Consider the following 576,716-nt stretch of genomic DNA (forward strand, 5'->3'; position numbering starts at 1 on the left):
CACACTTCTGACAGACCTAGTAAACATAACTTAGCTAGCATGGGGTTTCGAAATGCTGTGCACGTCACGTCAAAATGATCATCATCTCTTTCGGCATGGTAAGTCATGTTCTCATTTTTAAGGAGAAAGTTATAAAATATTAATGAACATATTTAAATTCTTAGAACAATTTCTTTTCCAAAAAGTAATTTTACTAATTTTAATTAAATATGATAAAAAAATTTAGACAGATTCGCTGTTTGTATTTGTCGCTTATTGATCGCCATATTTATTTCTTATTATATGCCCATTTTTTGTCAATTAGCGTTTATCTGAACTGGGTTTATTCTAATCCTGTCCTGATTATAAACTTTTGTCTACATAAACAAACATAATATCAAATATAAAATCAAATAAAACCTCCTTTTTACCAACAAGGGTTCATCTGGACAGGAGCTATTGTTTAACGTAGGTTACGAACCACGGTCCTCGGTATCAAACTTATCGACTCACTAGTGATCAATTTAGAGACCATCCCAAAAAATATCCGAACTTACCCAGTCTGGTTACTGGCGTAACTAGGGTGGTAATTCCGAGTCAGACTTTCCACTGTTGCTTATAAAGATATTTACAAGTAGGTTACAATCACGAATATAAAGTATATCCATACCTTAGCAAGATTCAAACTCGCGACTATCGCAACAGTAGGAGGACCGTCCTGTCGCATTAACCATCAACCAAGCCGGCCAATAACGATTGTAAATTAAACAAAATGCTTCCGTACATGTATCTCCATTATTTGCGTAGTTTTGGAAGCAATTGGAAATATGTAACTTTATATATATTTTTTATAAATCGTAGAGAAAATGTATGAATACATTGAAGAAGATTTTATTGCAGCTTGTCCCATTTGGCTTAGTATTATATACATACTGAGAGCAAGTTATGAGTGTTTATACCTTTTCTGCATTCTGTCTTTATTTCATATTTCAATATTTTGATAGAACTTGGGTTTTTAGAGTGTAGGGCTACAATAAAATATGTACACCTGTATCCTATATTCATTTCTGACTTTAGTACAATCTATTTTCAATACGCTATTTCTGTTGTGAAAATTATTTTATGTTCCAACGTTGGGATTTAATGAAAACGTCAGCGAAAAATAAACTTTTGTCATTTCCCGTTTTCTGTCCGTCTGGGCTGAATCAAAATTGATTTTTGCGCTATTATGCGTTAGTTTAAAATTTCGCTTTTAAAATAGTAGATTTATGGAGGCACTGTTTGTTTGGTGTGAACGAGGAAGTATTGTAATTTAGCATGTTTTATTTTGGTACAATAATATTTAATATTATAGATATTTTTGCTGATATTTTTGTACATTCTATCTACAAGAATGTAATTTAGTTGTAGCGGCTATGAAAGATAGGAGGACTGCAACTTACTTTTCATAAAAGGCATTCCTTAATACATTTAATTAAGGCAATCAACTTTTTAAATATGGACTTATTACTGTTGCTCTTTCTATTTGTTATCTTTGATTGTCATTTGGTTGATGTAGTGATAAGTGTTTGGTTTTATTCTATATTTTTTTCGATAGTTTGCTACATTGAAGCATGTTTCGTTTAAAAAGTTGCTACAGCTATATCGCATAACTTACTAAAATATTTACTTCTATGCTGCAAGATATAACTTTGCTACAGGTCGAAGATCATAGGGAAACGCAAAAACTCTTGAACTTAACTATTTGATGATATTAAGAAGTCATAATTTCATCGTATGTCAAAGTAAATTTCGAAACCATATTAGGGCTATAAGTTAATTTCAAAGATTTTCCACAGATGGTGTTACTTTTTTTTATAACATCTTTATTAGATACGCTTAGTACTATCTTAATTATTATTATTACAATTAATTTATTACTACTTTTCCTATGTGCTTGGATTAATTAACAAGCAAGACGAGTACGAGAAAATACATCAGTATGTATTCCTCAATTATAAAATTATAATTATTTATTAATTATTAACTTATAGCTATAGTTTACACTAATAATACACACTAAATGTTCACACAAGTTCGTATGGTTTTGTTCGTTTCAATCTCCTGACATCCTGTGCGCTGTCCAGCAGTTGTATTGCTTCCATGTTAGAATGATTTTGTAATCTTCTTTCGTGTTTCAAGGCGAAATACTGCACAACTTCGCAAATCCATTTGATTTCCAGGTCATCGTGTAGTTCTTCATTGGTTACATAGCGATAGACATTGGTAATCAATCGAAGAATCTTGTTTTGACAGCGCTGTATGATTAACTGATTTGCATTTTTAGTGCAACCCTATATTTGCAGCCCATAGGTCCAAATTGGCTTTATAATTGTATTATAGATCAACCTCTTTGATTTTAGATCAAGTTGAGAGTATCTTCCGACTAACCAGTATAGTTGTTTTATTTTGGTTCTAATGTGTTTTGCTTTTTGTCTAACGTGATGTTTCCAATTTAATCTACCGTCAAGATGGATTCCAAGGTATTTTGCTGATTCTGCTTGAGGAATCGGGCATCCATTGAGTGATATAATTAAGATTTTATTATTTCTCCTTAATGCAAAATTACCGTGGACAGATTTGGAGCTATTAAGTTGAATTTTCCAATCATTTGTCCATTTGTAGATTTTGTTGACTGCCACTTGCAGTTTTTCTATTGCCCTAGGCAGAGATATACCTTTTGCCTTAGTAACTGTGTCATCCAAAGGTTCCAAAAAGTGTTTCTTTTGTTGTTGGAATGTCAGCAGTGTAGAGCAGATATAGGAGAGGTCCTAAGACGCTACCTTGTGGAACTCCAGCCGAGATATTTTTAAATGTCGAGAACGCCATTTCGTGCGATACTCTAAATTTTCTTCCGAATAAATATGACTCCAGCAATTGACAATAGTTACGCGGTAACAATTTGCTCATCTTACAGATTAATCCCAAATGCCAAACCCGATCAAAAGCTTGTGAGACATCCAGGAATATTTCAGGGCAGTATTTCTTTTCTTCAAACGCTCTTTCAATAGCCGCAGTTACTCTGTGCACTTGATCGATAGTTGAATGGTGATTTCGAAAACCAAACTGGAAATCTGGTATTGTTACCAAATGTTTAACACGTTTATATAACAGCTTCTCAAATAGCTTTGATATTGCAGTTAGTAGCGAAATAGGCCTGTAAGATTCGACTTGTTCTGCAGGTTTGTCAGGTTTTTTGAGCATAATTATTTGTGCAACTTTAAAGCATTCCAGGACATGCTTCAGCCTTAAACAGGTATTAAATATATATGTCAACATGATGATTGCTTTTCGTGGCAGTTCTTTCAAAAATGAAGTGTCATCTATACCAGGTGCCTTTTTAGGATTGAGGTTATCAATTTCAATGGCAACTTCCAGTGGAGAAATTAAATTTAGATCTACATAGGGTTGATAGATAGATGTATCTATGGTAGATTCTATATCATTAGGCCGAAAAATGTTATCTAAGTATTGTGCGAACAATTCAGCTTTTTCATTGTCGCGTCGAACCCATTTATTTCGATCATTTTTAATTGGCGGTACTCGAATAATTGGTCTTTTAAATCTTCGAGTTGCTTTCCATAGCGAATAATCTTTGTCTGCTTGTGGGCTTCAGTCAGTATATTTGTGGGTAAGATTAGGCTTTTATGCTTTTCTTAGGATTGTCACGCCCAGTGTTAACAATACTGGAGTGTGATCAGATGTTAGATCGCACAAGCTTTCCGTACTAATTTGATTTAATGAAATGCCTTTTGTAATGTAGAAATCCAGTAGGTTCGGGACTTTATTACTGTCTGGTGAGATGGTGTAACTGTGTATATTATTTATTCGCATCGGGTACTTCATATTACGGACGCTTTACTTTTCAATATATGTCATACCGTCGAATATGAATTAAAACTGTTTTCAATTCTTAAAAAATGTTTTACTTTTTACAGAGCAAATGGCATTTGCGCAAGAAATTACTTTTTTACTTCTTCTAAAAGTCAGCGTGAAGCTTATGGCGAGCATTCTCCATCGATTTCAATATGTGAGTACTAGTTTTGACGTTTTGAAAATGGTGATTCGTTCTGGTCAGACAATAAAACTGAAGATGAGGATTTAAAGACATTACTTGTTGAAATCGTCAATGGGGATCAACTGCTATCGACTAAACTTCATGCATTTGAACCAAGCACTGCGCGAAAGGAGGCCGGAATACAAGCAGAGACGCAACAGAACACAATATGATAACGCTCTACTATGTTGCTAACCATGTTGCAAAACTTGCGAAGTGCTATTCCATCCGCCGTTTTCTCCAGACATTCCTCCTGATTTTTACTTGTTCTTTCGTATGAGTAGTGACCTGCCGAGAGAGCACTTCAGTTCTTATGAAGCTACCGAAAAAGGGGACTATTAGTATATACACCCAGAAAAAAATAGTTTGTTGTGCCCAAAGAATTTAAAAAAAAATATATAATTTTGTGTCATATACACAAAATTAAATTACGACCATGAAAAATCCGTTAATGTTTTTTAGATATTTTATTAATGTAACAGATAAATACACCATATGGTAAATCACATGAACTATCACTTCTCTAAAATAATGTGTGATGATTAATGTGGAAGAACAGCGATGAAACTGTTAATATTTTATTCCTATTTTGATAAAGTAAGTCCCAAATATTCTAAGAAATGTATTAAAAATGACTTTATTATCTTGAGATGTAACAATGAGACTACGGCCAGAGAAAAGATTCGAAAACGCGAATTATAATTTCTTGAACCTGTTGGTTTAATGAAAAATGAACGACTTTCTATAAAAATGCAGATTAAGATTACAGGAAGCCCTTCGAATACAAACAACTCACACAACACACAACTCACTGGCCTTCCATCCAGAGAAATACACGTTCACATTTCTTCTTTATACTTTTCGAATGAACTTATATCTGCAAATATTTATGAAAATGTCTACCTTAATATCGGTTCTATTCATACTGTTTACAATCCATTAGTACATGGGTACAAAATTAGAGCTTTATTTAATAACTCAAACTAATTTGGCATTGTTCCATATTTCCCTGTTTCTATTCATTTACCACTACATAAAATTTATTTTTACATCTCATAAAATATCTGAGTCACTTTATTTTCCACCATTTAAAGCGTATATTTGTAGGCTTTTATTTATAATTTCGTTTTGTTAATTTTACGAGAAGCACGATAGGTTGTGTTTTTATTTTAAAGTAAAATATACCGTATATGTCTGGAGTTTTTAATTACTGAAGTTTTAATAAATAATGTAGAGTGTCCCTTTGTAGACGTAATGTATACCTGTTAGAGAATAAAGTAATATTTAATAATACAAACTTTGTACAAACAATTTCGAACTTGTTTTGTGAAAATTGACTCTAAAGTAAACCAATCCTCTAACAATTTTTTTCTCTTTTAATTTATCAGTTGTAAAAACGGATCACTTACTGAAGTGATCTTATACATGTTACGATAGTTATATTTTACGACGGAAATCATACAATAATACTTGTTGCCCACGGGCAGATTGTTGATGTTCTAAGAGTTTAATAAAAAAAAGTTATAAAGAAAATATTATATTGTTAGATAAATAGATTGGAAATAAAATACTCCAGCGGTTTTAACACTTATTTTATAACAATTCTTTAAATAATAAAAATATAAACAAATATATATATATAGAATAAATATATATATAATAGAATAAATATATATATAGAATAAATAAAATAAATATATAGATAGATAGATATAAAGCAACGAATGACACAACAAACGTATACATATGAAGAAGACTGTTATTATTATAAGAGAGATGTGAACTGTAAGAGATGGTACCGAGGAATGTATCCTCGGCGTTCCCAAACGTTCTTTTGTAACCTATGCCAAGGGCCATTCAGAGAGGGTAAGCGGTACCGGTAAAATGGCAGTGGTCTAATCAATCATGGATCATTATATATTAGTCTCCTTTTTTACCAAGACTCAAGATATCTGTTCTTAATGAAATGTGTTATTGAACTGATTGATTTATATGATTAGTGGCTTTTAACCATTTTAAATAACAAATATTCACAAACACACATTATAAATACCCATGCAGGGTCCGAACATGTGATGTTTGGAAGACCGCCCCATCTCCCACAACCATAAACTATTGAAATTAGGAAATATCCATGTAAACTACTCCTAGTCTGTGATTTCGATGGTGTAAGGTCACCAAAGGCAGTTTTCTGGTATTTGGACAGAATTATGTAGAGTGTATATATAGACTTCATCATGGAAATTTGTATAAAAGCAGTGCAATTAGAAGATAATCAATGGAAACTTGGCGGAATAAAAATTAATTGAAAAACAGCTAGTAAAAACTGTCCAAAGGGGAATACGAAGACCTATATAGGTGTTATATCGCGTGACGGTATGGCTGTTTATTATTTCACTGGCCATTTATGTCAAAGTCTAAGATTTTTTTAATGAGTTATTTAGACATTGGGGTTTCGCTCGTAATAAAATTGGATTAAACTGTCAGTGTTTTTTGTTGTCGATTAAACAAATCCGAACTTTTCGTTAAAATAAAATAGTTCTATTCTGATTTTGTTGTTAAGTCGGGACCTTGTATGCAAATGACGTGAACAAACTTACATGTGTAATTTAAATAAAATTTATATAGTAAATTAAGTTAAACTATATGACCAACGAAGATTTATGTGTAGTTAAAAAAAGTATCAAGAAAGAAATGTTAACGATCAGGATGAAAATTTATATAATAAATTAAGTTAAACTATGTGACAAACAAAGTTTTATGTATAGATAAAAGAAGTATCAAGAAAGAAATGTTAACGATCAGGATGATAGAAAGGACTAAAACAGTTGCACGATACAAAGAAAAACTTTTTTTATTAGCCAAGGAGGCTGCCTGAGTTTTGGTGAAAAAAAATTATGCATTGTATTGAATGTTATATATCCTTGGAGTGGAGAAAGAAAAAATAGTAATAATAATCTTTGATCAAAATAAAGCTTATATATTTTGCGTGTAATAGTGATTATTAGTGATTTTTATTTTCAAATATTTAATGGTCGCTCGACAACAATATATCATGGAATATTTTAATAACAATAATTTATTTATTCAATGTTAATTGTGTTCTTTAAAAAAAATAGAATAGAGGCAATCCTTTTAATGCATGTTTATTATATGTGCTTTCATAAAATGGAGCATATTCTGAATAAAACGAATTATTTTAAAGCGGCTTATACCCAGAATATGTGAAACTGAACATGTGTAATGCTATATATGAAATATTCGTTAATTAAAAAATATAATTAACAGAATTCATTTTAATTATACTTTATTTTAGATTGCTCCCATTTTTGTTCCATTTCCGTACGAAGTAATCAAAAATTATTATATGAAATTATTAATTACATAAAATGCGGGGTATGTTTCAAATAATTTAATATTTTAATAGAGAATTCGGTCTTTTTAAACTTTATTTTATGTATATGGCGTTTGATATATTTAGTTGCTGCCAATTATAAAGGATATTAAAAGTACGTATTTTTAAAAATATAGAGTCTATTATATTACTTTTGAAATACGTATCATTTTATCATTTTGAACACAAGAAGAGAAATCTTCTAAGGCTTAGTGTATTAAGAGCATCAAAGAACATATAAAATTGTCACTACAGATGTCTACCGATGTGAAGCGAACAAAGGAATGAAATATTGAATAATAATGAAATATTGACGAAGAGTCATCCTCTTACATAACAATACCTATCTACATGTTAAAAGAATTGTGAATGATACATTGTTGTACCCCAAATAACAAGTTCTCTCATACCCAGCGTGCCCACCAGATATTCTACTGATTATATGTATCGATAGATTATGTCTGCTGGCACCGAAAGAAAAAGTTACCCAGATTTCTTAGAACATCTAGATTATAAAAGTTTTAACGAAATAATTTTAAAACACTAATAAAAATGAGACGCAGTCTTTTTGCCTGGTCACGTAAACACGTTATCACTACATATTAGGTCCGAGATAATGCGGTGAGAGATAATAGCCAATTTATAATAATAAATAAAAATAGAATAAAAATTTCTTCAAAAATTACCGTCAAAGATAAACTCCCTTCTCTGTGCAATAATAGAATAAACTGGCCCTCATTTAGAGAAAACCTAGATCGAAAAGTCTCTTTAAACTTACCGTTACAAACTGAAATAGATATAGAAATAGCAGCAAAAAATCTTACAAAAAATATACAGGAGGCAGCATATTCCGCGACTCCTAACAGTAAAACATTTCCAAGAAAAAATACACATATATCATGTACAATACAGAAAAAGGTAGCAGGAAAAAGAAATTTACGAGGGAATTGGCAACAGCAAAGGACTGGAGAGAATAAAATAAAATTTAATAGGGCAATAAAAGAGCTGCAAGAATAAATTAAGGATGAACAAAACCAAGGCATTCAAGAATACCTAGAGAATTTGACACCAACTGAGGCTACAGACTATTCGTTGTGAAAAGCAACAAGAAAGCTTAAGAGGCTCCAGCAGCATAACCCACCTATTAAAACAAGCGAAAATAATTGGGCTAGAAGCAATAAAGAGAAGGCCGACATTTTCTCAAAACACTTAAAAATGTTTTTAAACCTATCCAGTCTCAGCTACATAAAGATGGCGAAAATAAAGTAGTAATTTTAGGTAATTTAAATCTTTCTGGATTCGCCATTTCAAATGGATTTACCGCGCGAGAAATTAACGGTCAAAAAGTTAAACAAACAACAATGAGAGAAATTAATATTAAAAAAAGCTCCTGGTTATGACTTAATTACTGGTAAAATTTTAAAAGAACTATCAGAAAAGGGTATGAAACTATTAATATTTATATTTAATGCTATGCTACGAATTAATTACATCTCTAGTATCTGGAAAGTAGCTAAAATACTAATGACTCTTAAACCAGGAAAAATACCAGAAGATGTGACCTCCTACCGGCCTAGAAGTTTATTACCGATAATCTCGAAAGTTTTCGAGAAACTGTACATCAAGAAGCTAAACTATATAATAGAAAAAAGAAAAAAATTATTCCAGAACATCAGTTTGGGTTTCGCAATAAGCATGGGACTATAGAACAAGTGCACAGACTTGTAAACAAAATAAACACTGACCTAAATGCCAAAAGATATTGTTCAGCTGCTTTTTTAGACATATCTCAGGCTTTTGACAAAGTATGGCATAAGGGCTTGCAGGTTATACTAAAGAAACTTCTCCCTCATCCGGACTATCAGTTACTAAAATCGTATCTCACTGATAGACATTTTATAGTAAATCAAGGCAATGAACATACTGAATTAAATCCTATATATTCAGGAGTTCGGCAAGGTAGTGCATTGGGTCCAGTACTGTATCTTCTGTATACGGCCGATCTGCCCACAGCAAAAATAACTACTGTGGCAACATACGCAGACACAGCAATCTTGGCTTCCCATGAAGGCCCTGTCACAGCATCAATAAACCTACAAAGCCACCTGGATCAAATACAATTATGGTTGAAGACATGGCGCATTAAAGTCAATGAAACAAAATCCACCCATGTAACATTTACACTTTGTAGAACAACATGTCCACCAGTGAATATCAATCATCGTCAACTCCACCAAGCAGAGCGAGTTAAATATTTTGGTATGCATTTAGATCGACGCCTAACCTGGAAGAAGCACATACTCGCTAAACGAAAACAACTTCGACTGAAATTATATCAAATGTTCATCGGGCGCAAATCCAAGTTATTATTAGATAACAAGGTATTGCTGTATGAGTCTATACTCCAGCCTATTTGATCATATGGAATCCAACTATGGGGTACCGCTAGCAAATCTAATATATCCATCATTCAACAGTTCCAAAATAAAGTGTTGCGTGCCATTGTTGATGTTCCGTACTATATTTCAAATAAAATGATACAACTTGATCTCCTCTAGAACCTATAACGAGTGTAATTCAACCTGTTTGTATGAAGTACTTCGAAAGAGTGTCAGTGCATCCCAATGTACTCGCTAATCAGCTAAATATGCGACGTGATAGTGAAGTGCGTAGACTAAAATGTTTAACACTACCTGATCTGATTCCTGGACATATGTAGACTTTAGAATAAGACTAATTAATTAGGATAATATTTTATACAGAAGATCGCTTAATGAAGTGATTTTCTGCATGCCATGTAAATATAATATAGACATAAGAAATACTTATTGCCTATAGGGCAGATTGTGGAATCACAAAGAGTTAAAAAAAATTTCAATATATAATTTCTATTCAATACATGTACATATAAATGGTTCGAAAAATACTTTTGAAAATGCGTTTTCATCACTGGGATATTATAAATCAAAGAGAAAATTATTTTAAAGCTCGGTATCGTATACATAAAATAAATGAAATGGTAAAAGTTTTCGACTACAAACGCTCGCTCTAACAATTTTACTACAATTTTCCATTCGTGTCAAATTTTAGCGGTATTAAAATAATTTTCGCACTTGCAAACTATAAAACTAAACTGGAAACTAAATATTATACACGTTTATTTTTATTAGATAAGTTTATATACCCTCCATACATAAATTATTTTATATGTTTCTGGTCCATGAGTTAGTTAAACTAGATATAAATGTCCGAATATTTTTTCATATTTTAATGATTTACTAAATTTTTTTATTTGATTTCAATATAATTTCGTTATTATTCGTTACTTCTTTAACTAAGTTATAATATGGGAGAGAGCTTAAAACATAAAAATTATTAATTTATTTTAAAAACTGTCTCATTAAAAGGAAGAAGTTGTTGAACAGCACAAAGAACGATACAAAGCGACACTGCGTATTTTTATATTAGAAAACAGACCAACCAGTCTCACTCGTACACCATTCAGGAATTCAGGTAACAGATATTCCTTGCGCATGGCCAAGACAGTCATGGTCATCATTATATAACATTATATTCATCACCAACATTATATAACAGCTCTTTCCTAAAGAAATTACTACAGAGATGTAAATTGACGTTATTTCGTTCGGACAGCTTATAATTGTTATAATTTTTTTTATTGCGTATCGATTGTACCTTCTTCCGTCATTTTGCTTTTGAAGATCTTCGAAATACCACAATCTACCCAAATTTACGTAATACAATCCAGCACGTTTCACCCTCAACGACAAGCTTCTATCCAAATTCCAGTAGAATAGGTTAATATGCAGCAACTTTAGTCTGCCTTTGATGGCCTCACATTTTGAATTGTGGTGCGTGTGCCGATAATCCATGGACTAGTGAAGTTTTTATTGCTTAATGTTTCTTAATTGGATTAGCTTATGGTTAAAGGTCTTTGAGCACCATTAATGCACCTTTTGTGACCTTACAGCTTCAGTTTCGAAATATTTGCCCTAACTTCACCTTACACCAAGCTCTTATTATATAGCCCTTGTATACAACATGAAAGTGCGAGGATACAACAGTGAAACATTCTAGATATATAGCTCTATTAGTTTATTCTATCAACGGTTATTTCGCTTTTGTATACTATTTGTTCTAATGCCTGTAAAACTTTCTAAATTTTGTGAACATGACTTCAACGAACAACAACGGTGAACATTATTTTGTTCGCTATAATAATGAAGATTTTTATTAGTAGGTAGATATTTAGCATTATTTTCGTTCAGTATTGTAGGTTTTGTTTCCCTATAAGTAAATTTTTCCTGTGGCAGATCCATTGAGTGCTAAGAAAATCAATTATATTGTTTACCCACCTACGAATATTTCGAACAGGTATAGATTAAATGTTTTTGTTAGATATCTAGAGAAAATGTGTACTTTTTTTTTTTGTTTTCGGATTATTTGTTTTATTTAATTTCTCTTTTTATTTTCAATGACAATATTCCGCTGCAGTAGTTGGCATTAGATTTTTTAAATATTCCCTGTATTTCTTGAATTGTTAATTATTAAGCAGCTCTTTCAGTTCTCTTTTTGCATTGTTGAATATTGTTGCCAGTTTTGATATATAGTGATATATAACTATTAACTTTTTGAGACGCTGTACTATTAGTAGTTGTCAGCTGCATCTTGTTTTGACTTTTGTTATAGACATTTGCTGCTTTTGAATTTCAACTTATGTATACAATATATATATATATATATATATATATATATATATATATATATATATATATATATATATATATATATATATATATATATATATATATATATCTGTATATAGACAGAAAGGTCTAGTTGGTATCAATATTTTTTATAGCAGAGAAATATATGACTTAGGCTCCCTAAATCATATGAAATTAAGCCATTGAACAAAGGATTGTGATGACGAAAAGTAGATTTCAGTAATGTATGAAAATAATTAAGATCTATGTTTGGAGAAGCTTCACAAACACTTGTAAAGCCCACATTGATGACGATGGAGACCCTGAAGTGTTGTGTATTATGAGCTACTGAAATCTGATCAAAGCCTGTACTATTAAAAACTAATCCGACTGACGCAGTGTATCAAAGAACAAAACGACCAAAATGTATCAACAGGAAAGATATTGTCTCTTACCATGAAAACACTGTAACACATAGATTTTTAATTTCTTGCCAAAAATTCTTATAGAATAATTAGGAAGTTTTGGGAAGACCTCAGATTTGGCCCAGTCTGGTTACTATTTGTTGCAATGTATGTAAAACTTTCTAAATTTTGTGCACATGACTTCAACAGACAACAACGGTGATTATTATTTTGTTCACTTTTTCTTTTACCCAGAAATATGGTGAGAAAGAACTAATGTGACAAAAATAATTGATTAGAACGGCACAAATACTTATCAAATATTATAAAAAAAAGTATTTTTTCACTCAATCCGTTCTTTCGCAACGCCGGTTACCAAGGCAACGGAATTACGATAACATAAAAAGCAATCTAAAGTGCTTCGAATATTCTGATTGCGGTAGAAATTAATGTAACTCGAAAGTCGTACAAAAAGACATTCAAGTCAATTAATCGACTGCATTCCGAGTTTTGCGAACACAAACATATGGAAGCTGCATTTTTATATATGAAGATAGTTTATTTTACTTTCAACGTGTATGTTCTAGCGAACTTATAGTTTCCTTGAAATAAACATCGTATTACATCGTAATTCGATAAAATGTAGTAACAGTTTGTACTTTAAATAGCTGATTTTTATGGGTTTTCAGCTATACGAGAGAGAGGGAGAGAAAGAGGTGTTCTAATAAAGTTTTTTTTATTTAGTAAACTAGCAATAACGGTGTTCTTTATATATTTTTATATGATGCCAATCCAAAAGATTGCGACAATATTTATTATTTTAGAAATTTGGTATAAAATATATAAGTTTAGTACAAAAAAATAGTTTTTTTAATTTGGCCAGAAATTTATTGACTGAAGTTGTTAGTTGCATATAACATTAAGTTAACGTAAAATATTTTAAGATTGAAAATCTATTTTTCTCATGATAGTTGGTATTTGATAATCTTTTGCGTTTATGGAATTTATGAAAATAGTTTCCTTTTCACTGAATTCTGCTTTATTTTATTTAATTATTAAATTAGTTTCGTTTATTTTTATCAATTTCAATGGTTTAATAGGATTACTATATATTTTGATGTATAATATAAAAAAATATCTAAAACTTTTTAAAGCACTAAGTTGAAGTTTATCGTTGTAGCATAAAAACTAAATAACTGATTTTAGATTTAAATGGAATTTGTAATAATATAAAATTAAAGAACAATGCGCTCTAACAAGCATAGGTGTATTAATTTGATATTGTCCGATGTGTGAATATAATTTTGATATCAGCGCGAATGGAACCGAATTACGAAAGCTTTGTAAATTTAAACTTTAGCCATTTCATTTGTTTTTGGCTTTGGAGTAATAGAATTAACACGCATAATACGATATTATGGTTTGATGTTACGTTTTATTATTTAATATAATATTTCTTGACTAGTAGTACAGTTGTTCCTGAGTTCTTTTAATAGTCCAACTGTTTAGAGATAAGTCCATTGAATATAATTATAACAAATTATATTAGTGCGTGCATAATATGTGCGCTAAAGTAAATCTTCCTTTATTAATTTTATTATTATTAAGGTAATATTTACGAAGTTAAATTATATTACTAATTTATTAGCGGAAAATATTATTTATAAATAAGGGTAATAGTTAGCCTAGTACTAATTGGGAATATATTAATTTCGTTTTATCCTAATAGACATATTCTATAACTGAATGAATATTGCACATGCAAAGCCGGCGTCTTTGATATATTCATTATTAAAATTAAAACAACTATGTTAATAAGGTTTTTGTCTTTGGAATTCATTCAATTATCAGGAATCAAATTAATTATCAAGAAAATAAGACAGGTCGACATTGGATTGGCAAGCGTTCTGCAGTTATTCGAAATATTCTTGGTGCTGTTAGTGGAATACGGGGAAAAGTATCGTAGCTGAAGCTTTACAGCCGCAAAAACTGAATTGAAGATGCTCACGGATCTCTAGCCATAAACTATTGAAAGTAAGATATATCTGTGGCCTTAGCCCGTAGATTTCTGGGATAAGCATCAGAGATGTAATGTCACGAAAGTCGCACTGAAATTGCTGTGAACTAACATAAAAAAGAGTTCAAGGTGAACGGCTATCAAGGGCGGATTGAAATATTTCAATTTCTCATCTGTAGTTTATTTGAATTTGAAGTAACACAAATTTGGGAAGCCACTTTGTACAGGGATATCAGGAAAATTAGGGAAGAAACAGTGTCATTTCGAAGAAAACTAAAGGCAAACCAACGGACGAAGGCACAGGTAATACTAAGAATTGTATACCAACTATAAGCTTCAAAAGAGAGGTAAAGACCACTTACAGTATCATTTTGTATCGCCGTTCAACAAGTCGCTTCTTTCCTTAAAATAAAATAGTATTTTTAATTTTTTTTCCTTTGTTTATATATTTCCTTCACATTTCAAAACTTGTATATATATTAACTTTGAAGTTATAATATGAAAACTAAATTAGTATTTCCCATACCTAATATTCCCAAATAATATCATTTCATATTCAAAATATTATATTTACCCATACTCATTTTTAAAACAAATATCAGTGAATACAACTCTGACACAGATTATTTGGCTTGGTTAATATTTATAAACCTTGTTTATATAAAATATTTATAACTTGTGAAATATAGTTAAGGAACTTCTCAAAAATGAGCTCTAGCCATATTAATTTGATATGGTTTATTCCCCAATGAGTGTTTTCTTAATAATATTCAGTAAATATATTATTAGTATTGTAGTTATTTGTATACAGGCTTGTTGTATAATGGTTTTATTTTAATAACTAATCTTTTAACTTAATCAAAACTTATTTTTTGAGGTAGTCTTGAATGAGGAGAAGGAGTGTAGTCTTGGTCATTTATGCCTTTTCTGACTTGAACCGCTCTAAATGTCTTATTACATTTTAATATAATAACATAATTATTCATAATATCAATTAATCATTCAAAATCATTAAAACGTTCATTTTTAGCTGGGTCATGATTGTAAAGCTGATATATAAAAAAAAATGTATAGCCTCCCGCAAATGTTGTCTTGTTAGAATGTAATTGCACATTTTAACGGAATAATTCAATGAAATATTAACCAACACTTTTATGACAAAAAAGAGACTAATTACAATAAAATGCGTATTAAAACTTCTCTGGGAATATAAACAGCTGCTCTTTTCGTTACATTCTTTATCAGCGATAATTTATTGATAATCGTAATGCGATCAATGGATCGATGAGTAGACTTATAAAATTTGTTAATAACATTTTTGGTATTAATTTCCTTGATAGGTAATGTAATTTTATAGCTGCTACTATAGACCAAGAATGCTCGATGGTTAGCTACGGTTTGAATGCAATCATATAAGCTATATTGTATAATCTATGATCTTTTATTATTTATATCTCAATTCACTAGTATATTTACATTTCTCATACATAAAAATTTATAGTGGAAAAAATTCTATAGCCTGCAGTAATAAAGTTCATATAATTTTCGAAGATTTTTTTGTTACACTTTGTAGTTCCATAATCTGCCCAGAGACCAAGGAGTATTTGTTATGTTTATTTTATATATAACTTATAGACGTTTTAGTCTACACACTCCACTGTCACTTCGCATATTTAGATTGATTAGCTAGTACATTGCACTGAAACTCTTTTGACGAACTTCACACAAACACGTTGAATTACACTCATTATTGGTTCTAGAGGAATATCGTACTTTATCATTTCATCTACAAGGGCGATACTTTATTTTGGAATCGTTGTATGATATATCCAATATTAGACTTGCTAGCGGTTCCCCATAATTGGATTAAATATGACCAAATTGGCTTGGGTATAATTTTATACAATCATATCTTCTTAACTAGTGGTAACTTGGATTTGCGTCCGATAAGCCAATACATTTGGTAGAGTTGCTTCCGTTTGGTGAGGGTAGGCGTCGATCAAGGTGCATACCAAGATATTTACCAACCTCTGCTTGTGGATATTGACAATTATCGATATAGACTGGTGGACACTCTCTTCTACGGAGCGTAAACTTTATATGACTGGATTTTGTTTCGTTGACTCTTGTGCGACATCTTTTCAACCATATTTGTATTTGATTGAGGTAGGTTAATATTTTTATGAAGAAGTGCATGAAAGCTATTTGCGCTCAGTTAGATTAACAAAGAGATGAGTTGCTCAGTTTAAATGATGGTTTAAATTTAGATCTGATAGTATTATTTTGTTGACTATTTAAACATTATATGTTTGAGAAATGGCATTACGGCAAAACAAGTCATACAGCATGAATATTTCGCTTCAGTGTCGATGTCCGACCAGCCCAGAGTTTTTTTGCCTTTGGATCTACTTTTTTTATCTCCAATGACAATATGTCAGAGATTATTTTATACTTTTTTGCCTGATAGACAATAGAATTTCGGTGTTGAAGTAGTTCCAACTAGTATTTTATGTCAATCCTTAAAGTAGATATTTTCCTTCCTTTTAGATCTTTTCTATGAGATATTTGTTTCTAGAGACAGCTAATTCATGAACTGTTAAGTTACCTGATATCCCTGAAATATTGCTTGGGCTTTTGGTTTGGCAGCGATCTAATTTTAAATTAATATTCATTCTTCTTTCAGCATTTTGAAAATGTGTTTAAGCGAAGCCATGCTAAATCGATCTGAACAACTGGTAATCAGAAGGCGTTATACATGGTGAGTACATTGGGCATAGGAGTTCTTAGAGCGTGAACTATTGATATTTTTTTTTGCAACAATAGGTTGTCAAATGTATTAAATTGGTGCCGGATTATATCAATTGCTAAGCTGTTTGAAAGCTCTTTGACAGTTTGAAATTATTTTTCATCCAATAAGCTTTGCTTATGTTTTCGTGTTGAACTTTTATAATTATTCAGACGGTTATTTGTCAGTGGCATACAAATATGCGCTTTTAAATCATTGAAATCAAATCCATAACTGGGATATTGCGATAATATCATATATATGACAATGATGATTTTATTATTTGTTATAAAAGTGTTTCATAGGTTCCGGCAGCAGATTTATTCCTTTCCAAAAAACCGAAATTAGTTTGTATACATTGAATAATTCAATGATGCTAAATGGAAAACTAAAAAATATTTTATGTAGACTTATCTCAAAATTATAGATTTTTATAGTTCAGTTAAGATTTTTATTTAACACTTACTTATATTAATGCTTGCCGGTTTGATTGGTACATCAACATGGCAACGGGATGAACCTCCTACTGTTGCGATAGTCGCGGGTTAGAATCCTGCTAGGATATAGATGTACTTTATGTTTGTCGTTGTAACTCTAAATGACTTTAAAATAAATAGTGGAAAATCTTACAAGCGTTCCCAAGCATGCCAGTAACCAAGCTGGGTAAGACTGGATGTCCTCTGGGACGGTCTCTAGCCAGTCGGTAGGCCGTAGAGCGTAGTTCGGAGCCGACATTAAACTGTAGGACCAGCCCAGATATAACCTTGTTGGTAAAAAGACTTAAAGAGACTTATATAAAAAACTTATATATAAGAAAATTATTACTCAGTATTTTCACTAATATATATCGCTGATGCAACAGTAGTAGCAATCGTTAATCTGCAGACCTTGTGTGTTAATCGGGTATAATCATATTTGCACTTCGGGTATAATCGTGTACTCATGGGCGATCTATTTTTTGCCATATAATCAGCATTTATGATGCAGCATCCAAGTTGTCCAATCGTTGATATTAGACGTCTGATAATAAAAATCTGCTGTTTCATAATATTTTTTTGTGTTCATTATTGGATTTTGCACGTTTACTAGTTTACTAGTGGTACATGTTTGAAGAAAGAAAGGATATTTTTAAATTAACTACTTATTACTTATTTAGTTGATTTTTAATTAAGAAATATGAAAATTTTTTTGAAGAATGTTAATAAACAATTTTATTAGAATATTTGAGGTCAACCTTGTCTTTAACATATATCAGTGATGAACTAGTTCAGTTGTTCAAATAACTTATTGATACTGACTAAGTTAGTAGAATTAAATATAAATTAATATGTATTAATATATAAAATCAAAACAGTGAGTTTGAAAGTAATGCCAAAAATAACAACTTAATCTAATGCCTTGATTGTTATTTTAACTAAAAAATTATATATACACTTTTTACAGTTTACAAGGGTAGAATTACAAAAGTAAAGGAATAACAAGGATAAAAATACATATTGAACTGTAAAATTTTATTGGGATTTAACAAATATTCATGGAAAGTCTTATAGTAACCCGCAAAAAAATGGAAATGGAAAAATATTTTTCAATTTGCTTGTTTAAAATGACCCTACGAATCTTTTTAGTTGTATCTAATCTATAAAAGTAATTAAATTGTTAGTCAAGACATATTGTACAAAACATGAACTAATTACCTATTTTATTTTAAATAGAAAGGCTCTTTACTTCACTTTTCTACCTTCAGAGTAGTAGCCGTTAGATCATTAGGGTGTCGTTAACAATTAGTATTATGTGCTTTTATGAAACGATTTGTCAACTCTTGTCAACACATTTATCCTTAGAGTATTATTATCTATCACTCTAGAATTCTGTAAAATCCTATCAACATTTACACCTGCAGTTAATTGATCTTCGAGATTATTCTCTTAGACTTTTGTTAATTTTTTGTAACAAATTTCGTATTTATGCCTCACATGTGTCTCAGTATATTCAAGGGCTACTTCACCTAAAATAGATGTTATTACTAAAACATATAACGACTAAAATATAGTTCTAATTATTGTTACCAGTCAATGCAATTTTTGTTATTATTCTTGACGGACAATGTCCATTAATGAATTGACTACCTCTAGCTGGTGGCTGGCGTACTGTAGATGTACTTTCATAACGTTAGTTGATATAATCGGTTATACCCAGGAATGTTTTCTTGCAGAATTGACACACTAAATTCTCTCTATAAATGTAATATTTATTTTAATAAATTTATTTACGCTACAGTTTAAGGAATACTAAGAGTATTTATGCAACATCAACACAAGTCGCCCGCCCTTTAGAGCTTACTATCGCAAATTCAGAAAAAAAATGATTTTACATTGCAAAAGTTAAGTTTATGCTGTGCTACTCTGTGGATAGTTATAAATATTTAGACAGGATATATCAATTCATAATTAATTTACAGCCTACTGTTCAAAATTAATTGCATTCAAATATAATTTTAGTTGGAACATTAATAAACAATAAATACTTCCAAACGCAGAATATTTTCAATAAGTTAACAGCCATTGCTTAACTTTTATTGAACTAAGTTAATTAATAAAAAAATTGTGGCGTACCCCTTCTAATGCAGTGACTTTGTTCGACAACAAAACGAAACTTCCAATCAAAAGCAAACAGGATTATTTCATTAAATTTAATTAAAACAAACTGCCCGAATGAGAGTTGCGGTCTGATAAAGTTTGCAGACAAAACACGATATCTCAGGATTGGAACGTTCTGGTTTGTTCAAGCCTGTTTTACACAAATGCCCGATATCGATAGGGGTATTCTTAATAATCCCGGATAAGTAATTTCATCAATATTTTAGTTTCGGGGATATATGTGGAATTTTAGGTTGTTGACTTTATTAAAATATTTACAACATTTAAATTTAATATATAGGGAATATCATCTATATGTCTATTCAACAGTAGACTTAGAAGTCAATATTTATATTCTTCATTTTTCATGGATATAGGGGGATGAATAGAGTAATATCAACACCTGACTATACAAAATATTTACTTATTAATAAGGTGTTGAGTCTATTAAATTAATTATTTTCTAGTAGATTTGTAAAGTCTCTGAATATATTCCAATAGAAAATTGTCCTATTCTTAGACCAAAACATTCGTTAATTTTAATGATGTTGGGTAAGGAAATTTACTCTTCACTCCGCAAAACTTTCCATAATGGTTTGATTTTATCCAGTCAGTCAACTAATTCCTATTAATTATGAAAATATCAATCAACGATAATGTTAGACAGGGAAGATATTTTATGAGATTCTGATGCCACGTAACCTTTTCATACTGACGTAACTTTTTTGGTGGTCTTTATGAGCACATTACTGTTTTGGAATATGGCAGTGTTTCGCAGCAATATGTAATTCGTCCAGCGATATAAATGAGAAAACAAGCTGAATAACAGGTCAATTGAAAAGTACCCGGCCTACCATAATAAAACAAATTTTTTTGGAAATTTTTTTTTTTTATATTCAACATAATTCCCTTCAAGGGTGACACACTGATTATAACGAACCTTCAACTTTTCGATACCGTTTTTGTAGTACGATTTGTCCTTTGCTTCAAAATACGCCTCAGTTTCGTCGATCAGCTCATCATTCGACGAAAATTTCTTCCCAGCGAACATTATTTTGAGGTTTGAGAACAGGAAATAGTCGCTGGGGACCAGATTTGGAGAATACGGTGGATGACGAAGCAATTCGAAGCCCAATTCATGGATTTTTGCCATCGTTTTCATTGACTTGTGACGCGGTGCATTGTCTTGGTGAAGCAGCACTTTCTTTTCCTTCAAGTGCGGTCGTTTTCGGTAATTTCGTCCTTCAAACGGTCCAATAACGCTATGTAATACGCTGTTGATGGTCCTTACTTTATCAAGGTAGTCAATGAAAATTATTCCATGCGCATCCTAAAATACAGACGCCATAATCTTACCAGCCGATTGTTGCTTCAGCCCACGCTTTGGAGCGGGTTCATCGTGTGCACTCCACTCGGATGACTGTCGATCGGACTTCGGAGTGAAATGATGGAGCCATGCTTTATCCATTGTCACATATCGATGCAAACTCTCGGGTTTATTAAGCTTGATCATCTTCAAATACTGCTCCGAATCATCAACTCGTCATTGTTTTGGTCAAAAGTGAGCTCGTGAGGCACCCACTTTGCATAGACCTTTCTCATACCCAAATATTCGTGAATGATATGGTATACAATTTCAGTTAATATGTTTAGAGTATCGGCTATTTCATTCAATTTCAATTTACGGTCATTCAAAATCATTTTGTGTATTTTTTAAATGTTTTCTTCCGTAACAACCTCTTTTGAGCATCCACTGCGTTCACCGTCTTCGGTGCTAGTCACGTCACGTTTCACCACGTCTAAACTTAGCATACCAATCCTTGATGGTTAATTTTCCTGGGGCAGTGTTCGGAAACTTGGCATCAAGCCAAGTTCTTGCTTCAACTGTATTTTTCTCTTCAAAAAGCGACATTTTATCAATACGCGAAATTTTTTTATATCCTTTTTTTTCACAAAAGTTGCTTCACTCAAAATGCTATAGTTCACAAACTAATGATCTGACAGCTGTAAAATTTATATTATATATATATATATATAGTCAATTACATATACATTTATATCTTTTGAGGGTTCGGGCTAACTAAAAAATACAGGGATTTATTTCTAATAGCGCCATCTATGTGTTAGGCCGGGCACTTTTCAATTGACTTGTTATATTATCTCTAAATTAGTATGCTCAGTATGATATTCAACTCGCAAAATTACTATAGCACTTCGTTCATATATAATTTATTAATTATTTTGCTAGTAAACTGCTTTATTTCTGTGGTGCTCTGAACATCAGTAAATTTTGCACTGCCTGTAATTAATTTTATTCATATGCGGAAAATATATATATATACGGATCATGGATTTCTTTTCTACATATAAACACATATACACAATTTGTTCTTTATCTTCCACTTATATCATAGGCGTTCTTTCTCTATGGGCATATAATGACTTATGTATGTCGTATAGAATGTGTATTTTATAAAAATTGGTTTCTTTTAAGCTAGTTAATAATATTTACATCTGAGAGCATCATCTTATGAAACTCAAATGCCGCTGTTACGAAATACATAGGACTTAAAAATAATACTTGGACACCTCACTCATTAGATATTTTAGTATAACGTGAATGTTATACATAACATGACATGTCTTGTTCTTCAGACCTTTATTACTTTTTATGTAATTTAACATGACCATTACAATCAATGTTATTGTTCACTGACTATATGTCGATGTTAATTATCAAGTCGACTATTAAGCGATGGATTAATTTAATTAAAAAAAGCTGAAAATTCAGAAATTTTCAAGATGAAAGATGGATCACTATCAATAGCTTGAGTGGAGTAATATTTTAGGTTATCAAAACGTCGATTTATTGCGTCATTAGCTACATTATTCTCTCAAAGTGTGTAATTTTAAATGTTTTTAATTTTATATGTCAGCAATAAGAAATTCATTTTGAGGAATTCTCCCTGAGGAAAAGTATATCAAATATATGAAAATATATAATAAAGGGTGAAGAGATATAATAAAACAAAAGAAACAACTATTTTAATAATAAATATAGCATGCAGAAGTCATCACGAATACTGCTTTGGTAGTATCGGTCTATAATAAAAGTCAATGAGGCGATGAATAACTATAATTTTAATAATAGTAACATTAATAACAAAAGTTTGGCTGGTAGTTACGCAACGTCACCAATCCACTGTCCTGCTAACAATTTCTTATCTTTCTCACACATCTCCTAATATATGTCCTCAGCTATCCCAGAACCCTTCTTGTGTGGGTCGCTTTACTCGGCTTTATTTGCCTCCCCAAATACAAAATGTTACATCATCAACCATCAAAATTTAACTGAAATGATCAGGTCTCGCTGTTTGGTGGATCATCAAGGATCGTTTGGAGCCGACGGCGGACGTGACAAAGAGCCCAGACGAAGATAAAATGTTACATCTTTTGATGACGTTACAGAGGAAATACAGGGATAACCTACGAAAACCGATACTAACTGATAATACTTGATAAAAAACCGTAACAATGGACAGTATTCGAAGGCTCTATTTAATCTTACCTAATATGGAAACCTTATTAAACCTTAATACATATGAGTAATCTATTCTGAGGTATTCTTTTGGCATTGCAAAGTGACCAAAAACTGATATTTAAACACTACTATTTTTGTTACAACTTTATTAATCAGCATACAAACACCATCCTAAAAGTGTAATAACATGAATAACGTTGCCAAGAAATCTAGGAGGAGGAAGATTAATATATACCGGTAAGTAACTTTTTCAATTGAAGACATTATTTTTTGAACACCAGGCAATATGCAAGGTGGATAGTCTCATCACTTTGCGTCTAAAATATAGTAACGTCGAAAAATATTACGAGAAAATTGAAGAAGATATGGAGGCTTGAAAAAGAAAACTGTTTTATGGAAGACATCTGTCAACGACCAGCCAGATGTGGATAGTGCAGCATCGGTTGATATTGGGATGTATATTAGTTATAGGTCGGCTAGCTGACGATAACAAATATTGATTTGGCAGATATAAATATGGTGAAGAGGTAATGGATATAAAAGCTCATCAGAGCTTAATTCTTTTGATCTAGCATTCAGTCAAATCAATACAAACAATTAATAATATTGCATAATGCCGGCTTCATAGGCGCAGTGCCGTAAAGGCGACAGGAACCTCCAACAGTTGCTATAGTCGCGGTTTCGAATCCTGCTGGGGCATGGTTGTAAATTTATGTTAGCGATTGTATACTATTTATGAGTGTCCTAGGCAAGAGTGCAAAATCCGACAATGATAATGGTTCCAGTCACGTTAGTAACCATACTGGGTAATACCTAAGTTGGTCACTCGCCAGTCGGTAGGCTTAATGCCGAGGACCGTGGTTCGGAGCCCACGTTTAATTGTAGGCCCAGTCTAAATAAACCCTTGTTGGTAAAATCTAAACTTTAATATACATACATACATACATACATACATATATATATATATATATATATATATATATATATATATATATAATATACTGCACAATAGTGATCAAGAACACCACTATAGTCTAAACGATAGTCACTCTTCTATACGATCCCTAACACTTCTTTGATACATTGATATTCTTGAAATCATTTCCTAAACTGAGACATCAAATCAGATATTTGTTCTCATAGTTTCTTGCCTCTCAAAATTGGCACGTATCCCAGGTAGATAACTGATTTAAAAATCGGAATATATGAATATATATAATATATGAAATATATATGAATAATATATGAAACTGGGCGATACTAAATCAAGGGTTAATTATAACAAGGGATAATAAAATAGCAATATAATTGTAGTCATAATTTTTATTAGCTTATTTTACAATTTACATAATAATTACAATTCAAACATACGTTAGGAACTAACCAGAGCTTATCTTTATTATATCTACTATGTACATAGTTTTTAAAAAAGGTCCTACCCACTTGTACAAATGATATGCCGACATGTTTTGAATTAATATAATATGTACTAAGAATCAAGCTTCAATGACACAAGCCTACTGTTTAAACAGGAGATCTAATTTTTATTTATTCACTTATTTTAAAATTAGCTTCACGAAATATTAAATATATAATTAAAAAAGTATTTATTGTTCGTTGTTTATCTTTATTTAAGTTATAAATTAGCTATAATTGACTGATAACTGTACAATAATACAAAATATTATTTCCTTTAAAACAAAAAATGTTTTAAATAATTAGAAAACAGTTAAATTTCCTTCTATTTCATTAGTATTAGTAAAATTCGTAGACCACATTAATGACTATATGTTAAAAAGATGTATACAATGCTACAAATACAACAACCTACTTAACTATTTCCTAAAACTGAATATAAACCTTAAACATTCGGAATAATAAATGGATAATTAATGGATATGTCCGTTACTTTTTACTCTTTATCTGTTTATCCTCACAAAGCTATGTCATCTTCAGAGAAAGATTGTTCTTTTTGATATTATATTATATGATTTGAAAATAATTAAAATGCCTTTTAACAATGTTACATGTTTTCTGCTGTATTATTAGTTGCATAAAAACACAATAATTTAATTTCTTATTTTATTCATTATTAATTTCGTGATTTATTTTATGAGAATGATAAATGAAACAAAAACGTACATTTGAATATACAGTTTTATCAATAAAAGTGTTTAGCTTAAGATCCAGAAATGCTGACCAGTTGGAAATAAGATGATTTTCCTTGAGCAAAGATTACGAGACATGTTGTTCTTGCTCTTAACTAAGTATGTAATGTGGTATATGTGTATAATAAAAAGTAAGAAAATTTACAACTAACTTAAACAAATGTGTTTATAAGCACAGAAGCATGGAAACAGTGTTTTCATTGGGTGTAAGTAATTTTAAATTGTGTTAGTTCGATAAAATTGGGGAATAATAACACTAAACAGAGAAAGAAATAACAATATTTAGAGTCAACATTAAATTGCATTGAAAATATATTTCAAACATACATTATATAAATGTATAAGGGGCTGAAGCAATATATATGGAGCTGTATTATTATAGGTGTGGAATATTTACGAATTCATACCAGGTTAGGATATATAAGTCGGTAATAATAATGTATTAACTCCAATAATATTAATAGTTAATAGATCTATCTACTTTCCACATTTAGTTTTAAGAAATAACAATTTTTAATCCATAAGTTAAAGAAATTGTTAAGAGAAAATTGAATATACAAATTCTCGTTAACATAGAACACCTTATTTGTAGTTAGAATTATATAGTTTATTTTTTACCGAGCATGGAAAATATATAAATTATGAGGATGTAATTATTAAGGTAAAAAATCATATCAAAACTATGAAAACTATAAGTTAAATGGTAATTAGTTTAATATTTCTTGTACATTAATGCTTTCTTTGTCCTTTAGTATAGTTTCCATATGTTTAAGATAATCGCAATTCTTTTGATATAACTGAATATTCATTAGTAAGTAAGCCAGATGTGTCAAATTTAACATAAAACAAAAAGAATATCTATCTATGGAATATTCAAGTGATAATGGGAGTGGTGTTTAAAGAATCCTTGAAAGTTAATTTACAGTTCTTATATATGAACATATACTAAAATATTTCTATTTAGTATGTAGGCATCTTGAAAATTTGAGATTATAACTTGCGATTTAAACAAAATGCTTATTGTTGGTAAATTTTGGACTATTTGGTATTAATCTGGTTGATATTAAAATTTGTTATGAATTTAAATAATTCAATCAGAAATATTTAACTACTATTCAGTATTACAATTATATTTTTAGGAAAAGCTAATATTACTAATTTAAATTCAACAAAAGTTTTGTCTATAAACATATATCAGTGGAAACAAGTATTTAAATAAATAATTAAGCGAATCGGATAAAATAAATCGAATAATATCGAACTAATGGAAGGCTCAATATATTATGGAGCCGAAGGTGTAAAATTAAGGCAATGCAAATTGTTGTTTTAACCACCTTGATATTCATTATAGTCCTATTGTACACTATGATGAAGATATTGGTTTGAAAATTTTAGCAAAATAATAATCCTAAATATGCAAAGTAATGATTATCAATATTTTAAAGATACAAAACGTAATAAAAAGTAAAGGCTTGACAACCAAATATTAGGGTATTAAATTATTTCTAATTGAAAACTGAACATACATTTTTATAATTTTCGATTTTTTTTCCATTTTTGACCATATACCATGCATAACAGGAACTGCACGGAATAGAAAATATGTTCCTTCTGTTCTGCAGTTTCAACTTCATTATGAACTTTTAAAAAGTACGCAGTTCTCCAAATGGAAAGTTCTCGCGTTCTTGCGTCTGAAGTGGCGCTTAAAGTTTCTAAGTAAGCTTGTAACTTTTGCCAGTTCTACTCCGTAAAATTTGGCTAATAATACCCGTTCAGCAGGATTTACTGGAATAATTATATGCCAGTTTTACTTGTTCTTTCGTGTGCCTTTGCAATTTCAAGAATGCGGTGTAAATATATTCGCTTGCGCTACCGGTTATATTACTGCACTGGTGGAATATATCGCACTAGTAAATTATAATTTTAATTAAGTGCTGTTTTGTTTAAGTGATACAGCATCATATAATTAAAATAAAATATTTTTAAGAAAAATTTTAACGGATTTCAATAAACTATGATTTTTAACACAAAAAAATGTTATAAAATAAAATATGTACACGATAGTCGTTGTAATAACTAAACAAAAATAAACATAAAGCTTATTTAACCTATCTACTACACGTAGTTGATATTCTGCCATATACACCCAAATCAGCTTAATGCCTTCATAATCTTATTTATCTATAAACAATACTACCAACTGATCAGTTTGAAGTCAAAAAAAAAGCAAAATATTAGATTTGTCCTGCTCCTAATTTAATTTTGTGTATATCACAAAATTATATTATTATTTTTGTTTGGTTTGGGCTCGGTATCGACTTCAGGTGGCAGTTAGATAAATAGGTTTAAGTAGGTATTAAGCTAAATTGTGTATATATAGTAGAATATACAATGCGTGTAGTAGATAGGTTATAAAAGGTTTTTGTTTATTTTTATTTGGGTATTACAACGACTGCTATATACATATTTTATTTTAAAGGTTTTTTTTGTGTTAAAAAACAAAGTTTCATTATTTTTTAATTTTTAGTGAGTTACTTTTTGGATTTTTTTTGTGAAAAATATTTTATTACAATATTACAATGGGTAAGCCAAGTAAAGGTGCAGCCTATATGAGGAAAAATGGGAATTAAGAAACAATAATTGGAAATAAGAAACGTTTCAGGCCCTGGGGTCCGCTACCTAGCCTTGGTAATTTAACGAACGTGATTTTTCTAACCCAACTAGAACAATAAGAAAAAGTCGATGCCCCCGCTGGGTATCGAACCCGCGACTTCCATGTGTGAGCTAAACACTTTAACTACTACATGATAGAGGCAGCTGCCTGCAATATTTCTACAGCTTCCCATATGATAGATATGACAGGAAGCAATCTGTATGGCTTTTGCACTGAACGACTTTGGTAAGCAAACCCTTACTAAAAACTCCTCAAATGCCCCTGAAGGGTATAGGGTTTGGTATGAATCTCCGCTTGGATCATTAGCCAGCTTACCTAAATAACTTCAAAGTATACAATTAGTTGTTTCTACATCCTCATAATGGTATATACATTCCAGCATAGCTCTACTCCTTTTTTGAATTCGTTTACTTAGTGATTATTTCTGGTGAAAATGAATGAGTTCTTTTCTGTTAATTATTTAAGCGATAATGACATTACCTATTTCTTTATTGACATCAAATTAAACTATTCACTTTAAAATTGGAGCTGATTTTACTGATTAAAACTAGTCGATGTTTCGTATCATTGTATATTGCATCTTAGGAATGAGAGCTCTAATTACAATGTTGTCCTAATAAAGTTATCCCATTTGAGGAAGATAAACTATTGGATTTAAATTAGTGTGAAATTACCGGTACTGAATCCTTCTTAAAGTGGCCAACCGACAAGGAAATAGTTTTTTCATGGTTCGTCGAATAATTAAGAGGCCGAAAGGATGGGATTCCAGATAGGATTGGTAATGCACCCTTTGTGTTTATTATCGAGCTGTGTAGTGTTGTGAAGTGAATAAAACTTGGACTTTATTGAATAGAATATAACATATATCTTACAAAACTGATTGTGCGATCAGGTCTCACGCCCGATGTAGCAAAATTATCGTTACTTCCTGGTTTTTTACATTTCTGCTTCTATAGGTATGAATCTGGATGAAATGCTCATCAAATGCTATTGGGTATGTATTGTAAGTAGGTTCAGCACAATAAAACTATTGTTTATATTCATTAGGCTGCGTGTGTATGAAAATATAGAATTAGAATCTTATATTGGGTAAAGCCACCATGAGTTAAATTACAATTAAAATATTTTAATAAAGTATTAATATTTCCAAACATCCTACCCATTTTCCATACGGATATCACCTTGTAAGTGATCGAAACTTATCCAACTTATTTTTTTTTAAATTTTTGCGCTGTTACATAAAACTTGCTTATTATTAATGTATTGCTTAATTTTCGTGCTTCTACAAACCACGTTTTGGCCAAAAAAGTGATATAAATCATGTATTTGTGACGGAGGTAATGTTGCAAAAGCTTATTTCTATAGTCATTCTTTATAAAAATATCATTATTCTTCAAGATATGCAGTAACAAAATCTATTTTCAATGCTTGATAATTATGCTAAACACACGTGTTGGTAAAGAGACGTCTTTGTAAAGTTTAATTTGTGACATAATTTTATTTTTAGTATAAAACTCTTAACCGTAATTATAAAATAAATAAATATATTAATAAATAGTGATATATATTTACTACAAATGCTTCATAAAACTAAAAAACAACCAAGTAAGATTTACAAAAATATTATTAAAAGGTAACGGACAGCAAAATAATGTATTTAATGAAGTTACTACTTCTCTAGTCAATTTATAACACATAATGAAACATTATTAGAGGTATTGTACACTTTACAACTAATATACATCATCAGCTACATATTGTGTTGGTATGTTCTTGTTAAACAAGACCAGAAAGCTTTAGAATACAACCGTTACTATCTTAGAATAATTTAAAACTATATATTACTAGTAATTAAGCTTAGCCTCTGTATACAGTTTGTACTTCTTAAAAATTATTTTTACTATTAGTAGGTAACCTTACGTCTAAAATCTTGAGATTTTTTACACGAAATCAGTCTCAGTTTTATCAATAAAACGTGTGGGGATTAGCCACTGAAAAACGGTCGATATGTCGATGAAAAGATGACGATGATGTGGTTTGCACATTTATTTTTTATGTATATTTTGTTAAATATCACCAGTAGTTGTAAAGATATGTTATTAGATTTTAGTACTTAACTATTATTGCACTTTAAAATAATATCATATTAGAGGCAATCGTTGAATAAAAAATAATAAGTATATATCTATATATAAGTAAAAATCAAAATCCAAATATATGTAAGAACATGATTTCAAGGTGGCTGCAACTATTTGCCTAATAACTTGTTAATAATTGTTTTTTTGTCTGACAATTACAACAATAGTTATAACTGACAAGACCAGTGATGGTAAAGACGACAGGATGGTCGTTGTTGCGATAGTCGCGAGTTAGAATCCTGCTATGACATGACCGTAAATTTATGTCTATAATTATTTAGAATTTGTTATTGTCCTTAGACAAGAGTGTTAAATTAGGTAAGGAAAGTAATAGCTTTTACGCCAGTAACTAGGCTGATTAAGGCCAGATGTCTTCTGGAATGATCTCCAAAAGTGGTCTCTCGCCAGTCGGTAGGATTAATACCGACGATCGTGGTTCGTAGACCATGGTGAGCACTAGGTCTAGTCTAGAAGAACCTTAGTTGGTATAATAGAGAGTCAATATATATATATATATATATATATATATATATATATATTCTACTTGCTTTTAGGCTATATTACAGGACAAGATCACTATTGCAAACTTGACGAGCAATATAATTGAAATAACTAGAATCATAGACAGTGATTAGCTAAATTCAAGAATACTATTAACATCAACCGATTATCCTTTTGAATATACGCATGTGCAGCTTCAATTCTACATAGAATTCGCCACAACGTTAAACAAATCACGAAGTCCATGTTTACATTTTCCATCACAAGCAATTAAACAACTGAACATATCACAATACTTCCTTCCTGTTAATTTATAAAGGCGATATGGGATAATACTTCGACATCAAGAAGCGAAGCAATAATGATATAGTAAAGCTATAAAAAGTCAGCTAAGGTAGTAATTAAAATAATAAAAAGTTTTTCTAGAAATTTAACATTTTCGTAATATCAAAAAATTATGTTACGAGACGGGTTAGTTTCTTAGAAGGTGGCTAAGAAATTTCTTAGCTTAGCTAAGAGCTTTCTTAGAAATTTCTAAGTACGTAATTACGTAGTAAAAGAAAATGTAATAAATAAATCAAAAAGCCGACCATTGCATATTTTACAACAAAAAATATAAAGAACCGTCCAATACATACAGACAACAAATCAGCAGAATTTTCCCAGCTAATTTACAAACGAGGCACGGTAAAAGAGCCCGATGTCAAAAAACAGCAAAAAGCATAAACTATGTAAATAAATAAAAAATATACAGAATACAATAACAGTCGAAAATCAAGTAAGTTATTGGACAAAAAAATGAAATACAATTCAATGAACCTAGGAAGACTAAAAATGTTCATATTTGAAGAAAATAAAAACCACCATACATATTGTTGCGTTTATCATCAATAAGAAAAATGAACATTTATTTTGCTAAATCTATTAAATTGTTACAAAGTTATTATATTTAATGCATAACCTAAGGGGTCAGTTATTTTCTTAAAAGGTCGTTATCACTGTCATATATACAGCTGCACTATAGCTGTTCTTAGAATTACTTTAAATCGTTATGTTTCTAGAAGTATGGCAACCCTTAGGTCATTAGCAACCATTAGGTGCCTTATGGCAATCCCATAAATAGCTCGAACACAAATACAGCAAATAAGTTAATGATTAATGAATTAATCAATTCAAACAAATGATACTTTAATTAGTACGTCATAGTACTAAATAGTAAAAAGAATAATATAGATATTTTAACAATATAAAATAAAGGATGAAAAAAATATTGGAAGTAATATACCTGCGAGATCTAATAGCGCTAGGGAAATGGACTGATCTGTGTGGAAGTCCACCAAAGATATAAATCTAACCAAGTGCTGGATAAATAAACATATCCTTCTACTGATCAACCAAGACTTGGTTAACAGATGTGAACAAGTTAGTTAGTCAGATTACTGATTATTGTGATATTATTATAATTAACTGTTAAAGGTTTCACAGTAAATAATTGGAGATATAATAAATATAGTTTCTGATCAATTTGCAAAAGCAAAGCGAAGAGAAAACCATCGACGTAGGAGACAAATAATAGAGAAACTGCAGATAAGTTATGTAAAATTAACTAAATTAACCACTAAAATAAAAAATCTGCTTTCCTAGACATTCAGTAATTTAAGGAACTCTCGGGAATTTAGCAAATTACCAACTTACTTATTTATTTCTTAGCAGGCGGTAAACGTAGTAACATAAAAGTGCAATAGACAAGAATAGATAATGAGAAGGCGGGATTATTTGACGAGCAATTCATATCGCCAAGCAAAATGTGTATATTGAAAGTAGTTTTAAATAATGGTTCAATTCCTTGTATTTACCAGGATTTACAGATCAAATTTAGTTCATGTTATATAATTGGAATCAACCGAAACTATATAATGGAACAAGACTCGATGTTAAAAAGTTCATGAACAATATCCTTGAAGCAAATAAAATTATAGGCGAAATTGTGCAGATTTCAAGAATACCACGGAACTCAATTGGTTTTCATTTTAAATTTACCCATGCAAAGATTCCAATCCGCCTTAAATTGTAAATGTATCACAAAGCCAAATTAAATTTTCCCTGCCATTTTACGGTTAATTTACAGAAACGGCATGAAATAATACTACGATATCAAAAAGCCAAGCAAGGTGGATAAACTATATACATAAAACCGCAAAAATTATATAGCACCACCAGATAAAGCTATGCAAAATGAACTAAATTAGTAAAATAGTAAAAAGTGCTTCCGAAAATTTAATAATTCCGAAATCCCAAAGGAATCCCAAAAGAACCTCTACGGAACCAGCTAGTTTCTCAGAAGTTGGCTAAGAAGTTACAGAGTAGAAGGAAAGCGAGTAAATATATCTCAAAGTCAACTATTGCATTTTCTACGGCAAAAAAATTAGACAAATCAGAAGTTTTCTTAGCTTACAAATGCGGTGTATTACATCACCCCGATGGAAAAAATGAGCAAAGAAGATAAACTATATAAATAGAAAAAGAACACCAGCAGAATACAATAGTAGTACAAAATTATATAAATGATTGATTAAAAAAATAAAATACGTTTCTAACGTTCAATACCTCTATCGAATTAAACATATAATCTAAGAGACCGGTTACTTTCTTTGAAGGTTATGAAATAAAGTAATAACGAAAACTTTAAATGGAAAATGAAAGATAAAGAGAAGGCTGGATTGCTTGACAAACACTTATATAACAATTTAAACTATACAATTCTCATCATCATAAAATCTTACCAAGAAAATAATTACAAAAAATATGGCCAACCAGTTAATTAATATTTCAAAAAAAATCATTTTCATTCAAAAATAATGGTTTTTAATTGGGTAAACCTTTGATTAGGAAGAACGTTATTCGCCTATATCACTGACATCAACATCTTATTTGAGCAGCTACCTTTAGAAGGAAATTAAATCGTTATATTTCTAGAAGTATAAGATGTCTTCAGTAAAACATAACTCAAGGACCTCGAATAAAAATATAGTAAATGAATCCATTTCTAAGGAGTACGTCATAATACTTCATAGTAAAAATATTAAAATAGTTATTTTAACAACGTAACAAAACTATGGATAGAAAAATATTATAAATTACTACCAAACCCATTAATAAATACCTGCGAGACCTAACAGATGCCAAGGAAATAGGCCGTTTTCTGTGTAAATCCACCAAAAATATAATATGCCATCAAGTATTGGATAAGTAAACGTGCCCCTCTATTGATTAACCAATATTTGGCATCTATAGCCGTTAAAGATCAAATGGAAACCAAACTGTAGGTTTCTCTGCAAACAGCTGTATTTATAATAACTATTGTCTTTGATTAATATACAAAAGCAAAGCCAAGAGAAAACCATCAAAGTGAGAGAAAAATTATAGAGGAACTTCAGATAAGCTGTACAAAATTAACTGAATTATCCATTAAAATAACAAATAGTATTCTCTAAAAATTCAACATTTTCAGAGTTGCTAAGGAATTTAGCATATTACCATGAGACTGATTTACCAAGATTCGATCTGATGTTGTAAACATAGCAACAAAAAATGTAGAGGAGAATAGATAATGGGAAAGGCGTGTTTATTCGCCTATCAATTCATAACGCCAAATGAATAATGTATATCGAAAGTAGTTTTAAATATTGGTTCAAATTACGAAAACCATATTTCTTTGCAATTTCCAGGATATACAGATCAAATTTAGCTCGATAATGGCCATGCTACATGCTTCAAATTTAATGAACCACATCTTTGAAGCAAATCAAATTTTAGACGAGACTGTGATGATTTTAAGAATACTACAGATATCAACTGATTCTCTTCTTAAATTTAACCATGGACAGATTCCAATCTGCTTTGCTTGTCACATTTTCCCTGTCATTTTCAAGATTAATTTACAGAAACCGCATGAGATAATACTGCGATATCAAAAAGACAAGCAAGGAGGATAAACTATATAAAAATGCAAAAAAATATAAAACTCCACTAGATGAAGCTATATAAGATCAACTAAGTAAGTAATAAAATAAGAGAAAGTTCTTCTAAATATCTAATAATGGCGAAATTTCAAAGGATTTAACAGAGAACATCTACGGGACAGGCTACTTCCTCAGAAGGTGGTTAGGAACTTACAGAGTAGAAGGAAAGTATGTGAATAAATTTCAAAATCCACTATCGCAAGTTCAACTTCAAAGAAACAACGGAACATATCAGTAGAGTTTTTACGGTTTATAAACGCGGCATATTATATCATTCCGGTCGCAGAAATTAGCAAAGAAGATAAACTATATAAATAGAAAAAGCAGAAAATACTGAACATCACCAGAATACAATAGTAGTACAAAATTAAGTAAATTATTGATTAAAAATATAAAATACGTTTCTAACATTCAATATTTCAATAGAATTAAACATATAATCTAAGAGACCGTTTACTTTCTTTGAAGATGGTTATGAAATGAAGTAATAACTTAAAATGGAAAACGAAAAATAAAGAGAAGGCTGGACTGCTCATCATCATAAAATCTTACAAAGAAAATAATTACAAAAACATGGTCGACTAGTTAATTAGTATTTCACAAAAAAACATTTTCATTCAAAAATAATGGTTCTTAATTGGGTAAACCTTTGATTAGGAAGAACGTTATTTACCTATATCACAGACATCAACATCTTATTTGAGCAGCTGCATTTAGAAGGAAATTAAATCGTTATATTTCTAGAAGTATAAGATGTCTTCAGTAAAACATAACTCAAGGACCTCGAATAAAAATATAGCAAATGGATCCATTTCTAAGGAGTACGTCATAATACTTCATAGTAAAAATATTTAAATAGTTAACAACGTAATAAAAGTACGGATAGAAAAATATTATAAATTACTACCAAACCTATCAATAAATGTGCAATAAATCAGATAAATAAATGTGCCCCTCTCCTAATTAACCAACATTTGGCATCTATAGCCATTAAAGATCAAATGGAAACAAAACAGTAGGTTTCGCTGCAAACAGCTCTATTTATAATAACTATTGTCTTTGAATAATATACAAAAGCAAAGCCAAGAGAAAACTATCAAAGTGAGAGAAAAATTATAGAGGAACATTAGATAAGCTGTACAAAATTAACTGAATTAACCATTAAGATAACAAATAGTATTCTCTAAAAATTCAATATTTTCAGAGTTGCTAAGGAATTTAGCATATTACCAAGATTCGATCTGATGTTGTAAACATAGCAACAAAAAATGTAGAGGAGAATAGATAATGGGAAAGGCGTGTTTATTTGCCGATCAATTTACTACGTTAAACGAATAATGTATATGGAAAAAAAGGTAGAATATTGATTCCAATTACGAAAACCATAATCGTAGACAAGGATATGCTTATTCAAAGAATACCACTCATCTGAATTGATTTTCCTTTTAAATATGACCATTTCTAGTGCCTAGTCTGGCTCTGCATGTTACTCACCTCGAATAATATTCATTCTCATATACTCTATCTATTTTAATCAGAACTAATATCCGTTAGTATATAATAGCGTAAGAACTAAATAAAAACTCTAAGTAAGGTTAAACTACACCACCAAATTATAGATGTTATATGGCATTGGTTCCTTTAAAGCTCCCTTTAAGTATCCCAGAAAATAAAAATGCATTTCTATGTTAAGCTAACCAACTCCGCTCTAAAAGTGTTAAAGAACCATTTCATAAGCTCGCATTATAATGAATCGAGGGTGCTAATGTAGAGGTCAAGGGATATAACTATATACGAATAAGAAACTTCTTGGCAACGGTAACACAAAGTTATTGGTTGACCAAAGCAATTAATATACTAGCCGGTTTAATTTCTAATAACATCTAGTAAAAAAGAATTAGAATATATATATATATATATATATATATATATATATATATATATATATATATATATATATATATATATATATATATATATCAAGGCCATCAAGAACTTGATAAATGTATGTGTCATTCTACTGATTAAACGTTATATTGGTTAAAATATGTCAACGTTCAATAAGTCAATATTCCTAATTCATCAGTTATTGAAAGCAAATAAGTCTCTCATTGCTTGACATATCGTCCACTAAACAACAAATATATTAAAATGGATTTACAATAGATATAGAAGAAAATACCACCCTGAATTTTCTGCTATAAACAACTGAACAACTAAATATATAAACAGAAGTTTTTCCGGCTAATTAACAAAAGCCAAATGGGATAATATTCCAATATGAAAGAAGAAAAATGCGCTAAAAAGTTCTTAAGCAACTGCCAAGAGAAGGTGTACCAAAGCATGCATATTTATTCAATGATAAACTATGACATATATAAACAGTGAAATATTTTAGAAACAATTATAATTCTTAACTGGGTAAATCGTCGAATAAAAAACATATTATCGAACTATATAATCGCTATTCATTAAAACGACATATTCCTCGATGTAGTCGGAGTCTTTGGTAAAGCATGACATAAAAACCTCTAACGCAAGTACAGTAATTAAGATTTCTGGCTAATAAAAAAGTCTAATTTTCAAATCCTATATCTATGAATTTGACAATTAACTTAGTTACATTCCAAAAATACAACGAATTAATTGGCTGACTAAACCAAGTAGTATACCAGACATATTTAATTTTATTATGACTGGTCGTCATCGGGTATACAGCACGATTATACGAATATCCTAAACAATGTAAAATAAAAAGTGAGGAAGAATATTGACAGTTAAAAACATACCTATAAATTCATAACATATCTGCGAGGTCTAACAAATGACTGGGAAAAATTAAACTTTCTGTCTGAAAAGCCAATAAAAATCTGTAACATCCATCAACGCAACGTGACCTGTTAGAGCCCAAGAACTACCAAGAAGTTGAAGTATTTGCTGACCATTTTGAAACAATCCTTCACAGTTTGATTTTGCCATGTCAGTGAAGATAGCAACAGAAGTTACAAAATGATCATCAACCTAAACAAAGTACCAATCTATGAGTTAATGATCGGACTATTACTGCAAAATCTACCAGGGATGAGAACTTTAAGAAGTATCAAAGGTATTTTATCTACTTTATACTTAGGGTACAAAAGTAAAGAAGCAAGGAGTATATTGAACTACAAGAAGCGATATAAGTAACGTGGCCCAGAATAAAAGTTGTCAAATCAATGTTTATCGAGTTTAAACATAATCAAATTATACATATAACAATCATTGGAATATGTAGCATCAAAACTAAGTATCATGTGGTGAATTGTACAATCGATGTAAAATCTTGCTGGTAAGACTATATGAAATAGGAGAGGAAAGAAAATTAGAAATATAAGACACGTACTAGGAACAACTGGTACTTCGTCTAAAGTTCTAAGATATCAGTTGCTACCCAAGGAATCAACATAATCAAGATATGAAGAGAAAATCCACTCTCATATTAATTCCGAATTATTGCAATTATTGGATAACATTCAGGTATGTCACAGACTTAAGAGCGTAAAATCATCTGATCTATAGTGTAGCGAGTGTGCATAACAGAGCAACATTTTTAATTAGTAGAGGTAAATGATTCGGTCATTTATAAAAATAAGGGTACAATTCCGAATAACAATTTCACCTAATACTAACAATAACTAAAATAAACTTGATATTAACAATAATATAAATCGATTATAGCCAAAATTGTGAAACTAGCAAATTTGTATGTGTTAATTAAATATTAGTATTTCAATATACCCTTGAATTGTTCAATTAACTATCACCCAACAAGTCCTGCACATATTAATAAACTCTCAATGTCATTAAATCAGCAATTTATATTGTATTGATAATTTTCATATATATAAATGTTAATTGGAATATATTGAATGCTAACTTTACATGAAAATAACAAAAATAATATAAAAACTCTCTTAATGTTACAAAGAAAACTGACGTACTAACATAATACAAATCTCTGAATAGATTAGAACTAAAGCAACGCATTTCATGTCTCGTTGCTTTATCATATAACTCTCTTCTGTTACATCTTCATATAATGCTTATTTTCAAGATTTAGTATATGAAATTTTATATAGAGAAACTTTTATAGCGATAAAAAGTTTGATATACCAGCCTGGAGTTATAGAAAAGTTTTCCCAAAGATAGATCTAAAAGTTTGTAACTTTATTGTTAACAGTTCGGAATATTTGCTGTAAAATAGCGGTAATTTTATTTTTATTTATTAGTATATTGTGGGTATTTCTTTGAGTTCCTATTTTCTGATAATATTTGTAGCTGTTTTTAATCTGATTTTGACTAAGTGTCTTTGTCTAAAGTATTTTTTATTTTAGTTTTGAGAAAATTGTTTTGGAGTCTGTACCAAATTGATTTTTAATATGATAATTTGTTATCAAGTGATTCGAGCCTGAGACTATCGCAACAGGAGGACAGCTGCAGTGAGCTGTCAAGCTTCGCCCGTTTAATTTCTTAGTTTGTCACTTGTTAGATGTTTGTTGAAGATGATCCCATCAGCTGATGTTTCTTACCACAACCTTAAATGTAGATTGTACCAGTTTCAATTTTGTCGTCTTTATTATTATTTTGTTATAATTAGATTATCTATTATCTTCATTATATCATTGTTAATTAATGTGAGAGAGTAGTGTTATGTTTTCTGAGATTCGTAGGTTAGTTTCACTAGTCTTTAAATACGATTTTTACATTCCATCATATCATAACGGACGTTACAACCAAATTCGTGGGAGAGCTTTGTATGCACCAAAGCAGTGATCCAAAGGGTGGCCTAAAAACAAGGCGTAGGTACACCGATTTCTAGGTAGGAATTTTTAGTAAGTACAGTAGATCGAGCAAACGTAATAATTAAGAGTATTAAAATTTGTTGAGTTAATTTTTCGCTCATAATCAGAAACTCTAGTCTGTTAAGAATGCTAATTATGAGATAATGCGCCATTTTGAATTATATCTTTAATCAATATATCTCAGAAAACTATTAATAACAAATAATGGCATGAGCTCAGAGAGAATATGATTAGGGTTTGTTGATATATACTTTATTAATGGTGATGGGTCTGAATGATAAATTTAGCTATGAGAGAGAGAGAGTCGAGATTCGTTACGGGAATTCTCAGAAGAGAAGAAATGGGAAGACGATGAAAAATATCTTAAGAGTTTCTGAACTCTTTTATCGCAAACTTAGGAGAATGGTCATTACACCTGAAGAAAAGAGGCGTTTTTCAAATAATTAAGAAATATTATCTAAGAAGAGCTATAATCAAATATGATTCTTCTGGTATTTTTGAAACATTGGAAATAAATAAACTATGTTACCTTTCAGTTCACCTTAGAGGTAGAAATATGGAAACTGGAAAATTTTGGGAACATGATTTTCAAGTGTTTTTGAACAGCAGTTTTGTTACTTGAACTAACTTTATTGTGGAGTTAGTTACAAAGAATAAAAATAGTACTTGTGGAGATCTTATAAATATTACATATTTGGTTATGAGGATTGGCATATTGTTAAATCTATATGGATATGATGAAGAGAGGGATTTGGTATATATGAGCCAATTAAATATATCTTGAATGTATCTTTCAAATACCTTGAAAATGCTATATCTTAGAGATTGTTTTTATTTGAGAGGAGGATGGGATTAAGATATATATTTTTAAGTTGGCGTTTAAGGACAGAAATAAATACTTTTCTATAAACTAATGGTGAGCTAATAGCCACCAGTCCTGTAAAGAGTTAATGAACGAATGAATATGTTCCGGAAGGCTTTGAGATACACTGATTTATATATTGGTCGCCATTCGAAAATTTAAATGATAACCAGCATTGCATCATCACTGACAATAAAAATATATCTTGAAACTTCAAAAGCAAATATTATTGATATATATTTTAGAGAGTCAGAAATGTTTGCTCTAGTATCAGTTTCTTAATCCATCTGAAATGAGTACTAGTAATTTACTAAACAAAGCGATGAATAAGCTGAGTGAAATGGCAAGGTTATTTCTATCTGACAAAGATATATTTTTTACTACCAACCTTAAGAATCTTAGAGAGGTTGTATCTTTAGATTATGAATCCATGAAAGATGGATGCAGAGCCTAATTTCCCAATGTTAAATTTTAACAAACAAACATATTTTATTTATCATTGGAAAAAGAACAGAAACATATTTATATACTTATCAGTTTAATATGTTAATATTATTTCAATAAGTACTAAAATCGGATCAATTTATATTAACGAATTTTAGCTTAACTTGCAAATCCTGTTATGTTTTCTTATTTTTATTATACCATGTAGGCTTTGTCACAAGCTTATTTTGTAGATTAAATAATACATGGTCGAAATAGCCATTCATTTAATTGTTTTTACTATTTCATTACTCGTCATTTATTTCATCGACATATTTATCAAATATCGACCCATCTGTACACAACGTATCTACACAAAACGTCCCATAGAAAAATCAATTCTAATATAAACTGTAAAAAAATCACCTTAGAGGATGATGTATGAGATTTATGCAACACAATATACAGATGATGAGGGTTGCACCTCGAACAGATGGGGAGGAGGAGCCGCTTTGCATTGTCGGTGGCTGATCTATGGGCGGTGGACCATTAGATGGCAGAGTATATTCACCGTCGTAGTCGTATTCTGCTGTAAAAGAAAAAAATGTTATAAGATATTATAACTGCTATATAGCCTATTTGATATAACAGTAAACTTGTATCGACAAGATGGTTAATGTCTTAATGTTCACTTTAGAATCGGACAATATTTTCCTCCTGTTTCTATTACAGTTGAGACAGGTACAATTCTGTCTGGTACGTTCGAACATGTAACAGAAAAATATATTAATAAATATAGTACGTTTTGTCCGACGCACTGCCAGCTCCTAATCTTTTACAGTAGTTTATTAGTCATTTCTATTATACGTAAATCAATCAAGAACGCGTAATTTTTAAAATCACAATCTCGCAGCGCTCAACCGCAAAATAACGGCAGGTAACTTGGAATTGCAATCCTTAAATTTAACATTTCAAACCATACTAATTTGGAATATGGTGTATTAAGATATTATTGAGACGTTCGATGTTAATTCGATAGTTCGCTAACGCATAAGGTGTAGCTTTGATTGGACGCCAATTACGTTCCAGCGCGTTATTTGTGCAGTGGTTTTTCTAAGCCCTGTATTTAGTTCGACATTAGCACTGTGTCCCCATTCTGTATTCATCGCAGCTATACCCAAAAAAGGATCTAAGTCATCACCTTCTGACTACAGACCTATCAGCCTCCTATGTTCCATGTACAAGCTTGCTGAAAGAGCAATCCTTTATGATTTTACGAAAACAAATTGCAGATGAGCAATTCGGGTTTCGCGCCAAACACTGACCCGTTCGTCAGCCCTATCGGTTCGCCGCAAAAATCAACTGTGCTTTTAACCGACGTGAAACGTGAAACGGCGGCTTCTTGGACCTAACCAAAGCCTTTGACAAGGTTTGGCACGAAGGCTTAGTGGCGAAATGCATCCGATTAGGCCTACCGGATGACCTAACAGCTCTTATCAAACCATTTCTGTCAGGACGATCGTTCCAGGTGAAAATTAAAAATTTTCTCTCTAGCCGCAAAACCTTCGACGCAGGAGTTCCACAAGGCGCCCTCCTGGCACCCGCTCTATTTAATATTTTTCTTTCAGATATCCCTAGGAGACCACAAGTTGAGGCACCTTTGTACGCACACGACACTGCTTACTTTGCTTCTTCAAGAGTAGCACCGCCTATCCGAAGCAGACTCCAAAGACAACTCTATGAGACGATCCAGTGGTTACATTTCTGGAGGTTGCAGGTCAACTCATAGTAAACCCAGGCCATCTTCTTACACAAGAAGCGTTTTGCTCCGGGCATTTCGCGTCTTAAAATCGAGAAAGCCGAAATCCCATGGTCAAAAGAAACCACCTACCTCGGTCTTGGCTTCGATCGAAATTTTTGGTGGAATTCCCAGATTCAAAGGTCCTTCCATAAAGGTCAAGGTAATGTTAATTTTCTGTTCCCGCTTATCAACCGAGCCAGCAGGCTTCCTCTCTCAATAAAATCTTTCCTGTACAAGATGCTGATTCGATCAGTCGTTCTATACGGCTCCAGTGTATACCTAAACAGGAGCAACGCCTTCAAGTTTTGCAAAACAAAATTCTCAGGCGAATAATCAATACCCCCTGGTTCATCAGGAATAATCAAATTCATAGGTAAACAGACCTCCCCAAGTTCACGATTTTATATCCCAGGTTTACTCAAGATATTTCTCCACTTTTCGTCTCTCGGACAATAGATGTATCACCGAGCTGGTCGATATGCTAGGCAAATAACTCATTCGGCTCTTCGTGGCCTTTTTCTATCACAGCCGACACTACCCCGTCGTGCTCTAACTCCAAATTCTCTCGACCTTCTCCGGCGACCAATTAATTCATGTATCGCAAGCTGGTGTGATAACGACGGCATGCCCTTGCCTGGTCCTTATGCCTCTTAACTGTGTTACCGGTTAGGGGCACCCTCCTTACTAACGGTAAAAAGTATCAGTTAGGGTCATTGAATCTGCTGATAGGGTGGGGTTTAGTGGGTAGCCCAGAGTGGGTTTTAGGTGGTCCACTGCGGGTCTACCCAACCAGGTATCCGTAATAGGATTCCCCTACGCGGTTTCAGGCCAAAAAAAAATTAGCAGTGTATCGGAATTATTTGAGAACTATAGGTCAGTCATTTACGTGCTTGGTTTCGATTTTTCCTTTTTGATTCATATGTATTACCAAATTGCACATGACGCGCAATAATATCAATATGTCAGGGCCCTCTCGTCCTAAAAGTGTAAAAATATATATGAAATGTGCACAAACTTTACAATAAATATTCAGGCAATCGTATTCCAATTTAGGACTTTCGTTCTTCTATTATGAAAAGGATCCTAAAGGCTCCGTTCACCCGGTTATCAGCGCGTTATCAGCGAACATGTTTTGAAAATATGAGAGGAAAAGAAATCAGGAAACGTAATGAGAAATTAATGTAAAAATTATTATTTACAAAAAAAAAAGAAAACACACTTTTTATATATGCACAGCATGTCCTTTATTACACATTTACTTAGTTATTTTTTTCTTGTTTTCTACTAAATATTTTTTTATCTTATTTTCGTAGTTGAATCATTCTCATATATATATATATATATATATATATATATATATATATATATATATATATATATCTTTATCGGAAGGTATATATACCTATGAAAGAAAAACACATTTGCGAAAATTCCATCCCAATATAGATTAACAAAATTCTAGAATATCAATAATCATGGACACTCTTTCTTTGCAACATTTTTAGATTTTGTAAATCAGATTTTGATTTAATTTGATTTCTGGTAATGAGAACAGCTAATAAGTTAAGTAATTGATAATTTTCTAGAGACATAGTATCTCATTGTACTAGAGGTAATTTTAGATGTTATTATGATTTTTCTGTAAATTTTAGGGTTATTAATTTGTGATTAACTTCAGGTTTCATAAGTAAATAGGTTTCTGAACTAAATATAAGAACTAACTCTATATTTTTCGTAATAAATACGTTAATTTGAACATCTAGAGACAGTAGAAAATAGCTTCATATAATTTTAATTCAAATACAAATTTAAATAAATTAAGTTCAAAAAGTGGAATAAATGGCTGAAAAATAGGGACTATATTAATACATAAATGAAATAATGAACATATTCAACGGAAAATATGAAACTGTATAATCTACATAGATGAAACACATAGGAAAAATGGCGAAAAATGAGCTAGTATATTGGTTCACTGTCTTTAACAATTAATTTACCGACTGGCGAGTGACCAACTTAGAAATCATACCAGAAGACATCCGGTTTTACCCAGCCTGGTTCCTGGCGTAACTGAGATCATTTTTCTTGTTGGATTTTACACTCTTGCCTAGAATAATCACAAATATTAAACAACCACAAACATAAATTTACGACCATGCCCCAGCAAGATTCGGAGCCGCGGCTATCGCAACTATAGGACCGTCCTGTTGCCTTTACCACTGCGCCACCAAGCCGGCTGTGTTCATTATTATTTTAATATATATAATAAAGTCATATATCATTAAAAATTGTTTTATTCAAATACTTTCTGTTTTAACACAAAAAACATGTATTATTTCATTTATTATTCCATAGATATATTTAGGACATAAAAGTAAAGAAAGATTATGTAAACTTATATTTGATGTTTTGAAGTTATTACAGTTCTGAAATTAATCTTATTTAAAACATGTTATCGAGTGTTGGTTCTTGAGACAATTAGCACATATTTTAGTGTTTTAATATCCGGACCTATTTATTATTTTAATGAATCTTACATATCAAATGTGTTCTTGATTGAACATATTGTAAAAGTTTTAGGGAAATATATTTTTAAAGTTAATCCCTTTAGCTAGCTGAAGTAATAAGTAACTTAATGAATAAAGAGAAAGCTTAACTTAATAAATTTTAGTTGAGTTAATAATTATCTAACGCAATTATGAGAGAAACATCAAGATCAAGGACCAGAAGGCGATCATTAGTTATCAAAGTTAAAAACTAAACCTTGAAAATCAGGTAATTGGTGCAGAGAAGTTTTCGAGGCTGTATGAAGAATTTTTGCATATTATATTTTTATATATTTGCAATTATATATTTTTATATTATATTATATATTATATTTTTATATATTTTTATATATTTGCAATTATATTATATTTTAAATATTTTTATTTCTGTAATAAACAGTTAAATTTAGATGCAGATATGTTAATTGCATTTGGACTAGTACAGGTGCACAATGTAAGTTCGTTCCATTTTAAAATATATGGGGAAATAGTGAGTATACGACAGGAAAATAACCGGCTTTATGCTGCCCTAATGGAAGGAAATGGAAATTTTAAAATAAGTCGCAAATATACAGTTATGGGTTTAGCGTGCTGTAATAACGTCAGATTTTTGTCGGAATCTTCGCGACAGGATAAAAAGTGGTTTTGTAATGCGGCGACACTTTCTATGAATAAATATTACATTCGTAATAGTTTGGATATATTTTTGCCGCGAACTTATAATTGAAATACATTTTTAATGGCAAGCTAGGAACGAAATTAAAGTTATACATAGAAGAAAATAATTGTATGTTAATGATTGCTACCCGGATATTATTGTTGTATAGTTCAATAATATGATATTATAACAATAAAAATATTTTTTTAATACCTCGGTCGAAAGTATGCATTTTTGTCCCTAATAGCAGAGAAAAACGTTAAACACTTACTCCCTGGGAGAAGTACACCCGCGCCCTTTATAACGGCGGGAGGAAAGAATTTCTTATGCGTATTTATACTCGTAACTATGGACTATTTATTCTGTCGTTACAACAAATTGTTTACCGCTATCATTAACGTTGCTACCTCTAATCTTATAAATAATCATCAATGTTGTCATAGAATAAATAAATTTAGAAGTGAAAGTTATATGGAAAAATTGGGTCCTACGTTTGAGCTTTTCGGAATCCCCGTTATGAGGCCAAATGTAAATGAAAAATGCAACAGCTATATGTGTGTTTCCCTCTCGTTCGGCCGTTTTTAGGTAATGTAATTTGTATTGTTTATTTACGTCAAATGTTTCAGTATGTGTTTTTATATAAATTTAACAATTACTTTAAATTATTCTGTGTATTTTAATTTATTAGTGTAATAAAAAGAAAACCTTTAAGATCTATTATGATCTCCTATGTAGGTACAGGAAAGTTTGTAATCATTTTAAAGATGAAGACTACAGACCAAAATGTGGAAAGCCATGACGGAAACAAGATGCAATTCCTACTAGTAATTTAAATAGTAAGTATTTTGTTAAATAATAATGATTTATTGCATTGAAATAATTAAGCAATACTTATTTAGATTCTTTACCTTTACTGCAAGACAAGGAACATATGCCCACAATGGCAATATTAAATCACATAAGTTTTTTGAGGCTGATAGATATATAGGAGATTCTTCTACCCCAACAAGATCCAGAAGTAAGTATATAATAAGAAACTTATGTTTATTATTAGAGAATGGAGGTTCTAACTTGAAATGCATATGTTCATTTACACATAAGTCGGCCTGTTCCATCACTTTAGTTTCAGCTTGGATGAAAAACTACCGGCTTTATCCTTACTGAAATGCAGTGGCAGAGGATATAAATTGTTATCGAAGATATTCTGCTTGCCTTCTAGAAGAACATTGATGCAGATACTGAATAAGGTTCCTTTTTGCTGCTGGAGTAGTAACCTCTAATTTTGGTTGTTAGTTCAGAAACTTGACTGTATAGACCGAACTGCAGTTGTCATATATAAGAAAAGGTACCTCAATTTAGGTAAGTTGTTAATTTAGTTGATTCTAAAAAATAATACAATAGAACCACTAATAGTTATATTATCTTATTTTGATGTTTGTTTTACGTTTGTTTGAAATATTAGAGGGAACATAATATCAGTAGATTACGTGTTTTGGGTAGTGGAGATATCTCGGTGATTATATCAATGTCATTATGGTCAAGGGAAATTAATGCAATTGTAGTATATCAATAAAATATATTTAAACATATTTATTTATTTATTTTCCAAGTAAAATTTATTTATATACGTTTTTAAATTTCCCGCCGTAACTAACTGTCATGCGGTGCATGCGTAAGCGTCCTCACACGAGGATTCCGAGCGTAACTTAAAGCCAAATTTAACATAGATGCGTTTCTAAGTTTGTTTATTCTGTGAATGTTGTTTTGAAAGTTGTTAATAACGTACTTTATACCGGCTATGAAAAAAATCGTATACACCACACGGGCTTCGCCTCGGGAATCATGACGAGCAGGGCCGAAAGGTGAATTTTCGTGGTGTATTATACTATTTAACAAAAGAATTAAACCGACTTCGGAAAATAAATAAAACTCACTAAAAAGTAAAAAATACTCGAACTTTTTAAATCTTCATTTGAGTTTTTATTGTACCTACCAAAGTTTTTTCACGGATTGTTTGATTTAATTCGTCTTTACGTTTTAAAGGAATATAATATTTCGATAAATTATTGTAATATAAAATTAGAAATTGGGGTTCCAAACGTTCGGCCTCTGGGGCTGTGTGAATATAGGTTTTACAAGCATTTTTGTCGGTAGAAGAATGTTAAGAGGGGGCTCGTTAGTAAGTAATTACACATGCATCAATATGGATACAAAACTTATCTAAACTATAAACTTAGTTCATTTTTAAGTTAAATTGTTAGTTAAGGCGTTAGTATGGTAATATGGTAATAACGTATCGTTGTGTAATACATGTATTCAAGTCCTGCTAACAGCCTGTTTAACGTAGAAATATCTTATTATTATAGACAATGGGGCATTATTAACTATTATTAAAAACAAATACATTGCTGACCTGATATTCGGGAATCGTCGAATTTTTTCTCCGAATTCGCATCGTAATCCCTTCGGTCGTCCCCTGCCATACCTGTAAATAGATTTGACCAGTTTAAATTACTTCATCTAAGATACCTTTATTATATAATATATAAGTGTTGGTTGCCTAAATAAAAGAAATCAAATTCAGCAATTTCATTAACCAAGGACAGAATAATTAAAACCTTTAAAATAACTGTTACATATGTAATTTTGTATCAATCTTCCATATTTTTTTTTTGATTATATTCACTTCAAAGACTGTTGTATTATTTAGTGACTTAAACGTATATTTATATTATTAGGACTGTGATATATATTATTTAGTATGCCTAGTTGACAAAACCAAAGCGGAATAAATATGCATAAAATACATATACGATACAAACAGAAATAGTATAAATAGAACAATAATCAATAGATAATTGTACAGTGTAATAAAATGAAATAAAATATAAATAAATATTATACATTTAAAATGTATCAATATAACAAGTAGAATATCTAACACAGCGGATAAATATATAAAAAGAGATAAAATACAAAAATAAATAAATAAATAAAATAAACTTAAATGCACATATAAAGTAATAATAATATCAAAAATTATAATTAATAATACGTAATATATTAATATATTGAGACCAAAACAGTAGATAAAATATAACGTAAAGGTTCTAAATATAAAATAGTTTGGTTTCTCCAAAATAAAATGAAATGTGAGATTATTTTCTTATCTAATATTAGAATATTGTAAATGAATTTCATGTAAATAATCAAATATTTTATTGATGTTGTTTGAAATACATAGAATTTCCAGATTTATAAGAAGGTTATGTCTATCTAGAATAGACCGTTATAAGATACCAATACGAGAACCAATACGAGTTGAACAAGACTATCCATTTTAGTCATAATAATGGGATATCGATCCTTATAATATGCAAAGCTAGGAATATATATATATATATATATGTATATATATATATATATATATATATATATATATATATATATATATATATATATATATATATAGCTGTTTTGTCTGCTTTCTCATTACCCTTTATGTCCACATCACTGGGAACACAAGCAATTGATATTGTTCTTTTATTTTCCGTCCAACAAGATGTTATGGATACCAACTTTAATAAGATGTCTAAAAGTTGCATTTTCAATTGCTAGGATATAGCTTAGGGAGTCAGTACAAATTAATCAAACGCCGGAGCCAACCTCCAGTATAATCTGTAGAGTTTTCCAGAGCTATTAACTCTGCCGATAGTATGGATGAATAATCATCATTAAATAATTAAGCTTGTAAGTGTCTATTCTAGAGGACATAAAGACCCATAAACAGCTGCGCCTACATCTTCGGATGACTTAGAACCGTGCACATCCGTGTACAAAACTTTATAGCTTGGATACAGCGATAGAAGATAACCAAATAGACCCTTCAAGATTCTAGGACCAAAATTATCCTTGCTGTGAATCGTTAAAGATCTTGTGGTAACGATGGAAATATCAATTCTGGGAGATATGTGAAGCTGTAGACGTTAAGTTTATCTATATTAAGGTTGATCATGTCTATAACCTTAAAGAACTGGTCTTCGAAAGACTGTGCCTTACATAACGGTTTAATGGGTCCCAATAGACAGATTTATTATTTTGTTGCTTGTTGGTATGGAGCCAATTTTGTAGGCTGCTCTAAGAATTAGCTTGAATCGTCTATATTTAAGCGGTTCAATACCAGCAAGCCATTGTGAACTAACAACCGGGCTAGATTTATATGCTCCAAGAGTAAGTCTCAAGGCATGATTTTGAACTGTTTCAAGCATTAATATATAGGACGCGCAAAAGGTGTAGTATAGAAACTCCTATTGTTTGAGTCCGTTTTTGCAATTAGCAATAAATTTAAGTATTTTTGAGTCCCTACCGGTTCTCTGTCTCAAAGTGTTTGGCCCAAGCAAATACCAAGAAACTTTGCACTTGGTTTAACAGGAATTCCTTGATCATTGAGAGTCAAGCAAAGAAGTCTAGTACAATGTCGTTTTCTGCAAAAAATTACTATTGAAGACTTTGTAGGGGATATTGTGAATCTAGTTGCCCGAGTCCACTGAGCAAGCCCATTCAAATAATTTTGTATTATATCTGAAGCTTCACTGGGACCCGAAGAAGAGCAGAATGCCATGATGTCATCTGCAAAGAGTCTCAAAGTGTATTGACATAGGGAATATCATATATAGTTACGATTTCGACTCGATGCTTTTATTGACATATTTCTAACAAAGTTCATGTTTTTAACTAATTTATAACGTTAAGGAAAAACGTTGCAAGTGTTCCGGTAATTACATCTGTGATATTAAAATTCTATTTTTCCCATTCTCCGTGAAAAGTATCGTTAGAAATCTAACTCAATTTTAAAGCGCATTTTCTAGTTTTCTCCGGTGTCATTTGGAGCGAAACTGCCATTCTCCGGAGGACGTTTCGATCGGTTTGTTGTCAAGTTTACAAACTCCAAGTTCGAACCGGTCTAGGAAACAACTAACGACCGAAATCTTTCCTGAAGTTATTGTATCCGGTGGGAGAACGACGTGTCGTATTCTCATTGATTTCTTGTTACCGGGACTATTACAGAAAATGGACGCCATCTACTGGGAAACCGTTCCTGGTTCAGATTACGCCGACAAATACATATTTTATGAATTTCGTAATCCCTCAGCTTCTTGTCGAATTACCGTTCTCGCTTTGCTGGCCGTGTCTCGGTCCTTTGTTGCGAACGCTAAACATGATACAGAAAGAAAAATCGATGTTCTAAAGGAGGTGGAGCGTAAGAAAAAAGCCGCACTTAAAAAAAACGAGATTATTTCTTGGATATACTCAACACTGTGTGGTATACTTTTTTTCCTAACAAATTTTAGCGAACTTGAGAATGTCTTTGTCGTGTAGAGTACCAGAAACATATTCATAATTATATTCATATCAAATCTCTATCATTGTTTATGTTATATTACATTACATTATATATGGTGGATGATGAAGCAATTTGAAGTCCAATTCATGGATTTTTGCCATCGTTTTCACTGACTTGTGACACGGTGCATTGCTTTGGTGAAGTCCAATAACGCTATGTAATAGTCGCTGTTGATGGTCTTGCCTTCTTCCAGGTAGTCAATGAAAATTATTCCATGCGCATCCCAAAATACGGACGCCTTAACCTTGCCAGCCGACTATTGCGTTTTCCTACGCTTTGGAGCGGGTTCATTGTGTGCACTCCACTCGGATGACTGTCGATTGAACTTCGGAGTGAAATGATGGAGCCGTATTTCATCCATTGTCACATATCGACGCAAAAACTCGGGTTTATTATGCTTGATAATCCTCAAACACTGCTCCGACTCATCAACTCGTCGTTGTTTTTGGTCAAAAGTGAGCTCGCGCGGCACCCACTTTGCATAGAGCTTTCTCATACCCAAATATTCGGGAATGGTATGATGTACACGTTCGATTGATATCTTTAGAGTGTCTGCTATTTCATTCAATTTCAATTTACAGTCATTCAAAATAATTTTGTGGATTTTTTAAATATTTTTTCTTCAGTAACAACCCTTTTTGGTGTTCGGTGCTCATTTAACCACCTCTAAACATATCATACCAATCTTTGATGGTCGATTTTCCTGCGGCTGTGTCCGGAAACTCGGCATCAAGCCAAGTTTTTGTTTCAACTGTATTTTTTCCCTTCAAAAAGCAATATTTTATCAACACGCGAAATTCCTTTTAATCAATTTTTTTCACAATAACAAAAGTTGCTTCACTCAAAACGCTATAATTCACAAACTAATGATCCGATAGCTGTGAAATTTATACACGCATCTTTTGAGAGTTAGGGCTAACTAAAAAACATACAGAATTAATTCTAGTATCACCATCTATGCCAGCCTGGCACGCCTGGAACCTTTCAATTAACCTGTTATATATATTTTAGTGTACGTTCTTGGACTTCTCTGTCAATTGTAGGCCGATTTTCAAAATTCTTCTTTTATTCGAAAGAGTGCACTTCTGAGGTTGTTCAGGATCTGTTGGGGGTAGAAGAATCGAAAGAAATCGAAGGAAACTCTTAAATTTCAAAGGCACCTACAAAGTTTTCACATATTTTTATTGTATCAATTCAATGAAATATGCTAGTGAAAATTATTAGATGCTCGTGGCGTTTTCGTGCTTTTTAAAATTTAGTTGCTTTGATGTATTAATTTTTTCATCTAATCACGAAAATTAATATTCCGCTTCGGTGTCGATTTTTTCTTAACTAAGCCATACCTTGTATTAAGCTTATACGCTTGGCATTGTCCCAATAAACTCACTTTTTATCAATATAAATCAACATTCCGTGATTATCGTCTGTATACGCTGAGTAATACTAAATGAGCAGCCGGTATTTTATGTAGATACACTACCGAATTTAACACTTATGTTAGGTTTAATTTAGCAATTAATAAATAACGCTCTCAAAGCCCAAATTGAGAAAGCAAAATATTAGAGTGATGTTACGTAAAAGTGACTTTATTTTCTTGATAAAATTGATTGTATTAAAAAATTTACTACGAAAACAATCAGAGGTTTGGGGTTACCATTTTCGAGTAACCTTTAACTATAACCTTTGCTAAAATTATTACTTTTCCAGTTCAATTCAATGAATTTAATGAATCGCTTCTTTGATACTATGAACAACTAACAAATTCGAACATGAAAATTTCGATATTCATACAGAGAGAATTTGAGAACCAGAATTACTGAAATAATTAGCTATTTGTGATGACAACGAGGATAATGAGGTGATATGTATATGAATATGAAGTGCAGGGCCAGGCAAGAAAAAAACCACACAATGTTAATACCAATCGTCAGGGATTTTATGGAATACGTCGGGGATGTGGTCAATACGGGCATAGACAAAATGAGTGTACATAATATCGAAACAAAATAAAATTTCACAAACTAAAGCCCATTTCCAGGGCAAGTTTCTCAACTTTGGAGCATATAAAATCAACAGGCAATAAACAGCATCGTTTCTGCAATAGAAAAGGCCTCTGAAATACCCCGTGTAGCCTTACATTAGAAATAATCGCTGGTTATCAGCAACAACGCAATCGTTAGGTAATACTCCTTGGAAAGAGTAGGTCACTAACACTAACTCTACACAAGAACTAAACAAGCGAGTAAACAAGATGAAACAACCAAGCTTGAATGCCGCAATATGGGGTTGGAGCTATACCGTATTCAAGTGGTACTCAGATGGGTGTATAGAACAGTCAATTAAATTGTGGAGGAATATTGAAAGAAATATCAGAAGGCTGGTTAGAAATTACGCATTATTTGTCAAATAAGTCATGTGCATCATGAATTTACAAACAAGGGAGGATTACATTGGCAGCATAAAAACAGTTGCGCACCTGACCTAGCAGCGAAAAATACTGAGTGATAGTAACTGTACGAAGAACGTCGGAATCGACCAAGTGGGAAAAGGGTGTTGTTAATGTTAAAAAAGCTGGAGTGTAATATATAGTAAGAATAAAGAAATATAGTCTATTCAAAATAACAGTAAACTCATGTCATCAATATACTTAATGTATTGCCTGTCGCAGTTGTAAATTCGTTTGAGAAGCAGGAAATATTATCATTCTCATTTTATTATGTGACCAATATACCGAATGGTCACTCATGGCAAGATGACTACAGATAATTTCAAAGAATTTTAACAATTGAGGACAATTCATTGCAGATACTTTGTTCTTTATGCTGGAAAGAGGAATGGTTAATAACACATTCATTTTGGATGAAGTCGATCAGACACATTGAGGAAAATATTGAAAAATGATCGAATCGTAAACAAATATTATATAGTTTAGATAGTAGGTGGAAATTAACAGCTTAGTTATTCACTGGAATGAAACTTTCTAAAGGTAATGAAGACGAAGGGGTGGTGAAAGTGAAAACAACTAAAGATGAGTATATAATTAATATACAATAACGGTAGGAAATTGTATTGCAGAGTGAGTAATTTTCAGAATATACATAAGAATTTGGTTAAAATATGATAGAAGATAGAAGAAGATATATATATATATATATTAAACATTTTGCAGATAGTACAAATATGTCGGAGAGAATGCCTTTATTAAGAATAACCTAAAGAGGAATACCATAATATCGCAATGATTTTATAATGAACCGAAGAAAACAAGAACAGAACGTAAAAGGTTAAAAGTTAATTAACTTTATATATACCATCTAATGAAAGTTAAAGGGTTGGATAAACAATTGTAATTATTAATTAGGTGAATTAGGCCTACTGGGGATGCCAGTACATAAAAGACGCGCCTAGAACTCTACCTCCTAGGTGATGTGAAAAAGACTACAATGCAAATTTGATAAAACCCAATCGTAACTTACAAACTATTATGATTGTCTAACTAATTGTACTTTAGATCCGTCGATAATATATAAAATGGACTAGCTAAAACACAGAGTTAATGCGACAATATTGCGATGTTTTCGCGTCATCAATTTAGATGATATAGAGCCACTGAGGTATTTTACTGAACGGTCATTATCTAATATATATATATATATATATATATATATATATATATATATATATCTGGTCTGGTTTGAATGTGACCTGAATGTCTATTGCAGTACCCCATATCAACTCATTTGGATTAAATATACAGTGATAGAGAGGAAAACATAATATTCTGAGGCCATAACGTTCAGTAATCTGATCTACTATGTATCTTTTCCCAGGTTTATTTCTAAAAAAATTAACTACATAAAATTCAATTAAATACTTCATATATATTTACCGAGTTACAATTTGAAATAGTTCATTCTTTAATATGGTTTCTTCAATACTTATTTTATGTACTTTTACGTTCCTTAATTGAAGCCTTTTTTGATGCACTTGTTGCGATTGTTCCCACCAGTGTTACTATATATATATGGTAGATATGGTGCATTGTACATAACAATAACTGATGGTTCCTTCAAGTTCTTTAAAAGCTGATTTTCAAACTACTGCAAAAACAAGTTATGGCTCATTTCTCCATGGTAGTCACCCTTGTTCTTAGAGAAAAACACTAATTTTGTACCAGGAATAAAAGCATTCCTGTTTCCAGCATAAAGAACTATATGACTGCAATGAATAAATGTTATGACTAACAAAACTCAAACGATAATTATTCCAACGTTTGCCTTTTTCCATCAACTTTTATTGCCTTTACACTATATTTATTATTATATGGCCATGAGCGACCCAATGTACCATTCTGAAATCTGTATGTCTCATTTCAATATATAATATATTGATATAATAATTCTTCCTTGATATTGTTATACGTTTTTAAAAATTGCATTCTTTTAAAAGCAATTTCTGGAAGTTCTATTAAACGCCTTCGTGGGTTATATTTACACCACTTAAATAGTATATTACCCAACAGTGTAGGAAGGGGTGTTCTACATCCCTCAAATAGCTGTATATACTTTCGCTTTTTATAGATACTTTTAAGACTAACAATATTCTCTGAAATAATTGTATTAAATTATGATTCAATTGTAAAAACTACATACTGCTTTTTACACTTAGTATATTTGATCTATGATACAGCTAACAAAAAGCTGATCTTGATTCGTCACCTATTTCGCATAAACACGGTTTCTTTTTGGTGAATTTAAGGTTATTTTGTTTTTAATTTTTTGAGATTGTTCAGTGCCCTGTCCGCAGTAATATTCAGTCCAGTTGCAATGCACAAAAAATATTTTCAATAAAATCCCCGGCGATTTGCAATTTATTAAAACAAAACGTTGAAACAACGTTTGCCGGTTTCTAAACCGTAATTATAATATTTTGAAGAATTATGTTGACGTTCGACAAACGGACAACTTTTGCAGGCTCTTTCGGTTACATATTCGAACTTCTCTAATATCATTCTATCTCTTTTTAAATAGAATAAAATGAGAAGGAAATTATTGTCTGACAGTAAAACGAATTTACAAATTCTGACAGACACATATTGGTCATATATATATATATATATATATATATATATATATATATATATATATATATATATATATATATATATATATATATATATATATATATATATATATATATATATATATATATATATATATACAACATACGTTTCCCTTGTTACGATGTCAAGAAAGGATTTATCCGACACCAGACGTACGATTCTAATTAATGAGACTAATTTCTGTAGCGCTATTAAAGCACCCACGACGGCTTAGTAATTTACATGTTTACGAACTAGACCTACAAGTGTTTGCGGATTTTCCAGCGAATCCCCCCGGAGCGCCGCGGCGGTTTCTTTTTTCCCCAAAACCCAGCTGCCGCCAGACTAAGACGTGACAAATATATTGTCTATTTGCCTTGACAATTGTTTAATGAATGGCATAATCAAACAAACGACTATTTAAAGTTGCGAGGATGGTACGGCTCAGCGACGTACAAAGGTGGGAGTAGATCTGGAATTAATTTGCGGTCGCCTAGCTGAGAAAGCACTAAGATTCCAGATTCCGAGATTACATTAGAATTAGTTAATTGAGAATAAACTGTTATAATACCGCATTGATTAAAGTAGGTTATAAGATGTAAGAGTACAGTGTCGTGTCTGGTATTACTATTAACGTAAGCGTGTACATTCTATTTCATTTTTACTTCTGTAAAAATGACAAATTAATTATATGTTATTAATCTTAATCAGAGTATTCCAACCAAACAATATAACTGGTATAACCTGACGCATAAATAGTGTTACTACAATTAAATCCATACGTTTTTTAGTTAGCCCTAAGCCTCAAAAGATGCGTGTATAAATTTGACAGCTGTCGGATCATTAGTTTGTGAATTATCGAATTTTGAGTGAAGCAACTGTTGTTATTGTGAAAAAAATGGATAAAAGGATTTTGCGTGTTGATAAAATATTGCTTTTTGAAGGGAAATATAGAGTTGAAGCAAAAATTTGGCTTGATGCCGAGTTTCCGGACAATGCCCCAGGAAAATTAACCATCAAGGAACGGTATGCTAAGTTTAGACATGTTGAAATGAACACTGAAGACGGTGAACGCAGTGGACGCCCAAAAGTTACCGACAAAAACATTAAAAAAATCCAAAAATTATTTTGAATGGCCATAAAATGAAACTGAATAAAATAGCAGACACCCTAAAGAAATCAACTGAATGTGTATATCAAATCATTCACGAATATTTGGGTATGAGAAAGTTCTGTGCAAAGTGGGTGCCACGAGAGTTCACTTTTGACCAAAAACAATGATGAGTTGATGATTCGGAGCAGTGTTTGAAGATGATCAAGCGTAATAAATCCAAGTTTTTGCGTCGATATGTGATAATGGCGTCTGTATTTTTAGATGCGCATGGAATAATTTTCATCGACTACCTTGAAAAAGGAAGAACCAACAACAGCGTCTATTACTTAGTGTTATTGGTCCGCTTAAAGGACGAAATCGCCGAAAAACGGCCTCATTTGAAGAAAAAGAAAGTTCTGCTTCACCAAGACAATGTATCGTGTCAAAAATCCATGAATTGGGCTTCGAAATGTTTCCTTATCCACCGTATTCTCCAGATCTGGCCACCAGCGACTATTTCCTGTTCCCAGATCTCAAAAGAATGCTCGCTGGGAAGAAATTTTCATCGAATGAAGAGGTGATCGCAGACACTGAGGTCTAGTTTAAAGTAAAGGACAAATCGTACTACAAAATGGTATCGAAAATTTGGAGGGTCGCTATAATCAGTGTATCATCCTTTAAGGGAATTATGTTGAATAAAAAAAGCTAATTTGGCCAAAAAATGTGTTTTACTATGGTAGGCCGGTTACTTTTCAATTGACCTGTTGAATATACTAATAGGTATAAAACCTGTTTATCAGCTCGATGTAGTGGTAAATACGATATCTCGAATGGAAGTTGCCACATAAATGGACAACAAACTCAATCCAAAAAGGCTTCTGTTATTGATGATATTTTACCTGGGATATTAAGCAATTATCATGTGGACATATATATTCAATGCATGTTTGAGACTGAAGCATGTTCGGGAATATCGTAAGATTGCTCGAATAATTAAGCTTAGAAAATCTGATAAACTGGCACAAAATATTGGATCTCATAAGCCTATTTCTCTGCTACTGCGATATCAAAATTATTTCATAAACTGCTGTTAAAACGTATTAAACCCTTTAAAAAACAGCAGATTTCTAGGTTCGATTTCGAAATCACCACTCGAAGGACGACTGAGTGCACAGAGTTACTGCGGTTGTTGGCATTCAAAGAAAAGAAATACTACCCTGCAATATTCCTGGAAGCCTGGCAAACTTTTGACTGGGTATGGCCTTTGGGATTTATCTACAAAATGAGCAAATTGTTGCCGCGTAGTTACTGTCGGCATCTGGAATCATATCTTTTCGGAAGAGAATTATTTCGGCTGGAGTTCCTCACGGTAGTGCTTTAGGACTACTTCTATATCTGCTCTATACTGCTGATATCCCAACAACAAAAGAAAAAGTACTTCGAAATTTTGCCGCCGACACCTATCAAAGGCTGTAGAAAAAGTGGAAGTAGCGCTCAAAAAAACTAATTACAAAAATCTAATAATATTACTTGGCGGATGCATGATTTCTCAAGCAGAATCAGCTCCGAATATATTTCGATTGTAGGTTAAATTGAAAACATCATGTTAGACAAAAGTCAGAGTTGATTAGACTCAAAGTCAAGTAACCGTACTGGTTGGTCGAGAGAACCTGAATTTGGCCTAAAATCAAAGAGGCTGGTTTATCAGCCAATCATAAAGGCAATTTGGACCTATGGAATTTGAATTATGTACTTGTATGAAAACATCAGATCAACTAGAAATCCAACGCACCCAAAACAAAGTTCTACGATTAATTACCAATCCTTATTGCTACATAATATAAAAAATATATACATAAAATAAATATACGAAGTGATCCAAGGATTCGCCTTAAAATATAAAATAAGTTAGCTAAATCACACCAACTTAGAAGCATTGCATCTACAGGACAGTATGCAGGGAACAGAAGATTAAAGTGAACCAAACCAAACGAACTTTTTTAGTGTATGAGTCTATTCTTAAGTTTAACTTAAGTAGAGATTAGTTTAATTTTAAATTGGGAAATACATACGGTATGTATTGTATTAAATATATATAATACAAGATGGAATTGATTTAAAAAATCTTAACTAGAAGACGATATAGTCTTATAATGTGAAGTATGGCTGATATAATATAACTGTTGATTTATTAATCAAATCGGTACTCCTTTGCAATGTTTCATCGTGAAATGACTGATAATGAAAGTCCATCATTAAAAAGACGATTTTAACTTAAACTATATTATATACTAGAAGACCCGGTAAACTTCATATCACTTATATTTAACTTACAAATTTTCGCCCAGAATAACAAAAGCTATTTCGTCTATGGTCGGTGAATTAAGCCTCCTCGCGTGATCACACGCAGGTGTCTGTCAGATCTGGTTTTGTCAGACTATTATGATTGTCAAATGGCATCCCATCCAATGGCATTTTGAACATTTTGAGAACAATTCTTGCCATGATAAAGAAATGCTTCAAGTTTTTAGAAAATAGGTCCATATCCGGATTCTGGATTGCCCGTAGAAATATTTATAATAATGCATCTAATGTTAACAGCGCTCCTAGTAGGTGAAATATTTGTGCTATTATCTACAATTGCTTTATATTGTTATTATATATTGTTAACCTCTTTCTGATAAAAATATATATATATATATATAAATATATATAATAAAAATAATTAAAATATATATATATATGTATATATATATATATATATACACAAATATATGTATATAAATCCTAACTGGGAGTCTTGTGGTATTTTTGTAAATGGTTTAATACGTTTTAACAATATTTTCTCAAATAATTTTGATATTTATATATTTTTTAAGCATCATTATTTGAGCCACCTTAAATAATCCGGTATATACTTCGTTTAGTAGTTAACTATTATTCTACAAACAAAGCTAATATGTTAAAGTTAAACACATTTTAGAACAATTTTGTGGGCACATAGGAAACCAAAGTCACATACAAAAGAAAGTAAAACATGTAACGTTATAATGCATAATGCAGCCTATGTTATCTATTAAATTACGTTCTGTTTATGTTTCTGATAATGTTCGAACTGAACGTAGTGTAACGAGATGGTGTTTATCTTTGACCTACATTTCTCTTCCCAATTAGACAGCTGAATGGTCAGAGTCAATAAGCGATGCTTCGCCGGGTCATTGCATAAGATAACGATAAAGTATTTCCGATAATGTGATCGGGAAACCATCGTGCAGACGGTATCGGAAATGTTTCTAATTCAGTGTTTGTGTCGGTGTTCATTTCAGCAATTAAGGAAACTGTAAAGTTTGTCTTTTGATCGTTAATTGCAATATTGCATAAACAAATATTTATGGTAAATATAATTATGTTCTAACTAAGTATGAAATATTAGTGGATGTTATTCGATGAGCTAAACATAAAGTTGATTCATTCGAATACTCTTGATACTATGATTATTAGTGGCATAAAAAGTGATAGTATAAATCAAATATCTCACATATTCTTAACGGCCAAGATACGCAAATATGTTTTATAATGTATAAAATAAGATAAAGATAGCTGTATAAGATAGTTAGGTAGTAACTCTTGCTGTTATCCTAAATTTGAAACCAATTGTCTATTGTTGGTGTGATACGCTGGGTCATCCTGTTGGAAGTTGATTTGCATCTAAATCAGTTAATAACAGCACATATTACTAGTGGATCTTTCAGCTACGTGCTCGGTTTACCTTGACGGTTTATATATATTTACAGAATGCACATCCAATTTTTACTTGTTCTTTTAAGAAGAGATAGGTTCTCGAACATTACATTTGGTGAATGACATCTGTTTTAAAACTACCTGAATGGTGAACGAGAAAACCGGCTGGTCTGTTTTCTAATAAATAAGAACCCCCAGTACCGTATCGCCGTTCAAACAGTCGGCTTTTTTTATCCATTAAATAAAATAGTTTTTTTTAGTATAAAATCGTTTTTCATTTTATAACTGATGCAGTCGGTAGAACTCCGTGGAAATCACAAGGCTGTTCTGTTTTGAATTCATTCGGTTAATCGGAATGAAAATTAATTATTAAGAAAAGAAGAAAAAGGACGTTAAGAAAGAAGACGTTGGTTTTGCAGTCACTACGGAGTTACTCAAAGTATTTCTGGTACAGCTGAAGTGGAATTCGGGTAAAAGAATCGCAGCTGAAGTTGTAAGGTAACAAAAGGCGTTCATAAACCTATGGCCATGAATAGTTCCAAGTAAGAAATACTTCAGTTCAGTTCATGGTGTAAGTCTGCTAAAGGCGGAGATAAATTGCTGCGAATTTACATAGTCTACTGGAGTTTTAATAGAATATTGTAGTTCAAGGTAAACGGTTACTGAGTGTTTTCACGTATTGCAATCAAATCATCTGTTTCTGTGTGGTATTATGTAGTGAGGTGCATATATTAAAAAATCAGTAGTGACATGTATAAACATTATTTCACCAGGGACTGAGATAGGGCCGATGGGTCCTCCTAGTTATATACCTAGATTTAAGTTATCATAAAGACAAACTGTAGTTTAGATCGAAATGACTAGTACCAATATATTAATTAAATAATAATAAAAACGTATTGCAATAGCTTAATTTCTTCATCGTAGACTATTGAAATTTGGAGTTACAAAAATTTGGAAAAAGTTTCCATAGAGACATCATGTCAACAAGTGAAATTTAACAAGTGAGTGAGGTAATTGTGAGCAAGTGAGGCGGGTTACTTTGTTTTTTAAGAGATAAGAACTCTCAGTGTCGCCTTATATCGCCGTTCAACCAGTCACCGCTTATTTTCGTGAAATAAAATACAAATTAAAGATTCCCTTTCCCACCCCTGAAAAAAAAATATACTTAGAATTTTATTTACCTTTCTTGAATTGTGAGGATGACGTCTGTAATATAATCGATTTCATTGTGGTAGGTGCAGGTATTTCTGGAACAAAATAAAATAAAAATAAATATTTTACTAAAATACAGCAAGAACATTTTCTTTTTTTAAATAAAATTATTACGGGTGTTCGCGCAAGGAAATTTATCTCTTTTAATTTCAATTTATTAGGTATTTCGCACAATATCTCTATTTAGCTTAATCAACTGTCTCCTAATAGTTTCCCAGCAGTCACGTTCAATAAAGTAAATCCGTTAATTATTTAGCTACAAGATATTTTGGTCCTTTTTTGAGTGTTTATTGTTTTCATTAGACAGATAGAAATAGATAAAAATTTGTGGATTAAAATTTCATCACTGCTTAAAACTTACAAGATATTTATTTTAAAATTATTTTTATATAAATCATCATCCAGATGACGATCTAGTAAAACATATAATTTTAAAAGTATTATAATATCCTTATATTATGTTATCCTGTTCTGCTATATGAAAGAAGCCTGTGAGTTATATCGGCCTCCGGTTCAGCGTGGTATACAAGGTTAGTTTTTCCTTATCTTAAATATCAAAAGTTTCATAGAGCTGCAAACTATTCATGCTAGTGGTATTGTGACTCATAGGCTTGGTCAAATACATTTGAAAATATCATGGGTAAAAGGGGACTAGCGTTGCCGAATCTTTAAACACGGCCAATCATCCAGAGGTTGATGAAAATCTGATGAAACTTCGATTTATCGTATCAAAAAGTTTGTTTTACGGTCGACATGATCTTCCATTTCATGGTAGAGTCAGAAGGGTATCTGATTATACCTGCTATATTTTTGAGTTGTAATAAGATATATAATTATATAAAATTTTATTCTTTGAACCTTTTATCAATTATTTAGATTATTTACTTTATAGAAGAACTAAGGTATAGTATTTAATTATTGTAAATAAATTCTCTTAGTATTGTAAATTGTAAAAAGTAAATTACCTAATTGTGTTCGCCAATGTTTTAATTTACAGGTTAAATTCAAATATCATTTTCTTAAATGTCTTTTTCATATATTTCCTACTTTAATAAACTAACATATATTAAGTTATTTATTATCTCATTTTATGTTTATAAAACAAAAATAAATAGAAACCACATATACATAAATATGATGCTCCGAAATTGTTACAGTTCTGAAAATAATCTTTATACGATTTTTTGTTATAATGATCAGCGGTAATTTAAATTTATCGATACTTTATTAATTATTAAAACTTAGTTCTTGAGATAGTTGACATATATTTTAATTTGTTTTATATACAAACATATATTAGTTTAATTAATATAGTATGTTAAATATGATTCTCATCTTATGTTGAAAATATTGTCAAACTAAATTTTAGTGGTACAACATATTTTTAAATTATACTCTTGGCTCTACTATCAGAAAAACATGATTAATTTAATAAATTGTGGTCAAATTTCGACTATTGTTCGATAACTAGTAAAATATTAAATCGAACCTCAATTAATTAAACCAAAATCAGGTAATTATTATTGATATGATTTTGATTGATGTTTGGTATAATATTATTTGAAATATGTAGGGCTGGGTGTATAAATTACCGTCATACCTCTTTCAAGACCTGTAATTTTTTATCTTATATTCCCATAAGGGACGAGAAAATTTTATCAGACATTTTACAATAATCTTATATATAATATATACGAGGTTATAAACGTTTTAGACAATAAATATTTCACTCACCTTCCAGTTTGATTACGCCATCTGTTTCCCCAAGAGAATTTTTTGCCACGCATCTGTACGATCCGAAATCATTTTTGTGGACCTTCCGGATTTTTAGCATCATGTATTTTTTATAGCCGCTGTCCATCGATACCGCTTCGTATTTGTCACCTGAAATAAAAAGGACATTTTTTATTGTACGGTTTTACTGTATCGCAAGAAGGGGGCCTGCGATATGGTCGTTTCCGTTATGGATGGGGTTTCCAGCTCTTCTTGTCATTTCTGGAAATCGCTCTTCGGATTTTTCGGGTGTCATTTATTAGAACAAGTTGGATTTGATTTTATTGAAATAATGTCAGCGATTCTACATATAACTGTGACCTATTAGGAGAAAAAGTTTAATTTGATAAAAGGAAAAAAGGAACCATTTTTATTATTTGAGGTAATATTATTTTATGTAATATATTCAATTTAATATGTAGCATAGCAATACCTTAACAACAACAATATATGCAACTTGCTGTTGCACATTGTTCTGCTGTACGTGCCTCAATACATAAGCAACACGAGTAAAGGATAAACATATCAGTATGTATTTTCCAAAATAAAAAAAATATACTACTAAACTAAAATTAAGAGTAATATTGAATACTTCCACAGTTTCCCGTAAAGATTGCAAAAATTATAAAAAAACAAGTGAGTGTTTCGCTAATTAACATATCTATGTTGTATTAATCATCTATATTTTATCACTTTGCTGTTTAAAAGATTAAATAATATAAATAGAGTAGCTTCGAAAAATATATAAATGAATTAGGCCCGGAAGCAGACAAAGATTACTCGCTATGGAAAGCAATTCGGAGATTTAAAAGACCAATTATTAGTTTACCTCCTATTAAAAATGACCAAAATAAATAGGTTCCACTAAACGATGAGAAAGCTGAATTATTAGCAGAACATTTAGCTAATATATTCCAACCAAATGATATAGAATATACAATAATCTGTAAATATGATCTGATGTCTCCAACGGAAGTTGCCACAGAAATTGACAATAACCTCAATCCTAAAAAGGCTCCTGAAATTTATGATAATTCACCTGAGTTTTTAAAGGAATTGCCACGAAAACAAATAATCATGTTGACATATATATTTAATGCGTGTTTGAGACTGAACCATGTTCCGCATGTCATAAGTTTACTCAAATAATTATGCTTACAAAAAATCTTATAAACCGACAGAACAAATTGGATCTTACAAGACTATTTCGCTATTACCTGCGATATGAAAACTAATTGGGAAATAGCGGTTGTTGAAAATGAATTCGTGGAAAATAAATACTGCCCTGCAAATTTCTTGGACGTTTCACAAGCTTTTGACCGGGTATGGCGTTTAGGATTAATATAAAAAATGAGCAAATTGCTACAGCGGAATTACTGTCTATTGCTGGAATCATATCTTTTCTCATAGCATTCTCAACACTTAAACTAACTATTCCTAAACCTAAACTTAAGCTATTTCAGCTGGAGGTCTAGAGCGTAGTGTCTTGAGACCACTCCTATATCTGCTATATACTGCTGATATCAGAACAACAAATGAAACAGTACTTGGAACATTGGCTGACGGTACAGTTATCATGTAAAAAGATGTATCTCTGTCCAAGGCTGTACAAAAAGTACAAGTGGCAGTCAATAAGATTTACTAATGGACTAGAGACTGGAAAAATAGAGCTCCAAATCCGTCCATGTTAATTTCGCGCGGCGACGAAATGATAAACGTCTAATTATATCACTTGACGGATGGCCAAGTCCTCGAACAGAATCAGCCAAATATCTCGGAACATACCTCGGTGTTAGGTTAATCTGGAATCGTCATGTTAGACAACAAGCAGAACAGATTAGCCTTAAAGTCAAACGCCAGTACTGGTTAGTCGGAAATTACTCTCCAACAACTCTACAACGTACCCAAGACAAAGTTCTACGATTAATTACTAATGCTCATCGCTACGTAACCAACGAATAGCTGCACGATGACATCGAAATTAAATGGATAGACGAAGTGATTCAAGATCTCGCCTTAAAACATGAAATAAGGTTGCTAAATCATAGCAACGTGGAAACAATACAGCTACTGTACAACACACAGGAGATCAGAGGGAGAGATTCTTAGTAACTATATTATTTCTTGTTCTTTTTTGGGCCTGACTTTCCAGCAGCTCCCTTGGTGATGTTAACTCAATTTATAAGAGAGGATTGCCCAAAAAGGCGCTTTATTTGGTGTATGAGAACCTTTGGCGGCCTGAAGAACCGCTTTTTGGTGTGATAGTCTTCGGGGTTACCTGATGGGGAACGCCTCCGATAGGGACCTGATGATGGAATTGTTGGAGAGAGCTGAAGTTGCACGATGACCTCGAAATTAAATAAATAGACGAAGATATCTAAGATCTCGCCTTAAAACGTGAAATAAGGTTGCTAAATCATAGCAACGTGGAAGCCATACAGCTACTGTACAACACGCAGGAGATCAGAGGATTGAACGGAACCAAACCACACGAACCTGTTTAGTGTATTGTATATTCTTAAGTTTAATTTAAGTATATAAGTTCTATTTTTAACTTGAAAAGTATGTATTGATGTATTAATCCCGTACTCCCCTTGCTTGTGTATTAATGCAAGTACAACACAACAGTAGTAACAAATTAAATTGTAAATTAAAATTGAACTATGTTAAGCATACCTAATGTAAGATGTAATTAATTAAAAAACTTTACTGCATTCTAGTACCTTTATTTCATGCTTTAAAATAAAACCTTAGAAAACTTCGTAGATTCACTTAATTATAAGGTCACCATGCACCGATGCAGAGAGGTTGCATGGCAATAACTATTGGTATATAATCGAAGAACTTTGTTTTACCAGTATTACAACGGTACTAGTCAGACTCATGTGTTAGTACAATGTATTTGCATTTTGCCAGTCCAAAGTAGATTTATAGTTAACCGAGAAACTAATCTCTTTAATCCTATGCTAAGCTGAATGTATCTCCGCCCTGTATATAACATGATGTTTATACTAGGAACCAAATAGATGCCGTGGTATATTAGTGATTTTGGTGTGCAGAAGCGGTTGTTAAAATATTCATCATTAGTTTTCAATAGAATCAGAGGTATTGTAAGTGCAATACTATAGGACTGATCCAAAAACTATAGGACCTACATCGAGACCTTCAGATACCCACAGTCAGTCAAGAAATCAAGAGAATTGCAAGGGGGTATGAGGAAAGACTCCATTCTCATACGAATATTGAAATATTGCAACTATTGGATATCGCCAAAACAGGACACAGACTCAAAAGAATCAAACCATCTGATCGTGTGTAGTGTTGTGTAGTGAGTTGCATATATTAAAAAATTCAGCAGTGATGTATAAACATTATTTCACCAGAGACTGAGATAGGGCCGATGGGCCTTCCTAGTTATATACCTAGATTTAATTTATAATAAAGACAAATTGTAGGTTAGACGGAAAAGACTCGTTTTTGCGATATTTATACGAAATAAGCCCCTATCTTGAAAGGCAAAGTATCTTTAATTGAATTAATGATAGATAGATAGAGACATTTAAAATAAAGGTGCAAGTGAAGTAGGATATATATCATATATAGATATATCAGTCTTATTTCATTATTCTTTGAACGGGTTTGAAATTTGGGGACAATAAATCTTTGCTCAACAATTGATGTATGGTGATGTCGTTTCTCTCGCTCTATTACGGTCATTTATCTATTAATTCCTTATTCAAACAAATTAACTATAATAGTTGGTGATCCTCTGTTATGATTTGAGGGATCGATAGTATTAACTCGTACTTCTTTACCGGTACGTTTGAATAATATTAGTGGCTTGGACGTATTTTGATTAGTGATATCTATCTATCAACTGGAAGGACCAAAAAACCTATCTTAAACTGTCAACAGTTTTCACATGTTTTCCAACCATTTCAACATTGCTATGTCATTGCTTTCCATGAAAAAAAGGCCTGTGGCTTATTGCGACTGGCGAAGAGAAGTGGGCTACTATGACACCGAAGCCTAATATCCCTGATCATAACATTTTGCTGAGTATATGTAGCGATTAATCTGCTGTAGTGTATTACGAGATGTTAACAACGAATGAAACTGTTACAGCAGACATATACTTGCAGCTCAAATAAGCTTTTATGCACCGAGCGTACAGACCAGACATATCTCCTTCTCATCACAATCTTTTTGGGATTGGTACAACATGGCTTTGTACACGGTGTCCGCAATGACTAGATCACTGCCTAACTAATATTGTATTTTCAACAGGATATCAAGAAGATTCCCAAAAAATAGGAAAAATTGTGATATATAATATTAATTTTTGTCCATAAATGCATTTTTAAAAGGAAAAAAAAAGAGTATATGCAAACACCAAATATTTCTCAACGTAGTCTCTATTAAGATTAATTTTTTCCATCATTGTATGAAGTAGAATAGAATGATATAATGCTTATATTGATAACTCCAGATTTTAAACGTGTAATCATTCTTTAATTTCAGCCCCTATCATTGTTACTGAATTACTTTGAGTTCAGGTGAATAGGATGCGTGAATAAACTGATTTAGGAGGTGATTAACTGACGAATTATTTTATAATTATAGTCGTTCTCCTTAATTGAATTAATTGATGACATGACTTTGTTGGCAAATAAAACCGTCCATGCTTAACTTGAAGTCTTTTAACTGCTTACAGCATTATTTGTAAGAACAACTTTTATTTCTTGGTAAATTAAATACAAATGTTCAAGAAAATATTATATTGGTCATTATCTTGATAATATACAAGGTATTACAACAGTGATTATAGTAACAATTACATCAACAACATACTCTTCGAGAGACTCTTAGTAACTATATTATTTCTAGTTCTTTTTTGGGCCTGATTTCCCAGCAGTTTCCTTGCTGATGTTAATCCATTTTATCAGAGAGGATTACCCGTGAAGGCGCTTTATTTGGGATATTCGTGCCTTTGGTGGCTTGAAGAACCGTTTTTGTGGGGGATAGTCTTCAGGGGTACCTAATGGGGAACGCATCTGACAGGGATCTGATGATGGAATTGTTGGAGGGAGCTGAAGTTGCATGGAGTTTCTTGTATAAAGAGAAAAAGAACCGTCTTATTTCGGATGTGTCAGCTTCCCGATAAATTTAGGTATTTCTGACAAACCATGGCGCGTTCAGAGTTTACTTGAGTAGTTTATTTTGCATTACCTGAAGCTGCTCCACTAGTTCCGGCCTGATAAACCGATACCAAGTGTTAGATCCATATAACATGACTGATAAGCAGCTTGTAAAGCAAAACTTTAATCATCGGAGACAATTTACTTTTTCTGCAGATGAGAGGGTTAAGCACTGTGGCAACACCGTAGCCTTTGGAGATTGCTTTATTTATGTATGTTGACCATAGGAATCTACGGTCGTAGATGAGGCTGAGATATGTGGCTTTTTGTCACCACGTGATTAAGACTATTTCCACTCTCAGCTGGTAGGCGCGGATGTCTCTCTGACTGTGAAAGATTATGGCCTGGGTTATTAGGGAATTGGTTTGCAACCTTCATAAATTTAACCATTGGACTGTGGCATTAATTGAATTTGAAGTTTTCTCTGAACGACATCTACAGAACGAGAACTGGTGGACAAAGCTGTGTCATTGTGTATTTGGCGGTTTCAAAATATTTCTTCATTGGGATATCTGACATGAAGAGGTTGAACAATGCTGGGGATTATTAAGCAAGGTTTAATACGTTTTAACGATAGTTTCTCAAACAATTTTCATATATAACAGGTAACCAGGGTAAGGACCGATTTACTTCGCTGGTTATTTCGCTGATCAACTAAAAACTATTCTATGGTACAAACAATTTGCCCATTCTCGCAAATCTACTGAGACCATTCAATTCAATCCATTCATTTTTGAAGATGCCAAACAAATAATAAAGAACCTGGCGTTTTCAAGTTCCTATAAGGTCTGCGCCTTCGTCATAATATAACAACGTCTAATAAATCATTAAACAATTTTAGGTAATAGGACGTTTAGTAATATTATTTTCATTAAAAACAGTTTAAATAACATTATCATTCTTTCGATTAAATGCTTATAGATTTTATAAAACGTTAATTAGTTAATTCATTTGATATTAAGAATTATTATATAATCCTATTCTAGATTTACTAAATGTGGGTTACATCCGAGTTTCGACGCTTTGATGACATTGTTGGTATTTCTTTGACTAATTAATTGGAATATTCCAGATTGCAGAGGTTCGTAATAATCAGACTAGGTAAGGTTGGATGCACTCTGAAATGATTTCCACTTTGGTTAATTGCTAGTCACTAAGCTGCACGAGTTGCTAATGGCTAATAGTTTATGTCTAGCAACTACCCGATGTGCTGCGTTTCATTTAGCGATCAAAGGAGTAATATTTCGATAAGTTTGATTAATACACCGACATTTTTTTATTACGGCACATTATAGTCATTATTTGAGTCATATATATATACTAATTTATATAAATAAAAGTGGTATATTATTCACTTGTCCTTTATACCTAAAAAATTATCCGGATAAGATATGATTACAAGAGAAATTCTTAAACATTTTAAACATAAAAGTAATATTAAAGCTGATTCACATATTTAATGCAAACTATAGATTAAAATATTTGCCTACCTGCTGGAAAATCATGATTCCTAAACCCGGAAAACCCATAATGGAAGCCTCGTCATATAAACCAATAACTTTGTTATTGGTCATATCAAAATGTTTGAAAAAACATTTCTGAACAGACTTAAAACTATTATTGAAGAAAAATACACAATTCCCCTGCATCAGTTTAGTTTTAGAGAAGAACACGCAACAGTGAACCAGGTGCATAGACTTACTGATCAACTGGGAAAAGCACTAAAAGAAAAGATAAGGTGCAAATGAGCTTGAACGACTTCTGCCCGAGCAATACCACTTGCTGTTAAAACCTTATATTAATGAAAAAAATGTTTCGCATTGGAAGCGAAGGCCAATATTCAGAATTAAGATCAATGGCCCATTGCTGTATATCCTATACACCTATATGGTATATCAGTAACAGAACAAACTACAATAGTCATGTTTTAGCCAATGTCAAGCTAATGAAAAATTTCAAGAGGCAATAAGTCAAGTCATTGCCTAGTCGAAAAACTGGTGCACTAGATTTAATTAAAGTAAATTAGTGCTTAGTGCATAAGTAAAGTAAGTAAATAGCGCATAATCATGTAATGTTAATCATGTATCAATAAACGCATTATGCAAATGCTAATAATTATTAACAATCTTATTATTCCATATGCAAATACTGCAAGTACCTAGGCATAAACACAGATGCGAAATTATGGTGGAAAGAGCAAATTAAAAAGAAAAGAGAAGAGCTGAATCTCAAATACTGAAAATTATAAGGGACTATCAGGTAGACATTCTGAACAATCAATTAGAAATAAGTTGATGATATAAAAACAGGTACTAAAGCCTGATACCTGGGAGTGGAGATGGTGGCAGACGAGATAAGAAATGTCACAAAGAATGAATCAATAAATGAAGAACAACTTAATACCCAAAATAACGTCGAAGCAATCCAGCTGCTAGACCAAATTAGAATAGTGAGAAGACTTAAAAGGACCAAAGCTTCTGAGCTAGTGTAGTACAGTGGGTTAAAAGTAGAGTAGAGTGAGTGTTGTGTGGTATAACCAAAGTGAAAAAAACTGAGGAAACGCCGGTGGGTCAAACTCGGTAAAACACGTTAGCTTTAAGATTTTAAATCGATTTAAGATCGAATTAAAAGAAATCGATGCTGAGAAAAGTTCTACAAAAATCCTTTCTGTGAAAGTTGCAATAATAAAATAATGTTCTGATGCCACTCGAGTATCGTCAAATATCAACAATTGTTTTATTAAAAGCTATTCAATAGCTATTATGTTATCCGATTTTAACCACTCTTAATTTTCTAGAAATGGTAGAAAGTCATTATTTAGTTCGTAAAAATAGAATTAAAAGAGTTAATATTAAATTAAAAGTAACTGTTTACTCTTCAGATTAGTCTTGAAATGTGATCAAGTTTTAAGTCGTTATAATGCTAACCGATATATGCAGAAATTAGCTTTGCAAGCCAGTAAACTTGTACAAGCATAAATGGTACATCTATTGAATTGCTCTCAAAACAACTGTTGATCCTGGAAATGAGAAAGTAGTAATAAATGGCAGCAATTCAAATAAACACAATGAGTCGAATTGCCAATAAATATTGGTAAAAACATTGCAACTGTAGTTGGACTGAGTTACAATCTTATTCAAAATATTTCAAAAGTCAGCAGACCCTTATTAGCAAATATAAACAGTGCTATCAACACTATTAATTATAATATTCAAAACATATTAATAGGTAAAATAATATCTATACGGTATGTTTCCATATTGTAATAAATCATATATGGGAGTTCAGTTTTATAGAATTCTTGAATTCATTTGATTCCGTACTCACCTTGTTATTGAAAATTAACGTACCTATCATTCTTTTCTAAAATATTAATCTTCTAATGGTACCAGACTTTAGAAACTATATCATCCAAGGTAAAATGTAATGGAAAGGATGTATTGTTAAAGTTCATCCTAAACTTTCCAACAGAAATATAATTCGGGCAAACTAGAAGAAATTGAAATGTCAGGCGACTACCACTTATATTGACGCGTAGAAGAATTTCTTATGGAAGGAGTTCAATTTTCATAGAGGATTTTGGTGAATTCTCTTTTGGTTCAATAGGTAAGCTTGTAAAGGACATTCTTCTTTCCAGTCACGCCAGTAATCAGGCCGGGTAAGACGGGATGTTTTCTGGTATGTTATTTAAAATGGCTACTGTATTTAATAACGAGGACTGTCATTTGGAGCCCACATTATCCAGCAGCATCCCTGCTTGGTAAAAAGGAAAATTAAGAATATAATTAATACATTAATTTAAATACGTAGGCTCTTATAAAGGTTAGTTTCGTTAAAAGCTGTTAGACATAATTGTACAAAATTGTCATTATATGGACTATGTGGATAAAAAGGGAAAAAATTTCCAAAACAGGACACAGACTCAAAAGAATCAAACCATCTGATCGTGTGTAGTGTTGTGTAGTGAGTTGCATATATTAAAAAATTCAGCAGTGATGTATAAACATTATTTCGCCAGAGACTGAGATAGGGCCGATGGGCCTTCCTAGTTATATACCTAGATTTAATTTATAATAAAGACAAATTGTAGGTTAGACGGAAAAGACTCGTTTTTGCGATATTTATACGAAATAAGCCCCTATCTTGAAAGGCAAAGTATCTTTAATTGAATTAATGATAGATAGATAGAGACATTTAAAATAAAGGTGCAAGTGAAGTAGGATATATATCATATATAGATATATCAGTCTTATTTCATTATTCTTTGAACGGGTTTGAAATTTGGGGACAATAAATCTTTGCTCAACAATTGATGTATGGTGATGTCGTTTCTCTCGATCTATTACGGTCATTTATCTATTAATTCCTTATTCAAACAAATTAACTATAATAGTTGGTGATCCTCTGTTATGATTTGAGGGATCGATAGTATTAACTCGTACTTCTTTACCGGTACGTTTGAATAATATTAGTGGCTTGGACGTATTTTGATTAGTGATATCAATCTATCAACTGGAAGGACCAAAAAACCTATCTTAAACTCTCAACAGTTTTCACATGTTTTCCAACTATTTCAACATTGCTATATCATTGCTTTCCATGACAAAAGGCCTGTGGCTTATTGCGACTGGCGAAGAGAAGTGGGCTACTATGACACCGAAGCGTAATATCCTTGATCATAAAATTTTGCTGAGTATATGTAGCGATTAATTTGCTGCAGTGTATTACGAGATGTTAACAACGAATGAAACTGTTACAGCACACATAAACTTGCAGCTCAAATAAGTTTTTATGCACCGAGCGTACAGATCAGACATATCTCCTTCTCATCACAATCTTTTTGGGATTGGTACAACATGGCTTTGTACACGGTGTCCGCAATGACTAGATCACTGCCTAACTAATATTGTATTTTCAACAGGATATCAAGAATATTCCCAAAAAATAGGAAAAATTGTGATATATGTAATATTAATTTTTGTCCATAAATGCATTTTTAAAAGGAAAAAAAAAGAATATATGTAAACATCAAATATTTCTCAACGTAGTCTCTATTAAGATAAATTTTTTCCATCATTATATGAAGTAGAATAGAATGATATAATGCTTATATTGAGAACTCCAGATTTTAAACGTGTAATCATTCTTTAATTTCAGCCCCTATCATTGTTACTGAATTACTTTGAGTTCAGGTGAATAGGATGCGTGAATAAACTAATTTAGGAGGTGATTAACTGACGAATTATTTTATAATTATAGTCGTTCTCCCTAATTGAATTAATTGATGACGTGACTTTGTTGGAAAATAAAACCGCCCATGCTTAACTTGAAGTCTTTTAACTGCTTACAGCATTATTTGTAAGAACTACTTTTATTTCTTGGTAAATTAAATACAAATGTTCAAGAAAATATTATATTGGTCATTATCTTGATAATATACAAGGTATTACAACAGTGATTATAGTAACAATTACATCAACAACATACTCTTCGAGAGACTCTTAGTAACTATATTATTTGTAGTTCTTTTTTGGGCCTGACTTCCCAGCAGTTTCCTTGCTGATGTTAACTCAATTTATCAGAGATGATTGCCCGTGAAGGCGCTTTATTTGGGATATGAGTGCCTTTGACGGCTTGAAGAACCGCTTTTGTGGGGGATAGTCTTTAGGGTTACCTAATGGGGAACGCCTCTGACAGGGATCTGATGATGGAATTGTTGGAGAGAGCTGAAGTTGCATGGAATTTCTTGTATAAAGAGAAAAAGTCTTATTTCGGATGTGTCAGCTTCCCGATAAATTTAGGTATTTCTGACAAACCATGGCGCGTTCAGAGTTTACTTGAGTAGTTTATTTTGCATTACCTGAAGCTGCTCCACTAGTTCCGGCCTGATAAACCGATACCAAGTGTTAGATCCATATAACATGACTGATAAGCAGCTTGTAAAGCAAAATTTTAATCATCGGAGATAATTTACTTTTTCTGCATATGAGAGGATTAAGCACTGTGGACACCGTAGCCTTTGGAGATTGCTTTATTGATGTATGTTGACCATAGGAATCTACGGTCATAGATGAGGCTGAGATATGTGGCTTTTTGTCACTACGTGATTAAGACTTTTTCCACTCTCAGCTGGTAGGCGCGGATGTCTCTCTGACTGTGAAAGATTATGGCCTGGGTTTTTTTGGGAATTGGTTTGCAACTTCCATAAATTTAACCATTGGACTGTGGCATTTTATTGAATTTGAAGTTTCCTCTGAGCGGCATCTACAGAACGAGAACTGGTGAATAAAGCTGTGTCATTGTGTATTTGGCGGTTTCAAAATATTTCTTCATTGGGATATCTGAATTGGAATACATGAAGAGATTGAACAATGCTGGATTATTAAGCAAGGTTTTATACGTTTTAACGATAGTTTCTCAAACAATTTTCATATATAACAGGTAACAATGGTAACGACCGATTTACTTCGCCGGTTATTTCGCTGATCAACTAAAAACTATTCTATGGTATAAACAATTTGCCGATTCTCGCAAGTCTACTGAGACCATTCATTTTTGAACATGCCAAATAAATAATAAAGAACCTGGCGTTTTCAAGTTCTTATAAGGTCTGCGCCTTCGTCATAATATAACAACGTCTAATAGTAAATCAATAAACAATTTTAGGTAATAGGACAGTTTAGTAATATTATTTTCATTAAAAACAGTTTAAATAACATTATCATTCTTTCGATTAAATGCTTATAGATTTTATAAAACTTTAATTAGTTAATTTATTTGATATTAAGAATTATTATATAATCCTATTCTAGATTTACTAAATGTGGGTTACATCCGAGTTTCGACGCTTTGATGACATTATTGGTATTTCTTTGACTAATTAATTGGAATATTCCAGATTGCAGAGGTTCGTAATAATCAGACTAGGTAAGGTTGGATGCACTCTGAAATGATTTCCACTTTTGTTAATTGCTAGTCACTAAGCTGTACGAGTTGCTAATGGCTAATAGTTTATGTCTAGCAACTACCCGATGTGCTGCGTTTCATATAGCGATCAAAGGAGTAATATTTCGATAAGTTTGATTAATACACCGACATTTTTTTATTACGGCACATTATAGTCATTATTTGAGTCATATATATATACTAATTTATATAAATAAAAGTGGTATATTATTCACTTGTCCTTTATACCTAAAAAATTATCCGGATAAGATATGATTACAAGAGAAATTCTTAAACATTTTAAACATAAAAGTAATATTAAAGCTGATTCACATATTTAATGCAAACTATAGATTAAAATATTTGCCTACCTGCTGGAAAATCATGATTCCTAAACCCCGAAAACCCATAAAGGAAGCCTCGTCATATAAACCAATAACTTTGTTATTGGTCATATCAAAATGATTGAAAAAACATTTCTGAACAGACTTAAAACTATTATTGAAGAAAAATACACAATTCCCCTGCATCAGTTTAGTTTTAGAGAAGAACACGCAACAATGGACCAGGTGCATAGACTTACTGATCAACTGGGAAAAGCACTAAAAGAAAAGATAAGGTGCAAATGAGCTTGAACGACTTCTGCCCGAGCAATACCACTTGCTGTTAAAATCTTATATTAATGAAAAAAATGTTTCGCATTGGAAACGAAGGCCAATATTCAGAATTAAGATCAATGGCCCATTGCTGTATATCCTATACACCTATATGGTATACCAGTAACAGAACAAACTACAATAGTCATGTTTTAGCTAATGTCAAGCTAATGAAAAATTTCAAGAGGCAATAAGTCAAGTCATTGCCTAGTCGAAAAACTGGTGCACTAGATTTAATTAAAGTAAATTAGTGCTTAGTGCATAAGTAAAGTAAGTAAATAGCGCATAATCATGTAATGTTAATCATGTATCAATAAACGCATTATGCAAATGCTAATAATTATTAACAATCTTATTATTCCATATGCAAATACTGCAAGTACCTAGGCATAAACACAGATGCGAAATTATGGTGGAAAGAGCAAATTAAAAAGAAAAGAGAAGAGCTGAATCTCAAATACTGAAAACTATAAGGGACTATCAGGTAGACATTCTGAACAATCAATTAGAATTAAGTTGATGATATAAAAACAGGTACTAAAGCCTGATACCTGGGAGTGGAGATGGTGGCAGACGAGATAAGAAATGTCACAAAGAATGAATCAATAAATGAAGAACAACTTAATACCCAAAATAACCTCGAAGCAATCCAGCTGCTAGACCAAATTAGAATAGTGAGAAGACTTAAAAGGACCAAAGCTTCTGAGCTAGTGTAGTACAGTGGGTTAAAAGTAGAGTAGAGTGAGTGTTGTGTGGTGTAACCAAAGTGAAAAAAACTGGGGAAACGCCGGTGGGTCAAACTCGGTAAAACACGTTAGCTTTAAGATTTTAATCGGCAAATTTTAATCTCTAATCTTATTTTAGTTTGGTTGTAATTAACAATGAATAATAAAGAAAAACTTGTTCTTTATGTATTTCGAAACAGTTAATCAGTTCGTCATAGAACTAATTTTATCGACTTATAAATATTACATATATAAAAAAGTTTATACTGTACGCTCTATAAATATTTCTCACATTTACTTCTATAAAAATGCTAAATGCTAAATGCTAAGAATCCATTGTTTTTATTTGATAGATGCTTAGAAATAACGAAGCAGTGCTGGTATCCAATAGATGTAATTATTTAAAAGAGGAACGGAATGAAATGCATCAAATCGATGCTGAGAAAAGCTCTAAAAAAATCCTTTCTGTGAACGTTGCAATAATAAAATAATGTTCTGATGCCACTCGAGTATCATCAAATATCAACAATCGTTTTATTAAATGCGATTCAATAGCTATCATCTTATCCGATTTTAACCACTCTTACATTTCTAGAAATGGTAGAAAGTCATTATTTAGTTCGTAAAAATAGAATTAAAAGAGTTAATATTAAATTGAAAGTAACTGTTTACTCTTCAGATAATTTTGTTAGTCGAAAAAAAAATTGAAAATTATTTATAACAAGAAGTTGGACTAGTCTTGAAATATGATCAAGTTTTAAGTCATTATAATGCTAACCAATATATGCAGAAATTAGCTTTGCAAGCCAGTAAACTTGTACAAGCATAAATGGTACATCTATTGAATTGCACTCAAAACAATTGTTGATAGTGGAAATAAGAAAGCAGCAATAAATGGCAGCAATTCAGATATACACAATGAGTCGAATTGCCAAGAAATATTGGTAAAAACATTGCAACTGTAGTTGTACTGAGTTACAATCTTATTCAAAATATTTCAAAAATCAGCAGACCTTTATTAGCAAATATAAACAGTGGTGTCAACACTATTAATTATAATATTCAAAACATATTAATAGGTAAGATAATATCTATATGGTATGTTTACCCATATTGTAATAAATCATATATGGGAGTTCAGTTTTATAGAATTCTTGAATTCATTTGATTCCGTACTCATCTTGTTATTGAAAATTAACGTACCTATCATTCATATCATATCTTGTCCAAAATATAAATGTTCTAATGGTACCATACTTTCATTGGAATTATTAGAAACCATATCATCCAAGGTAAAATGTAATGTAAAGGATGTATTGTTAAAGTTCATCCCAAAGTTTCTAACAGAAATACCATTCGGGCAAACTAGAAGAAATTCAAATGTCAATATATTAATTATATCTTCCAAATACTGTTCTATTCGACTACCACTTATATTGATGCATAGAAGAATTTCTTATGGAAGGAGTTCAATTTTCATAGCGGATTTTGGTGAATTCTCTTTTTGTTCAATAGGAAAGCTCGTAAAGGACATTCTTCATTACAGTCACGCCAGTAATCAGGCCGGGTAAGACGGGATGTTTTCTGGTATGTTATTTAAAACGGCTACTGTACTTAATAACGAGGACTGTGATTTGGAGCCCACATTATCCAGCAGCAACCCTGGTTGGTAAAAAGGAAAATTAAGAATATAAATAATACATTAATTTAAATACGTAGGCTCTTACAAAGGTTAGTTTCGTTTTAAGTTATTAGACATAATTGTACAAAATTGTCATTATGTGGACTATGTGGATAAAAAGGGAAAAAATTTCGCTTTTTATTAAATTAAAATTAAAATGTTCTTCTAATTAAATCAAAAGAGCCTCTTTTAAATCGCCGAATTTAAGTGGCCAACTTTTTCAATTACCGCGTACACACACGGCGGATAAAAAACAAACACAATATAAAGTTGCCACCCTTTGTAATTAATCTGGCGTCGATGACTAGCACTTGGCGCCCTTTTGATAACACTGAATTGACTGGGGTTTTGTGTCCAGGCATGCCGCTGTCAATTCACGCCGTTGAACTTTTTTCTGGATTGCAATAATTAACTGTCGGATAATAGACTGGCTGAATGATTAATGGTGACCGTCGCTAGATTCGCAGCGCGTTTTCTTGTTGGTCAATTACAATTCAATATGAAAGAATGAATTGTGCTTAAACCCGGTTACGCGTGTTTTTACTATACTAAGGATGTCTGGCCACTTAACAGATATAGACAATACATTTATAAATATATATAGAACATACATTGACGTGTTATAGTAAATTAGTCTTAAATATTTAATAGTATTGTAGCGACCTTGAGCATGTCGAATTTTACATCGTGGAATAACGGTCTACAAAATACCCAGAAATATAATCCCAGATGTTGAACACGGGCGGGGTGCCAGCAGCGCCAACTGGAACCCGACAACGAATAGCTGGCGGCAACCCCGAGACGTTTATCTGGGATATTATTGAAGGGTATTTCGGTCATTCAGTGCTCAACCCTCGTTCGGTTAAGACGTGCCACCATCGACTGCCCAAGCCTCGTCTTCAGGTAACTCCGCTGCCATCCTTTTTATCTTTGTATTTTTCTCATTTTTTATATTGTCAATAAATAACGGTCACATCATGTAAACACCACTGTTTCATTTCGATTTACCTCCATTCACCGAGCCACATCATTTTACCCTAAAGTATCATATAATGTATAGGAAACAAAAACGATTTACGTAACTAATCCATGTGAATTGATTGAATGAGTAAGATTGTTAATTAACGATTATTTCGAGGTATTTCTGTTAAATATATGACTTGTCTCGATACAAGAGCCAGTATAGAAAGGAGGAAGAAAAGTTAGTAGAGGGCGCTGTGACTTGTATCGAGTGGATATAAATTACCAGGGATCAAAATAAAGTTTCTCTTTTGTTCCAAGGCCATAAGTGGTGTATTAATTCCGTCTCGTCCCGAATCATAAGTGATTCGTAATAGGTTATAGGCCCAGAGTTCTCGGTGTAAATGAGAAGTAGTAGGGTGACGACGGAGAGTGCAGGGCATTATAGATTAGGTAAAGTTTTAGTTCGGTATAGTATATATATAATTATATATACACGAAGGAAAGTGGAAGTAACAAGATGGCTGTATGCAACCGACGGAAATTAATTTCGGAGCACTAGAGCACTCAAAGATCAATCACCATCAGAAGGAACACCAGAAAACTAGAAAAATGTGATCTTGAGTAATCAGTAAGAAGGAAGAAAACATTGTAATCAATGTAGTAAATAGTGGTGCAGTGGTTAAGAGTTTGGAAGGTCAATCACGTGTATAATATACAAGGATCAGTGAAGCACTAGTAAACTAGTAACGTGGGATCCAACAGAATTATCAGTAGGATTGAAGGAAACATTGTAATCAATGTAGTAATTAGTAATGAAGTAATCCATGTTTAGAAAATCAACCACGTGTATAATTTACAACGGTCAGGGAAACACTAGTAAACGAGTAACATGGGGTCCAACTTAATTATCGGTAGGATAAAGAAACATTGTAATCAATGTAGCAATTAGTAATGTAGACGAGTTTAGAAAATCAACCATGTGTTAGTTGCAAGGACCAGAGAAGTATTGAAAACTAGAAATAAGGGGTCGAACAGAATTACAGGTAGAATGAAAAGCTATGGAACCCAATGAAGAAGAATTTTTAATTTTTAAGAATGGAGAACAAAGTTACTTTGAGTTTAGTTACAAAATATTAGAATTTTGATATAAATATAAATATCAATTATATTGGTAAAGAAGATAGATAAACCCTGTTCTATGAGCGTAGAAGCTAGAGACAAGAACAAGTGCAATCGAAGAATTAATTTATTCAGATATTTATAGGCTAATAAACCCAATATCTGAAGATGGAGGAAGATTTATAAAGGATAGAAAATACTAGATGATTTGTCCCATTTTATCAGAGTAAAAATCCTTAAGACAGAAAATGAAGCTGAAAAGAATTTCAAATACATTAATGAATTACAAAGACAGCATGGAGTAAAGCTATTTTGTAGGAAAAACGGAATTCATTTAGAATATAGCAATAGCCCATTCACCGCAAAGTAATGGACAAGCGGAAAGATTAAATAGAACATTATTAATTAATTAAATTTAGTTCTGTTTACAAACTAAACAAGATACTTACAATTAAATCGAGCATTGTATGGATTGAGAAATTCACGTAAAGGTTGGAATACAAGATGACATGAAGAGTGTATATTGGATTTAATGGACAGTCTTTATGAAGTTAAACAGTTTATTGGAATGGAAAAAGCGGTTATTATCACACAAATTGAAATTAATATTAACACCAGCAAGAGTGGAAAATAATTTAAATATAATTTAAAGGGTAATATATAGAAGATTAAAAGGCATATAAGTTTTGTTAGTTACAAGATCGCATCTAAGCAGATCAATTTGGTACGCCAATGGCAGTCAACTTCAATATGGATAATAGTGAAGGAATAATTAAAGATATACCGTTTAGAAAATATATGGAGAGACCAATATAAGGTGAACAGATAAAATTCCAAAGAACAATCTGTGAGTAAACCGATGCAGATAATTTTGCAAGAGAAAAAAAAAAAAAGAATGTGAGTTATGATGCAGAAAGCATTAAAGAGCAGACAACAGACAGTGACGGCGAACCTGATGAGAATCAACCTATGCGGTCTAAATTTGAGGAAAAGAAATTAGACGACCATGCGATATATGTCGCCTACTGTCTGCTTATTTCAACAGAAAAGACACCCACAGTTGAAGATGATATGTTTTCATTACAACAAGTCAATGATAAGAGAACGTTAAGCTTTATTCGAAGACGAAGAAGAAAGCCTTAAGCAAAAATATTTAAGATATGATAAAGACAAACAGCACTTATACAGTTCTGGGTTATATTAAAAAGATTCTGATTTAGAGTTGGAAATGGAGTGATAATGAATCTGATATTAATGGAAATAACAAATATATTAGGATTTGATTCTGATGAATCTGGTCTAGATGAAAATAACAACAAAACAAAAGGAACTGTGAAGAATGTTAAAAGAAAAAACAAAAGTGACCACCCATTAATAATTGATTTGGAATATAGAGGTAAAGAATAGAACAAAGCTCATAAAGCAGAATAATGTTAGTGAATGATTTGAGTTGAAAGTAATAAATGGAGGTGATAAAGTTAGAAAATTGGAGAAAACAAAATTGAGAACAATATTAGAAGCAGAATATGGAGATAGTGGTGACCAATTAGTTATGATACCTCAGTGATACCAGAACACCATGGGCTAATATAAGGCAGAAGTGGACTTTAAGGAACAAGTTAAGAAGACTGCAGTGGTGACCATTTAGTTATGATACCTCAGCGATACCAGAAGGCCATGGACTGATGTAAGGCGGAAGTGGACTTGAAGGAGCAAGTTATGAAGACTGGTATGGTAATCAACTAGGAAGTTTTAATGGATTCATACTATTTGATAAAAGCAACCCAGAGGCATGGAAGAAATTCATTAGAAGAGAAATACATGTGTATATTTGGCATCTCAAGAACAAACTATAAAATCGATATTAAATTGGATAGTGTTGTGGCGACTATTTATATGATTGTTCAAAGAGAGAATTGTTTTTAAGTAGAAAACTGACTGTTACGTTAGTTTATCACATAATTGTGTAGATTCATTTGATTAATTTATTAATTAAAGTTAAAATTCGCGATGTAGAAACAAAATAGTTCTAAGTTTGAACAAATTTGTATGTACAATGTAATAGTTTTGTTCTGGCAATTTAAATGTACTTTTGTAATCTTTGTTTAAAATCTTAGTTAGGTTAAGTTATATAGTACATTTAAATTGAAGGGGAGTGTTAAATATATGACTTGTCTCGATACAAGAGCCAGTATAGAAAGGTGGAAGAAAAGTTAATAGAGGGCGGTGTGACTTGTATCGAGTGGGTATAAATTACCAGGGATCAAAATAAAGTTTCTCTTTTGTTCCAAGGCCATAAGTGGTGTATTAATTCCGTCCCGTCCCGAATTATAAGTGATTCGTAATAATTTCCGAGAATCATTTTTATTTTCAAAATAATTTTCCTTCTCTTTGTGGAAGGGGAATATATGTTCTTTTCGTTATTTGAACATAAATTATATAAACAATAAGAAGCGACGTAAATAATCTTAAAATGTACGAAATATTATGGCCACTTAATATTTCTTTTGTATATATATTGTGTTAGATTCTAACAATCAATAGTGCCATTCGACGTAATAGATTACGTGCAAGTTTAGTAGGGCAGAATCATTTGATCAGAATTTTGTTCGAATCGGTGTATAGTCGACTCGACGAAAAAAATAAAAAATAGTTATTCTTACATCAATTGTTTATTTATTTAAATCATCGTTGTTTACTACACTAAATTTATGTTATAATGTAAAAAGACATACTAGAGACATGATTAGGCCACACCAACTATAGGATGTATTGAATTACATAAAGAGAAGAAACACAAAATTTATTTAACTCAAACAACTGAGAACCTAAATAAGTTTCTGATTAAAAAAATTGTATTAAAATAGTTACATAGATAAAATAGTTTTGATAATTATTTACTTTAAAATTAGCTGCTATATCCGGTTTATAACAAGTATTTATCACATACTTGGATTATTTATGCATAGACAGTCTAATTCATACGTTAAGCTGAGTAATAGTACAAAAGTACCACCTTTTGTATATATATATATATAAATATAAATAAATTTAAAAAAATAAAATAATAAATAGATATATAAATTTAAATATGATAGTACACAATTTTAATAAAAGTCATCCCAGTCAACATCCCAAACTCAAAACCTTATAGGAGTGCATGGTACTACAAAAATTAAATTCTTAGTGCTATGAGGTAAATGGTCAGCTGAGATTTTTTTTCCGATCTTCTATGTACTTTGAACAATCAAGTACAAAATGTGGTAGTAAAATCTAATAACAAATGCATGTACATTGATGCGGCATATTTAGTGTTCTTTTAAATTTATTCTTGACAACTCTATCTATATCTTCAACTCTATATATATCATATTTAAAAGGCATATTTCGCTAATATATTTAGAGGACTTAATCTCATGCAGTGAAATAGAGATTCATTCTTCTGATAATGAATATCGGTTTACACGATATCTCACGTTCTGCTTATGTGATTTACTAGGAATTTGGCGTGAGCCTTTCTAATAATTTAAAATACTTCCAAATTTTCCGATGATTACAAAAATATTTTTTCAATTTTCTAGATTGCAATAGCCCCTTGAGAATACATTCAATCACTGTAATATTTAAAATTTACTGCGATGATTTATCATTATATTGTTATTATTTAATTATTATTATCATTATCATTTTATATTCACATGTCATGAATATATTTTTCAATTCATCACATGAATAATATATTCACTGACATAATAGTTTAATCATTTGAAACCTCAAATAAATAAAACCGGTAAAATCATTATTTTAATTTACATATCATAAATATATTATTCATGTATTTACATGAATAACATATTCAATAACAGTTTGGTCATTTGAGTCTATAAATATACGTTAATGAAAACCGGAAATATCATCATTATAAATTCACATGTGATGAATATATTATTATGTTATAACCTGAATAATACACTGACTGACGTAAGAGTTCAGTTATTTGAAACCTTGAATATGTTTTATGATGACCGGGAAAATAGTAATTCTAAGTTTACATATGCAATATATTTAGCGATATAACAATTCAATTCATTGAAATTAACCCTTTATGAATATTTTGCTAAGATAATTTTTCTACTGTGTTCGAGACAGTTGACATGATATATCAATTTCTACTGATACGATATACTCGAAATTAGAGGTGAACCTTCTTACATTCCCCTATCGAATGAAAGTAACAAAAAAATGTATCGCCTTATACGGCCTTTCCAGCAAAAACGACAAATTTTTTAGTAACCTTATTCATATTTCCGATTTTTCCGATGATTAAAAAATCGACTTTTTTTTCAAATTTCAAGATTGGAATGACCCCTTGAGAGGACATTTAATCACTGTAATATATAAATTTACTATGATGTTAAATCATCATTTCAAATTCACATGTCATCAACATATTATCCATGTAATCACACGAATAATATATTTGCTAACATAACAGTTCAGTCCTTTAAAACTTTAAATGTACTCCCATAAAAACTGGGAAAATAATAATTTCAAATTCACATGTCCCATATGGACTATAGAACAAGTGCATAGACTTGTAAACAAAATAAACGCTGACCTAAATGCCAAAAGATATTGTTCGGATGCTTTTCTAAACATATCTCAGACTTTTGACAAAGTATGGCATATGGGCTTGCAGGTTAAACTAAAGAAACTTCTCCCTCATCCGGACTATCAGTTACTAAAATGGTATCATACTGATAGACATTTTATTGTAAATCAAGGCGATGAACATACCGAATTAAATCCCATATATTCAAGAGTTCCGCAAGGTAGTGTACTGGGTCCAGTACTGTATATTATGTATACGGCTGATCTACCCACCACAAAAATAACTACAGTGGCAACATATGCAGACGATACAGCAATTTTAGCATCCCATGAAAATCCAGTCACAGCATCAATAAACCTACAAACCCACCTGGAGCAAATACAATTATGGTTGAGGACATGGTGCATTAAAGCCAATGAAACAAAATCCGCGCATTTAACGTTTATCCTGCGTAGAAGAACATGTCCACCAGTGAATGTCAATCATCGTCAACTCCCCCAAGCAGAGCAAGTTAAATATCATGGTATGCACTTGGATCGACGCCTAACCTGGAAGAAGCACGTACTCTCTAAACGGAAACAACTGGGACTAAAATTATATCAAATGCATTGGCTCATCGGGCGCAAATCCAAGTTATCATTAGATAACAAGGTATTACTGTATGAGTCTATACTCAAGCCCATTTGGATATATAGAATCCAACTATAGGGTACCGCTAGCACATATAATATATCCATCATTCAATGGTTCAAAAATAAGGTGTTGCGTGCCATTGTTGATGCTCCGTACTATATTTCAAATAAAGTGATACAACACGATATTCCTCTAGAACCTATAGCGAGTGTAATTCAACGTGTTTGTGTGAAGTACTTCGAAAGAGTGTCAGTGCATCCCAATATACTCGCTAATCAGCTAAATATGCGACGTGATAGTGAAGTGCGTAGACTAAAACGTTTAACACCGCCTGATCTGATTACTGGACATATGTAGACTTTAGAATAAGCCTTAGAATAAGGCTAATTAATTAAGATAATATTTTATACAGAAGATTGCTTAATGAAGTGATTTTCTACATGCCATGTATATATAATATAGACATAAGAAATACTTATTGCCAATAGGGCAGATTGTGGACTCACGAAGAGTAATAAAAAAAAACATGTCCCATATATTCACTGACATAACAGTTTAGTTTACTTGAAACCCCCATAAAACCACCAAAACACCGACCAGATCATAAAACAAACACAATACAAAGTTGTCAGTGCCGATCTAATTAATTTGCCGTCGATGACTAGCTCCTGGTGCAACTTCAACAATGCGAAATTGACTCAGGGGCGGGAGGGTCTGGTTTTGTGTCCAGGCGTGCTCGCGTCAATCCGCTGGCGTCGGGACTTTTTTCCGCATTTAATTAATTAACTGCAGGATAATAAACTCGCCCCATGATTAATGGTGCGGCTGATTAATCGCACTTTGGTTATGTTCTCCGGAAGACGACTTTCGTTCGGGACCGTTTCGGTTTCTTGTTAGAGTGCCGTCAAGGAGTTCTTAATTAAAATCAATGTAGAGGCCGTAATGTGAGACGACAAAAGTATTTTTTTAATTTGACGTTTTACTTGAGTGGGCTTAGTTCCAACCAAGTAATAAGCGAAATGATTGATTCCTTCATACAAGATATTGTAAGACTAGCCATAGTAGAAGTGAACTCGTGTCATCAATATGTTTATTGTATTACCTATTACAATTTATAAGTTGTTTTTAATACCGGATTATATTTTATTCCAGCTAACTGGACAATGCTGTCCGATAAGTTCGTATGTACAAGAATCAACCTGTAAAAGTCGTTCGGTTGTCAAATGTCTGCAGAATTCTACAATACATTTCATATTTAAATACCCTGGTTGTAAATGCCAAATAAATAGTCAGTCAGCAACTTGAAAACCCGTTCTTACCAGTAAAAAGCATTAGACAGGTAATAGTGATACTATTGAATATTAAGCTGATGGAGTTTCTATTGGAAATATTTTTATTATGTTGCAGCTGCACTGAATATGGTCACTCTAACTAAAATCTCGCAGATTAAAGAGAAACAATATAATTTTAGATTCACCGAAAAGAAACTATCTACATGTCTACTTGTCGTTAGATCTATTCAATATTAAATTTATGAAATGTATAAAAACGGTGAGTAGTTTTTTAACATAATAATAATATAAAACAATTATTTCAGAGATAACTGTTAGTATGGAAAGTATCCAAAAAATACTTAGGGATATGCAGCTCTTTGAGTATATAAGTATTTCAAAATGGAAAATTAGGCCATCCTTGGCAAGACGCAAAAAGAGTATAAATAAGGCAAAATTTATGAAAAAACCGCATATTCAATCAAATTCACTTATAATGTGATGTTGCCAAAAATTGGTACACTAGATTAGCAGGCCGAGAAATATATACTTGTCAAGAACTGTTTGGATGTGTGAAAAGCGATAAACTCTCTATAATAACACCCTTCGGTTTCAATCAACTCCATCAGCCACACAGAAGAAGAAACTGGCAAATGATGGAAATGTGAACTAGCCTTAGATTAGAAATTAACAGCTTAGTTATTGACTTGAATAGTGGTCCAGGATATGACTCGAACGAGACTATCTCTATGTGGGATTACGATTCAATGCTGACAACTTCTAAGACAGGGTGATGAGAGTGGAAACAACACTAAAGATGGCTGTATAATTAATATAAGATAACTGTAGAAAATCGTTTTGTAGAGTGTGAAAGGTTTATTTGCCTTATATATGTGCAAATATGTACGAGGATGGAATGAATACGAATTATTTCGAGCGATTATATAAATATAATTTTAACAAGAAAAATGTACATAGGCAGAAACAGAACAAACTAAGGAGAAATGCAGTGATATCAGAATGATTTGATAAGAAATCACAACATCGAAAGAAGCAAGACTAAAGCATAAAAAGGTAAGTATATTCTCCAATGAAACTAAAATACATTACTTAGAAATACAATTATTAAATAATTGGATTAAGCCTCCAAGAGGTACAATAGATGCTTTAGAAGAGTTAAGTGTAAATATAATATGATAACTATAACCTAAAAAGTATTTTGACTGTATAATTAACAACAGTTCTTCAATAGTCCTTCGATTATTAATGGATCATATTTTATAACATTTTCGTTTTATTATTTTATTTATATTAGAATATATTTATATATCAATGCTAAGTAAACCAAATGAGAGTTGTTTACTGCAACTTCATTTAGACTATATATATGATATCGATAGGAATTATTGTTGAATGATTTTTCTACTTCAAATAACAGTCTTTTCTTTTGGTGAATCAATCAATGCACAAAATTACATTTACAATATTCACTACGTTGCCTGTTTGATTTGAAGAAATCTGCTGCCGAAGCTCATCAAACATTCATAGTGAAGCTTACGATAGTAGCTAGCCTACCGTATTCTTATTGTTGGTCTTATTTTCAATACTCAAAATACTAAATAAATTCAATACTAAAAATATGTATTTGGATTCAAATCACAACTGAGGTCGGTTGAGGAAGATGATTTTGAAAATATTGTAACAATTTAATTGGTTCGTTGATATCAGTGTATTATTCTAATACATATGCCATGACAGTAATTTAAATAAATAATTAGTTTAGTAATAGTATATTGACAGAATATACATTTGGAATATGACGAAGAGGTTTCTAAATGTGTTTCATAGGCTTCGTAGATATCTTCAACCCAAAACAGAAATGTAATGGATATTGAAAATATGATTTCAAGTGTTCCATTATTAGCTTTTATACAATCTGAATAATAGTAAAAAGAGTTTAACGTTAGGTTAGGTTGCTTAATAGTTGTTTACTTTGGTAATTATCATCTTCACCTATATATATATATATATATATATATATATATATATATATATATATATATATATATATATATATATATATATATATAACATATATGGGGTCCAATTATGGTAATGAAAGAACGCTTTCTTTGGTTCAATTCATTTTATTATGGTACAAAAAACTTGGAATTTTACTTATAATATTGATTGCTTTGCATAGTGAAATAATTTGACTTCTTACTCAACCAGTTTAGTCAACTGATATTATTTATAATAAGCAATTAGCCACCGATTACGAGCAATGGGGAAAATCCAAAAGATGTGAAGACAGGTGCCATCTTAATTGAATGACAGACAAATAGAAAATCGAAAAATTGCCTGTGATATGCTGATCGAAGTCATCGATTTTTTTCAAAACCTTAGTGCAAAAAAATCATGATTATCACTTGACAAAGCCGATCGACTCCAAGGCTAAATCGTTTTGATCGCAAGCCAATGATCTGTATTTGGAGGCAGCAGAATGGCGTGATGTATTACGAACTGTTGAAAAATTATTTGATGATAATAATTTGCACCATATATTAATCGAAAAAGTGCAGAATGGGTCCAAAATGTCGGCAAAGTGATTTTACAACACGATAGTGCGCTTTCTTATAAATTAAAATCACTCAAGGAAGCATTGAAGCCACTTGAATGATATGATAGAAACATTTTTTTCTTGGGATGGCATCCATAAATTGCTTGATAGATGGGCAAGATATATATAAATTAATGAAATGGCCACTACTATGAATAAACATGTTTTAGTATTTTCCTGAATATCAGGTAGTTTTGTTTAAAAAAAAATTAATGATTTTCCGGTATACCTGGTACTAAAATGGCGTAACCGTTAGATTGATTGATTGCGATGTTTGACTTGACTGTATTTAAGGAAGATTCTGCTTTGTTATTTATTGGTTATTCTATTTTATTATTCTTATCAATAGATATTGCTGATCTAAATACACGCAATCATCCAATATATAGTAACTGGCTTCAGATAGTGACGCTTTAAATTGTTCTATGTTTTTATCCAGAATAACATGTTGCTCTGTTGATAAATTCATGTTAATCAAAATTGCATAACTTCCCTTTACTGTTCCGGGTAGCTTATTTCTTAATCTAATTTATAGTCCTTATAATACTCCAACGGAGGGGAGCTCTCATTTTAGCCTAGCTGGAAAGAAAATAATAAAAACATAATGATGTTTGACTGATCGGAACATGTAATCAAATCAGTCTATAAAATTCGACTTGTATTGATACTAGTCGACTCTGTTGTTAAATTCATCGAAACATTACCGAAAGTAATTAGAGGTTTGAACCTACAAACACTGTAAACTTTCTGCTTTGTTACAAGTGTACGCTGCACGCTTCTTCGTGATGTGGAGTACACAGTTCGTTGTAAACGTTCATGGTTAGATTATTCTTACGCGTTTGCTAGCTATTTGCTTTGTTTCGACAAAGAAAGCTTTGTGTTTATACTATTGTTGCTTGTATATTCCCGGTTAAAACGAAGATTGGTTTGAACGAAGTGGTGCTACAAAAGGTTAAATCAAGCAACCCCTTCCGTAGCCTGATTTGTTAACATTTTTAAATAGAGATGCCTTCAATAATGACTTTCTTGTCTTCTTTATTGACAGAAATTTGCGATTCCAGGTTTTTGAAGGTACATTTCTTGATATTTCTTTGTTTATTATTACAATCGGAAATATCCCATCTCGAGTCTCATTATCTTGAGTGTTTAAATGGCTTACAATTTGGTCGCCTGGTATAACATATATTGAGAAAGGATTAAACACTATAGAAAAATACATAAAATTGAAAATACAACTAACAGTTTTAGGATCGAAGAATACATTTCAAGTTATTCCGTCAATCAAACTGTATAAGAAACAATACCTCATTTCTGTCCTGTGTCAGCATGTCCTTGTCAGAAGGTGTATTGTATAAGGTGTTATTATTCAATCTGATGTAATCCTCACTCTAACCCAATAAAATGGCCAATCAAGAAGAAACTGTGCGTAAAGAAAGTTAATTAAATTTGTTATTGAGAAGCGGTAGCATCTTGAAGCTTCTTGTCGCGACTTTCAACATTACTCAGACGGAACGGAAGTCATAAGTGACAGAAAAAGATTTCTCGCCGACGACGATGAGATTCCGTGGCCATTTTTCTTCTTAAATGTCGTTTAAGGGGGCGGATTTCTTTTGTTTTGATTGGGAAAGCGGACTCGGGAGAAAATATGACTGAAACTGATTGCAGGCGTCGGTTTGGTTCATTTGCTTTCGCCTTCGTTTCTGGGATATAAATTGTTCACGGATTTATTTATTAAGTTCGTTATATTTATTGGGTTTGATTTTATTTCCTTATCAGAGGAACTTTATTAATATATGTTTAAAATATTTTATATGAAAGGTGTATACATGAATATATACCAAGCCTTAAAAAGTTTTCTTCAGAAAATATTCATCAGCTTCATCAAGCCTCCGTCAGTTCAAATGTATAATATTTATTGCTTTTTTTATTTTTCATTGCTCTATAGCTACCGGCTACACAATATACTTTTTGATTCATTTGTATAGTAGCACAACTGTTTTAATTTATTAATCAAATTATTAAGTTCGTTATACGAATTGGGTTTGATTTTATTTCGTTTTCTGAAGAAGTTTATTAACATATTCATTTGTCTTATATATTTTAATATAGAAATTATTATATATGAGTATACATCAAGGCTAACAAATAAATTCTTTAGAAAATATTCATCAGGTTTTAATTTTTATTATATTTTTCATAGTACTATTTTATTATATCTTATCAGGGCTCATTAGTATATTTACCATTAAAAAAAAATTACAGACATCACACAAAGATCATTTCTCTTGTGAAAATAAGAAAATTTATCCCAATAAGCCCCTTTTAACATGTAACTTAATAACTGGAAAAGCATGAAATTAACCTTTGTCAATTAAAGTCTAGTACGACTGAGAAATCAGACCTATCAGTTAATACTGGTGTAATTTTCTATCTTAGACTAGTAACATACTGTGTTAGTAGCTACAATTATTAAATATTGTTTCCATCTAAATTATTGAGTGAGTTAATTGACAATTTCTTATTATATATTATTTTATATTTATTGGGGTTGATTATATTTCTTTTTCTGAGAACGTTCATTTATATATTGATATGTCTAACATATTTTAATATAGATTGTGTTATATTTGATTATATATTAAGCTTAATTTTTTTTTCATAATAATTTCAAATATTCGTGAATGATGTACACATTCAGATGATATCTTTAGAGTGTCTGCTGTTTTATTCAGTTTCAATTTACGGACATTCAGAATAATTTTGTGGATATTTTTACTGTTTTCATCGGTAACAATCTCTTTTGAGCGTCCATTGCGTTCACCGTCTTCGGTGTTCATTTCACCACGTCTAAACTTTGCACACCAATCCTTGATGGTTGATTTTCCTGGGGCAGTGTCTGGAAACTCGGCATCAAGCCAAGTTTTTGCTTCAACTGCATTTTTCCATCAAAAAGCAATATTTTATCAACACGCGAAATTCCTTTTTATCCATTTACAATAACAAAAGTTGCTTCACTCAAAATGTTATAATTTACAAACTAATGACCCGACAGCTGTCAAATTTATACACACATCTTTTGAAGGTTAGGGCTAACTAAAAAACGTATGGATTTAATTATAGTAGAGCCATCTATGTATCAGGCCGGTGACTTTTCAGTTGAACTGTTAGATTAATAGCATGTAGATCTGTTGAAAATTAAATTAATTGTTAACATACAGTTCTACTGAGTTTCTCACATAAGGTTTAAAATGTTAAGCAGTACGTTTAGGTTATTTGGTAAATTAACAATTTTATGATTAGTACATAGCACATTATATTGAAATAACTGAGATAACATATGTTATATTAACTAAGTAAATAATTAAGAACGGACAAAAGAAAACAATGAAATCCAAAAAGAAGGTGCCGATATATAAAATGAATATTATACTATTAAATTAAAATATTATATTAGATTATGGGACTAGCAGCCCAAACTTTTCAACCTGAAAATGTTGTTCACCACCTGATTCAAATATTCCATTTAAAACAGTATGTAGAACTGTAAGAAACACTATATTAATTCAACAGGTTCCCGGAAACTAGATATGTGAAAATTGACTCGTATAATGAATATCAAGTTATATAGGTTATAATATGAAAATATAGGCGTAGAATATATATTAGTACACCACAGAAGACATCCGCACGTAGAAGTTTTGGTGAAAATGCTAAAGTCTAAAGTCTGCTAATCTAACCTAATTGCAAATGTTAACATTTCCATATAAAATAATTTTTTTTTCAGACAGTGTTATTAAGAAGATTTTATTTTCGCCATTCCTTACATTTGTTTTTTGATTTGAAGACATCTTCTGCTGAAGCCCATAGAAACAAAACTGGTGATACTGTTAGTCATATTGTTGATTCTGATGACCATGTTTTAGAAATGTCGAATTTGATATCAATGGTCAAAAACAACCTCTAATGTCAATTAAATTCTAAGACAATAACCTGCAAGAGTTAGATTAATAACAAATAGTTTCAGGGAGTTTACATGCGATGGGAAAGATACAAAAGATGATTTTTTTTTAAATTTCAATAAATCCTTTTCGTCAGTTTATTTTGTTTTTAGTTAAAATTGTTCATTATGAGTGTCTTACTATTTTGTTGCTACATTTAATATATTTAATTCAAAATTCATTAAAAATAATACATAGAGGTCCAATTAGCTATATGTTATAATTATAGCGTTTTATGTAAATTAATTTTGACGTACTGCTGATTTGATAGATTTGTACATTTGTACTAAACCTTTGGTTACTATTGATATCTCGGAAGCGAAAATAATCCACAAGAACAAGGATTAACAAATTGGAGGCTCAGGGTAAGGTAAGTCATTACAAAAAATAAAATAAAAATCAAACATTCATCCACACACAAGCATAACTAATTAGGTGAATGTTGGAGAGTATGGAAAGATATGCTGTCTTTCAAACAAAAGGGATGGGTGATATTTCGAAAAATAACACTTTTGTGGTCTTATTAAGTTCGTGATTCTATTTTTTACATGTTACTCTAGATATCTAGTTAGGTAGTGTGCGTAATGGCTGCCCCAATACCTTCTCTATATTGTAGATAATCGGTCAATAAGGAATGTTACCGATCGTGGAAGCATTTTGTATTTTTGTATACAGATTAAAAGTAAATATAAAAATAATGTAAAATAAAATATTAATATCATTATCGTGTTGTTTTGAACGAGCTGGTTATAAAAATTCTAGAGGAAAATGTAATTGCAATACACATCTTTTGTAATAAAATAATTTATAATATTATTTATATGCATTGGTATATTCTAAATTTAGGTGAAGTTTTAGAACGCTAGAAAAGTTTTCAGTAACATATTTATTTCTATACATCGGAAATTTGTAACATTCTCAGACGTTGTTTGCAGCTTAGATCGACTTTCTCGCTTTCGCGCTGTATTAAATAAAAATCCCAGACTGAGAAATGGTTTCAGAATTTTAAAAGATGGCTGCAATCTTGCAGCAAGTTCGATTTATTTTATCCGTTTCAGTTTTAGATTTTCTTTATTATATTTCAAGTTGTGTGTTGGATAAAAAAAACATTGTAGATAGACATACTGAAACTACTGGACGAAGTTTATTTAATTTTTCATTATAGATCACTTTGGCGGTAATAGTAATAGTAATTATCCTCTGCTAGAAACAACTTCGCGACTATTGAAGCACCGTTTTATATTCACATATATATAACGTTCTATATAATTTTGGGAGAACGAAAACTGATATAATGTTAGTAACATTATTTCTTTAAAAATATTACTTAGTTTTCTTGTTACTATGTTGATACTATATATATTATATGTAACACCGGATTCCAAGATGTTGTTAGGCGGGGATTCCAAGATATCCTTTCTAATGTTTTGACTTATTCGTCACAATAGCTTCTACTCTTGATTTGTTAAAATTAATGATAGGTGAAATAATTTTTGCATATTTTGTGACAGACGGTTTTCCATTTTTATTAACGGAAATGCGATATATCACTCTTCAGGTTGTTTGTCTACGTGCTTCGGGCGTGGTCTTTGTGCTCTTTTTAATTCGCTATATAGCTATTCTGGAGCAAAGTTTTCTCTATGATTTCTTTTTATTTTTGTTTAACTTTCCAATCCGTTAGCCTTTCTAAGAAAGCGTTAGCTTTCTAGGAAATAGTGAAGAATATACGGTCGGTCTTCACTACTTCCTGCAGTCGCGCCTGGTGGTGGCATAACTGGACGTTCAAATAACAATCAGTATTGGTTCGTTTTCGGTACACTGAGTATCAAAACATTCTGTCATTCTTTTTTATGTACCAATACATTTAAGAGTGGGAGACTTCCAATACGAATTTGAACTTCTCATGCATTTTATTTTGAGGCTCGCATTCATTACTCCCTTTTCTAGATAACATAAGCAGATTTGTTTTTTGATTGATAGGGCAATATGTATTTATAGGAGACAATGGGACAATATTTCGTTAGGTTTGCTATCTCTTTTGTCTGTTGTTTTTTATATATCGTTATATACGTTGGTGAATAATGATACCATTTAGAAGCTCATTAGCAGCGTTCGATCAAGTGGCTTGAGTTTTTTAACAAAATATTCCATTTGTTTGGCGTATGTTTACATTTGTTTTGTTAAGAATTTAGCTAGATGTCGTTTCGATGGAACTTACGATTGGTTTTTATCGAATGCCCTGCTTATGTAACTCCCGGACTCCGTAGGGTTTTTGGCACTTGGACAAATTCTCTCTAGGAATAAGTTGGATTTACTGTTCCTAATTGATGAAATCAAATCATATGGAGGCCCAAAATACCGCTGTAAATTTTAAACATCCGCGGAAGCATCAAAAGTATGGCTGCTGCATCTAGTTTGACAATAGACGACGATATAGAAATGAGAGATTAAACAAGAAGATCTCAAGGTCATGTCTGTCTTATAAATAAGTAAAATGAAGTAATAACAATCATAGGAATTTAGTTAAAATATTTTATGTGGCATATTAGAATATCAAGTAAGCACTGTAATGGTTTCCCTATATAATTTGTCTTTCTTATTGTATATTTTGGTTTAATATCATTTGCGTTTCAGTTGTTTAGATTCATTAAAATGAAATGAAAAATGAGGAAAGTCACTAAAATACATACGTTCTAGGCAATGCTCAAAAAATCTATGTAACACCTTTACAGTATCCACAAGAAACTACTTAGGGCCGAACAACAAAAGAAATACAATTTGTGAGACGCAATGCAGCTGCACCAAGATATAACGAATTTTCCACGAAAACTTTTTGGGGAGTCTGTGAGAGTCCCGCTTGCATATTTATTTGTATATATTGGAAATTTGCGGAATTTTCAGGCGTTGTTTCCAGTTTTCCTCGACTTTTTCGTATTCGCAATATAAAATAAAGCTTTGAAACGAGGAAGTACTTTGGAAATTTATACATACGATCGTGATCAATTTAAAAAGTATATATATATATATATATATATATATATATATATATATATATATATAAGATTTTGAGCCACCATCTGCTCTTAAAATAGCTCTAATTCTTCCAGGCATAGTGTCTAAATAGTTTCCACTATTATTATTCTTGTATAAAAACAATTTTGCCGCGGCAGTTTTATGTTTTCTACAATAATATTAATATTATATTGATACAGCAATAATATTAAGTTTACCGAAAGGCCACACATTTTGACGAAAACTAAAGCATCGGTAGGTGTGATATTTGGCACGGTTAAAGCTTCTATGAAGGAAGAAAATTTAGACCTAACATTTTAGTGTAATACGCCTTACAAATAAGTAAATTCCAGTAAAATGAAATACGCCCAAATCGTCGTCCAACCAGGAACAGCCGTCAGATCCTTGACACAAAACATATAAATTTTAGGCAGTACTGGGACTATACATTGGATCTTACCTTACCTCTTATACTTAATCGACTACGAGCGTGCAATTTTACATTGTAACGTAAATCTGGCAGCACCGTGCCACAAACGTCGGCATGATTTGTATTTGAACACGGAAAGTTGATTTAATAATTAAGACATTATTAAATGATTTTATTCAATTTTAAGCAATGCTGTTTACAATAGTGCTATTTGTAGTTATTTCCATATTGCTGGTACAATTAAATACTTATGGTAGTTATGATTTGATAATTAAGAAAAATATTATCATATAACTTAAAATTTTATATTATATATTATTTGTAGGGACAACTAATTAATATTTATATTTTATCGAAAAGTACTTTTGATTGCCTATGGCTTTACTCAAAGAAAAGATAGGTAAGTTTGGTTTTCATAAAAAAATTATTTCGTCTTTTGTTTTTCTTTTCGTTATGATTGAACTTTCGGCCCTTTTTAAGGCATTTTTCGTGATATCCTTAAACATCTGAGGCCGAATTTCTTCAATTTCGTGACGAGTATTGTCTTTAAGATGTTGAATCTTTTGGGGCTTATCCATATAAATGTTTGATTTTAAAAAACCCTATAAGAAAAAATCTGGTGCTGTTAAATCAGGATATGTGGCTGGCTATGGTAAATCGCCACTTCGTGAAATTAGACTTCGTGGAAAAACGTCATTCAATAATAGAATTGTTGAACGAGCTGAAGCGTCATTATGCTGAAACCACATGTCCTTTAGTACTTGCTCTTTTATTTCAGGGACAAGAAAATTTCGAATCATGTCTAGCTACCGTTCAGCAGTAACAATAACTACAACACATTGGTCATTTTCAAAAAAATAGGGACCAATGATGTTTCCAGTATGAATACCACACCATACAGTTATTTTTAGTGGATGCAATGATGTTTCATAAATTAATTGACGATTCTGTGCTCCCTAAAACCGACTGTTCTGTCTATTGGCGTGGCTACTGAGAAGAAAACGGGCATCATAGCTCAATATCAATTTAGAGGAAAAATCTTAAATTTCAGCAGGCAGCCTTAGGATTATATTACTGTACTCAACTCATTGGTCAGGATCTCTCGGTAGTAATTTTTGGACTAACTGAATTTTGTACGGAAATATTTTCAAATCAGTTTCCAAAATCGCGTCAAATTGCAGAAATGTTTAACTGGGAACCACGTCTCCGATTTGATGTTTCTAGAGACTTTGCAACACTATCGCTCACCAGAGCCATATTTTCAGTGTTACGAGACGTCCATTGTCCTCTAGAACGAGGCCTGTCTGCTGTTGTATCATACTGTAGAGAATACGCATGTAAACGATAAATTGTAGCTTTGTGAGGTACTGGACGATTAGGATATTTTTGACGAAATTTCCGCTGAGTGGAAATAATGGAACGAGTATTTTCAATAAATATTGTCTCTATTTCTGCTCGTTCTTGTGGCCTATATTTATAATTAATACAATTTGGACGTCTACACAATACGATGGTTAAAGTGAAACTGAGCTAAACATCACATAAACAAGATGGCGGGCAATAAAAATAGTAGCGGGACTTTTGACCCTCCTGTTATATTCAGATGTAAAAGAAAATTTTAATATTCCATGTTATACTATTATTACAATATTATTATGAGAAAATCATGATTAACTTAATATATGGTTGTCGAATTACAACCACAGAAAATTCACTATTTTAAAGAGAAACCGTCTTTATGCGAAATGGGTGACTAATCAAAATCAGCTTGATGTTAGCAGTATCAGAGATCAAATATTCGAAATGTATAAAAAAAGCAAGTGGTTTTTTTAATCGAAACATAACTTAATATAATTATTTCAGAGAGAATTTTTACTCTGGAAAGTATACAAAAAAAGCTGAAAGATATGCAGCTATTTGGGGAATGTGGAACATTCCTTCAGGTTGGGTATATTTCGTATAGGTCATGTGGAAATCCTATATCCCAGTGTTGGGTGATATAGGATTTAAGTAGGTAAAGATGACTCACGAAGAGGTTTAATGAAACTTTCGGAGATTGCTTTTAAAAGGATACAATTTTTAAAAACATAGCCAAAATCCAGGAAGAATTATTATATCAAATTGTATATTTAGATGAGACATGGATATTTCAGAATGGTTCATCGGGTAACTCATAGCAAGGTGATAATAAGTATCCTCTAAAGACAGCAAAAATTGATGGAAAAAGATAAATGTTGGAGTAAATATCGGTTAGGATTTTTTAGTCATAATATTAATCATATAATAAATCATTGCAGGCATATAGTTCTTCATTTTGGAAACAGGAATGGTTTTATTCCTGGTGCAGAATTAGGATTTTCCTCATTTAAGTCCAAGGGTGACTACGATGGAGAAATGAACCATAACTTGTTTTGCAGTGATTTGAAAATTAGCTTTTAAAGAATTTGGAGAAAGCATCAGTTATTGTTATGAACAATGTACCATATCATAGTACACTGGTGGAGAAGATCCCATTAGGAGCATCAACAAAGGCTGCAATTAAGGAATGGCTTAAAGTACGTAAAATAAGTATTGAAGAAACTATGTTAAAAAATGAACTATTTCAAATTGTTACTCCTTAAATATAAATGAAATATTTAATTGTATTTTATGTAATTTATTTTTTTATAAATAAGCTTGAGAAAAGATATATGGCTCGATCGGACAAATTGAAGAAGAAATTGATAAATAGCGAAATTGTGAGTAAGTTTTTGATAGATTGGAAACAGCTTAATTAGTCACTTAAGTAGTGATTCTTAAAGAGACAGTGATACAGTGAATAAAACTTTATGAATGTTGGTTTATAATTCAATGCTGACAAATACCAAGACAGGGTAAAAACAAATAAAGTCAGTATATAATTAATACACTTTAATTGTAGTAAATTGTATTATAGAATGTGAAAACTTTATGTGCAACTGTGTTATTATTCAGAATATACATGAACGTTTGTTTAAAATGTATGAGGAGAGAAATACTACTACTAACTGTGTTGCAGATATGGCAAATGCATTAACGAAAATGCAGTGATTAAATCTAGTTTTATCAAGAAAGATGGATACTGGTAGTAACAGAATAAACTAAGGAGAAATATGGTAATATCAAAATGACTTTACAAGGAACCATTGCAACGAAGGAAACAAGAACTAAGCGTAAAATATAAACATGCTCTCCAATGAAAATAAAATACATTACCCAGATATACAATTGATAATTGGGTGGATTGGGCCTTTGGGTGATAGCACTAAATAAAAAAAGGCCTAGAACTCTACCTATACTAATATGGAAAAAAGCTCAATGTAAATATAATAAAACAACTCTAACCTATAATTTTTTGTTGCTGTATAATTAATTGCAGCTTTAATTTCTTACATAATGTTGAAATAAATTATATTAGATAACATTTCTGTTTCATTATTTTACTTAGATTAGAAATTTGTTTTCAAGTTAAAACTAAGAGTTGATGTGGCAACATTGCGACGTTAATTGCGACGGATCACGTGGATTCACGGCTGCCTTCACTAAACTTTATATAACCTTCAAGGTACGTAAACTGAACAACACATACTCGTCACATTATTTACGCAGGGATTACACAGAAACAGTGTTAGTAACATACAACAATATGTAATATGTTGCATGGCGTTCATATTATTTTGTGTATCCCTTTTTTTCTCAACAATTTCTGAAGTGAATTCAAGTGAAGAAAATATCAGAACTTATGTTATCGAGTAACTAAATAGTTAACGCAGTAAATATTTACAAATATACAAATATAAGACTGTGAAATAAAAGCTAACCAAAGTTAATATATGTTTTTAAAATGAGAACATCGTCATTTCGGGATTGGGAGTCTCAACTGGTGCCGCTCGACAAAGACGGACTTAATTAAATCGAGCGAGGAAACTCGAAGAAATTCGAAGGTCTAAACTTGATTTCTTGGCGTTAATTCAATTTAATCGGGACGCGGTTTACGGTTCAGCACATGTTTGATTCATATGCTGCAAAGTTCGTCTTAATTGAAATCTTCGCGTCTGTTTGGCGAGACTAATATTGCATCAACATGCGGTACAGCACACCCTTCATGCAACAGATGATTTATATCATTAACGATGATATTAAGTCAGATGCCTATGCTAGATATGTATTGGATTATAAGGATACTATAAAGCGTATTACTACTAACATAATTACCAATAATTGTTTATATGATATAAATCTAAATTTAATTTCCTATATTTTTAATATGATGCTTGTTTATATGCAATTTGCTGTTTCGCCTCTTTGAGAAAAACGAGGAAACCGACCTGCAGGAGTGAAATTTGACATGATTAGAGCTTATATCGAGAAAGAATTTTTAAGCATAAACTTTTTGTGTAATATGCACTACAACTAAATATATTCCAATAAAACGAAATACGACCAAATTAAGAAATCAATAACTGTCAGAGTACTGTTTGAAGTGGTTAAAGTATACACTAAAAATTATCGTGGTCCGGATATTCGGCTACTTTCGGAACTATTGGTATATTCGTTGGCGCATTCTACTCGCCGCAAGCCAAAATTTACAGCTACGCTATTTGCTTTATGGATATATTTTATTTTGGAAAAATAATATATTTAACAAGACTTTCTGACATTAACTTTTATATTTTGTTAAAAAAAATAATAGAGTAGATACTTTTTTAAATATTTAATACAATATATAGTCTTGCCCTTAGATTCGGCAACAATGTATGGTATTGCAAATCAAGCGTTTCTCAAGAGAAATGGCGATGTACCGTATTGCTTTGATTAAATGTTAGGAATTTATTTGTTTAACAGCTAAAGCGTTTGATAAGGCATTTTTAAGGCTATATTGGGATGTCCCTTTTTACTTAAATAGAAGGCCTTTTAGTTAAACATTTTAGCGTTTTAACAGGATTACAAATATGGAGAGTAAAAGGTAAGTTTAGTTTCAGTTGTTCCAAATTGGATAAATTAATTAAATGACTTAAATTTTGCAGTGAAAGTAAATTAATATGTCAAGTTTGTAATATGACATACTTAGTAGCAGGATAAAGAAATATTTCGCCATAAGCTTGCTGCACAACTAAAGCCGATAACAAGAAAGATCATCTGCCTTCTCTTTGTCTCCAATTTAATGATTTTAGTACCCTTTAGTATACATGCTGAATTTCGGCAGCATCTTTGTCGCATTCATAATATAGTTGTTAAACAATCTCTTCTATATTTTAAGAATTTGTAAGGCTTTGAATTGAACACTATGCTGATATCAGAAGTTTGGTTATAAATAAGACACAACCCTACTCATGACAATCTCATCTCAATACTTAGCGTGCCAGTATATTCAGTCTACTGGACCACGATGATTTTTAATGTATCCTGTTTGAAGTTGCCAAATAATACAACTGTGTTGGAGCGACTGAAATATAAATGAATTAAAAAAACTATACATTATATTATATTATATTTATATTTTATAGATATACTAGCGACCCGCCCCGGCTTCGCACGGATGCAATGCTGATACTAAATTAAATACACTACAGAAAAAATATGAACGTTGTATATAAAAACATAGCGGCCCGCTCCGACTTTGCACGGGCATAAAATATATATGCCTATGTCACTCAATGAAAACATATCATATATTAAAATCGATCCAGTATTTTTGGTTCATTCATTACTGCCCTTGGCCTGCACGCATTAAATTTGGAGTAAAACAATTCCTCTTCCCCTATACTTACTATGAAGATTTCCTGCTATCTTTGGAATATCTAAATTCATACAATTTTTATTACATTACACATTTTTAAACGCAAATTTTAAATTTGTAATATCTCCGAAAATATTTGTTTAATTTACATGCTGTAAGGAACCATATTGATCTATATTAATTGCTCACTGTATTTAAGGTACTTAATTCGATAAGGATTAATGCCGTATTGCTTAAAATAGCTTCGTAAATAAGCCATTTTCTCACGTAAAAAGTAAACAATAAAAATGGTTAATGTGGGTTATCCCTAAAAGATAAACATATACCATCGCGGACTTTTTTGAAAACCTTTTTATGGTGTACAATACTGTAGTACATTAATTTGATCCAACTCGTAGTGTTAGGCAGGGTTTTTGCTAATTGCTAAATAAGCCTAAAAAAATAGGTTAATTTACGACATCACGTTAGAAACTTCTAAAATTAGCAATGTTGCCTTAGTATATTATGCATGTATTATATAAACCTTCCTCTTGAATCACTCTATCTATTGAAAAAAACCGCATCAAAATCCGTTGCGTAGTTTTAAAGATTTAAGCGCACATAGGGATATAGGGACAGAAAAGGCGACTTTGTTTTATACTATGTAGTGATTTATTTTTATATTGTTATCGAACTTTATTAAATAATTTTATTTCATCAATTACATTGTTTTTATTTAAATATCATTGATTAATGAAACGTCACATCAGGGATGGCACGTGCCGCATATATATGTCAAACTTTATCAAGGAACCAATCAAATTACTTGAATAGACGATTATAACCACATATAGATATTGAACGTAGCGAACTTCTCTTCAGAAACCCCCTTTGAATTTTCTCTCTATTACTCTATGGCAAATCGGCCGATGCAGTGCTCCTACAGCATTAAACTGTGATACGCAAGTAGGTTATAGAGCCAAAAAATCTGTAGCAATTGGAGAAATGATCTTCGTTTGTCGATATTAGAAGGCATTAATATACAGCGGCGAATCTACTAGGTTATGTTACCACCATCAAATCCACTAGGCTCATTAGATTCCCGTCAGCATAAAAATATATAATACTGAGAATATATTGTATCCATGTAACGTAGTGTGGCGCAGATATTACACCATAAAAGTTTTTGCACAAACATTCGAATTTGTATCAGAAACAAGGTAAAAACATCTTAAACAATTGCGGGCACAAGGATAAATGTATCACTTACTAAGAGCGCTCTTATTACGAATAGATGCAGATCATCATACCGTACCAAAATTATTTTATGGACAGTCTAAATGCGGAAGTTAATAGACGTTGTGAGAAAATGTTTAAAACAGCAGTGAATCGGATGACATCTGACGATCTGATAAGGTCATCATCAAGCCTGACAAATTACATGCCGGTGAGCACGGAAAGGGGTTTATTTCACTAACAATCGACAAAATAACTGTTGTTATTGTCGGAGAAAATTTGCAATATTATGGTGGTATGAAGTTCACCGGGTGATTTACTAACTTAAATAAAAAATATTATTCATCATATTAAGGAGGAAAATTAATGTTGGAACTTCAAAAAATTAAAATGTTTTTTGTTTCATAAATTGTATTAGTACTATTTCAGAACATGCTCTGATAATTTCAAAGTAAACTTCCATACCAATTAATAGTTATAAGCATTTTGGTGAACGTCCCCCGGTCTAATGGGTGGAGCGCTTGACGTATTACTGTATTGGAGCGATTCTTTGTTTCTTTTAAGAATACAGACTTTGGTTATAAAGGTATAGAAGCATTAAGAACCCAGCAAGGATATTTATATTTTAAAATAAATTCTAACTTAACTTTTATGGCGTGATTCATTTATACAAAAAATGTCTTTGTGTCCGAAAAACGAGCATGGCGGTTTAAGCCGTACTACTACTCATAAGAATCGGCATTCAAATAATTATAGTGAAAAGGAAGAAGAAAAAGTGAAAGAAGAAGAAGAAAAGAAAGAAGGGAAAGAAAATAAAAATAGAAAGAGGAACAAAATGAAGATTTAAGTGAAAGATGATTTACTCGAGAGATGTTTAGACGGTCATACCCAAAATGCATATGAAAGATTCAACAGTTTGGCTATTCGCTCCAAAACATTTGCATTCTAGTTTAAAAATCGTTGAAAGTCTCGGCGTTATATCTGCGTGTTTATTTAATGAAGGAATTTGCAGTATTTTAGTAAGTCTGAACGAAATTAGTATTAGCGTTGGTGGTAAAAGTTTCAGTTATGCCCAAGAAGTTGACAATTGACGCTACTCTCTTAACAGTAACGAAGCTTGAAAAGCTCGAAAAGAACAGCAGTAAGATGAAAATAACACATATGAAGCTGATAAAAGACTGCAATATGGTGCTGGAATGGCTTACTAATTAGTAAGTTGTTTAAATTAATTAATTATTGTCGTTCCTCTACTGCTACTCTTACTTTAAAACGTGTTTTCTCTCAATGTTTGATTTAATAACATTTGAGTTGGCGCAGTGGTACAGATGACAGGAGGGTGGTCCTACTCTTGCGATAGCCGGGGTTTCGAATCATATTGTGGTATAGATGTACTTTATGTGTGATTTTGTAGTTGTAAATGTCTTTATAGGCAACAGTGGAAAATCCAACAAGGAATAATAGCGAATAACGAATAGTCACGCCAGTATCTAGGCTGGATAAGACCGGATGTCTTCTGGGATGGTCTCTAGTGGGTCACTGGCCAGTCTGTAGGCTTAATGCCGAGAACCGTGGTTCGGAGCCTGATAAACTCTCGTTGGTAAAAAGAAGACTTTAAAATATTACATAAACAAACCTTTTGAAAATTTGTTTATAAACTCTTAAATACATATAGTATAAGTTCTCAAAATAAAGATAAGTAAGTTTGGTTTCCACAAAAAGTATTGTCTTTACATTTTTTTTTAGATTATGATTGAAAAATTATATCGGCTAAACTTTCGGTTTTTTTTAAGGCACCCTGCCATATCTGAGGTTGAGTCGTTTGGCGCTTACTCACAGAAACTTTTGATTTTAAAATACCCCATCACTTCGGCGAAATTAATCTTCGTGGAAAAACGTCATTCAATAATTGAATTGTTGAACGAGCTACGTGTGCTGTGGCCCCATCTGGATACAACAACATGTCCCCTAGTTCCTGCTCTTCCATTTCAGGCGAACGAATATTTCGAATCATGTCTTGGTACCGTCCAGCAGTAACATTAACTACAACACCTTATCCATTTTCAAAAAGAGAAAGGGACCAATGATGTTTCCAGCATGAATACCACCCATACAGTGGATGCAATGACTTTTCGTGAATTTATTGAGGATTGTGTGTTCCCCAAAAGCGACTGTTCTGTTAATTGACGAGGACACTGAGAAGAAAATGGACTTGAAATATCTTCAATTTCACCAGACAGAATTATGATCGCATTATTGTACACAACCCCTCTTGGTAGCAATTCTTGGCCTAATTGAATTTTGTATGGGAACAATTTCAAATCCGTTTTCCAAATTCGCCTTAAACTGCGTGCAGAAATGTGTAACCGGGAACACGTCTCCGAATTGATGTTTATGGAGACTACGTAACACTATGGCGCACTAGAGCCACATTTTCAGCTTTACGAGATGTCAGTTGTCTTTCGGAACGACGCCTGTCTGCTGTTGTACGGTCCTGTCGAAAATTCGCATATAAACGTTAAATTATGATTTTGATGCAATTCCTGCTGAGTGGCAATAATGGAACGATTATTTTGAAAAAATATTGTCACTATTTCTGATCATGCTTGTGGCGTATTTTTATCCATAACAAAATTTGGACGTCTACACAACACAATGGTTAAAGCGAAAGTGAGCTAAACGTTACGTAACCAAGATGGCGCGCATTCAAAATAGTAGCGGAAATTTTGGCTCACCTTATATAAACAAAAGAAATTAATTCTCAATTGGCTAAAATTATTCATAAATAGGAACCGAAAAACGCCGACCCACACCTATTTCCACCCTTAAGTAGGAACTTATTTTCACTCTAGCTATGATTTTCACACCGTTGTTACCCCAATACGCTATATGAAACTGACCTCTGATCCAATTCCCCGTCGTAATAAGTCGTAACTTTACCACCGTCGACTTTAAAACACAACACCTCTTTACATCGTCCGTTTCGGCACGGCGAAACCACTTAACGAATTATCGTCGGAAAAACATTTAATTTTCCACTTTCCACCCGAACCGAGGACGTTCGCCGTCGACTTTCCCAATTCGTTATGGCTGATTTTTCGCGAAAAGGTGGCATGTAAACTTATTATGCCGACAACTTTCCGAAAATTAGAAAAGTTCCGAAACGACGACGGTAGCCGGGGTTCTCCGCCCCTCTCTGCCTTCTCGCAGAGAGCGCGGGAAAGAAGAAGAGGAAGAAAAAAAACCCATTTGGGGTCGTATTTATTTGCGGGCCATCTGAAATATTAATAAGGGATGAAGATTTTTGAGGGCGTTCGATAACGAGCGCGAGAACGAAAAGAACAGCTTTCGATAAAACGGTCTTAATAAATTGGGAGCGAATTGGGAGGGTGTAATTTTTTTCGGGTCCCGTGTCTCGTTTTTTCCGAACAAATAATGGGAAAAGTCCTTGAAAATGAATATTGTGTCTTAATACAATATTTATATATATATACATGTATATTATATAAAAATTTTGAAAAAACCCATATTTTTAATATTAATAATAAAAAAATGTGTATACTGTTATTATTATGTGTTTGCATTAATTTTGATCAGCAATATCTTTTGTTGAAAATGCGAACTGTCGATGTAAATAACTGTTATAACTAATAAAATAATAACTATCTATTCGATTTCATAGTTAGAGAAAATTGTTAGTCTGGAAAGTATCCATAAAAAGTCAAAACATTTGACTCAAAACAGCTATTTGAGGGATATAGAACGAAGGGTTTAATGGAACTTCCAGAGATTGCTTTTAGAGAAAACAATTTTTAAAAACATAAAAAAAACAAGGAATTACTATATAAATTTAATATATATATATATATATATATATATATATATATATATATATATATATATATATATATATATATAAATGAGTTATGAATATTTTAGAACGGTACATTGGGTCGCTCATGGCAAGATGATAATAAATATAGTGCAAAGATATCAAAAGTTGAAGGAAAAAGGTAAAGTTGAATTAGCTATCGATTAGGTTTTATTAGTCACAACATTTAGTAATAATTCATCGCAGACATATAGTTCTTCATGCTGGAAACAGGAATGGTTTTATTCCTTTTGCAGAATTAGTGTTTTCCTCTAAACCCAAAGGGTGACTACCGAGGAATGAACCAGAACATGTCTTTGCAGTAGTTTGAAAATCAGCTATTAAAGAACTTGGAGGAAGCATCACTTATTATTATGTACAATGCACCATATATCTACTATATCTACCACATATCTAACAATATATAGTACAGTGGTGGGGAAAATCCCAACGAGTGAATCAACAAAGGCTGCAATTAAGGAAGGGCTTGAAGTACATAACAAGTTTCCAGGAAACCATGCTAAAGAATGAACTATTTCAAATTGTTACTCGGTAAATAGATATGAAATATTTACTTGTATTTTATGTAATTTTCTTGAGAGAATTTAAGAATAAGCCTGAAAAAATAAACATGATAGATCAGATAACAGAACGTTATGGCGACATTGTATTATGTCTTCCTCCCTATCACTACACATTCAATCCAATTGAGTTGATATGGGGTATTGTAATAGACATTCAGGCCGAAAAGGATATTCAAACCAGAACTGTCTGGATTTATGGAAAGAGGTATTGACGAACATAACACCATCGGTTTGTGTGAGCTCGATCAGACACTATTCTACTCTTAATATATATGCTATGATCAAATATCAGTCTCAAAATTGTTTTATTCATATATGCTGTGATTTGATATACAAACAAGTTCTACTACTTTAAATTTTTCAATTTACACTGTTATGAGAAAAACATGATAGCTAAAGAAACAATGGTCACAGCTGACCCTTTCGACCACTGAGCGATCACTAGTACATTTAAATGTACCAACATTGCTGTTTTTCAAACCAGTGTGGACAAATTAGATATAACTACAAATTAGATAACTCAGCTTTCTAGCCATTTTTACCTCAATGCCAATGGAAGTTAACAATTTTAAGCTAGTGTAACTAAGTTGGTACTTACCAATCGGTAAGCTCAATATTGAGAACCGTCGTTTGAAGCCTACGTTAAGCAATAGGTCCAGTACAGATACATTCTTAGTCAATATAAAGGTCAGTATTAATTTCAAATATTATTATCAAAGTTAACATTTTAACATTTTTAGATGATTTTGTTTTTGGGAAAAGGGGCTGCTCTCTATCATCGATCCAACAATCGATACGTTTATTGGTTTCCCTTCACTAGCATCTTACCTCCTTTAATGCACTTAAGTAATTAACTCTACAGTAATTTCAAATAAAAACAATACTCACTGCCGGAGATAATCATGTCTCCCCGATCGGTGGTCCAGTAATTGATAGAAGTGGGAAAAGCTTCGGTGTGACATTCCAAAGCGACATCTTGACCGATGTAAGCGCCCTCTAGTTGATTGGGTATAGATAGCATCGGAGGAACTGTAAAAGCAAAGCACAAAAACACAAAGCTTTAATTTTCAGTGAGTGAGTCTCCTACATACATAGTATAAAAGGGTTTTAGTAAAGTAACTATTAATTAAATTAAGGGTAATAAAATATTGGTTTAGGTGTACTAGAGGGTGAGAAAATATAAATAATATTACAAATTAAAAATGGTTTTAAATAACTGGTCTTACAGTATGTTGGCTTGTTATTGGTATTTAATCTGTTCGGTCGTTACCTTAGACAAAATTCAGGGCCAGTATTATGCTTAACGAGACGTATATTTACTAGGATATGGCATAGAGATTGTCTTTTGTTTACTAATCGATAGATGCCTGTGAATGATATGTTTGCTTGATCCAATCGATTTCTGGTGGCAGCTTACTAAACAGTTTCAATACATGCTTTTCTCAGGTCAAAGGTCAATGCCATTATAATACATTTCCTTAATTTAGGTATAGTTATATCAAAACTGTTTAATTTTAGCATTAAAATATAGTTCATCCTTAATGAAAACGACAATAATCAAACTATTTAGCTGTTTTGACATTAAAACGATGTTATATATGATTTCGCAGCAGTCATTGTCACTATCTATTACAAACCTAAAACAGTTTTGACAAAGAAAACTCTCCGTACATTTAAGTTACTATGGATCCAACGATAACATAGCTGATAACAGGTCAATTGAAAAGTCCCCAGACCACCATAGTAAAACAATTTTTTTTAGCAAAATTAGTTTTTTAAATTCAACATAACTCCCTTCAAGGGTGATACACTGATTATAGCGACTCTCCAGCTTTTCGATACCATTTTTGTAGTACGTCCTTTGCTTCAAAATAGGCCTCAGTTTCGTCGATCACCTCTTTATTCGACGTAAATTTCTTCCCAGGGAGCATTCTTTTGAGATCTGAGAACAGGAAATAACAGGAAGAGAATTAAAAATTACAATTGATGAATTTTTGACACGGTGCTTTGTCTTGGTAAAGCAGCACTTTCTTCTTCTTCAAATGCGGCCGATTTTCGGCGATTTCGTCCTTCAAACGGTCCAATAACGCTATGTAATAGTCGCTGTCGATGGTCCTTCCTTTTTCAAGGCAGTAAATGAAAATCATTCTAGGCGCATCCCAAAATACAGACACCATAACCTTACCGGCCGACTGTTTTTCCACGCTTTGGAACGGGTTCATCGTCCTCTCCGATGACGGACAACTGGACGTCGGAGTGAAATGATGGAACCATGTTTCATCCATTGTCACATATCGACACAAAAACTCGGGTTAATTACGCTTGATCATCTTCAAGCACTGCTGCGAATCATCAACTCGTCGTTGTTTTTGGTTAAAAGTGAGCTCGCGCGGCACTCACTTTACATAGAGCTTTGTCATACCCAAATATTCGTGAATTATATGATTTACACTTTCAGTTGATATCTTTAGAGTGTCGGCTATTTCATTCAGTTTCAATTTACGGCCACCTAAAATCATTTTGCGCATTTTTTAAATGTTTTCATCGGTAACAACCTTTTTTGAGAATCCATTGCGTTCACCGTCGTCTGTGCTCATTTCACCACGTCTAAACTTAGCATAGCAATTCTTCATGGTTGATTTTCCTAGAGCAGTGCCCGGAAACTCGATATCAAGCCAAGTGTTTGCTTCAATTGTATTTTTCCCTTCAAAAAGCAATATTTAATCAACACGCGAAATTCCTTTTTATCAATTTTTTTTCGCAATAACAAAAGTTGCTTTACTCAAAATGTTATAATTCACAAACTAATGTGCCGACAGCTGTAAAATTTATATACCCATCTTTTGAGATTTAGGGCTAATTAAAAAAACATATGGATATAATTCTAGTAGCGCCATCTATGTGTTCGGTCGTGCACTTTAAAATTGACCTGTTATGTTCACAAATTAATAAGGCTTCAAATAAAATGGAAACATGACATGGCTTGGTCATTATGAGCAGAGCAGAAATTCAGAGCAGATTAGATTCAAAATCAAGCAACTGTACTGGTTAGTCGCAAGATAGTTTTAACTTGATCTAAAAGGAAAGATAATTTGAACCTATAGTATGCAAATATGGGATTGCACTAAAACATAAAACCAACAGTATTCCAACGCAGCCAATAAAATGTTCTACGAATTATTACCAATGCTTATCGCTAAGTAACCAACGGAGAGCGACACCTCGAAATCAAACGGATACACGATGTGACCTAAGATTTTGCGTTAAACGTGGAACACGAACTTGTGTGTTTAGCGTTTAAGTGTATTTTTAAGTTTAGCGTAAGTAGTTTTAGTAGATTAGTTTTATTTTAATTTAGGAAATACATACTGATGTATTAAACTCGTACTCGCCTTTCGTGTGTGTTAATGTAAGTACAACAGAAGAGTGGTAATAAATTAATTCTAAATTAAGGTTTTACTAAGCATATCTAATGTAAGATGTAATTAATAAAAACATTGGTTAATTTTAATGTTTGGAATGACCTTTACTTTTCATCACTATAAAGTTAAAATTATATTACACAATTGGCATTCTGAGTTTATAAAGTAGTCAGAAGTTATATAATAAATAAGTTGAACTTCTGTGTACGGTTTTACATAAATAAGTCATAATGCCCAAATAACGATTATATTAAAGTATTACTTTACTAAATATCATAACAGGTCATTTTATGTATCTGCCGATTTGGGATGAGTTCCCAAAAACAAAACTTTCAATTGATCACAATCATCAATATCAAAATAGAATAACTGATGACCCTGCACAAATACAGATATAAACGAACTTATGTTCCAAGTTGATTACATGATTAACTATTTGTTGAAAAAGTGATTAAAATATATTAAAAATTCTTTAAAGGAGAGGTTATGTTATAATATGTATTAATAGTTTTAATATAATATCTCTTCGCTAGATATTGCTACCTTTCAAGCAGTATTTGGTGTGACTATAAGAGAAGAAACAACGAGTTAAATTTTTTTAAGAATAATTACGGAGCCTTCTTGGTTGGCTCAGTGGTAAAGGCGACAGGAAGGCTCACCTACTGTTGCGATAATCGAGGATTCGAACCCTAATGGGCCATGCTTTAATATTAGTTATTGTCATAGGCAAGAGTGCAAAATACGACATGGAAAATGATGCCAGTCACGCCAGTAAGCACGCTGGATAAGACCGGATGTCTTTTGGAATGATTCCCAAGTTGGTAACTCGTCATTCAGTAGGTTTAATGCCGAGCACCATGGTTCGGAGCCCACGTTAGACAGTAGGTTCAATCCAGAATAACTCCCGTTGGTAAAAAGGTCACTTTGAAATATAAAAAGATTACAGAATTTATAAAACAAAGTTTTTATTAAACAAAAGCATTTATCGGTGCTATTAACAAATACTAAATAAAAGCTCGATATTCCGGTAGTTATGCAAGTTGGCAAACGCTGTACTTAGAAACAGAATCACAAAGGCGAGAACACGAACGAAATTATAGAACGGACTAAATTGGAATTTATATTAGGGGGTTTCCACTCTTTATCTGAAATTGCTTTAGCAGTTCTAGTTTAAAAGTAAGAAATCCTTAAATATATTGCTTAAAACAGAACAAAGACTATTTCCTATGCATTTGGAAATTAGAATTCTTCTTTATAAAATACTGCAGGTATATTTTTTCGCATTTTTGTCTCGTAGAAGTATTATGATATTAGAATAAATGATAACGTAATCTTCAAACAAACTAAACTAATACAGCTATAGCATACAAATCGTAACTGTTTCAGTCGACTGTTTTCAGTCGCCATTTTTGATCCTGATTGATTTGATTGATTTGAACTGATTTTGTTACTTTTTACTATCGACTGTTTCAGTCGTGTATCCAAAACACATAAAATGTACCCAATTTATGCTTACATAGATATATATGTAATATAAATATGTAATAATATTTAATAATATTTATATATTGTATATTAATATAGCAGCATTTTGGAACTATATTTTTCAATATTCTTAATGTAATAGGATAGAAAGATTAATATTGTGATAGATAAATGATAAAATACTTTTGACGGTTTTAATGGAAATAATAGGTAATATTTTGATTACTCATGAATTAGTTATTACTTGAAAATAGCAATTAACATATCAACATACGATAAAAAATTTGTGGGGTGTTATTTCATTCCATAGAAAAATTACGTTCCTTTTTGCAGGCCCACAGAACATTCAAATATAAAAATAATTCTACTTCATTTAAAATGAAATTATTAATTGCATGTTGATAGTGTTCAGTAATTATTTTTTCATTTTCTTTTTAAAAGTTAGTACATGAAGGATATGTACCTCTCCGTCTCCCTTATATTATTGTTGGAAAATATAAGCACATATACAATTAACTGCTCCAAGCAATTATCTCCGTCGTTTCCTCTCTCACTATTTATACAGGAAAGGGTTCATACATCTTCGTCTGATATCACGAACTGAACAAGTTTGTTTCAATATATTTCATTTTTCAGCATGTTTGACGTATTGGTCAAGTACGATACTACCTTAGACACAGCATAATTTTATTTTCACGATTATTTCTCTTCAGTGTTGACCTGTATACTTTTTCTCTACTAACCCACTACTTTTTGCACTTACGTTGTAGTACATCCCCTCTTTATAGTCTGTCACAATTCGCCATAGAAAACTCAATGAAGCCGCGAAGTAATATATGCCGAGATGCAATTTTTAGCTTCCCATATTTAGTATTGAACCAAGTGAACACCTAAAAAATACTAAATGGAAACTGTTAACTTATATAGAGAAAAGTCAAAACCTTCGAATTTAATAGTTGTTTATATTTATACAAAAGTCCCGCTACTATTTTGTTTGCCTATAACTTTGCTCAAAGAAAAGATAAGTAAGTTTGATTTTTATAAAAAATTTACTTGGTCTTTACATTTTTTTTTCATTATGATTGAAAAATTATATTGGAAAATTTCGGCCCTTTTTAAGTCCTTTTTCATGACAACCTGCAACATCTGAGGCTGAGTTTCTTCAATTTCATGACGAATATTATCTTTAATATGTTGAATCGTTTGGGGCTTATTCACATAAACTTTTGATTTTAAAAAACCCCATAAGAAAAAGTCTGGTGCTGTTAAATCCGGAGATCTGGCTGACCATGCTAAATCGCCACTCCGCGAAATAGGTCTTCGTGGAAAAACGGCATTCAATAATTGAACTGTCTTGCTTCTTTTTCTGTCTTGCTGAAACCACATGTCCTCTAGTCCTTGCTCTTCCATTTCAGGCACAAGAAAATTTCGAATCATGTCTGGTACTGGCACAATCAGGTACTGGCAAGCAATAAGTGTAGCAGTAAGCAGTAAGCAGTAAGCCTTGATTGGGAGTTGAAAAAAATAGTGACCAATTATGAGTCCAGCATGAATACCGCACCATAGAGTTGTATTTAGAGGATACAATGATGTTTCATGAATTAATTGAGGATTCTGTGTTCCTCAAAACCGACTGTCCTGTATATTGACGTGGCCATTGAGAAAAAAATGTTCGTTGATCAGGATCGATGACAATTTTTAGACTAATTGTATTTTGTATGGAAACATTTTCAAATCAGTTTTCAAAATTAGCCCTCAACTGCGCGCATAAATGCGTAACTGGGAACCACGTCTCCGAATTGATGTTTCAGGTGATTTTGCAACATTATCGCCCACCAGAGCTACATTTTCAGAGTTACGAGATGACGGATATCTTCCAGCACGAGGCCTGTCCGCTGTTGTACCGTACTGGCGAAAATTCGCATGTAAACGATAAATTGTGATTTTGTGAGGCATTTGACGGTTAGGACGTTTTTGTCGCAATTTCCGCTCAGTGGTTTCAACAAATATTGTTACTATTTCTGCTCGATCTTGTGGCATATTCTATTCATAATAAAATTAGGACGTCTATACAACACAGTGGTTAAAGCGAAACTGTACTCTACCTGTAATCTATTTTAGCCAACAGATATCAACTTACCAAAATACTAACAATAATTAACGATCTGAATATGTGGACACACTGATGGATGATGCATAATCGTCATAATAAAAGATCCAGTCAGAAAGAAAGTACCAGTCACATACCAATGGATATTAGCAAGCACTTCTTATGAAGATTCAAGATATTAGTCGGTTCAAAGACTGAATCTAAAGACTAACAGTTGTGCCTAAACAAGATCTCATTTTCTTGAGGAGAAAGGTCATAGCTAATGGTGCACACTATTTTTAACAAAGATTTTTTTTTCAATTTCCTCTTAAGTAAATTTACTAAGAAAAAAATAAAAAAATATTTTAGGTTTACAAGATCGTTTTTCTATTTAGTTTTTTCATTAATAAACCTATTTTAAACTAGTTTAAAGGTTGGTTTTAAATAATTATCTATAGTACTTTTAGTTTAGTATCAACGTTTAAAATAAAACTGATTTGGGGGTTTAATATTCTTTCCCCTCTTTTTTACCAAAGCTGATTTTGCAGTACGAAACCGAATTTAAGTTCTACGTATCTAGTCAAATATGAAGCGTATAAAGGTAACAAAACGGCCTTGCTCTTTGATCTAAGCAACGAAGCTATTGATGCTATATAGCAAACCGCAGCCGCAGGTCGATAGAACTAAGCAAGCATATCATCCAAATACGCAATATCTAGGTGGATATATACATACCCTGGTAAACAATATATATATATATATATATATATATATATATATATATATATATATATATTTATATATATATATATATATATATATATATATATATATATATATATATATCTTAGCCCTAAATCCTACATGTGAAAAATAAATGAATGAATTAGAGAAGAAAACAAAAACGTTTAGCGGTTTGGATTTCGTCTCACTTTCATCTGTCATTAACTTGAACAACTCTTAATCTAACATTTAGACAGCATAGTTAAACAATAACAATTTAAATAAATAATATAAAACAGTATAAATCCAACTTTTAATTCTTAGCTAACCACTTGGCGTATTTAAGAAAGATTAAAAACATATCAACAACAGATCCTGTTCATATCGTCATATCTAAAAGGTAAATAACAGAACAATGAACTCCCTTTAAGATCGAAAGAAGTCACTAAAAAAATATGTCGCAGAAATCTCTAACATTTGGTACATGTAACCGATTTGGTCATATGATCTTTACATACGAAAAGTAAGCATTTGCGGAACTTTCTTCTACATTTTAAGGCATTTTTGCAAATAGTACAAATAGGACCTTTGTCCCTTAAGGCTCATCAAAACGTAAGTTCTGTTTTGTATTAAAAATTTGTATATTATGTATAATAATCATAAATAAAGCATTTTAGGTATTTAATTAGATTTTTCTTATTCTCAAATTGATTGTTTCATTTTAAAAATAAATTACCGCAACATTATTCTTCTCTTGTTCCCACATTTATATCAGTACTTGAACCCTTTGCCATGAGTCGTCACAATTTTTTTAAAAAACCTGATCATTATATATTAATTAGAAAAAATGATCACTAAAAGGCTCATGTATGGTGTAAATACAGTAAATGTGAGTAGGCGTTATTGCCAAACTTATAGATTAGATGGCTTTGACATATTTCTACATAACAAAACTCTGCATAAGATGGCAGTTTTCGATTTAGAATTATTGGGTGTATTCAGGGTATATAGACATTAATTATGGAGGGCTCCAGATTCCATTGTGCGAAATCAATTACGGTTGGTGTTTGATTTCATGAAATTTGCTGTGGTTCAATTTTTGTCAATTTAAATCAATTTCCCTTATATCCGACTATATGGTTTCAACTTAAAGTATAAAATACTAATAAAAAATACATCACTGTAAAAGAAATGCTTGGAAGGTCAAAAAAGTTTAGAGGCAATTTATCGCAAGCCTTATTACCTAAAAACTCATCTCCCAAAAACCAGACATATCATTTGTTTTTCAAGAACAACTGAAAACAAGAACTGTTTTCAGTTGTTTAAAGACGAAAAATTAAAATCATATGAATTGAGTGAAAATTTCCTTTGAACATTGATTCCAAATTAATTTCATTCATTTCATTTATTTGAACATCCCCATTGCTTGACAGGATAAAAAGAGATATTTTCTGTATTGTAACTGACGATAGAAAATAGATATATTGCGAAAATTCCAAACGTAAAATGTCATGGTTCCGTCTAACACACTGAAAGAGGTATTGTTGCAAACAGACCAGTAATAGCGAGTAGCAAACTCAAGTTCATCCTCTTGGATGACAAAGCTCAATAACGCTTTGCAAAAATTGTGTGCACACGTATATTCAACAAACATAGTTCCTGATTACTACTTGTTTAGGTCGATGTAGCATGGTTTGACTGGCACGGAATCATTGACGTGATGCAAACCTACATAAAAGTTTAAGAAAAATTAATGTTTTTTCGTAGTCCAAGGATCTAATTTATTAAGCTTTAGGAATTGTTTATTATATTTATGACATGAGAAAATAATTGGCACTTGAGACAATATGAAATATTGTATTATATCATATCTGGTGAGGCCAGATCATAGTAGGAAAGGCATCGCGGGACATAGAAAACGCGTAGCTAGAAAAGTATGTCGCATCGGTTCGTTGTCGTTGCTTCGCATAATGCGGTTGCAGGTACCTAGGGTAAACGAAGTGTGTAAGAATAAACTACGATAGTACGCCAAAATACGATGCATCCACAGTGGGGAAAAAGAATCAGTTAAAGAACATAAATAGAATTAAGAACAGAAAGAACCAGAGCAGTCAAGAGCAGAAGGATCAGTTTCGACAATTAAGAATAAAGAATTAGTCAAAATAGGTTTGTGGATGAGTAGGGATTTGATCATATTATTTTCGTGTTCTAAAGCGCCTAGGAAGAACCTCACACTGAGCATGTTCTTGACGCTTTTCACGAACGGGATGCCTGATTCGTATTTGTTCACGTTCCTTATCAACCATGGGTCATTGAGTAATGCGCGGACCTTCTTGGACTAGGACAGTTAGAGTAGTGCAGGTTGTCTCTCAGAGACGTACCTATACCATAATTGTGCCCCATAGAGGCAGGCTGGACGGACTAGCATCTTATACAGAGCCGCTTACTGGGAGATTCGGAGTTTACTTTTTCTGCAGAGGAGTGGAAATAATAGGCTGTACATGCCATTGCCATTGCAAATAGCGTACTGTATTCGAGCTGACCATCACAACCTACGGGCGAACGGGAGACCGAGGCATGATACCTTCTAGAACCAAGAGATCTGGACTTTTTGGATATGGAGGCGATATGCAGGGAACTCTCTTGTTACGGTAGAACAAAATAGCCTGAGTTTTTCTCAGGTTAATCTGCAGCCGCTAGAATTTGTACCACGCAATCACATGGTTGGGTTGGACTTACACCGGTGGTGAAGAAAAACTGTATCATCTGCATAAAATGCTGTGTGGTAATGTTTGTGAAGTGGAAGAACTATAGAGTTCTTATCGGCTGCTTCGTATAATTAGCAGTTGGGTCCGAAAACGAAATCGGCTTTAACAAATCCAGACATACGATTTAGTAAGTCACTTTCAACTCATTTTATTACTCTCTTAGCTATTTTTATACATTTCCAATTTACCTTTTTTTCCTTTATACATTTGTTATATTTTTCGTTTAAATAAATAAACTCGGCTCTGCAAAATTTACGCAAAGGAGAGAGAAAATAACTTGAATTTTTTACAACATAGTTTTCTATCCTTAACATTCAACACCCATGTTAACCCAAAAACTTAATATAATTTTATCATAATAGTATATAGTCAATTCAAAACAGTAATGACTCACGTGACCTAAATTTTTGACGCAATGTTGTCGCATCAACTCTGAGTTTTATTACATTTTTTCTTTGACATATAACAAAATTCTAATCTAAATAAAATAATAAAACCAAAATATTATCATATATAATTTATTTTAATATTATAGTACATTTAGTACATATATTATCGAAGAATTTAAAACTACAATTAAGAACACAGGTATAATTGTTTATAGGTTAGATTTGTTTTGTTTACATTGAACTCTTTTCCACACCACCCATGAGGTAGAGTTTTAGGCGCGGTCTTTTATGTAGTGGTATCCCCCTGGAGGCCTAATCCATCTATTTTACAATTGTATATTTGAGTAATGTATTGTACTTTCATTAGAATTTTACGTTGAATTCTTGTTTCCTTCGATGCAATATTTCCTTGTAAAGTCAGTATTTCTCCTTAGTTTATTCTGTTACTACTGTTTGTTCTATACATCTTTCTTGATAAAACTAGTTTTAATTACTACATTCTTCTTAATACATTTGCCACAACTGCAAAAAAGTTAGTATTATTTCTGTCCTCATACATTTTAACCAAACGTTAATGTATATTCTGAACAATAACACACAATTTCATATAGCTTTCACACTATATAACAAAATTTCCTACAGTGAAAATATATTAATTATATGCTGACTTTTAGTGGTTTTCTCTTTCATCACCCTGTCTTGGCAATTGTCAGCATTGAATCATAAACCAACATTCATGAAGTTTCATTCAATCACTGTCACTTTCGGAATCACTACTACAATCACTACTCGGCTTATTTCCAATCTATCAAAACCTTGCTCACGATTTCACCATTTGTTAATTTATTCCTCAAAGTGTTTTATCGAGCTCAGACAAACCGAAGGTGTTATTGTCGACAATGTTTCTTTCCATAAATCCAGACAGTTCTGGTTTGAATATCCTTCTCGACCTGAATGTATATTATAATGATTCTTTGCAATGCTCCATATCAACTCAATTGGGTTAAATATGCAGTGATAAGGAGGAAGACGTAATACTCTGTGGTCATAAAGTTAAGCAATCTGATCTACCATATACCTTTTCACAGGCTTATTTCTAAAATAGTTAATTACATAAAATACAATTAAATATTTCATATATATTTACCGATTAACAATTTGAAATAGTTCATTCTTTAACATGATTTCTTCAAAACTTAAATTATGCACTTAGATTACAATTGCAATTACAATTACAATGCAATTACATAAAATAGTATTAAATATTTCATTTATATTTACCGATTAACAATTTGAAATAGTTCATTCTTTAACGTGGTTTCTTCAAAACTTATATTATGCACTTTTAGTCATTCCTTAATTGCAGCCTTTGTTTATGCACTTGTTGGGACTTTCTAGTTTAGTTTACTATGATATGGTGTATTGTCCCTAACAATAACTGATGGTTCCTCCAAGTTCTTAAAAAGCTGATTTTCAAACAAACAAGTTTTGGTTCAACTTTTGTTATCTTTACACTATATTTATTATCATTTTGCCATGAGCGACCCAATATACCATTCTGAAAAATCCACGTTTCAACTATATACAAAAAGTCATATAATAATTCTTCGTTGATTTTGACATAACTTTTTAAAAATTGTATTATTTTAAAAGCAATCTCTGGAAGTTCCATTAAACCCCTTCGTGGGTTGCCTTTACACCACTTAGATCTTACATTTTGCAACAGTGTGTGAAGGGATGTTCTACATCCCTCAAATAGCTGCATATCCTTCAGCTTCTTATGGATACTTTCCAGACCAATTTCCTCTGAAATAATTATATTAAATTATGTTTCGATTGAAAGTACTACTTACTGTTTTTATACATTTCGTATATTTTATCTCTGATTCGGCTAGCATCAAGCTGATCTTGATATATAACCCGTTTCGCATAAAGAAGATTCCTTTTTGTCGAATTAAGGGTTATGTTGTTTTTTATTTTTCACGATAGATTAAAGACCGTGTCATTAGTAATATTCAATGCAACTGCAACACGCTAAAAAATATTGTAAATAAAAACCGCAGCAATTAATATTTAAATGCTAACCTCTCTAACACATTGTATTGGCAAGAGGGGGCCCCATTATCTCATTCCTGCTGGGAGTAACGTAATAGAGACGCAATCAAAATGATAAGGAAAGTATTGTCTGTGTGTAAAATGAATTTACAATTTTTGACAGGCACATATTGGTCACGTGTGTCATTGTTATTTTGAATTAACTTTATACATTGTTTTATAACATAGATGTTAAAAAAAGCTGTTTTCCATTTGAACATTTGAATATCAAGACTATTTTCGGTGGTATAAGTTAATTGGGTTTAAATTAATCCGATAAGTCGCAAGAAGGAAAACCAGACCGGAGGAGAAAAAAAACTATCAACAACCGTTCCAACGGTTTCCGCCGTAATAATTTAGGAGGTTGGATATCTAAAGCCGACAATCGGCAAAGTAATTTCAGATAAAAGCCCAACCGCTTCGCTAACACAAAATCGGATTCCGTCCGGGCGTCCCTGTTCGTCCTTGTCGTTCTGTTTCCGAGTCATACGTTTAACGGGACACATATCTATCAAGATATCAAACTGAGATTTGATCCGTTTTTGTCGTATTGATGGATTGGGCCGGTACGCCACGCTTGCGAGCTGGATGCGGCATCAATTTCGCTAAATTGAACTCATTCCTTCCCGTCATATATCTTTTCGCTCGGTTTAAATTCTTTCCCGGAATGAAATGTATGTTTTACGTGTGCGGTCATGGTATGTTTGATGGTGACTTTCGATAAGGTAACCGACACCTTAAATGTAATCACAAAGAAATGCATATTTTTCTTCAAGTGGTTTCAATCTTAATTAAATTGCTATTTTATCAACATGAAAAAATTATATCATTAATAAGCTATTAGTTAATTGAGTCAATAAGGACTACATTGTTAGCTTGTTTAACATGCTGTTTATTATTCACTCATTGATTCCAAATCAGTATGATTATATATATACAACGGAGCAGCACATCTAAATATAAAATATGAAATACTTATACAATCAGCAATTGACAATTAATATGAATACCATAATGACGAGTTAACTGACAAATTTGCCAGCCACCATTTACTTTTAAAACAGCTGAAATTCGGAATATTTTCTTAATAGTTAGTAAAGGAATGTTGTTCTATTCTTATACTAAAATATCCGCAAAATTCTTCACTGATATTGGAGATGGAATTATCCTCATTCTCTATTATAAAACTCCCATAACTCTTGAACTATATCGAGGTCTGGCGATTGTGCTGGTCAGAAGGAAGTTATTCAATGATATTCTGATGTTCCTCAAATTAAATTTTTTTAACTTTAACTCATCCTGCAATATCAAAGTATTTGGCAGCAATATGCTAGTCATAGTACGAATTTCACCATTAAGAACGAATGTCGTGATATTAATTCGTTAATGAGAGGTCCATAATGGAACCTTCCCCTTGCTTGACTGTAAGAAGCAGGCGCACCGGATGTAGGCTTTTTTCAGGTTCTTTATAAATAAATCCAGCTGTTTGTAGGAAAAAATGTAAATGATGAAGACACAGTTTTACAACCACTGGCTGCAGACTACACTTCGTAGTCAAGTACATGTGTTAAGATTGAATGGTCCAACGGTGGTGATATGTCTAAAAATAAACATCATTGAGATAAGGATTTTACCTGTTTCGTAATAGATAAATCAGTGTGTTTTTGTATCGCCATTCAATAAGTCGCCTCTTCTCACAATAAAATAGTTTGTCACGTAAAATAACAGCTTTTGAGTTTTAAGCCATTTCACATTTTCAAATATGTCACCGATTTCAACGTCTGAATACTGATTTGGACGTTTTAAAACCGGTGATATTGACATTGAACCTTTGTCTTCAGAATCTTAATGTTCAGCGTTCTGGACAGGCAAAAAAATTGAGGACGAGGATTTGAAGACATTACTCGGTGAATCGATCAATGAGGGTAGCGACCGATTACAATTTGGAATACTAGCAACAATGTTAATGTTAATTTTCAGCATGACAATGCTCGATCTTAAGCCGCCAAACCGGTGAAAACATACTTGGAAAAATTAAAATGGGAAGTGCTACCCACCGTATTCTCCAGACATTACTCTTTCTGAGTACTAATTGTTCCGTCATATACTTCTGATATAAAGCACGTGTTATATTGTATATTTTTATTATAGAACAAAACATTTTTTTTTGATAATAATACCTAATTGTATGAGACTTATCGTTATTTGCGAAAAAGAAGTAATATATTAGTGGTATTCATTAGTAAAAACTGAAAAACTACAAAAGGCAAAATATACTTATTCATATGAGTGATGCCACACATGGAGAATAAAAAGGAGAGTGGATCAGTGCATATTGAATTCAACTGTCACAACCAAACTGTTGATATATTAATAAATTAGAATGACATTATTATATAATAATAATGCTAAATATCTTGAGATTCATCTTGATTAAAACTTGGTTGGAGCATATAAAAAAAAGAAATAAATTCGAATTAAAATACAAAAAAAATTGATTATTTGATACTTTACAAGCAAATACTAAAACCTACATGGACCTATGAAATTCAGTTATGCAGATGATCTATTAGAATAGAATTTTAAGATGATTTGTGGATGCACCCTAGTGGCATAGGAACAATTACTTACGCCAATTAGCATCAAAACATGAGGAAAAACACCACATCCGTGTTAACAGCTAAATACTACAACTATTGGACAACACTGAACTAAGACGCAGACTTAAAGAGCCAAACAGTGTGATCTTGTGTAGTTGTGTAGTGAAGTGCACTAAATAGTAAATATATTAGAAATACTACTAATTTTTATTTTATTAGTGATTAACTAAGGGCCAATGGATCGCAGAAGAGGCGCAGACTTAAAGAGCCAAACTTTGTGTTCTTGTATAGTTGTGTAGTGAAGTGCACTAAATGGTAAATACATTAAAAATTCTGCTAACTTTTATTTAATTAGTGATTAACTAAGGGCCAATGGATCTTTTTAGATTAGGTTCTATTTTTAAGTTACAGTAGAGACCAGTTGTAAGTTAACGAAGAGAATCAAGTAAAAGCAACCAAAAGCAAGTAATAATATTTTAATTAGTATAAACAAAATATATGTTAATCGAAATATTTAACATAATTTCTACAGATGCATCTCTCAGGCAATAAAGTCAAGAAAAAACTATGTTGATAAAACAAAAATTGAGTACATTTTCTAATAATATTTACGACAAATTTGGAAGATTTAATAAACAAATTATACGGCTTTAAGAAACATAATAAAATTTTATTTAGAATCATGAACAATTTAGCTTGCTCTCAAATTAAATTACTTTTTAAAAATTTCAATATAATAATTTATGACCATCATAAAGAAACATCATAATGGATTAAAATCTGCTGGATATTTTCCCACGTATTCCGAAAACTTGAATAATCTGCGGTAATATTATTTCATAAAATATGAAAATGCATTAAGCTGTTAACTCAAATATCACCAAAAGATAAACGAACCGACATAGTATTAATATTCTCAGATATAACATTTCTATATTCTCGGTTAGATACAACTGTTGATAGGATTAGATGCCTGAAATTCATTTTAATCATTTTCTCACTTTATTATTGTAAAGTATTTTCTTAGTCTACAACTTTTTTCCACAGTGCAGATTAACCATAACATGGCGATACCGCGTCAAAAGAAAGAGGTTAGTTTGGCAGCGATATAATCATCCGTCACTATCTTGTCCTTATAGCAGCAATAGGCAATCCAACTCTATTCACAGCGAGACTTTTTGACCATCAGCGTCGATATGGATTGATCTATAAGTTTTTTCATATGGGATGTAGCGTAGATCATAGCCAGTCATACTAAGATACTGATAATTATTATTTTTTGTCGGTCAAGCAATGAAACGGAGATGTTGAAACGGTTCCAAATTACACTTTCAATCAACTGGTATTTTCTTTCAAGTGGTAACCATTTTCTCTGCTTTTGAACGTTTCCCAATCGCATATAATCTGATGAAAATAGTCCATCTATTAACTGCAAACTTGTTGAAATTTCTTTGATATTTTGAGCAGATTTCTAAAAGTATTTTATGGGCTTCGGTGACAAATGTCTTTAACTCAGAAACAAATTCCATGATTAGTATCTGAATAAACTATATAATTTAAAATATTAGAAGAAAAACTGTTATCTTTTATAGAGAAATATAAAAACCATCTAATTTAAAATTTAGGTTAAGTTTAAGATACTGAAAATTATTATTTTTTGTCGGTCAAGCAATGAAACGGAGATGTTGAAACGATTCCAAATTACACTTTCAATCAACTGGTATTTTCTTTCAAGTGGTAACCATTTTCTCTGCTTTTGAACGTTTCCCAATCGCATATAATCTGATGAAAATAGTCCATCTATTAACTGCAAACTTGTTGAAATTTCTTTGATATTTTGAGCAGATTTCTAAAAGTATTTTATGGGCTTCGGTGACAAATGTCTTTAACTCAGAAACAAATTCCATGATTAGTATCTGAATAAACTATATAATTTAAAATATTAGAAGAAAAACTGTTATCTTTTATAGAGAAATATAAAAACCATCTAATTTAAAATTTAGGTTAAGTTTAAGATACTGAAAATTATTATTTTTTGTCGGTCAAGCAATGAAACGGAGATGTTGAAACGGTTCCAAATTACACTTTCAATCAACTGGTATTTTCTTTCAAGTGGTAACCATTTTCTCTGCTTTTGAACGTTTCCCAATCGCATATAATCTGATGAAAATAGTCCATCTATTAACTGCAAACTTGTTGAAATTTCTTTGATATTTTGAGCAGATTTCTAAAAGTATTTTATGGGCTTCGGTGACAAATGTCTTTAACTCAGAAACAAATTCCATGATTAGTATCTGAATAAACTATATAATTTAAAATATTAGAAGAAAAACTGTTATCTTTTATAGAGAAATATAAAAACCATCTAATTTAAAATTTAGGTTAAGTTTAAGATACTGAAAATTATTATTTTTTGTCGGTCAAGCAATGAAACGGAGATGTTGAAACGGTTCCAAATTACACTTTCAATCAACTGGTATTTTATTTCAAGTGGTAACCATTTTCTCTGCTTTTGAACGTTTCCCAATCGCATATAATCTGATGAAAATAGTCCATCTATTAACTGCAAACTAGTTGAAATTTCTTTGATATTTTGAGCAGATTTCTAAAAGTATTTTATGGGTTTCGGTGACAAATGTCTTTAACTCAGAAACAAATTCCATGATTAGTATCTGAATAAACTATATAATTTAAAATATTAGAAGAAAAACTGTTATCTTTTATAGAGAAATATAAAAACCATCTAATTTAAAATTTAGGTTAAGTTTAAGATACTGAAAATTATTATTTTTTGTCGGTCAAGCAATGAAACGGAGATGTTGAAACGGTTCCAAATTACACTTTCAATCAACTGGTATTTTATTTCAAGTGGTAACCATTTTCTCTGCTTTTGAACGTTTCCCAATCGCATATAATCTGATGAAAATAGTCCATCTATTAACTGCAAACTAGTTGAAATTTCTTTGATATTTTGAGCAGATTTCTAAAAGTATTTTATGGGTTTCGGTGACAAATGTCTTTAACTCAGAAACAAATTCCATGATTAGTATCTGAATAAACTATATAATTTAAAATATTAGAAGAAAAACTGTTATCTTTTATAGAGAAATATAAAAACCATCTAATTTAAAATTTAGGTTAAGTTTAAGATAGTGAAAATTATTATTTTTTGTCGGTCAAGCAATGAAACGGAGATGTTGAAACGGTTCCAAATTACACTTTCAATCAACTGGTATTTTATTTCAAGTGGTAACCATTTTCTCTGCTTTTGAACGTTTCCCAATCGCATATAATCTGATGAAAATAGTCCATCTATTAACTGCAAACTAGTTGAAATTTCTCTGATATTTTGAGCAGATTTCTAAAAGTATTTTATGGGTTTCGGTGACAAATGTCTTTAACTCAGAAACAAATTCCATGATTAGTATCTGAATAAACTATATAATTTAAAATATTAGAAGAAAAACTGTTATCTTTTATAGAGAAATATAAAAACCATCTAATTTAAAATTTAGGTTAAGTTTAAGATACTGAAAATTATTATTTTTTGTCGGTCAAGCAATGAAACGGAGATGTTGAAACGGTTCCAAATTACACTTTCAATCAACTGGTATTTTATTTCAAGTGGTAACCATTTTCTCTGCTTTTGAACGTTTCCCAATCGCATATAATCTGATGAAAATAGTCCATCTATTAACTGCAAACTAGTTGAAATTTCTTTGATATTTTGAGCAGATTTCTAAAAGTATTTTATGGGTTTCGGTGACAAATGTCTTTAACTCAGAAACAAATTCCATGATTAGTATCTGAATAAACTATATAATTTAAAATATTAGAAGAAAAACTGTTATCTTTTATAGAGAAATATAAAAACCATCTAATTTAAAATTTAGGTTAAGTTTAAGATACTGAAAATTATTATTTTTTGTCGGTCAAGCAATGAAACGGAGATGTTGAAACGGTTCCAAATTACACTTTCAATCAACTGGTATTTTATTTCAAGTGGTAACCATTTTCTCTGCTTTTGAACGTTTCCCAATCGCATATAATCTGATGAAAATAGTCCATCTATTAACTGCAAACTAGTTGAAATTTCTTTGATATTTTGAGCAGATTTCTAAAAGTATTTTATGGGTTTCGGTGACAAATGTCTTTAACTCAGAAACAAATTCCATGATTAGTATCTGAATAAACTATATAATTTAAAATATTAGAAGAAAAACTGTTATCTTTTATAGAGAAATATAAAAACCATCTAATTTAAAATTTAGGTTAAGTTTAAGATACTGAAAATTATTATTTTTTGTCGGTCAAGCAATGAAACGGAGATGTTGAAACGGTTCCAAATTACACTTTCAATCAACTGGTATTTTATTTCAAGTGGTAACCATTTTCTCTGCTTTTGAACGTTTCCCAATCGCATATAATCTGATGAAAATAGTCCATCTATTAACTGCAAACTAGTTGAAATTTCTTTGATATTTTGAGCAGATTTCTAAAAGTATTTTATGGGTTTCGGTGACAAATGTCTTTAACTCAGAAACAAATTCCATGATTAGTATCTGAATAAACTATATAATTTAAAATATTAGAAGAAAAACTGTTATCTTTTATAGAGAATTATAAAAACCATCTAATTTAAAATTTAGGTTAAGTTTAAGATACTGAAAATTATTATTTTTTGTCGGTCAAGCAATGAAACGGAGATGTTGAAACGGTTCCAAATTACACTTTCAATCAACTGGTATTTTATTTCAAGTGGTAACCATTTTCTCTGCTTTTGAACGTTTCCCAATCGCATATAATCTGATGAAAATAGTCCATATATTAACTGCAAACTAGTTGAAATTTCTTTGATATTTTGAGCAGATTTCTAAAAGTATTTTATGGGTTTCGGTGACAAATGTCTTTAACTCAGAAACAAATTCCATGATTAGTATCTGAATAAACTATATAATTTAAAATATTAGAAGAAAAACTGTTATCTTTTATAGAGAAATATAAAAACCATCTAATTTAAAATTTAGGTTAAGTTTAAGATACTGAAAATTATTATTTTTTGTCGGTCAAGCAATGAAACGGAGATGTTGAAACGATTCCAAATTACACTTTCAATCAACTGGTATTTTCTTTCAAGTGGTAACCATTTTCTCTGCTTTTGAACGTTTCCCAATCGCATATAATCTGATGAAAATAGTCCATCTATTAACTGCAAACTAGTTGAAATTTCTTTGATATTTTGAGCAGATTTCTAAAAGTATTTTATGGGCTTCGGTGACAAATGTCTTTAACTCAGAAACAAATTCCATAATTAGTATCTGAATAAACTATATAATTTAAAATATTAGAAGAAAAACTGTTATCTTTTATAGAGAAATATAAAAACCATCTAATTTAAAATTTAGGTTAAGTTTAAGATAGTGAAAATTATTATTTTTTGTCGGTCAAGCAATGAAACGGAGATGTTGAAACGGTTCCAAATTACACTTTCAATCAACTGGTATTTTATTTCAAGTGGTAACCATTTTCTCTGCTTTTGAACGTTTCCCAATCGCATATAATCTGATGAAAATAGTCCATCTATTAACTGCAAACTAGTTGAAATTTCTTTGATATTTTGAGCAGATTTCTAAAAGTATTTTATGGGTTTCGGTGACAAATGTCTTTAACTCAGAAACAAATTCCATGATTAGTATCTGAATAAACTATATAATTTAAAATATTAGAAGAAAAACTGTTATCTTTTATAGAGAAATATAAAAACCATCTAATTTAAAATTTAGGTTAAGTTTAAGATACTGAAAATTATTATTTTTTGTCGGTCTAGCAATGAAACGGAGATGTTGAAACGGTTCCAAATTACACTTTCAATCAACTGGTATTTTATTTCAAGTGGTAACCATTTTCTCTGCTTTTGAACGTTTCCCAATCGCATATAATCTGATGAAAATAGTCCATCTATTAACTGCAAACTAGTTGAAATTTCTTTGATATTTTGAGCAGATTTCTAAAAGTATTTTATGGGTTTCGGTGACAAATGTCTTTAACTCAGAAACAAATTCCATGATTAGTATCTGAATAAACTATATAATTTAAAATATTAGAAGAAAAACTGTTATCTTTTATAGAGAAATATAAAAACCATCTAATTTAAAATTTAGGTTAAGTTTAAGATACTGAAAATTATTATTTTTTGTCGGTCAAGCAATGAAACGGAGATGTTGAAACGGTTCCAAATTACACTTTCAATCAACTGGTATTTTATTTCAAGTGGTAACCATTTTCTCTGCTTTTGAACGTTTCCCAATCGCATATAATCTGATGAAAATAGTCCATCTATTAACTGCAAACTAGTTGAAATTTCTTTGATATTTTGAGCAGATTTCTAAAAGTATTTTATGGGTTTCGGTGACAAATGTCTTTAACTCAGAAACAAATTCCATGATTAGTATCTGAATAAACTATATAATTTAAAATATTAGAAGAAAAACTGTTATCTTTTATAGAGAAATATAAAAACCATCTAATTTAAAATTTAGGTTAAGTTTAAGATACTGAAAATTATTATTTTTTGTCGGTCAAGCAATGAAACGGAGATGTTGAAACGGTTCCAAATTACACTTTCAATCAACTGGTATTTTATTTCAAGTGGTAACCATTTTCTCTGCTTTTGAACGTTTCCCAATCGCATATAATCTGATGAAAATAGTCCATCTATTAACTGCAAACTAGTTGAAATTTCTTTGATATTTTGAGCAGATTTCTAAAAGTATTTTATGGGTTTCGGTGACAAATGTCTTTAACTCAGAAACAAATTCCATGATTAGTATCTGAATAAACTATATAATTTAAAATATTAGAAGAAAATCTGTTATCTTTTATAGAGAATTATAAAAACCATCTAATTTAAAATTTAGGTTAAGTTTAAGATACTGAAAATTATTATTTTTTGTCGGTCAAGCAATGAAACGGAGATGTTGAAACGGTTCCAAATTACACTTTCAATCAACTGGTATTTTATTTCAAGTGGTAACCATTTTCTCTGCTTTTGAACGTTTCCCAATCGCATATAATCTGATGAAAATAGTCCATCTATTAACTGCAAACTAGTTGAAATTTCTTTGATATTTTGAGCAGATTTCTAAAAGTATTTTATGGGTTTCGGTGACAAATGTCTTTAACTCAGAAACAAATTCCATGATTAGTATCTGAATAAACTATATAATTTAAAATATTAGAAGAAAAACTGTTACCTTTTATAGAGAAATATAAAAACCATCTAATTTAAAATTTAGGTTAAGTTTAAGATACTGAAAATTATTATTTTTTGTCGGTCAAGCAATGAAACGGAGATGTTGAAACGATTCCAAATTACACTTTCAATCAACTGGTATTTTCTTTCAAGTGGTAACCATTTTCTCTGCTTTTGAACGTTTCCCAATCGCATATAATCTGATGAAAATAGTCCATCTATTAACTGCAAACTAGTTGAAATTTCTTTGATATTTTGAGCAGATTTCTAAAAGTATTTTATGGGCTTCGGTGACAAATGTCTTTAACTCAGAAACAAATTCCATAATTAGTATCTGAATAAACTATATAATTTAAAATATTAGAAGAAAAACTGTTATCTTTTATAGAGAAATATAAAAACCATCTAATTTAAAATTTAGGTTAAGTTTAAGATACTGAAAATTATTATTTTTTGTCGGTCAAGCAATGAAACGGAGATGTTGAAACGATTCCAAATTACACTTTCAATCAACTGGTATTTTCTTTCAAGTGGTAACCATTTTCTCTGCTTTTGAACGTTTCCCAATCGCATATAATCTGATGAAAATAGTCCATCTATTAACTGCAAACTAGTTGAAATTTCTTTGATATTTTGAGCAGATTTCTAAAAGTATTTTATGGGTTTCGGTGACAAATGTCTTTAACTCAGAAACAAATTCCATGATTAGTATCTGAATAAACTATATAATTTAAAATATTAGAAGAAAAACTGTTATCTTTTATAGAGAAATATAAAAACCATCTAATTTAAAATTTAGGTTAAGTTTAAGATACTGAAAATTATTATTTTTTGTCGGTCAAGCAATGAAACGGAGATGTTGAAACGGTTCCAAATTACACTTTCAATCAACTGGTATTTTATTTCAAGTGGTAACCATTTTCTCTGCTTTTGAACGTTTCCCAATCGCATATAATCTGATGAAAATAGTCCATCTATTAACTGCAAACTAGTTGAAATTTCTTTGATATTTTGAGCAGATTTCTAAAAGTATTTTATGGGTTTCGGTGACAAATGTCTTTAACTCAGAAACAAATTCCATGATTAGTATCTGAATAAACTATATAATTTAAAATATTAGAAGAAAAACTGTTATCTTTTATAGAGAAATATAAAAACCATCTAATTTAAAATTTAGGTTAAGTTTAAGATACTGAAAATTATTATTTTTTGTCGGTCAAGCAATGAAACGGAGATGTTGAAACGATTCCAAATTACACTTTCAATCAACTGGTATTTTCTTTCAAGTGGTAACCATTTTCTCTGCTTTTGAACGTTTCCCAATCGCATATAATCTGATGAAAATAGTCCATCTATTAACTGCAAACTAGTTGAAATTTCTTTGATATTATGAGCAGATTTCTAAAAGTATTTTATGGGCTTCGGTGACAAATGTCTTTAACTCAGAAACAAATTCCATAATTAGTATCTGAATAAACTATATAATTTAAAATATTAGAAGAAAAACTGTTATCTTTTATAGAGAAATATAAAAACCATCTAATTTAAAATTTAGGTTAAGTTTAAGATACTGAAAATTATTATTTTTTGTCGGTCAAGCAATGAAACGGAGATGTTGAAACGATTCCAAATTACACTTTCAATCAACTGGTATTTTCTTTCAAGTGGTAACCATTTTCTCTGCTTTTGAACGTTTCCCAATCGCATATAATCTGATGAAAATAGTCCATCTATTAACTGCAAACTAGTTGAAATTTCTTTGATATTTTGAGCAGATTTCTAAAAGTATTTTATGGGCTTCGGTGACAAATGTCTTTAACTCAGAAACAAATTCCATAATTAGTATCTGAATAAACTATATAATTTAAAATATTAGAAGAAAAACTGTTATCTTTTATAGAGAAATATAAAAACCATCTAATTTAAAATTTAGGTTAAGTTTAAGATACTGAAAATTATTATTTTTTGTCGGTCAAGCAATGAAACGGAGATGTTGAAACGGTTCCAAATTACACTTTCAATCAACTGGTATTTTATTTCAAGTGGTAACCATTTTCTCTGCTTTTGAACGTTTCCCAATCGCATATAATCTGATGAAAATAGTCCATCTATTAACTGCAAACTAGTTGAAATTTCTTTGATATTTTGAGCAGATTTCTAAAAGTATTTTATGGGTTTCGGTGACAAATGTCTTTAACTCAGAAACAAATTCCATGATTAGTATCTGAATAAACTATATAATTTAAAATATTAGAAGAAAAACTGTTATCTTTTATAGAGAAATATAAAAACCATCTAATTTAAAATTTAGGTTAAGTTTAAGATAGTGAAAATTATTATTTTTGGTCGGTCAAGCAATGAAACGGAGATGTTGAAACGGTTCCAAATTACACTTTCAATCAACTGGTATTTTCTTTCAAGTGGTAACCATTTTCTCTGCTTTTGAACGTTTCCCAATCGCATATAATCTGATGAAAATAGTCCATCTATTAACTGCAAACTAGTTGAAATTTCTTTGATATTTTGAGCAGATTTCTAAAAGTATTTTATGGGTTTCGGTGACAAATGTCTTTAACTCAGAAACAAATTCCATGATTAGTATCTGAATAAACTATATAATTTAAAATATTAGAAGAAAAACTGTTATCTTTTATAGAGAAATATAAAAACCATCTAATTTAAAATTTAGGTTAAGTTTAAGATACTGAAAATTATTATTTTTTGTCGGTCAAGCAATGAAACGGAGATGTTGAAACGGTTCCAAATTACACTTTCAATCAACTGGTATTTTATTTCAAGTGGTAACCATTTTCTCTGCTTTTGAACGTTTCCCAATCGCATATAATCTGATGAAAATAGTCCATCTATTAACTGCAAACTAGTTGAAATTTCTTTGATATTTTGAGCAGATTTCTAAAAGTATTTTATGGGTTTCGGTGACAAATGTCTTTAACTCAGAAACAAATTCCATGATTAGTATCTGAATAAACTATATAATTTAAAATATTAGAAGAAAAACTGTTATCTTTTATAGAGAAATATAAAAACCATCTAATTTAAAATTTAGGTTAAGTTTAAGATACTGAAAATTATTATTTTTTGTCGGTCAAGCAATGAAACGGAGATGTTGAAACGGTTCCAAATTACACTTTCAATCAACTGGTATTTTATTTCAAGTGGTAACCATTTTCTCTGCTTTTGAACGTTTCCCAATCGCATATAATCTGATGAAAATAGTCCATCTATTAACTGCAAACTAGTTGAAATTTCTTTGATATTTTGAGCAGATTTCTAAAAGTATTTTATGGGTTTCGGTGACAAATGTCTTTAACTCAGAAACAAATTCCATGATTAGTATCTGAATAAACTATATAATTTAAAATATTAGAAGAAAAACTGTTATCTTTTATAGAGAAATATAAAAACCATCTAATTTAAAATTTAGGTTAAGTTTAAGATACTGAAAATTATTATTTTTTGTCGGTCAAGCAATGAAACGGAGATGTTGAAACGGTTCCAAATTACACTTTCAATCAACTGGTATTTTATTTCAAGTGGTAACCATTTTCTCTGCTTTTGAACGTTTCCCAATCGCATATAATCTGATGAAAATAGTCCATCTATTAACTGCAAACTAGTTGAAATTTCTTTGATATTTTGAGCAGATTTCTAAAAGTATTTTATGGGTTTCGGTGACAAATGTCTTTAACTCAGAAACAAATTCCATGATTAGTATCTGAATAAACTATATAATTTAAAATATTAGAAGAAAATCTGTTATCTTTTATAGAGAATTATAAAAACCATCTAATTTAAAATTTAAGTTAAGTTTAAGATACTGAAAATTATTATTTTTTGTCGGTCAAGCAATGAAACGGAGATGTTGAAACGGTTCCAAATTACACTTTCAATCAACTGGTATTTTATTTCAAGTGGTAACCATTTTCTCTGCTTTTGAACGTTTCCCAATCGCATATAATCTGATGAAAATAGTCCATCTATTAACTGCAAACTAGTTGAAATTTCTTTGATATTTTGAGCAGATTTCTAAAAGTATTTTATGGGTTTCGGTGACAAATGTCTTTAACTCAGAAACAAATTCCATGATTAGTATCTGAATAAACTATATAATTTAAAATATTAGAAGAAAAACTGTTACCTTTTATAGAGAAATATAAAAACCATCTAATTTAAAATTTAGGTTAAGTTTAAGATACTGAAAATTATTATTTTTTGTCGGTCAAGCAATGAAACGGAGATGTTGAAACGATTCCAAATTACACTTTCAATCAACTGGTATTTTCTTTCAAGTGGTAACCATTTTCTCTGCTTTTGAACGTTTCTTGAAATTTCTTTGATATTTTGAGCAGATTTCTAAAAGTATTTTATGGGCTTCGGTGACAAATGTCTTTAACTCAGAAACAAATTCCATAATTAGTATCTGAATAAACTATATAATTTAAAATATTAGAAGAAAAACTGTTATCTTTTATAGAGAAATATAAAAACCATCTAATTTAAAATTTAGGTTAAGTTTAAGATACTGAAAATTATTATTTTTTGTCGGTCAAGCAATGAAACGGAGATGTTGAAACGATTCCAAATTACACTTTCAATCAACTGGTATTTTCTTTCAAGTGGTAACCATTTTCTCTGCTTTTGAACGTTTCCCAATCGCATATAATCTGATGAAAATAGTCCATCTATTAACTGCAAACTAGTTGAAATTTCTTTGATATTTTGAGCAGATTTCTAAAAGTATTTTATGGGCTTCGGTGACAAATGTCTTTAACTCAGAAACAAATTCCATGATTAGTATCTGAATAAACTATATAATTTAAAATATTAGAAGAAAAACTGTTATCTTTTATAGAGAAATATAAAAACCATCTAATTTAAAATTTAGGTTAAGTTTAAGATACTGAAAATTATTATTTTTTGTCGGTCAAGCAATGAAACGGAGATGTTGAAACGGTTCCAAATTACACTTTCAATCAACTGGTATTTTATTTCAAGTGGTAACCATTTTCTCTGCTTTTGAACGTTTCCCAATCGCATATAATCTGATGAAAATAGTCCATCTATTAACTGCAAACTAGTTGAAATTTCTTTGATATTTTGAGCAGATTTCTAAAAGTATTTTATGGGTTTCGGTGACAAATGTCTTTAACTCAGAAACAAATTCCATGATTAGTATCTGAATAAACTATATAATTTAAAATATTAGAAGAAAAACTGTTATCTTTTATAGAGAAATATAAAAACCATCTAATTTAAAATTTAGGTTAAGTTTAAGATACTGAAAATTATTATTTTTTGTCGGTCAAGCAATGAAACGGAGATGTTGAAACGATTCCAAATTACACTTTCAATCAACTGGTATTTTCTTTCAAGTGGTAACCATTTTCTCTGCTTTTGAACGTTTCCCAATCGCATATAATCTGATGAAAATAGTCCATCTATTAACTGCAAACTAGTTGAAATTTCTTTGATATTTTGAGCAGATTTCTAAAAGTATTTTATGGGCTTCGGTGACAAATGTCTTTAACTCAGAAACAAATTCCATAATTAGTATCTGAATAAACTATATAATTTAAAATATTAGAAGAAAAACTGTTATCTTTTATAGAGAAATATAAAAACCATCTAATTTAAAATTTAGGTTAAGTTTAAGATACTGAAAATTATTATTTTTTGTCGGTCAAGCAATGAAACGGAGATGTTGAAACGATTCCAAATTACACTTTCAATCAACTGGTATTTTCTTTCAAGTGGTAACCATTTTCTCTGCTTTTGAACGTTTCCCAATCGCATATAATCTGATGAAAATAGTCCATCTATTAACTGCAAACTAGTTGAAATTTCTTTGATATTTTGAGCAGATTTCTAAAAGTATTTTATGGGCTTCGGTGACAAATGTCTTTAACTCAGAAACAAATTCCATAATTAGTATCTGAATAAACTATATAATTTAAAATATTAGAAGAAAAACTGTTATCTTTTATAGAGAAATATAAAAACCATCTAATTTAAAATTTAGGTTAAGTTTAAGATACTGAAAATTATTATTTTTTGTCGGTCAAGCAATGAAACGGAGATGTTGAAACGGTTCCAAATTACACTTTCAATCAACTGGTATTTTATTTCAAGTGGTAACCATTTTCTCTGCTTTTGAACGTTTCCCAATCGCATATAATCTGATGAAAATAGTCCATCTATTAACTGCAAACTAGTTGAAATTTCTTTGATATTTTGAGCAGATTTCTAAAAGTATTTTATGGGTTTCGGTGACAAATGTCTTTAACTCAGAAACAAATTCCATGATTAGTATCTGAATAAACTATATAATTTAAAATATTAGAAGAAAAACTGTTATCTTTTATAGAGAAATATAAAAACCATCTAATTTAAAATTTAGGTTAAGTTTAAGATAGTGAAAATTATTATTTTTGGTCGGTCAAGCAATGAAACGGAGATGTTGAAACGGTTCCAAATTACACTTTCAATCAACTGGTATTTTATTTCAAGTGGTAACCATTTTCTCTGCTTTTGAACGTTTCCCAATCGCATATAATCTGATGAAAATAGTCCATCTATTAACTGCAAACTAGTTGAAATTTCTTTGATATTTTGAGCAGATTTCTAAAAGTATTTTATGGGTTTCGGTAACAAATGTCTTTAACTCAGAAACAAATTCCATGATTAGTATCTGAATAAACTATATAATTTAAAATATTAGAAGAAAAACTGTTATCTTTTATAGAGAAATATAAAAACCATCTAATTTAAAATTTAGGTTAAGTTTAAGATACTGAAAATTATTATTTTTTGTCGGTCAAGCAATGAAACGGAGATGTTGAAACGATTCCAAATTACACTTTCAATCAACTGGTATTTTATTTCAAGTGGTAACCATTTTCTCTGCTTTTGAACGTTTCCCAATCGCATATAATCTGATGAAAATAGTCCATCTATTAACTCCAATCTAGTTGAAATTTCTTTGATATTTTGAGCAGATTTCTAAAAGTATTTTATGGGCTTCGGTGACAAATGTCTTTAACTCAGAAACAAATTCCATAATTAGTATCTGAATAAACTATATAATTTAAAATATTAGAAGAAAAACTGTTATCTTTTATAGAGAAATATAAAAACCATCTAATTTAAAATTTAGGTTAAGTTTAAGATACTGAAAATTATTATTTTTTGTCGGTCAAGCAATGAAACGGAGATGTTGAAACGATTCCAAATTACACTTTCAATCAACTGGTATTTTCTTTCAAGTGGTAACCATTTTCTCTGCTTTTGAACGTTTCCCAATCGCATATAATCTGATGAAAATAGTCCATCTATTAACTGCAAACTAGTTGAAATTTCTTTGATATTTTGAGCAGATTTCTAAAAGTATTTTATGGGCTTCGGTGACAAATGTCTAACTCAGAAACAAATTCCATGATTAGTATCTGAATAAACTATATAATTTAAAATATTAGAAGAAAAACTGTTATCTTTTATATAGAAATATAAAAACCATCTAATTTAAAATTTAGGTTAAGTTTAAGATACTGAAAATTATTATTTTTTGTCGGTCAAGCAATGAAATGGAGATGTTGAAACGGTTCCAAATTACACTTTCAATCAACTGGTATTTTATTTCAAGTGGTAACCATTTTCTCTGCTTTTGAACGTTTCCAAATCGCATATAACCTGATGAAAATAGTCCATCTATTAACTGCAAACTAGTTGAAATTTCTTTGATATTTTGAGCAGATTTCTAAAAGTATTTTATGGGTTTCGGTGACAAATGTCTTTAACTCAGAAACAAATTCCATGATTAGTATCTGAATAAACTATATAATTTAAAATATTAGAAGAAAAACTGTTATCTTTTATAGAGAAATATAAAAACCATCTAATTTAAAATTTAGGTTAAGTTTAAGATACTGAAAATTATTATATTTTGTCGGTCAAGCAATGAAACGGAGATGTTGAAACGATTCCAAATTACACTTTCAATCAACTGGTATTTTCTTTCAAGTGGTAACCATTTTCTCTGCTTTTGAACGTTTCCCAATCGCATATAATCTGATGAAAATAGTCCATCTATTAACTGCAAACTAGTTGAAATTTCTTTGATATTTTGAGCAGATTTCTAAAAGTATTTTATGGGCTTCGGTGACAAATGTCTTTAACTCAGAAACAAATTCCATAATTAGTATCTGAATAAACTATATAATTTAAAATATTAGAAGAAAAACTGTTATCTTTTATAGAGAAATATAAAAACCATCTAATTTAAAATTTAGGTTAAATTTAAGATACTGAAAATTATTATTTTTTGTCGGTCAAGCAATGAAACGGAGATATTGAAACGGTTCCAAATTACACTTTCAGTCAACTGGTATTTTATTTCAAGTGGTAACCATTTTCTCCCTTTTGAACTTTTCCCAATCGCATATAATCTGATGAAAATAGTAGATCTATTAACTGCAAACTAGTTGAAATTTCTTTGATATTTTGAGCAGATTTCTAAAAGTATTTTATGGGCTTCGGTAACAAATGTCTTTAACTCAAAAACAAATTACATGATTAGTATCTGAATAAACTATATAATTTAAAATATTAGAAGTAAAACTGTTATCTTTTATAGAGAAATATTAAAACCATCGAATTTAAAATTTAGGTTAAGTTTAAGATACTGAAAATTATTATTTTTTGTCGGTCAAGCAATGAAACGGAGATGTTGAAACGGTTCCAAATTACACTTTCAATCAACTGGTATTTTCTTTCAAGTCGTAACCATTTTCTCTCCTTTTGAACTTTTCCCAATCGCATATAATCTGATGAAAATAGTCGATCTATTAACTGCAAGCTAATTGAAATTTCTTTGACATTTTGAGCAGATTTCTAAATGTATTTTATGGGCTTCGGTAACAAATGTCTTTAACTCAAAAACAAATTCCATGATTAGTATCTGAATAAACTATATAATTTAAAATATTAGAAGAAAAACTGATGTATATTCATTATTATACGGGATAAAAATTATAATGAAAACAATAGAATAATTTTAATATCCCATTTTACTTTTGAATACACATAAATAAATAGATTATACTTACATTGCACTTTTAGTTGTACTCTTTTGCTGATGGAAGGTGGTACTCCATTAGAAGCGATGCAAAGGTACACGCCCATATGAAGTCGGCTAACCTTAGTGATGAACAGGATTTCTCCATCAACAACATTTACTGAAACAAACAAATATTAATTTATATATTTTCTTTTCGTACGTGAGCAAGTTTATTTATTATTAGAGAAAATTCAGCTACAAATAATGTAACTTATATATAGGAGCACTACTTAGTTTCGGCATTAACGTAATATGGCGAAAGTTTGTACTCGACTTTTGAATAATTAAAATCAGCTTAATTGCTCTCTCTTAATGATATTTCCTTAACGCTAACGTAGCAATATCATCAAAGATGGGGACACAGTTAGATTTTAATTTAGTATGGGTATATTACTAGGTAAATTTGTTGTTCAGTATGGAAAACATGATTTTATTTTTGAATCGCTCATAGTGGTTGTTGGAGCTTAGTGGATACCTGTTATGTAATATGGCAGTGTCTATCCGGCTGACCTGTTTTCTAGCAGACAAGATCCCTCAGTGTGGCACTGTATTGCAGTTCAACAAGTTCACCTATTCTCGCAGTGAAATAAAACAATTTTTAATGCAAATTAATAGTTTCAGTTTTTTAAAAACTTTCGCATACCATAACTTATGTTATCTTGTCGACAACTTTTTTCTATAATTTTTTTTTCTATTAAATTTCTACAACTGTCAAATGTACTATAATTTTCTAATAAAACTCTTAATTTATTTTGTTTTAAATATATTTTAAAGTCTCCTTTTACCTACTAGGGGTATATCTGGACTGGATCTACAGTTTAACGTGGGATCCGAACCACGGTCCTAAGCATTAGGCCTACCGACTGGCGAGTGACCAACTTTAGAAATCATCCCAGAATACATTCGGTCTTACCCAGCCTGGTTAGTAGCATTATTGGGATCATTTTCGTTGTAATATTTTACACTCTTGCCTAGGACAATCACAAACATAAATCTACGACCATGTCCCAGCAGGATTCGAACCCGCGGCTATCGCAACAGTCGGAGGACCGTCCTATCGCCTTTACCACTGCGCCATTAATCCGGTTAATTTATTATTTTAATAGACAATGTTCCTTTCGCTAACATCTCTTTGGAGAGAAAGCAAATTCTCTCAATTACTATTTCAATTTTATTTAACCTTATGTAACAAATATATGTAAATAAATTACATTAAATATTTATCAAAAGGGATTTACTGTTTTTCCAAATAATTTTACACCGACTATATGTTTTTACCTTTATTTTGATACATCTTGATTTTTTAAATATGTATTTTGACAATAACGGCGCCACATTTTCCCTCGTTGTCTTGTTGATGTATAGGAATTTAAAAAAAATCACCGAGTGCCCAATCAGAACTGCATTGATCTAATTAAATGGTGTTTTAAAATAAGTTTGGTGTAATTTTTAAAATGATGTAGAATTAGTTAGAAAGTTTCAGCTTTCATTGCCAAATGTTTGTGTAATATTAAATTACTGATTCTTCTGCTGCCTTAATCAACACTTGAAGTGAACGCAATTCTAGTTAATGTCGCATATTATATACTCATGCTAATTATCATAATTTACATATAAACATCTAACGTTGTAACAATTCTTTTTTTGTTGAAGAAATAGTTAAGTGCTGGATATTTTGAATGTACTGATTTTAGTACAACATGGAAATATAAGAAGCTATGGTTCAATAGTAAATATAATAATAAATAACAACAATAATAAGTACTAGGAGTAATGATCTTAACCAACTGCAAACGGTACATTAAAGCCAGCGAGTTAAACTTTTAAAAAAATTGGTATAATATTTCTTGGGATTTAGATGTTATCTAGCTCGTGTGGTCAAGATGAATACAAGCTTTAGCCTACGAAGTTTACCAACGCACTTTGCTCCCTAATTCGTACCGAAGCAATCGCTAATATTTTTTGTATATTCGTTGATACTTAACCAAAGTATTTAGCTACATATAGTCTATTCAAAGTTTTTTTAGTAATGCATCATGGATATTTGCGACGTCGAAATATTGCAATGTTGCCAGATCACCTTTGAGTTTTAACTCAGTTTATCTTTGACATACAAAAAAATTCTAACCTAAATAAAATAATTGAACAAAAATTTTATCAAATATAATTTATTTTAACATTTTAGCATATCTAAAAACTACAGTTAATTATACAGCCACAATAATTTATAGGTAAGAGTTAATATCTCTTATCACTATTGCTTTCAAGAATTTTTCATACATCTGACAGCCGGTCACCGTCTTGTTGTCAGATGTAGGCTAAATTATTTAAAATATTAGTTATAATTACTACAGGTTATAAACCGGCAAACATTATTTTAGCCTTTTAAGTCGCTGCGTAATATATCATATTACTACGTTTGAAAATGCCGAAAACAATAGATATTCAGGGTTACAAATTGATTACGGTGCCGCGCGAGCTCACTTTTGACCAAAAACAACGACGAGTTGATGATTCCGAGCAGTGTAATAAACAAGTAATGATCAAGCGTAATAAACCTGAGTTTTTGTGTCAATATGTGACAATGGATGAAGTATGGCTCCATCATTTCAATCCAAAGTCCAATTGACAACCATCCGAGTGGACTGCATACGATGAACCCGCTCCAAAGCGTGGGAAAACGCAGCAGTCAGTTGGCAAGGTTATGGCGTTAGTATTTTGGGATGCGCATGGAATAATTTTCATTGACTATCTTGAAAAAAGAAGGACCATCAACATCGACTATTACGTAGCGTTATTGACCGTTTGAATGACGAAATCGCCGAAAAACGGAGCATTTGAGGAAAAAGAAAGTGCTGCTTCTCCAAGACATGAAGACATAATGGAAAACATCCATGCACTGGGCTTCGAATTGAACCGTTTTCTCCAGATCTGACCCTCAGCGATTATGTTCTGTTCTCAGATTTCAAAAGAAAGCTCGCTGGGAAGAACTTTTTATCGAATGACGAGTTGATCGCCGAAACTGAGGCCTATTTTGAACCAAAGGACAAATAGTACTACAAAAATGGTATTGAAAAGTTGGAGGATCGCTATAATCACTGTGTCACCCTTGAAGGGAATTAGGTTGAATAAAAATAAATAAATTTTGCCAAAATATATGTTGTACTATGGTAGGCCGAGGAATTTTCAATTGACCTGTTGAGTGTATTCTTAACTTTAGCTTAAGCGCATTAGTTTTAATATAATTTGGAAAATACATTCTCTATGTATTAATCTCGTACTCTAAGCACACCTCAGGTAAGATGTAGTTCATATAAAAATATTATATTCTTGCTTTTAGGCAATTTATAAAACATTTAAATATTTGATTAGTTTTTTAGACTTTAGACAGACCCAATTAAACCCAAAAATAAAAAAATAGCAGATGAGTACAAGTGTGGGAAAATCTATATGGGAGATAGAACATCAGCCAACCTTGACTGAATATTGGCAGCAACATCAAATTAAATTCAAAATCCAGGTTTTAGTGATTGCATTGCACAAAACATCGTTAGCGTTTTAAGTTTTACAAATGCCAAAATAATCATAACAAAAAGACAATTGCTCTCTAGCATACTATTCTCCCAGTATTTGAATTATTCAATATACCATAAAAAGAAGGACTCTTATCGACTGATCACTCACTGACAGGGTTATCCCTAAACCAGATAAGCCGAGAGAACTTCAATATTATATGTTACGCTCTGAAGGTGCAACTTTTAATGATTATGAAACAATTTTTTTAAACTTTTCCTAAAGATTCAGTACAAGAAAGCAAAATATTTTAGTGCACTAGTTGTAATAAATATGTTGCAGGTATATATAACATACAACTATTGTGGCATGAATCTCCAGAACTTCCTTTTGCACAACATGTAATATATATTCATTTTTCTTGCCCTCTAAATGTTCAAACCAAAATATCCATATTTTGTCAGGAAAACTGACATGTTTTATGCGTAGTCAAATATTTACCGAATATAAAGGATTTAGGATATTGTGATGGGCTTGGCTTATGTTAGGGTCCTTTTTGTCATGCGAAACTTTTAAATTGGATAAATTTGACCCAGTTTAAAATGTGGACTCGGATCATTAATAAGTCCAGAGATAAATGTGTATGACGCCGATATCATGCATCCAACTGTGTCGGGATTTTCATACCGTTATGAGTCATTCTCGGCATTGGAGGACGCCAAAGACATTAAGAAGTTAAATTGGGTAATTTAGCGCTTTTGCGTATATAGGACATTGTTAGATTTATATAACCTATTATAAAATCTCATTGTGTTAACAGTATCTACCGAGTTAACACTAATGTTATATTGATTTTATGTTGGTAATTTTGAAATTTTAGTTCCAATATTGACTATTTGTTATCTAATTAGAGATCAAATTATTAATTTAAGAGATCTAATTAATTACAAAATTCTGGTAATTGTTTAAAATTTCTGACACTAAGATTTAAGTTCAAATAGTTAAAATATTTTGTATCATCTTCAAAATGCAATATAGCACAAATCAAAACTGCTTTTGCATTGACAGTTGGTTTTAAAATTAGACCTTATCACTCAACAGCCATTGAATAAAATCAGAAGAAACCACAAGTTGTTTGAATATAATTTATATTAAGAGAGTTTAAATATTAATAATATAAAATATAGTCTAGTAAAAGAAAGATTAATCGAAAATTATAGGTTCTGTTGATGGTCGAACAGAACAAGATGTTACACAAATCAAATAATGTAATATAAGTATTAGTAGTAAGTGGATATTTATTAATTAATAAATATTACTATATATTTTCTTTTCTTAAAAGTGTTAAAATTAGAACATTCTTAAATAATTTTCCTAATTTTACTGATCATAGAGATGGAGTTCCAGAATGGAACCAAGCCGTAAGTAAATGTATACGACTTGTGGATTATTTCTGGGAAATTTCTACGTTGTGTTAAATTAATTCTGTGACAAGAAATATACTAAAATGCAATATAATATAAATCAAAACTGCTTTTGCATCGACAGTTGGTTTTAAATTAGAGCTTATCACTCAACAGCCATTGAATAAAATCAGAAGGAACCACTAGTTGTTTGAATATAATTTATATTAAGAGAGTGTGAATATTTATAATATAAAATCTAGTCTAGTAAAAGAAATAGTAATCGAAAATTATAGGTTCTGTTGATGGTCGAACAGAACAAGATGTTACACAAATCAAATAATGTAATATAAGTATTAGTAGTAAGTGGATATTTATTAATTAGTAAATATTACCATATATTTTCTTTTCTTAAAAGTGTTAAAATTAGAACATTCTTAAATAAATTTCCTAATTTTACTGATCATAGAGATGGAGTTCCAGAATGGAACCAAGCCGTAAGTAAATGTATATGACTTGTGGATTATTTCTGGGAAATTTCTACGTTGTGTTAAATTAATTCTGTGACAAGAAATCTACTAAAATGCAATATAATATAAATCAAAACTGCTTTTGCATCGACAGTTGGTTTTAAATTAGAGCTTATCACTCAACAGCCATTGAATAAAATCAGAAGGAACCACTAGTTGTTTGAATATAATTTATATTAAGAGAGTGTGAATATTTATAATATAAAATCTAGTCTAGTAAAAGAAATAGTAATCGAAAATTATAGGTTCTGTTGATGGTCGAACAGAACAAGATGTTACACAAATCAAATAATGTAATATAAGTATTAGTAGTAAGTGGATATTTATTAATTAGTAAATATTACTATATATTTTCTTTTCTTAAAAGTGTTAAAATTAGAACATTCTTAAATAATTTTCCTAATTTTACTGATCATAGAGATGGAGTTCCAGAATGGAACCAAGCCGTAAGTAAATGTATACGACTTGTGGATTATTTCTGGGAAATTTCTACGTTGTGTTAAATTAATTCTGTGACAAGAAATCTACTAAAATGCAATATAATATAAATCAAAACTGCTTTTGCATCGACAGTTGGTTTTAAATTAGAGCTTATCACTCAACAGCCATTGAATAAAATCAGAAGGAACCACTAGTTGTTTGAATATAATTTATATTAAGAGAGTGTGAATATTTATAATATAAAATCTAGTCTAGTAAAAGAAATAGTAATCGAAAATTATAGGTTCTGTTGATGGTCGAACAGAACAAGATGTTACACAAATCAAATAATGTAATATAAGTATTAGTAATAAGTGGATATTTATTAATTAGTAAATATTACTATATATTTTCTTTTCTTAAAAGTGTTAAAATTAGAACATTCTTAAATAATTTTCCTAATTTTACTGATCATAGAGATGGAGTTCCAGAATGGAACCAAGCCGTAAGTAAATGTATACGACTTGTGGATTATTTCTGGGAAATTTCAACGTTGTGTTAAATTAATTCTATGACAAGAAATTTACTAAAATGCAATATAACACAAATCAAAACTGCTTTTGCATCGACAGTTGGTTTTAAATTAGAGCTTATCACTCAACAGCCATTGAATAAAATCAGAAGGAACCACTAGTTGTTTGAATATAATTTATATTAAGAGAGTGTGAATATTTATAATATAAAATCTAGTCTAGTAAAAGAAATAGTAATCGAAAATTATAGGTTCTGTTGATGGTCGAACAGAACAAGATGTTACACAAATCAAATAATGTAATATAAGTATTAGTAATAAGTGGATATTTATTAATTAGTAAATATTACTATATATTTTCTTTTCTTAAAAGTGTTAAAATTAGAACATTCTTAAATAATTTTCCTAATTTTACTGATCATAGAGATGGAGTTCCAGAATGGAACCAAGCCGTAAGTAAATGTATACGACTTGTGGATTATTTCTGGGAAATTTCTACGTTGTGTTAAATTAATTCTGTGACAAGAAATATACTAAAATGCAATATAATATAAATCAAAACTGCTTTTGCATCGACAGTTGGTTTTAAATTAGAGCTTATCACTCAACAGCCATTGAATAAAATCAGAAGGAACCACTAGTTGTTTGAATATAATTTATATTAAGAGAGTGTGAATATTTATAATATAAAATCTAGTCTAGTAAAAGAAATAGTAATCGAAAATTATAGGTTCTGTTGATGGTCGAACAGAACAAGATGTTACACAAATCAAATAATGTAATATAAGTATTAGTAGTAAGTGGATATTTATTAATTAGTAAATATTACCATATATTTTCTTTTCTTAAAAGTGTTAAAATTAGAACATTCTTAAATAAATTTCCTAATTTTACTGATCATAGAGATGGAGTTCCAGAATGGAACCAAGCCGTAAGTAAATGTATATGACTTGTGGATTATTTCTGGGAAATTTCTACGTTGTGTTAAATTAATTCTGTGACAAGAAATCTACTAAAATGCAATATAATATAAATCAAAACTGCTTTTGCATCGACAGTTGGTTTTAAATTAGAGCTTATCACTCAACAGCCATTGAATAAAATCAGAAGGAACCACTAGTTGTTTGAATATAATTTATATTAAGAGAGTGTGAATATTTATAATATAAAATCTAGTCTAGTAAAAGAAATAGTAATCGAAAATTATAGGTTCTGTTGATGGTCGAACAGAACAAGATGTTACACAAATCAAATAATGTAATATAAGTATTAGTAGTAAGTGGATATTTATTAATTAGTAAATATTACTATATATTTTCTTTTCTTAAAAGTGTTAAAATTAGAACATTCTTAAATAATTTTCCTAATTTTACTGATCATAGAGATGGAGTTCCAGAATGGAACCAAGCCGTAAGTAAATGTATACGACTTGTGGATTATTTCTGGGAAATTTCTACGTTGTGTTAAATTAATTCTGTGACAAGAAATCTACTAAAATGCAATATAATATAAATCAAAACTGCTTTTGCATCGACAGTTGGTTTTAAATTAGAGCTTATCACTCAACAGCCATTGAATAAAATCAGAAGGAACCACTAGTTGTTTGAATATAATTTATATTAAGAGAGTGTGAATATTTATAATATAAAATCTAGTCTAGTAAAAGAAATAGTAATCGAAAATTATAGGTTCTGTTGATGGTCGAACAGAACAAGATGTTACACAAATCAAATAATGTAATATAAGTATTAGTAATAAGTGGATATTTATTAATTAGTAAATATTACTATATATTTTCTTTTCTTAAAAGTGTTAAAATTAGAACATTCTTAAATAATTTTCCTAATTTTACTGATCATAGAGATGGAGTTCCAGAATGGAACCAAGCCGTAAGTAAATGTATACGACTTGTGGATTATTTCTGGGAAATTTCAACGTTGTGTTAAATTAATTCTATGACAAGAAATTTACTAAAATGCAATATAACACAAATCAAAACTGCTTTTGCATCGACAGTTGGTTTTAAATTAGAGCTTATCACTCAACAGCCATTGAATAAAATCAGAAGGAACCACTAGTTGTTTGAATATAATTTATATTAAGAGAGTGTGAATATTTATAATATAAAATCTAGTCTAGTAAAAGAAATAGTAATCGAAAATTATAGGTTCTGTTGATGGTCGAACAGAACAAGATGTTACACAAATCAAATAATGTAATATAAGTATTAGTAATAAGTGGATATTTATTAATTAGTAAATATTACTATATATTTTCTTTTCTTAAAAGTGTTAAAATTAGAACATTCTTAAATAATTTTCCTAATTTTACTGATCATAGAGATGGAGTTCCAGAATGGAACCAAGCCGTAAGTAAATGTATACGACTTGTGGATTATTTCTGGGAAATTTCAACGTTGTGTTAAATTAATTCTATGACAAGAAATTTACTAAAATGCAATATAACACAAATCAAAACTGCTTTTGCATCGACAGTTGGTTTTAAATTAGAGCTCATCACTCAACAGCCATTGAATAAAATCAGAAGGAACCACTAGTTGTTTGAATATAATTTATATTAAGAGAGTGTGAATATTTATAATATAAAATCTAGACTAGTAAAAGAAATAGTAATCGAAAATTATAGGTTCTGTTGATGGTCGAACAGAACAAGATGTTACACAAATCAAATAATGTAATATAAGTATTAGTAATAAGTGGATATTTATTAATTAGTAAATATTACTATATATTTTCTTTTCTTAAAAGTGTTAAAATTAGAACATTCTTAAATAATTTTCCTAATTTTACTGATCATAGAGATGGAGTTCCAGAATGGAACCAAGCCGTAAGTAAATGTATACGACTTGTGGATTATTTCTGGGAAATTTCAACGTTGTGTTAAATTAATTCTATGACAAGAAATTTACTAAAATGCAATATAACACAAATCAAAACTGCTTTTGCAGCGACAGTTGGTTTTAAATTAGAGCTTATCACTCAACAGCCATTGAATAAAATCAGAAGGAACCACTAGTTGTTTGAATATAATTTATATTAAGAGAGTGTGAATATTTATAATATAAAATCTAGTCTAGTAAAAGAAATAGTAATCGAAAATTATAGGTTCTGTTGATGGTCGAACAGAACAAGATGTTACACAAATCAAATAATGTAATATAAGTATTAGTAGTAAGTGGATATTCATTAATTAGTAAATATTACTATACCTTTTCTTTTCTTAAAAGTGTTAAAATTAGAACATTCTTAAATAATTTTCCTAATTTTACTGATCATAGAGATGGAGTTCCAGAATGGAACCAAGCCGTAAATAAATGTATACGACTTGTGGATCATTTCTTGGATATTTGAACGTTGTGTTAAATTAATTCTATGACAAGAAATTTACTAAAATGCAATATAACACAAATCAAAACTGCTTTTGCATTGACAGTTGGTTTTAAAATTAGAGCTTATCACTCAACAGCCATTGAATAAAATCAGAAAAAACCACTAGTTGTTTGAATGTAATTTATATTAAGAGAGTTTCAATATTAATAATATAAAATCTAGTCTAGTAAAAGAAAGAGTAATCGAAAATTATAGGTTCTGTTGATGGTCGAACAGAACAAGATGTTACACAAATCAAATAATGTAATATAAGTGTTAGTAGTAAGTGGATATTTATTAAGTAGTAAATATTACTATATATTGTCTTTTCTTAAAAGTGTTAAAATTAGAACATTTTAAAACAATTTTCCTAATTTTACTGATCATAGAGATGGAGTTCCATATTGGAACTAAGCTGTAAAGAAATGTATACGACTTTTGGATTATTTCTTGGAAATTTCAACGTTGTGTTAAATTAATTCTATGACAATAAATTTACTAAAATGCAATATAATATAAATCAAAACTGCTTTTGCATCGACAGTTGGTTTTAAATTAGAGCTTATCACTCAACAGCCATTGAATAAAATCAGAAGGAACCACTAGTTGTTTGAATATAATTTATATTAAGAGAGTGTGAATATTTATAATATAAAATCTAGTCTAGTAAAAGAAATAGTAATCGAAAATTATAGGTTCTGTTGATGGTCGAACAGAACAAGATGTTACACAAATCAAATAATGTAATATAAGTATTAGTAGTAAGTGGATATTTATTAATTAGTAAATATTACTATATATTTTCTTTTCTTAAAAGTGTTAAAATTAGAACATTCTTAAATAATTTTCCTAATTTTACTGATCATAGAGATGGAGTTCCAGAATGGAACCAAGCCGTAAGTAAATGTATACGACTTGTGGATTATTTCTGGGAAATTTCTACGTTGTGTTAAATTAATTCTGTGACAAGAAATCTACTAAAATGCAATATAATATAAATCAAAACTGCTTTTGCATCGACAGTTGGTTTTAAATTAGAGCTTATCACTCAACAGCCATTGAATAAAATCAGAAGGAACCACTAGTTGTTTGAATATAATTTATATTAAGAGAGTGTGAATATTTATAATATAAAATCTAGTCTAGTAAAAGAAAGAGTAATCGAAAATTATAGGTTCTGTTGATGGTCGAACAGAACAAGATGTTACACAAATCAAATAATGTAATATAAGTGTTAGTAGTAAGTGGATATTTATTAAGTAGTAAATATTACTATATATTGTCTTTTCTTAAAAGTGTTAAAATTAGAACATTTTAAAACAATTTTCCTAATTTTACTGATCATAGAGATGGAGTTCCATATTGGAACTAAGCTGTAAAGAAATGTATACGACTTTTGGATTATTTCTTGGAAATTTCAACGTTGTGTTAAATTAATTCTATGACAATAAATTTACTAAAATGCAATATAACACAAATCAAAACTGCTTTTGCATTGACAGTTGGTTTTAAAATTAGAACTTATCACTCAACAGCCATTGAATAAAATCAGAAAAAACCACTAGTTGTTTGAATGTAATTTATATTAAGAGAGTTTCAATATTAATAATATAAAATCTAGTCTAGTAAAAGAAATAGTAATCGAAAATTATAGGTTCTGTTGATGGTCGAACAGAACAAGATGTTACACAAATTAAATAATGTAATATAAGTATTAGTAGTAAGGGGATATTCATTAATTAGTAGATATTACTATACCTTTTCTTTTCTTAAAAGTGTTAAAATTAAAAATTTTTTAAATAATTTTCCTAATTTTGCTGATCATGGAGATGGAGTTCCAGAATGGAACTAAGCTGTAAGTAAATGTATACAACTTTTGGATTATTTCTTGGAAATTTCAACGTTGTGTTAAATTCATTCCATGACAAGAAATCTATTAACATTTCTACATATTAGATACTGCGGAAGCATAGGATATATTACAATTTAGTATGTGGATTACTTATTTAAACAAAAGGAACGCAAGAGATCAGTTTTCCATAATCGGTCTAATTTGATCAGATAATTACCACCATAACGTATAAATAATTTTGTTCTTCCTATATTTACTTACTCAATCTTCCTGTTGCTAAACTTTTCTTTTTGATATTTTTAACCGACTTCGATAGAGGAGGAGATTCTATGTTCGGCTGTATATATTTTTTAATGTATCTTCGCCGATTTCTCCGTCAATTGTCGGCGGGTTTTCAAAATTCCTTCTTTATTCGAAAGAGTGTACTTCCGAGGTGTTCTCATTGGAACCAAATCAGGATATGTAGGGGGAAGTGGGGGAAACCCATGGAAATGCTCAAATTTCAAAGGCGCATACAAAGTTTTCACATATTTTTTATCTAAAATAATCAGATATTTGTGTATAATGTTGTCGCTGAGCTGAAGTGACGGAAAATCAGATATCGTTCAGTACAAAAGCCATTCAGTTTGCTTTTCAAACACAAACTATAGCATATAAGACCTCGTAGAAATATTGCACACTTATACGTATACGTATTACGTATTGTAGAATTGTACGTATATACCAGAATATAAGATACATGTAGTATATAGGTTAAATAAGGTTTTTTTATTTTTATTTAGTTATTACATCGACTATTAGGTACATATTTTAGTTTTTAGGTTTTAATGAGTTCTTTATATATTTTTTGAAGTTGGTTCAATGATTTTGTTAAAAATATTTTATAGATTCTACTTTTTACCAACCAGGGTTATCAGGAAAGATTCTATTTCTTAACGTGGGCTCGGAACCACGGTCCATGGCCTTAAACCTACCAACTGGCTAGTAACTAACTTAAAAACGATTCATGAAGATATTCCAGCCAGCCGGTCGTTACTGAACTGAAAATGTTTAACTAGCAATATTGACAATACAGACTGATTGAGAATCTTACTTTGTATTAGTTATCTTAAGGGACATCTATTACTCTCCTAAATTTAACAATAACTCGTCATTCGCGTAATTTATAGCCCTATTTTTAAGACATATAAAAATACTAAGAACGTTTCTTTTAAAAGTCTAATCAAAATTTTCTAATAATAATTCTTCTAATAAAAAATTATTTTGTTTTTATATTATCATTTATGATAGCGTATATATATAGAAAATACAGAGACAAACAAATCATTTCTTGTTTGCTCCGAGTGGTAAATATTTGGTACCCAAAATAAACATTTAGATTTCCCAAGGAACACAAGTTAGCTGAATCATTTTAATACGTTATAACTTTGGGTTTATTTACGTTGTCCCTTATGAAAGCTTAAGGCCCATATAAAAATATTATAAATATTTATGATTGAGATTTTTTGTATAGTCATTTCGGATATAAACGAGAACAAACAACTTATTACGTTAAAATTGTGCAATTACATCTCAATAATAAATTCGCTCTGGCAAATATTCATTAAATATGTGGTCCAATATTTAAAGTTACTTTATTTTTATAATATTGAAATAATTACTCATGAAATAGGTCTGAAAATCAATTACTGGCTTTTAAGTAATATTTTAACTGATAAATTATTTGTAGATGTAATATAGTTTGATTCAAAATATATAAGAATGGGTTAACAAGTTATGTAAAATAATTTGATCCTGAGAATGATATCATATTTTCCATATAGCGAAAGAAGTCCAAATCATAATTTCCAAAATTGGTTGGGACTTTTGTCATCTCTAACTACCAAGCAAGATCTCCTGAAATATTTGGTTTTTCGTTAAGAATCTCTAAAATTGATATCGATATACATCTACAGTAAATGATTTGATCAGATTTTGCAGCTCTTGACACATTACACCATATAGGCAGACTGCAATGCCATAAATCTTTACGTTTGGAATTGTAGCAGTAAATTAACTTTTTGTCACATAAACCTTTGGAACTAAATTAATGGAACTGCTATGTCAAAACGGTCCAAAACAGTATTCTTGTTCTTTCATTGAGCTGTTTGAAAGTTTTTTTGAGAGTTTGAGTTGGCTTTTCCTCCAATAAGTCTTACTTGTTTTGAAACTGCTTTAGCCCTTTAGGCTCTTCTTTGCTATTGGCATACAAATCATCACTCTTAATTCATTCAAACCAAATCAGTAATTACGAAATGCCAGAGCAGCATCATCGTAGGTTTCTTAAAGAGCTTAATAAGATTCGGCTACAGGTTTCTATAAATCATATCATAAAGGTATCAAATGTCGATGATACTACTTTGGAGGATCTGTTATTAGCGCCTAAATGGTAACCTAATATATATATATATATATATATTAAAAGCATTGAATATAACAGTTTAATAGTTGTCCATAGGGATACATCGCTTTCTCACAAATACATATCGCTGATAAACATACGTGCAAGCACTTAGTATGTCATAATGGGTATATTTCTCGCATCTGTACGAATTGGGGGACTGAATCTCAGCTATTTTAAAATATAATATAATAAAAACATATCCAGTTTCATATCTCCAAACTCAGTTTCAATCAAACTGGATGAATGAATTTCTTGTAAATTTATTTCATTCTGTGTATTCGCGTGGTACTTGGCTCTAAGAGACCAACTTAACTATTTTTAAATAATTAAAACAATTTTGAACCCAATAATCGAATATTGATATGATAATTCTTTAATAAGGCTTGAAAATGCAAAAAAATAAAAATTACATGAAAACCAAGTTTATCAGATATCCATCAGTAGGAATAGGCAATATTTAAAGTCATCTTTGCTTGGATATAGTCAGATTTGAATTAGTAAAGTAAGGTGAATGAGACAAAAGTTACTCACATCACGTTGATCCAGGTCTACTTTTGTTAGCATATTTAATTATTTCATAGTCTCTGTACACTGTTCTTACATCTTAGCAAAATGCTGTCTAATTTCTTCTTCTATGATTCTCTGAATTTCACATTATTCGAATTTCACTCTCAACAAATTCTAGCTAGGTCTTACTTATAAAACAAAATTTAATTCATTACTAAAATATATTGTGTTTAAAATAAATGTGTGATTATTACCAGTCTTTACAATTTTTGCTACTATTCTTGATGGACAAACTTCATTAATAAATTGACTACTTCGAACACAACCACAAATCATTTTCATCTCTCTTCTTGTTATCAATAAATTTTGGCATATATTGATACCTATCCCAGGTCGTTGAAAATGATGTTTTCACTTTCATTCTGCACTTACCCTTGATATTTCATATTGTAAAGCCATTTTTTGTGTTAAACCTCCAAGAATAACACAACAGTGTATTTATTATTACCATAGAATTATTATAGTATCACAAAATTTAAATTTTCTAGATATTTTTGTGGTTTTGACTTTATCGACTGTACCGATCAACTCGAAAAGAATGTATTGCCATTATAAAAGGAAAACAGCAGAGTTTATTCTTTTCTTTGGTTTTCTATGCAGGATAGTGCGCATGTGCCAAATCCGGATATTTAACAGGTGTATCGTATATAATATAATTCATATACTTATTGCCCATTGAGAAAACTTCCGAGGTTAATTATAACTTTCAAAGGTCCTGTAGAAGTATCCACAAAAATGGGTTATGTCGAACCTTCCTCGTACAAAAGATATCTTTGTTGTTTTGTTTCGATGTGCGTCTCTCGGTATTCCACAGCCACCCGCGCATTACGATGGCTTTACACATTATTATAGTCGCGCGAAATGCACGGGGACCATGTGGAAATAATTCAGCGAAATTTTAGTGGAATTAGTTTGGAAGCGTATAACTGCAACCCAGTTCTGAGCGTAAGCCAGTCACTCGGAAAATATAAAGTTAATTTGTAACCGGTCTGAAGCTTGTAATAAAGATGCCGCCTTGTTTGGGAAGAATAAACGTTCGGAAAATTGTTCTGCATTAAATATCCTTTATATTCCGACAAAAGGAAAAATGGTGTTTTAATTTTTAGCGTCCACGGCAGTATTCTTTTTCAATTTTCAATGGGGCGGCCAATCAAATTCAGTTTAAATTGTATTTTTATCAACCGACATCAAAAAAGTTGGAGGTTCTATGTTCGGCTCTATATATTTTTTTAATGTATGTTCGCCGATTTCTCCCTTAATTATGGACCGATTTTCAAAATTCTTCTTTTATTCCAAAGAGTACATTTTCGAGTCTGGTCCCATTGGAACCAAATTAGGATTTGATCTCAAATTTCAAAGGCATATACAATGTTCTCACACATTTTTTATCCAATATAATCAGATATTTGTGTATAATATTAATGCTGAACTGATGTGACGGAAAACTGGAAGTAGTTCAGTATAAAAGCCATTCAGTTTACTTTTTATGCACTAACCATATCATATGAGAAGTCGTAGAAACCCTGTACGGAACTGTGTGTATGGTATAATGGAAGGTTAAGCCCACACAAGGAGAGTTTTCTTTTTTCTAGTTTGGTGGGAACATTTGTCAAATCACCTAGACTAGTTAGCGGGCACCAGAGCCTGAAATATTTCTTATATTCAATCATTGTTTCCTTATTCCTATATTTCCTCATACGGGCGGTATTTTTATTTGAGCTATCCATTGTAATATTAATAAAATAACTGCGTAATTTATTGAGTAAATATCTAGCACTAAAAAGAGAAAAATAACATTAAACAATATAAAAATAATAATATAATTTTAAGTCATAAACACAAAATTAAATTAGGAACAAAACAAATCTAATTTAATATAACTGTTTGGGCACGGTAATGATTTAAAACTGATATTTATTTAGTTATTACCACGTTATTATTACGTACATATTTCATTCTAAAAAATTCTAAATTTAATTATCTTACTTTTTAGTGAATTTCTTATTTATTTTTTGAAGTCGGTTCAATTTTTCTACTAAAAGTATTTTTTTTTTAAAACAAATATTTATTTTTGTAGTTTTGACATAAAAGTAGAGTAGTACTGACAATAGGGCTATATTCATACGATATGATTAGTCGCAGATTCGAATTCCGATTGGTATATTGGCGTTTTTATGTTTCTGTTTATTATTATTTAATTATTAGTAAAAAAGTCCTAAGGAATACAACTATAGTCATTCTGTACTGTTGGCGAGAGTATCTACTTCTGAACAACTTCTTCTGCTGTTCGGTACTCGGTACGAGGTAATTTAGAATATTTTCACCAAATTAAATTTTATTTATTTTAACAGCATGATTACGGAGGATTATTATAAAATGAGCACTTCATGTTATTATACTGGAGTATTGTCCAGTATTGCTTAATGTGGGGAAAACAGAATTATGTAAATTTTATTATGATTAAAACCGATTCATGAGAGCTATTACATATTGCCGATATATTAAAGAATAGGGATATGCTCGACACGCTAAACTTCTTACCTACAATAAAAGAGTTAATGCCCACAAAAAAAGTCTATTGCATGCTTGAAGTCAAAAGATCTAAAAATCTTAATAGGGCTATAATAATAATATTAAGAATAGAAAATAAGTGTCGGTAATAGCGTAGAAATCTCTATAATATTTACTATTTGCTTAGTCTTTTTTAAAATATTTTTCTTTCTTTTATTTTTTTAATATCATTTTTACTAACTAGGTTTTATCTATAGCATGGCCTCGGACTATAGTATAAGATTAAGCCTACCAAATGACTAGAGACTAACTTGGATACCATCCTAAAAGACGTCCGGTTTTGCCCTGGGTAATGGTGTTATTTGTGGTGATATTTTAATAATAATTAACCCATTATATCATTTAGTATCAATTAATCTTTATAATCTCGATCTTTGCCTTTTTTGGAGCTACGTTGCTGTGAAGAGAAATTAACTCAAATCACTACAATCTGCTTTTCTAGATTTGTTCGCCAACTGTGCACTGATGATAATATTTTATCACCTGGCTAGCAATGAAATTACTAGGTTCAAAAGGTTCGAAAGGGCATTCTCAGCCAATTCGTGTGGCAGCCATTTTCCCCCTATGGATATTTCCCCGTAGCAACGTCCATAAACTGTTAATTCATCAACTAGTTAGCTCACTCAGTTCTTTGAAATCTTGACCTGCGTTTTCGTTCAATAAGTCGGGAAATTTCATTGTCCTCTACTCTATTTTTGGTTCACTAAGCTGTCATCTGACACGAAAATTACCACTTCTGCACCGTTGGAACCCATAAAAGCTTTAAGATTTCTTATCAACTAATTAATATTATGAATGGCGAAAATGTGGTTTTGAGTATTTCATGATTCGCGTCTCATATTTGATATCTGAATACTACATAGAAAACCGATATTTTACGTAGATATTTGACTAAAGTGTCCAATTTAACAGATGATCGGATATATATTCGAATCGTAGTTCTGTTGGTATGGTGTATTTATTTATTGAGTGATTACATTTCAAAAAATGTAATTATGTACATTTATAATATCGTATTTATCGCACCTGAAGCAAATAATTCAAGCTATACGATACTTTTTAGCACCATTTCAATTATTTTAAATTATGTTATCACACCAACAGCAATCGAGTTTTGGGATCTTTGTTTTGAACCATTTTCTTGTCTTATTGAATTTCCCTTCTGTTTCTAATAAAGTACTAAGTTATTTAGAAATTTATTAGATAAAAATTGACTATTTTTTTCAAGTTCATAAGAATTTATTTCATTTTCTAGAAAGTAAACTATATTTATATTTACTCACTATGTTCTAATTTGTACCAGAAGAGATAAACCAATTTGTTCACATATTCTTCAAGTTCCATTTTATTTTTAAAGATTGCATTAACAGATGTCATATTAGGATTCAAAGTAATAAAAAAATTTTTTGGTATTAGCTTCCAATATTGGATTTTAGGATTATTTAAATATTCGACATATTACGACTGAGTCCCTAAGTGTTAAGTATATTTTCGCCGTATTTTATTTATTTTTATATTTACACGGACATTAAATGAAGGTCTGCAGCTTCAATCATCGTCCATTTCGCATCACTACTACATCAACCATATACCCAAATGCATTTGGAATCTTTTGTATAATTAACAATCAAAACTTCATTTTACACCTTTCTTAAACTGCTTTAGTGACAATTGCAAGTTTGGAGGTTATTATTACCGGCGAACGTAATCACCTTGTCAGGCGATTTAAAAATTTATTTTATTTTTTTAAACTGATTTTATTTTAATATGCTGAATTGAGTGGAAAAAGTGATATCGGATTCATAGATAATTCTCCAGTACTTCAGTCAGTTTCCACAATTGCGGTGTGTAGTATTTGGTAATCACCGCCTAGCTAACTACAATCCATAATAGAGCACCCCTTCATCTCCCATAAGGCAGACATAATATTTCTTAAGCGAATTTCGTGTTTTGCTACTTTAGACGAGTCCTCTTGAGATATACGGTTTATTTAGATGTTCTAGTTTGTACCAGAAGAGATAAGCCAATTTGTTCACATATTCTTCAAGTTCCATTTTATTTTTAAACCTTGCATTAACAGATGTCATATCAGGATTCATAGTTATAAAAAATTTCTTTTGGTATTAGCTTCCAATATTGGGTTTTAGGATTATTTAAATATTCAATATATTACGACTGAGTCCCTAAGTGTTAAGTATATTTTCCCCGTATTTTATTTATATTAAATGGAGGGATGTAGCATCAATCATCGTCCATTTTGCATCACTACTACATCAACCATATACCCAAATGCATTTGGAATCTTTTGTATAATTAACAATCAAAACTTCATTTTGCACCTTTTTTTAATTACTTTAATGAAAATTGCACGTTTGGAGGTTATTATTACTGGCGAACGTAATCACCTTATCAGGATATTTAAAATTTAATTTAATTTTTTTAAAATTGATTTTATTTTAATCTGCTGCATTGGGTGGAAAAAGTGATATCATATTCATAGATAATTCTCCAGTACTTCGGTCAGTTTCCACAATTGCGGTGTGCAGTATTTGGTAATCACCGCCTGGCTAACGACAATCCATAATAGAGCACTCCTTCATCTCCCATTAGGTAGACATAATATTTCTTAAGCGAATTTCGTGCTTTGCTACTTTAGATGTATCTTCTTGAGATATACGGTTTATTTAGATTACGGTTTGCACACTTACCATTATTGTAAAAGCACAAATTCTTTTCATCATCGTCCAAATTTTCCATATATCTGATCCCTTTATTGTTAGATTTTAAGATTTTAAATATTTTTCATTTGATAAAAAATATTTGTGACGATTTGTTACTACAGATGAGATATGTGTCCACTACTACACGTTAAAATTGAAATAGCAGTAGAAAAGTTGTATGGAAATGGTGGAAGGGAGAAATCGGTGGTTTAGTGCCGAAGAAAGCGATGTCAGTAGCATCTGTAGGAAAGGATTTGACCAAAGTACGTGTTTTAGTATCGCTTACGGAAAATAATAAGAAGAGATCAGAAAAGAAACGTTAGACCCAGTGTGTCGAAGTTAAGAGAGATTATATAGGAAAATAAAATCATCTTAAACTGGAAATCACAGTTTGTCAATTTCAGGTCAATCATCTACCACAATAAATTAAATTTTCAAATAGTTTAGCAAATTGAAATAAGTAGAAACTTAAAAACAAACATACGAACAATATGGTCAAAGTAATAGCCTTAAAAATACATCACATATACACAATATTTAATCATTGATAAGCTGTTGAGTCACCATCAATATTGTTCAAGAGGAGAAAGAAAATTATAATGAAAATATCTTTTTGAGCAGTCTAATATATTAGACCATTTAACAAGTTTTGGTAATATTTATGACATGGAGAAAATTATGACTTGAGACAATATAAAATATCGCATTCCATCGAATATCTGATGAAGCTAGGCCAAGATAAGAAAGGCACTAAGCAATCAGAAATCAAATGGCTAGCAAAAAATATATCTGTCCAGGTACTGGGGCTAGTCGAACCGCGTCAGAACTTGGACCTGGTAGAGATGAACTTCAAGAAAGCCCGAAATCGCGGACTATTTGGGTATATCTTAGGAGTCCGTAACACTCACGATTCATCGGCGTCCGAAGTTAATAGCTGGAAGAGCCTTTCTGTCGCCGAAATTCTGAATGCATCGAAATGCCTCCAAAGGGTTTTTTTGAACTACCCATCTCAGCCGAGACCACGAACCAGAGAGAGGAGCTTTAGCGATAAAACATGCTGCATCCAGAATTTGCCATCAATATTACATAGAATTAGAATAATAGTAGTTGCAAAATAATTAAAGAATTTAAGATCTAAGAACAGAGCATAAGAATTAGTAAAGAAGTTGAGTCCGCTAACGGAAACAGTATTATCCGAAACTAGACATATGCTTAGTAAGTCATTTCCATCCAATTCATAATTCTTTTCACCATTGCGTATAGATTTAACATTATATTATTCAGAAAATAAATTGTTTTTACATTTACAGCCTTATTATCTCTCCTTAACATCTCAATAGAGGCAATGTTGCCAATATGCAACAATATCTACTATATTACATAATGATATTGCATTCTGTAATTCCCTGTAGTTAGAGAGAAATCTGTTATGAAGTAGCAGAATGCAATTTCTTTATTCCAAATCCCTCTCATATATATCAGGTCATGATTGTTTGTATTTTCAACCTTCATCCCTAAACTTATTATTTTTTATACTATCACCCGACGAGGACACATATTAAGTCGACATTTACTTTCCAAACAACATCGCGACATTCATTTTTTATTTATACCCCAGGTCGTAGCCGTGGAATTTTTCCCACGCCGTGGAAGTGACGAAACGTCGACGCCGTAAACTTTATAATCAGCGGAGCAGATGCCGTAAATGAAATAATTTCGCCTTTTTTCCATCCTCCCCCCTTCTACAACCACCTACGCCTCCACGGAATTTAATAAGAAAAAAACGAAAATATTCTCCCTCAGTTTCGAGATCGGGAATTGGGTTGGTTGAGAAGACAGACCAAGAATTGTATAGCAAAGATCGTGTTTTCGTTATTTATTCAGGAGTTGTTGGATTTATTTTTTTTTTCAGGAAATATCCTTGCCGAACAGTGTTGTACGAAGGTGTGTTAACTCACCCGAATATTTTTTATACTGATGTCGTGTAAAATCTATACAATATTTGGAAAACAGAAAAAAGTTTGTATCAACAGGTGGCATAAATATTTTCTAAAACGTGCAGAGGAAATGTGAAAGTGGCGATATTTTTAATATTAATACACAATTTTACGTATATAGTTAGGAATTATGTTCCATAAGAGTAAAAATTAAAAAAAATTAATTTAATTTATTTTGTTAACAATTTGATTATTTATTAAACAAATTAACAATTAACAATTAAAGAAAATTGTAAAAGATGATCAAAAAAATTAAAAGATTTTGGGCATCATTTCATCATATTTATAAAACTATAATTTTATTTATATGATTCCTCTGTCCGTGATGATATTAGTCGAGAAAGCGATGATGTAGAACGCCATCCCAATGGTGGTGGTAATACCAGAAAACATAAACGAATTCACAAAATCGATTTGATGATCGAAAAGTGAAGTTGTGTGAATTGGCTAACATCGTAATGATATCAAAAGAACGTGTTAGTTTTATATTGCATGAGCATTTGAATATGGGAAATCTCTGTTCAAAGTGGGCGCCGCGTTTGCTCACTGTTAACTGAAAACAAACATGTGTTGATGATACTAAGCTGTTGTTGTGTTCGGCCATATTTAAATGTAACAAACCGGAAATTTTGTGTAGTCATGTGACAATGGATGAAACATGGATCCATCACATCACTCCTGAATCAAAACGATCATTATCTGAGTGGACAGCAACTGACAACAAGCCCATTTTGATGCAAAAGATAAATCGCTCTATAAAAGACGTATTGAAATGTTAGAACGGCGCTGGAATAATTGCGTAGTTCTTGATAGAAATTACGTTGAAGAATAAAGCCAATTTTGAACAAAAATGAGTTTTCTTAGCTAAGCTCGCGACCTTCCAATCCATGTCTTATTTGATTCTATAGTCCCGTGCTATTTAAATTATTTTATTAACACTACACCTTTTTATGTACAGTTATACTGGTAAATGCTACAGAACGATTTTTCTGCTGTTGCGTTGGTCCGAGTTCGAACCTTGCTGGGGCAAGGTCGTAAATATATGTTTGTGATTGTTTAACATTTGTGATTGTCTTTAGGCAAGAGTGTAAAATGCGACAAGGAAAATGATTACAGTCACGCCAATAATCAGGCTGGGTAAGACCGGATGTCTTGAGGGATGGTTCCGAAATTGGTCACTATCCAATCGGTAAACTTAATGCCGAGGACCGTCGTTTGGGGCCCACATTAAGCAGGTCCAATCCAGATAAACTCCAGTTAGTATAAAGGAAAATTGTTTGACATTAGTGGAATATTTACGATTTGTGATTAACCATTGAAATAAAGGTGTAATAGTTGTTATTAATTCGTTTCTTGTAAATATACTTTTGACTTCCTTCAGCAAATACGTTATCTTGAAAGGAAATTATTTGTTCTTCTGGTACTTCTCAACGAATTTTTACATCGCATTACCTGATAACATTTCAGCAACAATTTGTTTTTATGGTTTCTTACTTTAAAGGTACTATAAGGATAAAATTGCCGTTAAATTCCCGGAAAACTTAGGCCAATAACTTCTTGGCTGATTTCCGTGTCTCAACTTAAGACTTTAGCCTCCTGGTTTAACCCAACATTATAGTGTTAAGCTACTAAATATTGGGGTTAATTGTAGTTAAACACTAGGCGCTGATTATATATGTAACATAATAGAACTTACGTTTAACACTATAGGCATCAGAGACTTATGTAGATATCAGTTTATACGTTTAATGTATTTATGTGTTACTTATGTCAAGTTTTTTTTATGTAAAATTTACTTATGTCAACAGAAATACTGGAAACACATCTGCACTAATTCGGAATATTTAGATAAGCTAATTTCTGAGATCATCGATCCTGTGTGTAAAAACATAGAGTCACGCGGAATACATTTCAATCCATTAAAAGACTTTAGAAGGTCTAAATAAGCAGATATATATCAAGAAGCATATTGACCTTGGAAGCCCATTGGAAATGTGAATCTCAGGTTATTTATGAAATCACCATTAGATAAATCTTTCCTTCCATAGAAATAATTATCTAACCTATTGCGACTAATCAGATATGCGAGAATAAAAGTTAAGACAGCCTACTGTCTCAGTACAAGATATCCTAAGGATGAGCAATAAAATGTCATGTATCCGTCTAATTGCATACAAGACTTCACACAATCGTCAACACAAGTATTCACAGTCTCCACGTAGCCATCAACACAAGTATTCACAATCTTCACACAGTCTTTATCCAAGTCGTCACGAATCTTCAAGAACCTTTATAGGTCAATTGAAATGTCCTCGACCTGACACATAGATGGCGCTACTGGAATTAAATCCATATATTTTTTAGTTAGTCCGAACTCTTGAAAGATGTGTGTATACATTTACAACAAGACAGCTGTCGGATCATTAGTTTATGAATTATAGTATTTTGAGTGAATCAACTTTTGTTATTGTTTAAAAAATGGATAAAAAGGAAGGTACAGTTGAAGCAAAAATTTGGCTTGATGCCGAGTTTCCGGACACTGCCCCAGGAAAATTAACCACCAAGAATTGGTATGCTAAGTTTAGACGTGGTAAAAACATTGGCATAAATTTAGATGTAATGAGCAAAATTTAGATGTAATGATGAAATGAGGTGAAATGGGCATCGAAGACGGTGAACGCAGTGGACGCCCAAAAGAAGTTGTTACCGACGAAAACATTTAAGAAATCCACAAAATTATTTTGAATGGCTATAAATTGAAATTGAATAAAATAGCAGACACTCTAAAGATACAAACTGAACGTGTATATCATATCATTCACGAATATTTGTGTTTGAAAAAGCGCTGTGTAAAGTAGGGGCCGCGCAGCTCACTTCTGACCAAAAACAACGATGGGCTAATGATTCGGAGCAGTGTTTGAAGATGATCAAGCGTAATAAACCAGAGTTTTTACGTCGATATGTGACAACGACAAACATGTCTGCATCATTTCACTCCGAAGTCCAATAGACAATCATCCGAGTGGACTGCAGACGATAAACTCGCTCCAAAGCGCGGAAAAAAGGCAACAGTCGGCTGGCAAGTTTATGGCGTCTGTATTTTGGGATGCGCCTGGAATAATTTTCATTGGCTACCTTAAAAAATGAAGGACCATCAACAGCGACTAATACGACGAAATCGCCGAAAAACGGCCGCATTTGAAGAAAAAGGACGTGCTGCTTCACCAAGACAACGCACCGTGTCATAAGTGAGTGAAAACGACGGCAAAATTCCATCCATCCACCGTATTCTTCAGATATGGGTCCCAGCCACTATTTCCTGTTCTCAGATCTCAAAAGAATGCTCGCTGGGAAGAATGTTCTTCGAATGAAGAGTTGATCGTCGAAACTGAGGCCTATTTTGAAGCAAACGATAAATCGTACTACAAAAATGGTATCGAAAAGTTGGAGGGTCGCTATAATCAGTGTATCACCTTTGAATGGAATTTTGATGAATAAAAAAAAACTAATTTTGCCAAAAAATTGTGTTTTACTATGGTAGGCTGGGGAACTTTCAATTGACCTGTTAGATATCTAGTCAAGGGAGGGCACAGTTGACGCCAGTTAATAATCCTAGTTGAGGATTAGCGCCACTGACTATTTATATCCGTATCATATTTATAATTAAAGCTTTATTGTAAATAAAGTCGTTTTAACGTATGGACAAGTTGGTAGCGGCAACTGAATTTAACAATGTAAGCATTTGTTCCGAAGAAGAACTAAGGCCTAATCTTACCCCCAATCCATAATAATTAACCAGCAGTGATAGGTTGTGGATATATTTATTTTGTGAAAATAAGATCATCGCTTGAGATTACTTTATTTTGAAGCTTCCAGCTCTCAAACTCTTTTTGATTTGTGATGACAAACTCATTAATTGCACAAATGACATCTCCCGTCAGTCGGAATTTTGGGACACCCTTTGCCCTCTAGACATATTATTTTAATGACAAATCATATATTAGCCAACTAATCTAGTAGTCCTTGTACTAAGTCGAATATGTGCCGTTTATTTATTCCGATTAAATATGAGTGCTCCGTATGAAACCTGCACCGGAATTGAATTAGCATATTTTGGCAGTGAAACTTCCCCGAAACACGCGTTGTTTACGTCCAATAAATATTCCAGTGTATGTGGAATTATTTATGATGTGCTCCGAGATATAAGCGCCTCCTTTAAAAGCCCGTTAAAAAACCGTTACTCGAGATTTCGGTTTTTTCTTTTCAGTTTAACCGCCGAACGTCGCTGGAGGCGATGAAGAATGAAGATCTCGCGACCCTCTTATTTGTAAGTAAAAATATACCGAGGAATATTGAATGTAGAGTTATTGCTATTGGAATGTATCAGGCTTTTTGATACGTACGTAGTAAAACTCTATGTATTAATTAACACGTTTGAGAAGATTTTTGGTGTCCTTTCAACGAGATTTTGATCTACAATCATTACCAACAAGAAGCCAAGGAGTGTTGTGAAAGTTGGGTGCGAAACAAGTTTCTCTTCGAACCTCGGGCAAGCAACAATTATCGCCATTTTTTTTTTGCTGAAGGAGAATTTTTTTCATGGAAATTATCCACCAAAAGTTTATAAAAATATATTATTCATCAATATAATGCACATAGGCTAAAATATTATCGCTAAAACCAGTGAATTAAAGTATAAATGATTAAATTATTCACCTTATTCATAAGATATGTTATAATTTAAAAATTATTCGTAGTAAAACTACAATTTATATGGAGTTCTATTTTTGTTAAATGAAGACAATAAACAAAGAGTTATATTGTAGAATTTCCCCAAAATTACTACAGGGATCGACACTATAAAAGCTGTTTCTGTTTCCCGAAATGTTCGTTTTATTTATCGGAACTTAATAAACAAAGTAATATAAAATAGTTGCTGCTTCAGAAGGTATTTTAAATGGATTTTTAGTACCATTTTGTGTATGAGGGGAAATTTATTTTTTTAATTATTGGCTATTGGATTGGAACTAAAGCTGTGATCAGAAGGGACATAACATACGAAGGCCGGTAATGAAGATGTGCGTATCTAAAACTGGGCGGACAGCTAAATCAGAATATGTTATGATTAGGTTGTATAAGTAACGCAACAGAGTTGAAACTGTAGAAGCTATCACAGCGCGACACGCTATAGCATCACCTTAATTTCATCGGTTCACAGTTTTGAGACTTGCGAAACTGCTCAAGTAGGCTAAAATATTTAAACCACTTAAAAATCGAGTGAAATTGTAGAAATAGATGTAAGTTCAAGTTTAACAGTGAACTATGCGAATTAAAAGTATGTTGTATCTAATTTTAGTAACAATACCATTAATAATTAGAGAGGGTGCGATTTACCTTCGTTTCTTTTTTCTTATAATTCAGTTAAAAGCAGTGTCCATATTAAAATCTAAATAAACTAGTTGAATAGCAAAACGGTGTTGAAATTCCAAAATGCTCGGGATGACTCAGAAGCAAAGATATTATGTATCATACAAATTCAAATTGATATATTTTGAGCAATGATCACAGCATTCTTCACACTTCTTCAGCATTTCGAAACCGTGTTACTGAGAAGCCGTCGTGCATTGATCTAAATAAGTGGTAATCAGAAGGCACTACGTATGATGAGTATACTGAGAGTGACAGAACCTCCCATTGGAGCTGTAACAGCGTCCTCCACACTTCTTGCAAAGTATATTTAAACGTTGTCATATAAATTGATTACTTTTTGCCAATTGATCACTCACTCTTCTTGGTCTTTTTGCAATAATGCGTTGTTCCCATTTTTAAATTGGTATCAGTAGATATCTACAGTTTAATTCGATCTTAGCAACTCGTAGTACACCACGTTTTGTTGATACCACCAAGACTTTATGGCCTTACTTTTTTGCACATGATATTATTGCAGTGGATCCACTTTTCATCTCCAGTTACAATACATGACAGAAAACTCCTGAAAATAAATGCGTGAAAATAATGGACTCATCAACCGCTAAGCTGTCTATAAGTTCTTTGATTGTTTGAGAGACTTTCATCTAACAAGGCAATTCCTTGTTTTCTAACCTTTTTAGAGCAGCATTAACGTAGATTTCCAAATGTTGGATGGACTCTAGTAGCAATCTTCCTTTAAATCAAACAATAAAAGTAGTGAATATTGAAAATTTAATTTTTAGAGTTCCATAATTAGCTTTTGTATGTAGAGATCTAATATTTCATGTAGAGATGTTACAATCATCGAACATAACATTAGGTTAGGTTAGGTTGTTTGGTAGTTGTTTACATATTTACATTTATACATTATTACGCCTTTTCACAGATATTCATCGCTGAAAAAAAATGCTATCAATGTACGCTACCTTAACTAAATGAAAGAACAACCGATTTCAATTTATGACTTTGAGCCCTGATATATACGGTTTTAATTGAAATAAATTTATGTCAACTTAGGTTTTCATTATTACAAAAGTGATAACATATGATATTTGACCACACTTGTCATATTCATAATATTGCTCTATTATATTACATATAGGATGGATTATTGTTAAAAAGATAATACAAATTATATCGATTGGTAGTTGTTCCCATTAATAGGATCAAAAAGAGTGGTAATAGTCTTTAATGAAAAAAAAACCAACCGTACAATAATTTATCGACCGCTACAACCCTTTAGACCACCACTATTACAGCTACATTAAATTCAGAGGTTGGCAACACTGGTGGATTGGTACCATTCGGTTCTCGGCTATAAAGTACCATCACAATGACGTCTCTCTGTCTCCCTCTTTTCTTGTTACACCTTGTAACAGTACCACTTCAATAGCGCCTTAACTTAATTTAATATCCTGTCTATCCCCCTATCGAACACATATAGTATTTAAGACATGAAATAAATAAGTTTTTATTCAGCCGGTGTTTTCTCTTTCCGTACGAATTCCTCCCACAAAAATAGTAGGCTGTTCCGATAAACGATAGACAATGGCATCGATTAGCCACACATTCCGACCGACAAGACGAACATGTACCACCCACAATGTATTTGCATCTTTCGTACTGAAGCTCAGGTTATTACATTTAAGCAAGTACCTCGCATAGGTAGATCTATGTGTAACTTCTACTGATGTAGTGTGCAATAATTTGCAAAGGTTGATTAGTTTTAATTTATAAACTCGGGTCCAATCCCAAAACTACTAAATCAGATTTGAACAATCGTATAAGACTTAAACTTGAGTAATAAATACCTAAAAATGTTTTCCAAAAACTACGAATGAATATTTAACACACACCAAAAGCGTTATAAAATTGATTTCGCTTAACAAAATAATCGACATACTATTCCTAACAGTAACGACTTACATAAAATATTTCTGATGTTTTCTCACAATAACACCAGTTCCAATAAAATAAGTTATGGATCTATTTTGCAAGAAACAGCTGGAAAATGTCATCCATTCAAATGGCGGCCATTTCGAATATTGCTTATTGGAAGCAAACTGGGGTGGAATCCCATTTTTGCCTTTTACGCTTTTCGATTGAACTGAAAAATATGCAACGTCGTTTTAGAACTGCTTTTTATGAGTTGTTATAACGCCCCGAACATTTATTGGAGTTAAGGGTGAAGTGATAAAATTAATGCTGATACTTTTTTTGTTTTATTAAACCTTGATGGCACAGTGACACGGAATTATATTGATAATAATCGAGAAAAAGTCACTATGTGTTTATTACCAACATATTTATCATTGCTTACAAAAAATATCATCCGGTTTTCAAAATAATCCCCTATAATGTTTATTAATTTTCAATTATATGCATATATAATCTGTTGTTCCTTCTTTATTGTACATTAATAATCTACATTAAAAAGTAAATTGAGCCAATGTCAAAATAAACCAATATTTTTACTTCAATTTAAATACTAACCCTATAAGTTTAATTCAATCGAATAGAGTGGCTGTTAAATGATATAAGTTGACATTTTGATGAACACGTTGTAAACAATGAATTAGAGGACATAACAGGTCAATTAAAAACTTCCCGACCTGACACATAGATGGCGCTACTAGAATTAAATTCATATATTTTCAATCAGCCCTAACCATCGAAAGAAGCGTGTATAAATTTGACAGCTGTCAGATCATTAGTTTGTGAATTATAGTATTTTAAGTGAAGAAACTTTTGTTATTGTGTAAAAAATGGATAAAAAGGAATTTCACGTGTTGATAAAATATTGCTTTTTGAATATAATATATAGACTTATATAGAATTTCCAACACTAAGAAAGCAAACATCCAACTCTCGTCCTCAATCTAGGACCCAAGAATGGAAATGGACCTATAAAAACCCCTACACAGATAGTCGACGGTCTCTTCTTTCTCCGGACTCGCTGGAGTAGCTGTGTTGTCAATTGTAAATTGTCAGTCACTAGACTAAATCATAAATAATTCCGTTAGTTTCTATCAAATTCACCACGTGCCCGCCCTGAATAACTCATTTGTTTTGTTCATTTGTCAATTATTTTATTTAAATTAGAATTTTCTTGTATGTCAAAGCCAAACTGAATTAAAACTCAGAGCTGATGATGCAACATTGTAATGTTTCGACGTCACAAATATCCACGACGCATTACTAAAAACACCTTGAATAGACTATATACAATCGCATCGATATGATCGATGCCAAACCAACATCTTCCTTGCAACAGGGTATTGCTATATTGCCAGAAAATGGAAAATAGTAAAAAAATATGAAAACTAATTTGATGAATATGTAGTTCACCTTTTCCCAATAAATTCGTTTTTATATTGAAAAGAAGATCAGAATACATGTAAATATCTAATAATCCTTGCTGAAATATGTAACAATAATGCGACAAATTTTAGATCTTAACATTTTTTGATCGTAGTAGTATACTAACTATTAGCAAACACGGGTTATTTATTAAAAGTAGCAAATTATATCAGGAGAATGAAAAATAAAAATCGAAACCTACTTCGTTTGAAATCTGATACCAAACTAGTTACGTACAGACGTGCTTTGAGGTAGATTGAAATTAAATTCTTTGATGTGGTATATAAGCGGTCGTAAATAAATAGTTTCCGATGCAATTAGTAATATACTAGATCGAAAACTGCAGAAAAGGCGCTTACTATTGACGAGTCGTTCTGAATACATGAATTCCATCGAATTTCAACCTAATGAAAATATATTGATAAACCTGATTGGGAATTAGTTTAATAATGTTTCACTTATGGTAGATATAGTTTAGCATCATCATTAGTGCCTAATAAATTTAGTAGTCATCAGACGAATTTAATCGTCCCTTTGACTTATGGAATAATTAAATAGTTCTTAAAGGAATAACGGTAGAAAGATCAAAATTATTGGCTTTTTAGCTGCCGTTTGGATATTATACTATTGAAATTCATAATCTCTGTCTTTTAAGCATTTATTGTTTATTTTTTTCTATTCCGTTAGTGGCAAAATCTTGTAATATTTATTCACCGATTTTCTTAAACAATATATTAAAACATAATTTAAATATCAGGTAGAAAAAATGTAGTGGACCCGACTACAAAGGCTTGGTAACTACAGTAAGTAGTTTTTTCAATAGAGGCATAATTTAATACAATTGTTTGAGCGAAAATTATTAGTCTGAAAAGGATCCATAGAAAGCCAAAAGAAATGCAGCTATTTGAGGGATGTAGAAAATCCCTTCATTTACTGTTGAATATTATAGGATTTATAGTTGGCCGAGATTTCAAATTCTGAATAAGATCGTACCGTACCTGAGTCAAGATCTGAAATTTAAGACGACAGAAGTTGGAAACTGCTCCCCCAGGGCGGGCTAAACCTTTTGGTAAGAGAATTAAGTCTTCCCAGAGTTGCTTGGGTTAAGGCCTGAAATTTACTTCTGCCAGGAGTATCTTCCTACTGATTTAGATATCGTGAAAAAGCGCCGAGTTAATCACTGGACCAAAACATTGCAGCCACTGAGAGAGCTTAATGTTGGGAAAAAGAACGTCCTTCAAGAAATATTAGCTAGTTACATTAAAAATACATTAAAAATCATCGTGGTCCGGAGATTCGCCTACTTTCGGAACTATTCGTATTTTCGTCGGCGCAATCTACTCGCCGCAAGCCAAAATGCTAAAAGTCGATGTTGCCAATTTTCAGGTAGGCTGTTTGCTTTATGGATGTATTTTATTTTAGAAAATTAATATATTTAACAAGACTTTCTAACATTAACTTTTGTATTTTCTTTTAAAAAAATAATTATAATAGAATAGATAAATTTTTTTAGTATTTAGTACAACATATAGTCTTGTCCTTAGATTTGGCAACATCGCATGGCATTACAAGCCAAGCGTTTCTCAAAAGAAATGGGGATGTACCGTATGACTTTGATTAAACGTTGGGCATTTATTTGTTTAACAATTAAAGCGTTTGATATGGCATTTTTAAAGTTATATTGTGATGTTCCTTTTACTTGAGTTAAAAAGAAGGCCTTTTAGTTTAATATTTCAACGTTTTAACAGGATTACAAATATGGAGAGTCAAAGGTAGGTTTAGTTTCAGTTGTTACAAATAGGATAAATTAATTAAATGACTTACATTATTGCAGCAAAAGTAAATTAATATGTCAAATTTGTAATATGACATACTTAGTAGCAAGAGAAAGCAAAATATTTCACTATGAGCTTGCTGCACAACAAAAGCCGATAACAAGAAGGATCATCTGCCTTCTCTGTGTTTCCAATTTAATGATTTTAGTATCCATACATACTGAATTTCGGCAGCATCTTTGTCGGATCCATAATATAGATTTTAAACAATCTAATCTATACATTAAGAATTTGTAAGACTTTGAAAGTTAGAAGCCACAGGATGATAAGGAAAAAATTATTGCTTAAAGAATTTCTTAGAAAACAAGAAGTCAAGAAGCTTATATACCACTATATAAGGAGTTATCAACAAGGTTGTATTTTCCATAAAACTATTGATATCATTTTTACCTTACGAATGAATTTCAGATAGGGTACGATAAGTAAAGAAGGGTTAAAGCCAAAAAATTAATTTGAGTCTGTCTATATAAGTTTTTTTTGTGTTAAGAATGTTATAGGACTCAATATTGAAGCAAATGCAAGTAGCCGATATGAATCCCAGAATAATATTCGACAATTGAATATTGACAAGGTAATAGGAAATTATTTATTTAAGTAATTTCAATTAATCGTCCAGTTTATAGGCTTTGTAGAAGTGCAGGAAAATATTGCATACCATTAATCCTGAAAGGCTAGCTATTTAGATAAGGAAAAGTAATCTGCCAAAATATCAAAGAAGAGAAAAGCAGACCTAAGCAGAAATAAAAGAAAATAGTTGAAAGGTATATATATATATATATATATATATATATATATATATATATATATATATATATATATATAATTTCTATTGCAACTTTTATTATATTATAATTAAATAGTAAATAGTGCGAGAAGTATAAATGAATGTATCTATAAGGAAGTTGTGAAATTTCATTTTTATATATAATACATTTATTACATTTATAGTATTGCATATTCAAATATGTGGTAATTTAATAAATAGTTTATGGCTTAGTTAAGGTTCATTGTTTTATATCATCTAAATTATCTAAAAATTAATATTAAATTTTAAAATATATAAATGAATATAATATAAATATTTAGTATTATGCTGTATTTTCCTTTTTACCTCCTCTAGAATGTTTCGTAAATTAATGTCATGTTCTTACTGTTTTTTGTCATTTTTACTATATATACATAAGTATGGTATATATAGCTTAATATATGAAAATTACCCTTTATTTTAATAACTAATAGAGGGTATATTTTACGCTTCAAAGACTAACATTATGACGCCCCAAGCAATACTGATAAAAGATTTTATACTGATGATGATTAAATATATGATGATTAAAATATTTCTAATATTGGCGACGCGCGCGCCAACGCAGTATAGTCAATCAATCGGACCACGATGATTTTTAAAGTATCCTATATTAGCAACTCTGCATAAAGTTCTTTAATGATTGATAAAGTAATGCATAAAATCAATTCAAAAAGATGCAGGTTCAGATACATAGTTCTATAATTTTCAGACTTCTTAGAAGCAAAGATGAAGGCAGTAGTAGTGATAAAGAAGCAGTAAAAAACGCCATAGAAAATATTACAGATATCATAAAGAAGTTAACTACAAACAAATATATAAAAGGATGTTGAAACTATTTGAAGGTGTAGGTTGCTTAATGTGTCTAAAGGTACTTTTTTTCAATTCCAATGATTCTGGGAGACGATTTCGCCAGAATTCTAATGCGATAATGCCAAAGAAAATGAATTCCAATTGAATCAGACTATTGTTGGAACGATTCAAAGAAACGTTCCAGATTATTCCAACAAGGGAAAATGTGTAAATGAGTGCTTCACTGGGAAGAGATAAAGTTTTATGTTTTCTAGAAAACTTATTGTAGTAAAAAATGGATGTAATAAAATAATATTTTTCAAATCTAACCTTTTATTTCGATATAATAACTCGCTTAATATATTTACCCACATAATAGGTTTTATTATTTTTTATTTATTTTAACATTACTACCAACAACGTTTTTTTCTGTAGTTTTCTAATCTTGGACGTTAATCCGCTTTTGGTGAACATAAATTATAAATATATTATATTACAAAGATGTTTCCCCATTTATAGATTGTAATATAGATAGATGAGTGCAGCTTGAGTGGGACATGCTGGAGGAGGAAAACAAGCTTGTTCCATTGACTTCTTTTGCTTTGCTATCTCTTTAGGAAGGACATATTTACAAATTAAATTAAACCAGAATTGTTCACTGCCAATTTACCCTTTACTTTCTAACAGATCAAACTGTGAGACCTCTTTACCCCCAATGTAAGGAACTAGTGCTCCCCATGTTTCAATGAAATACAGAAACTTTTTAATTCTCAGAAGAAGTGATGACTTGTCTCATGTGGGGTGTTTTCGTTGTGTAGTGTAGTGTAGCGATGCGTTTTTGCCATAAAACCTCGTCAAATGATTGATGAAGGCAATCCATCCTTATTTAAAAATCTAATTTTACCCTATACATAGCTTAATTTTAAGATATTTTTTATTTATTAGCAATTTTATTATTTAGTTGTTTATTCACATATTTATTTTGTTTCGATATGTATTGTGTAGATTTAGATAATATTTTTATTCAAAAATTAATATTATAAGCATATATCATTGTTGAAATTCCTCGCTCTGTACTGACAGCCTCCAAAAATTACTATAAGGTTGGGAAGACTCTAAATTAATAATAATGAATATAGCCATCAAAGAACTTTTAAAAAAGTCGAAGAAGAAGTCATTTGATATGATACCAGTACTCAAACAGTGAACCAGTAAAAGTACCTAATTAAGCTCATTCCATGTACAGTCCTAATTTGGCACTCAATGATTTTATTATTGCAAAACATTAAAAACTATTTATTGGGTTCTGTACACTATGAAGCGACTGATGCGTTCAAAAAACACATTGGGGAGTTACCACAGTAGGAGTGAAAAAGTGTGGCAAAAATTGGTTCCAACGCTGGAACTCATTCAATCTCGATCCTCAATATTTTTTAAAATTATTATTATAGCAGAAATATAAATAGCAATCCTCGAAGTTTTACAACAAAAACAGTAGTTCCATGAATGAAATATTCTTAGTTACACCATACCTTCATTACACTTTATATACCAATTATTCTTCTTACTTTGTGGAAGATTATTAGGTAATATCTAATAAGTATTCATGTCAATTAGTTCTCTGGAGCTGTAACAAGAAATGATTAATGAAATATCAATTAATGAACGTTTGATAATTTAATGTATTAATCGTCTAAGTGCTAGCAGGAGATTAATTTAAATTAAATTAAATGACTTGTTCGGATTTCATGGAGATGTATATTAGTAGAGTTAGTTAGAATCTCCAGTTACATGAACCCAGCATCGTAATTAAACAAATGTATGTAATTACGTGAATTAGAGCAAATTAGCTGCGATTAAAGTCGAGACGAACTTAAATACGGATTTTAATTTTTCAGTGTGTGAAATTGTACTCTTAAATTCGTATTGTTGTTTGGTCGTTGTTTCACGCATTGTTAATAATAAAAAAACAACTTTATAACCATGAAATATCAGAAAATTAATCGAAATAAAATCAAATCACGCCAAAGTTTTCAGATGTAAAAATGGTGAGATGCAGAAATGAGTAATTCTGTTCCAATAAAGTTAACTCCAACGTTATTCAAGCAATTAGCGGATGTCGATTTAATAAATGCCCTGAGGATTTTAGTATACGAGACTATATGCGAACCCTGTGCTGTAATAGGTATATAACACTGTAAGACAATAATTAATTTCTAAAATCATAATAAAATTTTATGGGTATATTTTATTTCCTTAATGAATTTCACCATTCTCTCTGTATTGTCTCTACTAAGGGCGTTTCTAGAAGGATACATTAAAAATCATCGTGATCCGACTGACTATATCGTCGCCAGCGCGCGCGTCTCAATTGCAGGGAAACCATTAAAGCCTGGCGATCCGAGAAATGGAACTCATTTCCAGCGGACCAAAGGCTGGATGGCCCCGCAACTTTCTGGCGACTCTTTAAAAGCTTCGTGGGGAAGGCGCAAAACGTCATACCCCCCCCCATAAAGTCAGCGGAGACAGGAACTTCCGCAGTCACCGACCACGAAAAGGCCGAGCTCCTCGCTAAAACCTATGAGTCCCAAATGGAACGCCTCCCTCCTGCTACAAATGTAAACGGTGCTAACAACGATGAAATCATTAGGAATGCCAACTCCGTTCGTGCTCAAGTGCCCCTGAGTTATCTTTTAAACCATCTAGTCACTATTAAAATACTCACGCAAATGATCAGCAAGATTCGGAACAAGAAGGGCCCGGGTTTCGACAATATTTCGATAGCCCAACTCAAAAATCTTCCCTACAAGCAGCTCGCCGAACTAAGTAATAACATCAACGCCATTCTGAGGCTGCAACACTTTACATCCACATGGAAACATGCATTCATCGCAGTTATCCCCAAAAAAGAAGCTAAGTCATCACTACAGACCTATCAGCCTACTAAGTTCCATTTCCGAGCTTGCTGAAAGAGCAATTCTTTATGCTCTTAATGGTTTTACGAACACAAACAATATCATTCAAGATGAGCAATTCGGGTTCCGCGTCAAACACTCAGCCGTTCATCAGGCCCATCGGCTGGCCGTAAAAATCAACTGTGCTTTGAGATTTGACGTGAAAGACTTGAAACGGTCTTTTTGGACCTAACCAAAGTTTATGACAAGGTTTGGCACGAAAGCTTAGTGGCGAAATGCATCCGATTGGGTCTACCTGATGACCTAACAGCTCTTATCAAATCATTTCTGTCAGGACGATCGTTCCAGGTGAAGATTAAATATATTCTCTCTAGCCGGAATACCACCGGCGCAGGAGTTCCACAAGGATCCCCCTGGCAGCCGCTCTATTTAATATTTTTCTTTCAGTTAACCCTAGGAGATAACCAGTTGAGGCAGCTTTTTACGCAGACGACACTGCTTACTTTACGTCTTCCAGAGTAGCACCGCATATCTGAAGCAGACTCCAATAACAACTCGATGAGACGATCAATCCACAAAAAACCCAAGCCATCTTCTTCCGAAATCCGAAAAAACGCCGAAATCCCGTGGTCAGAAGAAGCCTATCTCGGTCTTGTCTTCGATCGCAAATTTAGGTGGAATTCCCACATTCAAAGGTCCCTCCATAAAGGTCAAGGTATTGTTAATTTGTTGTTCCCGCTTATCAACTGGTCCAGCAGGCTTTCTCTCACTATAATATCTCTCGTGTACAAGATACTGGTTCGATCAGTCGTTCTATGCACCAGGCACCACACTGGTTCACGGCACCAGTGTCTATCTAAAATACGTCTCACCTAGCCAGGTGGAACGTGTTCAAGTCTTTCAAAACAAAAGAAGAATAATCAAATTCATAGAGAAACAGACGTCCCCCAAGTTCACGATTTTATATCCGAGGTCTACTCGAGATACTTCTCCACTCTTCGTCTCTCGAACAATAGATGTATTATCGAGACGACCAATATTTTAGACCAACAACTCATTCGGCTTTTCGTGGCCTAATTCTATCACAGCCGACACTTCCCCGTCGTGCTCTAACTCCAAATTGTCTCGATCTTCTCCGGCGAGCGATTAACTCATGTATCGCAAGCTGCGTGGTGTGATAACGACGCCATGTCCTGGCCCTTGTACCTCTTAACGGTGTTACCGGTTACGGGCACCCTCCTTACTAACAGTAAAAAGTATCAGTTAGGGTCATGCGATCAGCTGATAGGGTGAGGTTTTGTGGGTAGCCCAGAAGCAGTTTCCACATAACCAGTCCAACTATCTTATTCCTGCGGGTCTTCCCGACCACGTATCCGTAATAAGATTCCCCTTCCCGGTTCAAGGCCAAAAAAAAAGCGTCCCCAGTGTTAGAAATATTTGAAAATTCTCAGTGTTGCTTGGGTGACTCTGTGTCTTAATTCTATTCAAACTTCTGATATCGTCATAGTATTAGTCTTGAAGATGTAAAATATCCTCTGTATTATTTTTTAAATGAATCAGTAATGTTAATAAGTTTTATATTAACCTATATATACTAATACATATGTTGTAAAAATGACCTTTAAAAAACTGTTAAGATGACATTAATTTACAAAACATTTTATAGGAGGTAAAAAGAAAAATACAGAACAATATTAAATTTTTATTATAAATTAAAGGATATAAAACAACGAACCTTAACTATGCCATAAACATTTACTAAACTACCACGTATTTGGATAATAGAAATGTAATTATATATAAATAAAATTTTATAACAACTTCCTTGTAGATACATTCCTTTATACTTCTTGAATTATTAACTAATTAATTACAATACAATAAAAGTTGTTATAGAACATTTTTCCAAATAAAGGCAAGGTCAATATATTTAATAGAAAAAGAGCTTACCCACTAAGGAACCACCACCATATTTAATGATATCAAAACTCCAGTACCTAAAAACTCAATGATGTTAGTATTTTGTGTTTTTAGTATATTCTCTCTAGCCGGAATACCACCGACGCAGGAGTTCTTTCAAGTATTTTCTTTTATATCTTGTTAGATTTGCTTTTCTCTTCTTTGATATTTTGCCAGATTACTGCTCGTTATCAACCAATCATGCAGATGTTTTGCATGGTTTTGTTATTGGCTATGAAAAGGTGATTAATTACGATGACACAAAGCGAAAAAATCATGTAGTCACACATGTATTAACATTAACGGCAAAGCCGAATATCCATGGCTCCAAACTAATGTTTTGTATACTATGAGTTGCTAATGTGAATGGAACCTAATGAAGCCGACTACAATTGATGGGTCTGAGCCAAGCACTGCTCTGAAAATGGCAGGAATACAAGCAAAGATAAAAGAATGTCATTTTTCGGCATAAGAACGACCGATTACATGTTTCAAATACGGTGAAAACATACTTGAAAACATTAAAATAGCTGTAAAGTGCTATCCAAAGCACCGTATTGTCCAGACCTTGCTTCTTTTTATTACTACTTGTTGCGACATAAGAAGCGTGAGAGATGTAAACCGTACATTTATTGAAAGATGTAAAAAAGCAAAGGTGATATTTTTGCCTATATTATACTCTACACTTAATAATATAAGAGGTCAATTGAAAATTCCTCGGCACGACACATAGATGGCGCTACTAGAATTAAATACATATATATTTTTAGTTAATCCTAACCCTCAAAAGATGCGTGTATAAATTTGACAGCTGTCGTATCATTAGTTTGCTAATTATAGCATTTTGAGTGAAGCAACTTTCGTTATTGTGAAAAAAATTTATAAAAAGGAATTTAGCGTGTTGATAAAATATTGCTTTTTGAAGGGAAAAATAGAGTTGAAGCAAAAACTTGGCTTGATGCCGGGTTTCCAGACGCTGCCTCAGGAAAATCAAACATCAAGGATAGGTATGCTAAGTTTAGACTTGGCGAAATTAGCACCGAAGACAAAATGATTTTGAATTGAAATTGAAAATTGAAATTGAATGAAATAGCAGAGACTCTAAAGATATAAATTGAACGTGTACATCATATCATTCATGAATATTTGGGTATGAGAAAGCTCTGGGCAAATTGAGTGCCGCGCGAGCTCACATTTGAGCAAAAACAACGACGAGTTGATGATTCAGAGTAGTGTTTGAAGATGATCAAGCGTAGTAAACCCGAGTTTTTGCATCGATGTGTGACAACGGATGAAACATCTCTCCATCATTTCACTCCGAAGTCCAATTGACAGTCATCCGAGTGGACTGCACACGATGAACCCGCTCCAAAGCGTGGGAAAACGCAACAGTCGACTGGCAAGGTTTTGGTATCTGTATTTTTGGATGCGCATGGAATAATTTTCATTGACTACCTTGGAAATTGAAGGACTATCTCAGCTACTATTACACAACGTTATTGGACGTTTTGTAATGAAGGACGAAATCTCCGTAAAACGGCTGCATTTGAAGAAAAAGGAAGTGCTGCTTCACCAAGATAATCCACAGTGTCACAAGTCATGAATTGGTCCTCGAATTGCCTCCTCATCTGGCATATTCTCCAGATCTGGTCCCCAGCGACTATTTCCTGTTCCCAGATCTCAAAAGAATGCTTGCTGGGAGGAAATTTTCGTCGAATGCATTTCTTCACTCATCGTAGAATCTGAGGCCTCTTTTGAAGCAAAGGACAAATCGTACTACAAAAAGGGTATCGAAAAGTTGGAGGGTCGCTATAATCAGTGTATCACCCTTGAAGGGAATTGTGTTGAGTAAAAAAAAATACTTTTGGCCAAAAAATGTTTTACTATTGTAGGTCGTGAACTCTTCAATTGACTTGTTATATTGTACCGATTTTTCATTACAATGCTTGAAATTAAAAACTTACTATAACGGTAGCTCCGAATCAAGTGTTACAAATTTATATTTAATACGATAAATACATTTTCGTAAAATTTATTCGTTATATCTTGGTGGTACAATATTACGTGCACGGTATTCCGGGAGGAATAATGTTTCCTTTAAAAGTCTTTTTGCACACGTTCAGCGTTTGAGATTTGCCAGTTCGCGTCGTAAAACCGTAAAAAGCAAAAAGCGAGGCAATCGATTTCGTCCTTATTTCAAATAAGCAATATCGGAACCGGTTGCCATTTGAATGGCTGACACTTCCCAGCTGTTCCCTGCAAAGTAGCGCGATAACTTATTTTCTTCCAAAAGTGTATTATTGTTAGCAGAACTTGGAATGTTTTATATAAATTCGCTTTCGTCGCGGAGCCGAATCGATGACTGAGCTTTTTTTCGTTGTATGAATAGCGTGAGAATTCATGAAAAGAATATTGAAAAGTACTCTATCTATATCAAAACGGTGAAGAAATTGTGTTTATCGCCCTACTTATCGAACATTCGTAATTTTTATTGATATTTTGTCTTTTTATGACAGACTTTAAAACGAAAAAAAGAATAAAAGTTCTTTAGCAAAGGAGAATGAGAATTTAAAAAAAATTAAACGGTGAAAAGTTTCCAATACAGTTTAAGCTTCTTTTTAAAAATATTGATGTGAATCTCGGGATAAATATTTTTTCATTTTTTGTTTTGTATTCATCGATAATGGGAGAGAACCGTTTTAGAATTAATTTCTTGTGCTTATTTTTTATATGACTCGCAAGAAAATGGTTAGAAGTTACAATAGATCTAAAGATAAGAATCCAAAAGAAAATAGATTCTTAGTCTATTTAAATATAATCAATAAAAAATTAAGAATATTATTAAAATTTAATAAAAGGTCAATTGAAAAGTCCCCGGCATATCATAGTAAAATAAATTTTTTTGGCAAAATTAGTTTTTCTTTATTCAATATAATTCCCTTCAAGGACGATACACTGATTATAGCGACCCTCCAACTTTTCTATACCATTTTTGTAATACGATTTGTCCTTTGGTTCAAAAGAGGCCTCTGTTTCTTCGATCCCCTCTTCATTTGACGAAAATTTCCTCCTAGCGAGCATTCTTTTGAGACCTGAGAAAAGGAAATATTCGCTGGTGGCCGGACCTGGAGAATACGGTGGATGAGAAAGCAACTCGAAGCCCAATTCATGGATTTTTGCCATCGTTTTCACTGACTTGTGACACGGTGCATTGTCTCGGTGAAGCAACACTTTCATTTTGTTCAAATGCGGCCGTTTTTTGGCGAATCTGTGCTTCAAACGGCCCAGTAACGCTAATAGTCGCTGTTGATGGCCTTCCTTTGTTAAGGTAGTCAATGAAAATAATTCATTGATCAATCTATGTGTCAGTCCGGGAACTTTTTAATTGTCCTGGTAGCATACTTTTTCTTAATTAAATACTATCTAGTCTACTACTTCGGCAGTCTATATAGACGAAATAGCTGAATATTTCAACATTTAGCTAATCTATAATCAATAACCTATAATTACCTCGAAATATGTATAAAGCTAGTTTGTGAATTGGAAATTTACACAATAACTGACAACACATTATGCTTCCTGGAACTTTCTAGTTTGGATCTCGAAATCACCAGTCAAAACCAATATCACAAAAGTGACAGGAGCTCTCACAAGCTTTTGACTGGATGTGGTTATGGAACCTCATGGGAATTAAATTTGCACAACGGATGGTTTGGGTTGGCAAGTTAAGTACAAGTCCAACCACAAAAGAATACAGATTTATGATCCAGAGAAGAGTCCAAGTAATCCAGACTAATTTAGTTAAAATCAGTATACACTTTTCTCCGTTTTATAAATCACATTTATAACTAATTTAAAACTTTTTAATTCTCTGAATGTTCTGAATCTATTCAGTAAAAGAGGTCTAGATAAAACTGGGTTAAGTAATTATTTTTCAAGTTATTTTCTTAGTTTTTATTACATAGACTATGTAAATTACAATTGACAGTTACTCACTTATACAGTTTTATATTAAGCTTCTTGGCGTCTTGTTCCCTGAAAAATTCTTTAAGCAATATTTTTTCTATATCATCCTATGCTTTCCAACTTTCAAAGGTCCGACAAAGATGCTGCCGAAATTCAGTATGTGGATACTAAAATCATTAAGTTGAGGACACAGACACAGAAAAGTAAAAGTCCTTTTTTTAAGTAAAAAGGAACGCCAAATATAACTTTGAAATACATATAGAAATTAGATTCTTTAAATATCATCAATAAAAAAATAAGAATATTATTAAAAAATTAATAACATATTTTTTCTTATTTAAATACCATCTAGTCTACTATCTTCAACAGTCCATATAATGAATGAAGCAATACGAATATGAAGAATGAAGCACATTTCGAAATGTCTAACATGGTACCAATAATTATATTTAAAAAACCTGATAAACCCTCAGAATACATCGGGTCTTACAAGCCCATCTCGTTGTTACCTAAAATATTCAAATTATTTGAGAAACTGGTATTAAAACATATTAAACCTCCTAGAAAATGGCTAGATTTATAGCTTGGATCTCGAAATCACCAGTCTAAAACCAACCAAGATCATATAGTGACAGTGGCTCTTTACTAGCGCGGCGTTTGAAGTAAATAAATTGTGCCCTGAAATATTGCAGGAGGTCTCACAAGCTTTTGACTGGAATGGGTATGGAACTAATTCACAGGTTGATCAGATATTTATCGTGTAAGTATTGTCATATTATGGTGTAGTAACTTCTCGAGAAAAGATCTAGAGTTTCGCATGAAGGTGCATTTTTATATTTAATCTTATTTCGGATGCAGTTTCGACTATACTTATATCTGCTCTACTATACGGATACTAGAAAGTAGTAAAACAACATTAGGCTAGTAGAAAGTACAGATCACTTGGAAATATAAATAAATAAAATAATTATCATTAAATTTTCACGTAAATATTTTTAGTAAGACCCGTATTTATAGAGTTTTTTTAAACAGTATTCAGTCATACTTTATATTTAAATTGACTTAGGGAGATACAAAAGTTATTGTCAATAGTACTTTGCCAAATACTCAACTAAATTCCTCCATTAATGCTAATTGTAACTTAAATATCCTCTTAGTAAAAAAATAAATATATTCTATAACATATGGAAATAATGTTACAATAAATATTCCATAGAATAAACATTTCGCTTTTGTTAGATAAACGAAAACATTTCTTTAACTTCCAATTATATTTAAGTATCTTGCTGGGACCTTCAGTTAGCAAGAAAGCACAAACACCGAAATGGGAATAGGAGAAAGAAGCCAGTCATTGTTTTCCTTCTTTTATGCTTGTTTAGGTCATACGTTTTGACAAATATTTTTCTAAACATATTGGCGGTAAGAAGTTGTTTGTTTCCGGTTAGTTTTTTCTATTAAATCTATTTTTCTCTTTTTTGGACTTGGCTTCTGGTATATTTAGTTATATTTTGAACTCAAATGCTGATATGTAACGTTGCTTATTGAATATTAAACAATTGTTTCTTTATTATAGTAAGTTTGCAGACAATTTAACCTTAAATATAAATATATATAATTTAAGGATTTAATTTTTGAGAAAAGAATTATTAAAAAAATTATTTTATTGAACTTCGAATATAATATCTTAACAATAATAAATTATTTGTGAATACAAAATACTATCTATATTAGATAACTTACCATTCTCTCCGTTATATCTTATATCGTCTCCATCTTCTCTACGCCACATTACGTACGGATCTGGGTATCCAGTAGCCTTACAGGTAAGGCTTACATTCGTTGACTCCAAAACAACCATGTCGGAACTGGTTTCTCTATCGATAATACTGGGTGGTACTAGAATATAAGAGAAAATGTGGTAATTTATCATATTAATGAAAATATTTCGAATCTTGAGGAAACACTGTTGTTTCCTCAATATACATTTATTTATAATAATAAACAATTTATTACGAATAGTTTGACGTGACATTTCCGATATTCCTATCAAATGAAAAAAGAAATGTAAAAAGGAAGTATGTTAAATTTATTTTATCTGTGTGAGGAAATATATTTTGTTGGATTTTTCTCCTCTGCGCCATGGAAATCCACCCTTGAACAGTAAGCAAGTATGTTGTACAACCCCTTATCTGTTGAGTTTTATTTATTAAGATTGTGAAAAAGCCTCCATTGGCCACCGCAGCATCTACATATCTGTATCTGTATCGTTGAGTAAGTATTTTCTGATATCTTATTTATGTTAACCTATTTCATGCTTTTATTGGTATGTTGATAGAAGTCGAGGTATATATATTTCTTGCTTAATTTTAGCGAATATTGAATATAAACATTAGTGCTTTGCTCTGAATATTTGGTAAAATTTCGTTGTTGCTGTTGCTTGTGCCGCACAGATGAATGCGGTATATCTAAATTGGCTTAAGGATGGTTTAAGAAGGAGTGGAGCTAACCAATGCACACTATAGAGTTTGCACTTTCAAGTTGTTTTGCGATTAGACCAGATCTAAGCAAAGGCCCAATAATTTATCATATTCTTCTTGTGGCTTGTTTTCATTGTATAGTTGCAATAAATTGATGTAACAGCTGGTATAAGATCTTTAGGTTAAAATCTCTGACAATTAGTAGTTGTAGTGTTTCTGTCAATTTTAAAGTGGACATATTGTATACAATTTTTACATAGTTCAATTCCACTACCCGACTTCGAATACAATTCTTGAAGAAGATCGAGGGAGAGGATATTCAAAAATTATATTTCGACTGGAAATCATAGCAAAAAGGCATATGAGATTATGGAAGTCGAATATTTGGTTCAGGTGAAACCCTGGATCTTGTTAAATATATTGAACAATATTTTGACTTTATTTGGGGATACAATGTCAGCATTTTATAAGATGAAGCTACGCATTATGTCATAAGCAAGGCATTTCATAAACGTGCTAGTGCCAGTTTGCGTTTTGACGCAGATATTATTTCCAAATTGCTAAAGCTACATAAACAGTAAATAACCTTTCGGATCAACTGCAAATGAAGACCTGTTTTGCAGAAAATAAATAAGTTTTTACTAAAATCGGATATTCCGCTACCTAGTTCAAAAAAACATCCCCAGTATCAGTAGATTGATGTAGGTGTGACATCGATATTAACAGTATTTAGTAAAAATGATCATACGTGGAATATAATTTTAATCGAATGCTACTTAATCCATACATTCAAGACGAGAATCAATTTCTATTTCTTAAAAACAGAATGAACAAAGTCAATTAATTATAAAATTAGTTAAGCATTATTGTGTATTTAAAACTGAAACTGGAACCTTTAACATTAAATGATAATGAGAAAACTTTTTTAATGGATTAGTATATTATTTAGTATCGTACAATTTTTACTCAGTAACGCGGTAATGGGTTACGATTCGAAATCGTAGGGCGTGTTCATCTGTTTTTGCTAGCAATACTTCTGGGTTAAATTTGAGAACGAAATTCTTAAATCAAAATTATAATATGCTAAATTGGTATAATTATAGACCCATCAGCCTTTGCGACTGTTTAGGGTCTATTTACAGATATAAAATATACAACACATCTACAATATCATTTAAAGTATACGATGTTATTACAACTATGTTGCAAAATGACAAGCAAAATATATAAAAACATACAGATGCATGAATATATGAATGCTACAGTACAATGGGCCATAACCGATGAGAGTGATAAGGATATAAGATACAAAAAATTCAAACGAACATGCGTGATATTACTTAGATGCACCATAATATATTTCTAGTAATAATCATGTTACGGTTAGAAAATTAATCAGCTTGTCCAGGTTCTTCAGCTGAAAACACTGGTTCATCGTCTCTCCCAGGTTGAACAACCGTCTTTGCGAGTTGTATCTTTGGCATTCGATTAGTATATGTTTGGCTGACAGTGAGGAACCACATTCGACATACAGTGGTGGACATCTTCCTTTAATCAGAAACTCATGGATCAGTTTGCAGTGATCAATTCTGAGACCCAAGAATAAGCTCAAGTTGCACCTTAAGTTGATGTTAGTGGTGTTAAGGCGCCGATAATTCTCCTTTTTACCTCACAGAGCTTTCAGTTAGATCCTATCTGAGTTGGACTAGATGTCTAGAGGTTCTAGTAGAGTGGTGCTTCATATCTCTACTCCAGAAGAGGATATTTTCAGCAAGTGATACCTCCCTCTTCTTGGCTAAATAATCCGCTATTTCATTTTCAACGATCCCAGAGTGAGAAAGGAGCCACATAAAGGTGATAGTTTTGCCGCTCCTTTCCAATTTAGAGGTTAATTCACGGATAAGCACCCCTAGCGGAGGTACTTTAAGGAGCTCACTGAATCGGAGGCCAGAATTAATCGTTTGATTTGCACATATTGTACTGATGTCAGGGCCCTATACATGGCAAACAGTTCAGACGTCAATATACTCGATGAAATGGAAAGCCTGAAGTATCTTTCCGATATCACCGCTGTAAATGCTGCCTCCACATATTCATCGTTCTTGGAGCCGCCCGAGAATATGAAAAGGTGTTCAGGATTTTTCTCAATTTTATATTCATTGAATTGGGTATTGATACTATCAGAGCCTGAATCATTACTCATGGAGGGTTTACTGCCTCTCAGAGCAAGCTGTCTACTGGACTAGTTTGGAAGGCCCCCAGGGCGATTCTAAGAGCTGAGTTTTGGATTGAGTTCAATCTATTTAAGTAAAAGGGCGCAGCGGAGATGAAGCATTGGCAGCCATAGTCCAATTTGCTTAGCGTTAATGCTTTATAAATATTTAGACCCTATAGGCGCCCCAATAAATGTTGGTCAAACTTCATAAGAGACTGATATCTGCCAAACATTTATTCTCTACGTTTAATTAAATAAAACATCTAAAATGATAAATGATTTGCCTCATCCTGGCCTATCTTCAAAAGTTGTCTTAAGAAACCATTCATAACATTGACGTACGTATTTAAAGATCACATTTTCAATCTTCTTCATGTTACGGCCTCTAAAATTGACCTACAGAAAATAATACTTTACATGAAAAATATGATATATGTAAAGGTTTAAAATGTTTAAAATAACAAAAAAAACCTTATTTTAAATATCTGGAGGAGCGGTGGCGCTGCCAAATGAGTGTCTCTAGATCTATTGCTCATTATATCATTCACTCTTAATAAATACTCATGAAATTGTTTTATGTTGTATGATTCGCGGGATATTATAAGATTTCCTTCATAAAAAAATGACCAAAGCCGGCTGGACAGCTCCTAATTGTACTAAAATCGTCCTCCAGCTTATCTTCGATCATTTTCTGAAAAACAGTCTTTTATCCCAATTACCATGATATAGCCAGTATGAAATCTTTTCCCCAGTTTTTGTGACTACAACTTAAAAAAGTCTACGATTGAGGAACTGAGCTTCTGTACAAGTTTCAGTCCAAATTTCAGTAAACTGTGTTTACACCCTGAATTCTGATGCCTGTTTCTAACCTTAAATATTTCATAATTGGAATAGTTTATTCCCCTTTATTCAATCTTATCATATTCGCAAAGCCTTGTGCCTTCAAATACATACTCTCCGCAAACAGGGCCACATGAGTCGAGTAATATAACATATAAAACTAAGAAGCAAATATAAACAAGTTTATTCATTTATGGAGGATCTAAAACCAAATGGGTCTCTACCTCCAATATATATCCGAACTATTTCGTAGAAAAAAGCTCGTCAACCGTTAAATTAAACGTCCCGCAAGTTTAAATTGATACATGAAATATCTCCCGAAAATAATTAACAATTTGTAAATCACCCCCGCCGAGTAACATCGCTGTAAATCACTCCATAAACCCCCGGCCCAAGAATGTTTAAAGCTCATTCAAAAACAAATAAGTTTCCCCATCGCCGGGCTGCCAAAACTTTCGGCCATAAAACGGTCGGAATTAGCTTCGAATTATTCATGTTTCATCAGTTTGCGAGTCTGTTAACCGAAATTAGTGCGAACATCTTTAATTTTCAGTTTGCTCCGGCCGGATTGACGGATTTATTTGAATAATTAGGCTGCGAGGTTAATTTATTAAATAAACAAAATTGAATCTATTGTCGGGATCTTTTTTTTTATTGCGGTTTGTGTCAGATTTCGCTTTCCGCCTTAGGCTGTAAATCAGTCTCTATATATTTTAGGTTTTGAATATAAGTTATAATTAGCGTGCGAAACTCTCGACTGAAAACGACTATCGACTGTTTAGTAATTGACTACTTTTTACTATCGACTGTTTCGGTCGCTATTTTTGGTTAGACTGATTTTACTACTTTTTACTAGTGACTGTTTCAGTCGACTGTTTTCAGTCACTATTTTCGGTCTGACTAATTTTGTTGCTATTTACTACCGACTGATTCAGTCGTGTACTTTTATTTACGATTTTTGGTTGTACTAGTTTCATTCGACTTATTTTTAACATTCTGGCTCAGTCGTCCTAGCCGCGACCTTGACAAAAATGTACGCAATTCATACTTACATAGATCTATATGTAATTATATATTTATTATAGTATATTATGTCAAAATAGCAATAAACATATTAAAATACCATAAACTATTTGGGGGATATTATTCCAGTCCATTCTTTTTACAGATCCACAAAACATTCAAATATAAAATTAATTCTACTTCATTCACTACTAAGCAATTATCTCCGTCCTTTCCTCTCTCACAATTTATACAGAAAAGGGTTCGTACATCTTCGTCTGACATCACGAATTGAAAAAAAAAACAGCCGAACCGTGCATTTGATTGCAAATAGTAATTACTATTTGCAGTCGATAGTTTTTTGACTATCGACTGATTCGACAGTTTTCAGTCGATAGTTCCCAACGCTCGTTATAGTATATATAGTCTATTCGAAAAATTACTAACGCACGTCATAAATATGTGCCTGTCGAAAATTGTAAATTAGTTTTACAGTCAGGCAATATTTTCCTTCTCATTTTATTCTATGTAAAAAGAAATAGAATGCTGTTTGAGAAATTCGAACATTTAATGAGCCTTAAAGTTGTTCGTTTGCCAAACGTCTGAAAAATTCTTCAAAATATTATTATTACGTGTTATAGACCGGCAAACGTTGTTCTAACGCTTTGTGTTAATGCATTTCAAATCGCCAGGGTTTTTATTCAGAATATTTTTTGCGCATTGTAGCTGCACCGAATGTTAGTTTGGGTATGGTCACTAAAATATCAAATCAAAAAATTAAAAACCAAATAACCTTAAATTCACCAAAAAGAAGCTGTCTTTACACGAAATAAGTGTCGAACCAAGATCAGTTTGATGTTAGTTTTATATCAGAGATCAAATATACGAAATATATAAAAACAATAAGTACTTTCTTTCAATCGAAACATAATTTAATACAATTATTTCAGAGATATTTGTTCTAGAAAGTCTGGAAAAGCCTGGAAAATCTGAAAAGAGTCTGGAAAGTATCCATAAAAAGTCAAAAGATATGCAGCTATTTGAGGGATATAAAACACCCTTCATACACTGTTGGGTAATCTGGAATTTAAGTGATGTAAGAATAACCCACGAAAGGGTTTAATAGAAATTAAAGACATTGCTTTTAAAAGAATACAATTTTTAAAAACATATAACAAAATCATGGAAGAATTATTATACCAATTTGTATATTTAGATCAGACATGGATATTTTACAATGGTAAATTGGATCATGGCAAGATGATAATAAATATAGTGTAAAGACAACAAAAGTTTATGGAAGAAGGTAAACATTGGAATAACTATCGGTTAAGTTTTCTTAGTCATAGCATTTGTAAATAATTCATTGCAGACGTATAGTTCTTCATGCTGGAAACAAAAATGGTTTAATTCCTCGTGCAGAATTAGTGTTGTCCTATAAGTCCAAGGGTAACTACTATGGAAAAATGAACCATAACTTGGTTTTGCAGTGGTTTTAAAATCAGCTTTTAAAGAATTTGTAGGAGCGGCCAGTTATTGTTATGAACAATAAGTATTATTAGAAACAATAATATTGTTCAACATGAAAATATCATCCTAAAAACGAGATTAACTTCTTCCTATGGATAATAATTATATACTTATAACTTAAATAGGGATATTGAAGAGGTGTTTTATATATCAATTAATAATACAATAAAAAATATTTTTTACAGTAGTGCTTCCAGATAAATTCATCAAAGGCAGCTTAAAAAACAGCTGAAAAAAGAAACAAAACTAAAGATTTTCGTGCTAATTTCGACTAACGAACACGCGAACTGATGGAAACTGTGCTGAATTATTCAGCGATGTCAGTTCATGTGGCGAATGTTCCGGCATACAAACTACTACCCAAAAAAAATCCAAATAAATTGGAGTAGATGTTCCAGAAAATTTTACTACTAGGCTATACGGCATACTGATATAGCACATTATAATATATTGAAGAAACACGTATTTTTATATAATTAATAATAATATAGAATAGTTTTTAAATATTTCTAAATGTAACGGTCAGAAAAGACAGCTGTTAACTTAAAAAAATGTATAAAGTAATACAAAATATAATCAGATCCTTATTGTAACAATTCAATTGAATAGTCCCCGGCCTACCATAGTAAAACACATTATTTTGGCAAAATTAGTTTTTTTTTATTCAACATAATTCCCTTCAAGGATGATACACTGATTTTAGGGACCCTCCAACTTTTCGATATTATTTTTGTAATACGATTGGTGCTTTGCTTCAGCATAAGCCTCAGTTTAGGCGACCACCTCTTCATTCGACGAAAATGTCTCTCCGGCAAGTATTCTTTTCATGTCTGAGAACAGGAAATAGTCGCTGGTGGCCAGATCTGAAGACCGTTCATCCGTTGTCACATATCGACGCAAAAACTCGCCTTTATTACTACTATTGATCATCTTAAAAAACTTCTTGGAATTATCAACTCGTCGTTGTTTTTGGTCAAAAGTGAGCTCGCGCGGCACACACTTTGCACAGAGCTATCTCATACCCAAATATGGTAATTCAAAATCATTATGTAGATTTTTGTAATGTTTTCGTCGGTAACAATCTCTTTTGGGCGTCCTCTGCGTTCACCGTCTTCAGTGCTCATTTCACCACGTCTAAACTTAGCGTACTAATCCTAGATGGTTGATTTTCCTGGGGCAGTGTCGGAAACTCGGCATCAAGCCAAGTTTTTGCTTCAACTGTCTTTGTTCCCTAGCAACCCCGAAAAAAAGCAATATTTTATCAACACGTGAAATTAATTTTTATCCATTTTTTCACAATAACAAAAGCTGCTTCACTCAAAATGCTGTCATTCACAAACTACTTATCCCACAGCTGTCAAATTGATACACGCATCTTTTGAGGGTTAGGGCTAATAAAAAAACATATGGATTTAAATCTAGTATCGCCATCTATGTGTTAGGCTAGGGACTTTTCAATTGACCTGTTAATTATTATTTTATATATTTATTATTAATATAATTATCATATTTTATCCAGATCCATTTGCTATAAATTCATATGATATTCTTGCAAAAGGAAACAGAGTACTTAATTGAAAGAAATCCACAGTTTACTGACTCATCATTAAGTTAACAATAACAACATAATGAGGCTTGTGATGACTAAATAATATAGAGAAAAATCAGGGTTACAGAAAAGATTAAAAATATAGACTATGTCGTGATTAGAAAATAAACAATTCATGAAGACATATTTTTCACTAATTTATCTACGTGCTTGTCCACTTTAATTAATGTTCGATTATGTTAAATATCAGAAACAAAATAAACAACGAAAATAGGCTAAAGTGGCTTTGGAATTTAAATCAAAAACTAGTATCCATTTTTTAAATTTTAATTATAACTTTTTCTGCCTTCTTGCCTTCTTTAATCTACCTGTGTCATTTGGATAATATATCTGTTCTCCGCATAGGGATCTTAATATAGGGTTGGATAATGATATTCTGTCGAATGGAAATTTTAGAACTAAATCAAGGAAGGCTTTAGAGGCAATTTTAGAAATGGAATTCAGCAATTTCAACAACTGGAAATAACCCATTACTTTAGTAGACGGGAATCTCTCTAACTAAATGAAGGAACTCTACAACGGAGCTAAATACACAAATTGGCGATTTGTTGAAATGACCATACAAACCCAGACTACACAATGCTCCAAGAATGAACTCATATCCCTAATAATTAGGACCAATTAAATACTATTATGGCAATTAATTGGACTACTTTAGGTATGATTTAAGAGAAAAAAAAAACATTTATAAAAACAGTACACTGAGATATGTTTTTTTATCTGCTATAATAGTCAGATTTATCACCCAAAAGCAATCTTGTATTTTTATATGTGAAACATAATTCATAAACATAAAAGTCATATCATATTTATATATCAGGGAGGCAACCCTTAATCTAAAAAAAATAGAATATTAAAAATAAGCACTGAAATGGAATCTTAATTTTAGACGCTTTATACATAGTTTTAAAATATGTATTACTTAAGCATTAATATGATTGTTATGATTAATATAATGATGATTGTTGATTACATCAATTAGAACTGATAGAAAAAGAATTCTTTATAGACTTTATTAATAAACTAATATGCTTTAATTATTAAAATACATAATTATTATAATATTGATAAAGCTCAATATATAAACTAACTATAACTAACTAAGGAGACTAATGGTATACATAAACTACACATTTAGCATTTTACGTAGTCGCCTCTAATGTGCTCTACACACTTTTGCCACCGATTTGGAAGCTTGAATTCTTCGTAAAAAGTTTAGGGGCGAGTTGTCAGAAAATTGCGCATATACTCCTCTACTTCTTCATTGCATTCAAATATTTTGCCTAAAAGCGATTATTTCAAAGGCGCAAACAAAAAAATTATCACAAAGTGGCAAGTCAGGACAATAAGGAGTGTGCTCGATGCATTGCCATGAAATATAATGACGCCTCAATTGGGCATAAAGCGTCGTTTGCTTCGATGACGAGATTTCTTCAATTCAATGCGATCACCTTCAATAAGCTCTATAATAGCACAGATGTTGACGTTTGTGAGACCTGTCGTAGGCGTTGGTCATGACTTTCATTTTCTACACGTTCTCGCCCATCCCTGAATTAGCTGACCCAAATATACACTCGGTTCTGTGATAGGTATCATCCCCACACTGCGGCTTCAAATAAGTGAAAATATCCGATGGTTTCACTCCTACATTGATTAAAAACTTTATGATGATGCGTTGTGCAACAGGCGAAGTTACCTCGGTTTACATCTCCTGGTAAGACAAAGAACACTCGAGCATCAAACCCTATAGAATTACGTGCTAAACTAAGCGGTAAAATTATCGTTTATATTTAATTACTCCTCGTATAATATTTATATAATTACAGAGTAGGAACACAGTTGGAAATTTGGACCCGTTTGTCATAATAACAAAATTAAATTTAGAAAAATAAATTATAAAATTAACACACAGTCCTTATAATAGATTGTTTCTTATACCGAATTGTTTTTAAGGATATTTTTTACTTTATTATTAACGCTATATTTTGTTTTAAATAACTACATTGAGGTTTAGTAAATTGTGTGAATTAACAATGTAATAAATTATAAATATATACAACATACATTCGGTTATTATAGGCATTGTAACTTTCAATGCCATTGTTTAATTACAAATACCCATTTTAGTTTAGAATTATCGATTAGATGGTGTGCCATTGTGATAAACAATACACTTTCATATTGTCTCAAAATATTGTTCAAAAATCAATAATTAAAATAATGCCTAGAGTACGATTCCCCATAAATAAATATTAAATCATACTCTTTTGTGTTAAATGGTCTGAATTAATTGTGTAGTATTTCACCATACAGGATATTCTTTTGAGTCGAGATTGATAGTAACCACCTGCTAGATTTTGACGGTTTCAGAGCAATACTATTTATAATGTATAATTTGTTTTTGTAATATTTTGTTTAAACAAAATGAGGATGAATATACCTCTAACTAATTTTTCTAATGTGTGCAATTTATTACTTGTATATAAGGACATGACACATTCCCTTCTATCTTACGTTTTTGTATTTTATAATATACTTAAGAAGATTTTTTATAATTAAAATAGTTATGATTCGTCAATAAATTAGCTATATCACCGAAAATAATGTAAATTTCCGAAAATCCGGTTAAATAAATGCATACTCTTTGAGTTCAACATAAGGGTTAAGAAGAAATCTGCTGTAGAAACCCATCAAATATATTTGAAAACTTATGGTGATAGTGTTTCGTTGTCTTACAATTGTTGGTCTTAATACCAGCGATTTAAAAATGATAATTTTGAAGTTAATGATAAAGAACGGCCTAAAGGACCAAATATCCTCATACCTTAGAGTGCCATCGACATGATGCTGGAGCGGATTATTTATGGCTACAAAGTTTCGCTGGGATACGATGGGATCATCTAGGCCTTCATGTTTTAGGGTATGCGATATGGCTCGGTGAATGGAGGTAAAACGAAATGAAACTGTGGTGTATGTGGCGGTTATTTATTGAAGTAGGATAAAAAAGGTGAAATTACAAAGTAGATAAAACGGATGGCAGTGGTGTTACCTGGAGGCTAGGGCAGTCGATGGTGGCACGTCTGAACTTAATGCAGTCTAGGGGTTGCCGGATAATCGTTATCATGTCACAGTTAGCGCTGCTATCTCCTCGTCCGTGTTCAACATCTGGGATTATATTTCTCGGTATTTTGTAGACCGTTATTCCACGATGTAAAATTCGACACGCCTCAAGATCACTGCAATGTCAATGCTTGGCTATGTATTGCAAGAATTCTGAGGATACACTGTTTTATCTCGAATGGTATGGTGGGGTAGGTGAGATATCCTATCGTACTCACCAGACATAACTTGTTTTGATTATTGCGAATTTTTTTCAAAAAATGACCAGAATGAATACAAAAAATATAAATAATTTTAAATCAGTATGACCATTTAAATATACAATAATTGACTACTAAATTAATTTGTAACAACATTGGATTAGGTATTAATTGCTTCGGTTTGCACAATACGAATTATATCTGCATTTGCAAGTTTGCTTCATCGTAAATAACTATATAATATCTCCGATAGGAATTACTTGTTAAACATCGATAAAATATATTACGCTTAGTAATTATATTAATAGAGGCAATTTAATTCCAAATTACTCCGGTTTTAAATTGGCATATATAAATATAAATAATTTAAATTGTAAATCACAAATGTTAAAGAACTAGTAGCGTTATATAGTATAGCTAAATAACTCTGTTACAGATCAATTATCAGACGCATCTGTAATAAAATCATTTTATCTCAGCTTTGGTTGCACAAGTACATTTTATTTCATACATTTTAACAAATAAATCGCTATTAGTTGCATTATTTAATTTTTTGTTATTTTCCTCTTTTTATAAATTTAGGTGAATTTGTTTATGTCTCTTTGTTTATCCTGTCCACATCCAATTTACACTTAAGATATTTGAATTTGTTGTACATTTTCATGCTAAAAATTGTTCTGTCAGGAGTCGTTATTTATGAAAAGTGGAAAATAAATTTAAACTAAATCAGATCACATTCATATAAACTAAAAACATAAACAAAACCTAAACTATATCAATTTAAACAAATAATGTTAAACGCAAATTTGATAAAATACTTAGCATTAGATGTGAAACCTTGTTGAATCAACCACATTAAAAAGAAGACAAAGTTTACGAATTCTACTTAGCTATTTTCTTTAAAATAATATAGGCAAGTAGCCTTAGAGTAGAGCTTAATCTATATAAATATATATTAATATAAGTTATGAGGAATATGTCGATCAAAGCCATAACTTTAAGTACAATCTTCAAGTCAGTACATGACCAGCTAATAAGAGCTATAAGAAACAAAAATTAACTTCACTACTCCGTGAATGTTATGGAGTCCACCTCCCTGAAGACCCTATCAATAATTACAGTTATCATCGTATCAATAAGAGACAGGTAGGTACCAGAAAAAAACCCTAATATAAACCTAATTTAAGATATTTATACATTTTTAATTATATGATAGTTTTATTGCTATGATTTCATCACAATACAGAATGACTAGTGAGCAAAGCTTTTCAACTTTTTCTTAAAAATTAGTTAATAATAAATCAAATATAATTGATTAGTAATATTCAGGAGTAACGTTAGATATTAGATAACAATTAATAAACAATTACTATAATAAGTATTTTAGCAGAAAATTTATTGATAAATTAATGGGATATTTCATTATAAATATTGAATGACAATGATAAGAGAGTAATAAAATGTATCCCTTATAATTAGCTAATTTGTGTAAATACGTCAACAGTAATTAGAGCTGGATATAAACGAAATTACCTTAGCAATTTTTTCAGTTTGATAAATTGATAACATGTATTTTTGTGTCTTGTTCCATACAGTATAATAGACCACGCCATAATGATAGCAGCTATAGAATCGATTTGTTAGATATGAATCCTAACGACATAGTAAATGCATTAAATAATGACCTGTATCTATAATAGTGGAAACTATAATCGATAATAATCCATGTATAAAAATAATAAACATGTAGTTGTAGAAATGATATTCTGTATTTCGTTTTCGTTTATTAATAGATTTTTACTAGCTGTTGCCGATTAATTACAATTTGTTTTTATAATACTCTGCCTCAAGAGTAGTAATATTCATGTGTTAATCAACACTGATATTTTTTCCATTAAATACCCTTCTATAAGATACTACTGTACTATAAGATAGTATAAATGGTTTAACACTTTTGTATTCTGCTTGAGTTCTTCATGAGTGTCAATACTTCATTATTCACATGAGACGAATCTTCTTCTATTTATCATTATTTATTTACCAATAATTAAGATATTCCTTTCCTTTTTAAGTATTTTATAGCTAGAATTTTGCATCGATATTAATAGCAAGATATTCAAAGTTATTGCTACATTAAATGATAATATTAGTCCTTGGTACTTGTTCTATATTTGAAGCCTACAAAAAGAAAAAGGGTGCGTAACTATATTAATGGATGTAGTGTAAGCATTTGATAAAGTTTGACATAAAAAGTTCGAGTTCGTGCATAAACTCAATGAAATGTCACCGAAGCAAGAAGTTGAACACTTAACTCCCATAACTCATAACTCAGCCATGATGTTTAGATTTAAACAAGATGATGCTTATTAAGAAATTAAAGAAACGAAAGCAGGTCTACTACATCTATATTAATCAATATAAGTGGATCCAGACATGGAGAATAAAAGCCAACGAGAGTAAATCGGTATTTACTGATTTCACCTTACACCAAACTATTTGTATACCTATAAATACGAATAACACATTATCTCATACAGTAACAATGCCAATTTTATTAAAATGAATCTTGACGCAAAACTTCGTTGCAAGGTGTCCATTAAAGAGAAAAGAAAAGTTATTTAGAAGAAGATTTAAACTATCGTCACATAATAAGTTGCTGCTATACAAGCAGATACTAAATCCATATGGACCTACAAAACTTATCTATGGTAGTCTTCTTCGAGATGATACAATTATATCACAATAAAGTGCTAATTGTGGATGCACCCAGTTACTACAGAAACAGTTTTTTACCACTAGATCTTCGGATTCCAACTGTTTTAGAGGAAGTTATGAGCACCTAAGTTCTGCAACTCTTGGAAAACACTGAACTAGAAAGCAGACTCAAGAGAAGCAAACTGTGTGATATCGTATAGTTGTGTAATGAAGCGCACTAAATGACAAAAACACTAAAAAGTGTTACTAGCAGTCAGTTAATTAGACAATTAGTCAATAGTCAATTTTATTAGGGACTAACTAGGGACCAACGAGTCTTCCTAGATACATATCTAATTTCAAACTATTTTAGAGATAAAGTTCATCGGCAACGACTAGTAATAATATATTAATAAACCAACAACATGTTTAAAGTAGGTAAATAATCGGCCACAGTACACTTGTTTGTGGTAAGCTTGCTTTTGTTTCTTTTGTGATATATTAGCTTTTCGTTTATTTAACTGTAAATATTCTAAGATGTAAAAGTTAAAATTTTAATGTATTCATTTGGAAACATTTTCTAAAGTCTGTGAATGACGCCTTGTCCAAATTTTGGTTTTGGGATACGCCTAAAACTACGTATACTATGTTCAGCTACGTACAGCTGAATATACTTCTTGATTTTCTTTCTGACGTCAGGGCATCTGGTCAATTGTTGAATGTTTATTAATAAAACCAAACTTATGTGCAGGTATTAGATTTTTTTCTCTCTATAATTGAATTAAAATGGTCAAATAGTAGTTACACTTTGGAAAACCGAAATATAAAACCAGATTATAGTACAAAATAACCTTGAAATATATGTGGAGTACCTACGGCCAAACACGAAGTGAATCGATAAGTTAAGCTCATTTCTAAAGTTAGACCGAAAGTTTCTACACTAACTTACGGAATATTTTTTGCTCACTTTCTTATTAAAGATTGATTTGGCTGGCGTCTTTTGCGTGTCGAAAAGTTTCAATAGTTTTCACGACAATCAACTCCCTTTTATATCGAATTAATGTAGAAATTCTGTGAGCCTGGTGCTTTTATTAAATATATATTTTTGTGTGGGAAGATAATTTTTTGTATTTAGACTAAAATATGAATTATAATATAACCTTAAAAGGGATAACGTAACGTAGCATTTGTTCAAAACTGGGTGAATGGTATACCTGATAGGTTTGGTCTTAAAGCCTTTGTCTTTATTGAGATTTTTTTATAGGTTTCAAGACACTCTCGGTGTTTTATCACCAAATGGACTTCACAAGTGGTAAAAACAAGAATATTATGGTCAATACTCATCCAAACTTGAGTCAAAACTGACTGAACCCCTTCCCCATATTTCACGCATTTCTTCGTTCGTAGACTTCCAGTTTATCATAAGTGTTCGAATAACAAATAATTGGGTGGATGCGCCTACAACTGACGTACCCGTGCATATATTGTTGCATAACCAAATATTAAGCAGTTTCCTGTAAATTGTAATGAGCGCTACGGCGTGTGCTCGTACTAATGCCGCCCGGACAGGATCTTAATTCACTCTGTGTTGGGGCTTTGACCGGCATGTTTGTCGAAATAAATAGAGAGTGACTCAGTTGAATCCAGTGTTTTAATTGCCCAAATACCTTCACCAAATATATTCTACAAAATCGGTTCTAACATAAGTAAATTGTCCCATGCACATAGGGATTATATATTTTATACTAGGTGAGCATTGGATCATACTACTCATTTAGAGAGATATTTTCATTCCAGATTATATTTTATTTTATTCTATTTTATTCTCATTTCTAGTCCAGATTCATAGAGGTTCTATTAAATAATAAATTCACGAAGGATACATTTTGGTCTGAGTTGGACTATGCCTGTCGAGCAATATGTATTGTTTTACTGTAAATTTAATATCGTAGTTCACCATTCTAATTGAGATTTTAGTTTGAGGCAGATCGGTATCTGTTAGTTCTTGATCATTTTGGAGATATTTAGCAATATCGTAGATTGGACTCAGAAGTCCAATCAGTATCGGAATGTTACTTAAATTTGGTCGAGGAGTGATAACTACTACTTCGCTAAATTTAAAATTTTGATTAACTCTATAATTAACTAGTTAAAGTACCAGAAAAATGCTACATGTTATAATATAAATCTTTGAAAATAACAGCAACAGCAGTTGACTGTAGATATCTCGAAGAATCAACAATTTAGAAAATCAGAATTAGAATATAAGTACAAGTGGTTTAAGTGACTATATGATAATTTCACCGAGTATTTCAGCTGTATAGAAAATAAGATATATGCAGTAAGAACAAAAGCGAATATAACGTTCATAATTGCAAGTCAACAGTCGGAACCTTAGTTTGGATATATTGATCATATAGTAAATAATACGGAGGTCATCTATATAAAATAATATAAATACCAACATAATATAGTAAATATTAAGAGTTACATTTCAGTGTTTTATACGCTTTGTTAAAGAATAGTTAAAGCAGCTAAAGCACCGAAAGAAGGCAAATAGTTAGTGCTCAGATTGATTGTTTAAGTTGAATATTTCACGAGCAAGAACATCCACGGTAATATAAGTATACTTAAAATATGGGAAATTATTAAAAAGTATTGTGACCAGATAACATAAAAGTATCAAGGTAAAATTAATAGCCGGATGCAACGTTCTGTTGAGTATGTAATACTATTTAGTCACAAAAAAGTACGGTGGACGTTCAGCAAAGCTAATATTCACGAAAGAGCTGCGATTACGAAAGCCTAAGAAAAAGATATATTTAGAAAGGGCAACGCTAGCTGCAAAGTAAATGGTGTAACGATCATAACATCTGAATACTTCATTAATAGGAGAATGGATACATGGTCCAATGGATATTGACTTCATTATGGAGCACCACACGAGATCCGGACTCCTAGCGGACTGTCTACTTCCTACTGTCACGCATAGATCTTTACGTATTCCGTTATAATTTGGTCGATAATATCGTTGCATTCAGATAACCCTTTTATTAACATCGCTATACAGATCACTGTGAATTACTATTTCGATATCCTTAATGATGACTAGCACATACATTCCGGACACTCCCATATTTCAAAATGATAATGCGCTAATGCATAAAGCCAAGAGGTTCGGTCTTCGTTTGAGGAGCAATTTTCCCTACGAATATATTTTAAGAGGAAATGCAACAATTATATTTTACAGGGTTTGGTTATATTTGATTAAATAATTATATTAAGTTATAATGATTTTCAAATTACTAACTTATAGTGTCGTTTCCAGTGTGAAGAATTTTGAAGAGAATGTTTCCTCTTCATAAATATGTGTTTTCTTCCTGCTTCATTAACTATTGCCACTGTTAATAATTTATTTTAAAGACTTTTAAAAACTAAACCTTATTCAATATCCCAAAATTTTATTAATATCAACAGTTGTTATTAGGAATTATTGTGATATTTTTAATTATAATTACTGATATATGAAGGTGAAGCAGCACAGCTGTTGAATATCATAACCAATAATAGAATGTCAGCGGTAAGCTTTTTGAGTAGAAAAAACCGGTATAATATTTGTCATAATTCCAATAATTTTTTTATTAAAATATTGAACACTGAACTCTCATTGCGGTGTTTACACAGGGATTTTCTAATATATATCCCTTTTATGTCTTAAAATAAACATATTAATATATTTTTATAAAAAAAAAACCTGGATATAACAAAAGTTCCAGCCAATATAGGTTCTATATTAAACTGAAGTAAAAGTTCAGTTGAGTTCAGCTCGTCGATTGTCTTCAGCATTGTCAGGAATTTCGAGCACGCAAGGGACGCCCGTTGAATCAGGCACATGGCTCAGCTTTTATCGCTGTCGGCAATAGCCACCGCTTGACTACGTCCCTCCATATTCAAAGAATTATTTATTCGAGCCTGAATAAGTGATATATTCAGAAAAACCAAAACAATTTAACATTAACTTTTTTGATAGTTTAAATATATATAGTATAATAGTATAAATCAAACACATTCATGTAATATCTATCTGCTGGGCTTCCTGTAGCAGTATATAGGATCACTTATCTGCTTAATAATAAAAAAATACGCCCTTCAACTTTATAAATACTTGTTTGTTATAATAATTTATTTACATATTTATATTTGATAATCCGCCATCTTAGACACCATTAATTATTTGCGACATTTTCATCAAAAATATTATTCATATAATTCTATTAAAGTTCTACATTTTCCCGAAACTCTCTATATAAATCAAAGCATTGATTGAAACACATTAACAAATATTGAAGTTTTAGTGCCTCTCTGTATATTATAAGCGAAAAAAACAACGTTCTAAATATTGTTATTGATATGTTAAAATCTATAGTATAAAAGAATTAAACCACGATAGTTCTAACATAATAAAAGAAAATCAACAAAGAGAAAAATAGTTATATAATTTTAGTAATTTAAAAATAAATTATGTATGCATAGAGGGCAATATAAAACAAAGCTGAGTAAAAGATTATATTAAAATTTAAGAAAAATACCGAGCTCTTTGATAAAATCAAATAACTTAGGCAGATTTTATAGTTATAAAAAACACTGAATTAGCCCATCTGTTTTCTAATAGCTAATAAGTAGCTAATAGCTTAGTTAAAATATGAATGTTGGATATATGTTTCCCATAGTAAGGCATACAGTTTCGATCAGTTCGATCCAAAAACCCCACGCAATCTGCTCTATCTTATAACCTATAAAAGGAGAAAATATATTTGTAATATATTATATTAGAGATTAGTCTCAATTACCGGTCTTCGTTTCAACGATGTAAAATTAGTTATCTAGATGTCAATTACAAATAACATATTGGTCAATGACAAAGAAAAAAGAAAATAATTCATTTGTAAGGAAATTATTGGACTTATTGAATGAAAGCTCATTTCAAACTCCCAATGACCTGTCAGGTAGTTTAGCATTTAATAAATTGAATGGTTTCAGAAATTTCTTTTTCTTCCTATTAGTCCGAGAGAGTTATCCACATTGATCCTGAAGTAAAATATTCATGTTCATAAAGTCTTGCTGTATACATGGTGGGATTATCAAGGTATAGCTTATTACAAGCTGTTAAAATATTTAACGATATCAAGAGAAAAAAATATATGACGTGTTGTCAAAATAAGTATTAGTATATATTAATTATACTTTAATTTGCTCTTGAAATTTTATACCTATTTTGGTATTCGTGAGGACGGTTTCTATGAACACGACTATTCAGTTCAATGTGATAGAAATAGAAGTTGATAGTCCTTAAGTTTTTATGTTAGCACTTAACTGAATGTCTCTCGATTTGTTGAACAGTGTCTTGGTTTTGTAGTTGATATTATGATGATATTCTACGTTAGAACAACTCTATTTTTTAACAAACAATAACATTCTTTAAAATCTACTAGCCTTATTGCCGAATCAAATTAGAAGAATTATATTCTGTACTCGTTTTAAATATCCACAATTCAGGTATTCCATCGCAGTCTCATTTGTATGTTTTCTTAAAAAATTATGGACTTCTAAGAAAAATAAAACCCTACTCTCCGTTAAGCTAAAAGAAAATCCGGCCGGATGTCTGTCAGGCCGGAGCGAGAGGAATTTCGAACATGTAATTCGCTTCTTTTGGTCGCATGGCAGTAAAGGTTGGACAGCTCGGGGACGAACGCCTTCGTTTGTTTTTCCTTTTTAATAAAGACGAGTGGCGTTTTAGAAGTTTATCCCGAAATTCTCTAGATATTCAAATACTTCCTTCTTAGGGTCTAAAGTTTTAATACAGGTAGTATTTACTCCAGATAAGGTTTTCATTATTTTGATTTATGGCTGTCTTCCAACAATCTTATACATAAAATTGTGGAAACTTTGCCTTTTTACAACTATAAGTGACAAACGAACATATTTAAAAGTTTTTTTTATGATTTAATTATTAGATTGTTACTAGTCATTTCTGACTAACCTACAATTTGTCTTTATGATAACTTAAATATAGGTATATAACTAGGAGGGCACATCGGCCCCATCTCAGTCTCTGGTGAAATAATGTTTATACATATCAGTGCTGTATTTTTATTATATGCACCTAATTACACAACACTACACAAGATCAGATGGTTTGATTCCTTTGAGTCTGTGTTCTGCTCTGGTGGTATCCAAAAGTTGCAATACTTCAATATTATCATGAGAATGAAGACTTTCCTCATGCCCCTTTGCAATTTTCTTGTTTTTTTTTGGCTATGACTGGGTATCTGAAGGTATCGGTGTTGGAAGTCAGTCCTATAGTACTTGAGCGCGCCCACAATACTTCTCAGGGCTTTGTTCTAAAAAAATTATATTTTGTTTATGTTACTCTTTGCACAACATCCTCATAATCTCCGACAGCTACAACAGCAATATTATCAGCAAATATAGCCACCGTTAATCGCAAGTCTAGAGTAGATAAAATGTTCCTCCCAGTACACTTTCTCGTGGTATACCTGCTTTAGCTTCTTTTATTGTAGAATAAGCTTCTTCTTGTTTAACTCTAAACATTCTCGCTTTAGTGTATGATTTTAGTAGTTTGGTGTGTTGTTTCTGTAAAATTTTCTGTGCTTTGTGAACAAGTCCTTCTTGACAAACCTTATCGGAGGCTTGCGCTATATCTAAGAATATGGCTCAGCGTAAATTTTTACTTTCGTAGGCTTTTTCAATAACATCGGTTATTCGGTGGACCTGGTCAATTCTTTAATGCTTTTAATAAACCTAAACTGGTGTGTTTCTATTAGGTTTTTCTCTCTATGATATATTTAAAAGTAATATTTAGTTTCTATTGCTGTCATTGTTGCACTAATATATAAATCATCATATGATATAATCTGATAGCAATTACAATAAATACACAATGTCTCTGTTCTTCGAAAAAACAAAACATTATTAGTAAATTATACTAAAATTTAATGCTGGATATTAGCCTTGGATACATTCCAACAATTCAAGTTTTGGCGATTTTATATATTTTTTGGTTTATACATATTCGCATATTTTAGGACAAAGAGCTCGCTACCTGAGACATTTGCACATTATTTTAAGGAGCATATAACAATGCTGAGGAATATAGTGCTATTGAAATTAGTGGTAACTTGATTGAGCATTGAAGAAATTAGTCCAGTGCACCCAAAACAAAGTTATACGTTTATTTTACCAATGCTTATCGCTAGGCAACCAACGAAGAGCTGCACTATGGCGTCGAAATAAAATTGATACACGAAGGAATGCAAGGTTTTGCTTTAGAACATGAAATCAGGATGCTAAATAACAAGAACGTGGAAGCAATATAGCTCTTGGACAACACGCAGGAAATCAGAAGATTTAAGCGAACCAAACCACATGAACTTGTTTAATGTGTTAAGTGTATTCTTAGATTCAGCTTAAGTAGATTAGTTTTAATTTAATTTCGGAGATACATATTGATGTATTAATCCGGCACTCACCTTGCTTATGTATTAAAGTAAGTACAACAATAAAGTAGTAATAAATTAAATTGTAAATTAAGATTGTATTAAGCATATCTAATGTAAAATGTAATTAATTGTAAAAAAATTAAGAAATAGCATATTAAAATGACGAAACTCATACCCCACGGATTGAAAACGGAAATTGAATTACATTAACATGGAACATGGATAAAACAAAACTGTAATTTCAAATATAAGAATGCTAATAACTGATTTCGCTCGAAGTATTCAATCAATAATAATGTGAATTGAAAGTGTTCAAAGCACCCTAGCTGTGAAATATTTTTAAATTACATTTTACCTGTAAAACTTTGTACCTGTAGAAAACATTTTAAAATTAGTCCCTTTAATCTATTAGAAGAGAAACACGTTTACTAGTAAATATTAAAATAATAAGATTTTTTCAAATTATCTTTTACTAGCGACCCGCCCCGGCTTCGCACGGGTGTAATGCTGATACTAAATTAAATACACTACAGAAAAAATATGAACATTGTATATAAAAACATAGCGGCCCGCTCCGACTTTGCACGGGTATAAAATATATATGCCTATGTCACTCAATGAAAACATGATTAAAATCGATCCAGTATTTTTGGTTCATTCATTACTGCCCTTGGCCTGCACGCATTAAATTTCGAGTAAAACAATTCCTCTTCCCCTATACTTACTATGAAGATTTCCTGCTATCTTTGGAATATCTAAATTCATACAATTTTTATTACATTAAACATTTTTAAACGCAAATTTTAAATTTGTAATATCTCCGAAAATATTTGTTTAATTTACATGCTGTAAGGAACCACATAGATCCATATTAATTGCACACTGTATTTAAGGTACTTAATTCGATAAGGATTAATGCCGTATTGCTTAAAATAGCTTCGTAAATAAGCCATTTTCTCACGTAAAAAAATGGTTAATGTGGGTTATCCCTAAAAGATAAACATATACCATCGCGGACTTTTTTGTAGACCTTTTTACGGTGTACAATACTGTAGTACATTAATTTGATCTAACTCGTAGGGTTAGGCAGCGTTTTTGCTAATTGCTAAATAAGCCTAAAAAAATAGGTTAATTTACGACATCACGTTAGAAACCTCTAAAATTAGCAATGTTGCCTTAGTATATTATGCATGTATTATACATATAAACCTTCCTCTTGAATCACTCTATCTATTGAAAAAAATCGCATCAAAATCCGTTGCGTAGTTTTAAAGATTTAAGCGCACATAGGGATATAGGGACAGAAAAGGCGACTTTGTTTTATACTATATAGTGATTTTTAACTGTCGATCAAGAAAATGGATATATTGTTCAAAAATATATATTATGTACTGTTTAAAATGTGTCGGAATTAATATTCAACCAAGAATACATATTAGAAATTCAAAAAATAATCCACGTTCAAATATTTTATATAATATATTTTCAGGCGATTTTAATTTAAAAAAAAATGAAAATACTTTCAAAAATAGTAATCTACGTATATTTATTAATAAAACGTTGACTTTCTAAATAAATAGTTATAATTAAATCGTGTTACTGATATATCAACAAACATAGTAAAGATTTAGGACTAAAAGAGGAACCAACCTTTAATATAATCATAGTTAAACTGCTATATCTGAACTGCCAGGAATTTCAAGTATTCGAAGACGACACCCAGGATAGTCACACGAGAGCGTAGCTATCCGGAATTTTGTCGTCGGAAATCTGCGCTTTATTTTTCTGCTGTTTTTTTCTTCCTGTTCTATAAAAGGCACTGGTATGCACGAAGTTTCCTCGGCTCTTCGTTAAATGATCTCTTAAAAACTACAACATTTTTCGTTCTCAGTCGATCTTCAAATTTGAGCAGAAAATAAGCTAATAAAATTTGGCTTTTGATCTTCGCAATGAAATTGGAACCTTTGAATAAGTTTGAAGTGATATTTTAATTTAATCTTTTGACTTCCAAACTGCATGGCTTCATTATTAATCATTGACCTTATAACTCTAAACTGTATTTTTATATATTATTATTTTTAAAGTATATGCTATTGGTTCAATTAGTTTGTAATTTTAATGTATTAGCCAATTATAAGACTAAGACTAATTTTTAGACTAAGATAATTAAAGAGTAGGTGAGCATGTTCTAAGAGGTATAAAGAGACCGATGTTGGGAACATAGTTCAAGAAATTGACAAGAGAGCTCCAGGATTACCTACAGAAGGATGACCGTGTTAGCAGATATAATCTAAAATGCTTATGTGTTCATATATTAAATGGAGAGGATGGACAAATTAATATGAACGCACAATTCTTATAACATTGTAACTTATAACATTATTGAATCAATTCACGGATACTTTGGTGCAAAGACGCCACAATTTTTTTTTTTAATTTTGTTAGATACCATTCAGGATTATAACAAACGTTGAATTTCATCAGTTAATAAAATCTATCCTACCAATTTGTTATATTATTTAATATCTAAATTAAGATTAAAAATTGAGAATTGTAAAGGGTTTCAATATTTTGGCAGGTATTTTATAATTATAGGAACATGTCATGTTAAATTCCAATATTCCCTATCATCGGGAAATCATTTAAAGTACATTAACCCACATGTGTGGCAATTTTTGTGTAACATAAATATCATAATATAACAAATAAAAGATATTTACCAACAACTTGTAAGTAGCCTTGTCTCGATCTCATCGGATCTGTGTTGACTTGGCACATATACCAGCCTCTGTCCACTTCCTGCACATTCTTGATATGTAAGTACCATGACCGATGATCGTTGTATGACAGAGATATGCGAGGGTTCTGAGTAATGACGTTGTGATGAATGGAGAGTATAGTTTGGGTATCTACCCGAACCCATGCAACCTGGAAAAAAAAATTAATGTTACTAAATTCGAAAGCTAAAAAAACCGTTCGCATATCTTATATAATGCTAAAACTGTTACTTCATTTCACATTCGAGAATTGGAACTGCGTGCTCTTATAAAATTGTTTTTAATTACTCACAATTTTCTATTGATTCTGATTCACAGACAAAACTTAAACTTTAATGTTTTATCGCATTAAATTCCCGTAGTTAATCACCTGTATTCCTTTAAAAATGCTATTTTGATTTAAACTTACCAGCTTATTATTATTTTGCAAATACTATTATGTGTTATGTCCCATCCCGCAACTAATACTTCCAGTTCTATATTGTATGATCAGTTGTGATATTGAATAATTTTAGGGCATTACTAAGAACAATATACTTCATAATATTATATAGAGGATTCCATGGTAACTATGAATGAATTCACAGCTCCGGATTAGTCGCATGCGCATATTGAGCTCCATTTAATTTTAAAACAGTGAATAATCCGAGTTCGACGCATGCATACATACAGATTTATTTACTTTTTATTACATTTCTTTCATTATGATTATTAGATTTAATGTCGAAAATATAAAAATTAATAAATGCAGGTAAACAGGTTTAGGAGGTAAATAAAAATGGTAAGATTTTGGAAATAACACATATTTAAAAAAAGTATTGAATAAAACAAATTAATAAAAATATAAGTAATGTAAGTTTAACCATTTTATTTTTATAAAAACATCATATAAAACATTGTCATTATTTTTTATAAATATACACAAATTTGATAAATAATTGATTTAGTGTTCAAACTATACATAAGTAGGAAAATAAACATCGAAACTATTTTGAAATAACACATTTTACTTAAAAAATTATTCAATAAAATAAATATCATTTTCTTCTCTGTTGAAAATGATGTGTTATCAATATGGCAGTTAACATTCCCACTATAAATAAAATTGATGCTGTTTGGATTTTAAAAGTTTTAAAAATGTAACCTTACGTTTTGTACTTACCACCAAGGCTAACAAAACAATTTAATTATTATTACCAATTATTAATGTAACACAAAATCTAAATATTCTAGATTTTTTTTGTTATTTTGACTTGATCGAGTGTTCAGATCGACTCGAAAATAATATACGGCCATTAGAAAAAGAAGACAATATAGTTTATTCTTTTCTATGGTTTATTCTATGCAGGAGGGTGCGCATACGCCAAATCCAGAGATATTTGTGTAAAGTTAGGTATTGAAATTAATTTATATCATCTAAATATATATATATATATATATATATTTACATATATATATATATATATATATATATATATATATATATATTTACATATATATATATATATATATATATATATATATATATTTACATATATATATATATATATATATATATTTACATATATATATATATATATATATATATATATATATTTACATATATATATATATATATATATATATATATATATATATATTTACATATATATATATATATATATATATATATATATATATATATATATATATATATATATATATATATTTGCTACAGCATACTTCGCGCAAAAGTCCCAGTCATTAAATTATCATTAAAATATATTTTATTCATTTAAATAATATTTAATTTATAATCCAAAATAAACCAGACAACATCAGGCAAAAATGATGGTTAAGCAATTAAAAATGAATAGTAGGTAGAAACAAACAATATTTGATTCGGATTCGGATTGTTATAACATTGCAGAAGCAATAAGACTTTGTTAACACATAACTGATACTGACGAATATTTGAGTCCTATCAAATATATTGTAATATAAACGGCAGCGTCCTTAAAATATAAAGTTAATTTGCCTGTCATTTTTGGAACATGTAAACATCCATATCCTAATATTATGTAATTTACATAATAACATTTACAAGGCTATAATTTTCTCAATAAAAAATAAGAACCTGAAGAGGGCGGACCTGTTTAATCTATATTAAAATTTTTTTTCATACGACCTGTCGTTTATTTCACATGAAAATATTTAATAAAGGTAGGGAAACCAAAATTCGAAATATTTTTGTATTTAATTAATTTTTCTTTATCAATTGCTAATACCCTACCGTCTATTTTTTGGACCTTAACTAACCTAACCAAAACACAGAAATGTATAACGATAAAGTGAAAATCGGCAAAAAAGTCCATTTTATTATATAGCGTGTGCCTTCAACTTTTTATGGATAGGAACCAAATACTACAATTACGAAAAAAATAAGAACTAAGTGTACACGTCGAAATATTGTAAGCAAGAATTGTTATATATCTTTTTATCATTCTGCTACTGTTATTGTGTTATGTTATCAAAATGTTATTTAACGGTACCAGTAATATATTTTTGTTTGTTTGTGTTAGTAGCCTCTGCTGATTTATTTCTCTAGGGTCTAGGCTCACTAGACTACAAAACCATATTTAAAACAAAAATTTTATCATGTTATTTCAGCAAAATAATTGTGTACAACATACTAAACAAGGTAATATAATAAGAAAAATAGTAATTAGGTGACGCTTATTTTGGTGGATGAAAAATACAGCAGGATATTCAAGGCTAAAAATAAATAATTCACTCGAATATATCTACAGTATGTAAAGTAAATTATATGGCTCCGGAATGCACGCTCGGTAAGTCGAAATGAAATAGTGGTGTTTACTAGATGTGACCGTTATTTTATTGATATAATATAAATTGTGGAAAATACAAGTGATAAGGGCTGGCAGCGGCGTTACCTATTGACGAGTTCTGAGCAGTCGATGGCGGCACGTCTGAACTGAACTATGGTCAGTGACTGAATAATCGAAAGTACCCTTCAATAATCTCACAGATAAGAGTCTCGGGGTTACCAGATATTCGTTATCGTCTGCTAGTCGGCGCTGCTGGCACCCCACAAGTATTCCACATCTGGGATTATATTTCTAGGAATTTTTGCAGACCGCTATTCCACGATGTAAAATTCGACATGCCTCAAAATTTCTACAGTAATTTTAAATTTACTTTGGAAAATATTATTTTAATCTTAGTACTCTTAGAAGTAAAATTTATTCAATTGTGTTATAATTATATAAAGAAATAACAATGTACCATTCGAAAATAAGTTATCACTCGTCAGATTAGATTATTTTCAATATATTTTTATAATATTTTATACGATTTTCAGTTTTCATTCAATTAGAACGTAATTTTCTAACATTTGAAAAAGTAGTCTTCTGTTTCTAGTACATGCCTTGGTGTGTACTATATTACAACAGTTGCGGCCAGCGATAGCCATCTATGCAGAGTATATTCAGAAGGTATAAAATTCTGTTATAAACTGAAATACGGCAGCCAATGTTTTATTTCAGCTGCCTTCTCATACATAAATAAACTAAATACGATTGATAGGGCAATATCTAGAATCGCTCTGGGAGCTTTCCACCCTAGCCAGATCGACAATACATATTGCGAAGCAGGGATCCATTACCTTTCTTCAAGATGCGAGTAGCTTTTGATAAAACACGCCAGTTCGTTGCAGTTCAATCCAGGGTTATCTCAGTACAGGCTTTCCTTTCCACAAATTCTTCAAAGACTAACACAAAAGTTCACACCATAAGTTGCATATAATAAGTGATCGCTCATTACTGGCCCATCTCTCTACTCTCTCAGCGATAGATCCTATCCCACCTCCCTGACAACTATCACCTGTAACTGTTGATCTCTTCATGAGGAATCTTCCCAAGAAAAACTATAGCTCCTAAAGTGTTGGCTCTTTAACCAAATTGAAACTGAGAAATACCTAGAACAAATTTTTATACTCATGGATGGATTCAATAACAATGATTATAGGGACGCTGCTTTTTTTTATTTACTATTTTAAAAGAACATCAGCCTCTTGGGCTATATAGGGTCGGATTAAATTGTAGTATTTAAATAAAGTATATAATGATATATAGTAATTACAGAACATACGGTAGATAATAGTAAACTAACAATATTTATAAAATATAAGGCAAAATAAAGACATTTATTTCCTCTAAAGATATCACAAGGGCTGTATCAATCTCGCGGCAGTTAAAAAGTTGATAAGCATATCCAAGAGCTTGGGTTCGGCCAGTTGCTCCAATGACCTTGGCATCCCGAGTTGCTGTCTTGGTATTTCAAACTTTCTACATTCCAGAGGGATGTGTTTGATGCTCTGTTGTATTTGACATTGATCACATAGCGGAGGGTCTCTTCCTTTTAACAAATGTTCATAGATCAGTCTGCTATATCCTATTCATAGCCGAGCAAGGATGCTCAGATAGAACCTACTAAAGTTGTTAATATTAAGAGATTGATGAATGTATTGTATTGATGTGTATGCGGGACCCATGAAATCTTCCGGTTTAGAACCATCCGTGTAAATGGTGAGGTGATTTGGGTAATTCTTCTCAAGAGAGGAACTGTCTGGGCGAGGAACTGTTTTACTATGGAGGGGCTAATATATTTTTATTGAGTACCTTCTGGATAGGTCTATGGATATATTGGAGTACTGCCATGATGGTATTGCCGTGGTTCTGTTGACTGTAACAGTGAATGTTGTTTTTAGTCAATTGCAGGTCCTACGCAATACTGATAACGGACTTGTATACTTTTTTATTGTAGTATTGTTGTCTAAGTTCTTAGAAAAGAAATAGACGAATTGGCTCAGCTCTGAATGACGCTGCTTTTAGATGGGTGTTATCGGAAAGAACTTCAACCTTTCGTCTTCATCGGGTATGCTAACATTCGATCTAATAACTTCAAAGTTTGTATAGGATATTCAAAGAGTCTTATAGTTCCTCTGATTGACTCTACAACAAATTTAAGCTCCTTAGATTTTTTTACAGCATATTACAGATGTTGCTTGCATCTCGCATGTTTCATACATAATATATAGTAATAATATGCCTATTTTATAGGCCAGGAAGAATATTTTGGATTCATGGACATGCAGTGTATATTTCTAAAGTGTTTAGTCAAACAAGAAATTCTACTCAAACTAGCATAGTTGCTTTAATTCCATTCTCAATGCTATAATGGTATTATAATTTCTCATAAAAACAAATCCATCATAAAACCTAGGTGATATATGTACTTAAAATACGTAAGCGATACATTATATTTTGTTCAAAAAACGAATTGAAGTTCATTGTATTCAAAATGATCGAAGCTTTAAGCATAATAGATATATAATAGCATTTATATGTCAATATTCATTTGCACCAAATTCACACGATGCACTTTACAATATTGACTTTTATTTTGATTGAAAAATTACTCATATTTGCTGTGCATTTTTCCGTGTTAACAAAAAGCTTTCATTTTAAATTAAACACGATCGCATTTTTATTAAATAATCTCTGCCAATGCAAATTTGTCGAAAACGTTTTCATTAAAGTATCTTTCAGAAGTGATAAGTTTAATGTAGTTATTTGTATTAGTATATGAGGTATCGAAATGTTCATATCTGTTATCGCATGTTTTAAAAATTATTGAATTTACTGATAATAAAGTTCATTTAATCCAGTAACAAAGAGAAACCTTTACATCTTGTTACTACATAGCCCAACTCATGTTTTAATCAGGTACGGCTCTGCGGAATGTTCAAAGCAAAATGAGGATTGTCGCGCCTTTGATTACATTTTCCGTGCAGTAGTGCAGATTTGCGATCTGCTGAAAGTTTGGAATTTTTTAATGGAATTTGTGACATAAGCGTTCATTAAGGGCCGAACAAGATTGATCTAGATCAAGTAGATGTAGAACGTCATGTATAATAGATCCTATTGTTTAACGTTATAAAAATGGACGGTAAATTTATATTATCAAATTTTGTAATTTTGCATTTATTCTCATCAAATTTTCAGAATTGGTTTAATGTTTTATAAAAGAAGTAATAATTTTCTACAACTTCCTACCATCTGCGAAAGCGATCTAATAATAGAACCTTTTTCATATTTGCTCAGCTTCGTGAAGGTAAAGCCATGCTGCGTCAATCTGAGCAATTGTTAATTAGAAGGCGCTACGTTTAGTAAGACCGCTGCGTGAGGCAGAATTTCATATTCGACCTGCACAATGTATTCTTATGACTCTTGCAATGCCTGGCTGAGTTTCAACGCTGGTAACACTGTGGACGTGGTGTTTTTGCAGCGATACGCCGTTCAATTTGTTCAGTTAATAACGGTGGACATACGCAGTAATGGTTATAGCAGCTGGTAGTACCCTACACTTTTCCCGCAATATATTCGAGAGGATTTTTTCCATAGCGATGAATACTCCGTTTTGATGTCGATATGGATAGTTTTTCTGGACTAACCCGTGAATTTTTACACTTAGAATTACCGTAATAGACCTACATTTCATTGATACATTGATATTTCAATTTAGATACAAGTCTTAAATTTTAATAAAAACAAGATTATTCGTTTACTTATGTTATATTTGTTTTAATAAATTTTCGAAAATTGTTGAAAAATTTCGCCTGAAATAGCAGATTGTTCCAAATGTTCTTAGAGCATCACCTGATAATAGTAAACTTACAAATTCGCAGACATATTATTACATAATCTTTAAATATTTGATAAGAATATAACCAACATTTTAAAAACAGATTATTACTGGAAATTAGCGATTCCAGATAAATATTGTCCATAGCTAAAAGTTGTTTATAGAAGATTATTAATTGCCACCAAGGTACCACTCATGTTCCCTCAGCTTCAAAGCTCTTACTAAAATCAGGGAATTAAATGCATTTTGACACATATGAATTGACATATTTAGTGTTATAGATAAGGGATATCCTCTTATATGATATTTAAATTATTCAGCCATAAAAAATTATATAAAGTTTTGTCCTATATATAATTGCCTCAATGGAATAGTTATCACAGAAGTCTAGATTTAAAAAGATTACTTGTAGGTACTATAGTAACAGGTTAGGAATGAGCCGAGTTAGATTTTTACTGAATAAATTATGCAGTTATTTTATTAAGTTTTCCAGTGGGCAAAAAGGAGTTGTTATTCCGCCGGGAATCGAACCCGCGATATTCGCATAAGGTTGCCTACCATATTTCTACGGCTTCTCATATGGTATTGTTAGTATTTAAAAAGCAAATAATTGCTTTTACACTAAACGACTTCCGATCTTCCGTGATCGCAGCTCATCAACAACATGATACACAAATATGTGATTATTTTAAATAAAAAATATGTGAAAACTTTGTACGTGTCTTTGAAATTTGAAGTTTTCCCTGGATTTCCCCCTCTTTACCTCAACAGATCCTGACTAGGTTGCAATGACCTAGGAAGTGTGCTTTTTCGAATAAAAAAATTATTTTGAAAATCGGTTGATAATTGACCGAGAAATCGGCGAACATACATTAAATATATATATATATATATATATATATATATATATATATATATATATATATATATTTATTATATATATATATATTTATTATATATATATATATATATTTATTATATATATATATATATATATTTTTAATAATATTTTAAATAATAAATAATATAATAATATATTTTTTAATAAGTCAGTTAATGAAACAAAACTAAACGCGTTAAAATGCGTTTAGTGTATAGGTCGTAGTTTGGTGAACTAAACAGTGAAATAAATATTTAATGATAATAGTAAGTGTAATTAAAATAAAAAAAACATTGTAAAATGTTGAAACTGTTTAAAAAGGCTTTAAATATGTTTGTATAAATTATCTATACACAATATTCAATAAACGACATCGATCACGCAATCCAATGAAAATTTATGCTATTTTAAACTTAGGTAATTTATATTGGGCTATTGATTAATTTTATATCTGGCTTATGATAATTTTCCAGCTATTAATTTTAATTTATGAAGTGACAATAATACATTTTATAATAATAGGTCGAAACAACCGTATATAAAATGAATTATTTCTAATGTAGGTCTCGGAAATAAGTAATTTTAGTTTTTCCCAATATACTTCTTACTACTTACTACTATAGCGTTACTTCTAATAATGAAAACAAGGAGTGTATACTCATTGAAAGTTATGTGGTTGGTAGAATATTTAGATCTAAGATTATCGCTTATATCAGTTGCTTGCGTGTATTGTGATCTATAAGGAGGCATTTATTGAGAAAAATTGGCAGCATATGTATTAATCAAACTAGTTTTCACCAACTTTTCAAATCTTTTCTATGTCAGGCAATTCGGCAAACATCGATGTTGCTTTCGCAGCAATTAAATGAACGATCCATTTTCGCACTTCTTGCTGAATGCTGCATCGTTCTGAACAAGTGATAATTAGAAGATGTTATGACTGGTAAGTATGCTGGATGCAACAGAACTTCCAACAAGAGCTACAATAGTACATGCTTCACAACTTTTGCAATACGTGTCGGGGCGTTGTCATAAAAGAGGCTTTGCTTCTGTTGCTCTCTATTTCTGGTATTTTTTGCAACAATACAATTATAGAGATTTGCGGCAGCAATATGGCTCGGGCTTAGTAGTTCTTAATATACTACAGCGGATCTCACCGTTTGCACAGACCTTATAGTCATGAATATTCCACCTCGGTATCTTTTGGACTAATTCATTACTTCTTACGCTTGGAATGGTAGTAGTAGATATAAATTTCATCGCCGTTTATAAGATATGTAAAAGCCTGGAAATGAAATATGTAAAGATTCTCAAACCATTTATTTAACACTTAAAAAATTGTCTGAAATTTCTAAGAGTTTGAGCTGAGTCTTCCTAGAATACCCTTGGTATTTATTATCTTCGGAGTTTGGGTTATACTTTAAGAACAGCAAAATTTAAATTGAATGAATGAATTAAATTTAAAACCAAAACCGTCAATTGAGCACATTAGATTAAACCGAGTTGTCGGTTGTAATATTAAATGAAAAACTGTTATATTATGTAGATAAATATCAAAACCATGGAATTCAACAGTTAAGTTTGGATGTTTTGTTGTACACTGTTATTTTATATAACAGAGCAATTGAAAAGTTGTCCCCAGCCTGACACATCGATGGCGCTAATAGTATTAAATCCATATGTTTTTTAGTTAGATTAGTTACCCTCAAATTTAGTTACCCAAGTCAAAGTTAGTTATAAATTTGACAGCTGTCGGATCACTAGTTTGTGAATTATAGCATTTCGAGTGAAGCAACTTTTGTTATGGTGAAAAAAAAATGGATAAAAAGGAATTTCGCGTATTGATAAAATATTGCTTTTTGAAGGTAAAAAATACAGTTGAAGCAAAAAATTGGTTTAATGCCAAGTTTCCGGACACTGCCTCAGGAAAATCAACTATCTAGGACTGCTATGCTAAATTTAAACGTGGTGAAATGAGCACCGAAGACGGTGAACACAGTGGACGCCCAAAAGGGGTTGTTACCGACGAAAACATTAAAAAAGTCCACAAAATAGCAGACACTCTAAAGATATCAACTGAACGTGTACATCATTTCATTCACAAATATTTGGGTATGAGAAAGCTCTGTGCAAAGTGGGTGCCGCACGAGCTCACTTTTGACCAAAAACAACGACGAGTTGATGATTCGGAGCAGTGTGGCTCCATAAAACATGGCTCCATAATTTCTCTCCGAAGTCTAATCGACAGTCATCCTTGTGGACTGCACACGATGAACCCGCTCCAAAGCGTGGGAAAACGCAACAGTCGACTGACAAAGTTATGGCGTTTGTATTTTGGGATGCGCATGGAATAATTTTCATTGACTACCTTGAAAAAGGAAGGGCTATCAGCAGCGACTATTACATAGTGTTATTGGACCCTTTTAAGGACGAAATCGCCGAAAAACAGTCGCAGTTGAAGAAAAAAAGTGCTGCTTCACCAAGACAATGCACCGTGTCACAAGTTAGTGAAAACGATGGCAAAAATCCATCAATTGAGCTTCGAATTGCTACCTCATCCACCGTATTCTCCAGATCTGCCCCCGGAGACTTTATCCTGTCCTCAGATCTCAAAAGAAAGCTCGCTGAGATGAAATTTTCGTCGAATGAAGATGTGGTCGCTGAAACTGAGGCCTATTTTGAAGCAAAGGACAAATCGTGCTACAAAAATGGTATCGAAAAGTTTGAGGGTCGCTATCGTTGGTGTATCATCCTTGAAGGGAATTATATTGAATAAAAAAAAATAACTAACTAATTTAATTAACTTGTTATTCAATTCACCAATAGATATAGCTGATTAAGAGTATCTACATATAAGCACCTAATATTAATTGAAGCAGTTTTATATAAATTAAAAGCGTTTGTTTTAATCCCTACCAATTTCATAACATATATTTTAGGTATAAAATATACACGAATATTACAAAAGATGTTTATTATTTTCACCATAAATGAATAGAACACACATTCTAAAATATAAATTATAGTAAACATCAATTCATATATCGCCTCATTTTATATATGTAGCCGACACTATAGAGATTTACACTCATAAACTGTTTGTATATCGTTATAACGCGTCCTCCTTTGGCGATAAAGTTTCTGTTGGAGTAGCCGACACTCTCTCGACATCATATCGGTCACTGGACGCCGTTACCACTATAACTTGATTCAATATTAAACTGTTTTGACGCCTCTTAGGTCAGTTGGAAATTATATTTCGCTTAGCGGGACCGAAATGGACGCCCCACTACTGGATAAACCTTTGTTTACATACTGGAACGACGGCAAACAGAAAGGGAATATAAACCCTTACTGATTAAATGGGTTTATAATGGAGGGAACAGTTGTAGTGAACGCGCAGTTTATATAGAATTAAAACGGCACTAAAGCAACATGTTAAAACAACACGCTTCGGTTGTATTTCGTTGAAGTGGACGGCCATTTACTACTGTCAATTTATGCAAATTTTATTTCGCTTTTCATCGGTCAATTTTAAAAGCTTCCTATTAAAGTATCGGCCACAAAAAATCAGGTTGAAATAAAATTTTCATGGTAACTCAATTCATTTATTTATTTGATGATGTTTGTTTTTAATTTACCAAATCGCATCGTTCGCTTTATTCTTAGTTTGTTGGAGATTATAGGGTGTCTAGTAGGAAAATTTAAATTTTAAAGTACAATAAAAAAATTGTAATAAAGTGAAGTGACAAAAAACACTTTAAATATCTTCCAGTCATTCTTACACGCTCCAAAAATATAGAGCGCACCAAACAAATACATAGGGTCGTATAATAATCTTTAGGGCCCTTTTTTGGGTTAGTTGTGATCCAATTTCTTCAATTCCGCTTTTTTATCGTTCTTCTAATGCTTCTAAGTGAAAATTGAATTTATTATTCAAGATTAAAGATAATTTGCTCTTCGGTATCTAACAAAATGTTCCAATATTCTTTCAGCGCAAGTCCTCCTTAGAGATAATCTAATAAAATATATACAATAAAATATAAATAATAAAATAGAATAATTTATTAAAATTTTGCGATAATTGAAGTTTTACGATAATTGAGTGTTTATGTAAATTAGAGGTATGTTCCCTGCCTTTAACATACTGGAACAAGATGGCCATTATTAGTGCCTTGAGTTATATCAAATCAAATTCAAACTTTACAAGTGTTTCAAACTACATGTGCAATCCAAATTTAAATATTATGATATTTCTTAAGAGACACTTGTTTTCTTTTGTATTTCTTTGTTGTATATATTTATAAAGATTGTTTGGTTTACTATGTAGGTTTTGCCGAGTTTCCAAATTATGTAACATAGTATTGTTATGTTGTACGAATCTCATTATATTTTGACGTCTCTCAACATTTTATGATTTGTAAATATCGATCGATGATCGATGAAAAAGTAACCTTTCTTGAAATTCCGTCCGTGAGTACATAAAGCTTTTCATGAGCTGTAACAGTGGATTATTTCACCTTGAAACTTATAATTAAATAAATACCACTAGAGACATTAATAGGAAAACAGTAGTATTAAAGTTGTACCTATTGATTTAAGTACTCAACTAATTCGCAATGTTCAATTATATCTGGGTTCGCACTATGATATGGAATTGGAATTGATATATTAGAACTAGATAAACATGTTATTTGCAGCTCATTTCTAAAAAATCTTAATTAACTTAGCAATTAAAATACGTACTTTGATTTTTAATGAAGTTTTTATTGAAGGAAAATACTTCAGTACAGAATACAACTACATCTACTACTACTACATCAACATGTATAGTAGACTACCATCTTTAGTGACAACACTTATCAAATGTAGCCGCATTTTTAACCGACTTTAAAAAAGCAGGAGGTTCTATGTTCGGCTGTATATTTTTTTGAATATATATACGCCGATCTCTCCGTCAATTATGGACATATTTTCTTTTTTTATTCGAAATATATCTTATCAGGTACCTTCAGAGGTGGTACCATCCGAACCAAGTTAGGTTCATAGAAAGAAAGGGGGGAGGGGGGGATAAATCGAGGGATTTTTTTTTATCTAAATCAGATATTTGTGTATAATGTTATAGGTGAACTAATGTGATGAAAAATCGGAAGTAGTTCAGTGTAGAAACTATTCTGTTGTTTGCTTTTTAAGAACTAACCATATCACATGAAAAGTCATAGAAACATGCTAGGCAACTGTTTCTCTGGTGTAATAGTTAGAGCTTTTTTTCTTTTCGCTAGCTTGGTTGGAAAATTTGTCAAATCGCCTAAACTACTAGGTAGCGGGCCTCAGCGCCTGAAAAATTCCTTATATTCATACATTGTTTCTTTGTTCTTATTTTTCTTCATCCGGGTTCTACTTTTACTTGTGATACCTATTGTAATACTTAATAAAATAACTTTATTAAGTAGATATCTAACACTAAAAAGAGAAAAATAAAATATTTTTACAAAAAAAATTAACCAACTTCTGAAAATAATTAAGGAATTCACTAGAATGTAAAAAATAATTGATTTATGATCGAAAAAAAATCGTTTTAAAATAAAATATGTAGGTAATTATCATTGTAATAACTAAATAAAAAAAGTTTGAAGTCGGTTTCGAGCCCTCAAACAATACAAAAATAATAATATAATTTAGGTCATAAACACAAAATTAAAAAGGAATAGAACAAATTTAATTTATCATAACTGTTTCGGCACGATACCGACTTCAAACTAATCTTTATATAGTTATTACAAGGACTATTACGCACATATTTTATTTTAAAACGTTTTTTTGTGTGTTAAAAGTTCAAGTTTTATTATGGTTTACATTTATCGAGATTTTTATTTATTTTTTCAAGTCGGTTCAATGTTTTTTTTTGTAAAAACATTTTTAATTAAATAACTCTATGTTTCTCGCTAGCTCAAGTCATATTTATCAGGCCAAAATCTTAAGTGTAAATAATGCATACGTTATAATCAAGCAGAAATACAATTATGTTTTCAGACCATTCGAATTTTAACAATAAAACGTATCTAAAAAATTAAAAATCATATATCTCCATTTTTAACTATGATTTCAAAATAAAATCTCTACTGATATTTATTGCAAAACCTACCTCAATATTAAATAATTAAACTAGAAACAATATGTTAGGTAAACATATTGATAACTTTATCCCTCACTCGTCTTGCTTGTATACTAATGCAAACATAGCAGTATAATAGTAATAAACTGATTTTTTAAGTTAAGCATATGTAATGTGGTTACTAACAATAATATGGACACTGGAAGTTAGAAAGAATAAAATGTGACGTATAGGCAGCTTGAGTATTTTTTATAACCCTTAGTGCCATACCATACCAATCTATCTTTTATGACATGATTTTATGATTTAATGAGTTTTATGACAATTATTATCATGTTCTTCTACATACTAAAAATATAAATATTGCTTGTTCTTGCTTTGTAGAAGGTCTGCTGAGATCGCATTAAAGTTTATTGAATGCTATATATAATTTATTGATATCGTAATAGATATACTATAATTCCACACTGTCAAATTGGGACCTGTCTACTTGCAGATTCATTTTGCTGATCACGAGAATCGATGATATTTTTACCCACTTTCTAACACCAAAGTAGGTTTAAACTCGTCTCTTTCTCGTGAGTGTGGGGTTGAGGTCTGAGAGCGTAGAGTGTAAAGTGTTCCACAAGTCCTATCATGATTTCGAGTCGATGACACTAGCACTGAGTAGCTAGCAACTAAAAAATTAATAGAAACTTACGATGAAGAATGCAAATTCTATGATACCAAATACTACAGCTTCAATGTAACATGCTGTATTAAAGCTTAGGATTGCTCATCATTGTTTTGAATAATGCTGTTCGTAGAGAAGAAATAAAATTAAATTAAATAAAATTAATTAAAATAAAAAAATTAAATCCAGCAATATTTGCCAATGTATCTGGTTTAAAATCACGATTTATCAAAATAATTTTGTCATAAAATAAGGAATGTAAATGTATCTGTTGAGTTAGAATATTTTAATGAATAATGAGAGTATATATAAGATGATTAATTAAATTAGCAAACCATACAAAGCAGAAGGTTTAGTTATTAGTCTTAATCAGTGATGAGATCATCCTCAAAATATAATATTTAAATTGTGTTTTTCAGTTACCAGCCGTATTATTCAAATGCGTAATTTTATGATTGAAGAGATCGAGTGTATTCAACACTAAAAATACTTTCATTACTGAACTAGGTATATAATCTGGATATAAACCTAGGCTAAGCCTCATTTAAAACATTTAAATATTTAAATTAATAAATGTCACAATTATTTAACCAAAAAAAAGTAAATTTAATTGTTATGTGTAAAAATCAAAGATTTTTCGAATGATTTGTATCAAGCTTGATCAGCATTAATGAGTTAGGTCTTGTCTAAGACTAAACGATAGAACATATGACGGTTGATGAGTATCTCCACTGTTTCCATCGGTCTGTATTTCCGTTTAATTCTCCAAAGGTTTGGCCGGAGCAATGTGTGAACAGATAGGGCTTCTCTTTAATCTCATGACGCCTAAACTTGAATGGAAACCTGATTAAGTTGGAACCAGTTGAAATTGGAGAGTGTTTATTTCTATAGATAGGTCGAATACAATGGATCTGCATTAATATGTTACGTTTTCGGGTGAACGTTGTCTGTGGTAGGGAATGGATTTTCTGTTAACATTAATTAAACCATTTCTGTCTTGTAAGAAGGTTTATAGGATATGATATATTATTTTTGTATAATATATAAAATATATGTATGTTGTTATAAAGATGTTAAGTAAGTTTTAAAGAAATATATGTGATTTACTGTTGTGAATTGGTGATTTTTTTTTGAAAAGTTACACTTAGTTTGAAGCAACATATGAATAGATTGATCCTATCGTAGATGGGTGTGCTACTAAAAAGATGGAATTTTTGACAGTATAAGGATAGAGTTAGTGGCTAAAGATAGATTTATGATATTTATAATGGAAATTTTGAAGTTGTTGGAGCTTCTATATTATTGTTGTGGTCATTTTTGGACTTGCAAGTTACCATCTCAGAAAGTCAAGTGGAAATATGAAATTTACATTGGCTATAGCATTGGTGACACCTTGATTTTCATTGGTGTTGGGAATATGATCCAAATGTTTCTCACCTGACTCAACTTTTTCCTGATCTGTAGTAGCAAATTAAATATTGTTATCTGCTTTAAGTGGATTAATATTTGTTTTTCTCTTGTCAACAAGTCCAAATTGAGGAACATGTTTCAGAAGTTTTCCTCCCTCCAGATTTTTATTGCGTCCGTGAAGATCACGTAAAGCAAGGAAAGATCAATGCTTGGATTAAATTTTAAATACTATATTGTTAATCAACCAATTCATAGAAAAATGGTACTGATTTTACAGCAATACTATATATTTATAAGTAATCAATATATTTTTACATAGATAGAGTTACATATAACGACTGCGGATTGAAATACAGAAATATTAGAGTTCGGTGTTGGAATATAAAGTCTATTCCAAACAGCAGTGACGCACGTCATTAATGTGTGCCTGTCAAAAGTTGTAAATTCGTTTTAGAGTCAGACAATAATTTCCTTCTCATTTTATTCTATTTGAAAAGAGATACAATGCTTGCGAAAGTTCGTATGTCAAAAATGTGTTCAAAATTCCAAATATTATAATTATGGGTTATAAACTGGCAAATGTTATTTAACGCTTTATTTTAGTAATAAAGATAATAAATAAATTAATAATAAATTCAATAAATTTTTGCGAATTGTAGCTGCATGGTTACTAAAATATCCGTTTTTATATGAAACAGATGGTAAACATTGGAATAACTATCGATTAGGTTATGTTTAATTATAACATTTATCAATAATACATTGCAGACATATAGTTCTTCATACTGGAAACAGGGATGGTTCAATTCCTGGTGAATAATTAGTGTTTTCCTCTAAGTTCAAGGGCGACCACCATGGAAAAATGAACCATAATTTTTTTTGCAATGGTTTATATTTAATCTATTTGAGTTGATATGGGGTATCAAAGGGTTAATACAATGCACATTCAGGTCGAGGAGGATATTCAAACCAGAACTGTCTAGATTTATGGAAAGAGGCATTATCGAAAATAACATCTTCGGTTTGGATCAGCTCGATCAGACACATTGAAGAAGAAATTGACAAATTGTAGAATCGTGGGCAAGTTTTAGGTAGATTGGAAATAAACAGCTTAGTTATTCACTTGAATAGCCTTCCTGCAAGTAACAGTGATTGAAAAAAACTTTATGAATGTTGGTTTACGATTCAATACTGCAAATTACTAAGACAGGGTGATGAAAGAGGAAACAACTAAAGTTCGGTATATAATTTATTAATTATTCTTTAATGTATATTACTTTAACTTTAGGAATTGTATTTTAGAGGGCATGTGCGTAATTGTTCAGAATATTACATGAACGTTTGGTTAAATTATATGAGGAGAGAAATAATACTGTTTTACATATATGGTAAATGAATTAAGGAGAATGTAGTGATTAAATGTAGTTTTATCAAGAAAGATGTATACAGGCGGTAACAAAACAAATTAAGGAGAAATATAGTAATATCAAAATGACTTTACAAGGAAACATTGCATGGAAGAGAACAAGAACTAAGTGTAAAAGGTAAATATGCTCTCTAATGAAAGTATAATACATTACTTAGATATACAATTCTTAATTAGGTGGATTAGGCCTTCGGGGGATACCACTACATAAAAAAACGCGCCTAGAGCTCTACATGTACTAGCGTGGAACAAAGTTCTAAAAAAGGAATTGTTTTTCCAACCCATAACTTATTGTGGCTGTATAATTAAATATAGTTTTAAGTTCTTCGATAATATATGCATTAGATGTACTATAATGTTAAAGCAAATTATAAAAAATTATATTATTTACATTAGAATTTTGTTATATGTCAAAGTTGCTGTGGCAACATTGCGAGGTTTTGACAGATCACGTGGGTAAACTGCTGTTTTGTATTGGCTATATATTCGAATGTGTTTCTTATATGGGCTATCGACCATGCGCTGTCTCATAAATATTGATGCGAGACTTTACATTACATGAATATGATTTACTACCAGTGGTATCATATTATACGCCAGACTTATTACCAGACTGACCGCTAGCTCCTACGTACACGTTGATAACGAAGAACTAGATACGAATTTAGTATGCAACAGAAACTTTGTCCTGATTAGACATCCACTGGTGACCTTACTGTATCAAGATGGAACTTACGACTCAGGAGATTGAGGTTTCCATAATTTCCAAGGTCAACGGACTTCTAGATGGTGTATGACTATTGTCACAGTCGGAACTGTTCCATTTCGTTAAAATGTGTTTAAAATGTTTTTGTTTTTAAATGTTTGTTTTTTAAATTTTATCTAAAACGGTTAAAAAATTGAGCGCCTAAAACTGCGTTAAAAGCTTTGTACAAAAGACGTATAAGAAAAATGGAGTTATTAATACCATAATGGACTGGGTGACATAAAAACCAACCCAGCAACCGTAAATTTCATAGAAGAATAAGGACCATTGCCGGATCTTTAATGGTGATGGTTGAAGAAACTATGTTAATACAATTTATATTTACTTAAAAATGAGCTTTTATTTGCCTGACCAGATATTTTTCACCGGCGTAGAATGGTCTTTGAAAAAGCTGTCCCACCTTAAAATTATCAAAAAGGAACCCGAGCCGACCTCTGGACAGATTTTTCCGTAATTCCATTCTGCCTATACAAATTAACTTCGCTCGCCAGCGGAAGGGGGTACGGGGCACAAGCAGCTTAAAGGTGGAGAAGGGGGGTGCGTAGAGGCGAGTTTCGATAGCGACGAAGCGGAGCTGAAGGGAGATATCAATTTCATTAGTCGGAGGGCTTTTCTATAGCTCGACTAATTTAATATTGATGGGAATCTGCGAACGTTTCGTTCGGGAAATTGCCTTTTACTCCCAACGAAAACGAAATAAATGTGAAAAAATGCTCGAGGAAGATTTCGGTTCGGACTATAAACATAATATAATGGTTGTATCGATCGTCGGCTTTTTTCTGTGTTCGGTGTATTTTTAAACTAATGGGTCGAGAGCACAAAACAAACAGCGGCACATAATTGGTTATAAATTTTGGAACTGTCCATGTTCTTTTCGTAGAATTCGCATAGTTTGTGATTTTTTGCGATTCTGATAATATATTACACTATTAAACATATTGAATTAGTTATAAAAGAACGTATTAGGGTGTCGATTAATTATTCCGAATTACCTTGCCCTCCTTTCGTGTTTCGCATCGAGCCACATGTCTTAATAATTAGTGAAGAATAGTCTAAGGAAATTGCAATATATGGATCACTTGCAATTTCAAATTCAACAATATCTAGTTAGTGTAAGCTCAATTAGTCGAGCATTTAAGATCATTAATAGCAACAGTTTTTTTTAAATTATTGTCTGTCCCTTTCCCCTTGCTGACCCTCCAGTTTGATGTTCTACGAAAAGCCGGAGAAGGAGCGATACTTTATATTTGTGGAGTTTGTGATCATTGTTCGAGTTGATGTTTTAAGAGAAAAATATAATTAAACAGATTTGTTGTATAGCGGTTGATCTACGTGTTGCTTTATGATAAAATTCTGTTAAAGAAGGTCGATTGTTTGTTAAATTGTGAATACCAAGAAGACCGAATTGGCATATGGTGAAAGGACAATTCTATGAAGTTGTTTAGTTGATTGAACCTTATTGAAGAAATTGAACGAATTCTTGTCAAGCGCACTACTAGGTGGTCTTGGTTGCTTAAGGCGAATAAGTTGAACGTCTTTGAAGAATACTTTAAAGGGTTTAGCGATAATTTTGAGAAGTTTCAATAAGGAGAGAATGTATAGTGAACCGTTGTTACAAGTTAATAAGCTACAGGAAGATTAGCCGGAAGAGATAATAATGTTGTTACAGTGAACCGTTGTTATAAGTTATTAAGTTAGAAGAATATTAGCTGGAAGAGATGATAAACGATTATTCGAGTATCTGAGATCATTAATAATCTATACAATTTTTAAAATTATTGTCTTATCTATATGCCATATGTCTTATATATTGTAGTTAAATGAACTACAAGTTTACAAAGTTTTACTTAATTTAACTAGTTATTCTGTTTTTCTAAAATCTATTCTATTTGTCTGTTAATCATTGTTTGACATTGCGCTGGGACTCATTAACATTCTTTCAAAGTACTGTACACTGGCATTTTTGATCACACTGGTTATGATATCTAGGCAAATATAGCGCGAAATTAGTGCATTACTTAACGATTTTTAGTGATTATTACGATGACACTTTGTAGTTTATTTTGAAATCTTTGGGGCTATGTTGCATTTGGTTGTTAATACTTTGTTATCTAAATATAAATTGGATTTATATCTTTTATTCCAATACATTTGGTTTAGTTTAAACCAAAGTAGATTAGTTTTGCTGAGATGATAGACCACAGGTAAAGAATCATTAATATAAGTATTAAAAATCTAACCTAACTACTAAGTTTGACAGTTTTGATATTTATTTTGGTACTTCTACTCTATCATATTCGGGTTATGTTTCTTTAAAAGTACTGATTTTGATGTCAAAATGACAAAGAGCGACCAAAAAACTTCGAAGACAATACGTTTCAAGACTTATAGGAGGAAGCAGGAGCACCTTACATATAGCTTAGCAGTTTAACCTACTGTTTAAAGACGTTTATATGCAATGAGAAAAAAAGACCTAACAGAACGAGAAAAACAGAACATACCCACCACATCAATTTACTGAAAGTCGCATTTCTAATTTTTTCAAAATTGTGGTTTGAATTTCTGCCAGACAGAAGAAGAGGAATTTTAAGTATTTTTTCTCAGCAATAATGACAATCTCAAGTGCAAAAGATCATGGATTAGGTCAGAAGACATCCGCATCAATAACGATGATTATTCATGACCATAAAATTCTGCTGTGCTGATGGAGAAATAAGTAAGTTGTAATCGATTATGAATTGCTAAAGACAGATGAAACTGTTAGTGCAGTTATTATTGCATAAAAACAAAGTTCTGGAATTAAAATAATCTTCAATAGATTCAATCAAGTTCAGTTATTGTTGAAGGTTATCAGAAGCGAAGTAAGGACAACACATATTGGCAGGAAAGCTTGCCTTAAATGGTAAACTCATGTATTAAATAAGTATCCTCCAACTTATTATTCCAACAATTATTCCTAAAGAAAATCCCAGTTTAGTTGATTCCACTTCCTGGGGAGCTAAAAGTTCGAGAAGGAATAGTTTGTAACTAGGCATTCAAGGGAGTTGTTAGCAAAGAATTTTTTGACGTCTAAATTTCTGTAATAATAATAAATAATAATAATAAATTTGCATGCATTCTATATATATGTATATATATATATATCTAAATTCAGACCACACAAAAAATTAATTTTAAAAATTTTATTTAAAATTTCAATAATTAATATGTATGTATTATTTACATATAAATAACATATATATATATATATATATATATATATATATATATATATATATATATATATGTATATATATATATATCTAAATTCAGACCACACAAAAAATTAATTTTAAAAATTTTATTTAAAATTTCAATAATTAATATGTATGTATTATTTACATATAAATAACAAGCTATATAATTAAAACATTTCAACTGTTGATAAATGTCATTTAATTTCTGTGTATTTCAATATTTACCACGTAACTACAAATTAAAATATATTTGATATTTTATAATGAGTAAACAATGAAATTATGGGTTTGGCAATTTAATTGGTCCATTAATAATAAAGCCTTTTTGTATATCATAATGTAAATATTAATTTTTTTAATATCAATTTTGAATTATTAATATTGATGGAGTATTCTATTTTAACATAGAAATTATCAATTCACCATATTTTATTAATTTTTTATAGCTGAATGGTAACGATGATACGATTTAGAAATATTTATTGCCAATATTTATTGACAATTTTATTTAATTAATAATAAGCAAAAAAACGGAAGTTCTTGTACGGCCTTGCAGAGAATGGTCTTGAGACCTCTCTGAATATATTTCAGACTGTTAACTTACAGCTTAATAATTTGTAGGCTTATTAACTTGATTGCGATCTTGCACATTGCCCTGTCAAAGGATGGAGTTAACCATTTTCGTACTCATTAAAGGAGATTACTGATTTTTCAATATATACCTACTTATTTTAGTTACAATTTGGTTAAGTTAAATTTGAAAATATATAGTACCAAAATATATACCGCTTTTTATACAGGATATACATATATCGGTTTAGTTAAAGTGAAAAACTGAAAAATAAAGTGAAATTGAGTAAGTCGACTTTTATTTCGTATAGTAGTGGATCGACTACTCAAAAATGTTGTTAGTTTTTTATTATCATGCCTCCGTACTACCGTTTCGAATTCGCTTTAGTCATTGATAGACGCATCTTCACTGCAGCGTCTCTCGCTGTAGTGGCATGATCGAGCGCATACATATTTTATTGCACGGATTGATGAAGGTAGTTTCGTCATATCGAGATAGACCAATCGAGATAGCAGTCGTCAGTTATACATAATTTTAATTCGTCAATTTGATTATTTTTATTTTATAAAAGATATGCAGTAATACCTTCACTTAATTGACCTGCCAGCAACATAAACAAACTGGGAGAAAAGAGTACAATACTTAACATAATACTTAAATGATAAAATGACCATTTGAAATTTTTTACACATTTCACATATAAATACTATGTATATAAACACATATATAAACACTATATAAATACTAATTCTCAAATATAAACCATATTAGACATATCAGATTGTAAATAACATGGAAGTAGACTGATAATTATAGACATCAGACTATGAAACAAGATTAACACAGTTAATTACATCCACTTGTCAAGAGTTTCACGAGACAGTGTAGAGGGTCCAATATTATATAATAATATATAAGGACTCACTAAAAATTAAAAAATATCCAAACTTAGATTTTTAACACAAAAAAAAATTCAAAATAAAACATTTACATAATGGTCGTTAAATTGTTGTTTTATTATTTAATTATTACATTGTTACTAGCCGTTTTCGTCTAACCTACAATTTGGCTTTATGATAATTTAAATCTAGATATATAACTAGGAGAACCCATAGGCCCTATCTCAGTCTCTGGTAAAATAATGTTTGTACATGTCATTGCTGTATTTTTTACTATATGCACCTCACTATACAACACTACACAAGATCAGATGGTTTGATTCTTTTGAGTCTGTGTCCTGTTCTGGTGGTATCCAAAAGCGGCAATATTTCAATATCTTCATGAGAATGGAATCTTTCCTCATGCCCCCTTGCAAATAATCGTTATCATTCAAAGAGCTGCTTCCCATATTCGATGATGCGTACTACCTGTGAGTGACGAAAGTCAGTCAGTAGTTAGTTGTAATTCTGCCTAAAGGCAGTGAAGGGCGTAGACTAAAACTTTCACTACCATATGATCTAACTAATAGAACAATATAGACCTTATAATAAGATATTTCACACAGGAGATCTTTTACTGAAGCGATTTTCAAAATGTCATATACATACAAATTATTGTATATAACACTTATTCGACTGCAGGTAACAATAACAATACATAAAACGAAATAAGAAATTGAACTAAGAAAGAAAAAAAAAATAAAGGGCCGGCTTGGTGGCGCGGTGGTAAAGACGATGGGACGGTCTTCCTACTGTTGCGATAGCCGCGGTTCTAGTTCTGCTGAGGCATGGTCGTAAATTTATGTTTGCGATTGTTTAAAATTTGTGATTGTTCTAGGCAAAAGCGTAAAATCCGACAAGGGAAATGATCCCAGTCACGCCAGTAACCAGGCTGGGTAAGACCGGACGTTTTCTGGGATGATTTCTAAAGTTAGTCACTCGCCAGTCGGTACGCTTAATGCTGAGGACCGTGGTTCGGAGCCCACATTAAACTTTAGGCCCAGTCCAGATAAACCCATAGTTGGTAAAAAGAGACTTTACATATATATAAAAAAAAAATAAAGGAAATAAATCTTGTATCAGAGGCACTCCAATTTCCTACTCATTCACGTGAAAGCTGATGTTTTAAACATTTTAATAATACCTAAATGAGGTATTAATATTTTACACAGGAGATCTTTTACTGTAGAGATTTTCAAAATGTCATATACATACAAATTATTATATGTAACACTTATTCCACTGAAAGTAACAGGAACAATATATAAAAAACTAAGAAAAAAGAATAAAAAATAAGAAAAAAATAAAGGAAATAAATCTTGTATCAGAGGCATTCCAATTTCCTTCTCATTCACGTGAAAGCTTTTGTTTTAAACTTTTTACTAATCACATAAATGAAGTATTAATGCGGCGTCAGTTGCATCACAGGAGAAAACTCATTTACACCTGCATAAAATGAGCTAAGTTTTGGTAACCTAACAGTGATATAACAGTATACCAGGATTTAATGTTTCGGTAAATCTATATTTTAGCAATCTACAGGAAATTATATGTACAAGATACTGAAATAGAAATCAGCTCGTAACAACATTGTAGTCCTACAAAACGAGATACACATATGGTGAATTTATTTTAAAATATAATAGAAAAACAACAATTATGAAAAGTTTAATGTCATATTAGAAAGTGGGAATGAATTTTTAAAAATCCTTCATCCTTCATATATTAAATAAGCTTGAAGCTTTATTGTTGATTGATTTTAACTGCCGTTCATTATAGTGCTGTGTTAACTAAAGCAATTAATTTTCTAATCCTTTTGAGCTCCTATAAGAATATATTGTAGATGATTACATGAGAGTAAATTATAGGGTAATTATAGGGAATATAGGTAATTATTTGTGAAGTGTGAAAATTTGAATCTATTATTAAGAATGCCGTTATTCAAGTAATTGTTGAAGAGGAATATACTAGGTTGTTAAATAACAGTTTTATTCGTGAAAATAAAACTGAAATTTTCGGAAGCGAATATGAATTATAGGCCTTATCGTTACAATTATTCTACGTAATTTTGTTTCTTAATATTTATTATGGTTACAAGTTGTTTTTCAGATTAATACATATAGTTAATTTATTTAGCTAGAAGTATCAGACGCTACGGTATGAGATGTGTGAAATAGTAAAACAATGATAGATTGAGGATCCATCTAGGAGGACCCATCGGTCCTATCTCAGTCTCTGGTAAATTAATGTTTGTACATGTCACCGGTATAATTTTTATTATATGCACCTCACTACACAACACTACACAAGATCAGATGGTTTGATTCTTTTGAGTCTGTGTCCTGTTCTGGTGGTATCCAAAAGCCGCAATATTTCAATATCTTCATGAGAATGGAGTATTTCCTCATGCCCCCTTGCAATTCTCTCAATTTCTTGATTGACTGTGGGTATCTGAAGGTCTTGATGTAAGTAATCAGTCCTATAGTATTTCAGTGCGGCCACAATACCTCTCAGGATTTTGTTCTGAAAAACATGTATTTTATTTATGTTACTCTTTGCAGAACATCCCTATAATTCAACTTCACATGTCCATATAGGTTTGATTATTTGCTTAAATAATAGCAATTTATTATATACTGATAATTGCGATTTTCTTCCAATTAGCCAGTATATTTTCCTATATTTCAATTCCAGTTCTTTTCTTTTCTTCTTTATATGTTCCTTCCAGCCAAGTTTTGCATCAAGATTCATTCCGAGATATTTAGCGTTGTTGCTATATGGAATGAGAGTATTATTTAATATTTTTGGTGCTTGTACGCTCTGTTTATAGGTAAACAGCACATGTACATATTTACTTAGATTAATTCTTATTTTCCAAGCTTGTGTCCAATTATTTTTCATTATTTTCATGAGGCTTGTTCACTATTGCCTCCGAGAGCTATAGTCGCAGTAACATCAGCAAATGTAGCCATCGTAATATTCTCCATTGTGCTTGAAATAACTAAATAAAATATACCTTAGTCAATCTATCTACTACACGTATTTTGTATTCTATTATATACACACAATTTAGCTTAATGCTTACTCAAACCTTTATCTATTTTCAATCTTATTTAGCAACCAGCAACTAATTGGATTTGTTTTGTTTGTAATTTAATTTATTGTATGTCACAAAAATATATTATTATTTTTCTATTGTTTGGACTCGGCATCGACTTCAAACTAACCAGATGGTAGTAGTTAAAATATTATTGTGAATAGATAAATAGGTTTAGGTAGGTATTAAGCTAAATTGTGTGTGTATAGTATAATATAAAATACGTGTAGTAAAAAGATTAAATAAGGTCTTTAATTATTTTTATTTAGTCGTTACAACGATTATTATATAAATATTTTATTTTAAAATGTTTTCTATTGTGTTAAAATTTTAAGTTTGATTATTTTTTAATTTTTAGTGATTTCCTTATATATTTTTTTGAGATCGGTTGAATTTTTTTATTAAAAAAATATATTTTCTTTAACCTTTGGATAAATCCACTGTTATCCAGCGGTGGTAGTTATCACTCTAGACCTTTCTGGATATCCTCATTCCTTCAAATATCATAGAGTATTAATAATGCTGCCAAGAATTTTGGTTTGGTAAGTTGGATCATGTTAATATTATATGTTTTCAAGCAATCTGACGGTCCATACTGTCTTCAAGACTTGCTTGACTAATAACAATTTATTCTAATAAAAATTCAATTTATAACCATTAGGCTCTTGGGCTATTTAGGGTCGAGTTACAATGTATTTTTAAATAAAGTATTTAAAAATGAAAATGAGATTCAAAAATATTATACTATAAAAATTACAATATAGAAGAATTACAAAAGGTGTATCAATCCAGCGGTCGTTAAAAAGTTGATAAACATATCCAAATACTTGGGTTGGACCAATTATTTTAATGACCTTGGCATCCCGAGCTGCCGTCTCAGTACCTCAAACTTTTCACACTCCAGAAGGATGTGCCTGACACTCTGTTGTGTTTGGCATTCGTCACATTGTGGGGGGTCTCTTCCTTTTAACAATTGCTCATGCGTTAGTCTGCTTGCCCTATTAGCAGCCGAGCAAGGATGCTCAATTGGAACCTGTTGAGACCGTTAATATTAGGAGATTGGTGAAAAAACCCCTTGATTTCCCAACACTTGTTATTCTCCGTAAGAAGATCCCAATTTAGTTGATCCAATCTTTTGTATATAGTTTTTATATGTGTTTTAGCGTCTTCCTTACTTGCCAGATAGTCGGCTTTTTCGTTACCGGTAATTACCCTATGAGAGGGAACCCATAGATAATTTATTCATACTCCCCTCCTCTCCAGTGTTGTATGTAACTCTCTGATAGCTATAACTAGAGGGTGAACTGTCTTTACTGAAGTTAGACTGTCTAAAGAGCTCATTGAGTGTGATACCACAAGTATTGATGCGGCCACCGACAGTCCATCCAGGGCAGATAGCGCCTTATAAATGGTCAAAAGTTCCGCGGAAAAAATGCTAGTTATTGTAGGAAGCTAAAAGGGCTCCTCCAACAGTCCCGAAGTGTATGCGGCACCAACGAAATCTCCCCGTTTAGAACCATCCATATAAACGGTGAAGTGATTTGGGTAATTTTCCTCAAGTGTCTGGGCGAAGAGCTGTTTTACTATGGAGGAGCTAATATATTATTTGTTTAGTACCTTCATTGATAGGTCTATAAATGTATTGGAGTACTGCCAGAGTGGTATTGTCGCAGTCCTATTGACTGTAGCCTCATACAGTTAATATGCATTAAAACAATTTTCTAATCATAGTAGTAATAGATAGCATATTTTTATTATATTTTAGTGTTTGATACCTTTCCAACTCAAATCAATTTTACGGATAGTGTGGCCCAATTTCAAGTCACTAATGACAATATAATACCGCCTGATTTTTTTTTTACAGCTTGTAAAGTTATTATCCTCTTTCGCATCTCTACAAACCGTTCGTATGTTATTAACTATTTCATGACCTGAAACTATTCATTTTAAAATAAAGTTCCGAGGCGTTTAGTTCAAATTTACACCTCCACTATAACAACCTGTTGTTACCACAGGAATTTCCATATCAAAAGCTGTCTCGCGTTTTCTTTTCACGTCGAAATTTTATATTATGGCCGCATTTATTTCTGTCAGAAGTTAACATACTAAATAACCAGATATCATTTTTTTTCGGGGCCGTCCCCTTTGTGGTGAAAACTTGATACAACGTAAAAAATTACCAGTCGTTTGGAACGTTTTCATCGGCAACGTAAAATCTCTTGAAATATTGCGCATGATCTATTGTCGAGTGCATGGGGGTGCGTAAGACAAAAGTCCTTTTTATGTTGATTTTCGCTAATTTATAATCTTCATCCAAAGTTTTTTGAAAAAAAGAAACACGGTATAAGACATCAAGTGATGGTTATACACATTTTTTTTAATTAGATATTATTAGCTCTACCTAGGTCAATTCTGCTGTCCATATGTATGTAGATGTAGTCTTAAACCGTAGAACCAATTTTGATGAAATTCTTTATATGTATTTATGTCTTATATTATTATTAAAAAATAATTTTGAGTTAAAATAAGGGTCGGTAGATGGCTGCAATAAGGTTCCAAGAATTTTTAAAACAATTTTGGTTTCATTTTGATACCAACCGCCACAATAATGACTGAATAAATTAAGTATTATATTATATATATATATATATATATATATATATATATATATATATATATATATATATATATATTACCGGTAATTCTGACAGGTGTCACTAGACCTAAGTATAAAATGTTATGATTTGATACATATACAATTTTATGATGCAATGTTGCCGCATCAACTCTGAGTTATAATACATTTTGACTTTGACATATAACAAAATTCTAATCCAAGTAACATAATTAAACAAAAATGTTATCTAATATAATTTATTCTAACATTATAGTACATGCTATGCATATTTTATCGAAGAACATAAAACTACAATTAATTATACAGCCACAATAATTTATAGGTTAGAGTTGGTTTATTATATTTACACCACACTAGTATGCCCCGAAGCCCTAATCTACCTAATTAACAATTATATATCTGTGTAATGTACCTTACTTTCATTAGAGAGCATATTTACCTTTTATGCTTTTTAGTTCCTGTTTCTTTCAATGCAATGTTTCATTCTAAAGTCATTTGGATATTACTGTATTTCTCCTTAGTTTGTTCTGTTACTACCTGTATTCATCTTTTTTTTAGGGGAATATAAGGTTATATTGTTTTTTAAATTTTTGAGATATTTTAGTGACTGTTCCCGTAGTAATATTCAGTGCAGCTGCAACGCGAAAGAAATATTTTCAATATAAACCGTGGCGATTTCAAATTTATTAAAATAAAACGTCAAAACAACATCAAAGTAATAATATTTTGAACAATTTTGCAGATGTTTAACAAACGGACAACTTGCAGGCTCATTCGGTTATATGTATAAATTTGTCAAACAGAATTCAATCAAATCTCTTTTTAAATAGAATAAAATGAGAAAGAACATATTATGTGACTGTAAAACAAATTTACAACTTTCAACAGGTACATATTGATGACGTGAGTTCACTGATGTATTGAATAGACTATATTCAATCAGCAGAAGCGTTAAATGTGGCCCAAGAAATGATTGGCAACCAAAACAATTATGAGCACTGGCGAACATCTAAAATTTGGGAAAATGGCTACCATACCAATTGAATGACATACAAATAGAAAATGAAAAAATCGTCTGTGAAATGCTGCTTCAAAGGTATGATCGTAGGTAATTTCTGCTCCGAATAGTGAGAGGTGATGTAAGGTGAATTAATTTTGAAAGCCCTGTACACAAAATCATGATTATCACGTGGCGAAACTAGCGGATCGTCTTCAAGACCAAATAGTTTTGGTGGGATAGTGTATTACGAACTTTTGAAACCTAGTGAAACAGTTAATAGTGATCACGACCAACAACAAATGATCAATTTGTATCATGGATTGGTCAAAAATATCCAAAATGCGCTCGAAGATACATTAAAGTGATTTTACAGTATGATAACGCGCCGTGTCGTAGAGCAAAAATGGCAAAGCAAGCGTTGAAAGCACTTGGATGGAACATATTAAGAGATCTCAACAACCATCTGTCTGGCTATCAACTTTTCGCATCAATGGGATACGCGTTTGCAGAGCAGCACTTCGCCAGTTTCGAAGAAGTTAAAAAATTGTTCGATAAATGGTTTTGGTCAAAAGACAAACAGTTTTTTTTTTGGAATAGCATCCATAAATTGCCTGAAGAATACGCGAGATATATAGAAAATTATGTAATTTTTTGCAAGATTTCTAATGTGTCTACGTAATTCAACTACTAAATGACTGTACCGATTATTATGAATTTTTCTGTGCGTTTATGTGGATTCGGTAATGGTTTGTAGTTAAAATTAGACCAGATAAGTGGCTGTAATAGGGTTCCAGGACTTTTTTATGACTTTTTATGATAATCGCCGCAACAATGTAGGTTGCTATATATAGAACAAATTAAATAAATTATATTGATATACTACTTGTAATATTAAATGTAAAACTTACTGTCTTCGGTAGATTAAGTGAAACCGAACTTAATTCTCATAACATTAATACATTCATTCGTCTTCAGAGATATTTGCTCCCTTAACCCTTTCATGGGACGTAGTGTGTGTTATATTATATACGGTGTTATAATTTACAGTAATACATTCAATAATAAAAATAATAATGCCAACATATGGTAATATTTTCAAACATTGTATTTATCAATTTTATTTAAAATCTGTTTAGTTATATTAATGAAATTCCGTATTCACTTCTGTTAATATTAACTCAAAAAGTTACTTATATATATTTGTTGCGTATTTATAATTATAAAATTCCACGCCTACGAGGACAAATAGGATGACGTACGTACACATAGTGCAGAAATAGTTCGTAACTAACTAATTAGGATGCAAAAGCACGTGTAAGTAAAAAGCGAGAGCAATACAATAAACGTCTTCGAGCTAATAGATTGGACCAAGGAGAGGCATGTCATATTCGAATATGATGCAGAAAAAGTTTCAATTCCATTATTAAATATGTTAGTTGCAGCCACATATCAATCGAATCTCTTTTTGTGCAAAAATTCATAAATTATTTTCTTGCTTCCAAATCACAGTTGACAATTTGAAGTAATGGAAATCGTTAAGAATGAAGATGGTCGTAACATTGCATCAACATTCACCACTCGGGACCTAGTTTACCATCGAATTGGTTCTTTGTTTTCAATGCCTGATGCAGATTAAAGACTTTTTCAAATATATTTTATAGGGACGAAGATATGTATTATTTATTAATCATTAATAGATATTAAACACATATTTATTATTAAAACAATCTTTGTAGCAATAATTAAATTACAACGGAAAAACAAGCCTATTTTCTCGAAACCAAAACCAAATTTTTCCCACTTTGGCTCAAATTTATTGGTTCGATCCACGGCTTCTGGGTTAATTGTATTCATTACCAAGCGCCGAAAGACATGCGGCAAACACTGTGCAAATTGCATGCCCCCTACGATTCTGAACCAATTTAGGTACCTGTTCGGCACAAATATTCGTCAAATTCAGTTCAGCTGTAGCGACCGCTATATTCCTTTGGGCCACTACGCACTCATCTACACCAAGTTCAAAGGTTGGCAATACCGGTGGATTGGTACCATGCGGTTCCCGGCTATAAAAGACCACCAAGACGACGTCTCGCTCTCTTTTCTTTTCTCTACTCTCTTCTAACAGTACCACTTCCACAGCGCTACCGTACTTCTTCTACCTTAACCTAATATCCTGTCAATTCTCCCGTCGGCCACATGTATCAATTATAAATCGAAATAAACAAGTATTTCTTTAACTAGTGTTTTTAGTTCTCGTGCAAATTCCTTCCAGAAATAGTGAGCGTTTGGACAAATAATCGCATCGACAGCCACACATTTCGACAAACCTGACGAACATTCTTAAAATTGGTGACCCAGACATGATCAAAGTGCCTAAGAGGTAAACCAGCTCAACATAAGCTACTCGACAGGTGTTTGATACGTGCATGGAAAGATAGCACGAGGAATGGAACCCATCAACATCACATGGTCGACGTTATCCCACGAGACTAGTCAGATGGACGAAAACCACAGAAACCTATCATGCACAACATCAACATATGAACACCCTTGCATCACGAAACGGGACACGTCATCACACTTATAGGTACCCTCAAACAAACCGGAATGCCCCAAGGCGAACGACGTCCTGCTACAACTTCGATGGCAGTTGATTCCCTAAAATTCCTCGCTCAGGTTGGGAGCCCTATCTCATCAGCAGCTCCTGGGCGTTTGTTTGCGTGATTGCGGATGCACTCCAGAACCTGTACCACGTAAACGTACGTTCCAGGTCAGCTCCACTAGGAGGGGGTGATGTAGCGACCACTACTCACCTTTAGGCGACCACGCATTCACCTACACCAAGTTCAAAAGTTGGCAACGCCGGTGGATTGATACCATGCGGTTCCCGGCTATAAAAGACCACCTCGATGACGTCTCGTTCTATTTTCTTTTCTCTACTCCCTTGTAACAGTACCACTTCCACAGCGTTACCGTACTTCCTTTACCTTATTCTAATATCCTGCCAATTTTCTCGTCGACCACATGAACCAATTATAAAATTATAAATCGAAATAAACAAGTATTTCTTCAACCAATGTTTTTAGTTCTCGTGCAAATTCCTTCCAAAAATAGTAGTGAGCGTTCGGACAAATAATCGCATCGCCAGCCACACATTTGGACCGACCGACCTGACGAATATTCCTACACTGCTCATGCTAATTTTCAATTTTCTCATTGAATTCGCCCTGAATGCTCAGGTCTGTACCCACCATTAGAATACTCATATTTGTTACGTTGCGTTATAGGCTCTGGCCAAATAAGAGTTCGTAGCGTTTTGTGTTATCATTATTGATAAATAATTTTACTACAGTTAAAAGTTGTCTAGGCGGAACAACGATCACACCGTGATTAGGAGAGATGCGGAGGATGCTGATGATGACATCTTAAGACTAGGTTATGTTAGATATCAAGAAATAAAAGTTTCGATTAAATAAGTATTAAATAAGTAAGTCGCCACATATTTTCGAAAAAAAAGAGTAATCAAGTAGAATAATTTTTACGTTTCATAACTAATACAGCTTCAAATGCTCCTGTAGGCAATTACGTGCTATATTTTACCCCCTTTTCGACCCAATCCTTGTATTGAAAAGAGTGTTTCTATAGATTTTACAATGAGCACTCTTTATTGACAATCGTCGGGCAAACAGCACGTCGGACCTGGACCGAAGGCGCCAAGAACAAACCGAAAGAAATTCGATTTTAGCGCGTCGTCCTCTCGGTCCACGGTCGCGATCCTGCCGCCGTTTACGGCACGTCTGCCGATTGCGTTTGCGAAATAATGAAATTAGATCCTTCCGAACAAAACAAACTCGCAAAACGGGACGGGCGTAGAGCGATCCACGACGCCGTAGCGAGAAGACGTTCGTGATGCGAATCCCGGTCCCGATGCCTCCTGGATGCTCCCGACTCGTCGGACCGGACGTGAGTCGGATACCGATCGGGGCACAATTTCGAGCTGGGCGCTATCCACCGGTAATGGAGAAGAAGAAGCGTTTGAGCCGTAGCCTTAGGGTCCTGATGGGGTACTTAATGCCCCGATAGAGGTTCGCATAAGACGATGATGGCACAGCGGAAAACTGAAAGGTCGATCGGTGTTAACATATAGATCCTATTGTTAAACACTAGACAAGGAAACATTCAATTTGTTTTTATATTTGTAATTATGGACCTAATATATATATATAGTCGACAATTGAACAAATATTTTATTCGATATAATTTATTTTAACATTATAGCACATCAAATTCATTTATTATCGAAAAAGTTAAAAATACAATTAATTTTACAGCCACAATAATTTATAGGTTAGAGTTGTTTTATTATATATACATTGAGCTTTTTTCCACCTTAGTATCGGTAAAGTTCTAGACGCGTTTTTCTATATAGCGGTATCCCCTGAAGGCCTAATCCACTTAACTAATAATTGTATATCTGAATAATGTAATTTAATTTCCATTAGGTAGCATATTTATATTTTACGCTTATTCCTTGTTTCTTTCGATGCAATGTATCCTTATAAAGTCTTGCTCTTTAGTTTGTCCTGTTACTATCTGTATACATCTTTATTGATAAAACTACATTTAATCACTGCATTCTCCTTAATACACTTGCTATATCTGCAAAACAATTAGTGTTATTTCTCTACTCTAACATGTTAACCAAACATTCATATATATTCTGAACAATAACACACATGCTTACAAAGCTTTCACACTCTATAATAGCATTAAAGTATATTAATTGTATACTGACCTTTAGTGGCTTCCTCTTTCATCACCCCGTCTTGGTAATTGTCAACATTGAATCATAAACCAACATTCATAAAGTTTTATTCAATAACAGTCCCTTTCAGAAATACTAGTCAAGTTACTAACCAAGTTGTTTATTTCTAATCTATTAAAAACTTGCTCAAGATCAATGTATCTGATCGAACTCATACAAACCAAAGGTGTTATTTTCGACAATGCCTCTTACCATAAATCCAGACAGTTCTGGTTTAAATATCATCCTAAATAATTCTTTGCAATACCCCATATCAACTCAATTGGATTAAAAATGCAGTGATAGGGAGGAAAACGTAATACTCGGCAAATTTCTTGATCGAAATTGACTCACTCCTGAATCAGAGCAGAACCACTTCTGAGGAATGGTTCAATTTCATTTTGTCGTGCTGACTGCTGTGCTTAGTGTGCTCGAATTGGTTTCATTTTGAGCTTATCCACTTTATTTCTAGTCATTCTCGAACACAACCGTTTTCAACGGGTTCCATCTCAAAGGGCAATTGAGCGTGATGAGAGAGCTGATCATCTTGCGGCGAGGAGGTAAGTATTGCTTTCAAAGAATCTTCTTCTATGGAACAGAGACCTGAATTCGCATTATACCACATTTCGGGACATTGGTAGGCGCAAATTAGGCATCTTCTCCCGGCTCGAATAGGCCATTGCAAGTTGGCAATGGCAAGTTTATGCATTTTAAACTGTTCATATTTTACGCTTTATATTTTATGCCCTTACTTGTTTTTAAACTATCTGTATCTACATTTCTAAGTATTATTGCATTTTATTTATACAATACTTCTGTTTATGTTAGCAATCTATTTTGGCGCTTACACTATTTATATTGTTTTCTGCAACACTATATTGTACTAGGTCCTAAGTAGCCCATGACGCTGACGGGCCTTTAATAAATAAATAAATAAATAATAATAATCGAACGCAACTCGCACTCGTCGCACATTTAATTAACTTTGACGACCTAGCTCAGGTCATCCTGTCCTTGGAATTGTTAATAGTAAAAGTAATAACTGTAACTGATTATAATAACTGAAATAAAATTAAATAGTAGCAAACGTGAAGTACATTTACAAAGTATGCTATACCATAAACAGTCCTTACATACTTCAACTCCATTCGTGCTAACTTTTTACTTGACCGCAATTACAATACATCTGTAATTATCATTAACACATAGTAATAACACTTCACTTTCAATTACACGTTATCAAATCAATATTCCTGCAAAATATATAAAAAAATACCTACATTTGGATGAAAAATAAATAGTGGTCAAGTATTAAACGGCCAGTGCAGTTAGTCACAAAATAAGATTTCGAACATACCAGTAAATATTTGGCAACCAATAGTCATCATAGAGTATTACATACTTTGTATTAACTTAATACAAAGAATTTCAGAATTGTTTTGCGTGGTCTCAGCAGGAAGGAGCTGAGAACGTCATTTCGCCGAATTTCATTGGTTAGTTTAAATTATCATTACAGGCACCTGTAAAGAAGATATTTTAATAGGAAAGCGACGACTTCATGCGCATCACGTCACCAACCTCTGACGTCACAATTTATTGAAGAATTAAATTTGAAATACAACCTAAATGTAATTTTTCAAAATAATTGATTGAAATAAAACTCTGTATAAATACAAATATTACAAAATATCATAAAGCTAAAATATAAGTATGTAATGAACAAATATAATGAACATAAATATATAAATAAAAAATAATTAAATGTGCATTTAAGAAAGGCCGCAATATAATTGAATATATAAGATATGTCCCGTCCTGAGCCTTGATCCAAAATTTTAATTATAATTATCTTATATATATATATATATATATATATATATATATATATATATATATATATATATAATACCTATATATATTTAGTAATATAATATAATATAATATATATATATATATATATATATATATATATATATATATATATATATATATATATATATATATAATATACCGTATTACGAGCTTTTATTGTCGAATATTACTGTTACTATATATTAATTATTAGTACATTAAAGAATATATTGTTGCAAAAAAAACCAATAACAACCATATACAAAACAGTCCTCTTGCATGACAACGCTCTACCATCTGTTGCTATTTTTGTGAAGGATAATTAGATATAATTAGATTATAAATTTACGTTTCAGTTTATAAATTCTGAAAAAGTGTAAAAATAGATCTATGGATGAAATAGTAGCATCTAACATCGTTATTTCGACACGGTGTCGCCACGAAGGAGGGAAAATTTAGGGAATCATGGATATATTCTTGTTACAGCGCTTTGTACCAATATTTCAAAGATGAGCACGAGCGAGTTAGTCCTTCTTACTTTTTATTAAATTTTTATAGTATAACTAATCAAGTTTATTCTACCATAACAAAAAAATAAGACAAATATAGTTACACTGATTAAGAAATCAACATTGTCTCCCTGCCCAAGAGTACAGTACAAAACAGTGATATCTAGAGTAAGGCGTACTGAGATCCACAGTGGCAATTGTAATCAGAATAAAAATACGTAACTAAATTTCTTATACTTTCATAGAGATAGCGAGGTATTTGTGTATAAGTTAATTCTTAGGTCTATATGGACACATGATATCGAACTGTTGGATAATACTCGCAAATCCAATATAGCCATCCTTCAGAAATTCTAAAATAGAGTGCTGCGTGCCATCGTTGACATCCCATATTACACCAGTCACAAACTAATTCGGCCCGATATCCCATTGGAAACTATAACATGTGTGATCCAAAATACCAGTGTAAAGTACTTGGAAAGTGTGTGAGTGCACCTGAATGCACTTGCAAAACACTGAAATGCGCTTGATATCAATAGAATGCGTAGGCTAAAATGTTTACTAGCATCCGACCTAATTAAGAGACATAAACAAGAAACATAGAATAGAAAACTTTATAAAAAATAATCTTAATATTCACTATTTGTAAAAACGCATGTTCAGTTTGTGTTCCAAAATTTAAAAACTAGTGATACAAGTTATACGTACGAGTAAATGTATTTATACGCATATCGTTACACAAATGTGCATTTTTTTAATTTTTAACAAGAATACAAAAAAAAGAAGATCCCTCTTTTTTTCATTTAAAAATATCATTTTTGAGGATCAGAACCCAATAAAACGCCTTATTACAAAATCAAACGTGTTAGAGATTTTCACAGTCTAAAGAAATTAAATTAAATCAACGTCTCTTAAAAATTTGTTGACATAATTTTGACAGTTCCTTGCCGCTATTATTTTATTGTTTATTATGAATAATTCTCGCTGACTCAAACTGTTTACGAAAAGCGTTATATAAATATTAAACGTTATTAACTCTCTATGTTGAGCACAGTCAGGAGATCAAACAAATCGAAGCAGACTTTATGGGTCAGTGAACTCATTTCAGATATTAATGTTAAAGATAAGGACTATTTCGAAGTAGAAGAAATAAATTATACAAAATAATAGCGGTACAAATAGAAGACCCTTATTTTTAAAAAATACGTAAATCAAAAAAAATGCCTCCAAATTACGAAAGGCTAGTCGATATATCAAAGCAGTACATTTGATTACAATTGCAGTTACGAATTAGACACATCCTAACAAGTCGGATATATGAACAATAAATATAACCTAACCAGTGCTACTTGGGGTAAGTATTGATTTTTTTATATTAATTGAAAACAAAAATTAAAAACTAGTAACCATATATGGTAGTATTACTGCGTATCAGTGAAAAAATGAGCCGGGAATAATTCCACAGCTCCAACTGAAGTGATTTCTGAATGAAATATAAAGAACGTACTACAGTAGTTACAAGATGCGGAATTAGAATATTATTGCAGTTAATCTCAGCAACAAATTTTCCACTAATAATAGCTTGCTAAACAAATTTTTTCCCATTGATTAAAATCTTTGTGAAAGGTTTAAAATAATGACATTTGCTACATAGCAAAAAATACTAAAATGACAGAAAAAAAGCAAGTTTTGTCGCATTTCTACATCTTCGATGAATCAAAATATTCATTGTGCGAAGGTCTTGTATATATGAAAGGACTAACTCAGCTTCTGCGTTTAAGTAGGACATTAAACGGATAACGGTCACTATATCAAAAAACGCTTAAGTTAACCTATTATATGACAATGTCCGTCTGCATGTGGCTCGGGAGATTAAAACTTATCTTGAAACGCGAAATTAGGACATTCAGACCCACTCGCCTTATTCTCCAGATATCGCTCACTTGTATTATCATCTCTTCCGGTCAGTAACACTAGGCCTGGCTGAACAGCATATTCGTTACATTTCAATATACCAAAAAATTGCGTGGATTTTTTAAATAATTTCCGAAGAAAACTAATTTTATCGATGCAAAATCTGAATGTTACAGACAGTGGTGAAACGGTTAGGAACCTCATCATTGCGAACCCGTTCGCAATTGTAATAACTGTTCAACTATATAGAATGTTGTATATAACTTATTATAATCCCAACCGAAATACTTTATACCAACTGCATAGGGATAAAAACTAGCACTAACTATTTAGTCATGATATTTAGCAGTTACATTAACAAATCATCGTCTTTTGTATTTTACGCCTGTTGCTCTGGAAATATTTTGACTACAGCTGCTATACTAGCATGTTGCAGGCTCGTTAAAATGTGCAATTTACATTCATATTTATGGCCGTAAACAAATGATGCCATTATTTCGGATTATCTAAACAAGAATCCGCAAAATGTATTCTGACAGCGTTCCGCAGAGATACCGTTTAATTAATGGCAGATGAACAAAAGCTCATTTAGAAAATTGAATAATTTTTAAATTAGTCCCAGTGCTCCCGCATGACCACTGAGGAAGTATTAAATCAGCTTAAAAGTGCTGAAATACAGAGACTGGAAATTATTTAAAAAATGTAAACAGTGCCTTTACGCAATTTCTTTCATTATAATATATTAACAAATTTAAGAGTTTACAATCACAATATCAGTTATAATTTATTTTATGTTTTGACGTTTTCGTAAACGATTAAACAAAGATTAAATAATTATCTCAAAAATGATGTATATTAATAATCCTTCATTTGTTGTAACTCATTGTACTATCTTTAAAGACTTCTTTTAAGTACAGTTTAAGACCTTTTGAAGTAACATAATAGCTTTTTTTTTGTTTCAGATTTTTTTCCTTTCATAAAATATAACTTATATGTATGTTCAAAAATATCCGTCATATGATAAAGAAAGTTATTAGTTACTTCTGGATAATATATATAACATAATGTTAGTTGATATTGTACCAATCACGAATTTATTTATTTTTAAAAATGTCAAAATTTGCAGTGGACTGTTTACATATTGTAGTACTTTTTTTAAATGAGAAAAAAACGAATGTATAAGGCGTGAAGACGGAAGCATTGTAGGATGAAGATTGCCAACGTCCAAAGAGAATCAAGCAACATGTGAACAGCAATACACTAAATTTATTAAATTTATTATCAGATATGACAATCTCTGTTCATATAGGGAACCAGCTAAAAGGTACTTGGAATCATTTAATTGTGATATTTTCCTATGTATTTACTAGTTATGGCTTTTTAAGGTAAACATTGATTTATTGTTGTTAATCAACGTTAAGTAACCTTCTGCGTATTATAGAAGAAATATATTATTAATATAAGCATAGTAAGTAAAATTTGGTGTAAAACATATTGAGAAGATTTTTCTGTAAGTTTTTAGTAGTATATTGAGCTATCATATAAAATATCCTGTGGAGAAAACTCAATTTATCAAAGAGTACTTGTTAACTTTTCTGTTTCAAACAAAATTTTATAACATTTTTGGAGTACATTCAGATGCTCATGAAAAATTTCTCCAAATCACTCAATCTTTGCTGTTACACTTGGTGCTACTTATTTTTTATTTAGCAATATTTAATCCTTTATCCTTCAATCCACAGAGGATGCATAATTATGTTATGAGTAGAAGTAGCGGTCAATTTTATTTTGAAAATAATAAATGAGTCATAAAATGTGTAAAACTAAATACTCAAAATCGGTTTTGAAAATAGTTTTGGAAATAGTAAGTCCAAGAGATGTTTGCAATATCACATAAAATAAATATATAAAATATAAAAACGTATTATCCGATAAATATATTTAACAAGCTCTGCAATTTTCTAGAAATACAGACAATTAATTATATTATCTATTAATTAATTAAATTGTTTGTCCTTAGAGTATCAAAAATATTATATCCATATTAGAATTGAGGAATATACGAAGGAAAACTAAATTTCAACTACCAAATATAAACTGATAAATATAGTTAGTTTACTCTACCAAACCTATTTAGTAATGTCGATGATGGCAACTTACTATACGTTCTTTTCTGCTAATCCTAAAATTTCAGGTGTATTAAATTACTCGCATTATCATTTCGTTTTGCATTATGGCAATTAAAGTTGTAAATAAATTATAATCTTCAGATGCCTGAGGGGTGCCCTCTAATTCGATTTGAAAGCTTTTAAGTGTTTAAAAATTCAATTTGCTCGCAAATGGAACGGCGAAAAAGTGACTGCTGACGCTTTTTATTATATTTAAGAGATGCAATTCTATATTTCTCATGAATTTTTTTCGCTTTTCAACAAAAAATCCGTCGTGATTAACATGAATATATAAATTGGGATGATGCTGCAAGACATTTCAGTTTCAATATATACATATTTAATTAATATCTCAGTCAATGCCCAACTCTAACATAACAACTAAACAAAACAGCATATTCTTGTCTCTTACTGACCTGATTGTTTTATACGATATATAAACGGGAGCACTGATTGTTTGTCAAAGTAAGTTTTCAAGGTAACATATTAAGTGAGGTCTTACGGATAAGAATGAATAAGCATAGTACCAGACAGTGTGACTTAGCATAAGTAAACATAATATTCAACGGGGAAAATGAGATGTATCAATCTAAACAAGTTTTAAAATCATTGGTTTTGGCATACCTTTAGATTTATTAACAATTCTCGATTCAGCTAAGTCTTTTTCATTTGAAGGAATATTCTGATGAAGCACTCAGAACCAATTTTAGAAACTTATGGCGATGTTGCTTTGTCAACATCTAATTATTGGTTTTGGGTTCAATGGTTTAAAATTGGTAATTATGAGATATTATAAAGAAAAGCTTCGATAACCATAATAAGCTTTGGCCACAGTGAATGTGTCCATAATAGTGTAAGTTTTGTTTAGTTAGCATTTGACGAATCAACTATTGTTGCCTAAATAAGAAAAAATGTCGGAGAAAAAAAATTCTGTGGCGTATTGAACTGGCGATGAAAAATGGACGTACTACAAGAGCCCCAATAACAAGAGGTGCCGGCTAGGTTAGCGCAGCGGTGGATTGGTGGCGGAAGGCTGGATGGATTGGAAGTATATTCTGGGATGATTTCTAAGTCGCTAGTCGGTAGTATTATGCGGCGGACCGTGGTTCGGAATCCACGTTAAATTGTATGTTCAGTCCAGATAAACCCTCATTGGTAAAAAATATACTTCAAAATATATATAAAAAAAGAGCAAAAGGTTATGGGTTAGCTCAGGAATACCATCTACATAGACACCAAAGTCTTCCTGTGCATAAGATGGGATCAGCACGGTGTATTTTATTATGAGCTGTCAAATCCAAATGAAACTATTAGTGATAGATGTTCCAATTAATTTTGAAATATGCTGTTTAAAATACTACAATAATTTATCCTTTAGCATATTAATTGAAATAACGTTAATTTGATACATGCGGGAGGGTGCGTTTTCTTGGTAAATTTTATACAAATTAGATATTTGTTTGTTAACTATTCTTGTTTTACAAGTTTGAAAATAATCTAGGGACAAATGTCATTTCAAATATTGGTCAACATTCACATTACAAGAACTGTCTAGTAAGACAACAAGAGCTTATAATAAATATATCTCACTTATGCGATGTTTCAGTAATTGTCAGGTTAAATTAAAATCACAAGCGATCACAAAATGTATTGCGTATTATATTTTGTATTTTCGAAATTGCAAATTGGTAAGTTATAGCTCGATTGGGTTACCATGATTTAATAACCATTGACATTTAACCTGACTGATTGACTGGCTCATTTAATAGTACTTCACCGAAGATACTATATAATTAATTCCTAAACTTGATTAATACGAAAATGGCTCTCAGATTGATTAACTCGTTATCATAATAATCGTTTGTCTATACGGCCGGCTAATTATTTACGAAGACCCGAGAGCCGAAAACTTACCTTGAAATTCCTCAAGTTATCCACCACGCAGGCCAGCAAGGCGTCCCTCCCAACCGTCACGGTTACATTGGGAATGGGTTCCGTGAATCGGGGTAGCGTATCTGTAACAAGGGTCCCTATTAATTTTCCATTGCCACTGTCAAGTCGTCTAACAAGGAAGGGTGTGTATTAATGATGGCGTAGAGAAGGAGTGATTTCGGATCGTCATTAAATTATTCAGCGGCCTAATCTTTTCGAGTTGCCACATCTGAAGCTATTATTTTGAGATGTAAGGAAACATCGACTGAAGACGGCAATGTCGGAATTTATATTTATGTAAATTATATAGAAACATACGGTAATTTTTAAATAAATAACAATTATATTGATATACATATGTCATTATTAGCACCAAAACATCATTTTCATTTTTCATTTATTTATTAGAACCATAGAAAAAATAGAAATTTCACGGTATAGGCGACCTTGAGGAAATGTATTGTTTAGTTCAATCAACGGTAGCGCTGCGATCGCAAATTGTGATTGGCTAGTGTAAATTCCTGGTGCCGCCACTAACATGAAATGTGATTGGTCTACCAAATTGTGTGAAATCAGCATTTTCTATGGGTGTCTATTTTTATGTTTGTTGTTTGTAGGTTATGGTTTCTGTTTAGATCACGAAATTTTCATTTTACGTTGTGCATATTTTCTGTTTTACATTAATTATTATGGAGCAATAATATAAAAATTGATGACAATGCGTCAGTGTAGTAAAAGATGTGGTGTACCTGGGTAAAATTCTACTACGGAAATTAGACATCGTTTCCCAAAGAATGATCTCGCTCCTTTCCAAAAATGGGTTGAACAAGTAAATAGTAGTAAGTTACCTGGATAAACCACAATGCAAATATATCAACGTCATGGTGTTTGTTATGGACATTTTAGTGAAAAATTTAGAATTATCCTTCCTCCACGAACAGGTATTAGGGTAAATGCATATCCATTATTGGTTTTATCAGATCCATATAAAATTATCTATCTACTACATGTCTGTTTATATATTGTTTATTTACAGAAGTTAAAAACCTTATGAAGATGTTAGTAGTAATAAAATTCAATTAATCTACCAAGGTGTTCGTATACTGTCAGTGTGATGTCTCTACATAAGGAAGTCTTACAAGAAGGTAACAATTAATATAACTGGATAATTAGTAGTAATAAATACTACTTTTAATTGTAAAATATCCCTAAAATATTTGCAATACTTTAACTTTTTAGAACAATCAGTGTTCAATCATTTTATAGTAGAGGAATTATATACATAAATTTGATTGCCTTGTTAATAAAATATTTGTTATGGTGCCATCAATAAATTTAATTGCTAGTTTTAGGGGATTTATTACCTTAAAGAAATCTATTTTGTCTAAATTTACAAATTACTACATTTGTTTAACAAATCTTAACCAAGATCGCTTAAAGAATTTTGTTAGATCTATTAGAGGTCGTGGAGGTAGAAACAGCATCCTTCCCCTAGTATGTTCGAGAAATTTTAAAAGGGCTCATCACCTCAATTTTTTCACATCATTCTCCCGGAGAAAATTGTGAAAAAGATGAACATGTTAGAGAACTTATATTCTTTTTTAACGGGAGATCTAGTACCACTTGAGGTTGTTAAATCACCAGTTGAGTCTATATTTTCAGTTCCAGGGAATTTTGCTCTGAAGAAAACGAGTCTAATATTGTATTTTAGTCTTATTTCAGGCTACTTAACAAAACTCCTGAAAAAGAGACAACATGCAATATTGGTCTATATTCTATATTAAGTAGTTCCACAGATTAAATACTCTAAAATCTAAATATTTTTAAAAAACACATAAATTTTTTGTGTTTCAACTATCCAATCCATAATGATTTTCAAGACCAAATTTTAAGTTATTATGAGGTGTGATTGTATTTTTGGTTTAATTAAGTTAATGCAATATCAACAGGGAGGGATTTAAAGTTTACCTTCAATATATCAAGATAAGTTAGAACTCTAATAGATCCCATAAAATTGATGGCACTAAACAAATATGGGAAGGCGTTATAGAAGAATTATAGATATTTTAATTTTGCCTAGAATAGAGTTCTTAATAGTTTCTTTTTTGCTTTTTGTTTATATATATTTATATTATTTACACTTATGTATATTTGTATAAGATTTTATTTTAATAAATTAATTTTAAAATTTAAATTTGATTTTTTACTTAAATACTATTGGCCAATAAATGTGACGTCACAAAATAATCAGGGGAAATGGCAGACCAATCAAAGCAAAGTATTTTCCTTACAGGTTTTTATATAATTATTTTAAACTAACCAATCAAATTCGTGTTGTCAGCGCCGCCAATGATTGGACTAAGCGAAACTTTGCCCCACTACTTACCATTGCAGTTGACATTTAAATAAATTTTTTTCTGAAATAAATTTATTAAATAAAATTCAATTAAATCTAAATATATGTAAAAATAAATAAATATAAATATAATCGATAAAAATAAATATATAATATAAATTTATCTATAAAATATAAATATAACATAAAAATAAATATATTTATAAGATATAAATAGTATATACATATATACAATACCATAAGCAAAAAACTTTGGTTCATTTCAAATCTAAATAATCTCTTCCGTCTTTCTCCTATTCTACCCCAGTATATAGCACACCTTGTTATTTGTAATATTCTATCAGGAAGGAATCGATATTACATTTTTTAAACATATTTCACAAAAATATGTTATATTATCGGCGTGGCAATATCGCGGGATAAAATAAGAGTTTAACATTTAAAGAATAGGTTAAAAGAGCCCTACTACAGTATAATAAAACAATTTTCTGGGGCATAAGATATTGCCTTGACTCGTTTCTAAACCCACTATTCCTTATGTCAGCCATACTGAAAATGGCGGTCCAAATAAATAATTAACAAACATACCACAGAAACGAAGTGAGCGTGAGCCAATCAGATTATCAAATTTCGCGGCTCATAGCGTAGCGATTAAAGCAAGTAATAAGTTAAAAGTAGCGGCATCTACGTGTTGGACATCGCGAAACATTTCCACACAGTTTCCTATAAACTTAAATCTCTATCTCTCTATGACTATAATCTGACTTAACCTACTAACAAACATCTACAAACTGATATATTTTTCTCTGAATCACTTATTGTTGAAACATTTGCAAGATTAGAATATTTCCACATGTAGAAGTCTGGACAGTCCTAGTGTTGTGTGGTTTTGTAGTCTTCTTTGACGCTAATCGGCAAATCCTCTAATAGTGTCCGTAACAATATAAATTTCTAGCTCGCGATGGAAGTCACAAATGTCTACATACCAAGGCGCATTCACAATATATCTCAGCATCTTATTTTAGGACCTCTTGATCACTTGCACATTGTCACTGGCGCTGTCCCACAGCTGAATTCCATAACGCCACATTGGTTTCAGTGTCTACTGGTATAAAATAAGTTTGTTGTAGATTGATAGCTGGGAGTCCCGGCCAAGCAACTAATTTTCCTGAAACGTATTTTGAGTTCTTCCCGTTTCTATTTTATATGTTCCTTCCATCTTACCTTGATATCCATGGTCGTGCCAAGGTAGTTTTCTCTGTCGGCATATAGAACTGGTAAACCGTTAATGTGCGACGTAGCCCTCCTATTTGTGAATTCTCTGTGTGTAAATTTTGCTTCATTTAATTTAATTCGTCATTTTTTAGTCCAGATAGCTACTTCATCAAGATAAGATTGGGGCGTCTGGGTTGAAGTCCCTACACTATCTGCTACTATTAATTGCCGTATCATCAGCAAAGATGGCGTTTTTGTTATATAATATTCTGGAGAGATCAATGATGTAAAGAGGATAAAGCACTGGCCCCATCATACTTCCTTGAGGCACACCAGCCCTTATCGGTTTTATATCAGAGAATATTCCTTTATTTTTAAGACGGAAGCATCGATTAATAAAATAAGATTAAAATAGTAGGTAGAATTGCTTAGGGGTAAGTGACTTTGTTTTATAAGAAGGATTTCATGCCGTGCTCTGTCCAGTCCTGTTTAACATCGAAAAAAACCGCAGAACAAACATCTTTATTTTCTAGAGTTTTTTCAGTCACATCTATAATTCGATGAAATTGGTTAATTGTTGAGTAACCACTTCTGAAACATAATTGGTGAGATAGTATCAGCTTTCTTTCATTGAGAAAAGGTTTGAAGCGTTTCACAATTAACTTAACAAAGAAATAGAGCGGTATGATTCAATTTCACTTAGATTTTTACCATGTTTTGGTATCATTACGACTTCAGTAGACTTCCACGCATCTGGTACATACCTTGATCAAATTCAAACACTAAACACGTTGAATAATTAAACCAGGAGCCTTCTTGGGCGTCTTTTAAGAATCTCTTCCGTAACAAGGCCATAGCATGGTGCTTTTTTGGAATTAAAGCGTTACTTAATTTCCTTCAAAATTTCCCTATAAGTAACCATTACAATTCTCTCAGAATAGTTATTGGATTGAGGTATGGTCTCTATATATATTATCTCGTCGCTTTGGACTGATTTGTATTCGAGATATTCTGCTAATATGATTGTTTTTTTTTATATTATTTCGGTTCCATATCCAATCAGGTTTTCTAATAGGACGTATTTGAGCTATGGAATGTTTAAGAAGTTTAGCAGCACCTTCTAAAGTCATAACATTTTACCAAAAATTTATGGTAATGAAATCTATGAACAGACCTCAATCAATTATTTTCACAAAAAAGAGAGGTCTTGTTGTGATGTTGAAAGTTGAAGTTAAATTAAATAAAACGTGTGGGATTTAAAAAACAAAATGTTTAATTTACTTTAAAAATAGTGACTCGATTGCACAAACGAAACTAACATTTCAATCCTCCTAGGCTACCTAGTGCCATATTAGTCCGATATATAACACCATTCTCCTGAAGAAACGAAGATAAAAACCATAAGGGCCATATACATCCTCTTTTTCCCATCTGAACAACTTAGACTTGTACCTAAATTATTTATTATTATTATCAGTAAATTTGTCCGCCAGTTTATCTTCGATGATCTTCTCAATTACTCTGTTTATACCCAAATTTCCATTGCAAAATAATTTCTGTATAAATTAATTCCAAATTCAAATAATCTGCGGCTCAGATATTATAACCTGCCTTTGGTGGCTGTCTACTCTGAAATCCAAGTCTTTGTCCACGTTCCAGTAAACTGTGTTAGATTCCAGCAACTTTAATCTACCTTAGGTGACTTTATACCATTGACTGCCATGTTTGAGTACAGACTAAAGCTGTACCTCAAAGAACAGATAGCTTATAATTCTAATAGTATTTAGCTAGGGAACTGTATTTTATTAAGGCAAGATTATTTTCACTCCACATCTGGTGACAATTTAGGATTTACAACTTAAACTGTGATACTTTTTCTTCACTTAACTATGCCAATAAATGCTTCAAGTAATTACGAAACGATTTCCAACATAACGTTAACATGTTCTTGATAACTTCTTATTTTCTTGGTCTGTAAGCTGATCGGTTAATGACGGCTAAATTCAGTTAATTGAAAAAAGAGAACATCCTATGATATCCTTGGAATCCGAAGAACTAGGTTAGTTCGAAACTTGTAGGATTTGGTCGCATACAAAATTATTTATTTCATTAGTTCATAATGTCTTAATATGATACAGATTTCTAAAAGCGAAAAGCAAGCCACAACATATATTACAGGAAAATACAACCAAACTTATTCAGCAAACTTCATTTAGAATGATAGTTTCTGTAAGAAGCTTACCATGCCATTATCGACATTCTATCCATGGCAGGCACTCAATTCTTCATTGTTTACTTCTCAATCAATGAACTCAACCATTCTAGCAACCAATGGGCAATGCTTATCTCCACTTTTCCAGAGCAAAATCGATGATCTTCGTCCATGTATTTCCTGAACTGGCTGTTGCTTCTTTCATAAAAACGGTCCTCTCCACCGTAAAAATACCAGCGGAATTTTTTCGCCTTTCATTCAAGATACATATCCAAACTATTTTCTGTCTTTGACCATTGTCTCATCTTAAACAAATTACTTCATATATAATTGAATATCGGATGGAAATATAGAATATAGAATTTGCATCAATCACAAAATTGCAAGGACTTTAAACTCAAGCAGTGTCGAAATCTGGGAGCCATACAGAAAGATTTGCAAAATAATCATTCGATATAGCAGATTTTTCGGATTTTAGATTTTGATTTTCACCCTTTTACCAACAATTATTACTTCGAAAAAAAAAACGCTTTTATAGCTGGAACAACTCGGCCTATTTCTTTAGTCGTGGATGCTATATTCACTGATAAAGATTTTAGATATAAATAAATGTTTTTAATAGATTCTTTTGTTTTTTTAGGTAGAGTTAAACTCTGATTACTCACTTTATATTTTCTGAAGCCGTTCTCTAAATATCATTGATATCATTGTTATCATTGATACCGTGTTTCATAAACATAGAGATGATACGGAAATGTATAGTTTAAATTGAAGAATACTCTCATGATATTTGTATTATTTAAAATCGTTGTAACGAGACTTTTAAATATACAAAACAATCATTGTATTTACGTTACAGATTGGACGGATAAGTACAGAATGCTTCAAAATATTTCTGTAATATCTTCTGTATAATCTTCGATGTACTACACAGTCACTCATAAAACAAAGAAAACGTTTATATGGATTATTCTCTATTATTTACCATATTTACTAACACGTCTATTTATCATTGAATACTAAATTTGATTCTCAACTTTTTTTAACTGGAATACTTTAAGGTTTATCAAAATCAAATGTTATTAGATTGATAAATCGTGGCCATGTATATTGCTTTATTAGCTCTATAACTTTGGATAAAAATGTGTCGCTAACTGAAACCTTATAAAGAATTTATAAAATTGTATTTATACAAATAAAATAAAATACAAATAATATAAAAACTAAATAACCCTTTATAATTGATAATAAAATATTTATCGTTTTGTTATTCTATATTAGTACAAGAGTTCAAATATTTGAATAGTGAAGTTCAATTCCAGTTCATTTCCTTAAAATTTACGCTAATCCTTCCAAAAGAGCAAAGCCAGCTTGTATAAAGGATTTCATTTCGTATAGGGCCCCGACAAAAAAATTGTTTTTTTTTTGGTCGAATGTTCAATGGAAAATAAACGTAGTTTCGGAAAATTATGGAGCCAAATCGAAGAAAATCGAAACCGAGCGGAAAAATTCGTCCATATCCGTGACTGCCAGCGAAATATTGTCGACGTGGGTCAGCATTGTGTATTCAGCCGGTATTGTCCGTTTCCACCATTCCGCTCCTTTTCTTCCACTTCTCCCTTAATCCGATATACCGGCTTTATTATTCGCAATAAAGAGCGCTACTCGTAGCTCTCGGATACGGGCTGTATGCTGACAATAAATCCCGAAAATGAAATTTACCAATAGAACCGTCAATTTATGTAGCGTTTTAAGGTTCAGCTTTCACTTGATAATTAGTAATTAACACAGTATTATTAATTTAATATAGTCGTTCCAAAATTACAGTGAACTCGCATCATTATAGCGCGGAAACTGTTTGTAAATACGTCTTAAAATCACAGTGCGGTCACAAACGGAGACACAGTGCTGTCTGAGGTCTCTGAGTCTCTAACGGCGTCACCCTATAAAATTCGTCTGGTTGTCAAATGTTTCATGTTGTAAAATTTTTCAAAACTTTAATAATAATAATAATAATAATTAAATACAAACCGGAAATGTCGACATGGTGCTTTGCTTGTTTTGATAAATTTCAAATCGCTGCTTAATGTTAGTAATTACTCTTACGCAAAATGATGAATGTCCACATTTAAAATCACACCATATTTTTACTTCATACTTTATTCTGATTAAAAGAGACATAATGCTGAATGAGACCTTCGAACATGTAACCGAATCACCCTATAAAATTCGCCTGGTTGTCAAATGTTTGTAAAATTCTTCAAAAATTTAATAATAATAATAACAATAATTAAAGATAAACCGGAAATGTCGACATGGTGCTTTGCTTGTTTTGATAAATTTCAAATCGCTGCTTAATGTTAGTAATTACTCTTACGCAAAATGATGAATGTCCACATTTAAAATCACACCATATTTTTACTTCATACTTTATTCTGATTAAAAGAGACATAATGCTGAATGAGACCTTCGAACATGTAACCGAATCACCCTATAAAATTCGCCTGGTTGTCAAATGTTTGTAAAATTCTTCAAAAATTTAATAATAATAATAACAATAATTAAAGATAAACCGGAAATGTCGACATGGTGCTTTGCTTGTTTTGATAAATTTCAAATCGCTGCTTAATGTTAGTAATTAATGTCTTACGCAAAATGATGAATGTCCACATTTAAAATCACACCATATTTTTACTTCATACTTTATTCTGATTAAAAGAGACATAATGCTGAATGAGACCTTCGAACATGTAACCGAATCACCCTATAAAATTCGCCTGGTTGTCAAATGTTTGTAAAATTCTTCAAAAATTTAATAATAATAATAACAATAATTAAAGATAAACCGGAAATGTCGACATGGTGCTTTGCTTGTTTTGATAAATTTCAAATCGCTGCTTAATGTTAGTAATTAATGTCTTACGCAAAATGATGAATGTCCACATTTAAAATCACACCATATTTTTACTTCATATTTTATTCTGATTAAAAGGAGACATAATGCTGAATGAGACCTTCGAACATGTAACCGAATCACCCTATAAAATTCGCCTGGTTGTCAAACGTTTGTAAAATTCTTCAAAACATTAATAATAATAATTAGATGTTATAAACCGAAAACGTCGGTTTGGCGCTTTGCTTGTTTTGATAAATTTCAAATTGCCGCTTAATATTATTAATTACTCATACTTAAAATGATGAAGTCAACAAATAGCGAAAATAAGAAGCAGATTGCATCCCTAGTCGGTTACTTCGAACAGGAACGAAATAATAGAGTCAACATCTAAAATCATACAATATTTTTACTTCATGTTTTGTTCTGATTAAAAATAAAAATAAAATTCGCTGGCCAGTCAAAAGTATGTAAAATTCTTCAAAACATTAATAACAATAATAAAAATAACAATTAAAGATAAACCGGAAATGTCGGCTTGGTGCTTTGCTTGTTTTAACAAATTTCCAATCGCTGGTTAATATTAGTAATTACTCTTAATGAAAATGCCGAAGTCAACAATTTTTTTTCATTAACTACATTTTACATTCGACATGCTTAGTGCAATCCTAATTCACAAATTAATTTATTACTACTGTCCTGTTCTACTTGCATTAATATACAAACATGGCGTCTACGGGATTAATACATCACTATGTATTTCCCAAATTAGAATAAAACTAATCTACTTAAGCTAAAGCTCAAAATACACTTATACACTAAACTAGTTCATGTGGTTTGGTTCGCTTCAACTTTCTGATTTCTTGTATGTTGTTTTCAGAGCAATTTTTGAAATTCACAAAGCAATTTCATCATGATGATGGTTGGATCGTTGGTTACAGTTTCCTGTTTGTTTGCGTTAATTTATGCATCACTAAATTTTTGGTCGCATGTTTTTTGTAGTTGAAATTTCTGTTTCTTCAACTGTTTCATTTTCAATGGCAGTATTTTGCAGCTTTGCAGAGTTTTGAGCTTTGTCCAGTTGTCTTAATGAAGAATTGTAAAGCTGTAATTTTATTTGGCTGGAGTTCTTTTATGTTCTTCTGATACACTACACACACTTTATAACTGGAAGGATGTCCTTTTTCGTTGCATAATGCACATATTGCTACGCTTTTAGATGGCATTGATTTTAGAATGATGTAAAAGTAACGATTTTGATATCAATGACAAATAATAGCCAGGAAGACCAAAAATGTACGAAGGCAGCTAATTGTAATATATATTAATGAAAACCTAGCTGAAACTAATAAATAACTTTCGGTATAGTTTATCACGAATTGCTAAACCAGAATGAAACTCTTACTGAACATATTTACATTTAAGGTTTTTTATATGGTTCGGTGAAAGGAGGTCGGTCAAAGTTAAACAGTGGTTGTTTACATGATGTTACCGTTATTTATTGAAGTTATAAAAAAACTGAACTACGGCCAGTGACTGATTGAACGAGTACCCTTCGACAATATACCAGATAAACGTCTCTGGGTTGCCAGATATTCGTTATCGTGTATTAGTGGCGGTATATTTCTGAGTATTTTGCGATGTAAAGTTCGACATGCCTCAAAGTCGCTGGATACTAATATAAATTCAATAAAATGAATGACATATTACAGCAAAAAGCTCAGTCACGAGACGCAATGTTGCATGACAACTCTTGGATACATATTACAGAAGTTTTGAAGGATGCGGTATTATAGAATAGAAGCTTTGTCGAACCCAGCTTACTCACAAGACATAGGCACTTCTAATTATAACTTATTCCCGTCGATGCAGCATAAATCGCCTGGAATAAAGCTTTGAAATGCTGAAGAAATGCGAAAATGAATTGATGATTGGATTTACTGTAAAACCATCATCTTGTTTTCATAAAGTTCTAGAAAATATTTTGACTAACATATTTCGTACCAATTTTTCTCAGTAAACTCTGCTTCAAAATAAAAAAAAAATGATGATGGTATCAAGTTGTTTACGCACAAATAAACTAAAAACTAAAAAAAGGCACAATGAAGAAAATCAATGTTGAAATATTTATAAGTGTTTTACAACATCAACATTTGAATTTGCCTCTGCAAAAGACAATTTATATGAATGAAATATATATCCGCTGTAAGTACTGAAGAATTGTTCAATGGTCGCGTGTCCTACTCCTACGACCATAAATTACAAACGGACAAATAGATTTTGTGCTATGCAAATTTCACCATTTGATATAAATGCAAATGAATTCTAAATCTAATTAGCAAATAAAATCTCGCTTGGGCGTTCCGTTTAAATCCCCAAATAAATTTCCTTAAATGTGTTATTTCTCACCATAACCGCACTATTGAGGATAACCATGATATATCGCTAGAATTATTGCCCAGATTTATTTGCTATTTCTTGTTAACAAGTATCCTCGATGTAGTTCGCACGAATTTATTCTAAAGTTAATAGTAATAATATTAATTTATACGGAGGTTATTTCGCGTGCTTTATAAAAGCGCCCAGCTTCCCTTTTTTACATTTTAACTCCTTGGTCATTCCCACTTTTTTATTACATCTTACAATAAATGTACTTTGTAAAATCTTAATTTACAAACTAATTTATTACTATTGTTCTGTTATATTTACACGAATATACAAGTAAGACGAGTATGTATTTACCAAATTAAAATTAACTTAGATTACTTAAATAATATTGTATTAATGATATTAACACCGTGTGGTTTGGTTTGGTTCAATATTCTACACGTTGTCCAGAGACTGTTTTGCTTCCACGTTACTATGATTTAACAGTATTATTACACTTTTTTTATTCAAATAGAGATAATTATTACGGAGTATATTTATAATAGAACACATTAGTATATAGGATACTATTTAATATCACTACATAGTATAAAACAAAGTCGCCTTTTCTGTCCCTATATCCCTATGTGCGCTTAAATCTTTAAAACTACGCAACGGATTTTGATGCGGTTTTTTTCAATAGATAGAGTGATTCAAGAGGAAGGTTTGCATGTATAATACATGCATAATATACTAAGGCAACATTGCTAATTTTAGAGGTTTCTAACGTGATGTCGTAAATTAACCTATTTTTTTAGGCTTATTTAGCAATTAGCAAAAACGCTGCCTAACCCTACGAGTTAGATCAAATTAATGTACTACAGTATTGTACACCATAAAAAGGTCTACAAAAAAGTCCGCGATGGTATATGTTTATCTTTTAGGGATAACCCACATTAACCATTTTTATTGTTTACTTTTTACGTGAGAAAATGGCTTATTTACGCAGCTATTTTAAGCAATACGGCATTAATCCTTATCGAATTAAGTACCTTAAATACAGTGTGCAATTAATATAGATCAATATGGTTCCTTACAGCAAGTAAATTAAACAAATATTTTCGGAGATATTACAAATTTAAAATTTGCATTTAAAAATGTGTAATGTAATAAAAATTGTATGAATTTAGATATTCCAAAGATAGCAGGAAATCTTCATAGTAAGTATAGGGGAAGAGGAATTGTTTTACTCCAAATTTAATGCGTGCAGGCCAAGGGCAGTAATGATTGAACCAAAAATACTGGATCGATTTTAATCATGTTTTCATTGAGTGACATAGGCATATATATATTTTATGCCCGTGCAAAGTCGGAGCGGGCCGCTATGTTTTTATATACAACGTTCATATTTTTTCTGTAGTGTATTTAATTTAGTATCAGCATTGCACCCGTGCGAAGCCGGGGCGGGTCGCTAGTACAGTATATTCTTATCTTCCTTTTTTTGGCAACATTAACTATGTTTTTAAGCATCCTTTAAACATTTTTCTCCCTATTGCAACTCGACAATCGACCAAGTAACAGATTTTGTTGAAAAGGCATTCGACGAAAAGAAATACCACCCTGCAATATTCCTGGTCATCTCAGAAGCCCTAGACCATGTATGGTATTTGGGATTAGTCAAAAAATTAGCAAATTGCTACTCTGCATATTGCTACGTAATTACTGTTGACTGCTGGATTCATATATTGTTGAAAGAAGAGTCTCGCATGATTCTCAACACTTAAATCTATTTGGGATGGAGTTCCACAGGGTAGTATTTTGGGACCTCTCCTATATCTCCTCTATACTGCTGATATCACAACTACAAAAAATAACAGTACTTGGAACATTTAACGACACAGTTATAATAAAAAAAGATGTATCTCTGCCTAAGGCTGTAGAAAATGTACAAGCAGCGGTCAACAATATCTACGAATGGACTAGAGACTGGACAATATAGCTTAATAATTCAAAATCTGTCCATGTTAATTTTGCGTTGCGACCAAATAACAAAAACCTTATTATATGACTTGACAGAATAAATAAAGCAGAGCAGATTAGACTTAAAGCCAAGCAGCTGTATTGGTTAGTTGAGAGATTCTCAACTTGACATAAAATGAAAGAGTTTGGTTTATCAGCTAATCATAAAGCCAATTTAGCCCTATGGGTTAAATACCTAAAAACTAAAACATAGTTCTACTGTTAATTAATAATGCTTATCGTTACGTAACCAACGAAGGCCTGCACGGAATAAAATGGAAAAGAAACTGATCCAAGATTTAAAAATAAAAAATAAGGTCGCTAAATTACAGCAACGTGGAAAGAATGCAGCTACTGGAGAAAACACAGAAAAACGCTTGTTTAGTGTATGAGTGTATCCTTAACTACAGCTTAAGTATATTAGTTTTACTTTAATTTGAGAAATACATACTGATATATTAAACCCGTACTCGCCTTGCTAGAGTATTAATTTGTAAATTAAGATTGTACTAAGCATATCTAACATAGGATGTAATTAATAAAAATATTGCTGTTTTTCAATTTTCTTTGCTTTTTTCATTTTTATTTCGATATTCTGAAATATACTAATATTATAGAGATTAAAGATTTTTCTTTATTTTAAATTATATTATGTACAGGTTTTTTCATTGGTTCGAGTCAGATGGAAAGAAAACTGGTATTAAAAAATAGAGAGTCGAATTAAAGGTTTAACCGCTTTTAATTAGCTTTCTTGGCATTAATGTGGGCTTGTCATTGTCATACGTGATTCACTTTGCATCGCCAATAATCTTTTGACTAAGTAACGGAATGATGAAGCTTATGTACCTAGAATGGAAATGGAATGAAAGTACGGAAGTGCGCTAGAGTGTGGCTACATTGGATAATTATTATTAGAGATTACCTAAAGAGGACTTTACAGCGATCTATTTAGAAGATTTTAAAAAGTTCTCGGGCAATTTTTTTAAAATTCCGTTCATCTTTTTGTAGATACTCCGACTCAAGCTTTAAGACATGCTGTATTAATGGCTTTTTTTATAATTTTTACATCTGGATATAACGTTCTTCATCTTCTTCCAAAACTAAACCCAATAGAACAGTCCAAATCGGAACATACTAGAATGTACCTCATAGAAAGTAACCTATGTAGGATACTTGGACACTTTTTTTGAGCTGGCTATGAATTCTTGCTTGATCATGCTTAAATTACCTTATTTGGAATTTAATAAGTTTTTTTCTGACTAATGTTGTTTTCGAAATATTAACATCATGGGATATATAAAATCGATCTGACAGATATAGATATAAAATTTAACGGAATAAGAAACGCATGATCGTAAAAATCCTGTAATTTATCATGTACAATACGTAGATGAAAAGTTCTGTTATAACATTTTCAATTCTTCGCGGAATTATGTCTCCGTGGGTTTCCAGCCGAATATTTTCTTATTCCTGTATCAAAACATCCGCAAGTTGCTTCAATAATGTCTGAGATTGAAAATCTAATAATCACTACTTGCTCTAAAACTACCTATAACGGTTCGACTATATCAAGGTTTGGCAATTGTGCTGACCACAGAAGATTTTCCACGATATTCTGATGCTGGTCTCTTTTGGTGTTCTCCATACATAACGCTGGTGTCCAGGTCTTATGATTGTAGCGAACTTCTTTCGTAGCTTAACGTTAGCTTCCATTAAATAGAGTTTCTCAATCTTGAATATTAGCTTTGGGGAGCTCCTGCCCTATTGCTGTATTGATGTTCATCGGTTTCTGTCAGTTAGCTTTGCGTTTCACCAACTGTTACCCTTCGCTGATGGTATTATTTTGTGTATGCTGTCTTTACCTGAGACAGTTGGTTAAACGTTAAAAAACATCTGAGGGAACACATATTTCACCGACCTCTTGCTTTATCCATTATAGAATAAAGCGTATAATACACCGAAATATAATTTATGAAACTTGTCATATAAACAGAGCAATATATACGCGTCGCATTATTTACATGAAAGTTGTATTTCCAACATGCAACAAGGTTTACTATATTGCATGATGCTCATATTATTTTATCTATCCTCTGTATACATGGAGATAAATTCGATAAGAAAGTGATACGAAACAAATAGTTAATGAAGCCTATAAACAACAAAATAAATTCTCCGGACTCTTAATTTTTTAAAACTTCATTCAAATCTTTACATATCCATAGATCTTTAAAATAATCAATCTTTCTAAAATAACCATAATTCACTGAATATTCTATCAGAATCCCAACTGCACTCCATCTCTAGAATAACAACAAACAGTAATAACCATACCTTTACCTTCGGTCGATTCGAACGAAAGCCCATAGAAAATATTATCGAAAACTTCAGTAGTAAAACTTTTAATGAATGCAGCTTCATCCGTGAACTCTGGCGGCGTTGGCTCGACCGTATTACGTTTACTTTTGATTAGATAACTACAGTAATAAAGTTGTTTCGATGGAGATTCTTTCGAACAAACTTGTCTCGGTCGGCGTATGAAAGAAATATATTGTAAAGGTTGTAACTTCCTAGCTTATTTACAAATAACGTATTTTGTAATTCAAAATATTTTAAAGTAATAAAGAAGTTGAAGTAAGTTTTTTTTAGGTTATCCTGAAAGTTTTCTTAGTAAAAAATATGGTGAATGGTGGAGTTTTCACACACTTTTAAACACTTGCATGTTTCGATTGATGGGCATTACAAGACTAGTGTGAGTTATGAATTAAACTCCTTCATCTCAGCCAGGATATTTGGTATTAAACAAAACAAAGCTGGCTCAACAATGAAAGAAAAAATCAGGTTTACTCCAAAATAGCTTTTAGGGTCTTGGTCTTATATCTCTATACATGTGACATAAAACAAATAGAAAATGTTAATATGGATACATTTTGCTGATGATGCTGCGATATTTGCTATTGGAGGCAATTAATAATATGAATAAGTGGACTCGGATATTCTAACGAAAAATCAATGCATATGGAATTCATCTTTCAATAGTATTTTTATCCCAAACAGTGACAATACTAAGTACCCGGGTATTGCGCAAAACTTCCCTGAAGGAAAAAAGAAAGAAGGGAACTAGAATTGAAATACAAGAAATATATAGATTATATGGAATAAAATTTAAATTATCCGCCCTTAAGAAGTTGCTGCTGTACAGGCATATACTAAAACCTATATCTATGGGATACAGTTATGGAGATGTTTTGCTTTGATGGAGAAGTTCTAAAAAGTGTTGTAGGCGCAAAATTAAGAGATTGGAAAAAATACATAAGGAATAGACTCCAATCCGATGTCAACATCGAAGTCCTGCCACTCTTGGATAACACTGATGTAGGACGCGACTCAAGAAAACTGAATTGTGTGGTCATATTTAGTTTCCTGGTGATATGTAAATGATAAAAAATTAAAAATGATGCTAGTGAATTGTGTGTATCTACAATCTCTACCCACTAAACGGTTTAGCAACTTTATATCCAGATTCATTTGCTAGATGTCGTCGCCCCACTGCCTTTCAACATATTGTTAGATACAGTTATACAAGAAGTTTTTAACTTCTTGACCGATCCGATGTTCAATAATTATAGCGAGACTTCTAGCATTCCTCAAACTGCAAGCTTGATATATGATTCTCTCCGAACTTGTATTAATAATATAGTAGTTCCCCAGTAATATCCTTAAGAAGCGTCAATCAGTGCACACACTGAGAAACACACAGCCAGGTTTCAAATATTTTGGATACTCATTTCACACTGTCAAAGAATATTTTTAAAATCTGACAATAAAATTAGTAATTTTGCAGCCTAAAGAATAGTCGTCATAACTTTGGACAAGAGAGTCGTTTGTGTGAATGGAACATGAGTTTAGCATTTTTAAAAGAATAAAATGTAAGTTAAAAAGTTTTTGGATACCTTTTGATAATCATAAACAGTCAACTGGTTGCTTATACAACTCTTGGTAGAGTATATATATTTTTGATTAACACTGATTTTCACCTTTTAAGATCATTAGATATATTTGTATATAAAAACAGCGGAAATGTTTATATAGAGCATATTTATTGCAGTTTTAGTATTTAGTCTTAAGACAGTCTTAACAGGATTTTTCAAAAATTAAATCATTTTCGCAGATATAGTTTTAGTGACGGAGCATCTTAACCGCGTACGTTTGGAGCGAGCCTTATATATATATTATTCAATCGTCTCAAAGTAAACTTATCACGAAATTTAGATTTTTACATAAAAAATTCTGAACAGCCGTAATGTAGAGCAAAATATATATTTGCTTTTTAATCTGATACGATAGAAGAATGTATAAAAAAGGCCCATACCAAATACCAAATAAATCATTATCACTTGAGGCATCATCTTAACTGCTTCGAAAAAGGAGTTTCGGAAAAAAAAGTTCTACACATACTCATTTGAATATAAAATATAATATTGGACGCTTTAGTGAATCGAAATAGTTCATAGACAAATAATTAAAAGCCGAAATCCAACTACTTTTCGAATCTCGACTACATGATGAAAAGGTAGCATCACCTGCATTTCATAGAAGGCTAATACTAATAAAAGGAGGCTGCTTCTATTACAAGTTCTAATTAGGTCAAGGATTAAGGTCACATAAGCTGTCGAAGAGGAAGAAGATCCAACTGGCCATCATGGGATTTAATTGATATCATCATTTAAAACAATGGTACCTCTTGGGAGAAAATATGTAAATAATACATAATTTCTTTGTTAGTTGAGCAGACCCAAAGAGACTTTTGATGTTATCGAGGACGTATTCCTCGGTACTACACACACATAGTTTACAAATTCCTTCAGATAATAATGTAAGCCTTCATATTTATTTGTTTATTGTGTCGCCTCTATCATTAATTTTCTTATTTAGTATATATCCATATCTACTTCGTTGTTATTTAAAGGAGTATAGGATATGTACGTGAAACTCGATGGAGTACGTTATTCATTTAAAAAAATCCTTAAAATTAACTGGAAATATAGTAATTCTTATTATGTGTTTAACATAGTAGTTCATATTTGAGTCAGAAATAAAAACTGAAGCGCAAATCTGAACGAATTGAAAAACGAAAAATATCGTCTGTATCCATATCTGCCGTCAAAACATTTAGTTAGAAAACCAACGCACAAACCCTAATTCCCCCTCTGCGTTTCGTCTTGGAAAATTGTTTTCCGACCATTGAATGGGAAATAAATGACGTTTCGAAAAATTATCGAGCCGGATCGAACAGAATCAATAGAGGAGAAAAATTGGTCCATATCCGCCGATCCCGTCAAAACATTTCATAGAGAACGGTCCTCGGGTGGGGGGTAGGCTCGCTATTGTGTATTCAGTCCATATTGTTCGTTTCGTGGACTCCGCTCGATCTTGCTCGTTTTCTTTCAGACGCTTATTCTAATCTGATCGAACATTACCATTATTACAAGTTTGAAATATATGTGCAACACTGACTTGGATATGCACCTATTAAACCTAAAAGTGTACAAGTTGTTAAGATGACGAAGAGTCGAACATTAAGTGTGTAACCCATTTCAAAAGAACTTTAAATTAAGTAATACGAAAAATGCTGCAAAGCTTCTAAAAGACGTTACAAAATCATATAATTTTACACGAATTTGATGCTTATGATTTTCATTTTCATTAGAACAGCCGAATAGATTACATACTAAATTGCTTCGGTTTTGCAAAAAAAACTAATGTACAGTTGATATTTTTGTTAATAATACAAAATAAATATTTTCCCGGCTTGGTGGCGCAGTGGTAAAGGCGATGCGAGAGTCCTGATACGGTTGCGATAGCCGCGGGTTTGATTCCTGCTGGGGCATGGTCGTAAATTTATGTTTGTGATTGTTTAAAATTTGTGAATGTTCTAGGCAAGAGTGTAAAATCCGACAAGGAAAATGATCTCAGTCACGTCAGTAACCAGGCTGGGTAAGACCGGATGTCTTTTAGGATGATTTCCAAAGTTAGTCACTCGCCATTCGGTAGGCTTTAATGCTGAGGACCGAGGTTCGGAGCCCACGTTAAACTGTAGGTCCAGTCCAGATAAACCCATAGTTGGTAAAAGGAGACTTCAAAAATATATAAAAGAAAATTTTTTTATAGCATCTTTATTAGATACACTTAGTACAATCTTAATTTTTATTATTATTACAATTAACTTATTACTACTTTTCCTATGTGCTTGGATTAATTAACAAGCAAGACGAGTGCGAGAAAATACATCAGTATGTATTCCTCAATTATAAAATTATAATTATTTATTAATTATTAACTTATAGCTATAGTTTACACTAATAATACACAGTTAGTTAGTTTCAATCTCCTGACATCTTGCGCGCTGTCCAGCAGTTGTATTGCTTCCACGTTAGTATGATTTAGTAATCTTCTTTCGTGTTTCAAGGCGAAATCCTGCACAACTTCGCAAATCCATTTGATTTCCAGGTCATCGTGCAGTTCTTCATTGGTTACAGAGCGATAGGCATTGGTAATCAATCGAAGAACCTTGTTTTGACAGCGCTGTATGACTAACTGATTTGAATATTTAGTGCAACCCCATATTTGCACCCCATAGGTCCAAATTGGCTTTATAATTGTATTATAATAGATCAACCTCTTTGATTTTAGATCAAGTTGAGAGTATCTTCAGACTAACCAGTATAGTTGTTTTATTTTGGTTCTAATGTGTTTTGCTTTTTGACTAACGTGATGCATATAAAAGAAAATAATAAATAAATATTTTCTTATTACCCTTAATATTATCTTAAAATTACTCTTAGCTTATTAAAAGGTATCCGTTTGTATATATATTGAAGACAATGAAAGATCAATCTCTATATTTATAACTTCTTCATAATTGTGCCCCAAAAAAGTAATAAAATACACAAATAGTCTATTACACCACAAGGGCCGCAAGTTGAATGTTAGGCTTCGCCTCGGGAATCATGACGAGCAGGACCGAAATTTCAACTTTTGGGCCGTGTGGTGTGTCCGCTTTTTTTCATAACCGGTCGAAAGTACATGGACATACATTGGATTAACAACATTGAAAACAACATTGATGATTATTTTTAAGGTCAGAGATAGCAATGTTAATGACAGTCGCTAGTTACGAGTATAAATACGCTTAAGAAATTATTTTCTCCTGTCGTTATAGAGGACGCGGGTGTACTTCTCACAGGGAATAAATGCTTAACTTTCTTCCCTATTATAGTGACGAAAGTACATACTTACCACTGAAGGATGAAAAAAAACTTAAAATAATAAATAAGTAAAAAATCATGCACTTAAGTAATTCTCCTAGCTATGAACTATGGGAATTTGAAATATCTTTGTTTTGAAAAACACCTCTAGTCCATGGAGGATCGATCTAGTGAGAATATATCTGGCGTGCAAAAGGAATCAAGAACCACAGGAGGACTTGCTTAGCCGTGACTTATTGAAATTTCAGAATATTGAATTTGGAAACTTTTCCATTTCATAACCTAATCTACGACAATATAAACTGGAGGTTCAGAGAGTTGTACCATAAAAATTTGGATAAAGCCGATACATTTTAGAAGACCATCAAAGGAACATTATCAAATAAGATATAGGAGAAAGATGTTATATAGTGCGATCAATACAGCACTAGATGTTTTAAGAAAATTGTTTAGTGTTTGTTTTAATAGTGTAACACGAATATACATCGATTCGTTTCTTCAGGAGGGAGGTATTATTGCATTAAAATGTCACCAGTTATGTTTTCATTATTATAACTTAAGGTTATCGTTGATATTAGCCACTTTTGCGTCAAAATAATGCAATTTCAAAGTAAATTGGTATAGTGTCATTTTATCTCCATCAATTTCTTAACTAGTGTGCATATATACTGAAAACTCTCAAGTAATAAACCGACATGTCACAATAGGCTCGATGCCCGGCGCTCAACTAAGCGCTCCGTATAACTAGCTCTCTATATAACTTTACTCTCTGACATCAGGTGCTTTCATTTACCAGTTCATTTTTTTTTCATTTACCAGTTCATTATAGTTTACACTTATTTTGGAATAAGTTTATAATTAATAATAGCTTTTTTATATATTAAGTGAAGTGACATATAATCATGCTTTTTCACCTTCTTCCCCAAGCATTTAACGAAGTTCTTCACAATGGTGTGACATGTGATAATAGCATTTAAACAAATATATGATGCGAATGATATAAATAAAAATGATTCCTTAAAAAATCAATATACACTTAGAAAATCTAAAAACAAGTATATGTGAGAGATTTATTTGGTTTAAGTATTGATAATAAAAGTTTCTTTATTTTTCTTTCAGTTAAAAACAAGTAATTTTATCTCACAGCGTACAAGAATAGCTGTAACTTCGTTTCGGCAGTATTTAATAGGGTTATACTTAGGTATACTTTATAATTAAGTGCCAAACTTAAAAAAACTATATTTTCAGACAGCGTTTCATTATTTCAAATAATATAAGTGCATAACATTCACAAACCGTCGAAATTACGGTGATTTGTGAATTTATTGGAGTTTTTTTAACACGTAAGTAAAACAAACGGTCTGGAATTTCGTAGACCTATAATTTTGACGGAGAAAGTTTCGAGTGAAAGCGAAGCCCCTCCGAATCGTAACGACATTTTCTAGCTGGTGTTAGATTTCATTTTGATTAAACAACTACAGTAATAAACTTATGTGGAAATTCCGAGATTTGCGTCGTGGAGAGAATAAAATTTCGACGTACAAACCTTTATGGCATGGTGATCAAATTTATTCGCAATAACTTCGCTTTATATCAGATTAACACCTTCAGGAATTCGTAGAACTCTACGTAATTGGAGTTATAACATGTCTGAGTCCCAGTAATTTTGGTAAATATAGTTTCTTTACAATATATATTTGAAATAATCATTTCTAAGAACATGTTCTTGTAACATATAGCAAATATATACTTTAATTATTTATATCCTTTTTGAGAAATAATTTCAATTTGTCTGTCAGAATAACTCACTTTTTAGTATTGTTTTAGTACTATAACAAAGTGTTTCAAAATTAAAAGATCAAAATTAATTAGTAGTGATACAGAAGAGATTACATACATAATGTCGATTCAAACTAAAAAAATAATATTTTCTTATTAATTCAGGTGAACAAAAGATAACCATTGTATCTTCGTAAAACATTTAAGTTATCGATTTGCTTTGGTATTAATAACGACGTGATATCCAATGTAAGAATGTATTCATGACATACGTCTTAAATGTTATTAAGTAAATAAGAATATAGACGCCAGCTTGATTGGTCCAGTGGTAGAGGCGACAGGATGGTCGTCCTACTCTTGCGATAGTCGAGGGCATGATCGTAAATTTATTTTTGTCAATGCTTATAATTGCGACTGCGCATAATCCTAGAAAGATGATCCCAGTCATGTCAGTAATCATGATGATTTGGGTGATTTCTAAATTGATCATTCGCTAATGGTTCGCTAATGAGGCTTTAAAATAACGAGATAAGTTAGTATATATTTTAAATATTAATGTTTTCTCAGTAGAGGTATTCCAACATATTGTACTAAAGAGGAAAAACTTTATATTGTTGCTTTTTATATTTCAGTATTTGTTTTCAAAAATAGGTTTCTTAAGGGGTATATTATTTTAAAAATATATATTTCTTGATGAAATATAAATGTTGACCATACCTTTTACACAATATATCGTTTAACGATTTTAATGGTCAAAAATGTATTTCATAATAATTCTATATAGGGAACATTTGACAAGAGCTTTAGTAAATATTGATTCAAATAGATCGAAGTTGTGTAAAATTGTATGAATATATTAGGTATTTCAAATATGTTGGTCAACGATATCTATAGATAAAATACGAAGCCTCAATGTAAGCAACTATTAAAAAGCCTAACCTAACTGTTAAATTCGATTGTTTTGATATTTCTCTAAGTGTCAGCAACATGTAAAACCTAATGAAACTATTATTGCAGATACTCGGCATCATTTAAATGAATGGAATAACGTAGTATTATAAAAGACCAACAATAGCGAGCGACAGATGCAAGATCATCCTCTTGCATAACAACATTTGATCACACGTTACAAGAGTTGCGAAAGATAGACTGTTGAAACTTGTATAGGAATTTCTATCTCACCCAGCGCATTCATCAGGCATATCAACTTCTGATTGTCACTGAGGGATAAAGTATGGTCGAATATTCAACCGGAAGGATCACTGGCAACCCAATATCGTTCTGTTGTCACGACATCGCTATATTTCCAAACGGAGAAAAGTTGCAAAATATGACGTATTGGGAATATGAATATTTGATATTATTGTTAATATATAGTTACTAACTCTGGTACTAATTTTTCTCAATAAAAATAATCTTAAAGTGAAAAAAATCAGAATATATATATAAAGCACGTATTTGTTTATTTTAAGCATCTGCTTATATTTCTGTCTTATGTATCTGTTGATTGAAGTTTAGCAGGCTTGCTACATATTGATTCCATTCTATGATATCTTAATTATATTTGAGATTTTTTATTTTATGCAATATTTTAACACAATATCTGCATTATCTCCAATTAATTCATTTTTAGTTTAATAAATTGAATGAAGCGTCATAGTATAGGAGATATAACGCATCAGTTAATATATTTCTGGTCCAACAGCCAGATGACATCAATGTTGATAGGACCTCATGATTTCTGTACTATTCTTCCAATAAAGCATATGGGAATTTAATCTTGATTCAAGCATTATTTTGAAAAATTATAGTGGAGAAAATTTTCCTAATTCCAAAATAAAAATAAATACTTATTGAGTGAAATTAAATAGTACATTTGTCTGAAGCTATTTCTTTTACAATTTGATTTGTTATATAATTTAGACTAAAATTGTTTCAGATTAAACTATATCCCTTTGGCTGAACTTTCCCTATTCTGCCCATAGCCAGAACAAAAATGTTAAACTAATACTAGAGTTTCGTATTCTTCTCGATCTAGATAATACTCGAACTTTAACTATAAATTACTGTTTGGCAGTCCTATCTATCCTATAGCCCTTATCCAAATTAAAATGGTCCGTAACGACCATGTCGTTAGCTTCGATGGAAACAAAATCGCCTTGCGAAGAAGTTATCGAATAGTGTGGAACTTTTAATGAACGCTGGCTGTTACCTACAGTTTCAATGAAATCTTCTCAGAGCTATTGGATTTCTCTTGAGCTTCGGTTAAATGCTCGTAATAATATTGAGTAAAATATTAAAAATAATTTGGTGCATATTATTGTATGGAAGGTACTTAAAATATTGCCCCAACGACTTATCCATTTCTTATAATTCAGACACTACTTTTTATCAACTAGGGTTAATATCGGGTGGTTGTAATGCTAACCTTGAACTACGAACCTCTTCAGTATAAAGTCTATTAACTGGCCATTAATCAATCCGCCTCACAATACTTGTTATATTATAATGTTGCAATACCTATAATTAATCCTAAAAATAAGAGATTAATGCACTAGTAACTAATTTAATAACTCTATCTCATTGCATAATATTCACGGCTTAACAAACTGTTGTATTTCAGGTATAATCTGTCTCAAAAAAAAAACTAAAAGCTTCGCTTGTTTTACTATAAGTATTACTTATGGTAAAGTTGTACTCGTATTTATATTTGAAAACAACAAATTATAACAAAGCACTTATATAAAACTAGTAACGTATAAGTGTATTAGATTCTTACATGTATTCTGATACTTTTTTCACTTCAAGAAGGCATTTACTGGTGAAAATTGATAGAAAATGTGTTTATAAATATATTTTACATTATATCCTGAAACCTTTTCCCAACTTTTTGGTAACATGTTGATACAGTGTCGAATCAACGATGTTGGTTTGGAACGAATATCCATTTTTGAACTCATTATTTGGAAACCGTGTGCCAGTCAAGGCATCTTTATGTTGCCAAGAAAGAGCTATTGCTACCTTTTGTTCAACAATTGACGCCGATAGATTTCTGCAACAATTTCATTCTGTTTTTGCAGCTCATATAAAATCATAATATTCTGGTACCATGATATGAACGACAAGTTTCTATCATGTGAATGGCTCTCCTAGACTAACCAATATCTTTTTGCACTTAATGAAATTTTCATCGTCAGTGACAATGAACTATCGTGATGTTGAAACGGTTTTAAATGAGATTTAAAAATGTCAATGACTGTATCAACGACACGATACATCTGAAAATAATTCATTCACCAAATGCTAACAAATCAATTGAAAATTTCCCAGCCTACCATAGATACATTTTCTTGGCAAGATTAGTTTTTTTTATTCAACATAATTCCCTTCAATTGTGATAGACTGATTATAGCGATCGTCCAACTTTTTAATACAGTTTTGTAGTACCATTTGTCCTTTGTTTCAAAATAGGCCTCAGTTTCAGCGAAAATTTCTTCCCAGCGAGCATTATTTTGAAATCTGAGGACAGGAAATAGTCGCTGGGGGCCAGATCTGGAGAATACGGTGGATGAGGAAGCAATTCGAAGCCCAGTTCATGGATTTTTGCCATTGTTTTCACTAACTTATGACACGGTGTATTGTCTTGGTGAAGCAGCACTTTCTTTTTCTTCAAATGCGACAGTTTTTCGGTGATGTAGTGTATTCAAATGGTCCAATAATGCTATGTAGTAGTCACTGTTGATGGTCCTTCCTTTTTCAAGGTAGTCAATGGAAATTATTCCATGCGCATCCCAAAATACAGACGCCATAAACTTGCCAGCCAGCCGTTGCGTTTTCCCACGCTTTGGAGCGGGTTCCTCCTGTGCAGATCACTCGGATGACTGTCGATTGGACTTCGAAGTGAAATGATGGAGCCATGTTTCATCCATTGTCACATATCGACTCGGGTTTATTACGCTTGATCATCTTCAAACATTGCTCCGAATCATTAACTCGTCGTTGTTTCTGGTCAGGTTAAAAGTGAGCTCGTGCGGCACCCACTTTCAACAGAGCTCTCTCATACCCGAAGATTCATGAATGATATGACATACACATTCAGTTGATATCTTTGGAGCGTCTGCCTTTTCATTCAGTTTCAATTTACGGTCCTTCAAAATCTTTTTGTGGATTTTTTCAATGTTTTCTTCGGTAACAACCTCTTTTTTTTGGAGTCCACTGCGTTCACCGTCTTCGGTGCTCATTTCACCATGTCTAAACTTAGCATACCAATTCCTGATGGTTGATTTTCCTGGGGCAGTGTCCAGAAATTCGGCGTCAAGCCAAGTTTTTGCTTCAACTGTAATTTTTCCTTTCAAAAAGCTATATTTTATCAACACGCGAAATTCATTTTTATCCATTGTTTTGACAACATCAAAAGTTGCTTCACTCATAATGCTATAATTCACAAACAAATGCTCCGACAGGTGTCAAATTTACACACGCATCTTTTGAGGACTAGGACTAACTAAAAAACGCATGGTTTTATTTATAATAGCGTCATCTATGAGTCAGACCGGGGACATTTCAATTGACCTGTTAAGATGTCTTATTGTTCTTTGATAATTTGAGCAGGCTTTTCCTCCTAGAAATCTTACATATAATTGTCCTCGAGCTTTCTGACCCTACAAGCCATTAAATTTGGTTGCTTAGTAGTTGTTTATATAGCGACTTTGCATTTTTACCAGTATATATATCGGTTATCAGATGCATACACCTAATATAATATGTCCCATTTATGAAAGAAATAATATAACCAGATCAAAATAAATTAAGTGTAATAAGGTAAATAAAAATAAAATAAAGTAAAATAAGCAACGAATAAAATATATCATAAAAAGAAGCTATGACCAAGGTGGACAATAGTAACAAAAAGTAATCACAATATGAAATCTGAAGATAAGATAAATTGTGAGTTTATCGTTGGACATATTTATCCAATAAGGATTAAATTATTTCCTCGCATACTTCTGCGCAAATTAAATGTTTGGTTGAAATATCCAAAACCCCTAAAGTGGTAAAATATTTTCCATTAATGTAAAGCTGGAAGGAGATGAAGAATTTAAAGGAAATCAACAGCGAAGTACTGAGTAATCATCCGCTTTATATTATCAAAAAAACTTTATTTTCTCCAATATATCCTTATATCTTATTGTATATATGCCAGTAGTAGAAACCTTAAATAAATGTTTAATTCTACTTAATTTTCGAGAAGAATCTTAGCGCATCGACAAGACATAATTTTCATTTCCCTATGGCATGATTTCCCGCCATTTTCTTTCCAGATAACTTCATTACCGTAGTTACCTAATCAGAAGGCGGCGTAACATGCTGGGAAAATATGGTTAGGGCTAGAAAGAGAAAGTAGACTCGTTAAAACTTTCACCATGGAAGATCTCGTCGGATCATTAAAGCTTATTCAGAGCATATATACTGCTAGAATATATAGAAAATGACTAAATGATTAGAAGTGACAAAGTTTTAGTGGTTCGAAATTTCAAAATGTTATATTTGACAGGGTATTTTCAACAATTCTGACCTGATTTGTGGTTAACACAACGTTTTGCGTGCGTTTACATTATAAATGTCCATGTTATGTTTTCTTTTGAATGATTTTGCTATGGGTCCTTTTAACTTTACACATTATTTAGGTATTTATAAATAAATCCAATCATCTATTATATGGAAAGGTCCAGTTCTTTATATTTATATTTCCATGTGATTTTCTTGATCTGAATGTTTTATTGCATATTTTTTTATCAGTACTTCTAATATATTGATCAGCAATAGTTAGCCATTTAATTTTAATACAGTTTTCCTAGCAAAGCCATTATTTTGTTATACCACACATATTCTTTAAATCTTCGGTTTGTTGGTATAATGGAATAATAATATTTATGAACAATGTTACCTCTAAAGAGAGGAATTGAAGGCATATATCTTAAATTTTTCTAGGCCGAATTAGTTAATATTATTACGTTAATAACTAGCTGACCTGGCAAATTTCATACCGCCTAACAGTTAATGAATGTCGTGTTAGTTATTAACTGAACTAAATTTATAATTTTATGGAATTAATACAATTAAAATAAAATAAATATTAAGTTCAGTACTTCATTAGGATAATAACACAATAAGTATAAAAAGTACAAAAAATTTTTGTTTTTTCATCAGGCGCAAGAACAAATAGAGCGGATGGTTTGCCGACAGGTGAACATTCCACCTACAATTGACCATAAGAAAAACATAAATTTTCTAAGTTGAGACCACAAACAGACAAGTATTGGCCTTGTGATTTGATAATTGTTATGACATGACAGGATCATCGGAATCCTCGCAATGAGAACTAACTCATCTTTAAATTTTCCATTATAGTATGGTTGCGTGTATCATATTACTCGTCAGTTTCCTTATCACCAAGCGCTCTACATTGTATAGTTTTGATTGGTTTAGATTTCGAAGCATGATGATTACCGAGGCCGCCTTCAGTTTTGAAATGTTTTTATCATAGTAAAAAATGAACATTTACTCTTCAACGGAAATTACCTTAAATGTTGGATTAAATCCGGACTGTTCCAAACAAAGTCATTTAAAAACAGTTATTGTACTTATGAGTGTTCGCTGTTAAATGTCGTGTTTCTGATGTTTCGCCACGGAGCAAGGATTGTAATGGCTCTGGTGGCGGAACCGATAATGGACGTTTCACTTTGCCATTAATGCAGCAAAATCGAGGCGTTTCTTAATGTACCACAATACTTGCAAACTATGTCCATTAAAGCAGTACAAACGAAAGGATTCGAGCTGTAGTCAATTGTGCTGCTTGATTCAAATCAACACTTCCAAGATTTTCTCGTTGTTGATCCATTCGAAAAGCTCTACGATTTCTCGTTTCTAATCTAGCTGTTTCACGAGCTGCCTCTCCTTGCTCTTGTGTTTGAGAAGCACGAAGTAGGGATCTAATTCGTACCATACCAAAACGGTGCTCTTCTCGTGCACTTTGTCGTACTTTAGCAGATAATTGGTTCGTAATATTCCGTAACCTAACTGCATTACGGCGTCGCTGAGAGCGATTAAATCTTCTTGGTAGCGGTATTATTAATAATAATTAATAATAATACTCACACAAAAAAGTCAAAACAAATCACACCCAACTTTCGCGAAGTAAACCTCAGACCAATAGATTTAACAGTCGTTTCTTTTTAATTAATTTATTTGCACACAGAAATAGAGATTTAACTTTATAGGAAATTTTGGGAAATATTTCGCGACGTCCAACATATAGATGTCGCTACTTTTATTTGCATTTTTGAAGTGCCATCAATTAAAAATTGAATAACTACTTTGAACCACCTCATTGCATTAAAGAAAAAAAAAGTGAAATAATCCGAGTAAATATATTGGCATAAGACTACTTAACTGGATTCAGGAATATACATTATTCGGCTGGTATGTTTCAGAAATATTTTGAAGTGCTCATCATCAGTATATTCAATACCAACGGGGGATGTATTTCCGAGAGTCGAAAAATTACAACTTGACTTTGTACCTTCAACTCCAGATGGCCCTGTATGAACAAACGAGGCAAGGCAATATCTCATATCCCATAAAATTGTTTTATTATACTGTTAGTATGTCTTTGAGCTATCTGTTTTATTTTATCGCGCGATATTGCCACGTCGATAATGTATATAACATATTTTTCACTCAAAGTTTGCTTTTAGTATAAGAAAATAACAGACAGAGCTCTAATATGTCGCATTAAATTGATGGCACTAAATAAATATAAAAAGAGAAAGGAAAAAGACAAAAGAAATAATTTTGATTTGTTTGAAAATATCTTTGTTTATGATTTTTTAGATATATTTATGTTTACGTTTTGGTTATATTTTATACAAAATTTATAAAAAATTTATATATATATATATATATATATATATATATATATATATATATATATATTTATTTATTTATTTATTTATTTATTTATTTTTACAGATTATAATTATTGCAGTCATACACTTTTACTTAATACATTTAATAATGAAATTAAATTGCTTTTTATTTAATAGTAAAGTCACGTGTCAAGCTTCAAATGTCTTCACAGCAAAATATTTCTCTTACAGGTACCTATAAGACAGATTTAAATTCACCAATCACATTATTTGAATGGTCAATATAACCCCATATGGATGTCGATCCAAAGTAAAACTTTTCTCCAGAGGCCCCTATCAAGTTTTCTCTCTATTACTCTATGCTCACTCTTGATATCTCAATCCTCTTTCAACTGACTTTATTCTATACCTCTGTTTAAATACGTTCTTTAATTTGAGAAGAGGGGTTACCGTTTCGACGAAATGCGCATTATTTTAGACAGGTACGAAACCCACGAATATTTTATAAGTGAAGATTTTTTTATATGCTATCCAGATCCAGATTTTTATATGCTATGAAAATCCAGATCGAGTCGTTCTCAAGTTATAATAAGTGTTCGAAAAACCCGACCATACACCCTTTAAGCCCTTTAAGCCACCACGAATTCACCTACATCAAAGTCAAAGGTTGACAACGCTGGTGGATTTGTAACATGCGGTTCCCGGCGATAAAAGATCACCACGATGATATCTCGCTCTCTTTTCTTTTCTCTTCCCCCTTGTAACAACAGTACCACTTCCGCAGCGCTACCGTACTTCTTTTACCTAACCTAATAACTTGTCATTCTCTCGTCGACCACTCGTATCATTCAATATCGAAATAAACATGTTTTTATTGAACCAGTGTTTTCAGTTCCCGTGCGAATTCCTTCCACAAAATAGTAGTGAGTGTTCGGACTCCAAACCAAATAATCGCATCGACAGCCACACATTCCGACCGACCAGACGAACATATATAGCGTTATCTTGAGCGAAGACAACAATAAGGTGATAAACATTAAAGCAAACAGATTAAAGGCAGCAGCAAAATAAAATAAATGGGATGATAACAATTTTCGAGTGATTTATTAAGGAGCTAGTGTCTACTATAATGCCGGGCGCAGTGGAAATGGCGATATCCTTTCTTTAACGTCGCCCGATGGGAAGCGCGATAATCCCCTAATCTTCCCTCTGATCTTAACGGCGCGAAATTAAGGACTATGGCGGATTTTTTCACATAAAAAGTCTTATCTAGTCAATTTATAAATTGATTGGGTTAAATGTACTAAGCAATATGGTTTTCTTTTAAATTAGATGACGTCCTAATGTTTATTCGTCTGAAAAGGTCGGGAAAGTAGTCTCTGGTAAATTGCGGAAGTCATTGGTCCGATACGTTATCAATAAGACTGAACTCTTTCTTTACTACTATTCCAGATAATATTGGAATCGGAATTAAGCATAATGCTGCTTACTCAAACTACAATGATATTTTTAAACGTAGTTAGTTTTCGTATAAAAATTTATATATAGAATAAGACTCTGCCAAAAAGCACTCGGTCTTAATTTTTTTCAACGCAGTTGGCACAATTGTCCTCTATGCAAACATAGCATCCATAATTCAGTTACTTTGTAGTGATACATATTGTAACTGAATTATTAATAATTTGGTTTAGATTTTACTCAACGAGAGGTGGTTATATACGTAAAACTAAGAATTATAAACATTACGAAAAGGGACGGCTCGCATGCAAGCAAAATTCAAAATAACAAAACATTAGTCTGGCTACAGGTACAACGAAACAATAAAACTTACATAATAAATAACAAAACAATAATCAAATAAATAAGTAAAAGTGTATAGATAAAACTGAAAATAATATAAAACTATCACAACAAAATGACTCGGATATGCATATTTTCCTAATAGTTAAAAAGTGTATATATTTTATTAAAATAGGAGACGATAAACTTCTCGTAGTGTAGTTGTTGTTGTGAAAAAATGTGAACACGAGGATTTGAAGACATTACTCAGTGATAATCCAAGAAAAACTAAAAAGAATATGCAGAATTATTGAAAGTAACGCTACAATGCTTGAAGAGCACGAGAATTACTTGAAAGCTTGGCCATTTTGTGCCATATGAAAATAAACAGATATACACTTAAAGGCATGTTGGTAATGTGTGTAATATTGCTTCAATGGCACAATTGGAAAAGTTTTTAGAATCGTATTGTTACTGCCGATGAAAAGTAGACCAATTGCGATAAAACTGCGTACAGACCGGGTCAACGAAAGCCTACGAATGGATTGGTTGGAATATTTCTAGATGACTTTGACGAAGGCTAACGAAGGTTTGTTGGCATTTACTTGCAATCCGTAGAGTGTCGGTAAAATTAATAGAAATGAATGGAATCGACGAATGCGGCGTGGACGGTACAGTATAATCGCAGCCGCCGTTGAAATATATGAATTCACGTCCAAGGAACGTTTACTCTTAACAACATATGTAATATGTACGTTTCATGAAAGGTCACCGAAAGTTCGGTATCCAACGTCAAAACTCATTCGTTGTCCTTCGTTGGCCAGCATAATTTGAAGCAAATAAAACATAGAGACCTGGTGGTATAGCCTGTAGGGCATAGCTTGATATCCATAGCTCCAATCTAATCAGGATCAGGTTGATGATGGTACACTATGATCTGTTACAATCTAACTAAACCGTCAATGAGGATCGCTATCGACTACAATTGATACCGAGAACTATGCGAAAAAAACTCGACCACATGTTGCAAACCCGGTAAACTTATCCTCCAGACCTTGCTCCCTCTGGTTAATACTTGTTTCGATATAAGAGCCATGACCCACCTGAGGAATATTTCACTTCTTATGAAGATATGATAAGATCTGTCGATTCGAAAGAACTCATGACGGAAAATCTCCATTTAAACCCTAAGAAAGCCCTAAAAACGAACTTATATAAAGAAAACCTTTGGCTTTTGATTCACTTCAATATACTATTTCACAATGTTCACCTTGTGAAGGAATTTTTGGTCAAAAACTCTAAATATTATCGAACAACCATCAGAGCATCAAATTCACCTGATATAGTCTCATTCTCATTTGTCTTGTAAAATTTTATATACCAGATCGTGATCCAGTTTAGTACTGACAGAAGGCATAAAAGAGAATTCATAACAAGAATTCGATGAATTCTTTTTGATATTTTTGTCCAAAGTTGATTAAGGAAAATTATTGTAAGAAATGTTTGGACATTTATATTATTCCTGATCAATTGTCGCTTATAATAAGCCGTTTTCCATTGTTTAAAATAATCTGGAAGGCTTCAAGAAGGACACTATGTAGTTTATCCTCCATCTCTACATAACACGAATATTCTATACGCGGATAGTGATGGACAGCACTTTCCTGACTAAACTTTTTAATTTGTAAGTTTATAATATTATAAAATGTTTTTATTTAACCTAACTTTGAATATTTGAAAAATAAATAGTCATTTAGTGATTAATTATTTACCGCAGTATCTTCGCTGCAAAGATTATTTGTTCATCATGACTTATTTGTACATTATAGCGTGTGTATGGTACCTTTATTTACCAACAATTGAAAGCAGTTATATAATTTTTTAATTTATAAAACATATTAAATTAATGCTAAAATATTCTATTCAAATTTGCTTCCTACTCACATTTCATTCAAAAGATTACTTCACGTATTTTCCAAATTTTGTAGTAAACAATAAAATATAAAAAATAATGAATAAAATTTAACAAGCAAGCTCAAAGACAGTTATCTTGATAGTTTCGTAGATATTGCCATTGAGAGACATTTTCAGAACAGGACCCTCGCTCGTTGTTGCATTCAGCTGAACTTTCTGTTGTTATAAAAGTCCCACTTCATGACATTATGACATTAACGAAACTGCAAAATGCGACCAACGCTTTGCTATTATTTAACTTTACCTGAACCCTTACAAAGTATTAGATATATGTAAGGGCATACATTTGTTCCCTTATGTTAAGAGCGTATAAAAAATTGGAAACTGGTGAAAACTTTCAAATATTGCGTAGTGTTCTTTATATAGTATCGGGTATCAATACTGTATATATCTATATTAGTTTACAGTACATATACTATAAGTACTCATATATGGCTAAGAAACACCAAGATTCATTAGTCCACCAAATCGTGGTTAAGACTTATCATTGAGTTTCAGTTAAAAACATTAGCCATGGCTCGCTAGTGCTGACCGTTGACAGCAATGAATTCGCCAAAATCGTCTTCGAAATTACATAATAATGACGTAATAGAGCTGCGAAACAGTATCTTCTCGTGGTTGCATTGCCACCTGGTTAACAATGTATGGGTTGCTGTTGTTCCTTATACGGTAATTATTCATTATTAAGCATAAAATAATAGAGCAAAATAACAAATGAAATTGGGGGACTAACGAGCATTAATTTTGATTTTGATAAAGTATTGTCATTTCGACATGCATCTTCATCGGCTATCTTAATACAGTGATTAAAAATCAACATATTAACAGAATAATAAATAACATGTTAAACTAAACTATTTATCTTAAAATAAATTGGACTAGACATGTAGTTAAAACATAAGTAAAATAAAGTAGCCGAACACAATTGGTTGATGCCTATCTTGATGACAGTTTCATGCAAGACCAATTGCTAGAGGCCTTGAATGATAAAATAGAAGTGATCGTTTTAGAAAGAAATCTTAAGAAACCCCTACACAATCATTTCTGCGCATTAGTTTCATTCAGAAATACCTTCAATGTATATTTTCTGCAAGTTTCCTTTAAATTGGCCAATTAGAGAATTACAGTGGAGAAAAAGCCAATATCAAATATTTTCGAAAATGATTTAGATCTCAGTTAATTCTTCCAGACACGCTAAAGATCGGACAGATAGTCAGGATCCGAAAGAACGAGATTCGATATATCCTCTAAAGTCTTCTAAAATACAAAAACTCACGAATCAACAATGTTAGCTGAATCCAAATTCGAATAATTGACAGGATACATCTTTGCTACAGAAGTACAGCTCAAAAGAAGTAGAAACTGCTCATATACATCTTCCAATTAAACAACCAGTGCATATCATACATGACGTCGAATATACTGCCAAATTGCGGATTTTTCCTTTTAATTTTTAGTTGAAAGTAGCAAAATCAGCTGATTCGTTTAAACATGTAACCGAATCTGTACAATTCGATTTGTGTTGGTATTAGTCGAACCTGTTGTCAGATGTATACAATTTCAAAAATCAAAAAGTTAATGATAATAATTAAAGCTTATAAATCGGCAAGTGTTGTAAACCAAAAGCCAGATTTCACGTGGAAATATTACGACGTGCTGAAGTCATAAATTGTGATGACGTGCATTGGCTGTTTTGTTGGATAGACTATATATAGTTATCTAAAAATTCCAAATTTAATCCACAGACTCGTCAAACGTCACACCTTCAGCTTCTATTCTGAGCAGATATTAACAATTCGTATTCCACAGCCTCGGACCCTGTCACATGCGGATGATCCCTTTATCATTTAAAATAAAGTTATGCATTTGTGATCATATTAATCAAAAAAAATCCAGCCAGTTGTTGATTTACCTGTATTCTCAACATCCAAATATCCAATTCCCCATGAAGATCGTGAATAATTTAGGATAATAATAATTCTAGGATATAGGGACCCCAAATATTATAGTTTCTTTGATTTATAGAGCCCTCATCTCTCTGAACTAGGTGTTTAACCATTTTAGACGTATCGATACTTTCCGAAAAAATAATCCAAATTAGTCATGGTATCCAATGTTCGCCTACTATAAAAGGTAAATACAAAAAGTTATGAAAGAAACAGTTTCCCTTAGTAGTACTTTAGTTTCTTCTAGGAACAAGAGACATTTTGTACGCAATTATATATAAGATGTAAAGAGAATTCTTTAAAGAAGTTTTTTTTTAACTCCAAAGCTAAGTGAGAGGAAGATAAGGTAAGTATACAGAAGAAAAACTTCAACGATAGGTGAGATATAGGTGCACGGCTCACTCAACTTTGACAGAACACTAGATAGATACTGATCACAACATAGAGATCGATGAAGCATAGGTTTATTTACTTCAAAAGACTATTTTGAATAAGACATAGAGAGAGCTATGATATAAGGGCTAAATACCAATCATCATGGTATGATGATGATACCAACAGATCGTGAAAATCTAGGTTCATTAACGTTTGATCACTCAGCCGTGATAATCACCGTGAATCTAATTCAGTTGTGATTAGTGAAGCAATAGTTCAAGATGTCTTATTAGTTGTTGGGTGGAACATACTACACGTGTCACAAGCGGAGACACGTGTCAAATTTTTCTCTTATAATGTCTAAATTGTAATATTGTTCTAATAATGGATATAGTAATGGGATACAAGCATTAATGATACTAAATTTAACCACAGTTAAAATCATTTTGTTTCAGTATTAAGAATAGTTCTAAAAAATACAATTTCACAAAATTTAAAAATTATGGCAACGCCACATAGATAATTACATCTATATATTTTGAATTCAAAATGTTGCCATTTAAACTTTTATATTGATAGCATCGTTAGAGCTTTACAGGTTACATTGTGAGGATCACCCTCTAGATCACCATCTTCGACCAATCCTAATAAAACGGTATCGAAATAAAAATGATATCGGTTCCGGCTACAATATAAAAACGTCGGACGTATCTGCCGTCCTCGTTCCACTCGCGGGAATGTCGTCGCCCACGTAGCGAAACTCGGAAGTCGTTGTGTTGCAGTTTCCACCGTTATGAACGTAGCTATTTTTACGACTTACCTTGATTAAAATCGGCCCCGTTCAGGACCGATATGCCATTGGATTCGATGTTGCGAACGTGCCGGGCTGTAATCAGAAAAATATTTGTTTATTGGTCGGGCGATAACGGCCAAACGGTTAGAAATAAAAGTAAATCATAGTTTCAAGACGGACGAAGAAATCTCTTCAAATGTAGTGTTTGTTTAAAATGTTGTTCATACTCATAAAGTACTTTTGACTAGTTTTAAGGCAATAAGAGGTAATATTTTTTTGGTTAACTTTTTCGTTTCGAACTCTCGATTTTTGATCAAGTTTTTGATTGTCCAAACTTTCGTAAAAATTAAATTTATATTCGAAAGTTAAATTTCGCAAAAAAATATTAACCCTAAAGAGGTGATAAACTATATTCAAATTTATACTAAACATTTCTAATAAATAAATTTTCTGATAGGAAAATTCTTCTTTAATATTTAACTTTTATTTTCTTGGTTATTAAAAATACAACAATATAATGATGGTGGCAACACTTCTTGTTTAAGGTTTATTTCATCAGCAGGTAAGATAGATAAATCTTTTTTTTTAATCTATTTTTATTATTATACAATTTTTCAGTAGACTGATGCATTCAGCGAAACGTTCCATGGTTTGAGAATATTTTGAAAGAGAATCCTGAAATTCTGCTAGTTTAAATTAGATGTCATCAATGAAAAACTATCCTTTTATATCCTCGATGTATTCGATATCCAAATCAGTATTTGATATTGCACAAAAGAGATATCTTTCATTCTAACTCCAAAAAATACAAATACAGTACTACAACTCGAAATCCAAAACACAAAAACTGACTAAGAATGTATTACATCTAAAGACATTTTGATAAAAAAACTAGGTAGAATGAAAGAAATAATAACAGCAGGTACTACAACAACTTTACAAATTAAGCAGTATTTGGAAATGCCACTTATTGGGCGTTTCGAAAACCTATCAGAATTTTGGCAATCTCATAAAATATTACATGAATTACATCAGTTACCTTTAAAATATTCTGCTATACTTGTAACATCTATCTGGCCAAATTATTAACAACCGAAGAAATCGCATCATGAGAGAAAAGCCGAACACGATAATATTTTTGAATAGTGAAATTAGTTCTGTAAACGTCTTCTATTTAAAATACTTCTGATCAATAATAAATTAGATATTTATTTTATTTAAAATGCTCTGGCATGATAATATTATTAAAATACCATAAAACATTTTGGGGTCATTATTCCATTCATTATTATAGATACACAGAACATTCAAATATAAAAATAATTCTACTTCCTTTAAAATGAAATTATTAATTACATGGTAATATTCTTCAGTAACTATTTCTTTCATATTCTTTAAAAAAAAATAGCACTTTTAAATAATCTGCCCCGTGCAATTATCTGCGTCCTTTGCTCTCTCACTATTAATACAGGAAAGAATTCGTACATCTTCGGCTGACTTAACCAAAAATGGAAAAAACAGTCAAACCATGCATTTCACTGAAGGGAGTAATTACTATATTCAGTCGCTAATTTTCTGACTTTTCGACTGTTTCGACTGTTTTGCGACTATCGACTGATTCGACTCTTTTCAGTCGATAGTTCCCAACGCTAATGTTAACACTCCCACGCGTTATCTAGTAGTGCTATTGCTTCCATATTGATGTGGAAGTCTTGTTCCATATTTTACAGAGAAATATTGAATAACACAATCGATCAGTGCAATTTTGAAGTCATCGTGCAGTTTTTCATTGGTTACGTCGCGCGATAAGCACTGGTAATTAACCGAAGAATAACTTAAACTTTCTCTAAGTTGTATTGAATTAGTGGTCAACTGGTAATTATCTTATCTCATAAAAGCCCTCTAATCTCAATCTAACAATTAAAATTGTTAATATAAATGAATACCAGTAGAAGCAGTTGCTTTTCTACATCTTCAACGTTTTGATGTTGCACATAAAGATTCTCGATATTGAAACAAATAAGGCTTGCAGTTTGCAGAAATACGTTTTGTTAATTCAATGCCAGAGCAATGTTACTTTTCATGCGAGATACAGTGTATTTGTCCAACGAGCAATTCGTCTTTTAGTGATGAACCAACCGATTATATTTTTGTACCCTTGTAAAATTATAAGCGATGCTTAGCTAGATTAAGAACAAAAATTCCCTGAATAGGAACAAGAGTATTATTTATTTATTATTTTCTTGAAGAATTGTTTTATATATTATATATAACCAAGTTTGTTCATCTAAATTCTCACGTAAAATTAAATAAATTCAAAGAATTTCAATATATATATATATATATATATATACTATATTATATCCCCGTAGGATTCACCATAGGAATTCAAATCAAAATTTGGTTCAATTGAAGGAATGATTTCCTAAATTTCAAAAAAACATTTTTTATTACTGGATAGATGATAGAACTGCTAAATCACTCAAATATTTAATGAAACTCTATGAGTAGAAGTTTAAAACAAAACTTTAAATTGGGTAATTATTGATTAACAAAATGTAATGTAATTAAAAAGAGTATAAGTAGGTCGTGTTAGGCTTCAAATGTAATACACAGAAAAGAAATTACGTACGAGGATTCCTATCAATATACAAAGATAAACATTGAAAATTCACGCGAATGTGTTATTTTGAGTTATTGTTTTATTTTAGTCTATTAATTTGAGAAAATCGTTTTCTTTTTCATAATTTTAAAACTTAACAGCTTTTTAACAATATGACCTTAAGAGGATTTTTTTAATTTAAATTATTTTCGAATATATAGCTATATTATTTGCACGGCATTTAAATCGCAGCATTTAAAAACAAAACTTTAAATAAGTAACCGGCTTGGTGGTGCAGTGGTAAAGGCGATGGGACAATCCTCCTACTGTTGCGATAGCCGCGGGTTCGAATCCTGCTGTTTGTTTAAAATTTGTGAATGATCTAGGCAAGAGTGTAAAATCCACAAGGGAATTGATCCCGGTCACGCCAGTAACCAGGCTGGGTAAGACCGGATATCTTCTGAGATGCTTTCTAAAGTTGGTCACTCGCCAGTCGATAGGCTATACTGCTGATTAAATTATTTAGGTTATTTTTTTTTCTATTTTCTTATAGTCAGATTACTAGGAATCCTATCAATGAGGGCGCGTAATTTTTTGGATTCCCCCTTTACGTACCTGTAACTTTTTGGATTTTTAATCTTTTCAATGTTTTATTTACGTATTCTCTAAACATTAATAAATAACTAGTACTAAATTGATCGTAAAAATACCGTTTGTTTCATATTTTACTGGAAAAAATATCTAAAATTCATACCACTAGGCTAGAATGCACTTTTAAATAACTATAAGTTTGTCAACATTAATAACATTTAATAATCTATGGTATTCTGTAGTACATCGACTTTTGTCAATTTTTTTTATATAATTTAGAGTCTCCTTTTTATCTACTGGGTTTTATCTAAGTTGGGACTACCACTTAACATGTGGAGAGTGACCAACGTAGAGATAATATCAGAAGATATGCGGTCTTACCCTGCCTGATTACTGACGTGACTGGGATCATATTCCTTGTCGGATATTCCACTCTTGCTTTTTATGTAATCACAATTACAAATAATAATAAACATATATTTGCAACCGTGCGCCGGCAGGATTTAAAGCCGCCGCTATTATAACAGTAGTAGGACCTTCCTGTCATTTTGACAACTGCGCCAGCCATGCCGGATTTGCCGACTTTTGTGTTGAATTCGGAACGCATCAGGCTCGATAAACTTTAGTTCTACCTACAATTAAGCAACATAAACACCTTTAAAGCGTTCTGCGATCATATTTCACATATTTGCAAGTTCATTTCGCATTTGATGGGAATCTGGTCCGTAAAAGGCTTCTAAAATCTAAAGATATGCGTATAACGTATTATCTATGACAAATTTTCAGCAACACTGGAGGAAGGAGGAACTTTACAACTACTTAATAACAGTACATTATTGAAATGCTGTGTTAAATCTAATCCGAAACTCTTAGTAGAAACCTATTCATTCGAGAATTAAAGCTACCGGAGTGGAGAAATGTAGATATGCGTGTCGAAGTTCAGTAAATTATGTCGAATTAGCGAATAACCGAACAAGATGTTGTATCGATACATCAGTTACACCCGAAAACAACCTCAATAAATCTAAAAATAAGAGCACCTTAACGATGAAACACAAACATTAATATAATTTACGTCGGTATAAGAAAAATCTCTCGCCGTCTGCCGCTTCTTTCCCAAACCCCAAAACCCCCCACGTCTCTCTCGCCCACGAATCTAGCCGGAAAGCAACGAAATAATAATGGCAGGGGAGTGGTGGAACGAAGAAAATTAAACGAACATAAATTATCGGGGCTTTTTAAGGGCCGGTTTTACGATCTGTCGGCCTTTCTGGCTGACGTCGGAAAAATCATAAATAATATTCGATTGTGGTCGGCTGGCTTCTGTTAAAAAACTTTTATGTTCTGCGTTTTTCTCTCGCTCCCGATATGGGGGGAAGAAATGCGTAATAAATGGAGATGTTAAAAAGACGAACGAGGTGTTTTACTGCGATCTTATTGCACCGACCGATGGCCGATACGTCTTCGAACGGCTCAGTCTTTTTTGGTGAGTGGTATGGTTTTGTAATATCTGCCGTTTAGGTACATATTTAATCTTGAATGTAGCTACTTTTAGCTAGGTAAAAGCATTATTTTACTAAATGCACTCAGATTTTCACGAAAGACAAATAGCGACAATATTTAAAAAGAAAAAAAAATAGTTGAAATATAGCATAAATGTTGAAACAATATTAACATATTTTGAACAATACATCAATTAAAAAAGAGTAATAGAAATGATGGATTAAGGTAACCACTAATCCAAGAAAAAGCTAGTGTAACAACTCAATAAAAGAAATCAAAGATTTTACAATAAAGTAAGGACAGAAACAAGGAGAAATAAATTCAGCCAAGCTTTTCAACCTGAACATAGAAACCATATCATCAGGTATATAAGTAAAAATATACAGTGAGATTGGTGAATAGATATCTGCTAGAGTATGGAGATGGCCTAGTTACAATTGAAGATATATACTGGAAAAAATTGCTGAAAGATAATATCAGAAGAACAAAAAATGGCCCACCGAATGCATAACAAGAAATAAAAGTACGACGACTGAACGGAAAATGCGAAACTAAAAGCTAGAACAGGAAGAATATTTATTAAGTTTGATTTTAAGTTTAAATTTAAATATTTAGTAATCATAATATAAGGAAGTGGAGACAAACAGATACAAAATAAAAATGAAACAAAAACGTAAAAATAACCAAAGAATTTTAAAACATTGTTGCAAAGCGAACATTTATCAAGAACTTTATCAAAAAAAATGTATACAGTACAAATTCAATGAGAAAACAATTCATTAAAATTCATGGCATATATCGTAACACTATCATTTTTGTTTGAAGATTTTTAATTAAAAATTAATATTTAATTAAATATCTGATTATTCCCATTTATAACAATCCAATATTTTGATACATTATACAACAATTTGTTTAAACAATAGCTCACAGGAAAATACCGTATGAAAAATTCCTCATCACACAGGCACATGCTACAAAAAAAACTTGTCGGCTTGATAGCTTGAAATCCCACAAGATTGGAGAGGTGTATGTCTGTGTTTTTTTTCTGACTCTCTATAATCAGGTCACCTCTAGTTTGATACCGAGGACCTTTATTTGTAGCACACGTTAAGCAGTAGGTCCAGTCCAGATAAATATTAGTTGTTAATACGGTTGTTATAACCGGAAAAATGCAGATAGGTATAAACGAATGTAAATTACACTATACCAGTAAATTAAAATTTCCTAAATTGATTCTGAATCAGACATGAAATAAAATAAATTGTGGCAAAATGTAAAGGAGCTTATAGAAAATGAACTTGGCATTAAATAAATTTTAACGATATGACAATAGATTTTATTATTATTGGTAAAATTTAAACAGATATATAGCAGAGCAATTATTGGGCCTGCATAAACAAGCGACACAATATACATTGGATACACTTAGTATAATCTTAATTTACAAATTAACTTATTACCACTGTTCTGTTGTCAAAGCAAGACGAGTATGGGATCTATTTCTCAAATACATTTTATGAGTAATATTTACTAAATTGAATTATTGGGAATTCTGACGCAGATGAAGCAATAATACAAATAGAAAGTTAATAAAGCCAATGTTATATCATCGTCAAGAACCTCATGTTAATAGCCCATATTCCTTGATATACTGCAATGACAATGTTAACATTAACAAGAAACAGGAACTGTAAAACAAATATCAGTTTCATCAAAACATTTGTAGCTGGCTAGAGCCAATGTTCGACGCCGTTTTTCAAATTTTAAAGAAATTTTAACGACATAATAATAGATTTTATTATTATTGGCAAAATTTAAATAGATTCTAAAATAGCAGAGCAATTATTAGGCCTACATAAACAAGCGACACAATATACATTGGATACACTTAATGTAATCTTAATTTACAAATTAATTTATTACTACTGTTCTGCTGTCAAAGCAAGACGAGTATGGGATTAATACATCAGTATGTATTACTCAAATACATTTTATGAGAAATATTTACTAAATTGGATTATTGAGGATTCCGACGCAGATGCAGCAATAATACAAACAGAAAGTTAATAAAGCCAATGTTATATCATCATCAAGAACCTCATGTTAATAGCCCATATTGCTTGATATACTGCAATGACAATGTTATACATTAACAAGAAACAGGAACTATAAAACAAATATCAGTTTCATCAAAACATTTGTAGCTGGCTAGAGCCAATGTTCGACGCGGTTTTTCAAGCTTTAAATAAATTTTAACGATATGACAATAGATTTTATTATTATTGGTAAAATTTAAACAGATATATAGCAGAGCAATTATTGGGCCTGCATAAACAAGCGACACAATATACATTGGATACACTTAGTATAATCTTAATTTACAAATTAATTTATCACTACTGTTCTGTTGTCAAAGCAAGACGAGTATGAGATTAATACATCAGTATGTATTACTCAAATACATTTTATGAGTAATATTTACTAAATTGAATTATTGGGAATTCTGACGCAGATGAAGCAATAATACAAATAGAAAGTTAATAAAGCCAATGTTATATCATCGTCAAGAACCTCATGTTAATAGCCCATATTCCTTGATATACTGCAATGACAATGTTAACATTAACAAGAAACAGGAACTGTAAAACAAATATCAGTTTCATCAAAACATTTGTAGCTGGCTAGAGCCAATGTTCGACGCCGTTTTTCAAATTTTAAAGAAATTTTATTGTTAAATATATAATTCAATCACTTTTGATTAGGCTTTATTACAATAAAATCGTATTGAATGTTAATATATTTATAGTGTTTTTAATTACACAATACACATAATTACGTGATACACACAACTTATATTTGTTCCATCTTTGTAGAGAATCTTAGGTGAACACTGTAGATATTGCAATAATTAGTACTTTAATTTATAGCTATGTGAAATATAACTATCGATGCATTAATTACTAAGTAAATGTGTAGCTAAATAAGCATATTTTATTGAAAATACCGTTCATCAATAGCTATTGCTTTTTCATATATTTTAGGCATAATGCAAATTCCATAAGATAGTTTTTGTCATTGATGTGATCAAGGAATCAATTAAAATTAGTTATTGTCCGAAACAAGCCATAGCTGTAAGAAAAAATATGTGATCCAATAATTTTTTGACTTTGCTTTGATTGTTTGTATCATGCATTTTGGTATAAGGAGGGTATTCGAAGTACAATGTTCATTTTAGCTGGATGAAATTCTGATAAGAACGTACCTGCAATGCTTCAAATTTTACTGACTCATATATTAATGACATTTTTTAATGACCGATTTTAAGTCCATTAGCAAAATCTTTCTGCAAGTTGGAACAGAAAGTATAATTTAATGCAAAGTGTGCTTTGGTGGCACAATGTTGCTTGATTAGGGCTCAAAGACTAATATGCTGCTTTTACTTCAACAACTATTTATTACTACAGGTAATATATTTCTATAAAAAACATCAACTGCGTAAACTATTTATATATTATAATTTATGAAACGTGGCCAAAAATATATTCCAAAAGTCATACGTTTTATTTATACCAATCAATAGATTATCCCTTGAGCTTCCTATCACTTACATCTATCTTGCGTTATTTTTGATAATATCAATAGCCACTTGTTGCATCACCAGGTGCTTTTCTAGGTCTCGTAACAATATTATAGCTGTGATATGACATTCAATCCAGTACTAGTTAAACATTTTAACTAAATCATTGTAGTCAACAAAAGTGAGTATTTCATAGCCAATAGTTCGCATCCAGATTGTCTATAAAATAAATTTGTAATTGTAAACTTATTTCTGATACAAATTTTTGTGGTAGAATACTATACAATGCGGCCATGAAGTTGTCCTTTAAAATATGTGTTGCAACTAATATTATCTTTTCTAATGTTGGCCAAGAAGTGGCTAGAGTCATTTCGCGTCCTATAAACCAAGCAACTAAGCTAAATTGCGCAAAATAGATCTAGTGGTGTGATCAAATGTGGCAATTTTACTTTTAAAAATACTGTAACTGACTTATTAGCATTATAGTCTATTTCTGTATTATAGCAGTATGCTATTACAGACATTCGTTATATTTCAAGCCGGTTTACTTCATTTTCAGTCACTCTACAACAAAATTATTATACACTACAACAAAATTATTATACACGATACGACTATTATCATTTTCTGTTCTTCGCTGGTTTTCAGATATAATTTGATATAATTCGATGACCTAACTCTAGTATAACGGGAATTGAGTTCCATATATCTCGATCTGTCGAAGAGAGCAAGTTTTACTTTTAATATTACGAATAATATATCAAAATAATATAATATTTAGTTTATTCTACATATAGTCAAATCCATTATTGCAGCGGTTAATATCAAAATGTTACTCTGATATAGTCTGGTTGAAATCAAAAATATTTATTATTATTGATTTGTATTCCTGAAACCTGACTGGTCTAATTGTGACTAGTGAAAGTTTTGGGCCATTTTTTTTTCTGGTCCTAATGCGCGTCCACGCTTTCGATTGGCCTTTCTACATAAAATCGCAGTCTAATACTCAACTGCTGCCCGCCCATGCCGATGTTTCATTCTGCCATTGTAGCCATGCCAGTGTGGGTTCAGTGATTGTTATTTACACCACTCAACTCTCCAGAGTCGCGCTCGCTACATGCCCCTCTGTCAGAGTTTGCTCTATATAATTTGAATTCACGACTACCGACTCTGCCCATTCATTAATCTGTTCGATATTAGAACTGTTGCTGTTCCCCTCCGAGTTTCTGAGTTGGTAAGTCCCATCCGCTCTAGCATATAGATTTCTAGCCAACACTCTATTGTTCAAAGTGGACGCAGCAATGATATGCTTAGTATCTTCCAGATCACCGCCGCATTCGCACAGCCTGAACCTCTGAATATATGCAATGTTCCCATGCCCCGTTGATAGTTGCACTGCCTTTTTTATAAGGTTCAGTCTGTCAAATCCGACTGTTGCTCCATGTCATCTGCCATCTCCTAGGCGGCATCTATCTGGCGCTTGATCCTCCAGCCCTGATTCGGAACGTCAAACTCTGCCCTCAGAATTGTGTCCCTAGCCAGTCTATCCACCTTCAACATTTCAGATGTAGACAGTCGCCTTATCCACTGAATGTTTATGTTGATTGAACACCCAGGCTCGCGTTCGTCCATCCTTTTTCCCACGGCCACAGTCCGTACTTCGGATCTATGATCCATGGCCACATAGTTTCTTTTTCATTGCGGCTTTTACCAACGCTTCTAACAGGTCAATTGAAAAGTCCCCGGCCTATCATAGTAAAACAATTTTTTTTTAGCAAAACTAGTATTTTTATTCAATATAATACCCTTAGTTAGTCCTACCCCTCAAAAGTTGCGTGTACAAATTTGACGGCTGTCGGATCATTAGTTTGTAAGTTATAGCATATTGAGGGAAGCAACTTTTGTTATTGTGAAAAAAAAATGGATAAAAAGGAATTTCGCCTGTTGATAAAATATTACTTGTTGGACGGAAGAAAATACAGTTGAAGCAAAAACTTGTCTTGATGCCGAGTTTCCGGAGTCCCAGGAAAATCTACCATCAAGGATTAATATGCTAAGTTTAGACGCGGTGAAATGAGCACCGAAGACGGTGAACGCAGTGGACGCCCAAAAAAGTTTGTTACCGACGAAAACATTAAAAAATCCGCAAAACGATTTTGAATGACCGTAAATTGAAATTGAATGAAATAGCAGACACTCTAAAGATATCAACTGAATGAGTATATCATATCATTCACTAATATTTGTTCACTAAGGTATGTTCAAAGTGGGTGCCGCGCGAGGTCACTTTAACCAAATACTTATTGATGATTCGGAGCAGTGTTTGAAGATGATCAAGCATAATTAACCTGTGTTTTGCATCGATATGTGAAAATGGATGAAACATGACTCTATCATTTCACTCCGAAGTCCAATCGACAGTCATCCGAGTGGACTGCACACGATGAATCCGGTCCAAAGCTTGAGAAAACGCAACAGTCGGCTGACAAGTTTATGGCGTCTGTATTTTGAGATGCGCATGGAATAATTTTCATTGACTACCTTGAAAAAGGAAGGACCATCAGCAGCGTTTGAAGGACGAAATCGCAGAAAAACGGCCGCATTTGAAGAAAAAGAAAGTGCTGTTTCACCAAGACAATGCACCGTATCACAAGTCAGTGAAAATCCATGAATTAGGCTTCGAATAGCTTCCTCATCCACCGTATTTTCCAGATCTGTCCCCCAGCGACTATTTCCTGTTATCAGATCTCAAAATAATTCTCGATGGGAAGCATTTTCCGATGGGAATTCCATTTTGAAGCAAAGGACAAATAGTACTACAAAAATGATATCGAAAAGTTGAAGGGTCGCTATAATCAGTGTATCACCCTTGAACGGTCGAATGATATCACCCTTGAGTTTCGATCTGTCGAAAACATCTCATCTCAGTTTTAATATTACAAATAATATATCAACATAATATAATATTTAATGTATTCTACATATAGTAAGGGTCATTATTATGAGGGTTAACATGAAAATGTCACACTGAGATACGCTGATTGAAATCAAAAATATTTAACACATTCCTGGAACCTCATTGTAGGCACCTGGTCTAATTGTGACCATAAACTATTCTCGAATCCACATAAACACATAAAAAAATTAGGAGGTTTTTAAATTAAGACTAAAAAAATTAATTCTAATTAAAACAGATTTAAACTATATAAATATTGTGATATTTTTATGAAATTATGGCATATTGGTAAAAAAATATGTCCATATAGACTTAAAAAAGAATATATTACATTGGATAAACATTTTTTTCTCAAATATCGCTCCGATATATCCCAAACAAATCATGTGATGGATTATATATTGATTTGCAACTTCCGCTTCCATACCACGGACGATGTAAACAAATAACTATCCATTTTCACAAAAATCGCTACTTTTTTTTTGCTCGCAACAGAGTAAAAACATACACACACACACACACGCACATACAGAGAATAAAATCCTAAACGAAAAATGATAAAAAAATCCTCGGGCCATATTATTCGTTTACGCTACGGAAGGAAAGCAATATATCGGGTAGGACCCGACTAATACATCCGATAAGGGAAACCCCTTTATAAAAGAAGAAAAAAGCCAGATTGGACAGCTCCAATGAAAATCGGACAGCTTGAATGACCGGAACGATGAGGAGGAGCGGCGAGGGCGACGGCGGGCGGGGGAGGGTAAAGGGCGTTTGCGATCATCGGACGATAAGCCGCGATCTTTTGCGAAAATGTTTTTGTTCGTGGGATAGTGTCGGTTTTACGCCACCAGTCTCTTTGAATATAAAGCCGATTCAACGATATTGTTCTATCCGAATGGTTTTGCCAGCAACATATTAAGAAATAACGTTATTGTTTTAGTTTATCTAAAGAAGATTTGGTTAAATATAAGTAGATGATAAATCGTAACATAGATATCTTGTATAAACTAGTAAATATATTATTGCTTGCTTATATTGTATCTTGATCAGTGGTATCAATTAATTTCTAAACGTGTAAATAAACAATTGTGTTCAATGGGTTTCATATTTATTTACATAAAATAACAGTATTATTGAGTAATTAGGTTCACATACATAGAATTCTCAAAATTATAATTTCATATTTCATTACATTTGTGGTTTAATTTGAAGAAATCTGTTGTCGAAGCCTATCTAAAACTTCCAGAAAATTATGACGATTCTGTCATATTCCAATTGTGGGTTTTGGTTATAACGTTTAAAAACTGGAATTAATATACTTGAGACTGTAAATGTTATTTTGATTCGTTCCAATATCGTGGGTCCATTGAAGGGCTGGCAAAGAGAAAAAAAATGTGGCGTACTGTAACTACTAATGAAATGTGGATCTTAAATAAGACTTACATAAGAATTAGGTTAGAAATTATGAGGAGAGAATTATACTATTTTGAATATATAGTTAATCCATTAGGGGAAATGTAGTATATGGGAATGAATATATATATAAATCCAATTTTATAAAGTAAAATATACCCAGGCAGTAATCAAAGAAACATATGAAAGTAATGCTCTCTAATGAAAGTAAAACACATTACTTGGATATACTGTTTTTATTGAGGTAGACTAGGCCTATAGTACCTAAAAATCGTACCATAGAATTCATAGGTGGCGCGGAAAATTTCAATGTAAATATAATAAAACGACTCTATCTTACAATTGTTGTGTCTGTATTGATAACTGTAGTTTAAGTTCTATACCCATTAGATACACTATCAAGTTACAATTAATTATATTATTATTCCTCGATTCAACCTCTCCCACCCCTCACCCCTCAACAGATCTTAACTTAGGGGAACCACCACCATATACAGTCGTTGGAACAAGAGAAGACTATTGAAAATCGGGTCATAATTGACGGAGAAATCGTCGAACATACATTAAGAAAAATATATATACAGTCGAACATAGAACCTCCTCCTTTTTTGGAGTCGGTTAAAAATTAAACAAATCGGTCGGGCTCCGTTCGAGCTTTAGCTAGACTAACCGACAACAGTTCCATTTTATGTATACTGTAACTGTAGTATACTAAATATAATTATATTAATCACAATAGATAGCTTCATAACCTTGTGATTGCAAATTAGAAAACCAAATGGAAAAACCCGAAAAAGAAACTGATAAAAAGGGAGGGAAAAAAGCGGCGCCAATACCCCGAAAAAGAGTATTTTTTCACCGAAACCTCGCTAATATATCAGATAAGCTGGACCCCTTTTGAGCAAAAAAAAACGGTAAAATTCACATCGGACAGCTCGGAGGATCGAGGATGAAAGCACGTAGGGTACGACGGTGGCGATCGGTTAACGATAAGGTTAGATCGTGTGCAAAAATGTTTGTGTTTACTCTAAAATGGGTTCCGTCCGACCGGACCTGGAATATAAAATAGATCGCTGGCCGATTCTGTGGTTAGCGTTGATGAAATTATCCAATTGGAATAGTTTTCGAACGAGGAACGGCCTAGATATTCAAATTGGGGTTCATTCTGCATTCATTCCTGGTATTTTTTTCTATGAAAATGGCTTTATATGTGCATATAGACCAGACGGATGGTACTTTTATTCGATATAACTTAACCATATTACAGAATTTTATGCAAATTATTTTATCGTCGTTAGTCTGTTCTATTTTACTGCCGAATTTTTCCATTTTGTGACCATTTATCTAATTTTCCATAGAACTAGGACAAAATACCTTCATGAATGTATCTGGTGAGATATAGTCACACAATGAAGATACCAAGATTCCAAAGAGCCTCCGATTACATTAATAATTGTTAAAATTGCTTGAAATAATCCCCAACAATTTTTGAGCTTACCTATGAATCAAATATGAATTTCAAAGTAGTTTCGCAAATGGTTTCCTAATGGAGCTACATAGAGTTTATCCAAAGTTTTTTATGCATATGTCATGAAGATGTTTAATGTATTGCGTGCCGCGATTTCCAAAGTAGTTTTAGAATCACACAATGTTTTCCTTTTCATTTTAGTTCAGTTAAAAAGAGACACCATGCTGTCTGATAAGTTCGATCGTGTAACCAGATTAGAATGTCAGAGTCGTTCGGTTGTCAAACGTATACAAAATTCTTCAAAACAATGTGATAACGTTATATTAATGCTTTGCTTGATTTGATACATTGTAAATCGCTGCTTATTATCACGAAAGAAAAAACCCTCTTATAAGGAACTGCTTGCTATTAGCTCTATCAGAGATTAAATATACGAAACGTATAAAAACAGTGAGAGGTTTTTCAGTACAAACATAATTTAATATAATTATTTCAAACGAAACTATTAGCCCAAAAAGAATAATAATAATTCATAGCAGATATAATGAGATTAAATTAGCGCACTGGAAACAGGAATGATTAGTAACACCTTCGGTTTGGATGAACTTAATAACACATTGGAAAAGAAATTGACAAATGGTGGAATTCTGGACAAACGTTAGATGTGTACATATATGTGTGTAATTGTTCAGAATATAAATGAGTATTTGGTTAAAATATGTCAGGAGAGATAGAACACTACTACTGTTTTGCAGATATTGCAATTGCATTAAGGAGAGTGCAATGATTAAATCTACTTTTTTAAAAAAAGTTGTATAGCGGTATTATCAGAGCAAACCAAGGAGAAGTACAGTGATATCAAAATGTCTTTACAAGGAACCACCATACCAAAGGACACAAGAACTAAGTTTAAAATATAAATATGCACTTTAATGAAAGTAAAATATATTACTTAAATAAACAATTATTAATTAGCTGGACCCCCAGAGAATACAACTACAAATGCACCTACAACACTAACTCATAGGTGGTATGGAAAAGAGTTCAATATAAATATAATCAAACACAACTCTAACCTACAAACTATTATAACTCTGAACTGAATTGTAGTTTTATGTCCCTTGATAATAAATGCAATAGATTTATTATAGTGCTATAATAAATTATACTTGATAACAGTATTTTTGTTTAATTATTTTATTTGGATTAAAATTTCGTTGTATATCAAAGCCAAATTGAAGTAAATCTCTGAGTTTATTCGGCAATATTGTGACATTTCGACGTCAGAAATTCAGATGACGTGTGTACAGAATAACTTTGGATAGCCTCTATCTTCAATTTGTAAAAGACTACAATTCTCTATCAGAACCCTATCATCAATGAGCTTTGGAATCAGTTAATAAGAATATATGACGTTAAAGTTTGGACCGTATGGAAATTATTATAACTGTGACTAAACTTTGACGAATTTATAATGATAATTTAAGTGTATATAATTTTAAGTGTATTTACCTGCATATATTTTGTTCAGTGATATATGTTGATGAAAAGGCGACGTAAACGACTACTAAACAACCTATCTTAACAATTAAATTTAGAATTATTGAGTTGCTGAATATATATAAATGCCAAATAATCGTCGTTTTGTAGCGTATTGTTACTGCTACTTAGAAATGGATCTAGTACGACAATTCCAACTACAAAAATTGATGGGTCATTCCAATGGTCATTCCATGGCAATATGGTTATTGCTTTACAATTCATATATTGAGGTCTAGGTACATATCTGTTGCTTATGTTGCAGACACTCTATATTGATGCCTTTTCTTTTAAGTATTGGTTTCTCTCGATAAAAGCAAGCTTTCGACAAGGTGTGGCACACTGAACTCCATGTTAAACTGAAAAAGCTTCTGCCCCATATACGCTTTCAAGTGGTATATGCACTGAGTTTATAACAGGAATACCCTAACTTACATCCTTTATATTCGGGTGTTCCAAAGGGCAGTATTGTTTGCCCTTAGTTATAGCTATGTATACAGCTGACCTACCGACCTCAAGAAACTGTTGTAACATATGCTGACGATACGGCGGTTTTATCAGCATGGGAAGATCCAATATCAGTCACAAGAAACCTCCAACTTCACCTTGATAAAGTCGAATTCTGGTTGAAAAATCAAATGCGACAAAATCTACGTATGCGACATTCACACTTTGTAGATAAACTTATCAGTAAAAATTAATAAGTATGAACTCAAGCAACGTTAAATATCTGGGAATGCAAATTTATTGACGTTTAACATCGTCGGAGAAAACCTACAGTGACAAAATGTAAATAGCTCCGGCATAAACTAAACCAAATGTATCGACTGATTGTAAATTTAAAAATGATTTGCTGTATAACTCAAAACTCTTTCTCATTTTGTCTTGAAGATGGTACTGAACTGTGGGATACTACTAGTAAATATAACACAGCTATCCTCCGGAGGTTCCAAAACAATGTGTTGCGAGTCATCGTCGATGCCCCATATTACGTATCCAACAAACTGTTTCAGCGCGATATCCCCTTAGAACCCATAACTAGTGGAATTTGAAGTGTAAATGCGAAATACTTTGACAGACTGTTCACAGCATTCCTATGCACTCGCCAAACAGTTAAAGGTGCGTGATGATTGTGAAGGGCGTAGACTCAAACGCACGCAAACTGCTATACGAATTGATTAACAGACATATAGAGTGATATATAATAATCTATAGAATCAGTTAGGGTAACCTTTAGAATAGAATCTAGAATAAGATTAGGTTATAAGTTTTTACAGATCACTTGCTGAAGCGAGTCTTCTACATGTCAGGATAGTTATATTGTATAACGGAAACAATATAATAATACTTATTGCCCACGGGCAGATTGTTGAAATTTTAAGAAAATAATAATAAAAAAAGTACTGGTTTCAAGGCTATGGAAGATGTTACTGATACAGCTAGGAAAGAAGGCTCCTAGAAAAGTGAAGAAATAAAAGAAGATGCTAAATAAGAAGATGAGGAATTGAGAGTTCAACCATATGAAAGAGAACTGAAAGATTATCATCGATTGAACTGATAGGTTTGAGCTATGCTCTGGAAAATATGTATACTATACCAGCAAAAATGCTAAAAATTTAAATGAATATCCATGATACGTACCGAATATCCAGATGTAGAAACCTGTTTAAAATGTTAGTATGTACCTGCTAGGCTAGGATTGTGTTTTCCCTGTACATCATATTTTTTCCTATTATCACTTATTGTCATGAAGTGTGATTGGATAGGAATTATCTGTATAGAAAAAAAATAGGTTTTTCCAATGTGGGACTAAATATAAAAAGCTGGAGATGGGAACATATCATTCTCACGATCAATTCTTAGTTAGCATTGGAGGAGTGTATTTAATTCTCTATATGCTGCTGCTGATGCCCCAAGACTTCACGAAGCCTTGCCATAGGCTGTCAACCGAAGCAGATACCAAAATCAGCTTCATATACCAGATAGATGGATTTTCCTTCGATCATCCGCTCTAATTATAATCTGAGTTTTTTGATGATCATCGTGTCATTAAACGTTAGCAAAATAATTTATCCATTCAAAACAAAATATTGAAGAGAATCTCATAGATTTTGCCTCAATAATCCCATCTGGAACAAATTTCCATATAAAGGAGCCATTTATAATTCTAAAAAGGCTTGGACGAATATCTCTTCCTGCAGTAAAAAGGTATTGGTTAACCATGGATAATTTTTCGGAAAATAAGAATATAGGCAGTTTAAATAAAGTTCGAAATAAAAAAATCCATAAAACTAAACTCTAATAACTCTCGGTAACTCCAAACAGGAACGTTACCTATATACAAAAAGCCTTAATGAAATAATAATTATTTTGTTGTAAAAAGAGTTAGTGTTCATTTTATTCTAATTAAATTTCATCCAGATTAGCCCCTTTGTAGCCGGGATATTTCCCAGCCCTTAACAAAGAACACTCGAATTTTCCGGGCTATTCTTGTCGTTGTTGTGTCAAACGAGACGTTTTGAAATTTCCAGTTGGTCTTCGTCCATTATTACAGCTTGCAGAATATTAAGGGTCTTTTCGGATATCGTTTCGTTTTTAATTATCAGATGAAAAGAAATAATTATTGTTTGAACAGACAGATACAGCCGCCCTAGGGTAAGCTGTTTTCAGGGGTTATATTTGGATATTCCGTTGTAAAGTCTCCCCAATATTAATTCAGATTTTTAATATAATTACTGAAAACGTAATTAAATCTCGGTGGTTTATGTCTGATATAGACTATACTATAACTGTAAAACCATTTTGTGTTTTTGCAGACTTGCTCAGCCTAGTGGCCAAGGCAACAGAACGGTCCTCTTACTGTTGCAATTTATATATGTCATGCCAGTAACCAGGCTGGGTAAGACCGGATGTCTTCTGAAATGATCTCAAAATTGGTCACTCGCCAGTCAGTAGGATTAATGCCGAGGATTGTGGTTTTGAAAAGTTTTAATAGTTTAACTCAATTTTTTTCGAAATTAAATTTTGTCAGTATATCTGAAAATTCATTTTTTCATCTATATAGATTTGATGGATGGTGTTCATTACAAAACTTAATTCCTAAACAGCGTTTTACAATTTGTAATTTTTGCTCTTCAATAAGGGGCGTTCCCGACAAAAGATCTTTGGGCGGATTTTTTGGGCAATTCAATAGAAACTAAATAACCTAATTTCAAAAATTCCTCAGCTGAATTTTATTTAAATTCATTTGTGGTGTGGTTTGGTTTAATACAGCTCTATGGAAATAAAGTTGATACTAATCAAGATACTTTCAAAACAATTATTTTAATATAGAATATATATTCCTTTTGATAAAATGAATAAAATTATAATTGTGATAGTATCAGATTTTTTTCTGCTATTAATAATCATTTGTACTAGTTTCGAAAGACTTTTTTGAAACAAAGAATTTTTTCAAATATAACTTATTTCTAAATTATAAATGACACTGCTGCATAAAAATCAACCATCAACGATTCATATGCTTAGACGTGGTGAAATGAGCCCCGAAAACGGTGAACGCAGTGGACGCCCAGAAATAGCAGACACTCTAAAGATATCAACTGAATATTTGGGTATGAGAAAGCTCTGTGAAAAGTGGGTGCCGCGCGAGCTCACTTTTGACCAAAAACAACAACGAGTTGATGATTCGGAGCAGTGTTTGAAGATGATCAAGTGTAATAAACCCGGGTTTTTGCTTCGATATGTGACAATGGATGAAACATGGCTCCATCATTTCACTCCGAAGTCCAATCGACAGTCATCCGAGTGGACTACTCACGATGAACCCGCTCTAAAGCCTGGGAAAACGCCACAGTCGGCTAGCGAGTTTATGGCGTCTGCATTTGGGGATACGCATGGAACAATTTTCATTGCCTCCCTTGAAAAAGGAAGCACCATCAACAGCGACTATTACATAGTATTATTGGACCCTTTGAAGGACGAAATTACCGAAAAACAGTAGCATTTAAAGAAAAAGAAAGAGCTGCTTCACCAAGACAATGCACCGTGCCACAAGTCGATGGCAAAAATCCATGAATTGGGTTTCGAATTCCTCATCCAGCGTATTTTCCAGATCTGACCATTTCCTGTTCTCAGATCTCAAAAAAAAACTAATTTTGCCAAAAAAATTTGTTTTATTATGGAAGACGGGAGACTTTTCAATTGACATGTTATTTGAAAAAACATCAGCTTCAGTCCGCAACATTGACTAACATAAACATATAAGAATAATGTCGAATCAGTCGAAGAAGTTAATCGAAAATTAGAATCCCAACTTTAGAATTACAAAAATTACAAAAACTACAAAAATTTAGGTTTTCGCAATTTAAAAAAAAATCGAAAATGTAACTAGTAACTTACTAATAATCATTCGTACTAAAAGACATATAAAAGAGACTAGGATTTTTTTAAAGTATAATTTATTTTCAAATAATAAATGACTTAAAAAAATTTATACTGGGCTTCAATGAGAGGAAACGAAAATATTTGTACTTTTTTTGTAATTTATCATGAAAATTATACGTACTACACCATGAGCAATATTTACAATTCTATAGTTAGATTTGCATTAGTTAATAAATGTATACAGATGCTCACAATGCTACGTTCAGTATTAAAAATCTATATTATTCAGCATTCCAGTTGTTCATATTGGTTCTAAAGTTTCGAAAAGATTGATATTCTTTATCCACTCCAAAGTATTAATTTTGAAAAACTTTCTTAAAGGCGTATTATTGTAGGACGAAGCTTTAAATATATAAAATCCGATTTTTTTATTGCTAAACTGGAATGTTCTCTTAAGCTCACTAATTATAACAATTATCCAGAATACATTACGTTTTACCAAGATCAAAAATGCTTATGTACGAAGAAGGATTCGAAACCGCGACCTCGCATAAATAGGATTTTCTACTACCTACTGTTCAGCAGGCTTTGGATACCACTATAACAAGCTACCACTATATTCGAGTGTTGTATTTAGATTCCTGTTATTTTCAATAAATAAATATACAATTTATTAAAATTGCAAACAATAAATTAACATTTAAAATTGCAATATCAGTAAAAACAAAAGTACTTACATTATTTTATATAGAGCTTTTTTTTATAAATACATGTTTATTACATATATTTAAAAATTCCTTAAAACTTTCAGAACGCCGCACTTCACGCTACAAAACAAAACCTACTGCGAACAAATTTACGAGTTTTGGGGGATAGCTCGCCGATTCGGCAGATTGTAGATGTTTTTTCATGCATTCTCAGGTATTGACCTTGATATGATTTCAAAGAATAATAGACATTTTAGAGTTTGTGTATTAATTCTTTACAAAAATTCTTAAACAGATTTTTAAATTTAATAATAAAAATGCGGGATTGGTTTTCGCGGTAGTAAAGGCAACAGGACTGTCCTACTATTGCGATAATCGTGGGTTCGAATCCTATTGGGGAATTGTCGTAAATATATGTTTGTGATAGTTTAACCTTTGTGATTGTCCTTAAGCGAGAATGTAAAATCCTATAAGGAAATGAATGCGGTCATGCCGGTAACCAGGCTGGGTAAGACCGGATGTCTTCTGGGATAATTTCCAAGTTGATCACTGGCCAGTCGGTAGGATTAATGCCGAGTACCGTGGTTCGAAGCCCACGTTAAACTATAGGTCCAGTACAGAGAAACCCTCGTTGGTAAAAAGGAGACTTATATATATATAAATAAAATAATAAAAAATATAAATGTATACATTTTTAAAGAAATTGTGGATATATAGTATATATAAATATTAAGTAACATTCTAAATTTAATAGTACTATTTTAATGCCTAAGTTTTTTTATGATATACCGATACCATTCGAGTATTAATGTGTTTGATGCACGAGCTGTTTTATAGGTTTTATTTAACATTAATAATTGATCATTATATGTCAGCCAAATACAATTTTCTCCTCATCAACCGAAGTAGTTTTTTATTAATTATGGATGGTTTGAAAAATATCCATTTTAGTGATAAATAGTCGTATCCATTATTTTAATGATAAATTACTTGGTTTTTTACCAAGTAATTTATATATAATATAAAATATATGTATATATTAGTTAACAATTTTACAAGACAAATTTGTAAATTCATCGCTTTAATTAAATGATAAAGTATTTCTTCATGGTTTTTTTCGTTATTTTTCTAAAATCTATTTTTTTAAAATTTTTATTTAGGGTTTACCTGGACTTGATCTATTTTTGTGTTCGAAAAGACAATCGGTCTTACCTAGCCTAGTTATTACTAGGGATGGAGAAATAATATGGATATATCCATATAATGATATTTTCTGAAAAAAATATCGATATTTTTGGCCGGTATATCAATATATAGATATTTTTTTAGTCTATGTTTTTCGATATTTTTTCAGAATAAATTAAATAGAACTTTTTATAAACCTTTAAAATTGGTAATTAATTCTAATAGTTTATCAAAAATATCGTTATGTTTTAAGAGAGTTAGAAAATATATATATATTTTTAAGCAAATGTTTAACTACTGTTATTTTTTCTTAAAAATATCGATATATTTTTTGTAAAATATCGATATTTTTTATACTTATTAAAATATATATATATATATATATATATATATATATATATATATATATATATATATATATATATCGATATTTTTGGTCGATATATCAATATATTGATAGATATTTTTTAGCCCAGATTTTTCGATATTTTGTCAGAATAAATTAAATACAACTTTTAATAGACCTTAAAATTGGTACTTAATTCTAATTTTTATCAAAAATATCGCTATGTTTTAAGAGAGCTAGAAAAAAAATATTTTAAAGCTAATATTTCACTACTTTTATTATATATATATATATATATATATATATATATATATATATATATATATCGATATTTTATTAGATTTCGGTAGCCAACACCCCTATTTATTACCATGGTTAGTATAATTTTTCTTGTAGGATTTAATACAGTCGTAGATGGACAATAGTAATTAGAAAGATCCACCATTTAACAATAGTAATTGCTTGTTTATATCTTTACAGACATTTTCTTAGAATAGTATAGAACTTTCTCTTATATTGCCCGGCAAAATTGATATAAACTAAATGGTATTTTGTCAACTTAATTATAATAAATTTTATCAAATAAAATATCGGTGTTCGATATGATAAAGCATTATATACATAAACTATTGTAAATGGTACTCGGGAGGATTGTTTATCCCTTCGTCTTGTTCCGGCAGTATCTAAAATATTTTTCACCAAGTGTCACCACCTCTGTCAATTTTCATTCATGATTACACGGACCGCCGAAACCCACTTTTTGGTGCTGGTTGTTGCACTTGTCATTCAAGAAGTCAAGATATCTACAGATGTCTATTTTTATAATAAAACATGTCTAAGCCATTGCATTCTATATCCTTTCATCACTACGACTCTATATTAATGATCATATCTCAATGAATAAGATAATTTTACTTTGATCTTAGTGTGATGCTAGAGCAACCAATTAACTAGATTGGTTCAGAAACTGTGTACATTATTAAAAGTTATATCTAACTCAAAATATTAGTGTTTGAGTGCCTCAAATAATAGTGTAATATTCATAATAATAGTCATCTTATGACACTGATTTTTTGTTGTTTGATTTTACTATAAACTCTTTTTCTTTCTTTATTATTATTATTATTCTCTTTCTATATTATGACCTAATTTTTTTCTAAATCCATTTCACAGTTTTTGAGGTTGAAAACTGGCAAATTGATTGAAATTGAAACATGCTTAATGATAACAGATTAAATATTCGGTTATCTTAGAGATAGCCTTCTCTTGATTTATGTGTCATACTTTATGAGTGGAATTAAGACATATTAGAGTCAGGAAGTGTAGGTATTCTGTAATATTGATAGAAACACATATATCAATGTATTTAGTTAAATATGATATACAATATATTCCTTAACTATCGGTTAAAAAGAACTACAGAACACTTAATCTGTATCTCTGACAGTATCTGCTTCTCTTCAGGAAAAGTGTCATTTCCACTATTAAATATGCCACCAGAAATATAGAAAATACTATCATCCCTACCAGCAATATGTATTAATGTAAGAATGAATATATAAGATAATTAACAAAGAAATAAAGGAAAATATTTAGGAAGTTCATAAGGGAAAATAATAATGAATACAATAATTTCAAAATATAGGAAGTAACCTTGGTATATAATGGAATGTGAGGAAAAGTATAATTAGGGTTTTTTTAATATTATTCAAAGTGAATTTACTAATATATATTTCAAATGCCAATAATTATATGTGCTATTTTGACTAATGAAATATTCCTACTTTTCTTGTAAAACCACAGAATTTCTGAGGTTTCTGGCTGGAAAACCAAACGAAGTAATTTTCACAAACTTTTATTGCAACATATTTGCTATAGCAAGATTCGCTTTTAACGTCAAAATTCTTGGAACAAAAAGAGGCAAACCACTTCTGACGCCTCCCTAAATTTTTACAATTGTCAGACTACAATAATCCCAAAAATATTAAACGCTTATATGAAATGTTCTTGTAACAAATAAAAACAGCCAAGTGCACTTGACCAAACCTATATGTTCGGATTGAACTTGCAACGATGAAAAAAAGGTTCCTGAATTATTATTCAAAACGCTGAACGAGGAGAATAAGGACATTTTTCAACATGTGGACTTTTTCGAACATAAAATTTTATAGCTCGGACATTATGTGGCCTTTTTGAAACATGCCCCATTCTATTGCCCGATCGCAAGTTTTATTGCTTGGAAATCTTCCTTTTTGGGATCATAAATTAGCGAATGAAATTTTTGTCTCTCTCACTAAATCAAGTCCCTCCCTGGGCACATATATAGTAAAGGCCTTTAAAATATCGATTTAAATATATTTATTTATAAAATTTTAAATAAATATGTGGTTTGCCAACTCTTGAGCATTTTATAAATCCAAGCGGCGCAACATTATTGGTTCTTGTGATTTAATCACTGCAAACTCCAAGCGAATTGTAAATTATAAATAGTTGAATGGGTGAAGAGTGAGTCTGTAGTGGTCTGATCATTCATTCTGAGAGTAAGTGATCATTTTTATCTGAGATATAATCTTCTATTACTTTGAAATATATCTTTCAAAATAGTTGTTTCAAGACCATTGCGCATAATAATTTTTATGATCAATCGCTCAAGTGAACAATATGAACGAACAATATGATAATAAATATATGATGGTCAAACAATCTTTAATAGCAAGTTACAGTGCATAATACATAATGTTCATAGTCATCAGTTGGCACATCTGTGGATATAATAGGTATTCGTGGTATTAATATATTTTCACCTCAAAACTTGCCATATAAAATGGTGGCTTCGATAACGTTTTTCATTAATATTTTAATGAATAATCGCGTACCATTGCACATAACTTACCAAGTGATATAAAAATGATAAAATTATTAAAATGACTATTAAAAAGCAGGATTTGGTGATAGAAAAATTGAGGTTGTCACCCCCTATCATTGATGCGTTTGAAAAACAGACAGTAGCCGATTCTCACACCTACTGAGTATGCATTAAAAATTTCATAAAAATCTCACAAGCCATTTCGGAGGAGCATGGGAAAGAATATATATATATATATATATATATATATATATATATATTCCTTTATTTCTTTGTTAATTATCTTGTATATTCATTCTTACATTAGTACATATTGTTGGTAGTAATGATAGTATTTTCTATATTTCTGGTGGCATATTTAATAGTGGAAATGACACTTTTCCTAATGAGAAGTAGATACTAGTCCTTCTACCTATGCACATAAGTGTATTTTATATACACACATAATTTTGCATTATTAGTTAAGTGTTCTGTAGTTCTTTTTAACAGATAGTTAAGGAGTATATTGTATATTATACTTAACTAAATACATTGATATATGTGTTTCTATCAATATTACAGAATACCTACACTTCCTGACTCTAATATGTCTTAATTCCACTCATAATGTATGACACATAAATCAAGAGAAGGCATCTCTTAGATAATCGAATATTTAATCTGTTATTATTAAGCATATTTCAATTTCTATCAATTTGACAGTTTTTTTCAACCTCATAAGCTGTGAAATGGATTTAGAAAAAAATTAGGTCATAATATAGAAAGAGAATAAGTTTAAAGTAAAATCAAACGACAAAAAATCAGTGTCATAAGATAACTATTATTATGAATATTATACTATTATTTGAGGCACTAAAACACTAAAATTTTGAGTTAGATATAACTTTTAATAATGTACACAGTTTCTGAACCAATGTAGTTAAATGGTTGCTCTAGCATCAGACTAAGATCAAAGTAAAAATATCTTATTCATTGAGATATGATCATTAATATACAGTCATAGTGATGAAAAGATATAGAACGCAATGGCTTAGACATGTTTTATTATAAATATAGACATCTGTAGATATCTTGACTTTTTGAATGACAAGTGCAACAACTAGTACCAAAAATTGTATATATATTTTATGTATTGTACTATGTATTGTATGTATACGCCGTCCGTATATATATATATACGCACGTCGCATACATACAATATTCTCTTGTATATTTTATATTTTTATCTGTAAAATCTACAAAATAATCACATACAATTTTATAATCTTTATTTTAGTACTTTTAATATTATTAAAAAATAATAGAAATAATTTTAATATTTATTGATGCCACGCTGTGCTACAATAACAGCTTCTATGCATTCTCTCAATACATATTTTGGCATCTTCATGGAGTTTGATGTTGTCATACCATGTTATGATGAAGGTTTCAATTAACTGCTACTTGGTGGTAATCATTTATTTTGCTATCGCTTGTTTGGTGTGTTCCCACATATTTTCTATAGGATTCATGTATGATGAATTCCTTGGCCAAGGTAAAACAGTGATTTTTTCCTCTAATTATGCAATTACCCCTCCGGCTTTGTGACCCGGTCCCCAATAATGATGAAAATGTAGTTGTTATCAAGGAGTCATTCATTGACATACGGTATTAACAAAATTTCTAGTACTGGCTTGTATTGGTCTTGTTTAATTGTCCTTTCTACAATGTATAGGCATCCCATGCCTTTGGTTAAAATAACAGACTACACCATGACACTAACCAGATGTTTAACCCTCTCTACAATCTACAATCGGCGTGGATCTGTTCAATCAAAATTTGAAAGGTTGATTTGTAAATTAATAGAATCCATTCTATAATATCGTTATTAACTGATCATATTTGGTTTTTAGTAGGCCGCCATCCTATTAGATTCTCTTCAACCAACCGCCTACGCATTGCTCTCGCCGAAATATTTACACACTCGTCGTTTGTTATCATAGTCTGCCACATTTGCCAATACGATTTGTCTCAAGAGGCTTATTATTATCAATTCTAATTTTAATGAGGCTGACAATAGTCTGAAAATTCAGCAATAGCTGCTATCTCTCTCTGAGAATGTGTGGAGTACAGTAACAGTATTTTTATCTCTCTATATTTTCGTTGGAGGCCTGTCCAACCTGAAAAGTTGAAATCTTGTGTTTATCGCGTCGAACCATTAATATAATGTAAATTCGTAGAAAAAGATAACAATTATATGGAGTAGTACTTGCTTTTTGATTGTTTTCGGCAGAAAAATCGGTTAAAAGTAATGGTATTATTATATCTAAACAATAAATCAATAACGCAAAGTGTGCGTTTTAACGGACAATGACTAAATGAAAAGAAAATTCAATGAGAAGAAGCGTCACACAAATATAAAATATACAAGAGAATATTGTATGTATACGCTGTCCGTATGTATATATATATATATATATATATATATATATATATATATATATATATATATATAAACTTAAAAGTTACTTCTGGTAAAATATTGGAAAGATTGCGATGCGGAAAAACGGTCCTGCTTAAAATTCAGGAAATTATCTTAATGCCATCAATATTCCACATTATTATTCCCCTGCTTTCCTAATTTGTCTGATTTTTCCGCTTGCCGCCGTTTCGCACTCATGCACGCAATTTATTTGATTCTCTCCGCATAAATAACTTTCAATGAATCTTAACTATGGCACCCCACCATTCGGTCTTCTTCCGCCTCCCCCGGCCGACGAATGTTGAGAATTGTTAGGATGCTAATCGGTTTTTGTCTCGTGCTGGGAGTCGAGAGATGATTGCTTGTCGTTAGGACAAGGCTAATTGGTTATCTGGTGAAAAATTTTGCTCCATCACAAAGCATAACTCCTCATTTTTGTTCCCCAATAAAGGTTCGTCGAAGAAAGTATACGCTATTGAAGGAAACAGAGTTTTAGAGATGCCATGTCTAGATTAAACTGTTCATCAATTAATTATATATCACTGCTGCATTCATGAATATATATTTTTTTTTTGTTATGACGATTCACATATATTTATTGTATATTTTATTTCAAATATATTATATGTTAATACTATTCTCCAGTAATAGTATCTCTAATTCATTAACAACACTTTTTTAAAGGCTTCCATGTTTTTTGTTTTGTGTACCTCAATTATCGAACTAAAAGCAAAGAAATCCTTAATTGAATATGTATTTGATCGACATCGTACGTACGGTACGTTTTCCTACAAAAAAGTTAGTTCAGAATACTAGGTAACTGAGAAAATGTAAGTATATATTTTTATTTAATATAGACAGGAATAGTATATAATTGTTTATATTCATAAAATCCAGACCGGTATGTGATGGATTGGTCCATGCAACATATGGAAGAAGCACTGTAATATTTGATTCTGTTGAAATTTCTCTACATAATAGCATATACTGTTTTCATTGTAGCACTTTTAAGTTGTTATGTATATGCAAACGATAAATGTGGAACGCTCAATATTGAAACCGACATTCATTTTTTTTGTTTCATTCAGTGAATTATAAACCTTAAGAATCTAAAATGATGCTGCACCTTCTTCGCAAAACAATCGCACTTAAAACACTAATATTACTAGTTCCATTATATGGTTATTAGCAATATTTATTGTCACTAAAAGTATAATTGAAAATTCATCCAAAAAAACATTAGCAACACTAACTTTTAGTTCTGCTAAGTATTGAAACGAATAAAATAACAGAAATTCTTGATTAATAAAAACGTCGCATTGGCATGGACTTATATTCATAAAATCCAGACCGGTATGTGATGGATTGGTCCACACAACATATGGAAGAAGCACTGTAATATTTGATTCTGTTGAAATTTCTCTACATAATACCATATAGTGATTTCATTGTAGCACTTTTAAGTTGTTAGGTATATGCAAACGATAAATGTGGGACGCTCAATATTGAAACCGACATTCATTATTTTTTTTGTTTCATTCAGTGAATTATAAACCTTAAGAATCTAAAATGATGCTTTATCTGCTTCGTAAAACAATCGCACTTAAAACACTAATATTACTAGTTCCATTCTATGGTTATTACACTTTTATTAGCAATATTTATTGTTACAAAAAATATAATTGAAAATTCATTCAAAAAAACATTAGCAACACTAACTTGTAGTTCTACTAAGTGTTGAAACGAATAAAATGACAGAAATACTTGATTAATAAAAACTTCGCTATAGCATGGACTTTGAATTTTTTTTAATTTCACAATATGGCAACGATAAAAAAAATACTGCAGCTTCCATAATGAACTATAGAGAAGGAAGGTTTCTACTAAATATAAGGTAAAACATTGAAATAGAACGTTAGATAAAATGTCAGTTAGCTACAAAAAACAGTTTTCAGAATAAAGTTACATGTCATTATAAGTTCTTCTACATCAAAATTTCGGCTAAGCGAGTTGCTCCTGGTTTCATTGGGGGCAGCAAAAGTCTTCTATTTTCAGCCTTACGGCATGTTTATGAGCTCCAGTAGAGATGTTCACGCCCGTGTCATTCATAATTATCAAAATTGTCATTAAAAATCTCAACCAACAAATAATCTGCAATTTCAATTGTCCGTGGCCTGGTTTATAACAGATCAATTAAATTCATATCAAGATAACTCCCTTCAAGGGTGATACACTGATGATAATGACCCTCCAACTTTATGATACCATTTTTGTAGTACGACTTGTCCTTTGCTTCAAAATAGGCCACAATTTCGGCGAGGTGATCGACAAAAATTTCTTCCCAGTGGGCATTCTTTTGAGATCTGAGAACAGGAAATAGTCACTGGGGGTCAGATCTGGAGAATACGGTGGATGAGGAAGCAATTCGGAGCTCATGGATTTTTGCCATCGTTTTCACTGACTTGTGACACGGTGCATTGTCTTGGTGAAGCAGCACTTTCTTTTTCTTCAAATTCGGCCGTTTTCGGCGATTTCGTCCTTCAAACGGTCCAATAACGCTATGTAATAGTCGCTGTTGATGGTCCTTTCTATTTCAAGGTAGTCAATGAAAACTATTCCATGCGCATCCCAAAATACAGACGCCATAAACTTGTTAGCCGACTGTTGCGTTTTCCCACGCTTTGGAGCGGATTCATCGTGTTCAGTCCACTCGGATGACTGTCGATTGGACTTTAGAGTGAAATGATGGAGCCATGTTTCATCCATTGTCACATATCGACGCAAAAAGTCGGGTTTATTACGCTTGATCAATTTCAAACATTGCTCCGAATTATCAACTCGTCGTTGTATTTGATCAAGAGCGAGTTCGCGCGGTACCTACTTTGCGCAGAGCTTTCTCAGACCCAAATATTCATGAACGTAATGTGTACATCATATGCACACGTTCATTTAATATCTTTAGAGTGTCTGCTATATCATTCAATTTCAATTTACGGTAATTCAAAATCATTTTGTGGATTTTTTAAATATTTTCGTCGGTAATAATATCTTTTGGGCGCCCACTGCGTTCACCGTCTTCGGTGCTCATTTCACCACGTCTAAAGTTAGCATTCCAATCCTTGATGGTTTATTTTCCTGGGGCGGTGTCGAAAAACTCGGCATCAAGCCAAGTTTTTGCTTCAGCTGTATTTTTTCCCTTCAAGAAGCAATATTTTATCAACACGCAAAATTCCTTTTTATTCATTTTTTTCATTCAATTACAACATGCAAACCGGGGAATGTTTGGTTTCTCTGAAGTTGTTTAAAGTTTGGAAGGACTGCGATTGAGAATCCTTTTCTAACGGAAATCAATACTTAACTGCAAAAGAAGTAATGAAACGATAATAAAACCAGGACACTTGATAACTGGAAGAATGTGGCATGGTCCTATGAAGCATTATTTACATTATCTCCTACAACTGAAGATGAAGTCCACTATCCGGATAGCCCTCCTCATATAGTCAATCATGGGGAGGGTGTGCTATGAGTTGTACGGCAATATCGTGGTATTCAGCTGTGATATTCCTCTCTTTGGTCACATTATGAAGTATCAATATCTGGACATCCTCAATGATGAAGTTTTTACAATGACTAATACTGCCATATTCCAAGATGCCTATACACGCAGCCAAAAATTTCAGTTTTTGGTTTAAGGAACATCATATCAACATTATTGAACCATTGTGAGGAACCACCAGAAAGCGAGGAGTAGTTTTCAATATCCAATATTAGTGAAGCAATTGGCCGATATTTCGATACAAGAACGCTTCAACATTCCGCTGGAAACTATTGAAACACTACCAATTTATTCCCCGAAGAATTGCAGCTGTCTTAAAAACAAATATGTGTCTGAATACCTTAATGATAAATAAATATAATGTATATATCAGGAGTTCATTTTTTTTGCCGATTTAATGAATATGTTATATTTAGAGATAACATATATTTAATTATTAACAAAGCCGAAGGCACTGACTGCAATAAAGTAACTCAATATAATAAAAATTGATTAATATTTGGTTTTCATTGATGACATGATTTTGTTCAACAAAAAAATCTATAAAACATTTTCAGAAACTAATTTCCCGATATATATCAAAGACTTTTTAATTATCAACTTCAAAAACCGTAATCCGAAATATACTACCGGCAAGTTGAAAGTAAACAAAATAAAGTCGCCTTTTATTCCGAAAGCATATTCCCTTCTGAACATAAAATTTTATTTCTAGAACATTATGTGCATGTTCAGAAACCCGTGTCGTTTTATTGCTCTAATGGAAAGCTTTATTGGTTGGAAATATCTGTGCGTATGAATACTTAAACTAATGAGGGATCTCTACATGAATGGTCTCGGTTATGTACAATCGTTCAAAATTAAATCGTATTTTGTTATTGCTCTGATATGAATTGGAAATTTATTAAATTTTAATCTTTCGTAATATTTAATCCATTATTATTTATATAAATCTAGAACTATTTAATGTAACATTGATTATATCATTCAATCTATCTTTCAACATCTTCAAATAAATTTTAATATATTTAACTCTAAATAAATATTTTTTAGCCTTACTAAAATTTAATCGTCACACTATTTAAAATAACTTTGATAATAGTAATATTATCTACTAATAGGTTTACATACTTCTTATAAATCAAAGCAATAGCCAAAACTCTAATATGTTATCTACAGTTTCTACAGTTTTCCATGTCAAAAATTATTCCGAAAAAATGCTAATGGGTTATCATCAAACTCTTTTAAATAAATCTAAATTGAGCGTTGCATAATGAAGATATTTATGCTTCCCTGTTGCTAATTCTGTATATTGGTTGTTATGTTGAGATAAAGATAAAGTTATCTTGATGCTCGTTGTCGATAAAACATATTTAGAGATGTTTTTCATAACATGTTTTATGAAAATGAATCAACATTCATCCAAAAAAAGGGCATATAAGAAACATTCTGACAACAGCAAGGATAATATTTTGCATACAATTTTAGTCCATCTATCATCCGTCCATCTTCTATCCATCAATCCAATCCACGTGGAGAATGTATCTACTTCTCAACTGAAACGCTACTGTTGGTTACACAGGACAAATATTCTTCGCTAAATTTCACCACAGTTGGCGATCGGCCTCAGCTATTCAGTCCTCAAATAACGTCAACGTTGTCTCAGAAGTCTCCTATATTTCCGATCGTTGTTGGTTACCTTGATCTATGTCTTTTTCAGATATATTTGGTGCACCGTCCATCTTAAAGGTCGATGTTGGTCACCCGAATCTTTGAGAAAATCATTCACCTTTAAGATTGCTTTGCTTTGTTATTTTAAAAGCCTGTAATAAAATGAAGGAAGACTTATTATTTCAAATTATGTATTTAATGAAACATGAAATTTCAGAATGGGACCAACATACCCAATGGATATTCACGGCAAGATGATAATAAAAACAGTGTTATGATAACAAAATTTAATGGAAAATGTAAACGTTTTAATAGCAATTGATTAGGTTTTATTTGTCATAACATTTTTTAATAAGTCATTGCAGATATATTTCTAATGCATGCTGGCAACAGGAATGGTTAATAGTTATAATAGTAATAGTAGTAATAGAAGAAATTGACAATTGATGGAATTGTGAACAAATGTTGGATATATTTGAAAATAACAGCTTAGTTATTCACTTGAATGAAACTTTCTGAATATAATATGAGTCAATGCTGTCAAGAACTAATCGTAAATGCAGACTAAATGCTCTGTCATGAAAATTAAATATTTTACTTGGATATATAATTGTTAATTAGGTGGATTAGTCCTCCTCCTACTAACTCATAGTAGGTATGGAAAAGAGTTCAATGTAAATATAATCAAACACATCTACAATCTATTATAACTGTGTACTTAATTGTAGTTTCACGTCCTTCGATAATATATGCATTAGATCTACTATTATGATCAAATACATTATATTTGATAATAGTATTTGTATTCAATTATTTTATTTAGATTAGAATTTTGTTCTATATCCAAGGCAACCTGAAGTAAAATCCAGAGCTGATACGGTAAAATTGCGTCGTTATGACGTTACAAATTAATGACAAATTATAAATGTTTTAATTGATAAATTATGACAAATTTATGATGACGCATGTTCAAAAGTTCTTTGAATAGGTAGTTTAGTTGCCCATCCGTACACTATTGGAATTTGGAGCCAATAAGACCTGGGAAACCATTTGATACAGGGTAACTATAGAAATTCGGATAAGAACAATATTATTAACAACATAAAGGTTATACTGGCGGACGAAGGTACAGCCAATATTCACAAATAACTATAAACTGATCAGGCGGCACAACGACCACGTATATCCTTTTGGTCGTTTCTTTAGCAGGAAGGTGTTATATTCCCATTCTGATATGGCCCTAGTTGTTCAAAACAGCAAGGTGGTGTGTTTATGTTAATTCAGAAGATGTAAACTGTCTAGGCATCGCGATTTGATTTGTGTTAGAATATGATTGTACCGGCAGTATAATTTATACTTCAGTTCAATCACTCACATTTTTCCGCAAAATAAAATAGTTTTAAAATGAACACATCTTATAACTCATATACCGTTGTAGTTTAGGAGCATTTAGCTAAATGTCCTTAGACTTTGTGAATGATATAAATTATTGTTTGATGCATTTGTCGATCTTCATGCCTCTGTATTATCTTTTCTTGTTGGAGATGTTATAAGTAAGGGTAGTAGTAAAAATAACTTTAATAATTTGATGCATTTAATTTTATCACTTTTTGCTGATTTCCAAAATATGGGTGATATTTTGGAAACAGACATGTTAAAATAAGTTTTTTTATAAACTGTTGGAGTTTTAGAAACTAAACAGATGTACAGGTAAGGGATAGTAGTATTTAAAAATACTTAAACATTAGTTTAGAATGATTAAATAGATTTATTATTCTTAGTATTCAATTTGTGTCTCTCCCATTATAGTTACATTCAAAAATCTGTTTTAATGTTTTACGACAAAAGAAACCAGTTTACTGGAAATATTTGATCTATGACCGAATATATGCTCTCACAGAAAGGCAAACATAAACAAGATAAAGATACGTTTTCGTCTTCGAATATAAAATGTATTCTGTTTCGAACATAAAATAACATATTTCAAACATAATGTATATGATTTTGAAACCTATACCGCTTTATTGCTTTAATGGAAAGCTATTACTCGAGCGTATGTGCCTCTCTGAAAATATAAACTAATGAGGGAACGTAATCAAATGGACTATTTGAAATATGCTTTTGTTTCTCGTACTGCACAAAATTAAAAGTCGGTATTACTTGTTTCATTTTACTGTTTTAATATAAATTAATAAAAAATGTGCAATTTTATTTCTAAATTAAAAATATTATTTTAGCAATATGATTTTTTTTCAACTTAAAAACACATTTTTAACTTATATTGAATTCAGTAATCAATTTTTATTTGTCACTATATTTATTTGTTTCAAAATAGAAGGTAATTTGATATTTTCGACAAGAGAGAGGTAACGTGGAACAATATTTGGTGGACATGATTGTTAACTGATGACGTTTCTATTTCATCATAATTTGTTGTTATTTTTCTTAATATAGTGTAATGTTTTTGAATTTTCTTTGTCTTCACTTCCTTTTACTATTATATTTATAATATTTCTGATGTGATTTAGGCAATAACATTAATAAGGCGACAAATATTTACACCAACTTACCTATAGATATTTATTTTAACAATAATATTAAAATTTGTAATTTTAGGTAAATTAACTCCATTAATTTTTCTATTAATTATGTTAGTAAACGTGCTTTTTTTGGTGATTTATACATGGTAACGTAAATTCTGTCTAAGAGCACCGCAAGATTAATGAGAAACAGTGGTTACTGAAATAATATTGTTAATATAAATTTATTGTATATAACTATTAATTGTAAATTAATACTCAGAAATTTTGATATAATGAAGGTATTTTCCGTTGATGTTTATAACCTCCTCACATTTTCAGGAAAATATTCTACAAACGAACTTAATTTTACAATGTCGATCAATATTTCAATACATTCAGACGACTGAAGGTGTTTATTGAAATTTTGTGTAGTAAAATTGAGTAGGATGGAAGGCATGTCTATAGAAAATAGCGGGTAAGTTATGTTAGAGATGTGGGCGGTACATTTTCCTTATTATTGGAAGATTAGGACATTTTTATTTTAATATAATATTTAGTACAATTAATAGTTCGGTATAACAGTCCTCTGAAATATTTTCATAAAGATTTTAACAACTCACAAGACTGCATGCATTATAATATTTTAGTCACATAGCAATAGTTTAAAACCAATAGTATTAGTTCTAATTTCTAGTAATTTTCCAATTTAATGAATTGGCTCGACTTCTTTAAATATACCGAATCGAATACAAAAATTTCCAAATATTTGACTTCTTCAAATATTATTATTTTAAGTTTGTACAAGAAAATTTTATTTAATTGATTTTAGTAATTTTTACATAAATTTGTTTTCTTTCTTGTTCATTCTGTTAACATTATTTACAATTTTAAGCCTATATATTTTCAAAAATATAGTATCTAACGAAAGAATGTTATTTAGATTCAATATATCAAAGACTTAATTTGAAGTTAATGATTCACCTAGTTAGTATTCACCTCATTCAAATAATGTTTTTTTTTTGTTCGCGGATAGATTAAGTTTTGAATTCAAAAATTCTTTATAAGATCCAACATTAAAAATGTGTTGTTCTTCAGGTAGGAGAGCTAACTTGAATACCACCTGCAAGGTTTTAGATCTCCTTTTATTAGCGATAAATGAGTTTCAATCATTTAAATTTTAGATAATTTTTTAATTGTTTCGGACAAATCTTCATCAATCAATGTCTCCAATATCTTAAAGGAAAAGCAGTTTTAAAGCTTGTGAATCGCTTTCGACTGATTTATTTAGCTATAAAATGACTTTGACTACAAAAACAACGACCACACCATTTCTATTAATGGGCAAATCTACACTTTATGTAATTTGTTTGTTAATAAATAAAAAATTTAATAAACAATTTTATAAATAATTTGGTAAGATGTAAATTATTTCTTATATTTGAATTAAATAAAATGTATTTAACTGAATCCTAAATGTCAGCAATTTAGGGAAGAATTGTTTGTTATGTATGTTCTAACAACTGTTAAATAACCTGACCTATATATAAAAACCTACACCAAATACATTTCACTAGGTAATATAATAGTTATTCGCTAATTTTTGCTGGTGAAGCTGCCATTGTTTAGGCCTCCCTTTTTGTCTAGAGGACCAAACATGTTCGGTGATAAACTTAATAGATGAAAACCCATTTCCGACTCTCACTAAAATACATCTAATAAATCTAAAGAAGTGCTAATAAACATCTTAACATTTGATGATTCAACAATTTTAAGATATTTACATGCAATATAAGTAGTTCAAAAGGAGGGAAGATGGCAAAAACAAATTGACTGTTCAGCCCATTATAAACCATTTCATGGTTCTATTTTCTCCTCCCAAGCAAAAAAGTGGAGTAATATATTGTGAATGGCAATGGAAACTGATTCTACTACGACAATCTCAAATGCCTAAACTGTAGGGTTAGTCCAGGAAAGCCACCCCACATCGAATCGGAATATTCAAGATCATAAAATCCTTCCTGTACAAATGGTGGTATCAACATGGTGTAATGTATTGTGAGCTGCTAAAATTTAATGAAACGCTTCCTGTAGATACATACGTACTTCAAGACTAGCAATTGGGAGTAACCGACGTAAACTCATATTCTTCCATGACAACGCTACGTCACAAATTGCAGAAGTTAAGAATAATGCACTATTGCAGCTCGAGTATAGAGTGGTATCCAGAGTTCTCACCAGGCATAAAGCTTTCTGATTACTAACAGTTCAGACCGAATCAGCACGGCTTGGCTGGCACATCGTTTTTAAATATTAAAGTGCTAAAATGAATAGGGTCGCTGCAAAATTAATATCGTTTTTTTAACACTGTGTTGTCATGTTGTCAGAAAGATGAGAAATGTTGTGGGAAAAGAGGGAAAATAGTTTTATTAATATATATTGAATTAATTTTGTGTAAATTAAATTTCTTTGTCATCATTTGTTGTCATTTCGCGACTATAAAACTATACAGTATTGTTATAGAGGAGACAGGGACAGACGTAAAGTGTATACATAAAATAAAATTAATAACGCAAATAGGGAAACAGAGGAGATTAAAAGTATAAATAGTGTATATACAATTTAAAAATGGGCACAGATTCAAGTTAACAAGCACTCATCAATGGTGATTTTGTCAGCGACACCTATCTCAACATAGGTTAGACTCTGTGAAGATAATCGATTTCTCGTAGATATCCAAAGAATCTTCTGTATTTTTTTGTCTTAAGTTGTGCAGCCCATACATAAACCCTAAGCTGGGTAAGTCGTGGACAGCCGCCCAGTAGGTGATAGAGCAGAGCGGGTAGGGTAAAAGCAGAGAACCTCCCAGAACATAGACCAAATAAGATAAGGACGTAATTTCATTTATTTATTCATTATTTATATTTAAGGAAATTGCTTAATTGCGAAAATTGTAATGTTTTCCCTTTGTATATTTAAGGGAGTCTAATTTATTAAAGTCTTCAACTGGTTTTTGTCAAAAATCAAAATTTGAGAAATTACTAAAGAATTGAATAAGATAACGTTTGGTTATCACTACATAATTGAAGAACAACAGGATTAACCAAAAATTACCTGAATTAGAACTAAGAAAAATAACAGAACCAGCAAAATTAAAATGAAATAGTTACGGAGCCAAGACTAGAAACAGTAAAATAATTACATGAATTAAGAAAGAGTCAAGAGGGTCAATATTTCATAAGACTTAAGAAGAAACAAAAAGTACCAAGAATCATCAAGAACAGTAGAATGCTTATCGTCTGTATAATCATCAGTTGGATTCGATGGCGGACTCAGTATTGTCCAAAACTAGACAGACGATTTAGGAAGTCATTTTCATCCAATTCAGAATTCTTTCGCCATTACGTATGAATTTAACATCTTTAAATGTATATATCTTTATAGTTCCGTTATACTTCTGGAAATGCTTCCTAACAACTGAATATCAATAGTAGTGAAAGTCCAAGGGGAAATGGAAAAACCCAAGGCACTACTTGGGGTAGGGGATAGGGATGGTGTTAACTAGTTTATAAAGGCCTTAACGATACTGAAAGAATAATCAGAATACATGTACACACAGCACTCGATAAAACGCTACGAATTATTTCGGGCGCCAAACAGATGGTATTTCAAGATTAGCTGATTGCTTAATTTCAATGTGTGAGAAATTATCGCCGCATAATTTAACGTTTTTCCGTACATTTAGGCATGAGAACCAATAAAGTTATCTTGACGACCAATTTTCGTACCACCGTTACCGATAACAGACCAATAAAATCCCCCCATCATTTCTTCCGCCATAAATTCCAGTATCGTATTGTTTTATCTCCCCCAGCTCGAGGGCACCGTGCTCGTTTTTCCGTTGTTGTTCGCTATGAATCGAAGATTCCGCCACCTCCATCGGACTAATCTAAATAAATCGTCGGATAAGGCCGGGGCCAACTGTCGACGCTGTTGCACAATTTAAAACGAGGGTCTCGTCCGAACGAAAACATAATCCCGAGCCGGACTGAGTTATCGTTCGCCGCCGGACCCGTTCCCGGAATTATTTTTAAACAATACGGCAGTGACGGGATACGGTCGGGAAATTTCGTTCAATTCCTGTTTGTTTTGGTTAATCTTGAAGCAGTTGGTTTTCCGATATAAAAAACAGTTAACATTATTGCAAATTACTTATGAGGGATATACTATAAAAAGATTATATATTATCACAAAACCATCATTCAAACTAATTAGATTCTTTAACACTATTGTTGGTACTGTTGTTGATAGTCGTAGTCGGTAGCTTTCTAGATAGTTTTAGCCATCCAAGACGTTCAACATGGTAAAATTTATATCGTTCTGTTAGTTTTTTAAGACTAAAGACCATTATCAAATGTATGTTTTCAGATTTTCAGATATCTCGATTTAAGATTTCATTTCGGAACACAATTAGCATTTGATGGATGCACTCTACATAATTGTAGGGAATTTTAGGCCTGTTAAATTTTACCTACGAAACACCCAGAAAATATGAACCCAGATCTAGAACACGTGTGAGTACCAGCAGCGACGTCCACTAAACAATAACGAAGATCTGGCAACTTTTAATCATTCAGTCACTGTTCAGTTCAGATGTGCTATCATCTGCATTCCAAGCCTCGTCTTCAGGTAAAACCAGTGCCGCCCTTTTATCTTCTATCTATTTTTATTTCTATATTTTTCATCGGTAGTAAATAATACTCACATAATGTAACCATAACTATTTCATTTTTTTTTCTTCCTTTCACCGATGTAAACTACCCTCAAAGTGTTAAGACGAAGTTACCTTTTCATGTAATGGGTTTTGATTTCGTGAATGGAGGTTTCATGCAAATGGAAGTTGTGTTTTATAAGTGACTTTTTCATCATTCATCATTTTAATACGTTGCGTTTTCCATTTTACTTTTCCTATCAACAGCATCATTCTTATTAAGCTACGTTCAAGAACCTTTATAAAGTTCGATCCATTGTTTTTCAGCGAAAAAATAAAACCAGCGCCGTTCCATTTTATCTATTATCTATTTGTAGTTCCTATATTTCTATACTACTTTAATAAACAACGGTCATATCATGTAACCTTAACTGTACCATTTCTTCTTACCTCCTATTCACCGAGCCATATAATCCCTAAATAATTTTAAAGCACAGCCCTGTTTTCAGACATAGCTCAACTGTGGCATCTTAAAGCATTTTTGCCTCTTCTACGTCCACTATTGTCCCGCACTTCTAGAACTTTCGCGTTTTCATGTTTACGCACTTAAACTTGTTTGTTTTCACATGTATTTTCGTACTATAACATACATAAACCTGCGCAGCACTGATTTGTTAAGTAGGGTTCATATTGATATTGAATTTTCTTGTGCAATACCATAGTTGCTCAACATAGGTCCACATTGGCTTCATAATTTGCTTATATAATAATGTTTATTGTGAACTAATTATTCGGATTATCGTAAACAGACCACCATAATTTTTTGAGTTCCTTCTTAACATGCTTGTTCCACTTTAATTTAGCATCCAACATTTATGCACATGTATTTTGCTGTATTATCATTTGAGTGTGAAATCCATATGTAGTCTGTTCAAAACGGCAGTGAACCCATGCGATCTGAATTGGGGACGTCAAAACGTCGCAATGTTGCCGCATCAAAACTGAATTTTAGTACAGTTTGATTTTGACATATAACAAAATTTTAATGTAACTATAAATTAATGTGGCTATATATATAATTGTATTTTTTTGTTCTTCGGTAATATATGCATTAGATATACTCTGGTGTTAAAATAAATTATATTAGATAACATTTTTGTTGCATTATTTTATATAGTTCTATATTATTATTTTATATGTAGAGTTATTATATATAGAGTTCTAGGCGCATTTTTTATGTAGGGGTAACCCCCGAAGGTCTAATCCATCTAAATAACAATTGTATATCTGAGCAATATATTTTACATTCATTAGGGGAGCATACTTACTTTTTGCTCTTACTTCTTGTTTGCTTCGACGCAATGTTTCCTTGTAAAGTCATTTTGGATAATACTATATTTCTCCTTAATTTGTTGTGTTAATATATATATACATATATATATATATATATATATATATATATATATATATATATATATGTATATATATATATATATATATATATATATATATATATACATATCTATAGATATATATATATATATATATATATATATATATATATATATATATATATATATATATATATATATATATGGAAACAATGGTCTATAAGATGGCTATCAATCAAATCCAGTGTAATTTTAAAATTAAACCTCGGATCATTTTTGTAAGTGACATGACAGTATTTTTATCAACAGATAAATATTTGAACTACTCAATTTCAGAGCGGAACCCCGTTCAATGAATACAATTAGGTAACGTTTTGCAATAATTTAAAACATATTCTCAGGGCAGAAGCTGTTATTAGAATTAGGTATTAAAGAAATTTGTTATTGTATTACAGCTGGAAGAAAAGACTTATCTTTGAAAACTGTTTTTGACTTGATTCATATTATGTTAGGGTAGGACTTCTACTTAAAATGGCCCCTTTTTCCCATATCTACGACATTTTCGTTCAGTTTCTTCATTTTGCGATTTGCACATATGAAACGAGCATTCACTTTTTTTATTATTACTGTTTGTAACAACACTTAAAAAGTGTCTATAGGTAGAATTTTGTAAAATTAATTCGACATATTCAAAGTTAAGAAGATATTTATATAATAAAATCAAAACGTAATGATACACCCGTAGCAATACTAAAGGACCTTTATTTGAGTAACTTTTAATAATATTAATACATTTCACACACGATGTCACAAAGCTAATACAGCATATTAATAGAACCTAATTATTTCTAAAACTGAAGTAAATATACTGTATAACATTAAAAGAATTTTGTTTGGAATAACAGAAATAACTGTCTAAGTCTATGTGCCCATTGTTGTCTGTAGATGCAGATGAATTCCTGCATTTTCTGTTTTAATTATCATAAAATCATCAAACATCTGCATTTAAACATTGTTACGCGAAAACTTTCAATTCTATATCAATATTAATATCATCTTTGCTTTATTTATAATGCATATTAAACCACTTATGAAAAGGATTCCTAGAACCCAAGTGCTAGTTTGTGAACCAAAGAACAGTATTATTTATTGTAATAATCAAATTCTACTTAAATATATCGGTTTGCTAAATCCGATCTTTGATACCTCCACGGAATTTTAAACACGGGTCTTGACCAACTAAAAGCCTAATCTCACTCCGCTATTCCTCTTCCAATAATACTAAATCAATATTAATGGACTGGTAATTCTGGTAGATTTTGCTCTGTTTGTACTAGAGGATTGTAGGCTGAACTTATCTTCGGAATTTACGCTTATGGGGACGTCAGTTTAACGGTGTTCGTGCTCCTGGTATTGATCATGTTAAGCCAATTGGCTCTGAGATATCAACACACTTCATTAAAGTTAACGGTATAATCCTGAGGATATATATAAGTTATGTCGAGGTTTTTCTTTAAAACCTGTTAACTCTTTGTTTCTATTTTCTAGTGCCGTTTCAAATAATTATCATTTAGTTTTCAGAAATTTTGATAGTTTTTCAATTTTAAATTTAATTATCAGTTGTTTTATAGAATAGGAATTTTAATAGGTCAATTAAAAAGTCCCCGGCTTACCATAGTAAGACAAATTTTTCTAGCAAAATTAGTTTCTTTTATTCAACATAATTCCCTTCAAGGGAACTGATTATAGCGACCCTCCAATTTTTCGATACCATTTTTCTAGTACGATATGTCCTTTGCTTCAAAATATACATCAGTTTCGGCGATCACCTCTTCATTCGACGAAAATTTCTTCCCAGCGAGCATTCTTTAAAGATCTGAGAATAGGAATTAGTCGCTGGGGGCGAATCTGGAGTATACGGTGGATGAGAAAGCAATACAAAGCCTAATTCATGGATTTTTTCCATCGTTTTGACTGACTTGTGACACGATGTATTGTATTGGTGAAGCAGCATTTTCTTTTTCTTCAAATGCGACCGTTTTCGGTGATTTCGTCCTTTAAACGGTCCAATAACGCTATGTAATACTCGCTGTTGATGGTCCTTCCTTTTTCAAGGTAGTCAATGAAAATTATTCCATGCGCATCACAAAATACAGACGCTATAGCATTGCCAGATGACCGTTGCGTTTACCCACGCTTTGGAGCGGGTTCATCGTGTGCAATCCTCTCGAATGATTGTCGATTGGACTTCGGAGTGAAATGTTGGAGCCATGCTTCATCCATTGTCACATATCGACGCAAAAACCCGGGTTTATTATGCTTGATCATCTTCAAATACTGCTACGAACCAAATCATAAACACTCGTCATTGTTTTTGGTCAAAAGTGAGCTCGCGCGGTACCCACATTGCACAGAGATTTCTCGTACCCAAATATTCGTGATTAATATAATGTATACGTTCAGTTGATATCTTTAGAGTGTCTGCTATTTATTTAGTTTCAATTTACGGTAACTCAAAATCATTTTGTGATTTTTTAAAATATTTTCGTCGATAACAACCTCTTTTGAGCGTTCACTGCGTTCGCCGTCTTTGGTGCTCATTTCATCTCATCTAAACTTAGCATGCCAATTCTTGGTGGTTGATTTTCCTGGGGCAGTATCCGGAAACACGCGAAATTCCTTTTATCCATTTTCTTCACAATAACAAAAGTTGCTTCACTCAAAATGCTATAATTCACAAACTAATAATCCGACAGCTGTCAAATTCATACACGCATCTCATGAGGGTTAGGAATAACTAAAAAACATATGGATTTAATTCTAGTAGCGCCATCTATGTATCAGGCCGGGGACTTATCAATTGATATGTAATCCTAATATGTTTTAATATAGAGATATTTATTATTTTTATTAATGTAACATATCATTATTAAAGTATTCCCTTTACTCCGTTATGACAAAAACGATTAACTTAATAAAATGGGTTCGAAATTCGAAAAACATTTACCCTTTTTACATTAAATAACCAGTTTTCATGGCCCTTTTGCCAAATCTACGCGAAAACTTACTGTCATTCCTTCGCGCCAGATTTATTCTAAACAGACCGGCCCATTTAACTAAGACGACTTCTGGCACAGTTTCGGAATTTAAAACACGCCACTTGACCGATGAAAACATAATCCGGTCCCGATAGAGATATCGTTTACAGGGCCTCCTTTTCGAACAGCACTAAATCAATATTAACCGACTGAAAATGCTGTTAGGTCTTGCTCCGCTTGTACTGGAGAGATTTAGACAGTCCTGCTTTCGGAGTTTACTATTACGCCTACGCCAGATTAGCCGTGTTCGTGCTTTTGTTGCTAAACAAATTACTTCTAAATTATTGATAATATTCAGTGGTAGGTCGTACATAATTTATAATGCGAGAGTAAAATATTACTTCGTTCATATTTCATCACGATTTATGTTTTTAATTAGGATATATGTTGTATTTTTAATGTGATACAAACATAATTATTATTTATTTGTATTTTAGAGGGTTTTTCAATTAGGATGTCTGAATTTCAAATTTAATGTTTTGCATTAGCTTAGAGTTGGTGTACCTTCAGCTTTTAGATCAGTTAAATTTTATACGAAGGCGTATGTTAAGTCAAACACCTACAAGAGGCGCTAACATAGACTTAGCATAATTTCCGCATTTCCAAGATTTGACCTTTTTAGTGCTCTTCCATTTTAATTATCTTATGTTTCACAGTTAAAAAATTGGTTTAGTTCATCCAACGGAAAGAAAAGGTAAATGAAAAAATTAAACTGGGATTTATCAAGACAAGTAACCTAAATTTTCCCACAATCGATTCATATATAATGACTGTATTGTGTAACCGTAACTGAAATAATGATTTTAATTAGAATACTAGAATCTTCATGGAACCTTTAGCAACTATTTAACAACTTCTTTAACAACTTTGGTACCTCTGCATTGTAAAAAAATTGCCTTGTAGTATTTGGGTAAACAAAATGCACAAATTTTAATTCTGAAGTTCAGTTTTATATCAGCCTAACAATCTTATAAACAAATGAAACTACATTACTTCCTGAAGTACTTTACAAAATTTGTCTTTAGACATGCTTTAATAAATCAAGTCTCCTATGAATTCCTTAACTAGATCTCCGTTTAGTTTCTGTTACTTTACTTGACTATAGTACCCATATTTGATTTATATATTGTCTGCACGTAAGTGTGGCTCGAAATATTTGAAATTTCCGATTGTTATGGTAGATATACAGGCTCTAATAACTTGTTAATATCACATTTTTCAATCAAATATGTGTCATTTATCCTTTATCTAGTGCCATCGATTATATATACAAGATTATTTATATACCCATATATCTACAAGAAATCAGATATTTGATGTTGGCTTTTCGTAATCTGGTCTTTTGTTGACAATTTTTGAAAGCTTAAATTTAATTAAGCTCTTTATTTGTATTGTGGAAATATATAGGTAGTAGTAAACAGTAAGGAATATTTAGTGTGTTGAGTTGGAAGCCCATTTTCATCTGCCTAGTTGGCATTTGAGTCTTGTAAAAACATATATTGAATTCATGTACATCTGTAACATTAAACCATTCACTTTATATGAAATATAATGTTCTGTGTTAGTAACTGAAAAAAAACAAATTTATTAGGGACTCATATAAATAATAAACAAAACAAATGAGGCCTAACCTCAAATGTTATTAACAGTATTATTTACCGCGATATTACATTAATTATACTTTAGGCACAATTAAAGGTACTTAAAATAGTAAATATTTACTTTGAAATGATATTAGTACTGCGAAGAAATAGGCGATATTCAAACTATACTGTCTGATTCCCGCCTTGCAAGATTTTTTTGTCTTGGAACGAAAATACATAATTTGTTTGGGATTTTTAGCATTTTATAATTTCACTAGGGAATGTTTATAACACAAAATTATTAAAATAATGTATACATAAAACTTGTACGTCAAACGACGATTTGGAACTTATTAAGGCCCATTTAAAATTTACATTTCAAACGTTAATTTTTTGTTGAAATCGATTTTTTTTGCAGAAATAACTTTTTTCTGGCATTAAGAAATACACCTTCATACTATAATAGATTACTTAATATATTTTATGTGCCATAGATCTTTTAGGTTCGTTGTTATTGTCGTGACTATTTAATCTAATAACAGTTCTATTTATCAGTTATTAAAAAGGTATTCCAATATAGGTAGGGGAACACACACGAATGTATTTATTGTTGTTGACCTGAAATTGATCTACACTTTAACGTGGGCTACGAATGACGATCTTCAGCATTAAAAGAGTGAACGATAAGCGAATGGCTGCGTTTAAACAGGCTGTTTGTTGCCGAGATTCGGATTATTGTTATCGAAATTTGTAACATTCAGTCTAAGAATAGTGTAAATTTTAAACAATCAAAAACAATTACAGTATTACAGTATTACACCTCGCAGATATTTGCTAATTTAACCCTTTCATGGGATATACTGTGCATTTCATTAATTACAGTATCACACTGTATATTAGATAAAGTTAAAATACAGTAAAAATAACATTGCCGACATATATTAGTATTTTAAAATATGCTCAATGTCAGTTTTATTCTCAAAATGTTTAACTATTTTAGTGAAATTTCGTCAAAAGCACCTCATCAAGTCTTCAGGTTAATAGATTGAGACAAGAAACACGTCGTATTCGAATATGATGCTGAAGTAGAGTATTTGTCATGCAAGTGTTCTGAATATCGGCAATATGGAAATAATTTTAAACATTATTAGAAATTTGAGAACAAAGGTGAAAAAGTCGGTTCAGGAAAACTTTCATTTTCATTACTAAATAAATATACCACGAAAACCATTGAAGACACTATTAACAGGAGCAACCTCTCCCCTCACTTTGAAACTGTTTTTGCCTAAAATTCCTAAATTCAATATCAAAAATTGTTCAGTATTAAATATGGTCGTAATTTTAAATGAGCATCAAGATTCACGGGTAAGTATACCATGGAATTCATAATCATTTGGTTCAGTTATTCAACACCGTTTCCAATTGATTACAGAACAACTAAGTAATTATTATCAAAAATTATTTAATTAAATTAATCAAGCTAAGCTTCGCTCTGAAAACCGCATATGCTTGGCTGATATTACTATCAGGAACGGATTGTAGGAATGCTCGTCTTGTCGGTCGGAATGTGTGGCTGTCGACACGATTGTTTATCGGAACACTTACTACTATTTTTGTGGAAGGAATTTGCACGGGAGCAGAACACACCGGCTGAATGAAAATTTGTTTATATCGATCTTAAATACCACATGTGTTCGACGGCATGATGGATAGGATATTAGGTTAGGTAAAGGAAGTACGGAAGCGCTACGGAAGTTGTGCTGTTACAAGGGTTAGAGAAAAGAGCAAGAAAAGAGTGAAAGGCATGGTACCACTCCGCCGGCGTTGCCAACCTTTGATTTTAATGTAAATGTACATGTGGTGGCCTAAAGCGTCGTAGCGGTCGCTACAGTATATTCAACGATTCATCTCCACAATTTTGGTGTCACGTATATTCTCCAATAATCATATACTAATCCATGTCATACGTAAGAACACGTTGAAGACGCCATATATTTTGTTCGTGCATACAGCCGACTAGATTTCATCAGAAATTCTATATCATATTTACGTGCAATCGAAAGTGGTATGAAAGTAAAGGTTTATTGTGGTCATATCACGCTGAATGAAAACTAACTTGAATAGGACAACGTCTGTTCTAGTTCTTATATAAAATAGAGCAATTCTCATAACAATTTGCAATGTCTAACCGATGCTAACTTCTCGACATTACGCGATAATATAATCCTTTTCTTGCTTTAAACTTTATGACATTGTCGTGCAATTTTATATCGATCATGAAGATCTTTCTACTTTCCTAGTCGGTCCGGTTAGGCGAAGAACGTCTCCTTACCTCGACGAGTTTAATCCAAACAAATCGTCGGATTAAGCCTCGGAGAACTCTCGGCGCTGTCGCAGAATATAAAACGAAGGTCTGGTCCGAATGAAAACATAATCTAGGACCGGCTGAGTTATCGCTTACGGGTCCGCTACTCGAATTACGCCGAATCAATATTAAACCACCGAAGACGCTCTTAACTTTTGCCCTTTTTGTTTCGGAGAGACAATCTAGCGAACGCTTCCTAGAAATCCCCCTTGTTAAGTCCACATCAACCCCGTCGTTCTCGCAGTCGTCTTTTATTGTCCGCTTTACGGGTCCCTCTTTTAAAGAGTCAGCTTTTGCGTGACATTCCCGCGATTTGTTAGACGTAAAAACTTTAAATTGCATCTTTAAATTATGTTACTATCAAAAATACTTGAAGGAAGATCTGTTTTGTCATGAGTCTTAATATATGAGTAAGATTGTTAAGTTTGTCGCTAAAGTACATTAAAGAGCTCGTTTTAAACCAAAGCACTAGATAATTAACGAATGTTTATGGATAGCAGAAGATCAAAAATTAACAAAACTGAACAATCTCAAGAAAATCAAAACTAGAAAAAGAAGGCAACTCGATTGATGTGTCTTTCCAATGGAAATTGCTGCAATAAAACGTAACTTTCGAAAGTTTTACCAAACCCTTATGAGATTGAGCGGTAGGAGCAAATCTATCAAAGCCAATACTAAAAAAGTAGATAGAAACTTATTAAAGTCACACAATGGAAGTAGATCTTCATGCAATTTCATAATTATGTCGCACCACAAAGTTTAGCACCGCTATCAGCAACTGACATTCCAGAAACTTTACTTCCTGATGGCTGCACTAAAATCATTAAACTGTAGTTACACCGCTGGAGCCAGTCAAGTTACGATAGAAATTGTCAAGCTCGGTGCAGTAATGTTGTTTCAACCCATGCACGTATAGCTGACATAAGTTTGGCAACTAAAGAAACTACTATCAGATTGTTTATTAGCAATTTTTCTGACAGGTGTCTCTATGCTTAAGTATGCAATGTTATAATTTAACACATATATCATTTTATTCCACTGGCATCAAGCTTCATGGCTATACAACAGGTAATGTTGTGCGAAAGTAACAACGTCCTAGATATACACCTCTTTGTCTGTAATGTCTTTCTTATTTAATCAAATTAAAATAGCCACTGAAAGTCATTGTTTGCTAATAGAAACTTCCGATGAACGTGCTTTAACAAAACCATGTGATGCTTGATTTCGAAAATTCAAAAGTGGCGATTTCCATGTACTATACAAAGAACAAAACAAAGACCGAAAACGTTTGAAGATGCGAAACTGCAAGAAATACTGTATGAAGACCCAACCCAAACTCAAAATCAAATGGCTGAAGCATTATATGTGGCCTAAGAAACTATTAACCACCGACTACAGGCAATTGGGAAAATCCAAATGATGGGAAGATGGGTACCATATTAATTGAATGACAGGAAAATGGAAAAGCTTCGATAAAAAATATGATCAGCTTTTTTTGCGGGTTGATGAAAAGTGAGTGAGGCAACTTTTGTTATTGTGAAAAAATTGATAAAAATGAATTTAGGGTGTTGATAAAATATTACTTATTGACGGGAAAAAATACTGTTGAAGCAAAACCTTGGTTTGTTGCCGAGTGTCCGGACTCTACCGTAGTAAGATCAACCATCAAGGATTGGTATGCTAAGTTTAGCCGTGGTGAAATGAGCACTGAAGGCGATGAACGCAGTGGATGCCCAAAAGAGTTTGTTACGGACGAAAACATTAAAAAAATTCACAAAATGATTTTGAGTAGCCGTAAATTGAAATTGAATGAAATAGCAGACACTCTGAGGATATCTACTGAATGTGTACATCATATCATTCACGAATATTTGGGTATGAGAAAGCTCTGTGCAAAGTAGGTGCAGTGCGAGCTCACTTTTGACCAAAACAACTACAAGATTATAATTCGGAGGAGTGTTTGAAGATGATCAAGCGTAATAAAGCCGAGTTTTTGCGTCGATATGTGACAATGGATGAAACATGGCATCACAGTCGTCATCAGGGCAGTCATCCAAGTGTATTGTATACGATGAACCCGCTCCAAAGCGTGCAAAAACGAAACAGTCGGCTGGCAAGGTTATTTCGTCTGAATTTTGGGATGTGCGTGGAATAATTTTCATTGACTACCTTGGAAAAGGAAAGACCATCAACAGTGACTATTACATAGCGTAATTAGACCATTTGATGTATGAAATCGCCGAAAAATGACCGCATTTGGAGAAAAAGAAAGTGCTGCTTCGCTAAGACAATACACCGTGTCACAACTCAGTGAAACCGATGGCAAAAATCAACGAATTGGGCTTCGAATTGCTTCCACATCCACCGTATTCTCCAGATCTGCCCCTAGCGACTATTTCCTGTTCTTAGATCTCAAAAAAATGCTCACTGGGAAGAGATTTTCGCCGAATGAAGAGTTTATCGCCGAGACTGAGGCCTATTTTAAAGCTTTAAGAGCAAATCGTACTACAAAAGAGGTATCGAAAAGTTGGAGGGTTACTATAATCAGTGTATTACTCTTGAAAGGAATTATGTTAAATAAAAAAAAATAATTTTGCCAAAAAAAATATGTTTTACTATGGTAGGTCGATTATTAGATCCTGATAATTATTAATAGTACCTACTTAGCATACTTTTTCAATTAACATTTAAAGAAATACTTTTATTCTTCTATTATTTATAATATATACCTGAATAGGTAATTAATTTTCATTAATATTAGTCTCAAAATACGGTACCGGTTGACAAAATTAATTGTTTTTCTTCTCTACAAATTGCTTGTTCATTCTTCCTGGTTGTCACTCTTTCAGAATTCTTAACGGCTCACTCATTCTAAAAGAAAACTTAATCCAAAGTGCCACTGAGCTATCTCATACGAGCCTACGCGTAGAATAACAATGAATCAAGATTGAAGGGGTCTAAAGTGTACCTAACTTTACTTTGTTTGTTTCCGGGAAACTCCGATAAGTTTTTTTAGAAATCATTCGTCTTCGGCTCATGACGCACTGGTTAATAATTATTCTTTAAAATTACCTTTAACTATATATTTTTTAGGCATTTTGAATATTGCAATCAATGTTTAGTTTTTGTCGCCATATGCAAATAAATCATAGTAGAAAATTGTTAGAAAGCTATAACCGGTAACTACTATAACAGCAGTAACAAAAACCAAGTTATTTTTTGGTAAATAGCATTTTATTTCTCACCGTAATATTCTTTTAAATCAATACCCTTTAACTAGTAGTTTGACTTGATGACCTCTTCGTTCGATCCAAATCTCTTACCACCATGCTATTCCTTGAAGTTTGGTAAGATAAATAGTCGCTGGAGGCAGAATCTGGAGAATATACTGGATGAGATAACAGTTTCTAACCTAATATATGGATATATGCAATGGTTGCTATGCATGTATGTATTCATTCATTGCCTTGATGGAACAAAACTTGTTTCTTTTCAAACGCGGTTGCTTTTTATTAAAATCTGTTAAAAATTGTCATTTGATTGTTCTTTTGGCCTTTAGTGATTTGTGATGTATCCATATTTCGTCAAAGATTACCAAATTATGCTAAAACTCTTTCAGAGTGTATCTATTGTGAATATCGTTAAACACTCCATACGGTCGCGTACGGAGCAGATATCTGTTTTATCTCCACATATTCATGTAAAATATAACATACTTACTAAATTGAGATGCTTATAGCCTCAACCACCTCTCGTACTTTCATTCTTGACTTTTCTTCTTCTTTTATTCCGATTGTCTAAATATCATAAATAAAAAATAATATAAATCCATCGATTTTATCGACGATTTTTAACGTAAGAACACTTTTGGGCTGACCATTCGGCATCACTTGTGCTCGTGCGACCAAAACTGAACTTACTAAACCACTTTCCAACTATAATGCAGAATCCCCTTAGTATTTAGCAAGCCTTTCATTAGTTTCTATGATGTTTATGTGAACAGAAAATATTGTTTAATGATGCATAATCCAAACTTGTTAAAATTCGAAGCAAACACGAATTAAATAACGCAGCTTGCTCAAAATCTAATAATAGTCTGTTAATAGAAGACGGTTTATGGCAAAGTTACTGCGCGGAAAATTCGAAAATTCACTGATTTTTCAAACAGGTCTCGTATATAAAACGATATATCAAATGAAATTAATTAAATGGGTGTAATTAGATTTGTTTTTAATTTATATACTACGACACATGTAGCACCTTATTCAAGAGACGAGCAACGTTCCTACTTTACATTCCCTTATGCATTGCGTCACTTCCAATTCTGGATTAAATAGATTTACCATCATCGTATTTAATTAAGGTGTTGTGTGCGTCAACCAACATCTCAAAACATCCTCGGCAAACGTGAGTTAGAACGTAAATAACACGAAACTCACAAATAGCCTGAATTGGCAAGATAAAGATAATTAGTCTTAGGCTTATAACTAATTTCGGAGCGACTGTTTTCCGATAATTTACGTTACAATACACGATAAAATCCCCTTCCTCTTTTGTTGTTGAGATAAATTCCAATATTGTGCCATAGTTTTATCTCCCCTTCTCCATCGCAACCTCAACCCTGACGCTTGACGACGCCGAGCGAACGGTCCCCCATTTTTCGCCAGTTGTTTCCACGGAATCCGACTGTCTCCCACCTCGATTGGCCTAATCTAAACAAATCGCTCGATTATACGAAGAAAATCGTTGGAAACGGGGGATGAGGACTTGGAGAGCCAATATTTTAATAGTTCAGTTTTGGTGGTAGTTCGTGCGTACATTTTTGTTGTGGAGTTCAGAGAGAATTGGTTTTGGATTGGCAATTCATTGGCTGTAGATATATTTTATGCATCTTCTATTATTGGAATTTTCTGCAAGAACTTTTTATGTTATGATATTTTTCCTTTGGTGGTTTACTTTTACTAGAGATCAACAACTTCTACCACAATTTATTAAGTTACATATTAAAATAACTATCCCAATACTAGCACTCACTAAACTTGCGTAAAGGACATTTAATTAAACCTAATTTGTATTAAGTTGGAATAATCAATGAAGTATTGATAAGTTTAAATAAATCACCACAACACTGAAAATCAAGTATATTCTAATTAAACAATTTTAATATTTGGCTTTAGCATGTATATTAAAACAATAAATAACAAAATTAGGTAATTTATTTTTTACAATTTAGATATATTTATTAAAGGAATCTATTTATAATCATTAAATTAACTATTGATTTTTCAAAACTTAGGTCTATAAAGTAAGTAATAATAAATAATTGATACAAAGTTCAAACAAAAAGATATTATATAGTCGCATATTTTATAACATTAGTTATTGAGTTGTTGGATAGAAAACAATGTTGTAAATAAAATACGGACTATTTTCTCTCTTCCTGGCGTAAACTAATACGAAAAGACGAGTTGTTTATTTAAGTTAATAATGTACAATTATATAGATTTAAAGATGTTAAATAACTATGTTATGGTGAAAGGAATTATTAATTAATTGGAACTGACTTATTAAATTGCATACCTGGTTTTTGATAATAATGAATCATCACACCTAAATGATTATTATACACACGATGCGAATTATATTGTTTTCTCTTTATTCTGATTCTGATATTTCTTTGGCTTTTCGACATTGTAATGCTACTGATTTTCTTGTTCAATTCTTCAATATTTTTCTTTGTCAATTCTCGTAATTATTTAGTAATTCTGCTACATTCTGGTTCTCGTTTTTTTTTGGGGACTGATTTACCAGTAGTAAAGGTTTTCTTGCTAATGTTAATTCAATTTAGAAGAGAGTAGTGCCCGTGAAGGCGCTTTATGGAATTTCTTGTATGAAGAGAAAACGAACCGTCTTATATCTGGTGTGCCAGTTTCCCGATGAATTAAGGAATTTCTGACAAACCATGGTGCGTTCAAAGTTTGTCTGAGAAGTTTATTTTGCATTACCTGAAGCTTTTCCACTGATTTCGGCTGGACAAACCGATACCAAATGTTAGATCCATATAACACGACGAATTTGATTTGAGAAAATTTAATTTCTCTGCAGGTTAAGCACTGTAGCGGCAGCGTAGTCTTTGGAGCTTGCTATTGACCTAGGTGACCATATGAATCTAGGGTTAAATATGAGGCCGAGATATGTGTCTTTTCGTTGCCACGGGATTGAAACTTTGACCACTCCCAGCTGGTAGGCGCGGATGTCTTTCTGGTTGTGAAAGATTATAGCTTTTTTTTGGAGGGTTGATTTGTAATCTGCAGAAATTTAACCACAGGACGATGGTATTTATTTGAATTTGAAGTTTTGTCTGCTGTGTCAATCAATGTGTGCAATGTGAAAGCTGTGTCATCCGCGTATTGGGCGGTTTCAACTTCTTTCTTCATTGGAATGTCTGACATAAAGAGGTTGAATGATGCTGGGGCTAATGGAGAACCATGGGGACTCCTGCTTTGATGGATGTAGGACTGGAGAATCAGGTCTTTGGGTAAACCTGCTCCGATGGCTTTCTTTATTAGGCCGTCGTGCCAAACTTTATCGAACGCTTTTGTTAAAAGTGAATATCGCTCAGAGCTTATGTTTTTTCTTCATGGCGAAATCTGATGTATAAATGAAAGTTTAGCTCTGAACTCGTGTTGTTCGTCTGCAAACAGGTTTGTTCTTTCAGCAATCTTGGATACTGAACTATGCAGGCTGATGGGTGTGTAGTTTGAAGGCGAAGAATCTGCTCCTTTTTTCGGAATCACGACTATATGTGCATGTTTCCAAAGTGTTGTAGCCGCATGATGGAATTTATGATGTTGGTTAATTCCGAGAGCTGCTTGTGTGGGAGCTTTTGAGTTGGAATACTGAAATTTCGTTATGTCCAGGTACATTTTTGGATAGAAAATTGCGGATAATTTTTTAACACTTTTGGTGAGACTAGATGGTTTTGGAGATAGATAGTTTGAAGGCGCTATTTTTCCTAGATTGTTGGCTTCTCTGATAAAATTTTAATTCGAATGGCGCCACTTCCTTTTTTAAAAGGTAGGCGTTCCAATTGTTTTTCGAACGGTTCGGCCAGCTGCTCGGTTTTCCGGTCCGACTCAGCGAAATTACCTGACCCTTTAGATTTTAGGGAGGGATGCCTTTTTTGACTTTCTCCGCTAGACTTTTTGAGATTCTACAGGTGTCTGCGGGCATGTCAACCCTTTGATTGAAGAGAAGTTAGTCCCACTTCTGCCCTTTACAGACCATAACTGTCTCACGGAGTTGGCTGGATGCTTCGCTAGCCTCTCTTTTATCGTTGGTGTCTAGAGATGCACGAGCTCCTCTGTAGAGTCTGTTCTTGTGGCGAATTAGTTTCCTGATATTTGGTGGCACCGCGGCGTTGTAATTGTCTTGCGGAGGTGGGATTGTGACCGTTGCCTGTTTGTGAGTATTTTGAATGTCAGTTGTAAGCTTGATAATTGCTTCCTAGATCCTGGTTCTTGTTGTCTATGTATTATGTTTTATCGTCTAAGCTCCTCCCTCCAGTCCTCGACAGTGGTGGAAAAGGCTGATCCAAGAAACCCTGTTCTCTACACCGGTTCGTTCCGAATATCGGGGTGGGAAAGACTCTTCCAACTAAGAATTTCTGACGCTGATGACCAATTATCCGAAACACTAGATAACGCGCCGATGGGATTACCCTTTTGCTGGGCATGTGTGTTCTCTTTACTCGGTGCCTTTCTTGATTAACATACTATCACCAGACATTCGATACTATGCAATACTTTTATTTTGTCTCAAATCGAAATTATTTTCTCATGTCACAAATTCTCATGTTACAAAAACATTTAATGGCCTAATAAATTAGACATCTAAACTAAACAAAAAGATAAAATATAACACTTTTCCTAAACTCAAATTTAAATGACTTCCTTAACTATAAATAATTAAAATTGCGTCGTTACATTAATTGTTAAACACTTTAATATTTGGCAATGGTTTGTTATATGTTTACAGCTATCCTGTTAATAATTCAGAATTTCGTTTATTAGTCCTATGTGTTCCATCTATTCAAATTATGTAGCTAGTTTTATTTTAACTGCTGCATATTTTTATTACTTCTTTTATTCCCATATTCTCTATTTTGTATTCGTATTCCTTCAATTCCATATTCCTCACTCACACAAAAACAATAATAATATGATGGTTGGACGATAACCAGGATGATTAAAAGAATAACTTCTTCAACTACATTTTCAAATAAAATAGCTTCGTTCTTTGTTTATTTAGTGTATACTTGTACTTGTATTTAATGATTTCTTAGGTTCGATTTCATTATGGTTTCAAAATTGTCACCCGACTACCTCAACATCAATATCTCGTATGCTTAGAATTTGCTTTATTTATTTTGACATTTATTGTATAAGAAGTTGTTACATCGTATATATGGATCTCTGTTTTTATTTATTTAAGTTGTTAAATTGTTTTATGTTGTTTTACTAAATATAATAGCACAAATATATAACAAATATATAAACTCTTTACATTATCGAGCGTATATTTTTTACCTTACTCCAATGAATCTAGTGATACGAATTGTGTGTTTATTTTAATGCAATATTTTCATTATTGGTTGTTTACGTTATCAGGCGTCTGGTATTTTAGAATCATTAATTATTAATTGTTAAAAGGAGCCATAATAAAAATAAACAACACTATATCAATTGCCAATAATGCGCTAAAATAAATTAGATGATCTTCTCCAAATTAATCCAGACATAATACCGATAATATCGAACTTCACGGCAGGCCGGAAAGTTTTTCAGCAGCCCAAGGCACACACGCACGAAACAAAAGTCGCCGCCGTTTTCGGTCGGGTCGATATTGATTTACTTACAATTGTACACTGAGAATCAGCAAATACCCGATAACTCAGACGGGTTGGGATTAGGCCTTCGGTTCGGCCAAAAACTCTCGTTTAAATTCTGCAACGACGCCGACCGTTGGCTCGGCTTAATCAAGCGATTTGTTTAGATTAATCCCATCGAGGTGAGGAAAGGTCGGATTCCGACGTAACAACTAACGAAAAATGAGAATTGTTTACACGGAATGCGTAGGTTGGGAAGTAATGACAAAACATAAATTGACGAGAAAAAACAAGCTTATTCTGGAATTGTTACAGGTTGTAAAGAACACTAATGTTTCTTGATAAATATACTATGAGCAATTAACGAAATCCTACAAGAGTCACTAAATTAATTATCTCATCGTTCAAGGCCTTATGATAGTGACTAGTCGAATATTAATCTCTAAACAGCATCAATATGGAATCAATAAAATAAAAATTATTTCTGCTTCAAGATTTCACTGTAATTTTCGTCGCCCTTCGTTCGTTTTAAATTTTCTCTGTAGGCCTTGATGCGGAAACATCGTCAAGTTATGCTAAATTAACTCTAAGAAATAGTTTAATTCTTAATAAATTGTTGACATATGACAATGCCTGTTTGAGACTGAACCATGTTCCGGACTGTGTTAAGGTTGCTCGAATGATTATGCGTAAAAAACCTGGCATACCAGCAGAACGAGTTGGATCTATTTCACTGCCACCTGCCACATAAAATTTTTTTGAGACATTACAGTTATAAACGTAATTAACCATTTATCGAAATACCAGATTTCCAGTTTGGATGTCAGGGTCATCACTCGACAATCAACCAAGTGCACAGAGTAACAACGGTTGTTGAAAATTCGAAGAAAATAAATATTGCCCTTCAATATTCCTGAGTAACCGGAATTTTTTGAAAAAACCTTTTGCCGGGCATGGCAATTTGAATTAATCTACAAAATGAGCAAATTGTTACGCATCGCATGAAGGGACATTCTCAACACTTAAACCTATTTTGGATGGAGTTTCACAAGGTAGTGTTTTGGGACCATTTCTATATCTGCTCTATACTACTGATATCCCAGTATCAAAAGAAACAGTATTTGAAACATTTGCTGACGTCACAGTTGTAATGACGAAGATGTATCTCTGTCTACGGCTATAGAAAAAGTACAAGTAGCGGCCCACAAGATCTACAAATGGACTAGAGACCGAAAATACACCTTAATAGGTCCAAATCTCTCCATGTTTGCGTTGCGGCGAATTTAAGTAGCTCGGAATATATCTTGATGGTAAGTTAAACTGGAAACATCATGTGAGACAAAAAGCAGAGCAAATGGGACTCAAAGTCAAGCAACTACAATGGTTTGTCGGAAGATACTCTCAACTTGATCTATAATCATAAAGTCTATTTGGACCTATGGGGTGCAAATATGGGATAACACTAAACATTAAACCAACTAGTAATCCAATGCACCCAAAATAAAGTTCTACGATTAATTACCAATGCCTATCGCAACGTAACTAACGAAGAGCTGCACCATAACCTCGGAATCAAATAGATATACGAAGTGATCCAAGATTTCGCACTAAGATCTCAAACAAACTTGCTATACCATAGCAACGTAAAAGCAAGACAGTACTGGACAATATGCAGAAAATCAGAAGATTGATGAGAACCAAACCATACGAAGTAGTTTAGCCAATTTTTAGTATTTTTAACTTTAGCTTAGGTAGATTAGTTTTATTCTAATTTGGGAAGTGCATACTGATATATTAATCCCCTACACGCCTTGCTTGTATCTTAATACAAGTACAACAGAACAGTAGTAATAAATCAATTTGTAAATTAAGATTGTGCTACGCATATTGAATGTAAGATGTAACTAATAAAAATTTCTTGGCATATGATATATAAATATTCAATAAAGTTACTATCTTGACTATAATAATGTAAGAAATCAGTAAAGATTATTCAAGTTTTGTGATAATGACAGCAGTGTATGAGTTAATGTACGTTGACGCTGGTGATGATGTGATATTAAGGATGAAAATGGAGAGTATTACTTAAAATAGATCCAATTTCAATTATGAAAAATCAAACAGTAACAGAAATGTGTAAAATTCTGACGATGTGAAGATATTTCTGATATTGGACGGACAATTATTAAAATATTGTGCAAAAACATTGACCAGTTTGATGGACAAGGTGTGAAGCAGCTTAGAGAAAGGGAACAATAAGCTGAATTGCAAGGTAAATTTGAAATGCAAAAGACAATGTTAGTTTCATCTGCAATATTTTGAATTATTGATAGTAGAGAGATACTCAATGAAAACATGATTAAAATCGATCCAGTATTTTTGGTTCATTCATTACTGCCCTTGGCCTGCACGCATTAAATTTGGAGTAAAACAATTCCTCTTCCCCTATACTTACTATGAAGATTTCCTGCTATCTTTGGAATATCTAAATTCATACAATTTTTATTACATTACACATTTTTAAACGCAAATTTTAAATTTGTAATATCTCCGAAAATATTTGTTTAATTTACATGCTGTAAGGAACCATATTGATCTATATTAATTGCACACTGTATTTAAGGTACTTAATTCGATAAGGATTAATGCCGTATTGCTTAAAATAGCTTCGTAAATAAGCCATTTTCTCACGTAAAAAGTAAACAATAAAAATGGTTAATGTGGGTTATCCCTAAAAGATAAACATATACCATTGCGGACTTTTTTGTAGACCTTTTTATGGTGTACAATACTGTAGTACATTAATTTGATCTAACTCGTAGGGTTAGGCAGCGTTTTTGCTAATTACTAAATAAGCCTAAAAAAATAGGTTAATTTACGACATCACGTTAGAAACCTCTAAAATTAGCAATGTGGCCTTAGTATATTATGCATGTATTATACATATAAACCTTCCTCTTGAATCTCTCTATCTATTGAAAAAAACCGCATCAAAATCGGTTGCGTAGTTTTAAAGATTTAAGCGCACATAGGGATATAGGGACAGAAAAGGCGACTTTGTTTTATACTATGTAGTGATTGTCCCAATTCTTCACGTACTATCTTAGAGAAGTAAAATCTCCCGCGACATGACCGATTCGGTTTGCTACTTCAGTGGTCTTGTGTAGTACTGGACTTAATTTTTTTTAATCCTGCATTTGGTCTAACTGGATTGAGTTGAGATTCATAATAACGATTCGTCAGTTATCATACTTTGGTCTAATTTTCATTAATTCTCAAGCCATATGGCTCTGCAATACGATCTACTCGGATATCATGAAGAACGTTAGCAGACTAAATATCTGCATTAACCATTAACGGAATATCATCAGTGAATATCAAATTGTTCAATGAGTTTGTAGTATAATAATGAATGCTATGTCTGTTTTAAAAATATTTTCACATTTCATTGGATATTATGCTGAAAAACAGCAGAGTGACATCTTTTTGACGAACACCTTTGATTTCACTTGAATTTTAGCAAATATTTTCGCACTCACACAAAACTAATGCAATAATCCATTGAATACTATCTGAATGAACTAGTAAATACATTAGGGGCCATTACCTTATTTTACTATTGAAACTATAGATGTCGATGTTCTACAATGATTGCTACTTCGTTCAAGAAAATACTAATATTTAGAGGAAAATCAATTAAATGCAGCCTATCTTAGCAGTTAAATTAGTTAAATTAGTTAAAAGTCTCAAAAATCATTCTGCAAATTTCACAAATTTAGATATGATACGATATTCTCAAAAGCATCATATTTGTATTGCTGAATCTTAATTGCGGATGATTATAAGAAACAAACAATGCAGGTGAAGTAATGGCTGTAATTATGTGAGTAATTCGGAACTTAAAATTTAGATATCGGAAGTTGAGTTTCGATAATAGTGGACTATATCTTTAATGCCAAGACTTTTAATGGAATAATTTTGGATTCCTATGGAATATCCGAATTAGTTTGATGGTTATTAATACCTGTATATGAATAAAGCTTTAAACCAATTACTCCAAAATAGATACTAAACCTATGACGTTTGGAGCTACCTCTTTGGGAACAGGAAGAGTTATCACAAATAGGAAGTTCTTAGAAATGATAGATGGATTTAGATAATTTAAAGTAATCATTCCTCTATAAAAACAGAGAGACTTTCAGATCACCACTGTCACTAAGTGAATCAAGAAGGTAATATCTATAATTAAATTGAACAATGAGTAAAGACTCGATTCTCATATTAATATCCGAGAAAATAGCAAACGTCGCGTTTTACACTGAGGACACTGCTATATTCACGGCCTCCAGGTTCGAATTTACAATTCAAGAACGTTTAAAGAAGCACCTCGATCATGCAGTGAAGTGGTTCAAATTTTTGCGGTTGTAAATCAATCCTCTGAAAACCCAGGCCATAATTTTCTATAAGAAGAGTTACGCACTGCCCACTGCAACACCGCACCAATTCCATGGCTGGATAATGTCACGTACCTAGGTCTCCACTTCGGCCGACGGTTCGGTTGGCATTTGCAAATCCAAAAAGGAATCCAGAAAGGTTCGGGGATAGCAAACCTGCAATCTTCTAGGACCTGCTCTTCTGGCAGACGTTCCATCTCCATCAAATGCTTAGTTTACAAGATGTTAATTCGGTCCATACTCCTCTACGGATCTAATGTCTACTTCAAGTTTGTTAGACCTAACCAGGTGAAACCGCTTCAAGTTTTTCAAAATAAGCTCATCAGGAGAATATTAAACGCTTCATGGTTTGTCAGAAATAATCAAATTCATAGGGAAATTGACAGTCCAGAAATCAAGCAATTCATTCCACAAATAACAACTCGGCTCAAGTTCTTCTGAAAACGCGCTTGCTCGCGAGCTGGTGATATGCTAAGAGCTTAGCACCGCGTCACCGCTAACATTTTCTAGACTAAAATGACCTCATCCGTCGTTGCAGTCATAAATTTTGCACCCATACGACATTATCCAGTCGTGTGTTAACTCAAGTTCGCGAATCAATAGAGTCCCCGAGTCCTCGTGCTCAATAAAGGCTGCCCGATCTGCTGGGGCCATATTCCCAAATTTAATGCAGTAGCAGTCAACTGTGAGGCGGTTTCGGATTAATGTAGTGGTAAGTCCAGAGGCAGTCCCACATAACCCGGTCCAACTTGTCACTCCAGGGCAAACCTCCGCGACCAGGTATGCGTCATGCATTCCACCGCCTGTTTTTAGACCAGAACAAAAAAAAGTTATATTATACGACTAGTATTGCACTGGCCATGAACTGCGCTGTGATCTGAGGGGCCATCTGTTTTGAATAGACCTCGGGATGATTTTTACCTGTTTTTACCCTCAGCGTCGCTTTGCATCGCCGTTAAACCAGTCTCGTCTTATTTCCGTTAAAAAAAAAAGTTTTTTAAAGGAAATTAATTTTTGTCAGAACTTCTTTAGTATTAAGTACCACCTGTAATTTTAAATATATTCGTTTTTTTAACAACGTGTCAATTAATATTTATGTAAGTATGCTGGAACTTCTCTTTTCTTCTTAAAAAGTTAAGAATTGTAATTGGACCAGCGAAACAAAACACGAGATGGGGGGCTGACGCAGACGACGACGTAACGATGATCTTTCGGTCAAGGACTAAAGTCTCAGGATTGCTTCAGCGCAAACACGGCCCAAGTTAACAACGTTTTCGGCTTGTTCAATATTGATTCAGTGTAATTTGAGAAGAAGCCCCGTAAGCGATAACTCGGCCGTGCCACATTATGTTTTCATTCGTACCCTCATTTTAAATTCTGCAACGGCGCCGACGATTGCTCCGGCTTAATCGAGCGATTTGTGTAGATTGGACCGGTCGAGGAGAGGTGACTGGGAGAAGGTGAAGGAGGATCCAGTAGGAATAACTGCAGGAGAACGGGATGTGTTTGCTTCATTGGGTCTAAATAGAAAGGAAAACGAATCTGTCCCCTTTTATTGTTTTGAAATTTGTTATTTGCATCGAAAACCTGACGGTTTTACTAAGCATCCTGTATTATATGTAAATACTGAAAATGTACCACAATAGGCATAATAAAAATATTTAAAAAAAAAATTGAATCGACTTTAAAATATAAATACGGAATTCGCTAAAAATTATAAATAATCAAACTTAGATTTTTAACACAAAAAAAAAACATGTTAAAATATAATATGTTCATAATAATTGTTGTCATAACTAAATAGAAATAATCAAAAACCTTATTTAACCTATTTACTGCGCTTATTTTATATTCTACTGTAGCGGTCGTTACGACCCTTAAGGCCACCACTCATTTACCTACAGCAAGTTCAAAAGTTGGCAACGCCGGTGGATTGGTACCATGCGGTTCCCGGCTATAAAGATCACCACGATGACGTCCCGCTCTCTTTTCTTTTCTCTACCCCCTTGTAATAGTACCACTTCCACAGCGCTACCGTACTTCCTCTATCTAACCTAATATCCTGTCCATTCTCCCGTCGACCACATGTATCGTTTAATATCACAATAAACAAGTATTTCGTTAATCAGTGTTTTTAGTTCTCATGCAAATTCCTTCCAAAAATAGTAGTGAGTATTCGGACAAACAATCGCATCGACAGCTACACATTCCGACCTACCGACCCACCGAACATTCCTACACTACTATATACACGCAATTTAGCTTAATACGCCTATTTATCTAATTACAATATTATTTTAACTACTACCATGTGATCACTTTGAAGTGTCTTTTATTCATATTATCAATACCATCGATTATCTGTACTTGTGGGTTAAAAGGTAACTAATACAATAATAAATAACCCGTTCTTTTGGCTGCCAGTATATTATCTGTTAGCATTGTTATATTTACCAACATTTTCTGACATTAGAAGTATATGTCGTGATAATGACTGCTCCCTGTTAATGAAATTAACATATATAACATAATAAATATAACGTATATGTAGCGTATATTTTTTTACTTCGCTCGTGTTATTGAAAATTGGTTTCTCAGGTACATTTTCTTATTTTTTCAGAACTGTCAGCCGGCCGCCTGGACACCAAGATCTTGCAGGTTATTTTCTTTAATTATTTTGCGACATATTGTGTAAGTAACAACTACTTTCATTTATTTTGATCTCTGTTTTTACTTTTTTATCCCTGATCTCTGTTAATATTTATTTTACTTATTATTTTAATTTTTACTTTATTATTTACCCATCTATACTTGAACTTATATCTAGTTTTTTCGATCTCAATGATAGATGGCCATTCAAGATTCTTGACAATTTACTTTATCGGTGGCGTACGGTGCGAATACTCGAACCATGTGGAAGAAATGAAGACTTCCCACAAATGAGATTTACACAGTACAGATTTGGATATTTAATACTGAAAAGTCAAACTTGCCAGTGAGGCTTCAATATGAAGTTGGTTTTCTCTGCAAAAAATCTAAAATATAACATTACGTGGCCATACTATTCCAAATCGTTTTTATGAAAACTTGCCATAAATTTGTAATAATTCGAACAATGCGGGAATAACCGAAACACTGCTTAAAAGAGAGTAACTTCGTTTGATAATGTTTTAACCACTCACCTTTCCTTTTAGTAAACAAATATTTACTTAATTCTAATGAACACTATCGTTCATTTTATTTAGTACGTTATGAACAGCGAACTAAACTATTAGCTCGTATGGCTACCCGTTGGGTTTGTTTTTATTTTCTGTGTAACCGATCTGACAGCTATACCAGGTCGCTTGACTTGGGTGTTTTTTTATTTTATTGGAATATATTAACTGATTACTGATTATAGAAACTTAAATGAATAACAATACGATCTCGAAGAAATTTTTGTAGAATTTGTCTTAAAAATCAGATGTAAATGACCACAAGTTTACCAATGTCTGACTCTATCACTGTCCAAGTCTCGGAGCTTTACAGAATAATTAACAAGATAAGTCGAGCTGATCGCGATCCAAAATTGTTGCGAATTTACTTCATGGGTAGCATACGGTGCGAATACTCGAACCATATAGAAGAAACGGAAACTTAACACAAATAAGATTTACACTGTACAAATTTGGATATTTAACAGTGAAAAGTCTAAAAGTTTCCAGTGAGGCTTCAAAATAAAGTTGGTTACAAATGTGCCCAATGCGGTTTACACTAACAGCAGGTATTGTAAATCCCTTAAATTCAATTTATAAACTAATACAATATAGATAATTTTGTGATACGATCTACAGAACAATTTATTAAAACATCAAAATTAAGATCTAGTATTTGATTTCTTCTCGAAATAAATGATCCATCCGAACAAAAGTCGTCATCTCTATTGTCCAACAATCACGTTACAAATATCCCAACTATCAAATTTAACTTATTTGAAGTTTACCATTGTTTCTAAAGTTTAAAATTTAATTAGTATATAGCAAACAAACGACTGTAATTATGCGCTAATGGTTATTGAGAAATAACAAACATAATAAAAAATCCGGCCGTGATTTGCATTGCTACTGTAATTCGTAGACAGTACTGTCAGTAACGTCAAGAATGCTTTGTTCTCTCTTCTAATATATACCCCAGATCATTTCTCGCATGCATCGCTATTTATTGATTTGTTCACGTTTTATTATAAAACTAGCGACCCGCCCCGGCTTCGCACGGGTGCAATGCTGATACTAAATTAAATACACTACAGAAAAAATATGAACGTTGTATATAAAAACATAGCGGCCCGCTCCGACTTTGCACGGGCATAAAATATATATGCCTATGTCACTCAATGAAAACATGATTAAAATCGATCCAGTATTTTTGGTTCATTCATTACTGCCCTTGGCCTGCACGCATTAAATTTGGAGTAAAACAATTCCTCTTCCCCTATACTTACTATGAAGATTTCCTGCTATCTTTGGAATATCTAAATTCATACAATTTTATAACATTACACATTTTTAAACGCAAATTTTAAATTTGTAATATCTCCGAAAATATTTGTTTAATTTACATGCTGTAAGGAACCATATTGATCTATATTAATTGCACACTGCATTTAAGGTACTTAATTCGATAAGGATTAATGCCGTATTGCTTAAAATAGCTTCGTAAATAAGCCATTTTCTCACCTAAAAAGTAAACAATAAAAATGGTTAATGTGGGTTATCCCTAAAAGATAAACATATACCATCGCGGACTTTTTTGTAGACCTTTTTATGGTGTACAATACTGTAGTACATTAATTTGATCTAACTCGTAGGGTTAGGCAGCGTTTTTGCTAATTGCTAAATAAGCCTAAAAAATAGGTTAATTTACGACATCACGTTAGAAACCTTTAAAATTAGCAATGTTGCCTTAGTATATTATGCATGTATTACATGTATTATGATATAGGGACAGAAAAGGCGACTTTGTTTTATGCTATGTAGTGATGTGATAAATAACCACAATCATAAATATGAAGCAGTAACTTTGAAGTCAAGGCAGGACGTGGCAGCATGCAGGCCTGGATGACAGGGTGTTAAGTAGGCGAGCCCTCGTTGTTCATATAACTACAGCCATAGAGCATAAGAATACAAGGAACTAATCAAGTTCGATGCCCACCACGGCAGAATTGACAAAACAGCGTAAAAAAAGTACAGTGTTCATAATGGGAATTATAATATTGCGCCTTATAACTTTAGGAATATAAGAAATGAAATAGAGGCAGTGAATAACAATTACCTGATCAGTGTCATCTGAGCTTAATTCTCTTGATGGTTTTGAATCTCTAAGATTAATAAGTTAACGTACCCTTGAAGGATTAATTAACCAGACCGGGTGTGATATTAATGGCTGATTAAAGTGTTAGAATATAATAAAAACACTTTCCCGGGCACTTTGGACTTACACTTTAAAAGAAAGTAGAAGTCTTCATCGATTACATTTATTGACAGCTGTTATTTTATAATGACGTTTACTCGGAGGGAAAGAAAAATAGTTGGATTATAATAAAAATACATTGGTTGCATATGGTTTAAAAAGGCATAGATATATCCTAAAATAATAAATATAAATATTGCAAAAAATTCTAAGATAAGTACTAAAGTGGTTCTATTAAAGTACCTCAAATGTATACATACATAGAGAAAATACACAGCCTTAATAGTGTTTAATAATATATAATGTTTATAGTAGTTCTTGCTTACACCGAAAGACTCATATAACAACTGCAATTAATTAAAACTAATTTACCCAATCTTAAAGTCAATTACACATACAATATTAACAGGGCTAATGTCTCGTTTAAGGATAATTTTAAGTCTCGAGCAGCTCGACGATATATCGTGCACGTTTTCACCGGATAAATTGCGGTTAAATTTCAAACTCCAAACTCGAAAATTGATTTAGGAACAGATAATTTAGGTTGGACGCCTCCAGAGGAAAAAGCCGAAGTTTTAACCACGACCATTGAATTGATTTCTTAAATAACTCACGAAACATATATTCGATCGTTTCTAAATCTGTCTCAGAGAGTTTCCGTTGTTTAAAGCTAAATCCTCGGGTTTATTTTAGTTAAGCTAGGAAAGTTATGCTCTCATTTTTAGTACGATTGTCTTTTTCTAAATAATTTGATTAATCACTACATAGTATAAAACAAAGTCGCCTTTTCTGTCCCTATATCCCTATGTGCGCTTAAATATTTAAAACTACGCAACGGATTTTGATGCGGTTTTTTTCAATAGATAGAGTGATTCAAGAGGAAGGCTTATATGTATAATACATGCATAATATACTAAGGCAACATTGCTAATTTTAGAGGTTTCTAACGTGATGTCGTAAATTAACCTATTTTTTTAGGCTTATTTAGCAATTAGCGAAAACGCTGCTTAACCCTACGAGTTAGATCAAATTAATGTACTACAGTATTGTACACCATAAAAAGGTCTACAAAAAAGTCCGCAATGGTATATGTTTATCTTTTAGGGATAACCCACATTAACCATTTTTATTGTTTACTTTTTACGTGAGAAAATGGCTTATTTACGAAGCTATTTTAAGCAATACGGCATTAATCCTTATCGAATTAAGTACCTTAAATACAGTGTGCAATTAATATAGATCAATATGGTTCCTTACAGCATGTAAATTAAACAAATATTTTCGGAGATATTACAAATTTAAAATTTGCGTTTAAAAATGTGTAATGTAATAAAAATTGTATGAATTTAGATATTCCAAAGATAGCAGGAAATCTTCATAGTAAGTATAGGGGAAGAGGAATTGTTTTACTCCAAATTTAATGCGTGCAGGCCAAGGGCAGTAATGAATGAACCAAAAATACTGGATCGATTTTAATCATGTTTTCATTGAGTGACATAGGCATATATATTTTATGCCCGTGCAAAGTCGGAGCGGGCCGCTATGTTTTTATATACAACGTTCATATTTTTTCTGTAGTGTATTTAATTTAGTATCAGCATTGCACCCGTGCGAAGCCGGGGCGGGTCGCTAGTGATTGATAAAATAAAGCTTCTTAATAACTTTTTTCACTGTATTATGTCTCTTAATTGTAAAAATGACTGGTTTTCTAATAGAATATTATTTTTATTTAATTTATTAAACTCTCTCGTTAAATAAACAAATTATTTTCGGGGTTGCGAGAAGCGTCAGAAGGTAGAATGATCTAACCATGATGAATTTATGGAGTAGCTATGGAAATATCGCCCATCTATATATTACTCGGGTTAAATATTTAATTGAATTATATTTCATTGACATTAACTTAGTAATAATTATGTTAATTTGCGCATCAAGAGTTAAAATGAAACTGGACGAGAACGCAGCTCAAACTCTCAAAAAGTTCAGACAGTTTAATAGTTGATAAATCTATTATTTCCGGTTTTTCCGTTGACATAAAAAAATAGAAATAAGAGAAAATTAATCGATTATATACACTGAAACAATTTAATGGGGTATTCTTACAAACTAAAGCACCAGAAATTGCGAGTAAAGATCTAAAATCATCCTTCTGCATGACAACGCTCGACAATTTATAACTCATAACTCGAATAGGAAGCTCTGTTACATCTAGCACACTGACCTAACATAACGCCTTTTGACTACCACTTGTTGAATTATATTCGATGTGGCTTGGCTGGCACACACTTCTAAAATGCTAAGGATGTGCGAAAACATATCAATGCCTTAAATCGCTTTCAACACCGTTCACCAAATACGGTATCGCCATGTTACCAGAAATATGTAAAAAATATAGAAAATACCTTGAAGAACTTATTCAACGAGAACCTCCCTCAAACTCTCAAAAAAGATTCAAACAGTTTAATAGTTGAAAAATCAATTATTTCCAGTTATCGTTTAGTTGAAAAAATTTAAAATGGGAGAAAAGTAATCGATTAATTCACTGAAACAATTTAATGAGGTGTTCTTGCAAAAGAAAACTCCCTCCAGAGATAGTCACTAAACATCCAAAATCATTCTTTGGCATGACAACCATCGAGAACTTACAACTCACAATCCGAATGGGAAGAACTGTCGCACCTAGCACACTCACCAGACATAACAGCTTTTGACTACGACTTTTTGAATTCGATTCAGTGTGAACAACAAACATTCAAGATGAACGAGAAAAATGTAAAAAAAGAATTTAAAAAAATATAGAAAACACCTTAAAGAAACTTATTCAACGAGAACCCAGCTCAAACTCTCAAAAAAGGTTCAAAGAGTTTAATAGTTGAAAAATCAATTAATTCCAGTTATTGTTCAGTTGAAAAAAATTAAAATGAGAGAAAAATAATCGACTAATTACACTGAAATAATTTAAGGAGGTATTCTTGCAAAAGAAGTCTCCCTACAGGAATAGTTAGTAAACATCCAAAATCATTCTTTGGCATGATAACCATCGAGAACTTACAATTCACAACCCGAATGGGAGGATCTATCGCACTTAGCACACTCACCAGACATAAGAGCTTTTGACTACGACTTGTTGAATGCGATTCAGTGTGACTTGGCTGACACACATTTTTAATATGCTATATATGAACGAAAGAAACGTAAAAAAAGAACGTAAAAAATATAGAAAACACTTTAAAGGAACTAATTCAACGAGAACTCAGTTTAAATTTTCAAAAAAAGTTCAAAGAGTTTAATAGATGATAGATCAATTATTTCCAGTTATCGTTAAGTTGAAAAAATTTAAAATGGGAGAAAAATAATCGATTAATTACACTGAAACAATTTAATGAGGTATTCTTGCAAAAGAAAACTCCCTCCAGAAATAGTTAACGTCCAAAATCATCCTTTGGCATGAAAACCATCGAAAATTTACAACCCACAGCCCGAATGGGAAGATCTGTCGTACCTAGCGTACTCACCAGACATAACGCCTTTCGACTACTACTTGTTGAATTCGATTCAGTGTGGCTTAACTGACACACGGTTTTAAAATTGTAAGGATGTGCGAAAACATATGAATGCCTTAAATCGCCGCCAACACCGTTCACTCGACACGGTTTCTCTATGTTACCAGATATATGTAAAAAATGTATAGAAAATAAGGAAAACTAGTTTCATTAATATATATCAAAACGAATTCTCCCCAAAAATGCCTTTTTAAAGTGAAAAATGATCGGAATACATACAAGCACCTAATCAATATCGACGAAATCTTAGACGCCATATATTTATTGGATTTTTAAAATCATAGTTTATCAAAACTATCCTGATTGTAACCGATTGTCATCACTAACAAAAGAAACCTGTAATTTGCTGATTCAAGTGATGCATAACTTAGCAACAAAGTATCGGAAATGCTAGTCCTCGTTAAAAGCGATACTAACTTCGTTAATGCGACATCGAATAAAGAGTTTCCTTCTAATCAAATGCAACAGTCTGTATACGTCGCCATAAATTTTCAGATCGATGATTAATGGCAATAAACATAGCATTACGGTACACATAACGATTTAAAGCAGAATTATCGTACTCCGTGGATGATTAGCTTCGTTCAGGAATGTATAGGACTCATCTAGATACAATATAATTATAAAGTTCCTTTGCTTTACTAATTTGTTAGAAAAATATAATTAATATTCAAAATTAACTTTGGTATTAAAACATGAAAGGTAACAAAAAAGTGACTATTTATTATTAATTACCATAGCTGGCCAAAGGCAAGCCCTGCCGCAAGTAGACCGCAGTTCAATTTAATTAAATAGTATGAATAGTTTCAAGTTTCAAATAGGTTTCAATTAAAAATCATGTGACATATATTACAATTAGTTTTATATATCTAGTAGTATTTTCTTAATGATAATGAACATAAGTAGATCTAACGCATTGGAACGAAACTGAAATACTGTCTTTAAAATATACCCACACACAACATACACTTCACATAAGTTTATAACTCGATATTTTTTCATATATAACTTCACTATACTAATTCAAAGAGTTTTGTCTTTCCAACCTCCGCTTACGTCTACTGTTGTAAAGTAGCTGTAGGACTTCCACGTTTTTATACTCACGCAATCTCCCTTTTTTTTCGCGAAACGGTTTAATTTCTTCGCAGATCTTAGTGGATGTTCTCATTTCTGATATTCTATGGATCGTTTAAACGTTTAAACGTAAATACATATTTTGCTATGTTAATATATGAAATTACTCTAGAACTAGGCAAAATATTTATTTGTGGTTAAAATTCACATGGGTAGGCTTAATAAGGTGGCATTTTATTTTATAAATTATTTCATGAGAATCATATTAGTTTAATTTGCCAATAATATTTCCTGATAATATATATAAAATGTCACAATTCGGCAACATATCCTGTAACCAATATATTTAACATCTTGGAGTTCATCCGACTCAAATAACTTAAGATTGTACATACGCTTAATTTCCTACTACTTCGCTATAATACTAATAATGAAGGTGATATTGTATTGAGATATAAGTAGACCAAAAGTGCTTTCAATGACCTCTTGCTGGATAATGCCCTTCAACAACTAAACAAATGCGGTCTTACAATGTTTTTGGAAATGAAAACTATGTACGTAAAAGTAAAACACATACTTTACACAAGGTAACACCGCCAAATTTTTAGATTGTCAGTCAATTAATATATTTACCGTAGTAAAAAGGGCATAATGCCTTGTTTGTGTCTCCATAAAATGAGTAGCGGTACTACTATCAGCGTACTGTTATTATGATTCATAAGCCTAATATATAAATACAAATAAATTAATATATCAGTTATCAGTAATCGTCATCACCAAAAACCATATCTTCTATTCATATTACTTTTACAAAGAGAAATGATGAATAAATATCAATTATTATAAATAATACTGAAATATGCAATATATCATCTTAGAACAAAGATGCTGTAATGTATTATTTAGTTCTTGTGCGAAAGGAGATTAAGGAATTAAGGTTTGAAAAGATTTTATTTTCACGACAGTTTTGTAGTAAAGCAATCAATTCCTAAAATACGCTAATGTACTACATCTAGGTTTTAAATATTTCATTGTAAATAAATTAAAACTATAGATCAGATTTTAACATTGGCGAAAAATCTTTAATAATATGTTAATTTAGAAATAAATCTATAAACAACATCCTTTAATGTCAATTTTTTTCACTAGAATATCTCAAAACTTAAAAATTTAAATAACTGTATAGCATTTAACCACAGTAGTAAGTTTTGATTTGGAACTAATTAGTTACATGTGGTAAAAATTATTTGCATTAATTAATCACATTTTAACTATATGTTATCATTTAATTAATATAAAAGTAATATATTATATTTTTTTTCGTGAGTCCACAATCTGCCCGATTGGCAATAAGTATTTCTTCTGTTTATATTATATATACATGACATGTAGAAAATCACTTCATTAAGCAATCTTCTGTATAAAATATTATCTTAATTAATTAGTCTTATTCTAATACTTATTCTAAACTCTACATATGTCCAGTAATCAGATCAGGTGGTGTTAAACGTTTTAGTCTACGCACTTCACTATCACGTCGCATATTTAGCTGATTAGCGAGTACATTGGGATGCACTGACACTCTTTCGAAGTACTTCACACAAACACGTTGGATTACACTCGTTATAGATTCTAGAGGAATATCGCGTTGTATCACTTTATTTGAAATATAGTACGGAGCATCAACAATGGCACTCAACACCTTATTTTGGAACCGTTGAATGATGGATATATTAGATTTGCTAGCGGTACCCCATAGCTGAATTCCATATGTCCAAATGGGCTTGAGTATAGACTCATACAGCAATACCTTGTTATCTAATGATAACTTGGATTTGCGCCCAATGAGCCAATACATTTGATATAATATATTATATAAAGGGTTATTTATGATTCCTATATAATTTATTTCCTTTTTGATAGAGAATATTAATATTTTCAGTTTTTTAGTATTACAAATTGCTCTTAAAAATAATATTTGTTACATTACAAATATGTAGAAAATTTTATCACATCACTCAGTAGTACTTATCATCATACTTTATATGATGTATAAGGTATCTACTTATTGTTATATAAAAAAATACAATTTTATGATATAAAGTTCCTTTGCAGCCCAAAAATTCATCGCAATTACTTCGTCAATTTTTGTACTCTAACACGAGCCAAAGTATTGACTCTACTGCACTCATTAACATCTACTTTTACTAAAGTTCAGGATTAGAGTTGTGAAGATATAAATCTCACCTGTATTAGTGATGCAACGCAAAATTTCTTTTTTCTACACTACTTTTCATATTGCTACGAAAGTCGTATTCGAATATGATTTTATTTAAATATTAGCAATTGCTCCAGAAGACTTCATTATGGCATTCAAAACTTTAACTAAAGCCTTTAATGATGAGATAAGACTACTACCAAATCTATTTTGGTTAATTGAGGATAATCTATAATTCCTGCATTTTGCCACGATTTCTCCTGTACTTGTATATCTTCAACCTTTTTTAATTAAATTATTTTCTATAAAAAATATATTGAAGCACATTAAAATTGAACAGGTTACCCCTTAACGATTAACAAGACCTTTTTGTTTAAATTTAAATAACTGTATAGTATTTAACCACAGTAGTAAGTTTTGATTTGGAACTAATTAGTTACATGTGGTAAAAATTATTTGCATTAATTAATCACATTTTAACCATATGTTATCATTTAATTAATATAAAAGTAATATATTATATAAAGGGTTATTTATGATTCCTATATAATTTATATCCATTTTGATAGAGAATATTAATATTTTCAGTTTTTTATTATTACAAATTGCTCTGAAAAATAATATTTGTTACGTTACAAATATGTAGAAAATTTTGTCACATCACTCGGTAGTACTTATCATCATACTTTATATGTATCTACCTACTTGTTGTTATATAAAAAAATACAATTTTATGATATAAAGTTCCTTTGCAGCCCAAAAATTAATCGCAATTACTTCGTCAATTTTTGTACTCTAACACGAGCCAAAGTATTGACTCTACTGCACTCATTAACATCTACTTTTACTAAAGTTCAGGATTAGAGTTGTGAAGATATAAATCTCACCTGTATTAGTGATGCAACGCAAAATTTCTTTTTTCTACACTACTTTTCATATTGCTACGAAAGTCGTATTCGAATATGGTTTTATTTAAATATTAGCAATTGCTCCAATTAAATAGCAATTAAATTTGCAGTTCGAATGGGAAGTTTGGCCGTACCCAGCGTACTCTAGACCAAGCGCCTTTTGATTATTACTTGCCTTTGTGGATCGATGCCAAACCAATACCGTTCTTTCAACATAGTTCGCTATGTTGCTAAAAAAAACAACAAAATGTGGAAACATGATGACAAAAAATATTTTAATTATACATTATATGAATTTCTCCCAATAAAAATTTTTTTAAAATCAATAGAGTTTTTGATATGTTATTCACCCAAAGAAGTGACAGGTTCTATGTATTTTTATTATATTAATTTAGTAATTCTGATAGAATATTAGAATTATAGAATAATAGAATTTCAGTAACGTATAGTATCCGTCATATTACTACATTTGTTGCTATAAATCATCGATAATGGCTGAAATTTATATGACGACAGATACAGTCTGTTACATTAGATTAAAAGGAAATTATCTGTTAGACGTCATATCCAACTGCAATTATTTACGAAGTTGGCGTCTTGTTTAACCACGAGTTCAAGTCTTGAGCAGTTGGGCTGCATGTTCTTTACGTTCTGAACGTAGATATTGAGGTTTCCGGCATCAAATTCTAAGTGAAACTAAAGTATGGCTAAAGCGCATAGGGTCTGAAAGTTTTGCTTAGTAGATATGACAAATTATGCTTTACTAAAATTCATTACATCAAAACGCAAGCTAAAATAAGATAGTATTAGATATAGTATCTAGTTTTAAAATATTATTGAATATATAAATTATAATACATTCCAAAATTTTAAAGAATACCTATACTTAAATTATAATAATAAATCATGATATATAATATTTATATCTGCATGGTGAATTAGAAGACTAGACGATTAGAAGATTTTTTATTGAAAGATGACTATTACCAATAAGTTCAATACCATGTTTGTTAAAATATATTAAAAAATCATGTTTTTTTTTCTCTGGAATATCATTAAGAAGCCTTTGCTATCGGTTGATTGTTACAGTTGTGCCTTCGGATATTGTTATAATTCTATTCTTCGGATAGTTCTCTAATATCTAATTTGTGTCTTTAATTCTAATAGCTTTGTCTTCTCTCCAGAAGATTTACTAAACTACTCAATATTGTAGCAGAAAATGTTGTTCACTCTTTAGTTAAATTTGGCACGTTGACAATGCTAATGGAATGGTATCATGCGGTTCTCGGCTATAAAAAACCACCACAACGACATATCGCTCTTTTTCCTTTTGTCTACCCCCATGTAAGAGTACCACTTCCACAACGCTACCGTACTTCCTTTACCTCACCTAATATTCTGTCTATTCTCCCCTCGAACACATGTATCATTTAACGTAGAAATAAACAAGTTTTGATTTAACCAGTGTTTTCAGTTCCCATGCGAATTCCTTCCACAAGATAGTAGTGAGTATTCGGATAAACAATCGCATCTACAGCCACATATCCCGACCGACCAGACGAACATTCCTACAAGTTAAACCCCTGAATCTTAATAAAATAACCTAATTTTTCCTTCAATTTAAGGGTTTATCTTGCAGTCTCAGTCCCTGTTCCAGTCTTATTATCACACAAAGAATAAGTTCTTGAGCCTAGTGCTGATTATAGTATTTCCCTTACTCTTATATATTTGCATATGATTCGGACTAACAGTATATGATAATAAAAGAACATATTCAATATGTTAAAGTTATCAATTTTTCCATCTACGTTACCGATCTTAGCATCACAAAATTTATGTACACCTTTTGCATTCAACAATTAATGAAATAGCTGGCGACATCAGAGTATGTTTTTATCTTGATTGGCCCGAATCATCAATCGGTATGCACATAAGTTCATCGCGCTAAATGTATAGTTAAATTCTGTGCAGTGGAATAAAAAGATAAATAATATGCAAAGAAAGCACAAAATAATGAATATATTGTAACTGTCACTGGATTTCTTGCTTTAATGTTTAAGTGATATCACTGTCTTCCAGAATATCACTGTATATTGCACAAAGCATTGTAAGAACGATGATTATTTTGGATCATCTGTACCATGCTGTCTCTGCATCCTATACGAATGTTTCGACGTTTAAATAGGTCTCCAGTCAAAATAAATGCAACTTCATTAACAGTTGGTATATCATATCTTCGCAAATGCTCTCCATATAATACTTTGTCTGGTTTAATGATAATAAAGCAGTTGTCGTATTATAATCTATTGTAAACGGTATTGAACAACTAGAGCAATTGATTGTGATATAGCAAAAATGTACTCAAAATGGCCATAATTTCTCTCTCATCCATTTTCTCGATGCAGTTATATAAACAGAGCGTGTTAATTTTGCTTCTTTTGATCCATTACTCTTTCATTTGCAAAAGAACTAATTTGATGAAGTTCTTGGCCATTCTGGACTATTTTTGTTGCTCCAGACGATAGCTTTAAAATTAAGTCGTGTCAAGTGTTCTTCTGTCGTTCTACATAAACGATAGTTAGAGGCCAGTTCCGCATGATATATAAGTTTACCGATACTTTCTGTTTTCTCTCGATAACATGGCTCTATATTTGAATAGAAATTATATTTTGTAAAATAGTATTAATCAAAAAAACTATTACATCACTTAAAAACTGTTTTATTTTTTTGAAAAAAGAGGCCATTTGTTGAACAACGATACAGAGCGACACTCCTCGGGTTCCTATTTATTAGAAAACAAAACAACCTGTCTTGCTCGCTCATCAGTCAGATAGTTTTAAACCAGATGAGCGGATAGTCAGAGCCATATTACATCACACATCCCTCCCAAAGAATCAGCCACAGACATGTACATGGTTTTTATTCCGTATGAACAGCTTATAGTTATCAAAATTGTTTTTAATATCGAGTAAGGTACATTTTATGTCGTAATGAGGTACATCCCCAAGTTTACGTTTGAAGGTCTTCGAAATTGTACTGTTTTTACCAAAATTTTCATGATACTCCTCTACAGAATGATTTTCCATATGTTGGTAACTCCAGATGAAAATAGTCTACGGCTCAAGTTTTTGCTCAAATCCCAGTAGAATATGTTAATTCACAGCAAATTCGGTTAGCCCTGGATGGCCTTACTCCTTGAACTGTGATGCATGTGCAGGGAACCCACGCACTTAGGGTATTTTTTAAAACTTGAAAGTTCCTCACATGGAAGGGTTTATTGCTCGGGTCATTGAACACTTTCAATCTACATTTTGTGATTTTACAAGTTCAGCTGCCATACACTTGCCTGAGCTCCACTTAACTAAACAAGTAGTTGCGGAACGATTGCATTCCAACGTCAGCCTGTCTTCTCTTTTCTTGATAATTTGATGAACACAAAATAGAAATATACGCGACCAAACAAAGCGAGGTTAAGGTTCTATTCTAGTCTATCAACCCGTCCCAGTCGTTCACTATTCAGAGAGTTTTAAACCAGATGGCCGGAAAGTCAGGGCCGTATTACATAACATATAGATGAATTAATTAATTTCAGTTTAGCTTGATCTATAGAAGACAGCAGGTTTTAATTTTATTATTACCAATAATATGTCAATAGCAACCGCTGTTATTGCGGCGGTAAACATGAACATGCGCCTTCCAAATAGATAGGCCAGCTAAAATAAGACTATTTAAAAAATATTAGAGCTTTGTCATAACTAACTACCGGGTCTAATTGTTACAATAAATGATTCCTCGATCCGCATAAAGACACACACAAAATCTGAACAAAATTGGTCCTACACTTTAGGAAGAGTTCAATTCCATGCACAAGCTCAGTAGAATCATATATATAAAGAAATTTTGTATATGATATACGTACACTTTAACTAATTTGAATATTATTATACGTCTGATAAATAATGATGAACACAACAACACAATATCTGTAGGTAGAGAATGCGAATGGAAACATCTAATTTTGTTATAAATTAAAGCCTCCTTGGTACCAACCAAAATTTATCTAGAGTATGCATACCGCTTTACGTAGGTTCCAACAATGGTAGTAGGCATTAACCCTACTGACTGTCGAGTGATTAAGTTAAAGATCATTCCAGAATACATCGCGTCTTACCCAGCTTGTTTACCGGCGTGACTAAGTCGTTCAGTGCATACAAACGCTAGTAATAAAAAACTTAAAATTGCATTTTCCATACTGATTTCATTCTTTGGGCAAAATTTAAAACTTGATCTAAATTTATGAAACCAGCCTTTGAAGTATTTAATTATACTTCTATCAACTCTTTTTCACCTGAACTTCATGAGGGCTTGTAAATCCTAAAATATTGATATTAATAAACCGAACCTAAAATAAGATAATGACTCCAACCTGGCACCACTAATAACGTTCTTTTTTCTAATTAAACTGCCAACATAGACTATCTATTTTCCTGCGACGCTACGACAAAAATTCTCTTTTAAATTACTTTTAGTAGAGATAAATGCGACCTAGAAAATGCTACACTAATTTTTCATGTCTGAAATTAGGTGAAATAAATTTAGTTTCTCCCTGATTCTCTCGTTAAACTCTATTTTAACATTTAACCATGCGGTTGTCGCAAAAAGGGCAAACTGTGGCAAAAATACGATTTTTTCATCCTGACGGTACTTTTTGGGACTCTGGCAGCAAAAGTAGATGGGGTTGTTTCAGGCTAACTGGCTTATAAAGTTGCATAAGTGTAATTAAAGCAAAAAATATTTCAATTTATTATTTGAAATTTTTCTGTAACTGTTGAGAATTTTGTTGATTACTTACAAAAGCATATTTTCTCCATATTTCCTGTACAATATAAATTATTTATTTTATTTAATATTTCAGGTAAATAAAAGCAATGTAACAGGCAACATTTAAACAGCGGCCTTCTTTGGCTCAGTGGTCAAGGCGACAGGACAGTCCTCCTACTGGGATATGGTTGTAAATGTATGTTTATGATTATTTATAATTGTGATTGTCATATTGTGAACATATAGAAGACCAAGTTTCCATGCATGAATCCACACGGACGATGAAAAGTTCAACCCATACTATAAAAATATATAATAGAAAACTCGGTCGAAGCCTAGAAAACTACAAACTATTGTAAAACCAATACTGACGCCAAGGAAGGTAATGCTAACTGCTTGATGGGAATGGAAAACAATTATTTGATTCCCCACGATTCATGGGAGTCATGTCAAGTCAAGGTGATTTAGAAAAAACCAACTGAACCAATCAATAAGAAATATGTTATATTTCATCACGAAAACGTTAAGACGCTCATATAATTAGTGGATCAGCCAAAACTGAGAGATAGACTGGGAAATCTACAGTATTTTATGGCCCTTGGACTGTCTGACTATTATTTGATTGGGACTCTGTGAAAGTCTTTTAACGACGTAAAACTAGGTTCAAAGAAAGGAAGCCCTACAATGAAAGAATCATTGTTTTACATTGTTTTTGAAATATATATACATCAACTTATTTTTTACACTAGATACAAAACATACATTTGGAACAGACGACGTGGTGGATCAATTGCTATTTTCTATTCTCCTAAGAAACTGTCTCTATATATTAATATTGCAAGAATCACAACCAAATTATTCCCACATCTAATTCATTACCCATCATTAAATTACTATTTTATTCAGGAAATAACCTCAAGTATTCTTTAGAAGAACATAAAATCGTTTCGTATAAGAATTCCTAATTTTTCAAAAAATTCTTAACGTAGACCAGGAAAAAAGTGATTTCTTATAACCTTATATTCATTATTCCAATTTAGTCAACGTACTGTGAAATGCAAAGTAAATAATTCAGCTTATAAAATATTTTCCGAAATCCTATTATAAATTTAAGATCAGACAGATGAAGGCCCGTGATCAAGGCATCTTAATAAAGGCAGTTTGGAAAGAAAGCGAACAGCAAAAAATGAATAATTAAGGACCTCTCCGATAAATAACAATATTTACCTAATAATGGGTTTGCTGTTTTAAGTAACATTAAAATTAAATTTTATTATTTTAAACACTAACTCTTAAGATATAGTGCCCTAATAATAACTGCCCATTAGTTTGATTTTATGAGGAAATATTCAACAATTGACCAGATATATCGAATCACAGATATTTTAGACAGAGCTTACGAAGTCTAGCAAAAGGAACTTATTTATTAACTCAACTATGAAAGAAACAAGAAGATGCTCCACAAGAGAGTGTTTTAGGTCATATATTTTACCTACACTGCACGTGTGACATACCGAAAATATAAATTTTACTACGGTTATATTTACAGATGATACTGCGATACTTACTATCAGACACAACAGCGAACAAACGACCTGAAAATAAATAACTATATCCAGACGTAACATATATATAAATGGATCCAGATATTAAGAATAAAAGCGAACGAAACCAAATCAGTGCACATTGTGTTCATCTACAATCAAACTTTTCATGTACCAATTAATATAAATAATATTGTTACCCGATAAAGAAGCAACACTACCTTGTTAACTTGGAATGAATTTTGACGCAAAACTTTTGAGAATATCAAAAAGAAAAGAACGAGAACTCGAATTAAATTACAAAAGGATGTATTTATTATATAGAAGAAAATCTAATTTACATAATAAGTTGTTGCCATATATATATATATATGAACTAAAATCTATGTGGACCAATACAAATAATTATCATAATATTCAACAAGAAGTAATATTAACATAAAAGTGTTTCAAAATAAAATCCTGAAAGAGTAGAAGTAAGTAGAAGTATTGTGGATGCATCTAGATTTTATGAGGCGCTGCAACTCTTGGATAATACTGGCAGATTCAAGAGAACTAAACGATGTGATTCTGTGTAAGTACATCTAAAGTTTATTATATTTTATTTTATTAGAGACCAAGTGAGGGACAATCGGTCTTGGATAAGTACCTAGTTTTAAGTCACTGTAGAGCCCAACTGTAAGTTAATCAGTAACGACTAGTAATGGTATATATTTTTTAATATATTTATTAAAACTGGTATATAAACAATTACCTTTAATCCGACTTATGTTACTAACAGACAACTACGACGGTCATCATTTATATTTCGCGAATTGGCAACACTGTAGTTATGTGAGTCCATCTGACGGTTCCATCGTAAAGTTTGACATTTTCGACGATATACGTACTTAGAACATTTTGTCGCACGGACGCTATTTGTTTATTTTATATTTAGTTGAAAGTTTCGTCTCGGCAAAAAATGGAACTGAATCGTGAATATTTTCATGCGATGATTTTTAAAGATTTTCGACATGAATAATCACAACAAGAGTGTAACCAGAAACCACCGTGTATCGCTAGTTTGTTGAATTCAATCGTGGTCGTAGTTCGCTGTCCGACGAGTTTCGTGAAGGTCGTCCAAAATCGGCTGTTGTGCCAGAAAACATTGATACTGTGTGGGAAATGATTAAGCAAGATCGCCATGTTACCTGTTATGAGATTGAGTCATTGATGTCACACAATTTGACAATCGCTCAAAAAATGCTCGTTTCGATTGGTGCAAAGAAAGAACTTGTGCCTAAGAAATTCAATCGCGGTGCTTCGAAAGACTTTTATAAAATCGTGACTATTCGTGAAGTGACGAATCATAGATATATTCATATGAGCCCGAAAGTAAGCAGCAGTCGACTGTATGGGTATTCCAAGATGAACCAAATCCAACAAACGTTGTTCGTGCACGAAGCACTTGAAAACAGAAAATGGTGGCTTATCTCTTCGGGAAAATTGGTCATATTGCAACAGTGCCTCTAGAGGATTGTAGAACAGTAAACTCAGATTGGTATACAACCACTTGTTTGGCAGAAGTCTTCCGTGAAATAAGGAAAACAAACAATAGACGCCGGATTGTTCTTCATCATGACAATGCGAGCTCTCACACATCGGCTTAAACAAGAAACTATTTGAGCATTCAAAACATCGAATTGATGCGTCAACCACAATACAGCCCTGATTTGGCACCTAATGACTTCTTTTTGTTCCCATCCATGAAGAATAAACTACGTGGTCAACGAGTTTCATATAATAATAGAATAAATGCTTTGAAAATTGGTTTAAGCGTATACAGAAGTGTATCGATCATCGTGGTGAATACTTTGAAAAAGAACAAAAATATGTTCGCAGCTTAACTATTTGTTTTTTCCTGGTCCCGAAATATAAACAGTGACCCTCGTACAACTAACTTATTTTCCACTGAATCACTTACTGTTCAAACATTTACAAGGTAAAAAGGTTCTTTCCGTTTGAGACGCATTCTGCACATTTAAAAGTTTGGACGTTTCCGTGTTGACGTAGTTCTAGAGTCTTCTTTGATGAGAATCTCCAATTCTTCTGATAGTATCGGTAACCATATCAATTTCTATGTCGCGATGGAGGTCACAAATGCATACATCCCAACGGATTCACAATACAATTTATCCCCTAATTGTGTAAGCATATATCTCTTGGACATGAGAGTCACTGACGCACCTTCACAGCTGAATTCCATAGCTCCACACTAGTCTCAGTTGATATATAATAACTTGATGTTGAGTTAATCGCTTTTTTTATTTGCTCCTTCCATCTCAGCTTGACACCCATGATCGACCAAGATATTTTGCTGTGTTGGAATATGGAATTTGCATGCCGTTAGTTCATACATTAACGCATGGTGAAATGGCCCTCTTATTTGTAAATTCAATGTGTGTAGATTTGGCATAACTTAATTTTATTCGCCATTTTTAATATATATAGCAACTTTGTCAAGATCAACTATATCAAATCAGGAAGATTGGAGGTTCCGGGTTGAGTTCTCTACAGTATCTAGTATTACTAATGTTGTCGTGTCATCAGAAAAGGCAGCAGTGAAGTTCTGGGGAAATTACTGATGGCCCCAATACACTTCATTGAGGCACGTCAGCCCTCATCTGTTTTTGATCAGAGTTTGTTATTTCCTCTTTAACACGGATGTATCGATTAATCAAATAAGATTTTAATAACAGGTAGGAATTATGTAAGTATAAGTGACTTTATTTTGAATAGAAAGCATCCATGTTAATATATACATTGTCAAAAGTCTATATAATAGTCTATACTTGGTCCATTGCTGAGTGGGAATACGTGAAATCAAACTGGTGAGATGGTATCAGCTTTTTTTTGGTCGAGGTTAGGTTTGATAGGATTTTTTTCCAGATAGGTATTTCACAATCAATTTCTTAAAGAATCAAACCAACATTGACAATAAAGAAATAGGGCGATATAATATAACTTCACTTATGTTTTTACGATATATTGTTATTACTACTATTTCAGCAGATTTCAATGCATCTGGTAGATAGTTTAACAAAATGCACGCAGTATTGAACTTATATTACTGAATAAAAGAAATTAAACCTAAAATCCACAATACTGTGGCAACATACGCAGGCGGCACAGCAATCTTAGCATCCCATGCAGATTCAGTCACAGCATCAATAAGCCTACAAACGCACCTGAAACAAATACAATTATGGTTGAAGAAATAGCGCATTAAAGCCAATGAAACAAAATCCACGCATGTAACGTTTACTCTGCCGTAGAAGAACATGTCCACCAGTGAATATCAATCATCGTCAACTCCCCCAAGCAGAGCATGTTAAATATCTTGGTATGCACTTAGATCGACGCCTAACTTGGAAGAAGCACATACTCTCTAAACGGAAACAACTGGGACTAAAATTATATAAAATGTATTGGCTCATCGGGCGCAAATCCAAGTTATCATTAGATAACAAGGTATTGCTCAAGTTAACAAGTCTATACTCAAGCCCATTTGGACATATGGAATCCAATTATGGAGTACCGCTAGCAAATGTAATATATCCATCATCCAATGATTCTAAAATAAAGTGTTGCGTGCCACAGTTGATGCTCCGTAATGTATTTCAAATAAAGTGGTAAAACGCAATATTCCCCTAGGACCTATAACGAGTTTAATTCAACGTGTTTGTGTGAAGTACTTCGAAAGAGTATCAGTGCATCCCAATGTACTCGCTAATCAGCTAAATATGCGACGTGATAGGACATATCTAGATTTTAGAATAAGCTTTAGAATAAGACTAATTAATTAAGATAATATTTTATACAGGAGATGGCTTAATGAAGTGTAATCACAAAGAGTAAAAAAAAATCCATAATCACCTTTTATCATATGTTCAGCGAAGCGGGTGGTTTTCAGTCATATATATAGTTGGAGACTTAACGTTAGTCTAACATTCATTGTGCAGTGCAGTACTACAGGAGCTCTTACTTTTTATTAACGGAATATTTTGTCATTTTATATTTTGTCATTTTATAAAACTCATTATCATTTATCTCAGAAAACTATTAAAGTCATGCTATAAAGCGTGAAGTTTAAATATTGTTTACAGGCCTTCACCTGCATAATATCTCTTAACGAAATAATTCCCAGTATAATATTCTACATACCATCAACAATCGGCTTGTTAAAATTGACTTTATTCAAATAAGACTCGATTCGGTTTTCGCAGACGCGAGATTAAGAGTTCCATCTCTATCTGTCTTCATTATGTTCCGGGTCAACCCTCGGAGAATTGAATGAAAATAGAGAGAGAATGAATCACATAATTAAGTTATTAAAGTTGCTTCGGTTTGACTGCTAACGGGATTAGAATAATTTATATTTGCCCGACGGTTTCGTATGATACATGTCGTTTTTATTGGATCAACGTTAGGGATTTTTTTATTTAGAGCTTTATTGCCTAACATTGTATATGTTATGGTCCATCGTTAATCCTAATTTAAATCTGGGAAATAATATTTCGATAAAACAACACTCATAAACTGGTGAAGAAATATCGATGATTATCGATGTTGGAAATTTAACGATGTTTGATAACAGATGGCTCTACTTGTATAATAAATTACATAGATTACGAGTTATGTTTTCTGTTGATCATTTGCAAGATTGCATTAAATATAGATGTTATTAATTTTCACATTTTTCTGATAGCTCCCTTTATTTTTTTGGAGTCAATAAATGCTCAATATTCATTATTTTTGTTTAATTTTTGAGAGTATTTTTATGGGGTAAATTCGCTTAAAATTAGCAAGATTAGGACTGAAACGTAACGATCTTTAAAACCAAAGGTTAGGATGAATCTTTAAGTAATTTTATTCTTATATTATTTTTTAATAAGTTTGTTGAAATAAGGAAATAATTCTTTATTTAAAGAAAAAATATAGGATTTAACTCAATATTTATATATTAAAGTATATTAATTTTATCCATCGTGTATTAGAGTTAAATAAATATAGAAAAGATAAATCAGATAAAAAAATCAGGTCAGATAAATAAAGAAAATGTCGTGAAAAATACACAAAAATTTAACATGATATTACAGATGTCATTGCAGCAAAATAAGCAATATAAACAAGATAACACTAACTATGAAACCTTTCATAAAAGCAGTAGGTAGCAAAATATTTATTTTTTATTCTTATTTGTCATATATTCTTCAAATTCGAAAACTATGAATGTTTACCCGTTTTTTAATATTTCCTTGGGTAATTTCCTTATTAAGAAAAAACTGATCACAACAATTAGACAGATCATCATCTGTATTCTATTAACGAGTACATATTGAGTTTTCCATGTGCATTTCCACCGTCTGCAAATCATGTTCTGTTCTACTCACTTCTTCACCATTATGTGTTGCATTATCCTGAATAAATAATAAATTATATAAATATCCGTGACGTTAAAATATATTAGTTTTTTACTTTTTTACCTCATTTTTTTATATTAAACCTATTAGTTATTTCCTAGTTTGTTAACAAACTATTGGCCATTTGATTCTATACATCTTGTCCATCTTTCAATCAATGTATGAATGCCATCTCACAAGAACTGTTTGTCCTTTGAGTAAAACCATTAATCGAGCCATTTTCTAAATTCTTCGAAACTGCCGAAATGCGTTATCGTGCTGTAAAACACTACCGTGTCTTCGGACCCATTTAGACGATTTTCGGTCAATGCATGGATCAAATTGATCATTTGTTTTCATCATACGTTTTGGAGCAAGACAATGCTCTATGTTTGGTGAAGCCAGAGTGGCGTGGTACACCGAACATGGTTACGAACTGTTGAAGCCTGGTGAGGCAGTTAATAGTGGAGTTGGAGTCTGGTCAATCGATTTTGCCAGGTGGTTTTTCGCTTAGGGTTTTCAGAACAAATCCATTTTTCACCACTCGCTACTATTCGATGCAGATATGACTTCTGATCATACCTTTGAAGCAGCATACCACAGACAATTTTTCGATTTTTCATTTGCATGTCATTCAATTGATTTGGCGCCCATCTTCCCTTCTCTTGGATATTTTCCATTGCTCGTAATCGGTCGCTAATCGTTTCTTAGGTCACTGCCAATTGTTTTTGAGTTTGGCTTGGGTCTTCATCAAATTAGAACATTGCATACTTAATCCTAGCGATGTCTGTTTGAGATCGGAAAAAACTCTTCGGTACACCTGCTAAATTTTTTAAATTGACGAATTTAAGGCTATTTCTCATTGTTGTTAACTTAATTGTTGCCATTATGTCGGAGGGTTATGCTGATTGATCCTTTGGAGAATTTTTGTTACTTTCAATAATAAATCCTTATTTTAACATTAACTATTAGGAATTTTCAGTTCATTTATTGATTTGTTAAATCTTCTCTATTTTTATGCAATATTTACTTGTTACGATTTTTTTTCGTAATTTTTGTTCAAAATATTACACTTTTAGGAGACACCCTATAATTTTTGTTATAGTTATTGCAGATTCTTCCATATGCTTCTCACTTTTTAAAGATAAATTTAGAGAAATTATTGTATCTCAATTTTTCTCTATGTAGTGGTCAGAGAGTGATTGTTATACAGATAAGGGAACTTATCTTTGCTGGATTGCGCTTTTACCTTATAAATGCTTGATTCTATCTAATTTCATATTAGTATATCATTACTTTTCGATATAAGACAATTAATAGTACCATAGTAGTATTTTTGTTGTTGCCTCATGGCCAAAATGTTGGAGAATTTGTGTTCATTATCTTAAATAATTTTGTGTCCTTTCCAGTTATCAATAATGATAGCTATTAGATATTAGACGATGAGAACAAGGCAGTTATAATCCAAAATCTAAAGAATGTACAAGACTTTTTTATGGACTGAGTAATAATATTACTTTGACATTGGGAACAATTTGCTGGTCATTATTTTTGAAGGTCTAAATTGTTTTGTCGCTTTTTTTTATAAGTATATAATTTTCCAAAAATCCCCTGTAGTTAAATAAAAGGTAATTTAAGATCGACTTCTCATTAATTATTGTCATTGAGTGGGCTTAAAAATATCCGTTAAAACTCCTGATCCTCTTATCTTTCAGAAAATTAAATGAAAATAAACTGACTCCTATTCACAAAAACCAACTTCCTCGCCGACAGCACAACCGAACTGAGTCAGTTTAAACTTTTAACAAGATTAGAATAAATTATATCTGGTTTATGATATCGCGAGTTATACATCTTTTTTATCCCTCCACATTCAAGAGCAAAAATATATTGAAGATAAGTAAAAAAATCAGTCCAGAAGAACTTTTGGCAGCGGATAACGAACTTTTCTAATTATGTTTCCTTTCTGAGGGCCTTATTCTCTTTTTTTGTAATAATTAATTTAACTTTTTCGAAGAACGTTTATACGAACGGCAGCAGCATTTCTTTCGGTCGAACGATTTTTGACTTGTTTGTAACCACGTGTTCGTAATTAGTTTGCGAACCTCAAGATTACTTTCCGTTACATATTTCCCTTCATTTGCAAAATGCCCAGAAAATATCTGATTCGTGTTTCTGACCGAGAGGTCTACGTGGAAGTTTCGAGCCAGGAAACTTTTCAGGTCGATTGTTGGGAGTTTTTGGCCGAAATATCTTAATATTGAATAAATATTTATGGAGTTAAGTATTATCGTTCCTTTTGGCTTTATGCCATATTTACGCACGTTTGTTTATATTTACACAAAATTAATTATATTTAGGTCAACTGTATCAATGCAAATAACTGTTAAAAAACATAATCTACCTATTACATTCGATGATTTTGCAATATCTCTACATAAAATAACACTGTTGCATTTAGTGTTATTGAGATCAAACACTTTTAAAAACTTATGGTGATAGCGCTCCATTATATCTCCATTGTTGGTTTTCCTTTTAATGATGTTACAATGGCGTGGTTGATGTTAATACCAAATAACCATCTTGACCAAAGAAGACAATGAATTGCAAGAGTAAACATTCTACAATACTTCATATCTAATATATCTGGTATACTCATTCACTTTAGTTTTATAAGTTCTAGCATTTTTTGCCGAAATATCTTCATTTTGAATAAATATTTATGGAGTTAAATATTATCATTCCTTTTAGCTTTACCCCATATTGAGTTACGTTTGTTTATATTTACAGAAAATTAATCATATTTAGGTCGGCTGTATATTTTTGTACATATTTAATAATCAATTATTAGGATTGGTAAGTAATTTTGAATGTTTTAAGCATAGGCACTTTTGAAACAATTTCACTTTCAGCGATATCTATTGGCGAAAATGGAATGCATATATCAAAGCAAATTACATTTAAACAATGTAACCATACCTCTGCATAAAACAGTGATTCATTTAGTATTATTGCGTTATTTGATTTGGTCTGACAAGAACTTTTAGAATGGGATGGTGACACTACCCCTTTATATCCGAATTGTTGGTATTAGCGATATAAAAGTGGTAGTTTCAGTGCTATTGACAAAGAACGACTAGGAAGAACAAGACAATTATTTTGCAAGAAATATTGGATGTAAATACAGCTCAAACACTCAAGGATTTTCAGCCAGCTTAGGAGGCATAGCAAAAAGAAGAATTTTCTGGGCGCAGTGTAATTGGCATTAAAAGTGGGCCTGACACAACAATCCCAAGTATAAAACGTCATTGGTTAATACCAGTTGGAGAGTCATACAAGCCGAAGTGCATATGGTGGAATTAGAAGAATAAGACTGTTTAACCGAATGAATCTGTTGATATCTACCAAGGCTAATTGAATAAATTGAATGAGGGATTGTTGCAGAAATGACAAGCAATATGGAGTAGATGTTAGCAGAGTCATTCTTTTGTACGAAAATGGTTTTCCACATGTTACAAATCTTGTGATGGATGCATTCTTGTACACGACTAGAAAGTTCTACCGCACTCAATGTAAGGATGCCGAATATACATTGATTATTTGGCCGATATTTTTTATTTTTATTATAATGATTTATTGTTTGCGACATAATTTTAAAAGTTTACTATTTCGTAAAACGTTTATAAATTTTGTTAGGCCTATAGATCATTTTATTTGTTTTTAATGTTTTGATGATATGTTTCTCTACGGTTGTTGATTTATAACTGTTACTTCTATCCGGCTCGAAGAACCATGTTGAATCTATACCTGCTACTTTTATCCAAGTTGATATCCATGTTGATTTGCTTGTTTAATTCATAAATAACTTCCAGAACGCTTGTTAAATAGGGTCCAAAATAAGCTGTTCTTAGAGATGTCAGTGATTCACGAATCTGACATCGATTAGTTCCTGGGTATTCTTTATCTTTCTTTAATTAAAAGTAAACTTTTTCTTAATTACTTATCTTATTTAAATATACAGTTAGATTACAATGCAATGTTAAAAAAAACTCGAACTATCTTCGATCATACTGATCGATCTTATTTTACAAACCTGACTAACAACTAGCCGTGAATAATTTGTAAATGCTTGCGATCCTTTTTTTTTTCTTATTCCAAGATGACCAACTAGAACCAAATAATCTTTTGCTGATGTCGCTTCAGGTTCGGGATAGAGAAGTATTTTACGGGCGACAGAGACCCTGATTTGACGTGAGTGTTGACGTTCCTCATCAACCATGGGGCACTGAGTAACGCGCGGAATTTTTTGGATTGGAACACTTGGAGTAGTTCAAGTTGGCTCTCAGAGACATACCTGTAGCTCCGTAGAGGAAAACTGGACGGACTAGCATTTTCTACATAGTCACTTTCTGGGGGATTGGGCTTGCGAACCTCTTGGTTCGCCCTAGTTAAGGTGGTGTGTATGTCACACCCACTCTGAAACTATACGGTCACCTGTTATTGCAACCAATAGTCTACTTATAAGTACTTTCTTTTCCAAGTAAAGTAGAAGCCAATAAAATGTTCTTCCAGGCAGACCCAAAATACCGCCATAAAGCTATAAAAAGGCAGATGTTATATAAAACCCTATTTCGGGATATAAATATAATAACTTCATAAACATATTTAACAAGGTTTCTAATTTATCTCTCTGACATCCTGAACAACGGTCGATATCTCTAACTCACCCTACTCACTTGTTATAGCGCCATCTGATTACCAGTTATTATTATCATTATTTCGATTTAGTAAAAAGGTATTTCGACTCCTTCAAAGGGGATTATTGTTTTATTCTTTATGTTCAAAATATCTAAGCTCAATTTAAAGTTAGGTAGGTTCTTCGGTTTGCTTTCCATAACCGATAGGAATAGTCAAAGTGATCGTGTTGTCGCTAATAAAACATTCCCTTCCAGGCTTCTATCTTTTCTCCATACGACTCATAATATTTTTCAATGTTGTTACCTTTTAGATCTTTTTAAAGGGGTAACGCTATCTACTTGGCATATTGTCCTATGTAACAGTGATGTTAATAATAAATAAAAGACTTCCTAATTTAACTGTATATTCATGAAATTGTTTGCCAAGATCCATATATCTATAAATTCGTTAATTCTAAACGTCTCAAGATATTATCAAGATAATTAGATGTATCAAAAGAATTAGCTCGCAGGATTTTTATCAGCTATTTATGGACTTATGGACCACTTAATTACACATCCATGCTTTTACTTTTTTAGTGGTATGAATTTAGTTGTGATGGTCACTAGCTTCCTGCACAACATCGTTAAGAAATAAAATGTCTGACCTGGCTTGGCTCCTTTCTGTATTCTTTAGCCTTGTGACGGTGGTTATTTGAACGAAATAAGGAATATTGGACAGTCGAGCACATACAGCAGCAGAACGCTCATGTTACTGGCAGTATTACAGTAAACTTTTTATTATTATTATCATGATTATCACCATAAGGTTTCAAAATATTGACAATGTGCTAATATTGATTAATGGTTAGATTGCTGATAAATAAACATCATTCTTTCGATATCGTGTCTCCATGTTGTGCCCAACTAGTCAACAAGTTGTAGACACATATGAAAAATAGTTTGATTAAAAAATATTTTATAAATTGTCCTCAATAAATGCCTTTTTTAATGAAAAAAATGATCAGAATGCCTGCAAACCCCAATTATAATCCAAAGTACTACAAAATAAAATGCACAAGTTGACTAAACTTGACTATAACACAGCAGAACATCTTAAAGTTTTTTTCTCGGTAAATATACATCCGACTTCCTAATTATACATATCTCCTGAAACTCGAGACCGACTTACTCGCAAGCAACATTTAAAGTAAGTTAAATGAGATTTTCCTGGATAAAATGGAAAAATACGAAATTATTCTTGAGGTTTCTTAAAGCGAGATGGTTGATTCGCTCACCCGTCTTTATTTTTATTCGATTTCGCGGAAACCAATATGGAAGGGAAAGAAGAAAAATAAAATGGAACACCTTTAAATTATGCCTTTATGCACCGTAATGAAGTTTGTTCGAACAAGGTTGACTTTAATACTGATGAGGTTTGTTTTTGTTAATTGCTGATTGGCTATAAAGTTAAAAATGTGCAGCGATGACAACTTTGGGATGCATATTACTGTTTCGAATAGAGTAATGAAATATAGTAAACATTTTATTAGAAGCGATGGCGTCTGGAATGACAGCAAAAGATGGTACTAAGTGGGCTGCGACATCACCAAGTGAACATCAAGCTGTCGAATCTAGATACGTTAAACTAGAAAAATATGTTCGGTATGTGAGAACCCTATTTGTGACGAACATTGTATTACAACCACGACATGTGAAGGAAGTACGAAATAATTTAATGTACTTCAATTTTTATATGGCACTGTATCATAATAAATAAAATAATGTAAATAAATAAATAGTAAAAGAATGGAAAACGATATTAATAAAATAAAATAAAATAAAATAAAAAGGAGTTATGTATTTCTTACTTACTATTTTTGTTAATGTTTATAATAAAAATTATTGTTTAATTATTGTTTAAATAAAAAAAAGTCAAATTAACTAAATAATTTAATAAAATGTCTCTGAAGTGTGATGGGTTTATACCGTCGTTCATATACATTAATCTTAGTGGGTACCCGAGTACCTGGATATTGAACGGGCGGGGTATCAAGTTTGATAGTTAATACCTTTTATTAATTAATTGATTATTAAAAATTTTTACGAAAAATGGGTGTCAAATTACTTCAATTTTGGGAATCCAGACGGCCATAAAAATAATATAAGGAGAAGTTAATATATTTTACCTGCGGATTTGAAATGGATACCCGGGTGCCCGGTCATTGACCGGACAGAACCTCCACATATTTCTCAAGCCTGTTGTTCTTGAAGTTAGCACATGTATAACGAAGACAAAGGAAGAACTATCCTACCTTCAAAGTGATTTAAAGTAACTCTACTATGAGAATCATCATTCGTCTGTATTTTATTGTTTTACTTATTCTTTTATTATTTCATTTTGTTTTATCTTGTCCTTATTATAACCATTTACAGTAGTCGTACTTTTATAGTTATTCCTGTATTACCCCACCGCAACCGTCCAGTAATAAAGTAGTAAGTGAAATAATTTTTAATCAAACTGTACTTCTATTCTGATAAATTAAAATTTTCAAGACACTAATAATTGTCAAGGGATTATTAAGTCTTGTTGATTTTCTCAATTCAACGGTATAATGCTTACAACATGATTTTTACGGTTTTTTTACATTAAACAACCTAACTTAACTATTAAATTCGATAGTTACAACGTTTCTCTACGTGAAATAATTCTTTTTCTTTTAGTATTATTGAGTTATTTAGTAAATAGTGACGTTGGTTTTGAAAGATACAAAATATCCATGGTAAATCATTTTGAAAAACTACTTTATGAGAATTCTGTATATTTATTTTACCCAATATAAACGTCAGTTCTGCAAAAAATGTATTTGAAAGAAAAATTGACCCGAAATAATTTCAAGGACGCGCGATTCTAATATTTACCTAATTTAGTGGTTTTGGTCGCACTGAAAGCTTTACATGGTTGTAAGACTTACTTATAGATTATTTTAACAATTTTGTATTGTAATTAGGCATTATAATTTGTATTGATGATATCAAGTTCTCTAATGTAATTATACATTAGCAATAACTCCAACCAAATAGTGTATTTTCATTCCAAGGTAAAAAAAGTTAGGATATGTGGTGGAAGCGAAGACGCGAACCAGCTGATATAGGATGATCATTCATCATGTAAGTATGTACTATTTCAACTACTTTTTATTATGTGTAAAGTATCTCATAAACGTAATATCAAAATAAGTAACATTGTTGATAAAATTTTTGGTTAGGCTGTTTTGTTTTTATATAAGTATCGCTAGTAATTTTGTTTTGTGTAATTAGCTATTGTTTTAGTTACCAAATTATACGAAAAGTTATATTTATATCACATAAAAATTCCCACAAGATGTGGGATTTGCAAGATATAGTTTCTGCAAGTATTTACTGACGTCAATGATCTATTTCATCTTAGGACGTGAATTATCAGGACAATAAAATTTAACTAGCTTATTAACTTTAAAATCCTACATTTTCAATCACAATTTTAATGGAGTATATGAAGTTAACTATTCTGAGATGTATTCAAAGAAAATATGGATGTACAAAGAACTTTATAGGAAGTCCTATAGAGACAAAAATTGGTTTTATGGTTAACTATAGATAGCACCTAATGGGAGTACGTGGCGAATGGCGAATCTATACATATATTGCGTTGACGTCAGAAAGTTTCTTTGAGTAAAGGAACCGTATTTTTAAAATATCTCAAGCGAAACGAACAAATGTTCTGACAAATCATACCAATGACGATAAAATACCAATAAAGTAACCATCGATGACAAATAAATGTTTTCTCTTATTATTAGACTGAAAAAATATATATAACACCGTACCGCTCGTAGGAACAACAAATAACATAATAAAGGTATATATCAAAGTCAGAAACAAATATCGGTATTAAATTTAACGGGGTAAAAGAAATCGTAGTAATCTGACGGGAAAGCTGTTCCTGTACCACCTTCCGCAGTTGACAAATTAGCCGGAATAAAGCGGGAAAATGCACGACTTGCAATAATGCGGAAGCAATAATTCCACAAGCCCGATTCTCTTTCGTGCTAATAAATCACCGGAATAGATTAGATCGCCCCCATATCGTCGCGTCAGAATTGATGTGACCCCGTTACTAGTTGCAGATCCAATTTTTCTGTAGCCAGTATTACGCGTCGAGCTTCCGTATTCAGGGAAATTCGTACAGCTTAAAAATAGTACGGTTTTTAATTATTTTTGTTGCAACTATATGATTTTATGTGGTCAAATAAATACTTCGACCGCATAATTTTCCGAAAATGTACTCCAATAATACTATGCTGTCCAACTATTAAACTATTTGATTGTTGTACTTCTTATGAGAGAGATTAATATGGTACTGAGACTGGTGATATCGCACTAAGAATAACGTGCTGAAATATTGAGCATGTTCCTCTAGACTTTTCTCAAGAATATTTTAATGCTGCTATTGTGCTATGTTGTGAATCATAGTTGAATATCGTATTTCCCGACTGGCTTGATAACGTTTTTGCTTACCATCATTTTGCTCTTATTACTAAAATGGGAATGGCGACCTCTTAAACAATGCTCTCGATAGAGTTCGCTGCCGAGTTATTTGGTCTAGATTTTACCGATTGGTAGGTTTTTCTTCTCAGAATGTAAGTGATATACAGTATATTATTTAAATGACACTGAAGTTGGAAGGAAGTAATTATTGTGCCACAATGCACTGAGAATTAACACTAGCTGCAAAGTCATCAACGTAAATTAGGTACATCTCCACTTCCACCACACTTCTTTGTGCTAGAAAGCAGAGCGCATTTTGTGTCAAGAAGAATATTCATCATTAAGCATAACCATGAAGCTCCTTCGTTGTAGATAGGATGAGAAAATATTGGTAATATATATGTAGAAGGATTTTTTAGAAATTCACTTTGTCGAAGGCTTGACTTATGTTCAAGAAGATATCGAGGAACTGGCATAATATTTACACAACTTTAGTAAGGAACGAATGTAAAGAACTGTTTAAAAAGTGCAAAGGTTGGAAATTATAGTATAAATATATCAAAAACAAAAACTTGTCACAAAAGAATAACGAAGCATATTTAATGTAATACAAATAAGCACTCAATAAATCAGCCAAAGCACGTTTTCTTTATTCCTAGAATCCCCATCAACGAGACTTTCAACTTTTATGAACATTTACTCGACTGGAGTTTTGGGGCTAGTCGTCACACCGGTAAAACTTTTTACTCGGTGTAGATTTGCAGATGACAGCCGTGTAAAGCAATTTGAAGTTTTGAAATAGAAAAACGCATCCACTTGATAACTAACTTGAATTATCAATATCCAAATCATTATGGAGACTAAGAACAGCTCTGAGATTCCTATTTATGTTTGTTCAATGAAACAATAACGATCGGCTAGTATATCAAATTTGCAGGAATGTAAAAAAACACATCAGAATTATATTCAAACTGGACAGCAGATGTGTGCAGCGCTCTCTAACCTCTAAAATAAAATACATGCTCTACAAGTAACAGGTATGTAATATCTCTTGCCTATGTGCGAGACATACCAGAAATTGGCAGGATTATGAATTACAGAGATAAAAAAATTATCGATGTGTAAGATATGAACATAAGCACAATGCGTGAGATATGTCCAGAAGTATTTGGATGAACACTGAATGGGTTTTGTTGTGGTTAAATAGAATTACTACAATAGCTCCCACCACCTTATCCATTACGCTCATTAGTTTCTGAGATGGGAAATTATTCTAACTACTTCTTGACCAAGATCCTAAAATATAATAAGAATTCTCAAATGACGTCTTTTGGCACAGCTTTCAAGAGAGTTTAACAAGTTTTTTGATAATAATCAAATTTGTATCAGCAAGGAGCTTATCACTTATGCTATTATGGTGAATATGTAAAAAACACATCAGAATTATATTCAAACTAGACAGGCAAATGTTGTTGTCATCAAATCCTGGAAACTTATTTGATGGGCAGACCTAATGAGGGAATTGATAGACATTGTGCTCACAATCCAAGAGTGAAGCGAACCATTATCCAAGAACAACAACCATGACTTCATCAGAACAGAGATTTAGTTAAAATATCATCAGATTGGATACGATCTGACAACAATAATATTGTCACCAGACCTGAGAGAGTATTTGTCTGAGCATACGAGAAGGTCCATTTGACGAAAAATTAATGAAATGGCAATTGTTATTATCGGATATTTTCAAGATAACTGTGTATTTGATACGAAGTACACGAGGTTATTTAGTGAGTAACAGAAACTAGAATTAATAAAAATTTAGTTAAAATAATTGTACATTCTCAGTCAAAAATTCGGAACTGAAACTTTGAGAGTATACAAAGTTAGTACAAACCGAGCTCTATATTTATACGGACAAAGTTTTATTAATTATTTAACTGGGATTAAATAGGACAATGGGGCCTTAAATTTCCTCGTACAAGATTGAATTCCCGCTTATAAAACTATAAACTTTATTAACGTTTGCGTTATCCTGGAGTTTTATCGAATTTTATCCTTTCGGATATAACTTTTTAATATACTTTCACGAAATCATTTTATATTGCTTAATAAAGGTTATATATATTCTAATATAAAACCAGTTTTATATATATGGTATAAACATATGCGAGTCAAAGGAGAATGATAAGAAAAAATAGGAACTATTTGGACCCATGATTTAAAGTGTTTATTAGCAATATTAATCAAAATTTATCATTTTTAATAATAATATTGACTGCACAAGTATCACGCCTACAAACTAATTTTAAAAGAATTTAAAAAATAGTGTTACTTTTTATTAAATCGCATCGGGTACATTTGTGAGTACCATCATATTGAAACGTCAATGAGAATCTTCATTTCAATAAGTGCCATTGTGTCGAAGTGTGAAGAAATCATTTTTTCAATCCCACTGAAAGTGCTTGAATGTGTTCTGAGTGAATCGTATTTCCGGGAAGCTTTACTTTTTACCACGCTTTGAAAAGAAAAGGCCACTGGAGATAATCGAGTGTTGTGTCGAGCTAATGAAAATTATACTCCATCGATTTCAACCTGTGAATACTTGTTTACACGTTTTAAAAGTGATGATATTGACACCGACGACAAAGATCGTTCTGAAAAGCCAAAACAAAACAATTTGAAGACAAGGATTTGACGATTATTTGTATCAACTACAATTGATGCACTTAGCTGAGCGCTGTGCAAAAAAACCGCCGAAATACGTCATTCTTGCATTCAGCATGACTACGCTAAACTATATGTTGTAAAACCGACAAAAACTTAGAAATATTAAAATAGGAGGTGGTATCCATCCCGCCGTATTCTCCAGACCTTATTTCTTCTGATTACTACTTGTTCCAACACATGAACCGTGATCTATCTGAGTAACGCGTCATTTCTTATGAAAAGCAAAAAAATGGGCACCTATGTAGACAGCCTCAAAACAAGCGTTGCTGTTTTGAAAGAATTCATAAATTGCTTGAGAGCAACTGGAAGTTCAATCAAAAAAAAGCTAGTAAGGAATATCGCCGAAATAGTTATTCAATCAGAATTTTCAATGAATTTGATATAACCTAACTGCATAAAATTTATTTTTCAATTGCATTGGAAGCGTCGGAAGATCAAACTAAACCATTGGAATTTCAGAATTAGTGATGTCGCCACACCGTACTCAAAAACATTAATTCAAAAAATTTTGGACTGCAGAAATATGAAGTTCTTTTATAATTGATTCCATCCTTCCAACCTCCAATACTAATCAAAATGCTTTCTCACCTGACCGGTGATATCCATTTGATAACCGCGCACTAAAAACTATTACGAGAAAACGCTCATGAACACATTTCCATTCCTTCATTAATTATTATTTGGTGAATACTTAAAATCAAAATTTACTTAGTTTTGAGATTTTTTAACACAATATTAAAAGAAGCGGTCTGTGATACTCGGAAATAATTTCCAATAACTGTGTTATTCATTGATGTCACAACAATTCTTATAAGCCGTCATCTTTCTTGTGAATTTTCTATTGTTCTGTTCTATTTTCCAAGCACATGGTATTATCTTGAGATTTCATATGTAATTAGGAAGTTAATGTAAGTTGTTGCTAATATAAACTAATTCTACTTCCTTATTTTTCACAGGTAATTATAGAACGGAACCCAAATATCGAGCTTCTTTTGTTATATACTTTTATAAAATTTTTAAAAAATAGCCCGCGATTGTTAGCTGCGCGGTGGAATATGTCCTTCCATCCTCGATATTTTCGAGACTCAACATCAACAGTCAACATCGTCTCTCGACGGAAAGTGCTGATTTTCTGACTGAGATTCTGACATTATCATTGATTTAAGCATTCATCACAAAAAGTGCCACACATTTTTCGTTCAGCCTACGCTGCATTTTTTGTATCCCTTTTCGGGAGTAAAGTTGTAAAATATGATACAAACACCTATGGATTGTTAGTTTCTGAACAACTGATACTATGGTTATGACTAATATTAGAAATATATGAAATAAATTTAACAAGCAAGTATAACATCAAGTAGTTTTATCGTAACATCAATTGAATAAGTTATCAAATGTCTAGTGTTTGACAAAAAATATATATACTCTATTCAAAATAGCGGTGAACTCGCGTCATCAATATGTGTCTGTCCCAAATTGTAAATTCATTTTAGAGCCAGGCAATATTTTCCTTCACATTTTATTCTATTTAAAAAGAGATAGAGACAAACAGAACCGAATCGGACAGCCAAAATCGTCCGGTTATCAAACATCTGCAATATTCTTAAAAATATTAATTATAATAACTACAGATTATAAACCTGAAAACAGCTTACCGCTTTGCCTGTTTAGTTACATTTTAAATCGCTGCTATTATTAATAGATATAATACGTATACGTAATAGATTACGTTTCTAATCAGTTACTTAGAACAGGAACTGGATAATGGAGTAAAAAATTGCGAGTAAAATTATTTGCAATTTTTATTGAAAATATTATTAGCGTGTTGTAGCTACACTGAATATTAGTATTGACAGAGGCACTGAAATGTATTAAAAAATGAAAAATATAATCTTAGATGCATCGAAAACAGACCATCATTATATTCTTATCGACCATTATATAGTGAGCAGGTTTTTGAACATAAACTTAATTTAACAGAATTATTTCAGAGGAAACTGTTAATCTGAAAAGTATCCAGGGAAAGCTTAGAGTATGCAGCCCCTTGAGAGATGAAGAGCACCAGACTTTTATATAGACTTTTAGGTAATACAGGAATTAAATGGTGTAAAGACAACCTACGAAGAGGTCGAATGGAACTTCCAGACATTCGTTTTAAAAGAATACAATTTTTAAAAGCTTATAATAAAATCAAGGAAGATTTATTATTTTAATATATGTATTTAAATGAGACATGAATATTTCAGAAGAGGACCTACATATCCAACGGTCACTCATGGCAAGATGATGATAATAATAGTGTTAACACTATAAAAGTTGATGGAAAAAAGTAAACGTTGGAATAAAAATTAATAAGATTTAAAGTTATAAAAAAGTATAACAATTTAGTATAGTAATTAAGGATAAGCTTTAATATTAATTAAGTTTAAATTAAAATTTAAGTATTAATTAAGTAAATAATAAAAGTAAAATAATTTAAAGTTATATTTAAGTCACAGCATTTATTAAAAGTTCATTACAGATTCTTTTTGACAGATAACCCCTTCGGTTTGGCACATAAGCTAGATCAGGGACATTGAAGGAGACATTGACAAATGCTGGAATTGTGAACAAATGTTAGATTGGAAATTAACAGTTTAGTTATTCACTTTAATGAAATTTTCTGAGTATGAGATTATGACTCAATGCTGCAAATTTCCAAGACAATGTGATGGGAGTAGAAACAACTAAGGTTGAGATATAACTAAAATACGATAACTGTAGGAAATCTTACTATAGAGTGTGAAAGTTTTATGTGCACAATTACATGTGTAATTGTTCAAAATATAAATAAGCATTTGTTTAAAATGTGAGGAGAGAAAGAATATTAACACTTTTGCAGGTATGGCAAATGCATTAGGGAGAATGCAGTGATTAAATCTAGTTTTATCGAGAAATATCTATACAGGTAGCAACATAACCAAATAAAGAGAAATACAGTAATATCTATATAGTAATATGTTCCTTAATGAAAGTAATACATATTACTTGGATATATAATAGGTAATTAGGCGAATTAGGGCTCCAGAAGATACCACTACATAAAAAAGCGCGCCTGTATGGAACTCTAACTCATAGATGGCATGGAAAAAATATGTAAATATAATATAACACAGCCCCCAAAGAATTATAGCTGTATATTTAATTGTAGTCTTTTTTTTGAATATTTTTACACATTTATTTTGAATATACTATATAATTCCCACCATCGATTGACTATTATTTGTAGTCGCTTAAATGGAACTATAAAATACATATCGTTCACACCATCATTATACCGAGAACGAAAATTTACGTCCCTCGTAGGGCACGCACTAAGGTAACAGTTGTATAATGCTGCTTACTTTCTTTCACTGTTCATATGAAATCCATTATTGGCAATTCCATATAATGATTGATATGCTCATATCCAGGAGAGTCAGATGATATTAATTTAAATATTAATATTGGTATAAAAGGTCAATTGAAAAATCAACGGCCTACCATAATAAAACACATTCTTTTGGCAAAATTAGTTTTTTTATTCAACATAATTCCCGTCAAAGGTGATACACTGATTTTAGCGACCCTCTTACTTTTCGATACTATTTCTGTAGTACGATTTGTTCTTTACTTCAAAATAGGCCTCAGTTTCGGCGAACACCTCTCGAAAATGTCCTCCCAGCGCGCATTCTTTTGAAATCTGAGAACAGGAAAGCCAGAGCTGGGGGCCATATCTAGAGATTATGGTGGATGAGGAAGCAATTCGAAGCCTAAATCGTGTTTTTTTGACATCGTTTTCACAATTTGTGACACGGTGCATTGTCTTGGTGAAACAGCAGTTTCTTTTTCATCAAAAGCGGCCGTTTTTCGACGATTTCGTACTTCAAATGGTCCTTCCTTTTTCAACATAGTTAATGGAAATTATTCCATGCGCATCCCAAAATACAGACATCATAAGCTTGCCAGCCGACTGTGGAGATTTCCCACACTTTGGAGCGGGTTCATCGTGTGGAGTCCACTCGGATGACTGTCGATTGGTCTTCGGAGTGAAATAATGGAGCCATGTTTCACTCATTATCACATATCGATGGAAAAACTCGGGTTTATTAATCTTGATAATCTTCAAACACTACTGCGAAGCATCAACTCGTCAGTGTTTGTGGTTAAAAGTGATTTCGCGCGGTACCCACTTTGCACAGAGCTTTCTCATACCCAAATATTCTTGAATGATATGATCTACATTTTACAACGTCTAAACTTAGCATACCAATCCTTGATTATTAGTTTTTCTGAGGCAGTGTCCGGGAACTCGGCATCAAGCCAAACTTTTGTGTCAACTGTATTTTTCCCTTCAAAAAGCAATATTTTATCAACACGTGAAACCATTTTTTTAACAATAACAAAAGTTGCTTCACTCAAAATGCTATAATTCATAAACTAATGAACTGACAAAAACATATGGATTTAATTATAGTAGCGCCATCTAGGTGCCAGGCCGGGAACATTTCAATTGACTTGTTAAGAATATAATATTTAGAACAAATCAAAATACATTTAAAATTAATTCACAAGTTTATTTTTTAGATAAATATATAATGATCTCTTATGTATGAGCAAAACATTTAAAATAACTTTATACCATCCGAATTGCAATCAAGTCGACGCAGCTAAAGGAAATTTAATCGGTTCCTGTGACAAATATCTACCTCGATACCAAGCCATACGGAAAAAGGAACGGAAAAAAATGGAATCGAACATCACTGACATAATTACTGCTCGTATATATCGGTGAAATAACGCACGACCAGCAATAATCTGGAAACAATATGCTATAAGCCCCGTTTTTTTTGTTTTCTTTTTTTTTGCCTATAAATCACCAATCGTCCAAATCGCCCCTACATTTCTGCGTCAAGATTGATCACAGGTATAGCTTCGAACGGTGTTTCATTACGGATAGGTTCGGTTTTATTTGCCCAAAAAAAAATTATTGACCTAGGCTAATACATAATCTATAACTTCTGACGTTTTTCCGATATTTTTTTATTTGTAAATGTATAGAATGAGATGGTTAACCACAAAGAAATAGGAATAATTTTTTCAGTGTTTTGTAAATGTAAAACTTTATTAGAAGCAATTGTGTCTATAATAATTTTTGCTATATTTCGGTGTATTAATATGTAAAAAATTTTTTTGCATTTTTTAGTTTTATGCAGTCTTCAAACATTAATAAATAAAGAGGTTTGACAGGAGCAGTGGTAAAGGCTACAGAACCGTCCCCCAGATATTGCGATAGTCACGGCTTCGAATCCTGCTGGGGCATAGTCGTAAATTTAGTTTTATGTTTGTTTAACATTTATGATTGTCCTTAGAAAAGAATGTAAAGTCCGACGAGGAAAGTGATCTCTGTCACTCCTGTAGCCAGACTGGATAAGAGTAGATGTCTTCTGGGATGACCTCCAAGTTGCTTACTGACAGTCGCTAAGATTATTGCCGAAGGTCGCCTTTCGGAGCCCACGTTAAATATTAGGTTCAGTCCAGGATAAACCCTATATAGTAAAGGAAAGACTCTGTAATATATCACTAAAAATTTATAAATAACTACTAAAGGAATGAATAGTAAAAACATTGTTTTTCTTTCAATTTCACTTGAAGAATATCTTAAAATTAATACCTCCGGACTAAAATATCCCTTAAATAACATAATTCATTTGTTAAATCCTATGCTTCTCTCGTTTATTTACAAACAAAAAAGTATCGTGAAGCTGCTTTGTGATAATGAGTGCTTATTTATATCTTAATTGAGGGTTTTGATTTTGACAAAAAATGATCTGCAGCATCAAAAAAGTTCGAAAACAGTGAAAGACAAGACTTGAAGAAGAATGAACGTAAATCCAACTCAAAATCTCAAATCAAATGTTTTCAGCCACTTACATGTATTGTGGGAAATCCAAAAGTAGTGTAAATATTTACCATAAACGTATACCGAAAGCTAAAGAACGGAGTGCCTTGAATGACGTATTATAGCAGAAAAGAATAGCAATAGCAATAAATGTAAAGTTATTCTCTTGCATAGTTGTGCCATGTGTTGCAAGAGTTTCCTGATTACCTCTTATTTCACATCAATTCATGGCTTGACTGTAAGACGTATTCGAAATGTTGAGGAAATATATGTGAAAATAGGTTGATAAATGGATTCGCGTCATACAACATCGTTCTTTCGACAAGGTAACGTCACCTTGGCTTCTAGAACTTGTAGAAAATATTTTATAGCGTAGCAACTTTTATCAATAAATATAATTTTAAAGTTATTTTGGTTTTATTGTTTAATTAATACATTGTTACTAGTCGTTTCTGTCTAACCTACAATTTATGATAACTTAAATTTAGGTATATAAATAGGACGACCCATCGCCCCTAACTCAGTCTCTGGTGAAGTAATGTTTATACATGTCACTGCTGAATTTTTTAATATATGCACCTCACTACACAACTGATTCTTTTGAGTCTGTGTCCTGCTTTGGTAGTATCCAAAAGTTGCAATACTATAATATTCACATGATAATGGAGTTTTTCCTCATGTCCCCTTGCGATTCTCTTGATTTCTTGACTGACTGTGGGTATCTGAAAGTCTCGATATAGATAGTCAGTCCTGTAGTATTTTGGTGCGCCCACAATATATCTCAAGACTTTGTTCTGAAAAATTAGTATTTTGTTTATGTTACTCTTTGCAGAACATCCGCATAATTGAACTCGGTATAGCCATATAGATTTCTTTATTTGCTTATGTAATAGCAATTTATTATGTAGTGATAATTGTAATTTTTTGCAATTAGAGAATACATTTTACTATATATTACACTTCCAATCATTAATATTTATTATAGTGAATAATACAATATCAATCGGCTAACAATCCTACAGAATTATATTGACAAAATAATTGATTATATGTCTACAGTAACCTCAATCCGGATGTTTAAATCTGAATTATCAACTGAATATGTTACTAATATTTATAAATAAATATATCATCATGCAGTTTCTAATCTATTAAAAATAGTTTATGTTCTATTTCCTGTTAAAAATTAGTATTTGAAAATTAATTTCTAAAACGTTATGACTCAGTTTCTTATTATATTTAGGGCCTTTTTTTAACAACTCAGTTTTATCTGGACTGGATCTACTGCTTAACGTGGGGCCGAACCACGGTCCTTGGCATTAAGCTTGCGGACTGGCAAGTGACCTACTTAGAGACCATGTCAGCAGACATCCGGTCTTACAAAGCCTGGTTACTGGAGTGATTGGAATAATTCTCCTTGATTGGATTCTCTCTTTTTACATTCTTCTGTTTTAGATAATCGCTGATATCAATTTACGACCATGTCCTAGCAGGGTTTGATCTCTCAACTATAGCAACAGTAAGCATACTTGACCACTGCGCCGACCAAGTCACCTACTAATATCAGAGCACCGATATTCGACAAAAGGATCAAGTTATCATTCTAGTTATAATCATTTTATTCCTATCACTGTTATTACACTTTCATACAGCTTCTTTAAAAACATTTGACTCCCTTGATGTAGAACACATGCTCTATTGAATGATGAAATTCCACAATTTATACCCGGTGACAATTAAATTTGGCTCATGCTATGCAACATCCGAAAAATAAACAATCCCATTGTTAAAATGGGCTTTGCTCTAATAAGCCCAAATTCCGGATACAATCGCCGGATTAAGAATTCCATCTCAATCTGTCTTCATTCCGTGTCGGCCCTCGGAGAATTGAATGAAAATAGAAGGAGAATGAACATCATAATTAACTTGTTAGAGTTGCTTTGCTTCGACTCCTAACGAGATTAAAATAAATTCTATTTGCTACATGGTCTGCGAAATGCCCATAATTTCGTTTCTTTTCATCTTTATATCGAGGCGGGATAAGGCTTTCGCGAAGGAACAATTTTGAAAAACAACGGCTAAACTTTTCTAATTATATTCCTGTATATGTTCGTTTTATTCTAGCGTTTTTTTTTCTGTGTCGTTCGTTTGTCCTTTTACCGCGTCTGTGTTTGAAATGGAACGTTCCTCAAGTTGAGGAAGTTTATAAAAATGAATATACCGAGGCGGTTGGTTAACTAGTATAGTACAATTTGTTAAGACAATAAAATAACAGTATAGTTGTATCTCGTATCTCTCGTATGAAGTTCATAACCTACTTAATTTTAGACATTTATAAACCTATTAGGGATATTAATTTTCCACGTTGTGTTTATATTTGAATTACGTTTATTTAAATTTATCTGCATCAAATGTATCTATAGATCGTATCTGCTACATAAAGAATTTGCCGAGCAATATAGCTTAGCAACGAATAATACAGGAGGGGATAATTTAAAAATGATATGTTATACTACTAAAATTTGTTTATACAAGACTTTCAACATAAGATACCGAAATATCGGATTTAATTATATCTAATTTCTATTAAATCTCAATAATCAACAAAAATTGATATGTTTAAATTACTACATCACTATGCATTATAACAAAAGTATCAGAAGATTATCTTCAGGGCACAATAAGTAAATATAAGTATACATGATGTTTCTTTACTGTTATAAACACACATATTGAATTATAAATGAACGTATTATAAATACTAAACAAGCATGTATTACGTTTGTAGATCAACATAACAAAATAGCGAACAGAGTTTTTAGTTTTTAAAATTCAAAAATGTATATAAAGGCATATATTTACATCATTAAATGAACTACTAACTTTTCAAAACTTGGATCTATAAATTAGATGATATGAGACAAAATGATTGATATAAGGTTCAAAGAGTAAAATGTCAGTTAATATCATGTTAATATTTATTATTATTTAACAATGTTTTCAATATTACTGTTAATAATTCATAATTTATTTTATTTGGCCTATGTATTCGATCTATGTAAATTATGTGGTTATTTTCATTTCAACTGCTACATATGTTCATTACTTCATTAATGCATTCATATAACATTAATATTATATCCATATTTCCGGATATCCAGGCTGATTAAAATAATAATTTCTTTACCTACATTGGTAAACAAAATTGCACTGTTCTTTGCCAGTTTATTCCAATCTTCTACCTTTTAAACAGTAGTGATTTTATTTCATACAAAACTGGAATCTCGTCCTTGAAGGTTTAGCCTTCTATGGCTTTCGTTAATATACTGCTTGCTACTTTGTCTTATGTCCCACGTGGGAACTAATAACTCACCAACAAACGAGGAATTAAATTTATATGAAGCTATTTAATATTCTTTACATTCACTTTAACTCCTGATGCACAAGTTGATGTATTTATTACCTGCAATATTCGGTTAGTATTTTTTTTATTAGGAAATGCATATACTAATGAAACCTGATATCAATTAGAAAATAATTCCACTAATATTTACGAGAAATATTTGTAACTTTTAGAATTACCTCAAGTATAATGATATACTATGTATACGAAACCATAACAATCATTTCTTAAGCAAGAACAATAATTCTTAACTGTTCACCACGCCTTGTCGATATTCCGCAATCTAGCGTTGCCAGATTTTTATTTCAAAAACTACGCATTCATGGTTAATTTACGTACAACATGAAGGACGAATCATCTACCATATAAGAGCTGCATCCGGCAACGCGTTGATTCGCCAGATCCAATGAAAATTAAAGCTTAAAAAATTTGTTTATATATTTGTGTCACCAATCTGACGGTTATTCCTGATTAATTGATTTAATTATTAAAATTAATTTTAATCTGAATTATAGAATCTGAAAACCAAAGAAAATTGTAATTACACAGGCGTTTTCTTACATCAGATTCAAAAAATGTTACACTATGCTCCAATATTAGTAAATAACACTATGTGGCTAACTTTTCTGAAGATTGTAAAATTATACTAATTACTTACTCGTAACTAGCGGTAGCAACTATCGATTGAAAACAGTCGAAACAGTCGATAGTCGCAAAACAGTCGATAGTCAAAAAACTAGTGAGTGAAAATAATAATTACTATTTTCAGTCGAATGCACTGTTTTTAGACTATTTTGTTCAATTCCTGATGTCAAATGACTATGTGTGAATCTTTTCCTATATCAATTGTTTCCTGTATAATTGCTTGGGCCAGTTAGTTATATAGGTGTTTATATTTTCCAACGGTAGTATAAGCGAGACAGAGATGTACATATTCATTCACGTACTAACCTTAAAAAAGAAAAGGAAAAAAATTACTGAATACTATTAACATGCAATTCATAATTTTATTTTAAACGAAGTAGAATTACTTTTATATTTGAGCGTTCTGTGAATTTGTAAAAAGGAAAGGAATTTTTCTATGGAATTATACCATTCCACCCCACAAATGTTTTATCGCGTGTATGGTAACACAATTAAATGTGTTAATTTTAATGCGTTAATTGCTATGTTTAAATAATATACTATAATAAATATAGACAACGCAATAGAACTTAAACAAAACCAAAGAATAAGATATATAAATACTATATAAAAATTAAATATATAACTAATCATAGAAAAAAAAACTAATACATGATGTTAAAATCTGATGTAAATGTTTTATTTATTATTGAACGGAAAATATTTTTAACCAAAATCTTGCCATAAAAACATATAAATCTAGGTAAGCATAAATTGGGTATATTTTTGTCAAGGTCGCGGCTAGGACGAGAGAGCCAGAACATTAAAAATCAGTCGAACGAAATATGTAGAACCTAAAATAGTAACTAAAGGTACACGACTGAAACAGTCGATAGTAAAGAGTAGTCAACTACTAAACCGTCGAGAGTCAATTTCAATCGATAGTTCCCAACACTACTTGTAACTAATAATTTCATTTAATTTTCTGTTTATTGTTTCAACTTCAGTGAAGTTATATGAATTTGCTACTTAAACGCAACACTAAAATAACGGAAACACAATAACAAAAATTACAAAGTATACACAGATTGATTAGGAATTAATAAAAAATTACTTTATTTGTACCAAACATAAATATGTCAACAAACAAGAGGTAAAAACAACGTAAGTCTGTTTATGACCGGCCCTACCATTATGTCTGGTAGAACAGACAGAAAAGCAGGCCATTATTTTTCATTTTATAAAAGGAAAAATAAGCCAGTATCGACACATAACTCAATAACTCTCCAATATAACTAGGGACAATGTAATTTTTGGAAATTCGGCTTTACATATTAACATATTCTGCTTCAGTGACAAATTAATTCTAAAGTCCATCTTACATTTCGGCAATTTTTTTGCAGAATAATTTGTTTTGCTGTCAAAATAGTAGTTTTTATTCTCATAAAGCTTTTTTTTAGATTTTTTTCATTAGCACGTATGATTAAAGTAGCACAAGAAGTTGGTAATTACTATCTGTCTGATTTGGGGAGTATGATGGAAAGATAGTCTGGTTAATTCGTGAGCTCGCTCGCCCATATTTGATCGACTTCGACGACCTAAGTCAGGTCGACTTCTCATTGACATTGTTAAAAATAGAAGGAAAGAAAAATCTCGCGCACTTAATTTGTGACTAAATAATAACAATTGTGAAATACATTTGCAAGGTATGGTTTATTTGAACTAGACATTTCAACTCCATTCTTATGAAAGGTTTACTTTACTACAATTAGAATTTGATTCGAAATTATCATCAGCAGATGGTTTTGTTATATTGATTTTACGAGGTACCGGAAAGACATTAACGGTATTTCTAGTAGATATCACTAGGCATAAGTATGCTATGTTGTTATTTGAAACCTAGGTAATTTTCTCTGAGCTATACATGTCACATTTTGCGAAAGGAACACCGTCATAGATTTATACCACTTTGAAAACGTCAAGTTTAGTGCCTGAAACCGTGTGTTTGCTGCACGCACTGCTTTCGTTATTTAATCAAAAGAAAAAAACTGTTGGGAGTCATCGTTTGCTGGTAAAAATTAACAGTGAGCATCCTTCAAAAACATATGAGGTCTGGCTGCGAAAATTCTAAAGTGGTTATTTGGATGTGCGAGGTAAATAATGTTCATGTAGATCGAAAAAGTTTGAAGATGCGAAACTACAAGAGTTATTGGACAAAGACAGGGTGCCGCATCAATTGAAGGAGAGGGAAATTGAGATTCAAAAAATCGTCTGTGAAGTGCTGCCGTCGAATAGCGATGGGTGATGAAAAGTGCATTTATTGTCATACCTTTAAACGCAAATCGTGTTTATCACCTGGCGAAACTGACCGATCGAGTCCGAGACCAAATCGTTTTGGTCACAAGACAATGCTCTGCTGTGTTTGGTGGGGCCAGAATGACATGGTGTATTACGGACTATTGAAACCTGGTGAAACAGTTAATAGTTATCGCTACCTACAACAAATGATCAGTTTGAACCATTTATTGATCGAAAAACGCACAGAATGGGCCCACACACGGGGTTATTTTTGCAGCACGATAATGTGCCGTATCATAAAGCGAAAGCGGTCATGGAAGCGTTGAAAGCACTTCGATGGGACATATCGCACCCGCCATACTCTCTAGACCTTGCCCCGTCTGACTACGAACTTTTCGCATCAATAGGACAGGCGCTTGCAGAGTAACATATTTTCAATTTTAGTCAATATCGAATAAGTTAGAAAATAATAATTAAATATATATATATATATATATATATATATATATATATATATATATATATATATATATATATATATATATATATATATTTTTCCTAAATATATTTTTTACTTTTAGTTAAAATGATGTAGTTTTCTTTAAAAAAAAACCGGTAATGACCCTTCGATACACCTATATACCTACAATTGTATGAAATATAAATTGTTCTAGTATATTAAATGGCCTGTGGCGAGGAATTATCTTCAATGTTTATTAAAAATATATACTGCGATTTTTAATAACTGCAGTTTCATAATAATGCCCGGTAATTTTAATTAGTATTCAACATTTATGGCCCCAAAAATAAATGTCCGAAGCCACCCATAAATATTAGAAAACTAACAAAAAGGTCGATTCTTTGCGACGGTGAAACTATTGATTATAGTGATATTTTATATAGGAACTCTAAATTGTTTATTTTTACTTTCTTCTAAATATTTCCCAGACTTCCACAAATGTTTTACTATGTTTTACATAGTTTTGTTGCATAATGTTTTTAATGAGACTAGCTAACAGCAATAAATTTACTTATTTTAAATCACATACCCAATGCTTTTCTCGCAGTATTATAGTGTAATATACAATTCCTGGAAGGATATGATATAGCAGTAGAGAATTTGATATCCCAACCCAACCAAAAGCATAATAGAGGACTGGAGGAAATATAGATTTTTCTCTTTGTGCTGTTATCGATTAATTATGATAATTATAATCATAATTGTTTTCAATTATGATTATAATGAACATAACTTACGGACAGCTAAGTGTTTATATAAAATCGCATACATGCTGATGGAACTAATACTTAGGGATGGCTCAATCCCACAATAGGTGACAGACGATCTTGCTTAATTATTTCGCACACAGCATCGATGTTTTCTGGCACAACAGCCGATTGTGGACGATCTTCACGAAACTCGTCGGACAGCGAACTGCGACCACGATTTAATTCACTAAACCAGCGATACATGGTGGTTTTTGATGGAGCTTCACCGCCAAAAGTCAAATTAACTTGATTGATGCACTCTTGTTGTGATAATCAACGTCGAAAATCGAAAAAAATCATCGCACGAAAATGTTCACGATTCCGTTCCATCTTCTGCCGAGACGAAACTTTCAACTAAATATAAAATAAACAAATAGCGTCCATATATCGTCAAAAATGTCAAACTTTACGATGGAACTCTCAAATCGAATTCCCGAAATATAAATAGTTGCCCTCGTATAACTCAAGGAACAAAATTCAATATGTAAGAACACTTAATCTAAAGTAATATCGTTCCCCTCCGAAATCAAAGAACTTTCTTCCAAGGTTATTATTTAATGGGTAAGCCGATACTCTAATATATATATCGAACCATTAAAAGCAGGTCGTCAATTTCTTTTAAATTTACCTAAAATCCAACCGCGCCTCTGCGTAACTCATCGGAAACACCGGACCTAATTCGCCTTCGTTTTACGTTTTCCCCAGAAAGCGAGCCGTCGTTATTTTTAACGCCTTAATTGCCGAATTTTCCGACAATCTCCGATATTAAGTCGTGAATGGAGCGAGCGATAATGAACAAGAATAACTCTGCGGTTGTTCCGTTATTCCATTAACGTATTAGATGAGATTCACATAAATTAACGAACATTTACATTCTTATACAAAATGTAAAACTGATATTAAAATGCAAAATTGTAAATAATTTTGTGGTTTTGTACTTAATATTAACACATTGCTCAATAAGACTACGGTTTCCGACGCAGATTCTCGTATTTGTTGACTGAGCTGTGGTTGATTTCCCTTGTTTTGTTTTTTTGTTTTAGTTGACAGAAGATACCTAATTTAGGTTTTTAGTGATAGTTTAAAAGCAGAAACATTTAATTTACTAGTTTTATTTACTTATTTCGAATTAAAACATTTTTGAATATCGCCTGTACTCAGAAATACCCTGTTACTTTGCCTTTAATTATCTTCGAAATATAACTGTTTCCCAAAATTCTATTGTATACGCTATATGGAACTGTTGCCGTTCAATTTCATCAACTTCAGTCCACCTTTGCTGGCGTTACACCTTGAATTGTGATGTTCGTGTGGGAATCCAGGGACTGGGGATGTTACATGAAAAGTTTGAATGTTTTCTAACTGGAATATTTTATCCTTGGGTCTTTAAACACCTTCAATCCATCTTTTGTGACCCTACAGCTTCAGTTGCGATACTTGTACATGAACTCCACTGGACTATATCAAAAAATGCTTTGAGTAACTGCAGTACAATTACCAATCCATTTCTGTCTTCTTCTCTTGATATTTAATTTAAATCTGCTTAAGGTTTAAAACTTAAAAACTTTTCATTTACTTTATAATAATCTTTGATCACACGATATACCATTTAATGGCTATGAATTACATATAATAGATGGAAGAGTGAACGATAAATAGGATTAAAGTTTGATTTAAAAATTAATTGAGAGAAAAGAAGAGATGAGAGTGATCTATCAGACAATGGGAAACTACCATCCACTGTTTCTGGTATTCTACGAAGCCGATATTGTCCCGAAGCTATTCATATATTCAAGTATTTCAGATCATATAAAATGTTTTAGTGGTTTTATTCAAACACATTTTTATTTTAAATACAGGAATATGACATACTTGAGTAATGGTTACCATACCATACCATAGCAGATTAGGGCTTACAGAACGCCTGACACATCTTCCTGTGTGGTGAAGTTTTAAAATAACTTTATTTTTAATTTTTTTTTCATTAATGTAAATGCTGATGCGATCTGGACTTTCTCTATCGTATCTTCTTCTGCTATCCTTTTTGTAGTAGGTAGTATTGCTTTAAATTTATTCATATACTGGAACTCATTACACAACTGCAAACATTGTTAACAATATTTAGAAGATTTGGGCTAACAGAACTCTTGAGACATCTTCCTGTGTTGTCAAGTTTTAAAATAACTTTGATAATGTTTTTCATTAATGCAAATGCTGATGCGATCTGGACTTTCTCTATCGTATGTCCCTCTGCTATCCTGTTTGTAGTAGGTAGTATTGCTTTAAATTTATTCATATACTGGAACTCATTACACTATTGCAAACATTGTCAACAATATTTAGAAGATTTGGGCTTACAGAACTCTTGAAACCTCTTCCTGTGTTGTCAAGTTTTAAAATAACTTTGATATTGTTTTTCATTAATGCAAATGCTGATGCGATCTGGACTTTTTCTATCGTATCTTCTTCTGCTATCCTTTTTGTAGTAGGTAGTATTGCTTTAAATTTATCCAGAAAATGGAACTCATTACACAAATGTAAACATTGCCAACAATATTTAGAAGAAATTATTGTGAACTCGTTGTTAAAATAGCCTTTGATTTCTCAACAATAGGTTGTTTATGGTGATGTTTAAGGGTTTTTTCTTCTGTGATCGTTATAACTATTTCACAAATATTTATATCTACCGATAAGTATGAAATAATAGTGTGTCTAAGATTCTCTGTATATAACCAACTATGACAGATATGTATTCCTCCAGAATACCTAAGAAAAAAAGCTTTTTAAAAAGATAGTTATATAGAAAACTTGTTTCATTCAAAATATGTCATCAGAATTAGGCCTTTACCTACTAAAATGGTAAGGCTACAAAAATATATTATATAGTGTTCGTTTTTCTAATGAAATTTTTTACAATTCTTAAAATGCCATGGAATATTACTGTTATTTTAAAGTCTCCTTCTAACCAACTAGGTTTATTTTGACTGTACTTAATAATTTTTACATAGTTTTCAGCTCATGGGACTGCGCATTAAAAATATCGACTGAAGTGACCAACTAAAAAATCATCCCAGAACCAGCTAGTTACTGGCGTAACTTGGATGGTTTTCTTTCGGCTCGGATTTTGTACTCTTCAATCTGGATAAATGTCCAGAGGTTTACTTTCTATAGAAAAGATCCAAAAAGAGAAAGAATAGGTCACACGAATTGACGTTTCCTGCTACCGAAACCCATCAAACCCTCTTAGAAACTTAGAAATTAATAATGAGAAGAGCTTAAAATTCATAATTGCATGTTTATATAATCTTTTGCCTATTTTCAATTTATCAAAAAGCTTTGAATAATCTATGGTACAATAATACATTTTTCTCAACCAAACAATAAAATATCAGTTTCTATGTCAGAATACTACCTAATATATTAATGGAGAAAAAGCAGTATAATTCGAAAAAAACTGCATGAAACAAAAACACGTTCATTTTTCATCATCCTTAGCTGATGGGCCAGATCCCGGCACTTAGTTTTAATCCTCAGGTACAAGGAGCGTTTGCTCCCAATCTCCAATATTAAATCGTCAGAAACCAGACGGTAATGGGGGAGAATAACTTTATGCGGGTTTTTCATCCATTAACGCGTCCAAGTAGAATCGCAATATTCAGCTTCGGCTTGATTGATGACGCCAATCTAGACGCGAAAAAAATACGGACTCCACCCACCGGTCGGCCGTCGTGTTCAGGAATCGCGTCTTATTTATGGCGGCGGCGAAGTAACCGGATGTTTACCGCGGGAAGAGGACCATTCGAGCAGGACGCCGGGACGCGGTACGCACCGCAGTTTCGCGTATTAATTTACGCGGCTACGGGTTTATGATTGGTTGTCGTTTTAATTGGACCATTATTTAGCTGGAAATAAGGTTGTCGGCCGTTCTCGAATATTTCGGCGTGATTTATATTTTTGTTTGGCGCTGGAACGTAGTTGCGTAGTTCTTGTATTTTTCGATCGAGGATTTTCGAATAAATTATAGCCCAAACTCGCCCAATTTTATGTCGGTGTTAATGGTAACTGGATAAAATTTAAAATTAAATCGAAAAAAAAACTAGTTCAAATTTCTGTAATGGTTTTATTTTTATATTCCTCATTATTGAGTTGATGAAAAACTACCGAAATTTTACTGCAAATATGTAACACCCACACCCACCATACTTGGCTATATATATATATATATATGGCTATATATATATATATATATATATATATATATATATATATATATGGCTATATATATATATATATATATATATATGGCTATATATATATATATATATATATATATATATGGCTATATATATATATATATATATATATATATATATATATATATATATGCCTGCCGCAATTTGTAAATTCGTTCCAGAATCAGACAATATTTTCCTTCTCATTTTGTTATAGTTGAAAAGAGATATAATGATGTATGATAAGTTCCAACGCGAAACCGAACTAACCTGTAAAAGACGCCAGGTTGTCAAACGTACGCAAAATTATTCAAAACATTATAATTACGGGTTATATCACGACAAACGTTGCTTTAAGGCTTTGTTTTAATAAATTTCAAATCGCCACAGTTTTTATTTAGAAAATATATTTTAGCATGTTGCTGCTGCACTGAATATTAATACGAGCGCGGTCTCCAAAATATCTCAAAAAATAAAACCCAATATGACCTTAAATTCACCAAATAGAAGCCGTCTTTATGCGAAACGGGCGACGAATCAAGATCAGTTTGATGTTAGCTGTGTCAGAGTTCAAATATTCCAAATGCATAAAAACACTAAGTAGTTTTTTTAATCTAAACATAATTTAATACAATTATTTCAGAGAAAATTGTTAGTCTTGAAAGTATCCGTAAAATGCTGAAAGATATGCAGCTATTTGAGGAATGTTGAACATCCCTTCATACGCTGTTCGGTAATATACGACTTCAGTGATGTAAAGAAAAATAACGTAGAGGCTTAATGGAATTTCCAGATATTGGTTTTAAAAGAATACAATTTTTAAAAACACACAAAACAAAATCAAGGAGGAATTATTATATCAAATTTTATATTTAGATGAGACGTGGATATTTCAGAATGGTACATTGGTTCACTCGTGACAAGATAATCATAAATATAGTGTAAAGTCAACAAAAGTTGATGGAAAAAGGTAAACGTGGGAATAACTATCCATTAGGTTTTGTTGATCATAACATTTATTAGTAATTCATTGCAGACATAACTGTATATAATGAAAAACTTTTAAATAATTTTCAGGAATCATCATTTATTATTATAGACAATTCACCATATCTTAGTACACTCGTGGATAAGTTCCCAACAAGTGCATCAGCAAAGACTGTAATTAAGGAAGGGCTCAAAGTACATTAAACAAATATGTATATATATATATATATATATATATATATATATATATATATATATATTTTAGTTTTTTTAGAAATAATGTTGTTAATTGTGGTTTTAAGTACTTCGATAATATATGCATTAGATACACTATAATGTTAAATTAAATTTAATATGTTTGATAATATTTTTCTTCAACTATTTTATTTAAATTAAAATTTTGTTTCATGTTAAATCCAAACTGAACTAAAACCCACAGTTTCGATGACGCATATACAAAAGAACTTTGAATAGACTATATATATATATATATATATATATATATATATATATATATATATATATATATATATATATATATATATATATATCGTATCGGTTGTAATCTTGAAAATTGAATATTTAATATTTGTATGCTTAGAGTCAACACAATCCAGTCTCCCCTATCACCTGTTGAATTTTACGCAGCTCAAAATAATTAGGAACACTGAATTTATTACACGACACTCGATCGGAACCTTCACCTAACCCAAACGAAACTTTTGGAATCACAGAAAACCGTGGGATTGGAGACCCAGTCCATCCGTACTAATAGGTGGTGGCATTGGCCGAACTGCTATTTTGGGGACCTATCATTTTCTGTATTTTTCAGCTATAGAGAAAAATACTGTTGAGAACAGACACCCAGCACCAACTTGTGGGGATCCTTTGTAACCATAAAATATTGATAACCATTGATATTGATATCTTATATTATTACTAGTACTGTGGAACAAAAGAATAAAAGTCACCCTATATTATTCAAATAAATAAAGTGCACAAATTGTTATTATAAAGTGCATTTTAATAAAAGCCTTAAAAATATATTAGAGCACAGATAATTATAATACTTTGACAAGCACAAAATAAAATCACAACACATTTTACAAAATCTATACTTATATATGTTTTAACATATTAAATTCTCGTTTGAATTATTAGACTCTGCTTAGTATTTTTTTACTTTTCTTGGCTTAATGATAACATTTGTATTCATACATTGTGTCTACATAAGTTTTTCTAATTATTTGTAATTTATGTCAATGTAATATTTGCTGCCACGACACACATATGTCAGGCTCTAAAAACATAATACAATTATATTGTTCAATCGAATATGTCCCAGTTTTCCTCGGCCTGGTGAAATATAACTCATCGAACTACTTGATGTACAAGAAACTAGGTATTTGATAATATTAGTTCTTTTTTATCCACCATGATGGGATTTGATTGACATTTATTGAAGGCTTGCATTTTTTCTTTGTATTTTGTGAATATATGACCATTCTATAAGAGCATATAAGGGCCATCTGTTCTAAGACTGACTAAATGGTGTAACAAGTGAGATAGGTTTTGTTTGTCCTCTAATAGATAAAAACCCTCAATGTAGATTCACGTCGTCATTCAATATGTTGGCTCATCTTTCCATAAATGAAAATAGTTTTAAAAGTAAACTAAAAAATGTACTGTTTTAAAACCCTTCATATTTATTTCTTCTCTTCCTTTTCAAGAAATTGTTTTCATGTTAATTAATTTTATGTAAATGTTCATATATACAGTTTATTTTTTATTTAGAAAAGAAAACGAATTATAACAAGCAGTATTTTTATAGACTATCTAATATTAAATATACCAAGATTGATATTACCTTTTATCCTATGAGGGCTTTATTACATTTTCTTTAGTATCTCTGGCTTTTTCTCAACATCATTGACTTTTTTAACCATAACCTTACTATTGTGTTGAGAAAACAAAATTGTGAGACATAATTATTGTGTTGTTGTTCATTGCGAATTCCTTTCACCAGACTTAATCATTAAGAAGGAATATTATTTTAATGTTATGATTAATAATATACCTTTGCACACATCATCATAAATATAACCCAAAACCCAGCAAAATTCACACAATAACTAAAACAATTATCTTGAGGACACAGTTTTTTTCGTGTACATAAAAAATCTTCGAAATTATTAGAGAATTGGATATAATATCTCAAAGATTATTAAAATATTTCAAATACACAAGATAAAAACCCTCTTTTTCATTCAATACTCTTTGTTTCTTACGCCGTAGTTTAATTTTGAATATAAAACAAAGTAGGAGTAAATTTCGCTTGGTTTTTTTCTTTTCGTTGTACTGTAACATTGAAAGTTTCCCTATTTACCAGCTCGCTCTTTATTCGTAAACACGACCCAAAATGAAACTTTCTTATTAAAAAAACTTCATGTTTGTTGGTAAAACTAATTACGTAGATTTCTGTAAACAGGCATCTTCCTCCAGTATCTCTTTCTGCTTGTGTTTGTGAGCGGGTAGAGTATAGTTAAAAAAGTCATTATTTTTTAATTGGTTATTATAGCCGGGAATTTGTTGATTTTTTAATTTACGTGTGCTGCCCTTTTAATAGTATTATAACGTATATTCCACATGTTATTTAAAACCAATCACTTTTTTGAGTATAGTTTTGTGGCGACCGCCACAACCCTTTAGGCCACCACCAATTCACCATCAAGAACTACAAAGGTTGGCAACGCCGGTGGATTGGTACCATGCAGTTCTGGAGTATAAAAGGCCATCACGACGACGTCTCGCTCTCTTTTCTTATCACCGTCCCCCTGTAACAGTACCACTTCCATAGCGCTACCGTACTTCCTTCACCTTAACCTAATATCCTGTCAATCCTCCCATCGACCACATGTATCAATCGCAAGTTGAAATAAACAACTTTGATTCAACCAGTGTTTTTAGTTCCCGTGCAAATTCCTTCCAAAAATAGTAGTGAGTGTTCTGACAAATAATCGCAGCGGCAGCCACACATTTCGACCGATCGACCGACCCGACGAACATTCCTACAATTGGTGACCCCGACGTGATCAAAGTGCCTAACAGGTAAATCAACTCAACATAAGCCACTCGACAGGTGCTTGACACGTGCATGGAAGGATAGCACGAGGAACGGAGCTCATCAACATCACGTGGTCGACGACATCCCACGAGACTAGCCCGATGGACGAAAACCACAGAAGCCCATCATGTATACCAGCAACACATGAGCACCCTCGCATCGCGAAATGGGACACGTAACACATTTACAGGTACCGTCAAACAAAGCTAAACGCCTCAAGACGAACGACGTCCTGCTACAGCTCCGATGGCAGCTGATCCCGTAAAACTCCTCGCTCAGGTTGGGATCCCCATCTCATCAGCAGTCCCCGGGCGTTTGTTTGCATGATTGCGGGTGCATTCCGGAACTTGCACCACATATAGGTACGTTCCACGGCTGTTCCACTAGGAGGGGAGTTATGTGGCGACCGCCACAACCCTTTAGGCCACCACCAATTCACCATCAAGAACTACAAAGGTTGGCAACGCCGGTGGATTGGTACCATGCAGTTCTGGAGTATAAAAGGCCATCACGACGACGTCTCGCTCTGTTTTCTTATCACCGTCCCCCTGTAACAGTACCACTTCCATAGCGCTACCGTACTTCCTTCACCTTAACCTAATATCCTGTCAATCCTCCCATCGACCACATGTATCAATCGCAAGTTGAAATAAACAACTTTGATTCAACCAGTGTTTTTAGTTCCCGTGCAAATTCCTTCCAAAAATAGTAGTGAGTGTTCTGACAAATAATCGCAGCGGCAGCCACACATTTCGACCGATCGACCGACCCGACGAACATTCCTACAGTTTAATAATAGCAATAATATAATAATTACCTCCAATAATTTACTCCTCATAAAACAGATGGTATTATATGAAACAAAGAACAATTAAACTTATATAGTGGTATCTAATCAAAGATACATGTGCACTTTTAATCAGTGGCACCTTTTACACACAAAACCATATTTCCATCACCGTAGAACTTTTGATAATTCCGAATAAAAAACTGAATCAAGTGATTTTCACAATCCTCTTTTAAATACAGCTTTACACAATGACGAAAGTTTTGTAGAAGCTAAAACAAATTGTGGTGGGATGTGTTCAAGCTATACGGTGCATGAATCAAAACTTCTGTGCATAAGTTAACTAATTAAAATAACAAAAACTTTAATACTTTTATAATAAACTTTAACTTTTTAAGTATCGCATTGAACTATATCAGCCAGATTGCTGTCGATTATCTTCTTAAAAGCGTTCTTTTTTAGCTAATTTTCAAATATTGTACGTTTAAGTCTGTTTTTGCAAATTTCGGTGACGTCATATTCCAATAATCTACAGCTGAGCAGCTAGTGTTTGGTGGGCATCCATCTCGAACTGTAAGCGTCTGCTCAAACTCCAGTAGAAGGTGTGTTTTTCAATAATACAGCCCTAAATGACGCACAAGTGATCAGAAGCTTGAAGAGAGCCAAACTATATAACTTAGTTTGGTTCTTTCTTCATGAAATATATGCTAGTATATTGAAGCTACATTGTTGTTGATTGTTAATATATTCAAACACAAATCAGCAGTAGTAATAAATTAATTTGTAATTAAGATTTTGTTAAACTCCTCTAATAAAAAATCTGATAAAATACATCACTATTTTAAATGTAATTGATTTTATCGTTTTAATTATTGTACTTAATAATACTGAACTCATAAAATTTAGTACAATGTCAGAACAGGTCTGTGAAGAGTAATCATCATATCAAAATTTTAGTACATAGCTAAAATTAATTACCGTCTTTAACAGCTGTAGGTCCTTGCTTTATTCGTTAATAATATTGTGGCTTACGTACCTGAAAAAAAAAACAAATTGAAATTAATTATATAAATATATTAAAGAAAATTAATCAAAATTATTTTAAATTTTATCAGTTTTGTTATTTGGTACTAGATTATAGTATAATGAATTATATTTGGTATAATGATTACTGCTAATGAAATATATTACTTTCCTTAAACATTTTTATGTTTATTATCAACAATTTGTAGTCAATGGTAGTAGTAATCAATAAATACAATGTTCATTGATACATTTTTTGTTGGTGCTACAGGATTTTTCTTTATTGCGCTTTCCTGTACCAGTTCTTCCTGGAGTTGTACATTATGCATTCGTAATATCTTGTATTTAAACGGTTAACTTAGTCATATGAACCTATAGAGTAATCTTATGCAACAAGTACGTTTATATAAAAACATATATGTTATACTATTTTGTTCAAATATCTAATTAGTTTTTAATGTGGTGGATTTTCCGACAGCATTTAAATGCCACGTTATAAAAAAGGCATTTCTTTCAAAACTTATCGCCTGAAGATGATCTCCGAGATGCAATTTGGTGAGTTTTGGTAGAGAGTTAGATAGTTAAGTGTCCTATTGATTTTGGAATGATATAAATTGAGTTTTATTGAAAAATTTGTGATTAAAATCCAATGCTATATAAGAAGTTTGGCTTAGGAGGTTCATTATATTCATTATATTAACATTATGGGTTACATTAATGTACTTAATTCAAAATTACTATAAACTTAATAAAAAATGAAAAACACTTTATGGATAATCTTTCAACATTGATGAAGTTGCCGCATTTGAAGTAAAACCGTCAAAATTAATTTACAGCCCCTAGTAAATATTTACTGATGTGACCTAGTTTTGGTGTGTAAGTGCATACAATGTTGCTGAATTAATGTCTGAAATGAAATCTGAAATGTTCACCTCTTGCATAATTATTATTTGACATAACACATTGGTGTATCGATAAAGAACCCAAAACAACAAGTCACTAACGATCAACTGGTGTAAAATGTATTATTAATGATCGTTAATGGATAAAACAAAATAATGGAACTTATCTAAATTGAAATCTGTAACGTTTTAGGAGCGCGGCTAACTCGGTTACGATCACAAGTCTTGATTACTTTTATTCCTATAAATATATACAATGTCGACATTTATTTGTATAAAACTAACACATTCATCATGTCAACACAGTCAACATGTAATACGTATTTTATTTTTTTATTTGTCTATATACATGTTGAGATGCGGATTGAGATGAGATTGAGATATATACATTCTACATATATACATTCAAAAGATATTAATTAATACCTCATGGGAAAATGATTGTGATTCAAATCGCGTGTACTTGCTACTAACGAAAGGTGTAGATTGGCTAATGCAGATAGAAATTCTATGCTTTCAATAATACTTCAATTAATACTATAATTTCTTTAATTTCTTTTTCTTCAATTAATGCTCCTTCAGTTCTTTCTTCTTCATTCAATTCAATACTTTCTTCTCCAAACAATTCAATACTTTCTCTCAGCAATACTTTGTTATTTTCATTTTCAATAATGCCTTTTCCCTCGGTGTTAATGCAAATTACTGTCAGACTGTCTTCTCGTTGTGGATGCACAGTGTTTTATCGCTGAAGCTCTTTCCTCGGGCTCTTGGTGGTATTGGACAAGGCTGGTCCAAGAAACCCTTTTCTGTACACCGATTCGCTGAGAATATCGGGGTGGGAAACACTCTTCCAGCTAGTAACTTCGCACGCTGATAAAATATGTGCGTTTCGGACTCTTAAGAAATTCCCAAAAATGCCACGATTTCGAGTCTTCTTGATATTTATGGTTAGGCGCCATAAAGAGTCCTCTACCAGATCTAACATCCGACACGTTTCGTCTAGCCCCGGTACTTAAACCCTCGTTATCCTAAACACTTCACAACGAGCCGATGGGAATCATCGTTGTTGAACACGTCTGTTCCGTTTACTTGGTATCTTTTTGCTTGTATATATTTACCAGACGATCAATATACTGCGAACGTAATGTTTTTTATCAGGTCATAATTATTTTCCCTCTAACAATAGAACCGAAAAAATTCTACAATTAGCGTAACTTATATTTTACATGGCTGTCCCAACCATTCATAATAAATTTGCGTCGCAACAATACACATTTATTTTTTCGTAAAATATAATTTCCTTCAGGATATAACCTTTTGCAAGATGATCTGTAAATTATGAATAATCCATATCGCAAATATATATGTATTCAAATATATATAGTCTCAATCTCTTATAGTGATTTGGCGCGATATTAGTTGAATCTAAACTTGCATCTCCACGATCCTTACCCTTTAGGCTTCTCACTAAGTTCATTCCTTTTAACGTTAAATCCACCAGCTTCTGAAACCCCTTCCAAGCCATTATTACCATGTCAAAACAATACTTTCTCAGAAATGACACCTAGTCAGTACAGGAGAAAAGCATAGAATAATTTGATATATAAGATATATAAGATCCTATATAGAAATCAAAAATATCTGAAGATTATTATACGCCCATTCTAAAATATGATTTTGTTGTTTTTTGACCCTTTTGTCTTTCAATTTGTGATTTCTTTTCTACACCTAGTACAAATCTCGACACCCAATGCTTCATTGTTTGTATTATGTTTATTTTACAATTTCTAAGATTTTTATTGAATTTTTGGAAATTATTTTGATAATGAAATATAAAAAAATATTCTTAAAAAATATATTTAAATATATCAGTCATTCAATAAGTTCCAAAAGCACAATGTATCGCTAACTTTAAGAATATAACTAAAGTTTCATATTTAAGTGATATTTGATATTATTAGCATATTACAGTGGTACTTAAAAGATGTATATAAATGTATATATCAAGTTACCTGAGGATACCATAGCTGATTTGTTGAAAATAAATAGTTCAATAATTCTATATGAAACTGTCGAGATCTAAATAGTAGAGATGTAAACATTTACCAATTTTTTAAAAAAATATCCACGGAAAATAATTGAAATCCAGCAAAAAGCCGTGTAATGAAAATGTATCCAAACAATATATGTTTGTTTTATATATAGGACAATTTTAAATATCGATTTTCGCAATTAAAAAACGCGGCTTGGTTTATTCCAGTACACATTTTCCATCTGGAAAATTGTCATCACCCATAATAAAACTGGCTGGGTGTGTCGTTTTATAATATCTGACGGAAAATGGAAATGATGAAATGACATCGGACATTGAAAATGAATTTATTTTGTTAGTGCATCCTTATTTTCTTTCAAATTCGGAGCGATATTCACGCAAATGCGTTGTATGCAGAAAACATGTTTTTGTATATATTCATTTTATATTTTTAGAAAGCATATACCAGATATTTTGTTGAACAGCATATGTCTCGTTTTATAAGAAAAATACAATTTTATTTTTTGAAATCTATATATTGATATATATATATTTTTAAATTTGTTAAAATATTATTAATAGTCGTATTCTACTAACGTACTATTTGTCTATCAAGGATAGTCAATTTTCCCTTATTTAGTCTCTAAAACAAAAAAGTTAGTAAGGTTCTGCTAAGTCCAATTATCTGAGTTACAAATGAAGTTTTTATAACTTATGCCACTCAGAAGAGGGTTCCCGGACCCCTGGTAGAAAGCACCGCTTGATAGTAATCGGCTAGTTGACGTAATGTCCGAGAGCTGCAGGGCGCAGCAGAGTTTTTCTCTCTCAGTTTCTCTCAATCTCAGGTTTCCTCTTTCCCAAACCCTCTCCAACCTTGCGAACATTTATAATGAGATTTGGTCACTTGGTTTCTTTCCACCATCCTGGTTCCACTCTATCCTAATCCCAATATAGAAGAAGGGTAAACCCCGGACATCTCCCTCAAGCTACCGTCCCATTACCCTCACCGACTATTTGTTGTATCTTGGTGTCTGGAAACCCATTTATTATTATCTGATTTTCAGTGTGGGTTTCGTTCTGGTCGGTCCGCAGTAAATCATTTGGTGGGCTTAGAGAATAGTATAAAAAATGCTTTCTCTGACAGAAAAAAACCTACTAGCAATTTTACTGGATTTACAAAATGCATTTGATTGAGTCAATAGGTCATTGATAATAAACAATCTACACTTCTTCGGGCTCATGGGTAATATCCTGAACTAAGGAATTTTCTCAGCAACAGATCTTTCCGAGTCTGTTCGGGAGGTTTTCCCTCCTCCACCTACCCGCCCTCGAGCGGAGCCTCTCAGGGCTCAATTCTAAGTCCTACTTTATTCGCAATAGCCCTTGATTCAATAACTAAATTATTCGACTCAAAGCTCATTTTTTGCGGATGATATACTTATTTATTGCTCGGTCAGGTGTCCAAACTTTGGAGAAAGGCTCCTTCAGAAAGCATTAAACCGTCTTTCTTCCTGGTCCTACTCCACCAGATTCCTTATCTCTCCCTCAAAGTCCTCTGTAATCCACTTCTATCGGAGGCATAACTGTACCCGCGTCCTATCCTTCTCTCTTAATGAAACTTCAATCAAAACTGTTGACCGTATAAGGTTCCTGGAACCCTTCTTCGACGGCTGATTGTCCTGGAAACATCACATCAACGAACTTAAAACTCGTTGTTGATATTTTTCAAAATTGTTGATGTAATTGGTTTTTGTACATCTTTAGTTTTTCGATTTTGTTTATGATCTATTGTATTGTCTATATTTATTATAACATATTATTTAAAAAGACCAATTAATACATTAAAATGCGATAAAACATTTGTGAGGTATTATTCCATTCCATAAAAAAATTCTATTCATTTTTACAAATTCACAGAACGTTCAAATATAAAAGTAATTCTAAGTAATTCACTTAAAATTAAATAATAAATGGCATGTCAGGTATTATTATTATAATAGTATTCAATAATTATTTTTTTCCTTTTTTATTTTAAAGTTGGTAAGTGAAGGAATTTATACCTCTTCGTCCTCACTTTTATACCTTTCCTCTCTCACAATTTATGCAGTAAAGGATTCGTACATCTTAGCCTGACATCATGAATTGAAATAAACATAGCAACCGTGCTTTTGACTGAAAATAGCATTTACTATTTTCAGTCGCTAATTTTTTTGACTATCGACTGTTTCGACTGTTTTCAGTCGATAGTTCCCAAAAAAATTAACGTTAAATATTAAGCTGTGATTTAACCTTTGGTTGTAGTACCACCTTAAAAATTATAATCATTTTCTTTATTTTATAATTTTGAAAAACTCATTACTTATCAAATTTCCTAGAGATTAAAACTATTAAACCTAATATTTCAGACTGGCGAAACGAAAAAATTAATACTGTTGCGCAAACTGAAAACCCGAAAATGGCGTAGGAAAAAAACACGATGCGAAAACATAAGTTGAAATCCTATACTCCTTCGAGCTCCATTTATATTCGCCGATTGGATAGCCACGCGGTAGCAGAAAAACGGAAAACTCCTATCGAGATATTAATAATGAATGTATCCCGTGTCTGGGGACGATTATTTACAAACTGTTTTTATTGGTTTTTGATGATATTTTTGTTTCGACTGAAGAGAAAAATAACATTAATATGTAATGATTTCAAACAAACTTATATTCTTATTAAATAAATTATCATTTGATATTTTTAGAAAAAAGAGATTATAGATAAAATATTAATTAATGACAGGTCATTAAATGGTGTGGAGACGTCAGATCTATTACACGGAGAATAGATTCAAAATGTTCACAATCAAATACAAAGATCGAAGTATTGGTAAATAAATTATCTGGTTTGGTTTCTTCTTCTTTCAGTCTTTACATTATGGCACAAGGTTTTATCATTATGACCTGATTGGATAGAGTTAACGCAATAAAGACCGTTTTGATTTTGATTAATTTCTGAGTGTGACTTATTTACTGAAATTGTTAACCCTTTAAGAAAATGTCCTTAAGAGGTTCTTTCGAAATCGTGCCCACGCTAGTGTTTTAGCTTCTAAACATCAACATCAAAATCGAAACTTGAAACACGTTTTTCTATGAGTTCTACTGAAACGACTTACTCGAAAATTGGCGTGAGACTTCTCCATATAAAATCCAATTAATATATGTTATTTATTTATTTATTTGTATACTATAGACCCATCAGCCTCCGGGACTATTTAGGGTCTATATATACAATATACAACACATTTACAGTATCAGTTATCAATTAAAATATACAATGTAATTACAAGTATGTTGTAAAATGACAAGTAAAATATGTAAAAGCATACAGATGCATGAACATATGAATGCTATAATATAATATGGTCGCACAATCTATGACAGGGACAAGGATACAAGATACAAAAAAATCAAACGCACATACATGATATTACATAGATGCACACTATTATATTTCTAGCAGTAGTCCTGTTACGGTTAGAAAATTAATCAGCTTGTCCAGGTTCTCCAGCCTAAGATATTGATCCATCGTCTCTCCCAGGTTGACCAACCGTCTTTGCGAGTTGTATCTTCGGCATTCGATTAGTATGTCCTTGGTTGACAGTGATGAACCACATTCAACACATAGTGGTGGGCTTCCCTTAATGAGAAACTCTTGGGTCAGTTTTCATTGACCAATCCTGAGAGGCGAAAATAAGCTTTAATTGCGCCTGTTGATGTTAGTGGTGTTAAGGCTTTGATAATACTCTTTTATAGCCTCCCAAGGCTTGTTGTTTTCTGTTAGATCGCATCTGAATTGGTCTAGGTGTCTAAAGATTCTAGTAGAGTAGTGCTTCATATCCCTATTCCAGAACAGGAAATTAATATAACTTGAATTTCTGAAATGTATTAGGCCCCATAAACCCAAATTTACATTTCTTTATTTGCATACTATTTTATTACCACAAATTTATTTAAAAATAATCTTTTGAGCGCAGTATTTATATCGATAATTTTGGGCGTCGATATATCGATAATTATCGGTTATCCTATATATCGTCAATTCATTTTACATGACTTAGAGTTTACAGTCAAAACAGGTAACTGAAGATATACTTCTTAATATGGGAATCGATTTTTAGAGTTTTTGATACCAACTTTAGACTCGAAACATTTCTTATGATGCGAGTTACCAGCTCTGCTCTGCTGACTATCGCAAGCAGGAAAAAATATTCAGAGTAATAGTCTAATAAACGACTAATTCTACAGTTTTTCATCAAATGAGGAAAGATTTAAAAACTTGGAATCTGGGTTCGTGGTTTCTAACACATTTCAGAAATTGATTAATTTGATAATATTTATGGGCAGCGAATTATTGCCAATAGGAGGATATTCTTGAAAGATTTACGATGGCTTTTACATGCAATTTTTTATGTTATCGAAATAATTTTATATATTTTTTACACCTTAGTTGGTTAGTTAATTCTACCAAGTTAATATTATTACACATACCTGTAAAATATACAGTTGCTTAAATTTTTCGAGATACTAGTCTCCTATAAATTTTCGAAAAATTATTTATGAAAATCAAAATAACTTCTAAGAGCTCGCGGAAACTTCTAAGAGCTCGCGGAAACCCAAGCTGAGAACACTAAGGGTGATTTATATAAAGTACTCCACCAGTTTACAAGGAACGTATTAGATGGAAAAATTTTGAGACTATATATACTGGTCCTTACATTGGGCAGCCTTGAAAGCTGAATATTTTTCCTTAAAACCCATTCAGTTATGGTTCCATTAGCTGCTTGCGAGTGCGAAATAATACATTTTTTAGTCTTTTACGCGCGTCATTGAATATTGTAGTAGATAGAATTATGCCAAAAGTTTTTCCTTTAATACCAGATTCTGATGATAGATACTATATTCACTGTTACGTATGTTGACGCTTACAACATTGTGTATAATATAGTTCGCTTTCCGGCGCCTATTAATGAAGAAAAGTTCAAAGTATACAAGACAAAGCACTGTCGTGTAGACTGTTATTGTAACGGGCTCCAAATCAAGTGAGTGCAGGACATCAGGTACTTGGGATCAGTCAGTAGTATAGGAGAAGAAAGTAGAATAGGCGCTGACGTAATAAGCCGAATCAGCCAAGTTGCAGAAGCTTTTGTTTCTCTAAGATGGAGAGTCCACAAGTGACGAAATGTTACAATCAGGACTAAATTTCTCTCTTTGGAATGCTAATCTTGTTATTCCATTTATGTGGCTCCAAGACTTGGAGACAGTTATAGCAAATTAAGTAATTCGTTTAAAACGCGACTATCAGTGCACTTGTTTATTGTTAAATATACCTTAAGGCCTTATTTTTACCAATGAGGGTTTATCTGAACTGGCCCTATAGTTTAACGTGGGGTTCGATCTACGGCCCCAGCCATGAAGCCTACCGACTGGCCAGTGACAAACTTAGACACCATCTCAGAAAACATCCGGTCTTATTCAGCCTGGATACTGGCGTCACCGGGATGGTTATTCCTTGTCTGATTTTCCACTGTTGCCTATAAAGACCTTTGCAACTACAATAACAAATATAAAGTACATCCATGCCCCCACGAGATCCCCCCAAATCCGTGACATATGAGTGAAATGAATGCGATAATATGTGAAAGGAATAATCAACTCTGACTGTTTATGCATTGGCTGTTTTATTGGATGGGCTATTCGACTATATCGACTAGTATTCAGTACGAGTAACTAATTTTCGGAACACCGAAAATGTGCTTCGATCCCTATAACGTAGGCAGAGAAAAAGCCGAAGTGTAAAGAGGATGAGAAAACGACAAAAAGCGAACAATGAAGCTGAGGCCAACATCCCGCGGAAGTGCGATTTATATTTCATGATTGGAAATATGCCGAATTCCGGGAAAGCGGTTTTCCGTGTTTACACGTAAATAATTGAGGACATTCTTGAAGGCATTTATAAAAAGAAACTGTTTTAATAAGCCGTCCTCCGCTAATAATTTATTCTATACATACTTCGTCGTATTTGCAACGTTACGAAACCAAAATATTATCGTACCTTTTAGGTATTATTATTTCATACCCATATAACAATGTTTGGAGGGTAATATAATATGTATATGTGTCTTAAAGGGTCGTTTTTATTATCATTTACATGATGTTATAAATATAATGTGTTTTTAATACTTGACTTTTATTTCTAAATTAAATATTTTCTTATAGCATAATTTAAACTAATTACGAATTCAAACAATTAAATATATTGTTACTATGTGATGGACTATTTCAATATCAGGATTAACTCTGAGGCAATATTCTCTTTTGTATGAGATTGTCGACGGCAACAAGTACTGGTACTGTTGTTCGAACATACAAAATTAGTTTCGATGTAGGCATAAAAGCCCTTTTATTTTAATAAATTTATTTCAAATCACATTCTTGTCACAGGATTACTTCAAATAACAAAATTATATATTATACTCCCGTATAATATTGTCAACTTACATTAGGCAACCTAAAGTTGCCTAATGTCAGAAAAATTAACTTTAGAAGAGCAAGTTAAATGGTAAGCCTCGTGACCACTTGTGTTTGAAGGTAATGTAATATCTTTAGTTGAATCTTTTTTTCTATTTTGCCTATTTTAACTATTTTTTTATTTTAAGGAAATTTTCTTTTAGAGCATCATTTTTTAGAATTTATGGTCAAAATGCAAGCGAGAAACAAACGTTTTGTGTATCTGTATCTCTTGCTCAATATAGATAACTCAATATAGATAAATCTTGATTCAAAATTGAGATTCTAGAGAATCAAGTCACTGAATTTTGCATTGCAGTGAAGTGTATTTAACAGAGAAGAGCAGTGTTAAATTATATATATATATATATATATATATATATATATATATATATATATATATATATATATCACTTATTGTAATTTTCTGGTTGGTTATGTTCTTCAACAAGTATTGCAGTATTATCAGCAAATGTTGAGATGGTGATATTTTCCGTTTGCTAGTGGTACATATGCTTTACTTTAATTTTATTTTAATTTATATTATGGTTTTTAATGATGGCTGGAGAGATATTGTTGATCTCAATACTAAATATTACTAAATATTTACTGAACCGTATAAAATATAAACCTATTAGTAGATAACTTAATACATCTTCTAATATTACTTCAGATTTGTTATATTGTGTAATCAAGTAGATGTAGTTTTTTAATTTTATATTTTAAGGAAATTTTCTTTCAGAGCATCATTTTTTAGAATTTATGGTCAAAATGTAAGAGAGAAACAAAAGTTTTGTGTATCTGTATCTCTTGCTCAATATAGATAACTGGGTTAAATATATATACATATATATATATATATATATATATATATATATATAATTTAACACTGCTATTCTCTGTTAAATATACTTCACTGCAATGTAAAATTTAGTGACTTGATTCTCTAGAATCTCAATTTTGCATTAAGATTTATGCCAATGTTGTTGTTGCATGATATTGTATTATTATTCATTGTTATTATTGTATTGGAAGTTGGATTATCTGCTAACTCAATATTAAATGTTTCCTTTTCCTTAACTTTTATTTTCTATTGTCACGGGCATATTGTAATTTTCTGGTTGGTTATGTTCTTCAACAAGTATCGCAGTATTATCAGCAAATATTAAGATGGTGATATTTTCCATTTGCTAGTGGTACATGTGCTTTACTTTAATTTTATTTTAATTTATATTATGGTTTTTAATGATGGCTGGTGAGATATTGTTGATCTCATCGCTAAATATTACTAAATATTTACTGAATCGTATAAAATATAAACCTATTAGTGAATAACTTAATACATCTAATATTACTTCAAATTTATTATATTGCGTAATCAAGTAGATGTAGTTTTTTAAATTTTCTATTTTATGGAAATTTTCTTTTAGAGCATAATTTTTTAGAATTTATGGTCAAAGTGTAAGAAAGAAATAAAAGTTTTGTGTATCTGTATCTCTTGCTCAATATAGATAACTGAGTTAAATATATATATATATATATATATATATATATATATATATATATATATATATATATATATATATATATATATATATATAGAATTTAACACTGCTATTTTCTGTTAAATACACTTCACTGCAATGCAAAATTCAGTGACTTGATTCTCTAGAATCTCAATTTTGAATCAAGATTTAAACCAACGTTGTTGTTGCATGATTTTGTATTATCATTCATTGTTATTATTGTATTGGAAGTTAGATTATCTGCAAACTTAATATTAAATGTTTCCTTTTCCTTAACTTTTATTTTCTATTGTCACAGGCATATTGTAATTTTCTGGTTGGTTATGTTTTCAACAAGTATCGCAGTATTATCAGCAAATGTTGAGATGGTAATATTTTCCATTTGCTAGTGATACATCTGCTTTACTTTAATTTTATTTTAATTTATATTATGGTTTTTAATGATGGCTGGTGAGATATTGTTGATCTCATCACTAAATATTACTAAATATTTACTGAACCGTATAAAATATAAACCTATTAGTGAATAACTTAATACATCTTCTAATATTCCTTCAAATTTATTATATTGTGTAATCAAGTAGATGTAGTTTTTTAATTTTCTATTTTAAGGAAATTTTCTTTTAGAGCATCATTTTATAGAATTTATGGTCAAAATGTAAGAGAGAAACAAAAGTTTTGTGTATCTGTATCTCTTGCTCAATATAGATAACTGAGTTAAATATATATATATATATATATATATATATATATATATATATATATATATATATATATAATTTAACACTGCTATTCTCTGTTAAATACACTTCACTGCAATGCAAAATTCAGTGACTTGATTCTCTAGAATCTCAATTTTAAATCAAGATTTATCCAACGTTGTTGTTGCATGATATTGTATTATTATTCGTTGTTATTATTGTATTGGAAGTTGGATTATCTGCAAACTTAATAATAATTGTTTCCTTTTCCATAACTTTTATTTTCTATTGTCACAGGCATATTGTAATTTTCTGGTTGGTTATGTTTTCAACAAGTATCGCAGTATTATCAGCAAATGTTGAGATGGTAATATTTTCCATTTGCTAGTGATACATCTGCTTTACTTTAATTTTATTTTAATTTATATTATGGTTTTTAATGATGGCTGGTGAGATATTGTTGATCTCATCACTAAATATTACTAAATATTTACTGAACCGTATAAAATATAAACCTATTAGTGAATAACTTAATACATCTTCTAATATTCCTTCAAATTTATTATATTGTGTAATCAAGTAGATGTAGTTTTTTAATTTTCTATTTTAAGGAAATTTTCTTTTAGAGCATCATTTTATAGAATTTATGGTCAAAATGTAAGAGAGAAACAAAAGTTTTGTGTATCTGTATCTCTTGCTCAATATAGATAACTGAGTTAAATATATATATATATATATATATATATATATATATATATATATATATATATATATATATATATATATATATATATATATATATATATATATATATATATATATATATATATATATATATAATTTAACACTGCTATTCTCTGTTAAATACACTTCACTGCAATGCAAAATTCAGTGACTTGATTCTCTAGAATCTCAATTTTAAATCAAGATTTATCCAACGTTGTTGTTGCATGATATTGTATTATTATTCGTTGTTATTATTGTATTGGAAGTTGGATTATCTGCAAACTTAATAATAATTGTTTCCTTTTCCATAACTTTTATTTTCTATTGTCACAGGCATATTGTAATTTTCTGCTTGGTTATGTTTTCAACAAGTATCGCAGTATTAACAGCAAATGTTGAGATGGTGATATTTTCCATTTGCTAGTGGTACATGTGCTTTACTTTAATTTTATTTTAATTTATATTATGGTTTTTAATGATGGCTGGTGAGATATTGTTGATCTCATCGCTAAATATTACTAAATATTTACTGAATCGTATAAAATATAAACCTATTAGTGAATAACTTAATACATCTTCTAATATTACTTCAAATTTATTATATTGCGTAATCAAGTAGATGTAGTTTTTTAATTTTCTATTTTAAGGAAATTTTCTTTTAGAGCATCATTTTTTAGAATTTATGGCCAAAATGCAAGCGAGAAACAAAGGTTTTGGGTATCTGTATCTCTTGCTCAATATAGATAACTGAGTTAAATATATATATATATATATATATATATATATATATAATTTAACACTGCTATTCTCTGTTAAATACACTTCACTGCAATGCAAAATTCAGTGACTTGATTCTCTAGAATCTCAATTTTAAATCAAGATTTATCCAACGTTGTTGTTGCATGATATTGTATTATTATTCGTTGTTATTATTGTATTGGAAGTTGGATTATCTGCAAACTTAATAATAATTGTTTCCTTTTCCATAACTTTTATTTTCTATTGTCACAGGCATATTGTAATTTTCTGCTTGGTTATGTTTTCAACAAGTATCGCAGTATTAACAGCAAATGTTGAGATGGTGATATTTTCCATTTGCTAGTGGTACATCTGCTTTACTTTAATTTTATTTTAATTTATATTATGGTTTTTAATGATGGCTGGTGAGATATTGTTGATCTCAACATTAAATATACCTAAATATTTACTGAACCGTATAAGATATAAACCTATTAGTGAATAACTTAATACATCTAATATTACTTCAAATTTATTATATTGCGTAATCAAGTAGATGTAGTTTTTTAATTTTATATTTTAAGGAAATTTTCTTTTAGAGCATCATTTTTTAGAATTTATGGTCAAAATGCAAGCGAGAAACAAAGGTTTTGGGTATCTGTATCTCTTATTTTATTTATTTTATTTTGTTTTATTATCGTTTAGAGACTCTCTTATGAGATCTTACATATAAATGTACAAAGGTTGGTTCTTTTCAGATCGGATAATGCTTTCATTATGCTAAGTGTAGATAACTGAGTTAAAATACATAACATTTGTTTATTTACAGATATTTTAACTTAACCTATCTAGAAGAAAAATATGGTTATATATATTCAATATTGAGATTAACAGATGTTAATTCCATATTATAGACTTCAAATGAATTAGAACTAAGTGGAAATATGTTGATTAACCAAACGTATTGAGATATTTGAAAACTGAAAATTACAACATGTGTCTCTATACAAATTCTTTTGAAACGGAAGATTGGTACTTACTTCATGCAGAGAGGTACCAAGCAGTACAAAAAGAAAAATATCAAGAACTAAGTGTATATATATATATATACACTTAGTTCTTGATATTTTTCTTTTTCGATTACATATATTTTCTTATGAAATGTTTTAGAAATTAAATATATTTAATAAATATTGAATGAAAGGCATATTATATGTTATATTCAATGCCATAAAGAATAATAATATCTATTTATTTCCCTTTTAGATTATATTATTGACATAATGATACATTATTAATATATGTTTAAGCACTTCACTTGTAAGATTAGATATATTTATATTTATATTTATATTGTTATTACTGTATATATATAATTTTTTTACTAAAAAATGTTTAATTAAAATATATTTTTTAAATTTCTTACTACAAATATGCCCGCTTGTTGCTCCCTCTGGTAGTTCCTCAGCAAATAATTTAGTCACATATGGGAAGATCGTCTTCTATGTCTCATTATACTATGGTGTCAACTCTTAATTAACAGTGTACAATACATGAAAACAATATATTATGCATACTACACACCGTTTTGCAACTTTTATATCATATTATATATATATATATATTATATATATATATATATATATATATATATATATATATATATATATATATATATATATATATACATGTGCTATTCTCTGTTAAATACACTTCACTGCAATGGAAAATTCAGTGACTTGATTCTCTAGAATCTCAAGTTGGATCATCTGCAAACTCAATATTAAATGTTTCCTTTTCCTTAACTTTTATTTTCTATTGTGAGGGGCATATTGTAATTTTCTGGTTGATTCTTCGCTATGTTCTTCAACAAGTATCGCAGTATTATCAGCAAATGTTGAGATGGTGATATTTTCCATTTGCTAGTGGTACATCTGCTTTACTTTAATTTTATTTTAATTTATATTATGAATTTTATTTATGGCTGGTGACATATTGTTGATATCATCACTAAATATCACTAAATATTTAGTAAACCATATAAACTATAAACCTATTAATGAATAACTTAATACATCTTCTAATATTACTTCGGATTTATTATTTTATGTAATCAAGTAGATGTAATTTTTTAAAATAGAATTACTCCATTTTGTTTTATATATATTATTATATTTTTTTTGTGATAAAAATATGCGATCTACTTAAAAATAATCTTGCAGATATAGAATATTTTATTGTTTTGGACGAAGCCTAAAAGCATTTTTGTGTATTAATGCCTACATATTTAAGGAAAATCGAAACCAATATACAATAAAGGGACCTTTTTTACCAGTTATGCTACCTAATAATATAAAATTTCAGCAGCAATAGCAATCCGAACATAGAATGACTATAATACAGAATGGTATAAATGTTAAAGCTTTTTATATATATTTGTAGTTTTATTTATTGTTTTATTGATTTTATACTTCTCTTTGGCGATGCGCTACAATTTATTTTCTATTGCTGTCTTTTAGAACCTACTGCTAATTATTAGTAGTTCACTAAATCTTAGCCTTTAGAATCAATATATAACTAGAGACACACTTGAGTAAGATGTCCTCGTTTTCATTATTGTCATTTTATTTAATAACATTAATATATATAAAATCTTTATGTTTCAAAATTTTGTTATATGTCAGAGCCAAAATGTACTAAAACTCAGCGTTAATGCAGCAACATTGCGACGTTTTGACACTGCTATTTTGAATTGCCTATATATCCACACCTATACTTATTCCTACGTGACCAATGAAGGGCTGCAGAATGGCCTCGGAATCAAATTGATACACGAAGTGATCCAAGATATCACCGTAAAACATGAGATATGGTTGCTATATCACAGCAATGTGGAAGCAGTACAGCTGCCGGATACCACGCAGGAAATCAGCAGATCGAAGCGAACCAAACTACAACTTGTTTAATATAAAAGTGTTACTCTTAACTTTAGCTTAAGTAGATTAATTTTATTTAATTTGGGAAATACATACTGATGTATTAATACTATACTGGACTTGGTTGTATTTCAATTGTACAACAGAACAGTAGTAATAAATTAATTAGTAAATCATAATTGTTCTAAGCATATCTAATGTAAGATATAATTAATAAAAGGATATTTGTATTAATACTTTTTATGAATTGGAAAGACTATAGTAGTTCTAAAATTACTAAAAATACTCATAAACCGAAAATAAGACGGTGTCTGCCCTTCCATCGTTGGCAATTAATTCAAATCCGTTCTGATATTTTGTAGAAAGCAGAAAAATAACTTCTTCGGTCCAAGTAGCCGGAAATTAAAAAATAAGAAGGGGGATGAGAAAAAATCTGACCGAACGTGGCGCGCCCTCCCGGCCGCCAAATATAAATCGTGTTTTCTCGACTATGAGATTTCGGCTTATTCCCCTTTCCTCCCGCTCTCATCTTTTTTACTCACCGGTATCAGTTGCTCGCGTTGTCTCGTCCCAAAACGAGTAAGGCAAATACGTTTAGGGAATTGGACGGATTATTTATCTATCTTGGTCGTTTAGTTTATGTGGGGGCCGTGGTTTTTTTGTCAGTGTGTGGAAGAAGGATTTATTGACCTTCAGTCTTATCGTGGCTTGTACGCGAGGGTATTTTGTGTTTATGGGTGATGGGGATTTATTTTTTTTTTTGGTTGGCGCTATTATTCTAACTAGTGGTCAGATAACTGGCATTAATTCTGATTTAAACGTTTTAAAAGAAAACAAGTATTTAAGATAAAATATCCATAAATAATAATAATAATAAGAAGCTCAATAAAATTGTTTACTGAAGATTCAGTTCAAAGACTCCTGTCTTATTTATGTTGCTTTTTTTTAATTAATTGCATCTTGTATTTGATATGCTTAGTACAATCTTAATTCACAAATTAATCTATTACTACTGTTGTACTGCAATAATATAAAAGCAAGACGTGTACGAGATTAATACATTTGTCCTAAATTACAATAAAAAAACAAAAAAAGTTAAAAATACACTTATACTCTGAACTAGTTCGTGTGATTTGGCTTCCTCCAATCTTCTGATTTTTTGCGTGTTGTCCACTAGCTGTATTGCTTCCACGTTGCTGTGATTTACCAATCTTATTTCATGTTTTAAGAGAAATCTTGCATTACTTCGTGTGTCAATTTGATTGCGAGATCATGGTGCAGGTCTTTGTTGATTACGTGCGTTGGATTGCTAGTTGGTTTTTAACAGGTCAATTGAACAGTACACGGCCTACTAGAGTAAAGCACATTTTTTTGCCAAAATTAGTTTTTTCTATTCAACATAGCTCCTTTCAATGGGGGATACACTGATTATAGCGACTCTCCAACTTTTCGATACCATTTTTGTAGTACGATTTTGTCCTTTGCTTCAAAATAAGCCTCAGTTTCGGCGATAACCTTTTAATTCGAAGAAAATTTCCTCCCAGCGAGCATTGTTTTAAGATCTGAGAAGAGGAAATAGTCGCTGGGGGCCAGATCTGGAGAATATGGTGGATGAGGAAGCAATTCGAAGCCCAGTTTATGGATTTTTGCCATCGTTTCCACTGACTTGTGACACGGTGCATTGTCTTGGTGAGAAAGCGCTTTCTTTTTCTTCAAATGCGGCCGTCCAATATCGCTATGTTATAGTAGCTGTTGATGGTCCTTCCTTTCCAAGGTAGTCAATGAAAACTGTTCCATTCCCATCCTAAAATACAGACGCGATCGGACCTGTTATGTTATTAATAACATAATATTATCATCATATATCTAAATTTATGATAGCGTAGTTAGAACGGTTTCGAAATTTTTGTATTTGTAAACTACTCATATACTCATTCTATCAGTATTACAATTTATAAGTTATTGACATTATCTAATTAAATAAATCGAATTTGTTCATATTCAGTTCATGTTCAAGCACCAATAACAATAAGTAAGACTATCATTCTATATAGTAACAACGTTAAGCATTAAGATAAAAGCAACATGTAAATAGAAAAGGAAAGAACTGAAGTTCAAATACAGGAAAACGTACTGGTTAATTAGAACAATATCACATTTATCGATACATAATAAATTGCTATTATTCAAGCCCCTATTTGGACGTATGGAATTCAATTATGGGGATGTTCCGCGAAAATAATATAAATAAATCACATTTTTTTCTCGGATAAAGTCCTGGGAAAAATTTTAAGTGCAACCAGATTCTACATGATTGATTACGTACACTGAAATATTTTTAGATATGCACTATTAGTCAGGGAATCAAGACAATCGTAAGAAGACGTCGATTCTCATATAAATATCGAAGTATTACAACTCTTGGATAATACCAGAAAAGGACACAGACTCAGAAGAATCAAACCCTTTGATCCTGTACAGTGTAATGTAGTGAGGTGAAAAACAGCTGTGTTAATATATAAATATTATTAGAGAGTAACCGTCGGGTGCTCCTATATATATATATATATATATATATATATATATATATATATATATATATATATATATATATATATATATATATATATATATATATATATATATATGTTACCTAAATTTAAATTATAGTAAAGGTGAATTTTAATTTAGTCGGCAACGACCAATAATAATTTAATATCATAAAAATTAAAGCAAAAAACAGACCATATTAAAACGTAGCATAAGCTCTCATACAATTTCATCGTTCTTTGCGAAAAACATATACATGTCATTTCAATGTCTATTGAAATTAAAAAACTATCTGGTCTAGTACCTGACTATCCCTAGTTGCCAAACAATAGTATTTTCATGAGTATTAACGTAAAATAATCTATTAATATAATCAGTATCAATCATAGTTTATTTTCTGAACTAAACTGAATGTTAAATCGCTAATAATGTATCTTGTAAATGAATTCTCATTATTCCATCTGTCTGAATCTTAATGTGAGAGTCTAGTATTCCAATTCATAGATACTAATTTAATTTCAGAAAAAATTACATTTTCTCTGAAAAACTGCGCTATGCAATAGATACAAGACTCAATACTAATTAGTACAAACAGAAATCATTGACCTTCAATCTGTAATCCAAAAGGTAACAAATCTAAAGGAAATTTGCATTATCCCTTATTATATATTATTTATAATTATGACTTTTTTTTGGTAACTCCATCAATAGAAAGTCATTCTTTTAGAACCATTTAAATTTACATCGGTAAAAGTATTGCTAAGTTACAGTTGAGTAAGTTGTTTATAAAGCACACTTTCATTTTGCCAAATCAGTTTTTCACATAACTAGTCCTCTAGATATATTCTTCTTTATCTTCCAATAACCCGTCTCAAACGTTACTTGTTATAGTTTTGGATGGCACTTGCATGATATATAATGGTTTTAGTACTTTCTCATCTAAGAAAAGCGTTAGATGCATACAAGTCACCACTTATTAAGAATCAAAATCAGCAACTTCCAGCGCCGAATTTCTTTTACCAGGAAAAGTAAAACATTTATAGGTGATGTTTTTTATGTTCTTGTATTTTCTCTTAACTACCCGTAGATAGCAAAAATGACAAGGTAAATCAAAAGAAAATAATATGATTGCAGTTGTCCTTTGTACTTTTCGGTGTAAATCTATTTTGCAATATGTAATTCCCATGTGGAACCATGGCCTGCCCTCATTTATTATCATATTCTTAATGCAGTGTCAAAATAAAAATAGTACATCTTTTTTTATGAAAATAAGTAAACAAATATGTTACTTAATAGTAAAATGTCCCTTTTATCGAATAGTAGATTCTTACTTGTATTCTTTGTAAGTTATATAAAAGTAAACAAACCGTAAAAAAAGTTTAAAAAAATGTGATATCTTAATTTGAATACTTTGTTTTTTACAGATAATTAATTGCATTGGTATTTTAATTATTATTATCATATATTCTATTTTACTGTAAATATTTTTACATTGTTTGTTATATACACTTATAAACTGATGGACAAGAAACAGGTAATATATCGAATATATACCATTTCTAAGGCGAATTTTATTGGATCCGATCCTTTCAGATGGTTTAGTACCTAAACAAATGATATTCGAACCATTTACCTTTTCTCTCAATAGCAAATTTAATATTTTGATCCCATTTTCCTTTCCTTTCTCTTTTTCCGAGAGAGAAATAGAGAACCGTTAGCTGGCCAATAAAATGTTATAGGTTTATGGTATAACATTTTCAGAATATATTTTTATAATAAACTATTTGAGTCACGCAAACGTTGGAATCATATTAAGATCATTATATAAAAGAAGTTTTTTAATTAAGAATATTTTGTTATATTGTGTATTATTAAGTTCTTGCATATATTTCCGTGAAAATCTGAAATACCAATGTACACTATTGTTAAATTCTATGGCTTTGACATTTCTATGCATTAAATAACAGTTTTACATTTTGGATTATTGAGTTATTCAGTGTACACTGATCCTAATCAATATTGTATTACTTGTGTTGTTTAATTTGAAATTTGCTGTAGAGACCTTTTAAATAGTTTTACAAAACTTACTTTAAAATATATATTATGATCCTGCTTCGTCACCTCAATTATCGGTCTTGATTTCAACGATTTAAAAATGATGATTTTGACATCAATGACAAAGAATGGCCTAGGAAGCCAAAAAAGTCCAAGAAAATTAATTGGAAGCATTATTGCAGGAAAACTCAGCTTAAACCCTACAGGGAATTACAGACAGTTTAGAATTTGATAAGTCAAATGTTTCCAGATGTTTACATATGCAAATGTAAAGATGCAAAAGGAAGGAAATTGGTCACCATACGAATTGAATGAAAATATCATTTCGTACTGTTTCAACATTGCGATTTCGCTGCTTGTCTGGCAAAAACAGTAGTTTTCTTGGACGAATAATAAAATCTTATTATGTATATGATAGGATCAGCAATGTGTAATGTATTAGCGTGTGTATACGAACTGCTAAAACTGACTGAAACTATTATTGCCGGTTTTTACTAACACCAATTAAAGAAATTAAACTTTTTTTAATTCAAATAAACTGATACGTATACATGAATAACCATTAAATTATAACCGACAACTCTTGAAATTGAAAGTGATGGGGATGGCTACATGGTGAAGTGCAATAAAATATAACACGGTGCATATCTGCTCCCTCTTATTGAACGAAGCTCATTTGTTATCTGTTGTGATAAAGTATTCTTGACGCCATATTCTTGCAAAATTACATATTCTAATATGGTGGATTCTGCTGAAGTTCTGTCGGAAGTCGCTTGGGAGCTCTCAAGGCACATCTGGAGCTGAAGTTGGACGCAACAGCATGAAGAATATTGATAGCATGTCGTTAATACGATGGGCCCTTATTATTCAAATAGATACAGTCACAGAGCAACAGAATGCATAAGGGAACCAAACAAGATCGTGAACTTCTTCTGTTCATGATAATGCGCAGAAACGTTAACTAACGTTCACCATAGCAGAGCTGATGAAACAGCAAAAAAAATCAACAGCAATATAACGTCATCACGTTAGACAGAAAGCTGATCAGATTAGATTCATAATCAATAAACTGTACTGATTATTAGGAACATACTCCCAACTTGATCTAGTATCTAAGAGATTGATTTATTAGTCAATTATAAAACCTATTTGTACCTATGGGAATCTAATTGGGGTTGCAGAAAAACATCAAACTAACTAGTAACTCAACGATGCCAAAACAAAGTTCCTCAATCAAGTATTTACCCCCGCAACGGACAAAAAACTATAGAATAAACTCTAGAGAAAAAAATGTATTTTAAAAAAACATGAAATAAAACTACTAAATCACATAATTTAATGGAAATATTGGGCAACGGCCAGAAAATGAGAAGGTTAAAGTGATCCAATCCACATGAACTCGTATAGTATATAGTTTTATAGACTATATGAGTATATGTACACTTATAAAGAGTGTTTTTAAAGAAACGGGATTTTCGGTACAGATATAAACATATAAGCATGTTTTACAAAGAAGTTAGTCACTAAAAAAGTTAAACATCTTCATTATAATTATAATATATATTATGGAATATATTTTATTTTTGAACAAATTAATTGTGTTGATTTATTTATAATTAAGAAAATTTTAAAAGAAGTAAGTTTATGAATTTTTTTTTTTAGTTTAGTGGTCTGATAAATTAGACCATTTAGTTGTTTTTTTTTTGTAATATTTATGACATGAAGGAAAAAATTATGGCTTGAGGAATTATAAAATATCGCACATCATCGAATGATTAATAAAGCTCTGCCAAAATAAGAAAGGCTTAGATCAAACAGAATACTTGTAGTTAGCAAAAAGAAAGTTTCATCAGTTCGTTGTAGGGATGTTGCTCACTGAAAGAAATATCGATATTTTAAAACAATACCGATATATCTATATATCGGAGAAAAAAAGTTTTGACATATTGTTTGCAAAAATTAAAATATCGATATTTTACAAAGAATATACCGATATCTTTAAGAAAAAATAAAAATAGTCAAATATTAGCCTATTGTCAATTGCTGGAGTCATCACCGTCTTCTTTTCTTCATAATCATTTCGGGAGAAAATTTAGAGTGTCGCACGAAATGGCGTTTTCGACATTAAAACTATTTCGGCTAGAGTTCCACAAGGTAGAGTCTTGGGACTTCCATTGCTGACATTCCAACAACAAAAGATACACTACTTGGAACCTTTGCTGACGACACAATTATTATAGCAAAAGATATATCTCGGCCTAGGAAAATAGAAAAAGTGTAAGTGGTAGTCAACAAAATCTACAATTGGACGAAAGATTGGAAAATTGAACTTAATAGCTCCACATTAATTTTGCATTGCGGCGAAATAATAAAAACTTAATTATATCACTCAATGGATGCTAGATTTCTCAAGCAGAATCAGCTAAATACCTTGGAATCCGTCTTGACGGTGGATTAAGTTGGAAACCTCACGTTAGACAAAAAGCAAAACACATTAGAACCAAAATAAAATAACTATACTGGTTAGTCGGTAAATACTCTCAACTTGATCTAAAATCAAAGAGGTTGATCTATAATACAATTATAAAACCCATTTGGACCTATGGGGTGCAAATATGGGGTTGCACTAAAAATTTAAATCAACTAGTCATACAACGCTGTCAAAACAAGGTTCTTATTGATTGACTGCCAATGCATATCGCAACGTAACCAACGAAGAACTGCACGATGAACTGAAGTTATCATTATGTATCAGTAATATCTTTCATTTTACATATTTTTATATAATTCATTTAACTAAACAAAATTCCATTTAAACTGGTCCATTTAATTTACTCAGGTAGAGAAAAATAGAAGGTTTTAAATAAGTAAGTCTTAACTACTTCAACTATATAAAGTTCAATTTAATTTAACTAATGAATACTATTCATAGAAAGTTTTTAAACACGCAGATATTGCAAATACAAATGCAAGATATACATCAACTCGAAAGACCTATCAGCTTGTCAGTCGATAAAACCTGCAAAGTTTAAGCAGCAGATCTGTCACCTGATTTTTGATGGCAAAACGGCAGGGAGCACCGATCTAGATGCCGCACTTTACGAACTTCATTTTCCATGCCACTGATCACGCAGCTACTTGTTCGAGCCGAAGGAATTTTATTCCTCGATGGGGATCCTCGTTGTTCGCCGGTCCGTTCGGCTAGCCATTTATCATTGAACCATCCAGCCACGTTTTCGATGTTGTTCGCCTGTTTCTCGTTCCCACTAGCCGTTAAATGAAATTGCTTTTCGACCGTGGAGTTTGACTAAATAATACGGCATCGGGACCGTCGGAAATAAACTTTTAACTCGAAATAAAACCGACCTCGAAATCGTTCCCTCTAAGAGCGAGCCTGCAGGAAATTTCGAGCGTTGTTGACTCATGAACCGATTGCAAAAAAACTCGTTTAAGACGAACAGAGCAGTGCAAATGGTTTCGTCTAGTTTCTTTGCGGAAAGAAAATGGCCCACTGTCGTTCAGAAACACTTTAATGAACTAATTAAAATTTAAAGCAAAATAAAATTGAAATACGATTTTACTATAGGAAGTATTTTAGAATATAAGTCGTGTGCTACCACTATGCTTAAGGCAACAGAATACTGCTACTGATGCAATAGTCCTATAAACTTATATTTATGACTATTTTGGCAAAATTAGTTTTTCTTTATTCAACATAATCCCCTTCAAGGTGATACACTGAATATAGCGACCCTCCAACTTTTCGATACCATTTTTGTCCTTTGCTTCAAAATAGCCCTCAGTTTCGGTGATCACCCCTTCATTCGACGAAAATTCCTTCTCAGGCAGCATTTTTTTGAGATCGGAGAACAGAAAATAGTCGCTGGGGGCCACACCTGGTGAATACGGTTGATGAGGAAGCAATTCGAAGTCCAATTCATACATTTTGACACGGTGCATTGTCTTGGTGAAGGAGCCCTTTCTTTTCAGCACTTCAACCAGTCCAACAACGCTATGCAATAGTCGCTGTTGATGGTTCTTCCTTTTTCAAGGTAAATAATTCCATGTACATCCCAAAATTCAGACGCCATAATCTTGCCATCCGACTGTTGCGTTTTCCCACGCTTGGAGCGGATTCATCACGTGCAGTCCACTCAGATGACTATCGATTGGACTTCGGAGTGAAACGATGGAGCCATATTTCATCCGTTGTCACATATCAACGCGAAAAAAAAAGTGGCTTCAATCAAAATCCTATAAACAAACAAAAAGTTCACAAACTAGTGATCCGATAGCTGTCACATTTATACACGCATCTTTTAAGGGTTCGAGCTAACTGAAAAAAAAACATATCGATTTAACTCTACTAGCGCCATCTATATATATATATATATATATATATATATATATATATATATATATATATATATATATATATATATATATATACATATATCTCATATGTCATACAGACCAGACCATCCGGTCATCTGTTTTTTAGCTACCTGAATGGTACACGAGTGAGATGAGTTGGTCTCTTTCCGTTGAATAAAATAAGATGGATTGAAGGTGTTCCAAGACCCCTAGCTATAAACTATTCCAAGTAAGAAACATTCAAGTTTTAAAAAACAACCCTAGTCCGTGACTTCTCGGCATATGCATAACGCTCCAAGGTGTAAGATAGGAATCTGGAGTGATTAAAATTTGGAAGACCATTCCATAGAAGGGTACCTTGGAAATTTGGATTAAGATGCAAACATATAATAATCAAATATTTTAATATTTTGTAGTTTAGTCAGTATAGAATAGAAAAATAGAGTATTAAATAATATATGAACATTATATTTCTTAGGAATAAATGAATTAACAGCTTCTTCAGATTCGTTTTATCAAAAATCCAATCCGATTCCAACAACATCACAATATCTACGTCTTCCTGTTATGATTTTTCATGGATTTAGTATGACAAGGATAAATAACATTTTATTTTAAATAGTGTATCCTAGATAGTAAAATAAGCCTGCCATTACAGTTCAGATTCAGTGTTGGGCATGGAAAAACCCGATGATTTTTGTAAATCTTTGCATTGCAAGACACTGAATAATATTGATTGTTAATAAAATAACTTAATAATATATAATAAATTAATACAGTAATGAAGCAATTAATGGTTTGGCTAGAGACATTATTAAAATGATAATCCAGTAGCAGAAGTTCATTATATTCCAGTAAAATAAGCCAGATAATATATGTGAACTGGTATCTCTTTGAAATGTATCATCTCTTATCAACAATCATTCTACCCTCATACTATTATGGTCTTGAACGTTCTATAAATAATCAGAATTATTGAATGATAAATGAAAATAATAAAAGCATCCTGGTGAATGGAATTCAGTGCAACGCTACCACTAGTTAATAAAAGTATAGATATATGTACTTTTTATGAAGTAAACCGAACAATTGGTGGTTATTGGAGGACACTAGATCTAGTGATTACATTGTTGGCATATACTCATGTTTTTGAACGTTATCATTCACGAGGATATTTTTGCGTCTGTTATTTGCTTCTGCTGGTCTCTTATAAAATAATTAATGATATCGGTAGACATTTTCAATGACAATTTTGTTCGGTTTTAGCAGCTCGTAATTGTTAATCCCACCATATGAACATCGAAACTTGAGTTTCAATGTCAAGGTGGTGATTATTTTAGGTAGATAACTTTCAGAATTATCAAATGTAATTTTAGAATATCTAACAGTTGTTTATATTTGTAGTTCGTTTTTTTAAGCACTTAATTTTACAGTTTTGCACAGGGGTGATTCGAAACTGCAGGAACAGTTATAGTTAACTAAAATTATTTTCTATAATTAATCAGGAAATCTCTCTTAGATATAGCGACATTTATTTAAATATAACTTGAAAAGTGATAATTCATATTAAAAAGTTTAAGCGTGAACCGAACAAAGGTTCTAGAACAATATTTATAACGTAAAGTATAATAAACATAAATGAACACCCCGTAATATTAACAAGAGTAGAGATTAAACAGTAGAGAACTATTGAAAAAAAGTAGCATTAATTGTAGTGCTTTACCACATCTAAAAATATAAAATTATTGGCCAATGAATGTTTGTGAACTGTTTAAAACTGCAGGAAAAACGGACTTTTAATTAAGTTGAATTATTCAGTAACCAAGCAGAAAATTAGTGCTTGATGAAATAATTTGTTGGTGAAGTTAACGCCCCTGAGAATAAAAAGCTTAAACAAGTCTTAGCCTTCCTCCCGATCGGTTTAATAATTTGTATGAATAAATGGATGAGACTGGCTTTAGTTAAGGATGTTGCAAAAGTTCTTCAGGAACTCAACATTATACTCTTAAATATTGCATCACGTCCGTAAATAACGAGGTTCATTGATATCAGAGCTGGTTTTTTAAAACAATGCATCTTATTATCAGTTAAAATATAGAAATATACATATGTTGCGGCACAACAATATTTTAATTAGATTGTTAAGTCTTCCTTTTTTGTGTAATTAGTTCTAAATATACATATTTTCTTTTTATGCATGTATACAAATTTATGGGTCTAACTTAATTTAGAAAATATTTGAACGACGTATCTAATACATTATGGGAAACGAATTATATCATATTTTTTTAGAAAAATGCAAAATATCTGTGGAGTCAAGTTATACCTGGAAAGGAGCGAGGAAAAACACAAGGCATGTGGCCAGCAAAAAGTAGCCACTGAACCAAAAGACGTTGTTCTGTCGAAAGTTATTGGAATATGGCCACAAACTTATCTTTTCTGGTCATGTACTTCAAGTATAATATGTCGCACTCATTGAGAATTCATAGAAAAACTGTTAAATTCAACCTGTATTAGTATTAACTGTTTACTACTAATATAATGTATCGGTCAAGTTACTATTTTTTTGTTTATGTTATTGCTTGATAGTATTTTCTTGTATTAAAATACAGTAACACTATTAAATACAGCAATTTAAATACAATGTTATTTAATAGAGCAAGGTACAAGGCAGTAAGTAAAGAAGTCGAAGGTTAATATTAGAGTCTGAGATCGATTATTTGCACAAGAAGATTTTTAAAACCCAAAAATAGAAAATTTTCAATTAACGTCAGTACTATCTCTGTTTAACAGAGAAAATTTTAAATCTAGAAATGCATTCAAAAGGTTTAAATAAACGTTAAAAAAAAGGTCACTACAGTAGAAAATAAATGCAAATTGCCATAAAACGTTAAGGGTCGAAAACTGAACATCTGGACCACAAATGCAGCGTAGTATAGTTTGAAACATAAAAATAACAGTATTTTGTCAACAATATATCAAAGAAATATAGAGAAGAACACTGCATAAAAAACAGACAAAATGGAAATATCGACATTAGGCGTATCATATATTGCAGTTTTGAATGTAGAGAACACAACTAGAACCCAGAACGAACAGGCACTCTACAATGCGTGGATGAACGAAAAGTCAACGCGGGAGAGTCTTGAAATTGCATTAACCAATATGCAAAAACAAATAAATGCCCTCCAGCTACAACTAAATAAACAAAGCTCTGAGGGAAAGGACAAAACATCGATAAACCACCAAACCAACAAAAACTATCAAATTCAACCTGTATGAGTACTAACTGTATAATACTAATATAATGTATCAGCAAAATTACTAATTTTTTGTTTATGTTTTTGCTTGGTAGTATTTTGTTGTATTAAAATACAGTAATACTATTAAATACAGCAATTTAAATACAATGTTATTTAATGAAGCAAGGTACAAGGCAGTAAGTATAGAAGTCGAAGGTCAATATTAGAGCCTGAGATCGATTATTTGCACAAGAAGATTTTTAAAACCCAAAAATAGAAATTTTTCAATTAACGTCAGTGCTATCTCTGTTTAACAGAGAAAATGTCAAATCTAGAGATGCATTCAAAAGGTTTAAATAAACGTTAAAAAAAAGGTCACTACAGTAGAAAATAAATGCAAAATGCCATAAAACGTTAAGGGTCGAAAACTGAACATCTGGACCACAAATGCAGCGTAGTATAGTTTGAAACATAAAAATAACAGTATTTTGTCAACAATATATCAAAGAAATATAGAGAAGAACACTGCACAAAAAACAGACAAAATGGAAATATCGACATTAGGCGTATCACATATTGCAGTTTTGAATGTAGAGAACACAACTAGAACCCAGAACGAACAGGCACTCTACAATGCGTGGATGAACGAAAAGTCAACGCGGGAGAGTCTTGAAATTGCATTAACCAATATGTAAAAACAAACAAATGCCCTCCATCTACATCTAAATAAACAAAGATGGCAATAAACTCTGATGGCAAGGCGATACAACGATAAACCACCAAGCCAACAAAAACTGTCAAATTACTATATTTTTGTTTATGTTATTGCTTGATAGTATTTTGTTGTATTTAAATATAGTAATAATACTAAATACAGCAATTATTCAAATACAATGTCATTTAATAGAGCAAGGTACAAGGTAGTAAGTAACTAAAAAAGTCTAAGATCGATATTAGAATCTGAGATCGATTATTTGTCTAAGAAGATTTGTAAAACCCAAAAATGCAAATACTTCAATTAACCTCAGTACTATCTCAGTTTAAAAGAGAAAGTGTTTAGTCTAGAGATGCATTCAAAAGGTTTGAATAAATATCGAGAGACTTAAAAAGGTGGTGAAGTCAATCAAAAAGAGTATTACCTAACAAAAAAACCCTATCCATTTTATATGTCATACAATTTTTTTTATTTTTGCCTTAGGCAACTCTATATATTTTTGATTAATGATAATTTTAATCACTTATTAATCATTTTAAGAAAGAGCACCATTTGCTGGTATTTCTGATTGGAAATTTCCGTTCAGTTTGGTTTTTGGCATTTGGCAACAAATAAAATTCTCTAGAGGTAGCCTTATACACAAACAAATTAAATTATATTTCTTGTTCCTAAACGGTTAAATAACATATTAACAATTATATAATATAACACAATAACAACCCAATAGTAACACGCATCACACACAAATATAGAACACACCTAGTGTTAGTCTTTTTGGTGTTATAATATCTTCTTGTTAGCTGCATGGAGTTGAAGGCACATAGATACCTCTTATACATTTCAACTTACAACTAGTGAAAAAATATATACTTCACAGTCTTCTCGAATATTTTAATGTGGATTGAGCAACTGTCCAAATTTTAACAATTTTCAATATTTAACTTTAGCCTTAAGCATACTTTCCTTTTTAAGGGTCAAGGTAAATTTATGCATTATGCATTCGATTATCAATGTAGATTTTAAATAAATACTTACTAACTACTAAAATATACTTTATTATTATAATATTAATAATAAAGTTGCATTTGACCTGAAATGCAAAGTTAAAGAGTAGTCGAATGAACACCTGCACACTTTTGTTTTTAACCAAACTGTGTATAACTTAGATGCTAAAAATATTAAAAAACAAATATAACCTAAAATATCCTACATTTCAAATTGAAACAAAAAAATTAACATCCTCCGATGCCCATTTTATATCTCTCTGTCTTGTGATTAGGAGGGCGAAACCAGAGCGCCAAAAACTATAAATATTCCAATGAAATTTACTGTCAACTTAAAATAATCCATGGTAAAAAGTAGTTAACAGGTGATAGTCATTCTTATTCGATACTTCTCAACACTAATTGTATATTCAAAGTTTATTTGTATATGACGTCATCAAGATGTTTAACGTATTGCCTGCCGCAATTTGTAAATTCGTTTCAGAATCGGACAATATTTTCTTTCTCATTTTTTTGTACTTAGAAGGAGACATAATGCTGTCAAAGTGGTACGGTACGCAAAATTATTCAGAATATTATAATTACGGGTTATAATCCGATAGACGTTGTTTTAAGGCTTTGTTTTAATAAATTTCAAATTGCCACCATATTGAAAATATCTTTAGCCTATTGCAGCTGCACTGAATTCACTGAAATTAGAGTTCAAATATACAGTGTTTAAAACCAGTAAATAGTTTTTTCAATCGAAATATAACTTCATATAATTATTCCAGAGAAAATTGTTAGTATTGGAGGTATCTATAAAAGCTAAAAGATATGCAGCTAACTGAGGGATGTTGAACCTCATCCCTTTATACACTGTTGGGTAATATAGGATTTCAATGATGTAAAGATAACCAACGATGTGGTTTAATACAACTTCAAGACATTGCTTTAACAAGAACACAGTTTTTAAAAACATCTAACAAAAGTGAAAAAGGTAATCATGGGATTAAGGATCCATTAGGTTTTATTAGTCATAACATTTATTAACAATTCATTGCAAACATAATTATAGGTAATGAAGAACTGTTTCATGCTGCACGGGAATATAAAATAAACAAATTGATTCCTGGTGCCACGGAGAAGTGAACCATAACTGGTTTTTGCAGTAGTTTCAAAATAAATTTTTAATGAACTTGGAGGAACCACTAGCTGTTGTTATGGACAATTCACACTGTCTGAAAAGATCCCAACAAGTGCATCAACAAAGGCTCCGATTAAAGAATGGCTTAAAGTACATAAAATAAGTTTTGAAGAAACCCTGTTAAAGAATAAACTACATCAAATTGTTATTAGGGATATATAAATGAAATGATTCATTGCTTTTTTTGCAATTTACTTTTTTTAGAAATAAGCCCGAAAAAAAGATAGTAAATCGGATGACTGAACAGTAAGGTCACATTGTATTACGACTTTCTCCCTATCACTGTGTATTCAATCCAATTGAGTTAAAATGGGGGGTAGCCAAGACTTATTATAACAGACATGCCAGTCGAGAAGGATATTTCATCAGGAGCTATTTGGATATGTGGAAAGAAGCATTGTCGACCATAACACCTTTGGTTTGGATGAACTCAATAAACATACCGTGGGCGTAATTGATAAACGGTGTTACCGTGAACATGTTTTAGATAGATTGGAAATTAACAGTTTAGTGATTGAATTGGACAGTGACTCAGAAAGTGAAAGTAACTAATGGAAACTTTCGAGATATGCGATAATGCTGTAAATTCCTGAGACAGAGTTATGAGAGTGGAAACAACTAAAGGTATGCACATAATTAATAGAACATAACTGTAGAAAATGGTATTGTAGAGCGTGAAAGAGTTTTGTAGATATGATAAATGTATTACACTGTGTATTATAGATACTGTTACAATAAAAAACGCGTCTAGAACTCTACCTCATGGGTGGTGTGCAAAAGGGTTCATATAATAAAACATCTCTAACCTACAAAGCTGTGTTCATAGTTGTAGGCTTAAGTCCTTCAATCATATACGCATTAGATATACTATAATGTTAAAATAAACTAAATATGTTTGATAACATTTTTCTTCAATTATCTTATTTAGATTAGAATTTTGTTGTATGTCAAAGCCAAAATGAACTAAAACTCAGAGCAGATGCGGCAACATTGCGACGCTTTGACGGCACAAATTTTGACTACGCATATACAAATGAACTTTGAATGGACTATAAATATATTAACTTTTAATTAATATACAGAGATATATTAAAAGAAATGTCAGTTTTTCTATGTCGAGTGAGGTACTGACAATAATTAATTTCGACAGTCATTTTACAATTACGAAAGGCACACTGCGATCCCCCCCGTATCATATTGTGGCGGGGGATCGTTTTCGACCTTCCCGATTAACCTCGAACGGCTTAATAATTTTCGCTCGGAAGGACCGCCGTCAAAGTACAACGGAAACGGTTTACTGCTCTATTGCGGTCTCTTTTCGGGGCCTGGCCCCAAAACCGCCCCCATTTTTATCGGGATATGTTTTGCAAACATTTTTTGTGTCTCCCCTCAATAATAGGACACCATCTTTGGGCGAGACAGACCGCATTGTTTGAGTGTACGAGGGTCAGTTGTTTTATGTTATTGCATCTCCAAATTGCAAACGATAGCATTTTTGCCAGGAAATCTGAATATATGTATTTATTACTATCAAAAATACCAATAAAGCACACCGATAAGAAACCGATTCTCGAAGTATTTTTTAAATCAATTTAGTAAAATCTTAGATATATTTGAGTACTAAAATAGTACTTTATATCAGTTTCAACATGAACACTATACGAGGGTCGCTATCTTATATATAAAAATGAATCGCAAAATATGTTCCTAAGCGCATAACTCAACAACGCCTGGACCAATTTGGCCAAATCTTTTTTTAAAATGTTCGTTGAAGTTCAGGGATGGTTTTTACGGCGAGAAAAATTAGAATTATTGCTGGAAAAACCCTAAAAATAGCCCTTTTTGTTTGAATTTGTTTCGTGTATCAGTTGACAATTCATCTGTCATCTGTCAAAAGTCATCTGTAACAGACAACTTTTTTTTTTAAATTTGATATGACTTGAACTCAAATCCTTTTAATCCGTACGAATTGTTTTATTTATTTAAAATTTTTTATTTGTTTAAAATTTAATTCAAATTTTAAATAAATAAAACAATTCGTACGGCTTAAAAGGATTTGAGTTCAAGTCATATCAAATTTAAAAAAAAAAGTTGTCTGTTACAGATGACTTTTGACAGATGACAGATGAATTGTCAAGTGATACACGAAACAAATTCGTATATCGTGTTTTGTGCAGAGTGTTTAGTTAGTTAGTGTTTGTTTAGTTCGTGATTAGTGAAAAAATAATTTATATTTGATATGCCTCCTATAAGACGAAGCAATTTAGGTAGAAGAACCAGAAATGCTATAAACCAAGCTAATTACCGATCTAATCGTACTGCACAAGAACGTGACGACGGAAATGAACGTGAAAGAATTCGGATATCACAAACGCGTGAAGCGCGAGCGCGACATTCAACTAATAATCGCGCAAGTTTGAATCCAGCTGCTTTCAGTTACGATGTGTCAATTGACTACAGTAACTACCAATGTGTTGTTATTGGTTCTATGAACTTGGTTTGCTCACACTGTAAGGCATTAAAATACAAAAACGATGCCAATGGATTGTGTTGCGCAAATGGTAAAGTGAAATTGATACAATTGGATCCACCACCAGAACCATTGTACTCATTGGTTTCAGGAATAGGAACAGATTCTATACACTTTTTGACACATATTCAACAATATAACAATTGCTTTCAAATGACTTCATTTGGGGCAACAAATGCAGTTCGGGAAAATTTTATGCCAACTTTCAAGGTATGTATTATAGCAGTTACTCATAATTATTTTAGCGAACAAAATTTTCTGTCACCAAAGTTAAGATGTGTTACTAATCTTCAATTTCTTAATCATTACGAAATATATCACTTAGTCATCATATTATATGGTGATTCAGTTTCAGTGACACTTTTATTATATTTTATATTTGATAGATATTAGTTAAAACTAAATATATACTTTTTAAGATCAAATATTATTTAAGTTTGATCATTGACAATCCATTAATTTATACCACACCATAATATTTTTTTTATTTACAGATACAAGGGCAAATATATCACAGAGCAGGTTCACTGTTACCAGTGTCAGATAGCGACAACAAATTCCTGCAAATTTATTTTATGGGCAATTCACCACAAGAAATTGATCTGCGTTGTGCACATAACAATTTAGTAAAAAGGTCTATTGTAGAACAATTACAAACTTTATTTCATCAACACAATCAATTGATTATATTGTTTAAAACTGCCCTGGATCTGATGCCATCCGATAATCACAAAATTGTAATCAGAGCTGATAAAACATCTGCAGGTCAACATACAAGACGTTTTAATGCACCAACTATTGATGAAGTTGCTATCGTTGTAGTTGGAGAAAACTTGGAATCCCGTGATATTGTTTTACATCGTCGGAATTTTCAATTACAACCTATAAAGGAAACACACCGCTCATATGATGCACTGCAATATCCCATTATATTTTGGCAAGGTGAAGATGGCTACGATTTATCAATAAAAATGATAAATCCCATTACAGGTAACTAAAATATTAGTTTAGCTATGGCGATAATATCTCAGTCACTATATTATGTATTTTAATTTTATATTTGAATGTTATTAAAACAAAATCTGTTTACAGGTTCTGAAACCAACAAAAAAGTCAGTTCAATGAACTATTATTCATACCGCCTAATGATTCGGGAAAATGCAGATAATCACATATTGAAATGTCGGCGATTATATCACAAATATGTTGATGACATGTATGTTAAAATTGAAACGGAGAGATTAACATTCATCAGGTTGAATCAAACCAAACTCCGATCTGAAGAGTATATTCACCTTCGAGATGCGATTAATACTGATGGAAATGCACAGAATGTCGGTCGGATGACTATTCTTCCAGCAACATACATCGGAAGCCCTCGGCATATGCACGAATATGCTCAAGATGCCATGTCGTATGTTCGTCATTATGGTACAGCAGATTTGTTCATCACATTTACATGCAATCCGCAATGGATAGAAATTAAGCAGGAGTTATTACCTGGGAAATCATCCATTGATCGTCATGATATTACAGCCAGAGTCTTTAGACAAAAGTTGAAATCTTTAATGAATTTCATCGTAAAACATAATGTGTTTGGTGAGACACGCTGCTGGATGTATTCTGTGGAGTGGCAGAAACGAGGATTGCCACATGCACACATTTTGATTTGGTTGGTTGAAAAGATAAGGCCAAATGAAGTTGATGCAGTGATATCAGCTGAAATCCCTAATGTACAAGTAGATCCTGGATTGCATGAGGTAGTTATCAAAAACATGATACATGGTCCCTGTGGAACTCTTAATCAAAATTCACCGTGTATGATGGATGGTAAATGTTCAAAACGATATCCACGGACATTAATATCGGAAACAATTACTGGTAATGACGGTTATCCATTGTATCGTCGCAGATCGACAGCAGACAATGGAAAATCAACAATTGTCAAATTAAATTAACAAGATATTGAAATAGATAATCGTTAGATTGTTCCATATTCACCCATTTTATCAAAGACATTCAAAGCACACATCAACGTTGAATCTTGCCATTCAGTGAAATCGATTAAATACATTTGCAAATATGTAACCAAAGGGAGTGATATGGCTGTGATTGGAATTGGTGCAGAGAATTCTAATGATGAAGTTACCCAATACCAAATGGGCCGCTATGTCAGTAGTAATGAAGCAGTTTGGCGAATATTTTCTTTTCCTATTCATGAGAGACACCCTTCTGTTGTTCACTTAGCTGTGCATTTAGAAAATGGACAAAGAGTGTATTTTACAGCACAGAACGCAGTACAAAGAGCTGCTCAGCCACCATCTACTACATTAACCAGTTTTTTTGAGACATGCCAGAACGATGATTTCGCACAAACATTGCTATATTCTGAAATGCCAAAATATTATACCTGGAATCAATCCTCAAGGAGATTTATACGACGGAAACAAGGAAAACCAGTTCCAGGATATACAGATGTATATTCCACCGATGCGATTGGCCGGATTTATTCAGTACATCCAAGCAATGATGAATGTTTTTATTTACGACTGCTATTAGTCAATGTACGTGGCCCAACATCATTCCAACAGTTACGAACTGTTGATGGTGAATTGTGTGGATCCTACAGAGAAGCCTGTCAACGTTTGCAATTGCTTGAAAATGACGCTCATTGGGATCAAACTCTCAATGATGCTGTAATATCATCACACACTCATCAAATACGAACATTGTTTTCTATAATCATATCTACATGCTTCCCATCAAACCCAATTGATTTGTGGATGAAGTACAAAGATTATATGTGTGATGATATTTTGTATCAAATACGGAATAGAATGGGAAATCCAAATATACAAATCAGTGAAGAAATTTACAATGAAGCATTGATTTCAATTGAGGACATGTGCTTGATAAGGTCAAACAAACTATTAATTCAATTAGGCCTGATCGCGCCCAATCGTCCAATGCATGACGCTTTTAACCAAGAGTTGCATCGAGAAAGACTGTATGATCTCAACGCTTTGAAAGAATAAATTCAAACAAATCTTCCACTGTTAAATGAACAACAGAAGTATGTATTTGAAACTCTTATGAAAGTAACAAATGATGAAACTGGAGGGATTTATTTCTTAGATGCACCTGGTGGTACAGGAAAAACTTTTTTTATTTCATTAATATTAGCAACAATTCGCTCACAAAATAAAATTGCACTTGCACTCGCTTCGTCGGGAATCGCAGCAACTTTGCTTGAAGGCGGTCGAACAGCCCATTCAGCACTAAAATTGCCATTAAATATGCAAAGCAATGAAACTCCAACCTGCAACGTTTCGAAGAACTCTGCAATGGCAAAGGTTTTGCAGCAATGTAAATTGATTGTTTGGGATGAATGCACGATGGCACATAAAAAATCTTTGGAGGCTTTAGACAGAACCTTAAAAGATCTACGTAGCAATAATAACCGATTTGGTGGTGCAATGATTTTATTAGCAGGAGATTTTCGTCAAACATTGCCAGTGATTCCACGATCAACGCCAGCTGATGAACTCAATGCATGTCTAAAGTCCTCCAATTTGTGGAAACATGTTAAAGTACTTCATTTAAGCAAGAATATGCGTGTCGAGTTGCAAAATTACCAATCTGGAAACATATTCTCTAAACAACTCATTGACATTGGTAATGGCAAATTTCCTATAGACATGTTGACGGCTTGCTTTTGCTATGACTATAAACAAGTCCCAGGGGCAATCATTAAGTGTTTGTGGTATTAATCTAGAAAACCCATGTTTCTCACATGGTCAATTGTATGTTGCCTGTTCCCGTGTTGGAAAACCATCAGATTTGTTTATCTATGCGCCAGGTAATCAAACAAAAAACATCGTATACCACAAAGCAATATAATGATAATAATAATAATAATTATGATTCACATGATTAACAATAAAGCGATTACTTACTTTTCAATCCTTATATATGTTTTATTTAATTATTTTTTATTCACAACGCCCTATCACCAGGGTGATGGTTCTGTTCAGGAGAATTTTTTAAAATACGTAGGCACAAAAACTGCCACATTACAAATCTTTTTGACAGGACGAAGTCTGTCGGGTCAGCTAGTTATTTATATTTCGGAAAAAAAAACCAAAATAGTTAAGCTGCGAATATATTTTTATTATTTTTCAAAGTACTCGCCACGATGATCGATATACTTTTGCATACGCTTAAACCAATTTTCAATGCATTTATTCCATTCCGAATGAGGTATCTTCAAAACTCGATTGATGATTTTTGAACTCTTCAATAGCTTTTTCGGGCGATGAAAATCGTTATATATAGTCTCTTGTTTGAGCCGATGTGTGTGAGCTCGCATTGTCATGATGAACAATCCGGCGTCTCTTGTTTGTTTTCCTTAATTCACCGAAGACTTCTGGCAAACAGATGGTTGTGTACCAACCAGAATTTACTGTTCTACGATCTTCTAGAGGCACTGTTGCAATATGACCAGTTTTCCCGAAGAAACAGTCCACCATTTTCTTTGAAGTGTTTCGTGCGCGAATCACTTTTGTTGGATTTGGTTCATCTCGGGACACCCATACAGTCGACTGCTGGTTACTTTCTGGCTCATACGAATATATCCATGACTCGTCACCTGTCACGATTCTATAACCGTCTTTCGAAGCATCGCTATTGAATTTCTTAAGCATTCCTTTGTACCAATCGACACGGGCCTTTTTTTGAGGGATTGTCAAATTGTATGGAATCCAATGCAAACACTTTCGCACAGCTGAGTATTCATGTAAAATCGCATATATGTTTGTAGAATTAATGCTTAGGGATGCCTGAATATCACAATAGGTGACATGACGATCTTGCTTAATTATTTCGCACACAGCATCGATGTTTTCTGGCACAACAGCCGATTTTGACGATCTTTACGAAACTCGTCGACAGCGAACTACGACCACGATTGAATTCACTAAGCCAGCAATAAACGGTGGTTTTTGATGGAGCTTCATCGCCAAAAGTCAAATTAAGTTCATTGATTAAGCACTTTTTTTGTGTTAATTCACGTCGAAAATCGTAAAAAATCATCGAACGAAAATGTTCACGATTGACTTCCATTTTTTGCCGAGACGAAACTTTCAACTAAATATAAAATAAACAAATAGCATCCGTGCGATTGAGTACGTACATCATCAAAAATGTCAAACTTTACAATGGAACCGTCAGATAGGCTCACATGACAACACAATAAGAAATATAAATAGTGACTTTCTTATATACTATTTCAATAAACATATTTCTTTTGCTGAGTTATAATAATATTAGATTATCAAAATATGAAAGTTAGCTGATATTTTTTGTATTTCCTTCCCATTCTGTAAAGTAACTTGCATTGCTTCTTCTATGCGGATTTCGTTATTTTTTATGAAGACCAATAGTAATGACACACCAATTGTAAGTAGCATTGCTCCTCCATCCTTTTACGACCTGGGGCAAAAGCATCTTTGCAGACTTCCTCACCTAAGTATATAGGAAATGTTCAAAAAGATTGTTCTAAGGTCATAACTTCTCTATCATATTATCTAAAATAGGTCACATCAATCATTTCACTCCGAAGTCCAATCGACAGTCATCCGAGTGGACTGCACACGATGAAACCGCTCCAAAGCGTGGGAAAACACAACAACCGGCTGGTAAATTTATGGAGCCTGTATTTTGGGATGCACATGGAATAAATTTCATTGACTACCTTGAAAAAGGAAGAACCATCAACAGTGAATATTACATAGCATTTTGGCGGTATTGGAAGGAAGAAATCGCCGAAAAACGGCCGCATGTGAAGAAAAAGAAAGTGCTGCTTCAACATGGCAAAGCACCATGTCACAAGTAAGTGCAAACGATGGCAAAAATCCATTGAATTGAACTTCAGATTGCTTCCTCATCCACCGTATGATACAAATCTGGCGCCAAGCGACTATTTCCTGTTCTCAGATCTCAAAAGAATGCTTGCTGGGAAGAAATTTTCGTCGAATGAAGAGGTGATCGCCCAAACTGAGGGTTATTTTGAAGCAAAGAACAAATCGTACTACAAAACTGGTACCGAAAAGTTGGAGGGTCGCTATAATCAGAGTATCAACCCTTGAAGGGAATTATGTTGAATAAAAAAACTAATTTTGCCAAAAAAATATGTTTTACTATGGTAGGCCGGGGACTTTTCAATTGATCTGTTAATGCTTGTCGCTACACAACTAACGAAGAATTGCACAATGACCTCAAAATCAAATGGATTCATGAAGTTATCCAAGAGTTTGCCTTAAGGCATAAAATAAAGTTACTAAATCACAGCAAGGTGGAAACAATACAGCTATTAGACTAGGGTTAAACAGACCACACGATCTTGTATAGTGTATAAGTGTTATGTTAACTTTAGTAGTCTAATTTAATTTTGATACAATTTAAGATGTAATTGCTTGAATTTTAGACAATAAAATAAATGTTCTCAATTATTATGTTTGCTATATAGGGAACTTATGTAACTAATTCAACATATTAAGTAATTATTATTAAATGCCCAGAAGGAACTTATCTGAAATAAACAGCCTTAAAGATCAACTAACCACTCAGCCATAAAATAATGTTAACAACAAACTAAAGTGCTGCTTCACCATGGCAACGCACCGTATCAAAAGTAAATGAAAACGATGGCAAAAATCCATGAATTGGGCTTCAGATTGCTGCCTCATCCACCGTATTATCCAGATCTGGCGCCAAGCGTCTATTTCCCGTTCTCAGATCTCAGAAGAATGCTCGCTGGGAAGAAATTTTCGAGACGTGATCGCCGAAATTGAGGGTTATTTTGAAGCAATCAGTGTATGAACCATTGAAGGGAATTATGTTGAATAAAAAAACTAATTTTGCCTAAAAAATATGTTTTGCTTTGGTAGGCCGGGGACTTTTCAATTGATGTGTTAATGCTTGTCGCTACACAACTAACGAAGAATTGCACAATGACCTCAAAGTCAAATGGATTCATGATGTTATCCAAGAGTTTGCCTTAAGGCATAAAATAAAGTTACTAAACCACAGCAAGGTGGAAACAGTACAGCTATTAGACTAGGGTTAAACAAACCACACAATCTTGTATAAGTGTTATGTTAACTTTGGTAGTCTAATTTAATTTTGATATAATGTAAGATGTAATTGCTTGAATTATAGATAATAAAATAAATGTTCTCAATAATTATGTTTGCTATATAGCGACATTATGTAACTAATTCAACATACTAAGTAATTATTATTAAATGCCCAGAAGGAATGTATCTGAAATAAACAGCCTTAAAGATCAACTGTGCTGTTTCGATAGACACGTATTCGAAATAAAACAAAAATAAATCCTGGGCGTTAAAAATTGTATTAATTCGCCGTACCGTAACCTTTGTTCCGTATTGCCATCGTCTCGCCTTGGCGTTTCCGTTGTAATTCTTCGATCCAGATAGATCAATAAATTTTAGATTATATTGTACTGCAAACCACTCTAAAATATTAAGTCTCTTGCACCAGCACTATATCACCATTGATTTGTGCCGGATCTTGTCTCGAGCCGAATTAAATCGAACTTCACTCCTGCATTCCAAATATATTTTCTTACTATTTCTAAATATTTAATGGGGCTATTCTTACTGTACGTGAGTTATTTATGATAACAGGTTAAGGAAAAGTGATTTAGGTTTTTTCGTTTTTTACAAAGCGACTTACGAGGCATATATATTATGTTTTATGTTTTGATTTTTCTAGTAAAACTATACCTCTGTCACTGTATCTACCAGATGTGTAGGTAATTCCGTTGCAGTTTCTTTTTTAATACTTTGAAAGAGCTAATAAAAAATACTGATAAATATATTTTTTAAATTTTTCCCAACGGTTACGTCTACTTCTTACAACCTCAGTCATCAGTCTCTTTGATGGCGTTTCCTTTAGGTCTTTGATTTAATCTTCATCTAGCTTTTCCCACTCATCTTGGATAGTATTTAATTGTTTAATTTTTTTATTTTTTTGCCAACATTTTTCAATAATATTCAAAACAGGAAAGGGCGTATAAAAATTGTATATTGTGTGTTAGAACTCATTGCAATTTCCACATATATGAAGAATATGCTGAAACTGATATCTCTATTACACTTAAGTCATTACTGAGGTTAAAATAATTTTTGAAATTACTATAAAAATAGGTTTTGAAACTTTGGTCATATAACTTCTGTCGCTAATTAAAAAATAAAAACTTAATTTTATAATAATTCACATTACATTTTCTGAATATTAAACATTATACCCATTTTTCTATGACTAGTATAGTTTATAAAGAGTATTATGTACTAAATGGAACTTAACGCAAGTCAGAAATGAATTGAATTTTTTTTCTATATATTAAAGTCTCCTTTTACCAAATAAGGGTTTATCTGGACTGGACTTGCAGTTTAACGTGGACTGCGAACCACGGTCCTCAGCATTAAGCTTACTAACTGGCGAGTTACCAACGTAGAAATCATCCCAGAAGACATACGGTCTTACCCATCCTGGTTACTGGCGTGACTGGGATCATTTTCCTTGTCGGATTTTGCACTCTTGCCTAGGACAATCGCAAATATTAAACAGTCACAAACATAAATTTACGACCATGTCTCAGCAGGATTCGAACCCGCAACTATCGCAACAGTAGGTGGACCATCTAGTCGCTTTTACTACTGCGCCAGCCAAGTCGGCAAATGAATTGAATTAAATTGATATGTTAAAATTGAAACACTATATATTTTAAATTTAATTATATGTTTCTATTAAAATATTTTAAACTTATATTGCCATATTGCTTTTTTTAATTTCAGTATACATTTTTTATTTTATTCAATTTAATTTCATCGAATATTTTTCTACCCCCATATAGTTTGATACATTAATATATGTTACTTTAGCTTTGCAAATATCAATCCATGTATTAGGTCTAGTCATTGATCCATCTTCTGAGCAGAATTTCGAACATATATCATTCAAAGCTTGCAACGTGTAGCCGAGCATTATTATTGCAAGAGACTTTGCGTTTATTGCTGGCTATTACTGGTCTTTTTGCAATAATAGGTCATTTAATTTGTTGTTTGTTGAATTGATGTCAGTAGATATCTGTAATAACAATTTCATTCGTTCTTAACAGCTCGTAACACACTATACCTTACTAATCCGAAAATATATACATCAAGATTTTATGGGCATGAATTCTTAATCACGGTGTCGTCGTATTTTGCTTTCCTAGACCAACTCATTACTTTTTGCGATTGTGATTGGCCTAATAGACCCATTTTGTATCGCAAGTCACAATATGCTACAGAGCTCTCTTCTTTTTTAACCAGCAAGTAATGATGTTAAAATAATAAAATAATTAGAAAATATTTTCTGTAACTTTCATTGGTAACAATTTTCCCTCCTATTTATCTTTCCCAACACCTGGACAAAGTCGATTCATCACTTGCGAGGCTGTTTGAAAATTTGTTTATATTTTGATCTGGGTTTGCCATATGCATTACTAATATTGAAGCATATTTTTCAAGTTCAAGTTCAAGCAAAAACTAGCAATTTTATCACACGAAAACGGATCTGCAATAGAGAACTAAAATTTCCTAGAGACTTATACAAAAGTCCTCCATTTAGATGGGAAATATTATAATTATTTCAACCTCAAATAAACATTTTTTAGAAACACGAAGATTCATCCCATGATCTAATTTTAAAATGTTTAACATCAATCATTTTCTTGGGTATAAATTAAGTTTCTTCAACATATCCTTGTATTGACTATAATTTAAACTAATATACATACTGCACGATGACTTAAAAGAAAGTTTATATTAACTGCATTGAAAGCAGAATTTAAAAATATCTAGCAAAAAATTGCTCGTGAATATATATACTCCGTTGGAAATTCGTTCCTTCAGAATGATGATCTCTAAACACTCATACTCACAGCACCCATTTAATGTGATGGATGTCGTTTCACGACAGAAGTTTTCTTTCAAATACTCCAAGGACGTTAATTTAATTACATAAACTTTATACAAACAATTTAGAATAATACCTACCTAATCCTATTTATCTATTTACAATATTATTTTGACTAATACCAAACAAATTATATTTGTTTTGTTCGTAATTTAATTTTGTGTATATGTGACAAAATTAGATTATTACTATTGTATTGTTTGGGCTCGGCACCGACTTCAAACTGATCAGTTGGTAGTAGTTAAAATAATATTGTAAATAGATAAATATATTTACGTAGGTATTAAGCTAAATTGTGTGTATATAGTAGAATATAAAATACGTGTAGTAGGTAGATTAAATAAGGTTTTTGTTTACTTTTATTTAGTTATTACAACGATTACTATGTACATATTTTATTTAAAAAACTTTTTTTGTGTTAAAAATCCAGGTTAGTTTATTTTTTATTTTTAGTGAGATCTTTATTCATTTGTTGAAGTCGGGTAAATTTTTTTTGTTAAACATATTTTGTATTAGAACAGTCGTCCACAAGTTGCAAGAGTTTTGGAGTCTAGAAAATGATGGAAAACATATTGACGACTATATATTTTACTGTTTTTTCTCACTATATGCCTTTTTGATGTGAAAATATGATCTGAATACATGTAAGTACATTTTTTATATTTTTCTCTTCACAGCTTGCTTGTTCACATTTTTTAAATATATTTTAAATTCTCCATTTTACCAACGAGGATTTATCTGAACTAGACCACGGTCCTCGGCATTAAGCCTACCGACTGGCGAGTGACCAACTTAGAAATCATCCCAGAAGTCATCCGGTTTTACCCAGCCTGGTTTCTGGCGTTACTGGGACCATTTTGCTTGTCGGATTTTGCACTCTTGCCTAAGGAGAATCACACAAATGTTAAACAATAACAAACATAAATTTACGACCATACCCCAGCAGCATTAGAACCCGCGACTATCGCAACAGCAGGAGGACCGTTCTGTCGTCTTTACCACTACGCCAACCAAGCCGAGAATATCCTGATTTGTATATTTTGTTAATTTTCGACCCCTTTAGCACAATATTTTTGAAAAATAGTGTATTATAAGGTTTCGCATAAAGGACTAATATATTTTATTCATACGCAACAACGCACGCTTGTTTAAAAACGACAATATTTATTTAAAAGTTATATTGAACAACTTTATATAACGTCAAATAAAGCGAAACCAGTTGGAGGCACAAAAATCATTCGGCGCATTTAATAACACGGGGGTTTATTAAAAAGGTTGTAATTAAATGTTCGTCTGACTGTTAAATAATTCGGCGTGTGCGAAACGGTCCCGGTCCCGATGATTAAATTAAATTTTTTAAGAGATTTTTTCTTTCGTTCCGTCTCGCTCATTCTGCCGCCGAAAAAACCGAACCGGAGATATGTGCAATACGTCGAGCTCTATTTATAATCGAAAATTAGTGCTAATTGAATTTTTGCCTGGGAAAGCACAAAAACCGTTTCACTTCTTTTTTTTGGGTGTACGATATTCCCGAAATTGGTTTATGTAAATTGGATAATTCGGTGGTAAATTGAAAGTGTGAAAAAATGGACTTTAATTTTTTCCGTTATTGTCAGTTTTAACGAACTAATCGAATTAAAAATTACCTCAGGTTGGGTTTGTTGTAAAATTGATGAGAGTTTTAAATAAATTTTGTTGTTTGTATTAAATAATTTAATAAATTTTAATATAGCAACAATTAATGTCGCTTTTTGACATCTTTATTATAACAAATTATTATTTATTTTTATATAACGTTGTTTAAGTAAAACTTTTATAAAATTTATATTAGGAGATACATTATATACAATATACATTTTCATATGATATTTTAAAATGAGTTTTTTAGACGAAATAAAATGAACAATTTTACATTAATTTATGCATCTTAACTAAATGACCTCATTTCTAATGTGATCTCAGAGAGAGGTATTCATCTTACATTAGATTATGCTTTTACAATCTTAATTTACATATTAATTTATTACTAGTGTCCTGTTGTACTTACATCAATGAACAAGCAAGGTGAGTTCAGGATTAGTATACCATTATTTATATCCCAAATTAAAAATAAGACTAAACTGCTTAAGACAAAGTTAATTAATAAGAATACAGTTATACACTATACAACCTCCTGGTGGCTAGATTCGCTTCAATCTTCTGATTTTCCACGGTATTGTTTCCACGTAAATTAATTTAATTTCAAGGTCATCGTATATATCCCTCTTAGTTACGTAGCTATAAGCATTGGTAATTAATTATAGAACTTTGTTTTGTGTGCAAATTAAAATCAAGTTGAGAGTATATTCGACTAACCAGTACATTTTTTTGACTCTGAGTCGAATTTGCTCTGATTTTTGTCTAACACGATGTTTCCCATTTAAACTGCCATCGAAATCGATGCCGAGATATTTAGCTGATTCTACTTGAGGAATCGGGCATTCGTGAACTGATATAATTAGGATTTTGTCATTTCGCCGCAATGTAAAATTAACATAGACAGATTTGAAGCTATTAAGCTGTATCTAGTCTATAGTCCATTTGTAGATTTTGTTGACTGCCACTTATACTTTTTCTAAGCAACGCTAAATACGTTTTCATCGTCGGAAAATGTTCCAAATATTGTTTCTTTTATTGTTGGGATATCAGTAATGTAGAGCCATTTGACCAAAGTGTCGAATTTTGATCATAACTGTAATATATCCTCTGTTCCACACTTACACCATCTTCAAAAGCAATCAAAGACGCCAGCTTCTTAAACTTTATTTGCGGTAACTGAATCTTCTTTTGATTAACAATGGACAGCGACTTTTCAGTGTTCTATATTTAAGTCATAATTAATACTTATAGCTTATAGCTTATAACTAAACCATATGACTCTGCAATACATTATTTCGTTCTCTCTAAGCGATGAATCTCAATTTCATTTTGAGGGTTTCGTAAATATGTTCGACTATCACGAATTTGGGTTAAATTTTGAACTAGAGGAATCACTGTAGCAAACTTCTTCGAATATAAGGCTGGTAAAGCTGGAATTGTTACTGTTAGGAACATTGGTTCTTCTATCTGAAGTGCATGATAATAATATGGGTGATACATGTTTTCAATAAGTAAATATAAATTAAATTATTGAATTGTTGGGATATTTCCTCGATCAGTTAATTTGCACCATAATTTGGAGTTACTTGTAGGGAAATATAATTTGTGTTATTCAAGCTATGATATTTGAGATGCACAAAGTTAAAAATTAAGTTAAAATTTAATAAACAATCGATAAAAAGATTAAGATTATAGAGATATAGTTGAAGAATAGCATACTGATGTAGTACTTACAGCAAAATATTTATTGAGAAGTAAATTTCCTCACTAAATCGCTGAATCGAAATTGATAATTGCCTGTATAGAATAGTGAGGTTATAGAGGTTATAGAAGATTATAGAGATATAGTTGAAGAATAGCATATTTATGTGGTACTAACAGCAAAATATTGATTGAGAAGTAAATTTCCTCACTGAATCGCTGAATCGAAATTGATAATTGATTGTATAGAATAGTAAGGTTTTTTCTTGGTTGCAATTGCTTCCTGAAATCTGTAAAATATTTTCTAATGGAAATTCTCAAGTAAAAAATCTCGAACACAATATATAATCAAGTCATAACAATTTAATGACTAAAGCATTAAGATAACAGCTTCTCGTTCTTTCTCTCTACTATTTAGAAGTAATCTATGTAGTAGTAGTGTTGATGTAAATAAGAGGTTGGATCAACCTTGGTCAGGAAGAGATGAAAATTGTATGATTACTTACTGCAAGATTAAGATATGCAAGAGGATCCATTAAAAACAAATTCTAGAGGTTATGCAATTAAAAATATTGCCTATAATTGCCTTGTCCGGTTTGCAGTCCATTTACCTTAGATATATTCAGCTGATTAATAATTGTAAATATTAGAGGCTTGCTTATATTTATATAACAGACAGTATATATATATTATTCGAAATATTTTCTGCAACTTTTTCTGTCCTTTTTGGCAACATGACAATACTATATCGAAAGAATGGTGTTGAATTTGTAGCGATTCAATCGTACAAGCTATGCAGTCGCAATTTGAACATACAGCAAACAAATGGTTCTATGTCTTTTTCGTACGCTGGATGTGGCAAAACTTCCCATTCAAACAGTGTAGCCTTCACAATTCTTCCAAAGTATGATCGAGTGTCGTCTTACTATAGGTTGCATCTTGGGTCTGTTACGGGCTATTGCTAGTCTTAGTTGTAACAAAGGGATGTTCAATTTATTCAAATGATGTCAGTAGACATCAACACTAAAGTTTTATTTATTTCAGCTCATAATACATTATACGTTTTTGATTTCACAATATGAACAACAAGACTTACAATACTTCGATGTGGATGGCTCTCCTGGACTAGCCCGTGACCTTTTGCATTTGCATTTATCATAGTAGATGTTTCTTCGTTAGTTACAATAGTCCACAGAAAATTGTATTTTTGCCAGGCAAGCAATGAATCCACGTCGGTTCGAAAAGACATTTAAGTCAGTTCATGTGATTTTCTTCTCCTCTCTTTTTAGTAATTCTATACTTCCTCTTCTTAGATCTTCCATTTTCCATCGCATTTGAATTTCTGGAAGCATCTGACTTATTAACTACTAATCCAACCTTTTTGTCCATCAATCCCTTCTTTGTTATTGGTATCAAAATCGCCCTTTTTAAATTTTTGAAACCAAAAGGCAGCCAGGCAGTTGACAGCAGATTTCTAGACATCAAGCAATAAAATTATTGAATGTCGAATAATAAAACTATTAATGTATGCTAATTATTCAGTATATACTCACATATAGAAATCGCTGATAATTAAACCTAAAAATAATTCACTTTATTCAAATATTTTCTGTCAATGAGTTTCTAACAAAACAACATAAAATTGTAGTTTTCTCTAAAGTTCAGCCAGCTTCAATAAAACTATTTCAATCATCTAATTCCTGGCTTTACAGACTGAACTCGACTTTTATAGGTAATTTCTCTTAATTCGACTTGACAATGGGAGGGTCGGTGCACCTCCCAAGTCTGGGAAAACGTCGAATAAGAACCGAATCTCTAATAGTGGCTACTGGCAGTGCCGGCATCATTCTCCGCTGAGCATTCGCCAAAATTACGACCAGACTATAGTTGCGGTCAGTCGTCGTTTCAGATTTGTGACCCAACGTCGTCGAGTGGCGCATACCTATAAGGCCTGGGTGTGTCCCTTCCAACGGCTAATCTATTACTCCGGAGTTAGTCGTGATTTAGCTAGTTGGAATTTTGTTGAGGGCATGTGAACGTATCAGGACTAGGCGTTAATAAAATTCCTGTTAAGGTCGGAACTCCGGTTAATTATGTTCTCGCTGTTAATCATCAAGGAATAAATGCTACAAATGGAGCAAAGGAATTTTTAATATATCTCTGTTTGTATGATTTATAACGTATTAGGTTCAGTATGTTTCGAAGACGAAAATTAAATTTAAAAAAAAGACGGTATATACATAAAAATAGTATAGGTCTATAAATTAATTTTAAAGAACTTTCAACAGGTAATATTACTGCATACTAAATATCATTGAAAACATTTATAACTAAAAATTAGTTTCTTGAAATAGTAGGCCGGCTAAAGGTCATTCATCGAATGCTGTGTGAACTTAATGGCAACCATGCTCCATCAATGTCAACATGTGAATACTGGTTTCGACGTTTAAAAAGCGGTAACTCTGATGAGACAAAGAGCATTCCGGGCTGGTAATAAAATAAGACACGGATTTGAAGGCATTATTCGATGATGATCCATGTAAAATGCAAGAAGGATATGCAGAATTGCTGGGAGTAATACAGGAAGTACTTTCTAATCACTTGAATATCATCAAAATATTTCATGGAGTTTGGATATTTTGTGTCCCTTAAATTAAATTCAAGATATATTGAGAGGGGTTTGTTCATATGTGAAATACTGTTTCAACTGTACTGTTCATATTATGAGCGGATAATACTTAATGTAATCGCTAATGGTGATAGCTATCGATTACGACTGATACATTTGGATAGAACACTATACCAAACTGTGCTCTTAGAGACAGAAAAATACTATTCTTCGGCATGGCAATACTTAATGACATATTACAAAACCGGTGAAAAAATAGGAAGTATTAAAATGTGAAGTGCTATCCTACCCGCCATATTCTTCATGCCTTACTCCTTCTGATTGCTAGTTGTTCCGACATATGAGGCGTGACCTGTCTGAGCAATGCTTCACCTGTTATAAAAATATGAAAGGATGGGTAAACTCATAAGTAGCTTCAAAAATTACATTGTTTTTCCGAGATAGATTCGGTAAATATCCAGAAAGATAGGAAAAAGTAGCCGATACCGATTACTTGTAATAAAATCATTGTATCTATTTTTCACAATATAGCTTTGCCCACCCGAGAGCATGCAACGTATAATTGCCCGTGTGAAAAACATGGTGTGTTCAAATCTAAGCCACAACAGGCATTCACACATTGGCCTTGTTTATTAATAGTCATTGCAAATGCCAATCTGATCGGAAATTGAATACGCTTAAATTGAATTAACACATCTATTATACCCACAATAGGTATTCGTGGTATTAATATATTTTCAACTCGAAACTTGCCATTTAAAATGGTGGCTTCGATAATATTTTTCATTCATTTTTTAATGACTAATCGCCAAGTACCGTTGCATAGCCGTTGAACTTATCTTATCAAGTGATAATAATTGATGTTGTCGAGCGGGATAAAAAATGATAAAATTATTAAAATGACTATTAAATAGCAGGACTTAGTGATAGAAAAGTCAAAATTTAGGGTTGTATGTATTTTTTAATACCACATAATAATTTAAAAAATTTAAAATTTAATCCAAAAAATAAAAAAAAATTGGGATGGACACCCCTTGTCACTTTTCATAAATATTTCAAAAAATAGATAGTAGCCGTTTCTCAGACCTACTGAATATGCATAAAAAATTTCTTAAGAATCGGTCAAGCCGTATAGGTACGAACAGTGTGACATGAGAATTTTATATATAAGATTATATTATATTGATTTTATGGAATGCTACTATAAGCTCCTTCATAAATTATGGATGCCATTTCCTAAGAATGGTTAAGAAGCCGAGTTACTAAATTTTTTTAAACCAATTTTCAATCAATAATGAACAACTTAATATACCTGCAGTCCTTTAGTTGATTATCTAAACTGCATTTTAAAGAGTGACCTAACTTTGATAGTTATTTATTTTGTATAGTTATTTCTATTCTGAATATAGATATATATTTCTCGATTGGAATATTGAAATATAAAATTGAAATCGTAATTTCATTCATATATTAAACACGACTAATTTTGACGAATATAAAATCTAGTATATCAACTTAATTTTTAATTACATGAAGTTCGAAAATGCATTAAACATGTTAAGCTATCCCACTTATATTGCAATGCGCTTATGATAATCAACGGTTCCTGGTGAATTTTTATAAACATTTTTCATTCTAGATTCGGAAAACCCAACAATTATATAACTGGTTGAACCGAAAATTTTGAAAATCGGTGTATTATGATTTGACTAATGGATTTTTCAACTAATACTAATTTAACGAAATAAATTTCAGTACTACATAAAGGGTTTTATGACTTTGGTTTTCAATACTGTTTCGTTATTGCTTAGTAAGCTGAAACGCTAAATTAAGGCGACCTTTACGTTCTTCCAAACAACTAAGTTAATTATTAAATAAACTAAGTTTAATAAGTGGATATATCACTATAGCATAAATATCTTATATGTTATAATATATTAGTTATATACCTGTTAAATTCGATGGTTTTAAACCGTCTCTGTGTAACAGTTTCTGTTTAGTATTGCTGAGATTTTCGGCACACAAAATAGTCATTATGAAACACACACATTAGCTTTAATTTCGACGATTTATAAAAGTTTATTATAATACCATTGATAAAAAATTGGCTGAAGGACCAAAAATATTGGTAGACAATGAACTATCTGAAACTGATCTACCAAAAACATAGCTTAGAGTGTCAAGAAACCTTCAGATAGCTTAATGTTAAAATTTGTAGAAAACGATAGAAAATATTTTGATTAATGTATATTGTATCAATTTCTCTCAATAAGTGACTTTTTTATGTAAAAATGACCATAACATTTCTTAATTAGTCTAAATGTTGTACAGATAGTCCTGAAATACATACAATATTATTCTTAGAATGATTTTAATAAAAGGTGCTATATTGTTGTCATGTTCATTTAACTTTTTATCTTACACCACACTAGGTTGGTGTTCCTCTAGAAATGAATGGTATAACTGCAAGACTATCTTCATATAGACAGCGAAATATAAGCTTCTTTGGATAACACTTACAATTGTAAGCTTAGTTTCAATCATATATAAACATTCCTATGTCGACAAATTCTCCCTACACACAATGTAGGCTATCAGTGACCAGAAATTTGATATATAACGAAGCATAAAGCGTTCAAAGGTGCTTCAATGCATTGTTTTTACAAGAGAATATCTTAAAACAGACTATAACCCATTAAATGGATACATTGAAAATAATCGTGTTTTGGAAACAAGGATTTGAATTCTTGCATGATAAAATAACTCTTATCTTTTTCAAATTTGAATTATTGTGTTTTAATATTCTGATACTTATATAATCTCCACACATTGGTAAAGGACCAAAAATATTGGTAGACAATGAACTGTCTGAAACTGATCTGCCAAAAACATAGCTTAGAGTGTCAAGGAATATATTATATTATATCTTACAATTATATATAAACATTCCTTGGTCGACAAATTTTCCTTCCACACTATGTAGGCTATCAGTGACCAGAAATACGATACATAACGAAACATAAAAGTGCTTCAATGAACTGTTTCTACAAAAAAATGTTTTAAAACAGACTATAACCCATTAAATGGATCTTTAGAAAAGAATCGTGATTTGGAAACAAGGATTTGAATTCTTGCATGATAAGAATAACTCTTGTCTTTTTCAAATTTGAATTATTGTATTGCAATATTCTGATACTTATATAATCTCCACACACTGGTAAAGCAAGTTCTCATATACAAATTCATTTTAAATCAAACCCGAATTTAGTAAAAGAAATTAACTTGATCTGATAAGGTATTCATAAACTGAGTTAAATTTTAATTTCATTACTGGGAATAATTTTCGTGGAAGGCAGATCATTTAATTTTCCTTTCTTGAAAATGTTTTCCGTTCTCTCTTACTGGCTGATAATATAATTGGGACCCGTAAAAATATAATGGGACCTTTTTAAATATCTTTTGAGGTTTTCGAATGGGCCTTATCTTAAATTACGTTATGGACCACAATGTAGAATCTGAATAAGATATTATCAATTAGACTTATATTAATATCCTAAGATAATTCAACGCAGGTGTCTCATAATTTTATTTTAGATGTACACTGTATGATATTAAGAAAAACATTATTTTGTTGTTTTTTTATAGTATTATTTTTCCAATAGATGGTTCTAACTAACTGCATATCGCGACTTACCAAGTGCCCTTTTAAAAATGTATACTAGATGACACTGGAAATTAACATTTTGATCTGAAAAACTTATTTGACAGATTTGTACATGAATATTTTGTTTGAATTCGCATCAAGGATTGACCTCAGTAAAGAGAAGATATGCTTATTCGATAAAACCGCCATAGCCAAGTGGCTAGAGATGTGAATATTGTTGACAGTTTTGATGTCATAATATCTAATTTAACATACTTTTGTTTTCGTTGATTCCGTTTCAGTAAGTTCGATAATAGAAATGTAGCGGTATATTTTGAAAGGCAAACTGCTAAATACATGGATATAATCATGGAAATGACCCAATCCTATCGGTTTTTAAGCACTATTTCTAACATCCACGAGCGAAACTTGAAAATACACAAACATCATTTAAACCAATTGGAAAAAGCCGAATAAAAAAAGCTGCATCTAAGGAAAATGCATCGAATTTCCATTATCTGTGATTCGTTTCTGAATTGCAAAAAATCGATCTATTTTTGAAGATCAATATTATCACCATTCTGACAGTTCAATTGAAAAGTCCCCGGCCTACCATAGTAAAATAAATTTTTTGGAAAAATTATTTTTTTTTATTCAATATAATTCCCTTCAAGGGTGATACACTGATTATAACGACTCTTCTGTTCGATACCATTTTTGTAGTATGATTTGTCCTCTGCTTCAAAATAGGCCTCAGTTTCATTCGACGAAAATATCTTCCCAGCGAGCACCCTTTTGAGATCTCAGAACAGGAAATAGTCGGTGGGGCCAGATCTGGAGAATATGTGGGATGAGGAAGTAATTCGAAGCTCAATTCATGGATGTTCTCCATCGTCTTCACTGACTTGTGACACGATGGACACTTGTCTTGGTGAAGCAGCACTTTCTTTTCTTCAAATGCGGCCGTAATAGTCGTTGTTGATTGTCCTTCCTATTTCCAGGTAGTCAATGAAAATTATTCCATACGCATCCCAAAATACAGACGCCATAAACTTGCCAGCCGACTGTTGCGCTCTCCCACTCCTTAGAGCGGGTTCATCGTGAGCAGTCTACTCAAATATCTGTCGATTGGACTTCGGAGTGAAATGATGGAGCCATGTTTCATCACATTGACGCAAAAACTCGGGTTTATTGCGCTTAGTTATATTCAAACACTGCTTCGAATCATCAAGTCGTGGTTGTTTTTGGTCAAAACTGAGCTCGCGCTGTACCCTCTTTGCCCAGAGCTTTCTCATACCCATATATTTGTGAATGATATGATATACACGTTCAGTTGATATTTTAAGAGAGTCTGCCATTTCATTCAATTTCAATTTACTGTAATTCAAAATCATTTTGTGGATTTTTTAAATGTTTTTTTTGGTAACAACCACTTTTGGGCGTTCACTGCGTTCAACCGTCTTAGATGCTAATTTCACCACGTCCAAGCTTAGCATTCCAATCCTTGATGGTTGATTTTCCTGGGACAGTGTCTGGAAACTTGGCATCAAGCCCAGTTTTTGCTTCAAATCTTTTCAAAAAGTAGTGTTTGATCAACACGCGAAATTACTTTTTATCCATTTTTTTCACAATAACAAAAGTTGCTTCACTCAAAATGCTATAATTCACAAACTAATGATCCGATAGCTGTCAAATTTATACACGTATCTTTTGAGAGTTGGGGCTAAGCCATGTGGTAGCGCCTTTGAAAGATAATAGGTCCCCTCATTTCAGTTCCTCATTCGTTGGTGAGTTGTTAGTTCTCACTTAGAACATAAACCAAAATAGAAAACAGTAGATAAACGAAAGCCATAGAGGGCATATAAAGATGAGCAATCTGTAAAGGTAATATCGAATAATGGAATAAATAAGCAAAGAGCAAACGATTTTACTTAAAAATTTTGGTAAAGATATTCATTGAATCAGCTTGGTGTAATTTTTTGCTATATATGTATTTTAGCTATTTTAGGTAAGAAATATGGATAAAAAGTAAAGACTGTATAAATAAATAAATGATCTAAAGAAAGTATGCGGCAGTTAAAATTAAACTAACTGCAAAATTTCCATAGATTGAACACATGAAATAGAAGAACTTATGTATTATTAACTGTCAATTTGTATAGATAAATCATTGATAAATATAAATAAAATGTAATAAAAGTGTTTAAAGGTTAATGTTAGAAAATATGTGACGAAGGGACATTTTATTGGTTGAAAATATTTCCCCTATAGACCTAAGTTTTGAAAAATGTCTAGTTAATTTAATGTTTGTAAATACATTTGTTTATTATACATTCCTACATATTTAAAAACACGTTACCTAATTGTATTATTGTTTTAATTTACACGTTAAAGTCAATTATCAGTTTCAAAATTGTTCGTATATTCTCTGTTTTAATATACCAGTTGAACTTCTAAACATATGTTACTTAATTATTTATTCTATATTTATATTTATAACATAAATGTATAGAAAAATGTGTATAGTTATATTTGATTTTCTGAATTTGTTACAGCTATGGAAAGAAAATTGCTTATACTGCTTATACTGCTTGGTAAGAATAATCTGATGATATATCTCATAATCCTATTAATCTTTTTTAACTATTAAAACTCAATAGCAATTAGATTTAATTAAATACAATTTAAAAAAAGTTAATGACTTCTAGTTTTTGAAATAGAAATTTGAATATGTTTTAATATTCAAACATTTATTATATTAATTAATAGTAGTTATAGTTGAAAACAATTTTTAGTAACATATCATTTTTAAATTATTCCCTTTATTCTGCTATGAGACAAACATGATTAAGTTAATAAACTGCAGTCGAATTTCGACCATAGGGCGAGCACTAATATCAATTATTATCCATTGCTACATCAATAGTTTCTTTATCATTCATGCTCACATGTTATTATCTATTAGCGTCAATTTTTTGTCAATATAGAGGTGTGAAATATATATTATGTATTTAAATGTTTTCTACCAAAAGTACTTCCATAATTAAAGATAATTAATTTTACTCCATTAGCCTTTTTTTTTGACATATCTTCACAAATCTCTTAAATAAATACAAATTAAGATAATCAGAAAACTGAAACTCTTACTTTATCTTGGATCAGATATACCATCAAACTTTTTTCTAGACATATTACTATATTTTTATTTTTATTACCGTTATATCATCTCTTATATATTGAATATATTCTTTCAGAACACTATACGTCCATATAAACCTTGAGTTACCTCAAAAATTGTTTTGGTCTATAGGGACCGCTCCGTGTATTTATCTTCCTCAAATTTAAATAACCGTTGCACATTCCGAAGGTAAAACATGTAAATCGAGGCCTCAATATTCTAATTTTCTGTGATACGATAATATGACGGGGGATAAAATTTCAATAAGGTTCAATAGTCGATTTCGGGATTTACGTTTTTTTTCTTCAACCTCGTCGTTTCGCTTCGGCTGAGAATGGGACGAGAAGCAAGAAACATTATTGATCATCAGGGTCAAAATATGCTTTTAAATTTGCGTAGGAATTGAGGGTTGGAGGCTTAGCAACATAAGGGATATGTTTTTCGAGGGGATGTATAGATATGGTGGGCGATAAAATGACTTGTAATGAGTTGAATTTTATTATTAAAAATATAATCTTTATCAAACGATGGCAAGAAAATTGTAACTATTTTTACTCTATAACATGGACCTGATAAGGCAGCATTTTTTAAGTTTTGCAAAATTTTAAAGCATTTTTGCATAACGTGAGTTGAAAATGAAAGGGAAAAGTCCTAGTTTTGTGCATAACTATTTCTTGTTACTGATCGAAAATGTTAACAAGCACATTATGTATAGGGCGTCTACAAGTAATTCTGGGTTTGGAGAGGTCTCCAGATAGATAACTCTTGTTGTTCTATCAAAAAATAGTTTCGATGATATCGTGTTGAGTAAAGAGAGTTAATAACCAAATCGGAAAAGACTTTCAAATTAATTCCCCAGAATAAAGTGTTTCAGGTCATCTATGCCCCATATTACGTGTCAAACCAACTGATTGAGCGCGATATCCCCTTAGAGCCCATAATGAGTATGATTCGGAGTGTTAGTGCGTAGTTCTATGAAAGACTATTAGCGCATTCCAATGCACTCGCCAAACAGTTAAATGTGCGCAATGACAGTGTAGTGCATAGGCTCAAACGCAAACTACCATACGAACTGGTCTATTAATCAGTTCGTATGGTAGTTTGCGTTTGAGCCTATGCACTACACTGTCATTGAGAGAGTCACTGACATAGAGTGAGGTTTAACAATCTCTGGAATAGTTCTAGAATAAGATTTGTATACCAGATCACTTAGTGAAATGATCTTCTACATGTCACGATGGTTATATTATATATTGAAAAATCGCCGGCCTGACACATAGATGGCGCTACTAGAATTAAATCCACTTGCTTTTTAGTTAGCCCTAACCCTCAAAAGATGCGTGTATAAATTTAACAGCTGTCGGATCATTAGTTTGTGAATTATAGCATTTTTAATGAAACAACTTTTGTTATTGTGAAAAAAATGGATAAAAAGGAATTTTTGAAGGGAAAAAATACAGCTGAAACAAAAACTTGGCTTGATGCAAAGTTTCGGGACGCTGTGCCAGGAAAATCAACCATCGAGGATTGGTATGTTAAGTTTAGACGTGGTGAAATGAGCACCGAAAACGGAGAACGCAGTTGTCGCCCTAAAAAGGTTGTTACGGACGGAAACATTTAAAAAATCAACAAATTTAATTATGTTGAATAAAAAAAAATAATTTTACCAAAAAAAATGTGTTTTAATATGGTAGACCAGGGACTGTAAAATTGACCTGTTATATACAAAGGCTGCAATTAAGAAATGGCTTAAAGTAATAACTTTCGAGAAAATCATCTTGAGCAAGTTTTTGATAGATTGGAAATAGACAGCTTATTTATTAACTTTATTAGTGGTTCTGAAAGTGACAGTAATTGAATTAAACTTAATGAATGTTGGTTTATGATTCAATGCTGATAATTACCAAGACAGGGTGTTGAAAGAGGAAACAACTAAAGGTCAGCATACAACTAATATACTTTAATTGTAGAGAATTGTATTATAGAGTGTGAAAGCTTTATGAGCATGTGTTATTATTCAGAATATACATGAACATTTTCTTAACATGTATAATACAAAAATATAATATAATATATACAATAACATGTATAATAATACTAACTCTTTTGCAGATATGGCAAATGCATTAAGGAGAATTCAGTGATTAAATGTAGTTTTATAAAGAAAGATGTAGACAGGTAGTAATAGGATAAACTGAAGAGAAATATAGTACTATAATAATGACTGTGCAAGTATAAATTGCATCGAAAAAAACAAGAACTAAGCGTAAAACATAAATATGCTCTCTATGCTTTTAATTTGGTGGGTTAGGTCTTCAGGAGATACCTCTACATAAAAAAATGCGCCTAGAACTCTACCTATATTAGTGTGGAAAAAATTTCAATGTATATATAATAAAACAACTCTAACCTATAAATTATTGTGGCTGTATAATTAATTGTAGTTTTAAGGTTATCCATAATCTATGCATAGTTGTACTATAATGTTAAAATAAATTAAAATATCTAACATTTTTGTTTCATTATTTTATTTATATTAAAATTTTGTTATATGTAGGAGCCAAAATGTACTAAAACCCAGAGTTGCTGCTGCAATATTGCGACGTTTTTACAGGTATCTCGTGTCAGTACTATTTTGAATAGACTATATATTTTTATTATATATTAACTCTCTGAGCATATCTAAATAATATTTCTGAAAATTATCCACAGCCATAGTATGGCTAAAGTATGGTCAAGATACTAAAATTTAACTTCTTTGCCCAGCTAAATGACTGAATCAGTTTTAGTCTCAAAATTCTTGATTTTCAACGAATTATATATTGCATATATGTTGAACTAGCTCAAAAATAAATCAGCGAAATTTCAATACCTCTTATCAAATATAGATTACTTCAGTCTACGAAATAAAGTTAGACCAGAGTATAGAATAAATAAAATAAACACAACATAAATCTCTATGAATTCATAGAGAGCTTTTTAGAGACTTGATCACTCTGCTCTTTCATGTATACTTGAATATCTGATGATGTTTGGGAGATCATAATTGCCTTCAGGCATAAACATATCTTATTAGGTAAGTACATTATTAAAATAGTTTATTGCATATTACTTTGTAAGGTATCAGTAGTTCGCAAATAGGTGCCTCAGATTGGTAGCTCAGACACAGGTTCAACAACTAAGCATTTCAATAAATTTTCATGAAAATGTATTAATCAAATAAATGAACTATCTCTGTAATGGGGTTTTATTGCATCAATACCTAGAGTAGATAATGACGGCTTCATACATATTTGACTTCTTTATACATTTGAGTTATTAGATTAATTGATATGTAGAATATTATGTTTAATATTATTAAATAATCTGTTTCAAACTCTTATTAACTGTTGAGAGAAAAAAAACTAGTTGATGAGGCTTAATACCCCTTATTTCACTTTCATTTTCTATTCCTCCTAGTTTCTCCCGCATAAACCCCGTTTTTGCTGGCATCATTTTCTACGGGAGTAATCTGATGTAGACAATATACGGGGAAAAACTTAGCTCCGGCCTAGAATAAGACCGAGCTTACATCAACACAGTTTTGCCAACTAAATCAGCGAACTAATCCCGCTCCCCGGGTCTCTTCTTACCGATTCCCGTTCTCCCTCACCCCTCCGAAGGTCCGAAGTCCGCTGATAATTTTAGCAGTATAATATTAATGGTAATTTCTCTTAATTCGCCTTGACAGTCTGAGCTAAGAGCACAAAACAGATTGTCGAGGGCGAGTTATAAATTTTCGATTTGTCGGACGCCATTCAATTCGACCTAACATGATAAATACAACAAATTTGTGTAATTATTATAGGAGTACATATTGGTTTGTGATTGATATTGAATACAGACAAAAGCCCTGGCTGTTTTTTTTAATATAGCTTGATTTGAATCAACAATTTCAACAGAAAATAATGTACTCAACTATTCATGGGTGGGATCTATATATATAATTGTTAACTCCGGCAAGCAGAGGATGCTAAATATCATGTAGCTAGATCGACGTCTAACTTGGAAGAAGTACGTACTCGCCAAAGGGAAACAAATGGTACTTTACTTTCTCTAACGTCTACCAAATGTAAACTATACCAAATATATAGGTTTATCGGGCACATATCTAAGTTATAATTAGATAAACAAATATTATTGTACATATCTATACTCAAGCCTATTTGGTCATATTGAATCAAACTACGGGGAACCACTAGCAATTCTAATATATCCATCATACAACGGTTCCAAAATAAAGTGCTGCGTGCCATTTTTGATACTCCATACTATGTTTCAAATGAAGTGATACAACGCGATATTCCTCTAGAATAAGTAATGAGTGTAATTCGTGAAATTGTGTGAAGTACTTCGAGAGAGTGTCAATGTACTCTCTAATCAGTTAAATATGTGAAGGGACAGTGAAGTACGTAGACTAACACGTTTAACACAACTTGATCTGATTACTGGACATATGTAAACCTTAGAATAAGCTTTAGAATAAGACTAATTATTAAAAATAGTATTTTATACAGGAGATTACTTAATGAAGTGATTTTCTATATTGCTTGTGTATATAATATAAACCTAAGAAAAACTTGTTGCCCTCTGGGTAGATTATAGAACAACTAAGAGTATTAAAAAAAACTATTCATGTAAATCACTAATTGCAACATTATTACTTGAAAGTTCTTTATATTTTTTAGGAAATAGATTTTAAGCAGAGCTTTCTTTAGATTCGTTATTTTGATTTATTGCAATAGCAATAAATATTTGAAAATTATTGTTTAGTAAACATTTAAAATTTCATACGTGTGTTTTGTATTTAGTTTGGTTTGTGGGCATTGATCTTCATCAAAAATAATTTGTTAAAATTTTTTACTACATTATTACTAGTCGTTGTTGATTAACCTACAACTTTCAAATAGAATAATTAATTATTAGTTAATAAAGTAATAGATTAAATCTAGATATATATTTAGGAGGACCCATTGATAATAACTTAGCATCTGCTCTAATGTTTTATACGCATTAACATTGCTGTTTATTCTACTTTTGAGTCTATGACCTGTTCTGGTAATATCCAGCGGCATTCTTTGCGATTCTCATAATTTTTTGACTGACAGTTGGTGGACAGATGTATAGTATCTGGGTACCCTTGCTATACTGCTTCGTTTTAGTTTGTTCTGTTTGTTAACTTTGTTCTGGAAAACTTGAATTACATTTACTTTGATTTTCGCAGAACTTCCATGTAATTTAATTCTGTAAGTCCATATAATTTTTACCACTTTCTTATACAACAGTAATTTACCATGTACTGATAATTGTGATTTATCAAAATCCAATATGTTTTTCTATATTTAAAATCCAATAATGCTTTCATTATCTATATAACCAACCCAAACAATATTAAAATTACCATCTCTGTATCGCCAATAATGAAATTAAGTTTTCCCCATATGCATTATTTCGGGAACGACATTTTAATGCAATCACTAACCAACTATATTGATTTAAGAAAATGACGCCTGACTTATACGACTATGACTAACTATTCGATATTTCTTTTAAATATTTTGAATCAAATAATAACGTCATAAAGCAAAATTATCTCTAACGAACTCTGAATATGAAGTATATCATAGATTTATTAAAAATAATCTCCATCTAAAATTACAGCCATGTTGCGTGCAATTTATGAAATCTCGGCACGTTTTGATACTTTCAGAACAATTTTCCAGATCGGCCTGATTGCACTGATTGAGCAACATGACGGCTGACATTGTCATGATACAAAATTAGCCTTTTATGCATGTTCAGTCATTCAAATTTTCTCCTCTGCAGTTCAAACGACAACATTAGTAGTCATCAGTAGGAATCATCACAAACACTTTTACATATCTCGATAGCCTGTATCTCGGAAACTATAAGAGATAATTCAATTTGGCAATCGACAAAGTAATTAGCATGCCGGATATTACTTGGATTGTGAATTGGAACTAGATCCGTCATTTATAAAACCATTTTACAGTTTTGGCCTATATGAAAAAACAGAACCTGAAACATTTTTACATATCGCGATAGCCTGTATCTCGGAAACTACAAGAGAAAATTCAATTTGGTAAACGGCTACATAATCAGTATACCGAATATTATTCGGAATTTGAATTGGGAAGAAATCCGTCATTCATAGGACCATTTTACAATTTTGGCCTCTATGGGATAATAGGATCTAAGATGTAAAATTTTGATAGCCTATATCTTGAAAACTATAAGAGATTATTCTATTTAGCAAACGGTTTTTATCAAAATTCTGTGTCTCTGTACACATTTAGGAATTAATTTTCGATAAACTAACCAAGTGATATTTAGAAACCAACTGCATACTATTAAGAGAGCTTTGCAGAGATTGGAAAAATGGTAATCAGAAGATTCTGGTTATACGCTGTATATCTGACAACTTCCCAACCAATCGCTCCCAACAGTTACCAAATTACGTAATATGTCTGCGGTCTAGCTTTATCATACTATTAATTTACGTTTACTTCAAATATATTAATTCTTGACAGTAGAGAGTTTAATTAATAGTTTTCCTAGATTTGAAAAGATGATGCTTCAGCTTTCTCTCATCTTTCTTGACATCAAGGCGGGTATTACAACTGTTTATGTATCTCCTCAAGAACTTCTTTGATGTTGTTTCATCATCGGTTCTCAAATAGAAACTCCAATCATTATCATATTTTTTGGTCCATGATCAGTTTCGTGGCGATTTTCCGAAATAAGATATAGCAATCTACTTAAAACAGACCAGAGTTTATTTCTCAATACTTAACTGGATAGGGAGACTTTCATCTTTTCAGTAAACCAATTACGATACCTTTATATCCGCAATGTTCCACGGGTTGTTACTCCACAAACGTTCTGTAGTATTAGAAAATATATAGTAGAAAACATGCGAGTTTGAAGTTAATTATCACAAATAACTGAAACTCCGTTTTCGAAAAACCTTTATAATTGTGAAAACACGCCGTTGAGTAATATTACGGGGTAATGATGGTATAAAGTATCTAGTTCTATTTATGCCTGGAAGATATGTTACAAAATAGTGATTTCTATATATTTAGTCATTATATAAGCCAGTTGTTACCTCTGTCAAAATATATCAACGCATCTGTTAGTTTTCGTTGCCTAAAAACAATAAAAATATCAACAAACAATTTTAAAGTCCTCTAATTTGTATTTGGTGAACATATGCGCCAAGTTTGAAACTCAATTTTTGTGTTTGTTTTTCTTTTTGTATTAAATATTTTTTAAAATCTTCTGTCTTCTGCGGATTATGTTTTTAGTCTCATTGTTTTGTTTTAAAAGTTGGTTGCACCATTTCTTTTCTTGTTTTTGTTCCTAATATAGTCTTGGTACTACTTTGATTTATTTATAAAAGAAACAAATGACAGGAGCAAGGTTATCTCCAATAATAGCAAATTTATTTGTGGAAGATCTAGAAAACGAATTAAACAAGTAAACCCTTCTCTTATTGCTCGGACACGTGCAGAACACTTTTATGATATGGCAAACTCAAAAATATTTACACAAATTTACAGATACGCATAAATGCACTAAAGCAATCAACTACTGTAAACCTTCATTTAATTTCTTATACGTTCTGGCACCCAACAAAACATCAGTTACTATAGAAAGCTCTCATAGTACAAATTCATGTATTTACAAAGCTAACAAATGCACAAGATTAAAACATCTTATACAATTTCTTTTACAATTTATATAATACATTAATATATTATGTTACAGTAGGGACCATGGGAAGAATTAATAAAAAATATTAAACAAAGAAAAATAATTACTAATTTCTTTTATGTTTCCTGTTCTTTATAGTTCTTTTAATTATGCATATACTTTATTAATTGACGTATATCATGAAACGTCTAAATAACGACAAGAAATATTCGCAAATATTTGTGATTAATAAGTGTAATTTGGCAAACTTGGCTGCCTTCATAATTACTAATATTTATGATTACTGTCTCAGTTAGGAGCTGATTGATGCGTCACACCGAAATAGAGCAGATAGAAAATGGTTTGTCAAGACAGGATACGAATGGGGGAAAGCTTAGCGATGTTATTTTCAGTTTTATACCTTCTTTTAATTTAATTCGTACCTTTAGAACCTACATTTTATATTATACTAACGAATGTAGCCAATTATTTACTTAACAGATATAATATTTACTTAAAGCATATTCCTGGGAATATGCATATTAAAAGTATTATTAGTATTCTATTAAAATTGCACAAAAATGATGGAAACAAAACTAATGTCCAGTTTCTAAAATAATGCTCATCACAATCTAAACATTTTTATTCAATCTTGTTTACTAACACCAAACTTTCAAACTTAAAAGTATTACCTTGCTTAAAATAGGTACTAAGAAACGGCGCTGTTCATATTCATGTTCTCCTAGAGACCACAGCTTTAGTTTCTTATTCAACCAGCAATATTTATTAAGGAAAGTGCCAAGCACGAGCCCAAACAACTGATAAATTTGATGCTGGTTTGAGAATTATTTATATAAAGTAACATTTTCTCTATAAATAACTGTATAAAGTAACGCTCAAAGTAGCATTTTTGACATACATTTTAAATGTGTACGTTTAAATTGAAGAATTGTTACATATGTTTAAACTGGAAGAAGACCAACCATTTAGAAAATTGTGATGATTACAATTACCTCAATATGAATTACCGTTATTGGCTTCAATTGTCTAATGAATGCTGCCAAAAATGTCTAAGAGAAGGAATTACAAAAAAATATTGAACAACATAGTTCAAACTTTTAAAACAAAATTCGGACTACTTAACAATTAATGAATCCAGTATTTGCAGGTGTTGGCAATGGCAAATATATAAAAAGAACCTTATCACACCGAAATTTCACAAATTGAACGAAAATCGAATTTCGAACCTCTTCTACATCGTGGTTTCATAGCTTGCTAGTTAAAAAATGAAAAATTATCATGCAATTTTGTCCCTGGCAATGAAAAGTGGATGTACTGCGATAATATCAAAATCCACAAGTCATGTAAAGTAGAATCAGTAAAGCGTAGTATATTACGAGTTGCTAGAATAGAGTAAAACTATTACCTTTTCTAATATTTAACATAATGTTGGAAAAAGGCGAGCTTACCAAGCCATCCTTGACAATCGTTTCAAAGTCAATACTATTCAATGGGAAATGTTACCCCCACGGTCTTGCCTCGTTGACAGACGTATAGGAAAAGTTATTGAAAATTCTAACAGATATATGAATGCACTATAAAACAATGAATAAATCCATACTATTAATGGAAAAAACCCTATTTTATTAACCGACTTCGAGAAAGGAGGACGTTCTATGTTCGCCTGTATATTTTTTTATGTATGTTCGCCGATTTGTCCGTCAATTGTCGGCCGATTTTCATTTCTTTTTGGAAGTGAAGACAAAGGCACGTACAAAATGTTCACATAATTTTTACCTAAAATAATCATATCTAAAAAAATTTAAAACTTTTGGATAATATTATTGCAGAGCTGATGTGGCGGAAAATCGGAAGTCGTTCAGTGCAAAAGCCATTCAGTTTGCTTTTTAAGCACTATATATAATATAACAGGTCAATTGAAAAGTCCCCGGCCTACCATAGTAAAACACATTTTTTTGGCAAAATTGGTTTTTTATTCAACATAATTCCCTTCAAGGGTGATACACTGACTATAGCGACCCTCCAAATTTTCGATACCATTTTTGTAGTACGATTTGTTTTTGCTTCAAAATAGGCCTCAGTTTCGGCGATCACCTCTTTATTCGACGAAAATTTCTTCCCAGCGAGCATTCTTTTGAGATCTGAGAACAGAAAATAGTTACTGGAGGCCCGATCTGGAGAATACGGTGGATGAGGAAGCAATTCGATGCCCAATTCATGGATTTTTGCCCTCGTTTTCATTGACTGGTGACAGGGTGCATTGTCTTGGTGAAGCAGCACTTTCTTTTTCTTCAAATACGGCCGTTTTTACCTAATTTTATAATAAACAATAGCTTATATATCTTCAGCTATCATATTTTAAACCAGATTCTGATGCTAAAGAGTAACAAAAGTAATTTTGGCGTGCTTTTATATCGAGTTTAATCTCACAGTTTGTTTTTCTACTTTTCAATAACATTAAACCAAACTATTATGTATCGTTTCAAAAACTCTGATGTCTATCGTTCTTTTTCATTGCTTTAAATGAAAAAAACATTTTACAATTAATAAAGTCCGACTAACTCGTAACCCGCTTTTATGAACTATTATCTTAATATTTTGGTATTCTTGAGATACAACGTTTCGTTCATCTCATAAATGTTTTTTTTTTCGATAATATCTTTATTAGATATGATTAAACAATCAAAATTATTTTGGCAAAATAGTTAACTTAATATGTTTAGCACTCTTTGACCCTTTATTGGACCCTGAAGCTTTTGTGTTTAATGTCTGTTAGAAAGAACTGATACTAGTTAATAAAACATGGGGTGTACCTGCGTTCTAGTTAAGACAGGACTATGAAAACAGAATGGGGATGGTATGCTCCAGCACGTTTTCTAAACTCAACTAAACTGCTAGTTGTTTTAAAAGTTTTAAAATCCATCGAACGTAGTTTAAAGGCTCCTAATGGCTAGTTTTATTTGAAGGAATTGCTAATTTCTTACACTATCGGCTTGTTTACTGAATTATTGTTACATCATTGCTTAGGTATCTATAATAATTTAAAGAAATAATAATATTTTCAGATAATATTTAGTGTTTTAGTTAGATTGAAAAATAATTCTGCTTGGATCCGTACTTCTCTAATAGTTTGTAAATTAGCTGAATAAATTTAACAGCAACGAATTTTATAATCTCATGAATACTGTTGTCAGAAGTTAGTTGAAGTAGTAATAGATAGAAGCTGACTTGAAAAATTGAGTTGATCAATGCTGATGATAAAAAATTCTTTTAATATTTTGAAGTATCAAGACTAGTCCAGAAACATAATCTCTAATATGGATATAATAGCATTAGACAAGTATAGCTTATAAGCTACCAAAATTGAACAAAATAATTAATAAATATTAAGTAATTAAATACATTTAATATACTTAAGCTGAATATTAAATAAAAAGCGTCAGAAAAAAAGACTTCAAGCAGAAAATTATTGTGAATTATGAAAAAAAAATCTACTTCCGTTTCATAACTCATCAATTATCAACCAATTTTGATGGAAATTGAACCATTCTTGTGAAGACCTCGCAGACATAATGCTACCAATAGGGTTAATGAGTGGTGAAATTTTATTTGAAAAAGTATCAACAGCTTATTTAAAGTTTCTAATAACATTCCAGTACTGGAATGCTACACGACATAAGTGGCATGGTTTTCCTTAGAATAATCTAAGACCATTATATTATTTTGAACAATTGGGTGTGATATTTCTCCTATTTTTCTATATCTCTATATTTCTCGTATTATTTTCTACAGTTATATACATGCATCTTCTATCAGACAACAGAATGCCTATCTGACAAAAATTACAACTTTAACAACAAAAATCATTCCACAAGTTTATATATGTCATATATTAACCTTAATTTTAATAACAAGCTCATCACATCAGTAATTATCCCTCGTAACGTCCTCAAACTATAATAATATACCGCAATTTTGCCCTCATTTCGAACAAGTTTGATAGGAATTAACCCGATCTTCTATCCTATTTCATTCCTATTAAATTGCACGTTGTGTAATAATATTTTGCTTTGAATAGCGTAGATTAACAAATGGATTACTCAGATATTAGTGTTTGATCTGATCGCTATAAATTATGTTATACAATAACTAGAAATGATTTTTTCTTTCAACTTTTAGTAATATTCTGTACTAAAATATAATATTTTAGCAAATCCCATGACTTAATTGATGCTAGTGACCTCTGTCGAATACTGAATATCCAATGATTCATCAAGAACTTCTATAGTCAGTTTTTTTGGAATTTCAAATCATTCTCAAAACAGGTTTATCCGACAGTAAAAGAATTTTATCCTTGTAGACTGCTGGCAAATGAACATACGTTCATCGTTTTTGCTTTTTCGAAAATGTAAACTTTGCTTAGATTATACAAATGTTAAGGGATCCCCGCTAGTTGAGAAAATAGACATCTAGTTCCAGTAGCCTTATGATAAATAAAAGATTTATTTAAAAAAAACATTCTAAGCCTCCGTTCATTGATAGTTCCCCCTACTGGATATGCATACCTCGATTTCCGTGACTCCATAATCTCAATTCCAACTTACATTCATGTCTATTCTTACATGGACTGTGTCAAAACTAATATTATATAAACAGAAATAACATAAAGAAAATATTACGACGACAGGAGTGGAGGGAAATTACCATAACTTGACAAAAATGGTAAGGGAACTGGAGGAAGAACTTGAATGGATTGGATTGGATAAAACTTGCAAAAGGTGTCTGTCATTAATAAAATGTTTAGCGGTAGTGCGTTTATCTACAGAGGAGTAGATTTTGGAGGAGAGGGGGAGGTGTAAGGGAGCATCGGCAGGTGTAAGCTGTAGAATAAGTAGGAAACTGAAACAGTATTCAGCAAAAATATTAGTCAGATATTCGAAACAAAACGAAAAAGTAAAGAAAAAGTATATCAATAGTCTACGCTCTACGTAAAAACGATAGAATATAAAGAAATAATATATAAAGAATATAAAAGAATAATAAAGAAAAGTTCTATCGGGCTTGGTTGGACACAACTGATGAAGCTGGAGGAAAATGAAGAAATTGAATTAGTTGTGGTAGTAATATATTTTCTTCAGAAGAGCTATGGATTATTTGTGGCGCAGATGGTTACATAAAAATAACATGTTTTACTGAATAGAACAGTTTAACAAAAAAAAAATTCAGTTTTCCAATATATTCGAAAAAGTAATACGGTACAGCAGTTAAACAACCAGATAAAATGATGTTTTTTTATATAATTTAATAACACATAGAGCTAGATAACCTTCTACACTGTAACTAATCTATTAATGTCAGTTACACCTAACACTATTATCATATATCAACACATTTTATTGATTGTTTATATAGTTATGTAATAAAATTGTTTCTAGTATATATTTCACAATTTGTTATTATCAGTTTGAAACAAAATTTGAACATTTCCTGAAGCTTATTTGAATATTTCAGTAGATCATAAAATTTTTTGTGGAAAAACAAAAATGGTCAATATTTTGCAATAACATGGGAAAATGTTATTTTTACTAAAGCTTTTTTAAGCTACTTGTATCTTTTATTATAAGGTTTATCTAATTTCCATACTTAATTTATTAGTACGCCATATATGAAAAAACAGCACTGAAATATCCTGTAGGTGCTAAATATATTAGTTATATATTAACGGACCTGCTTTCTATTTGGTTATCTGTGACGTGTTTAAGATACAAATGTCGCTCCAATTTTTCCAGTTCCTTGCCAAGACAAATTGTATATTTTAGCCTATATTGCGGAACGTATCTTACTGATATGACTATATTATACCTTTTTTTAACTAAAACCTTCACAAACATTTTACATAAAGTTGGTTTAGATAACAAGGACTGAGTGCGTGTAGTTTGCTATGGTAACGTATCCATAAGCAAAGAACATAAAGAAAACTCGAATTCGGTGCTTATTATTTCTACAAGGTGTAAACAACTTTTTCTTTGTACTGAGAAATATGGCCAAACTTGAATCAATAAAAGAGTATTTTCGGGTAATTTTCTTGACCTACATTCAACAAGAAAAAATTACAGCTCAGATAAATTGATGAAAAGTGTAGTTTTAATATTTAAAAATTAACACATTCGTATTAAATAGAGAAAAGAAGAATTTGTTCAACAAATGAAAAAATGGGGACATTCATTCATAAAGTCGTGTTAAATATGAGTTAAAAGCTGCGAAATCAGTAAATATTGATAGAGTGAAAGTTTGAAAATATTGGTAATGATTCTAAACCCAAAAACACGTATAAATAACTATTTCAGTAACAGAAAAAATGTTTTAACTAGTGAAAAAGAATAGATACACCACCATACAACCGAAAATTCGAAAAAATATTTCGAAGTTTTTGACTTAAAATAAATAAAAAATGATTAACTTGCTAAATTCAGCAAGGTTGGAAATGGCAATATAGGAAAATGAATAGCATGCAATACTTTTTAACAAAATAGTGATGTACTCTATTTTCCTTATTCAAAATATATTTTACAGATTTCTAATGCTGAATTTGAAATTTTTTGTATAAACAATATCACATTTTAAGATACCCAGTATTTTGTATATTACTAATGAATGAAAAGAGGTAACCTATAATATATTTTATTAAACTTTATTAATATTTTTCGCCTGTCTGCATAGAATAAAGAATATATTTTATTATATTATAATTAGATTGAATAAAGGAAATGATCAATAAATAAAATTGTTATTTCTTGAAAATAAAAATATTTTACTCAAAATATTTGCTCATATGTTTCTGAATAATTATTAATAATAAATTAGGATATCTGCATAATGTAAAAAATTAGGAAGCCTTTTTATTACATTCAATTTTTTTTTATTCACAGTTATGTGCTATTAAAAAATAATATTTAACGCCTTGTATTGAATGAAGCTTAATGCTTTTGATGCCAAATTTATATTGAATATAATTAACGTATGCAGTACAAAACCGTGTAGTTGCACGTAGTAAATATTTTAAATGAAAAGCCTGTAACGTGATTAGTTTTGGGTAAAAAAACTCGCAAAGCTTCACATACCTCCAATTTATTCGATAAGCAAATAAATGCTGATTTTAAAAGCATTACATACATTTAGATATACATATAGTTAAGAATGGATTTAAATTTATTTCTCAAGAGAAACGAACCGTAACTATTTATATATGTGTAAAATATGGTATGCGTAAGATATATTTATAAACGGTACTTCCGACCATACCTTGTTTTATGATAAAAAAATAGCTTATTTGAAAATTTCAGCTATCATGTTTTAAACCAGGTTCTGATGCTAAAGCCTTTTTCATAGTCGTGGTCGATATTCCCTGTTTCTAGAATTCAATAATTTCAAGAGTGACAATAGTAAGTTTTGGCGTAATTTTATATCGAAGAAATGTATCATTTCAAAATTCCTGATGAATTTCTAACCGGCCTTTATAAACCATTCCTTTAATATATTGGTATTCTTGAGATACAAGGTATGCCAGATTAATACATCAATATGTATTCTTCAATTGTAAAGTTATAATAACTTAAGCTAGTGTTTCCAATAAAGGTATACACTTTACATAAGTTTGTATGGTTTGGTAAGATTCTATCTTCTGATTTCTTGCGCGTTGTCGAGCAGTTATATTGCTTCCACTTTAGTATAATTTAGTAATCTTCGTTCGTGTTTTAACAACCCCATATTTGCACCCCACAGGCCAAACAGATTTTATGATTGTCTGATAAATCAATCTCTTTAATTTTATATCAAGTTGAGAGTATCATCCAACCAACCAGTAGAGTTGTTTTAATTTATTTTTAAAGTGTTTTGCTTTTGTCTTGATGTTTCCAATTTCATCTAGCATCAAGATGGATGCCGTCTTATAAGTGGCGACAAAAATATTTAATATAGTAGGTATTTGCAATAGTTATTAGCTTTTTAAATTTTATTATGTAGAACTTCATTTCACCACATGACGTCCATATATACTGATATCTAATTAAATTAAAATAATTATTTATAATCAATTAAGAGATTTTGTTTATGCCCTTATTAGAGGTTAAACTTTAATATTTGTATTGAATTATTTGTCCTACACTGACTCTATGTTTTCATATTTAAGATTCTCATATTTACTAAGCTTTATATAGATTTAATCAGATAACAGGCAACTGTTCATCTCAGGAGACATAACATTTTCTACAATAATATTTTAATTTCTTTTATTATATATGAAAGATGAAAGAATATTGAAAAGTGAATTAGAATGGTAAAATATACTCAGTGAGTCGAAGTATAGGATTAAAGTACCAATAAATTACTAAGCATACACTTACTAAGCTACAAATATACATAACTTTCTTAAAACGGTATATAGAACCAATTAAAGTCGATGTATATAATAACACTTCAATTAAATTATGAACGTTATTGTAATGGGTTCCTCACAAATGAGTGTATCAAGTCATAAAATAGAGACCTCCAATTAAATTGAAACGATTATTTTACATAATGAAATGGAGCAATAATAATAATTTAGTTATGTCCCGGGTTAATGTAATAGCTTCCAATTTAAATTTCTGCTAGCATCATAAATCATATCTCATCAATACGTGCTCTTTACTCAATGAATTTCAATAGATATAACAGTATGTTTGAAGAGGCATACGTATGATGAATGCGCCTTAGCTATTCTGGCTTATGGAAAGCAAACAGTGATTTACCTGTGGTTAATATATAGATACTGCAGTAGATTTTCTTAAACAAATATCATACACAGTGTACACTTAATTAAGGTAATACATATAGTCAATTAGTTTTTTTAGAATCTTAATTAATTCATGTACAAACATGTACATGGGATCATATATGGACATACAATTTAAAAATAATTGAATATAGTAATATTTGAAAGGAAAGCAATAATTATTTTATTATTTTCTGCTACATATTTAAGTAAGTCTTGAAGAACCCCCTTCCGGTTTTGTCTAATGAAGATTTTCAATTTGTGCTATATAGTTAAAATTCTGATTAAAATCTTGATTATGTCATGGTCATCATAGTATATAAATGTTTAGTCTCAAAAAGCCAGATATTAGAAATGCTCTAACGTTTGGAATTGAATTTTCAATTAATTTCTTCAGATTCACACATTTTAAAGTTGGCCTCCTCAAACAATTAATGTGCAATGATCGTACATCCAAATGCCCTTCTTATAAATGAAAATATGGCTGGTCATCTACCATAAAATGTGTTCTAATTGATTCCACAGAAATTGAGTATATATTTTGGTATTGGAGCTAAACACCCCCTGAAACTGTATTTTGGGCAAAAATCGCAAGTATTTAAGGTATCTTGCTTGATAATTAGAATTATTTTTGGATATAAAATAATGTGTGTAAGAATTAAAATAGAGCTATAATTAAATTTAATTACCTTTGGCAACATCAACATTTCTATATTTAATACAATATTAATTATATTATTACAATTGTAACAAAAATGTTTTGAAAAATCTTATTAATTGGGTCAATGTATAACAAAGTAGAGCATTGGTCAGTAGTTACAGTCCATCTTATACATATAATGTTTAAGAAAAAAAACCTAATAACGATAGAAGGCATAGCGTATTCATTTCGATTAATAAATATTAAACGCAATGCCTCGTGCGCTCGTATCCGATCGGAAATACCCTTCGGTTGTGATCGTGTATATCCCACCGAATAATATAGTATCTGTTAGATTAAATAACGTATATAATTTGTATATAAACCAACAACTGCTAAATATGCGTCAAAAACTATAAAAACAAATCAATATCGAACATATTAACAACAAGGAAAATCAAGTTAATCGAGGCTCAAAAGAGCAGCGACGTTGTCGGTCTATACATAACATATAAAATAAGACAGATAAATATGGAAATAAAACAAGATTAGATCTAATTATACTAGATATAAATAAATGACTACAATGTAAAATATATTTAGCTTTCATATTTTATCATCATTTCAGTCTAGATAATAATGCTAGTCAGTCATGTATACAAAATATGTATACTATTTGGAATATTAATATATATATATATATATATATATATATATATATATATATATATATATATATATATACTGCTTTTAAACATAAACATAAAATTATAGTATAAAAAGTGCTGCACAAGGATTTACAAATTTAATTTAAAGCTCATTCATCCGTTTTAAGAAGTACTACGTCTGACTTTTAACATGGCCATCACATGCAATCATACACATAGTCAAAAAGGTTCAGACTTGGTTTGAAGAGCATGAGAATATCATCAAACATCTTCCACGGCTGAACATAATTGAGCCGTTATGGATTATTTTAGAGCATCGTGTAATGCAGGTTTCAATTTCCATCATCATTGGAGAAATTTGAGGGTGTTTTGGTGCAAGAACGGAGCAACATTGGATACTATTTAGACATCCTACTAATCTCTTCTGCTAAGATTTGAAGTTGTTTTAAAATCAAATAGTGGTTCAATACATTATCAATAAGAAATATTGTTTATATGTCAGGTATTCATATTATGTTGTCCAACAAAAAAATATTAGCGTCATTTACAAAATTAAGATATGAGAATGTGAGCGAGAAAGATCGCCATAAAATAAAATAACTCAACGAAACAAAGCCGTTAACAAAATTACAGACAAAGTTATATCGATATGTATACTTGTTTATTATACACGGTCCCAAAAACACAATGTTTGCCTTTCTAATTGGCATCAATTGTTTAAGCTAATAGTACCAAACTCTCACTTAATCCGATTTAGTGTTCAGTCATCAACGAATCCCGTCGCCCTAACAGAGACTGACAAACCAAAAACGCATTTCCAACAATAATATGCTGGCAAATATGACAGCGCGTCCTTGCAAATAGCCAAAAATATTCAGCCTCGGTTTTAAGAGCTTCAGAGTATCATCAAACAACTTTCATCCCCAATGAAATCTCCAGGCATCAACATAATTGATATTAGGTGTTTTAAAGCATAGTGTGGTGTAGATTTCAATCTTGATCATCATTGGAGCAATTGACATCTGTTTAGGTACAAGAAAGGAGCTAAATTGGACTCTGTTTAGAAAACCTGCAAATCTATTCCATGGAGATTTGCAGTTATTTTAAAATCAAATAGTGGTTCAATATATTATCAATAAAAAATATTGCTTATATGTCAGGTATTCATATTATGTTGTGCAACAAAACAATATTAGCGTTATCTACAAAATTAAGATATGAGAAAATGTCGCCATAAAACAAGATAATTAAAAATTACAAGCAAGATTATATCGATAAGTTTATTATACACGGTCCCCAAAACACAATGTTTTTCTTTCTAATCGGCATCGATTGTTTAAGCTAATAGTATCAAAATCTCACTTAATCCGATTTAGTGTTCAGTCATCAACGTATCCCGTCGCCCTGACAGAGACAGATAAACCAGAAACCCATTTCCAACAATAATATTCTGGCAAATATGACAGTGCGTCTATGCTCATAGCCAAAAAGATTCAGCCACGGTTTTAAGAGCATCAAAGTATCATCAAACAGCTTTCGTACCCAATGAAATCGCCAGGCCTCAACATACTTTATATTAGGTGTTTTAAAGCATAGTGTGTTGTAGATTTCAATCTTCATCATCATTGGAGCAATTGACGCCTGTTTAGGTACAAGAAAAGAGCTACATTGGACTCTGTTTAGAAAACCTGCAAATCTATTCCATAGAGATTTGCAGTTATTTTAAAATCAAATAGTGGTTCAATACATTATCAATAAAAAGTATTGTTTATATGTCAGGTATTCATATTATGTTGTGAAACAAAACAATATTAGCGTTATCTACAAAATTAAGATATGAGAAAATGTCGCCATAAAACAAGATAATTAAAAATTACAAGCAAGATTATATCGATAAGTTTATTATACATGGTCCCCAAAACACAATGTTTTTCTTTCTAATCGACATCGATTGTTTAAGCTAATAGTATCAAAATCTCACTTAATCCGATTTAGTGTTCAGTCATCAACGTATCCCGTCACCCTAACAGAGGCAGATAAACCAGAAACCCATTTCCAACAATAATATTCTGGCAAATATGACAGTGCGTCCATGCACATAGCCAAAAAGATTCAGCCACGGTTTTAAGAGCATCAGAGTATCATCAAACAACTTTCATCCCCAATGAAATCGCCAGGCCTTTAACATAATTGATATTAGGTGTTTTAAAGCATAGTGTGGTGTAGATTTCAATCTTGATCATCATTGGAGCAATTGACACCTGTTTAGGTACAAGAAAGGGGCTAAATTGGACTCTATTTAGAAAACCTGCAAATCTATTCCATAGAGATTTGCAGTTATTTTAAAATCAAATAGTGGTTCAAACCATTACCAATAAAAATATTGTTTATATGTCAGGTGTTCATATTATGTTGTGCAAAAAAACAATATTAGCGTTATCTACAAAATTAAGATATGAGAATGTGAGCGAGAAAGATTGCCATAAAACACGATAATTCAATGAAACAAAGCCGTTAACAAAATTACAAACAAAATTATATCGATAAGTATACTTGTTTATTATACACGGTCCCAAAAACACAATGTTTGCCTTTCTAATCGGCATCGATTGTTTAAGCTAATAGTACCAAACTCTCACTTAATCCGATTTAGTGTTCAGTCATCAACGAATCCCGTCGCCCTAACAGAGACAGACAAACCAGAAACCCATTTCCAACCATGGCGCAACGATTTTCAACTAATCGCTTGGAGATATCGAAATCGCGTGTCGGTCTAATTAAAACCTGTAACGAAAATTTAATTGAAACGTCGCCGAAACCGTAAATAAAGGCGATCCGGAGTTTACTTAAGTCCCCGAACGCATTGTCTCTCCTTCTATAACGATTTGATAATTAGCCCATTATTATACTTTATAGTAAATCACGCGAAACGCTAATTATATTCGATGGTGGGAATAGCATACTTGGAATGAATTATAAAATAGGGAAAAATATGAACTGTATTAAAACTTTTTGCTGTCTTAATGTCCCTCTATATATCATTGGAATTGTTGGCTTGTCAGGTCACCAAAAGTTGTATTTAATGTAAAGCATCACCGTAAAACTAACAGAAGTATTTTATGGCCCACGTAAAATGTTATGCTGCGTATAAATGGGGCCAACGAAACAGAACGAATGGGTTTGTTGGGATATTCCTAGTTCTCTTTAGACGAGAATTTGTTGGCATTCGCTTGCAATCCGTAGAGTGTCGATAACATCAAAAGAAATGTATAAGCACTATAATCGCCGTCACCGTTGAAAAATATGGATTCACGCCCAAAGAATGTTTGATCCTAACAACAAATGCAATATGTACGTTTCATTGAAGGCTAAGAAGTGTTTGCTATCCAACTAATCTCATTCGTTGTCCTTCGCTAGCCCGGTCTATACGCAACATTAAGTGCTTGCATGAAAAGTTCAAATTTCATTAGTCACATTCCGTACTTTTCTTATTTAATTTCAATAATTTGAAGAAACCTTATGGTGATGCTGCCTAACAATATTCCAATTGTCAGTTGTTCAATTGGATGATTTGGTCGTCATTGTCAAACTTTTAGATGGAATCCTAGTCTAAGTAAATCCTCTAGAAAACCTAAAAATCAATCTCTCAAATAACTTTCAGAGAGTTTCCACACCTTTAACATATATGCGATGGGAAAAGGACAAAAGGAAAGAAAATTCCCACAACACGAATTGACTGAAAGGGTCGTTTCTAACGTTTTCAATAAAATTGCTTTCCTGTCGAGTATTATAATTAGCGATGAGTAGTGGATACTGTATGACACTGCTGCCATGGAACGCTCAAATTTCATTTTACACATTCCGTACTTATTAATAATCGTTATTTAATTTGAATGAATATGCTGTTGAACCATCAAATATATTTAAAAATTTATTGTGATACCGCCCAATCATATCCAAATTGTCAGTTATTCAATTGGGCGATGTTTATGTCACTGATATACTTATTTGATGAAAACCTAGCCTAATGAAATCATCTACAAAACCTAACATCGGATCTCAAATAACTTTCGCCAAACCTTTACATGTAACGAGAAAATCCAAAAAGAGAAGAATGAATGTAATTTCGAACGATATTGCTTGCCAGGCAATAAGAAGGTGTTTCACAGAATATGGTTGGTGAGTGTATATAACATTATAATATCAAACGCAAAAAGTCATAGGTTACTACAGCAGATCAATCCATGTCTACATGCGGAATATTTATAGCCATAAAGTCTTGTTGTGCATATGATCGGGTTAGCAAGATGTAGCGTATTATGAACTGCTAAAACGGAATGAAACTATTTATGCAGTTGTCTACTGACGTCAGCTGAATAAACTGAGAGGCGAATATTGGTTCCAAAAATCTAGCAACAATGAGTAACCGACGCTTCTTGTATGACCACGCCTGGCCGTTGCAATACTAAAGATAAACTGTTAGAAAGATATACTGTTAGAGCTTGAATGCAAACTTCCTTTTTAAAATGACAAATGGTAAGAAAACATGCAAAGAACTAATAAAATTGTCTGGTTCTATAATTTGTTAAGGTGTATAATAACACTGTATATTATGAGTATTTCTTCATACTGTTTATTACTTTATTATACATATTTATTATTCATAAGTTATAAAACAGCTCAACATTTTTGGTTGGCAAAATTAGTACCTATATGTCTTTATCGAGGTTCGCCATTAATTATATCAATTATTAACACGCTACTGCTGATGATGTTGAAGGGATTGTTGAAAAAAAATCTCGTATTCTCATATTGAACGTCATGTTTGTTAGTTAAAGCGTTATTGAGGAACGTAGAATAATCAGAAGTTAAATAAACCAAATTAGACACAAAATATAGAACGCTACTCATGTATTCATAATCCATTGATAATCCGTGGCTATTTTATAGCACCGAAGTTTAGACACTATTATATTTTGATATCTGTAAGCTAGAGCTATTACAAATGCCTTGCTTACATGTTTCTTTCCGAGATCGTTTTAGAAATAAAGTCATTCATACCTTCAGAGTATATTTGAGAAAAAAAATCACTACCGCAAAGTGTAATAGTTTGGACATGTCTGTCGTACGAAATGTAATCGAATTCATCACAAAGATATCTTCTCCGTTCATCTTCTTTGAACGCAAAACGCACCAAACTTATCCAAAAAAAGACAGGGTAATAACTGTGGCTTTATTTAATGAGGAATGTTCGAAGTCCAGCAGCATAAACAGGATAATTGATTAAAAAGTAGACTGTCTCCCTGAGCTCCGATCAAGTATTTCATGAATTGGTGTAAATGAAAAAGGATTCAAACGTATGGAAAAGCACATAAAGAATTTTAAGAATATTTTAAAATGCATTAATATAATTTTCAGTGACAAGCAAATTAAATATTTTACATATATATATTAATATATTATAAAACTGCTATATTATCTTGTAGAAGTAAATAAACTCAACAGTTTCTCATATTTTACCACTTCGACGTCAATAACCAGTTTAAAATGCTTATTATCCATTATCTCTTGTACAATCAGTCCATATGAAGGATACTTATGACAAAATTAAAGTTACTTTACAGCAAAACTAACAGCAGCTGAGTACTATACAGCTCAGGAATGGAAGATGAATGTGTAAATATTTAACAGTTTTCTCAATATCCCTTAGCCACCAGAAGGTATTTAGAAACAGTTTATATGTTTTATATGGGACTGGAACAAAAAATCAAATATCAACATTCGTTCAAAACCAATCACCCATAAGAAATCAATGTAGTCCTTTAAACCGACAGGAAATACTTTGGCAACTGAGAAGAGAAATGTTTTTGGCATAACTATTTAAAAGTCCACAAAATTTTATTCTACCAAAATTGCACATAAAACTAGGTTTAAGAAAACAATTTATAAACTCCTTACTTAGAGATTATCTTAAACACAATGTTAAACATTTATGTGGAACATTTTCTCAATTATTAGAAACAGAAAGAAATTCCTGAAGTGGCTACGCAATCCTTACTTCTAAAAAATGATGAAAATAAAAGAAAATTATATTGGTGTATCATTTAAAGATATTGACACTTGTTTGCGAGGTAAGTTTTTGGGCAATGTAAAAGAGCCTAACTATAAATTAAGATAGTTGTAATAAGTAGCTAGTAGAAGTAGTAGTAGTAAGTAGTAGCTAGCATTTCAGAAATGTTAAAAACTCTTGGTTGTCTGATTACTCTAAAACTTCACTTCTTGCGCAAACATCTTGAAACAATTGATGAAAGTGAAGAATAATAGGAATAGTTTTATGAGGACATAAAAGTGACGGAGAAATTCTACCAAGATATTTTTATACAATTTTATTCTCAAGTCAGTTTTTATTGAAGTTAAGATTAAATAAGTTTTTTGATAATTTATATTTAGTTATTACAACGACCATTATGTACCTATTTATTTTAAAACGTTTTTTTTTGTGCTGAAAATCTAAGTTTGATTATTTTATACTTTTTAGTGAGTTCCTTATTTCTTTTTTGAAATTTTTTTTCTCTTTTCAGTATTAGATATTTACTCAATAAATTACGTAGTTACTTTATTAAGTATTACAATGGATATCCCAAGTAAAAGTACAGCTCTCACGAGGAAAAATATAAATAAAGAAACAATGTTTAAAATAAGGAACCATTTATGCCCTGGGCTCCGCTACTAGTAAAGAAGATTTGACAAATGTTGCAATAAAACTAGAACAAAAAAAGTTGTTGCTCTGTTGGGAATCGAACCCACAACCGCCGCGTGTGAGCTTAACATCCTATCCATTACATCATAGAAACGGTTGCCTACAACGTTTCTACGATTTCTCAAATGATATGTAACATATAGTGCTTAAAAACAAACCAAATGCCTTTTACACTGAACTACTTCCGATTTTTCGTCACATCAGTTCAGCAATAACATTATACAACAATACCATATTATTTTAGTCAAAAAAAAGGGAAAACTATGTACGTGCCTTTGAAATTTGAGGTTTATATACATATACATTTTATATATATTTATATAAATATATATATATATATATATATATATATATATATATATATATATATATATGTATATAAACCTCATATATACCAACCTATATATATATATATATATATATATATATATATATATATATATAGAACCTCCTTGTTTTTCGAAGTCGGTTAAAAAAAATGATACCGTATCAACTACAACTGGTATCAATATCCAACAATGTATGTAAGTTTATAAAGCGTCTACAAATATTTCCAAGTATTCCCTATTCCAAGTATTTATCCCTAAATTTGCAAGTATTTCTAAACCACCAATAAATTTTACTTAATTTCTGATTTAGATATTCCTTTTCTGTATCCGGAACAATCCACGCCTATTCAAATATCATATAACGAAAACGTGTCCGAAATTAAAGCACAGCTCATCCCGTTACGGTCCAGATACAAATCTTAAACCGAATCTCATTACTTTTTATCAACAAATAAAATAAAATCGGATTTAAAAAGTGGCAGGGACGAGAACGAAAAAAGTTCGGCCTCCTTCGAACAGTCACACACGCCGACATCATTTTATATTCCCGGTCGAAAACAAGTAGATTATCTAGGGTAGAGACATGACTGGAATTTAGATGTTGCGACTAGAGCGGAGAGATTTGGATGCTAATCTTTGCGAAGCTAGAACCTTGACACTCTGTGCGTAATGGAATTTACTTATGCACAGAAACAGTAATAAATGGTAAATGCTCCCTTGGAAAGCTGCTAAATAGGGCTGTTGAATATGCTTGAAATAATTATTACAGCTTAATATATACGGGTATATAGACGACAAAAAAATAATACTCATTTTTTAGGTACAATAGTGTCATTCCCATTATAATTAATTCTACGTATCTCTTTTAATTCTTTATTTTCTTAAAACATACAATTAAAAGTAACGAAATCGCACTGGAAAACATATTGGAACTGATGCCGCATCTAAATTTTATTTGCGGTAGTACGAAATTGATAAGAAATGTTCAATGTTCATGTTTAATTTTCATGTGTTCAATTAGATTGGACGTATTAGTTCAACGTCTTCCAAATTATTACAATCAAATTGAAATAAATTTTAATAATTCGAAACGTAACGAATACGAGTACGGTATATATAAATCTGTACATATTTTTCAAGAGGATGAATTGCCAATGGTGAATTAATGACCTCTCTAATTTACCTTTCTGGTATATTAATTATTTGTCACATCTTGAAATAAAAAGTTTGATGGTAGTTTTATATAATGTGTTCTCCATTAAAAGGGAAATATTTAAATTTGCAAACTTTAACAAGAAACTGGTTACAAAGCTAATGTTTATTACAAAATAATATATGATAAGGGCGTAAATAAGAACTATTGAAAGAAAGTCTACAGATATTGATGTAATTATATCGCAAAAATTCAAACTGCTGCAAGGGAAACTACTATATCTCTTCAAAAATTATTCTGAAATATTTAATATATGCCTATGAAATTAAGAAATGACAAAATACTGATAGTCAAAATAGATCACTTATTCGCAATACTTACACTATACAAAATTTATTTTTCAAAAAAATAAAATAAAGTTACTAATATAAAAATAATTCGGGCAACATTTGTATAATAAGGGAAAATATTCCACTGAGTATCATATTATTCTAATTTATATGTTTTTATTTAAGTTCATACCTCATTTCCTCATATTATTTTAGGTTATGAAAACATCTAAGAGATATTCTCTAACATGACACTATTGCTATATTAACATACATATAAGACTTATAATAAGACTAGAAACACTTCTAGACTTATAGACTTATAATAAGTCTATAAGTCTAGAAGTGTTTTAAATTTAATATAATGTTATTTTTCTGTCAAACATCTTATATTTAAAATATATTATGACTTACAGAATTATTGTATGTAAAACAAGAATATATTAAGGTCAGCATGGTTGATACCGTTCTTCTTAGTTTACATAATGGTTATTTGCTTGTATGAAAGGCTAATCGTCTCTATATATATATATACATATATATATATATATATATATATATATATATATATATATATATATATAAATATATATATATATATATATATATATATATATATATATATATGTATATATATATATATATATATATATATATATATATATATATATAAATATATATATATATATATATATATATGTATATATATAAATAAATATATATATATATAAATATATATATATATATATATATATATATATATGTATATATATATATATAAATATATATATATATGGATATATATATATATATATATATATATATATATATATATCAAGTCTATAAGTCGTAATATATTTTAAATATAAGATGTTTGAGAGAAAAATAACATTATATGAAATTTAAATCAAACATCTTAAGGTACAATACTTTCTAACCTATATGATATGTCTATATAAGTGAAAATGATGAAATCATAATAGGTGGTATTCAATATTATTATTATTATTATTATTGGGTAACCAAACTGCATATTTTTTATTATTCATTTTTTCAATAATTTGGCCGCATATTTTTTATAACTCTTATTAACTTAATCTTCTTAACTGAATATTTTCCATACAATATAACTCTAAATTTCTTGACGAAACCATACGACACCAACTCCTTTTAATTGTAAATTCACTTGTGCCTTACGACAAATAGATCATGCTCTGTCCACCATATATAAGCCATATATAAGCAAGTATCTAATAAGTGTTGAAAATCTACAGATTACATCTACATCGACATATGACATAACAAGTCAAATAAAAGAACTTTCGTTTATAAATTCTTCATTAAAGTGTTGTATTATAAGCATAATTTACTTTATCTTTAATCATATTGTATACTAACCTTGCTAAACTTTTGTACTAACAAAACGCTATTTACAGTTCTCTTGATTTATTGTTAAGAAAAATGCAGCCAATTGAACTAAATTCTATGGAGCATCTTGGAAATATGCTTTAATAAAAATAACATTTGAATACTGGTTCCAGAGAATAGAGTGAAATATTTCAAATAATCTCAAAGTCATAGATAAGGTGCAAAATAAGTACATTGGATTTTGAATGAGCTCAACTTCATCAGGTCGCACTAAATATGTAACGTATCGAAAGAAAAATAAATCCCACAGATTTGTCATACAAGACTTACTATTCCCAAATTCCTTGGCTTGGTCTTTGATCATAGGCTCAACTGGCTCCCACACATAAATCATATCAAGGACAGGTGTTTGGAAAACATACGCCTACTGAAGACCCTCTCCAATATTGATTGGGGAGCACATCGAACATCACTAAGCAATATGTATCAGGCACTGATCACAAGCAAGTTAGACTATGGAAGCCAGTGCTACATTACTGCACCCCCTTCATACGTGAAGAAACTGGACCCTATCCAAAACGTCGCTGTAAAAATCATATTGGGAAAATTCCACGCCAGACCAGCTAAAAGTTTACAATGCGAAGCAGAGATTCCATCATTCGAATCAAGGCGAGAGCTCCTGCTTCTGAATTATGCAAATCCCTCAAATTCCATCCAGAATTGAACCATTTTTCTTCAGTCTTCCGATGGACATACATGCCAATTCTCAAAGACACATACAGACTTCTCTATGAAAGCTCTGCATAAGGAAACAACTAGTCCCTCTACAATAAAATACAGATGGTTCAAAAGGAGAAGACTTTGTTGGTGCCGCTTACATTTTTAACCTACTTGGGAGACACTGTTGAGTTCCATCACTAACTAGCATTTTCTCCACGGAGCTGCTGGCTATCGATATAGCTCTACCTACTTTAGAAGAATCACTGACTAAAGGATCGACACTAATCACATCAGATTCTATGAGTGCCCTAGAGAGCCTAAGATCGACAGGGATAGTCCACCTTCTCGTCACATACATTAGAGAGCTACACACGAAGTTACAGTATAGGGGAGCAAGAATCACATACCTCTGGGTCCACTCCAGAGGAATACCCGATAATGAAAGAGTCGACCTCCTGGCAAGCAAGGAAGAGGTGTCAACCAAATTAAATAAGCTATTTAGCAAAACAGATGCCAAAACTTACACGAAGGCGCTCTATAGGTAGTTAAACCAACTGGATTGGGACCTTCTCACAAAAAATAACATGGGAAATCAAGAAGATATTTTATTAATCCATCAATTATAATAACATCAGCAGGTATAAGTCAAGTATCCTGGCACAGCTACGAATAGGGCACTGTAAACTAACCCACGAATATTTGTTGAAGGGACGGAGTCCACCTCTGTGATCTATGCCAGACTAAAAATATCGAGAACATTGGAGCAATTGGCCCAACCTGACCATCTGAACCTGCTGATTAGCTACCTGAAGACCTCAGACCTGCTCCAGCATTTGTAACATGCATTAAGAAAAGGACTAATTTAAATATTTTATTTTGTAACTTATATATGGTGTCTTATATATGGTGTTTTGTAACTTATATATTTTAGTCTACCCTAAATAGCCCCATAAACAAATAAATAAATAAATAAATAAGACTTACTGTTCCAAAATATCTCAAGGGGCTATAATACATATACATATCATCTCCTATTAGCCACCGATCAGATTTGATGAATTAAATCTTTGGAATTGAGGCTTTCCTTTATACTGGAATAGGATTGGACATAATACGGTTATTCCGTATTTCTATTCTTCACTTATTTCCGTTAATATAAAATAATTTTGAAGTAAGCTGAAATTTTTGTTTCAAATTTTAGGGCTCATAAGTTAAATATAGGAGAGTGCAGGTGGACTTAATACAAGAGGCGGACAAAATAATATGAACACCTGATTGTATGGACACAATATCTATTTATTAATAGATATTAATGAGGTGTATTAATCACGAAATAATGTCTGAAAGTTCTCAATGAAATATTATACCATTCCTGTACCTCAACAAGCGCCAAAAGTTGTAATGATATTAGATGTGGAAATCTACGCCTTACTACTTGCTCTAAAGCTCCCTAACGGTTCGATTATGTTGATGTGTGCTAGCGATTGTTGGGGAAGTTCTTTGATGATATTATGATGCTCTTTAACCCAAAGACCGAGCCTTTTTTTCTCTTTTCATGGACGCATTATTATCTTGCTATATATAATAGAATATGCAATATTAATAGCTAGTCTCGGTCTTAATGAATATTAATAATTGGTAGATCTGCTATATTTAAAAGAAACACTTTTTTCACCATTTTTTAGCAGATTTTAGCATTAGAATTTTAAATCCGAACAAAATTCGTTCCAATGTAAAAGCACGTCCATTATAGATTTTTTTTGTATAGTTTTCAATATGAAAATCCCACACCTAATAGTTACTAATTAGCAACATGCTACAAAAACCCGAACCGATGAAAGATTAAACATTAAAATCGAGGGAACGGGTTTTTGCAGCGAACTCATGCCGAATATTATACAGTCAGCTTTATGAACCTAATTAAAACCGAAATTAAATTTCCATCGATTCGCTGCAGGTCAGTGTTGCGCTATAGTAATTTACCTAATTTATCTACAAAATAAGCCAATCAATCATACGAATTTAATTAATATACCTAGTTTATAAGAGGCCGGCCCTTGGCATAAATCATCGGTAATTGTAAGTGCTCGGACTGTATTAATTTAGCTGGATATAGTGCGACGATTATCAGATATATTTCCATTTTATTAGATTTACAAGTAAGTTATTGGAGCGTATCGAAACACGGTCAATATTAGTGGAAAAAAAATTCGTTGAAATTTAATTTATTGTTCCAAAAACACCGAATAAAAAAACATACTTTTTAAAATTGTTTTTTGCATTTAAGGCATAAAAACGTGTGTATGAAATAAAAATTGTACAATTAAAACGAGCAGATAGCAGCATAGCCTATTTTAAGACCAAGAATTTCAAGATTATTCTACCTGGTTATTTTGTTTTTTTTTTCAACTAATGTCAAATCAACAAGTCGTTATTAGCCCCAAATTAACATGGGAAGTTAAACTGTAGAGCAAAACGTAGAAAAGCTAATTTGGCCTGATTTTCTTTGGGTCCGCTAGAAAAGTATGAAACTGGGAACAGGACTACACGTAGATCCAATAGCAATAATAGCTAAAGCCCCATAAAGTACATATTGATATTCCGCATAAATAATTTGAACGCTTCAATGATTCATTTAATGAACCCAATCAAAAGCCACTAAAAGTGGCCCACACGGATTCTTATCACCGTAAGGAGCCGCGGCAGACACATCCATAATATCATTTGTAATGAGGTTTATCAGCCCTTCAAATAAAAAAGAATTTCTTAAATAACTCACATGCAGCTTGCTTGGTTCAAATTCTACATCGAGCCACAATATACCAAAATTACCGAACAAAATTACACCTTCCAAGTTCCTTTTCGATCAGTTAATATTTTTTATAGTCAACAGAGTTATATTGTTTAGCAATTTCTAACGCCCGCTTATTTTAAACATTCTTGTATAATATGCGTAAATTCCACGTTCCATTTTTTCATTATTTAATTAATATATTGTTACTAGTCGTTTCCGTCTAACCTAATAATTTGTCTTTATGGTAATTTAAATCTAGGTATATAACTAGGAGGACTCATCGGCCCTATCTCAGTCTCTGGTGAAATAATATTTATACATGTCAATGCTGAATTTTTTAATATATGCACCTCACTACACAACACTACACAAGACCAGATGGTTTGATACTTTTGAGTCTGTGTCCTGTTCTGGTGGTATCCAATAGTTACAATATTTCAATATTCGTATGAGAATGGCGTCTTTCCTCATGCCCCCTTGCAATTATCTTGCTTTCTTGACTGACTGTGAGTATCTGAAGGTCTCGATGTAGGTAATCGGTTCTATAGTATTTGGGTGCACCCACCATACCTCTCAAGACTTTGTTCTGAAAAATGTGTATTTGATTTATATTATTCTTCGCAAAACTTCCCCATAATTGAACTCCGTATGTCCATATAGATTTTAGTATTTGCTTATAAAATAGCAGTTTATAATGTACTGTTAATTGTAATTTTCTTCCAATTAGCCAGTATATTTTCCTATATTTCAATTCCAGTTCTTTTCTTTTCTTCTTTATATGTTTCTTCCAGCGAATTTTTGCATCCAGATTCATTCCAAGATATTTAGCGTTATTGCTTTATAGAATGATAGTGTTATTTAATGTTATTGGTGACTATACAGTCTGTTTATAGGTGAACTGCACATGTACAGATTTACTTTCATTAATTCTTATTTTCCAATCTTGTGTCCAATTACTTATATTGTAATTTTCGTGAGGCTTCTTCACTATTGTCTCCGACAGCTATAATCGCAGTATCATCAGCAAATGTAGCCATCTTAATATTTTCCATTTGTGGTATATCACAAGTGTAGAGTAGATAAAGCATTGGTCCCAGTACTCTTGCTTGTTGTACACCTGCTTTAGCTTCTTTTATTGTAGAGTAAGCTTCTTCTTGTTTGACTCTGACATTCTGGTCGTAATGTTTGAATTTAATAGTTCAGTCTGTTGTTTTGGTAGTATTTTCTGTAGCTTATGAACAAGGCCTTCATGCCAAACCTTATCGAAGGCTTGTGCTACATGTAAAAACATAGCTAAGCATACTTTGTTACTTTCGTAGGCTTTTTCAATAACATCTGTTATTCTGTGGACCTGGTCAATTGTTGAATACTTGTTAATAAACCCAAACTGGTGTGTTGGTATTAGGTTTATTTCTCTCTAACGTTCGACATGACGCCCTGTCTGAATTTAAATGATTTACTTCTTAATTAGAATGATATAGTGAAAAAGTCTTACTAAAATATTTTTCCTCCAGATATTTCCATTTTAGCAGGAAAAGTTCTTATCTCAATCAATGAATTCATATAAGAAATCTATTATCGTTTTTACTCAATGCTGACAATTCGTAATAAAAATTTATATAAATTGTTTAAAGTAATTGTAGGTCATATATATCGGATATATTTATACTCTTGCCTTATAGACAATCAAAAAAATACATTTACAACCATGTCCCAGTAGGATTGAAACCCGTGACTACCGCAGCAGTAAAAGGGCCGTCCTGTGGCCATAGACATTACACCAACCAAGCCCAGGGTTTCTTCCATTTAGAAGTAGTGATTTTTGTGCCAGTGATGAAGAGCGGTCTGGAGTACCAAAAAAAGTCAAAGACAACGAACAGCGAGACTTATTGGATAAAAAAACATTTAAATTAATTAAGAACTTTAAGATATATTAGCCTTTGATGAATCAACTCTTTCCACGCCATTTCAATCGATGGGAGATTTGATTGCTTACTAGAAGCTAAAAGAAGAATTGTCTACGGAATATTATTACTGGAGATAAAAAGTGGATCTACTACGAAAGCCTCAAGTAAAAAAATCAAACATGGGTTAGTACACGAGAGCAACAAAAGTCAGCACCGAAGCAGAATTCTCATTACCAGAAATTAATGCTCAGCATATGAAGGGATTAATTTTTAATTTTTAAATCAATGGGAAAAAAGTTAACGTTGGACAATATCAAAATACTTCTTACAAGGAAACAAAAGATGAATTAAAAATAATGCTCAGCAAATTATATGTTAAAATAATATCCTGTTGGATGATGAAATAATAGAAAAAAAGAAAAGAACTGTTGAGAAACCATCTGCAAAATGTACTTTTGGTGAGGTTACAAGTTTATATATGTCATTACTATTTCTGCAAAATATGTATAACATAATAATATGTAATTTCAGTATGTATAACGTATAGAATATATTTATAATGAAACGAAATGTCAATCAAGTTGAACATTTTTATAAACATAGAATAAAGAAAGTTAGGAGTGAAAGTTATATGGAAAAATCGGGTCCTACGTTTAAGCTTTCCGAAATCCCCGTTACGCGGCCCAATGTAAATGAAGAAATGCAAGAGCTATATGTGTGTTTCTCTCTCATTCGGCTTCGGTATTAATAATTCTAACCTAAGCAGTTAGCGGCCATTTTTAGGGGATATAATTTTGTTGTTTATTTACGTCAAATTTTTAGGTATGTATTTTTATATATATTTGACAATTACCTTAGATTATTCTGTGTATTTTAATTTATTAGTGTAATCAAAAGAAAACCTTAAGAGGATATCTTATGACCTCCTATGTAGGTCTAGGAAAGTTTGTAATCATTTTATAGATGAAGTCTATAGACCAAAATGTGGAAAGCAATGGCTGAAATAAGATGTAATTCATACTAGTAATTTAAATAGTAAATATTTTGGTAAATAGTAATGATTTATTGCATTGAAATAATTAAGCAATATTTATTGAGATTCTTTACCTTTACTATAAGACAAGGAAAATATGCCCCCAATATCAATATTACAATCACATAAGTTTTTTGAGGCTTATAGATATATAGGAGATTATTCTACCCCAACAAGACCCAGAACTAAGTATATAATAAGAAACTTATGTTTATTATTAGAGAATGGAGGTTCTAACTTGAAATTTATATGTTCATTTACAGATAACTCCATCAGCTTCGTTTCAGGTTGGATGAAAAACTAATGGCTTTATCCTTATTGAAATGCAGTAGCAGATGATATAAACTGTTATCGAAGATATTCTGCTTGCCTTCTAGAAGAACCTTAATGCAAATACTGAATAAGGTTCCTTTTTGCTGCTGGAATAGTAACCACTTGATTGTATAGACCAAACTGCAGTTGTCATATTTGATAAAATGTAGCTCAAGTTAGGTAGGTTGTTAATTTAGTTGATTTTAAAAAATAATACATACAACAGAACTATTAATAGTTATATTATCTTATTTTAATGTTTTGTTTTAGGTTTGTTTTAAATACTAGAGAGAAGATAATATCAGTGGATTACGTGTTTTGGGTAGTGGAGATATCTCCGTGATATGTCAATGCCTTTATGGCCAAGGAAAATTAATTTAATTGTAATATATCAATAAAATATATTTAAATATATTTATTTTTTTATTTTCCCAGTAAAATTAAAAGATTTTATTTAATTTACCCGCTAAAATTTTTACTATATATTTTTAAATTTCCCGCTCATATTTTTAAAATTCCCGCTAAACATTTATAAATTTCCCGCTGTAACTAACTATCGTAAGGCGCACGCGTAAGCGCCCTCACACGGAGATTCCGAGCGTAACTTAGAATCAATTTTAACAGGAGGTGCTAGGAGATGCGCTTCTAAGTTTCTTTATTCTATGTTTATAAATAAACTTATTATAAATATGTCTTCTTTTATAAAGGCTTGGCACTTGTCATGCGCTTCTCTTATAAACTAAAAAACTGTCAAAGGGTGTATAAACTTTTAGAGCCGTCAGGTCATATTTTTTTACGTACGTCAACGCTTAATTAAGTGCTGTTTCCAAATGTCGACGAATGGCATGAAAGCTGAAAGATCATGCCCGGTGGCTTGAGTAAACTAGGAGCACCATTATGGACGGTTGGACATTTTAATGAAAGGCTCATTAAAGTTTTTAATTACTATCGCACGCAAATCATACACGGAGCATGTTATTAGCTTGCAATATCGACGATTGGATTGAGTCGTTATTCTGTGGATCTAAAACTTTGTTCTAGCTCTGCTTTTTTTGTTTTTAAGTTCATTTATGATGGTGTAAAAATTCGAATGGTACATAAATTAAGTTTAACGTAAAATAAATTTTCGATAAAATGACACAATGACAAACTAATTATAAAAAAGTCACGTTTCGGTTTCCCAATAATTAGTGTTCTTTAAAATATGATGAGAACTCAAAATGTGCATATATCCACGTAGAACACCGTTTTTCAATATTGTGTTTGTTGTCCACACTTAACATATATAGAAATTGTAACACCCTTTTACATTAGAAAAAATATTTTATTTCAAATTTAATCTAATCTAATTTAAATAAATGTCAATGTAAATTTAATGAAACACGTGAGTTCAACGTGTAACATTTAAAATAAAAACTTTTAATTTACCTAGAAACTATTTTATGTTAAAATAAAGAAGTGTCGACTAAGTAAGCACTAAGTGGACCACATAAACAGCATGGAAATATTCTATACATCTCATTAAGTCTATATATCTCACCGGTTCACAAATACGGACGGCTTGTTTTTTCGAATAACTATAGTCGTATCAGTTGCGCCATATCATATCTAGGTCAATTTAGTTAGTGCTTTAATTTCTTTAGCTAACAAATGTTTACCCATTTTAATAAATATCACAACTTTTAAACTTTTCATCAGTTCAATACCGATTAACTAAATTTTAATTTATGGCCAATTTCTAAAGCTATTATGTAACGGTTATTGAGAAGATATTACTTTCTACTACTTACGAATGTTCAATCATTCGTTTCTTAAATTTTAATACCCTGTAAGGTCTAATGTTTCGACTTAATATACAGCAAAATCCGCAAAATTATTTAAAACTATTGAGTATTCAACCATTGCTCATCTTCTAGGCTTTCACTGCAACTTTTAAATCAAGTTTGTTAAAATATAACCTTATTAATAGCTATCCTCAGCAAATGTATTTCCAACACTAGTACTCTTAATCAATTAAATGTTAAAATAAAAAGTTGAATCACTTGAAAATCTGCCAATAATTTAATTATTTATACTATAATTAAGTAATTTTTGGATACGAAATAACTAGGCAATTTTCCCTGCAGTGAATCTATAAAATATTTTCTTTTTTTTAATATAGTGCTGCAACTTTAAATCTATAACTTTGTCTCAGACACTTCTTGTCTTACATTTTAGTCATGTTTTAATTAAGCTATATGGTTGCATTTCAAGCGAGTAATCTGCACAATTTATAAACTATCTAAATCTAAATGGATATCAATTAATAAAAGTTGTTAAAGTTGATCAAAACAAATCATTTTACAAAAAAAAACAAATTATAAAATTATATAAAACGTTCTAATATGTCACTATTGAAGAATCATATGCATGAAAGGAAATAATCTATGGGAAATGGGCAATATGATACCTGACATATACGTAATATTTATTGATTAATATTGTTCTTAGCCAACATTTGTTTACAAACCAGCTGCAGTTCCTCGCCGAAAAGATTCGTAGAGTATCTGAATAGTTTCCAACTGAATGTTGTCCCATTCTTATACTAAAAAATTTACTCCTCATCTTCTTCTCTAAAAATCCTGATAACACATGTTCAGGGCTGGCGATTTTGTTATTCAGAGAAGAAAGTATTCGATAATATTCTAATGCTCTTCAACTAAGACTAAACTCTTTTGGTAGTGTATATCGATGCATTATTATCCTGGATCCTGAGAGTGTTTGATAAAAATATGCTAGTCATAGTAAGAACTTCATCACTGAGAATTATGAGATACTCATTTGCAGTAATCCGTCCAATGATGTGAATGAAAGGAACATCTTATGATATGAGCAATTTCGCTTTGCGTTATTTGCACAGAAGCACTGTTGCCAACTTACAGCAATATAGTGTTCATAGTATTTTGTCTATTCCCTGTATATTGGAACACTTTTCTAATTAACAATAATTAATTACTGATATCAAGGAAATAATTTTAAAATAATTGGTAAAACCTCATGTCTTGTATGCATGAAAGAAAGCTTTCCAGGGTAACAATTTTTAATTACCCCACTGAAGTAAGTGTATAATTTCAGAACAAAAATAATTATTTCTCGCTAAATAACTGAAACAAAACTTGATTGATTTTAGCAACTCACTGCCAATTTAACGAGTTCACCAATTGCATGTCCATATCTGGCTTGCGTGTCGTCCTTACGAAAACGAACAAGAAAAGTTTAATTGAAACGTCGGCCGGCCCGTAAAAGCCATACCGAATTTACTTACTCCGCTGGACATTTCTCTTTATTCGCACAATCAGTCGGTAATTAGTTTCGGAAAGAGTTCTTAAGAGTACCACGCGATAGACTAATTAAAGCCATGACTGTGGAACGGGTTAAAAATACTTGAACTTTCCACGGGTATTTGTTCGTTTCGAAAAAAAGTAGAATGGGGAAAAACTGCTGGTAGAGCAGGGCGTAATTGGAACGGGTAAACTTTTACATTTCGGGAAATTTTTAGCGTTTTAACTTCTACAGAACGTATAAATAAAAACTGATTTGTATGTTGTTCATTACGAATTAAATTAAATGCTTTTTCTAACATAATTTTGTTCAGCTTTTTGACATATTTTACTCTACATAAAAACTGTGTATTAATTTAAAGGATTTTTTTAGTGAATATTGTTTATTAACTGAGTTCGAAAAAGGAAGGGGCTGTATCTTCGACTGTACATTTTTTTTTAAATTTATGTTCGCCGATTTCTCTTTCAATTTTGGGCCGATTTTCAAAGGCTTTCTCTTATTCGAAAGAGTACACTTCCAAGGTGGTCCCATTGAAACCAAATCAGGATCTCTTGGGGGGAAGAGAGGAAATCGAGGGAAACGCCTAAGTTTCAAAGGCACCTACAAAGTTTTCACATATTTTTTATCTAAAATAATCAGATATTTGGGAATAGTGTTATTCCTGAGCTGATGTGATGGAAAATCGAAAGTTGTTCAGTTGAAAAGCCATTCAGTTTGCTTTTTAAGTACTAACTATTTGATATAAGAAGTTGCACAAATATTTTAGAGAGCTGCTTCGATGGCATAAAGATCAAAGCGTTTAACATCCAAACGGGGGTCATGGATTCGATACTCGGCGGGGACAATCATTTTTTGTTATTATTTAGGAAAAACATTTGTCAAATCACATAGGCTAGGTAGCGCACACCGGGGCCTGAAGCGCTACTTATTTTCAATCGTTGCTTCGTTATTCCTATATTTTCTTCATACATTTACTTGACCTACCTATTGTAATATTAAATGAAATAACTGCGTATTCTATTGAGTAAATAGTGAACACTAAAAAGATAAAAATCAAATATTATTAACAGAAAAATTGAACCGACTTCAATAAATAAGTAAGGAACTCTTAACACAAAAACAAATTAAAATAAATTATGTACTTAATAATCATTGTAATAACTAAATAAAAATAAACAAAAAACCTTATTTAACCTAGATACTACACGTATTTTATATTCTACTATATACACACAATTTAGCTTAATACCTAGCTAAACCTATTTATCTATTTACAATAATATTTATTGTAACTACTATCAACTGATGACTTTGAAGACGGTACCGAGTCCAAATAGTACAACAATAATAATATAATTTTGTAACATATACAGAAAATTAAATTATCAATAAAACGAAGCTAAATTAATATAAGTTTGGGTTCGTGCATAAGTTCTTAAGTTCTTATGTCTTCGTTCTTAAAGTCGATTCAATTTTTTGTTAAAAATATGTTTATTAATATCTTTGCGTTCCATATGATTTATTTTATTATTTGCTTATATGATTATTTGCATTCCTATTCCACTTACAATCTGCCCAATGGGCAATGTTTTTAATGGGATTTATATTACAAAATGATATGTAGAAAATAGCATCAATGTGATCTGTAGTACAGACTTATATAAACTGCAGTTCTTCCAATAAAACAGCCAATGCACGTCATTAGTGCCTGTGAATGTATTGCCAAATTCAGTTTGTAAATATGTAAAAGTCGGAGCGAATTTTTCCTTCTCATTTTACTAATTAGCATTACTGTAGTTAAAAGAAGATGGAATGTAGTCTAATGCAGTTGAATATATTATTCATTTTTATATATATTTATATATTCGGTCTATAAAACTCGTTTTGTGTTGTTACTGATCGACACCGTTGTCATACCTTTACAAAATTTATGAGAGCATTACATTTATCAGAGCAATCAGAGCTTATTAACCGGCAAACGTTCAATTGGCATTTGTTTTGGCAAACTTCGAACTGTCGTTTAAAATTTGTAATAATTCTGATTAAAAGTGCCAAAACCATTAAATAGTCAATCAGATACAAGAAAATCATCATTGGATCGCTCCTTCTCTCCCTAAGAAGGTCTACTAATCAGGTGGCAAGAAGAGTAGTCGCAAGAGTTAAGTCGACTCCTCGGTACGAGGTACCCAAAGGAGGAGCAATAGGGGATAAAATGTGTCGTGTGCCGTCGAAGTAAACACAGTCTTCACATAACTGAACACTTCCTCTACAAAATCTTCCCATACAATGTTAATAATCAAGCAGTGTTAGTTAATAGAGAATGTTTAAATAATCCGTCAAAGGAGCGCACAGTTGATGTCAATTTGATAATGTGAAGTGTGAATTGACAAGTCCTACGCAGGGTGACCGTCACGTGTGTAAATTTTATCTATCTCGTCTTAATAAGCCATATGTTCACCAAAAGTGGATTTTGTAGAAATTACCGAATATCCCTTAATTTTTACATGAAAAAAAGACCGAAAGCTTACAATAATAATAATCTAAGTGAATGTTTTTACCTACTTGGAGCTAACCCACAAACAAAATCTCTTTTTTACTCAAAAAATATAACTCTTAAACTTGCTTGGATGGTTTCTAAACGATACGAACTTCTCTTAGAACTGAAGAGCCATAGTAATGAAATATCACACAAATTTAGGGTTTGCATTTTTTTAATGCTTCAAATGACCAAGATGATGTCGCGGTGGAATGTGTTTTTGTTCCATTGTTGAAAATATACGTGCGTAGAGCTTTTTAAAACCTAATATTGCATTTAAAATAGTAAAAGTTTAGGGCTTTTACTATCCCTCTTTCAGTCAGACTATTTTCTAGAAATAAATTCAGCCTTAAACCAATTCTAAATAACAAAATTAATTCGTAAAACGTCATAATTTAGAAACCCTATTATTGAAATATAACTTAGTGGCTTTTTGGAAAACAGAAACACAAAGAAATTAAATTAAGTGACATAACCTTGACAGAGGTCCTTGATGGAATGAAGCTTCATAAATTATCTACAAAGATCATCATAAAATTAGAGTAGATGAGCTACATTGTTTGGTGTACATATTAAGCAGAAAATCTAATTGTAAATAAATCCAAGAAGTTTCAATTCATTCAGTTTCATTTTGAAAAAGTTCTCGGTACATACAAGTACAATAACAACAGGTGTAGCCGGGATACATTATTGTCTGGTACGATGGTAAAACTAAATACCATGTATCACTCACCGAAAGTAAAAACAAATGTACCCCATATATCAAATAAATAAAATAATCATAAGAAACCTTTTAAGAAATCAATAGACACTTATAATATGTAGTCAATAAATTGAAAAAAAAAGTTTAATATAAAATAATAGGTAAAAAAAACTTGGTAGTTTATTATATAGTTGGCTAGTTTGTTAATGAAAATATTAGGTGCCTACGAGTATGTGATATCTATTGGTGAAAATAATAAAGTAACAATGTAAATAAATGTTAATCTCGATGGTGGATTCCCCTATATAAAATAATAGTTTTGTAACATTATTGAATTATTTAGTACATAATATATATAGAAGCTAATAATGGAATGGACAAAATGTATTTTCGACATTTTTTACTGCAATAGATTATATTGAAAAAAACTTTCGTCCATCATACACTCTTAGAAACTTATACTCATGCTCCTCCATAGTATTCCAGTAGCCAGTTTGAATTTCAATGATTTTAATATACCGATTTTAATGTTAACGATAAAAAATAACTGAGATGATTAAAAATGTTCGAACCTTCTAACAGTTTAGAAGTTGATGAACTCAATATTTCTAGATGTTTGCATGAGAATTAGAAAAAACTAAAACGAGAGAAAATGGCTACATCACCATTTGACTGAAAATTTCATTTCAAATTGCTTACCCGGCAAAAAAGAAAAGTTTTTGCGACTTGCGGTAGCTAGTGCTCAATATAGCACCTAGTGCGATAATCTCATGCCTAAAAGGTCATCAATTAGTTACAAAAAGGTCAAGGAATAAAAAGTAAAGGATGCAAAGTAATTATCAGCCACACGTTGCAAAAATTTGGAACACACACTGTTGTAGCTCGAATGAGAAGCTTTACCTCATGCTCATTGGAAATAACTTTTTCTGACTACCTAATGATCATATTTATGGAGTACTGCCAACAGTACAACAAGCACAACTAAACTAACCTCTGAGCGCGGTATCGCCATTTTACCAGATGTGAAAAAGTAGTAGAATATAATGGAAATTTTTTTTTAAATATGTTGTACTAAATTTTTTCAAGAAATGCCATTTTAAAATTGTTTATGATCAGATTACATATAAACACCGAATATTTCGAAATAGTATGTTAACTTTGTAACGAATTTCGTAACTTTCAATGTGATCTCTTGTAATCACTGTTTACGCACTCAAAATATTTCACTCAAGGAGGAGAAAAGAAATAAGAACGTTTAAAGCTAAAATAAGTAATTCTCTAATTCTCAGTTATATTGATCTCTGATCCTGATAAAGAAGATAAAGACAACATTCCATCTCAGATAAGTTGTAATGGACGAAAAAATGCTCCATATATAATGTGACCTGCTGGTACATGGTAGTAAATTTATGTTTGTGATTGTTTAACATTTGTGATTGTTCTTAGGTATACGTTTAGAATCCGACAATGAAAAGAATCCCAATGACGCCAGTCACCAGGCTGGCCATTAACGGTCCAGTTCAGGTAAGCGTTAGTTGTAAAAAAGAGACTTTAAATTATAACAAAAAAGAGTTTTATAAAAACATTTTAGAAAGTATTATCAGTTTGTTTTGGTTTGGTTTAATTTCAGTGCTAAAGAAAATCAAATATAAGAGCTTATAGTTTACTTTTCTTGGAATTACTTCGCATATTGTTTCATGGTAAGAACCATCAAATAATTGAATAAAAGTATCTTTTTATAGTCCCGAAATCAGACACATTTGCGGTCTTTTTTTGTCTCGCGATCCAAAATAGGTTATTTTCCACCACCCTTGAGAAGTAACATTTTATTAAAACCCGGCTTTACACAACAATTTAGGAAAACAATTTTGCGTCGTCACAATATCAATTTTGCGGGCCGGCACATAAACGAAACAACGGACCTATTTGCGATCCAATTTTTATTTTGCCACATTTGCCCTCTCACACCGCACACATAACGTACATATATATTTTTTCATGTGCGCCTTATATTTGCGCTTTTAATATTTATGCGACGATATCGTTAGACGCCGTCGCCCTCTACGAGTATAAATGAAAAGCTGCCGTCACTTTGTTTGCTCTCTTGGCCTTGGATAATTAATACAGACTCTCTTTTATTTTTGCCCCGTGAGGTTTTTCTGTTCGTTATTAGCTAAAAGGTGTGCGAAATAAACTACCAGAAGCTGACTGTTTTTAAAATGTTTTCTGCTTTTTAGAAAATGGATCATCCGAATAGATATTGGAATCAATAACTTTATTATAATAAATACACTTATAAATTAAATCTTTTTGTAGTTCAGAAGCGTCCAGTCTTTAGGGATATTGTTGAAAAAAGACATAACAGTTTCTGAACATTTATTTGTTAGAAAACTAATGTGTTTTAAAAAAATAGTAAATACTTTAGCATATTATAAAATGTTTTTTCAGAATTTGTCGTCATCTCACTATCCATAGAAAATATTAACTGTATAATGAAATAAAATTAATTATTATTGAACGAAACCTAGTTGACAAAAATTTAAATAAACCTCAGAATTCTAGACTTCAGCGGTTTCGTTTTTTTCTTGCTAAACGAATTTAGGAACGTTGTAAAAACCAACCGTTCAGCATTCTTTTGTTGCAGTTTTACGACCAAAACATCTTAAACCAAGAACATTTCTATCATGTCCAATAAAATTTATTTGATGGGTGATATATTTCGCTCGTAAAACATAACAAAAATAAAGATAAATGTCTCTGTATTATTCTATCTATATTGTTAAAACTACAACATAAAACATTCAAAAAAACTTTCGCGTGTATTGAAATTTCTTTATCTATAGATAAAAGCGGTTGGGCCACATATCATTGGTAATGTCAGTAGTATCTGGTTCGAATCGAGAAACGTTATTTTACAAGGAAAATATATTGAATTTGGTCGCTTGAAATAAAATCTGATATAGCCGGTTTGGTTGGATCAATAGCCAAGGTAACGGGACAGTCCTTCTGCTATTACGATAGTTGTTGGTTCAAACCCTGCTAAGGCATGGTCGTAAATGCATATTAGTGATTTTCGAAAGACAAGAATGCCAAATCCGACAAAGAAAATGATTGCAGCCAATCCAGTAACCAAGCTAGGTAAAACAGGATGTCTTCTGGGATGATTTCTAAGTTCAGGCTTAATGCCGAGGGCTGTGGTTCGGAGCCCACCTTAAAAGCAGCTTCAAAACAGACAAATCCTAGTTGGTAAAAAAAGAGACTTCACAACGAGAAAAACGATAAAAACAAAATAATTTTATTACATCGGATATCAAAAAGGGAATCTTCAAAATTGTTATTCGGTGATTTTGATAAAAAATTTAATCGGGATTTCAAGTATTGGGCGGACCGACATACTATTCACGTGCTTACTTTTTCTTTTCTGAAATAAAAATGCGAAATATTACCGCTATATAATGTAATGAATAACGCTACATTTTGACGATAATCTTCCATGGACTATTATATTTCAAGTGCTCTGTAATATGAATTTGTTGAGTAAATATTGCTAGGCCTATGCATGTATACCAAGACATTACTGAAAGAGACAACTAAATTAATTTTTCCTCAATCTATTATTATGTATTAGTTACAGTTCTTCAAAATATATATGTAGAGTGATATGTGAGCTCCTAAATCAAGATTCCAAACCAAAGTTGGTTCATCGCATTTCAAGATAGATGAGAATAGAATGTAGAAGAGTATCATTTAACCAAAAATTCAACTCCTAAGTATAATTGCATTGAAATTATATATCTGTATATTTACAGGCCCCAGGCCCTTTGCCTTAGCCTATCGAAATCAATCTCAATAATGTAATTAGCAATTATTCAGTCCATATTAGAATATCCAAAGAGAATTGTGTGCAAAAGTAAATTTTTCAAGGAATTACATTGAGAGGAAGCAGTCGGATCTGTGCCTTTATCTTCATGCAGACAGGAACGAAACAGTACAACACCAAAGAGACTAAGTATATATTGTAGTGTATACCAAGCATGTAAGTTATTTGTGCCAATATTGCAAGCAAGAATTGTTGTACATCTTTCTACTATTCTGTTGTTGCTATTATGTTATGTTATCTAAATGCAATTCCACGGTTTAATTTAACTGAAATTCTCAATCATAGTTTAGGTCGGTAAATGTCAGTATTTTTAAATATAAATTGCTGTCTGAAACACCCTCAATGGGACCTCGGTGTAATAAGAAAAATAACAAGAAGTGTTATAGAGTGTAATACTGTTTGTTTTAGTGGATAAGGAAAGTCACTAAAAAACCAAAACCCCATTTTACAAATATTACCAAATATAATGTAAAATAAAAACTCACACTAAAAAATTCACACTTCAATACAACTGAATATTTTTCCAATGTCACAGCAGCTATTCAAGAATATATATTTTAGCCTAGTGGTGAATAAATATTGCATTTATTCATCAAGGCGACAGAACTATTCATTCAAAAAGCGCTTTATAAGAGGATATTGAAACTAGCTAGTTCAACTTATTAATTATCATAATTAGTAGGAATTGTAATTAATTCGTGGCATTTTAAATACCACAGCCCAAGTAATATAGAAATCGTTGTTTCCGTTAACAACCTTCTCAATTATTAATAAAGGTGGAAAGAAATTGTCAATGTAGGACATGAACCATAAACTGAAATTCAGTGCAATTTAGAATTTCTTTTAGAAATTTATGACGTAGCACGTCACAAGAAAAATTTAAATCTTCCAAAAATGTTTAAAATATTCAAAAGCGTATAAAAGTTCTACCCTCTCCAGATACTGGTCCTTCCAATTTTTGGGTTTGGGTACGCATCATGGCTATTCCATATATAGTCATTGAGTAATATGACGAGTAAACCAACACAAGCAGGTCTCTAGGTTTGCGATTTGTATTTTGACGGAAAGATGGAAAATGTAGAAACTGCATAGAGTCAATATTTTTATCATATTTAATTATGGACCGATTTTCAAAAATTATTTCTTTATTCGAATGTGTGGATCTCCGAGGTGTTCCCAATGGAACCAAGTCAGGATCTGATCAAGAAATATGCGGAAATCAAAGAAAAACCTCAAATTTCTAAGGCATGTACAAAGATTTCACATATTTTTTCATATAAAATAATCAGATATTTGTGTTAATCACTTCGTAGTAGTTAAAATAAAATTGTAAATACATAAATAGGTTTAGGTAGGTATTAAGCTAAACTGTGTGTAGTAGTAGTAGAATATAAAACATATGTAATAGTTTTTCTTTATTACAACGATTATTATGTACATAATTTATTTTAAAATGTTTTTTTTGTGTTAAAATTTTAAGTTTGATTATTTTTTGCCATTTAATGAGTCCTTTCAGTTTCTGTTAAAATATTTTTAAAAAAATGAAAAAACTATAGAAACATATCATCAAAACGCTACAAAATAAATCAATCTCTTAATAAGAATATTAGTTGAACTAAGAAAATTTCGAAAATGTATCTTACACTTTGCTTTAAAATATATTACATGAGGCTGTGCATTTTCCAATATTTCTTAAGCATCTCGATGGTTTACGTTTCTTCTCGAGATTTATTGGTCGCTTTTGCGTACCGTACACTTATTTATTTTATAGTTGCTTAAAAGCGTTTTTTGACACTTTTATTGGCCATATTTCATGGGGATAATAAAAATTATCTCTTGAATATATGGACGATGTAAATGCCCGAAATTATTCAGCTGTAGGCCGACCTACAGCTCTTAACGATGAGTATCTACAGGAATACTTAAATGAATTATACTATTTTACATTTGTACTAATATATTTGTAAATTTAATAAAATTAACCCAGATGCGTTAGCTGTAGCAGGAAGCAGAGACGATGGACGATTGATAAATTATATATTTTAATGACAAAGGTAATGGTTAGCTCTGTAAGTTAAAGGTCAAGTATATGGTACGTAAAATTATTTTAACGATAATCAATAAATATAGTTCTAAATAATATAGAAGCTTACAATGATTCTTATGCATTATATTTTCTATTAGCATATATTATATACAAGTAAAATATAGGATACAAATCTAAAATAAGAGAGTCTTCTTAGTTTAAGTGTTGGGACAGAAAGGGGTATGAAAAATCCAGCACCCACGTTATTTGGAACACTAGTATTATCCTTGGAATGATCGCTATTCTATTATGTGTTTGCATATACTCAACTTTCTTTATTGGCATAATATTACCACTCTAAATATTTTACCATCAGTTCAGCAATTTGTCGAAAACATGCCGAAAAAGTAAGATTGGTTTGAGTGACTCTATCATATATATATTTTAGTACGTCTTCATTTTGAAATCAGTGGGCCAAACAGTCCATGATGCATCCATTTGAACAAGTGGTAATCATAAGGGACTATGTCAAGTAAATAGGCTAAATGCGTCAGAACTTCAGCTTGTGAGAACTGTAAGAGGGCGACTTTGCTTCCGTTACTCATTCCCATGTCTTCTTTACAATAACACTTTGCTCAATTGACATTAATCCCACCAAGTACATAATAAGGTACATGGGCATGAATATTCTGCGTAGATGTATTGTAGTAGATCCACTATCAGTCATCAATCACAACACGCTACAAATATATCCTCTTTTATGCCCGGTAAGCAATTAAATAATATTGAAGCTATTCGACATAGCATTTTAAGCCAGTTCATGTCGTGGTCATTTTCGTTCCTTTTTGAACTTTCTCATTGCATGTAAACGCCTGGAAGAAATTAATTTAACTGGATTTTCTTTCTAATATATCCTGCTGTTTTAACAGCGAAGTCACCACTTTTAAGTAATTGAAATCAAGACCAACAATTGAAATATGACTGAGCAGCATCACCATAAATGTTTATTCTAATTAAAGTGTTTCATTTGCCTTGCCTTAAATATTCATATATAATTTATTTTTATTACTCATTTATTTTAATTATTTTAATAAATGTATTAGACTCATAAATTAATTTTAACGGATTTGTCTAGATTCTATTAGATTGTGTCACTGCGTATTTAATCCCATCGGGTATATCTGTAACTAATTTTATGTTGAAGCCTCATCAACAGATTTTACTTTTCAATATGTCTCATTTTGTCGAAGTGTGAAGACTTTTTTTTCAGTGCCTTGAAAATATTGGAATTTACATCGTATTTCGTAGGAAAACGCGGTTGAAGCTCATCGAATGTGTGTGAACCTTATGGTAATCATGGTCCATTAAAGTGTTTCATTTCCCTTGCCTTAAATATTCATATATAATTTATTTTTATTACTCATTTATTTTAATTATTTTAATAAATATATTAGACTCATAAATTAATTTTAACGGATTTGTCTAGATTCTATTAGATTGTGTCACTGCGTATTTAATCCCATCGGGTATATCTGTAACTAATTTTATGTTGAAGCCTCATCAACAGATTTTACTTTTCAATATGTCTCATTTTGTCGAAGTGTGAAGACTTTTTTTTCAGTGCCTTGAAAATATTTGAATTTATATCGTATTTCGTAAGAAAACGCGGTTGAAGCTCATCGAATGTGTGTGAACCTTATGGTAATCATGGTCCATCGATTTTAATATGTGAATAATGTTTTCTAGGTTTTAATATTTTAAAAACTTATCTTTCTAAGTTTTAAAAACAAAAAAAATCGGAAACGAAGATTCGAAGGCATTATTCGATGAAACTATCAATAGGCGCAAAACAGCCGAAGACAATCATTTTATTATTCTGTATGAAAACCGATGAAAACATACTTAACAACATTAAAATGGGAAGTGCTACCCGCCATATTCTTTAATCCTCACTTTTACTGGTTACTACTTGTTCAGACATACAAGTCGTGACCTCTCTGAGCGGCTATCCACTCTTCATAAAGATAGACAAAAATAGATTGACTGGTGGAATCCGTAAATTACCTGAAAGCTGGGAATAAGTAGGGGCTATCGATCGACAGTAATTTGAATACAATACATTGTACCGATTTTTAATAATAATATATATTAAAAATCCTTTAAAATTAATTAATATGCCTAATACTAATGTTTATATTTATTTCCCATATTATGTAAACGCCTGGAAGAAATTAATTTAACTGGATTTTCTTTATAATATATCCTGCAGTTTTAACAGCGAAGTCACCACTTTTAAGTAATCGAAATCAAGACCAACAATTGCAATATGACTGAGTAGCATCACCATAAATATTAATTCTAATTAAAGTATTTCATTTGATTTTTGATTTGATTCATTTTTCAAAAAAAGAAAAGAATAAATTTCGCAAATGCAAATACAAATGTTGAATAACTCGATAGTACTAAAATGAAGAACTATTATTTTATATAGAAAAACATCAAAATCAATGAATTTGACATTTAGGTTGATTACAATATTTTTAACAGTTAATACATTGATACTACGTATCTTCGCCAATACGTATCGCTGAAGAATTAAATACATGTAAGCGCCTAATAAAAGGTTTCGATCTTCCACGAATAACACCCAATTTTTGATAAAAATAATTCAAGACTTACTTCCAGTCCGATATTTATAAGTCATGCTAATCACATTAAAAGGACAATAAGTGTCACGTTGACAATGAATAATTCTTGGAGTAAATTTTAACAAGACACAGCAAAACTGTCTCTATTATGCCAGGCTATAATAATTTATTTAAAGAAAACCTGCTTAAGTACCCGGCCGTTCATATTTAATTAGATTATTTTAAGCCAACGAATTAGAGACAATTGATTGTTGAAAATCAATAAATATATTTAGTTACAGTCAAAAAAAAATTCGTAGAAATTATATAAAACGTTCGGATTCTATAACATTAATTATGTATATAAAATTATTTAAATGTTTTTAGACTGTTTCTAAGACAAACAAGAGTTATCCAACAATAAGTAAAGTATTTTGCTCATTTTACCCAATATTTGCTTTGCATTATACTACAATATATTTTATTAAAAATGTAATTTTATTTTTTATCGATATCTGATAAACTAGGTACGTGAAAAACCGTTTCAATAACAAATTATTAAATGACAGGGAAAGGTAAAAACTATGTCAAAAATAATAATACGAATTTGTTAAATACACAAAGAGAATTATTATAAGTTCATTTATTATATACGAAAAAAGTACTAATATTTTTGATAGCTAGGCTACGTTTGCTTTGAATATTTCATATTTTGATTAAAGATAATTTGTTTGATATGGCGTTCGTATTCTAGTCTCAATATAATTTATATCAAAGTAAAAATATCCATAAAAATTCTATACCGGATAAAATTTAAACTTCTTCGACATCATGCTTATATTTTTTTGCTCTTACACTTTATATATTTACTATATATATATATATATATATATATATATATATATATATATATATATATGTATATATATATATATAGATATGAATGGTACTTACACTCGTACAATAAATTACGTGTACATGAAACTATTATATATTATAAGGTCTCTTCAATTTTACTTATGCTGTTTCCCTGTAAGCTTATAACTGTAAATTTATACATTATAATTATGAAACAGATCCTTGGCTTATATCAGGCGCCTAAACACTATTATCATTACCCTTTTTTAGATACTAGCTAACTATCCAGACGTTCATATTTAGTTAGATTATTTTAAGCCAACGAATTAGGGACTATTGATTGTTGAAAATCAATAAATATATTTAGTTACAGTCAAAAAAAAATTCGTACAAATTATATGAAACTTTCGGATTCTATAGCATTAATTATGTATATAAAATTATTTAAATGTTTTTAGACTGTTTCTAAGACAAATAAGAGTTATCCAGCAATAAGTAAAGTATTTTGCTCATTTTACCCAATATTATTTGCTTTACATTATACTACAATATATTTTATTAAAAATGTAATTTTATTTTTTATCAAAACCTGATAAAATAAGTACGTGAAAAACCGTTTCAATAACAAATTATTAAATGACAGGAAAAGGTAAAAACTATGTCAAAAATAATAACACGAATTTGTTAAATACACAAAGAGAATTATTATAAGTTCATTTATTATATACGAAAAAACTACTAATATTTTTGATAGCTGGCTACGTTTGCTTTGAATATTTCATATTTTGATTAAAGATAATTTGTTTGATATGGCGTTCGTATTCTCCATATAATTTATGTTAAAGTAAAAACATCTATAAAAATTCTATACCAGATCAAATTTAAACTTCTTCGACATCATGCTTATATTTTTTTGCTCTTACACTTTATATATTTACTATATATGTATATATATATATATATATATATATATATATATATATATATATATATATATATATATATATATATGAATGGTACTTACACTCGTACAATAAATTACGTGTACATGAAACTATTATATATTATGAGGTGTCTTCAATTTTACTTGTGCTGTTACCCTGTAAACTTATAACTATAAATTTATACATTATAATTATGAAACAGAACCTTGGCTTATATCAGGCGCCTAAACACTATTATCATTACCACTTTTTAGCTACTAGCTAACTATCCGGACGTTCATATTTAGTTAGATTATTTTAAGCCAACTAATTAGGGACTCTTGATTGTTGAAAATCAATAAATATATTTAGTTACAGTCAAAAAAAAATTCGTACAAATTATATGAAACTCTCGGATTATATAACTTTAATTATGTATATAAAATTATTTAAATGATTTTATACTGTTTCTAAGACAAATAAGAGTTATCCAACAATAAGTAAAGTATTTTGCTTATTTTACTCAATATTATTTGCTTTGCATTATACTACAATATATTTTATTAAAAATGTAAAATGTTTTATTAAAAATGGAAAGGTAAAATTGGTGTCAAAAATAATAATACGAATCTGTTAAATACACAAAGAGAATTATTATAAGTTCAGTTATTATATTCGAAAAAACTACTAATATTTTTGATAGCTAGGCTACGTTTGATTTGAATATTTCATATTTTGATTAAAGATAATTTGTTTGATATGGCGTTCGTATTCTAGTCTCCATATAATTTATATTAAAGTAAACTATATATAAAAATTCTATACCAGATAAAATTTAAACTTCTTCGACATCATGCTTATATTTTTTTGCTCTTATACTTTATATATTTACTATATATGTATATATATATATATATATATATATATATATATATATATATATATATATATGAATGGTACTTACACTCGTACAATAAATTACGTGTACATGAAACTATTATATATTATGAGGTGTCTTCAATTTTACTTGTGCTGTTACCCTGTAAGCTTATAACTATAAATTTATACATTATAATTATGAAACAGAACCTTGGCTTATATCAGGCGCCTAAACACTATTATCATTATTACTTGTTAGCTACTAGCTAACATTTTGAGAAAGTTTCATTTTCAACTTTGTTGCAATAATGTTACAATATCTGCAGCAAAAATGCATACTCTCAAATAATTATGGTTAAACACCTATTAAATAAAAGAAACCGTAAGATATTTAGAGCTTTCAGAACGACGATGTTTACATTAAGAAAGTGCCTCGAAAATATCCAAAGATAACAAATTGACAACTTAAAACAAATAAAACTATGATAAGAAAACAGAGTACTAATTGATTTTAAAAGCTTAACATCCAGCCTTATAAGGAAGAGGAAAAATCCTTTTTCGGTTTCTTAAAATGAACTTGAAATTTTTGAGAAAAAAAACAGCAGATGTAAATTTGTATCATTATTTTATAAAATATGTAATACTATTAATATATACATATACCTTTGGATTAGCAGATCTACAAACATTAAATAATATGTATAATTTTTAACATATTTTTTTATATACGTAATCATTATTTGTATTGAGAACTAGAAATCCTTAAAGTCAAGGAAGAAATCTAAAGATTTTTTGACAAATTTATAGCCCTCAATAAAAACCCAGAGGTCCTTGGGACAACAGATGGACAATAACTCGTACGCATTTTGAAGAGAAACAAATCGTAGGGACTTGTATATTAGTGGGCAATATAAAAACTATAAATATATTATTAAAATAATAATAAACTCATTTTCGTCACACGAGACTATTAGAACTATTTTTTTTAATATATTTTAAAGTCTCCTTTTACCAACTATGGGTTTATCTGGACTTGGCCTAAAGTTTAACGTGGGCTCCGAACCACGGTCCCCAGCATTAAGCCTACCGACTGGCGAGTGACCAACTTTAGAAATCATCCCAGAAGACATTCGGTTTTACCCAGCCTGGTACTGGCGTGACTGGGATCATTTTCCTTGTCGGATTTTACACTCTTGCCTAGAACATTCACAAATTTTAAACAACCGCAAACATAAATTTACGACCATGCCCCAGCAGGATTCGAACCCGCGGTATTCGCAACAGTAGGAGGACCGTCCCATTACCTTTATCTCTGCACTACCAAGTCGGCAGAATTAAATTTGAAATTAAATTGTTTAATATAATAATTAAACAGGCACTGTAAGATAAATAACGCTACACCTTAAATATTCCTATTTAATTTATTTATATTACTCATTTAATTATATTTTACTTATTTAATTTTATTTTATTTACTTATTTAATTAAATAAATTAGACCCATAAATTAATTTTAACCGATTTGTGTAGATTGTATCAGATTGTGTCACTGCGTATTAAATCCTATCGGATATATCTGTAACCAATTGTATATTGAAGTTCCATCAACAGATTTTACTTTTCAATATATCTCATTTTGTCGAAGTGTGAAGACTTTTTTTTCAGAATATTTGAATTTATATCGTATTTCGTATTGTATTTTTCACTTCAATTTCAAGAAAACACGGTTGAAGGTCATCGAATGTGTGTGAACCTTATGGTAATCATGGTCCGTCGATTTTAATATGTGAATAATGGTTTCTAGGTTTTAAGATTTTAAAAACTTATTTTTCTAGGTTTTAAAAACAAAAAAAAATCGAAAACGAGGATTTGAGGGCATTATTTGATGAAACTAACAAAACGCGCAAAACGGCCGAAGACAATCATTTTATTATTGTGTATAAAAAACAATGAAAACATACTTAACAACATTGAAATGGGAAGTGCTATCCTACCCGCCGTATTCTTTAATCCTCACTTTTACTGGTTACTACTTGTTCAGATATACAAGTCGTGACCTGTCTGAGCGGCGATGCACTTTTTATAAAGCGAGAAAAAAAATGGGTTGACTGGTGGAGTCCCTAAATTACCTGAATGCTGGGAATAAGTAGGGGCTATCGATCAACAATAATTTGAATACAATACATTGTATCGATTTTTAATAATAATACGTATTAAAAATCCTTTAAAATTAATAAATATGTCTAATATTAATGTTTATATTTTTTATATTCATATACCATTTAAATTATTTTAAATCTTAATTGTTATTAAGTAACTTAATAATTATATTTTTGGATATTATATTTTTATATTTTGTTTTATTCAATTTTAGCTCTATATAACTCTATATAACTTTAGTTCATTAATATTTTTATACCTAGACCTCCAACGAAATAATCCTAAATAATAGCAACAAAACTATTTTGAAATTTTTAACCTATAGATTACAATGATTCTATATTATTAATAAGTATTTTAGGCCTTATTATATATAATATATTGTTATTTTCGTCAACTATTTTTTAAATATATTTTATTTATACACTATTTTATTATTTAATAATTTTGAAGCATATTTAATAACACCTAACATATAAAATATCGTCAGATATTTTTACACATTATATTATGAATGTTTAAAGGTGTTTTACTCAGTCAAATATGGGTAATATTTACAGGTAAATAACACTACATTCTCATTATTCCTTTATGATTTATTTTAATTATTAATTAAATTTAATTAAATAAATTAATGTTTATATAATTTACATTATCACGGCAATATATATAATCTAAATTATATGAAATTATATTCATCATATTAATAGGCCATTTTATTTTTAACTATCGTATTTTCCTAATACATGCTTTAGTTTTACTTAATTTTATCTCTATATAAGTTTATGTTTTTAGAGTATTCATATTTTTTTAATATGTTGGGATATTCAATACCTAATAAAAAACAAACACAAACCAAATAATTAAGTACAGAAATATAATTTAAAAAAATGTTAATATTAGAGAACTTAATTATTATATGGTTATTTAAAAATTTGTAACCAATGTATTGTCAATGTTTATATAATATTGTTATTTATTTTAAGATTAACTATATATAATGAATTGTTCTTTTTGACAACAAGGTTTTTAAATACATTTTATTTCCGTATTGTTTTATTATTTAAATAATATTGAAAAACATTTAAAACTATATTCCATACATAATATCGTGAGATGTTTCTTTAAAATGTTATATGTTAATATTTGAAGCTGTTTCATTCTCATTATCCCGACATTATTTTAATCATAATGTACAAAATGTATTCCATCTTAAAGATAGAAAATATACACATATATATATAATGTTTTGCTATATGTATTGCGATACCTTTATATCCTTTATAAAAAAATATTTTTAAAAGAATTTCGTAACATTTTTTAACTCTAAAACAGTAAGTAAATAATTTATTTAATAATATAATTTTATTATTTTAATTTATAACAGTATAATGATATAAATTAACTATATTTAGATAGATTTTTTTCCATAGATAAATAACTTACAATTATCAATCCTCAATCTGGCGAGACAAACCTCCACCACCATCACCATCACCAAACCAAACTTTACCACCATCGTCAATCGTCACGTTCTCGCGTCACTTCAGCCCGTAAAGCGGATAAATCGCGTCCGAGCCAATCGAGCCGTTATTCGCGGCTTTCGCGACGGATCTGGCGGAATCCGGGTCTTCGGATCGGCCTTCTTCAACGGGAATTGCGCCGACTCTGGACGCTCCACGTGGTCCTGCCCGTCGCCGACTACTACCACCACCTCTTCGTTGGCCTGTCCAGACAGTTTAGCGTTCCGTGGCCGGATCGTAGATTCTTGTTTTGGCAATGAAAAAATATCGCTCTTGTTATCTCCGCCGTGAATTATGTAAAGACCATTCTGCTGGCCGTATGTCGGGGTAGGTGTTAGAGACGACGAGCGGCGCTGGTTTTATGGGGTTGTTACTGGGTAGTTTTATGGGGAGCGGAATTAAGATGATATATTTGGTCGGCTTTTGTGTAGTTGATGGAGTCGGCGGGATAAAGTTGCTTTAGGCGCTGGACTCCTTACGACTATCTCTCGGGCTGTGATTTTCGTTCGTTAGCAACGGCGAAATTTTATTTATTCCTGGAGGTTTGAGTGCTTATAAGCAGTGTTTTATATCCAGACTGTCTTTATTTTCAGCGGTATACCGAAAACTGTTTGTACCATAGACTGGCAATTAATTTGAATGAACCGCGTTACTTATAAATTTACGTAATTGCTGATATATCAACATCAAACAGTACGGATATTACATAACAAAATAATCAGTAGCAATTAAGTAGTCATCAAATTAATTAAATTATTCATGGAATAACAAAAACAGATCCAATATAGTTTCTATAAACCTAATTTGATATGAGCTCAAGAAGTTTAACGATGACTACGATAACAATAACAGATTGCTATCTATTGTACATTCAGATATAAAACAATGAACCCCCCCATTATCAAATACAATTTATTTTAACATCATAATATATAAAGTTCATATATTATCGAAAAACTTAAACTACAGCTAATTGTCAACTAATCAGTTATTTGGTTAATTAAATTATTTACGATATAGAAAAAATCAAATCTAATGTAGCTTCTATAAATATTTTCTCGAATAAGCTCTAGAACTATGACACTCATTGCAATAACAATTAATGACTGCGACCTATTGCTGTTAATTTACTTATGTTTGGTACTAATAAAGTTATTGTTTATATATTTTTAATCAATTTGTGTACTGTTTTTTATTTTTTGGTTTTGTTATTTAAGAGTTGCGGTTAAGAAATAGATTTATATAACGTCACCGAAGCTTAGAAAATAATGAAAAAAAATTTTAATTGGTTATGAAAGAGTAATTTATTTTATTAACTTTTATAAAATTCATCATTGTTACTTCACAAAAAGACTAATTATCATTATTATTATAAATCTATTTTTAGTCTACAGCTTAGGAGTTTTATTTCTACAGTTTTTTTATTTTGTAATTATTGGTTTCATTAACAGACATCTCTGAATAATTTCGCAATATTCAATCGACAGGAAAAAAACTGGTCTACAATCTCTCTAATAAAATAATTCCTCACGTCATCTAATGTGTGACGTCAAATCATTGTAACTAGTGTTGGGAACAATCGACTGAAATCCACTAAAGATTGTTTAGTAATTGACTACTTTTTACTATCAACTGTTTCAGTCGCTATTTTTGGTTGACTGTTTTTACTAGTGACTGTTTTCAGTCGCTATTTTCGGTCCGACTGATTTTATTACTATTTACTATCGACTGTCTCAGTCGTTTACTTTTAGTTACTATTTTCGGTTCTACTAGTTCATTCGACTGATTTTTAACAATGTGACTTGTCGTTCTAGCCTCGACCTTGAAAGTAATGCGCCGAATTTATGCCACAGAGTAAATTACTCTATGATTTATGTTTATATATATTTATATGTAATATACGTGGTTTTGTGTTTTTTCGTTGTTTGCTTGTGAACTACTATATATTGTAAATTAATATAGCAGCATTTTGGAAAGCTAATTTTCTAGGACAAAAACATAAAATTGTAAATAACAAATAGTAAGATACTTTTGACTGGCATAATAGGTAATACTTTGGGCTGATATAATAGGTAATACATTGGGCTGATATAATAGGTAATACTTTTTTAATAAACCTTCCCGATTTTTGTCCAAGCCTTTTGTTTGTCAAAACTTTTTTCCTAAAATATTGAATACTAAAATTAGGTTCCAAAGGTTTCAGAAATTGCATCGATTCCAAAAGATTTGAAGAAGTTTTTGCAGTAACAGTTGTAAAATTCTTTTCTTCTTCTTTCTTTTAAAAATTCTTTTAAAAACAGTTACGGTGAAGAGATGAATAAAGTATATTAAATATTTGTAATAAATACATGTTCTGATAGGAAAACTCTACTGTAATATTCAAAAACTGTTTATTTTGATGGCTATTAAGAAGAGCACCACAGTTTTTATTTGTTGACGAATGGACTATCTTAATAGAATGTGTTCAACATTTTTTAGTCCCTCGAAATAACGACCACCGAGTGATCTGGTGAAAGCTATGCCACGATGTCTTTAATTATACCGTTAATAAGAGGACTGCCGCATATTAATACAAATTAGTAATATTTTTTCCTTTTCTTTTTTAAAGTTATCGCGTGAATGAAAATATATACATCTCTGTCTCGGTTATACTACCCTTGGAAAATAGAAACACATTTAATATTAACTGCTCCAAGCATTTATCTCCGTCCTTTCCTATCTCACAATTTATACAGACAAGAATTCGTACATTTTCGTGTGATATCTCGGAAAAAAAAACAGTTGAACCACGCATATTATTGAAAATAGTAATTACTATTTTCAGTCTCTATTTTTTTGACTATCAACTGTTTCGACTCTTTTGCGACTATCGACTGTTTCGACTGTTTTCAGTCGATAAGTTCTCAACGCTAATTGTAACGTTGCCGCTTGAGCTTGGGGTTTTAGTTAATTTTGAATTTGACCTATAACAAAATTTAAATCTAAATAAAATAATGACACAGAAATAGTGTTATCGAATATAACTTATTTTACAATTATATTACATCTTATGCATATTTTGTCGAATGACTTAAACTACAATACCATACAGCCACAATAGGTTTTAGGTTAGGGTTATTTTATTATATTTATACTCTTTTCCATACCACCTGTGAGGTACAGTTTTGGGCCCCTTTTTTTATGTTGGTATCTTCTGTTTTATGAGGCCGTTGCGGGATTTTTTTTATGATAGAGCGGAATTAAGATGATATGTTTGGTCAGCTTTTGTGTATTTGATGGAGTCGATGGGATAAAGTTCCTTTAGGCGCTGGACTGCTTACGACTCTCTGTCGGACTGTAATATACGTTCGTTAGCAGCTGCGAAATTAAATTTTTTCCTGTAGGTACCATAGACTTGCGATTATTTTGAATGAATCTCGTTGGTTGTCAATTTACGTATTCGCTGATATCCCAACATCAAAGAGTACGAATATGACAGAACAAAATAATCAGTAGCAATTAAGTAGTCATCAAATTAATTAAATTATTTATGGAATAAAGAAAATTGGATCCAACATAGCTTCTATAAACCTAATTTGGTATGAGCTCAAGTAGTTTTACAATGACTATGATAACAATAACAGAATGCTACACTCAGTTATAAAACATTGAACTCACTTCATCAATGTTTATGACAACAAGACATCGCATCGACTTTGGATTTTAGTTCATGTGGAATAACAATTCTAATCCAAATAAAATAATGTTATCAAATATAATTAATTTTAACATTATAATATATAAAATGCATAAATTATTGAATAACTTAAACTATAGCTAATTGTACAGCCACAACAGCTAGTAGCTTAAGGTGGTTTAATTATATTTACATTAAAATTGGTTCCACACAACTTATGAGGTAGTTCTAGGCGCGTTTTTTTTATGTGGAGATATCTCCACATAAAAAATCCACCTCCTCCACCCCCTGTCTTATGGGGTTGTTGTGGGATGATGCTATGGTGGAACAGAATGAAGGCGATATATTTTGTCGGCATTTATGTACTTGATGGAGTCGGCGGGATAAATTTGCTTTAAACGCTGGACTTCTTACGACACTACCTCTCGGGCTGTGATTTTCGTTCGTTAGCAACGGCGTAATTTTATATCCAGACTATCTTTATTCTTAGCGTTATACCGGAAAATGTTTGTATCATAGACTGAAGAGAATAAGGAGAATAAGGAATTCAAATTGCATAATTACTTTCAATAATCTGCATTATAAATGTTGTAATTTTACGTATTCTGAGAGATGACAATACTAATAATAGAATAGAAAAATTCAGATCCATAGTAGCCTCTCTAAACATATTCTGGAATGAACTCGGTAACTACAATAAAAATAAAATATTGCTACCTATAGTCCGTTAGCTCAAAAAATAATGACCTAACGTTATCTAATTTTATGACGTCAATAAATCGCAACATTCTCTAATATAACAAAATTATTTCATAAAATATAATTTATTTTAACATTATAGATAATACATACATTATCGAAGGGATCTATACTATAGAGTCTATACTATAGATCTATACTATTTTATTTTTCAAAATATTCTTGAAATAGACGCCCAGGAAGTTTTCGAATATTTTTTGTATTTTTGGGATCTTGTAAATAATATAAAAATGAGATAACAGTACCCAATTAGAATCAGAGGAAACTCAGTGTGATAGAATACAATTTTAAAATAGGAATTCATAAACAATTATAACATAAATAAAATTATAAACAAAATATATATTAACATAAATAAAATATAAGATATTAATTTATATTCCTAATAGCCTTGTTAAACTACTCATTATCGATTTTGTAATGAACGAGTTATACAGATACCGATATAGATTTAACGGATATAGATTTGGTCATCCAGAATAGCTACCTATTGCTCTATGTACCGTTCAACAATTTTTCTGAACACTACATACTGAGAAAGAATAAAACAAATTCAGTTAAATTTTTAATAAGACCAAAATGGTGCAACAGATTATATGTTATTTTATCTTTATTTAATTACCGTGTCAAATGAGTTGAGCTAATAATAAATTTATTGAAATAAATGTACTTTTATACATAGTTAAACAGAGGATGCCTATTAACTATTTATATTAATAAGATGTTTGTTAAAATTAGTTATAAATGGTCAGAACGTTGGAGGAAATGATGGGAAATATTCTTGTTAATATATAACTAACTTTTTGTAACAAATGTTACTTTAATGAAAACGAAAAAATTAGTGAATAAATAATCAGATTAAACGAAAGCTCCAAATAATATTATAAACCGACAATCATATCTTATTTTATTATGAAAAAATATGCACGGTGTAATTCTTTTGTAAGTTTTACCGTTTAATACTGTTTATTTGACCAATTATTTAACTTGAAATAATTAGAGTTTTAAGTGATAAAGGCGATCGGACGGTCCTCCTACTATTGCGATAGCCGCGGGTTCGAATCCTGCATGGTTGTAAATTTATGTTTGTAATTGTTTAAAATTTTTGATTATCCTAGGCAAGAGTGTAAAAAACCGACAAGGAAAATAATCCCAGTCACGCCAGTAACCAGGCTGGGTAAGACCGGATGTCTTCTGGGATGATTTCTAAAGTTGGTCACTCGCCAGTCGGTAGGCTTAATGCTCAGGACCGTGGTTCGGAGCCCACGTTAAACTTTCGGTCCTGATAAACCCATAGTTGGTAAAAGGAGACTTTAAAATATATTTAAAAATAAACCTTGATATGTTTTCAATATCTCTGGATGTAAAATATCCAGTTTAAACGAATACATATCTCATCTCGTGAAATCAACTTGATCCTAAAGATATTTTTGCATATTCTTAATAATATAATTTAGTCACTATATTAACTAGAATTAATATTATGGAATATAACACTCTAATAAATGAAGAGAATTAAAATCTGAAGTCTATAATTTATAGTCAACTTTAAGTGGCATATAAAGTCAGAAAAGAACTCTGGATATTGATATGAATAGGGCAAACTAACAAATTAAGTAACGTGGGTTAAAATTAATAAAAACTTATTTGTTGACATGTTTACTTTTGTGAATAATTTTATTTCAGTGGTTCTTAAACACATGTATTATTTCTTAAGAGGATATTTTAGCCCAGAGTGATACATTTTATTTACTTTTTCAAGTGAAATAAATAAATTACCACATTTTTACTAGTGAACACTTTTACTAGAAAAAAATAAAAAAGTTGAAAATCGAAAAAGATACAGAGTGATAAAATAGGGGTCTGGACAAAATTCGTAATCTAGTGAGTTGCCGATATTCTTCAAAGCTCAATCAAATTTTTTCGTCAAATTATGGCCATTTTTTATTAAACTTTAAAATAGTTAATCTTTGAGAAAATGAAAAAAAATCGTATTCTTGACCAGAAATTTTTTAAACACCCTCTTTATAACCGATTATATGAATTTATAATTTTTATTACTTTTCAAAATTTCATAGCGTTATTATTGTATCATCGATCTAGTTTCTATCACTTTACACAATTTCCCACTAACAATGCCCTTGGATTTTCTGAAGTATCGAAATCCCCTCTAAACCCACTAACTAAAATCCATCCATTGTCAAAACAGATGGGTAGAGGCGGTCGGAGAGGTCTTTATCACTTCGTAAGGCTATTAAACCAAGAATCGGTATTAGTGGACGAAATAACAAAAAAAGTGCACGTATAAAGAGCCACCGGTGACCGAAAGCGAAAATGGATGAAAACAAAGTGGATGATACGGTCTTTTGTTAAAGTTTTCGGCTTTAATGAATCCGAAGACGCTTAAAAAGAATCAAATTTGTTTTTGAAGAGAACTGATCAAATTATTTGTCTTCCTTTACCTTTATAAAAATAAATTATAAAATCATGTCAATTTCTCTCATTGTTAATACATGTTAATGTAAAAAATTATTATAATATATAATTATATATATATATATATATATATATATATATATATATATATATATATATATATATATATATAATTCAAAATAACAGTGACACAAGTGTCAATATACGTCTGTCTAAAGTTGTAAATTGATTTTACAGTCAGACACTATTATCGTTATCATTTAATTATATTTAAAAGGAGATAGAATGCTGATAGAGAAGTTCGAACATGCAAAAGCCTGCAAAAGTTGTCCGTTTGCCAAACGTCTAAAAATTCTTCAAAATATTATAATTACGGGTTATAAACCGGCAAACGTTGTTTTAACGCTTTGTTTTAATGAATTTGAAATCCCCGCGTTTTTTATTGAAAATATTTTTTGGGCCTTGCAGCTGCACTGTATATTAGTACGGACACGGTGACTGAAATATCTCAAAAAATAAAAAACAATATATCCTTAAATTCGCCAAAAAGAAACCGTGTTTATACGAAACAGGTGATGAATCAAGATCAATATTGGTGTTTCAGAGATCAAATATAAGAAATATATAAAACAGTAAGTAGTTTTTTCAATCAAAACATAATTTCAGAGAAAATTATTAGTCTGGAAAATATCCACAAAAATCCAAACATCCGTAAACATGTAGAAAATCCATTCATACATTGTTGGATAATACAGGATTTAAGAGGTGTAAAGATAACCCACGAAGGGGTTTCATAGAACTTCCACAGATTGCTTTTAAACGAATACAATATATAAAAACATATAAAATATATAATCAAGGAAGAATTATATCAATTTATATATTTAAAAGAAACATGAATATTTCAGAATGGTACAATGGCTTGCTCATGGCAAGATGATAATAAATATAGTGACAGTCACTATTACAAGCAATCACAATAATAAATTTAGAACCATACCACGGCAGAGTTCGAACCAGCCACTCTAGCAACAATAGGAGGACCATCCGGTCGCCTTAACCACAACGCTCACCAAACCGGCTGATATACTTTTAGTTGTTTTTAAAATGTTCCTAGCGATATGTCTCTATAAATTCCATAAACTCTCAAATTTGCAACGAGAGGAAAAATCATAATCAAAGAATTCTGTAAAATTTCACCAAAATATTGGCGGCAATTGACGTAAGGTATAATTCTAACGTTTTACGGTGGTATTCTTAACAACTTCTTCCAAGCATTTGCCCCAAATGAAAGATATTGTAATTAAAATAACTTAGTTAACAATCAAACTCATACAGCTTTACTAAAGAAATTAAGCTCATATGTCTGATAAATGATGACACGACAAGCAACTGTTTTAGGAGTCCTTGTCGTTCTTATAAATACAGTAATACTCCTTGAACAATTTTCAATTCGTTATTTCAGTAGAATCATATAACAGTTAATTACAATGCAGAAATATCAGACAATAAATAAAAATCAACTAAAATGTATTAATTTGAAATAATTTATCAATAAGAAAAATGTAGTGAATTGCAACAAGCCTCTTAGACCCAAGGATTGCAATTTTTTTTACATTATTACCTCGTTGACATTTGTAATGTAGAATATAAATAAGAGAAAAACAATATTAAAATAACTATTCATTTATCAGTATTAGAAATTATAGTGCATCTCGGTGTAATATAAACTCTTACATCTTATTATTATAATCAGATTAACCATATAATTATAAATTCAATACGTTTTAAATAACAAATCAAATCTTCTAGTTTTGTTCATGAATTAATCCTAATTTATATCCTAGGTAAGCGCTTTATTCGGCAATGAATTTTTATAGTGCTTACAGCTCGTTTATAGCCTTTTTTTGTATATCAAAACAATGGGACCATTTACGATCGACATCTCCCGCAGGATTAACAAGAACATAAATCCTCTTCAGGAAAAGAACTTTACGCCTGGCTGTATCATTACAGCTTTTGATTTCCGTTTATGTTCTTCACTAATCAATTTATTACAGACTGTTTGTATCGTAATCTTAAACGTTGTTTTCTGTTTAAATTATTTAGTACGAAAATGATTTGAATAATTTTACTTATTATATATTGAAGACTTAATAGCTGTTTATGACTCTAAGACTTTAAGATAAACTATATAATAAAGTATAGCTGGATTGATAGTTCAGTGGAAGGCGATAAGATGGCTGTATTGATATCATAGTCGAGATGTTCATGTGACACACACCCTCGATGTTCTTTTATCCATTTACTTATCATTCTCTCATTTTCTCCTTTGTACATTTTTCCACAATAACACAGGGCTTGTACACACCTGTTACTTTTAGCGGGTCCCTAGTTTCTCTATATTTAAATATATAATAAAGTATAATATAATTCCAGACTGACTTGTAATTGGACAGCAATGTTAACTTCTACGTGAACGCCACTTTGTACTACATTAAATAATGATTTCTGTTTGACTAACACTGGGATGGTTTACAATACTGATAATGTAGTTGACAAAAACTGAAATATTTTATCCAAGTTTATGTAAGTTGTATATGTGGTGATCTATAAGTTAGTTATGTTATTTTTAATACTTAGCTATATGTGGCAATATAATATGTTCATGATATACCTATGAACAAAATTAATATGTCACGTTGAATCATGAAATAATGAGTTAAAATATGTTGAAATAACCCATTTTGTTAAATGGGTTGGTTGGTTGGTCGGTTCATCACTGCTGTGAACTGAAATTAAAAATCTTAGTAATCTTTCTATAAAATCATTTGAATTTAAATATCAAAAAGAAACTTAACTAATTGAGTAATATTTCAACTATATAACGATCCAGAAAACTTGTTAACTACTACATCCTTAAACTTTTCTGGTTTATTCTCATTTGCAGCGTCACAATTAATTCTAATTGATTGATTTCTGTTTCAATATTTCTATAGTTGATATCGTCGTCTACAGAAATCTTATATTATTTAGTATTCATTGTCCCAGGTATTTGGAAGATGGTGGAAATTATAGTTATCCCAAAACCTGAAAAGTCACCAAACGAAATAAAATCCTATAAACCTATATCACTGCTGCCGGCAATATATAAGGTTTTTAAAAATTCCTGTTGAAAAGAATAAAGCTAATACGTACTAATACTTATAAAGAGAAAAAACTAATACCAACACACCAGTGTGGGTTTATTAAGAAGCATTCACCAAAAAGCTACAAGCTCCACAGAATAACAGAGGTTATTGAAAAAGCCTACGAAAGTAAAGAAGTATTTATGCCAAGCCTTCGATAAGGTTTAGCATAAAGGCCTTGTTCATATAATACAGAAAATATTATCAAAACACCACGCCGAACTAGCAAAAAGGTACATTACAGCCAGAATGTTTAGAGTTAAACAAGAATAAGGTTACTCTACAGTAAAAGAAGCTAAAGCAGGTGTACCAAAAGGAAGTTTACTGAGGCCAATGTGATATACCACATATGGGGAAAACTGCGATGCCTACATTTGTTAATGATACTGCGATTATAGCTGTTCGAAACAATTGTGAAGAAGCCACACGAAAATTACAACAGGCAATTTATAATATAAATAATAGGACGCAAGCTTGGAAAATAAAAATTAACGAAAATATATATGTGCATGTGCAGTTCATCTACAATCAGACCGTACAAGCACCATTAACATTAAATAATACTATCATTCCATATAGTAACAACGCTAAATATCTTGGAATGAATCTTGATGAAAAACTTCGCTAGAATGAACATATAAAGAAGAAAAGAAAAGAACTGGAATTGAAATATAGGAAGATGTATACGCACCCAAATACTACAGGACTACTACCTACATCGAGACCTTCAGATACCCACAGTCAGTCGAACTAATCAAGAGAGTTCCAAGGAGGCATCAGGAAAGACTCCATTCTCATGAGAATATTAAAGTATTGCAATTCTTGGATAACAGCAGAGCAGGACACCGACTCAAGAGAATCAAACCATGTGATCGTGTTTGGTATTGTGAGGTTAGTCGGAAACGACTAGTAATAATGTAATAATTAAATAATAAAAAATATTAATGTTCATATTCGTCTTTTGTTGAACTTAAAATACTCACAGATTATGCTTAAGAGTTTATAGTTTTTACTATTAAATTTATAGCCCTCACAGACAAGGCTTATAAAGCAGAGACAGAATCTTTTCATATATGATGAAAATTTAAAAGCTCTTCGTTAAGATTATGGTTCCAGAGCCAGAGAAGAACTTAGTCTAGAGGAACAATCTATACGATTACTCTTGAATTATCGGATTATTTGTCTTGCTGGCGTATAATACCGCGGATATGCTAAGGGTCCATTAACCAAAATCCATTCATTGCCGGTAGAATGCCAGGCCGTCGCCCTTTCCCACTTCTTTAAGACAATTAGCCCGACGATCGAAATTAGTGCCCGGAATGAGGGGAAAAAGAGGGCGTCCGTAAAAAGCGGAGGCAACTGAAACCGAAAATGAATGAACGGGATTCGAGATTGGCGCCTTCAAGCCAATTGTTAGGGTTTGTGTAGTTAATGGAGTTGTTAGAACTGATACAGTTTACAGAATCGGAATCGGTGAAAGAAATTCGATAAAAATTTCAGGTGGTATTGTTTTATAACCTAGTGAAGTATAGTTAATAAAACCATGAAATGTAGAAGACATTATATGGTACTTTGATTTATAGTTTGATAATATTAGTTTTCTTTTGTAACCTGAATGTAATGGAGCCCATTTTCTTCTGCTTGATTACCATTCAAATCTAGTAGAAAATTTATTGTTCCTTCGTACACAATTATAAACATATATAAAAGAGAATTTTTTTGTTTATAAGCTTTATTTTTCAGCTCTAGATTTTCATTGCAGAGAAAAACGGAAATAATTCTTCTTTATAGACCGCATAGATTATATGCTATGTAAAACATCAATATGATATTGAATATAAGTTTGCAACGCTGCTTCTGTGCTTCAAAAATGACAACTTTATTACCTTTAACCTTTAACCTTTACAATTCAATGGGATATTATCAAAAAAATTTAAAAAAATTAAATTTATATATAGACAAGTTAGGCATTACTGAGAAACGGTAGTAAGAAGTCATATTCAGTGAATCTCATGATTAGGAAAAATGCTTAGCGCTTATGGAGAAAAAATACCTCAGACTTACTTTTGAACCTTCTGTATTAATAAATTCAAATAAATTTCATTTATAATTGGATATACATTTTAAAAGTAACTATTAATTATATCGTGACAGTTTATCTTTATTCAACTAGGATTAATCTGTACTATAACTAAACTGAGCTCCAAACCACGGTTCACAATACTATATCTTCTAACTGGCTAGTGATAAACTTAGAGAACGTACCAGAGACACACAGTCTTACAGGGATTATTTACTGGCGTGACTGAGACTGTCTCTTGTCATATGTTAGATTCTTTCCTGTATTATAGTTAAACAAACCAACCTCCTGATGCGACTCGATCATTCACATGAACAGTAGAAGAGTTTCTGCTACTATGGTATCAAGCCAAACCATAAATATATACTAAAAAAATAAGTTGATCAATCAATAAAGCATTCATTTTTATTTATTAGAGTACATTTGCTAAAGAGACAACAAACATATCCAGGCGTAAAAAAATAAAGCTAACAAAACCATTGCTATTAATTTTATGACTTGCTCTGAAGCATAAAACAACGGATATGCCTATTAGGAGTCTATTAACCAAAATCCACTCATTGTGAGTGGAGTAGCGGGCCGTCGCCCATTCTCACTTCTTTAAGACAATTAGCCGGGCGATGGGAATTAGTGCTCGAAATAATGAGAAAAAGGCCGCTTGTAAAAAAGCACAGGCAACTGAAACCGAAAATGGATGAATGGGATACGGGACTGGGGTTTTCCGGTCTATTGTTGGGGTTTGTATAGTTAATGGAGTTGTTAGGAATGATGAGGTTAACAGAATTGAAACGGATACTTCTACGAACAATAACTCTTAAATAATTTGCTTTTAAATATTTTAGACGTACAACATTTATAAGGGTCAAATAATAATTATTGAGAAGAGGAAAATCGAGTTAGTTATATCTACATTCGTTTAGTGTGCGAAATTAGGATAAATAATGTTTAAAAAATGATAGCGTATAGGTATAAAGAAACTCTGAAATCGACATTTAGAGAACTCGCAAAATAATAAGTTATGGTAGATTTTTGAGGTGCTTTAAAATATGTTGCAACATTTTCCTAGACTCCAACAATCTGTCCAAAGGGCAATAAGCTTTGATGTACAAGAAAATTCTAATCTAAATAAAACAATTGAACAAAAATGTTATCAAACATAATTTATTTTAACATTGTAGTACATATAATACATACATTATCGAAGGACTTAAAACTACAATTAAAAACACAGGTATAATAGTTTGTAGGTTAGATAGGTACAGTTTCTGGGTGCCTAATCCACCTAACTAACAATTGTATATCTGAGAAAAGTATTTCACTTTCCTTCGGGAGCATATTTACCTTTTCGCGTTTAGTTCTTGTTTCCTTCTATGGTGTGTCTACTTGTCAAGTTATCTTGATATCACTATATATTTTATTTATATTACTACTATCTGTATACATCATTCTTCATAAAATTAATCACTGAACTCTGTATAATGTATTTACCATATCTACAAAATAGTTAGTAGTCATTCTCTCCTCATACTTCTAACTGAATGCTCATATTTAATTTGGAACAATTGCAAGTTTCCTTCAGTCACTTTCACTTTCCGATTCACTGTCCAATTCAATCAATAATCTGTTAATAATCTGTGTTCTTATCTGTCTAAAACATGTTCACGATTCCACCATTTATTAATTACTTATACAGCAATATATCTGCAATTAATTATTACTAAATGTAATGACCAACAAAACCTAATCGAATGCTTTTGTAATTTCTACCTCTTTCCATCAATTTTTGTTATCTTTCTCCTTTTTTGTTACTGTCTTGTCAAGAGTGCCACAAAGAACCATTTTAAAATATTCAAGTTTATCAAGTCAAAAGCAAATTCAAATAGTGTTATGTGTACTTCCCAGAGAGAATTTTTTCTAAAATAATTATAATATAACAGATAAAATAGTTTGTGTACTTAGAGCTCTTATACAATTCATATATTTTGTCTCGAATAGAACCAATATCAAGACGGTCAAGATTCGTCACCCACTTTGCATATAGACGGGTTTTCTTGGGTGAATCTAATGTATTATTTTTCATTTTATAAGCGATATTATTCACAGTACCCACACTAATATTTAGCGCGGCTGCAACCCGTTAAAATCATTTTTAGTAAAATTGTAAGGACTTATCACTACACAGTATAAAACAAAGTCGCCTTTTCTGTCCCTATATCCCTATGTGCGCTTAAATCTTTTAACCTATTTTTTAGGCTTATTTAGCAATTAGCAAAAACGCTGCCTAACCCTACGAGTTAGATCAAATTAATGTACTACAGTATTGTACACCATAAAAAGGTCTACAAAAAAGTCCGCGATGGTATATGTTTATCTTTTAGGGATAACCCACATTAACCATTTTTATTGTTTACTTTTTACGTGAGAAAATGGCTTATTTACGAAGCTATTTTAAGCAATGCGGCATTAATCCTTATCGAATTAAGTACCTTAAATACAGTGTGCAATTAATATAGATCAATATGGTTCCTTACAGCATGTAAATTAAACAAATATTTTCGGAGATATTACAAATTTAAAATTTGCGTTTAAAAATGTGTAATGTAATAAAAATTGTATGAATTTAGATATTCCAAAGATAGCAGGAAATCTTCATAGTAAGTATAGGGGAAGAGGAATTGTTTTACTCCAACTTTAATGCGTGCAGGCCAAGGGCAGTAATGAATGAACCAAAAATACTGGATCGATTTTAATCATGTTTTCATTGAGTGACATAGGCATATATATTTTATGCCCGTGCAAAGTCGGAGCAGGCCGCTATGTTTTTATATACAACGTTCATATTTTTTTCTGTAGTGTATTTAATTTAGTATCAGCATTGCACCCGTGCGAAGCCGGGGCGGGTCGCTAGTATTATATAATATCATTAAAAATTACCTCTCTAACGGAAATTATAGGCAAAAGGGGGCCTCCATTATTTCGTTTCTTTTCGAAATATTTTATTAACGCCGCAATAAATTTGTGACTATTGTTTTCGGCATTTTCAAACGAAATGAGATAAATGAATAATCAAAGCGCTAAAATAACCTTTAGCGGTTTTTTATCTCTAGTAATAATAACTAATATTTTTAATAATTTTCCTTACCGCCGTCCGTTTGTCAGACGTATGCAAAATTCTTTAATGCAATAGTGTTAAGAGGTTTTAACTCTTACCTATAAATTATTGTGGTTGCATAATTAACTGTAGTCTTTAGATACACTATAGTCTTAATATATTTTATTTTATTTCATAACATTCTTGATCAATTATTTTATTTAGATTAGAATGTTCTTGTATGCCAAAGCCAAACTGAACTAAAACTCAGTGTTGATGCGACAACATTTCAATGTTTCGACGTCACCAATATCCACGACGCATTACTAAAAAACTTTGAATAGACTACTACCGTCTACTAGTTAGGCAATAATTTTCTTTCACATAAACTCCAAAATGCACGATAACATCATTATCGCCTTTCTGTAAAATATCAGTTGTTTTTAAACTTGCATATTATAGAAAATAGAAAAATTAATAGTAATAATTATATTTTCAAGGTATAATAATTACTCTATTAAATGTATATATTATATCACGTGACTGATATAGCCCTGAACATTTGGAGACACAAGATTGTGTGATTATCTGAGGACTGAATGATTTGACGAATCGGACTAGAGAGTTTTTGTTATTTTGAGACTTTCATATTTCTTAGCTTATTTGGGTCATAGTATTAGATGCTGAAATACGCTATCTTTACTTCCCACTACCTTTGCTAGCTTTGGAAGCTGAACGCGTTTCCCTGCGACTCTTTAAATTATCTTACGTTGACTCTACCAGCTCTGTATTAGTATAAAACGAGGTGCCGGGTTTATTTGCAACTTTAATCAACATTTCCTAAACTGAAACCAGTCTTCCCATTATTTCACACTGTAGTAGTAGCTGTAGTCATTCAAAAAAAATTAAGAACTATATTACTTAAAGTGTATTAATAGGAAATGATAGAAAGAAATCACTATATTTGACAATAGAGTTATAATTATACCTCAACTGCGACCAGTTTAAGACAAAGTTTCATATACTTTTAAGTTCATTCAGAGAGCCTTTACGCCAAGAGGCTTTCTATGTTAGGAGTACAAGAACTGAATTTAAGTGATGTTTACGATCTATTTTCTGCACAATAATTGAAAAGCTAAAAACTCAAGAGAAAGAAGGGTAAATTGAAAAATTCTCTAGCAGAATAGTGACAATTTAAAACAAATAAATTTGTTTTCGGTTTTTGACTTATTTTTTAAAAATTTTTAAATATTGTAATATTGTAATTGCAAGTATATCGTCCATAATTAATATAAGTTGATAACTCGTCCTAAATTAGACATAACTAATATTAGTCTCAATAACTCCACGTAAAGCAACAGGTCATCATTAAAAATCCAAAGAATTGGCGATACTAAAATGGGCGAATAAAAATTACTTGAAAACTAATTTATTTTAACGGAGAGAAGTGAAGACTTGTTAGAACATCTGTACAAACAATACTGCTAAATCAAACAGATTCTAATATAAACGAGAACCTTATAATGTAAACGCCTAACTCACCATCAGACATCAAATCCATTTCATAGAATACTTAGTGGAATATTAATAGCGCTATCTAAAATCTCCTTAAAGGAACACCGCAAAAATTTGCCTCCTTGTTATATTGTAGGTGTATTTCTGAACTTCATCCGTCAGCTTATCATTACATTATTGTTACCAAAATTTTATTGGTAAAGCCTATATGGAATTGATTCCTAGGTTTTGGTAACTAAAATAGTTTATTAACTGCAAGCTTCTGTCCAATTTCCAGTAGATAAGGTTGATTTACAGCACCTTCAGTCAGCCTTTAATTGTAAATGGGCTGAAAAATTTTTTTTACCATATCCCATCATAAATGGATGTTATTAAATATGCAGTGATATGGTGGAAGGTATTTGGACATATTATTCAATCATCTGATCTATGGTGTATCTTTTGTCAGGTCTGTTTCAAAAACAATAAATCGCCTATAACATAATTAAACATTTCATTTATATCTACCAAGTGACAATGCGAAATACTTCACTCTTTAAAATAATATCTTCAAAGCTTAAGTTATTAAAGTTATTCCTTAATTACAGCCTTCGCCGACCATTTGTGGGACCTTTTCGTTGAATTCCTCTGCCTAGCATGAAGAACAACATATCTGCAATGAATTACTAAAAAATATGATGTTTTACAAATCCTAATCAAATATTGTTCTTTTTTTTAACTATTACTTTTTTCCATCAACTTTTGATATCCTAATACTTTTTTATTAGCGTCTTGCCAAGATTGGCCTAATGCTTTATTTTGAAATAACTATGTCTGTACACAATTTGAAATAAGTCTCTTTATTTTTATTATATGCTTTTAAAGATTGTATTTTTTAAGCAATGTCTGTAAGTTGCATTAAACCTTTTCGTGGGTTATCTTTTCACTATTTAAATTATATGAATCCTAACAGTATTCTAAGTGATGACTTATATTTTTCAAAAAGACTAAGTTTTCTATGGATACTTTCCATATTAACAGTTCTCCTTGAAATAATTGTTCTTAATTATGTTTATATCAGCAAAACCATTCACCATTTTTTTTATATATTGTAGGTCCAGTCCAGATAAACCCCCGTTGGTAAAATAGGCAATATTAACGAATACAAACTACTTCATATTTATATTATCGCTCGTCACTAACACATCGCTCGTCATATTATTAGTATTAGTTACACACATGTGTATAAATACAGGCTAATAGATTAAAACTCAACTTCAGTTAAAATAATAAATCAGACAGTTCTATTGTTGACAAAATATCTTTGCGATAACATAACAATTGTGATTGTCATTAGGCAAGACTGCAAAATCCGGCAAGGAAAATAATATCAGGCCAGTAACCAGGCTGGGTAGGACCCTAGAGATGTCTTCTAGGATGATCTCCAAGTGGGTTAATCGCCAATCGATAGGCTTAATACCGAGGATCGTGGTTGGGAGCCCATATTACGCAGTAAGTCCAGTCCAGATAAACCCCCGTTGGTAAAAATTAAACTTTGAAATATAAGAAAAACAATACATATTCTATATTAGAGATTTGACACCAACTACTCCACTAACATTAAATCAGTTCTGCTGGTGTTGTTCTCATTGTCAAAATAATACTATGTATACACATTTTATATTTAATGCGAAGAATTATATTTGATTTACGATGATTTATTCAGCTTATAAAGCTTTAAATGCGAATACTGCGACAGGAACTTCTCCTACGGGACCGATTATGTCCACACCCAACAACGAAATAGTCTCCTGCGGGACCGTCGCGCTTAACTTTAAACCGGTAACGGGATTGGGGGAACAGCCAATGAGGAAAGGAGATCCGACGACTATCGCGGACCGTAATTCTTGTGACGGATCAGTTTAAATTCGGTTCGGTTAAGATATAAATTCGCTTTTCTCGTTGTAATTTACAGAAAAAATTCCGACCGCATGAAATGTTTTATTTTTGCGTCGAAAACGCTGTCACGACTGATTTCATTCTAACTGGGGTGATGCTTGTTAATGTAATATTGATAAACCGCCATTTTTTTCTTTCTCTTTCTCCTACCCAACTTTTTTGTCATTGAATATTTGTTACAGGAAAGTTGAGAATGTCGAAAGACGTAAAATATATGACAACTCTTGTTAGTCTGGATAATACCAGAAATTAAAATTTGGGTCAAACACTGTATACAGGGGATAGACAAAATAATATCAATACCATTGCATGACGGCAACACTGCTTTAGTGTAAATAATATGACGTGTATGTATTGTTCAGTTCCATGTGCCATATACTGTAGATTATATTTCGGTGAATTCTTTGTTTTATTCTTCGCCGTTTTTGAACACAACCAGTTTAAGAATTCTGTGATCTGTCATACCTCAGAAATGGGGGAACTGTTTAAAGTATAACAAGTAATGGTAGCATACGCAAAACACAGTAAGAAATGATCAGTGAGGGTAGCAACGACTAGCAAAACCGAAGCAACAACTTAAATGACAAAGGCCGGCCAACAGACAAATAGAAAACATAAAACAACCGCGCGAAAAGTGACGTCAGAACTCAATACACATTTGTATAATACTATTTTAATAAAAACAGTACAGCGGGAGCTTCACAAAACTAACATTCACTGAAGAGATTAGAAGAGAAGGTTCCGTTATGATTTTAATGGCAATATCATTGTCCTCACGTTCACATTACTCTCGAGTTACTAGCATATTACTGATAAACACTGCCAAGAAGAAGTCAAAGGGGTTCAATTTTGGTTTGATGAGCATTATATGTTAATATGATCAGACATATTCCCTAAGCTGCATAACCGCTAAACCTTAACAAAATTGAATCATTATAGGGAGCCTTAGAGCAGAGAGTCATTAGGAGATTTCCATATCCAACATCATTGTAGCATTCTGTTGGGTACTCAGACATTCCATGAACCTATTATGCGAATAGTTGCAGCCGTTTTAAAAGCAAACTTCGAAATAAATGGTAAGTGGTAGGTTACAATGAAAATTTCTTAATAATCTTTGGGATTACATACAAAACTCATTCAGTATTCATTAATTTATTAATATTTCCTTTATTATATTTATTAATATTTAGTTTTAATATTTCCAAATATGTTTGCACCGGTTTTGAAACACGTGATTAAGCATTAATGTGCTGAAGAATAACATAATTGAGCCTTTATTGGCTCGTATTCCGCTAGTATAGTGGCTCGTATTCCGGCGATTTCTCGCACAGTGCTTAGCTCAAACGATTCAGTTACAGTCGATAGCTATCCCCATTAATAATTTTATCGAGCAATGCCTTCGTATTCTTGTATTCAATTCTTTGCCTTTCCAGAACTTCTTGGAGCTGTCTTCGGTGCAAAATCGCCTTGTTTACATTTGTCACCAGTAATCACATATTGGAATCCACAGAACATGGTTACCATAAGTTCAACACAGTATTCGATGACATTTGTTCATACTTCCACGAAATGACACTGAAAAGCGAAACCTCACTCAATATTGGTTATAAATGTGCCCGATACCACTTACTACATAGTAACGTCATCTGTAAATCCGTTAAAATTAATTCATGGGCCCGAATATTCTTAAACATATTAAGCTACAGCGACATATTTCATCCTGCAACACAGATACAGAGTTAAACGTAGTCCATAACACAGTTTTGAGCCATTTATATTCTGCATACCAATGAAGATGAATAGTTGTATCTCATATACATGACGCATCTATCAGTACAACAGCATATATATCATTTATTAGTATTTGAATATGATGAGCAAAAATTCACGTCGACAAAAAAAGCAAATGTTTGCACTAATCGCAAATAAAAATATGGATAACAAGATATTGTATGCGTCCATCTACTACTTCTTCAGTTAAATATACTTCATTAACTCGCACATTCCGCTTTTGACACTTGCTAAGCACCCACGCCCACAACCCCTTATTGCCTTAAAAATACGAAATTATGAATATTTCCCATTGATCAATTGTTCGTCTAGTATGGGGAAAATAATCTCGTCTAATTGGCCATATTCATTTCCATGTTCTTCTGCACCGTACTCCTTCAATCGTAGTTTTTTTTTCATTTTAAAGGATTTAGGGATCCATAGTTCAAAACTCAACTCCACACCATCAGTCATATATAAGTGGACACTCTACCAATAAGTTTACCAGACCCCAAAAGAATAAATATAAATTTATTTGTCTTTATAATATAGAGCTTGGTAAGTTGGTGAATTGACAGATATTTCAAAACGAACCGTCTATGAAAAGGTTGCACCCACATTTCCTATATGCATTCCCTTTTTTCGCCATTTATCTAAAAAACCAATCTGCCTTTTTTCATTCCTGCATTATTCGATTCTTCGCCTACTATTCGATAAATATCGGGCGATATTTAGATTCTTAAATAACCTCGAGAAATTCGTATAGCAAGGAGCTGATTTCGAGACTGAAATAAATAATGCATTAGTTTCGGAAGAGGGGCCTTTTCGACTCGTCGAAATCTGGGCATTTTAAGTGCGATAGACAACCAGAAATAAGTCCGAAATGAGACTAGAGCCTGCCCAAGTCTCATTTTCAAACAATGTCAGTTGATTAAATTACTAATGACGTTTTAAATATTTAACAAAACGATTTGTACGTTATTTTACATTTACATTTGAAGCGACTGTAATAGTGACTGTGTTAAGAACTTCTATTATTGAGTGTCCAGAATTTGTGATGCAAAACTTTGACTTCAATATTACTATCGATAAGAAAAAGGTTAAATTTAAAAGGCGATGCCGTTATACTTCTGACTACGATTTTGGGATTTTGTGTTATTGTTTTAAATATTTTTATTTTATTTAAATATGTGTAGTTTAATATTTTCAATTGAATAGCATTTTGGATAAAAGTAAATCTATGAATATCTACAATTAAAAAAGAAACGCTCAACTGGATAGCCTAAAAAATACAGAGTAATTTTGAGACAATATCCATATATTTCCAGATATATAAGGAAAATAACAGGATTGTGTGGACAAATTTGTAACCCTAAAATTACATGAAAGTTTAATTTATCCTCCAACATGAAAGTATGGCACCGTAATAATTCATTTTTCCTAATTTTATCCTACTCTCCATGTGTTAATATGCCATTGTGTAAAGTTTTGACACTATACTAACTCATTTTGTCGTATATTTAGAATGTCAAACTAGTACTATCTTGCAGCTCTGTCGCCAAGAAAAACGCCAAAGTTAAAATGTACATTTACTCAATGATACACAGTCAAATATTCCTTGCGCCATTCATCATTTCAAGGAGCTTGACCATGATGGTCGACATCCAGTAAGTGTAAGAAAGTGCACCGCCAACACTTCTACTAAGTGCAAGATCATCAAGAAGCGAGTGCAGTGACATTCGAGAATCTCCATGAGAGAAGTCGCCTGTCAAACTGGGATTAAACAAGTCTTCGGTTCATCGAAATGACAAAAGGAAGCAAGGAATCTCAAGGCGTACAAATCTCTCATCGCGATCTCAAGCGTCGATCCGCTACTCAGCGATGGGAGCGCATCGTCTTCACAGGCAAGAAGCTCTTCACCATTGGTCCGCTGTGGCTGCTGACACGTCGGCCATCGTCGAACACTGCCACAATCGGCAGTCCGTCATGGTCCGGAGCGGAATTTGCGGCAGCAGAGCGACCCCTCGAAAGACGTCTTTGTGGGCCGAGAGATGAAAATCAATCAATAATCGTCGTGACTTTCTCAAAACTGTCGTATATCCGCGAGCTCAGCAGCACTTCGGCAATGCGAATTGGACACTCTAACATGACAACCCATTTTCTGGACCTCATTACGTCAGCAGAATAGCCTCTCTACTCGCCGTACCTTGATAGAATGGACTACAGTATATGTTCTATTTTAAACGCCAGAGCCTTTGATGCACGCTGCAAAAGTTTGGAGTTGCTGAAAAAATTCCTGCGTCGAGAATGGGACCAATTTTTGCCAGAAGACTTTTAAACGTTTAAAAATGTACATCGCCGTGGTAGGAGGCTACTTCTCAGCCGGCGAGTATATTATTGCTAAAGGTCCATGTTATTGTTGTTAGTGTCACACACTAATCATGGAAAGCTCAAAATTGCAATTTCGACTTTCATTACTTAATTTGTTTATTCTTAAAATTGGCAAGTTGATGTAATTGACAAAGGACGGAATTACAAAACCTATAGGGAGAAATAGAATGGGAGGGTTTCAAAATAAGTGAAAGTGGCTAACAAGCGAATTGAGTAAAATAAAAATAAAAATGTGTTTATTTCTAAATAAATGTGAGATAAACTCTCGAGTCGAATGTTATGAATAGTGATAAAAAGAGGACCAGCTGCAACAATCTCAAGCGCAAAACTGATGGGAATCGATCGACATCAACACCAAAACGGAATATTAATGGCCACAGAGTCTTGCTATTTATATGGTGGCATTAGCAAGGTTTGGTCGATTAAGAGCTGCAAAACCTAAATAACGTCAATTATTGCAAACAAGACAATAGAGTATAGAGAGTAATAGACGCACCGTTATGAAAGGCAAGAGATGCAAGTTATGACGCACTCACCAGACCTAACGCCTTTTGATTACCTCTTGCTCAGATCGATGCACTATGGTTTGGTTGACACACGCATTCGAATCACACGCTTTCCTCTATATATGTATTTTTTAATAAAAAATATATTATCAGAATATATGCACTACAAACCCCTAATAAAATATGAATGAAATGACAGTCGCAGAGCTCTATATAATACATGGTAATATTGGCAGAAGTAGATACTGTAGAAAGCTGAAGTAAGAAATTGTAATTACACTTTCAATCAAATTGGCACCTGTACAATTTGTTCATTAAAGTAATAAACATCGACGGAAGTTAATTTTAGCAATGGAGTATATCTAACAGTTCAATTGACACATAGATGGCGCTACTAGAATTAAATCCATATGTTTTTAGTTAACCCTAACCCTCAAAAGATGCGTGTATAAATTTGACAGCTGTCAGATTATCAGCTTGTGTATTATAGCATTTAGAGTGAAGCAACTTTTGGTATTGTGAAGAAAATGGGTAAAAAGGAATTTCGCGTGTTGATAAAATATCGGTTTTTGCAGGGAAAAAATACAGTTGAAGCAAAAAGTAGGCTTGATGCCGAATTTCCAGATACCGCCCCAGGAAAATCAACCATCAAGGATTGGTATGCTAAGTTTAGAGGTGGTGAAATGAGCACCGAAGACGGTGAACGCAGTGGACGCCCAAAAGGCTCTTACCGACGAAAACATTTAAAAAATCCACAAAATTATTTTGAATGACCGCAAATTGAAATTGAATGAAATAGCAAACACTATAAAGATATAAAATGAACGTGTACATCATATAATTCACGAATATTTGGGTATGAGAAAGTTCTGTGCAAAGTGGGTGCCGCGCGAGCTTACTTTCGACCAAAAACAACGACGAGTTGATGATTCGGAGCAGTGTTTGAAGATGATCAAGCGTAATAAACTCGAGTTTTTGCATAGATATGTGGGATTGGGAGTTTACTATTTCTGCAGAGGACTAGGAAGAGTAGACTGTATAAGTGCAAGAACTGGAGACTGAGGTGTGATAACTTCTGGAGCCAGTGGATAGAGACTTTATCGATTTGGAGGCGATAAGCGCGGAACTCCCTCTTACGGTGGAACAGAATTGTCTGAGTTTTTCTAAAGTTAATCCGCAGCCGCCTGAATTTGTACTACGCAGTCGCCTGGTTAAATTGGGCTTGAAGTCTGTTGCGGATGGCAATGGGGCTGTAATCGATGGTAAATCAAGCTGTATGATCTGTATCTGCGCTAACTGATAACTCCAGCAGGATTTGAACCGAGACTTTACTAGCAAATGGCTCTATTACCCTCTAATTATGTAATGCTGGTTACGACCCTGACTATCGCGGTAATCTGTCTTAACGCTACCTGAATGGTAAGTGAGTGAGACGAATTAGTCCGTTTTCTAATAGGGACGAACCCTCAATATCGGCTTTCAACCTGTAGCCTCTTTTTCCGGTTAAATATACTAATATTTGAAAGTAAACTAATAGTCTTTTTGATTAAAACCCTTTTCCATTTGACACCTTACGTACTAAAAAGAACAAATTTAAATATATACAACAGCGGAATCCTTTAGAGTAATATAAACCGATTATTCGTGTGTTTAAATTAAAAACAGGAAACAAACAAACAGAGCTTGAGAGGATGGGTCCGTTAATTTCCTTTTTATTTTTAACTAGAGGATCAAAGCAGCTGACGTTGAAGTTTTTGCGTTTACCTTTTAAAGCAAAATTAATTAAGATATCTTAAAATAGACTTACTCTTTGCTGTATCGTTATATTTTCCCGTATTATGCAGTTTAAGCAAAAATTGTTGGGAGAGATAGATTTTTATTAAAATTTCGAATAATATTTTTCTTTAAGTTCTATAAAATTCCAATGAGGAAGAAATCGGTGAAGTGTTGAAGGAATTTTAATGAGTACGGTATTGTTTTATATACATCTGTTTTAAAATGTTTTCAGGTTACGTAAACATTGTCGAAAATATGTATGTAAACTTTATATGTTTATGCCAATTTAATCTACCTTACTAATACACTAATTTACTTCAAATAACAATGAGGTTTATTATGTACTATAACCAATATTGCTACGATTTTTAGTTTATATTTTAGTCTCCTTTTTCCCAACTAAAGTATATAGTGGGTTCCTAACAACGGTCCTCAGTATTAAGCCCACCGACTGGCGAGTGCCCAACTTCTCATCTCAGTGATTATCCCAGAAGACATCCGGTCTTACCCAGCCTGTTTACTGGCGTAACTGGGATTATTTTTCCTGTCGGATTTTACATTCTTGTTTAAGGACAACATAAATGTTAAATAATCGCAAACATTAATTTACGACCATGTCCCAACAGGATTCGAACCCGCGTCTACCGCAACAGTAGGAGGACCGTCCTGTCATCAATACCACTTCGCCAACTAAGCGGGCATTTATGTTTATTCATAGATTTAATATGTAAGCAATAAGTACAAGTTTAAGTTTAAAAATGTAGATTAAAAGGATAAATAAATTACCGAAAAAAAACATATAAAGCCGAGCATCAAAAAAAAACTTGCAAATACTAAGAAAAGTCCGATATTATTAATAGCATATTGAACACATATAGCACATTGTATAATTAGCCATGAATTTTCAATGATTAGTTATGAAACTATCACACCACAATCACTATCGAACCATACTCAATCCAAGACCAACATGGTCACCAAACCAGCATTACCACCAACCACCATTACTATTAGAATCGCAGCCAGACTAATTTTATAGTGTAGTAACCAGTTGACGGTAAAACCATCGGGCTGAGATGAAGCAGACTTCTTTCCATTAAACGTAGTTTGTGAACCGTCGAAACCATTACATTTGGTGACTTTTGTATCATTAAGCAGAGTCTACAAGTCGCCAACAAGAGAGGACACTCTAGAGAGATTATTATCGCAGGTTTTATGATCATCCATCCAACAGTTAGGCTAAGACTTTTTTACTGACCAGTTCTACACCATTTTGCGTACACAATCTATCTCGGCAACATCATAAGACTAGTACATTAGTAATAATCTTAATAAAAGATTATTTGTAATTTAATTTGTATTATTTTAATAAATTCCTTCCCAAAGAAGAAGTCAAAACAATCTCTTCCATTCATCAACAATACGAAAAAATATGAAATAATAATGATTGATACATTCTCAATTAAGGTTGGTTATAATTTTATAAAATTCTCAACTTACTCTCATTCTACATCATCTTCATTTGCCTTATTCAGATCCATTAGATTTCTGGTTATTCTCTGAAGTTAAAAAATCGCCTCGAGAGTATAACCTTGATAAGATGTTAATTTTAGAAAAATTTAAATTATACTTCTAAGGGTCTAAACACATCGAAAATTTTATTTAATGACTATTTTGAATACTAGAACATATTTGCATAAATGCTTTATCTGCAAGGGTATTTTTAACGGGACGAAATACGTTTTGAGATATAGCCTTTATGCATATTATTTTAAAAGAACCATTTTTAGTCATGTTAGTTCCAAAATATTTTCTTCTGTAACCTTTTCGTTCATTATATGCAACAACGGAATATCATGGAAGATTTTCCAATTCTTCTTCTACTCCTATAGGTGTGGTACAATTATCTACTACACTATAACTTTTACTAATATTAATTACAGTATCTTTCCTCTTGTATGTATTTCCTTGTATGTTCTAACATGTATTTTCTATCCTTTTACATCATAAAATAATATTTAAATTAATGAGTTTTATATTTGTGAATAAATGTCAGCCAGTATTTTTTTATATTGTGAAAAACCTTTTACTACACAAAAGTACAAGCACTATGCATAAGTATGCAATGTTATTATTTGATACATATGTCATTTTGCTCTACCAAAATTAAACTCAAAACTACACAAGTTATGTTTCATGAAAATAACAGCAATATATATTTATTATAGGGCACCTGAAAGTTTTGTGCCTAAAGGCTTGCATTTAAATTAACTTTCTAGTTTCACTAAAAGGAAAAAACCGCTTTAAGTCATCTTCATGTTGCCAATAACTTGATACATTTAAGATTCCATTCTAGAATTCTGCAAGAAAAGCTTTTTAAAAATCTCACTATACATTTAAAATGATTCACATATGATAAAGATCATTCAACAACCAGTTACAGTTGGTCTTCTTCAGTCTGCGAGCGATTGGTTTTCTATCTAATCAGGCAGCAGAGCGTGTAGGTTTTCACGGAGGTGTAGTCTAACTTAGCATTTCGCAGCGAATCTTTTGATTGCTTCTTTGACCATAAGGATTTCTAGGTCTCCTAACAAGTTACAAGAGCTCCTTTTGAAATCTTTAAATAATATTCCTATTGCTATCCTGGGTTCAAACTCACAATTAATTATAAATGATAACCATATTTTGTATTATCATTTTGGATTTTCTTCCAGATATCTTATTTTTAGCTTTGCAAATATGCGACTACTAACATGCTCCACCTATTTTAGTTTGATGACATAAATCTTTCTTGGTTTTACTACAAATAGTGCTATATCATCGGCGAATATGATTATTGTAATCCCCTCAATTTAGACATAGCACTGGTATAAAGTAGATCGAAGACCGAAGCCCATCAAGTAATCTACAATTACTGCTGCATGATAATACTACAGAATATTACAATTTTAAGCTCCCTTGTTTTCAGTAGCCTTAAAAATGTTATTAAAATAAAATTAAAAATGTTATTTAAATATCATCGAAACAAACTTCCAAACTTAGTTTTCTCTAGATTTTCTATATTTTACAAAACAATACAAAACACTTACCCCCAGAATTCTATCCCTATAGGAAGAGGGTAGAAACTGAAAATTATATTTTTAGACCGACAAAGGAGATATTTATCGATTGGTACCCTTCTCTAGTCTAGACCGTTTTCTTATGATTGTTTTTCTTTCCGATAGAGAACTGTGTTTATTTACCATAAAAATGGAACTGCCTGTCACTTTCATCCGTCCCCGAATATTTAGTTTCCTTTAGAGAGGCCAAACATCCATTTATTATAACAAATTGTGCGCGTAATCTTCGCTAGAAAAACTGTTGACTCTCCAAAGAGCCACCACTCAGTTTTATCTGAATTTGAAATGACGAATATAGTTTTAGTTTATATATATATATATGACAACTAAATATTCGGAGACGGATGAAAGTGACAGGCAGTTCCATTTTTATGGTAAATAAACACAGTTCTCTATCGGAAAGAAAAACAATCATAAGAAAACGGTCTAGACTAGAGAAGGGTACCAATCGATAAATATCTCCTTTGTCGGTCTAAAAATATAATTTTCAGTTTCTACCCTCTTCCTATAAGGATAGAATAAGGGGGTAAGTGTTTTGTATTGTTTTGTAAAATATAGAAAATCTAGAGAAAACTAAGTTTGGAAGTTTGTTTCGATGATATTTAAATAACATTTTTATTATTAATTTTAATAACGTCCAAACAACATTTATTTCTACATTTCATATACAGAGAGTAGTGAATAAGAAATCTGGTGATTTTTAAGGTTAGTAAAAACAAGGGAGCTTAAAATTGTAATATTCTGTAGTATTATCATGCAGCAGTAATTGTAGATTACTTGATGGGCTTCGGTCTTCGATCTACTTTATACCAGTGCTATGTCTAAATTGAGGGGATTACAATAATCATATTCGCCGATGATATAGCACTATTTGTAGTAAAACCAAGAAAGATTTATGTCATCAAACTAAAATAGGTGGAGCATGTTAGTAGTCGCATATTTGCAAAGCTAAAAATAAGATATCTGGAAGAAAATCCAAAATGATAATACAAAATATGGTTATCATTTATAATTAATTGTGAGTTTGAACCCAGGATAGCAATAGGGATATTATTTAAAGATTTCAAAAGGAGCTCTTGTAACTTGTTAGGAGACCTAGAAATCCTTATGGTCAAAGAAGCAATCAAAAGATTCGCTGCGAAACGCTAAGTTAGACTACACCTCCGTGAAAACCTACACGCTCTGCTGCCTGATTAGATAGAAAACCAATCGCTCGCAGACTGAAGAAGACCAACTGTAACTGGTTGTTGAATGATCTTTATCGTATGTGAATCATTTTAAATGTATAGTGAGATTTTTAAAAAGCTTTTCTTGCTAGAATGGAATCTTAAATGTATCAAGTTATTGGCAACATGAAGATGACTTAAAGCGGTTTTTTCCTTTTAGTGAAACTAGAAAGTTAATTTAAATGCAAGCCTTTAGGCACAAAACTTTCAGGTGCCCTATAATAAATATATATTGCTGTTATTTTCATGAAACATAACTTGTGTAGTTTTGAGTTTAATTTTGGTAGAGCAAAATGACATATGTATCAAATAATAACATTGCATACTTATGCATAGTGCTTGTACTTTTGTGTAGTAAAAGGTTTTTCACAATATAAAAAAATACTGGCTGACATTTATTCACAAATATAAAACTCATTAATTTAAATATTATTTTATGATGTAAAAGGATAGAAAATACATGTTAGAACATACAAGGAAATACATACAAGAGGAAAGATACTGTAATTAATATTAGTAAAAGTTATAGTGTAGTAGATAATTGTACCACACCTATAGGAGTAGAAGAAGAATTGGAAAATCTTCCATGATATTCCGTTGTTGCATATAATGAACGAAAAGGTTACAGAAGAAAATATTTTGGAACTAACATGACTAAAAATGGTTCTTTTAAAATAATATGCATAAAGGCTATATCTCAAAACGTATTTCGTCCCGTTAAAAATACCCTTGCAGATAAAGCATTTATGCAAATATGTTCTAGTATTCAAAATAGTCATTAAATAAAATTTTCGATGTGTTTAGACCCTTAGAAGTATAATTTAAATTTTTCTAAAATTAACATCTTATCAAGGTTATACTCTCGAGGCGATTTTTTAACTTCAGAGAATAACCAGAAATCTAATGGATCTGAATAAGGCAAATGAAGATGATGTAGAATGAGAGTAAGTTGAGAATTTTATAAAATTATAACCAACCTTAATTGAGAATGTATCAATCATTATTATTTCATATTTTTTCGTATTGTTGATGAATGGAAGAGATTGTTTTGACTTCTTCTTTGGGAAGGAATTTATTAAAATAATACAAATTAAATTACAAATAATCTTTTATTAAGATTATTACTAATGTACTAGTCTTATGATGTTGCCGAGATAGATTGTGTACGCAAAATGGTGTAGAACTGGTCAGTAAAAAAGTCTTAGCCTAACTGTTGGATGGATGATCATAAAACCTGCGATAATAATCTCTCTAGAGTGTCCTCTCTTGTTGGCGACTTGTAGACTCTGCTTAATGATACAAAAGTCACCAAATGTAATGGTTTCGACGGTTCACAAACTACGTTTAATGGAAAGAAGTCTGCTTCATCTCAGCCCGATGGTTTTACCGTCAACTGGTTACTACACTATAAAATTAGTCTGGCTGCGATTCTAATAGTAATGGTGGTTGGTGGTAATGCTGGTTTGGTGACCATGTTGGTCTTGGATTGAGTATGGTTCGATAGTGATTGTGGTGTGATAGTTTCATAACTAATCATTGAAAATTCATGGCTAATTATACAATGTGCTATATGTGTTCAATATGCTATTAATAATATCGGACTTTTCTTAGTATTTGCAAGTTTTTTTTTGATGCTCGGCTTTATATGTTTTTTTTCGGTAATTTATTTATCCTTTTAATCTACATTTTTAAACTTAAACTTGTACTTATTGCTTACATATTAAATCTATGAATAAACATAAATGCCCGCTTAGTTGGCGAAGTGGTATTGATGACAGGACGGTCCTCCTACTGTTGCGGTAGACGCGGGTTCGAATCCTGTTGGGACATGGTCGTAAATTAATGTTTGCGATTATTTATTATAACAAATTGTGCGCGTAATCTTCGCTAGAAAAACTGTTGACTCTCCAAAGAGCCACCACTCAGTTTTATCTGAATTTGAAATGACGAATATAGTTTTAGTTTATATATATATATATATATATATATATATATATATATATATATATATATATATATATATATATATGTATGTATATGATATAGTGAGTGCTAGTAATCCACAGTAATATAAATGCAAACAGGTTGATGAGATGTCGATGATTTTTCTTTTGTAGCAACTATTTGTTATTCTTTACTGTCTCCTTTTAGCTAACTAGGGTTTATCTGATCTTAGTGTAATACTTGCGTGAGTAAACGCCAAATTTGGAGAATTAAAGCTAGTGAATGGTAAGTGAACTAACTGAGAGACCAACTCAAAATATATCAGGTACTGGCATGACTAGGATGGATTTCCTTATAGGATGTTTACCCTACTAAAAGAAGTCGCAGTCATAAATTTGCAATTATATCCCTGCAACTGATAAACTGATTGTGTGTTAAAGAACATCGGCTATGAATAGATGATGATACAAATATATGTATATAAAATGTGTGATTTTAAAAATTTGAGAATCTGTAAACAATTCATCATAAATTAAACAACTAATGCACGTCAGAGGTGACTTCGAGTGTATAGCCAACTTCAGTTTATAAAAAGGTAAAATTAGTATTAAACTCGGAACGGATTTTTCTTTCTCATTTTACGAATTAGCATTACCTTAGTTAAAAAAAGATAAAGAAGTGCTGTTTAATATTTGGAATTACTCTGAGTATAAATGTTAAAGCTGTTAAATAGTCAGGAACTAGTTGCCTCTCTAATCGTTATATGAAACAGGGACGAAATAATGGGATCCCTCTCTTGCCCTTAAAATATGTTAAAGAGATTAATACTTGCAGTTTTAGTGCAAATATGTTTTAGCGTGTTGAAGCGGTGGAAAAAAGCGGTACAATACAACAAATTTAGCAAACGTATAAAAACAGTGAATAAATTTTTTCGATAGAACATAATTACTTCAGAGAAAGTATCAGTCTGCAAAGTATGCATAGAAAACTTAGGGATATGCAGCTCTTTGAGGAGTATAAGTCATCACTTCATGTACTGTTACGAAACATACGATGAATGGAACCTAAAGTTATTGATTTTGAAAGAACATAATTTTTAAAGCTATATGATAAAATTACACAAGATTTATTATATCATTTTCTATGTATCTAGAGGAAACATGGATATTTTAAAATAAGACATTGGGCCACTCTTAACAAAATGTTAATAAAGTAGGTAAAGACAACAAAAGTAGATGGACAGTAAAAGTTAGAATTACATTTTATTAGGTATTGTTAGTCATGATACTTTTCAATAATTCATTATAGATATATTATTTTTTATGATTCAAACAGACATGGCTTTATTCCTGGAGCTGAGTTAGTGTTTGGTCACTCGGGTAATATATTAAAGGTTTATATTTTATGTAATTTAGAAACAAGCCCAAATAATACACTGTAGAAAGAAGTATTGTCTACAATCAGAGAGACGAAAACAGAAATTTACACATGGTGGAATTGTTATCAAGTCTTCAATGGATTAGAAATTATCAATTTGGCAATGAACTTGAACAGTGATTCTTAGATTATTGACAGTGACTGAATGAGACTTTTTTGCTGTGAGCTGATGGTCCATTGATGGCAATTACCAAAACAGGGTGATAAGGAAGGAAACAAATAAATATCACTATGTAATTAATGAGGATATCTCTAGAAAATAGATAGATAGTAAAAGTTAGAATAACGTTTTATTAGATTTGGTTAGTCATAATACTTTTCGATATATCATTGTTAATTATGCAACCAGGCTTTATTCCTGAAGCTTCATATTGAGCATGCATTACTTTGCATATAAATTAGGATTAGGCGCATGCGTACATTGGGTCAAATTTATTTAGGAAACAGAAAATAATCACAGTTTGGCGCGTGTGCATAAACAGCTTCAGATATCTGAGATAATTCATTACCGATACACTTTTATAAAGATACGTTTTCGTTTCCTTGTTTGCTCCACACTTCGATCTTCAGAGAAGTAGCCATTAGATTATTAGAATGGCATTTATCCTTTTATATTATGTCTATTAGATCCAGATCAACTCTTGTTAGCAAATTTAATCTTTTCGTTGTATCACTCTCCACTGTTCTTGCATCCTGACAAAATCCTATTTAATTTCTTCTTCTCTTATTCTAATTACACTTTCACTCCAAAAAAATTCTAGCTCAAGGTCACCTATAAAATATAAATCATTACTAAAATATATCATGATTAAAGTAAATATGTATTACTGGTTAGTAAAATGTTTGCTACTATTCTTGACGGATATCTCTCATTAATAAATTGACTACGTCCAACACAAGAAGAGTAATTTTATTCTCAGTTCTTGATATCGATTTTAAATCGGCTGCTATTTCTGGATCAAATTTTAAGATATGTTCATTTCTATTTTATGTTGAAAATAATTTGTTGTATAATTGGCAGCTAACATTCCCACTATAAATGAAATTGATACTGTTTGGGTTTCATAGCTTTTAAAAATATCGCTTTAAATGCTATAGAATTATTAGTGCTGAATAAAATATAAATATTCCTGAATTTTTTGTTGCTTTCATCAAATCTACTCGATTCGAAAAGAATGTAATTAGAAAAGCAAGACGATATAATTTATTCCTTTCTATAGTTTATTCTATACAATATAGTGCGCATGTGCTAAATCCAAAATTATTTGCCAAATAATGTATGCTATCGTATTGTAGAGTATGAAATATTTGTGTGATTGTTGATTTTGTGAAAGATATGTGATTGTTGAGAATATACGTTAGCATTATTTGTGAGAAGAGATTGAATATTAACAGTTTTGCAAATATTCCAAAAGGTTTAGAGAGAACGCATCTGTAAATCTAAATTTCTGAAGAAAGTGTACATAGGTAGTAACAGAAGGAACTAAAGAAAAATATACTGACAAGAGAACAAAGAAACAAAAGAAACCGGATCTAAACGTTAAAAGATAAATAAGCTCTCTAGAGAAAGTACAATACAAAAAGTACTTTGATAAACAATTGATAATCAGGTAGCCTCCAGGGGATAACACTACAATAAAAGCGCCTAGAACTCTATCTTATAGGTGGTGTGGAAAGCAGTTATATGTTTAAATAATAAAACAACTCTAACCTAAACAATATTCTGTTTCATTATTTTATTTATATCAGTATTTTGTCATAACAAAGTCAAAATAAACGAAAACTTAAATTTTAGGTAGGCTGAATTGGTTAGCGCAGTGGTAAAAGCGACAGGATGGTCCTCCCACTGTTGCGTAAGTCGCGGTTTCGAATCCTACTGAGATAATCGTAATATGATAGTCGTAAATTAATCTCTGTGATTGTATAATATTTATGATCGTCTTAGGCAAGAGTATAAAATCCGACAAGGAAAATGATCCGAGTCACACCAGTAACCAGGCTGAGTAAGACCGGATTTCTTCTGGAATGATTTCTAAAATGGTCACTCGCCAGTCCTTAAGCTTATTGGCGAGTACCGCAGTTTGGAGCACGTTAAAATGTAGATCCAGTCCAGATAAACCATCGATGCTAAGAAGGAGACTAAAATATAAAAAATAAAAATAATAATAAGAAAATTTGATATGGCAACGTTGCATTATAAATTTTGATGGCGGCCATCAGCTTTTTTAATGGAAGCACTATACATTTTATTTACTATCTTATGAAGTTGTAAATAGCTCATGATTAAAAGCTTGATATTATGTCAACAATGCAATAAATACAAATAGAAAAATCCGATAATTAGTTGCAAATACCATGTTATTACACTTTACCAAGAAGAACCTGTTTAAAATTATGCTCAAAGTCACGTATAAATCTTAATTAATTCACTAATGAAGAACAATGAGTTAATATTGCAAAAAATCCCGAAACAACCCCTATAAATCGAAATACAATATTCCGAAAGCTATATTTAGATCACATTTGACTTCTATAAGAAATGTTCTATATATGTATAAATTTTCCTTTCCCCATTACGCTAGACGTTTATATTATCGTTGAAAGGTTTCGATTTGAAATCCGATGCATTATTGATATTACGGCGTTGACGAATCTAAATATCGTCTAAAATTTATCGAATAAACGCAGAAAAGAGAAAGAAAACGTAGAAGGGTCATATATAAAAATCGATGGTTTTTTTTCTCCAAAGGGGGAATGGGGGAGAAGGTAAAGCCGAAGGAAAGTTACGTTGGTCCCCTCCCAGCGATAACATATGCCGGCGTTTGCGAAATTGGTTCGTTTAGGATGCTGATTTCTTTTTGAGTTTATTACGTGCCAGAAATAAATGTATGTGAGTTTTATGCGCTCGAACTTTTAGACAGAAAGAGTTTCGAGAAGAAGAAAAAACAAAGTAATAATTCCCAATCCGACGACGATATACTTTATGATTGAAATCTATATTATTTTCAACATCTTGCGCTGAAACATGTTAAATTTTGTCCGATGTCAGATCACATTGTCGCTCTTCATTTAAAACAAATCTTATCCGATTTTGTTTCCTATTAATGGTGCAACTAATTGGTAAATTATACAGTAAGTTATAACATGAAGTCTTCTGGTTATATCCGCGTGAACTGATATTATTGAAGATGTTTTGAGAGTATTAACTATTGAGTAAAACAGCCGTTCCTTAATTAGTTGATGCCTCAGTATTTTTATATTATATAGTTGTCTTAAACTGGGTAGAGGGACAATTTGGGTAGGATATCCGCACGCTTGCACAAAAAGTAATGTTAAGGCAACCCGAAACATACCAATCCGTAACATACGCTATCAATAACTGTAATCCCATTTGGTCTTCGGATTTAATTTTCAATAGCTAAAAATCTCACGAGGGCAATCTACAAAATCTACCAGGTCTACATGAAAGAAAGATACACAGAATGATGATTTTAAGCCACATCACGTCTTCATCATAAAATTATTAAATTTCATAGCCTTTATCCAATGTAAACCTTAGAAAATGAAAATCAGCCACATAATATCCATATTACTTAAGAGAAGCATATTTGAAATATCCACAAGAGCAATAGTGTGTGTAAAAAAAGAAACAATTTAGAAATCCATCAAAAAGTCTAGAAAATATGAAATTTCTATAACTTTCACAAATTGGATATCAAACAGATATGTGAGCATCCATCCTGTATCAGAACAATTAACGATAACAATATGTATTGGTCTTTCTAAATAGTATAATATTCCCCTGTAGACAAAAGGTTTTAATAGGATTATGGAATTCCCAACAATAAAAGAGAAAACACCCAAGTCTTGTCCACAACCAAGGACCCTATGATAGAGTTGGACCTATAAAAGCCCTACACAGATACCCATCGATCTCTCAGTTCTCTGAAGAAAATGTAAACTCCCAATCCCCCAGAAAACGACTCTATATAAAATGCTAGTCCGTCCAGACTGCCTCTTCGGAGTACATTTGTCGTACAGGTATGTCTCTAAGAGACAACTTGAACTACTCCAATTGTTCCAATCCGAAAAAGTCCGCGCGTTACTCAATGGTCCATGGTTTATGAAGAACGTCAACACTAACCTCGAATCAGGCAACCCGTTCGTGACGAGTTTCAGGAACATACTCAGTGTAAGGTTCTTCATAGATACCTTAGAACATAATACCATTTTGATAAAATCCCTACCCATCCACAAACCCCGGCAGATAACCAACTACGACAATCCCAGTCGTAACCCATGGTTTTTGTTGGCCGCAAAACACTTTCCTATCCCGGTCCGAGCTGGTCATTCTGGCGTAAGAAAAAAATTGACGGTCTCTTCTTTCTCCGGGCTCCCTTGAGTAACTATGTCGTCAACTGTAACTCTTTAGTCACTCTAATAAACCATAAATAATCCCGTTAGTTTCTATCACTTCACTACTTACCCATCCTTCAATTTTAACATGTACAAATGAAAAAAACAAAGATTATGAAGATTTCATGAATATACATTTTGGATAAAATTTCTGGATAAAAATAAAAGAGCGTTAATGTAACAAATATTTTAATATATGTAATAAATGCCTCAAAATTCATACTTTATTTTCTAATAAAAAAGTACCTGGGGAAAACCTATAAGACCCTATAAACCTATAATCAATAATATCGGAACTGTTCAAAAAATAGTGTAAAACAGATTGCGGATAATGTGGTTACGGTTTTGTCTAAAAATGAGTTGAAAATTGCAGAATTCAACTTATTGAAGTAATAAATTTTGCGCGTTTGAAAGCTAACAGTCCGTAAAATATTCTAAACATTTATGGATATATCACAAACTTACTAAAAACCTTCTAAACCTTTGTATATATATTATCAGTTAGTGTTAGAAAATCGATTTTCTGCAACCCATTATATCTGGACTTATACAATACTATTATATTTCGGTGGTACACAGCTCACATACCAACATAGTGATAATAGCCTGCAACTTTTTATATAGATTATATTAGCATGTCAGTATTACGAACATCACACGTGCTGAAATTGATGTCTTAGACACTAAAGAACTCAACACTTACGGCCACGACTATTAACAATGTAATATATAAACTAAAAAAATATGTTCCTAATAGTTATTGAAACTTCCTATTATTCACTTTTCACTTAGTATTATGAGCTAAAATAATTTATATAACTAATATTAAATCACACTCTAAATTATATTTTGTTAGTCATTGTAAATTCCATCAATAACAGTAAACCATAGCTGCTGAATTCTAACACTCCATCGGTTTGTAAAAATTTGAAATTCGTTTTAAACTTCTCAGAAGATATTTCCTTTTTATTTTACTGATTAAAGTCTTCTAGATAGGCAAGTGTTGTAAAACAGAAGTCAAAGTCAAAGCAGCAACTTTGCGATGTGCTGACGTCATAAATTTTGATAACCTAGATTGGGTGTTTTATTGGATATATTATATATTCATATTTCAATCATATAAATAATATTCGAATAGTCGAATCTCATAAAGAAAAGACAACTATATTTAAAATTATTTCTAAATTATGAAGAATCATCACAATACTCTATCTAAATCTTCAATACTTTTTCAAATTATTTATATCACTTTATGTTTTCACTTAAGATAACATAATTACAAAGAGAGAATTATTTACAAAATCGTTCTTACTTCTACGCCATTCCACTGAAAACGAATTTAATTTGAATACTACTAGCTCGCCCAAATATGTAATACATTATTTATTTCATATCATATTCCAGCTGCTTCAATGTCTACAGACGGCGTGTCGCACGAAAACGAACTAACATATATCAAATAGGTACAGAGATGAAAAATGGGGCATATAACTAAAAAAGATCATAGAGAAAAATGAGTTTTAGATAAATGGGAGCGGAGATTCTTGAAATGGTAAATGTTCCTCGGACATCTGGGAGTTTAAAAAAATCAATAAGATATATCACTTTTTATAATAGCATCCGAGGTAATAAATTATTTCAATATTAATATTATAAGGACTGTGAATAATTTATGGATTTATTTTGCAATACTCAAGCATTTTTAGTACTTTAAATATCAAGAACAATATTAAAAAGCACCAAAATTGAAATGCATCTAAGCCAGACTTCTATTATGTAATTCTATTAGTAGATACCGATCTATAGTCAATTCAAAATAGCAGTGACACGAGTGTCGATATGTATCTGTCTAAAGTTGTAAATTTGTTGTTTCAGAGATCAAATATACGAAATGTATAAAGTAGTGAGTAGTTTTTTTAATCGAAACATAATTTAATACAATTATTTCAGAGAAAATTGTTAGCCTGGGTAGTATCCATAAAAATCCAAAAGCTATACAGCTACTTGAAAGATGTAGAACATCCGTTCATACATTGTTGGATACTATAGGATTTAAGTGGTGTAAAAATAACCGACGAAGGGCTTTAATGGAACATCCAGAGATTGCTTTTAAAAGAATACAAATTTTAAAAACTTATAACAATATCAAGGAAGAAATATATCAATTTATATATTTAAACGAGACATGAATATTTCAGAATGGTATATTGGGTTGCTCATGGCAAGATAATTATAAATATTTTAAAGACAACGAAAACTGATGGAAAAAGGTATATGTTGGAAAAACTACCGATTAGGTTTTATTAGTCATAACATTTATTCATTGCAGACTTATAGTTCTTCATGCTGTTACATGGTAAATATAAATGAAATATTTAATTACATTTTATGTAATTAACTTTTTTAGAAATAAGCCTAAGAAAAGATACATAATAGATCAGATTACTGTATATTATGGCCACAGAGTATTACGTCTTCCTCCCTATCACTGCACTTTAATCCAGTTGAGTTGATACGGGGTATTGCAAAGAATTATTACAATAGATACTAAGGTCGAGGGGGATATTCAAACCAGAACTGTCTGGATTTATGGAAAGAGGCATTGTTGAAAATAGCATCTTCGGTTTGTGTAAGTTCGATCAGATACATTGAAGAACAAATTCACAAATGGTAGAATCTTGAGCATGTTTTTAATAGATTGGAAATAAACAGCTTAGTTATTCACTTGTGAAAGTGAGAGTGATCGAATATAATCTTATGAATGTTGGTTTAAGATTCAGTGCTGACGATTACAAGAGAGAGTGATGAAAGAGGAAATTAATATAATTGTAGGGAATTGTATTATAGAGTGTGAAAGCTTTGTGCGTATGTGGTTCAGAATATACATGAACGTTTGTTTTACATGTATGGCGAGAGAAATAATACTAACTGTTTTGCAGATATGACAAATGCATTAAGGAGAATTCAGTGATTAAATGCAGTTTTATCAAGAAAGATGTATATAGATAGTAAGAAGACAAACTAAAGCGAAATATAGTAATATCATAATGATTTTACAAGGATACATTGCATCGATACAAACAAGAACTAAGCATAAAATATAAATATGCTCTCTAATGAAAGTATAATACATTACTCAGATATACAATTTTTAATTACGTGGATTAGGCCTTCGGGGCCACTACCACTACAAACAAAAACGTGCCTAGAACCCTACCGATAGTAGTGCGGAAAAAAGCTAAATGTATATATAATAAAACAACACCTATAAATAGTTTTTCGATAATAAATCCATTTGATGTATATATTTAATAAAATATTTGTTCAATTATTTTATTTATATTAGAATGTTGTATATATCAGAGCCAAATTGCACTAAAACTCAGAGTTGATGCGGCAACATTGCGATGTTTTGAGAGTTCTTCCGTGTCACTGCTATTTTGAGTTGACTATAGTATCATAGTCCCGTTAGTTTAAACAATTATTTCCTTCTGTTTGAAGTTTTTTTTTTTAACTTAAAGATATTTTAGCAAACGTAACATTTCTCTCCAAAAACTTCTAAATTAATATTCATATATACTAAATTAAACGTATTTATTTACATAGATATTTTTACTAAAAATTAAAACAGAGTAGCGGAATAAATCTGGATGAACAGATCATCAAAATTTTCACATGTTTGTTGAAAAGCAAAGAAATATCCTTCTATGGCAATATCAATCAATCAATATTTCAAGTAGAAGTCGCAGAACCGCCTCAAAAAAGGTATATCGATCTTACCGCTTGATGCGCTTGATTATGAACAGTCTTATCCAAGTTCTGCTGCACAAAAAGGTATATATTATTTGATATCCCAAGTATTGTCTATGGATAGATGATAATTATTCTTAGAATTATTAAGTATTAGTTTACGATTGGATAGAGAAGTACTGCAACTTGTACATAGTAGAAATAACAAAAAATATAGTAGATGGATTGTATAGCTGTAGAGAGTATTAACAGCGGGTTCATAATTTAGCTAGAAGATTGGTGAAATAGTAGGTAAGAAGAACACGCCATATACAAAGGCTTATATATATATAACTTTACAGATTTTTGTCGATAATCTTGAAGAAGTTAAAGATAAGTATTGTAGCATTACTTATTATATTGTATCATCACCAAATATATTTGTAAAGAACACACATAACACTTCTTTAACTAAAAGTTATCGATCTGATTTAAATGGAATAAGTCATTGTGAGTGTTTCCAGAATTGCAATAACGATGAATTTTTTTAAGAAGAGATGGCAATTCGATCCATATTTTGATAATTTTAATAGTTCCATGATAACTAAAAAGCGCTACATTTGAGTCATTGTCACACAAGAAGACGACTTTGCGTCTTACAAAATATTGCTAGTATTTTTGCACCAATTCGTCATTCAGTTTCTTCAATTGATATAAGTATACCACTACACCGTTCTGATACCTCCATATACACTGCCAATATGGATAGCTCTCCTAGACTAGCCCATGATTTACATAGAGAGTAGATCCAATAAAAAAGCGTTTAAGCGATTTTGTACTAGTGACATCCTGTAAAATCATCGAATATCTATTTGAAAGTGTATAACTGAAGATACTAATGAGTATGTAGCGACCTTGTGGCATTATCTCAGATTTTGAATACATGCAGGAATTCCTCATATTTAATGTAACGCTAATAAATATCGGTCACATCATGTAACCACCACTATTTTATTTCGTTTTACTTTCACCAAGCCATAATTCCCCAACAGTAGATTACTTTCATAGAATATCAAATTTTTATTTAAAAAGAACGAGCTCCCAATACATGTTATACGAATAAAGAGAAAATTAATTATGATTTCGTTTCCTCTACGAATTCTGTACTCATTTATTTTTAAACTTTTAAAAATCCACTCCTAAATAATTGTCCGTAAAAAATTAATTAACCCCAAACTGCTCCAAGGTTTGCAGCCTTTTAATCAAGCTGTCGCAAAGTTGCCGCCAAGGAAAGTTTAACGCAAGCCAGTTAGAAATCTTTTTAAAAACACTTATAAAAATCAATATCAGTTTAGAAAATAAGCAGTGAACTCAATATTTTATAGAATTTTTATTTATATTTATCGCGGGGTTTTATTAGATCCAAAAATTTATTTTCGACATGAATGTCTCAACCTAACTCGAAAGAAACAATGTAAACTAGTAAAAATACTTAATTTTAGCAGATTTTAATGATATTTATTACTTGACAATATCTTATAAAACAGACCACATTTAAAAATTTTTAAACAGACCTAATACGACACTAGGAAAATACGGAATAATAATAATTAACGATAATGGATCATGATAAAGATATGATGAATTGTTATGACGATGAATGATGGAAGCATGAAGTACAGAATACATACATAAGCATAATATTCTGATAAACTTACTGAAGACGTGGTAATTTTATGATTATTTATTCAATTTCATCATCAGATGTATTGCATTTTATATTTCCTTCCAAAAAGCTTCCTCCTTACTTTTCAATGCGAGTGGGTTTATTTCTATTTTTTCTTGGAACACCTGATAGGAACAGACCTCAACCTGTTCAGTTCATCTTTGTTTGATGCACTGTATTATTTTATTTTTAGTTGACTGACATTTCACTATAGATGGTCCTCAGTTCTTATCCAGGACCAACAGTGCTGTATCATTTTCCAAATTAGATACCGTAACGTTCAGTCTAGTTATATCACTGGTACAGAATATCAAGACGAACATCCTCATCTTTCGAAACTTCAAGATCGTATTAGATGTGAAGTCATCCGTTTAAAATACTACAGTCCATGCATAGTTGAGGAATAAATTGATCAAAATAGTTTACACTATGGTTTGGTCATGTCTGTCGAATGAATGTTAACAAATACCCCAGAAACTTCTGTAGCAAAATTGACTTTTTATCCAGACTAACACTGTCCGAAGCCAGAACAGTTACAGCAAATAACCAATTATAGCGAGATTTAGTGCGGCACCAGAACAACTATTTGAGAAATTGAAGTATGTTAAGGTTGAATATCCCAGCGTACCATAAGGCAGTTAGCAATCTATAGCCATAAGGCTACAGATTGCTAACTGGTATAGTAGACGATAATATTGCTACATACTGACTTGAAAGGATTTTGTTTAGTTATATCAATAATTCGTACTGGCCCCATTCCTTGAGTAATAATTATGGCTGTCCTAAGCAACTGTTTGCAAATTTTTCCACTGACTAAATCGAGTGCAGGTAATTCCCATAGATCCAGATTTATTACTGACCGATATTCAGCAACTAGATTGGTTTTTTATCTTTTGTCTCCAGTCCATGATTCATTATTGGTTGTTATGGGAGGTATAAATGTTATGGGACTCCTAATCATTTTGGTTGCCATCCATAATAAGTTATCCGATTCTTTAATTACTGGTAGTTCTTGCAGATAGAAGTTAAATGGTTCTTCAAATATTTCAGAACAGAGATTAAAATTGACCGCAATTGAATCTACTTCGCTTTTCTTTTCCATTTTCAGAATCCATCAGTATAGTCATTTTCACGGCCTGCGAAATATGTCTCTATTTTTGCGCGACTCTCATATAACGAAATTGAGAAAAATAATCCATTTACAAACTATTTGAGGAAACCAATTCATCTAAAAATTGTGCTAATTAACTTTAAATCCCCAGTAAATAATAAATCATATAAGAAAATTCTGATATTCTCTCTAAACATATTTGTTTTGTATAAATCTAGTTATATTTATCTAACGTATTTTAAAAATCTATACATTTCTGCATCATTAAATAGTTTCTTTAATTTATGAAAGTTGTATAAGAAACCAACCAATAGAAAACCAATTTCTTATATTGCAAACAAAACAAATACATCGTAAATTGTTTGCGTTTATATAATATTTATTAAATCCAGCCGGCATGCCCGCTCTATCCGTCGCAGTATAGCGAGAGCCCCGAACTTCTTCGGCTACAATTGATCCACTTTTAGTTAGGTTATAGTTGCGAGATTGGCTGCAGTTGAAACTGATAGACAGTTCGTGCAACATAATTTAATTCTTTTGAAGGGCTTAGTTCTGAAACTTTTTAATTTTTTTAAAGTTATTTGGTGTTTAAATATTTATATATATATATATATATATATATATATATATATATATATATATATATATATATATATATATATATATATATATATATATATATAAATATAAATATATATTTTGTTATATATATAGTGTTTTAATATATTTATTTAGTTTCCTTAAATACTTTGTAAATGCATTTTTTTATAAAATCCAATCCAATTTAAAAATAGAGATATATTTGACAGGCCGTGAAAATGACTATACTGATGGATCCTGAAAATGGAAAAGAAAAACGAAATATATTCAATTGCAGTCAATTTTAATATCTGTTCTGAAATATTTTAAGAAACAATTAACTTCTTGCTGCAAGAACTACCAGTATTTAAAGAAGCGGATTACTTACTATAGATAGCAACCAAAATGATTATTAGTCCCATAAAATTTATACCTCCCATAACAACCAATAATCAATCATGGACTGGAGACAAAAGATAGAAAACCAAGCTAATCTGGATCTATGAGAATCTCCTGCACTCGATTTAGTCATTGGAAAAATATGCGAACATTTGCTTAGGAGAGCCATAATTATTACTCAAGGAATGGGACCATAGAATAATTATTACCATTGAAAGGTTATGTGGAAGAAATATTTTTTTCAGTCCCTAGAACAAATTGCTGACAACGTTTGGTACGAATTATTGATATAACTAAACAAAATCTTTTCAAGCCAGTATGGCTACAGATTGCTAACTATCTTATGGTACGCTGGGATACTCAACCTTAACGTACTTCAGTTTCTCAAATAGTAGTTCTGGTGCCGCCGGTTCATAATTGGTTATTTGCTGCAACTGTTCTGGCTTCGGACAATGTTAGTGTCGGCAAAATGTCGATTTTGCCACAGAAGTTTCTGGGGTATTTGTCAACATTCATTAGACAGAAATGACCAAACCATAATGAAATCTATTTTGATCAACTTATTCCTCAACTATGCATGGACTGTAGTATTTTAAACGGACGACTTCACATCTAATACGATCTTGAAGTTTCGAAAGATGAGGGTGTTCGTCTTGATACTCTGTACCAGTGATATAACTAGACTGTACGTTACGGTATCTAATTTGGAAAATAATACAGCACTGTTGGTCCTGGATAAGAACTGAGGACCATCTATAGTGAAATGCCAGTAAAAAACCAACTAAAAATAAAATAATACAGTGCATCAAACAAAGATGAACTGAACAGGTTGAGGTCTGTTCCTATCAGGTGTTCCAAGAAAAAATAGAAATAAACCCACTCGCATTGAAAAGTAAGGAGGAAGCTTTTTGGAAGGAAATATAAAATGCAATACATCTGATGATGAAATTGTATAAATAATCATGAAATTACCACGTCTTCAGTAAGTTTATCAGAATATTATGCTTATGTATATATATTGTGTACTTCATGCTTCCATCATTCATCGTCATAACAATTCATCATATCTTTATCATGATCCATTATCGTTAATTATTATTATTCCGTATTTTCCTAGTGTCGTATTAGGTCTGTTTAAAAATTTTTAAATGTGGTCTGTTTTATAAGATATTGTCAAGTAATAAATATCCTTCAAATGTGCTAAAATTAAGTATTTTTACTAGTTTACATTGTTTCTTTCGAGTTAGGTTGAGATATTCATGTCGAAAATAAATTTTTGGATTCTAAAATTGTAAATATTTCAGTTGTTCATTACATTCATTAATTTAATGAAGTTTATTAAATAATAATTAATTGAGGATACCCATTTATTAAAATATTATTAGTAAAATACAAATCATTTACCCACAAATAAACAATTGTTAAATTATGTCCCATTATAATTTAATGTAATAGTTTCAATTAGCATAGAACCCTTTAAAATACCTTTATATATTCAGAAATGTTTTAATTTGGAATACGTTTTTGGAAGTTTGGTTGCCCAGCTTGGAGAAATGTAAAAATGCTTAAATGCTAGTTGTCTTAGGTTTAATATAGCTTATACAGCCGATGATCGTTCAAGGCTGACTATTGTGATCAAGCCTTGTTTTATATAAAAATAATTTCATGACAACAACACTGAACAAATTAATTTCTTAAGCCATTGGCAAGCCCAACTGCCGAAGACAGACTATGGATTGATGATGATGAATTTCAGTATACCACTTTATAATACCTGACTTGTTAAGTGTCTATGATGCTTATCAAATTATCATTGAGCCCATAACTAGTCTAACTAGTTCTATAATAAATACTAGAGATTGTGTAACGATACTCGACCATAATCTTGTTTAGCAAAAAAAGTAATAATCTTTATATAAATATTTTTAAACTTATTGTATAGTTTTAGGTGCGAGCATACATAATAAAATAATTGATAATAATAATAATTGACTATGTTGTCTGCTATTATATACTAATTAGCCATTAGCTTATACTGCTGGTTTTAATTTCTTATAATACTTACCGATTAAAATTTTAAATAAACAGTTGAAAAAACACAACTACCAACTGTCATTTACATTTTTTGCCTTAATTTTTGTCATTTTAATGTTTGTTGACATTAATTTTGAGTTTATGTGTATTTAATCTTCATATTTGTGTATTGCAATGAAGAATCACAAATCTTTTTATATATAATTCCTTTTAATTATATCACATCATTTAGTATAATTTTTCTTCTTTTAAAATATATCTCGTTGCTTTCAGGTTTTTTTCTACAGATTATCGACAAGTACTTTATTTGACTTGTTATTATGTATTCAAATATTAATTTGCAAGCAGTCATATACAAAGAAGTCTAAAAGAAAATTTCCTTAGAGAAATAACTGTAAAGACAAAAATGTATGCTTTAAATAAATAATTCTGAATAAATACAAATAGCATTAGGTGCACTGGAAGGTTTAATTTTAATATAGTATAAATAAAACTAGAAGGATTTGTCTCTCTCTAAGCTTAGTTATCGCCCAATAACTGCTATTTTGCCTTTTTATATAAGTTAAAGTGAAAATAAACTTCATAACTAAGGATTACGCTTTCTAGTAAAAAAAAAACATTATTTTACAACTGTATATATGATTTCTGAAGACGTTAGGGACTAATGCTGTCCCAATTTTGCAGACTTTTTCAAAATAAGTGCTTGAGTGAAAGATTTTTCTATCACAACTCCGCCGAAATCCTAATCCTAATTTCATTTTTTTCCTTCATTGAAGTACCAGCTTTATACATCTTAATCGGAAATATTTGTATTTTTTTAATTTCAAATGAGCCACTTTATCCTGACAACGCCAAGGGGACTTTTTTTGAAAGGATATGACGTTTCAATGGCTATATTTCCAAAAAAACGCTATATTTCATAAAGTATTGTTCAAATAAAGTTGAAAATGCATATGAAATTAACTGAACTTTTTGAAAAATTATTTCGTTATATATATCAAAAGAACCGTAAAAATACTGTTTTTAATAACTTCAATAGCTTTTTTTGTCGTGATGTCGTCATTTCACGACTATCCAATAATGCGGAGTTGATATAAGGGGGACGGGGGATAGATATAAAGTGTATATATAAAATAATAAATTAATAAATAACTAAAAAATTAATAACACAAACAGGGGGGTCAAAAGTATAAATAGTGTGCATTAATTTAAAGTACACAATTATAAAATGAACACAAGTACAGGACTACAAACATTACCATAACAATGTAGAGGTTCTATCCAGACCAAATACATCAGCACCCATACCAAAGTGGTAATTAAGCGATCAGTTAACTTAGAATAGACTAGATTCTGTCGAAAAATCGATTTCCCGTACCCATACTTAGTTCTGATTTGGGTAAACCATTTGGACAATCGTTCAGTATGTAGTAGACTCAAATAGAGGTGACAAAACTCACAGTGAGAAGGTAGGCTCGAAGTCATCAAGTGCGAAAAGAAGAGAAAACATCAGCTTTAACCTCAAAAAGGCCTATTATGGTTGGGCCGAAAGACCTCGTTCATTGTGAATCAAGAAACGGATAAGGATGGAATGGGATAAGGACAGTATGGTCACAAACAACCGCGATGTTGCGGGGCGAGGAGACTACCGCTTTAGCACCACTAACACGCGCTCATTTCCTTGTATGCCAACGTGAGAAAAGATCCACAGTACAGTAAATTTAGCCTGAACCCATTTAGATAGAGGCTACGGATGATTGACAGTGAGGGGATGGTTAAACTTCTGTTCCAGGAAACATTCGAGATCATTTCGGTAGTCGGTCAGGATTAGCCATTCTTTGAAGGATTGTGTTGTGATGTAGGATAAAGCTGTGAATATCGCCAAGAGTTCAACGGTCAATACTGAATCCTGTTCAGGGAGATTGAAACGGAATGCCCAGTTTTCCACCACATGCACCATGCACTGCCAAGCCCGCTGCGACATTTGGAACCATCGGTATATATGTGCTGACAGCAAGGGTAAGAGTGGAGAAGTACACAGAACTTGGATCGAATAAGGTAAGGACAAAATTTGTTTATGAAGGGGATAGTGAAGATCTAAGGGGTAGTGGAAAAGGAGGGGATGCAACAAGCCAATTCCAGCACTGGAAAGAAGATCATTTGACCTTATTAAATTGGTGATTGATTATTATATCTACTAAAAAACTATAACGAGCCACAATATTGAACCGATAATAAATTGACATCAAATCCAAAGCAAGCGAATGCCATCAAAAGTAATTATCTGTAAAATCGTTAGACAAAACAACTAATGCAATATTATGTCGTATAATTTTCCTCGGTATTTTTCTCTTATTCCCGGTTTCCTGTCTAATCAAACGGCCTCTAACTTTGAATTTCCGAACTTCATTCGCATTGATATCCGAACTGGCATAGTCGCGAGACCGACTTTATAATTTCTGATGCATCTGACAGTGGCAGCCAGTTCGAACGACATAATTTAATTCTCCTCCAGCTTCCTTCTATGGGTATTTTTTTTTATTTAACCGTACTAGAAATTAGATTCGACTGATTTTCAAAGGGCTTATTATACGTAATTAAATGCCGACCTCCTTTGTTATCATTCCTTTATTGAAACGAGAGATTAAATATGGTTTATGCTGAAGGTGCTTTTATTAACTATTTTATTTAGTTATTTTTTTATTGTCATGATTAATTAAAAACACACAATTCAATGTAATTCGTTTAATTGCTCTTAATGCTGTAGATATTTCTCGCTATTCAATCATGTAATGTTCACTTTTCTTTATATCTTTTATAACTTTTAGGATCAGAAGCAGTTAATCGGCTAACACTAACACAAAGAACGTTGAACCTGTATTTAAATACGATTTTTATTTAATTAATTATATCTCCTATTTAACATTTCTAACTAATATACCAGGTTATTCAAAAAATATTCTTAAAATCAATCAGACACCGACATTTACTTGGCAGCAGCTGAACTAACTAATTCTATCTAACTATTGCACTGCAGTTCATAATTCTATAAGAAGATAAAACGCCAAGTTTCAAAAACTTGGCAAAATATTGGTATAACAGGTACTTGCATTTGCTTGTATTTGAGACTTAAGTGTATCACTGTGATTTTTAATCAAAATAATAGATTAAGAGGTGTTGTAAACACGGTTCCTCCGCACCAAACTTAGTTAACTTTTGTTCTCAGATTGTTATAAGGTTTTTGGTCAAATTAAAATAAAAATGGGTGAAAAAATTTTCTAGTTGACAAAAAAATAAGACAACTCTTTATACTAATAGTGATAGTTCTAACAAAACCATTTTTATTTTTGAAATAATTACTATAACCTCAGGATTTGACGACCATTATCAGCATGAATGTTATCATTTCTCAATCATCATGTTCGAATGTTAGAAAACTCCTTATAGGCTATTTTGGTCACGATTAATAGGTTTTCAATAAACGTTTTATTAAAAGGACAATTAATTTTTCGAAATGTAAATAATTAATCAACTATTAAAATTCTCTGTCATCATGATCTCGAGTTTAAAATAACGAATACATTGCTAATGTTATGGCAGGACTTATAAAAATATTTTGTCACCTGACTGTATTGACTGTATACTATTTTATACATGGTATTAGAGGCCTACAGATGTTATACTATAACAGCATTCAAACATTGAAGAAGCAGGAATATGAAGAAATTTACTAAGGAACTATTTGGAAAAGCCTGATTTTAATATGTAATGTAATTGTTTTTTCATGCATAGTAACTTAATTCGAAATATCAATATAAACTGTTAAACAACCTACAGTAAAAAGTTGAAATATTATTAAATTCTACAGTTTTAAAATATTTCTACATAAACTAAAACTGTTTCAAAAAGGCTTCATCATCAACACCATCAATCCCATAATCACCTATAGAAATGTATGGTAATCGATCGGTCATATCCAAATGAATAACGTTGTGGTTTCAATGTTTAAGAATGCCGATTTTGAGTATTTTTCTTTTCAGCATTGGATTTAATGAAAACCCCAGTTCAGGTCCTCAAATAATATTTAGACAGCTGCCAAATTAAATGCATTAAGTTGATGAATTAATAATATTCTTATACAGCATATAGAATTGGCTGATAATGTCATTTGGAATCGTTTCAATATCGATGTTTTATTGCTCTCCAGAAAAAAATTAGAGTTTTCTGTGAGGTTCTTTGATTATCGCCAATCAAAAAAGGGACCATCTATTTCAATAAAAAGCCCAAAATATCATAGAGTATCATACATAACACTTTCATCAGCGAACAACAATTCAACAAATATTTTATGCTTAATTATTAAGTACCATTTCATAGTCAAAGCAGTCGCAATAGAATATAAATTAGAAAGCTTACTAGTCCGACATAAT

At 31.6% G+C, this 576,716-nt stretch overlaps 2 protein-coding genes and 1 long non-coding RNA gene across 3 annotated transcripts; 2 read left to right on the forward strand and 1 right to left on the reverse strand.

Annotated features, from left to right (window-relative positions):
• Nucleotides 1-38,971: 38,971 nt before the first annotated feature.
• Nucleotides 38,972-290,573, reverse strand: LOC143206600 (lachesin). The gene is made up of 11 exons (XM_076419216.1): nt 290,570-290,573; nt 290,370-290,435; nt 253,421-253,521; nt 210,749-210,956; nt 186,562-186,717; nt 141,773-141,901; nt 110,717-110,857; nt 64,502-64,651; nt 62,737-62,802; nt 48,627-48,698; nt 38,972-41,797 (listed from the first exon to the last, which is right to left on the reverse strand). Exons 1-11 carry the CDS (start codon nt 290,571-290,573, stop codon nt 41,631-41,633), a joined length of 1,260 nt encoding a protein of 419 aa, XP_076275331.1. The 3' UTR covers nt 38,972-41,630.
• LOC143200676 (uncharacterized) lies at nt 98,105-101,820 on the forward strand. The gene is made up of 3 exons (XR_013006779.1): nt 98,105-100,642; nt 100,701-100,958; nt 101,441-101,820. It is a non-coding gene; the product is annotated as an uncharacterized LOC143200676 (long non-coding RNA).
• A 155,576-nt stretch (nt 290,574-446,149) lies between the features above and the next one.
• LOC143200680 (uncharacterized) lies at nt 446,150-448,558 on the forward strand. Its single transcript, XM_076411248.1, has 3 exons — nt 446,150-446,778; nt 447,063-447,558; nt 447,661-448,558. Exons 1-3 carry the CDS (start codon nt 446,278-446,280, stop codon nt 448,524-448,526), a joined length of 1,863 nt encoding a protein of 620 aa, XP_076267363.1. The 5' UTR covers nt 446,150-446,277; the 3' UTR covers nt 448,527-448,558.
• The last annotated feature ends 128,158 nt before the right edge of the window (nt 448,559-576,716 follow it).

Source organism: Rhynchophorus ferrugineus, unplaced genomic scaffold (assembly GCF_030347505.1).
Source record: "Rhynchophorus ferrugineus isolate W39M unplaced genomic scaffold, kcgeb_rfMv2 rfM1, whole genome shotgun sequence".
NCBI lineage: Eukaryota > Metazoa > Arthropoda > Insecta > Coleoptera > Curculionidae > Rhynchophorus > Rhynchophorus ferrugineus.

Bases quoted from the DNA above. Each gene is read 5' to 3' on its own strand.
- LOC143206600 (XM_076419216.1), bottom strand. The intron at 253,522-290,369 runs GTAAGTCGTAAA...CCCTTGTTACAG, and splicing joins CGGGGCCGATTTTAATCAAG to ATACGCTACCCCGATTCACG. The intron at 64,652-110,716 runs GTGAGTATTGTT...TTTTTATTTCAG, and splicing joins AGACATGATTATCTCCGGCA to GTGACAAATACGAAGCGGTA.
- LOC143200680 (XM_076411248.1), top strand. From the start codon at position 446,278: ATGCCTCCTATAAGACGAAGCAATTTAGGTAGAAGAACCAGAAATGCT. The intron at 446,779-447,062 runs GTATGTATTATA...TTTTATTTACAG, and splicing joins ATTTTATGCCAACTTTCAAG to ATACAAGGGCAAATATATCA. The intron at 447,559-447,660 runs GTAACTAAAATA...ATCTGTTTACAG, and splicing joins AATGATAAATCCCATTACAG to GTTCTGAAACCAACAAAAAA.